Genomic DNA, 576,716 nt, shown 5'->3' with positions numbered 1-576,716 from the left:
GTAGATTTTGGCCTGTAGCTCAGCCGCCACCTAGGGAAACCTACCAAACCTGTGCATTTCTGAAAACTAGAGACCTAGGGGAATCCAAGATGGGGTGACTTCTGTGGCTCGGACCAGGTTCTGTTACCCAGAATCCATTGCAAACCTCAAAATTTGGCTAAAAAAACACATGTTCCTCACATTTCTGTGGCAGAAAGTTCTGGAATCTGAGAGGAGCCACGAATTTCCTTCCACCCAGCGTTCCCCCACGTCTCCCGATAAAAATGATACCTCACTTGTGTGGGTAGGCCTAGCGCCCGCGACAGGAAACACCCCAAAGCGCAACGTAGACACAGCCAAATTTTTGAAGGAAAACAGAGGTGTTTTTTGCAAAGTGCCTACGTGTAGATTTTGGCCTGTACCTCAGCCGCCACCTAGGGAAACCTACCAAACCTGTGCATTTCTGAAAACTAGAGACCTAGGGGAATCCAAGATGGGGTGACTTCTGTGGCTCGGACCAGGTTCTGTTACCCAGAATCCATTGCAAATCTCAAAATTTGGCTAAAAAAACACATGTTCCTCACATTTCTGTGGCAGAAAGTTCTGGAATCTGAGAGGAGCCACGAATTTCCTTCCACCCAGCGTTCCCCCGACGTCTCCCGATAAAAATGATACCTCACTTGTGTGGGTAGGCCTAGCGCCCGCGACAGGAAACGCCCCAAAGCGCAATGTAGACACAGCCACATTTTTGAAGGAAAACAGAGGTGTTTTTTGCAAAGTGCCTACCTGTAGAATTTGGCTTGTAGCTCAGCCGCCACCTAGGGAAACCTACCAAACCTGTGCATTTCTGAAAACTAGAGACCTAGGGGAATCCAAGATGGGGTGACTTGTGTGGCTCGGACCAGGTTCTGTTACCCAGAATCCTTTGCAAACCTCAAAATTTGGCAAAAAAAAAAAATTTCCTAATATTTCTGTGGCAGAAAGTTCTGGAATCTGAGAGGAGCCACAAATTTCCTTCCACCCAGCGTTCCCCCACGTCTCCCGATAAAAATGATACCTCACTTGTGTGGGTAGGCCTAGCGCCCGCGACAGGAAACACCCCAAAGCGCAACGTGGACACATCCAAATTTGTGAAGGAAAATAGAGGTGTTTTTTGCAAAGTGCCTACCTGTAGATTTTGGCTTGTAGCTCAGCCGCCACCTAGGAAAACCTACCAAACCTGTGCATTTCTGAAAACTAGAGACCTAGGGGAATCCAAGATGGGGTGACTTGTGTGGCTCGGACCAGGTTCTGTTACCCAGAATCCTTTGCAAACCTCAAAATGTGGCTAAAAAAACACATGTTCCTCACATTTCTGTGGCAGAAAGTTCAGGAATCTGAGAGGAGCCACGAATTTCCTTCCACCCAGCGTTCCCCCACGTCTCCCGATAAAAATGATACCTCACTTGTGTGGGTAGGCCTAGCGCCCGTGACAGGAAATGCCCCAAAGCGCAACGTGGACACAGCCAAATTTTTGAAGGAAAACAGAGGTGTTTTTTGCAAACTGCCTACCTGTAGATTTTGGCCTGTAGCTCAGCCGCCACCTAGGGAAACCTACCAAACCTGTCCATTTCTGAAAACTAGAGACCTAGGGGAATCCAAGATGGGGTGACTTGTGTGGCTCGGACCAGGTTCTGTTACCCAGAATCCTTTGCAAACCTCAAAATTTGGCTAAAAAAACACATGTTCCTAACATTTCTGTGGCAGAAAGTTCTGGAATCTGAGAGGAGCCACAAATTTCCTTCCACCCAGCGTTCCCCCACGTCTCCCGATAAAAATGATACCTCACTTGTGTGGGTAGGCCTAGCGCCCGCGACAGGAAACGCCCCAAAGCGCAACGTGGACACATCCAAATTTGTGAAGGAAAACAGAGGTGTTTTTTGCAAAGTGCCTACCTGTAGATTTTGGCTTGTAGCTCAGCCGCCACCTAGGGAAACCTACCAAACCTGTGCATTTCTGAAAACTAGAGACCTAGGGGAATCCAAGATGGGGTGACTTGTGTGGCTCGGACCAGGTTCTGTTACCCAGAATCCTTTGCAAACCTCAAAATTTGGTTAAAAAAAAAATGTTCCTAATATTTCTGTGGCAGAAAGTTCTGGAATCTGAGAGGAGCCACAAATTTCCTTCCACCCAGCGTTCCCCCACGTCTCCCGATAAAAATGATACCTCACTTGTGTGGGTAGGCCTAGCGCCCGCGACAGGAAACGCCCCAAAGCGCAACTTGGACACATCCAAATTTGTGAAGGAAAATAGAGGTGTTTTTTGCAAAGTGCCTACCTGTAGATTTTGGCTTGTAGCTCAGCCGCCACCTAGGAAAACCTACCAAACCTGTGCATTTCTGAAAACTAGAGACCTAGGGGAATCCAAGATGGGGTGACTTGTGTGGCTCGGACCAGGTTCTGTTACCCAGAATCCTTTGCAAACCTCAAAATGTGGCTAAAAAAACACATGTTCCTCACATTTCTGTGGCAGAAAGTTCTGGAATCTGAGAGGAGCCACGAATTTCCTTCCACCCAGCGTTCCCCCACGTCTCCCGATAAAAATGATACCTCACTTGTGTGGGTAGGCCTAGCGCCCGTGACAGGAAATGCCCCAAAGCGCAACGTGGACACAGCCAAATTTTTGAAGGAAAACAGAGGTGTTTTTTGCAAACTGCCTACCTGTAGATTTTGGCCTGTAGCTCAGCCGCCACCTAGGGAAACCTACCAAACCTGTGCATTTCTGAAAACTAGAGACCTAGGGGAATCCAAGATGGGGGGACTTGTGTGGCTCGGACCACGTTCTGTTACCCAGAATCCTTTGCAAACCTCAAAATTTGGCTAAAAAAACACATGTTCCTAACATTTCTGTGGCAGAAAGTTCTGGAATCTGAGAGGAGCCACAAATTTCCTTCCACCCAGCGTTCCCCCACGTCTCCCGATAAAAATGATACCTCACTTGTGTGGGTAGGCCTAGCGCCCGCGACAGGAAACGCCCCAAAGCGCAACGTGGACACATCCAAATTTGTGAAGGAAAACAGAGGTGTTTTTTGCAAAGTGCCTACCTGTAGATTTTGGCTTGTAGCTCAGCCGCCACCTAGGGAAACCTACCAAACCTGTGCATTTCTGAAAACTAGAGACCTAGGGGAATCCAAGATGGGGTGACTTGTGTGGCTCGGACCAGGTTCTGTTACCCAGAATCCTTTGCAAAACTCAAAATTTGGCTAAAAAAACACATGTTCCTCACATTTCTGTGGCAGAAAGTTCTGGAATCTGAGAGGAGCCACGAATTTCCTTCCACCCAGCGTTCCCCCACGTCTCCCGATAAAAATGATACCTCACTTGTGTGGGTAGGCCTAGCGCCCGCGACAGGAAACGCCCCAAAGCGCAACGTGGACACATCCAAATTTGTGAAGGAAAACAGAGGTGTTTTTTGCAAAGTGCCTACCTGTAGATTTTGGCTTGTAGCTCAGCCGCCACCTAGGAAAACCTACCAAACCTGTGCATTTCTGAAAACTAGAGACCTAGGGGAATCCAAGATGGGGTGACTTGTGTGGCTCGGACCAGGTTCTGTTACCCAGAATCCTTTGCAAACCTCAAAATTTGGTTAAAAAAAAAATGTTCCTAATATTTCTGTGGCAGAAAGTTCTGGAATCTGAGAGGAGCCACAAATTTCCTTCCACCCAGCGTTCCCCCACGTCTCCCGATAAAAATGATACCTCACTTGTGTGGGTAGGCCTAGCGCCCGCGACAGGAAACGCCCCAAAGCGCAACTTGGACACATCCAAATTTGTGAAGGAAAATAGAGGTGTTTTTTGCAAAGTGCCTACCTGTAGATTTTGGCTTGTAGCTCAGCCGCCACCTAGGAAAACCTACCAAACCTGTGCATTTCTGAAAACTAGAGACCTAGGGGAATCCAAGATGGGGTGACTTGTGTGGCTCGGACCAGGTTCTGTTACCCAGAATCCTTTGCAAACCTCAAAATGTGGCTAAAAAAACACATGTTCCTCACATTTCTGTGGCAGAAAGTTCTGGAATCTGAGAGGAGCCACGAATTTCCTTCCACCCAGCGTTCCCCCACGTCTCCCGATAAAAATGATACCTCACTTGTGTGGGTAGGCCTAGCGCCCGTGACAGGAAATGCCCCAAAGCGCAACGTGGACACAGCCAAATTTTTGAAGGAAAACAGAGGTGTTTTTTGCAAACTGCCTACCTGTAGATTTTGGCCTGTAGCTCAGCCGCCACCTAGGGAAACCTACCAAACCTGTGCATTTCTGAAAACTAGAGACCTAGGGGAATCCAAGATGGGGGGACTTGTGTGGCTCGGACCAGGTTCTGTTACCCAGAATCCTTTGCAAACCTCAAAATTTGGCTAAAAAAACACATGTTCCTAACATTTCTGTGGCAGAAAGTTCTGGAATCTGAGAGGAGCCACAAATTTCCTTCCACCCAGCGTTCCCCCACGTCTCCCGATAAAAATGATACCTCACTTGTGTGGGTAGGCCTAGCGCCCGCGACAGGAAACGCCCCAAAGCGCAACGTGGACACATCCAAATTTGTGAAGGAAAACAGAGGTGTTTTTTGCAAAGTGCCTACCTGTAGATTTTGGCTTGTAGCTCAGCCGCCACCTAGGGAAACCTACCAAACCTGTGCATTTCTGAAAACTAGAGACCTAGGGGAATCCAAGATGGGGTGACTTGTGTGGCTCGGACCAGGTTCTGTTACCTAGAATACTTTGCAAAACTCAAAATTTGGCTAAAAAAACACATGTTCCTCACATTTCTGTGGCAGAAAGTTCTGGAATCTGAGAGGAGCCACGAATTTCCTTCCACCCAGCGTTCCCCCACGTCTCCCGATAAAAATGATACCTCACTTGTGTGGGTAGGCCTAGCGCCCGCGACAGGAAACGCCCCAAAGCGCAACGTGGACACATCCAAATTTGTGAAGGAAAACAGAGGTGTTTTTTGCAAAGTGCCTACCTGTAGATTTTGGCTTGTAGCTCAGCCGCCACCTGGGGAAACCTACCAAACCTGTGCATTTCTGAAAACTAGAGACCTAGGGGAATCCAAGATGGGGTGACTTGTGTGGCTCGGACCAGGTTCTGTTACCCAGAATCCTTTGCAAAACTCAAAATTTGGCTAAAAAAACACATGTTCCTCACATTTCTGTGGCAGAAAGTTCTGGAATCTGAGAGGAGCCACGAATTTCCTTCCACCCAGCGTTCCCCCATGTCTCCCGATAAAAATGATACCTCACTTGTGTGGGTAGGCCTAGCGCCCGCGACAGGAAACGCCCCAAAGCGCAACGTAGACACAGTCAAATTTTTGAAGGAAAACAGAGGTGTTTTTTGCAAAGTGCCTACCTGTAGATTTTGGCCTGTAGCTCAGCCGCCACCTAGGGAAACCTACCAAACCTGTGCATTTCTGAAAACTAGAGACCTAGGGGAATCCAAGATGGGGTGACTTGTGTGGCTCGGACCAGGTTCTGTTACCCAGAATCCATTGCAAACCTCAAAATTTGGCTAAAAAAACACATGTTCCTCACATTTCTGTGGCAGAAAGTTCTGGAATGTGAGAGGAGGCACAAATTTCCTTCCACCCAGCGTTCCCCCACGTCTCCCGATAAAAATGATACCTCACTTGTGTGGGTAGGCCTAGCGCCCGCGACAGGAAACGCCCCAAAGCGCAACGTAGACACAGCCAAATTTTTGAAGGAAAACAGAGGTGTTTTTTGCAAAGTGCCTACCTGTAGATTTTGGCCTGTAGCTCAGCCGCCACCTAGGGAAACCCCACCAAACCTGTGCATTTCTGAAAACTAGAGACCTAGGGGAATCCAAGATGGGGTGACTTGTGTGGCTCGGACCAGGTTCTGTTACCCAGAATCCATTGCAAACCTCAAAATTTGGCTAAAAAAACACATGTTCCTCACATTTCTGTGGCAGAAAGTTCTGGAATGTGAGAGGAGCCACAAATTTCCTTCCACCCAGCGTTCCCCCACGTCTCCCGATAAAAATGATACCTCACTTGTGTGGGTAGGCCTAGCGCCCGCGACAGGAAACACCCCAAAGCGCAACGTGGACACATCCAAATTTTTGAAGGAAAACAGAGGTGTTTTTTGCAAAGTGCCTACCTGTAGATTTTGGCCTGTAGCTCAGCCGCCACCTAGGGAAACCTACCAAACCTGTGCATTTCTGAAAACTAGAGACCTAGGGGAATCCAAGATGGGGTGTCTTGTGTGGCTCGGACCAGGTTCTGTTACCCAGAATCCATTGCAAACCTCAAAATTTAGCTAAAAAAACACATGTTCCTCACATTTCTGTGGCAGAAAGTTCTGGAATCTGAGAGGAGCCACAAATTTCCTTCCACCCAGCGTTCCCCCACGTCTCCCGATAAAAATGATACCTCACTTGTGTGGGTAGGCCTAGCGCCCGTGACAGGAAATGCCCCAAAGCGCAACGTAGACACAGCCAAATTTTTGAAGGAAAACAGAGGTGTTTTTTGCAAAGTGCCTACCTGTAGATTTTGGCCTGTAGCTCAGCCGCCACCTAGGGAAACCTACCAAACCTGTGCATTTCTGAAAACTAGAGACCTCGGGGAATCCAAGATGGGGTGACTTGTGTGGCTCGGACCAGGTTCTGTTACCCAGAATCCATTGCAAACCTCAAAATTTGGCTAAAAAAACACATGTTCCTCACATTTCTGTGGCAGAAAGTTCTGGAATGTGAGAGGAGCCACAAATTTCCTTCCACCCAGCGTTCCCCCACGTCTCCCGATAAAAATGATACCTCACTTGTGTGGGTAGGCCTAGCGCCCGCGACAGGAAACGCCCCAAAGCGCAACGTAGACACAGCCAAATGTTTGAAGGAAAACAGAGGTGTTTTTTGCAAAGTGCCTACCTGTAGATTTTGGCCTGTAGCTCAGCCGCCACCTAGGGAAACCTACCAAACCTGTGCATTTCTGAAAACTAGAGACCTAGGGGAATCCAAGATGGGGTGACTTGTGTGGCTCGGACCAGGTTCTGTTACCCAGAATCCATTGCAAACCTCAAAATTTGGCTAAAAAAACACATGTTCCTCACATTTCTGTGGCAGAAAGTTCTGGAATGTGAGAGGAGCCACAAATTTCCTTCCACCCAGCGTTCCCCCACGTCTCCCGATAAAAATGATACCTCACTTGTGTGGGTAGGCCTAGCGCCCGCGACAGGAAACACCCCAAAGCGCAACGTGGACACATCCAAATTTTTGAAGGAAAACAGAGGTGTTTTTTGCAAAGTGCCTACCTGTAGATTTTGGCCTGTAGCTCAGCCGCCACCTAGGGAAACCTACCAAACCTGTGCATTTCTGAAAACTAGAGACCTAGGGGAATCCAAGATGGGGTGACTTGTGTGGCTCGGACCAGGTTCTGTTACCCAGAATCCATTGCAAACCTCAAAATTTGGCTAAAAAAACACATGTTCCTCACATTTCTGTGGCAGAAAGTTCTGGAATCTGAGAGGAGCCACAAATTTCCTTCCACCCAGCGTTCCCCCACGTCTCCCGATAAAAATGATACCTCACTTGTGTGGGTAGGCCTAGCGCCCGCGACAGGAAACGCCCCAAAGCGCAACGTAGACACAGCCAAATGTTTGAAGGAAAACAGAGATGTTTGTTGCAAAGTGCCTACCTGTAGATTTTGGCCTGTAGCTCAGCCGCCACCTAGGGAAACCTACCAAACCTGTGTATTTCTGAAAACTAGAGACCTAGGGGAATCCAAGATGGGGTGACTTGTGTGGCTCGGACCAGGTTCTGTTACCCAGAATCCTTTGCAAACCTCAAAATTTGGCTAAAAAAACACATGTTCCTCACATTTCTGTGGCAGAAAGTTCTGGAATCTGAGAGGAGCCACGAATTTCCTTCCACCAAGCGTTCCCCCACGTCTCCCGATAAAAATGATACCTCACTTGTGTGGGTAGGCCTAGCGCCCGCAACAGGAAACGCCCCAAAGCGCAACGTGGACACATCCAAATTTGTGAAGGAAAACAGAGGTGTTTTTTGCAAAGTGCCTACCTGTAGATTTTGGCTTGTAGCTCAGCCGCCACCTAGGGAAACCTACCAAACCTGTGCATTTCTGAAAACTAGAGACCTAGGGGAATCCAAGATGGGGTGACTTGTGTGGCTCGGACCAGGTTCTGTTACCCAGAATCCTTTGCAAAACTCAAAATTTGGCTAAAAAAACACATGTTCCTCACATTTCTGTGGCAGAAAGTTCTGGAATCTGAGAGGAGCCACGAATTTCCTTCCACCCAGCGTTCCCACACGTCTCCCGATAAAATTGATACCTCACTTGTGTGGGTAGGCCTAGCGCCCGCGACAGGAAACGCCCCAAAGCGCAACGTAGACACAGCCAAATTTTTGAAGGAAAACAGAGGTGTTTTTTGCAAAGTGCCTACCTGTAGATTTTGGCCTGTAGCTCAGCCGCCACCTAGGGAAACCTACCAAACCTGTGCATTTCTGAAAACTAGAGACCTAGGGGAATCCAAGATGGGGTGACTTGTGTGGCTCGGACCAGGTTCTGTTACCCAGAATCCATTCCAAACCTCAAAATTTGGCTAAAAAAACACATGTTCCTCACATTTCTGTGGCAGAAAGTTCTGGAATCTGAGAGGAGCCACGAATTTCCTTCCACCTAGCGTTCCCCCACGTCTCCCGATAAAAATGATTCCTCACTTGTGTGGGTAGGCCTAGTGCCCGCGACAGGAAACGCCCCAAAGCGCAACGTGGACACATCCAAATTTGTGAAGGAAAACAGAGGTGTTTTTTGCCAAGTGCCTACCTGTAGCTTTTGGCTTGTAGCTCAGCCGCCACCTAGGGAAACCTACCAAACCTGTGCATTTCTGAAAACTAGAGACCTAGGGGAATCTAAGATGGGGTGACTTGTGTGGCTCGGACCAGGTTCTGTTACCCAGAATCGTTTGCAAACCTCAAAATTTGGCTAAAAAAACACATGTTCCTCACATTTCTGTGGCAGAAAGTTCTGGAATCTGAGAGGAGCCACGAATTTCCTTCCACCAAGCGTTCCCCCACGTCTCCCGATAAAAATGATACCTCACTTGTGTGGGTAGGCCTAGCGCCCGCAACAGGAAACGCCCCAAAGCGCAACGTGGACACATCCAAATTTGTGAAGGAAAACAGAGGTGTTTTTTGCAAAGTGCCTACCTGTAGATTTTGGCTTGTAGCTCAGCCGCCACCTAGGAAAACCTACCAAACCTGTGCATTTCTGAAAACTAGAGACCTAGGGGAATCCAAGATGGGGTGACTTGTGTGGCTCGGACCAGGTTCTGTTACCCAGAATCCTTTGCAAAACTCAAAATTTGGCTAAAAAAACACATGTTCCTCACATTTCTGTGGCAGAAAGTTCTGGAATCTGAGAGGAGCCACGAATTTCCTTCCACCCAGCGTTCCCCCACGTCTCCCGATAAAATTGATACCTCACTTGTGTGGGTAGGCCTAGCGCCCGCGACAGGAAACGCCCCAAAGCCAACGTAGACACAGCCAAATTTTTGAAGGAAAACAGAGGTGTTTTTTGCAAAGTGCCTACCTGTAGATTTTGGCCTGTAGCTCAGCCGCCACCTAGGGAAACCTACCAAACCTGTGCATTTCTGAAAACTAGAGACCTAGGGGAATCCAAGATGGGGTGACTTGTGTGGCTCGGACCAGGTTCTGTTACCCAGAATCCATTCCAAACCTCAAAATTTGGCTAAAAAAACACATGTTCCTCACATTTCTGTGGCAGAAAGTTCTGGAATCTGAGAGGAGCCACAAATTTCCTTCCACCCAGTGTTCCCCCACGTCTCCCGATAAAAATGATACCTCACTTGTGTGGGTAGGCCTAGCGCCCGCGACAGGAAACGCACCAAAGCGCAACGTAGACACAGCCAAATTTTTGAAGGAAAACAGAGGTGTTTTTTGCAAAGTGCCTACCTGTAGATTTTGGCCTGTAGCTCAGCCCCCACCTAGGGAAACCTACCAAACCTGTGCATTTCTGAAAACTAGAGACCTAGGGGAATCCAAGATGGGGTGACTTGTGTGGCTCGGACCAGGTTCTGCTACCCAGAATCCATTGCAAACCTCAAAATTTGGCTAAAAAAACACATGTTCCTCACATTTCAGTGGCAGAAAGTTCTGGAATCTGAGAGGAGCCACAAATTTCCTTCCACCCAGCGTTCCCCCACGTCTCCCGATAAAAATGATACCTCACTTGTGTGGGTAGGCCTAGCGCCCGCGTCAGGAAACGCCCCAAAGCGCAACGTGGACACATCCAAATTTGTGAAGGAAAACAGAGGTGTGTTTTGCAAAGTGCCTACCTGTAGATTTTGGCTTGTAGCTCAGCCGCCACCTAGGGAAACCTACCAAACCTGTGCATTTCTAAAAACTAGAGACCTAGGGGAATCCAAGATGGGGTGACTTGTGTGGCTCGGACCAGGTTCTGTTACCCAGAATCCTTTGCATACTCAAAATTTGGCTAAAAAAACACATGTTCCTCACATTTCTGTGGCAGAAAGTTCTGGAATCTGAGAGGAGCCACGAATTTCCTTCCACCCAGCGTTCCCCTACGTCTCCCGATAAAAATGATACCTCACTTGTGTGGGTAGGCCTAGCGCCCGCGACAGGAAACGCCCCAAAGCGCAACGTAGACACAGCCAAATTTTTGAAGGAAAACAGAGGTGTTTTTTGCAAAGTGCCTACCTGTAGATTTTGGCATGTAGCTCAGCCGCCACCTAGGGAAACGTACCAAACCTGTGCATTTCTGAAAACTAGAGACCTAGGGGAATCCAAGATGGGGTGACTTGTGTGGCTCGGACCAGGTTCTGTTACCCAGAATCCTTTGCAAACCTCAAAATTTGGCTAAAAAAACACATTTTCCTCACATTTCTGTGGCAGAAAGTTCTGGAATCTGAGAGGAGCCACGAATTTCCTTCCACCCAGGGTTCCCCCACGTCTCCTGATAAAAATGATACCTCACTTGTGTGGGTAGGCCTAGCGCCCGTGACAGGAAATGCCCCAAAGCGCAACGTGGACACAGCCAAATTTTTGAAGGAAAACAGAGGTGTTTTTTGCAAAGTGCCTACCTGTAGATTTTGGCCTGTAGCTCAGCCGCCACCTAGGGAAACCTACCAAACCTGTGCATTTCTGAAAACTAGAGACCTAGGGGAATCCAAGATGGGGTGACTTGTGTGCTTCGGACCAGGTTCTGTTACCCAGAATCCTTTGCAAACCTCAAAATTTGGCTAAAAAAACACATGTTCCTCACATTTCTGTGGCAGAAAGTTCTGGAATCTGAGAGGAGCCACGAATTTCCTTCCACCCAGCGTTCCCCCACGTCTCCCGATAAAAATGATACCTCACTTGTGTGGGTAGGCCTAGCGCCCGCGACAGGAAACACCCCAAAGCGCAACGTAGACACAGCCAAATTTTTGAAGGAAAACAGAGGTGTTTTTTGCAAAGTGCCTACGTGTAGATTTTGGCCTGTAGCTCAGCCGCCACCTAGGGAAACCTACCAAACCTGTGCATTTCTGAAAACTAGAGACGTAGGGGAATCCAAGATGGGGTGACTTCTGTGGCTCGGACCAGGTTCTGTTACCCAGAATCCATTGCAAACCTCAAAATTTGGCTAAAAAAACACATGTTCCTCACATTTCTGTGGCAGAAAGTTCTGGAATCTGAGAGGAGCCACGAATTTCCTTCCACCCAGCGTTCCCCCACGTCTCCCGATAAAAATGATACCTCACTTGTGTGGGTAGGCCTAGCGCCCGCGACAGGAAACACCCCAAAGCGCAACGTAGACACAGCCAAATTTTTGAAGGAAAACAGAGGTGTTTTTTGCAAAGTGCCTACGTGTAGATTTTGGCCTGTAGCTCAGCCGCCACCTAGGGAAACCTACCAAACCTGTGCATTTCTGAACACTAGAGACCTAGGGGAATCCAAGATGGGGTGACTTCTGTGGCTCGGACCAGGTTCTGTTACCCAGAATCCATTGCAAATCTCAAAATTTGGCTAAAAAAACACATGTTCCTCACATTTCTGTGGCAGAAAGTTCTGGAATCTGAGAGGAGCCACAAATTTCCTTCCACCCAGCGTTCCCCCACATCTCCCGATAAAAATGATACCTCACTTGTGTCGGTAGGCCTAGCGCCCGCATCAGGAAACGCCCCAAAGCGCAACGTGGACACATCCAAATTTGTGAAGGAAAACAGAGGTGTGTTTTGCAAAGTGCCTATTTGTAGATTTTGGCTTGTAGCTCAGCCGCCACCTAGGGAAACCTACCAAACCTGTGCATTTCTGAAAACTAGAGACCTAGGGGAATCCAAGATGGGGTGACTAGTGTGGCTCGGATCAGGTTCTGTTACCCAGAATCCTTTGCAAACCTCAAAATTTGGCTAAAAAAACACATGTTCCTCACATTTCTGTGGCAGAAAGTTCTGGAATCTGAGAGGAGCCACGAATTTCCTTCCACCCAGCGTTCCCCCACGTCTCCCTATAAAAATGATACCTCACTTGTGTGGGTAGGCCTAGCGTCCGCGACAGGAAATGCCCCAAAGCGCAACGTAGACACAGCCAAATTTTTGAAGGAAAACAGAGGTGTTTTTTGCAAAGTGCCTACCTGTAGATTTTGGCTTGTAGCTCAGCCGCCACCTAGGGAAACCTACCAAACCTGTGCATTTCTGAAAACTAGAGACCTAGGGGAATCCAAGATGGGGTGACTTGTGTGACTCGGATCAGGTTCTGTTACCCAGAATCCTTTGCAAAACTCAAAATTTGGCTAAAAAAACACATGTTCCTCACATTTCTGTGGCAGAAAGTTCTGGAATCTGAGAGGAGCCACGAATTTCCTTCCACCTAGCGTTCCCCCACGTCTCCCGATAAAAATGATACCTCACTTGTGTGGGTAGGCCTAGCGCCCGCGACAGGAAACGCCCCAAAGCGCAACGTAGACACAGCCAAATTTTTGAAGGAAAACAGAGGTGTTTTTTACAAAGTGCCTACCTGTAGATTTTGGCCTGTAGCTCAGCCGCCACCTAGGGAAACCTACCAAACCTCTGCATTTCTGAAAACTAGAGACCTAGGGGAATCCAAGATGGGGTGACTTGTGTAGCTCGGACCAGGTTCTGTTACCCACAATCCATTGCAAACCTCAAAATTTGGCTAAAAAAACACATGTTCCTAACATTTCTGTGGCAGAAAGTTCTGGAATCTGAGAGGAGCCACAAATTTCCTTCCACCCAGCGTTCCCCCACGTCTCCCGATAAAAATGATACCTCACTTGTGTGGGTAGGCCTAGTGCCCGCGACAGGAAACGCCCCAAAGCGCAACGTGGACACATCCAAATTTGTGAAGGAAAACAGAGGTGTTTTTTGCAAAGTGCCTACCTGTAGATTTTGGCTTGTAGCTCAGCCGCCACCTAGGGAAACCTACCAAACCTGTGCATTTCTGAAAACTAGAGACCTAGGGGAATCCAAGATGGGGTGACTTGTGTGGCTCGGACCAGGTTCTGTTACCCAGAATCCTTTGCAAACCTCAAAATGTGGCTAAAAAAACACATGTTCCTCACATTTCTGTGGCAGAAAGTTCTGGAATCTGAGAGGAGCCACGAATTTCCTTCCACCCAGCGTTCCCCCACGTCTCCCGATAAAAATGATACCTCACTTGTGTGGGTAGGCCTAGCGCCCGTGACAGGAAATGCCCCAAAGCGCAACGTGGACACAGCCAAATTTGTGAAGGAAAACAGAGGTGTTTTTTGCAAACTGCCTACCTGTAGATTTTGGCCTGTAGCTCAGCCGCCACCTAGGGAAACCTACCAAACCTGTGCATTTCTGAAAACTAGAGACCTAGGGGAATCCAAGATGGGGTGACTTGTGTGGCTCGGACCAGGTTCTATTACCCAGAATCCTTTGCAAAACTCAAAATTTGGCTAAAAAAACACATGTTCCTCACATTTCTGTGGCAGAAAGTTCTGGAATCTGAGAGGAGCCACGAATTTCCTTCCACCCAGCGTTCCCCCACGTCTCCCGATAAAAATGATACCTCACTTGTGTGGGTAGGCCTAGCGCCCGCGACAGTAAACGCCCCAAAGCGCAACGTAGACACAGCCAAATTTTTGAAGGAAAACAGAGGTGTTTTTTGCAAAGTGCCTACCTGTAGATTTTGGCCTGTAGCTCAGCCGCCACCTAGGGAAACCTACCAAACCTGTGCATTTCTGAAAACTAGAGACCTAGGGGAATCCAAGATGGGGTGACTTGTGTGGCTCGGACCAGGTTCTGTGACCCAGAATCCATTCCAAACCTCAAAATTTGGCTAAAAAAACACATGTTCCTCACATTTCTGTGGCAGAAAGTTCTGGAATCTGAGAGGAGCCACAAATTTCCTTCCACCCAGCGTTCCCCCACGTCTCCCGATAAAAATGATACCTCACTTGTGTGGGTAGGCCTAGCGCCCGCGACAGGAAACGCACCAAAGCGCAACGTAGACACAGCCAAATTTTTGAAGGAAAACAGAGGTGTTTTTTGCAAAGTGCCTACCTGTAGATTTTGGCCTGTAGCTCAGCCCCCACCTAGGGAAACCTACCAAACCTGTGCATTTCTGAAAACTAGAGACCTAGGGGAATCCAAGATGGGGTGACTTGTGTGGCTCGGACCAGGTTCTGTTACCCAGAATCCATTGCAAACCTCAAAATTTGGCTAAAAAAACACATGTTCCTCACATTTCAGTGGCAGAAAGTTCTGGAATCTGAGAGGAGCCACAAATTTCCTTCCACCCAGCGTTCCCCCACGTCTCCCGATAAAAATGATACCTCACTTGTGTGGGTAGGCCTAGCGCCCGCGTCAGGAAACGCCCCAAAGCGCAACGTGGACACATCCAAATTTGTGAAGGAAAACAGAGGTGTGTTTTGCAAAGTGCCTACCTGTAGATTTTGGCTTGTAGCTCAGCCGCCACCTAGGGAAACCTACCAAACCTGTGCATTTCTGAAAACTAGAGACCTAGGGGAATCCAAGATGGGGTGACTTTTGTGGCTCTGATCAGGTTCTGTTACCCAGAATCCTTTGCATACTCAAAATTTGGCTAAAAAAACACATGTTCCTCACATTTCTGTGGCAGAAAGTTCTGGAATCTGAGAGGAGCCACGAATTTCCTTCCACCCAGCGTTCCCCTACGTCTCCCGATAAAAATGATACCTCACTTGTGTGGGTAGGCCTAGCGCCCGCGACAGGAAACGCCCCAAAGCGCAACGTAGACACAGCCAAATTTTTGAAGGAAAACAGAGGTGTTTTTTGCAAAGTGCCTACCTGTAGATTTTGGCATGTAGCTCAGCCGCCACCTAGGGAAACGTACCAAACCTGTGCATTTCTGAAAACTAGAGACCTAGGGGAATCCAAGATGGGGTGACTTGTGTGGCTCGGACCAGGTTCTGTTACCCAGAATCCTTTGCAAACCTCAAAATTTGGCTAAAAAAACACATTTTCCTCACATTTCTGTGGCAGAAAGTTCTGGAATCTGAGAGGAGCCACGAATTTCCTTCCACCCAGGGTTCCCCCACGTCTCCTGATAAAAATGATACCTCACTTGTGTGGGTAGGCCTAGCGCCCGTGACAGGAAATGCCCCAAAGCGCAACGTGGACACAGCCAAATTTTTGAAGGAAAACAGAGGTGTTTTTTGCAAAGTGCCTACCTGTAGATTTTGGCCTGTAGCTCAGCTGCCACCTAGGGAAACCTACCAAACCTGTGCATTTCTGAAAACTAGAGACCTAGGGGAATCCAAGATGGGGTGACTTGTGTGGCTCGGACCAGGTTCTGTTACCCAGAATCCTTTGCAAACCTCAAAATTTGGCTAAAAAAACACATGTTCCTCACATTTCTGTGGCAGAAAGTTCTGGAATCTGAGAGGAGCCACGAATTTCCTTCCACCCAGCGTTCCCCCACGTCTCCCGATAAAAATGATACCTCACTTGTGTGGGTAGGCCTAGCGCCCGCGACAGGAAACACCCCAAAGCGCAACGTAGACACAGCCAAATTTTTGAAGGAAAACAGAGGTGTTTTTTGCAAAGTGCCTACGTGTAGATTTTGGCCTGTAGCTCAGCCGCCACCTAGGGAAACCTACCAAACCTGTGCATTTCTGAAAACTAGAGACCTAGGGGAATCCAAGATGGGGTGACTTCTGTGGCTCGGACCAGGTTCTGTTACCCAGAATCCATTGCAAACCTCAAAATTTGGCTAAAAAAACACATGTTCCTCACATTTCTGTGGCAGAAAGTTCTGGAATCTGAGAGGAGCCACGAATTTCCTTCCACCCAGCGTTCCCCCACGTCTCCCGATAAAAATGATACCTCACTTGTGTGGGTAGGCCTAGCGCCCGCGACAGGAAACACCCCAAAGCGCAACGTAGACACAGCCAAATTTTTGAAGGAAAACAGAGGTGTTTTTTGCAAAGTGCCTACGTGTAGATTTTGGCCTGTACCTCAGCCGCCACCTAGGGAAACCTACCAAACCTGTGCATTTCTGAAAACTAGAGACCTAGGGGAATCCAAGATGGGGTGACTTCTGTGGCTCGGACCAGGTTCTGTTACCCAGAATCCATTGCAAATCTCAAAATTTGGCTAAAAAAACACATGTTCCTCACATTTCTGTGGCAGAAAGTTCTGGAATCTGAGAGGAGCCACGAATTTCCTTCCACCCAGCGTTCCCCCGACGTCTCCCGATAAAAATGATACCTCACTTGTGTGGGTAGGCCTAGCGCCCGCGACAGGAAACGCCCCAAAGCGCAATGTAGACACAGCCACATTTTTGAAGGAAAACAGAGGTGTTTTTTGCAAAGTGCCTACCTGTAGAATTTGGCTTGTAGCTCAGCCGCCACCTAGGGAAACCTACCAAACCTGTGCATTTCTGAAAACTAGAGACCTAGGGGAATCCAAGATGGGGTGACTTGTGTGGCTCGGACCAGGTTCTGTTACCCAGAATCCTTTGCAAACCTCAAAATTTGGCAAAAAAAAAAAATTTCCTAATATTTCTGTGGCAGAAAGTTCTGGAATCTGAGAGGAGCCACAAATTTCCTTCCACCCAGCGTTCCCCCACGTCTCCCGATAAAAATGATACCTCACTTGTGTGGGTAGGCCTAGCGCCCGCGACAGGAAACACCCCAAAGCGCAACGTGGACACATCCAAATTTGTGAAGGAAAATAGAGGTGTTTTTTGCAAAGTGCCTACCTGTAGATTTTGGCTTGTAGCTCAGCCGCCACCTAGGAAAACCTACCAAACCTGTGCATTTCTGAAAACTAGAGACCTAGGGGAATCCAAGATGGGGTGACTTGTGTGGCTCGGACCAGGTTCTGTTACCCAGAATCCTTTGCAAACCTCAAAATGTGGCTAAAAAAACACATGTTCCTCACATTTCTGTGGCAGAAAGTTCAGGAATCTGAGAGGAGCCACGAATTTCCTTCCACCCAGCGTTCCCCCACGTCTCCCGATAAAAATGATACCTCACTTGTGTGGGTAGGCCTAGCGCCCGTGACAGGAAATGCCCCAAAGCGCAACGTGGACACAGCCAAATTTTTGAAGGAAAACAGAGGTGTTTTTTGCAAACTGCCTACCTGTAGATTTTGGCCTGTAGCTCAGCCGCCACCTAGGGAAACCTACCAAACCTGTCCATTTCTGAAAACTAGAGACCTAGGGGAATCCAAGATGGGGTGACTTGTGTGGCTCGGACCAGGTTCTGTTACCCAGAATCCTTTGCAAACCTCAAAATTTGGCTAAAAAAACACATGTTCCTAACATTTCTGTGGCAGAAAGTTCTGGAATCTGAGAGGAGCCACAAATTTCCTTCCACCCAGCGTTCCCCCACGTCTCCCGATAAAAATGATACCTCACTTGTGTGGGTAGGCCTAGCGCCCGCGACAGGAAACGCCCCAAAGCGCAACGTGGACACATCCAAATTTGTGAAGGAAAACAGAGGTGTTTTTTGCAAAGTGCCTACCTGTAGATTTTGGCTTGTAGCTCAGCCGCCACCTAGGGAAACCTACCAAACCTGTGCATTTCTGAAAACTAGAGACCTAGGGGAATCCAAGATGGGGTGACTTGTGTGGCTCGGACCAGGTTCTGTTACCCAGAATCCTTTGCAAACCTCAAAATTTGGTTAAAAAAAAAATGTTCCTAATATTTCTGTGGCAGAAAGTTCTGGAATCTGAGAGGAGCCACAAATTTCCTTCCACCCAGCGTTCCCCCACGTCTCCCGATAAAAATGATACCTCACTTGTGTGGGTAGGCCTAGCGCCCGCGACAGGAAACGCCCCAAAGCGCAACTTGGACACATCCAAATTTGTGAAGGAAAATAGAGGTGTTTTTTGCAAAGTGCCTACCTGTAGATTTTGGCTTGTAGCTCAGCCGCCACCTAGGAAAACCTACCAAACCTGTGCATTTCTGAAAACTAGAGACCTAGGGGAATCCAAGATGGGGTGACTTGTGTGGCTCGGACCAGGTTCTGTTACCCAGAATCCTTTGCAAACCTCAAAATGTGGCTAAAAAAACACATGTTCCTCACATTTCTGTGGCAGAAAGTTCTGGAATCTGAGAGGAGCCACGAATTTCCTTCCACCCAGCGTTCCCCCACGTCTCCCGATAAAAATGATACCTCACTTGTGTGGGTAGGCCTAGCGCCCGTGACAGGAAATGCCCCAAAGCGCAACGTGGACACAGCCAAATTTTTGAAGGAAAACAGAGGTGTTTTTTGCAAACTGCCTACCTGTAGATTTTGGCCTGTAGCTCAGCCGCCACCTAGGGAAACCTACCAAACCTGTGCATTTCTGAAAACTAGAGACCTAGGGGAATCCAAGATGGGGGGACTTGTGTGGCTCGGACCACGTTCTGTTACCCAGAATCCTTTGCAAACCTCAAAATTTGGCTAAAAAAACACATGTTCCTAACATTTCTGTGGCAGAAAGTTCTGGAATCTGAGAGGAGCCACAAATTTCCTTCCACCCAGCGTTCCCCCACGTCTCCCGATAAAAATGATACCTCACTTGTGTGGGTAGGCCTAGCGCCCGCGACAGGAAACGCCCCAAAGCGCAACGTGGACACATCCAAATTTGTGAAGGAAAACAGAGGTGTTTTTTGCAAAGTGCCTACCTGTAGATTTTGGCTTGTAGCTCAGCCGCCACCTAGGGAAACCTACCAAACCTGTGCATTTCTGAAAACTAGAGACCTAGGGGAATCCAAGATGGGGTGACTTGTGTGGCTCGGACCAGGTTCTGTTACCCAGAATCCTTTGCAAAACTCAAAATTTGGCTAAAAAAACACATGTTCCTCACATTTCTGTGGCAGAAAGTTCTGGAATCTGAGAGGAGCCACGAATTTCCTTCCACCCAGCGTTCCCCCACGTCTCCCGATAAAAATGATACCTCACTTGTGTGGGTAGGCCTAGCGCCCGCGACAGGAAACGCCCCAAAGCGCAACGTGGACACATCCAAATTTGTGAAGGAAAACAGAGGTGTTTTTTGCAAAGTGCCTACCTGTAGATTTTGGCTTGTAGCTCAGCCGCCACCTAGGAAAACCTACCAAACCTGTGCATTTCTGAAAACTAGAGACCTAGGGGAATCCAAGATGGGGTGACTTGTGTGGCTCGGACCAGGTTCTGTTACCCAGAATCCTTTGCAAACCTCAAAATTTGGTTAAAAAAAAAATGTTCCTAATATTTCTGTGGCAGAAAGTTCTGGAATCTGAGAGGAGCCACAAATTTCCTTCCACCCAGCGTTCCCCCACGTCTCCCGATAAAAATGATACCTCACTTGTGTGGGTAGGCCTAGCGCCCGCGACAGGAAACGCCCCAAAGCGCAACTTGGACACATCCAAATTTGTGAAGGAAAATAGAGGTGTTTTTTGCAAAGTGCCTACCTGTAGATTTTGGCTTGTAGCTCAGCCGCCACCTAGGAAAACCTACCAAACCTGTGCATTTCTGAAAACTAGAGACCTAGGGGAATCCAAGATGGGGTGACTTGTGTGGCTCGGACCAGGTTCTGTTACCCAGAATCCTTTGCAAACCTCAAAATGTGGCTAAAAAAACACATGTTCCTCACATTTCTGTGGCAGAAAGTTCTGGAATCTGAGAGGAGCCACGAATTTCCTTCCACCCAGCGTTCCCCCACGTCTCCCGATAAAAATGATACCTCACTTGTGTGGGTAGGCCTAGCGCCCGTGACAGGAAATGCCCCAAAGCGCAACGTGGACACAGCCAAATTTTTGAAGGAAAACAGAGGTGTTTTTTGCAAACTGCCTACCTGTAGATTTTGGCCTGTAGCTCAGCCGCCACCTAGGGAAACCTACCAAACCTGTGCATTTCTGAAAACTAGAGACCTAGGGGAATCCAAGATGGGGGGACTTGTGTGGCTCGGACCAGGTTCTGTTACCCAGAATCCTTTGCAAACCTCAAAATTTGGCTAAAAAAACACATGTTCCTAACATTTCTGTGGCAGAAAGTTCTGGAATCTGAGAGGAGCCACAAATTTCCTTCCACCCAGCGTTCCCCCACGTCTCCCGATAAAAATGATACCTCACTTGTGTGGGTAGGCCTAGCGCCCGCGACAGGAAACGCCCCAAAGCGCAACGTGGACACATCCAAATTTGTGAAGGAAAACAGAGGTGTTTTTTGCAAAGTGCCTACCTGTAGATTTTGGCTTGTAGCTCAGCCGCCACCTAGGGAAACCTACCAAACCTGTGCATTTCTGAAAACTAGAGACCTAGGGGAATCCAAGATGGGGTGACTTGTGTGGCTCGGACCAGGTTCTGTTACCTAGAATACTTTGCAAAACTCAAAATTTGGCTAAAAAAACACATGTTCCTCACATTTCTGTGGCAGAAAGTTCTGGAATCTGAGAGGAGCCACGAATTTCCTTCCACCCAGCGTTCCCCCACGTCTCCCGATAAAAATGATACCTCACTTGTGTGGGTAGGCCTAGCGCCCGCGACAGGAAACGCCCCAAAGCGCAACGTGGACACATCCAAATTTGTGAAGGAAAACAGAGGTGTTTTTTGCAAAGTGCCTACCTGTAGATTTTGGCTTGTAGCTCAGCCGCCACCTGGGGAAACCTACCAAACCTGTGCATTTCTGAAAACTAGAGACCTAGGGGAATCCAAGATGGGGTGACTTGTGTGGCTCGGACCAGGTTCTGTTACCCAGAATCCTTTGCAAAACTCAAAATTTGGCTAAAAAAACACATGTTCCTCACATTTCTGTGGCAGAAAGTTCTGGAATCTGAGAGGAGCCACGAATTTCCTTCCACCCAGCGTTCCCCCATGTCTCCCGATAAAAATGATACCTCACTTGTGTGGGTAGGCCTAGCGCCCGCGACAGGAAACGCCCCAAAGCGCAACGTAGACACAGTCAAATTTTTGAAGGAAAACAGAGGTGTTTTTTGCAAAGTGCCTACCTGTAGATTTTGGCCTGTAGCTCAGCCGCCACCTAGGGAAACCTACCAAACCTGTGCATTTCTGAAAACTAGAGACCTAGGGGAATCCAAGATGGGGTGACTTGTGTGGCTCGGACCAGGTTCTGTTACCCAGAATCCATTGCAAACCTCAAAATTTGGCTAAAAAAACACATGTTCCTCACATTTCTGTGGCAGAAAGTTCTGGAATGTGAGAGGAGGCACAAATTTCCTTCCACCCAGCGTTCCCCCACGTCTCCCGATAAAAATGATACCTCACTTGTGTGGGTAGGCCTAGCGCCCGCGACAGGAAACGCCCCAAAGCGCAACGTAGACACAGCCAAATTTTTGAAGGAAAACAGAGGTGTTTTTTGCAAAGTGCCTACCTGTAGATTTTGGCCTGTAGCTCAGCCGCCACCTAGGGAAACCCCACCAAACCTGTGCATTTCTGAAAACTAGAGACCTAGGGGAATCCAAGATGGGGTGACTTGTGTGGCTCGGACCAGGTTCTGTTACCCAGAATCCATTGCAAACCTCAAAATTTGGCTAAAAAAACACATGTTCCTCACATTTCTGTGGCAGAAAGTTCTGGAATGTGAGAGGAGCCACAAATTTCCTTCCACCCAGCGTTCCCCCACGTCTCCCGATAAAAATGATACCTCACTTGTGTGGGTAGGCCTAGCGCCCGCGACAGGAAACACCCCAAAGCGCAACGTGGACACATCCAAATTTTTGAAGGAAAACAGAGGTGTTTTTTGCAAAGTGCCTACCTGTAGATTTTGGCCTGTAGCTCAGCCGCCACCTAGGGAAACCTACCAAACCTGTGCATTTCTGAAAACTAGAGACCTAGGGGAATCCAAGATGGGGTGTCTTGTGTGGCTCGGACCAGGTTCTGTTACCCAGAATCCATTGCAAACCTCAAAATTTAGCTAAAAAAACACATGTTCCTCACATTTCTGTGGCAGAAAGTTCTGGAATCTGAGAGGAGCCACAAATTTCCTTCCACCCAGCGTTCCCCCACGTCTCCCGATAAAAATGATACCTCACTTGTGTGGGTAGGCCTAGCGCCCGTGACAGGAAATGCCCCAAAGCGCAACGTAGACACAGCCAAATTTTTGAAGGAAAACAGAGGTGTTTTTTGCAAAGTGCCTACCTGTAGATTTTGGCCTGTAGCTCAGCCGCCACCTAGGGAAACCTACCAAACCTGTGCATTTCTGAAAACTAGAGACCTCGGGGAATCCAAGATGGGGTGACTTGTGTGGCTCGGACCAGGTTCTGTTACCCAGAATCCATTGCAAACCTCAAAATTTGGCTAAAAAAACACATGTTCCTCACATTTCTGTGGCAGAAAGTTCTGGAATGTGAGAGGAGCCACAAATTTCCTTCCACCCAGCGTTCCCCCACGTCTCCCGATAAAAATGATACCTCACTTGTGTGGGTAGGCCTAGCGCCCGCGACAGGAAACGCCCCAAAGCGCAACGTAGACACAGCCAAATGTTTGAAGGAAAACAGAGGTGTTTTTTGCAAAGTGCCTACCTGTAGATTTTGGCCTGTAGCTCAGCCGCCACCTAGGGAAACCTACCAAACCTGTGCATTTCTGAAAACTAGAGACCTAGGGGAATCCAAGATGGGGTGACTTGTGTGGCTCGGACCAGGTTCTGTTACCCAGAATCCATTGCAAACCTCAAAATTTGGCTAAAAAAACACATGTTCCTCACATTTCTGTGGCAGAAAGTTCTGGAATGTGAGAGGAGCCACAAATTTCCTTCCACCCAGCGTTCCCCCACGTCTCCCGATAAAAATGATACCTCACTTGTGTGGGTAGGCCTAGCGCCCGCGACAGGAAACACCCCAAAGCGCAACGTGGACACATCCAAATTTTTGAAGGAAAACAGAGGTGTTTTTTGCAAAGTGCCTACCTGTAGATTTTGGCCTGTAGCTCAGCCGCCACCTAGGGAAACCTACCAAACCTGTGCATTTCTGAAAACTAGAGACCTAGGGGAATCCAAGATGGGGTGACTTGTGTGGCTCGGACCAGGTTCTGTTACCCAGAATCCATTGCAAACCTCAAAATTTGGCTAAAAAAACACATGTTCCTCACATTTCTGTGGCAGAAAGTTCTGGAATCTGAGAGGAGCCACAAATTTCCTTCCACCCAGCGTTCCCCCACGTCTCCCGATAAAAATGATACCTCACTTGTGTGGGTAGGCCTAGCGCCCGCGACAGGAAACGCCCCAAAGCGCAACGTAGACACAGCCAAATGTTTGAAGGAAAACAGAGATGTTTGTTGCAAAGTGCCTACCTGTAGATTTTGGCCTGTAGCTCAGCCGCCACCTAGGGAAACCTACCAAACCTGTGTATTTCTGAAAACTAGAGACCTAGGGGAATCCAAGATGGGGTGACTTGTGTGGCTCGGACCAGGTTCTGTTACCCAGAATCCTTTGCAAACCTCAAATTCTGTCTAAAAAAATGCATTTTCCACACATTTCGGTGACAGAAAGTTCTGGAATCTGAGTGGAGCCACAAATTTCCTTCCACCCAGCGTTCCTCCACGTCTCCCGATAAAAATGATACCTCACTTGTGTGGGTAGGCCTAGCGCCCGCGACAGGAGACACCCCAAAACTCAACGTGGACACATCACATTTTTTCATTGAAAACAGTGCCTACCTGTAGATTTTGGCCTCTAGCTCAGCCGGCACCTAGGGAAACCTACCAAACCTATGCATTTTTGAAAACTAGAGACCTAGGGGAATCCAGGTAGGGGTGACTTGTGGGGCTCTGACCAGGTTCTGTTGCCCAGAATCCTTTGCAAACCTCAAATTCTGTCTAAAAAAACACATTTTCCACACATTTCGGTGACAGAAAGTTCTGGAATCTGAGTGGAGCCACAAATTTCCTTCCACCCAGCGTTCCCCCAAGTCTCCCGATAAAAATGATACCTCACTTGTGTGGGTGGGCCAGGTGCCTGCAACAGAATAAGGCCCAAAACTTGTAGAGATAGAGGGGATAGCACAGCAAGTTTATAAGGACATATTCTTTTATACTTCTTTAGACTGACTCTGCTTTGGGGACCCACATAAGTGAGGTGTCATTTTACTTGGGAGACTGAGGGGAACACTGGGGAGTAGGAATTTTGTGCTGGAGTGGTGATCCTACGAAGAAAAGTAAGGAAAATATGCTTTTTTAAGCACATTTTGAGGTTTACAGAGGAGTCTGGGTAAGAAAATGTTGGGGGATCCACGCAAGCCACACCTCCCTGGACTCCTTGGGGTGTCTAGTTTTAAAAAATGTCTGGGTTTGGTAGGTTTCCCTAGATGAAGGCCGCACACAGGACCAAAAACATAGGTGCCCTCTCCCCCCCAAACACAGGTAGTTTTGTAATATATCGTTTTGATGTGCCCACATACGTCCGTGATGTGCCAAACACTACAATTTTGAAAAGAAACACACTTAGGTTATGTGAAAAAGACCCCTCACCCACCAACCAAGTTGGTGGCATGCTTCATCATCGGGGTCCCACCTGAGGCATCTAGCGTGTCACAGGTGTGCTGCGACGCCTGATTACAGCGGAGCAGGTTTTGTCATTTTTACCACACATACTGGTTGGATTTGGCACGAGGGTGAGTGATGGTTCAGTGGATCAAATTTTACTAACAAGAGCTTTCACAAAAATGAAATGCACTGTTAGTAACTGAAAGGCAAAAAACTGAACCAATGACTCACAGCTCGTGAGCTGTAAAGCCGCGACAAGGCACCAACCGCTTTACAGTCCATTCACACAACTTTCATACATGACACACACAAGGCCATTCACACCGCCAGCCACGGGCACAGCACATTACAACACTCACATCGACAGACAGCGCCACTCAAGGGCCCATCACTTACATACGCCCACATGCCTGATATAACAATCACACCAGCTGATGGGAGTGTGTGGACTGGTGTTTGGCTGGCAGTGTGTTGCAGTAGCCAACAGCAAGTCAATATGTACACTCTCAGCCAAGCCCCACTCCACACACAATGGCATAATTTTTTTTTTTTCTAACTAAGTAGAAAGAATTACAAAACTACAAACACAAAAGCTCTAACTAAGAACATGACAGAAATGCTAACCATGAAACTAAACACATGAAAATACAAAACAGACATGAGTTTACACTCATGGTTGTTCCCAGAAATTCTTCTGGGTGTGGTAATTCTTAAAACAAGCACCGACACACAGCCCAGGCTTTGAAGGACAATCTGGGCAGTACATTCGAGTCTCCCTCCGGATACCTATTCGAAAACACACTCTACATTTCTTAGCTGGAAAGTCTTTTTTGGGTGTGGGAGGAATGTGCTCAGCAAAGTGCGATCTTTCAATCTAGCCACATCCTCCACCACTGCTTCTCTAGGAACTCTGGCCTGTTCCACCACAATAAGGCTCTCTATCACTGACTCCTGAAATTTCACAAATGTCATCTTTGACTCTGGAGACCTATCCCTAAACACAATAAAAGCATTGAAGGTTGCTAAGTGGAAGAGGTGAAGTGCTAACTTCTTATACCAAACGTAAGACTTACGAATAGCAGTATAAGGTTCCAACCTCTGGTCAACTCTATCTACACCTCCCATGTGCTTATTATAATCTAAAATGCACACAGGTTTGCGCACTTCAGCAACCTGGCCCCAAACAGTCACAGGGGAAGTACTCTCATCATGGATGGTACTTAGCATGTAGACATCCCTCTTGTCTGAAAATTTCAAAGCTAGCAGCTCCTCGTTCCGCAAGGCACAGCACTGTCCTCTCTCAAGTTTTTTACAGACAAGCTCCCTTGGATAGCCTTTCCGGTTAGAACGGATTGTGCCACAAGCAACTGTGTCCACTCTAAACAATTCCTTGAACAATTGCACACCAGTGTAGAAGTTATCTACATACAAATGGTGACCTTTATTGAACAGTCGTCTACCAAGATCCCACACAATTTTCTCAGTAACTCCAAAAGTGGGAGGACAACCAGGGGGGTCAATATTGGAATCCCTACCAGTGTACACACGGAAACTATACACATATCCTGTCCTACTTTCAGACAGCATATACAATTTAATTCCATATCGTGCCCTTTTGCTAGGAATGTACTGCCTAAAAACCAAACGACCCTTGAAGAGGACCAAAGACTCGTCCACACTTAACTCTTTGCCTGGAACATAGACCTCTGAAAACCGATCTACAAAATGATCAAGGACAGGCCTAATCTTAAAAAGACGGTCAGAATCTGGGTGATCTCGTGGCAAGGCTAATGCATTGTCAACAAAATGCAGCATCCTAAGAAGAAGCAAATACCGATTACGACTTATGGTCGCTGGAAATATAGCTGTTGCCATCAAGGGACTAGTAGACCAATAAGAAGCCAGTGACGGCTTCCTTATCAACCCCATCAAAAAAGTCAAACGCAAAAACTTTTTTAACTCCTCCAAATTTGTGGGAATCCACTGGGCAGCTCTAGAGTGTGGCCTAAGTCTAGCAGCGTTGTCCCTCAAATGCTGCTCTGCATACAAATTAGTCTGCTCAACAATCTCTTCCAAAAACATATCATCCATGAATAACTCAAAGAAATTGATAGGCATAAAGTTCTCTGTATTGGCGTTACACCCCGGGAGACCAGTAAAGGCAGGCAACTCTGGCTGCTACATGTTTGGGGCAACCCAGACATCAGGTCTTATAACGGGAAACCTTTCGGCCCCAGGTTGCTACACTATTGGCACATCAATGTCCTCCTCTAAAACAGGCCCTTCATCTGCACTGAGTGTGGCTTCATCATCAGAAGATTCCCCTCCAACAGAAACATCACTGCCAGAATCTCTGACTTCCTCCTCTGCCTCAGATCCAGAGTCCGTCTCATAGTCATGATCAGACTGTGACTCAAAAAGCATACCAACCACCTGCTGAGCGGTCATCCTGCGGCTAGCCATGATCTCTCCTGCTAAAATTAACTGGACAAATTCACCACCAACAACCAGCACTGTGTAAGACAAGTAACAAAGTGTAGCTTTGTTAGTAAGAGTTATAAACTCAAAAACTATACCGCTCACTTGCCTGAAAAAGCTTGATTCACCAGCAACTACACAGCAATCACCAATGATATCCCACTAAAAATAAAGAAAGAAAGGCAAATTAGAAATAAGACAAAACAAATATCATTGTGCACAAACCTAAGGACAATTTCACACACAATCCTGCATTTAGTACACCCCGTACAAACATGTCATTCATGCATGGCAACAATACTCCTTTGGAGTAAATTGTTTTTACTTACCTAAAACATGAAACTGTGCAAACTGCAGGTCAACCACCGCCAAAACCGCAAGGAGCCACAGCAAATAAAGCAAAAGCTTTGAACTAGAACAAAAAGGAGGAAAACATTTTTTATCACAAATGCAAAGACTTCTTCAGTTGACAAACACCCCACCATCAAACATTTAGAAATTGGTGCCTAAGTGGATTCTGCCATAGGGGCAGATGGGCCTACTAAAAAAATAGGCCTGTCTGCCCCAAGGAAGCCAGAAAATACCTTTAGTAGTGTGTCCCCATGGAGAGCGACCCTTGCCAAAGGGGACAGCCCTCAAACAAACAAAAACACACACAAAACACTATCCCTGGTGCCTAAGTGGCTTCTGCCCCCCTTGGGGGCAGGTGGGCCTAAGAAAATAGGCCCATCTGCCCCCAGGGGGTGTAGAAATGGCCAACAGGTCAATGCCCACCTTGGGGGGGGCGCCCCGTGACCAAGGGAACGCCCCCCCACAAAAATAAACAAATAAAAAAAAATCCCTGGCGTTCTAGTGGTTTCTGCCCCCCTTGGGGGCAGACCAGCCTAAAAATAATAGGCTGATCTGTCTCCAAGGGGTGCAGAAATGGCCTGGGTACATGTGCCCCCAAAGTGGGGGGCGACCCTTGCCCAAGGCCCCCCCCCCCCATCCACTAACACACACACACACTATCCCTGGTGTCTAAGTGGCTTCTGCCCCCCTTGGGGGCAGGTGGGCCTAACAAAATAGGCCCATCTGCCCCCAGGGGGTGTAGAAATGGCCAACAGGTCAATGCCCCCTTGGGGGGGCGCCCCGTGACCAAGGGGACGCCCCCCCACAAATTTTTTTTTTTTTTTAAAACCCTGGCGTTCTAGTGGTTTCTGCCCACCTTGGGGCAGACCAGCCAAAAAATAATAGGCTGGTCTGTCTCCAAGGGGTGCAGAAATGGCCTGGGTACATGTGCCCCCAAAGTGGGGGGCGACCCTTGCCCAAGGCCCCCCCCCATCCACTAACACACACACACACACACTATCCCTGGTGTCTAAGTGGCTTCTGCCCCCCTTGGGGGCAGGTGGGCCTAACAAAATAGGCCCATCTGCCCCCAGGGGGTGTAGAAATGGCCAACAGGTCAATGCCCCCCTTGGGGGGGGCGCCCCGTGACCAAGGGGACGCCCCCCCCCCAAAAAAAAACAATAACAAAAAAAACCTGCCGTTCTAGTGGTTTCTGCCCACCTTGGGGGCAGACCAGCCAAAAAATAATAGGCTGATCTGTCTCCAAGGGGTGCAGAAATGGCCTGGGTACATGTGCCCCCAAAGTGGGGGCGACCCTTACCCAAGGCCCCCCCCATCCACTAACACACACACACTATCCCTGGTGTCTAAGTGGCTTCTGCCCCCCTTGGGGGCAGGTGGGCCTACAAAAATAGGCCCATCTGCCCGCAGAGGGGGCAGAAATGGCCAACAGGTCAATGCCCCCCTTGGGGGGGCGCCCCGTGCCCAAGGGGACGCCCCCCCACAAAAATAAACACATTAAAAAAAATCCCTGGCGTTCTAGTGGTTTCTGCCCCCCTTGGGGCTGATCAGCCTAAAAATAATAGGCTGATCTGCCCTCAAGGGGGGCAGAAATGGCCCTAAAAGACATGCCCCCCAAAGGGGAGCGACCCTTGCCCAAGGGGGCGCCCCCCCATCCACTACACACACAATCCCTGGTGCCTAAGTGGCTTCTGCCCCCCTTGGGGGCAGATGGACCTAAAAAAAATAGGCCGATTTGCCCCCAAGGGGGGCAGAAAAGGCCAACAGTTCTCTGCCCCCTTGGGGGGGGCGCCCCTTGCCCAAGGGGGCACCCCCCCCCACATAAATACACATAAAAATAAAAAACCCTGGTGATCTAGGGCCAGATGTAGCAAAGGGTTTTTCCCATTCTGTGTCAATGGGAAAATGTGTTCGTACATATGGCCCCTAGTGTTTTCTGCCCCCCTTGGGGGCAGATCTGGCTAAAAAGTAGCCAATCTGCCCTCAAGGGGGGCAGAAATGGCCCTAAAAGACATGCCCCCCAAAGGGGAGCGACCCTTGCCCAAGAGGGCACCCCCCCATCCACTACACACACAATCCCTGGTGCCTAAGTGGCTTCTGCCCCCGTTGGGGGCAGATGGACCTAAAAAAAATAGGCCGATCTGCCCCCAAGGGGGGCAGAAAAGGCCAACAGTTCTCTGCCCCCTTGGGGGGGGCGCCCCTTGCCCAAGGGGGCACCCCCACACATAAATGCACATAAAAATATAAATCCCTGGTGATCTAGTGTTTTCTGCCCCCCTTGGGGGCAGATCTGGCTAAAAAGTAGCCAATCTGCCCCCAAGGGGGGCAGAAATGGTCGTAACTAATTGCCCCCCAAAGGGGAGCGACCCTTGCCCAAGGGGCCGCTCCCCGCCAACAAGAAACAGGAAAGTAAACAAAAAAAAAGAAATCCCTGGTGTCTAGTGGGCATTCCTGCTGCCCGATCGCAATGCGATCGGGCAGCAGGAATGCTCAAAGAGACACCGGGGGAAAGGAAAAGCCTTTCCTTTCCCCCGGTGCCTCTTTAGACCAAACCCCCCACCCACCGGGAAGAGGAACTCACCTCTTCACTCCACGCCGCACAGGAAGCAAATGGCTTCCTGTGCGGCGATATCCCCATAATGAAGTCAGCGCGCGATCGCGCGCTGACGTCATTATGGGGGGCTGGGGGGTCGGGGGTGGAAGGGGAAGGGCTTCCCCTTCCATCCCTGACTTTGGGGGGTGGGGGGGAAGCTCCCTCTGGGTTGTGTGCCGAGGACGTAGTGGTTATGTCCTCGGCACAGCAGCACTGTGCCGCAGGACGTAACCACTACGTCCGCGGCACAGAAGGGGTTAAAGAAACACATCTCAGCACCTCTGCAAAATGAAAAACTCGAAATACGAGCACGAACAGCAAACTGAAGATTTCTTTATGGATGCCCAGTTGAATTATAAGGTCTGCACAGGTCATTACCAATGTATTCAAGGTCTCATCTGTGACAGGCTATCTGTGTGTAGATACTGGGCTACGTTAGATAGCAGTACAACTCACTCAGCCTTCACATGTGTACATGTGTTCACATATGTCCATGTGCAACCAGCACAGAGCCTTTTACTCCAACTGTGCAGCAGCTAACCTTATTTTAAAGGATGGACACTGGTAGTTGTTAGAAATTGGGTCCCTAGTTGGCAGAGGTATGCACCCCGTCCAAGTAGCGACCACAACCCTAGTCAGGGTAACCCAGATACACACCCTAAAATAACCTGTGCTCACCCTCCAGTAGCGTGGCACAGAGCAGTCAGGCTTAACTCAAGAGGTAATGTGTAATGTAGCTGTGTAACACTTAATTACAGTAAACCAGTGAAAAACCTCACAAAAAGGACTCAACATCAATTTAGAAAAATAGAGACTATTGATCTGAGTACAACAAGACCAAAATGACAAACATCCAATATGTAGAAGTTGAGATATGATTTTTCAAAGATTAAATGTGAAAACAGTGCTTAAAAAAAGTCACTAGTGATTAAAAGGTTACTTGAGGTCGTAAGGGACTAATGCAAATCCAAAATTCAGGCTGACCGCAACTGGGGGTAGGCCAGCTGCAGAACCCACACAGGGTCTGCTGAAACAGTACCTTTGATGGAGCAAAGTATCAACGTCAAGGGCACAATGTGTCGGTTGTTGCAGAAATCAGGTGCAGAACCCACTTTGAGGCCCAGGATTGAAGGGGACACCTCAGGCAAAGACAGGACTCACAGATGGCAGAGTCCAGCTCACCAGGAGAGTTGCAGGCAGTCTTTGATGTCCCTAAGACTGTGGAGAACAGGGGGCAACCCAACAAGCCAAGAATCTTGGGTTCAAGGATATAGAGAACAGGTCCAGTCCTTCTCACTCTAGGCAAGAAGCAGCAGGCAGAAGGGCAACACAGTAAAGCAAAATGGCTATCCCTCCTACAGCACAACGCACAACAACCAGTAGGTCAACACAGCAACGAAGTTGCAGAGTGGCAGACACTCCTGGCAGCATAGCAGTCCTTCTTCATGGCAGTGGGGGTCATTCTGACCCTGGCGGCCGGTGACCGCCAGGGTCACCGACCACGGGAGCACCGCCAACAGGCTGGCGGTGCTCCCGAGGGCATTCTGACCGCGGCGGTTCAGCCGCGGCCAGAAAGGGTAAACCGGCGGTCTCCCGCCGGTTTACCACTGCCCTTGTGAATCCTCCATGGCGGATTCTGACACCCCCTACCGCCATCCTGTTCCTGGCGGGTCTCCCGCCAGGAACAGGATGGCGGTAGGGGGTGCCGCGGGGCCCCTGGGGGCCCCTGCAGTGCCCATGCCCATGGCATGGGCACTGCAGGGGCCCCCGTAAGAGGGCCCCGCAAAGTATTTCAGTGTCTGCTAAGCAGACACTGAAATACGCGACGGCAACCGTCGCACCCCTGCAACTACGCCGGCTCAATTCTGAGCCGGCGTCCTCGTTGCAGGGGCATTTCCTCTGGGCCGGCGGGCGCTCTTTTGGAGAGCGCCCGCCGGCCCAGAGGAAATGTCTGAATGGCCGCCGCGGTCTTTTGACCGCGGTGCGGTCATTCAGCGCGGTGCCTCCGCCGTCCGCCAAGGTCAAAATGACTCCCAGTGTGTCCTTGGTTCCAGTAGAGTTCTGATTTGGTGGGTTTTGGGGTCCAGTACCTGTAACCAAGTGGTAGAGACTTCAAAAAGGCCTTTGATGATCACAAGGTCCCTGTCCTTCCTACCCTGCCTCCAGGCATTCTACCCTGGGTTATGCAGCCCTTTGTGTGGGGAGAGGTACAGCCCTATTCAGGTGTAAGTGAGGCAGTGCTAACCTCTGCCCCCCATCAAGCCAGTTAATGGCCCATTAAGGCCCATTAAATCACACCTAAGCTCCCATTGTGTGCGACGTTCTAGAGTGAATTCACAAAGCCCAGCTCTCACCAACCCCAGATGTGTATTCAGAGACAGGCAGAGACAATGAGGCGGTCATTATGACATTGGCGGTAAATCCCGCTTACCGCAGCTGTGATGGCCGCCAACATCACTTCGTCAAATTATGACACACACACACCAGTCAGACAGAATACTGCCACATACACAAATCCGCCAGCCCAAAGGTCAGTGCTAAAGTGGCAGTACCAACACCCATACCGTTACTTACGCCAACAAAACAACGCCCACCACATTATGACCCACGAATCATCATGGCGGACATTCAATGGTGGTAAACCATTGGGGGTACACACTGGCTCACTCAGAATGGACACCCATATACTAAACCACACAACATTGGCCAATACCAAAAACACACACCTGACACACATACAAACACCACACCCACCCACCCACCCACAGCACTATAAAAAACACACACCCTTCACGAATACAAATCATTTCCAGCAGACTGACACCAAGACCACTGCGACAACTAGACACACACACCACATACACCCATACATCCCTCATGCACCCCACTTCACACACCCAACCACAGTACCCAACACCCACACATTTACACACACCACACAACACCCGTGTCCCCAGAAAGGCACCCCCATTTCACAAATGAGGAGTTGCAGGTCATGGTGGAGGAAATTGTCAGGGTAGAGCCACAGCTGTTTGGAGCACAGGTACAGCAAATATCCATTGCCTGAAAGATGGAGCTATGGGGGTGAATCGTGGACAGGACGCATGCCGTGGGACAGCATCCAAGAACAAGGGACGACATCAGGAAGAGGTGGAACGACCTACGGGGGAAGGTACATTCCGTAGCAGCAAGACACCAGCTTGCCATACAGAAGACTGGCAGTGGACTCCCACCTCCTCCCCCACACCTCACAGCATGGGAGGAGCAAGTCTTGGCATTACTGCATCCTGAGGGACTCACTGGAGTTGCCAGAGGGCTGGACACTGGTGAGTCAACATTTACTACTTATCAACCCCCATACCTGTATGCCATCTCACCCCCTCATCCTCACTCCCATCACTCCACTCAATCCCACACACTGCACCTACACATATGACTAACCCCAATGCCAAGCTCTGTATGCCATACCAATGCATGGGCAGTCCTCCCAGCCCTGCATGGACACCCATCACCAAAGCATGCACAGCATGGAGAACTAACAATCACACAATACATCACCATACACAAACAAAGGTGGCAGGACAACAGCATTGACAGAGGGGACGATAGGGATGTATAATATGTCACAGACATGAAGCATAATATATCACTTACATCCCCACAGGTGCTCCAGCCAATGTCAGTGGAGAGGAGGTGCCACGACAAACCAGTCTCCCAACAGAAGTTGCCCCCAGTGATGACAGTAACTCTGAGCTTCTGGATCTGGATGAACTACCTGGCCCATCTTTTACCACTGGTCAGTCGGTCACCCCAGCCCACTCACAGTCAACCACAGAGCCTCCCCATTACTGTTGAATACCACAGCACCCACCCAGGACACGTCAATCAGCAGTGCCCCCACCTGTACAGGGACCCCAGTCCACACCTCGCCCCCAAGACAATCAGGGACCTGGAGTCAGCAGCAGTGGGCACACCGTTCAGGGGAACAGGGACACTGGGAGGACCGCTGTGCACCAAGGGGAGGACAGGGGGAGGACAGGCCCAGGGAACTGACTCTCCAGGAGGGACTCACCAAGATCCTGGGGGCCTACCAACAACCCCAGGACCCGATGGGCCCGATCCTTAACAACATGCAGGAGAACAAGCGGCTGCAGGAGGAACACCATCAGGAGATCAGGGAGGACTTGCAGGCTCTCAACACCACCATGATCTCCATAGCAGGGGTGCTGGCAGACATGGCCAACATCATGAGGGAATCAACAGCACAGCGGGCCCCTACCACTAGCCAGTCAATTGACCAGCCCTCTACTTCCGCTGCAGCTAGTGGGCAGGAGGCCCCTCCACAGGACCCACAGGCCACCAGCACCCCTCCACCTGCAGAAGGTGAACCACCCCGCAAACGTTCCCTGCGACCCAGACAGAAGCCAGAGACACTTGCCAAGACCAAGACGACCACCAGGAAATGAGACTCTCCTGATTGTCCCCCTTGTGTCCCACCCTGTCACCTTGTCCACTTTGAACTGCCTTTGCTCCCCTTCCTATTGCCCCCTGGACACTGGACCTGTGCTGCAAACAGACTGGAACAATACCCTGGACTTTCTTCTACCATCATCCCATTCCATTTCACTTTTCAGTCAATTATTTGCACTACAATAAACACTCTTGAACACAACTTGAGTGACACCATATTATGTGTTGAAATGTGCATTTATGGGAACAGTCACATCTAGTGCAAATGATCTGAACACTATAATAGCATACAAATAATGACCTGTAGCTGTCAGCAGTAAATACACCAGGACACTGTTGTCATATCACCAACATCTGTAAAATGACAAGCCACAGGTGACAGAAAGTCGAGATGCAAAGGAAGTGAATGTCTTCATGCTACAGCCACACAGAAAAATCAATAGTCAGAGCAATGGTCAGTTCCACTGTCTCCCCTGTGTGTCATTGGAAGTAGTGACATATAACTGATGATCTGTTGTCCTCATCCTCATCCTCTGCCTCCTCATCCTCACTGTCCTCAGGGTCCACTGCTGCCACAGGGTCATCTCCAGTCCCCTCCTCCTGCAGAAAATGCACATGTCGTCTGAGGGCAGGTTGTGCAACATACAGCATGCTGCTACTATCTGGCAGACCTTCTCGGGTGAGTAGCAGAGGGATCCACCTGTCAGATGCAGGCATCTGAACCTGGCCTTCGGGAGGCCAAAGGTCCTTTCGATTATTCTCCTGGTTCGCCCATGTGCATCATTATAATGGTTCCCAGCCCCTGTCCTGGCCTTCCTCACAGGGGTCAGGAGCCACAATATGTTTGGGTAGCCAGAGTCACATGTAAGTATTGACAGACAAAATTGAGCCTCACACAATGCTATGGGGATAACACTTGAAGGCATACACTGACATACAGTGGATGGGGAGTCCCCCATTAGCCCCACCCTGTGCCTCTGTAGTTGGGTCATCACATTTGGGAAGCTGCTGTTCCTCAGACCGAAGGCATCATGCACCGACCCACGATACTTGGCAGTAACGTGGGAGATGTACTGGTCTGCCAGGCACACCATTTGCACATTGAGTGAGTGGAAACTCTTCTGATTCCTCAGCACCTGTTCATTCTGGCAGGGGGACAAACACAATATGTGTGCCATCAATCGCCCCAATAATATTGGGAATATGTCCCATTGCATAGAATGCCACTTTCACAGTGGCCACATCTTCCACCTGGGGGAAAGAAATGTAGCTGAACATGTGTTTCACCAAGGCAGACAATACCCTTGCCAGCACAATTGAGAACATTGGCTGTGACATTCCTGCTGCCAAGCCCACTGTCACTTGGAAAGCACCAGTTGCCAGCAAATGGAGAACTGATAGAACCTGCAAAAGAGGGGGGATCCCAGTGGGATGACGGATAGCTGATATCAGATCAGGATCCAATTGGGCACACAGCTCTGTGATTGTGGTCCTGTCCAGTCTATAGGTGAGTATTATGTGCCTGTCCTCCAGTGTAGCCAAGTCCACAAGGGGGCTGTAAACAGGGGTTTGTCTCCTCCTCCTATTCATCCGCAGTGGTAGGTATCTAAGGGACACAGGAGTGAGTAGCCTGTCATAATTTGAACAATGGAACCACCACCTCAGTGTGCATACAGCGTTAATGTGAGGGACAGTGGGAATGGCAATGTATGTGCAATTTTCATAAATGACGCCGTTATGGAAGATCTGTATGTAATCCACCACCATAAAATGGCGACCGCCTGTCCTGTATCTAGGGACAGGTGGAAGTAAGGTAACTCCACCAACGTTGGGCGTCATGGATGAAGGCTGTCTTCCACCGCCGTGCAATTCCTCATTGGCTAATATGGAGCTCTATGGATTACAGTGGCCAATGGGGATCAGCGTCGGTGGTGACGGTGTACACCGCCGCGGACGTGACCACCATTTTCTGTCTATACCTCACTTGATCCCTGACTTTCCACAGGACAACAACTACACTGCGTGTGCTGCTGTGACCTGTGTCTGCAACCTACCATGGCCCGTGTGACCAGGGAAAGGGCCCCTGACTTCACTTCGATGGAGTTGGAGCGCTTGGTGGATGGGGTCCGGCCCCAGTATGGACAGCTGTATGGTCCTCCAAATCAACAGATGAGTACACCTTCAGCACGATGCATGTGGGAGGGTTACATGGAGATGTGTGTGCAGGCATCGTGTTATATGTGGGGTGGTATGTCTGGTGGCAATGTACATGGTGTGCGCCAATGGATTTGGAAACGGAATTTGGGGGCCATATGTGTGACAAGCTGGATTGTATGTTAATGCTGTCCTCCTGCCTGTATTACCTCTGCAGGTCCGCACCCATCAAAAGAAGGGATTGTGGCGTCCCATCGCCAAGGACGTGTGGACCCTGGGGGTCTGCAGCAGGCGGAGAACCCACTGCAGGAAATGGTGGGAGGACCTGAGACGTTGGGCACGCAAGACCGCGGAGGCCCAGCTGGGGATGGCCTCCCAACGAGGAAGGGGTGCCCGTCGGAACCTGACCCCCCTGAAGGTCCGCATGCTGGTGGTGGCCTACCCAGAGCTGGATGGGTGCCTGAGGGCATCACAGCAGCCACAAGGGGGTGAGTACAGTGGGCTTTACTACAATCATTGGTAGGTGGCATGGGATTCGGGTGGTGGTTGCGAGTTTGTGGGTGCCCCTTAATGCCAGGACAGACATTGCAGCATGATCCAGCTCAAGGATAATGGATGCATGGCAAATGCAGGTAACATAGCTCGTTTGCATTCCATGTCAGTCAGGGCTTTCTGGGTCCCAGAAGGTGTGCAGTTGGCGGTGTTTGGCCCTCATCTTGCTGTGGCATCCAGCCAATTCAACGCCAGTGCAATGCATAGTGCTCAATCCTGAACCTGTTGGTGCTCCCTTTCTCTCCCTCCCCCCATTTCTCCTTCTGTCATCCTGTCCATGTGTGCATTAGCATCATCTGGCGGAGGAGCAGGGGCACCGGCGATAGAGGGAGCTGATCCCACAGGACCCAGGAGGCAGAGTCCACTGACACCGAGGGAACCAGTGCGATGGAGGATGAGGGGAGCACCACGGTGGAGACAGGAGGTGGCAGCACAGACTTAGACACCTCCTCTGATGGAAGCTCCCTGATGGTGGTGGACACATCTGTGCTCACCCCAGCTGCAGGTACAGCCGCCAACCCCGTACCAGCACCATCCTCCCAGTAGCCCCTCAGCGAGTTGACCGTGCCCGCTCACCCAAGAGGGTGGGTATTTCCTTCGTCCCAGGCACCTCAGGCGCTGCCCCAGTGAGACCCGCTGCCCTGAGTGAGGAGGCTATTGACCTCCTAAGATCCATCTCTGTAGGGCAGTCAGCCATTGTGAATGCCATCCAGGGGCTGGCATTCCAGATGCAGCAATGCAATGTATTCCTGGAGGGCATCCATAGTGGATTGGCGGCCCAACAGAGATCGATTCAGGCTCTGACCTCCTCTCTGATGGCAGCCATTGTCCCTGTTCCTACCGCCCCCCCCCCTCCAACTACCACTTCCCAGTCTCCTCAACCCCAACCCATCCCATGCACAGGTACAGATGAGCATTCACACAAGACATCACACAATGGTGCACAGTCAAACACAGGCACCACACTTCAGTCCACAAGCACTCACACAAACAACAGACAGTTGCACACACATCCACATCCACTGCCTCCACTGTCTCCCCCTCCTCCTCCTCCTCCACCTCCCTCACAGTCACGTCCACACTCACACCAGCATGCTCTGCTTCAACAGCCACCACCAGCATTACCACACCAAGCAGCACACACACCTCACTAGCAGACACCTCTACAACATCCATCCACGTGCCCCCTGTGTCCTCTCCTACTCTTTCTGTCCTCCCCTTCCTAAAGGACACAAACGCAGGCACTCAAACACCCAACAGCCATCCACCACACATCAGCACACTGCTCATGCACCTGCACCCAAGTCCAGCAGACGTACTCCTCCAACAACCACTCCCTCAACCTCTACTCCCACCCCCCCTCCCTCAGCCCACCCCACCGTCCCTAAAAAGCTTTTCCTTGCCCAACTTGACATCTTCCCTCCACCTACCCCCCGTCCTGCCCGTAAGAGCAGGGTCCCAATGACCCAGCCCAGAACCTCAGCCAAACAGTCCACGGGAGAAACCTCCTAGTCGTGGATGAAAGACAGTGAAGGATCTCACTCCACCAGCCAGGAAAGGGAAGGATCCCACTCCACCAGACAGGAAAGGGAAGGATCCCACTTCACCAGCCAGGAAAGTGAAGGATCCCACTCCACCAACCAGGAAAGGGAAGGATCCCGCTCCACCAGCCAGGAAAGGGAAGAATCCCACTCCACTAGCCAGGAAAGGAAAGGATCCCAATCCACCACCATTGTCAGAAAAGGTTCCCACTCAACCATCAATGTCAGAAAAGGTTCCCACTCAACCACCAATGTCAGAAGAGGTTCCCACTCAACCACCAATGTCAGAAAGGGTTCCCACTCAACCACCAATGACAGAGGAGGTTCCCACTCAACCACCATTGAAAGGCAAGAAGCCCTCACCTCCACCTGGAACACAGAAGCCCTCACCTCCAGCAGAGGCTGCCCAGGAGACACCTCCCCCAGCAGAGACAATGCAGCCCTCACCTCCAGCAGAGGGCATTTATGCCACCCTCCAGGGACTGTTGGACAAGGATCCCCCTCCAGAAGCAGTGGAAAGTTCCAGACCTCAAAGACTGTGACCTTGCACTCCCCAGCATTGTGAAATGGGCATGGAGCCCCCTCCTCGAGCGGTGGGAATGTTCCCCACCTCAGAGACTGTGACCTTGCACTCCCCAGCATTGGGAAATGGGCATGGAGCCCCCTCCAGATGCAGTGGGCAAGTTCCCCACCTCAGAGACTGTGACCTTGCACTCCCCAGCATTGAGAGATGAGCATGTAGCCCCCTCCAGAAGCAGTGGGCAAGTTCCCGACTTCAGCTGAGGTGTCCCCCACCCCCTTCCGCCTGAGGTGCCTGTCACCTTGCGAGATGTTGAACCCTGCACAGTGTTGTGTGGAGTTGGTCAGGATCAAGTTGGGGCTTGGTCTGTGCCCTGTGGCCATGTGGGCCTTATGTGCTTTGGACTGGGCATTGGCCCTTTCTGGACAGTTGTTCATGTATCTTTGTTCTAAAACTGGTTCATATGGTGGGTGTTGCCTTGCTATTACAATTTCAGTACTGCCGACATGTAGTCCTTGTATTACTATGCCGTGTGTCGTGTGCCATTGGTTTACGTCTGCAGCTGGTTGTGTGTATGGTGTGCATGGTGTCTGTATGGTGTGTTTGTGTGGATTGTGTGTGTCGTGCGTGTGTGTGTCATTCTCCTTTTCCTCCCTTCCTCCCTCCCTTGTGTGCTAGGTGGCTGTAGTCTCCGTCGTCCTCTTCGTCAGCGTTGGTGTTCCAGGTGGAGCAGGGTGTAGAAGAGCATCCGGAAGACTTGCAGTTCCAGTGCCATGGCAGCGTAGGTCTTCTCTGTGTCTCTAGTGGTGAGTCTTTGGTTTTCTGTGATGTGTTTCCGTCATTTTCAGAATTACAATTTTAAAATCTGACTACACCATAAGTTGTGATTTAAAAAAAATTCAGTCCAAAGACTCCAAACTCCAAATTTCTATCTTTTCTGCAATGTAAGTTACACTTCAAGGGTGCTTCAAGGAAACCTGAATGTTAACCTATGGGAGGGATAGGCCTTGCAGTAGTGAAAAATGAATTTAATTGTTTTTCAATACCAGGGTGTGTTAAACATAAAAAAGTACATGTCCAGCTTTTTAAATACACTATATGTAATAAAAGGAAGATTTGGTCCTAGCAAGTGGGTACACTTATCAGGTCAAAATGACAGTTTAAAACGGCACACACAGGCTCTGCAGTGGCAGGCCTGAGCATGATTGAAAGGCTACTGTAGTGGGTATCACACTCAGTGCTACACGCCCACTGGTAGCATTTAATATTCAGGCCCTGGGCACATACGGTGCACTTCACCAAGGACTTACAAGTAAACTAAATATGCCAGTTGTGGACACACCAATTCTACCATGTTTTAAGCAGAGTGCACATGCACTTTAGCACTGGTTAGCAATAGTAAAGTGCCCACAGTCCTAAAGTCAACAGAACCAAGGTTAGGAAATGAGGAGGAGGAAGACAAAAAGTGTGGGGATGACACTGCAGAAAGGGCCATTTCCAACAGTTGTTATCACTTGATACAATGTTAGCAAAAGTTTACTCAGTTAGTGGGATACACTCATAATAAAGAGCCCAAAACAAGATGCTCCAAAGCCTAGGGGTGGGGCTCAGTGAGTCTGAACACACTTATCACAATACCTACATCTACCCACATCAACTTCCCAGACAAAACAATCTCCAAAATAAAGAAGAGGCACCCTCTTCAGCCTCACTGATACACTCAATTTGGTATAGCATGTCACACAACCAATGCAATCTAAAGTTCACATCCTCTACCTTGTCTTCTCATCATCACTCACACCCAATGCAATTCACCCATACCCCTGGAATGGACTGACCACTTTTCCATCACTATCTCTATGCTCAGCATCCTTGCAACAAACCAAGGTTCACACAAAAGAGAAGACCAAACATTTAAATACTTCAAAACTCCTCTGTAGAAAACCTAAGTCCAACACCAACACCGTTCTAAATAACTTCAACACTTTATTGTAAAGCTAAGTGTACATTCATCTCCCAATTGCAAATGCAATCCAAACCATACAGCACTCTGCTACTCTAAAGACCTTGCTGACAATAAACGATCAACCTGCAGACAGGAAGGAAAATGGAACGAAAACAGAACTCAAGTGTACCTCTTGATACTGAAGTCCCTCCGTGCAACATGCAGACAGCTCATCACATCAGCTAAAGAAATGTATTATACCAATTCCATGAAAGAAGCCACCAACAGAAGCAGAATGTTATTCAAAACATCAAGAACTGCATCAACTCCTTTGTGGACCACTATCCTTCACACCACAGAAAACTGCAGTGCCAGTTTAGTGACAAAAACAGAAGATCTGACAGTAGATCAACACCAAGCATGCTTCATCCCTTACACCCACCCGTTCCAGTAGAATCCTGCAATGATCGGCCTTCAAAGACCTATCTCTTCCAGATCTCACTGACATACTCAACTCCCTCAATGCCACTTCTTATGATGATGTCTTATCGTCATCTTTCATTAAAGTTCTCTCTGGGATTGCTCTCTTACTCCTACTTACCATTGTCAATGCCCCTCTCACTCATGGCATCTCCAGAATCTCTCATGCAGGCCAGATAGTCCCACTACCAAAGACACCTACACTAGACCCTGATGACCTTGACAACTATCATCACTCACCTACCCTTTGTAGGAGGCTGGCCTGGCATGTAGTGGGTACCAAGGGGTACTTACACTCTGTGCCAGGTCCAGTTATCCCTTATTAGTGTAGAAGAGGTGTTTCTAGCAGCTAAGGCTGATAGAAGGTAGCTATAGCTGAGCAGCTTAGGCTGAACTAGGAGACATGCAAAGCTCCTACAATACCACTGGTGTCATATGCACATCATAAGAAAACACAATACACAGATATACTAAAAATAAAGGTACTTTATTTTTATGACAATATGCCAAAAGTATCTCAGTGAGTACCCTCAGTATGAGGATTGCAAATATACACAAGATATATGTACACAATACCAAAAATATGCAGTAATAGCAAAAGGAAGTAATGCAAGCAATGTACAGTCACAATAGATTGCAATGAGAGCACATAGGTATAGGGGCAACACAAACCATATACTCCAAAAGTGGAATGCGAACCACGAATGGACCCCAAACCTATGTGAGTGTTGTAATTTATCATAAGTAATGTTTTGTATAAAATGTACATTCTCTATTTTCCCCTTACTTTCATTGCGTACCCACCTGCCCATAGGGATCCAAGTGTAACATTCCATTCCTCCCCATTTTCCCCTTGTCTTCCCAGTTGGTTCCTACCAGCATTCTATAACTGTTCCTGTGACAGTTGACAGCTGCGAGGAGAAATGCTCGCTACCCATTGTGGCTGGAGGTTGTTGTTAATTCATCTTGCCAATAAATTATTTCTTAAAGAACATCATCGGAGTTAAGGAACATTCATAATACTGGCGATGAATTGCTGGTGGGGGACAGCAGTCTCAGCCTCCTCCCCTACAACTTATAGCCACCTGTGTCACAGACAGATGCTGGAAATAAACAACAGGAGATTGAGAATAATTCCCTGAGGTGGCAGAACTTTCAGTCTGGAAATAATTTGAGAAAGTACTGTCTGTTTCTACATTTAACCTGCCATGCTGCTAATGCAGGTTATTATTATAAAATATACTCTCAGCATAAACACATAACTGCAAGTTTATGTTTAACTTCAGAATTTCCTCTGTATTTTTTTCAAATTCAACCTGTCAGAGCAGCAATTAAGAAAAATGTATAGCCCTTTGCTGGCAACAACCAGGAAACCTTATTAACCTTGCACTATCTTCAGATCTGACAGGCTCAGCTGATAAATGTGTCTTTCAAGGCTGAAATAAACTATTGACACACACTGCATTTCTCAACCATTTTCAAGATTATAAACAGAATTCTATTCAGCTCAACTCTGGGAGCACAGACAAACAGAAACTACCGATTTGAATTGTTGCCTCTCAACATTTAATTAAAGGAGAAAGGCTCTTGTAAAACTTGTAAACCATCCAAGAATCTTTCCATCTGCATGCTGACAGGCACAGCTTTAAAATAGCCTGTCAATGTTATCACCAATTGCATTTCTAGAAAGAAATCCTTCTTTTACCTCACCTTCTGACTGGAATCCCTTCAGCAACTGAAGTCTTTTTCTTCTTAAGTCTGATTGGAGGGATGGGACAAGGAAAGCCGGCCCCTCCTGCAGGAAACTAGAGAGTGAAGACTAGAGCGCACACCTTAAGGAAACACTAACAAAATATAGCGCCATCTTTGATTTACTACTATCGAGAGCCAGCACATAATCTTCACGCTGATGGGCACAGCTGTTAAACCTTCCTGAGCAAATCTGATCCTCATGTAGATTCACTGGCAGACACAGTTTTTATTTGTTTTTTTTGCATATTTGCTCTATTGCGCAGTGAGGCTAATGACACAGCCTCAATATCTTATATCTGAGCTGGCTTGATATTCTGTGTCTAAACGCTGATTGGAAAAGCTCCTTCATTAGCATCTTCTACCAACTTTACAAGAAGCCTGTCACGCTGATAGGCACAGCTTATTTTAACAAGTTATAGTAGTTATTAATTGCATTTGTTTATGCATAAGTTTATTCTGTTTATTCCCTCCCATCTAAAAAGAGTATATGTCAGCTGAGGGCACAGATCAACAATTAACTCCTCCATTGTTATAGTAACATATTATAGATGATTTTATATGTCTTTCTAGTGCTGAGGTAAACAGTGAACTTTAAACATTTACGAATATATGCCAGTGATACCAATTCTTTTCTGTGAGTATATTGAGTATATTTTTATCTGTTTACTTTATACATGGCGGTGACAAATATGTCTCAACCCCCACCCTTTTTGGATGAAGCAGGAGAACCAACCATACCCTGGAAGGAATGGGAGAAAATATTCATCTCATATCTGATTGCAATAGGAGGAGAAAAATTCTCTCCCTTAAGGAAACAACACATTTAACTTCACAACTTAGGTATTCAAGGGAGAAATGTTTATGAGAATCTGCCAGATCCTGAAAGTGAGGATGAAGATGCAGATAGCGAAGCAGATGTTTACTATAAAACTTTCAACAAATTAGAGAAACATTTTGGTCAAAGAATAAACATTGTATTAGAAAGGCACAAGTTATTTTGTAGAATACAAGGAAAAACAGAGAAAATTTCTAGTTACATTGCTGTGTTAAGAGGTTTGGCTAGTGTGTGTGACTTTGGTCCATTGTGTGATTCCTTAATTAGAGACCAGCTAGTTCGTTGCACGAACAACCACAAGATTCAAGAAAAACTATTAGCAAGAAATCCAGACTTAAAAGAAGCAATAGAAATAGCTAAAAGTATAGAACACACAGAAGAGTGCATTAGAGAAATGAAACAAAACAACAATTCAGACACTATCCACTTAGTGAAAGATCACCCAGAAGTACAAGACACAGGAGAAAGGAAGAAAATTCCAGACTCTCTCAATAAAAAGACATTCGAAGAAGATAGAAAAGACAAATTAAAATGTTTTCGATGTGGAAATTTTAACCATTTAGACAACAATATCAATTGTCCTGCACGTTCTGTAGTCTGTAGGAAATGCAATAAGAGAGGGCATTATGCTAGACTATGTAAAAACCTAAAAGATGAAAGAAAAAGTGTACATGTTGTGGGACATGTGGGGGAATGTACTAACAAATATGTTTTCCAAGTGGTAAGTGAAGTATCTACTACTGGGAGTAGTTATCCCACTTGTGACGTTGTGTTGGATGGAGTATCGTTCAAAATGTATGCTGACTCATGCTCTCCCTACACGTTGATCGATTACAACAATTTTCAAGAATAATTTAAGGACAAAACGTATGTTATCTTACAACCTGATGTAGAACCTGGGGGGTACAACAAGGATCCCATCCTCGTCGCCAGTAAGGACCGTTCCACTGCAGGAAAGATCTATCTAACAAAAAAAGGATCTAATTTATTAGGTTGGGCTCACCAAAAAGCTTTAGGAATCAAACTTGATCCTAACAGCCAAGAACCTGTGTTATCAATTTTGGAAGGAAGAGAGAATTTAAGACGGTATGAGAAACTATGTGAAGAATTCTCTGAAGTATTTAATGATGATTTAGGCCATCTTAAAAATTTCCAACATAAAATCAAACTAAAAAACAACGCAGTACCAGTAATACATAAGGTAAGACCAATTCCCCATTTAATGCGTGACCCTTTACAAGAGGAATTGGATAAACTGGTCAAGCAGAAAATAATAGAACCTATAGAAAGTTCTTTATGGCTCGCTCCAATTGTAGTTACCCAAAAGTCTGGAGGGAGGGGTCTTCGTCTCTGTGTCGACTTAAGAGATCTCAATGCAAATATTTGGGTGGATAGATTTCCTCTGCCCAGAATAAATGAAATGATCAGCGTAATTGGAGAGGCAAACCATTTTAGCGTAATTGATCTCTCCTCAGAATACCACCAAATAGAATTACACGAAGATTCCAAATCCTTAACCTCATTTATAACTCCATTCGGAGCATACAGGTACTGCAGAATGCCATTCGGTCTTGCTTCAGCAGCTGCAGTGTTCCAGAGAGTCATGCAAAAAAAATTGGAGGGGATAAAGAATGTTTTATGCTTCCAAGATGACATACTTATATATGGTAATTCTACAACTAATCATGACAACTCATTAAGGGAAGTTCTGTCAGCACTCAAAAAAGCAGGTCTAACCATAAGAAAAGACAAATGCCAGTTGGGAGTCCAATCAGTTGATTACCTAGGACATACGATTTCCAAACATGGAATTAAACCTAAAATTGATTTAGTCAACGCTGTAAAAGATGCTCCTCCTCCAACAAATAAGGAGGAATTAAAATCCTTTTTAGGGTTTGTTGAATACATGACTAAATTCATCAAGAATTTTGCAGATATTGCTGCACCATTAAGAGCCCTCTTAAAAAAAGGTACTCATTTCAAATGGGACGGGGAATGCCATGAAGCCTTTGAGTCTATCAAAAAAGCCATTGTTAGTGCCCCTTCCTTGGGAAATTTTGACACCAGACGTAAAACCATCCTAACTACTGACGCCAGTGGGAAAGGAATTGGAGCATCCCTAACTCAAATGGTGGAAGGCGAGGAAAAAATCAGAGCGTTTGCTTCCAGAGCATTAAAAGATATGGAATGTAATTACTCCACAGTAGAGCGTGAAGCACTTGCATGTACTTGGGCTATTTCACACTTTAAATACTTCCTTTGGGGATTACCATTTACTGTACACACTGACCATAAGCCTCTGATTTATATATTTTCAACAAAGGGGAGGGAGACCACCACTCCTCGAATAGCTAAATGGCTCAGAGGTATGGAAGGTTCCAATTTCAAAATCGAATATGTTCCTGGTATAAAAAACTCTGTAGCGGATTGTCTATCCAGGCTACCATGTGTACAGGAGGAGGAAAATGCGAATAAATCTGAAGAGCCTGTATTAATGATTGATATCCCTAGTATTACGAGGGAGGAATGGAACACTTGCATGGAAAATGACCATACTCTATTAAATGTGAAGGTAAGGATAGTCCAAGGATGGCCCCCAAAGTCTAATGGCTTAGATCAGGATCTAAAACATTTTTGGGCTGTGAGACAAGAATTAAGTATTGTTGACGACAAAGTCATGAGAGGGGAAAGGATAGTACCACCGAAGGGCTTGTGGGATAGGATTACGGATTTGGCCCATGAAGGTCACTTAGGTAGAAGCTTAACCAAGGCTAAAGTCAGGGCCACGTACTGGTTCCCGAGCATGGACCGCATTGTGGAAAATAAAGTCAGGGATTGTTTGACTTGTGCCATGAGCGACAAAAGCAAGAATACCAGGTGCGCACCACTATCCCCCGTGAGTGTGCCATCCAAACCTTGGGATAAACTGGGTCTCGACATTATTGGTCCATTAAAACTTTCCAGGTGGGCTGGTAAATTTATGTTAGTACTGGTGGACTATCACTCTCATTGGATCACCATCAGAGTAGTTAGCAGCATCACAACCCAATCTCTAGTGAATTTCTTAACCGATACATTCATGACAGAAGGTGTGACTAGCACTATAGTAACAGACAACGGGGTCCAATTCACTTCTGAGGAAATGCGTGAGTTTTTACAAAGGTTGTCTATCATACATCACAAAACAGCACTGTATTGCCCTAGAGCAAACGGTTTGGTGGAACGCGTTAACCGTATGATCAAAGAGTGTATGCAAACCGCACACATATCAAGGAGTCCTCCTGATAAAGCACTTCAAAAAATGATTTGGTCCTATCACACAACCCCTAATTCAGTTACCAAGGTATCACCCTTCTTAGCGCTCAAAGGGAGGTTACCAGGCACCAAATTGACCCCCAACTGGCTGGGTGTAGGAGAGCCTAAATGGGTTCATAGAGATAAAATCAAGAATCAAGTCAAAACACATCAGGAAGGGTACAAGAAAAGATATGACCAAAAGCATGGTTCCAAGTTAGGAAGATGGTTAAACTACCAGACAATCGCCAAGGGTGTGAATCTAAATTCTCCAAACCTATAAAAATAACAGAGGTGAAGAAAAATGTAGTAACATTAGAGGATGGCAGAACGTGGAGCATGGATAGATTAACACCCCATTGTCCATCTCAGAAGCATTCAGGTATGGATGGAAAGCCAAAGGATGTATTGAAATATGATGGGAACAATCGCAGAGCTAGGGCTCGTGCAGTTCCTGTCTGGCACAAAGATTACATGCTCACTTCATTTCCCAACAGGATATTACTTTCAAACATTCTATGAAAGTCTTTTATGGGAAGGAGAAGTGTTGTAATTTATCATAAGTAATGTTTTGTATAAAATGTACATTCTCTATTTTCCCCTTACTTTCATTGTGTACCCACCTGCCCATAGGGAACCAAGTGTAACATTCCATTCCTCCCCATTTTCCCCTTGTCTTCCCAGTTGGTTCCTACCAGCATTCTATAACTGTTCCTGTGACAGTTGACAGCTGTGAGGAGAAATGCTCGCTACCGATTGTGGCTGGAGGTTGTTGTTAATTCATCTTGCCAATAAATTATTTCTTAAAGAACATCATCGGAGTTAAGGAACATTCATAATAGTGAGCTTGTAGAGGGTCGCTGGGACTGTAAGAAAACAGTGAGGGTTAGAAAAATAGCCCACCCCAAGACCCTGAAAAGTAGGTGTAAAGTGCACCTATGTTCCCCAGAGAGCACAGAAGTTGTGATAGGGGAATTCTGCTAGGAAGACTAACACCAGCAATGCAACAAAGGTGGATTTCTGGACGAGAGTACCTGTGGAACAAGGGGACCAAGTCCAAGAGTTGCGACAAAGTCGAGATTGGGCAGATGCCCAGGAAATGCCAGCTGAGGATGCAAAGAAGCTGCCACCAGATGGTAGAAGCTGTGGATTCTGCAAGAACGAAGAGGGCTAGAAACTTCCCCTTTGGAGGATGGATGTCCCACGTCGTGAAGAAGCTTGCAGAGGTGTTCCCACGCAGAAAGACTGCAAACAAGCCTTGCTAGCTGCAAGGGTCGCGGATAGGGTTTTTGGATGCTGCTGTGGCCCAGGAGGGACCAGGATGTCGCCAATTGCGTGAGGGGACAGAAGGGGCGTCCAGCAAGATAGAGAGCCCTCACAGAAGCAGGCAGCACCCGCAAAAGTGCCAAAACAGGCACTACAAAGAGGAGTGAACCGGAGCTCACCCGAAGTCACAAAAGGAGATCCCACGACGCCGGAGGACAACTCAGGAGGTTGTGCAATGCAGGTTAGAGTGTCGGGGACCCAGGCTTGGCTGCGCAAAAAGGAAATCCTGGAAGAGTGCATAGGAGCCGGAGGAGCTGCAAATCACGCGGTACCCAGCAATGCAGTCTAGCGTGGGGAGGCAAGGACTTACCTCCACCAAACTTGGACTGAAGAGTCACTGGACTGTGGGAGTCACTTAGACAGAGTTGCTGAGTTCCAGGGACCACGCTCATCGTGCTGAGAGGGGACCCAGAGGACCGGTGATGCAGTTCTTTTGGTGCCTGCGGTTGCAGGGGGAGGATTCCGTCGTCCCACGAGAGATTTCTTCAGAGCTTCTAGTGCAGAGAGGAGGCAGACTACCCCCACAGCATGCACCACCAGGAAAACAGTCGAGAAGGCGGCAGAATCAGCGATACAAGGTTGCAGTAGTCGTCTTTGCTACTTTGTTGCGGTTTTGCAGGCGTCCTGAGCAGTCAGCGGTCGATTCCTTGGCAGAAGGCGAAGAGAGAGATGCAGAGGAACTCTGATGAGCTCTTGCATTCGTTATCTAAAGAATTCCCCAAAGCAGAGATGCTAAATAGCCAGAAAAGTAGGTATGGCTACTTAGGAAGGAGGATAAGCTAGCAACACAGGTAAGAGCCTATCAGAAGGAGTCTCTGACGTCACCTGCTGGCACTGGCCACTCAGAGCAGTCCAGTGTGCCAGCAGCACCTCTGATTCCAAGATGGCAGAGGTCTGGAGCACACTGGAGGAGCTCTGGGCACCTCCCCTGAGAAGTGCAGGTCAGGGGAGAGGTCACTCCCCTTTCCTTTGTCCAGTTTCGCGCCAGAGCAGGGCTGGGGGATCCCTGAACCGGTGTAGACTGGCTTATGCAGAGATGGGCACCATCTGTGCCCATCAAAGCATTTCCAGAGGCTGGGGGAGGCTACTCCTCCCCAGCCCTGACACCTTTTTCCAAAGGGAGAGGGTTTAACACCCTCTCTCTGAGGAAGTCCTTTGTTCTGCCTTCCTGGGCCAAGCCTGGCTGGACCCCAGGAGGGCAGAAACCTGTCTGAGGGGTTGGCAGCAGCCGCAGCTGCAGTGAAACCCCGGGAAAGGCAGTTTGGCAGTACCCGGGTCTGTGCTAGAGACTCGGGGGATCATGGAATTGTGTCCCCGGGGTGACAATTCCATGATCTTAGACATGTTACATGGCCATGTTCGGAGTTACCATTGTGACGCTATACATAGGTAGTGACCTATGTATAGTGCACGCGTGTAATGGTGTCCCCGCACTCACAAAGTCCGGGGAATTTGCCCTGAACGATGTGGGGGCACCTTGGCTAGTGCCAGGGTGCCCACACACTAAGTAACTTAGCACCCAACCTTTACCAGGTAAAGGTTAGACATATAGGTGACTTATAAGTTACTTAAGTGCAGTGGTAAATGGCTGTGAAATAACGTGGACTTATTTCACTCAGGCTGCAGTGGCAGTCCTGTGTAAGAATTGTCAGAGCTCCCTATGGGTGGCAAAAGAAATGCTGCAGCCCATAGGGATCTCCTGGAACCCCAATACCCTGGGTACCTCAGTACCATATACTAGGGAATTATAAGGGTGTTCCAGTATGCGAATGTGAATTGGTGAAATTGGTCACTAGCCTGTTAGTGACAATTTGGAAAGCAAAGAGAGAGCATAACCACTGAGGTTCTGGTTAGCAGAGCCTCAGTGAGACAGTTAGTCATCACACAGGTAACACATACAGGGCACACTTATGAGCACTCTGGCCCTGGCTGGCAGGGTCCCAGTGACACATACAACTAAAACAACATATATACAGTGAAATATGGGGGTAACATGCCAGGCAAGATGGTACTTTCCTACACCCTTCGTCAGTGAGATCATTGAAAAGAAGTTTATGTTGAACTCTAAGATCACATCAATGCTAGCCATCTCCTGCGCAGCTTCCAATCTGACTTCGGATTGCACTGTAGCACAGAAACTGCTACCTTCCATAAGCTAGATGATGCTCTTTTGGGAACAAATGAAGATGAAAACTGCATCAAGATTCACCAACATGCCAATGATACACAGCTCTTATTGAAAGTTTCCTTTCCTTCAGACATCCAACCACTCAAACACTGTTTGCACTTCATTCAGAACTGATAGTCCAAGGCCTTGTCGAAGCTCAACCCAACCAAGAGAGAATTCCTGTTACTTGTCATGAACAACAAACAAGATACTGTCACATTGACATGGACCTTGACCCTTGAACAATAATTTTCAATGGATGCAAAACCGCTTGGTTCCATCCTGGACATCAAACTCACCCTCAAGGAACACACTGAAAAATAAACCAAAGACTGCTTGGTACTACCTCTCTCTTCTAAAGAAAGTCAAACCAACCTTTTCTTCCAGAAAGTGAATTCAGAACTGCTGTTCAAGCCCAAGCTCCTGGATGGTGGTTATGCCCTACTCCGTTGTCTACCAGACTTCACAATGACACCCAGCAGCATGTCTTATGCAGGGCCCAAACAAATATGATTACATCGCTCCATCCCATCGTAGTGGAACTCCATTGGCTCCCCCTCTAGGCCTGCACCATCTTCAAAACCAGTTGCATTATTTACAAAGCCAACACGACCAGCACCCCACTTATTTTGCAGACAAACTCATCATCTCTAGTGGTTCTTGGCTCACCACACTTGGGTCACCTACCGGACTGCAGACTAAAGTGTAAAAAATAGAAAACAAAACAGCATGCCTTTACCATCGATGCAACTAGGATCTAGAAGTACATCCCCACATCTATCAGGACCTCCTCAAAACTGCTGCATGTTAGGAAAGAGTTGAAGACTCACCTCTTTAAACAATAGTACATCACTATGCATATAGCATGCACATCGCAGCTTCAACTGGTATTACTCATTGATTTAATGGCCGTCTTTGAACATGTACTGCAGTCCACTGCCTTAAAGCTAGGTTTGTGCTATGGGAATAAGATACATACATACCTATTGGGTCTTGCCTATGCAGTGGAGAAGTTATTACAGAATGTGCATACATTTGCCATGTTGTCGAGCCTTGGCGTAACCTGGCATATTTAGTCTTGTTTCTGTGAGGCCGCCGGAAAGAATGCATTGGTGTATAAAAAGTTTCGACGTTTCTATATAGCACAAAGATGGCCCAAGAGCATAACACCACAAGATTATGTTACACAAGGTTAGGTTCATGTTTTTTTTAGACAATGGGAGATTGTGATTTGCCCTGAATCATAGGATGCTGAGTTATCACCTGTACTTAAACTTAGCTCCCAAGTTCCAGAGTTGGCAGATCTGTCCCATATGCCACATCTCTTGTAGCACTTCTTGCTTCTCTATGAGATGGCTAATGGACTTGTTCTGCTATCTTAGAGGTGTGATCACCAGGTCAATGATCTGACTACGACCAATGGGGGGGAGGGGGGAGGGAGGTTAATGTGTTAAGTGATTCTTAGAACTGCTATAATGACATATGTGTCTGGTAGAACCTGATGTTTTAAAGGTTCAATTGGAATGTGTGAGCCAGTTGTCCCAGGACCTTGAACTGAATAAGATAGCTGGAATGATTTCCAGTTCCCTTTCAAATGAATAAACTACTTCAAAAGAAGAATGCTTCTCTCCATGTGAAACAGTGTCACTTTATTACAGTAACCTCCCAAAAACCTCCCTTTTTATTTAACAAACATTTGCCTCCTGTAGTGGAGAAACGCCAAATGAAGACAGAAGGTGAGTCTTATCTTGGAATAAGACGAGGAATTTATTCTTCAAAAGAAAGGGACCCACGCTCGGAGCTGCGTCCACGTCCTGTAGCAACAGCCGACTAAACACTGAGTCGCCCGCACTTCAGAACACAGAGCAGCAACCAATGAACAAAGATTCCATATGAAGAGCGTGCATGGAACAAATACAGGTAACGTACATCCACAGTTAAAGCAATAACACACAGCATTTATAAATATGAACAATAGCATCAACAAGTAAAAGTACATACTACACCACGTTCCTCCTTTATAAAGGGGAAAAAAAAAAAAACTCTCAACTAAAACAAAGTCACGAAGCTTAGAAGGTAACTTAACCTGTCTCCAACTTCGAGTTATAACACATTTACAGTCAGATTCATTGATGTGTCTATTGCACCTGAGGTTTGAATCATTAGCATTAGACTGAAGATTTGAATTAAAATCTGATGACCTCAAAGAACCAGCCCCTTCAACGGAAGATACATTAAAATCAGTTCCAGCAAGCCAAGAACTTTGCAAATCCGTTGATAACATTGAATCATCACTATCCTTTGAACTATACATGTTTCTGAAAATATTGAGCTGCTCCATGCTAATCGGAATCACTCTACTTCTGCTTACCAACCCCACTCCTGGTACCAAATTGTAGTGGAGAAACGCCAAATGAAGACAGGAAGCGAGTCTTATGTTGGAATAAGACGAGGAACGTATTCTTCAAAAGAAAGGGACCCACGCTCGGAGCTGCGTCCACGTCCTGAAGCAATGGCCGACTGAATACTGAGTCGCCCGCGCTCCAGAACACAGAGCAGCAACCAATGAACAAAGATTCCATATGAAGAGCGTGCATGGAACAAATACATGTAACGTACATCCACAGTTAAAGCAATAACACACAGCATTTATAAATATGAACAATAGCATCAACAAGTAAAAGTACATACTACACCTCCATTGACCTACATCCACCCCTGAACCCTAACAGAACCTATATCCCCTTTTCGTCAACCCACCTCTTAATCCTAAAATCACCCTTACCTTCATTTATATCTGCCTATCCTTTAACCCTAAAATACCCTTACCTCCCATTACCTCTACCTAGTCATTAGCTATCAAATCTCCATTTACCTGCACCACCCCTGAACCCTTAAATCACGCCTTATCTCCCTTTACCTCCTCCCACCACTTAACCTCCAAAATACCCTTCCCTCCATTTACCTCCACCCACCCCTTAAAGCTAAAATCACCTTTCCCACATTACCTGTACTCATCCTGTAACCCTAAAAACACCCCTGCCCTCCTTTATCTCCAGCCACCGAGCAACCCTAAAAACACCTGTAGCCATCCTTAACCTTCCATGGGCAACACCCTCTGCTTCCCCTCCCCCTCAGCCTTAATTTGAGGTGGTTTACTGCTAATTGCTAAAATCAGAATTACTACAAGGCTTTAGCAAAGAATTTAGAAGCTGATGGTAAAAGACTAGGAATCAAGGGTGAGATGTACAAAAATGCAATTTTGCATTTCTTAAATAGCGACTATATAGAAATAACTATTTAAGAAATGCAAAACTCTATGTAGAGAGATACTAATTTCCTCATAGCAATTCCTACAAGGTAGGAATCACTATAAGGAAATCGATATTAAGAAATCCCATTGCATTCTAGTCAATGAGCCGGTTTTGCATTACCTAAATAGCTATTTCTTATTAAGAAACTGCTATTTAGGAAATGCAAAACCCAGGATGGCAAAGAGCAAAAGGCCTCCCCTTGGTGTACCCCTAAAATAGGGTTGCACCTGTAGAGCACACATATGCCTAAGGGGCTTCTTTTTAATTGCACCTGGTTACCACCGACTTTATGTCGGTGGTAATTGCATCTCCTAAATACCCAATCCACATTTAGGAAATGCTTTGTACATCGGAATAGGAATCGCAAATAAGGAATCCCTATTTGTGATTTCCTATTCTAGAAGGTAGAAATCGCAATTTGCGATTCCTTAAGGGCCTTTGTACATAAGAAAAGGCCGTTATGCATTTCTTAACAGCCCAAAATACTGATGCAGACCATTAAGAAATGCAAAAGGACTTTGTACATCTGGCCCAAAGTGTGGTAACAAAGTTATTGCCAAATTAATTTTACCTCTTTTCACCACCAGCATTTTGCTAACTATCTGTCAGCAGAGGGATGAGTAGTATACACTATTCTTGCTTAGAGAGTTCGCCACTCACTGCCGAATTATGTTGTGGCCTGCAGGTCTCAACAAGTTTGAATGCTGGCTAGGATAACTTAGCCTTTCATCCTTCTGAAGTCTACACAGTGAGTACTATCAACAGGGCCGAAGTAACACTTAAAAACCCACACAACCAGTTCACACTGTGTACTTTTCATAGAAATCCACTTACTTAAGTATAAGGGAAAGTGACAGAATTTATTCAGTTGTATTCCAGATTTTACAAAACGTTATTTTCCAGTTACTTGAGTTATGGACTTCTTGCAGGCATTAGCTGAAGGTCGCTTGCAATTGTTAATTACCACGTGTGTGATTACCTTTCTATTTCAAATGAGTTAGTTTCAAGAATACTGTTTGCTTAAACTCCTGATCCAAAAATTGAACAGGTCAAAACATCTTAGTGGAATGAGAATGATGAAACAATCTGACCTGACTCAGGGTGCACTGACCTAACTACCAAAGAATGCATTAGAGGGGTGTCTGACCCTAAACACGTCATTTGAAGCTACACCCTTGGCCATCCTACCTGAACCTGGTAGTTCTCCCTGGGCACTCATGGCTATGTACAACACAAGGACCTGGAGTCGCTGCCCAGGGTAAGTAATTTTGAATGTATTTCCATTGAATGCACCCTTCTTCATCTTTGCTACAAGAACTAGAAAGTAGAATGTTCAAATTGGTGCATGTAGGCAGGGTTGCATGTTTCTAGTCCTCGCCTTTTACAAACCATTTTATCAAGTGACGGATTGCCTCATGTACTAAGCCCGAGTTGCAACTTGCAAACAGAGGGGGGCTCAAAGGCAGATTACTGGAGCGAGCCAAGCAAAAGCTGAGCCATGCATCTGGCTTGGCTGTACAAGAGCTGAGCCATGAAAAGGTTTGACATGTTTATCGTGCACCAAACGTAATGTAAAAATAAAAATCTGATACGATTGCTTCAAAATTCAAAAACATCTATTTCTTTCACATGCAGAAGCATTTCACCATAGTATTTTAGACCATATCACTGCATAGAGAGACATTTATTAATAGTGGTCGTTTTTAGAAACATTCATGGCTCATCCCCCAACGACAATGATGTTAGACCTGGCATCTTTTGGTGCGGTTTCCCCTGACTTTTTGCTTTCTGTCCTTCTGTTTTGACTGTGTGCTGAACTTCGTTTTTGCTGGCTTTATGACTCTGTGCACTTTGCCACTGCTATCCAGTACTAAAGTGAATGTGCTCTATGTCTAAAACATGATAAAGGTGGCTTCTCCATGATTGCCATATTTGAATTACTAGTAAGCCCCTAGTAAAGTGCCCTGTGTGTAAACAGGGCCTGTAAGTTAAATGCTAATTTTAGGCCAACAGCACTGGTTGTACCACCCACTACCATACCCTTTCAGACATGCTTTTGGCCTGCCATTGCAGAGCCAGTGTGTGCAGTTCAAACTCTAATTTCGATCAACGCATCAATGACATTGCCCGATCAGGAAATGATGCATTGTTTGCTAGCGCAACGCACCCCTCCTCTGAATCAACGCATTATCACTGAGCATCGACGCAACAAAGGTACTGTCAGCAGCTCTGTATGACTCCTGTACCGGGCCCGCGCTCCATAGCGGTCGGATTGCACTTTTGGATTTGCCCCGGTCTAGCGCGACCAGATAGTTCCAATTGGAGCTATAGTCTTCTTAAGCTCTGCATTTTGATCGAACCTTTAAAAATTCATAACTTGACTCGTGTATGTGGGATTTTTGTTGTTTTGGTCTTGTATGACTCAGATAAATATTGGCAATCTTTCTAAACTGGTGTGGTGTTTTCACTGTGTTACATGTGAGTGTAAACAAATACTTTACATATTGCCTCTTTAGTTTAGCCTGACTCATCTGTGCCAAGCTATCAGAGGGTGAGCACAGGTAAACTTTTTGTGTGTATCTTACTTGCTCTGACTAGAATTGTGGTTCCTACTTGAACAGAGTGCAAACCTCTGCCAGCTAGCGACCCAATTTCTAACAAGTGCCATTAGTAAACTAAGAGACAAGTCAGTAGTCATGCAAACCCTAAACGTGGCATACATCCTTATTATAGATGAAGCAATATTTTAGTCCATTAAGCCAAACATACGATGTGCTTGTGCAGTGCACATTCTGAACTCAAGTATTGAAAAGTGTACTCTTATGTGATAATGCAGAAAAAGGAGGCACTGTGAAATAAAATAAATGCCAAGGATCAAACAATTTGGACAAGCAGGGAAGCTGGTATTGATTCCAGGTTATCTGGTTTCATGGTTTGAAATTCAGCCATTCAGCCACCAGATGTGTGTTGGGCATTGAACTGGGTTTAGCTCTCAGGGTTTGGGAAGGGGTGTGGTTCCAGGGACTGCTATGGTATACTGTTCTGTGTGGGGCCAGAAAATATGTTTGCTTTTAACCAATGTTTATTTTGTATATTAGCACCTCCTGAAAAATAAAGTTTTACAAAAACTATAACAAAACAAAACAAGACATGTGAAAGCTAAAAGGCTGGCAGCCAGCGCAATGTCTCTTGGTGTTACCTGTGCTTGCTATCCCTCAGTAGCACTGCTACTGTGTCTCTGCTTTTATCAGACGTAATAGTAGGGCAAAAGGAATTCAGCTGGGGTAAAGGTCCCTCATCCCCCTTTGGTAACACAAAATGTTCTAAGCCTAAGGGTACCATAGCCCAGATGTATGGGCTTTGTGGCGCAGGGCTGCACAGCAAGCCACCTTGCTGTGCTGCCATGCGTCACAGTGAAAGGGCTGCAATGCACCCTATTTATCCAATACAGCATATTCCTGTCCGTCCCTCCTGCACTGGTGCCCTTCTGGCTGCCTAGCTTCAACGCAGGCACCCTTGCACCATGGTGTAATGGTGCCTGCATTGAATGCAGGGTTGTTTTTGTGCAGAAAGGGGCATCTTCATGCACAAAACAATCCTGAGAAGCTTTTTCCTCTTTCTGTGTGTGCTGCATCACACATAGAAATAGGAAAAAGTGAGGAGAAATAAAGATACTTCTCCTTGTTACACCTCACCTGAGCAGGTGTAGGATTTTGCCACATTCCCAGGTTTGCCAGGTTTAGTAAATCTGGGAAATGCTTAAAAACCATAGGAGATGCTTGGGAACACCCACACAACTCCCATTCAACGCCTCCCAAGCGCACAGTAAAGCAATGCAGTGATTTGCGCTGCGTTGCATTACTCCATATTTTTGAAGCCATTCAAAGCCACGCAGAGTGGCTTTGTGTGGCTTAAAAAGTATGGCTTAGTGGTTTGCGCCACACAAGTACCATGTTGCACTGTGGAAGCATGGCGCAAACCCCTCATAAATATGCCCCCACATCTCTGCAAATAGATAAGCAGATACTCTTTGTATCCCTGACTCTCCAATGGTAGCGAGGGCCAGCGGACAAGCCTTACTCCAAGAGGTGGAGCTGAAATTCTAACTACACAATAAAATACATTTCCCCTTTCCTTACTTGTAGGAGCTGCTGTGCACTTCAAATGATTAGCAAGAAAGGACACTAGAAGGCTTTATTACTTCAGTCTCACGCTTTTTGTACGGATGCATTTAGTTCACCACAACAAACAGTGTTACACTCTGTACAGATCGCAATCAGCGATGTCCTTTCACAGTGCAGCTTTCTGTCCTTGGGTAACTCCAAGGCCTTGGACCAGACCTATCAGTGCATCTGAACTGATGGATGGTAACAGTGTGTCTAAGATACCAGGAGCCATCTGTCGCCTGTGGTAGATCCCTCTGCAGCATATGGCTGAGAAAGATAACTCACTGGGTCTCAGTGCTGGAGAGATTGTGTCTGAACCTCAACTCCAGACCAGCTGAGTCATTGAAAAGCAATGATAATGACTGGCAAGGGAAAGTGCGAAGGAGTGCCAAGATTATAGTACCTACATTCAGCCCTGGCCTCCAATCTGTGATGATGCTAACAGGGGTGAGTGATTCCAGCAGTCTTTCACAAGGTTAGGGTGTCAACGGGTGAAATGGAATGGCTTGACAACCTCGCAATTGGCATGCAAGGATGTTAAGTATGTTGTGTTGGGTACACAAAATGTTGGTAAGCAGGGATCACACCTCACGGTTGGTACTCAAGGATATCAAGAATACCGGGATTGATATGCAAGGATGTCAAGTATGTTGTGTCTGTTACGCAAGACAATAGAATGCAAGGTCGACAGCTCGCTTTTGAATGCAATGATGTCGCGATTGGTATGCAAGGATGGAAAGGATGTTGTAGTTGGTATGCTAAGATGTTGGTATGCAAGGATGACACCTAGCAGTTGGTCTGCAAGGATATCAAGGACATTGGAGTTGGTATGCAAGGATGTCAAACTCTTTATCTTTAAGAGCTATTCTCTTGGTACCAGCATGGACAACCAAGGGACTTGTACGCACACTGGGAACAAAGAGGCACCATAGAGTGGTATTTCACCCTACAATGAGGGAACTCTGGCACCATAAGCAGTAGTATAGTGATTCTAACAGATCAGAGGTTAGCTTTAGGGCCAAGGATGAAAGAAAGGAACCTTTAGTTCCTCTCAAGATCAGCAATGGATAACGCAGGCTACCGTATGTGGGGGCAGGGGAGTATTTAACCTCCTTCAAACCACGCTTCCAGTCACCACCTGCCCACAAACCCACGTGCTGCAGAATAGATGGAGTGGCCAGTACAGGCACACCAGTAGGGACATTGTCCTCCTTGCAGCTGGTGCTGCAGGACTTCAAGAGATATTGAGTTGAATAATGGGTACTGTCTCCAGAGGGTCCCTACGTGCCCAACACAAGAGACCCTAGTGACAAAATATAGCCCAATCAGCACTTTTTGCACCTTCATTACACTACAGTGAGGTGCAGCACCAAAGATCACTGGCTTGTGCACTAGGAAGCCACAGACCAGGCACCCCAAGTGAAGTCCATCAGGGAGCTGGGCTGCCCAAGCATCCAGCAAGCTTGATCCTGACATGCTTTCAGAACAGGTCTCCGGCTGAATGTGGATTGTGACCAGAAACCAACTGAGGATGAAACTCCAGGCAGGTCTTAGAGGTGCTGGTCCACGGAGAAGGGAAATTACGCTAATCCTGAGGCAACAAACTCCCCCATCCTGTTTGGATACACAACATATCCTTGAAGAATTTAGGCCTGTATTTATACTTTTTGACACTAAACTGCGCTAACGCAGTTTAGCGTCAAAAAATATTGCGCCGGCTAACGCCATTCTGAAGCGCCATGCGGGCGCCGTATTTATTGAATGGCGTTAGCCGGCGCAAGCAGACCGGCGCTGCCTGGTGTGCGTGGAAAAAAACCACGTACACCAGGCAGCGCCGGCGTTGGGAAAAATGGCGCTAGGGCGTCTTAAAAATGGTGCAAGTCAGGTTGACGCAAAAAATCGCCTCCACCCGATTTGCGCCATTTTTAACGACGCCCAGACGCCATTTACATGACTCCTGTCTTAGTAAAGACAGGAGTCATGCCCCCTTGCCCAATGGCCATGCCCAGGGGACTTATGTCCCCTGGGCATGGTCATTGGGCATTGAGGCATGTAGGGGGGCACAAATCAGGCCCCCCTATGCCAAAAAAAAATATAAAAAAATATATATATATACTTACCTGAACTTACCTGAATGTCCCTGGGGTGGGTCCCTCCATCCTTGGGAGTCCTCCTGGGGTGGGCAAGGGTGGCAGGGGGGGTCCCTGGGGGCATGGGAGGGCAGCTGTGGGCTCATTTTGAGCCCACAGGTCCCTTAACGCCTGCCCTGACCCAGGCGCTAAAATCCGGTGCAAATGCAGGGTTTTTTGCCCCGCCCACTCCCGGGCGTCATTTTTGCCCGGGAGTATAAATACGACGCATTTGCGTCGCAGTCATTTTTTTAGACGGGAACGCCTACCTTGCATCTCATTAACGCAAGGAAGGCGTTCACGCAAAAAAATGACGCTCTTTCCTCATACTTTGGCGCTAGACGCGTCTAACGCCAAAGTATAAATATGGCGTTAGTTTTGCGCCGAATTTGCGTCGAAAAAAACGACGCTAATTCGGCGCAAACGGAGTATAAATATGCCCCTTACTCTTCACACAAAGCCCAATCTGCAAGAATTGCACATGGTAGCACGCAACACCACCTACAAGAAAAGCATAGGACCTCAGTTATGGGGAGGCTGGACTGATTTTACTAAACCCTTTGGTAAATAACTCTCCAGGGCCACAGGTAAAATTGTCTGTGCCCCTCTGCTGTCAGTCAGTTGATGCCATCTGTCCCTCCCCCCTAGGTTTGGTAGGGGGCAATACCCACTCTCACCGAAGGATGGGTCAGCCTTGGATGCACCCCAGTCAAACAACGCATTGTGCCCTGCTGGGGAGCAGTTAGATATTATCTGGCGCACCTCTGTGGGGTGGGAGAGGAGAGGGGGATCGAAGATCTTGACATCATGAACCAGAAGAGTAAAAAGACAGGGCTTATCAAAAATAAAAATAAAAATAAAAACATTATTGTGGTTAGAGATCGCAAGTGGCAACCGAGAGCTCTACAACTATTGTTAGGGTAACAACCGCTGCGCAGTGGCACTCCTTCGTAGAGCTGTACTACGTTTAGGGCCTACTTACGAGTTAGCCGATCCAGAGACCGCCAAACTCACGGTGGCGCTCGGACCGCCGCAATCCTTGTGGTCCGACTGCCTGATTACGATCCTGGCGACCGCCTCCTCCGCCGGAATCAGGGATCCTGACTGGTTGGCGGCGGTTAAGGGCACGGTCAGCCACAGCGATGCCTAGATCGGCACTGCCATGCTGATCACAACTTTCCTTTCCACCAGCCTTTTCATGGTAGGATCCCTGCCGTGAAATGGCTGGGCAAAAGGCAGAGTTGGGGGCCACAGGGGGGTCCCTGCACTGCCCATGACCATGTTGTGGGCAGTGTAGGGCCCCCCTGTCAGCCCCCTTAGAATGCACACTGTCTGCTATGGCAGACAGTGCGCATTCCGAGGGTGCTGTGTGCGATGGCATTTTAGCCTAGGCTCCCTGAAGGAGCCAAACCCAATACCACTGCAGTGTTTCCATTGGGCTGACCGGGGCTGACCGGTGAGAACGTCGTAATATGATGATTCCGCCGGTCAGCCCGGTGGAAACATTATAATATGACAGTGGTGAGACTGCCAGCTTGATGGCCACTTCACCACCTCCATATTGGAGTTCGGGCAGTTCAACCACCGAACTCATAATCGGCTTCTTCCAACACATAGGCCACTGTAAGTGCAGAGCATGCGACCTAGCAAGACTGTTGTGTAGATCCAGGAACAGCTCCAGGTATAGGTACACACTCACCAAGGATAGAATGCAAGAGGGGTCTGCCCTATCTGAGCTTCAAAGGAAGTAGCGATGACCTTTCTAGGTGAGAGGCACAGGCCTATATGCTACTGTGTGTTCCAACCCTGATGAGACTTTCACCAGACCACGAAAGTGATGTTCACTTCACATTCAGGCATGAGCCTCCCCCTCATGTGTTGTGCCAGGTGCTCTATGGCCAGGTGTGCGAGGTAATGATGTACGTGCTCTTGAATGCATGTGCGAGCATCCATTAAGTGCGATTTTGCAGCATGCTGGTCCATGGACTTGGAGAAGAGTGATGGTCGCTAAGGGAGGAAAGAGTTTAGTTACAGAATTCTGATTGCACTTGTATATAGGGAGTTGCTAGGTGATAGCTAATGGCCAAATATGGGTCCTCGCTTACTTTGGGCGATTGAATCTAAGGCATTCAGGCCCATATTTAAGGGAAAATGATGGAGTGCGACATAGCGCTAAAATTGGCAGTGCCGCGCTCCCTCATTTTCACAACGCAGGGATGCTCCGTGTTTAAGTGAATACAGCGCACCCCTGTGTTGTCCCCTGCGCTGGCACTAAATTTAGCTGCCAGCGCCAACACAGGCAATGCATACTTGCACCATCGAGCAAGGATGTCTGAGTTGAGAGGTTTGATTGTTTATGTGCGGGAAGGTGTCCCTTCCTGCACATACACAATCACTAATGTTGCTTTGGCACTTCTGTGTGTGCTGCAGAATCTTCCTGTGAGTGAGAGTACCCAGGAAAATGAGATTCTTCCGAATGAAAGCCCCGCTGTACGGACGGCCACATTAAGGTGATATATGTGGGCTCTGTAGAGTCTGATGATGAAAGTGGTTGACAGCTTCATCAGAATCAGGTTGAAGGCATTGCCATGGACCCCGTCTTTCAGAAGCTCCTCTCAAACTTTCGTTGGGATGGTTTTGGAGCATTAGCACAGTAGGACGAACTGTCATCTCAATGCTGTAAAACCTTTTAGGAGATGTGGTGTTCAACACTTTGGGAGTGATTGTGTGCATCTCAAACTGGTCAGTATCTCAGAGTCCATGTATGTTTTCTTCAACAGAAGGGTGGTGTTTTATGATTACGTATGAGTGTGGGAGGTGAATGCAGCAGCCTTGATGGTGTAATGGCGGCAGTGCTTAATTTGTGCTTGCTGTTTCCGGTGCTGAGCACCGGCACTTATTTTTGAGGGCCGGCGCTTATTCTTCTGCCTCAAGCATTTGCTGCGAGCAAAAGACGCAAATGGGAAAGATGGAGGAAGAGAAAAACGAAAACGCGTTACAATGGGATAAAGCAGAAAGCTGCAAAAGTGAGCTGAAGAGGCAGGGAGTGGCGTTATATGGATTAAAGAGGCCCGAGATGGCTTTGGGATTCCGCTGCCTCAGTATTCCGTGTTCTTTCATTTAATTGCAGCGGACGCGTGTTTAAGAGGAGGGCTTTGAGCACCGGCACGTTTTTATTTACAGATTAAGCACTGAATGGCGGGGACGCTCTTATACGCTCCTTCCTCACTTCAGTACCTTTATAATCAACCCTCCGCTGAGGTTTGTTTTCAAAGAACCTCATGGCTCTTTTCCTTTCTTTACCTGGCAATAGATGACACATCTCTTTGTTTTCAGTCAGGTTTGTATTTATAATAACTGAGACTTCTCAAACTTCATTGTTAAAGTCTGGACTTGTAATGGAGAACCTCTTATGAGACCACTGCCAAGTCCACCTGCAAAGCCACTGAAAGAATTACCACTACCTGTGCTGCTTACCTTAGCTCCAAAGTAATTGATGCAGGTAACTCCTCTAAGAAGACGTTCTTTATTGTTAGCTCGGCCAATCAAAAAATAACAGCATCACAGGACCTATGCACTAATTTGGCCACCTCCTTTCATGATAAAATTACTTTAATCTATGAAAACGTCTGCAGAAAAGATAGTCTGTCTTTATTTTCGATATTAAAACTTACCCTAACTCTGGTTCTCCTCTTACACAATGTGCCTCTATCACCACAGAAGAAGTGCAGAAATTACTCTTGATCAATATCTCTCTTTTCTTTTCCAGCTAAGATCCTGGATAAACCCGTCAAATCCCAGGTATCAGGTGATGCTTCCCAATCTGGGTTCCCTACGTCACACAGTAGAGTCAAAGTCTTCCTGGTCTCAACTAACAATCCTTATATCTTCCAGGGCAGGAGTGCCAGTCTGATCCTGCTAGACTTATCCGTATCTTTCAACACCGTCTTCCACCGTATTCTTCTGAGCTGACTGATGGGCCTTGGTATCTGCCAAATATCTCTTGAATGGTCGACCTCTGTTCTGCCCAACAATCTCCCTAACCTCTTTCTTTTCTGATCCATTCTCTCTACCTTGAGGAGTGCATCAGGATCCTTTCTGAGTCACAATGTTTTTAATATCTATGTTTCAGACGTAATTAGCAGACCCAGTTTGCTCATTTGACCTCGAAATGTTTTTATCCTACGTAGATGACACCCACATTATTGTGTCAGTCTTCAAGAATGAACCCAACATTCAAGAAAAGTTCTGCAACTGCATGTCTGCAATTGGACGACCATCCATAGTCGTAAACTAAACGGCGAAAAAACAGATCCTCTTTTTTGGTAACAAATCCCAACACCTTCACTCTCTGCTAAGGATCTGTGGGACATATTTAGGAAGTGGAGCATCAGCTCTGATTCTCCACTTTTCTAGTGTCGCCCTGTGCCCCCTCAACGTCACCACGGTAGCGCTGTATTTACTATACAGTGCACCATAGCGCATGTTAGCACAATAGTGTCATAATTTCTGATGCTATTGCAGGGGCGGCGCCTCCATTAGGGTGGAGGAGCGTCGCTCCTGCCAGCAGCAGCAGCTGCAAATCCTTTACAAGAAAATGATAATAAACTGTGTTTATTACCGTTTTCTTGGAAAGGGGCGGGGCATTGGGGGTGACGAGCACTGAGGGGAATGCACAGAGCACTCCCCTTACTGCGCATGTATGTTTGGCCGGCCGTCTCGGGCCAGCCAAACACACATGCGCAGTAGGTTCTCTCCAGCCTGGCAACACAGTTGCCAGGCTGGAGAGAGCCTGCACAGGCTCCGAGTCTGCCTGAGAGCGCCCGGGCTGGGCACTCTCAGCCAATCCTAATGCTCCTTTGAGCAGCGTCAGGATTGGCCTCAGGGCAGGCTGGGAGCCTGTGTGGGCAGCCTGGGGCGATGGAATGGCGCGGCGGCAACAGAAAAAGGTAAGGTTTTTTTTTTTTTAATTAAATGCCCCCCGCGCACTGCACCCACCCTGCCCCTTCAGAGGGCAGCGAGCCGCAACTGTGCTATTGTGGCACTTTGCTGGATTAGCGCCATAAATTATGGTGCTAGTCCAGCAAAGCACAGCGAGGTCCATAGGTTATTATAGGAACGTCACTTTAATGCCTGCCCTAAGGGGTTAAAAATGACGGAAAAAATGGCACAGTGAAATCTTGCAAATTTCACTGCACTATTTTTTTGGACCTCCCTGCGTAGGAACGCCTTCTTACATACATTATCCCTGGTGCAGGTATATTATGGCTCAAGGGGCTATAAAGTGCTGCAAAGCATGCATTGCACCACTTTGTAAAGATGGCGCACGGTGGAGGCCTCCTTGGAGTAAAAAGAAAATTATGCTAGTGTGGCTCAAGGAGGCATAAGGGGCTTCTGGTTTGACAATAAACTCTCTTGCACCCTGATCTCCAAAGTTTGACCTGCTGCAATCTGTTAGGAGAATACTGCCTCTTACTCTCTATATCTTCTAGCCAAGCTGTATTCCAGGAGCGTATTATTTCCAGCCCTTACTATGGTAACTCATTGCCCCGTGGCCTACTCAATTTGCTTCTTAAGTACCTTTAAATTATTCGAAATAGCCAGCCAGACTTACACTTAAGGTTCCTCATCGCCCTTCCATTTCCAGCCACCTTGCAGACACTGTTCGGCTGCTCCCTTTCACACAATCCCAGTTCAAGGTGCTTTGTTCTATGTTTCGAGGCTTCCACAACATCGGTCCCAGATACCTGGACAATCTAGTCTGCCACTGTAAGCCTGCAAGAGTCTTGCAGTCTTCTCACATCTGATTGGCCAAGAGCCGCAGGGGTCAACAAGATCTTGTATGGGGAGCACTCCCAGGCTATAGGCAGTACTATAGGAAGAGTGCCTTGGCCCCCGGTACAAGCAAGGACAATGGCTCCTGCTGTTGGGGTAGTAAATACAGCAATTATAAGAGTTTAACGGACTGTTCAGGTCCCTGGACCCCGGTGCACTGTGCCTGCTGCACCAGTGGTAGCTACGCCGCTGGCTATGGAACAGTCTTCCGCTAGACAGCCACCTTTCCTCTTCCATCGGCCGCTACGGAAGAAAACTGAAAACTTGGCTGCTTACTCAGTAATCTCTTCTCTCTTCCAGCAGTCCAAATGGTTGGCAGTGAGGGCGAGCTTTATCAAACCTAAATTCACTCTCTCAAATCATGATCTTCAAAATCACTTTGTTAGGGTCGAGCCTGCGAGTGCATGTGCTAGGGCATGCGCCTCGCTTGCGAGACTCTGTTGTGTTCAGTAAAGGGCTTGGAGCCCGCCTGTTGCTCACCATTGGTTGGTTTGCCTGGCACTCTTCTTTATTGCCTCGTAATTCGTCAAGGCTCCTCTGGCATAATTTCCGTTCCTCAGTGTGGAGCAGGGACCAAGCACTAATTGATTTCAACTTAATTAGTGCCCGACTGCTGCTCCCGACTGATCGAGGTACTATTTTGTTGTAACTTCCAGTGCCACGCAAACAGAAGGTTTGTGACTGGCAAAAACGTGCCCAGCAGGACAAAGAAAATTGCAAAGCTTTGTTTTTTAAAGCTAACTTTATTTTATTTTGTTAGGTCGTCTTTTCTCAGGTTCCACTCGTTTTTTTTGTTTTTGCTCGTGGGCGCTGTTGTCAAAAGATGACTATTAACTTGTTCGAAATATATGCGAGATCAATTGCATTGCAAATGCATGTTTTATTTATTTTCGCTCCTCAGCCTTTCTCCATCTACTACTTCTCCGATTTTTCACACACCGCACACACATACCTGTAGCTTTTTTTGGGGGGGGGTAATCTGAAATCATACCGTTCTGTCATTCACTTTGGCAGATAATTTCATTAATCAAAGCTAATTCGTCTTTATAAATCTCTTTTATATTGTACATTTTGTAACGTCAGTTCAAGGTTTTTGGAAAGGGTTGGGGCAGGGACCTCTAGAGCTGAGCATGGGTACTGCACGTTTTTAAGTGTATTTGAACTCTCCAAGAATAGTCACAAGCTGTCTGGTGCCTTCCTTTTGGACAGTGGCAATCTTTGTCTGGAATGCTCACGTAATTCAATATTTATCGGTATTTAGGAGCATTGCTATGAAGTGAATTTACACTAAAGAACGCTTGGCCACATGGTGGAAACCTCTGGCTGCACATCTCAAACAAATGGATATTTACAGCCTCATTCCTAGTCTCAGGGTAAGTAAATTCCTTAATCCGGTGCACGCGTTTCGCACAAACTACACTCACACTGGGGTTTTTGTGCCCCCAGTTGCCACCGGGTAACACCTGGAGCAATTTGCTCAGCAAACCTTGCAGTAGGGTGATTTTGTGTCATGCCTTCATGTAACTTTTTTCCCCCAATAATGATGAGAGTTGGAATGTTCTCCTCATTCCTCCACGAATGCTTGTAGTTCACCTATTGGTCCTCTAAGTATGATACATTTCTGCTCCATCTGCTCTGGGTGTGGACCCTCTTGAGCATGTATTACCAATGCTTGTTTGACGTGCTCTAAATGGCTGTTATTGCTTTTCTCCACATTAAGCGTTCTAACACATTATAGGAGCAGTCACTCTACTGAAAACGCTCAAATCATAAAACATTGAAGTTATATTCAATATGTAAAGCCTGTACAAAGTTCTTCTCATGAATCAAAAGCCGTATAGGATGCCAGCAGGTTTCTAATCTAAATCAGTGGTTAATTTGTGCTTGTTGTTTCCGGTGCTGAGCACCGGCACTTATTTTTTAGGGCCGGCGCTTATTCTTCTGCCTCAAGCATTTGCTGCGAGCAAAAGACACATATGGGAAAGACGGAGGAAGAGAAAAACGAAAAAGCGTCACAAAGGGAGAAAGTAGAAAGCTGCAAGAGTGATCTGAAGGGGCAGGAAGTGGCTTTATAGTGATTGAGGAGGCCCGAGGTGGCTCGCACACTTAATTGTAGCAGATGGGTGCTAAAGAGGAGGTGCTCGCACACTTAATTGTAGCAGCTGAGTGCTTAAGAGGAGGGCTTTGGGCACCGGTACGTTTTTATTTACAAATTAAGGACTGATTCTAAAAGTCACACTGCCTGGGGCGTTCAACTCTATTGCTGCCACATCGCTCTGTCTTTATTGGTCATAATCTGGGTGACTACAATTGCGACCCTGTGGAGTTTTCCGCATGAATATGTATTTGCCGCGTAATCCATTGCTTTGGTTGAAGATTTTAACAACAACAAAATTTGCTTCTAGGTGAAATGGATCAAAAGTTGCTAAACACGCTACCACCCGTGTTGCTGCGCAGAGGCAGGTCACATTTCAGTTGTATTTAGGTGATAACTGATATTAGTAAAACCTTTCGCCGTATACTGTTTAGATGTGAAAAAATGATAAAATAGTGAATAGTGCTTCAAAATGTGTTCAATAGCGCCACATCATTTTCCTTTTTTCCTGCCGCCTAATTTGTTCGTCTCTTGCAGAAAGATTTGGTCGTTCCCTGCCGCATAGGTCTAGTGGCCTGGTCATGGGACTATCTCTATTAACCCCTATTTTGGTAATAAAAGGATGTCCGACTGAATCCTTGCCCTGACACATACATGCCATGCCAACTATCCCGATTCAAGCGGGAGTACCGATTTCAAGGCTAGTCTCCCGCCTCCCGAACCCTGCATGTAAAAATCAGATTCCTGGGTGGGCTTCAGGTGACACGGACTGGGATTGTGTGACTATTCACTGCCAGGAACAGGTAGTGCACAACGTTTTTGTAACGCTCTCTCTCGATGCTATGGCGCCATCTCGATGCTCCCGACAGACAAGAAAACCAAATATATCTGCATTTCTGATATCCGATCCTGCAGAAATATTACAAGTCCCATACACGACAACGGACCCAATTTCGGCTTCAGTAGAAGTCAATGGGAGAAAACGCATTCTCTCTATTATTTTTGTTCAATCTTCAATTTTTCTCTGCTAAAATGTTGGCACGGATGCTGACATTTCCTGTTCTTCGCCTCCTAGCCCCACTTCCTGTAAGAAGCGCACAGGAGGCCCCTGAGAACCACGGACTCTACGGGTTTATTTCTCTGATTGTATGTGCGTGTATCCGCTGGCATTTGGGGGGTGGGGTGGGGGGGGTGGCGTAACAAAGGTCCCCGCAGCCCCCACGTTGCACGGACAGCAGGCCCCTGACTGGGTACCCCCTCCGGGTACTTTGCAGGGGCCCCCTCAAGTTGTGCAACTGCGCCACTGGGGGGTCCAACAGAGGGTCCAGGTACTTTGCACGCCCACCCCCCGCCCTTCAAGGTTCAGACGGGCTCTCTGACACTGTGCACGGACGGAGAGCTCCTGTCTAGGTAGGGAGCGTGCCACTCTCCCCAAAGTTTAATTCCGCCACTGAACCGCGCCAATGCATAGCACCAACAGGTGCATGCACAACAAGGTGTCTTGATGCCACGGGAGGTGTGACTTGTGTTTCGTCAGCACTGCCCTTTCAGAGGTAGGTGTTGTCTGTGGGATTAGCTCCGTGGGGCGAGTGCTGGACCCGAGCGTTCCGCTAGTGAACAAAGACGCGCCTGGCGCGTTGGGCGGGGCTGGGCCGACACCTCCATCCATACGTCCCTGCGCCTATTCTTAGGCCTGAAAGGGAAAGCGGACCCAGAGGTGGCCTTCTGGGGCACGCTGACGACAGACAGGGACCGCGCCATGCCTGGCGGCTGCGTGCCAAGTGCGCGCACAACAATGGCCCTGTTGACTTTAGCGATTTACCTGTGAAACTGAGAAGGGCTTTAGGAGTCAGGAATGCAGTTCCACCTCAGGTGAGCTGCCTGCCTGTCAGTCTGCGCTGACGTAAGGCCGCTTCAGTAATGGTGCTCCTTGCTCTCCGCAGACCGCGCTGTTCTGTTTCATGTCGCCTGCACCAGACTCCATTGTGGGCAATCTGTTGTGTTTCAGGGACCACAGCCAGTTCCTCCTGGCTCCTGGGAAACCACACCACTTCACTACACCCCCACTTCTCTACACTCTGGCAGAGATACGTCTATGGGCAACATTCTGGATCCTACCAAGCCAGACGAAATATCCTAGTCCCAGGGACGTAGCTTCCATTGGTGCAGCAGGCGCAGTGGCACCGGGGCCTTTATCCTTGATAATCGCTTTATTTAACCACCCTAACAGCAGTCAAAGGGCCCCTTTACACGTTTACACCAGGGCCCGTGGCATCCTTGCTGAGCTACTTCCTAGTCCATGAGCCGCCAGTCCTAGAAAGGCCCCTTAGCTCATAAGAGTGGCGGGTGGCTGAGCACAAACCAAGGCCCATATTTATACTTTTTGATGCAAAACTGCGCTAACGCAGTTTTGCATCAAAAAAATTAGCGCCGGCTAACGCCATTCTGAAGCGCCATGCGTGCGCCGTATTTATTGAATGACGTTAGCCGGCGTTAGCCGCCGGCGCCGTCTGGTGTGCGTTAAAAAAAACAACGTACACCAGGCAGCGCCGGCGTAGGGGGATATGGGGCTTGGGCGTCAAGAAATGGGGCAAGTCAGGTTGAGGCAATTTTTTCGCCTCAACCCGATTTGCGCCATTTTTTTTCACTCCCAACCCCCATAGAAATGACTCCTGTCTTAGCAAAGACAGGAGTCATGCCCCCTTGCCCAATGGCCATGCCCAGGGGACATCTGTCCCCTGGGCATGGTCATTGGGCATAGTGGCATGTAGGGGGGCACAAATCAGGCCCCCCTATGCCACAATTTTTTTTAAAAAAAAACACTTACCTGAACTTACCTTAATGTCCCTGGGATGGGTCCCTCCAGCCTTGGGTGTCCTCCTGGGGTAGGCAAGGGTGACAGGGAGTGTCCCTGGGGGCATGGGAGGGCACCTCTGGGCTCCTTCAGAGCCCACAGGTCCCTTAACGCCTGCCTTTTGCAGGCGCTAAAAAACGGCGCAAAAGCAGCCGTACGTCATTTTTTTTGACCCGCCCACTCCCGGGCCTGAATTTTGCCCGGGAGAATAAATCCGACGCACATGCCTCGGAGTCGATTTTTTAGACGGGAACGCCTACCTTGCATATATTTAACACAAAGTAGGTGTCCACGCTAAAAAATGATGCTAACTCCATGGACTTTGGCGCTAGACGCGTCTAACGCCAAAGTATAAATATGGAGTTAGTTTTGCGTTGAAATTGCGTAAAAAAAAAACGACGCAATTCCGGCGCAAACGGAGTATAAATATGCCCCCAACAATCTACAGAAGGTGATGGGATGTGAGGCTCAGCTCAAAACAACCGGACAGTAGTTGAGACCAAGAGATTAACGTCTAGTCTAGCACATCTAAAATGTAGATATTTTCAAATGAAAATTCCTAAAATGCTAAATTAGTGCACAGCAGCAAAAATACACTTAGGGCCATATTTGCGTCACTCTTGCAGCACGCGGCATGGTATGAGAGAGTGGCAAACCTTAAGTGAGATTTATAAAGCCACGCAAGGCCATCTTGTGTGGCCATGTGTGGCTTCATAAATATCAAGTAATATAACAAAGTGCAAATCGCTGCGTGACATTACTCCGCAGCAGGCAGGCGTTTCCATGGGTGCTGCGTGGGTGTTTGTCTACTATGATCCCCAAATACCACTTTCTAGACTCTTCCCTCTTCTATCCCTCCATTATCCTATTCAATTCAATTAACAACAGATTTGCATGTCCACCCCTCCAATTAACCCACACTTCCGTATACTAATCCACCACTAATCCTTTTTGGGTTCCGAAGGCTGCTACTTGCCATAAATATGGGCCTGAGAGTGAAGGAAAAGACTAATCAGAACGAAGCAGTCTAGACTGAATCATGGTTGCAGAAACTGTTGAACTATTTAGTAAATAGTTGTACATTTTTAGGTCTGATGTTAGCCAAGAAATATTGTTTTCTACTAAAAATGCATATATTTATATATACTTACTTATAGACTCTTCTATTCAGCCCTTTTAATCCACTGGACTGTTATTTTGTCATTCATATTTTTTTTCAACCCAGTACAGCATTGGGCAGTGGGTCATTCCCACTTCAACCATTGTCTCACTTCATTGTGAGTGATGCCATTCTGCTCTTTCACAATTGGCACACAAAGTTGTTCCCTTCAGTTGCAGGGAATACTACAGCTGTGAGCGTTTTCTGAAACCAAAAAATAATATTGGCGAGGACAGGCAGCTCCCCTTGACAATAAAGTTTTCAAAAACCAAGAAAAAACTAAAACATGCATCGACAAACCCAAAAAGCTGGCAGCCAGCATCACATTTGGCAATGCTTATTTATAAAGCCTTTCTGAGAATGACAATAAGGCAAACTTGCGGATTAACCCACCTATGCAGTCCTTTTGCCTGGAAGTGGTGATCACTTCTGCAGCTGTGTGGAGTCTCAGTGCTGTGTTTGAGTGTTTTGAGATACCACCAGGTGAGTTAAATAATGCAGGTGAGCGGGCTGTTCTAGGACTATCCTCACTCCACACCCTGATAGACATTTTTTATCACAGTTATTGTAGCTGCAGGCAGAAGAAGGGATCCAGGCCACACAGAGGCTGCCTGGTGTGTCTAGAGGTTCCTTCCACTGCAACCAACAGTGATGATTTTGTTCAGAATTTTTGGATTTATTTTCAGATATTTTTCACCTATTAGAACTTCTTGTAGTTACACATTAATTTGAAAAAGTTCTGTCTGCAGAAACATTGCGGCATGAGCCTAGGGTCCTGTCATGTCATGTTATGTTATGTGTGTTTGTATAGCACATGAATAAACCTGGTGCAGAAGCAGGAGCTGTAGGGCCTGAGCTAAGGCCCGGACTAGGTGAAAAGACTGGTTTTCAATTTATTGCGTAATTCAAGAACTGAGGTGGCAGCTCCGACGTGCAGGACCAGATCTGATTCTGCATTTGCCGGGGATGTGAGTAGGAGTCAGGCCGAGGGGAGGTGTCTGGTAGGTTTGTGGAAGTTAATGCAAAGTTATGTAACGGTTTGCATGTGTGGGTGAGGAGTTTGAAGAGTGCTTGTTTGTGGATTTGGAGCCAGTGGAGCTCTTTAAGGTGCAGGGTGATGTGAGTGTGAGGTCTGAGGATCAGCCTGGTCACTGAGTTCTGTGTGATCTGTAGTCTTCTGGTCAGTTGAGCATTGATTCTAGAATACACTGCATAGTCCAACTTGGTGATAAGGGGTGGGCAACGGTCCTGCAAATGTTGGTGGGGAGCGTCTTAGGGGTGTGGAAGCAGGAGATGTCAGAGTACGGTGAGATGGATTTTTATTACTATTCTGAGGTTCTTTGCATGGGTTTCCCGAAGCAGTGTTGGTCTGAGTTTGGCAGACCCCCAGCTGGAGTCCCAAAGCGAGGTGTCTTTTCCAATGATTACTACTTCCATCTTGACTGTGTTGAGTTTGAGGAAGTTGCTTTTCACCCATCTGGGACTTTGGGAATGCAGGCAGAGAAATTTGTCTGGGTGTTTGGTGTCCTGTAGGAGAGCGAGCTGGGTTTCATCAGCATAGAATATGGTGTTGATGTGCAGATGATACTGGTGAATGGTCTCATGTAGGCGTTGAGCAGGGAGGTGTCGAGTGAGGGTCCTTGTGGAACTCAGCAGATAAGATTGACAAAGTCCAAGGTGAAGGGGGCCAGACTGACTGACTGGGTGTGGCCTGTCCAGAAGGAGTAAATCCTGCAAAGTGTTGGTCTTTGGGGAACAGCTTTGTACAGTCGTTTGATAATGATGAGGTGGAAGATGGCATCAAAGGTTGCAGAAAGGTCCAGTAGGATGATGGACAAAGTATCACCACTGTCCATGATCATCTGGATGTTGCCCCTGGCAGCGATGATGATGGTCTCTGTACTGTGGTTTGGCCTGAATCTGGGTTAAGTGGTACTGAGGAAGTGGTTCTCAGTCCTCATTTATGGTGCATTCATTATCATTCACTGTTACTTACCCCTAGATGGTGCATCCTATCCAGAAGCAATCGCTACTAGTGGTGTCCATACTTGTGAACTATGCAAACAATTTCTTCAAACCTCTACAAGTTTTGCAACGGTCCCAAATACTGAGAAGTCTTAATGTAGGTGTCCTGGAGAAAAAAATCACAATAACACCTGTGGGAGAGCATCCTTCGCACTGGATTCATTTCCAACCCATGTGTGCAGAGTAGCAGGTCTGTGGACAATAATCAGGTGAAGTCAGTGGTTGAAGTCCATTAAAAAAAAAAGTATGGGAACTGTGATGCTACATGCAAAGGGGTGGGGACAGTGAGCACAGGACAGGGTCAAAGGTGTGGCTAAAAAACAAAATATTCTGTTTTTTTGGCCTTTCACCGTTAGGAAGCTACAGATAAAATAGCATGCAGCTTAAATGAAAAAGAGATTAAAAAGTTGTTACTCACTGGGAAATGCACTATAGTATATTATGAAACCTTTCTTAGTTAATGCGCTGCAGAGGTCTGTGTATAACTGGAAGGCCAAAGAGTCTTGGTTGGTGCAGTGGAAGATAGTGATGTGTATTTTTAGTGCTACGAGGTCAGAGTCTGTGTGGATATGTAAGTCATTCTTTTAAACTTGCATTACACACAGTATAATATACACTGCTACAAAATGCACAAAAATGGTTAAGATAAAATGGTGCTTACAAAATATAGATTTTGGAAATACCCAGTCTGAAAGTTATGCAATTTTTCTGCCATAACTGTCCCTTCAACACCTGGTCAGGGGTAGTAAACTCTATGTATTTACAATTCCAATTAAAAGCATGCACTTCACAGTTCAGTTGTTAATTCTTTGCACTACCACCAGTCACGGCTCGCTGACCTCTAAAGGGGCGAGATGGCCGTCCAAACATACATGCGCACTGAGGGGAGTACTCTGTGCACTCCCCTGAAGTGCTCGTCACCCGTAATGCCCGGCCCCTTTTCAAGAAAACGATGATAAACACAGTTTATTATCGTTTTCTTGAAAAGGTTTTGCAGCTGCTGCTGCCGGTGTGGGTGGGGGGTTGACACTCCTCTGCCCTAATGGAGGAGCTGCAGCGGACTTCCACTCAAAATGAAATCTTTGTCACCACAAAACTTTGAGGGATTTGAATTAAAGCCAGTAACGCACTCAACCAAGCCTCCTTTACATTTTCTGATCACCCTATACATTTGCCGATTGACTCGTTGTGCGCATTTGCATTTCTTTCTGGGAAGCAGGTACCATGGCAGGAAGGCCTGTTTAGTTTCTGACCGGCTTCAGTTTCACAGCACAGGAGACTCACTGCATAACGCGTCAGCTGAGGCTTTTAAAATATAAGAATCAAACATCCCAGGGCAGTTGTTTTTGTACAAGAAGTAGGGGAACGGTTTTAGAAAAGTATGGGCATGTCGTGCCCCTCCGATCCCACCCATTTCAACCACAGGGTGAAGTTTTCAGAACTTCTGATTGTCTTTGACATTCAGATTTGTTTTTGCAGTATCCATAGTCACGGGGCCACCTTGTCTCTCGGGCCCAGTCCACTACTGACATACAACAGTTTCTCACTAGCACATGTCGGGTTGGCTTTACAGGACAGAGTCTGGCTACAAGTGTTTGTCAGGGTTTTCTAAAAATATAAGTCAACTGGGTCAGGAGTGGATCGATTCCCAAAGTATTTTGCACGCCCTGCTGACCTAAGAGAGAAAAAAATATATACTTTGCAAACGTAAATCTATTAGGGCGGGCAATATTTGTATGCTTGCAAAGTTTGGGAAAGGGGAAAATCTATTAAAGCAGTGGATTGTCAGAATTTTCAAATTCAGGACTATTTGCAGGTCAGTGGGTGTTTCTAGGGGTGCCTACCTGCTAACAAAGGTGAACGCCCACGAACACATGTACATTTGTCGGTATTTACACTCCACTTGTAGGGATCGTCCTCATCTAGAAAGTAATGCAAATTTGACCTCGCCTAAGGCAGACATCTGTGTCCATGAAGGACAATATGAAGGACCATCATCCATATTTAATAAAGGTACATAAGAAAGAGTTTCTCCAAGATGAAAAATATTTTTATGTACAATTTAAAAAAGAAACAATTTGTAAATGCATTTTTGAGTCAGGTTTATGCATGTTGAGTTTTCCACTTGGTGGAAACTGCAGCTGTAAAACTCCTGCATTGAGTGCTCCAGAAAATCGAATGTATATACAGACACCCTTGAGCATGCTGTGTATACCATAAAGGATGAAAATCTGTTTCAAGCACAGGAGTGACTCTAAAAGTAGGGTGACCGGATGTTCTGGATTTCCCCGGAGCGTCCCTGGTTTTAGAGGACTGTCCCGTTGTCCCGACGCTTCTCTTAATTTTAAAGAAAAGTCCCGGTTTTTGGGACAAAGTTCAGATAATGAAATAAATGTCCCTGTTTTTGGGACACAGGTCAGATCATGTAGGGAAGCATAAGTAAAGTATGAAATAATTAAAGTAATTTATCTGTTACTATCAGGCAACACAGTGCACTGTCTGCTCCCAGCAGAGATACGGAGTGGGGAGCATAGAGAGGTGGGTGGGAGGTCAAGCCATAGCTAATTTTATATATGGAGTCTTGTAAATGTGTGTGTGTGTGTATATATATATATATATATATATATATATATATATATATATACATACATATATACACACACACACACACACACACACATATGTATAGGCACACATTCACAAAGCTACGCAAAAAAACGGGACATGCTAGATATAAAAGTGAGAGTAAAATCTTTAGTCCTTCTTTTATGTCTGACCTCAAAATCTGGTCACCCTATCTAAAAGTGCATATTTCTGTCATACAAATCTTACCTTCTGTGAGCTAGGCTTGACTTAACACTGTGGGCTACAAACCCCACGAATGAGAAGGCCACAGTATACTGTATCCCACTCATCAAAATAGCCGCCCACCTCCCTTGAGCATCCCTCACAACGCTGGGGCAGAGCTGGAGTCCCTTCTTTATAAATAGCTCGGAAAGAAGGCTGCAAAGAATGCCCTTGGAAGCTGGACCCCCAGCACCTGTGTCTCACGTGTGATACCCCTGCGTGAATGCTAGGTAGGCAGTTTTCCGACCCGTCAACGCTTTCCCTTGCTGATAGGCCAAAGCCAGGGAGTAAACAAACACACAGTTGTCTTTTTCCATTCACCCCCATGGCATTGTTCCCTCCTCCGGAGCGTTAGGATGGCCGCCCCCGGCCCTGGCGTGGGAGCGTCGCCCTCGCGCCAAGGTGAAGCTCTCACACACCTCTCTCCAGCCGCCCTCCCTGCTCGCAGGCGTTTGCATACCTGGCGTTGGAGGCTTGCTGCAAATGTGCTGTAGACATGGAAAACATGAATATGGGAGGGCGAGGGAGGTAAATATTTATGCGTGGCCGACGTGACATCTGATTTCTGTTTGTTGGAGTTACCGTGCAGGGCTGCCTGCTATTTTTACCTCGTCTGGTCCGGCTCCAGGCCGTAACTGGACACCAGGCGGGTGTCTCGGCTTACTTACCTGGGCACCAATCAATCACGTTCAGAAATGAAATAAGACAAAGGCGGGCGAGAAATGAGGAGCCCGTCTCCGGCGGCGTGGAGGTGTCGATCTTGGTGGGAGACGATACTCTTATCACAGGTTACTCAAGCGTCGCCTTACCTGGCCGGCTCCTTTACAAGGCCCTTTCCACTCATTTCAGTCAGTAAATACACCCCCAACCACCCTCTCTCCCACACACATATCTTCAGACTGTGTATCTGTTTATTTGGCATGGAAAGAGGGGACATATAGGATCACTGGCCATAACGTATATATGTCACAGGGGTTGTAGGACACTATATCAAGGTTAATAAAATCGACCTGTAATTATGTTGCATCTAGTTCATTACCCACCACCACATCATCGAGTCATGTTATTATTTTACCACCACATTGTATCCCTAACACTATCAAATGTTGCAGTCGCCTATTATACTTACCTTGCTATGTACGGGTGAGGTGGATGTAGTGTCTGTGATATTATTGTCATGCGATATAATGTATGTGATACAGTGCGGGGACACCATCAAAGGACCCAGATTCCAAGTGCTATGATAACAGTGTGGTGGATACATGCGCCTCCCGCCACCACCATGTGTGCACCGTATTTAAAATACAGCGCACCACGGCGCACAATAGGGGGCAATATTATCATTTTTTTTAATGCTATTGATGTACTCTGCAGGAGTAGCAACAACATTTTGGCACTACTCCTGCAGAGTACATGAGGGCCATTGTATTAAATGGCATGCCCCCTTTTACTGCCTGCTCTGAGCAGGCGTTAAAAGTGCTGAAATAAATGACGCAAGGAAATCTGGTAGATTTCCTTGCACCATTTTTACGGCCCCACCTAACGGGGGAACGCCCCCTATGCAAACAATATGCCTGGCGCAGGCGTAATGTAGCACAATGGGTTACAAAGTGGTGCAATACAAGCATCGCGCCACTTTGTAAATATGGTGTTGCGTTTTTGGCCTTCTAACGCCGCATTAGCTTAAAAAAACACTAATGTGGTGTTCGAATGGTGCTAGGGGCTCTTAAATATGCCCCTATGTTTAATAATAACGCCCCCACTGGAATGGCTACTTTCTGACAGTGGCCCCCCCAAGCTTGCTTCAATATAGGACAGAGCTGAAGACTCACCTCTTTAAAGAACACTACTTCACGATGCAGTAACAGACCACTTCTGCTTCAGAACCAGCTACTCTACAGGTACTCCACGACCATATCTTTGCCGTAGAACCTTCACAGCACTCAGCCACCTTTTGGCTAGGTTTGTGCTGCACAAACGCCATGTACATATATCCATACACACAGCTTGCCATGCACGATGACAGCAAAAGCGTAACTTTACGTTTGCGCTGTGGACGTCACCGAAGGAGACCAGAGACACACAGCACTCTCCCGCATTGTGACCGCTGGGTCTAGTTCCTGGAGGATGAATACAGAATGTTCGAGACGTATTATGAGTTTAAAGGTCTGCCATGACTGGGATTCTTCAACATGCAACTGTTGATGTCTGCAAGGCAATGTATAAAGTCCACCAGAATACTTATATAGTGCTGTGAATAAATCTAATCTTTCCTTGATAGTAGGCAAGTGGGACGGTTCCTACAGACATCTAAAGGGGCGAAGGATGCAAGGGAGCGTGCACTACATTGATGCACTCAAGAACAGAAGTCATCCTTGCAATAGTTCCCATAATATTTGCCATTTATGTTCTCTTCATCTATTTATTTGTTTTTTTATTGCCTAAAAATGCCAATAAGGCACTTTGAGGGAGGTCAAATGTTGTAGAAAATCCGTAAAATATATAAAATACAATGCACATATTACGTCAATATTAGAGAAAATGCAATCATACATTTATGGAGAATGCCAGTGACTCCTCCTTTCGAACCTCCATGTCAACGAATTGCCTCTAATCCTGAGTTGGTCAAATTTGATTTTGGTTCCTCCTGAAGCAGGAAATGATGTCACATCTTGAAGACTTTTGAGAAGCTCCTTACAGAGTTTTGATTTGGGTACTTCTCACCAGTCTCTACACTTACAAATAGGTTCTTTAGAAAACGAGGAGCTGAACTTTGCAGTGACCTCCATGTAAGATATACTCCCCTACCGTAATGTAAACTTATTTCTCTGTTGTAATCTATTGGTGGCCTTTGGAAAATCGTTGAATGATATTAAATACAGAATAAACTGTGTATTTCGTTTCTATGTAGACTTTAAATTCAGTAGCAGAACTTTGAAATACAGATGTATGAGTTGTCCCTTATAAAGTTTCTTTGGGGTTCTGTAAGTCCTTCCTGAGCGACCATTGACATCTGATTTCACAAGGACTTGGGGCCAGATGTACAAACCGTTTTGCATGGCGCAAACTGCGATTTTCGCAGTTTGCGCCATGCAAAACGGGCATCGCGATGCACATTTCCATTTTGCGAGTCGGTACCGACTCGCAAAATGGGTATGCGACTCGCAAATAGGAAGGGGTGTTCCTTTCCTATTTGCGACTCGCACCGCGATGCAGAATTGCTTTGTGACCGCGAAAGCGGTCGCAAATCAATTTGCAGTTAGCACCCACGTGAAGTGGATGCTAACTCATTCGCAAAAGCCCTTTGTGAATGTTGCACAAAATGTTTTTTCAGAGCAGGCAGTGGTCCAATGGGCCACTGCCTACTCTGAAAAAACGAAACCAAATGGTTTCATTTTTTATTTCCTTTAAGGAAAACGGGCTGCAATACAAAAAAAAACAGCTTTATTGAAAAAGCAGTCACAGACATGGAGGTCTGCTGTCTCCAGCAGGCCACCATCCCTGTGAGTGCAGGGAATCTCAAGGGGGTCGCAAATTGCGACCCACCTCATTAATATTATTGAGGTGGGTCTTTGCGACCCCCTTGCGATTCGAAGAAGGTGTCTGAGACACCATTCTGCATACGATTTTGCGAATCGGAAATTGCGAGTCGCACCGACTCGCAATTTCCGATTCACAAAACCGTATCTCACTACATCTGGCCCTTGATTGTGAAATGTGCTCCCCAGCAGGTAGGTTTCTGGGAATGTCATAACTGCCTCATTATGTACAGAGAACCCTTTTCTTCCTCCCAAAGTACTACTGATGGGAAGCTTGGGTCTGCCATGAGTGCAAATAAGAGCAACATGACCTCTGCTATTATTGCGACTCTGATTTGTGGGGTAGTGTATAGTCTGACTGCAGGCTAACTTTCTTGACTGGTCACAAAATCAATGGAAGCCCTTATGTCAAAAAGACCCAAATATGGCCCACTCTCACCTGCAACTAAGAATGGACGGAAAAGAAAGTCTACGTGCTTGACAGCAATTGGATGGGGTGGCCATCCCTCGCTGATTCTGACTACCTCCAAAGTACCACTCATCTGGGTTCTGTTACATCCTGTTCATGTGGTAAATCATTTAACCAGACATTCAGAAACTCTGAAACACGTTCCTTTGCAGCACTATTATGGGCTAGATGTACGACCTTCTGTTTTGCAACTCACAATTTGCGATCCGTTTGGGAATAGCAAATTGCGAGTCGCAAAACAAAATGTACAACAGTGTTAAATGCACTGTTTGCGATTCCTAATGGGCCCGCAAATGACATACTTCATCTATATTCATGAGGTAGGTCGCAATTTGCGACCCCATTGCATTCACAGAGATGGTGGCCTGCTGGGGACAGCAGACAACCATGCCTGTGACTGCTTTTTAAATAAAGCAGTTTTTCTTTTGAAATGCAGCCCGTTTTCCTCAAAGTAAACCGGGATGCACTTCAAACAAAAAAATGAAAAGTTTTCTTTTCATTTTTTTTAGAGCAGGCAGTTGTCTGTGGGACCACTACCTGCTCTGAAAAAATATTTTCGCTTCCATTCACAAATGGGAAGGGATCCTTGGGGACCCCTTCACCTTTGTGAATGGGTTAGCACCAATTTGAAATTGGTGTTAACTGCAATTGTTTTGCCACCATATTCACGGTCACAAAAGCATCATACATTGCACTGCGACTCGCAATTAGGAAGGGACACCCTTATAACGCCCCTTCCTAATTGGGACTTGCAAACCCTTTTTGAGATTTGGTAAATAGATTACCAAATCTCAAAATTGGCTTTGTACATTGGGAAAGGCTTTTTTATTGTTGCAAGCCGCCTGATTCTGCGACAAGAAAAAAGCTTTGTACATCTGGCCCTATATTACTGTTATCCTCATTATGAAGCTGGCAGTCCATGGACCGCCAGACTCACAGTGGCAGGCGGACTGCCGTGGTAGTGGCGGTCCACCTGCCCTATTATGACTGTGGCGAAAACCGCAAGGCTTTCGCCACCAGACAGCCTGGCGGTGGCAGCGTTTCATATCCTACAGGGCAGCGCTGCAGGCAACGCTGCCCTGCGGATTATGAGTCCCATTCCGGCAGCCTTTTCCTGGCGGTTTACACTGCCAGGAAAGGCTGGCGGAATGGGTGACTCGGGGCCCCCTGGGGGCCCATGCACTTGGCATGGGCAGTGCAGGGGCCCCCATGCACAGCCCCATCGTGCATTTCACTGCCCGAATTGCAGGCGGTGAAATGCGCAATGGGTGCTGCTGCACCCGCCGCACTGCCACATTGGCGCCGACTCCATTTGGAGCCGGCGTCAATGTAAAGGCCCTGTTTCCCGCTGAGCCGGCGAGCGGAAACACTGTTTCTGCCCACCGGCCCAGCGGGAACATCATTATAGGGCCGACAGGGGCTTCGCCGAGCTGGCGGTCTTCCGTCGACCGTTAGCACAGTGTCATCATAATGAGGGCCTAAGTCCTCGACTGCCCTTATGGTTAGAGATCCCATTGAAAATGTGATTCTTGCTTTGTGTTTTACTTTGGCGCCCTTTGATGAATATACACAAAATAGAAAAGCTGGCTAAGGTTTGTCATGTCCAGTTTCATAAAGTTCCATTTGGTAAGGGGCACACAGGGGTTGTTGAGGAGTAGTTGTAAAAAAAAAAAAAAGAGCATTTTCCATTTCAACTTCCATAAGAAAATTTGCTGTCCACCACAGCAAAAACCGTTGGAGGAATTACGCCAAACTTGTCATGAAGATGCAACTTTGCTCAGCAGTTTGTCTTCACTTAGTTCTAAATCTGATCACCAGTGCTTGAGAAATTACAATAGGGTGAAGAGGGGCTTTGAAAGGTTAAGTTAGAGATATCTATACAGGGAAGGAAGATCTGGGGATCCATTTATTAAAAAAAGAGATGCCATTGGATGAGAGAGCGTTTTTCCCATCAGCCGTTGAGGATTTGTTAACCTGCAGCTGCAAATCTACATGCTGTGACTGGCTGGCCGATACAGGAAAAAAATCTGTTGTGGCTGGCATTACCCAGCCAGATGCCCTGAGCATTGTGTTGGGGAAAATAAAAATAGGACATAAGGTTGGGTGAGCTCCACATGCCCATAAAGCGGCCCCCAAATGCATTAATATTAATTTACAAAAACAAAATGTAATCACAGAATTTGCAGATGGATTCACACATCCTGAATTTTTTTTAAATATTTGATGCACCTCAGAAACACACGACCAACCAGCCATGTGCAGCGGGGGTTGACAACCATAAAAGGTTGAACACAGGGACTGGATGCTGGACAGTCCATAGGGCCAACCACTCTCCACACAGACAAAATCCATGTGCAACCAGGGTTTAGTTTTTCATGGAGGGGCTGTGGCTACAGAAGTTTGATGTAGTATTTCTTTACATAACTTTATTGCAGTTCTTAGCATCCAAAGTGACATTTTGAATGCAGTCACAAATGAACAGCAATTTTAAATACAAAATTCTAAGTTTACATCACATGGGTAATGACATATCCAATTTTTCATATCACTCCACAATGTCTAGTCCTCATATAACAGTCTGTTTACTAGTCTAGTGAGCTGGTCTCTGAAACTTCTCTCTTTTTGGTGAGATACAATGTTAAACTAGTTAAAACAAATTACAAATTGGTACTGGCAATTGTGCACATCTCCTCCCTCCCCTGCCCACACTGCGCCCCCTCTACCCAGCATCCTCATGAATCTGACAGTTCCTCATTTTTATGTATGCTACCGTCTTTCTGTTACTGGGTTAATCATTGCTCCATATCAGGATCGGGGTGTTCAGAAGCGGTCAGTAACTAGCCTCAGATGTCCACCATTGAGTGCTTTTTATCCTATTTGCATTCTTCATTTTTAGGTTGCAGCACAGCTGTTTGGTTTGCTAAAGACATCTTGGGGACTTTCAGAAAGTTGACCTAGGAATACAGTCTACTCGTTGATTACCTTTGGCTTTGTAACTCACACTTTCTGGCTTTCTATTTGCTGGCTTTATTTGCTTTAGGCTCTCCAGGTTCAGTTCGTCCCTCCCGTTGCCTAAACTGTGTTTACTGTATTCTTCCATGAACTTGCTTTCTGTTAACATGCCTTTAAATCTTGTTCTTATCTTGTCACATTTGCTGCACATTCAAAGGCAGAGGTCAAATGTCAGCCTCTTTCTTCCAGGGAGCTGGGTGTTTATTTCTCTTTCTCTGACTTCAAAGTGAGAGCATTTATATACAAATCCTGCGGAGTACCCATGAAAGATGAGAACGGATGTTCTTTTTTTCTAGCACAAAACAAAAAAAGTAGATGAACTGTGCTGATGTTTCAGAATATATCAGAATTAGTACAAACATTTTCTTTATAATTCTGAAGTGTGGTGGAAACACATATTTGAATACTATAAAAAAACATCATTATGTGTAGTGAAACCGTATTTCGGTGAAAATGTAATGGTCATTTCAATTGAAATGTGTTTCTGTAATGGCAGTGTGCTGCCACACCATGCATACTCCGCACTAGACCACTTCACTCAATGTAACCCAGTCAACTCCACCCCACTCCAATCTACCCCACTTCACCGCAATCTACTCCATTCCACTCAAATCTACCCCGCTCTGCTCCTATCTATCCCATTCTTCCCCACTCCACTCCAATCTGCCACACTCCAATATACCCCAATCCACCACACGCCAATGTACCTCAGTCCAACCCACTCCACTCAATATACCCAAATCCACTCCAATCTACCCTACTCCAATCTACTCCATTCCACTCCAGTCTACCCCACTCCAATTTGCCACACACAAGTCCAAACTCCACTGCAATCTATCCAACCCCTCTGCACTCTATTTTACCCCACTCCACTCCAATCTACCCCACTCCCCCAATCTATCCCACTCCAATCTACCACAATCTTGCACACTCCAATTTACAATTTACCCCAATCCAATCTACCCCACTCCACTCTACCTCACTCCACTCTACCACACTCCACTCCACTCTACCCAAATTTACCCCACTTCACTTCTCCCCAATCTGCCCTACTCCAATCTACTACACCTCATTCTATCCCAATCTACCCTACACCAATCTACCCCTCCCTAATCTGCCACACCCCACTCTAACCCTATCTACTCCACTCCAATCTACCCCACTTCAAACTACCCCACTCCTAAATCCCTCTTCAGTCTACCCCACTTCAGTCTATCCCACTCTATTCCAATTTACCCTACTCTAATCCACCCAATCTACCCCAATGTACCCCACCCTAATCTACCCCACTCGGCTCCAGTCTACCCTACTCTTCTCCGCTCTTCCACAATCGATCTTCCTCCACACCAATCTATCTAGATGCCCTCCCCCCACTCCACTCCAATCTCACTGCAATCTACCCACGGCAATCCATCCAATCTACTCCATTTTACTATACCCCAATCTACCCTACTCCAATCTACCCCTCGCCAATCTGCCCCACTCTACCCCACTTCACTCTAAGCACTCCACCCTACCCAAATTTACCCCACTTCACTTCACTTCAACCTACACTACTCCAATTTACAACACTCCTCTCAAATCTACCGCATTCCACTCAAATCTAACCCACTCCATCCCAATCCACCCCACTCTATCCCAATTTACCCTACTCCAATCTACCCCAAATCATTCCAATGTAACCTTCTTTTATCCACCCAATCTACCCCACTGTACCCCGCCCTAATCTACCCCTTTCCACTCCAGACTACCCCACTCTGCTCTTCCCTAATCTGTCTCCCTCCACTCCAATCTATCCAGCTCCCATCTGCCCCACTCCACTCCATCCCACTCCAGTCTACCCATGCCAATCCACCCAATCTACCCCATCCCACTATACTCCAATTACCCTACTCCAATCTACCCCTCACCAATCTGCCTCACTCTATTCTTCCCCACTCCACTCTATCACACAGCACTCTACCCAAATTTGCTCAACTTCACTTCACTCCAATCTACCCTACTCCAATTTACCACACTCCTCTCTTACCCCACTCCACACAAATCTAACCCACACCACCCCAATCCACCCCACTCAACACCCCACTCCATCCCAATCTACCCTACCTCGATCTACCACTCTTCAGTCTGCCCCATCCCAATACACCATTATCTATTCCACTCCAATCTACCCCACTCCAAACTATCCCACTCCAATACTCCCTCTTCAATCTACCCCACTTCAATCTACCACACTACATTCCAATTTACCCTACTCTAATCCACTCAATCTACCCAACTGTACCCCACCCCAATCTACCCCTTTCCTTCCAGTCTACCCCACTCTGCTCTTCCCTAATCTATGTGTCTCCAATCAACTGCAATCATTCCAGCTCCACTCAGCCCCATTCCACTCCAAACTACCCCACTCCACCTTATCCCAATCTACCACACTTCAGTCTACCCACTCCAATCCACCCAATCTACCCCACCCCACCCCACTGTATCCTAATTTACCCTACTCCAATCTACCCGCATCCAATCTGCCCCACCTGAATCTACTCCAATCTACTCCACTCCAAACTACCCCAATCCAATCATCCATCTTCAATCAACCCCCTCTATTCCAACTTTTCTTTACTCTAATCCAACCAATCTACCCCACTATCCCTGCCTTAATCTGCCCCACTCCACACCAGTATACCCCACTCCATTCTTCCCCAATCTATCGCCCTCCACTCCAATCTATCCAGCTCCACTCCGCCCCACTCCACTCCAATTTACCCCACTCTGCTCTAGCCCAATCTACCCCATTCCAGTCTACTCACTCCAATCCACCCAATCTACCCTACTCCACTTTACCCTTAATCTACCACACTCCATTTCACTCTACCTAATCAACCCCACTCCACTTCACTCTAATCTACCACATGCTACTCAATTCTACCCCACTCCAGTTCAGTCTAACCCCTCCACCTCAAACTACCCAAATCCAATTTACTCATCCAATCCACCCCACTCCTATCTACCCCACTCAAATCTACCCCAATCTACTCCACTCCAAACTATCCCACTCTTATCTATCTCACTCCAGTCTACCCCACCTCACTCCAATCTACCCCACCATAATCCACCCAATCTATACCACTCCAGTCTACCCCTCTCCACCCTAATCTACCCCACCCCAGCCTAATCTACCCTACTCTACTTCAATCTATCCCACTCCACTGCAGTCTTCCCCTCTCCACTTCAATCTACTCTGCTCCACTCCGGTCTTCCCCTCTCCATTCCCATCTACCTCAGTCCTCTCCAATCTACCCCACTCCAGTCAACCCCAATCAACTCCAATGTAACCCAATCCACTGCACTCCACTCTTCCCCAATCTACCCCACTCTGCTCCAACCTACCCCAATATGTCTCACTCCTCTCTACCCCGATCTACCCCATTCCAATCTACCCTACTCCGCCCCACTCAATATACCCCACACCACTTCAATCTACCCAACATCCCGAGTCAATCCTACTCCACTCTACCACACTCCACCGTATCCAAATCTAACCCACTCCACTTCACTCCAGTCTACCCTATAACCCACTCTACTTCAGTCTAACCCATTCCCACCCCAGTCCACCCCACTCCTACCCTACCCCACTCCACCTCACTCTACCCTACCCCAGACTAGCCCACCTCAATCTAGCCCACATCAGTCTACCCCACCCCAATCTATCCCGCTCCAGTCTACCTCACTGCAATCTACTCTGTTCCATTCTACCACACTTCACCCCCTCCACCCCACCTCACTGCAATCTACCCCACCCCACTTGACCCCATGTCACTCTACCCCACCCTACCCCACTCCAATCTGCCCCACTCCAATCTACCCCACGTGACTCCAGTCTACCCCACTCCACTCCAATCTACCCTATTCCAAACTACCCCACTCTAAGATACCACACTCCAATCATCCCTCTTCAATCTACACCACTCCATTCCAATCTATCCTACTCTAATCTGCCCAAGCTACCCACTCCACCCTAATCTACCCTACTACACTCCACTCTTCCCCAGTCTATCTCACTCCACTCCAATCTTGATTCCAGTCCACTCCACCCCACTCCACTCTACCCCAGTTTATCCCACTCCAGTCTACCCACTCCAAACCACTCAATCTACCCCTCCATTGTACCCCAATCTACCCCACTCCACTTCACTCCATACTACCACATGCCACTCAAATCTACCCCACTCCAGTCCAATGTAAACCACTTCACCCAAACCCACCCCACTCCAGTCTACCTTACCCCACTACACCCCAAACTACCAGTCTGCAATCTACACCATCAAATCCACCCTACTCCAATCTACCCCAATCTACTCCACTCCAGTCTACTTCTCTCCACTCCAATCTGCCATACCCTAACCAAATGTACCCCACTCCAGTCTATGCCACCCCATCCAAATCTTCCCCACACCACTCTATCCAGTTCCTCTCCAACCTACTCCAATCCAGCTCACTCCACTCCAGCCTTCTACAATCTAGCCCACTCCTATCTATCTCACTCCAGTCTACCCCACTCCACTCCAACCTACCTCACTCTAATTTACCCTACTCCACTCTAATCTACCCCACTCCAATCTACACTAAACCACTTTAATTTACCCCACTCCACCAGTCTACTCCAATTAAATCTACCCCACTGCAATCTATCATGCTAATCTACCCAACTTCTGCATCCCAATCTACCCCAATCCACCTACTCCATTCTAACCCACTCTACCCCAACTCCACTCTATGTCAATCTACCCCACTCCACTCTACCCTCAGGCTACCCTATTCCACTTTACCCCAGTCTACCCCACTCCAGTCTACCCCACTCCAAATTACCTGACCCCACTCCACGCCACTAACTTTTAGTCATGATGAACAGCAGCCACACTGGTTTACCCCACGGATAAAACACAATCACATAGGTGAGACCTACTGGCTTTGCTAGTGCTTGTTAGTATTAAGCCGTCGCTCTTGTCCCGTCTACATTCATCTCATGTCCAGCAGTCCACTGGGGATGCTGAATTTGCCTTCCATTGCATGGCAATGCATCTCTTGACCAAAGTGAGGGCCAAATCCAGAAACCTGTTCAGGTCCATGGAACAGCCGAGTAAGAAGGCTTCTGCCATACAGGTAACGTTTCCATTGAAGGCTGGATTCGATGTTTCGACTGTTTCGGCAAGAGGAACACAACTCCAACCTATGTGCAAAAAGATTTATCTCAAACATCTCACCTTGGGCACCATGTTGGCCGATCTTAGTCCAAGATTAAAGCATTTAGATGTTAAGTAGGTAGTGCAGAGGTAATTAAGCTGGGTGTATTGTAGCTGTGCTTTTCTGGATCCTCTCTGGGTGTACCCCAGCACTCCTGCCACTTCTTTGTAAGTTATTTTCCAATGTACAATGCCTATTTACTTTTAGACATGTCCATGACGTGTTTCGCAATATGTAATAATGATCTGTAGAACCAGGAGACCACCTCCATTGTGAACAAAAGATGCAGGATTTCAGATGAAGAAGTCTCCACCGCTGCTCTACCATAGGTGTCCTTCGCTATACTTTTTAGTTTAGTTAGTAGAATTGCGCTGGCAGTAATCCCAATTTCCTCCTCCATCTCATTCATTAAAAAGTGACCTTCCCAAAAACAATGTCCTATCGTTAATGTACGAATTCTTCTGATTATAGGCAATAATCCACAGATTCCTGGGTCCAGATTTGAATAATTCCGTGCAGGGGGTTAGGAGGTGTAAGTGGAGGTGTCCCTAGTTCTGAATGTACATCTCTGCCAGCATCTGATTACCACTCTCATCAATCTGGACATTTGTGCATATTGTTCTTTGCATCTCAATAGTAGTGGCTGGAGGTCCCTAACATACTTTGTACTAACTGTTGCAGCTATTTCAGTAATCTTAACAAGCCAGCAATCTGGATGAACATTGCAACTGGGAAGCAAGATAATACACTTCATAATCAGTGGTCCCAACTCGCCTTCCGTTATAGGAGCTTAGAGGATAGCTAAGTTAACTCATTGTCATCCCTCTACACATAAAACATCCCTTAGTACAACCTCTCACTCTTTAAACCATCTGGATCTTATGCAAATCAGCAAATTAATGAAATAATACAAAAGCTTGGACAGCATGGTTATCTTTGATATCACTATCTGACCCAATACGGAAATCTTTAGAATTTTCCCAAACTCAGTGCCACCTCTCAAGGAGCGCGGTACTGCTCCCAGATCACCATCCTTCAAGTCCACATCTTTATGGTATGCTATCACTCCGAAATATGGGAAGGTTAGGCTTCACTTTATGTTCCATTCTATGCATCGGATTCTATCATCATATTAGGATTGAATGGGAATGCGCTTGTCTTCCCTCAGTTAGTAGGGATACCTGAGAGGCTCCTAAATTCTTCCATTAGGGGCAAGGACCATCTAAAATCCTCCTGACCACTTCTAAAAATAAGCAGCATGTAATTTGGCTATAGGGAGATGGAATGTACACCGTCTCTCAATTGCATCCCCCAGTGGCGTAACGAAACTTGAGCGGGCCCCCTGCAAAGTACATAGGGGGGTGGCCCACGACCCAGTCAGGAGCTCTCATGTACTGTGCTGAAGGGCCCCCTGGAGCTCAGCCTCCCCCCCTGCACCTCGGGGGCTGTGGGAGTTATTGTTACGCCAGTGGTATCCCCCTCTCCCCAAGATCAGTCCTGACAATTACCGCAGTTATGCGAACACTACAGAAACATCGCTTGTTTTGCACTAATAAGTTGTTTTAAATCGCTGCACTTACTGCTAGAATTTGCCTGTTCGGATTGCGCTGCATTTTACTTCTGTTGGTTTGGTGGGGGAACCAAACCGGTAGCAAGGGGAGTAGTCTGTGAGAGCACCAAGCCCTTTAAATGGCAGCTGTAGCATAGACATGCAGTAGACATGTGCAGCAGGCGCACCGCTGGCACGCCAAAGGCTAGCCCGTCTGCATCTGTCCGTGGCTGGCCGGGGCTGAGAGCCAGATATTATACCCAAATCTTGCTTACAGTTCTAGTGAGCTGGGACGATTACTCTCATCAAACTATCAGCTGGCCCCTCAACAATATCTCTAATTTCCAACTTAGAGATAATGAACAACAACTGTTCGACCAATTAATTTTTGGATCCTATTATTCCTTACTCCAGAACGTCTACTGGGAGCTCTTCAGTCTATAACCAGTTTTACATGATCACACGGTCTATGGCAAAACACCAACTGGAGATCTTCCACTTGCTGGAGTATGAAAGACCAGTTATTTTGTTTAGAACTGAAACTTGGTTAACCGCTGAGTCTTCCCCTGAAATGCTTGCAGCTCTCCTGATGGGCTACTTTGTCCGTCAATCTAACCACCCTTCCAGCAGAACAGGTGGTGTAGCAGCTATCATCATGAAACATTGGAAGTTCTCCAATCTGGCACCATTTAATATGCAGTGATAGGCAGCCTTATAGCAAAACCTGATTCCCCAAACTCCTCTCTTGCGTGTGCCCTGGTTTATAGACCTCTGGATCATACGCTGCGCTTCTCACAGTCCATAGCGGAACACATTTCACATCTAGCGATTGACAGCGTTAATTCTAATACTTGGAGATTTCAACTACTGGGAAAATGAAGATACAGGTGGGCAATAGTCTGCGGATTTTAGAGAAATACTGAGCAATTTAAACTTTACGCAACACGTGTTTTCACCAACCCATATTAAGGGCCACATTCTGGATAAGGTGTGGGCTTCTAATTTCTAAATATCCAATATATCAATACTGCCCTGTGCTTGGTTAGACCATTTTCTTATTAAATTCTCCAATCCTACATGTGGTCCTCCCAAAACCACTTTCTGGCTTTTCTGGAAATTGTTCCCAAATTAATATTGAGGAGTTTTGCAGATCATTGACAACTTCATAACATAATTTCTAGTTTAGATAAACATGTGAAATGAATTGCAAAATGGCTGACAGAATCTAGCAATATGTTTGCTCAACTTTTCAAAACCAAACCACTGAGGCGGCATGACGCTTCAAAATGGTTTTTAGATTATCTGAAATCAGAAACATTTAAATTACGTGAAGCCGAACGACAAAGGCAGAATAACTACTTCCTTAGTGAAAAGAGGCCTATCTGTCACGACTCAAACATTATAAGAGACTCATTATTCTAGCTAAATCGGCCTACTTCTCAGACAAAATTATAAAATCCACCAACAAATCAAAGGACATTTTTGGAATTGTGGCCAAATTGTCTAACCCCGACGAAGTGACCACCACCATCACACCCAGCCTGAGCTTCTGTGAGGCCCTCATTTATTTTTTTATTGACAAGATCACGAATGTTAAAGCCAGTATTCCCTCTATCCCATTTTATCTGGCTGCAACTATGGAAGATTGCAATCCTATAATAACGTCAGAGCTGCCCGCTATTGCCAAGGCGCACCTCATGGACTTATTAATCAAAGTCAAATCGGGCTCTGCTAATGATTCTTGCCCACTGAAGGTGCTACAAACTGACTTCTCTCGTTTTCCTGATGCTGTTTTAGCTCTTCTCAATCAGTCCTTGAGCTGTGGCACGGTCCCCAGAGCTTTCAAAGAGGCTACTGTAGTTCCTCTGTTAAAGAAAGCCAGGGATAATCCTTCTATCCCCCCAATTTCCTCGATCTCCATCAAGCTGGTTTCCGGCCAGTCCATTCCACGGAAACGGTCATCCTCTCAGCTGTGGATGATTTACGCGAGGTAGCTGACAAAGAGACTACCTTGGCACTGGTACTTTTCGATCTCTCGGCGGCCTTTGGCTTGGTCGACCATGAGGTCTTGGTGGACTGTGTCAAGGCCGAGGACCTCCAGGGCATTCTCAGGAGTGAATTATTTCATTACTGAAGGATTGGCCGCAGTCTGTCAGACTCTCCTCCTTTCACTCTCCTAAGGTTTGGTAAAGTGGAGTTCCTCAGGGATCCTCCTTATCCCTCTATCTTTTCAATTCATACATATGTCCCTTGGTGCACACCTTGACTAAAATGCAGGTCAAAGTGTATAACTGTTCTGATGACATGCAGTTGATCTTCTCCACTGAAAACTCCTCAGAATCTAAAGTATCCTTTCAAAACACAATGTTATTTATTCATGATTGGATGAATAACAATCAACTTAAAATGAATTCCGATAAGCCTGAAATTGTTATCATTGGAAACCCAATCTGTGGAATGCTGCTTTCTGGCCTTTCACAATGGGATCTTCCCCCGAGCCCAAGGAATCAGTCAAGAGCCTCCGAATTGTGACTCACACAAAGTTGTCAATAAAACCCCTAGTAGGGGCTGTAGTTTCAGCTTGCTTTTTTCAAGTCCGTAAAATCAGAAAGATTGATAAACATCTCGCCTTCGAGGCTCTTATACAGGAGATTATAACATTGGTCATCCTTTGGTTAGACTATGCTAATTCCCTCTACTTGGGTCTTCCCAAGGGCCCGATTGGTAGACTTCAACTAGTACAACAACAGGGTGCCAGGCTCTTGTACCAACAAACTCGGAAGTGCCAAATTATACCCTTGCTGAGGAAATTGCATTGGCTGCCAATAGAACAATGTTTGATCTTTAAGACCTGCTGTATTGTTTTTAAATATTTATGGAGCCACAGTCCAGCTTTCATCACTCCTTGCATTCAAAACTACCCTCCCACTCGCAATTTAAGATCTTCCCATTTGAATTTCCTCTCTATTCCCCAATTCAATAAAAGGCACTTGGAGGCTGCAGATTTTTGGTACTCGCACCCGTATCTGCAATGTCCTTCCTCTTAACATGATGTGTGTCCCCTGCTTCTCCAAATTCAGGAAAGTCCTGAAAACCTGGCTTTCTAGACTAGCCTACGCAGAATCCAGCTCGGAGTGCACAATGCTGTAAAGTTTCTTTTGCTCAGGCGCCAAGAGACCTTTTGGTGTACATGCGCTATATAAATTTGGGTAACATAACACAAGATAACAAGTGGCGCTATTGGTAATGCAAAAAGCATAGGGAATAGAGGGCAACCCTGACTCATGCCATGGGATATATCATACGCAGTGGAAATCACTTTGCCAATCCTCACTCTTGCTGTTGGCTTTGTATACAATAGTTGTGTCCACTCTATCCAACCTTTACCCTTGTTCAAGTGTTTGAGAACAAATTGGATAAATCTCCACTCAGCGTGTTAAAAGCCTTTTCAAGGCTGATTGACAAAATCAGTGCCCCTGTCCTATACTCACTCGGAGTTTCTTTGAGAATCTCAAACAGCCACTTAATGTTCACTGAAGTGTTTTCTCTAGGAATGAATCCTGAAAGATAAGGATGGACCATTTCATTCATTAGTGGAAAACAATCTGTTGACCTTACACAATACCATGTGATATGAGTTAAGCAGCAATAAAGGCCTAGAATGACCTATCTAGCCGGTCTCTGTGTAGTTTTGGCAAGGATACAATTAAAGTGTCGTTCATTGTGGCTAGTGGTGTGCCAGTTTCTTTCGCAATGGTAATCAGTTTGTCTAGTTGTAGGGCAAGAATATCCAAGTATGTGAGATAAAACTCAGTGATCTATCCAGCCTTTCCAGCCCCTTCTCTAATGTGCTATGAACCCCAATTGTTCACCCAGTACAGTGTCCCTTTACCTCTGCCTTGAAGGCTTCCCATTTAATTAGCGTTGACAAAGCATAACCCTGATTATCTTTAAAATAATCACTTATTATTAACACGCCATCCTCCAGCAATCCTGTTTGCAACATCCAAATGGGAACTGGTGGCAGAGATGACCCCCACTGCATACATTTTATCAGTGGAATATGGTCAGATATAGTGGTTCCATGTATTCTCGGTGCATGACCAGCAGGGAGCTGTACCTGTTGTCAGAAACCTATCAAGCCGGACACAATTAGTTACCCTCTCCCCTCAATATCAGGGGCATATTTGTTTTAAATGACAGTTTTGATGAAAGTGCAGTGAAAAATTGCATCTGGTCTACTCTGGGGACACAAATACAAGCCAAAGTATTATCACTATTATGTTGCTTGCCAGTAACCAGCTCAAATCCTCCCTCCTTGTTCACTTCCGAGGAGGGGACCTCCGAACAAATTCATAATAGTGCCCCTCTAGCGCATCCTGTTGCATAGATTTGGTACCCTCATCTGCTCTGTCGTTTTACAACCTCCCTGGCAGTCATGTGAGCCACTTCTAGAAATACTGTATGCCTTCCCTGACAATGTAGGTATGCATGCACTCTGTAATGTTAAATGGTGGATCCCATTCCCTTAATGCTCCATTCTAATAGAGCATATTTGTTAGTAGGCGGCATCTTATACTGTCAAAGGTTCTGCTCTCACCCACTCCTCCACTGGGAAACAGAGCTGCAAATGGCTGCTGTGGGCAGCAGGTTGATGCACCCAGTTTGGGATCCAAATGTGTACACCCCTTTGATGGCAGAGAACAATATCTTCCCCTTTTTTTCTTTCCATAATACAGCTGTAAGATGTTTTAACTGCCTGTTCCCAGGACCAGTGGCAAACCGCCCCGCTCCATTTTTGTAATACATTGCATCTCGCTACTCTTCAACACTAGGTGAAAGCGTTTGAGGGTCATATGTAAGCCTGTTGTCTCATGTGAGCTGCCTCCCGCCTGGCCAACATTATTTAACATTCTTATTTTAACAAATCAGTGGCAGAAGGGTTCCACCATGTATGTGTAACATTTTAAATAAGAGTTTACCTCTGTTGTTTGCATGAAGGACACATCTCAAATCCACCCACCAGTACTCTTCTTCCAGGCATCTGAATCTATTACCATATGTGATGGTAGTAATGAAACTAATCATAGCAGCAGGTATCTGTCTCGCAGTGGTATTGTAAATTCTTTATCACTGTTTTAAAGTTATAGCATGCCAGCCACGTTTAGAACCAATGTCTTGGCCACCTTGGAATGGTAAAACAATGATACACTATGGACAATAACATTCCATAACGGTCTCTTGGTCTAGTAGAAGTGGCCAACTGGGAGACCCCGCATTGAAGGTGAAATGAAGGGCAAGGAAGTGACCCGGTAACACTTCCTCAAGTGCTGTAGTGGTTTCCTACCTCATGAAACTAAATATATGACATCTACTGATCTGGAGATAATTATCTGAGGGTCTTCCTGTTCTTGCACTGGATTATTTTTTGTTCAAGTGTCTTCTTCGGATGCCTCAGGTGTTGTATTATCCACATCCCAGATTTTGACCTGACACTGCTGCTAATGCTGCCACCCGGCCCTCAGTTGCTTGTGCTTTGATAAATTTCTTAGTGCAGTTTTAACTCTCTTCCCTCCCGACTTCCATTCTATATGTTTCTAGCCAGTTCCCTGCCTCTGCAGGTTCCATGAAGAAAACAGTTTTCCATATAACATGGATATCAGTCTTGCCAGGTAGAGCAGCACGTACTGGATTCCCTCTTTCCTGAGGGCTTTTTTTACATCCAGAAATTATGCCCTTTTTCATTATTCAGCGAGCCTATAATCCAGAATGCCCACTTCTGACTCCCCCACTACATAGTTGCCAGTCTGTCTAGCTTTCTGAAGAATTATATGGTGCTCCTTTTAATGGCAGTGTCAAGGGAGTCAGACAGTAAACAAAGATTTAGTGCTACCCAAGATGCTGTGGTCGATTAAATGGCGAGATTGTGCTTTCTAAAAAAACAAACAAGCTGAGGATTTAGAAAATGGCAACAGATGCAGTAATTTAAGAATCAGTGGGATTCCTGTAGGAGCTGAGGGTCTTAAATAGTTTGCTTTCTCAAAGTGACTATTGCCAAAATTGTTGGTACAATGTATGGCCCTGCTCCAACTGTGTGTATCCTTAGTGTTAGAAATGGGGTCTTTGGTTGACAGTCAGGTTACCCCTGTTCAAGCAAGGACCCTCACTCTAGTCAGGGTAAAAGAGAATCACCCTCAGCTAACCCCTGCTTACCCCCTTGGTAGCTTGGCAGAGCAGTAGGCTTAAACTCAGAGTGCTAGGTGTAAAGTATTTGTACCAACACACACAGTAACTTAATGAAAACACTACAAAATGACACAGCACCAGTTTAGAAAAATAGGAAATATTTATCTAAACAAAACAAGACCAAAACGAAAATAATCCAACATACACAAGTCAAGTTATGAATTTTTAAAGATTAACCTCAAAAATAGCGCTTAGAAACAAAATTGCTTCGATGAGATGTTAACACGGCGTCGTGACGGAGTCGTTCCCAACAACCCGACACCAGCGGCGCCGGACACGGAGTCGTGTAGACCCCCAAGTACAGTACCTTTGGTGAAGAGTGAAAACAAGCCGTTGCGCGATGTTGGGGATCGCGGCGTCTGTGCGAAACGTTGAATCCACGCACTTCGAGCGGCGTCGGTCACGACGTGGTGCAGCGACTTCTACGGAGTCGCGGACTTCAGCGGGGCTGCAGCGGCGTCGGGCCTGCGAAGAGCGTCGCGTTCCAGCGAGGGTCACGGCGTCGGGTGCAGGCGGCATTACCGGATTCAGCAGCGGCGTCGGTCCGGAGTCGTCCGAAGTCGGTTTCCTTGGATTTCCACCAGCTTTCCTTTCAAGGGCCCAGGGACTGGATAGGGCACCACTTGTCAGAGCAGGAGTCTCTCCAGAGACTCCAGGTGCTGGCAGAGAGAAGTCTTTGCTGTCCCTGAGACTTCAAACAACAGGAGGCAAGCTCTAAATCAACCCATTGGAGATTTCTTCACAAGATGGAAGGCACACAAAGTCCAGTCTTTGCCCTCTTAATCTGGCAGAAGCAGCACTGCAGGAAAGCTCCACAAAGCACAGTCACAGGCAGGGCAGCACTTCTTCCTCAGCTATCAGCTCTTCTCCAGGCAGAGGTTCCTCTTGGTCCAGAAGTGTTTCTCAAGTCTGTAGATTTGGGTGCCCTTCTTATACCCATTTTAGTCTTTGAAGTTACCTTTCTTCAAAGGGGACTCACACGTACTTGTGAAATCCTGCCTTGCCCGGGCAAGGCCTCAGACACACACCAGGGGGTTGGAGCCGACATTGTCAGAGGCAGGCACAGTCCTTTCAGATGAGAGTGACCACTCCACCCCTCCCTCCTAGCAGAGATGGCTAATCAGGAAATGCAGGTTACACCCAGCCCCCTTTGTGTCACTGTCTAGTGCGAGGTGAAAAACAACCCAACTGCCAAACTGACCCAGACAGGGAATCCACAAACAAAGCAGAGTCACAGAATGGTTTAAGCAAGAAAATGCTCACTTTCTAAAAGTGGCATTTTCAAACGCACAATCTCAAAATCAACTTTACTAAAAGATGTATTTTTAAATTGTGAGTTCAGGGACCCCAAACTTCACATGTCCATCTACTCTCTAGGGGAATCTACACTTTAATCATATTTAAAGGTAGCCCCCATATTATCCTATGAGAGAGACAGGCCTTGCAACAGTGAAAAACGAAGTTGGCAGTATTTCACTGTCAGGACATATAAACCACATTACTATATGTCCTACCTTATCCATACACTGCACCCTGCCCTTGGGGCTACCTAGGGCCTACCTTAGGGGTGCCTTACATGTAAGAAAAGGGAAGGTTTAGGTCTGGCAAGTGGGTACACTTGCCAAGTCGAATTTACAGTGTAAAAATACACACACAGACACTGCAGTGACTGGTCTGAGACATGATTACAGGGTTACTTGTGTGGGTGGCACAACCAGTGCTGCAGGCCCACTAGTAACATTTGATTTACAGGCCCTGGGCACCTCTAGTGCACTATACTAGGGACTTAACAGTAAAACAAATATGCCAATCATGGAGAACCAATTACATACACATTTTAAACAGGAGCACTTGCACTTTAGCACTGGTTAACAGCGCTAAAGTGCCCAGAGTAACAAAAACAGTAAGAACAGAGTCCAGCACACATCAACAACCTGGGGAACAGAGGCAAAAAGTTAAGGGAGACCACGCCAAGGATGAAAAGTCTAACACTTAGGCTTTCATCAAATGATTTTCTAGGCCAAGGGCCATCATATTTCTTTTTTGTTTATAGTTTAACAGTTTAATGAACATACTTTCAATAGCTACACAATGAAAGCAAAATGCTTGAGTCTTGCCATAGAATATTTTTCTCCAATTAACGCTAGATATGGTATGAGTCATCCATGTTCATTCAAGGTCACCTTCAGGGATAAGGCCAACATCTTAAACATTCTAGTTCAATTATGATAATTCATCCAACTTCATAAAGGAAAAGCAATGGACATTGGCAAAAATTGATGCATGAATATGTTTTGTGCAGTATTTGCCCTTTCTAACCATTTTTCATGTTTTCCTTTGTTTTGTGAATAGATATATAGTCCCTCATTATGACCCTGGCAGGCCAATGACCACCAGAGTTGGTGGCGGTGCTGATGACCCTAATCCACCAGGGCAGCCCTGCAAGCAGTGCTGCCCTGGGGATTACGACTCTCCTCTCCGCCAGCGGTAACCCCACCATGTAGAGGCTTGCGGAAACAGTGTGCAGTGTGCCCATGGGCATGGGCAGTGCAGGTGCCCCCCTGACCAGCCCGTCGCAAAGTTCACTGTCTGCTTTGCTGGTTCACCAAATGCACCACAGCATTGCCGCCGGCTCTATTATGGGAGGTGGCCGCACTAGCAGCAACCTACCCGTCGGGACTTCGGCAGACGGGCTTTTCCATCTGCCAAAGTCATAATGACCCCAATAATGTCTTTGTCATAGTGATATTGTTTTATTGTTTTATTATATTTTCCTCTCACAGGTCTCTTGTCTACAATAAAGATGTAGATGGATGTGCTCCACATCACTTGCAGCTGTTCTGTCATTAAGTGTACCCTGTTTTCCCAGAATCACCATTGTCTCCCCCATTCCGAGCCAGGGAAAGTGTGTCTGTTATGCATTCCGTGCTGTATCCTGCTTGTTCTATCTTTGTTAGTCTCTCTCTTTTCCTCCTTATCCTATTTATTATTTTGAGGAGCTTGGAGTCTTAGACATCAGTTCAAGAATTCCATCACTCCTCATATTTATTGCTTTTCGCCACTTACATTTTAATACTATGGGTAAAGTAATTTTCACTTTTTACCACACTTTTATTTTCATCCTCTGAACGGTTTCATTATACCCCTAATTTTTTTGTTTTTCTCATCTTTTTCTTTAACTTTCTACTGCTTGCATTACAGGATCTGTATACTGATTTGGCTTATATCATGGGACTTGGACCTATTTTGTTTTAATCTTTGTTCATAAGATTGTAACACTGTCAGCTGTTACTCATTATATATATTTATTTCCATATGAAAATCACGAATAGTCTTCACGCAATTTCTTGGATTGTTGAGGGATTACATAACCCTATAAAGAAACAGAGAGTTCTCACTTAAATGTCTAGGTTAAATGTCAAATTGCATTTCTGCAAGAAAACCATTTCACAGAAAAAGATGTCAATTCGCTGAAAAAAAGCTGAGTAGGTCGTGTCTTTTATTATCTGGCCATGAACAATAACAAGCATTTCCAATGCCAATAATTCCTATTTACGAATGAATCTGGCTTTTGTGTAATTGATGGGTCTAGGCACTCAGTAAGTCATAATGCATGCCCTCTGTCACTCATCGTTCCACTCTTGTATCCATTCGTCCACTGAGTCATTCCTGCTTTCACTCTCCAATGCAACCGCAACAATACACACACAAACTCAGTAACAAGATAATGCAAGATAAATTAAAAGAATGGAAAAACAAACATTCTACCATGTAAACACATAGGCCATGTGCTTGCAATAACGAAGCTAAACATAGCAGCAGGTATCTGTCTCACAGCGTTATTATAAATGGTTTGTCACTGTTTTATAGTTCTACAATGCCAGCCACCTTTAGAACCAATGTGTTGGTCATCTTGGAATGGTAAAACAATGATACACTAAAGACAATAACAGTACATAATGGTTTCCGGGTTTAGAGGAAGTGGCCACCTGGGTTTCGGTGTATTGCAGATTAAATGAGTGGCAAGAAAGTGACCCGGTAGCACTGCCTGGAGGGCTGTAGTGAATTCTCTTAAACACATTAAATTAGAAGAAGGAGAAGCAACTTAAATAAAAGGGGAACTATACAAAGGATAAATAAAAAAAAAACTCAAAGAACTAACCAATCAGGGCAAGACAGCCAGTGACTGATCTGGACTTAACCATTACCCGTGCAGTATGCTGTTGTGGGTTAAGAAAAGTGTAAATGATGACACTCGGGCAGAGCAGTGGCAGAACAGAATCAAATCAAATCATTAACATTTATAAAGCGCGCTACTCACCCGTGCGGGTCTCAAGGCGCTAGAACAGATCCAATGGCCCTCTATGTATCTACCTATATATATTTACAGATATAGATGCATGCATTATTTAATGATGTTTAATTAATGCAAGATCTTGGCAGATAGCTGGGAAGAAATTCTAGCATCAGTTATTAGAGTGCATATTTTCTATCCCTAAGATCTGTCAGAGGCGGTACCCAACACTAAACTGCTTCGCTATAAAGGTAATACATGACATTTCATGTAACACAATACCTATCTTTAGGCTTTAATACAGAGTAACAACAATTCAACATTAAATGCCTATAGAGTTGAATATATGCTTTTCACAATCAATATGTCATGCTTACTAACGTTATTGCAACTTTTCTTTTTAAACAATATCCTTATCATTGGCTTGTCACCATAACCAACCCTATAACTCATTTATTAGTTAACTAAAACCCTAACCTTTACATCTCAGGTCACCCTCAAAATCACAGAAAACAACGGGTAAAGTCCATTAAAGAAATTAAAATAAAATGAAGCCATAAACCTTGCAAAATCTAAATTAGATTTCTTATCATTCTAGCAGCCCGTCATAACTTCAACAATTTCTGGAAAGGACCCCACTTCAAAGGGCATATCAGAACATTCCACTCTGATGTGTTGTGCGAGCTCTGAGCAAACTCCTGCCTAAAGTGCCATGAAGCATGCACTGATCAAAAAACAAGGAAAATAAAGTTCCATAGTGCAACGGTTTCCCAAAAGGATCCCACATCAAAGGACATATCAAAACATTTCACACTGATAACTCCTGCATAAAATGCCAGAATGCATCCATCCATCAATAAAAATGCAAGTAATTAGCCATAGTGTAAATGTCAATTAAGAGAGTGGTGAGACCTATTCCACCCTAGCAGGCCACCATAACATCCAGTTGACCAAAGGGTGGCGGGAAGTGAAGCATGTACCACCCTAGCAACCCAGCATAACATCTATACCCACATTAGATAACAGAACAGTACCCACCTAGCTCTTAAGCCAAGCTCTAGGCAGACTCTTCAAGTAGAGTGCAAGTGTGTGCATCAATTTTATAAAAAAATAATAACCAACCAAGATCTACTGTGTTGCAGTAATTAGGATTTGGATGTGTGTGAAAAATTGGTGAAATTCTTCTGGAGAACAAACTATAAGCTGAAATGAATGGCTAGAAAAGACTCCTCTGAACCTCCCGGAATATGCTGGGGGTTGGGAGGAGCAGGGGCTCCTGGAATATGCTGGGGTGGGGAGGGCTATGGGCATCCTTTCTGGCATTAGAGTCAAATCCTGCTGGAGTGGCAAAGCCTCCCTGACAGGTCTGCTGGGTGGGTTTTTATCAAAACTATTTTTGTGTATCTACTGTGTGGTTGCTGAAGGACCTGCTTTGTCCTACCAGATTTCTGTCTCTGGGTTTTTACATTTACCACTGGGGAGCAGATTTGAAATGAAGTGAAACAGGATGCCAAAACAATTTGAGTGCATCCACTGTCTGGTTAGTAAAAAAACATCACTTTTTTCTACCAGACTTCTGCCTCTGTGTTTATTGGTGTTACTGTGACTGCTTCAAACTGGAGTTTGGTGGTAGAAGTGTGAGGACACTAGAATTTTCTTAGTACACTCCCCATACACAACTCAAGCCCTCAGAGCCAAAGTTTACTGTCGCCAAAGACTGTCATCATCTGTTAAATGCCTAAATGGGGTAGGGTTGGCCCCAGGAACATGCCCAGGCATCGCTCCCGTCCACAATCTCGCATTAGGCATAAATGTGGCACTTTCAAGCATTCACTTCAAAAACCTCCTGGACGTAGGAAGATCAGAGGAGGACTAAACCTGCTGCCTGTGACCTGAGACGGGCCCTGAAGGACTGGACCTGCTCTCTCTTGTTCCTAGACAAAGAAGTGGACTCCAAGGCTCATAAGGCTGAACTCCTGTTAAAGCTACAAAGACAAAGCATGTTGCAAAAGGCCTTTTTCCACAGCTACGCAGCTGAACAGTGACAACTGGACCTGGACCCGACTCTGCTGTTTGGCCTGACACCTTGTGAGTCCCTAAATGCCTCTCTTGAGGTACTTCTGTGGTACAATGGGACTTAAAGGACTAAAGTTACCAGACCCACACTCCATCACAGTCAGCATCAATAGTGATTTACTGCAAGTATTTACTAGAATTGGCACTTAATCCCTATTGACACTATCCTTAGTTAAAACTTTAAAAAATAATATCTCTGGTTCTCCTTATTGGACTTTTGTCCTTTTGGTGTCAATTTGTTTATTAAATTTAAATCCATGTCACTAATTCAGTTTGAGAGTTTTTTTTTTTGCTTATTGTTGTTTTGGTACTGCATAAATTCTGTACACACTGCCCTAAGTTAAGCCTGTCTGCTCTGTTCCATGGCTACAAGTGGGTTCAGCTCAGGTTAATTTAGTGACTTTGAAGGTTTACCCTGACAAGGAATGTGGTTATTCCTTGGGGTGGGTAGTCACCCACTCAAAATAATAATCCGATATGATAAAAAAGGATAATTGATAGAAAAGTACAGGTAAATGGTGGAGAGAGCGGTTTAAAAAATAGCGGTTAATCCAACTTCTTTTTAGAGTCTTTGGTCAGCAGGCTTCATTTATTGGTATGTTATATTGCTTCTTCACACCATATCATACAGAAGAGGCTAATAGGCCAGCCCACTTTGTCCATTGGGTTCCATCACTTGGACTACTGCCCAAAGCCTGTGCAAATTATTCACCTCCACTTAAAAATAGTAAATTTGTCTTCAGTAACAAAACTGGTGCAAATGGCTCTCTTTTTTGTTTACTTTAAATACCTGCTATTTATTTTGTCTGCACCTCAGGGGCCCAGTTATTTGGTGATTTATTTTCTGTCTTTTTTTAAAGGTGTTGTTATAAAGTTCCTAATAGACACTGTATCATTGTAGCTTTAGTGATTTGAGTGATTGGTTATATTGGGATTTATTCTTCTCTGATTCATAAATAATATTAAAATGCATGGTACATCTAAAAAAACAATTATTTAAAAAACATCACTAGTAAATAGGCCACATCAGTGAATGTTACTCAGATTTCAAATTGTTACTGCAAGCATATCGCCGCTACGTTTGTTATTTTTACTGTCATGGTATAAGTTTGCAATCAACAAAACTGAAAGCCATTGCATCATCATGCCAGGGCCACAACCTCTGGCTTTGTCAACACTTGTTTTAGTAATTAGTACTTATTGGTCAATTTTGTACTTTTTTCAACAGACTGTAAAGTCTATTTTCTTTTTTTTTGTAAAACTCCTTCGAAAAAACCTTGGAATGGTCCATATGGAAAGGATTTGTTGTCTTTGCGTATTGGAAAGAAAGAGAAAAATAAATATAAATATAAATAAGAATATCAAAATAAATGATTCCTATTTAACCAAATTAAAACATGATCCCCATAGACAGATACAAATATAATACAGAGGTTTAAAAAAAGCAAACATGATAATCAGACTGAGAGTGACTAGAAAATTTCAACCAGTGTCTGCTATGGGGTCCGCCAGGTTTAGCTTAAGATATGTCTTCCACCCTTTGATTCTCTATCACAGAAATGAGACGCATGCAAGTGTGGCTGGACCTGTGATCTGATGACAAACAACCTTGGAGAAAACGGTCCTGAAAAACCATAGGGGCAGATTAAAGAAAAGTGGCGCTGCACCCAGTGCACCCAGTGCAGTGCCACTTTTCTTGCGCCCCTTAGCACCCCTCTAATGCCACCATGTGTGCGCCATATTTAAAATACGGTGCACCATGGCGGTGGTTAGGGGACTAGCATCAGAATTTTTTACGCTAGTCCGACGCTTTGCAGGATTAGCATAAAAAATTCTGACGCTAATTCTGAAAAGCACCCAGAGGCCCATTGTAATCAATGGAAGCCTCCTTTTAACGCCTGCTCTGAGCAATCTCTTAGATTTCCATGTGCCATTTTTTTGGCCTCCCTAACGGGAACGCCCTTTTTCCATACAGTATGCCTGGCGCAGGCATAATGTAGTGCAAAGGGTTACAAAGTGGTGCAATGCACAAAGTGGTACAATGCATGCATTGCACCACTTTGTAAATATTGCGCAGCGCTTTTGGCCTTCTAACGCCACATTAGGGTAAAAAAATGATGCTAGGGGCTCTTAAATATGCCTCATAGTCTTAATTCAATATGAATGACATTTACCAGGATGGTAGGCTCTTTTCTCTATCGTCCTACTTTTTGGGCTTTCACAGAAACTAGAGCGCTCAACCAAGGATAATCTTGTCTAGCAGCAAGGCTTGAGAATCACCTACCAAAAGAAAAAACTCAGCCTGCATCTACGGATTTCATAAAAGGACTCACCTCTTCTGACTCTGCCCTTAAGAACTAATTCATCTCTCTCTTTTTCCTCTATATTTTACCTTTTTCTCTCCCCTATGTGAACTCTAACCCTCTCTGTTGTTATTTATAATATGCCTGACTGTCCGCGACAAAGTTTCTCGCAATATAAAAACTTTTCAGAAACACTGGGAAAGACCCCACAAACCTCCTTGTAAGGCATTTTTTAATATACGAACAGTTTTGACCAATGTGACTGTTCCATCATGCTTTACAATGCACCAGTCTCCAAACCTTCAGCGTAGGAAAAACTCTAGACACCTGGAGGTAAAGGCCGGTGCACATATATTGCACTCATTTCACAGGTATGACAGTGCAGTTTGGACTAAAGGTGCTGCTACTTTCACTCCTTGCTGCACTACACTTGGTGGACATCTTGCCAGGTCTCCATTAACTTGGCCTCCACCTGTCTTCTGCAGCCAGGAACAGTTATATATCCACTCACACGTTATTCATTGAAATAGCACTGGGTTCCTGGTTGTACTCTATAAAACTTACAGTCATTTACAAGCGCATGCCTTCAAAGGGTGTGGTGGCAACCTTCAACTTTATTTCAAGCAGTAAAAGTGTACAGCCGTTGCAAATTAAAAGGAAATACAGGAATTGGTGAATTTAGTGAAAGGGCAACATCTCTGTTGGGTAAAGCTTGGTTTCTGCTGGGGGCTCATTAAAATGTAATGGTCCATGTGTGGATTTCTTTAAAAAGCATGAACTGGACTGCCACTGGGAGTCTGGATTGTTGAGGAGTAACCTAAGCAACCTGTATTCCTCGGTAGGCACTTATCCCCCACCATCACATTATGCCACCAATGGATGACAAAAAGATGAGGCTACACCATGTTCTTAGGAGGACTACAAATAGCCGTAGTGCAGAAGTGAATAGAAGCCAAATGCCCACCTATTTCTACCACCAGCCCATTGTTGTGGCAGACTGTGGAGTCTAGGGCTTATTCCAAGGTACTTTCTAAGCACCAGAGCAAAGTGAGGAGCAGATGCCACATCTGTGGTCTGCTTTATTGAGGAGTTCCAAAAACTCATCATGCGGCTGGTCCTGGATGGCCACTTGCCCATTTTATTTTATGTATAGGACAAACTACTGAGCTAATTGTCTGTAGGCGCTAAACACAGGATCCATTATAGTTCTGTATACTTATTCACCAAGGTAAATAAAATATCCAGGTTGCCCCATGACCCATGTCAGGCAGAGAGCAAGACATTAGGAAACACGGCCAAGGACACTCGCATTATCGGAAAAAGTCTACCCAAGTGGCCTAAGTCCCTTTCACAGTCCAATGAAAATATATGCCTGGATTTTAAGTGATTTGTGAAGGAGAAGGCTCCTTAGTTTCCTAGTTGGGCCATAGCTTTAGACTAGCAGAGGAGATAGAAAGAGGTGGCAAGGAGCTCTCTGAGCAGTTGGAGGAAATATGAGTTAGGGGACAGCACAGTTTCACAGTTTAAGCCTGACTTTCTACCTCATCTACCAATTTGGGGATTCATATAGGACATAAAGCCTGTATCTGGTACTGGAGATGAAATCTGCATCAAGAAGCTGCTCACCCAAAGTCCCATTGAAGCATTGGTAAATACATCACTGTTTATATCAAACTAGAGCTTTAGTGCACAACTTATATTCATCTAAGCATTGCCATGTTATGCGATTTTCCCATGCTACAAACTAAGCAGTAGTAGGCCTGAATTTTGTATCTTATTTCATGCATAGTTTTTCCTTTTGGGTAAAATTCATGTTTATTTTTTGTTAAATATTTGCTTACATTTTAACAGAGATGTCGTTTTCTTGCACTTTGAAAGGGGTTTATGTATTAGAAAGGCAATATTGTACCAGATTCTATCAAGAACATAAAATAATATACCATAAAACAAAAATTAAAGTAATCAATACTTTCCTTTCTTATCCCATGCACAGCACTGTAGCCCTGGAAAGGCAAGGCCCAGGCCATGTAGGGCACTAAATAAATAAATCTATGAATAAATACCAGATCTAATAGTAAGGAGGTGCTGCATTAGCTGAGCATAAAGACCATGCAGTAGTGTAGTGTGACACTTGTTGTGAAAGGTTGGGTAAAGCTTCTCCATACCAAGTGTGGGGCGCTGCCCAACTTCACTGGTTTGTAGACGTGTGTATACATATTTGAAAGATTATTAGCACCCATGTGGCAACATTTAGAACATTATCACATGGAAAGAGGACATATTATGGCAGTCTTTTTAGAAGGTGTTTGGAATACCCCATCTTGCTGGAGAGCAGTGTGTTCACATGCAACACAGAATGGAAGGAGAGCATTTGTTTCTGTTGAATACTGAAATGTAGCTGTCATAGAGATGGCTGTGTGGAAATTTGCACACCTCATGTTGAAGTTAAATTGTACTCTGCGGATCCTCTGGAGATGCCCTGGGGTACCAGGATAGGAGATGGAAGTATAGATGTTATTGATAAGGTGTGGAAATACATGGTTTTGGGCTTGCACTAGGGAGTGGAATGCTATGCCCATTCCCTAATACCTAAGAGATAGTCCAACAATTTGGTTTGCAAGAGAGTACAGAGCATTGAGAAATTGATGGAGATATCACTCAGATAAAGATGATAAGACAAAACAGAGGAGAAGATAAAGCCTCAAAGGTAGGTAGCGTCGAAGGGATTCAGCATTGGGAGAGACCAAATGGTAGGGCAGGTGATAAAAATAAGAGGCACCAAGAGACTGGGTAAGTGGTAAGAGAAGCACCAATCATGTGCAGTGGGCACACTGGTTAAGCACTTGCTGCTCAAGAGTTTTAGAGAAAAAGGAAGGAGGTCTGGTGGGAGGTGGTTTTTGGTTATCAGTTGTGTTTCTTCTCAGCAAATCTGAAATATTGCAGGTAAATACCAAAGATGAAGGTGTAACTAAAGAACTTAGGAAGGCACAATGTTACAGAAGGAGATACAGCTATTGTTTTATCCTTCACAGGTGGTGGGGCACATAAAGAACATTCTGGAGTGCAGGTGATGGCATAAGGAGGAGACAAAAATGTATGGTGTAGGACAGTTTCAGGGGGTGAGGTTTTAGGAAGTAGGTGAGTTAGGTGTAAAATATTGATTTGCCCCCCCCGGGTTAGCATGGCGAGGGTCTCTTTGTATATATCCAGATTCTATATGGGCTATAGGACTATAGGACTTTCTCCATCTCTGTAGCTGTTTGTGTACTTTTATGTATTGAGCACCAGATTTATTAAGTCTCTGCAGAACAGCGCAATGGCTTCAATAATATGTACAAAGGCCGATTTGTGCGTGATTTAGTACAGAAATGTAACGCAACTTGACCCCCCCTTGCAAAGTACACAAAGGGGCGCCTCCTTCCTGGCCCTCCACCAACCACTTTTGCTGAAGGGGGCCCTGGAGCTCGGGGACCCCCTACACCGCTGGGGTGGGCTTATGTTACACCACTGCATGGTGTCAGGCTGCATGTACATGAGCTGAGTATTCTGCAAGAGACCTTGAATTAATTCGCCTTCTGAAGACAGTATTTGTATTGGGCGTGGGCAGTGGCGTGCTGCGGTGTGACGTGTGGAAGGTTACAGATCAGTCTGTGGTATGGAACTGGCTTGGTGGCCTCCCAAGGTTTATATTATATTTATGTTGATGTTACTCTTCCACCCACTGCAGGTTGTCCTCTTACCCAACAAAGGAATTCACTGGTACAGTGGTGGAGGGGTTTCTTTTGTGTTCAGAGCCTTGTTCTTTAGGGGGTTTATTTATCAATGTTCCTTTTATGTATCTTGAAACGTTTGCCTTCCATTTCAGCGCACACTTGTTGAAAGAAATATCCATACCTGTTCCTATGGATCAGTAAACAAGATCTGTTCTTGTTTTTTCCTTCTTCTCTTTGCCTAGAAATACAAAAAAAGTCCAACATGTTTTGTTCTGAAGCTCAGTCCTACTAGAGAGCTTTATCAAGGCTTTCTCTTAAGTATAACAAACAAAGGCAAAGCCAGTAGTTCTAGCCTCTTCCAACTATTGGCTTGTCCAATGCTTTTTTTGCCAGTGCTGCACAACACTGGCAAAGTTTTCTTGAAGAATGAAAAATAAAGGGCCAGATCTACAAGAAAGTGGCACGTCGGTCCTGATGCGCCACTTTTCTTGCAGCCCCCTGCCCCACCTAACGACACCATGGTTGCACCGTATTTACAATACGGCGCACCATGGCGCTCGTTTCCACAACAGCTTCATAATTTATGATGCTATTGTGGTGCTTTGCTGGATTAGCACCATAAATTATGATGCTAGTGCAGCAAAGCACTAGGGAGGCCCATAGGTTACTATGGACCCGTTACTTTAACTCCTGCCCCGAGGAGGCATTAAAAATGATGAAAAAATGTTGCAGTGAAACCTTATAGATTTCACTGAGTTATTTTTTAGGGCCTCCCTGCGTGGGAACGCCCCCCTTGCATCCATTATACCTGGCACACGTATAAAGTGGTGAAATGCATGCATTGTGCCACGTTGTAAATATGGCGCTGGGAAATGACCTCCTTCACACCACATTAGTGTAAAAACAATGATGCTAGTGTGGTGCAAAAAGGCACACAGGCCTAGTAAATCTGGCCCCAAGTGTGATGACCTGCATGCGCATGCATCATGACGCCATGAAGGAAGTATGCATGTGCATGAGTCATCCCCTATGCATGCACATGTGGAAGGAAGTGTCCAACATTTTTTTGTTGTTGTTTTTTTTACCACTCAAAGATGCCAAGAAAGCCAACCAACAGTACAAATGTTCATGCTCTAATCCCACTGTACACAAGGGTTCTTTCGACAACAGACAGCTACTAGGTCAGACTTAAAAAGGACAATATCCCATGCCCAAAGTGTTTTTACATGTAACATGTAAAAATATAGAACAGACACCTGTGACTTCCTATGCTGTACAGAAAGTGTATGCAGTGGTTCATCCAAAAATATAATACATGTTAACATAATTAATTGTCAATTGACAAATTTGATGTATAACGCATTGGGAAATGGTGGCTTAGTCTTCATATGTAGATTAATGAAAATCATATCAACTTGTATCGTTGAGGTTTTATTCCCGGTATTTAAAAATGGTGCATAAAGCACAATTTCTGACCTCGGCGGAAGCTCTAAAAACGTCATTGTGAAACATATTACACATTCATGAATGTAGAGGCTGCATTGTCGATAGATACCAAACAATCTTATAAAATGAAGCACACCTTGTATGTTCTCTGGTGATTGCTGCAAAACTGTATGTGTGGAAAAAGTCATTGAAAGAAGGACTTCAGTGCGCTGGACATTAGCCAAATAAGAGTATTTACCAAAATGGAAAGAGAAAGATGCAGGATTGTCAACAATCTATTTTGTCTGTGATGCTTTCTAAGATAATAAACCTAAAAATCTAATTCATGGAACAACATGGGCCGAGATTTACCAACACGTTTTGCAAGGTTTGTGTCACAAAAGTGACACAAACTATCGCAAAATGTGGTGGTGGGACTTACTTTCCAACACAAATTGTGATTTGCGCAGGAACATTATGTACCAATGTGATGTACCAATCTGAAATGAGAGACATATTGCTTTGAAAGGCAGTAGCCATCTTGGAATGGTAAAACAACGATAGGCTAGACAATACCATTCCCAGATGGGCACACAGTTTAGAAGCAGTGGCTGTGCGAGGTCTTGTAAACTGCAAGTAAAATGAGCAACAAACAAGTGGCCTGGTAACAATATTTGGTGTGCTGCTCACATTCTAAGAAAAAAATGAGCAAAATGAAAAAAAAGAGAAGAAAATAAATTAAAGCATTATGTCTACTCTCTCTCCCACCATAGTTGGAGAGGGTAAATGTTAATGTCTGATAGCGGGGACGATGTAGCCAGGTAGCAGACCCCATCCAATTCTTAGGGAGCCAAGGGTAATTTTTCTTGCCATAGAGGAATTGTGTATAGTTTCTGTGACCCTGATGCTTGTGAAACATTATGCCAGTGAGAAGACGTTCATAGATTTGTTTATGGCATATAAGGCCAGATGTATCATCATCCCGGTTTGTATTTCCTAAATAACGATTTTTAAGACATCGCTATTTGAGAAATGCAAAATGGGATGTATAAAAATTGTGATTCAGTAATAGCGATTTCTTAAAAGTCGCAATCGATATTACCGAATCGCAATTAGGGAATGGGACTCCATTCATCCCCATGGGCCTGTAGGCCCATAGGTGCGAATGGTTTTGCATTACCTAATTTGCGAATTCCTGTAGGAATGTGCAAATTAGGTAATGCAAACCCCAGGGTGCTGGGGGCCTAAGATCCCCTTTGATGCACCCCAAAAAAATATTTGTGGACATGTAAAGTGCACACATGCCCAGAGGGCATGTATGCGCTACATGTCATTTTTAAAAATGCATTTGTAATAAAAAAAATTAAATTGCACATGCTTACCACCAAACTTAAATTTGTGGTAATTGCATTTCCTGAATGCCAAATTTGCATTTAGGAAATGCATGATACATTTGAATAGGTAATCGCAAATAGTTATTGCCTATTTGCTATTACCTATTTAGGGAATCGCAAATTGCGATTCTCTAATCGGAGTCGCAATTTTAACCCCTTAGCTGCTGGGCCTTTCCCCCCCCCAGTGCTGAGCCCTTTTTTGGCTATTTGGGGTAGTTCGCGCTTAGGGCTTCATAACTTTTTGTCCACATAAGCTAACCACGCCAAATTTGCGTCCTTTTTTTCCAACATCCTAGGGATTCTAATGGTACCCAGAGTTGGTGGTTTCCCCTGGAGGAGACCAAGAAAATAGCCAAAATACAGTGAAAATTTTGTTTTTTCCAAAAAAATGGGAAAAAAGGGCTGCCGAAGAAGGCTTGTGGTTTTTTCCCTGAAAATGCCATCAACCAAGGGTTTCTGGTGCTGAAATCACTATCTTCCCACCTTTCAGGAACGGGCAGACTTGAATCAGAAAACCGAATTTTTCAACACAAATTTGGCATTTTACTGGGACATACCCCGTTTCTACTATATTTGGTGCTTTCAGCCTCCTTCCAGTTAGTGACAGGAATGGGTGTGAAACCAATGCTGGATCCCGGAATGCTAAACATTTCTGAAAACTAGACAAAATTCTGAATTCAGCAAGGGGTCATTTGTGTAGATCCTACAAGGTTTTCCTACAGAAAATAACAGCTGAAATAAAAAAATATTGAAATTGAGCTGAAAACAACAGCCATTTTTCTTTATGTTTTACTCTGTAACTTTTTCCTGCGATGTCAGATTTCTGAAAGCAATATACCGTTTTGTCTGCTGGACTCTTCTGGTTGCGGGGATATAAAGGGCTTGTAGGTTCATCAAGAACCCTAGGTACCCAGAGCCAATAAATAAGCTGCACCCTGCAGTTGGTTTTCATTCTATACTGGGTATACAGCAATTCATTTGCTGAAATATGAAGAGTGAAAAAGAGGTATCAAGAAAACCTTTGCATTTCCAAAATGGGATCAAGATAAGGTTTTGAGGAGCAGTGGTTATTTGCACATCGCTGAATTCCGAGGTGCCCATACTAGCATGTGAATTGCAGGGCATTTCTCAAATAGACGTCTTTTTTACACACTCTCTTATATTTGGAAGGAAAAAATGTAGAGAAAGATAAGGGGCAATAACACTTGTTTTGCTATTCTGTGTTCCCCCAAGTCTCCCGATAAAAATGATACCTCACTTGTGTGGGTAGGCCTAGTGCCCGCGACAGGAAATGCCCCAAAACACAACATGGACACATCCTATTTTTTTTATAGAAAACACAGCTGTTTTTTCCAAAGTGCCTACCTGTAGATTTTGGCCTCTAGCTCAGCCGGCACATAGGGAAACCTACCAAACCTGTGCATTTCTGAAAACTAGAGACCTAGGGGAATCCAAGGAGGGGTGACTTGCGGGGCTCGGACCACGTTCTGTTACCCAGAATCCTTTGCAAACCTCAAAAAGTGGCTAAAAAAACAAGTTTTCCTCACATTTCGGTGACAGAAAGTTCTGGAATCTGAGAGGAGCCACAAATTTCCTTCCACCCGGCGTTCCCCCAAGTCTCCCGATAAAAATGATACCTCACTTGTGTGGGTAGGCCTAGCGCCCGCGACAGGAAACGCCCCAAAGCGCAACGTGGACACATCAAAATTTTTGGAAGAAAACAGAGGTGTTTTTTGAGAAGTGCCTACCTGTAGATTTTGGCCTCTAGCTCAGCCGGCCCCTAGGGAAACCTACCAAACCTGTGCATTTCTGAAAACTAGAGACCTAGGGCAATCCAAGGAGGGGTGACTCGCGGGGCTCGGACCAGGTTCTGTTACCCAGAATCCTTTGCAAACCTCAAAAAGTGGCTAAAAAAACAAGTTTTCCTCAGATTTCGGTGACAGAAAGTTCTGGAATCTGAGAGGAGCCACAAATTTCCTTCCACCCGGCGTTCCCCCAAGTCTCCCGATAAAAATGATACCTCACTTGTGTGGGTAGGCCTAGCGCCCGCGACAGGAAACGCCCCAAAGCGCAACGTGGACACATCAAAATTTTTGGAAGAAAACAGAGGTGTTTTTTGAGAAGTGCCTACCTGTAGATTTTGGCCTCTAGCTCAGCCGGCACCTAGGGAAACCTACCAAACCTGTGCATTTCTGAAAACTAGAGACCTAGGGCAATCCAAGGAGGGGTGACTCGCGGGGCTCGGACCAGGTTCTGTTACCCAGAATCCTTTGCAAACCTCAAAAAGTGGCTAAAAAAACAAGTTTTCCTCAGATTTCGGTGACAGAAAGTTCTGGAATCTGAGAGGAGCCACAAATTTCCTTCCACCCGGCGTTCCCCCAAGTCTCCCGATAAAAATGATACCTCACTTGTGTGGGTAGGCCTAGCGCCCGCGACAGGAAACGCCCCAAAGCGCAACGTGGACACATCAAAATTTTTGGAAGAAAACAGAGGTGTTTTTTGAGAAGTGCCTACCTGTAGATTTTGGCCTCTAGCTCAGCCGGCACCTAGGGAAACCTACCAAACCTGTGCATTTCTGAAAACTAGAGACCTAGGGCAATCCAAGGAGGGGTGACTCGCGGGGCTCGGACCAGGTTCTGTTACCCAGAATCCTTTGCAAACCTCAAAAAGTGGCTAAAAAAACAAGTTTTCCTCAGATTTCGGTGACAGAAAGTTCTGGAATCTGAGAGGAGCCACAAATTTCCTTCCACCCGGCGTTCCCCCAAGTCTCCCGATAAAAATGATACCTCACTTGTGTGGGTAGGCCTAGCGCCCGCGACAGGAAACGCCCCAAAGCGCAACGTGGACACATCAAAATATTTGGAAGAAAACAGAGGTGTTTTTTGAGAAGTGCCTACCTGTAGATTTTGGCCTCTAGCTCAGCCGGCACCTAAGGAAACCTACCAAACCTGTGCATTTCTGAAAACTAGAGACCTAGGGGAATCCAAGGAGGGGTGACTTGCGGGGCTCGGACCAGGTTCTGTTACCCAGAATCCTTTGCAAACCTCAAAAAGTGGCCAAAAAAACAAGTTTTCCTCACATTTCGGTGACAGAAAGTTCTGGAATCTGAGAGGAGCCACAAATTTCCTTCCACCCGGCGTTCCCCTAAGTCTCCCGATAAAAATGATACCTCACTTGTGTGGGTAGGCCTAGCGCCCGCGACAGGAAATGCCCCAAAACAGAACTTGGACACATCACATTTTTTCATAGAAAACAGTGCCTACCTGTGGATTTTGGCCTCTAGCTCAGCCGGCACCTGGGGAAACCTAGCAAACCAGCACATTTTTGTAAACTAGAAACCCAGGGGAATCCAAGATGAGGTGACTTGTGGGGCTCGGACCAGGTTCTGTTACCCAGAATCCTTTGCAAACCTCAAAATGTGGCTAAAATACCACGTTTTCCACACATTTCGGTGACAGAAAGTTCTGGAATCTGAGGGGAGCCACAAATTTCCTTCCACCCAGCGTTCCCCCAAGTCTCCCGATAAATATGATACCTCACTTGTGTGGTTAGGCCTGGTGCCTGCGACAGGAATAGATCACACAACGGTCAATGTTGGTCCTTACGTGAGGCAGCTGTTGACCCTGGGGTGATCCATTCCTGACACAGGCACTAGGTGTAGGCACTCAAGTGGGGTAGTGTTTTTATCAGGACAGGTGAGGAGTCACTGGGTGGTAGGAATGTTGTGGATCCCAGCATATTCCTGTAGTTTGTGTGACAGAAATGCGAGAAAAATAGAGTTTTTTCTCAACATTTCAGCTTTGCAGGGTATTCTGGGTAAGAAAACTTTGGGGAATCCACACAAGTCACACCTCTGTGGACTCCCCCGAATGTCTAGTTTCCAGAAATGTTTGGGTTCAGTGTGTTTCTCTATATGGCCGCCGAATCCAGGACCAAAAACACAGGTGCCTGCCTTACAAAACCAGTTTGTTTTGCCATAGACAATTTTGATGTCTCCACAATATGATTTGGGTGGTGGAATTTGGGGCTGAACTAAATTGGTGAGCTCCCAAGAGAGCACTCTCTCTCTGCTTGCCGCCGCATTCACCTGCTCTCTGGGTTGGCCTAACCCACTATTACCCAGTTGCACGAACAGCTTGCGAAGGGACAGCAGGACTGTCCTCATCACCTCCCTCATAATGTACTGGAAGAGGAGTTTTCGAATGGGACTCCTCTGACTGAAAAATCACTCCCAGAGTCTGCGCCATTGTCCTATCCCTCTGATGCTGTCTCAGTATCTGATGTCTCAGTCTCTGATCCTATGTCAGAGCGGTCCTCTATAACCCGAGTGCAGGCAGCAGTCATCCATCAAGATGCCATCTCTGCTATTGGCTAAACTGTTGCTCTAAAACACTAGCCTACGTAGACAGTCACAAAATCGATGGTGTGTGTGAGATACGTGCAACAGTAGAGGCCACCTTACCTGCGCTTCTTCCCTCAATCAGCACGTACTTTCAAGACACTCAAAAAACACCTTGTCACATACCATTCGTCACAGTCTTTAGCACCTCCTGCGCCCAGTCCAACAATCATTATTGGTGCTCCCACTCCCTCCTCCTCGGATTCCCTCATTACCACCCAGCAAAAGTGCCCTTCATCTCTCCATAGACTTTACTAATGTACTCAGCTATTTACATAAAATACAGATGTGCTCTTTGCAGTAGGCATATAAACCTTCTGCGCTTCTTTATGGCACTAAAACTGCCACTAGACAAGTCGGACTCTTTTCCCCCCAGGGAAACCACACACATATTGACAAAAGTGATGTATATATGACAGCCAACCACCTGAAACTCAACTCAAGCAAAACCGAAATAATCCTCTTTGGCCCTCACCAAAAAAAACTGGGACCCCCCATGGTGGCCCACCACGCTAGGCCCTGCACCCACCCCCGCCAACTACGCACGCAACCTCAGCATCATCCTAGACTCCTCCCTCTCTATGACCCAACAAATCAACGCTCTTACCTCCTCATGCTTCAACAAACTCCGTATACTGAAAAACATTAAAATGGATCCCCACAGAGACCAGAAAAACTGTCACTCACGCACTCATCAGCAGCAGGCTTGATTACAGAAACGCCCTCTACGCCGGCACCACTCTAAAACTCAAGTGCAAACTACACGCATCCAGAACTCAGCAGCACGACTCATCCTCGACCTCCACCGACACGAACACATCTCTCCACACCTCAAATCCCTCCACTGGCTCCCCATTGACAAAAGGATCACCTTCAAGATCCTCATCCTCACACACAAATCACTCCACAACACAGGCCCTGCCTACCTCAACGAGAGTCACCTTCCACACCCCCACACGAAACGTCCGTTCAACTGACCTCTCTCTCGCCTCTGACCCCCGCATCAAACACACCACCACCGGGGGCAGATCCTTCTCCTACATTGCACCCAAAACATGGAACGCACTCACAACTCACATTCGCAAGACCCAAAACCTACTTCTTTTCAGGAAGGGCCTCAAAACCTGGCTTTTTGAACAGTGAACCTCCTAGCCCCTTTCCCTCCCCCCCGTCCCCCCCCCAGCGCCTTGAGACCCTCACAGGTGAGTAGCGCGCTTTATAAATCTCTTTGATACAGATCTACCTATATATATATATATATAAATATATATCTACATAGATATATCTATAGATATATCCATGTACCTAGATATATCTATCTACATAGATATATATATATAGATATATACATATATTTTTTTTTAGTTGTTGTATGGTTTCCTTGGGGGCCAAAATGGCCCCCAGGGAAACCCTACAACATCTAAAAAAAAAATTGCCCCCACAGGGGGTCACCCTGGCCACGGGCGACCCCCTGTCATTTCATTTTTTTTTTTTTTTGAAAAAAAAAAAAAATTCCCTGGGGGGGGGGGGGGGGCGCGATCGCGCACCCCCCCCCCTCCCCAGGAGGCACCTACCTTTTAATTTTTTTAGGAAAATTATGCCGGGGGGGGGGCGGCCCGTTTTCCGGGGGGGGGCTGCCCCCCAAAAGTGAAATCCCTGGTGTCTAGTGGGGTTTCCTGGCCCCCGATCGCAGCTGTGCTGCGATCGGGGGCCAGGAAACCGTTTCAGAAGGCCTCATAAGAAAGGGGAGACTCTCCCCTTTCTTACGAGGCCTTCTGAAACTGTTTCTGGCCCCCGATCGCAGCACAGCTGCGATCGGGGGCCAGAAACAGTTTCAGAAGGCCTCGTAAGAAAGGGGAGAGTCTCCCCTTTCTTACGAGGCCTTTTCAAAATGTTTCCTGACCCCCCCGATCGCAGCTGTGCTGCGATCGGGGGAGCCAGGAAACCTGAAAGTGTTTCCTGGCCCCCGATCGCAGCACAGCTGCGACCGGGGGCCAGGAAACACTTTCAGGAAGGCCTCGTAAGAAAGGGGAGAGTCTCCCCTTTCTTACGAGGCCTTCCCGAACGTGAAAAAGGCCGTTTTCCCCATGAAAGCAGGAAGCGGCCGCAAGGCTGCTTCCTGCTTTCATGGGGAAAACACCTTTGCAACGTCAGCGCGCCTCGCGGCGCGCTGACGTCACAAAGGGGCGGGTGGGGGGCAGGGGGAGACACGGTAGCTTCCGTGTCTCCCGGGGGGGGAAAAAAATAAAAAATAAATCCTCGGGTGCGACGCACCCGAGGATTTATTAATGCCCTTCCTGGTGTCGGCCACTGGTCGTGACCCGCACCAGGGAGGGTGTGTGGGCGTCGGCCAGTGGCCGACGCCCGCATTTAAGAGGTTAAGGAATCGCTATTTTTGCGATTCCTTAAAATTGCTCTGCAAATTCCTTTCATAAATCATGAAAGGCGATTTTGCATTCTCAAACTGTAGAATTTTGCGATTCACACCATTTGCGAATGCAAAATCCTTTGATACATCTGGCCCCTAGTCCCTACAGCAATGTTACATTCATGTTGGGTTGGGCCACAAGGATGCTCCATATATTTATTACTCAAAATTCACAAAAATGCCTCCTTTCAGAGATGTCCAAGTGAGTATCATTGTTGTAATTGTGACCTGTTGGATTCATGTACTCTCCAGGGCCCTGCAACGACTGTGAGGAAGTGTCAGCACATCACAGTCGTTTGTGCCCATGGTAGAACAGATCAATGTAAGTCGCATTTTTGCTGAGAGACCCTCCGGTCAAAGGCACTGCCATCAGGAATGTGCGTGTAAATCCAGCAAGAGCAAATACTAATTCCTTGGCAATATTTCTCAAGCAACTGTAGGTTGCTATTTTCATACACAGAGTAGATGCTCCTCTCAAGGACAGGAGCTTGACAGTGAGGTTCCTTTATAAATCTCCATTCCACAGCAATGATGTGTCCCACCAGAAGCTAGAGACAGAGGGCAGCTGTAAAGTAGAGGGAACCAGTACCAAGGAGACAGCCACTTATCTTTACTTGGTAATGATATATGGTGGCAAGCACAGCACTGTGCGGCTGTGGTGGTGGTGCACATGAAAAAGGTGTCACTGGAGAGCTAACACACACAGCAGGTGGCACGACAGTAGCAGGAGCAGCTCTTGGAAAGGGCCACTGCCTGGATCCAGAAGTGGACACCGATGGGCAGCCATCTTGCAGCATCCTTGCACTGGGAGGAAATGACCCACCTCACCAGAACATTTTACTTGACAGCTGTGGTGGTGATGACTAGCACCTGAGAGGGACTGCCCCAGCAGGGCTGCAGAGCAGTCTTCCTCTGGTGCACCCAGGTGTGGATCCAATCTCCGTGTTGTAGGGAATAAGGATATCTTGACCTTGAAATGGGAAACTGTAAATATAGCATATAAGCTTTCTGAGATATTGGAGGACAGTATTACCATTCGGTTGTAAGTCTAACTTGGCAGTTGAGATGGAAGGATTTGAGGGTAACATCTTAGGGTATCCCACCACTATCAAGTAAAGGCTCAGCTTGGTTTTCTGTGATGGGATGTCCCTAATGGAGCATTGAGCAAGACACAGAGAATTTGGCCATTTCGATTGGATTTTCAGAGGATGTCCTCGCTTTGTGTTTTTTAGTGTACCATTATTTCTCTCCACTCTGCTGCTGACTCAGAATGATAGGGGCAGTGGAAACACTGGTTATTCCCTCAAGCTTTGCACATCTTCTGCACTACAGATGAAAGTGCATTCCTTGGTCACTCAGTAAGTGAGCTGGGATGCCAAAGGGTTTAATGAAGTTTAAGCGGTTTGCGACTGTCATGGCATCTACTTGTGCGCAGGGATAAGCTTCCACCCAACCTGAAAACATGCCAACAATTACAAGCACATGAGAACATGAAACATACCTAGGCATCTGGGTAAGGTCCATCTGGAGATGGGGAAGGATGATCAGTGGAGGGGGGGGGGTTGTTAGCATTATGAGACTGCTGCCACAAAAAATACAATAAATTGGGGCCATAGAGGGAAATAAGGGTGCAATATCATAGGGTTGCAGCGGCATGAGATGCCACATGAGATGGGCAGTTCTGTGATCAGAGGCGGCTCCTCCATTAGGGCAGAGGAGTGTTACCCTCCACCACCAGCAGCGGCAGCTGCAAAACCTTTAGAAGAAAAGGATAATAAACCTTGTTTATTATCCTTTTCTTTTAAATGGTCGGGGCCACGGGGCTGGGGTTAAGAGCAGCGAGGGGGAGTGCTCAACACTCCCCCTCTCTGCGCATGTATGTTTGGCCAGCCGTCTCGGGCCAGCCAAACACACATGCGCAATAGGCTCTCTCAAGCCCAGCAACACAGTTACTGGGCTTGAGAGAACCTGCACAGGATTCAGGTCTGCCGCAGCATCATGATTGGCTGCAGGGCAGGCTGGGAGCCTGTGCCTGTAGCAGCGACGAGGGACAGTAGCGGTGCACGGCGTGCGGCAGACGAGGTAAGTGTTTTTCTTTTTCTTTTTTGTTACATTTTTATTTACAACTCCCCTCCCCCCCACGCACCCACCACCCCGCCCCTTCCCGGTATCGCAAGCCGCAACTGTCTGTGATACAAGTGTGCAAGGTTGGGAAGTAGAAATATTGATGCAAAAACACATCTTATGCTGTCTCTCAGCCCTCTCTCTTTTTCCCTTGAACACCTTTGCTTAATCCAGTACTGTTTCTCAACCTCAGAAGTGTATTCCTGCAACAGAAATGTGTTTACCACATGATAATCACGAGGGTCTCCCTCATCCCAGGTGAGCATCAAGGATGCTGGGATCAAAGTGGGATACCAGACAGGGATTTTATGAGAAGCAGGCAGTAACAATATGTTCATAGCTATAAAATCTGGCAGTTGAATGATGCTGCGTTTTGGTGGTGAGGAGAACAGCAATGGGTTCAGCTAAATGCACATACTTTCCTTCCCTACCTATTTTCTATAATGTTGGGATGCCTTCTCTAGCAATGTGAGTTAAAATTCCAAAATAGTCTCTAAATTTGTTTCATGGTGGTTAGAGTTTTTATCCTCAGAAGGACTGATTAGGAAGTGTTATTGTTTGTTTTATACATTTATAAAGCACTTGATTTCAGACAACTACTTCATAAAACAGTGGTGGTGGCAGGGTGGCATACTCACTTAAAGAGGTGTAACGAATGGAATTACACCAGATATGTAATGGGAGACATGGACAAACACAGCAAGGCTTTAAAAGCCCACGACCATGAAGCATCGAGACAGGAGCGACCAGATCTAACAATGTGGTTCTCCAGCACTGTACATTTAGTGAAACTGTCATAATTTGGTAATGTCTGTGGATTTCCAACAGAGCTGAGAGGAGACCTTTGTTAGAGATGTGAAAATTTGCAATATTTTTTTCTTTAACCAGTCGCAATCACTGTCAACAAATATGAAGTTTAAAAAACGGATAGCAGAGCAAACGTTTAGTAAGTAAGAATGTAGAAAACCCGTTTTCAGCATGTGACTCTTCTTGAAAACATATTTTACGAGAAAACTCTCTTGCATATACTTCTCTTGTTAGAAAAGGAGGGTAAATTTAGTAAAAGCAGCACCCATTGAAAATAAGGCAGAGGAAAGGCTTGCTAGCTTTGGTAAACTTTGATAAAGATTATGTACCTCGAGGGCTTAGAGAAAGAAGAAGAAAAGAGAATCAGGGTCAGGTGGTGAGATCAGGGTGCCAAATGGTATATAGTTGTTACCACAGCTGAAGATGGTTCTTGAGGAAACACCTAAGGTCCAAGAATCACCAATGCTCTAGCCCTTGACCATGATCCAATACATCTAGAACACCTTGAAGTTAGATGATGGTGTATTATTCATAAAGAATGGTGATATTATTTCCACAATGGAGGCTCAAGCCCCACCAAGGCAGGACGCGACCATCTCAGATGTATCCTCCTCAACACCCGCTCCATCCATAAGCAGGCAGTAGAGCTATGGAGTCTACTCGACTCAGCCTCCCCAGACCTTGCCTTCCTGACCGAGACCTGGATGAACCCCTCCTCAGTGACTGACATCGCCATAGCCATCCCGGATGGCTACAATTTCACCTGCAGGGACCACTCCAACAAACCAGGAGGAGGCATCGCCATCATCCACAAGAACAACCTCAGTATCATGACCAACACCAAAGACACCCTCAGCACCGCCGAACACCTGCACTTCCAAATCCACACTGACCCAAACACCACCCTCCGAGGGACCCTCGTCTACAACCCCCCCGGCCCACGACAGCAGTTCAGTGACTCCATTACCGACATCATCAGCACGCACGCTCTCGCATCCACTGACTACATACTCCTCGGGGACTTAAACTTCCACCTCGAGAACACCAACGACAACAACACCACCACCCTGCTCGACAACCTCTCCAACCTCGGCCTCAAACAGCTCGTCATGACACCAACCCACTCCACAGGACACACACTCGACCCGATTTTCTCCGCCAGCAATCACGTCTCTTTCAGCCACACGACCGAACTCCACTGCACAGACCACCGCTGCATCCACTTCTCCTTCAAGAAACCCACAACACACCACCACCCACAACTGATCCCCCACCGCAGTTGGAACAAGGTCACCGAAGACCAACTTATCGCGACCCTCTCTCAGAACTACCGTCACTGATGCAGCTGCCCACAACTTCAGGCAATGGGTCAACACCTGTGCCAATACTCTCGCCCCAATCAAGAATTCCTCCAACAGACGTACCGACAGAAAGGCCTTCTGGTTTACCGCCGACCTCCAAGAATCTAAGCAAAGCTGCCGAAGACTCAAAAGAAAGTGGCACCAAGAACAGACTCTGGACAACCTCACAGTCTTCAAAAACCCCATCCGCAGACACCACCAACTCATCCGAGCCGCCAAGAGAACCGCCTTCAAAGACCGAATCAACAACAACGCACACAGCCACAAGGAGCTCTTCAACGTCGTGAAGGAACTCTCCAATCTCAGCTCCAACACCAACGATATCCTGCCATCCCAAGACCTCTGCGACTCCCTAGCCTCCTACTTCGACCGCAAGATTGCAGACATCCGCGACAGCTTCAGCACCCAGACCCCCCCCGGCAACCACCAACACCACAGATTCACCTCTGACCAACCTCCTGCTCTCCTGGACCCCCGTCAACAACAACGACACCATCGAAATCATGAACACCATCCACTCTGGCTCTTCATCTGACCCCTGCCCTCACCACATCCTCAACAAAGCAAGCTCTGTCATCGCACCCCAACTACGGAAGATCATCAACCGCTCCTTCGAGCCTGCCACCTACCCGGAGAGGTGGGGAAACACCAAGATCAACGCCCTCCTCAAAAAACCCAAAGTGGACCCAAAAGACATCAAGAACTTCCAGCCTATCTCCCTGCTCGCCTTATCGGCAAAAGTCATTGAGAAGGCTGTCAACAGACAACTAGCCCGCTTCCTCGAGGAGAACCGCACCCTGGACCCTTTCCAATCCGGATTCCGCAGCAACCACAGCACTGAAACGACCCTCATCGCGGCCACCGATGACATCAGAACCATACTGGACAGCGGCGAAACCACAGCCCTCATCCTCCTGGACCTCTCGGCCGCGTTCAACACCATCTGCCACCACACCCTATGCTCACGCCTCAGCAATGCTGGAATCCACGACAGAGCCCTGGACTGGGTCACCTCCTTTCTCACTGGCAGAACCCAGAGAGTCCGCCTCCCACCATTCCGCTCGGAGGCCACCGAAATCATCTGCGGCATACCCCAGGGTTCGTCCCTCAGCCTGACCCTCTTCAACGTCTACATGGCCCGCTCACTAACATCGCCCGATCCCACAACCTCAAGATCATCTCATATGCCGACGACACCCAGCTGATCCTCTCCCTCACCAAGGACTCCACCAAGACCAACCTCCACAAGGAATGAAGACAATCACTGAATGGATGAAGAGCAGCTGCCTCAAATCCGACAAGACGGAAGTCCTCATCTTCGGCTCCACCCCCTCCGCATGTGATGACTCCTGCTGGCCTGCCACTCTCGGAACCGCTTCGACTCCCACCGACCATGCACGCAACCTAGGATTCATCTTGGACCCCTCACTATCCATGACCCAGCAAGTCAACGCCATCTCCTCCTCCTGCTTCAACACCCACTGCATGCTCTGAAAGATCTACAAATGGATACCCACAGAAACCCGAAGAATAGTCACCCAAGCACTCGTAAGTAGCAAACTGGACTACGGCAATGCCCTCTATGCAGGAACCATGGCCAAACTCCAGAAGAGGCTGCAACGCATCCAGAACACCTCCGCATGCCTCATCCTGGACATCCCCAGCCACTGCCACATCACAGACCACCTGAAAAACCTGCAATGGCTCCCAGTCAACAAGAGAATCACCTTCAAACTCCTCACCCACACTCACAAAGCACTGCACAACACCAGACCAGAATACCTCAACAGACAACTCTCCCTCTACACCCCGACCCCTCATCTCCGCTCCGCCAACCTCGCCCTCGCAACCATCCCACACATCCGCAGAACTACAACCGGCGGTAGATCATTCTCGCACCTCACTGCCAAAACGTGGAACACTCTTCCCACCCACCTGCACCAAACCAAAGACCTCCTTACCTTCAAGAAACTTCTCAAGACCTGGCTGTTCAAGCAGTAGCAGCACCTCCCCCCTGTCTACCCACCCCTTCCTCAGTGCCTTGAGACCCTCATGGGTGAGTAGTGCGCTTTACAAATTCCTGATTGATTGATTGAACAAAAGCTGCAAAGCAAGAGTTGGGGAGAATGGCACAGCAATCACTCAACTTTGTCTGTACCCAAGACAAGTTGACATCCACTAAAAAACACATACCTTTTTATAGGGATTGGGAGGGGCAACAAGAGGGGATTATAATGCTTATACTAAAAATATGATAAGACTATCAAACTAGGTAGATTAGAGGCATGTACATGAAGAAAGTGCCAGGAGGCATCGGAATAAGATGGACGTTTTGGACACCACTCTTCCCACACTACATAAACTACTCACTGAAGAAAAAGAATGATGACTGCCAATCCTTTTAGAAGGTTTCCTGTACAAAACACACATCTTGTGCTTGGTAATATTCTGTGCAATTCTGAATGCTTCAGAGCTGGAAGGTAGACCAATAGCTAGCTCTGGTTCTATGGACCATACCGTCTTAAGTCATTGTGTCTACTTTGCCCATAGTTAAAGTATGATGCTGGTGCTGAATTAGTGACCACTAAGCCCTGAAGCTCACTGGAGCCCATGGCCTATCCTTCCTTGTGTGGCCCTGTAAACCCTCATCATGATCCCACAAACATCAGGATAGAAGTCATAGTAGGCAAACACAATGAATCTATTTGGCCATTCAGTACACTAATTATTACTTCATGTTCAAGTCCTATGAAATATAAGTCTCTTTGTATACAGCTAATGTAGGGCCAGGGATGCGGATGGTCACTCAACCACCCAAGGCTTTGGCAAGAACACCCCAATCAGTCCAACAGCTTCCCTCCCCCTTTTCCTGCATAGACCTCCTTCTTCCATGACCAAACTTTTAATCCATCACTTGCCTGTAGAAGAGATAAGGCCTTGCCTTTATTCCTCAGATGAGTTCACCAGCTTTCCCTTTCTATTGTCTGTACAGACACCATCCTTTCAAGACCAATCATTTTGATTCCTCATTTGCCTTGGTAATAACACCTCAGGACAGTCTAGCAGCTTCCTGGAAGGTACTCTTCACATAAGGAAGACCTTCTTTTATTCCCGCCCTTTTTTATTGCATCCAGGAGTCTTATTGGCTCCTGGGTTAGTGGGATGGGCTGTACCTTTCTCCCTCATACTGTAGCCCAACCCCCTTTCATCTTAATGAAGAGGAAGGTTTTCTGTATGATGTTCACTGGGATGCTGGTATGATCCGGCCTCCTTGGCACCGCCTCTGTGATTCAGCTGGCAGAGGTAAGTGTTTGAACATCAGTGTGCCGGAGGCCAACTCCCTGACATGCCCTGCAACACCACCGCCCAAACATGGAAGTCAGCACTGATTTCCAATAGAGACCCCCCTTCTTGTAATAGCGGTGTGTGTGAGACAGATGAGTAATACTTTGCTGTTATGTCATCAATCAAAGGAGAGTGGCTGCAACCCGAGAAGCCAATGTGCCTTGAAAGGCCCTTTGCAGTGGAGTTAATAAGTGCATAAGTGGCTAGATCCCGTAGCCCCTCAGTGTGCCCATAAGTCAGGGAGGGATGAAATTCTTAGATATCCCATGGACCAGGAAGCAAAAACAAATCCCTGGTAGGCAAGAGCCTGAAACTCTTTACCCTCAACGTATACATTTCATATGGGATAGCTTGCATTCCTACAGTAATAATTAGAGAGTCTCCAAGCTCAGAATAGTGTGTGCCCGTCTGACCCCATACTTGCATCATTCCATGGAGTCTCTGACATGAAATGTGACCAAAGGGGCCTTACAGCAGTACGCAGGAATTACCAGGATTACCTCCTGTTATGTAGGACGATAAAGAGAAGACGTGTGGTAATGTACGTTGACCCAGCATTACAGCACAATGTTTCCTCCTTCCTCACAGGCATGAAGCGAGTTGTGTGGCCGTTGGAGCACATAGCATGGCGACTGTATTTACTAAGGACCACTGGGGACTTTCGCAGGCCGCGTACCCAAGGCAAAACTTAATTAAAATGTAAGTGTCAATTATTACAGAGAGTCTGACAATCCCAGTCACCTTAAATTAAGAAGAATTAGCAAAATACATTTTAAGCAGTTAGGGCCATATTTATGACCCGATTTGCATCGCTCTTGTGCAATGCAACATGGTGCAAGGGCGACGCAAACCTTTAGTCAGACGTTTGAAGCCACATAAATCCACTTTGCATGGCTCTGAGTGGTTTCAAAAATCTGAAGTAAGGCAACGCAGCACAATTGCTGCATTGCCTTGCTCTGCACTAGGGAGACATTTCATAGGCATTGTGTGGGTGTTCCCGCGCAACTCTCATGGATTTTGACGCATCCCCAGATTTACAAGAAGTTGAAAAATATCTCTATGTCTCCTCGTTTCCTAGGAAAAACCTCCCATGACTGTTTTTGTGCAGGAAGGAGTGCCTTCCTGCACAAAAAAAACCTGCATGCAATAGAGGCACCCTTGCACAATGGTGGAAGGGTGACTGCATTTGTGCTAGGCAGTCCATTGTGCGCCTGCGCAAGGGCAAATTCAGAAATGCGCCATATGCCATAGATATGGTGCATCACGGCCCATTCCCTGTTGAGCAGTGCAACGCAGAAAGGTTGCTTGCTTAGCTGCATTGTGTGACAAATCTGATTAATATGCCCCATAGTTCTTTACATCTTGCATAGACAGAGGTCAGTCCAGGTAGTCATCATCTTATAAAAGATCAATAAGGTTTTAGGTCAATTCACTGTGGGGTAAAATGACTCCTAACTTAAATTCCTGCTATAAATTCCCTTCCACAGGTTCTCACTGCCACCGATGATCGTACACTGGTGGAGTGAGCAGGTGACCATCTACGGTGTCCGCCATGCCTCACGCACAACACGTAGGCTCGTCCCTGGCTTGGCATAGCCCAGCATCCAGGTGTACGTATCTTACGCCTTCGTCGACCTGGCTCTCTACTCGCTTTAGTATGTATCGGGTATCCAGGTAGGGTTGGGGGGCTACAAAGCATCTTCTTCCTGGGACAGCAGGAACCCTTAAGCGCGGGCCCCTGGGAGGCTTTATTTATCAGGACTACTTTGTCCTGTGGTGAATTTACATTTTTTGGTGTCTGAAGTTTCAAATTAATACTGTGAAGAAAAAAACCTGAAATATAAAATTAATTTACAAAGAAAGATCGTCGAGGTCGATTGTTATTCCTGACTCCTACCAACTTACCCTGTGTGGTATTGAACTTTATCCTGGTTTATTATATTAATAGAATAAAAAATCTAGACTAATAATGTATATTTGTAAATGGCTGCATTGGAGCTGGTAGCCCTGTAAGATGAGAAAGGCACTGGTAGGAGTTAATAACGAAAAAACAGGGGGAAAAAGAGAGGGAATGAGAACAATAAATCCTGTCTGCACTTCACACAGCAGCAAGGCGATCCCAATCCAAGAGGGAGGGGAGGATTAATAAATCACTGTCTTTTCCAAATTAGCAAAATGGTCCAATCTGAAATCTGTTTCCCCGGCGAGAGCCCGGGGTCAGTACACGGGGTCAGGGCTGAACAGTCGCCGCCGGGGGTGGTGATTGCTGCACTGAAAACAAAGTATGGATCGGATTATTGGTGATCGGGTGAGTTCCAGCTGAGGACCGGCAGCTCCGCCCCCTTGGGCCCCGCGTCTCAGCCAGCCCTTGATTTACGATCCAAACCGGCTCTGAGTGATTGCATTTCCGGGCTGATTGCTGTTTGTTTACATCTTCTGTGTCCCAGCTGATGCTCGTTAACAAAATAAGTAACGTTGTCAGTTGGATAGTCAGAAATTAGCATTTTGCAGCAAAATGCTTTTTCCAAAACTTTTCATGCAAAAGTACATCGTGTTCAGTGCTGTTGGAAGGGCAGTTCAAGGACACACATCCTCTCCTCAGTGGACCTTAACCATACAGCAAGGTAAACAGCATGTGCTCCCCAGCCTGACATGTATAGAGATCCCTGCCTGTGAAGGAGACACTGCTGTAGATTCATCCTTATTCTGAGGTGGGGTCGTCTATCTGAACTGGTCATTTCGAAGTTGGATCACGTGTGACTTTTTAACCAATAACCAAGGGCCTGATTTGGAACTCAACGCACGGGTTACCCTGTCACAAAAGAGATGGATATCCTGTTCGCTGAGATCTAGATCCCCCATCATATTCTATGGGATTTAGATTTTGGCAGACAGGATATCTATCACTGTTGTGACAGAGTAACTCGTCCGGCAAGTTCTAAGTCAGGCCCTAAGAATCCTGTTAAAGACGGACAACATAACTCACTATCCAAGACCCACAGCCTCCCCACACATTTAAAGATTAGACTTCTGATATCATACTAATCTCGTCCACTCAGAACCATTCTTATCCCCGATTATAACCCCCAACCCTGACACTGAATAATGTATATACCAGTCCACAGCCTGAGAACTTAAACTACAAATGGATCAAAGAGGGGTATGTAAACTAGATAAGAAAGATTACACTGTCTGACCATGTCCTCAAAGTCAAATTAAACACTAGAACATTAAAATTCCATATCATCCAACACATCAGCAGCTCAATAAAGAGGAGTGGGAATGATTAAGCATCCTACATGCTTGCATCTGGCTTTGTTGGAACTTGTCACCACCACCGCCATTTATTCAATCTAAGAAAGGAGTCTCACGTGAGGATTCAATAACACTCCTATCATAAATTCGACATTTCATCTACGGTTCCTAGGCTTGCTTGATTGATTAAGTAACATCATTTCCAATAGCATAGGGATGATCTGTTTATTACGAAAAATTACATCAGAGGCAGTAGGCCTGACTTATTTATTGTGAAAAGCATATTGTGTTGCCAATTGACCTTTAATGATGGATTGTCATCATACTGTGGCAAAGCATTTAGAGAGATATTTTATTAAATGGAATCTCACAGATTTCTGCAGTAGGAAAGAGTTTGGTGCTGGTAACCTTTCTATCAAACCCTGGGGGTAGAAGATTTACATTGTTATTATTTGTTGGGGGTTGTATATTGTTTCCCAACTTTAATTTTGCCCGATGGCTATCTTGTGAGAAAACGTATGTTTATTAAAGTAGATCAGAGTTGATTTTGGGGACAGGCCTATAATAGAGGCTGTGGACCTGTTTGGTTCATTTGTAAAAGTTATGTCAGATACATAAGTCTGATCAGTTTAATATGAAAAGATACACAAAGGCAAAAGGACTGACTTTATTAGGAAAATAATATGTTAATGGCAATACTATCTACAGGCTGTCAACAGTTTTTTTTTTTGCATAGAATCTCACAGAATTACACTAATGGGATGGAAGGTCCCCAGCGTAGCTTCGTGAGTCCACTTCCCTGTCCTGAGTTACTCAACTGCATGTACCTACTGTATTTGTGGCTTTTAGTGCCTAGCACATGTGACAATCATGCATGCACATGGCGGCCTTGTATGTGTACAAGCACTGAAGACTGAAAATTGAGCTCTTTGTTCAAGAGGATGTAAGGCGCAACAAGGGCAGCACGATTTATTAAGAACCTGGGTCATTTGGTATTTTTAGAACAATGGTTCTTATCAAATAATATGTGTATACTCAATTTGAAATTGCATAATTGTATCAATAATGTACTGTAGGATGACTGAAAGGGAGCCACATGTTTAATTACGAAGACACCAACCCTTTAACAGTTCAAAAAGGATTATATTTATATGACAAAACATAAAAGCACCAAAACATTAGAGTGAGAAAAAGTGAGAAAACAACCTGGAACCCACAAAACATAATCTACAAATTGTGAGCATTCAGTATATTACAAAACTAGAGGCCAGATGTATGAAAATATTTTGCACTCGCAAACGGTAAAATCGGCCGTTTGCGAGTGCAAAATAGTGGTCTGCAATGCATGAAAGGCATTTGCAGACCACAACGTAGAAATCGCTAACATTTTGATTTCTAGCGTTGCGACCTGGATTTTGCGAATCGCAATTTGTGATTCGCAAAATCCATGTCGCAAGGCAATGCTGCAAAAAATCGCAAATTGCGATTTTTCGCAGAACGGCATTTTGCACATGCAAAATACCATGATCTGCAACCAGGTGGTAACCTGGTGCAAAATTTAAAAATGCAGTAAAACTGCATTTTTAAATTGAACATGTAAAGCACACATGCCCTTTTGGCATGTGTTTACCTTACATGTTGAAAAAAATGATTTTGGGGTGCAGGAGAGGGGGCCTTAGGCCCCCAGCACCCTGGCCTTTTGCATTTCCAAAATTGCGATTTCTGGTTCAGAAATCGCAATTTTTGAAATGCAAAAAATGGGGCCGGTATCGCAATTTGCGATTCGGTAATAGCATTTGCGATTTTTAAGAAATCGCTATTACCGATTCGCAAATGTGATACATGGCCCTTTGCGAGTCGGTAATAAAAATTTCTTAAAAATCGCTATTACCGAATCGCAATGGGCCGTGATGATACATCTGGCCCTAGGTTTCCAAAGTTTAGACAAGGTGTCCTAAATTAAACAAATGTCCATAACTATAACCCAATTAATTACAGAGGGTTACAACATTAGATTCACTTAAAAACAGTTGACGGTGTTTCAACCCACTAAGAAATGCAGGATCTCATCAGGACCAACAAATAATTAGGACACAAGAGGGTATTGACACTGCGTCTAGTTGCAAAACAATAGATTTGTGATTGTGAAGACCAAGATGCAGAAAATGAAACCAAACGGAATGTATGTGAGGAGGCGGCTTACCCTCGAATAATGTCTTCACAATACGTATCTAGTAAGGTTGGTTGGATCACCAATCACCCGATAAAGGGACCATCCAGTTGCGCTATTCAGAGTAGGCATCCAATATATAATGTTCTGGATATACGCGGCTAAGTATGCACCAAAATGAACCAGGATATATGAATAAGAGCAAGAAACATTCTAAATAGAGGATGAGCCTCGAAGTGGGCGAATGCGATAAGCACGGTACGGCTGTGTTAATTTTGGTGCATGCCTTTTACTCCAGGCTTCTCTAACGGGTATCCCCAGAGCTGCCGGTAGCTCTCCTGCTCTCTGCATTTAGCTCTCTTGTGTGCAGCTCAGCCTGCTAAATTAGGAGCTTTTACTTGGTGAATTAATATATGTATTCCAAAATTGAAAAGTCTGCATTTGTGACGAAAATGCATGTATTCTCCTAACTCATAACTTGACTTTTGGATTTAAAAAGTTACATTTCCAAAATATATTTCAAGTTGATATTTGAGCACTAAATCGTATGGCCTTGAGGCTGCTCTTTACTAGCAGCTATGGCTGCATATATATTTCTCACATTCTACATTGTTGAGTCTTTTTTATGTATCTGCTGGCAACCATGCATGATTCAATGAGGTGACTGCTGGTGGTAATCTTGCATATGGTGGTCACTAATGTAATCTAACCTGATCTGGTCATTATTACAGCTCTAATACTATTAGTAGCTCTGGATGGTTTTCATTGAACATAAGTAGCTCTTATTACAGAAAAGGTTGGAGACCCCTGTTTTACACAGACCTCTAACTCTCAGAGTAAAATATTTGCAAGTGGCATTGCCTTGAGTGGAAACCAGGTGAAGCTGTGCATCGTTAAGTCAGGGCTTCCCATACTGTTTTTCAATTTAGGGTTTTTTCAATGCCCACACAATGTTCAAAATACACCCGAGTATAGGTGTTGTCTGACATACATACTGTGTCCTAAATATCATTTGCAAAAATATTTTATAATCAGACCTAGGAATTGTAAATCTACACCCAATGGAGCATTTATTATTTTTTTAAACGTTGTTTAGGACACAAGATGTCAGATGATCTTACTAATAACAACATTTGAACATACAACCAAAAACACCCCTTTCCATTGAGTAACATTGAGTAACAAGCCGACAGAATACTATTGAAGATCTACTAAAGAGGGATGGAAGTGTTTCATTAGCAAATCTTAGTGTCTAGAAAGAGAAGAAAAATGTTTGAACAGTTTCTGCATTGTGTGTGCCTCAAAGAAGTAACTGATGAGCTGAGACAGTATCTGAATATTAAATGTAAGCACCGGCAAAACCAATTATTTTCTGCTGTAAAACGTGTTGGCTTTGCCAATGGCTTTTGCTATTTTAGATTTCTGCCAAAATGGCAGGTGCAACCACAAGATTTACCTTGGAACAACATTTTGCAAAATACTGCAAAATGCATGGAAAATGGCTGCTGAGGGTTGCTTGAACATATGCAGCAGGTATCTGCAAAGGGACTTTGCTTCATTTCAACAAATCCCATTCAAAGATATCTGCATGGACATGTACGCATCCACAGTGGCCATCTTTGAATGGGATTTGTTTAAATAAAACAAAATCAATTTGGAGATGCCCGCCATGAATATATGAGCATGCACCTGTGTGGGATTGACCTTGGACCATGGTTTGGTCAGAAAAGCATTTTATGATGACCACCCACCTATAGTGCTGCAGGAAACAACATTCTTAAAAAGGACTAGGCAGCAAAACGATATTGGGGGAAATGAGGGAAGAGGAGTATAGAGAAAACATCAAAGCAAGGTCTAACACCTTAAGTTGGAGAGTATATCATTCAATGAGAACACTGTGAGACTAAAATGCTATGAGGTAGGACAAGCACAAGAATATGGAGGAAAGCCATTGAATCAGGTGGTGAGCAGTACCAGAGAGAACAAAGCCATCCAATCATGAGCAAAAGGATGACCCAAAACCTGCTCTAAGTATTTGTAAGGTATTGATAACAATGAGTCTTGCCAATGAACAGCTAAAGCCGTCTGTAGCCATGACTTAAAAACACATTTTCATGAGAAATAAGGAATCATTGTTTTCTCTTTATTTGAATTACATTGACGTTGATTAGTTTTTTTCAAGTTCCATACCAATGCCCTTGAAACAAATGTTCCTCACCAGTGCATAGCTGCCAAGTTTTCCAGATCCATGCATCATCTGCTTCTCCAGTCCAGGTTTTTTCCTTTGAATTTTCGGGTAGTCCTTGTAGTCCTGGTTTATAAAGGAAGAAATAAAACTACAAGTCCCAGAATCCAAAGGAAAAACCTGGTCTGGAGCAGCACATCACCTGGAAAACCTGGCAGGGCTGCTAGTGAGTTTGAGCATTCATGCAATCTATTCTACATTTTCACCTCTCAGGTACCTTTAGCAACTGAAACGTGGCCAGCTCGCTTATGTGAAATGTCTCCCACTCTCACGCTTCACCTCTGCCGTCTTTATTTGCTAAGTTTCAAACCCTTTAATCTAGAAACAATTTTGTTTGTTGGAATTTGCACACTGCAGCAGGTGCTAGAGTGTGCGATGCATGTGACAAATCCATAATTATACGGAAAACACAGCAGCTGGAGAATCGCATCATTCCAGTGGCCCGATCATATCCCACTGAGCTCAGTGTCCATGCAAGACCTTCCATCAGGCCTCGTTTTAAATCCCTGGAAGATGGGCTCCATCCACTGCTGACAAGCAGAAGTCACGTCACCCACCACTGATATCAAATGTAGTAGCATCAAGCAAGTTTGTCACAAGTAGCAAAAGATTGTACTTTATAACAATCTTCATTGAAATTTCAGACCAGAGGCATGTTTATCCACGGTCCAAGACAATGCTTCCAAAAGTAAGGATTGACTCTTGGAAACTCACAGGGGAAATTCAGATGAATTTACAATTTTGCATGAACTAAGAAGGCTACTCATCTTCATCAACCTTCTGCAGGACGAAAGGTGTCATTTGAAAACTGATGTAAACTTCGAGAATTAACACAATATACGTGTGGGTTTTACGCCACACAAAAAGGAGCTTTTTTGAGAGAAGAAGATTAGGGAGGGAGAGACATGATGTACAGGTGTAGTGAATTTTACTCCTTTATGTTCACATGTATTTAGGAGCCTCTTATATAGTTGTGTATTAATTTACTTAAAATAGGGTTAATTTGTTTTCGTTGGGGGAGTGATAGTTTTGGAGGGTTAAAGGCTGTCCTATTCTTTTGATTTGTTTTGTTTTGTGTTCTTTCTGTCTCTATTTCGTGGTTGTTTTGAGTTTTTTCCTTTTCTTTTAAACGGAAAACAGTCCCAACAGTGATTTCGATGAAGAGTTTGTGATGTTCGCCTCTTTTATGAGTGGGAAATGAGAAAAAAGCCTGTGAAAGTAGTTTCTGTTTCATTCTCTGAAAGAGGGTTGGAGTGGCTTTGAGGGCATCGAGGTTGGCAGTGGGAAGGATCTTAAGGAGCTAATGAGGATGGGGTCCAACCCTCAGCAGGTTCACGTCCGTTGAGGTGATAGAAAGCTCGGACCATAGGTATGGGGCAACATCGGCAAGCAGTCCTCCAGGAGGCATCTCTGTCATGTAAAAGACCTTCCATTCCATCCTTCAGAAGGTAGCAGTGCAGGGGGTGTTGGAAGAAGTACATTTCTACCAAAAGACTGCATCTGCCAACCAAGAAGAGAGGCTTCAATCTTTCAACAGCCAGCTTAAACCCTGCCCTAAAGTAAGTTCTGGGTTACGGCTGCTGGATGGCTACAAATTGAGAGGTACAGCCTAGGCTTGTATGGTCTTACTATGTTTTTTTTACTCTGCAATGGTTGTTCCTCTTCACCTTTACAAAGTCTGTTGTGCACCGGAGAATCTTTTCGAAGCCCCATTAGGTAGCTCTAGATATTGCTATCCTGTGGAGAATCCTTTCAGTCAGGTGTAATTGAAACCACTTAGATTGGAAGGCTTGGGTAAGTGCAGGAATTTATCAGCTAAAACAAGTTTTGAAAGACTCAAATATGCAATCATTTAAATTTCTGAAGATCACCTTTAACCTATCATCTGAGAAACTAAGGACATTTCTGCCTGGAAGCATCTACTGTCTGCAACTTCTCATGACCAAAGGCTCCTTGTTACTGACCTTATATCCAACATGTATTAAAAATGTCAATGCCTCTTCTGTTTACTGGGAGCAACAAACCATCACCTGACAGGACTAGAAATGCAACATATAAGCTGAGAAGTGATGTGCATCTAGATATCAGCACGCAACTATATAGTAATTTGTTACATGACAAAATGAGGATCCTTGCCAATCTTTAATTAGATTGACGGCACAATACACACTGAAGAAGAAAAAAGACAGTAAATGCTGAAGAAACAATATGTGTGGAAAATCCTAAGGGTAAAGGATGGTGCTAATATTTCACAGTCTACGAAAGGTTCGCGTGTAATTTATAAAGACTTCCAGTTGTGCAATGTAGGATCACTTCTCCAAGAAGGATTCCTTTCCAAGAAGCATTCCTTGTCAGGGATCCCAGCTTGGCCACGATCCCTAAGCAGTAATCCTCCACTAACCACTAAAATGTGTTTTTGGAGGAAGTGCCCATCCGGCATTTCTGATTTCCTTGGGGGTAAATTTTACTTTTAACATTTTCCTTCCTTGGAAGGGGTCATGGGGACTTTCAGGGCCATGCTCTCCCAGACCAACCCCGCCCATCATTTTGTGTTTTGTTGTTTGCACCTGGGGAGCCCCCATTTCCATTAATGTTCCTCTCCAAAGCATTCCTGTTCAGCAATCGGAGCTGTACCTTCGATCCCTGAGCAGGAGGCCTTCACCAACAGGAGCCACCGCCCCTCCATCCCCCCCTCCCACCCCAAACCCCCACTCTGGCATCGGCCCAACCACCTTCTTTGGGTGTAATTTTTTTTCTACATTTTCTCTTTCCTGGGACCAAGGAAACCAGCAAAAAAATGTCTGTGCTGTGTTTCAGGCACACCAGGGAAGGTTACTCTTAGGAAGACCATATTTTAATTTGATATTTTCACTTCCCATGGAGGGCTGGAGGGTGATTTCCAAATCTCCCCAGTCGCCTTTCCAGGAGAGGAAAGATGGCAGCCACCATTTTGTTTTCTGTGTTTTGAGCCTATGGGCCTTGTGCTGCCCTCCATTCAGGTAAGGTCAAAAAAGGGGCACCATTGGAAAGAGGTAGTCTCACCTTTCTATTGGTGGCCCTTCTGAATGGATCCATCTTGAAGGATTGTGGTTGGGCCCATCTTACTCTTTTCAATAACAAGAAGCACCAAGCCACTCAAAGAAGCACTGGATTAGGGCCACTACGTGGCTACAAATGGAGAGGTGTAGCCTGGAGTGGCGGTGGTGGCAGTGGTGGTTGTATGTTACAACAAAGGCAGACACAAGCATGTAGGATGCATAACCATTCTGTCTCCTCGTTGAGGACATGCAAGCAAACAGTGCAATACAAACACACTTAGGTGGTCATTCTGACCCTGGCGGTCTTTGACCGCCAGGGCGGAGGACCGCGGGAGCACCGCCGACAGGCCGGCGGTGCTCCAATGGGGATTCCGACCGCGGCGGTAAAGCCGCGGTCGGACCGGCACCACTGGCGGGGTCCCGCCAGTGTACCGCGGCCCCATTGAATCCTCCGCGGCGGCGCAGCTTGCTGCACCGCCGCGGGGATTCCGACCCCCCCTACCGCCATCCAGATCCCGGCGGTCGGACCGCCGAGATCCGGATGGCGGTAGGGGGGGTCGCGGGGCCCCTGGGGGCCCCTGCAGTGCCCATGCCACTGGCATGGGCATTGCAGGGGCCCCCGTAAGAGGGCCCCTACATGTATTTCACTGTCTGCTGCGCAGACAGTGAAATACGCGACGGGTGCAACTGCACCCGTCGCACAGCTTCCACTCCGCCGGCTCGATTCCGAGCCGGCTTCATCGTGGAAGCCTCTTTCCCGCTGGGCTGGCTGGCGGTCTGAAGGCGACCGCCCGCCAGCCCAGCGGGAAAGTCAGAATTACCGCCGCGGTCTTTCGACCGCGGAACGGTAACCTGACGGCGGGACTTTGGCGGGCGGCCTCCGCCGCCCGCCAAGGTCAGAATGAGGGCCTTAATATCTGTAAAGCACACACACTTTCAATTACTTTATGTAAGTATCTTATGAGACAGTTTCTTATTCAAGTGAACTTTATTGGTATAAGATGCTCCCAGCATATCCAGCCACAGCTCTGCTGCTCCTACTGCTTTAACTTGCCCCTTTTCATATATCAACATTCTGCGCCTCAATTGTACATTCTCCATTTTGCTATATATCTCTACATAAGACTCTGATTATTGTTGATTCATGGAAATTTGATGCAAATTGCAAACCAGTGTATTTGCAAAAACACAAGCTGCTAAATTTGTGGGTAGATCGTTTGCAGCCAAATACAGTTTTCACTACCAAGAATAGGGAATCACGTATAATCTGTAAAATATGCTATCTATTGTGGTGAGGTTGTAGAGCAGCTTAAACGTGCCACTGGTTGGGACATCTCATTGACAATTAATACATGTTTGTTGGGCCTATTGCCCACTGATCCGAAATGGAAGCTGAGCAGACAATTTATTGTGCTGGGACTTACGGTGGCAAAACGACGCATAGCCATTCATTGGATGAGCAATAAAGCTCCAACCAGAGAGAAATGGAAAGGAGATTTGAGGGAATGAGCAAATGCAGAAGAGGAACATATGAGAAGGACAAGGAAAGATGATAAATTACGTGATGTGCTGCTTGCGTAGGGGGTAATGTTGGCGGACTTGATGTGCCCGATCTGAGCACGCAGCCTGAGGCTGGAAGACGGGAGGTCCTAGAAGGGGTAGGTGGGCTGGAGGAAGTAGACCAATCACGAAGTGCCCCAGTCTGATAATAACAGGGTTGTTTAGACATTAGCCTATTTTCTACATGGAAGCTTTTTGGGCAGGGTGGGAGGGGGAGTTGAGTGTTCCTTTCTTATTGTATGGTTTTAAAATGAATACTTGTGATAATTGATACAGAATATGCTACTATGTTGACTTGGAAATATCCTATATATGTATGCTGTTACGGAGAAATCTTTAATGAAGATATAGCCCCCAAAAATATGCTAGTATTGCATATAAAAAGCCTTGTTGCTAAGGATCTTCCTGCTACAAATCCTCTGCACCAGCCCCTATTTCAGGTTTGCATGTATATATGTATATGTATATGTATATGGTGATTCAATAGCGTAGAGCTAGCCAGACGGCAACCAAGACCTGTCAATAGCGCAGACCTAGCCAGATGGCAACAAAGACCTGTTCATGATCAAAGACCAGCACAAAGTCAACAAGTGATAGGCGAGGAAGTTGTTTTTTGGAACATTAGTGCAGTGAGATGTAGAGTTCTCTAAAGAGGTGGGTCTTCAAATGCCCCCTAAGTTGGAGCAGTGTTGGGATGGCCATGATGGTTACAGTAGTGTTTTTCTAGATCCTAAAAAGATGCATAAATGGAAAAAGCCTGCTGCCTTGATATTTCTTTTTTTATTTCCTAGTCTGCAGTCTGATGTTTTTCTGGCGGAATATGTGTCCAAGAGCCACCAGAGATGGTGAGCCAGCGGGGGTGCTAGTCATGATGGCTTTCTAAGCAATGATGCCGAAGTTTTTTCCTTTTTACTTATGCAGGTCACTTGCCTGTTTGTGAAGCTTTGCCTTCCGGAGTGCCTTGCTTTTCAGTTTACGTTTCTGCCTCTTTTCCAATTTTCTGATTTCATAGGTATTGTTTACCCCACTCTCACTTACACTACATTGCTTTCTCCTTTTCTGCTCACATCATAGACACACTTATCAGCAATCTCAATGCATCCAACTAGCACAAAGTATTTCACAAAAAAAGCCTTTAGGTAGGAAATACACATGGCCTCTCATTGGTTGATTGCTGCCCTGGCCTTAAGTAAAATAATGTAGAAGAGCTCTGAGACTGGTTCTAATATCACAACGTACGTGTGATGGCGAGGCTCATGGTGTGGGTCCTGGGGGGAGTTTTTAAAAGGGCAGGCAGGAGGCCTCCCCCTAGACCCTCCCTTCCCCTTTTAAAAACTCCCCCCACCCCTTCCCCCTCCTGTACAAAAACCAAGCCCAAGCAGCAACTCAGACAGTCCGTACCGGGAGGGCGGAGGGAACGGAAAGGAAGGCGAGGGAGTAGGACTAGAAGTAATGCAATTATCGCAAGAAAATGGATGCATTACCTCCTGTCCCTCCCTCGCCTTCCTTTCAAACCAATGAGACATAGCAAGAAACACACAGGAGACGGACACAGAGTTGCAAGAAGTTTATTATCCTGCACAAAGGCCACCAAAAACCCCACCCCTATTACCTCATAGAGTATAAGACTCGGTGACCCAATTGCGACTCCAAACTACCCAAGTCCGACAGCCTATAATGCCGAACAAACGTCGAAGGAGAAGCCCAAGTGGCGGCCCTGCAAATTTCCACCACTGAAGTCCCCTGAAGCTCCGCCACCGTAGCCGCCATACCCCTGGTAGACCGACCCTGAATCCCTGGAGGAGGAACCACCCCTTTCAAGGAATAAGCCAACAGAAGCAATGATCTCAAGGAAGTCGTGGAAGGCTTCTCCCCTTTACGGGCCGGACCGAAATTAACAAAAAGCGAATCACCCTTAAGGAAAAGAGCCACCACCCGTAGGTACTCCAACAAAGCCCTGCGTACATCCAACGAATGCAAACGGACCTCCTCCACTGAGGAGGGATTCGGACAAAATTTAGGAAGGATGACCTCCTGGCGAGCATGGAAAGAAGAATTGACTTTCGGGATAAAGGAAGGTACCGGAACCAGAACCACCCGATCTTGAAAAACTTTACAAAAAGGAAAAGAACAGGCCAAGGCCCCCAATTCCCCTAAACGGCAAGCCGAAGTAATGGCCACCAAAAAGAACGTCTTCAAGGAAAGATGGCGTAAATCACAGTCCCCCAGAGGTTCAAAAGGGGCATCCGTTAAAACATACCAAAGAAAGATCCCATGAAGGAAAATAACGTACAGGGCGAGGAAACAAATTAAGAAGCCCCTGAAAAAATCTAGGCATCAAACGTCCTTCATCCAGAAGATTACGCCACGGACCTCTAATGGCCTGAATAGCCGCCCACTGCACCCGCAAAGACGCCACCGACAACCCCAATTGTGCACCGTCCTGCAAGAACTGCATCACCTCAAAGATAGACGTGCAGGTAGAATCCAATTCATGTCTCAAGCACCAAGAAGAAAAAACCTTCCACTGCCTACCATAGGAAAGTAAAGTGGAACGCCGCCTGGAAGCCAGTAAAGTAGAACTCAAAGCCACGGGTACCCCTAGACCCGTCAAACCCCTTCGTTCAACTTCCAGGCCGTCAAGTGTAACCTCCTCAATGACCCCACCGGGAGGCAGGGAAACTCCAGGGGCGACGGACAAAGAGGAAGAGGCCACATCCGCCCGGCTGCCATCAGCCTCAGTAACGGGAACCAATTCGCCCGCGGCCAAAGCGGCGCAATCAGGATAACCCTGGCCCCCAGAAGCCGCACCCTCAACAGAAAAGACCTGAGTAGCTGAAACGGTGGGAACGCATACAAAAGGCCCCTCGGCCAAGGACACGACATCCCGTCCACCTCCCAGGCTTGGGGACACCGAAACCGGGAGCAGAAGCGGTCCAACTTCGCCTTTTCTGCGGACCCAAACACATCCAGCACTGGAAGACCCCAGAGCCGAACCAGATGCAGAAAAAGAGACTTCCGGAGGGGGAAAAGTTGAGAGGAAGGAATCACCCTGCTCAGCAGATCCGCCCGAACATTGACCACCCCCGAATGTAAGTAGCCCTGAGAGAAGGAACCCACTCCTGAGCCCACACAAAAATCCTCCTGGCCAGACTGAACAAAGCCCTCGACCTGGTCCCCCCCTGCCGGTTGACATAAGCCTTGGCCACTAAGTTGTCCGTCCGAACAAGAACCGCCACTCCCTTCAGGGACACCTGGAAATGGATCAGAGCCAACAAGACAGCCCTCAACTCGCGCCAATTCGACGACCGATTTGCCTCCAGCGGGGACCAGAACCCTTGAATCTGAGCCGACCCTATCCACGCACCCCATCCGGAGAGGCTGGCATCCGTAGTCACCACCACCGGGCTCAGAGGAGACAAAGAGACCCCTACCTGAAGATGATCTGCATCCAACCACCATCTCAACTCCCTGCTAATCAATCCGGACCCCGGAACCCTGGTCCTCAGAGAACCGGACCCTGGCGCCCACCTTCTCAAGAACCATGTCATCAAGCACAGCAGATGGAAACGTGCCCAAGGGACCAGAAATATCACAGATGCCAAATGACCCTGCAGACGCAACCATAGAAGAGCCCGTGGGGCAGTTTGTTACACCATCTTCCTCACCAAGGACTGGAGTACACCCAACCTCTTTTCTGACACTGTCACCAAGCCAAGAAGAGTCCGAAACCGAGCCCCTAGAAAAAACAGATCCTGGGACGGAACTAAATCTGACTTTTCCCAGTTGATTAAAAACCAGTGGTTTTGCAGGACCACCAGAACATGGGCCACCTGCCTCTGCAACAGGACCCGCGAGGGGGCATGAATCAAGATGTCGTCCAGATATGGATGAATAAACACCCCTTCTGAATGTGCTTTTTAGAAAAATAAAGAAAACTCCATCACAATATTTTCTGAAAATACGTAATTTGCCATTTTTTGCAGCACTGTTAATTGGAACAACAGAATATTATTTTGCACTGTATTACTCAAAGTTTTGAAAATCAAAAAACAAACGTTAAAAAAAAAAACTAGAACCATGATTTAAAGACTGAAATTAAAGGTAATTTAAAATCCAATCTAATATTCAAACTGGATTTTAAATTACTATTTTGGAAATTCCAGTTTTCCTGTCTAAAGCCTCTAGTAGCGTTTTCAGTTACCCACCAACTGTCACCTGGAAGCTTGCTGCCCACCCCCTGTAAGGAGGTATGAATGGCTCCTAGGAAAGGGAAACAAGAACCTTGTTTGGGAGAAGGTGTGACCTCCCCCTGATTGGAAGGCCTTCACAATGTGCTCACCAACTACACAACCTTCAAATGAGCTTCCCCTGTAATAGGCAGATGTAGCTCACACCTAGGTCTGCCCTTGCCATTGTCCAAGTATCCAAAGTGGCACCAATCCCAGTGAGGGGTTGGGGGGACCTATGTCAGAATTGGTGGGGAATTTCCATAGACCCACCTCAGGGGTGTGCCCAAAACTCTTCCCAAAGTCAGAAATGTTCTGCCATTTAGGATTTTGGCAGAACAGTGCCCAGTGGGATTGTTTAGGGACAATCCCCATGATGTGATGTCAAACCCCCACCCATAAGCTAGTGCGAGGGATAAAAGTGGCACTCATGGGTACCTTCTTCAGAACCCCTCTGTGTCTGTAACAGGACAAGGCCTACACCTGCTGTTGAACCTGTGGAGAGAAACCCCCAGGGCTGGAACTACTGCCCACTCCCACCCAGGACAGAAGAGTGGACTGCAAGGGCTAGTTGGCTAGCCTCTTGTTCACCTCCAGGAATACAAATGCTCAATGAAGCCCAAACCTTTGCTGAGACCAGCTAACCAGTTTAAACTGGATTTTATTGGACCCTGCTGGTGGCCTCTGGAAGTTTGAGTCCTAAACCCTAAGTGGTGTCCAAAAGGTCCCCGACCTTTGGCTGGTGTTAGAGTGTACTCTTTCTTCCTTTAAAATTGCAAGAGTGAACACTTGGAAACCTTTTTTTAAACTTTCTGCAAAAAGAAGCAGAGGCTACAATCAGACCACCACAGAGCCACACCATCAAATGTGGAACTGCCAGTTGGACTCAACTTGTTGGTTTGCCGTGCTGAAAGAATCCTGACTTCCCAAAAAGTTTCTAAGTCTCAACGTAGAGGACCTCACTGGTACAAATGCCAAGCAGCATCCCAATGATGACGACACCTTCCTGGGCCCGGACTTTTAACTGTGCCTGCTTGGAGTTTTCCCACCTTTGACCTCAATAGATTCAAACTTCCTGTCAGAGCCAAGCTGACCCATGCTCCATCATGGTTGTCTTTGAATTTTGACTTTGACCCAGTCTAGTGCAAGTAGATACTTGCATTCAGGCATTGTGCTTTTTGATGGTAGAAACATCTAAAACTTTATAAAATCATATCTCCGATTGCCAAAATCAGATATTTGTTGTTTTGTTTTCTATTTGTCCATTCAAATCTTCTCTATTTTTATAAATAGGAGTAGGATTTTTTGTGTGTTGTGTTATCTACTTTTTATCTGTTTTTGGGCTGATTAATACGTTACACATTTCTCCTAGGTTAGGCCTGCCAGCACTGTGCTAAAGCTACCCACTAGGTACTCTTACAAATAATGCCCAGATAATGTTGCAACTATGCCAAATTGAACCCAATTTCTTCTCCCTTTTCACAGGAGAGGGTTGCAAGATATTTTTGCCCTGTTGGCTGACAAGCAGGGAACCATAGAAAGTCAGGATATTTCCACAAATAGGCGACCCACAGCAATCCAGGGTGATGTTGCATGGATCCGTGCATGTCTTCTTACTCAGAATGCACTACAAAAAGTATAGATATAGGTGGAAAAATTCTAGATTCTAATTCACACCTATATGTGACAAGAAAATACAGGGAATCGCAAAGGTCTTACCATCCTGCATTTCCATTCTTCTCCTAATGAAAACGGTACCCCATGTGTGTGTGAGGCGGTTTATTGCCTGAGAAAAGAATGCTCTGAACCAGTGACCAGGTGAAAACCACATTGACACTACATTGCCTTCATATGATCACTGTTATCATCCATTCCTGACCAGTAGACACACCCGCCCGTTCAAATGGGTTGCCGTTTTTATGGTGAGAAGTGTGTGAATACTGGGTGGTAAACTTTATTGATCCCTACAGATTCTGAAACTTTCTGTCTCACAATTGAGGGGAAATCTGTGATTTTTGCCCAAGTTTGATGGTGGTGGTATCCATGCAATCCACACTAGGGGCGGATGGAGCTCATGGAGTTCAACTCTGCGGAATTCTGCAGAGTTAGCTAAAAACTCTGTGGAATTCTGCGGCGTTCCGCATGCTGCAGAGTACCGCCTGCCCTACTGGTACCCTGGCCCGATTGCCCCCGGTCTCAAAAGCTTACCGCTTCCAAAATCGGGCGCATTCAGGTCAGGGCCCCAGGCAGCGAAAGCCCACCAGTCTGGAGCCTGCTGCTCACCACACCTGCACACTTCCCTTCACCAACTGCCCTCTGCGCCTTCACAAACTTGCTACTTAAGGCCAAGAACACCCCTGTCTTGCAACAACCTTGCAATTGCTTCCTGTGCGCGTACACATAGCCTCAGACCGCCCTTTCTTTAGGGCCCAGCACTAGCAGCTGGCACTTACCCAGTCTCCATCTCTCCCTGGTGGCCTCAGCACCAGACCCCCTAATACCACTTCCTTTCTCAGGAACTCTGGGGAAACAGGTTCTTTTCCGTGGAGCTCTTATGGCAAGTTTCCTTTTTTCTGAGCACAGACCCCCATCTTCCCGCCTGTCACATATGCAATAATGTCGAGGCCCGGTGCCACCACCCCCATGCCAATAGACGACAGGCACGGGGGGCACTAGGCCTGGACATTATAGCATATGTGGCGGAGGCGGTCTGTGCTCAGATTTTTTTTTTAGCTTTTAGTCAGAGCTCCACGGAATAGAACCTGTCTCCCCAGACTCTCTGAGAAAGTTCATGGTGTCTGGAGATAACAGATTCTTATCCATGGAGCTCTGCCTGCAAGTTTCCTGTGTTCCATGCACACACCCCCTTCATATGCAAATAATGGCCAGGCCCAGTGCCCGTGTACACAGAAGAGAAAGCGAAACAAGTGTCTGAATGCTGCTGAGTCCAGGGTTCCCGTTGCTAGCGGCCTGGCTCTCTGCCTCCCTCTGACCCCTGCTTCCGGGCTGCTGAGAAGTGGGCAGTGAAAAGAGAGAGAGGCTGGAACTGGGACTGGTGCCACTGCAGCCCCCCCTCAGCAGCAGCTTGCAGCATTTCCACGGCAACTGGCAGAAAGCAAAGCCTCAGGTAGGGGTCGCCTTGCCTGTCGCAGGGCAAATGTCTTCATTTTGGGCAGAGTGTAAAGTGCAGCCCAGTTGCCTTGGGCCACTTGCTGGTGAACTCCGCTCCACTGCTGGAGCTAGCGGACTTTTTTGCCAAACTCCATGCTCCGGCGGAGCGTGGAGTGCGAAAAACTCAGTTAACTATGCCAGCGGAGTTAACTATGCCAGCGGAGCTCTCTGCCCACCCTTAATCCACACCACACTGGACTCCACCAAGTATCTAGTTTCAGAAATACCTTTGGTGGTTGGTAAGTATCCCTGGGTGCCGGCCACCTGAAGCCCACATACAACAGCTGCCCTGATCCCCAGAAAACCCCCAGAAAGACTGAAATTACAAAGAAAAATCATGCTGTCTCTGTGTTGCATTTTGGGGCCTTTCCTGTTGTGAGTGATAAGCCCACCCAAACAAGTGGGTTACCATTTTTGTCTGGAGAAATTTGGAAACACTCAGTAGTAGATATCTATTGAATTTATCTCCATTTTTGACTTCCAACTGTTAGTCAGTGTGCATGAAGAACATATTTTGCAAAGCTTAATTCCTAAACTCGGATTTTTAGCACATTTCAATAATGCATAGTTTTCCTTTATACCCATTTTTCAGTTATTACATTTTACATTATGCATTAATGCATTGTCAATACTCAATGAAGATTCATTATGAACTGCAGCTCCGTTGATGGGTATGGTATGTTTATGGACAACCAACATAATCTGGGGCATATTTATAATGCCTTAGCGCCACCTTGTGCCACATTAACGTCATTATTTTTTATGTTAATGTGGCCCAACAAGTCCAAAATATCTCTGCCATATTTACAGGGTGGCCCAATGCATGCATTGCGCCACTCTGTAACCCTTTGCGCTACATTATACCTGCGCCAGGCATAATGTATGCAAAGGGGGTGTTCCCCCGTTAGGGACGGCCGAAAAAATGGCACTAGGAAATCTATGAGAGTTCCTTGTGCCATTTTTTATGGCACTTTTAACGCCTGCTCAGAACAGGCGTTAAAAGGGGGCTTCCACTCTTTGGAATGGGCCCCTATGTACTCTGCAGGAGTAGCGCCAACAGTTTGGCGCTACTCCTGCAGAATACATCAAACGCTATTGCCCCCTACCCTGCACCATAGTACGCTGTATTTTAAATATGGTGCACACATGGTGGCGGTAGGGAGTTGCTACGGGGCGCAGGGAAAGTGGAGCTGCACTTGGTGCAGCGCCACTTTCCATAAATCTGCTCCTCTATGTGTTCCTGCAACCAGAAGAGTCTGACTGACGTTACTGTGTATTAGTTTTGTAGACAGGCCCTTGGGGCAAAACATTACTAATGAAAACACTGTCACTTGTTTCTTAGGGACAACCATGAATGATCTTCACAAATTACCTCTTGTTGAATTTAAAATTGTCTCTACTTTTCAGAAATGTTCAGCTTTCCTGGTTCATCCACACAAATTGCAAATAAGTTTAAACCACAAAAATAGGACATTATTATTACCAATTCGAAAATGTCCAAAACTGTTGTGAAATAAATAATTTTTAAAACACTGGCTGTTCCTGAAAGCTGGTAAGATAAAGATTTTTTAAAACAGAATCCTGTCATTGGTATCAGTTTTAGAAGAAACACACTGTCTTGCACAGCACTTTTTCCACAGTTTTAGGGAAACAAATGTTTGCTACATTTTGGCTATTATCACGGTTCCCTCCGTTAGATTCCACCAATCTTTGGTATCTTTAGAATCCCTAACGTGGAAAAGAAGGAATTACACTTTGTAGTCATCTGGCAAAACAAAGTTATGAAGCACTTCAGGAGGTAACAGTAGCCTTTCTCAAAGGTAGAATCTGAATAAAAAGCACCAGCAAACACACTTCTCCCTCTCTACAAGTATTCAGACTGCTGATTGGCTGAAGAAGAGATGCAGGGAAAGGGGTATTTAAGGCCAAAGAATTAGCACACAAGAACTTCTTAAACAGTTGGTGAGCTCAGAAAAGCCAAATACTGTAAAGATTCTGTCTATTCGTAAGTCCATGAAATATCAGTGATTGCTAAAACACTCAAACATCTATCTCTTAAAAGTCGAAGGCCCAGATTTAAGAGGGCATTTTTTAAGACGCTAATTTGGCCTAACGAGGCCCAATTCACTGCGCCATATTTACAAAGTGGTGCAATGCATGCATGAAGAATGCAAAAATGGTGCAGTGGAATCTAGGCGATTCCACTGCACCATTTTTAGCGGCTATTTCAAAGAGGCCATACCATTGATTTCAATGGGCCCCCAATGTACTCTGCAGGATCAAGGCCAACATTTTGGTGCTAATCCTGCGCCGTACATCAGTAGCATTAAAAATGTTGATGCTATTGCCCCTACCCTGCGCCATGGTATTCCGCATATTAAATACGGCGCACACATGGTGCCGGTAGGGGGGCGCTTAGGGGCAGTGGATGCGGCACCACTTTTCTTAAATTTGGGCCTAAGTCTTTCTTTTTTTTTTTAAAAACATCAGTCCTATTTGCTAAATTACTGCATTCTATAAAGTAGTCCACTGGTATTGCAGCTTGATACAGAACAGTAAAAGGCAGTACCTCTTCCTAACTCCATATAATTCCTTACACTCGGTTATGCATACTTTCTTTTTTAACATTTTTATTCACCTTTAAGCCAGCCTCAGATTTTGCAACTAAATATATTCAAAAGGGTTGCTTTATTGCGTGATTCACACATACTCTTTGTGTCTGCACTATTTAATATGTGCATTATCAATTTCTGCTCTTCTTAAAGACCTATGCTATGTTATGTTATGTTATGTCATGTTATGTTATGTTATGTTATGCTATGCTATGCTATGCTATGCTATGTTATGTCATGTCATGCCATTCCATGTTATGTTATGTTATGTCATGTCATGTCATGTCATGGTATGTTATGTTATGTTATGTTATGTTATGTTATGTTATGTTATGTTATGGCTTTCAACTCCACATCAGAGTCTCCTCCTTTCTTCTTGAATTCTTCAAGAAAATTAATGCTTGGCCTTTCAGTTAACAAACCTACTAAAGGCAGGCTAGGCATGCACACCTGCTGAGCACCAGAATACTTTTGCGTGTGATACTGCGCTCTACAAACACACATAACATAATATTAAAAAGCACAATCTCCTGCATCAGCCTCCTTTGTCATGACTCACACCTTTGCACTGCCATTAGTCTCATGGTTCTAGAATTCCTGCTGTCTAATAACAAATCATGGCTGCAGGAGCTTCCCGCACCTAAATGGTCCAGTGTAGAAATAATGGGACTAATTTATGGAAAGTGGCGCGGCACCTAGTGCAGCAACACTTTTCTTGCGCTCCTTAGCCCCCCCTAACATCACCATGTGTGAGCCATATTTAAAATACAGCGCACCATGGCGGTAGTCAGCGGTACTAGCATAATATTGTTTTACGCAAGTTTGGCGCTTTGCAGGATTAGCGTAATTCTTTTTTACTCTAATCCTGAAGAGCACCCGGAGGCCCATTGAAAACAATGGGAGCCTCCCTTTAACGTCTGTTCTTGGGAGGTGTTAAAAATGCCGATAAAAATAAGACAAATAAATCTTTTAGATCTCTTTGCCCCATTTTTTCAGCACCCCTAGCACCGGAATGCCCCCCTTGCATACATTATGCCTGGCACAAGCATTATGTGGTGCAAGGGGTTACAAAGTGGCGCAATGCAAGCATTACGGCACTTTGTAAATATGACACAGCATTTTTGGCCTTCCAACACCACATTAGCGTAAAATAAATTATGCTAATGTGGCGTTAGAATGGTGCTAAGCCCTCAAATCTGGGCCAATGTCTTTGGAGTCAAATCTAGCTTCCCACTGACCTTCATAGGCCCTTGCATTAACCCCCATACTAAGCTCAGAAATTTCACTTGATGTCCAGATAAGGTGAAGGGCCAGCATACCCTGCAATTATGGAGGTTTAATTCAAAACATCTTATACTTTATCACTACAGATGATCGGACAGAAGATGTTGGAGCGACCATCATTCTCAGCCTCAAATTCACCTACTCTGGCCCACTGGTCAACAAAAATGGCCTCAAAATACCTCTGTCACATGATGCAAAGTGACGTAACGGAGGGCTACAGCTGCTCGTACAAATAAGGCCTATTGTAAATACCCAACAAACCGCCACTGAAAGTGAGGCAGACACTTCACAGTGCAGAGACCACCTCCAGGAGAACAAAGTGCAGTAAATCCATTAGATCAGACAGTATCTGGGTCCAAATGTGATTTCATTCATACATTCAAGTAAAATGTGCAGTCTCATGTTATTTGTCAGAAAGGGTAGTACTCTCCTCACCCCACTGTAATTCATTGTTCCCTCAACACTCTTCTGCATTAGGTCAAGACAGAACTGAACCACAAGCTAGAGGCTGCTTGTGCAGCGGTTGTGTTGAAGCTTTGAGGGGGGCCTGGTTTGGGTTCCGCGGTGGAACTCTGGCAGGAGCTGGAGGAAGTTTGTGGAGTTCCAGGTAAGATGGACTCAGCTGCCCATGGGATCAAACCACCTGTTGTCTCTGCCTGTAATAAATACCTCAAACCGTGGGCTGTGTGTTGTGTTACAGTACTATAGGTATCATCTCCTATGGCATGATGCCCGACAAAGCAGCTATGTAAGTCAGGGGTGTGAAGTTTACAGGGGTTTGTAGGTGTTGGGTAGGAGTATTTGTGTCAAGTGCAAATGCTTCCTTAGAAGGTGATCTTTCAGACTGTTTCAAATGAGGAAAAGATATTGCTGGATTCTGAGGATGTTAGGCCCAGCTATCATCTTTTTGGAGACGAGAAGGAAGGAGGCACAGGAGCAGCCTGACCATTAATCTAATATGTGAAATGCCCAGTTGGCCAACTGCATAAAGCCCTCCGGGATGTGATTTATGGCTGTATCGCTGCAAATCATGACTAACATTTTCTCCTTCCCCTACCAAGGCAAGATCTCCTCAGCAAAGGAATGCTTCATTAGCATCATTGAGGATAAAAATATTTAAAGAAGTGAGTTTTGCATGACACCTGCTGTGCTGCACAACCTCCCGCCCACATTCACCTATGTAAACAAGTGGCTGGCTCACAGTAGCATGTGTGGAGGTGGATATCACATGTGTTTCCAATCTGGGCCTCAGCTGCATCCTGCCAAACAGCTGATGACATCCAAGTCCACCCCCGGAGGGAGACCCTCTCCTGTTAACTAGGCTGCCTGATTTGGATGCCAACCATTGATGACAGAGAGATGCCAAGAGAAGACAGGTGCCAAGGCAGCAAAATACCTGCAGTCACTGAAGTAGTGGAAGCTTTGATTCATGCAAGGTAACGCAGAGGGTTGTGAAGGTGTACCATGCAGATCACAAAGTGCATGTGATGTAAATAGGCCAGAGTGTTACTGATTTTGTCAGAGAGATCCTTTTGTTACTTGAAGTTTATAAGTTAAAATCCTAATACAGAACAGTAAGCTATTACTGTCATCAAAGAGCTGCATGCAAATTGCAAGGTATAGATTAGGGAGTTATGATTTTTCCCCAGTCTTTCATTTGCCTAATGTTGCAAATAGGGTTCATTTGGGTAGAAATAAATTCTTATTATTAAAGAGAAACCCCAACCATGGTGTTATATTTTAAATTCTGAGTCTGTGCTCTCCAGAACATGTACTCTTAAACTATACTGCCTAACAGTATGGATGACTTGTGACTCCTACACCTTGTAGTCCTCTGTCTTAACAGTTCCCATACACTGATTTGCACACATAACATTGATTGTCTCTGTGCTGTGACACACTGCCAGGACCGGATTGTCCGTAGCGGGCACCAGGCGTTTTCCCAGGAGGGTGGAAGGTTAGAGGGCGGTTGGGGCCGGTTTTGTGACTGGGGGCCAGCTTTGAAGAGGTGCTGCAAAATCATCCCCCACTAACAAAAGCAGCAGTGCTTTGCACTTGCAACCCCACCTCTGACGCAGGGACACGTCTGACAGAATTGCCAGGGCTGCTTTGGGTTCCATGCCCGGTCATGCACCCTACCCTACAGTGGTAAGAGTGATGCTATAAAACATATTAAATGCCTTTGAGAGAGAGTGGTTGTGGTGACTTCAGTGGCAGTGTTAAAGGGTGGTATTGAAGGAATCCGTGGCAGAAGTGGTCATTGGGTGGCATCAGCAAGCATTGTTGCACTGGGCGCCACCAGAACTAAAGTTGGCACTGCTTAATACCCTGAAATGTAGGGAGTGAGCCAGATCTCCACTAGGAAGGTTGGGGGTGAAGACTCACCCTTGAGCAAATTGTGAAAACAATGGGGCCAGATAGTGCATTTCAAGGCACAGTTTTCACATATATGTTCTAAAAAGTCATAAGCATTCCCCAGGCCTACACTTTGTCATGGAGGGAAGCATTATGACATGTTATACTCAGCATGAGAGTGCCAAAATGTTACGGTTAATGCTGCCCATGTACCATAAATTACTCTTATGTCTCTTATGTCAAAAATTACCTCTAGCATCTCACTGCAGCACTCACTGTCACTCATTCTCTTTCACACCCTCTAACTTTAACTCTCCCTCCATGCATACTTACTCATTCATTCTTACTCATCTACTCTCACTCACTCAGTCTGACTCACTCTGACTCACTCATACTAACTGATATCCATTCTCATTCACATACTCTACCTATCACTGTTTATCACTTTCACGTACTCAAATGCTTACACATACAAACACACACTCACACAAAAACACAGTCTCTTTCACAAAAACACACTCAAACCCACAAGCATGCAAACAACATACATTTAACAGCGTCTTTTTAGGTCTCACCCAGCAGACAATGCACACTGTCAGGTTGCGAAAGACCTATTGTGACCGGTACCATTGGTTGGCTTCATTTTCACTCGCAATATTTTGAATATTATGTGTTGCCTTCTGTGAGCTGCTTTCCTCATCTGTGTTTTATCCCTCCCTTGGAGCATACCCTATTTACTTGTATTCTTCCACTGCTTACTTTTCGTCAACTACGTTAGTTTTTTTAACTAAGCACTTCATGAGACTATGGGGGTCATTCCGACCCTGGCGGTCTTTGACCGCCAGGGCCGCGAATGACGGAAGCACCGGCAACAGGCTGGCGGTGCTTCCTAGCCCCTTCTGACCGCGGCGGTAAAGCCGCGGTCAGAAAACCGGGGCCGGCGGTTTCCCGCCGGTTTACCCCCGGCTGGGCGAATCCGCCAGGGCAGCGCTGCAAGCAGCGCTGCCTTGGGGATTCTGACCCCCTTCCCGCCAGCCTGTTTCTGGCGGTTTTCACCGCCAGGAAGAGGCTGGCGGGAACGGGTGTCCTGGGGCCCCTGGTGGCCCCTGCACTGCCCATGCCACTGGCATGGGCAGTGCAGGGGTCCTCTAACAGGGTCCTCTAACAGGGCCCAGGGCGGCTTTTCACTGTCTGCTTAGCAGACAGTGAAAAGCGCGACGGGTGCAACTGCACCTGTCGCACCGCCGCAACACCACCGGCTCCATTCGGAGCCCGCTCCTGTTTTGCGGCCCTCATTCCCGCTGGGCCGGCAGGCGCTAACTTGCTTAGCGCCCGCCGGCCCAGCGGGAATGTCAGAATGCGGGAAGCGCCGCCCGCCAGAGTTAGAACGAGGGCCTATGTGTTTTCCACCTGTGCTCACCACTCTCTGTGGTGCTCACCCTCGTGTGGTTCTCCCCAGCTTTGCTGTCTTGCTTGTGTGCTTCTGTCTTCAGTGCTGCTTCTCTCCTCCTGGAAAACATCGACAGATAACAAAGAACCATGAAACAACAAGCTACAAAATCAGTGTAAAGAAGAACAAAACTAATTGCTCCCCAAAACAGGTTAAGCTAAACCCACTCCAAATAAATGTATACAGGTAGAAGAAACATAAACATCAGCAACAAAAATCATAACCTAAAAGCAAATAATAACTAAGAATGAGAAATAAAAATGTGAACAAATAGAAACTAAGGCCCAATTCACGTGCTTCATTTTGTAATAAATAAGTAGTATTACAGTAGTACCACTTAATATAAAATGCGATTCACAATGGTAACTTACACCTGTCAGTAAGTTACACAGGTAAGTTTACTCTTACGCTTTTGAGTGGCTTTACTACTTTAAACTCTTTACTATTTACTGGAGCGGTTCACAAAGGTAACTTACACCTGTGGAAATATTTGTATGTTAAATATTAATTTACATTGATTGCATAAGTGTATTATTGATATACAGCAAGTAAAAGAAAGTGCAGACCAGTTGGAGATTGCTTGAATAACATGCTTGATCGTGTTTAACATTTATGATTGTTTTTAAGCATGAGTTGTTCAATTTTATAAAGAAAAACAAGGAACGCATTAAGTCACAAGTGGAATGCAGGACTGCTATTAAGGTGCTGCTGGAATCTTACAGTTTGTTATTTTGATTTAGAGTTTGATCTGAGGTACTCACTGGATAAGGGGCCTCAAAACCTTTGGTAAAACAGAGGAATAGCAACCCATTTCTAAGAACCCATTGGAAACAACCCCATTGGAAAAAATCCAAAAGAAAGAAAACACTCAAGAATAGCTAAATGTTACTTTACAGAAAAACATGGTTATTAAACTAACCAAATGGAGAATACTTGTTGAGGAATATAGTTATAAAATGAAAGGGGAATAAAGATAAGGATTAAAGATAGAGAGAGGAATGGAAGGGAAAGGTTTATGAGAAGCAATGAGATACTAAAGGAGGCGACCACAAAAACGTAAGATGCCAAGGAGCCTTAAGGAAGGGAAAATAAACATATTTTAGAAATGGATAAAAGAAATGGCTGTAGAGCAAAGAGGAGGAGGAAGGAGGAAGTAACAAGGGGTTAAACATCTGTAGAAAGAAGGGGTAACGTTTTAGAGGCAACCCTGAGGAACAGCAATTTAATGACCTCAAATGCCATGCAGTGACAGGGAGAGGGAAGAGAAGGGTGTGAAGCAGAAAATAATCCAAGCAAACCACTTAGTAAAATTAACAGAGAGAGCCTTTCTACAAGATGAATAGCATACACACCTAGCAAAACATTTACAAGGCAATCTTGAAAGAAGAATTCTATGAATTGCTTTCTACCAAATTGGAAATGTCATTCACCCTGAACATTTTGATTACACAGTTTAAGTGGAATATTTGTTAACATTAGGTATTGCATGACATTGTCTTTCTTTGAAATCACATACAACCCTAATAATTACCTTTAATTAAATGTTGTTACTTATTACTATTAAGTGGACTCACAGCTTGGTTCCATAGAGTGTGCCCAATGACAGACTTGTTCTTTGCAAACATTTGCTCGACTAATTGATGCACTAGCCTCTGTTCCAAAAAATAAGGTTGTAAGTTTGTACATCAGTGTTGCCATCCTGCATTTTAAATGCTCACGAACCTGTAAGTGGTGCCCAACAAAAACTGGGTATACATGCTGGGATTACGTATTTGAGCGATAATAATTGTACTTTATCCCCTGCTGGCGTAGAGGTTCTCTGGATTGGCGTAAATAGGCGTATAGTGGTACAAATTTTTATATCAGCGCATGTAATTAGTAAAGAAACCACGTCACTGCGGTATGATATATCAAGATTTCCAGATGACCCCATATCACCATCTTCGCCATATTCAAGCCTATTGTAATATGGAACGTTTGACCAAATATGGGTGCATATTCATACTTTTATAGTGCCGCATTTGTGCTGCTTTTTTACGCAAAAGCGGCGTAAACTTACAAAATACGATTGTATTTTATAAGCTTGCGCCGTTTTTGCATCTAAATGCGGCACTAAAAAAGTATAAATATGGGCCATGGTGTCCCTGAGTAAATAGTGTCTTGTGGTATCCCTGAAGACTTGGCTATAATCGTCCGTTTACCAGCTCATTTCACCAGATATAATCTGAGCTCTGAATCAAAGCCCACTCATCCCAAGCACATCTTAACAACAGGATGGTGACACCTACCAAACCTCAGGAGGCAAAACCTAACTTCTACCCTGTTTCATTCTGCTCCTCAACTTATTGCACCTCATGTCTCATTTGAAAGTCACCACATTGATGCTGGTAAGAAGGACCACTTTTACTCAAGGAACTTCTTTTATCCATCCACTTTCCTACCAGAACCTAAATCTTATTAAATTTTTTGGGAGGAAGCGCTGGGTTCTTGGACAGACATAATGAGCTATCAATACCAACTAACGTAGGTCACCACAGACTGCTATGTCCCAGGATATCATCGTTGAAGGATGTTCTAAAATCCACATCCCTTGAGCCCAGTTGTTGCATGAAGTAGAAGAAATGGTTGAAAAGACTGGTGCTCTCACATACCTGTTCAGGTACTTGCAGTGTCACAGGGGTGCTCTGTCTGCTTTGCATCAGCCATGAAGTAGTGGACCTCACCAGGTTGACTAGTCCTTGAAATAAAGAGAATCTGGACCATGACTGGAATCTGCCTTGTGCGTCCAGCAAGCCAATGACTACATCAACTGATGATGAGATCAGGAAGAAATGCAGTCCCTGGGCAGGAGGTACAGCGCACAACGAAGACCACTTTTTTAACCTATCACAAAACTGGTAGCTTTGGAAACATCTACCTTAGTGGGAAATCACAAATGCTTTTGGACCTTTTTGAAAGATGGTTTCAACCGTGCTTTCAGAGTTGGATAAGTCCATACCCTGATTTTGCACGTCGATTTCTCATGGACAGGATAGCCTCTTGGTTCATTTCTACTTGTGAACAACGTTCTAACAGATTGAGGTGCATCACTTACTTTGTCCTGGTAAAGACCCAAGCCACCTACAGACTAAGGGTCGAAATGTCGACATTTTCGAATAAATGCACTGTCATGTTATGATATAAAACTTAGGCGGAATTTAGCAATATTATTCTGCCTAGTAAGTAAGCAAATTATAGAGGCAGCCATCATATCCCAGGTGAATGTTGCTATTTGCATTCTTTGTTTATTTCTTCACCATTGTTACAAGCACTGCCCCTGCATAGAGCACCTTTGTTTTGGAGCACCATGATTACTTGTGATATATTCAATATTCGGTATGGATAATAACATGACCATTTTTCTATTGATCCTGTCAAACAACTTCAGTAGTGTCAAGGTCATTTATTGTAATACTTTCTTCATTTGAGAGAGCTTCAGGCTCTCACACTTTCAGTAAATATGTAATTTGCTACAGAGGATCGGCATTATTGTCAAAGTCTACAGTTTGAAAAGTGTAAGAGTTTTGCAATAGCCAACATAAAGTTCATTCAGCTCCCTGGTTGGCCTTTTCATGATTCATAAAATATGCAGGGTAACTTATATTTGTTGTTAATGTGGACCCTATCCCTCTGCCTTCAGTTCCTCCTCACTACAGATAATACAATGACGCAGGGTAGGTCAAATGTGAGTTTTTTCAATTATTTATTTTTTTTATGTTGGAAAGAATTTTACATTCAAACCCTTCCTCCTCACAATCCCTTAAATCATTGTTGTGTTCCAAGCCCTCTCCCCTAATTTCAGCATCACTTGCCCTAGGGTGATCCACTTGTAAATTTAAAAGCGGGTGAAACAGTGGGAAATGCCTTGTGCACAATGCTTAATTTGAGCCAGTAGTTGCTGGTACCAGCACTTATTTTTGAGGGCCAGCACTTATTTTTTTGCCTCAAGCATTTAATGTGAGCAAAAGACACATAGTGGAGAGACAGACAAAGAGAAAAAACGAAAAGGCCCCACAAAGGGAGAAAAGAGTGAGCTGAAGGGCCAGGGAGTGGTTGTAAATGGACTAAAGAGGGCTGAGATTGCTTCAGGATTACGCTGCCTCAGTATTTCGTGATGGCACATATAATTGCAGCAGCCGCGTGTTTCAGAGGAGAGCTTTGGGCCCCACCATGTTTTTATTTACAAATTAAGCACTGTTTGTGCATGTTTGTTAATCCTACAATAGATACACCTTTGTTGATGTTCTCCACATTTGGGCTGCCAATCACGTGCACCTTGAGAGTGGAACCTCAGGAGTGGTCTCTCCACGCTAATACCCTGGGAGTCCTTACAGCAGGACCTTGGAATGACACGTACGATGACATGTTTTTCCACTGGCATTTGTATTGTGCTTGTAACACTTCGCCCTACTTGTGAGTTTGCATTCCTGGGCTCTGAACATAGAGGTCATTTAGTGGGCACCAGGGGCAGGGTTGGGTTGGGGCCACAGTTGGGGCCCACATTCACAGATAGCAACCTTTCACAAAAAACGGTTTAGTTAGGAGCATAGACCTAATGTTGGTAAACATTTGCAGTACTAAAAGTATTTTAAACCTTATAGGGCCAGTAACTTTTGTTAAGAATGGAAACAAAATTATTCCACATTATTCTCTTGGGTGCTCTTGGAATATTTCTCATCCTAAGGTCCCCTGAGAGCCCTCTTCATCCTTAGGTCTTTTACACGCACCCCTGGCTTTTTAGATATGCACAGTACTTTTAGAATACCTAAGAGAGGCCCTCCAGTGATCAGAGGCTGGCGAGAGGCGCATTGTTATTTTTGTTTTACTTGCAGATAGCATCATGCATTAGTTCCAACAAATGGAATGATGCTAGTGTGTAAATGTAAAAATACATATACATAGAGTCACTTTCCTCTTTATATGCAGTCTTATATAGCATAAACTGGACACAGGAGTGTTGGAGAGCTTTACAAGAGCAGCAGATAACATTACAGAAGGTCAGATTAATTTATTTGGAAGCTCAGGTAATATGATGTGATTTGCCCAGGATAACAGGATGCTGAGCTGATGCTGGGACTTAAACCTGGTTTCCCAGTTTCAAAGTCTGCTGAGGCCACAACCTCTCCCTGTTGACTGCAGGAACGGATATGGGGCTGGCAAAGAAGAACAGCGGAGACTAATTTATCCCACCCTGTTCCAAGAAGGGGAGGGGACAAAAATCAACTGCGGAGTTCCCTCTCTGCCTCTCACCAACCCTCACCGCCCAACTCTCAGGTCCTCTCCCCTGTCCCAGTCCTCTGCAAAGCAAATGTTAACTGCTTCCCATTGGGAGCTCTGTCACGCCTGGGGAGCGTCGGAGGGGGCATGCTGTGACAGCCCGAGCAGACCATTGTCATTCTGCCTCTGACAAGTAGCTGGCTGCCCTGACTATTATAACCGCCTTTCACGTTGTGCACTTGGTGGCGCCCGAAAGGGCCAAAGCAGGTTGCCCTATTTAATAGACCAAAAACCAGCCCATTAACAGGCCTCAGGCACAGGCCCATCGGCCGATGCCCGATCGCCCACTTTGGCAGTCCGAGGCTGACCAGCAAGGCACTGCCTTTGCGACCCCTGGCCTCAGAGTTGGCAGAATCAGTGCCAGGAACTCATATGTAGCTCGTGCTTATGGTCTGTTGAAGCTCTACTTTCCTCGTCTTTTTGTAATTTATTTTATTACACTAATAGTAAATAGTGCTACATTATTCACTAGCAGTGTAATAAGAATGGAGTACAATGGACCGTCCCTGGCAGCCCAGGTGAGTTAAACTGCTTTTAAATGTATGTTGTGTGCGCGCTTGCGGGTGAGTGTGTGTTTACGTGAGTGACAGTGTGTGTATGCTTGAATGCGTGTGCATATGTAAGCGCGTGCGTGAGTGAAAGTAAAGGTTAAATGGCGTGCGACGTCACTTCCGCTACCCCTGCCATTTTGGTGAATTGAGGTTCATGGCTCTGAGGTCCAGAGGGGTGCTGACACCCAGAAGGTGCAGCAAAAGATGCAGGGGTGGTCCTGGTGCTTGTTGGCTAATCAAGGGGGTGCTCAGAGTAGGCCTTATAATCGCAGGCCGCACCCATTACCTCGCCAACTTAAACCTACAGAAAAGATTTCTCCAATACCAACTGGTTTGTTTTTATTTATTGCCATGGTCTTCGTTCAGCTTGAACTGTCAGTGTGTGTGCCTGGCTCGGGGATGTGCCAGGCATGGATCAGCCGTCGGGGAACTCCAGTTCCCTACCCCTTCGCATCAGAAATTCAGGGTAGTGGCAGTCAGGCTCAAAGGATTTTTAAGTGCAGATAACTGATTTCACACCACATTCCCTGCTGGAGCGCAGTCGCGCCATTTAACCTCTTTGACCTTCCAGGGCATTGAAAGAGGGAGGGGCAGCCGCTGGCGTCACCAGGGCCGAGCGTTCTCCTGGCGCGAGCTCTACAGATCGTGAAAACAAGCATGACGCAAGCGCAGATGTCAGCTTTGGGACTAGGGTTGGTAATTATGTTATATAAAAGATGCTTAAATATAGATTCGTTCTGGAGTCAAGTTACCGTTACCAAATGCAAAACACGTTTATGAGTGAGGCTTGCAAATATGAGGTTTGGGTCCACTTCCCAGAGCACAGCCAACTACTCCTCCTTTTGAACTTCAAGAAAATACATGAAACCATTCCAATTTTATTTAAATCTGGATGTATTGAGCAAGCAGATAGTAAAGCATAAGGCATCCCAACTAGGAACCAGTGAAGACCCTTTAAAGGCAGAAACTGGGTGCTAAACTTTGTAGAGTTTTGATGTGATCATATACATGTATATTCACTGGAAAAAAACAAAGGTGACGGGTTATAGTTTTGAAAAAGAGTTTTAAAAAAACATAGAAATTCACTTAAAAAAATAAAGGTTACAGGGACGTCCCAAAATGTCTGCCAGCACTACCTAGTTGAAGTGTTGGCAGCCAATCAGATATCAGCACAGGGACTGTTGGCTCTGCGGAGCCTCCGTGTGCCTAGATACCTATATTTCTTTTTCTTTTAATATCTCTTAAACTACTGAACAGATTTACATCAAATCACAAACAGCATGCATTCTGAACCAAAAGGTATCTTCCTGCCAAACTTGCTATAATTCCGTCCAGGGGCTTGGGCTGTAGTCATGTTCAAAATTCCTATGGGAAAATTCATTGGGAAAACTCATTTTTAGACTCCCTTTTTTTCTACCCCTCCTTGATGGATCAATCCGAAACACTCAAGACAGCAGCTGTACCGACTGTCATATTAGTTTTGAAAATTTTGTGGCGATTCGTCAAATGGCCCCAAAGTTATTGGCAAAACAAAAACCGCTTTTTCTACAGAAACTAGGTCCTAACTATAACTACCTACTGGTGTGCAACAGTAGGTAGATAGATAGATAATTGAAAAGCCACCATCTCAAAAACCCAGACGTTAACCAGTTAAAGATTATTATTCAACCTTAGTACAATTCTCTTAACTGCACGTCATTTTGTATGACATAACATATGACATTGTCAGTGACATCATAAATGTAATGATATCTTTGCTGAAGGAGTACAGTACTTTTGCGATGCTGACAACCTAACTTAAGCTTATCTAAAGCTGAAAGTTGTGATGTACTTTAAGAATCATAAGGACACATCTACCAGTTGTGCACAGTGCGTAACAGTAAGATGCTCAACGGCTGAGGACATCAGTAGATGCGCTTAGGGGGATATTTATAGTCCCCTAGCGCCACCTTGCGCCCTATTAACGTCATCATTTATGACGTTAATGTGGCCCAGCGAGGCCAAAATCTCTGCGCCATATTTACAGAGTGGCGCAATGCATGCATTGCACCACCCTCTAACCCTTTGCACTACATTATGCCTGCGCCAGGCATAATGTATGCGAAGGGGGCGTTGCCCCATTAGGGGAGCCGGAAAAATGGCGTAAGGAAACCTATGAGATTTCCTTGCGCCATTTTTTACAGCACTTTTGACGCCTGCTCAAAAGCAGGCATTGAAAAGGGGCTTCCATTCTTTAGAATGGAGCCCTATGTACTCTGCAGGAGTAGCGCCAATATTTTGGCGCTATTCCTTACAGAGTACATCAATAGTGTCATGTGAAATTATGCTATTGCCCCCTACCCTACGCCATGGTGCGCTGTACTTTAAACTCAAGTTAAATATTTCTTACATCATAGGGATGATAATAAGAATGAACGGGGTGAAGGTCCATGAGGGGAAGCAGCAGTGGCTTGGAGTTCAAGAGTCACTGTCGTGTTCACTTTTTCACTGGCTTACCGAAAATGATCAAAATGGGGATACAAAATTAGTAAAGAGATAGTGGGAGGGAGCTAGAGTGATAGTGTGCATGTGTCTGGGCACCTACCAACTTTAATGGTGTAAGACCATCTTCTTCTACATCAAGCATCTCTGGAGTGTGCCAACAACTCCACCTCTATTATAGATCCTCATTCAAAACGTGTACTATCTCTAAAATCAATGTAGAGCGAGCATGTAATTGAAGGAGAACATTTGTGTAAGCGTGGGCATAGGTGTCAACAAACCTTTTTCCAATAGATCTCTGGAAGTATTTCAGCACACACTATCCATATCATCGAGGTCAGCATTTAAATCAGGAGTTGTAGAATTATGTGAAAAAATTTAATCATATTGTGGGAAACTGTTACCTTGTTGCAGTACCCACAACTTTTTGCCTTGTTTCTGGATGCAACTTGGGCTGAAGTGCACTGGGATCCTGCTAACCAGGTTCCCAGTGCCAGTGTTCTTTCCCTAAAATTGCAAAGGTAATTGGAAACACCTTTAACTGCCACTATAAGTCTCTACTAAATAGTACGTAGGTACCCACAGCATGGGGTACTATGGTTAGGCCCCTGAGGGCAGCAGCACTGATTGTGCCACCCTCTATGGCCATGCATCCAGATGCACCCAGCACTGCCATAGCAGGCTGAGTGTCCTGGTGCAATCCTAAAATGCAAACTTGACATGACACACTGCATGTGTTCTCTGTATGCTATACACTGCATATCATATAGGTAAGTCACCCCTGTGACCTTGCCAAACCTGGGGCATGGAGGTAAAGAGAGCAGACATCTTAATACATGTGCTGAACACTGGTCAACACGAGTGTCCCAGCTACATGATGGCCAATCTGAACCCTGGGTTGTTGGTATTGAACAACTCAGAATGATAAATCCAAACTGGTACCAGTATTGGATTTATCCCTAAATGTACCCAGGGGTCACCTTAGAAGTGCCCTCTGCAAAAGCTAACTACCCTGGTATGGTTGCTGACTGGTTCTATCCAGCCTGCCACCTCCAGACAACTAATATACAAACCTTGAGGTAGAGCCCTGTCTCTCTGGTTTGTAAAACAATGCACTTCCTGGGTGGAGGAGCTAACACCCCCTCTCTCAGGAATGTGTACTGCCCTGGCGGTGAGCTTCAAAGGGCTTACTGCCCTTGAAACTTGACCCAAAGCCTGCTGCTAGCAGCAGATGGCCTCCCTCTTTGCCAACTCCCACTTTTGGTGGGAGCAAAAGCAGAAAACCACAAAAAGAATAAAAGGTGTGGCCCCACCTGGCATTCACCACCCCTAAGGTGTTGCCTGCAAAGTGGACACTCCATTTCATTTTCCTCCATCCTAGATGGAAGGAAAATAGCCAATCAGGTTCAGGGAAGTGACCTTTCCCACAGGAAGTGGTCACTGTAATGGGTGTAGCCACCCAAATGTAAGTGTCCCATTGGGCACTACCAGGTATCTCCTAATATGCCTACTAAATTCAGTATTTAGTGGGCATCCCTAGACCAAGAAATCCGATTTGAAGGACACAAGGAAGACCAGCACAAAGAAGAATCAAGGCACAAGAACTGTGGACCTGCTGCATCAAGAAAAGAACCCAAACCCTGCCTACTGCACCCAGGACCCGACAATCGCCGCTGCAGAGAAGCTGGACACAGGACTGACCTCAAGAAACCCAGAGGACCTCCAGGCTTCACCAATCACCCCAAAACTCCCTCCAGAGTGGAGGGACCACTCTGCAACAATCCAAGAACCAACAACCCAGTGAGGATCACTTCACTGACTGGCTGATATTCTCCGAACCGGAAGTCACAGCCAGACCCGACGACATACTGAGGACCAAGAGGACAAACACCACAAGTGTGCCAAGTTTGGTGGCACTGTGCCCTCCAGTGGCTGAATCATACTAATATCCTGGGTACTAGTATCCTGGTAATAGACTGGTTAGCTGACATCGAACAACAGGAAAACCAGCTCGCCCAAAGCTGAAAAAGGACCCGGGGGAAGCCCTAGTCAAGGGACTTTGGGAACACCCTGGACCTCCCGCCAGATTGTTCCTGTTGTCCTGTGAGCGACCTTCAACGAGACATACCTCCAGAGACCTACTTCCAGATCCAAAGGGCATCTTTGCACACATCCTCTGGCTCACCGTTTCGCTCTGCACCTGCCCCCCGTGCCCTGCAACAAAGAACTGGCTGTGCCCAAAGGGTCCCTCCCCACTTGCGACCTCGCCACTCCAAGGGGACCCCAAGGAACCTCCTTCAACTTGACCAAAGCAGACCTTTTCCAAGTGGTCGAGCTCAGTGGCCCTGTACCAACTCCAAGAGACTTTCCACCGCTGCTCCCGCCGGAACTAGGAGCCGCCCAAACTTCTCCCACTGGCACAGTGTGCCCGCCAATGACCTCGACCAACCTGCAAATGCAGAACTTGGTAAAGCAACTGTGTGGTTTTGTATGAATTTTTAAAGGTGTCTTCCTCTTGATTCCTGTGTTGCATAATCATGACCAGGACTGCATTTATCAAAAATTAAAAAATCCATATCTTCAAAAGTACTTAACCAATTTTGATAATCTTGGTCTTAAAATGTATAAAAAAATCTGAAGTACTTTTGTAAATTGATCTCGAGTTATTCCATTGAATGTGTGAGTTGCATGAGCGATACTGTGAGTACAACAAATGCTTTGTAATTCTCCAAGATTAGCCTAACTGCTCGACCAAGCTACCATAATAATTAGAGCATTAGGTGATCTAGTTTTTACCTCTGGAACCCAACGTGCTGTTGCCTGGACCCCCTGCACAGTGTGCCTAGTTTTGCACACTACATAGAAGGCCAGCCCTACACATCTATTCATACGTACTTCGATGTTATTGTTTGATATAGCTGCATATCACTGTGTGTACCGATATATTTCATAATCAATTATAACAATCGTTTGTATTGGATCTGAAGTGTCCTTTAGCCTTGACTATGCTTTCTAAGTTTCTGGACTCCCATAGGCCCAGAAGCTATTTTATTCAGAGTAGTATATTTGCACTTTTTGCAAGGCAAAACCTAATTTTCAATATTTGCAAGTGGAAGCAGGATTGGAGGAGAATGAGCTCTGTATTGTATTTATAAATGATATCTTTTTAAGAGCATCCTCTTCCTTCAGGAGAGAGAGGGTGCTGCCACTTGCTCATTAGATATGTTTTTGCTGAACGTAACAAGTTTCTGTCACATGATTAAGCTCCACAAACTTGTATTAAATAAAAACGCATATAAACTGTTCTAAATTTCATGGGTTTTAGCATTAGGCTCCAGCGGGCCCATTTCTAGCAAGAACTCTGGTCCGCTGAAGTGACAACTGTTTTTTATCTGTTGTGCTGTTGCTATTTTGCATTAAAAACGTTAGACTTAAGGCTTCCCGACTTACTGCATTTTATTTTTAACAATCCCAACAACAAGAAACCAGAAATCTACTCTTTAGTAAACTGCTCATTTGGATCTCAGTTTGTCACCTTTCTAACTGGCCTACTCTTAAAAATACAGGGCAGGTCCATCCAAAACTGGCCATTTGGCAATCTTAATTACGGTGGACCTGAAGGCTTATCACTACCCTCGCCCACATGTTCAAGCACCAGAGGAGGCAGACCGGTCACACCATGGTTCACAGAAAATACAGGACTCCATGCTTGCGGAGGTCCTGCTACTACCCCTCCATCTGGCTTCTTAGACACCACCTTGCTATAAAGTAGGGATCAGAACCACACCAGAATCACCACTGCAAATCTGATCCTGACACCCTGGGAATCACAACACAAATATAGAGCTACAGGACCTGCATTTCCACTTCCAGAGCACACTACTTTGGACAATGTATGTATTCATGTAGATGGTATTTCTACAATGCAAACCTACCAGAAAGGCAGCGGAGGGCTGTACATGGTCAAAGAAATGTATAAAGTCGATGAATAAGAGGAGAGGAAGCTGGTTTGTGGGCGAGTGATGCATTGTGACTTAGGCCCTCATTCTGACCTTGGCGGGCGGCGGAGGCCGCCCGCCAAAGTCCCGCCGTCAGATTACCGTTCCGCGGTCGAAAGACCGCGGCGGTAATTCTGACTTTCCCGCTGGGCTGGCGGGCGGTCGCCTTCAGACCGCCCGCCAGCCCAGCGGGAAAGAGGCTTCCACGATGAAGCCGGCTCGGAATCGAGCCGGCGGAGTGGAAGCTGTGCGACGGGTGCAGTTGCACCCGTCGCGTATTTCACTGTCTGCGCAGCAGACAGTGAAATACATGTAGGGGCCCTCTTACGGGGGCCCCTGCAATGCCCATGCCAGTGGCATGGGCACTGCAGGGGCCCCCAGGGGCCCCGCGACCCCCCCTACCGCCATCCGGATCCCGGCGGTCCGACCGCCGGGATCTGGATGGCGGTAGGGGGGGTCGGAATCCCCGCGGCGGTGCAGCAAGCTGCGCCGCCGTGGAGGATTCAATGGGGCGGCGGTACACTGGCGGGAGCCCGCCAGTGGTGCCGGTCCGACCGCGGCTTTACCGCCGCGGTCGGAATCCCCATTGGAGCACCGCCGGCCTGTCGGCGGTGCTCCCGCGGTCCTCCGCCCTGGCGGTCAAAGACCGCCAGGGTCAGAATGACCACCTTAGTGTTCTTTAAATAAGTGAGCCTAACTCTTTCCTAATTGGAAGCAGTGCTGGGGCAGCCCTGAGAGATACAGGATGTTGTTCCAGATCTTGAGTGTCTAGCTGGAAATTTCGTGCTGTCTTTGTTTTTTCTTTTTTACACTTCTTAGTTTGCAGTCTGATGGTGCCTTGGCTCCGAGTGTGCTGAAGTCCACCAGAGATGGTGAGCTTGTCTGTAAGATCATCTTTAAAAAAATATTTTAATAGAGAGGGGACTTGGCCTAATAGCCAAAGATGGCAGACCCGGACTGAAGGTGCTCTATACCGCTGAGACCATCCTTCAATAATCCTGCCCATCCTGCCTGCATATGGGACCCATCTGGTCTCAAGGTGCCAGTTGGAAGAACCTGTAACGGTTCTGAAGCTGGAAAGGAACTACAAGTAGTGCCCCTAAAGAGAAGAGCAGTGAGCGCTGAGGCCAGATGCAGTTCTGGTGCATCACCGTGGGTCTGAACCCGAGGATCGCAGCAACTAGGTCACCGCTGTGCCCCATAAAAGACATTGGCCCTCATTACAACCCTGGTGTTCGGTGATAAAGCGGCGGTAATACCGCCAACAGGCCGGCGGTAACAAAAATGGAATCATGACCACGACGGAAACTGCTCAGACAGACAGCCACTTTAACACACCGACCGCCAGGGCGGAACCAACAAGCACCACGGCGGTAACCGCCAATAGCCAGTCGGAAGACAATGTACCGCCCACACTCTTATGATCGGCCTATCCGCTACCTTTTCCAGGGCGGTACCAACAACATCAAAAGCCAGGCAGAAACAGATCTCAGAAGTCAAAACACTCACCTGTGGAGACTTAGGGAACAACCATGACGCCATGTAGCCTGAGCTGCATGTCTTCCCCATGCTCGTCTACCTTCTGCTTCATTATGAACACCAACGCCGGCGAAGACGACCACGGTGAGTACTTCCACCTAGCACACAAGGGAAGGGGGGAGGAAAAAGAGAGTGACACACACACACACGCAACATACACACCCCAACCCCCAACACCATACACACAACCAGATGCAGCAACATAACATATTTACCCCCTACCCCTCAGGAATAATGCAAGGACAAAATGATTTGAAGAAAGTGAGTGTAATACTATAAAATACTATAAATAAGTGCATCAAAATCCAAACGTATATACATATGTACAAATGTAGGGACAGTCCTCAATGTCCGTGGACCACAGGACCTCAACACATAGGCCAAGGCCCCATTTCACTCCTGCAACAACACGGAGAGAACACTGCAGGGGCATCATGTCGAAAATAGCCAGGCACCTCAGGGCGACAGGGAATGGGGGGGCACCTCAGCCGGAAGATGGTACAACACCACTGGTCCTGGAGGGGCCAACATGCCCTGTGCGCTGTCCTGGGAAGTACAAGGCCACAGTCTCCCAAGTGGGTGGTTTGCCCACTGCTTGGTACTGGGGAGTTGAAGGCCAGTCTCTCAAGTAGGTAGTTTGCCCACTGCTTGGTCCTCAGGAGTGCAAGGCCACAGTCTCTCAAGTGGGTGATTTGCCCACTGCCTGGTCCTGGGGAGTGCAAGGCCACAGTCTCTCAACTGGGTGGTTTGCCCACTGCTTGGTCCTCAGGAGTGCAAGGCCACAGTCTCTCAAGTGGGTGATTTGCCCACTGCCTGGTCCTGGGGAGTGCAAGGCCACAGTCTCTCAACTGGGTGGTTTGCCCACTGCTTGGTCCTCAGGAGTGCAAGGCCACAGTCTCTCAAGTGGGTGATTTGCCCACTGCCTGGTCCTGGGGAGTGCAAGGCCTCAGTCTCTCAAGTGGGTGGTTTGCCCACTGCTTGGTCCTCAGGAGTGCAAGGCCACAGTCTCTCAAGTGGGTGATTTGCCCCCTGTCTGGTCCTGGGGAGTGCAAGGCCACAGTCACTCTAGTGGATGGTTTGCCCACTGCTTGGTCCTCAGGAGTGCAAGGCCACAGTCTCTCAAGTGGGTGATTTGCCCCCTGTCTGGTCCTGGGGAGTGCAAGGCCACAGTCACTCTAGTGGATGGCTTCTCCACTGATTCTGGAGGGGGCATTGTGCCCAGTGTGCTTCATCCTGGGAAGGATGGGGTGAGTGGATGGCTTCTTCCATTGGTTCTGGAGGGGGCATTGTGCCCAGTGTACCTCATCCTGGGAAGGATGGGGTGAGTAGATGGGTTCTTCCACTGGTTCTGGAGGGGGCATTGTTCCCTGTGAAGCAGATCTTGGGGAGTGCAAGGTCACAGTCTCTCACCTGGGTGTCAGACCCACAGGATCTGCAGGAGCCAGGCCGCACAACAGCCCATGGATGCAGGACTACACACTGTCCACCGGCGGTACCGGCTGCTCAGTGGTGACAGTGGTGCTGTTCGTTGAGCTGGCAGTGGTGGAGGGAGGCTCTAGCCCTTCCCCTGCAGCCTCAGATGGCTGCCCACTGGGGCTGCTGCTCCTGGTAGCAGTGCTGCCAGTGGTGGGGGGAGGCTCCAGCCCATCCCCTGCAGCCTCGGATGGCTGCCACTGGGGATGCGGCTGTTGGCAGTGGTGCTTCTGGTTGAGCTTGCAGATGGTGAGGCAGGCTCCAGCCCTTCCCCTGCAGCTTTGGACAGCTGCCCACTGGGGCTGCTGCTGCTGGTGGCGGTGCTGACAGTGGTGGGGGGAGGCTCCAGCCCATCCCCTGCAGCCTTGAACGGCTGCCCACTGGGGCTGCTGCTTCTGGCAGTGGTGCTGCTGGTTGAGCTGGCAGTGGTGGGGGGGAGGCTCCAGCACATCCCCTGCAGCCTCGGACGGCTGCCCACTGGGGCTGCTGCTGGCAGTGGTGCTGCTGGTTGAGGTGACAGTGGTGGGGGAAGGCTCCAGCCCTTCCCCTGCAGCCTCGGACGGCTGCCCACTTGGACTGCTGCTGCTGGTGGCGGTGCTAGTGGTGGTGCTGTCAGTGGTGGGGGGAGGCTCCAGCCCTTCCCCTGCAGCCTCGGACGGCTGCCCACTGGGGCTGCTGCTGCTGGTGGCGGTGCGGGTGGCGGTGCTAGCAGTGGTGGGGGGAGGCTCCAGCGCTTCCCCTGCAGCCTCGGATGGCTGAACCACCAGGGTTGGTGGCGGGGGCTCCGAATGAGTCCCAGCACCAGGCCTCCTGTCCTTCTTCCTGCTGGTGCAGGCTCCTTGCACTTCCAGTCAGCAGCCGGGGATTGCTCCTTGCCCTTCATTGTAGCAGCTGGAGGTGCCTCCTTGCCCTTCCTTGAAGCAGCTGGGGTTGCCTCCTTGCCCTTCCTTGAAGCAGCTGGGGGTGCCTCCTTGCCCTTCCTTGAGGCAGCTGGGGGTGCCTCCTTGACCTTCCTTGAGGCAGCTGGTGGTGCCTCCTTGGCCTTCCTTGCAGCACCTGGTACAGGCACCCTTTCAGTGTGGCTGCCTTTCCCACCTGGAGTACGTGTCAACACTACTGTGGCCGTGGACTGGGTGAGGTGCTCGCCTGGGTTCTGACCACCCTGGCCTGACGTGAAGGACGGGGGGGTGGAGTGGTAGGGAAGAGGTCAACGGTGGAGAGGAAAAGCTTCTTAGGGACATTGGGGCAGGAAGAGGGTGAAGGTTTGGGAGTGGAGGCAGAGGAAGTGGTTGTAGGAGGTGTCTGTCTGCTATGTTTGGGTGCAGGTGCATGGGCTGGATGCTGGTGTGAGGTGGATGGCTGTTGGGTGTCTGAGTGCTTGCGTTTGTATACTTTGGGAGGAGAGGGCACAGACACAGTGGGAGAGGACACAGGGGACGTGTGCATGGATGTGGGGGTGGTGACTGCCAGTGAGGGGCATGTAGTGATAGGCGTGATGGTGATGGTGGTAGTGGATGAGGAAGTAGTGCATGCAGATGTGAGTGTAGACGCAACTGGGAGGGAGGTGGACGAGGAGGAGGAGGGGGACACAGTGGATGTAGTGGATGTTGGTATGTTGGCATCTGGATGGTGTTTGTGTGAGTGCCTGTGGGATGATGTGTGGTGCTTGTGTTTGCCTAAACCACTCCTGTGTGTTGTCTTGTGTGCATGCTGGTCTGCCTGTGTGCTTGGGATAGGCTGGGGTTGAGGGGAATGGGATTGGCTAGAGGAAGTTGGAGGGGGCAATGGCTGCCATTAGAGAGGATGCCAGAGCCTGGATTGATCTCTGTTGGGCCGCCATGCCAGTGTGAATGCCCTCCAGGAATGCATTTGTCTGTTGCATTTGGGCTGCCATCCCCTGTATGGCATTCACCATGGTTGACTGCCCAACAGAGATGGATCACAGGAGGTCAATAGCCTCCTCACTCAGGCCAGCAGGGCTAACTGGGGCAGGGCCTGAGGTGCCTGGGGTGAAGGAGATGCCCACCCTCCTGGGTCAGCGGGCACGGGAAACACGCTGAGGGGCTGCTGGGAGGGTGGTGCTGGTACGGGGGTGGCGGCTGTACCTGTAGTTGGGGTGGGCACAGAGCTGTCTGCCACCACCAGGGAGCTTCTATCGGAGGAGGTATCACTGTCCGAACTGTCCCCTCCAGTCTCCACCGTGGTTCTCCCCTCGCTCTCCGTCCCACTGGTGCCCTCACCGTCGGTGGATTCAGCCTCCTGGGTCCTGTGGGATGCAGCTCCCTCCGTCGCTGGTGCCTCTGCTCCTCCGCCAGATGATGCTAATGCACATAAGGACAGGGTGACAAAACAAAAAGGATACACTTGGTCAGTGGCGGCAACAACACCACCGTTGGCGTACATGACACACACACACAGGGAACAGTCCTATGCACTAGGCAATGCACTACCAGTCACAATGCTAGTCACCAGCCCATGGACATGGACACCTAATGCCGACTGCAGCATACCTAAGACCCACAGACCCCTGCCCAGTAGTGGATGCCTACTAGCTTGGTTGGAGGAAGTTTACATCAGACCCTGCCCAACATGGGACCTACCCTGCAATGTCCGGCCTGACCTAGGGGCACCCACAGGCCCACATCCCCCACCCGGATACCACCCCACCACGTGCAAGTAGTATATTGGGGCACTGTACTCACCCCCTTGTGGCTGCTGTGATGCCCCCAAGCGCCCATCCAGCTCCGGATAGGCCACTGCCAATATGCGGGCCATCATGGGGGTCAGGGTTCGAAGGGCACCCCTTCCTCGTTGGGAGGCCATCCCCAGTGTGGCCTCTGCTGTCTTCCGTGCCCAGCGCCGTAGACCCCCAGGGTACGCACTTCCTTGGCAATGGGACGCCATATACCCTTTTTCTGATGGATGCTGACCTGCAGAGAAATACACATAGGAAAAGGAATCAGTCAGACCGTTCTGCCTGTTACACTCATGGCCCATCATTTCCATTCACATCCCCTTACGCACAGACATGGCCAAGCATACATGCAGCACGCTGCCCAGGGCCCATCCCTCAACCCCCCTACACGAGGCCTTCACACACACCACTCCATGCATTCATGCCCCATGCATCGTGCTCAGAGTGTACTCACCTGTTGGTCTGGAGGCCCATACAGCATTCGGTACTGGGGTAGAACCCCATCCACCAGTCTCTCCAACTCCACTGAGGTGAAGGCAGGGGCCCTTTCCCCAGTCACGCGAGCAACGGTCGGTTCCAGACACAGGTCACAGCAGCACATGCAGTGTAGGTCCTCTCCTGTTGAAGGTCAGGTAGCAAGTGAGTGAACAGATAGAAAATGGCGGTCACGTACGCGGCGGTGCGTACCGTCACCACCGGTGTACATCACCATCGGTCACTGTAACCCACAGGGCCCAATGATAACCAATGAGGAGTTGCACTGCAGTTCTCGACCGCCTCCCGCAACGGCACACAACGTCATCGGAATTACCTCATTTCCACCTGTCCCTCCATACAGGACAGGCGGATGCCATTTCAAGGGGGGGGGAGGGCAGGCCATGGCACCCAACTGTGTCACAGTACACATAAGCACCATTTGGACCTAACCAACAATATACTGTTACAGTCACAACATGCAATAAAGTGTAGTGGTTGGAAATATGAGATACTGACCAGCTGCTCACCGTTTTGCCAGGTAGAGTGCATCAGCTGTGGATGGATAGGAGATGGAGGCATCCCCCGTGTACAGACCCCTGGTGGACTTGGCAACAATGGAGGACAGGCACATTATCCTCACCTATAGACTGGGCAGGGCCACTATCACAGAGCTGTGTGCCCAATTTGAGCCTGACCTGATATCTGCTAACCGTCACCCCGCCAGGATCCCCCCTCTTGTGCAAGTCCGATCTGTGCTCCATTTCCTGGCAACTGGCTCCTTCCAAATGACAGTGGGCTTGGCAGCAGGAATGTCTTAGCCAATGTTCTCAATAGTGCTGACCAGAGTGTTGTCTGCCCTGATTAAATACATGCGCAGCTACATCGTTTTCCCCCAGGTGGAGGATTTGGCCACAGTGAAAGCTGATTTCTATGCAATCGGACATATCCCCAACATTATTGGGGCAATTGATGGTACACATATTGCATTTGTCTGCCCCCTGGAGAAATGAACAGGTGTTCAGAAATCAAAAGAGCTCCATGAATGTGCAGATAGTGTGCCTGGCGGACCAGTACATCTCCCATGTCAATGCAAAGTATCCTGGGTCTGTGCATGATGCATTTATCCTGAGGAATAGCAGCATCCCATATGTGATGGCTCAGCTCCAGAGGCACCGGTGTGGCTAATAGGTGAGCCCTGGTTCCCACCCAGTGGATGTTGGTGTATGGGTATGGTGTGGGCCCTAAGGGTTTGTGTGTGTCTAACAGGTGTCCCTCGATATTTTCAGGTGACTCTGGTTACCCCAACCTCTCATGGCTACTGACCCTTGTGAGGAATCCCAGGACAAGGGAAGAGGAACGTTACAATGAGGCACATTGGCGAACAGGAATAATTATTGAGAGGACATTCGGCCTCCTGAAGGCTAGGTTTCGTTGCCTCCATCGCACAGGTGGTTCCCTGTGCTACTCACCCAAGAAGGTCTGCCAGATCATTGTGGCATGCTGTATGTTGCACAACATTGCCCTACGTCACCAGGTGTCTTTTCTGCAGGAGGATGATGCTGGAGATGGGCGTGTGGCAGTAGTGGACCCTGTGGACAGTGAAAATGAGGAGGCAGAGGATGAGGATGAGGACAACAGAAGTGCAATAATGTGTCAATACTTCCAATGACAGACAGGTAAGACGGTGCAACTTCACTTTTTAATTGACAGTTTTGTGTTTGACATTGTGACTGTTTTTCCCACTTCTATGGTCACTCACTGTACCCTTTGGCATCTCTATTTGCAGATATTTGTGCCCCACTATCGTTCCTGGTGTGTTGACTGCAGCCAACTACAGGTCATTCCTATGTATACATTACTGTACAGTTGAATTGCAGAGTTTAAACCTTGTTAAATGAATACATAGTTAAATCATATGACATACTCCATACTTGTATTTTTTCAAAATGTGTTTATTTAAGTGCTAATAAGTAGAGGGGGATGTGCAGTGGGCTGGGGTGATGGTGGAGGAAAGTCCAGGATAAAGTCCAGTCTATGTGTATCACAGGTGCATTGTCCGGAGGTGCATAGGAAGGGGAACAATGGCAGTTCAAGGTGGACAGGGTGACAGGGTGGGACACAAGGGTGACATTCAGGAGAGTCTTATTTTGTGGCAGGGTCTTGGCAATAGTCTCTGGCTTCTTCCTGGATCGCAGGGAACGTTTGCGGGGTGGTTCTTCTTCTGCAGGGGGAGGGGTGTTGGTGGCCTGTTGGTCCTGTAGCGGGGCCTCCTGTCCACTAGCAGCAGCAGAGGTGGAGGGCTGTTCATCAGTTTCTAGTGGTAGAGGCCCGGTGGTGTGCCACTGCCTCCCTCATAGTGTTGGCCATGTCTGCCAGAACCCCCTGCAATGGTGACCAGGGTGGTGTTGATGTCCTTCAGGTCCTCCCTGATCCCCAGGTACTGTCCTTCCTGCAGCCGCTGGTTCTCCTGCATCTAGTCCAGTATCTGGCCCATCGTCTCCTGATATGTGATGGCATGCAGGTAGGGGGGTGAAAGTAGGAAAGAGTTGACTTACCAGAATCCAGTCCTCCTCCTACTCCTGCCAGGCCCTCAGGATGCATGCTTGCCAAGGCTTTCTCCTCCCATGTTGTTAGTTGTGGGGAAGGAGGCGGGGGTCCACCCCAGTCCTCTGTACAGCTATTTGGCATCTTGTTGCCACGGAACGCACCTTCCCCCGTAGGTTGTTCCACTCCTTCCTGATGTCATCCCTTGTTCTGGGGTGCTGTCCACGATTCTCTCCCATAGCTCCATCTTCCTAGCAATGGATGTCTGCTGCACGTGTGATCCAAATAGCTGTGGCTCTACCCGGATGATTTCCTCCACCATGACCCTTAGCTCCTCCTCTGAGAACCTGGGGTGTTGTTGTGGTGCCATGGGTGTAGTGTGAGTGGTGTGGGTGAGGGTGTGTAGGGTGATGTGTTGGTGTTTGTGATATAATGTGCGTGGATGTTGTATAGGTGATGGTGGTGTGTGGCTGTGGTCTTGTCTGTGGTCTTGCTATCTCTCTTTTGGCACTTGTTTTTAGTTGTAAAGGGTTGTGGGTAATGTGGGTGTGTGTTTTATAGTGGTATGAGTGTGTGGGTGTGGTGTGTGAAAGGGTATCAGGTGTGTGTAGTTTGAATTGTCCAATGTGGTGTTTTGTATGTGTGTGTGTATTTTGAGCGCAGCGGTATGTACCGCCAATGGTTTACTGCCATTGAATGTCCGCCGTGGTGATTCGTGGGTCATAATGTTGTGGGTGTAGTTCTGTTGGCGGAACGGTGTGGGTTTGGATACCGCCAGTTTATCACAGACCTATGGCCTGGCGGACTTGTGTGTGTGGCTGCATAGTGATGCATTGCTATGTGTGTGTCATAATATGGGTAGCGGTAATCTGCCGCCGCGATATGTTGGCGGCAATCGACATGGCAGTAAGCAGTACTTACCGCCAATGTCATAATGAGGGTCATTGTCGGCTCCCCAGGGCAGGAAGTGGAGGACCTCCTGAGATCTGGGCTAGCTGATGGCTGTTGAGTGGGCAGTGGCATTGCTGCGGCTGGCTGCCAAAGAGGCCCTCAAGCTGGGCCAGCCTGCTCCTGCCAGAGGTTGTGAACACCTGGGCAGGGGCACCCAGAACTTCCTAAACTTGTGAGGTGACAGAGAGAGCTGCAATCCTGGGGCGATACCTTGAGTGTGGTGCCCCCCTGTTAGGGCTGCTGGGAAACCGTGGTGGTCCTTGGTACTGGTGGTCGGGTGCTGTCCTGCAGTATTTTATTGGTGCTGGTGGCTCACCTGGGGACAGGCATCAACCCTGAGTGCTGCAGACCCAAGCAGAGGAAGTTGGCGCAGCCTATATCCACTAGAGAGGGCTTGAGAGGAGGGGGCCGGGTCAGTGGTGACCACATGCCATGGACCCCTGGCATAAATGACACTCATGTTGTGAACGTTGGGCCCATGGGGCACCTAACACAGGAAGTAGAGCTGACCCACCTAGGCCCTGAGTGGCTACCCCCTGAGAGAGTCCGAGAGATGCCACTCGGAGAGACAAAACTATTGGTCGAGGGTCACCTGGAGGCTGAGGGCAGGACTGAAAATTGCTCACCAGAGCAGATATATTGTTCCTAAAGGGCCCTTGTGGATGTGATGGTCCCTGTGCATGAGAGGCGAGGGATGTGAGGGGGGACGCAACTAACATGGTTAAAGATAAAACACCAGCCCCCACCAGCCAGGGGAAGACTGATACCATTATTAGCCTCGCTGCAACCCGAGCCCACACTGGTGGCTCTCCAGCAACGGATTGCCAAGATAGCCCCATCACCCCGGCCACTATTCTGCAGGTGATTAAAGATTCTCATAAAGACTTAAATGAACAAATAGAAGAGGTGAGCACAGAGCTGTCCCTCCTCCAACAAGACCTGTGAAAACTCTCCATGCACATTTCAGAGGCTGAGCAGCTGATCACCTCCCTTGAGGATGAACTACACCCAGCACTCAAGGAACTCAAACACTTGTGGGTACTGATGGACACCCTGGAGGAAAGAGCTGAAGATGCAGAGGGCAGGTCTCCCTGCAATAATGTGTGGCTTGTGGATCTGCCGGAGAGCTCAGAAGGCCAGACACTGGAGGCCTTTCTCACCGGTTGGTTCAGTCCTGGATGGCGCCATTAGACCTGTCCTCCTGTTCAATTCTGGAGAGGCTGCACAGAGCATTGGCGCCCAGGGCCCTACCTGGGGCACCCACTGCACCTCCCCATCAACTGGGTACTGAAATGTGCTGATAGAGAAGCCATTTTATGGCATGCGAGGCAACAGGAGTGCTGCTATTCCAGGACTATACAGCTAAAGTACAAAAGCAATGTAAGTCATTCTTTGGAGTCCTACAAAAGCTCCGGGCTCTCAAGTTGTTCCTCTACTCTGCCCACCTGAAGATCTTATTGCAGGACAAGTCCTCCTTCACTGACACTCCTAAATTAGCCTGGGATTGGCTCACAGAAAAGAAAAAACTCAGACCCAAATCAAGTGAGCCAAAAGCGACTCAAGGAAAGGGGGAACTGGAGTGTGGTGCTTGCCTGAAAGCAAGAGCCCCAAAGAGACGTAATAGAAACTGTCCTGGCTCTGCGGTATGGGGGTGCTTAGAGACGAAGGGTTAGCATTAGCAGGCTCTGGAGGTGAGGCCAGAGGTTGCTTCAACTGAGAGATGGACTGTGAGTCTCTAGAGGTCTAAACAAGGTCCACTTAAGTGAACGGTATTGTTAAACACCGTTGGTAAGACATTGAGACAACTGAACGTACACAGAATGGAACTAATGTTAAGAAATATGGGGGAGCAGACAATGGAGCCAAACCCTCTCTTTTACATTCAATAACTATACGCCTAATTGCTGTTCGTCTCTTTCGGGGTGACTTTCTTTTTTTCTTTAATTTCCTTTCTGAGTTATGTTGAAGCTTAAGAGGGTGACAAATACTTCACGTTTGGAATTGTGGGCTGCAGGTGTTGGGCCCTGGGATGTTATTTGTTTAAACACAGTTAGGTACATGCAGGTACCCACCATGAATAGCAAACACATACCCCAGATCTTTAGGTTGGTAACATGGAACATTAAGGGGGTTATTCAAATTTTGGAGGAGGTGTTAATCCGTCCGAAAAGTGACGGTAAAGTGACGGATATACCACCAGCCATATTACGCGTTCCATAGGATATAATGGACTCGTAATACGGCTGGTGGTATATCCGTCACTTTACCGTCACTTTTGGGACGGATTAACACCTCCTCCAAAGTTGTAATAACCCCCTTATAGTCTAAATGATAGGGTTAAAAGAGGTGTTTTGAGCTGGGCTAAGGCCCTGCGGTTGTCGGTCCTCCTCCAAGAAACTCACCTCTTTAGCAGTAATTGCTCATTCCTGAGTCTATTTAGTTTCAACAGGGTTTACCTTTCGGGATTTTTATAGGAGATCCAGAGGGGTAGCAATCCTCCTGCATAAAACATTCCCACCGGTGGTAACTGACTCCCTGCAGGATCTCTTAGGGCACTTTGTACGAATCACAGGCACAATGGAGGGGAAGACTTGGTCGATCATCAATTTTTATAATCCACCAGCCTTAAAAGAACAAACATTAACTGACCTCAGCGAGGCTGTAGCTGGCGCACTATAGGGTTGCACAGTGATAGGAGGAGACACCAAAGACTGAGGTATTATAAGGAAGGGAGCCCCGCTGTGGGACTGGGTGGACTCACCAGGATTAAAAAAATTCAAGAGGTGCCTGCACCCGGAGGCTAAGGAATATAAACATTTCTTGTAGCCTCATGCCTCTTACTTGAGGCTAGACATATTAATTGTAACAGGGGACCTGCAGGTGGTGTTGGGAGCGCGTGTCCACCGACGGGTGATTTCCTACCATTCCCCTGTCAATTTGGAGCTGCAGGAGGGGTCAGGGAGGACGTGTCGTCACTGGACTCCACACCTGGGATGGCTCAGGGACATTGACGTTTGCAAACATATCAGAGGAGGTTTTAACAAATACTTGAATTAATACTACATCAGATGGGTCCTACGCTAACCTGTGGGAAGCTATGATGGTGGTGATTCTGGGACAGATATTGTACCTAGTGCGTAAGCTGCGAGAATGGGAGAGAGAACAACATTCTCTAGAGAAGAAGCTCCAGGATCTGGAGGGTGAGCACATCTCCTTTACAACGGTGGGGGGTCTACGGCAATTAGAGTTTGTTCGACTTGCCCTGAACCAAAAACTGACAGAGGCCATGCGAGCAGTGCTGAAGGCGACCCAATATTGTACATGTGAATTTGTGGATAAGTCCAGCAACCTAATTTATTGTCTAGCTACAAAACAGACTGAGTCTAAATTGGTGACTGGACTTAGGGTACATAGTGCAAATATGGAAATCCCAAAACTCCATTATACATGATCTACTGATCCCCAGACTGTCCACAGACAGTGAAATTGACCTTGACTTGCTGCTCACGGTGGATGAACTCCACTCCGCACTGCAGAGTACGCCCACAGAGCTACACTTTGGAGTTCTACAGGAAGTTTGCCTCGGCGGTGCTCTCACAGATGCTAGACATGTTTGTTGAGGCCCTTCAGTGGGAACATTCCTCCCCAGATTTATGTGGTGCCACAGTAGTAGTGATCCCCAAACCCAATAAATCTCCAATGGATTGTCCACCCTTTAGGCCGATGTCCCTAAATAACAGTGTGAGCAGGCTGGGGAAAGTGATTTGTTTCCTAATCAATAAAGACCAAAACGGTTTTATGGTGGGGCATGGAACAAGCCATAAAATTCGAAGGCTCCACAACATACTGGTAAGGATCCACAAACTATTCAAGCAAACATTAATAGCCCAACTGGACTTTCAGAAGGCCTTTGATTCAGTAGAATGATTCTTGCTCCATTTGGGCCTGGAGCGCATGAACTTTGGGGCCCATTTCCATAGCTTTTCAACTATTATACAGAGATCAGCTGCAAGTCTGGTGTGTGGCGCCTTTTGCACGGGCACGGGGTGCCCTGGGACCAGCGACCTTGAGGAGGGCGGAGAAGCATCCCCTGCCTGATGCAGTGCCTCCCTGCACAGTGCCGCCTTCCCTTTTGAGGTCCGCCAGGGCCATTGTACTGAGTGGGCGCTGCTACGAGGCAAAGGGTCCCATGCGCATGGGAGGAGTACGTGCCCGTGATGCCCCTGAAGTTGTCATTGACCACAATAAAGAATCAGCACCAAGAATTCTGGGCCCAGAGTCAGAGAAACCCTATAGGACCCTGAGACCGTGCACCAACCTGAGGACACCTGGATGGGTCCAATGAGTCCTGCTGGGCCTGGAAGGGAGGCGGCTGGCTACCTCGGTAGATGGGCAGAAATTCAAGCACACTATTTGGCGGCGTTAGAGGGCTGGCGGGGGGTGCCTGCTGTGAGGCACTAGAAACAGACCTAATCTCTGGAACCTCTCAGGTCTCCACGTTACATGGACTTGAGGCTGCACGTTTGAGTCTTGCTTCACCCGGAGGCTGTACATCAGATGATCTCCCACATAGATCCTCTAGGTGCTAGCATACTAACAAAAAAACAGCGCATGTGGGGAATGTGGCTCCCACCCCACACCAGCTGAACCTGGATCGTTGCGCCAGGTGTGTTTACTGAGGTTGCAAGAAGACATCGGGCCATAAGACTTTTTATATGGCTGGCTGGTCACGGAGTTGGGTGCTTCCCCCCAGCCCAACCCCTACATCAGTGTTCTGGGAGGTGAAGCTGAGCCCCTTGCTAAAGATCTACAAAGTCCTGCCTGGGGTTGCCCAGGGGTGGAGGGCACCCCTCTGTGGCCCTTAGGTAGACCGGGCCACCATGGTTAAGGAACAAGGCCCCAAGATGCAGCAAATAGATACGATTGTTAATTCTACCCAAGCACTGCCGCCGCCGGGTGGGGAGAACCCTGCTAGCAACCCCCCAAGGGTTTCAGAGTAGTGGGAATGCTGCCCTCTCCATGACTGATCTCATGGTGGTGACTCAGGGCTCCAAGACAGAGCAGTTCACAAAATTGAAGCAGTAGCCATGGACGTCAGTTTGCTCTGCACAGACCAACATAAAGTTTCAGAGGGTCTAGCTGAGACCGAACAAAATGTGGAGGCTGTTCAACAGGAGGTTTGCGACCTCTGCTCCATGGTAGCCAACCTCCAGAAATTAACAGCACGCATGAATGAGTGTGTTGAAGACGCCAAGGGTCGTTTTCAGAGGAATAATCTCCGCTTTGTTGATTTTCCCGAGAGGCTGGAAAGGCCCTATACCAAACTATTCCTGGAGGATTGGATAATTACGTTCCTCATGCCCAAGAAACTCGCGATCTGACCACTCCTCCTAGGCCGGGTGCCCCCCGCGGGCAAACATCACCTGCCTCTTTAATTTCCAGGAAGGGATACTATCCTGCAGTGGGTCACGGAGCAGGGTCCTCCAAAGTTTCAATATCCATTTTCTGATTACACCCAGCACATGTGGGACCAGAGAAGATCATTTTTGGTGGTCAAACAGCGGATGCGAGACATGAACCTGAAATACAGTTTACTCTTTCTGGCCAAGGTGGCATTGTGTGTTTTTTCTTCAGTTTAGCAGAAGGGAGTGACTGGCTAGACATGGTCTATAGTCGGTGGGACACAATCAGTCCCGCTTGGGCTGGTACTCTAAGACTACCTCGCACCAGTTGGCCCGTCCTGGACATTGGAAGAATAGAAGGAAGAGCCAGAATGCAACCATTCCTTGAGAAAAGTTAAGGTCTGTGCCCAGGGCACCTTGAGAGAATCCACAGAGTGGCTCGATGAGGAGGACTCCTTTCAGCAGGGGCACAGTGCTCCAGAGGCCTCAAGTGACAATACTGGTTTTGACTGGCCCCTCCCGCTGTCCTGGGTCCATATATGGAGCTTGTACGTCACCTGAGAGAGGGTGACTGTCTACAGACTATGGCGGCTAGCCAACGGCCTTGAACTGATGCCTCCTTGAGCAACTCCCGGGCGGGGAACCAGAGGGATCCCTTAGGATGAGGGCCTACAACATCATTGTTGGATTTGATGGGGAGAGAAGTAGGTTTCTCCTGCATGGGATTGTTCCATACAATACTGATTTTTTTCCCTATGTTTTCCTTTCAGGTCTGGGAGTCTCTATCTATGAGTTGGTAGATATGGAACGGGGGGCTTGAGAGAGGTTTGCCTCAAACCCTCTCCAGGGTCTTTCACTCTAGCATATCAGACAAGTTATAATATTGTCTGTGTTGAAGTAACCAACGTTTTTTGTTCCTTTTTACTGGGGTAATAGGGCGGTCTCCACAAGTCTAGTACAGACCTCGAGCTGGGTGGGTGTACTTGGCAGGAATGCCTAGTGGGTAGGGGGAGGTGGGTACCAGAGTTTGAGTTGACATAGGGTACAGTTTGAAATACGTTTCTGTTCGATGCATCTGTATATGTGGAAATAACTGGCATTTTCAAGATTCTTTAAGAGGGTGAAGTGGAGGGGGGGAATGGAGGGCGGACATGGGAATTGTGGAAATACTACTCCAAACAATGAATGGACCCTACAACTAAATGTGTGACATGGAATGTCCGTAGTATTGCCCAATTGGAGAAATGCAGATGTGTGCATGCCTATGTAAAACAATATAAGACCTCAATAGCCTATTTATAGGAGACACATATTTGGGAGACTGTATCCAGTTTCCTACACGAAGATGGAGGGGACAGATTTATGCCACCTCCTACTCAGGTTATGCCAGGGGAGTGTTCATTTGGGTGGATCAGGGTATCTTTCTTACACCGAGATCATGTAGTGGATCCAGAGGGTGGATATGTGATTTTATACGGCTTATTGGGAGGACACAAGGTATGTTGGATCAACGTGTATGCACCCAATATTGTCCTACGTTTTTTACGTCGGTAACTCAGGCAGCCACTCCCTTCCTCAATGCTGACATTATCCTAGCAGTAGACTGCAACTCTGTTCTGAATGGTGACTTGGACTTATCCCCCCCCTCACTACAAACTAAACCTCACATGACTGACAACCTGTGTGCTTTTATGAGGGAACTGAGACCTAGGGACATATGGATCCACAATCCAGACACCTTGCAATTTTCATGTTACACCCCAGCGGCAGGCCCTCATGGTCGCCTGGATTATTATCTTATCTCTGAGAGCCCATCTCCAGATGTGTTCAATGTGGTATATCTACTGCGGTTTCTCTCTGATCACCACCCATTGTTTCTTACTCTTGGGAGACATGCCAGAAGACCATCCATTCTGTAATGGCGAATGCGAGTGGAGGCCCTTTCAGATACTCCCTTCGAGCAGACGGTTAGACAATCATTGAGCCTTTATTTCCAAGAAAATTTGGGTACATCGGCTAACAGAGCCATAGACTGGGAGACAATGAAGTCAGTGATTCAGGGAGTTTGTCTTAAGACGACATATGGGGTTCACCAACATCTGCACACAGACATTCAAGTCCTCAAGAAAGAATTAGGGGCCATTGAAAAGGACCTTCCATCCAACCCGAATGATTAGAGGAGTGGAGTAGAACCCATATACCTTTATTGGACACCTGGTATTTATTAGAAAACCACCTGTATATAGACTTTCGCCAACGACTCCAAGCCAAAGGTGACAAAACTGGAGCCCTGTTGGCCAAGTTGGTCAGGCAGGAAGGCTCCCACAGTCCTATTCTGATTTTGACTAGCAATAGTGGTAATTATCTTTGCCTCTGCTACGCCCCCGCCTCAGATATGCACAAGAGATATCGAGGACTATGGGCCTCATTCCAACCCTGGCGGTCTATGACCGCCAGTGTGGAGGATGCCGGAAGCACCGCCAACAGGCTGGCGGTGCTTCATATGGCATTCTGACCGCGGCTGTAAAGCCGCGGTCTCCCAGCCGGGTCCGGCGGTTTCCCGCCGGATTTCCCCCGGCTGGGGGAATCCTCCATGGCGGCGCTGCTTGCAGCGCCGCCATGGGGATTCCGACCCCCTTCCCGCCAGCCTGTTTCTGGCGGTTTTCACTGCCAGAAACAGGATGGCGGGAACGGGTGTCGTGGGGCCCCTGGGGGCCCCTGCACTGCCCATGCCACTGGCATGGGCAGTGCAGGGGCCCCCTAACAGGGCCCCAGCAGGATTTTCACTGTCTGCTTTGCAGACAGTGAAAATCGCGACGGGTGCCACTGCGGAGCGAGCTTCCTTGTTGCAGGGTCTTTCCCGCTGGGCCGGCGGACGCCCATTTGGCGGTCACCCGCCGGCCCAGCGGGAAAGTCGGAATGACCCCCGCGGTCTCTTGACCGCGGAGCGGTCTTCCGACGGGGTTACAGCCCGCCAAAGTCGGAATGACAACCTATTTGTCCTGGGTGATACTTCCTACACTTACCCCTGACTCCCAATAGGAGCTGGATCAGCTGCTCCATCAAAATGTCAAAGGCCCTGGGGTGTGATGGCTTCCCTGCAGAGCTTTATGGCAGATATACAGACACAATAATGGATAAACTCTTGTAGGTCTATGGGGAATTGCTACAACAAGGACGGCTCCCTTCCACCATGCGGGAGTCCCTAAACTGAGTAAAAATCCCACCACACCACCGACGTATAGACCAAACTCCCTCGTAAACCTAAATGTGAAGCTGCTGAGCAGTGTACTAGTCACTCGTCTCCTTCTATACCTTTCATCGATGATACATCCCCACCTGTCCAGGTTTATTACCAAACGTAGCACTCTTCACAACATATGCCAATTTTCCCACGTTTACCACTCCACGCAGTTCATCCCAGAGGAACTGGCACTTGTGCTCCTAGATATAGCACATGCCTTTGATTCCCTAAATTCTTCCTACCTCTGGCAGGTTTTGAAGACGTTCTGCATTGGCTCTAAATATATTCAATGGGCCCAACTCTTATATACTGAACCGGTGCCCGAGTGAGAACCGTTAAAGAGGTGACTGCATTGTTTGACCTCGGCAGGACAACACACCACTCCTTTTCATGATGGAGCCCCTGGCAGAGAACCTACGACAGGCACTGCATCCTTGGGACATCCCAACTGGGGAGACCCCTCATTTGGTCTCCCTATTTGCCGACATTGCCCTAGTGTGTCTTTGTAGTCCAACTGAGTCGGTACCCCTTCTTATCTCCATGATGCAGGAATTTGAGAAGGTTTCTGGTCTGAGAGTTCACCCTTCCAAATCTAAATTGTATCCCTTGGGCTCACTGACGGGTCGGCCATGGGAGAGCCTACAGTCATTGATGACTCCCTGAGAGATTACTGATGTTTGGTACTTGGGAATATGACTGGCACCCACAGTGCAATCCTATCATGATTTAAATCTTGGGAGAGTGATACAAGACTTCCAGGCCTCTGTAAAGTTTTGGCTGGAGTTATCCTTGTCCCTCATGGGGAGAACTGCTGTGGCTAAAATTATATTGCTTCCTCATTGCCTTCATAAGCTCTAGAGCTCGTTCTTTATAATTGCCAAGGAGTACTTCAGGAAGATTAACAGTATCATCACAGATTTATTATGGGCAGATAGATGGAAGCACGTTAGTCTCTCTTTCCTGCAGGAGACATGGAGGACGGAAGGATCGGAGGTCCTGAACACAGTTATATTACAAGGCGGCACATCTTCAACACGCCATCTCATGGCACTCCCCTGAGGATTCCTGGGAGAAGGGCTTACTAAAAGGTTCACATGTGGAGGGAGAGCTACCGGTCCTCCTGATGCGCAGATCCAGTGGCCCCCAAGATACTCCGTATCTGACACGCCAAGTGGCAAGTATATGGGAGAGTGCTGTCAAGAGGGTCATTTGTTGGGGTCCCTTTGCCCCTGACAGACCCATCTGGTCCCTACAGCCCTTCCATAAGATAGCGGAATCCATGTCCATCCAACGATGGAAAGATGGGGGATGTACCACCTTAGGCGACCTCTACTCAGAGGGTTGATTTATTACCATGGTGGAAGCATTTGGTGCATTCCACCTAGGACCAGGACAATTCCTACAATACAGTAACATTTCTGTGATGGCAAGGGAGCTTTGGCCTACCTTCCTGTACGCCCCTCCCTGTTCAATCACGTTATCTACTCTCATGATAACGGCGGGGGGACGACGCCTTATTTCTCACATGTACTGAGCGCTAAGCGACGACCAAAAGGAAGTCCAACTACCAATCCAAGCATGATGGGAGGCGATAGTGCCAGAACCCGTATCCAAGCAGGACTCAAAGTGCATTTATACGGGGGTATTCTTAGTCCCCCATTTGATTCATATGAAACAAATATACCGGAAAGACAGCGGGTCTCCTAGTAAACTGAGGCAAGTCACCTATGTTCCCCACGTTGTCCTCTATCAAGGCACTGTATACAGACACCCAGAAAAAGAAATCCATCCTGAATGTGACCCTCCTACATACCTGGGAGTGTGGGTGTCCACTGAACACCATATATGTTGGGGCCCCCATATAGTGCACATTGAGGATAAGGTAAAGCATCATATAAAGAACTGGAGCGGGCTCCTTCTTAATCCCTGGGCCCTTATTGCCCTAGCTCCAATGATCGTACTTCCCCAACTAATCTACACCCTCCAAAACTACCCACTGGTGACACCACCCAAATGGTTCATCAAGCTTCAATCCGAGATCAATCGCTACTTCTAGGGTGACTCCCTCCCAAGAGTGACTCACAATAAGGGTATCCAAGCACCATTTAATGGGGTTTTGAGAGCAGTGGACATTAATTTCTCTTATTGGGGGGCCCAAATGCTCCTACTCAATGACTGGATATTTGGGAATAAGTGTGACCCTGCCATCTGACTGGAAGTGGAGGGATTCCGCGGCTAGGCGGCATGGTCCTGGCTCTATGGCACTGGTGCCCCACAGGGAACACCCCCGACCATGACAGTCCCAGTGGATGGAGTGGAAAGGGAAGGTCACCAGAAAACACCACTGTGGCAGGGAACATAGATCAAACAGATGATGCAATCACAAGGGTTTAAGAAGTGGGATAAGATCAGCATCTCCAAGCTAGAAGATGTCTGGGTGCAGGGTCTCATGGCATCGTTTGACCAACTGTGATCCCAGTTCTTCCTTTACCTATAACTGTGGCATTCTTTAGATCACATCCTGATGGAATCAACCCTTCTCCCTGAATGTAATCCACTGGAACGCAACCTCACAGTGGGAGAATTGGGTGGAAAAGATATATCCTGTCTGTACTAGACTTTGATTAATACACCCAGTTCCATGGGGATGCATGCTCGTCACCATTGTTGAAAAGTATGAACAGCTAATTGAAAGTGAAGAGTGTTTATTCGTCCTGTACCACACCAACCAACCAGAGCAGCTGCCCCACACATCTCCAATTGACTGCCAATGAATCCCCAACTCGGTCAGTTCTAAATTCCATACCTACATTCTAAATTCCCAACCAATAATAGAAGAAAAACCCACAACAGGATCCTTAAAGATAAATGGGCCTCAGACATCAGCAACCTAGATGACGAGGACTGGGTAGATGCCGAAAAGGAGACCAAACAACTAGTGATCCCTGCACCTGCACGCCTAAGGCTCATTAAATTTAGATATTTACACAGGGTCTACTACACACCATATAGACTTTGGACAATGGGTCAGATACAGAGGTCGGAATTCTCACGCTGCCGGGGGCCTCAAAGACAATTGGATACACACCATTTGGGAATGCCCACGTGTTTAGCAATACTAAGGAAGAATCCTTTCACTACTAGAAGAAGATATGGGTTTTCCCATCAGAAGAGACCCCAAAATTATTCTCCTAGGAGGTTTTCTGGGATCGGACGGCCTCAGGGGGCAGCAGATTCTGGTGGAGATTTGGTGCGTGCTTGCTAAGCGAGACATCGCCAAGCATTGGAGGACCAGGACATCCCCTTGATCTGAGAATAGTTAAGAGGGATGGATTACTCTGCAGTAGCTGAAGAAGCTGTATATAAATTGAGAGGCTGCCCACAAAAGCACACCAAAATATAGGGATCCTGGCTAGATCACTTACATGTCCTGTGAAAAACAAAAGGATTGGTGGAGCGGGATGTTGGAAAGCTGCTGCCCTAGTGAAGAAGAGGCGGTCGGGCTACTAGAGTGTGTGTGGGGATGATGCGGACGAACTGTTCACTATCAATGTAAAGCTGAGAATTCAGACTGTGTTGGTGTTAAGCACTGTACCAGTTGATTGGTTTTGTTGCTATAAGACAATAAAGAGAATTTTTAAAAAATCTGTTAGTGTACAACTTAAGCTTGAGGATTTCATCATGAACATGCTCCTAGAGACATGTTTTCAGCCCTTGTGCAGTAACGGACAGATTTACAAGGCCCTTGCGCCACACTAGCGTAATATTTTTTAACGCTAATGTGGCGTTAAGGAGGCCATTTCCCCTTGCCATATTTATAAAGGGGACCAATGCTTGCATTGCGCCACTTTTTAACTCCTTGCTCAACATTATGCCTTCGCCAGGCATAATGTACGCAAGGAGGACGTTCCCATGTCGGGAGGCCACAAAAAAGATTTCACTGTGACATTTTTTCTGTTATTTGTAATGCCTGCTCGGGGCAAACGTTAAAGTGACAGACCCATTTTAACCTATGGTCCTCCCTAGTGCTTTGCTGCCGTAGCGCCAAGATTTATGGTGCTAATCCAGCAAACCACCACAATAGCATCATAAATTATGACGCTATTGTGGAAACGACCGCCATGGTGCGCCGTATTGTAAATACGGCGCAGCCATGGTGTCATTAGTTGGGCCAGTGCCAGGGCAATGCACGAAAAGTGGTGCATCCGGACCGGTGCACCACTTTCTTGTAAATCTGGCCCAAAGTGTATTGCCTCATGCATGTTTTTCTGTCATGTAAAACAAAACCAATCTGGCTTCAGGTTGCAGTTCTGCAGAGAAATGGCAATTGTTTAAGTGGCCTAAGATGCACTCCATACGCTTGTCAGTGGGGAAACCTCTTGTTGTGCTGCTCAGCCTCTCAGCAGCCTTTGACACTCTTGACCAGACCACTAAGCCCTGCTCAACGTCCTCTCATCAGGAATGGACTCTATTTTTGTTCTTCTGAGAACTTATTCCCCCTCGTCCAGATGAGCTCCTCCAGGTACGAATCCATCCTGATAACCTGTGATGTTTCCTAAAGATCCATCTTGTTGTCTGTGATATTCAGTCTCCAGATAAGGTCCCTTGGGGTATATCAGCTCAACAACAACATCAAAACTCATCAGTACGCAGGCTGTCATGTCTTCGGCTATGTGCACTGCATAATTTCAAGCGTTGACGTTGAAGGCCCCCTCAGGCTGAGTCCTCTCAAAACAGAATGAGTGCTAATCACCAATGACAGCAAACCAAGAACCAGTGAAAGATTGTCTGTCTCATGAATCTTAAAGTCTTCACCCCTCAAATGACAGACAGGGCCCATCCATGCAATTCTTCGTTGAAGCCACCCTGAGCTTCAGCACAGAAACTGCAAAGAAGTCAGGCTTTAACTGTTACTTCTTTGCAAAGTAAAAGCTTTTCTTCTAGAATCAGATTTCAGAGATGTCATGGAAGAATAAGTTATATCACCTCTTGACTGAGCAAATGTTCAAGTTGTTGGCATGCCCGAGTACCACGCCATTCCTTGAAGGGCATGGTCCATGTTGCAGTCTGAAAGGTCACAGTACTGAAGAAGTTCAGTAGGATCATCCCCACCTTCAGAGAACTTCCTCTACCAATTGACATCATCTTCAATGTCTGCTGTGTCATCTTCAATCTGTCAAATCAAAAAACCCAGCTCACCTGACAAACAAGATCAAGAGATCTGGTGCACTACACAACATTCACAGCAGCAGCATCACCAAGCTTGAGACTGCTAGAAGATAAGACAGGATGACATGCCCTATCCTGAAGTTGAGCAAGGATCATTAACTCTTCACCTATACCAGTCTGACGAGTTTCCTCAATCTTTCACTATTGGAGAAAGCCCAAGACTTGTGTTTCGTAGGTTGTCCTGATGTAACTCTACAGGTAATATGGTGCCCGCTATACAGATCATTCTCCCACCTGCCACCTCCCACTCCCACTTTTGTCTCCGTTCTCAACGCCTCCCTTCTTTCTCTTTGCTACCCTACTCACTATCCCCTCCTTCCTTCCATACACCATCACTACATATTCTGTTGTATCCTGTTTTCTGGACACACACTATTGCACAGCGCTACAATGCTTTGTATCTTGCGTTTTATAAATACGTTTAAATACATATAAACCATTGCACTATAGGGGCATATTTACTTATTTACTAAACATTCACACAATGCAGGACAGCAAGCAAAGTTGCTGCGTTGCGTGAATGGGAGAGAGCTGATCAGGGGCAAGCAACAATGCATTGCCAGAGAGTGGGAGGATCAAGTAGGAATGCAGGAGAGGGTGGGAGGAGGCAAGGAACAACACAGGATGGCATGGGAGAGAGCAAGCAATGGAACAGAGTAGAGTTGGAAGGGGCATGCAGCAGCACAGAGATGTGGGTGAGAGGTAGCAAATAACAACACGGAGAGGGTTGTAGGGGGCCAGCAGCAACACTGAAAGGGTGGGAGGAGGCAAGCAACAGCACAGAGAATGGGAGGGTGAAAGGGAGTAAACAACAACACAGAGAGGGACGGGAAGGGTCAAACAATAACATGAGGAGGGATATGAAGATGGGAGTGGAGCAACAACGAAACATGGATGGGAAGGTGGGAGGTGCAAGCAACAACACAGAGTGGTTGGAGGAGGTAAGTAATAACAAGGAACAACACGTAAGGGTACTGTGGGTTGAAGCACACGAGGGAGCCTAAAAATGTGTGCACTCTTATGGAGTCATTCAACCAAGAAGAAAAAGTAGCTCCAAAAGTGTAAGCAGTGGAAGGTCACAAGTACTTGGGCCATGCCCCAGGAGAAGGGCAAACACAAAGAGGAAAGCAGGTTGGCAAACTCTGACCAAAGAGAAGCAAGGAAATCAGTGAAGTGACTATGCAGCCAACCTATGGTAAGCAATAGGTGGGCTCTAATCACACTGTAAGCTAACAAAATATCTTGTAAGCGACAGTGCATGCACTGTCTAACATGAGTTAAGACAAAAGCACATAGGAAGCAAGTCATAGGAATTGGGCGCTCACAGTGAGTCCATAAATCATATTGACAATCCAAATCTGTCACGGTGCTCCTGGCAAGAGGATCTTCCTTAATCCTCCAATGTTTCAAGGGAAACTAACAATGAACTAAAAGGTTGTCAGGGCACTCATGATCGTACAATTGAAGGTACGTAATTATTCAAATCTTCAGTGTGGAATAACACCATAGAGAGTTCATATGTTCTTTAATTATAGACATACAGAGTCCACCTTGATACAAGAAAATCGTCCTTAAATTTCGATAATATATACAGCAAACACAGCCAACGCGTGTTTCGTCTTATGAGAATGTATTCCCACAGACTTCATCAGGGCTGGAAAAAATATATGAGAAGAAAAACCATTGTTGTAAAACATATTTAGACGTTCAGAGCAGATCTTAAATAACTTCTCGTGATATTTGTGAGAAACAAACCATGCCATCTGTAAGTTAGAGTGCCAGATAATATAATAGAAAATGTTCTATTACTAACTCATGCCCATTTGCAAGTTATACCAAAATGTGGGATCATCGTTTTTATTTTCAATAGTGAGAAAGTAGGATTTGAAACACCAAGTAAAGTTTCCATGCGTAGAAAACTATCCAAACATAAGTGTGAAATTGTCCCACCTAAAAGAATAGAACAATCAACAGATAGGGAGAAATCGCCCCTAAGTCTAAGAGTCAACGAAACTCACCAAAAACCAAATACAATGTGAAAATAGGGAGATACCTCCCACTGTGCACCCCAATTAAGTGGAACAAACAGAGTACAAAAAAATTTATTTTTATAGCAAATTTAAAACCAAAACTGCATACCTTATAATCAAGTATGTATTATGTGAAATCTACTCATTTCCAAGCATTATCTAGTAGAATCTGTAGATATAACCATAAAATATATTCAGTAGTGGTCCAGGTGTATTTGCAAAGCCAGACAATGACACTATTTTAAAACTGACTAACATAGTCACAAAGTAAGTATAGCCCCCCAGGTGAGACTGACCTTCATTACGTGTATAAAGTCCTACATTAAGTCATCTCATACAGGAATTTGCTTGTATTACCTATCTGCGAGATTACGGGGAAAAAAGGTAATTAACTTAACTGAGTATACGTAAGCAATCTAACAAATGACCATAATGTCCTAATTTAATCTCCGTAAACATCAGCCCAACTGCAACACTCACCTATCAACAATATCGTCTAGGAATCAAAAGGAGAACTCCGTGGTGCGAATGTAACCACGGCATTCCCAGTATCTGAAAATCTCATCGTTCAAAGAACGTCCGGAGCGGATGCAGTTTAAACACGTCTTCCCGTCTGAAGTGCGGTAATAAAAGACGGACTACGCGTCAATTAACGGGCGCCATCTTGGAAGTCCCTTATAAAATATTCTCATGAAAAATCGAAACCGATCCAAAGCAGTATTGGAAAATATTACTATAAGCATCATCAAGTAAGTCCAATCATAAACCAAAGTGACAATGTTCAACTAGGTCCAAACCTAAGTATCAAAGCGAGTTACTGACCACCAGGAGCGAAGAGAAAGCATCTAGAATGCGTACATTCCCCTTAGACCAAATTGTATTAAATCTGCCAATAAGTCACAAAACCATAAGTAAATGCAAAGTCCACTATGTGTAAGAAAAAGTAGGAAATTAATAAGAGCTACTGAGTCAGTAAAAAATGTGAGTAATACATCCAGTAACAGATCAATATTCAAATTACATTCAAGATTTGTACATAATTAAGTTCAGTGAAAGTTTAATGGTTCGCCCAAATCCCAAAATAGCCAACACATTAATATACTTTAGTCAATAACATATATGGAAGGCAATTAGAATTGTACTATTGAATAGTGCTATGTCGTTGTGCATAGTAAGTTAATACAGGTTAAAGACAATTAATACAAACGGTCTAGTGTACATATGTCAGGACAAATAGATATTATATTACTCTCCCAAAAAGTATTCCATTTCGAAATTAGTGTTAAGTCCATCCTCTACCGCTCTGAGTTTAAGGATCCAGTAACATTCTCTTTTTCTGAGGGCTAACTCCCTGTTACCCCCTCTCGGATCTCTGATGATGTGATCAAAACCAAAAAATTCGAAACCACAGGTGTTATTTTGTTTAGGGCAGTGTAACATATGGTTTACTATGGGGTATCTATCATCTTCCTGTCTTAAGGCTCTGAAATGTTCGCTTGCCCTAATTCTGAGTGGTCTAATAGTGCTCCCTATGTAGTATAGGCCACATCTGCAAATAATCATATATATAACAAACTTGCTTTCGCATGTAATGTTCAAATTAATATTGTACTGTACACCCGACGAGCTCTTGAATGAGGAGATGCCCGACCTGGGCCAACTACACATTCCACAATGTCCACACTTAAAGAAACCTTTTCCTCGGTTAGTCAGCCAGTTATCCTGGTTAGGTTTACTGCGAAAATTTGGACATAGAAAGTTCTTAAGCGTTTTACCTCTTCTGTAGGTGAAAACCGGGGTATCTGGAATCACCTTTCCAAGCATAGGATCTGATGTCAAAATATGCCAATGTCTGTACATACATTTATGAAGCAAAGTGGCGGTTTTTGTGTAATTGACAATACAACGAATCATTGTGTCGCCAGGTCGGGATTTTTTAGACAATGTGTCTGACCTTTTAAGATGTAAAGCCCTAGTACGGGCTTTATCTATCACCCGAGTGGAATATCCCCGAGCTTTAAATCTCTTGCTCATGTCATCTATGCATACACCAAAATCTTCCTCAAGACTACAATTACGTCTTGCCCTCACCATCTCACCATCTCACCATATGGTATTGAATTGATTTGGTGAACCGGATGTGCACTCTTAGCATGTAAAATAGAGTTACAGGAGGTACTTTTTCTATATAATCGACTCTCTATTTTATTGTTGTAAATGAAAAGTTCTACGTCAAGGAAGGGAATGTTAGTAGTACTCTGTTCTGAAGTGAAATGGATATTGTACTCATTATTGTTAAGATAGTCAATAAAGTTGTTGAGTTCTTGTAAATCGCCTGTCCAGATCATCAAGCAGTCATCGATGTATCTACCCCAATAGAGTATATCAGCGATCCACTTGCTGCCATCCTTGCTCCATATCTTATTTTGTTCAAATAGTCCCATAAAGAGATTAGCATAAGCTGGTGAAAATTTGGATCCCATAGCTACGCCTTGTTTTTGTCGATACCAATCATTCTTAAACAGAAAGACATTGTTATGTAAAATCAAATCCACCATGTCAATTAACATTTGAGTATGTCCGTAAAGGCTTGCCGATCTTTTGTAAAGGAAGTGCCGTAATGCTTCCTTTCCTTGTTCGTGGTTTATGCTAGTGTACAGAGAGGTAACATCTAGTGTAACTAGGATCATCCCTGGTTCCCAAGCAATGTCCATTAATATGCTGAGAATGTGTTTGGTATCTTTAATGTGAGATGGTAAGTTACCCACCATAGGTTGTAAAAAGATGTCAACATACTCCGACAGTTTCTCAGTGGGACCACCAATGCCTGAAACAATAGGCCTACCAGGAGGGGAAGTAGGATTTTTGTGTATTTTAGGAAGTATATATATACATGGATTTCTCGGTCTGTGCACACGTAGATATATATATTCCTCCTCTTTTAGAAGTAAGCGATCCAAACAATCGTGTAAGAATCTATTGATTTTATTTGCAAGTACAGGGATGGGATCTGTCAAAATCTTTTCATAACAGGTAACATCTTCAAGTTGCCTATGTATCTCTTGATCATAGTCTGAAGTGTTCATAATCACAATGTTCCCCCCTTTATCTGCCTCTCTGATAGTAATCTCACTATTGGTACGTGCTTGGGTAAGGTTCTGATGCCAAACATGTTGTCGATTCTCATTTTTTAACTCTAATTTATTTAAATCTCGCCAGACAACCTTAAAAAAAGTATCTAAACAGTTATCTTTCATTAAGGTAGGTGTCCAAGATGATTTTCTCCTCAGGCCACTTTGTAGTGAGTCAGTTGGGATGTCAAGATCAGATAAGATACGAGTTACAGTGGTAGGATCCTGTTCACAGTCCGTGATTGACAGAAGAGTAGCCGTATTATGAATGTCCATAATGGACAGCTGTTGATCCTCGTTATGGCCGTCAACTAGGGTACTAATGTCCCTATTATCCAGGTGATTAGCAAAGTACTTTTTTAACTTCAAACGTCTAATAAATTTGAAAAAATCGATCTTAGTTTTCTGAAAGTCTCCAAAGTCTCCTGGACAGAATCCTAATCCCTTACTAAGAAGAGTAAAATCATGATTAGTGAGTTCCAAGCTGGAGAGATTAATGACATTGATAGAGTCACTATCAGAATTATCTATTTTCCCCTGTTCCATGATCTTGTTTTCATTCCTTTCCTTGTGTCTGTGTGTTCTTCCTCTGCCCCCCCGCCTGGTTTGTCTGGGTCTGCCCTGCGTCTAACATGAGTCCTAAAGATAGTATTTTAAAGAGTGCAAAACGTTTCTAATGTTTTTTACTCTTACCTGCCTAACATAATTTTTTGGTGCAAAACCCCCTTCTTCCATACCGCCAGCCCCACCCTGCTAACATCATTTTTTTTACGCTAGCCTACCCTTTGCACCGGCTTGCACCATGCCATAAATATGGTGCCTGGCTGGTGCTCAGAAATGGTGCAAGCTGGTGCTAAACCCTTTTGGTGCAAAACTGCGTTGGTGCAGTTTTTCACCAAAAAGTATAAATCAGGGCCTTGCTGTCTACCTTGACCCCAGTTTTCGCTTGTTATGAACTGGTGTAACCATTGCAAGTGTCACAGTTTTTGTCTCTTACAGAGAGGACAGCATGTAGTTGGGAGTGTCCTCTTCATAGTTAATCAGCTTGAGATGCAGACACTGTTAAATGGTGATGGTAACACTCTTCATATTGTTGCCTGTAACACAGTCAGAGCCTGATTTAGAGTTTGGCGGAGGGGTTACTCTGTCACATCGGTGATGGATATCCTGTCCGCCGAAATCTAAACGCTATAGGACATAATGGGATTTAGATTTTGGCGGACAAGATATTTGTCTCCTTTGTGACAGAGTAACCCCTCCGCCAATATGTGGATCAGGCCCATAGGACATAATAGGATTTAGATTTTGGTGGATGGCATATTCGTCACCGTTGTGAAAGAGTAACCCTTCTGCCAATATGTGAGTCAGGCCCATAGGACAAAATGGGATTTAGATTTTGGCGAGCAGGATATCCGTCACTGTTGTGATGGAGTAATCCCTCAGCTAATATCTAAATCAGGCCCTTAGTGTCAATATGCAAGTAGTAATGTCTGATTATCTGTGTTCTGTGTGCATGGGTGCATGTACATCCTTTTCCCTGAGTGGGTGTTTACTGTACGTTTGTCGGCCTGTGTGTACGGATCCTTCTATGTCTATTGATCTATATCATGGGTGCCTGTAATGTCTGATTATCTGTTCACATGAAGGCATTTATGTCCCTTATCCTAATTGGATTGGTTACTGGATGTTTGCTGGCCAGTGGGTATGGGTGCCTGTGTGTTTGTTGGCCTGTGTGCATGGATCTGTCTGTGTGTTGGTCTATATGCATGGGTGCTTGTAATGTGAAATTATCTGTGTGCATGAAGCCCTGATGTCCTTTATCCTGAGTACTGAGTACATTGGTTATTGTATGTTTGCTGAGCGTGCCCAAGTCTGTTGGACTATATACATGCCTCTAGGTCTGCATTTGCTTTAATGTATGTGCACGTGAGTGAGTGTATGTGCACTCTAAAAGCTGTGTGAATGCACCACACAAAAGGCAGATCTATACACTTTGTCAGCACTTCCTTGCTTTCCTGTTCAAAACCTGCACCAAATTATGGGGCATATTTATACTCTGTTTGCACCGAATTAATTTCGTAAACTTGGCCGTAAGGCAAGACATCCCACTTCCTCCTTTACCAATACCTTGTTTTTCATTTCTCTTGTTGACTAATACATTGGGCTGCTAAACAATACGATCCATCCAGGTTTTTTATTTTGTTTTTTAAGAGATAATTTACCTTTCCCTGATGGAAAGTTTAATTAGTCTTGCCGAGCTTCTCCCACCTTGAGAATTATTGTGGGTTGCTGCAGCCTAGCAGGGGCTGAGTAAGCCACTTGGTGAGCTCACTCTTGGCACGCAGGCTTGGCAGAGACCACCTCCCACTGAACATATTGAAATGATGAAAGCACATCCTGCTGGGGATGCTCTGTGGTGGATGTGGGACCCCCTCCATCAGCGGATCAGTAGGCAAGTTCATACTGGAGGGCTGTAAATAGCTCCTTAATCTCAGAAAACTATGAATTAAAATAAGCGGCACAAAAATATTAGACCTTGGCAACAATATTGGTAACGCAGATGTTTGGGTTTGCTACTCACAGACAAGACTTAATACACGAAAAACCTTGGCCCAAATTTATACTTTTTGGTGCAAAAGTGCAGTAATGCAGTTTTGCACCAAACAGTATAGCGCCGACAGTGCCATGCCTGAGCGCCAGCCGGGCGCCAAATTAATGGAATGGCGCAAGCCGACGCTCATCTTGGGCTAGCATCAACTAAAATGACCCTAGCCGGGTTGGGGTGGCGGTAGGGAAGGAGGAGGTTGTGCCCCAATAAATGACGCTTAGGAAAGACAGGAGTCATGACCCCTCCAATGGCCAGCACAGGGGACAATTGCACCTTGTGCCATGCACAGGGCCCCAAGTTAGGCCCCCGTTCGCACTTTTAAAAAAAAGAAAAATACTTACCCATACTTACTCTACTTACCTGGGATAGGGTCCCCCATCCTCTGGTGTCCCTCTGGTGTGAGTGGAGTGCTCCTGGGGCTTGGGGCGGGCACCTGTGGACCTATTCCATGGTGTCTGACCATGGAAATGGGTCCACAGGTCCCCTAACGCCTGGTCTGACCCAGGTGTTAAATAATGGGGCTAAGCATGCTTAGCCCCATTATTTAGCCCCTCCTCCCACCCATGCGTCATTTTTGCATGGGAGATAAATATGGGGCTAAGGGGATAGCACCATTTTTTGGATGGGAACGCCTACCTTGAATCTCATTGACGCAAGGTAGGTGCATGCACCCACAAAATGGTGCAAACTCCTTTATTTTGACGTTAGACATGTCTAAAGTCAAAATATAAATATGGAGTTGTTTGCGCTACATTTCCATAAAAAAAATGAGGCAAATGCGGCGCAAACAGAGGATAAATATGTGCCCTAGTTTGTCGAATGAGAGAAGAAGCATATGTTGCACAATGCTTCTCTCGCTCTCTCTTCTCCTCTGTTATACAAACACACATTTATGTTTTTATAACATTTCAGACTGCACCTACCCGAGTCTATAGTTTTAGCAGGCATAAGCCAGGGGCCAATGGTCTAGAAGGAATGGTAGACAATGCCCCCCTAACCACAGATATAGATGATCCCTGCCTCCTGATATTGCTGGACCTCTCAGTCGCCTTTGACGACATCAACCACCTTTCCCTCATCCATACCCTGAAGTGTTGGTGCGATTCACTGGAAACATCCTCTAATGGTTCATCTCCACCCTATCCAATGTAGAGCAGTCATTCACCTGGGCAACTCAAGTTCCCAGAAGTTCCCTAACATCTGTGAAGTCCCCCAAGGGTTGCAACATGTCCTACGTCATCTAAAACCTTTACACTGAGCCATCTGTACCTCTACTCACTGATAACAGCATCGAAATTCACCAATATGCCAACAAAACTCAACTGTACTTGAAAGGCCCCACTCTGGACATCAATTATTGCAGTCAGAACTGGATATCCAGCACCTACCTTAAACTCAAAACAGAAATCCTTCTATTCACCAGGAACAACAAGCAGCAAGTAGTCCAAACCAGGCCCAATAACATGGAGCAAGACAGATCTGAAGCCCAGTTTTCAACCAACACCAAATCACTTGGACTCAATCATCCTCAAACAAAACATTGCTAAGAAAACCAAGACGACTTGATGTCAGGTCCCTGCATGAAATAAAGTGAACTTGTTCCCCCAAGAACGGGACTTCAGAACTGCCATTCAAGCCCTTGTGTCCTCACATCTGGATGGTGGCATCACCTTACACCATAGCCATCAGATTGTACACTAAACTCCTTTAGGTGCATTGCACATACCACAGCATGCCTCATGAAGGGCCTGCAGAAATATATACATTTATTTCTCACCACCCTGAAAGAACTCCACTGACTCCCACTGCCAGCTTACACCAATTACACTGCATGACAAAATCAGTTACATCACCTAGAAAGTCATCATGAACAGCATCCCCACGTATCTGGCTAACAAGCTCACAACCACCAATGGTTCTCTTCACATCTGCAGCCAGGATGCCATCAAACTAAAGACAAACAAGTGAAAAGAGTGGAAAACAAGGCAGCCAGATTTCTCCATCTATGCACACAGGATCTGACACAACTTCCCCTCAGCCATCAGTAGCACCCCAAACCTGCTCTAATTTAAGAAAGAATTGGGGATGCACCACTTTAAAGAACAACACTGTTGTGCCTCTCGTGCTGCTCCTGCCTTTCCTGATTGCCTTGGGTGAGTGAAACATGCTGTCTTTTTGCAGTGCTATGGGCAGCAGCCTTCTGCCGGCACAGGTGGGCCAGTGGCTCCCTTCCCTTGCCTTGCACTTGGCCCACAGGTGCATGCCTTAGTGGGGATGTCCTGGGCCTTGGGGAGAGCAGTCAGTCCTCGTGGTGCCATCTCGATAGCCGGTCTTCTTCCCGGAGTTCCTCTGTGGGGATTCTGGAAGGTCATGTAACAACCCAAGCCAAGCTGGCCAACACCATTTTTACTACTATGTTATCCTAAACAGTTATGGAGGGTTTTTATGATTCTCTTTCCTTTCCCTGTTTGGAGCCTATTAAAGGGAGGGTTTTCAGACATTCATTGCAATGCTTCCAGTGCCCTTGTTGTGTTCTCTTGCTCCTGAATCCAGCCTTGCAGCTCCAGCCTTATCTACCTGGTCATCTTTTTCTCCAGTTTCCTGCTCCAGATTCCATTGTTTCCAATCCTTCAGTCTACTCTACCTTGCGCCTCGATACCAACTGGAAGCTCCACCATCTCCTGGACATCTTTTGCCTTATGGATTTTCCCTTCTTGGGGCTCCTTCTGGAGGGCACTTTCCTACTTGGCACTCACTTGTGTCAACGGCAAGGTGGCCACTGGAAGGAGTCACCCATACGTCTGACAGACTAAGGGGGTCATTCTGACCCCGGCCGGCGGCGGATGCCGCCGGCCTGGCTGGAACCGCCAGAATACCGCTGCGCGGTCAAAAGACCGCCGCAGGTATTCTGGGTTTCCCGCTGGGCTGGCAGGTGACCGCCAGAAGGCCGCCCGCCAGCCCAGCGGGAAACAGCCTTCCATGAGGATGCCGGCTCCGAATGGAGCCGGCGGAGTGGAAGGGATAACTGCACCCGTCGCGATTTTCAGTGTCTGCATGGCAGACACTGAAAATCTTTGTGGGGCCCTGTTACGGGGGCCCCACGACACCCCATACCACCATTCTGTTCCTGGCGGCCAAACCCGCCAGGAACAGGATGGCGGTATGGGGGTCGGAATCCCCATGGCGGCGCAGCAAGCTGCGCCGCCATGGAGGATTCCCCAGGGCAGCGGGAAACCGGCGGTACACCGCCGGTTTTCCGTTTCTGACCGCAGCTGTACCGCCGCGGTCAGAATGCCCATGGGAGCACCGCCAGCCTGTTGGCGGTCCTCCCGCGGTCGTTGGCCCTGGCGGATTTTACCGCCAGGGTCAGAATGACCCCCTAAGACTTGGACTACCAGATACTGAAACCACCTGAAAGCTCATCAGGCGTTAAAGTTGTAACAAGTACTTCACAGTACAGTAAAGGTCCGCTTCCTTTCTCTAAACTCAGCTATCCCTCCAATCACTCATTGACTGGATCTCTGCCTTTGAGCTTGTAAAGTTCTCTGATGCTTTCGGCTAGGTTTGTGCTATACAAATACCACATACATACGGTCAGATGATAAAATTTTACAAATTGTTTACAGGTGATAAATACAGCTTCCGAACACCTAATTACACAGATAACAACAGTGCTTCCGGTGAGGCCAGTCTTCCTGTTGGAAAGCTATGGTAATGTCAAGATGGCCCGATTCCAGCCTCAAGCATCCTGATGTTGAGAAATAGGCATGGAGGTCTGACAATCCTTGAAATTAAAAGCGGCTCGCCTAAAGACGACTTTATCCTAACCTTCAACATAACACAAGGGATCCAGACTTCGGGTTGGCACACAGCTTCAAGAATTCCATTGGGTTGGCTGAAGCTCATGAGGAAGTATTCTGTTCCACATCCTTCTCACCACATGTATTCATTTGTGTATCAAGAGTGGTCAAGATGGCTGCCAGCGCAGGCAGTGAACTGCCAGGAAAACAACATTCCTCATTCATGCTGTTAGGTCCCTGGAATCAACCCCGGTGTCTGAAGCATCCACCTTACTTTCCAAAACACAACACAGACGTCCCACAAAATTAGTGTTTGATAAGAACAGAGTTCTGGCATACTCACAGGGAGGAACCCTTCAAGGAAACATAGGTTACTACAAGGGACTTGCACCCCGCCATCCATGCAGGTGTAAATTCATTAATAGTCCATGCAGCCAACACGAGGCTATTAGGAAATGTGCCAGGTACCACTCTATGCCCTATAGTTTCTGGGCCTCCTAGAGACACATAGGGCCTGATTACAACTTTGGAGGAGGTGTTAATCCGTCCCAAAAGTGACGGTAAAGTGACGGATATACCACCAGCCGTATTACGAGTCCATTATATCCTATGGAACTCGTAATACGGCTGGTGGTATATCCGTCACTTTACCGTCACTTTTGGGACGGATTAACACCTCCTCCAAAGTTGTAATCAGGCCCATAATTTAGCAAGCATTTACAGTATTACAGAAAGTCTCAAACTAACATAAAACAACATTCCCATTATATGATTAGTGTTGGGACATTCTGGATTATGTATGTGATTTCCAACAATACATTACATAAGACTGTGTGAACACGATACAGACAAGAATTAAGTTTTCACATATGTTAGATTTTTTTGGGTGCCTATATTAAAAACCTATATTTCACAGGGAGCCATGAAATTTGGAAAATATTTCATGACTGCCTGTTAAATATGGATTTCATCATCAAAGACAGCGGCCAAATCTGCAGAGCTTTAACGCTGTCAGGGTTACTAGGATTATGCACCAGGGAGGGGCGAATTAGACAGCAAAATTATCTGAATTATGTGGCAAAATGCAAATGATGTAGTCAGAAATATTTGCATCCATTTGCGATAGAAAAAACATTTTTGGTAAAATCTGCAAATTTTGCAAATCATGAGGCAAATTGTGACAAATGCCATGGGAGATCCCAAAAGTGAATTTCCCTTTTTAACTCCAGTAGGATTATTTACTCCTCAACCTGAACGGAATTACACAAAACATTGAATCAAAGTAGAACATTATTTCTTAGCTTGGTTTGATGAAAATCCGTTCAGCAGTTTTCGAGAAATTACCATTTTAAAAATACCCCTGTCTGGTCATTCAGGAATTTCATTTTAGAGATAACAGGACTGTTAATTTGCAGAACTCCAAACAACAGGTTTTGCGCACCTAAAAAAAATCCAAACTTAAAATAAACCTTGAATCGGATTTAATGAAATAACTTTTTCTCCTCTTTTCCATTTCAGTTCCCTGAGCCCAAAACTGGGTCCATGCAGCCGAAGCACTTTGATTGGCCGGAACATCAGAGAAAAATATTGCGACCACCACTACAGGACGCAGGGAGTCAGTCCCCACATATAAAGAAAAAAATAAAAATAAAAGGCTCATAGGTGGACAGGGAGAATGTGCACACCCTGACCCACAGTCTCATGTGGAAGGGAGAGGTGATAAAGGAACGCCACATGAAAACAAACATTTAAATACATTTGGACATTTTCATGGGGTTATGAACAATGGGCCAGATATACAAGAAACTAGCGGTGCTGCGCCAAAATTAGCAGCGCCGTGCCAGTTTTGAAACGCAGGAATGTGCTGTATTTACAAGAATACGACGGACTCATGCATTTCTGCCGGCACTAAATTAAGCAGCTTGCGCCAACGCAGGCAGCCTTGCACCGCAATGCAAGGGTGTCTGCATTGAGGGATGTGATTGTTTATGTGCAGGAAGGTGTCTCTTCCTATACATAAACAATTATTCACAGCATTTTGCTTCTTCTATGTGTGCTACAGAATGCAGCATACACAGAAAAAGCAAGAAATGCGGAGGAATAAAAGTATTCCTCCTTGTTGTACCATGCTAACGCCACCCCTGGGGTGGCATTAGTTTTTGCCGCTGCCTCAGATTTACAAATTTACAATTTACAAATTCTTGTAATCTGAGGCAGCGTCAAAAGCAATGGGTGTTGCGGTGCAACGCTCACAGCAACACCCATTGCACGCCCCTCTGGAGCAGAAAACTGCATTGGAGGGGCCCATATTTACAAAGAGGCGTAAAGTCACAAAACGTGGCATTACACCTCCTTCTAAATATGGAGAAGTGGTTAGCGCCACGGGAGCATCGCAAAAAGTGATGCTTCGGTGGTGCTATGACCTTGTAAATCTGGCCCAATGGCTTGTTACGCAACCCCAAGCAAAGCCCACAAAAACAAGAAGTTCTGGCTGGATGCTGTGAACCCAGGGCAAGCTTCTGTCAGGAAGGCACCCATTCTCGCAAGGAATAGTGACACCCTGAACTCAGGCGATAATCCACCAATCTCCCAGAAGGACTTCCAGAGAGATGGTATGCTTTAAGCAACCTCCTAGAGTACCAGAAGAGGGAAAGAGGGGTTCATGTAGGAGTAAGTGAAGGCACAAGAGAGAACACTCCATGTCAGCAAGGACACATCTGAGAAAAATCCCTTTGCATGCTGGGAGTGGCTGGTGCTGGAATAGCCGATTTCAGTGTCGGGCGGAGGAGCCGAGTACTTTAGAGGAGATTTCACTAATGAGCCCCAAACACCAGGGGCTCAGGAGCACCTTTAGGACAGTAATACAAGAAGATCACCTGAGGATTAAGGAGAGAAGGATTTAAACTGAGGGGAGGAGGTTGGACAACAAGGAAAAGAAAAAACACAAACCAGGGAAGAAAGATACAAAACACATGAACAATCCAATACAGTGATGAACTAAGTGAGAGCCAGAGCCATAAAGCAAACACAAAGTTGCCAGGTGCCATCTTGCAGCCCTCATACATGAACTAGAGCGTACTGTGCTCGCACTACTGGCCCTGTCCCAGAAGTGTCTGTTCTTGACCCTGTTTGAGCCAGCCACCTGTCCTCCATAGTCTCCAATCCTCCCCTGTTTTCATGTGTTCCCAAGAACGAATCAAACAGTTTTGCACTTGTGTCTCTTTCTCTGTATGACCCTTGATGAAAGGCTAAGATTACTCTCCACGAGAGACTTGCCCAACAATCATGGCTAATTGGCCGTAATCCAGTAAGTCTCTGCTCACAATCCTTGGAAACCATCCCCATCGTGAGCCTTTAGAGTCCCAGACGATGTGGAAAGACTGAGCCAAGGGGACTGCTTTTGTGGGAGTTCTAACGATAACTTTCCCGACACTACTGGAGCTCGCATACGGATTTCAGCTACGCTCCCCTGCATAGCCTGCAAGAAGATGGTGGCTGTGTCCTGGCAGGATCCAATGCAGAGCAGCTGAATCAAAAGGCAGGGAGATTGGGGACATGTTCGACCCCACCGCATTCCCATTTCATGCAGAGCGCCTGAGGGGGCCAAGAAAGGAGCTTCGGTGGCCAACAGCAATCCACATACCTCTACCGGGATCTCCCCAGAAGATGAGGTCGATTAGACGGTAGGCTTGGTAACAGTACCCGCACGTGTGAAGTTATTTGCTGACACCCTGTGAATTGCGGGTACAGTTCGCTGACCTGGCAGCTCCACTCTACAGTGCCTAATTGTGGAGGTGCCTACCAGGGCGAAATACATGACTATAATATGGCACCCATAAAGGGAGACAGCAGATGATAATGGATTTGTCACAAGGGACTTGTTGCGATTTTGGGACTATTGCACTTCTGTTGCACTATCTCTCTATGATCTAAGGCTCCAAAATGGAGGCTGAACTTGCTAACTAGACCCAACAGGGAACCGGATCCGCAGTATGGAGTTGAGTGTCTGGACTGGATACTAGAAGGCCTTTGTGTCCTTGTGGGTGCATTGAGCTACCATAAGCTGCTTATTCTTTGGTAAAGTCACCGGGGTAAATGGGAACAAGATTAACGAAAAGGAAGAGAATCATAGGAAATAGCGCTCACAGTCAGTCACCAAATCAAACTTAATACATTTCTAAGTGCACGGTGCTCCTGGCAGGAGGATTTTCCTCCCTCCTCCAATGTTTCCACAGGAAACTAACAGCAACAAACAGATGTCAGGGCACTCATGAATAAAAGTTCAGTCCTCCATATGTATCAAGACTTAGTCGACCATCGAAGATAAATCGGACCAGAGTAGTAGGCAAAGGTTCAATTTAATCTTGAAATGCAAAATCCATTAGAGCAATAATAACAGTCCTTGGAAATCAATATCCATAATGCAACAACAGCCAACACGTGTTTCGTCCTATGAGATAAATACTCTCAAAGACTTCATCAGGGCTTTATTTGAAAAAGCGGAGTGCCGCGTTTCTATCCTCACGCGGCGCTCCTGAGTATATTGTCGCGAAGAACGGGGTAATTGGGCTTGAGGGAAAGTGGAGGTGGCCCCAGAGATCAAGGCCTCACAATAAGAGTGGCGAGGAGGCCATGAACCTTACCCGGCTAATACGTGGCCATTGAACAGTGAGTGCACTCTACTGGACCATCTTTATGCCTCCCAAAAAGTCCCAGACTAATAGAGTTTCCAAATACTTTGCTCCGGCGCATGACCAGCTCTCAGTGGTGGATGCTCCTTCAGCAGCCACGATGGCCCTGACCAATGACGATCTCCTCGCTTCGTACTTTTAAAACAGAACTGAGAGTAGAACTCAAAGCAGACATAACAGCCTCCTTGGATGCCTTCAAATCAAAAAATTCAAATCCCGACTGATTTCTCTCCAAACATATGTAGACTCGGTGGGCACAAGAATACTAGATCTCGAGAACTAACATAAGAAGCTGGAGCGTTGTCTAGACCCAGTGACAGTGACATCGGAATATTTAAAGTCACAACTACAATCAGCCCTCTTGAAATGTGAAGAACTGGAAAACAGGTCTAGAAGTTACAATATTCACATAATGGGCCTCGCGGAAGGCACAGAAGGCCCCAACTTGGAAGCCTTTGTTGTTGGTCTTTTTTGAGAAATACTGGGAGAACAAATGCAAGAAGTCAGAATAGAGTGAATACATTGAGTGGACCCTCCACACAGAGGAGAAGGCAAGAGACCCAGAGATATACTAGCAAAAATGCACGCCTTCAAGACCAATGAATCGATTCTACAAGCAGTTAGAACACTATACCAGATCTCCTTCCAGGGAGCGACATGTGCACTCTATCAAGATATAGCCCCCGCTACGCTGGAGCGCAGACTACAGTTCAAATCAGTGACTGTGACCCTTCATAGGGCCCAGATTAGATATACATGGACTTATCCAATTAGAATTGCCTTTGATCTCCACAACAAAACCCACCCCTGCTCAACGATAAAAGAAACGGCCACCATTCTGGAGACAACAGATCCTGAGGAATCCATAGGGAGCACCTCTCAGAAGCCTCAAGTCGACTGTAGAGAAGGCGCTTAGCAATTTCCCAGGAAAGATAGACTTGACAGGAACAAATTGAGACTCCTCTATCAATCTCGTGACTCCAGCTACCCAGATGGGAAACAGGACTTTGGGAGATGAGCTGAAGCCATCAAAATTAGCCCATCCCTTAACTGACACTGGGTTGAGAAGAGACATTCACCGTAACTGATTAATCGGGAATTATGTTGGAATCTGTCTCTGGCCCATCACCTTTGCCTGATAATATGAGAACCCGACCTGGACGCCTTATAAATTCTTAATCACCTGATATGGGGAGGTGGGTTAGGCGAGTGGGTGCCTGTTCCACGCACCATATAGTGACTTCTCACTGCACACCACATGTGAAACATTTATATATTGGTGGTTTTTGTTATATTATATTTTAAAATTGGATCGGTGGGAACTCTAAGGTGGAGGCTATCCATATCGGGGAGGCATATTACTCAATGTATGGGAAGCAAAAATGATAAAGAAGGCCGATATGTGATGGTCCAGGGGATTATACATGGCCGTCGATGCACCATAGCTACAGTATGTGCTCCTAATATGAATTAGGCTGAATTCCTCGGGTATGCCTCACAGAGCTGGGGGTTTTTGCAGAGGGGGATATTATCATAATGTGGTATTTCACCCTCACATGGGACCTCAATCTAGACTGTACCCATTTACACCAAACACAAGTGGGCACATTCTCCAAGGCTACAAAATCTCTATTAAGCCAATTGGGGTTAATTGACGCTTGGCGGACTATAAACCCCTCTGTACAGGAATACACTTTCATTCCCACCGAACATACTCTAGAATTACGCCAGGCTATCCGAAGCGCCACAACGCACCCCATTGCTATCTCAGACCATGCACCAGTAGAGGTAGTGTTTGATTGGCATACCACTAAGACAGGCCACCGTAGATGGCACTTTCCGGCAGTACTCACCCTTCCACCAGGACTGAAATATATAAAATTATAAAGGAATTCTTTATCCTCAACAAGCTACAAGGAACGCCCTATGCTACAAACTGGGATGCCTTTAAGACTGTCCTGAGGGGGAAATACTTAGCGCTATTATCCACACTTTCATTACACAAAAGAAACGTCTGAAAAAGCCCATAAAGCTACTTCCACTCTTCCGCTCCAACGACAGGTGACAGCCCGTAGGGGAAAGCTGAAGGCCATCTATGCCAACAGGGCTGAGTTCACACTCCTACGCCTTAAAAAGACAACTTACGAACATTGTTACAAAGTGGGATCCCACTTAGCATGCTAGCTACAAGCTAAACAAGAAAAAGCAATATCCCCCCAATACACGAACAAGAAGGTACCATTCACATCACCGAGTCAGGCAAAGCAGCTCAATTTGGAGACTTCTATAGACAAGTCTAGTCTGCTGACTCTACTGATGCAGAAAGTCAGAAAGAACACCTTGACAGGGTTTTACTCCCTCAGCTCTCTCCAGATATTGGAGAGACGCTTGATGAACCCATCACGAGGGAAGAGATTCTAACAGCTACTTCTACGCTTAAACCTAGAAAATTCCCCGTCCCAAAGGGCCTACTGCCATCTTTTATAAAACGTTTAGTTCTGGTTTGAGCCCAAACCTATTATCGCTGTTTCACCACATAGCGGATACACAAGCAGTCACTGATGTCCTCGTCACGGTCCTTCCCAAGCCAGGGAATGATCTTCATAAATGGTCCCCTTATCGACCGATTGCTTTATCAAACTTAGATGTTAAGCTTTACCCCAAGATATTAGCTACTAGGTTGGAGGACATTATGCCTAACTTGATCCACCCAGATCAGTAGGGCTTCATTAAGGACCGACAAACCATGACAATCTTCGCTGCACGATCCACCTCATAGAAAAAGTGATGAAGAAAAAGATCCCAACACTATTGCTACCGCTCGATGAGGAAAAGACCTTTCACAGGGTGAATTGGAAATTCCTGTTTCTTACACCTGTCCCCGCTCTAGAGTGTTAGTGAATGGGACGACATCGGAATACTTCGAGCTGATGAGGGGCACTAGACAGGGGTGCCCTTTGTCACCATTATAGTTTGCACTTAGTATAGAACCCCTAGCTGCCCAAATTAAGGTGTCTAAATCCATCTCTGGCCTTATGTTTGGACAGGAGGAGCACAAAATTTCCCTGTCTGCAGATGATGTTCTTATGACTATTACATCCCCTGACACTTCTTTGCCAGCCCTGCAGGAATGCCTCCGACATTTTCAATATAACAGTTCCCTCTAAACACATGGAAAAACTGGTGGCATCTCTCCCCTCTTCCCTTTCAGTTGGCACAGGAGATCACTTATCTTAGTGTGAAACTTACTGTCAAACTAACTGATCTTTACGCAGCCAACTACCCTCCCTTACTTCACCAACTTAAAATAGACTTTAAACAATGGGCCCTAACATACTTGTCTTGGCAGGGACGTATTAATGCAATAAAAATGATGATTCTCCCACGTACATTATACTTCTTGCAGGGCTTCCCTGTAGGACCACGTATGGACTTCTCCACATTTTGCGCTTCAATAACAAACTTTATTTGGCAGGGGCGTAAAGCACGCCTCTCCCGAAAGCTCCTGACTCTCCCTAGAGAATGCAGAGGTCAAGTTCTGCCAGATTTTCTTTCCTTCTACAGAGCAGCCCAACTGAGAGTCATCTCAGACTGGTCACTTAGAGAATCCGATAAACTATGGCTACACATAGACAAAACAGTAGTGAGCAGAACCATGTGGGATATCTTATGGAAACCCAAGAAAACTCGCCCTCCTAGCACACATATCTCTGCACCCCAACCACCACCAGGCTGATCGTCTGCGACAGAGTGACTAAATCCCATGCCCTAACTACATTTCACTCGCCATACACTCCTATACATGGCAATGCTAATTTTCCTCCGGGACTTCATCCCGGACCCTTTGATCACTGGGTGAGAGGGGATGTTTGACAATCTCAGACCTATATCATGGGGATGCCTTCTTGACAATTGAAAATTGCTGCAAAGGCTTCAAACTGCCACCTACTGAATTCTTCCGATATACACAATTGAAACACTGGGTCATGTGTCCCTTGATTCGCTTAGCAGGCACCAGGGACTTACTACCTATTGAACAATTTGTGTGACAGCCAGGCAAGACTTGAGGAACGATCTCTTTTTTACATTCCCTATTTATGACCACTGGGAGAGCCTACACCCCATCTCACATGCCTTTTGGGAACGCACCCTCTCCTTATCAATCACTGATAAAAAGTGGTAGATCCTTTGGCAAGATATTCCCAGGTATAACCATTCAATGGGACTTTGAGAGACCCATTACAAAGTCCTCTATGATTAGTACTTGTATCCGGGGGAGGAGTCAAGATGGCAGCCAATGCAGTCGCCTGAGTCGGAGCTCTTCAACGGCCCGGGGCTTTTATCCTGGTATTGCGTTGGCAGTGTGATATGACGTGCCGAGTTTGGTCTGGAGCCCCGGGGGTGGGGGTAGCGCCAGGGCTGGTGAGGAGAGGAAAGATGGTCACACCCGGTGCCGCAACACCTGTACAACGGTGAGGCCAGCTGCTGAAGCACTGGGCCTACCCCGCTGCACCCCAGGCCTGTGCGGTGCTTGGTCGCTTGTGAATGCAAGCGACACGGAGCAGCCGACGGTGCTACTCCCGCGCCCAATAAAAAAAAAGGGACACTGGGTGCTCTACGTGCACCGGGCAGCCAGGGGTGCCATTGAGACGGCACGCAGCCGCAATGAGGATGCGACCGCGATGCCAATGCAGCCACGTTACACGCGATCCCCACTAAATTGCCTGCAAGTGGTGAAAATAGAAATCAATGGGAGGCCACACCTTTTGACTACAACTCAGACCAGTGGAAGATATTTGGGTAACAAGGAGGAGCCCTGCCACGCAGTGGATTGACACCAGTGCCCCTTCTGTGCGGCATCGGGTGAGGAAGAGCACGTGTGGGAGTAGCGGTGAGGCCCGCTACGCTGACTAGGCAGGAGGGACACCATGACCAGGCATCTCCTTACAGGGCCTCTCCAAATGATAGTGAGGCAGGGAGAGAGCACCATGTCAGCGGTCTGCCTTCCCCATCTGCAAGAAGGAACTGCGTTAACCCTCCACCGGGACTACCTCTTAGTATAGGGAAGATTTCATACCACATCCTGTGCTCCAGCTCGCAGCAGAGACCACCATAATTAAAAAAGAGATTGGACAAGAATCTGGCGACGTGACACCCCCACGGCCTCCAGCAACCTTCTCTGTGCTCCTGATCGCCATCTGAGACAACGTAAGTGCTTCTCAATATGCTTGGCTGGGTGGTCGGCTGATATGTACCTGCGCACTGGGGTGCTCCCCAGGAGACGGGTGACCCCCCTCTCTGCCCGCCCTTGAGCTGCAATGATGAGTAAAACTAAGGGCACCAAGAGCACTGGGCTAGAACCAGATCAACTCCTTAAAGATGGTGGTGCGATGGAGACCCTCACTCAATTGGATACGACACTCAAATTGCACTCCACACAGTTTGACAAGGTCCTCCAGGCTATTCTGGACACAAAAACGTCACTGGAAGCTAGGATCTACGCAATAGCCGTGGAGGTTAATTTACTCCGAGTAGATCACCCCAATTTGGTTGAGCAGGTGGAAGGAGCAAAATCCTTGCTTGCCGCCCTTCGCCCTAAGGTTCAGGAACTTCAGGCACAGATGACGCAGGTGAAACTGGAGATGACTGCTCTCCATTAGCGGGCGGATGATGCGGAAGGGAGATCACGCCGTAATAACATCAGTCTGGTGGGATTTCCTGAACGAACAGAAGGCCCTAGTGTGGAGCTAATTGTGGACAATGGTTGATTGCCAACGTTCTGGATGAGAACCCCTCGAAATGTTTCTTGGTGGAACAAGCCCATAGAGTACCTGGTAGGTGGGTTTTGAAGGAGTTGCTTTACGTCCCTAGTCGCCCGGAAGCAACAATAGCTTCAGTGGAACACAGCAACAGTTTAGCCTCATTCTTCTTAAAGAAGATTGAGGAAATTTATAAGAACTTTCCAGGTAAATATGTGATAAGTTCTGTTCAGCCTGGTGAGGATAAGGAATATGAGCCTACTCTACAGAGCTTTCCCTCTATCTCTGTGGAAGGTACCTCCTTGCTTCTTAGTAAATTGAAATCTGGCTACCCCTTAGATCCCGCGCCTCCTCACATAATCAGGCAGGGAGGATCAGCCATAATATCAGTGATAACGGAACTGTTGAATAGCTCTTTACAAAGTGGTATTGTACCAGAATCATGGAAGCATGCAATAGTGAAACCCCTGCTAAAGATACCTAATCTAGATGGTGCCGAACTAAAGAATTACAGGCCAATCTCTCTTCTGCCTTTTCTGGCAAAATTAATTGACAAGCATGTTAACACACAGATATCGGGATTTTAGGAAGAACATAACATCTTGCACTTTACGCAAATGGGTTTTAGACCTGCCCACAGCACCGAATCAGCTATGTTAGCGGTCACGGAAGAACCAGAAAGCGGATGGATCTAGGACTGGTGACTGCTGTAATAATGTTGCACCTAAGTGCCGCTTTTGATACAGTCAATCATGGACTATTGATTCAAAGAATGGAAAATAGTGGTATTAAGGGCCAAGCGCTCAACTGGCTGAGTTCCTTTCTGCAAAATAGATCTTTTCAGGTTTTAGACCGTTCTTTTTTTTCAGATCAGTTTAAATTTAAATGTGGAGTACCACAGGGTTCATCTCTGAGTCCGACTCTTTTTAATATCTATATGGCTCCCTTGGCAGAAGTTGTGGAACCTTTTGGGGTATCTCTGGTATCTTACACGGACGATACGCAGTTAGTAGTTTCTTTTTCCTCTGGTGAGGATGCTGATAATGCATTGCTACCGGCCTGTTTGCAAGCTGTGTCCTCTTGGATGACAGAGAGTAGGCTTCAGCTTAATGAAGACAAGACTGAAATAATGCTTTTAGGAAGGCTATCTAACCCGGCGAAAAATATTTTGCCAGCAATACATCTAGATTATCTACCGCCACCCAAAGACCGTATTAAGGCATTAGGAGTCTGGGTAGATGCCAAACTAAAGTCAGACTATCAGGCCAGGAGACTTTCAGCTACCTGTTTTGGAATACTGAAGTTACTTCGCAAGGTAATTGGTTTGCTTCCTCCCCTGGCCAAAAGACGTAAAGTACAGGCCCTCATCTTATCTAGGCTGGACTATGGGAACAGTCTCCTATTGGGTTCTCCAGAGTATGTGGTTAATAAACTGCAAATAGTCCAGAATGCGGATGCTAGGTTACTGTTTAATATGCCTAGTTATACTTCGGCTAATAAAGCTCTGATTGCTTTGCATTGGCTTCCTTTGAGGAAAAGAATTAAGTTTAAGGCTCTGTGTATTCTGCATAGAGCGCTATATAAAGGGGTCCTCATTTACTAAAAGCATTAGTTTAATTCTATGAACCCACAAGAGTTTTAAGATCTTCTTCTAAAGCCTTGGTTGTGCTCCCCAAAATAAAAAGAGTATCTTGGGGAGGCAATTCTCTGAAGTATCAGGAAGCAAGACTTTGGAATTCATTGCCGCTTCATATCCATTTGATGAGACAGGAGACGGAATTTCGGAAGGCCATTAAAACATGGCTATTTTAATCGTAGGGTAGCTTTTTAATCCACGTTGATGCCACACTATCCCTCTAGCTTGGTTAAGTTACGAGTCCTCCGGGTAGTTATATAAAACACGCTAACATAACATAACATAGACCTCCGTGCCCGGGTGCTCCTCCACGACCAATAGTGGCCCGCCTCCTTAATTTTAGAGACCATGATCTGATTCTACAACTATCCTGCTCCAAAGGCCCATGGTGTCATGAAAATGCCAAGATTTCAGCTTATCCAGACATTACTTCTGAAGTGCAAAAACAGCGTAACTCTTTTGTTAAAGTAAAACAGCATCTGAGTGGTCTGAAGTACAAATATGCATTTTTATTTCCAGCAAAGTTGCGGGTGGTTGATGGAGAAGCAACGCAAGTGTTCACCTCACCAGAAGATGCATGGACTTGGTTACACGCCAAAGGTCTCATGCACGCCCCACAGGCACCTAGAGATGAAGACACCTAGCTGACCCCCCAAGCAAATGGGTGCAAACGTAACACCAGTAGAGCGAAACCACAATGCGCCCAGGTAGCTAAGGAACGAGAGGGAGCATGAAAGAAAGCCTCATAGTTATCTAACAACACCTTTGCACTGGCGGATAAACCATCCGTTGACTCTGACACAGACGCGGGAACTCTGTCACCATCCTGGAACTCGCCTGTGGAGGAGGGCCTGGCGCTGACCCCACATTTGGCGGCTGACCTTTGACACTTCTCAACACTTCATTCTCCTTCTGAGCAGGATGCTCTGATATTAATGGGAGATGACCGCGGAAGCCTAACTTTCTCCCGCCTGGATGGTGACCTCTCCGGGGTCCTGACGTCAACTTCTTTCGATCCATGGATCCATGGATCCATGGCGCAGACACTCATCTTATATAGACCTTTCATTGACGCACCCCCACCCCCGGATGACAAGGAGACGAAAGGCTTAAAGCCTTGGCCGAATGGACGTATGTATACTATAGTTTTTACAGTAATGTTTGAGTGTTTGAGGAATTTTGGCATGATACTTATTGTGGTTCAGGCCTGGGATCGGTGAGTTGTTCATCTTGTTTCTATTGTTTTTAGTGTGCCTGGTGAACAGAGTGCGGATTGGGTGAAGGGGTTGGGGGGAGGGAGGCGACCATGGGAATGTACACTGTGTTTTGATGCTACGGCTGCAGAATATGCTGTCTTAACTTGGAACACTCAAGGTATAGGTAATCTTGGTAAATGATACAGGATGGTGGATCCATTTGCCTGTCTTCAAGAGACACATTTAACACATGGGGAATTGCTTACGCTCAGTCGTGGCTGGAGGGTACTGAATACTCAGCATATACTAGAGGTACACTAATTTGGGTGGCAGCGTAGGTGCCCATTGTTAAAACCAGAGTGCATGTAGACCAAGATGGGACGTACGTACTTCTAGAGGGCCAACTGAATGGTCAACCCAATATGCCTGCATCGATATGTGGCCCTAACACTGCCCAAGGGGCTTTCCTCAGTGAGCTGACTTTGACCTTATTACACAATCCTGGGGCTCCAGGTCTTTGGGGGGGGGGAGACTTTAATTGCATACAGAATACCATGTTGGATCGCTCGCTCCCTCCTCTCCCGAACACTCCTGGCCTCCAAGCTACCAAACACTTTCAACAGTGGTCTCACTCCATGGGTCTACATGATGTTTGGCGGTTAAATCACAGAGGGACCAGGGACTACTCCTACTACACACCGGGGTACCAAATACACATGAGGCTTGACTATATTTTCTGTGACTCTGTCGGATCACACCCCACTTAAAGTTACTTTCCAATGGGGCAAATCTAAACCGCCTATCGCTCTATGGAATTTGCAGATGGAAGTGTTGCAGGACACGGCGTATAGAGCTACGATAGGCTCCTCCCTCTTCGAGTATTTTAAACAAAATACGGACTCTGTGGGCAACCTCCGACTGGAGTGGGATGCGATGAAGGTGTACTTGCGAGGCCATTGTATGGCCGCATCTTGGGGGGTGAAATTTGGGTGAAATCTGCTCTTATGCGTAGTATATCGAACCTTAAACTTGATATACGCAAGCTGGAAAAGGCGGCCATAGATGACCCCTCTGGCCCGCCCACTGCTGGCGACTCGGCACCATCTGCACCAAGAGGAACTGCGGCTTCTGGATAATGTGGACTATAAAGCTCACCTGACCCAACAACATAAGGATGGGGATAAGCCAGGATGCATACTGTCGTGGTTGCTGCGTTCGGAAACACCCAAGACGGTCGTAGGAGCAATTTGCACCAATAGGGGGGAGTTGGCGAACCCCCAAGAGGCAATCAATGGAACTTTTACACAGTATTATGAAACATTGTACTCGGCACCACCTGCCCTATCCGTTTCCCATCTTCGCTCATTTCTGCAGGCACTACCGCTGCCTACCCTGACTCAGCAGCAGAGGCAGGACTTAGAACAAACGTTGCAGCCAGACGAAATACGGTTAGCGATTCAACAGATAACTAGAGGGAAAACCCCCGGACTATTTGGGTTTCCAATTGAATTTTACACTACCTACGGGGACACACTTCCATCCCAGTTACTGGATATGCATGGGGTGTCTTAGTATATTTCCAGAAGTCCCTCCCACCTAAGGTGCAACCACGAAGATGCTACCTTTTTACATATGATATGGGAATGCCCAGTGTTGCACAGTGCATGGTCACATGTAGTGCAACACATGTCGGATATCATAGATGTGTGCCTCCCATTGGACGCACTCTTCTGTCTACTGGAGATAGCCAGAGATAGAGATAGAGAACCACACAGACTAAACACTATCTAAAATTTGCAGATCTTGCACTTGTATTATTTAAGCGACTTATTGCTGTATCTTGGAAACCACCCCAACCCCCTAGTGTTGGGAACTGGTTACACGTAGTGTCCCGCTGGGCTGCTACGGAGGCTACAGCATTGGTGCAGGACCAAAGAACGCTGTGTAGGGATGGGGCTACAACATTATGGGACACCTACATGTTGAAACTGACAGACAAACAGCACCCCAGGGGAGTGAGGACACCAGCCCAGTGGGTTCGTCCTAGACGGCGGCGTGATATGCTACTGTATAACCCACCATCATGTGATAGTACTCCGTACCATTTAAAGTCATGGCTTTCTCTACAACTTCTTCCCATGCCATCCGAGAGCCATCTGCTTCTCTAGTCCCCAGGGTCCTTGATGGGTATGAGAGAAAATGCACCCAATGCGCTCGCTGGACAGAGCCTTTGTACATTGCTCAAGGGTCATTGGTTTCCAGTTGCTTGCCCTTCGCCCCCCCTCCCAACTCCGGCGGTCCCCCTACGGGACTGAGGTCCCGGGTGGGTGGTTTGCCGTGGTTCTCTCTGTCCCTGAACCGCACATACCGGGCACGGTATATAGTTTGTACTTTCACCAAGTTTTCTTCCCTCCACCGTATTACCTGTGTGAGGGCCTTATGGCAAGTGGTGCCAGCCAACCACATTCTGAAGTGTGTTTGATATTATGGGATTATGACACATGCCCGAGATAAACTTCGCTGGATGATTATTGTATACATACTTGTGACTTTGATATGTAATTCTGATGCAAATGTATGAGGCAATGGCCCACAAATGTGATGTTGATTCACTAACTGAAATATGATATATTGTTTGACATATTATATCCCCTCTTTGATAAGAGATTGTGGTGCAGTGGGTGACACTGCCACCGGCCATTTACTCGACACTGTTGAAAATTAATAAAATTATATCTGAAAAAAGAAATTGGTTCTTGTATCCAGCCAAACTTAAGAAGATATTTCAGACCACCTCGGACCTATGTTGGTGAGGATGTGGCCTCCAGGGAGACTTCCATCACATATGGAGGGACTGTCCGACTATCAAAACATAATTGGACTGAAATATTGGCTGAAATAAAGGAGATACTTGGCTACCCTATATCCAACACTCCTGAATGCATTTTACTGGGTCTTTGAGACCCCTCCCTCCAACTACAAACTCAAAGAGACCGCTCCATTGTGTGGTTATGCTTGGGGGTGTCCAAAATGGCATTGGCTGCAATATGGAAAAAATGTGAGGCGCTGTCTCTCACGCAGTGGTATGCATGACTCTCGCATGCCTTAACCATGGAACGCATGTCAGACATCCTAACCAATGATACAGCAAATTGTGAATACATTTGGGGACCCCTAGTCCAATATCTATCCTGTGGTCTCCCTCTTTTCTAATGCCCCACACGAACTAGAGTATACATCCATTCCAGATTTGAATTACACCCTTCACTGGTCACATGTCACTGCCTCCCTGAACCCGCTCTGATGCGGGGACCATCTTCATCACCCACCAACCGTTTTTCTATAGGGATAAATTATTATATCATCACACACAATCTTTATGTTGTTCTTTAGTGTTCATGTTGTTTTCTCCTACCTCATTAGCTTGAAGAGGACCACAGTTGGAGAGTTAACGAATAATTGTTAAAACATAATTAGGTCTATATTTGAATCGTTCTCTTTCTTCTTTTCACACTTGCTCTATCCGCCTGAGGTCTTTCTCATTTTTGTTTCTCTTTACTTATTTCTGTTAGCAAGAGCTTGACTAAGCAATATTGTTTATGGTGATGTTTCCTTTTATGACTTCTATTGTATGCTTTGGCCTCGCTGATAAGGTTTTCACACTGAACCTGTAATGCTTTTGTGTGTTACAAAATTTCAATAAAATGAATTGACAAAAAAAAGATTACTCTCCACTCCTTTTCTTTGTTGGATTATTTGGATGTCTTGCATGAAAGACCTTAAGTAGTCTGGGGGCATGCAAAAAGGCTTTTGGGCCACATGACCTTTCTAACACAGCATTCTTCTCCCAGGACCCTGTCCAGGCTATAAGATATTGTAGGCTATTTTGGCATATTCTGAAGTCTGAAATTACCTCAACTTCATATTCTTGAGATGCATCTAGAAGAACCAGTGGTGGGGCCATGGATCATAGTGATGGATCAGCCTTCACTTGGAATATACATACAGCAGGATGAATTTTTCATCTATTTGGTAAGACCAAGCAAAAGCAGAGAATTCTACCTCCTGCCCTCAAAAAGGCCCACAAGGCAGTGTGAACACTTGGGATGGGATCCTGGGAAGGAGAGGTGCTCAGTAGAGAGACATATTTTATCCTGTTCTTTGTGTATCATGGGGAATAAATATTATGTATTTTGCCTTAGCCTTGGTCAAGTGTGTAATAGCCAATCTGTACATTTGATGAAGCTGTGTGAGTAATGCTGAAATAGAGTACCATAGTATTTGAAAGTGAGGAAGGCTACAACCATGGATGAAACACAAAAAAATAGAATAACCCACAGCTCAATGCAAGGAGCTGTCCTAGGCCAAATCATCTGAATGTTCTATAATGAAACATCACAGATACTGCCACAAATCCTTCTTGCTGTGCTGCCCTGCATCAAAAGAAAGGGACAGGAATGAGCTGTGTTTTCAAGATACAGCACATTCTTGTCCTCTCCCCCTGTGCTGATGCACACTAGGCTGCCATTCGTCAACGCAGGCACCCTTGCGCCATGGTGCAAGGATATCTGCGTTGCGAGGAAGATTGTATTTGTCCAGGAAGGGATACCTTCCTGCACAAAATCACAAGAGGTACTTCTCCTTGTTGCACCTCCCTTATGCCTCCCCTGGGGATGCGAAGAACCTTCACGCATTCCCAGGTTTACAAATCCTTGTAAACCTGGGAATGCATCAAAATCCATGGGTGTTGTGTGGGAAGACCCACCGCAAAACCCATGGAACTGCTCTTTGATGCAGAGGAAGGCAAAGCAGCTACTTGCTCTGCCTTGCCTTACTCTATACCTACAAGGCCATGTAAAGCCACACAAAGTGGCTTTACAAGGCCATGTAGATACGGGCCTGCAGTCTGCACCATTGGTGAGTCAAAAAAAGTGAAATATCCGTGGCGCAAGCCGCTTGTAAATATGGCTCTCTGTCTGACCACAAGTCTGTGGGTGGTAACTGGTGCATGTGTAATGTATTATTCTCAAAGGCTGTAGCAAGGTAATAACAAAATGTAGCTTTGAAATGGCATTGCCTGCCCATAATGATAATCTCTGGAAGCCCATGTGAACAAACTATCAGTGTCAAGAAATGTTGATAAAACTCTGGGTCTATTATTCTGAAATACCAAATTGTGCCTTATAATGTTCTGTCCTGGGACTTCTTGTAAACAGTCTTTTATCTTTAACTTGGTCTGTACCCTCAAATCTGTTAAAGAAATTTTTCTCCACTGTGGCCCACGGTTGTACCGCCAAAATAGTGGAGGGTAAACCTCCATCTCATACTTCTTCCACACCTGCTGAACAGGACAGGGCTCCCGCTTTCCTATACCTTTTATCTGGTTGATAGGAAATCTCATACAAAAATTTGGTGAAAAAGAGTACCCATCTAGCATGCCTAGCATTTCTGTACCTCACAGATTTCACAAACCCGGGTCCTTATGATCTGTCCATACAGTTACCATATGCTTACCCCCTTCCAGATAGTAGGACAGTTGACTAAATACTTCCTCAATAACCTTAACTCCCCATCACTGACAGTGACAGAAAGCATTCTTGTGAAGAATGCAGTAGAAGGCAACTCTTCTGTCACTGGATGTTTCTGAGACAGGATGGCTCGAATTGTGTAAGCTGAAGCATCACTCTCTTCTATAAATGGAAGTTGATTTTCAGGATGCTGGAATAAGGGGGGTTATTATAACAGTTCCTTCAATTGCTGAAATGCCTTTTCTTGTTCACACCCCCAATTGAAATTGACCCTTGCTTTTGTGAGGTGGACAATGGGTAATGCAATATTTGACAATGGACTATAAAAAGCCAAATAATTTTTTAATATCTTTTACATTCTTAGGTGCAGCCCAGTTCAAAACTGCTTTGATTTATAGGGAGGCATTTAAATGCCTTGGATGGACATAGGTAAGCCCAGAGTGTAGAGTCCTACACTGGCTCCCCGTCAACAAACACATCACCTTCAAACTCCTGACCCACGCATATACGACCCGCCACAACGTCTGTCCTGCCTACCTCAACCACTGCCTCTCCTTCTACACCCCCTCTATGCAACTCCGCTCAGCACAACTGGCCCTCACTACCATCCCCAGGATCCGGAAGAATACGGCTGTAGGACGATCCATCTCCTAACTCACCGCGCAGACCTGGAACACTCCACCTCAGGCAGTGCCCATCACTGGCTCCGTTCAGAACGGACCTCAAGACCTGGCTCTTCGACTGACCTGCGTCCCCTAGCTAGCGCTTTGAGACCCCATGGGTGATAAGCCACGCTTTATAAATGTTGATTGATTGATTGATAACTGACTTGAGATTTCTCTTAATCTCATGTCTCTAATTTTGAATAAAGCAATTGTTTTCTGAGTTGAGATCAAACTTCCTTGATGTGTCCTTATTTTTTTTACAGAGAATTAGAATCAACATTTCATCAAGACGAATCACTTAAGCTGTAATTTACCAAGTGTTGAAAATTTGTCTGGGGCACTGCAAAGACCAAAAACCATGACCAAACACTCAAAATACCGTAACCGGTGTTAACGGTGGTCCTTCTATGGGGAATCACTATACCAGAAACAAGATCAATAGGATAATTACACTCCCTATAAGGAAGCAGGAAATCAGCTTGCACTTGACTAAAGATGCTAGCAAAGTCTTGATACACCTTCGGAATAGCAGCCAATGATTGATCCTCTTAATACAAGGCCAGGTTTGCGCAGGTCTGCTGTTTCTGAAGACCTCCTCTCAGACAGCACTCTTCATGGCATTGTTTGGTGGAGAATGCAATGGCATGGTTCTTTCTATCAGTAGTGAGATTAATGAGTTACAGCCACGTACCCAACACAGTGAGAAAAGATGAAGCATCTGTCAAATCAAATGTAAAATATTCAATATGCTCTTAAAAAGTAGCCATTACAATTGATAAAGTAGCTTGTGAAATGTCCCCAGGGGTTAAGAGTTTCCTATCTAAAGGTTCTGAGCAGCTCTTGTTTTGTACAGGTGTTTCCGCTGTCTTCTGAAACTTATTCTCCACAAAGCAGCCCAATGCTCCACAGTCAACTAGAGCCAAAAGGAGAATGGAGTAGGTGTAACTTCAAATAACAAACAAGCATTTGCTCTTGAAGGTAAAAAAATATTTTGACACAGAAAGGCCAGTCCTGTGTTTGCGAGGGCAGGCCCAGTAATTTTCCTGGACTCGTGGCAACTTTTTTACATAATGCCCCTGTTTCCCACAATAGAGGCAAAGTCCTCCTTTACAACAGTGATCATGTTCTTTGGTTAAGGATTGTTTCAACTGTTTCATTCTGCATAGGTTCCTTTAATTTACCCTATCATAATGGGGAACTTATGTTTCTTTGAGAGGCAGTGGACAAATACACCCTCTTCTTTCATTCTTCTAATGTTGTTGCTGGTCTTCAATGTGAATCATTAGTTCAATTTATCTTTCAGTTCTTCCCACAAGCCACTGTAGGACACATCTGCTGCAGCTTTGTCGTTCCACTCAGTCTCTGCCTTAAATTGATAAAACATATTCCACCAAGAAATTATGATGTTCATAATGGCATTGGTGGTAAATACCGAATACCACCGCAGTAACGGCCAGCAACATACCGCTGCAGAGGCAACCATCCATCCACCAGATAATCACACACACACACACCAAACTGACAGAAAACAACCAGAAACCCAAATCTGCCAGTCCCAATGAACGTGATAAACTGTCGGAACTAGCACCCATACCGTTATGCCACCAAAACAATGCCCTCCCAATAATGACCCACGAACCACCACAGTGGACATTCAACAGCAGTAAACCATTGCCGTTGCACCCCGCTGTGAATGAAATGGCCGCCCAAAAACAAAACAAGACAACATTGGCCAGAACAAAGAAAAACGACACTTGACACAAATACACACACCCCATTACCCCCACAAACAGCACCATAAAACACCACCCCACATCACCCACAAACCTATGCAAACATGAGAAGACCGCTACACCCTGCACGCCAATCCCAGAGACATCTGCACACACACACCACAACTACCCATACATCCACCACACACCACACACCCCACCACATTACTCAACATCCTCTGCACAACACACACACAACACCTATGTCCCCACAAAGGCACTCCCGTTTCACTGATGAGGAGTTGCGGGTGATGGTGGAGGAAATAGTCAGGATAGAGCCACAGCTGTTTGGAGCACAGGTACAGCAGATCTCCATTGCCAGGAAGATGGAGCTATGGCGGAGGATCATGGACAGGGGGAACACTGTGGGACAACATCCAGACACAAGGGACGACATTCGGAAGAGGTGGAACGACCTTCGGGGGAAGGTGCGTTCCATTGCAGCAAGGCACCAGCTCACCATCAGGAGGACTGGCGGAAGACCCCCACCTTGTCCCCCACAGCTGACAGCATGGGAGGAGCAAGACTTGCAATACTGCATCCTGAGGGCCTCACTGGAGTAGCCGGAGGACTGGACACTGGTGAGTCACTGTTACCATCCAACCACCACCCCATGCCTGCATGCCATCTGACTCCCTCATCCTGACTCCCTTCAACCCACTCCATCCCACACAGTGCACCACCCCAATTACCACACCTAAATGTCTACCCCTGCATGCCATACCCACTGCAAGCACCTCCCTTCCAGCTCAGCATACACACCCACCAGCAATGCATGGATAGCGTGGAGAACTACCAATCCCACAATCCATCACCATACACTACCAAAGATGGGAGGACAACACCAATATCATCAGGAAAGGTAGAAATGCCCAATATGTGACAGACAGTTACCCTAACAAATCACTCACATCCCCACTGGTGCCCCAGCCAATGTCTGCGGCGAGGAGTTGCCACTAGGTGCCACTGCAAACCAGTACCCCACCAGAATATCCCTTCAGTGATGACAGCAACTCTGGAGGTCTTGATCTGGATGAACTCCCTGGCCCATCTGGGACCACTGATAAGTCGGCTACCACATCCCAAAGCCAGTCCACCACAGGGCCCCTCAGACACAAACACCACAGCAGGCAGCCAACGCCACCAAACCTCTGTCCCCGGACATGTCAATCAGTAGTGTGCCCACCTGTACAGGGACCAGAGTCAACACCACACAGGCAAGACGGTGAAGGTCCTGGTGTCAGTGGGCACACCATTCGGGGTACACAGGTACAGGGGCCCAGGGACAGTCGGAGAACAGCTGTGTGCCAGGGGGAGGACAGGCCCAGGGAACTGACTGCCCAGGAGGCACTCACAAATGTCCTCGGGCATACCAACAATCCCAGGACAGGATGGGTCAGGTGTTAAACATCATGCAGGATAAGCAGCGGCTGCAGGGGGAACACCACCAGGAGGTCATTCAACAATTGCAGTCCTTGAATACCACATGGCCTCCATTGCAGGGGTGCTGAGTGACATGGCGAACATCATGCGGGACAACACAGCACACCTGCGGGGCCCTACCACTAGCCAGTGTACTGTCCAGCCCTCCACATCTGCTGCAGTTAGTGGATAGGAGGCCCTGCAACAGGACTCACAGGCTACCAGCACCCCCTGCAGAAGGTGAATCACCCCGTGTAGGAGGCTGGCCTGGCTTATAGTGGGTACCTTGTGGTACTTACACCTTGTGCCAGGTCCAGTTATCCCTTATTAGTAGAATAGAGGTGTTTCTAGCTGCTTAGGCTGTTAGAGGTAGCTATGGCAAAGCAGCTTAGGCTGAACTAGGAGACATGCAAAGCTCCTACTATACCACTTATATCATATAGCACAATATCATAAGAAAACACAATACTCAGAGTTACTAAAAATAAAGGTACTTTATTTTAGTGACAATATGCCAAAAGTATCTCAGAGGATACCCTCACTTAGGAGGTAAGTAGTATACACAAATTATATGTACACAAACCCAAAACAGGTAAGTAATAGTAAGAAAAGTAGTGCAAACAATGTAGAAACACAATAGGATGCAATAGGTAGACATAGGTCTAGGGGCAACACAAAGCATATACTTCAAAAGTGAAATGCGAATCACGAATGGACCCCAGACCTATGGGAGATTGTAGAGGGTCGCTGGGACTGTGAGAATACAGTAAGAGTGTCCAAGATACCCCACCCTAAGACCCTGAAAAGTAGGAGTAAAGCTACCCTACTACCCCAGAAAGACAGTATAGTCGAGATAGGGTATTCTGCAAGAACCACAACTGCTACCAAAGCACTGAAGATGGGTTCCTGGACCTGAGGACCTGTAAAAGAAGGGGAACAAGTCCAAGAGTCACGCAAGTGTCCAAGGGGAGCAGGAGCCCACTAAACCCCAGATGAAGGCGCAAAAGGGATGCCTCTGGGTGGAAGAAGCCAAAGATTCTGCAACAACGGAAGGTGCCAGGAACTTTTCCTTTGGTCAGAAGATGTTACCCGGCGTGCTGGAGGATGCAGGAGTGTTTCCACGCAGAAATACTGCAAACAAGCCTTGCTAGCTGCAAGAGTTGCAGTTGAGGATTTTGGGTGCTGCTGGGGACCAGGAAGGACCAGGATGTCGCCCCTTGGAGGAGGAGACAGAGGAGGCGCTCAGCAACTCATAGAGCCCGGGCAGAAGCAGGCAGCACCCGTAGAAATACCAGAACAGGCACTTAGAAGACCTGAGGACAGCGGCCAACTCAGAGTCACAAAGGAGGGTCCCACAATGTCAGAGTCCAACTCAGCGAGTTGGGCAATGCAGGACGGAGTGCTGGGGACCCAGGCTAGGCTGTGCACAAAGGAAGTCTTGGAAAAGTGCACAGAAGCCAGAGGACTGGTGATGCAGAAGTTTGGTGCCTGGGTTGGCAGGGGGAAGATTCCGTCGACCCACAGGAGATTTCTTCTTGGCTTCCAGTGCAGGGTGAAGGCAGACAGCCCTCAGAGTATGCACCACCAGGAAACAGTTGAGAACGCCAGCAGGATGAGGCGCTCCAATGTTGCTGGTAGTCGTCTTGCTACTTTGTTGCGGTTTTGCAGGCGTCCTGGAGCAGTCATCGGTCGATCCTTGGCAGAAGTCAAAGAGGGAAGTGCAGAGGAACTCTGGTGAGCTCTTGCGTTCGTTATCTGAGGAACAGCCCAGAGGAGAGACCCTAAATAGCCCAAAAAGGAGGTTTGGCTACTGAGAAAGGAGGCCTGGCTACTAAGAGAAGTAAGCATGTTTCAGGAGGGGTCTCTGACGTCACCTGCTGGCACTGGCCACTCAGAGCTGTCCATCGTGCCCCAACACCTCTGAATCCAAGATGGCAGAGGTCTGGAACACACTGGAGGAGCTCTGGGCACCTCCCCTGGGAGGTGCTGGTCAGGGGAGTGGTCACTCCCTTTCCTTTGTCCAGTTTCATGCCAGAGCAGGGCTGGGGGATCCCTGAACTGGTGCAGACTGGCTTATGCAGAGATGGGCACCATCTGTGCCCATCAAAGCATTTCCAGAGCATGTGGGAGGCTACTCCTCCCCAGCCCTTCACACCTATTTCCAAAGGGAGAGGGTGTAACACCCTCTCTCAGAGGAAATCCTTTGTTCTGCCTTCCTGGGACCAGGCTGCCCAGGCCCCAGGGGGGCAGAAACCTGTCTGAGGGGTTGGCAGCAACAGAAGCTGCAGTGGAGACCCCGGAAAGGCGGTTTGGCAGTACCCGGGTTCTGTGCTAGGGACCCGGGGATGCATGGAATTGTCACCCCAATACCAGAATGGTATTGTGGTGACAATTCCATGATCCTAGACATGTTACATGGCCATGTTCGGAGTTACCATTGTGACGCTACATATAGGTATTGACCTATATGTAGTGCATGCGTGTAATGGTGTCCCCGCACTTAAAAAGTCCGGGGAATTTGCCCTGAACAATGTGTGGGCACCTTGGCTAGTGCCAGGGTGCCCACACAATAAGTAACTTGGCACCTAACCTTCACCAAGTGAGGGTTAGACATATAGGTGACTTATAAGTTACTTATGTGCAGTGAAAATGGCTGTGAAATAACGTGGACGTTATTTCACTCAGGCTGCAGTGGCAGTCCTGTGTAAGAATTGTCTGAGCTCCCTATGGGTGGCAAAATAAATGCTGCAGCCCATAGGGATCTCCTGGAACCCCAATACCCTGGGTAGCTAGGTACAATATACAAGGGAATTATAAGGGTGTTCCAGTGTGCCAATGAGAATTGGTCAAATTAGTCACTAGCCTGCAGTGACAATTTTAAAGCAGAGAGAGCATAAACACTGAGGTTCTTGTTAGCAGAGTCTCAGTGATACAGTTAGGCACCACACAGGGAACACATACAGGGCATACACTATGAGCACTGGGGTCCTGCCTGGCAGGATCCCAGTGACACATAGGCAAAAACAAACATACATACAGTGAAAATGGGGGTAACATGCCAGGCAAGATGGTACTTTCCTACACTACCCCCCCAAACGAAGGCCAATAAGGCTAACCTTGTCCAGATGAGTCTTCATTGTCTAAGTGGAAATATCTGGAGAGTCCATCTGCACTGGAGTGGGTACTCCCAGGTCTATGTTCCACTGTATAGTCCATTCCCTGTAGGGATATGGACGACCTCAACAATTTAGGGTTTTTACCTTTCATTTGTTTTAGCCAAAGTAGAGGTTTGTGGTCTGTCTGAACAATAAGGTGAGTACCAAACAGGTATGGTCTCAACTTTTTCAGTGCACAGATCACAGCAAAAGCCTCCCTCTCTATGGCAGACCAACGCTTTTCTCTAGGGGTCAACCTTCTGCGGATAAAAGCAACTGGTTGATCCTGGCCCTCAGTATTCAGTTGGGATAGCACTGCCCCAACCCCTAATTCAAATGCATCAGTTTGTACAATTAATTTCTTGGAGTAACAAGGGCTTTTTAGGACAGGTGCAGAGCACATGGCCTGTTTGAGCTCCTCAAAAGGTTTTTGACAGCTAGCTGTCCACAATACCTTCGTAGGCATCGTCTTGCTAGTGAGATCATTAAGAGGGGCTGCAATGGAGCCATAATTCTTTATGAATCTCCTATAGTACCCTGTGAGGCCTAAAAAGGCTCTCACCTGCGTTTGAGTTGTAGGGGAAGCCCAGTCCTTGATAGTCTGGATCTTCCCCTGTAGTGGTGCAATCTGTTCTCCACCTACCAGGTGGCCCAGATAAACCACTTTCCCTTGCCCTATCTGGCACTTTGAGGCCTTGATAGTGAGGCCTGCCTTTTGCAGGGCCTCCAAAACTTTACACAGGTGGACCAGGTGATCATCCCAGGTTGAGCTAAAGACAGCTATATCATCTAAATATGCACTGAAAGCTTCCAACCCTTGCAGGACTGTGTTCACCAACCTCTGAAAAGTGGCAGGTGCATTTTTCAAACCAAAGGGCATTACTGTGAATTGATAGTGCCCTCCAATGGTTGAAAATGCAGTCTTGGGTTTAGCATCTTCTGATAACCTAATCTGCCAATACCCTGCAGTTAGATCAAAAGTGCTTAGATACTTGGCAGAAGCCGGTGTATCTATGAGCTCATCTGCCCTGGGTATAGGGTGAGCATCTGTCTTTGTTATTTGATTGAGCCCTCTATAATCTACACAAAACCTCATCTCTCTCTTTCCATCTTTGGTGTGAGGTTTTGGTACAAGCACAGCTGGGCTAGCCCAGGGGCTTTCTGAAGGCTCAATCACCCCTAAGTACAACATTTTCTGTACCTCTTGTTTAAGGCAGTCCCTGACATGGTCAGGCTGCCTATAAATCTTACTTTTGACAGGCAGGCTGTCTCCAGTATCAATTGTATGTTTACACCAAGTAGTAGTACCTGGTATAAGTGAAAATATTTCAGAAATGTGACTTAGGAGATTGACACAGTTGTCTTTCTGTTCAGCAGTAAGACAATCTGCTAAGACTACTCCCTCCACTAAGCCATCAGCTTCAGTGGTGGAGAAGAGATCTGGGAGAGGGTCACTCTCTTCTTCCTGTCCCTCATCTGTTGCCATGAGCAGGGTGGGAGCAGCCCTGTCATAGTTGGGTTTTAGGCGGGCTCCTGGCAGTGCCCAGGTCTACCAAATAGGTAACCTCACCCTTCTTTTCAACAATTAGATGGGGTCCACTCCATTTGTCCTGGATTGCTCTTGGTGCCACAGGCTCCAATACCCACACCTTCTATCCTGGGTGGTACTGAGTCAGGACAGCCTTCTGGTCATGCCATTGCTTTTGCAGCTCCTGGCTGGCCTGTAGGTTTTTACTGGCCTTTTTCATATACTCAGCGATTCTTGATCTTAGGCCAAGTACAAAGTCCACTATGTCCTGTTTAGGAGCTTTTAAAGGTTGTTCCCAACCCTCCTTCACAAGAGCAAGAGGACTTCTCACAGGGTGCCCAAAGAGGAGTTCAAAGGGTCTGAAGCCCACTCCTTTTTGGGGTACCTCCCTGTAAGCAAAAAGGAGGCAAGGTAACAGGAAATCCCATCTCCTTCTGAGCTTTTCAGGGAGTCCCATTATCATACCTTTGAGAGTTTTATTAAACCTCTCAACCAGACCATTTGATTGTGGATGGTAAGGGGTGGTGAACTTGTAGGTTACACCACACTCCTTCCACATTGCTTTTAGGTATGCAGACATGAAGTTACTACCTCTGTCTGACACCACTTCATTAGGAAATCCCACCCTGGAAAAGATTCCCAGGAGGGCCTTTGCCACTGCAGGAGCTGTAGTGGTCCTTAAGGGGATGGCTTCAGGATACCTAGTGGCATGGTCCACTACCACAAGGATGAATCTATTGCCTGAAGCTGTTGGAGGGTCAAGGGGGCCAACTATGTCAACCCCTACCCTTTCAAAGGGCACCCCAACCACTGGAAGTGGAATTAAGGTGGCCTTTGGTGTGCCACCAGTCTTGCCACTGGCTTGGCAGGTCACACAAGAGTGATAAAACTCATTAGTGTCCTCTGACATATGAGGCCAGTGAAACAAGGGGACAAGTCTTTCCCAAGTTTTCATCTGGCCCAAATGCCCAGCCAAAAGGAATGTCATGTGCCAGGGTAAGAAGAAACTCTCTGTACTATACTGCAAGGGAATGACCAATCTCCTGGCAGCTCCAGGTTTAGGGTCCCTTGACTCTGTGTACAAGAGGTTATCTTCCTAATACACCCTATGGCTATCACTGACATCCCCATTCTGCTGTTTGACAGCTTGCTGTCTAAAACCCTCTAATGTGGGACAGGTTTACTGTGCCACACTCAGCTCTGCCCTGGCAAGCCCCCCTGCACCCAAAAGCTCAGCAGTGTCTGCTGCCAGCTCCTCTGGTGTAGGTTCTGCACAGGCAGAGGATTCCTCTTCCTCAAAAGGGGAATCATCTGTAGAGGGAGAGATAGTGGACAGGGATTTACCCTTTCTACCCCTAGTTTTTGGGAGCACTTGGCCATTGTTCCAGGATCCAAGTTTCCCTGTCCTTTTTGCTTTTTGGCCTGAGACATTATCAAAGCAAAAATATGCCCAGGAATGCCCAGCATTGCTGCATGAGCCTCCAACTCCACTTCTGCCCAAGCTGATGTCTCCAAATCATTGCCCAGTAAGCAATCTACAGGTAATTCAGTGGCTACCGCAACTTTATTTGGACCAGTAACCCCCCACCCCAGTTGAGATTCACAACAGTCATGGGGCTAAGAGTGTTGTTATGAGCATCAGTCACTTGGTACTGCTGACCAAGTAGGTGTTGATCAGGGTGGACCAGTTTTTCTATCACCATAGTTATACTAGCTCCTGTGTCCCTGTAGGCCTAAACGTCAACACCATTGATTAGGGGTAGTTGCTTGTACTTATCCATATTAAGGGGGCAACCAACCAAGGTGGCAAAGTCAATGCCACTATCAGAGACTAAAACAGCCTCTGTGGTCTCCCTAACAAGACCAACCCCAACTACATTACTAATAGTGAGCCCAGCTACACCCTTGGATGGGCTATTTGTAGTAGATTTCCAACCACCACTGCTATTACTAGGGACACTAGAGGTTGCAGTTGGGGTTGTGGTGGTGGGAGGTTTGGTGTTTTTCTTTGGACAAGTGGAACCACTTGCCAAATGGCCTTTTACTTTACATAAATAACACCAAGGCTTTTTCTGATGTTTTTAAGATGATTTGGGCCCACCACTCCCAGAGGATTTTTGTGGGTCTGATGAATACTTACCATATTTCTTCTTGCCATCCTTGTCACCCCCTGTATGAACTTTTCTGTTCACTCTTGTTCTAACCCATTTGTCTGCCTTCTTTCCCAATTCTTGGGGAGAGGTCAGATCTGAGTCTACCAAGTACTGGTGCAACAAATCAGGCACACAATTGTTAAGAAACAGGCTTTCATAGTCAGATATTTTACTGCCATGTAACCAACCCTCCAAGGCCTTCACTAAACAGTCAACAAGATCTGTCCAGTCTTGAGAGGACTCTTTTCTGGTGTCTCTGAACTTAATCCTGTATTGTTCAGTGGTTAAGCCAAATCCATCCAAGAGTGCATCCTTCAAAACTTTGTAATTATCGGCATCACTTTCTCTGACAGTAAGGAGCCTATCCCTACCCTTTCCAGTGAAAGATAGCCACAAGATAGCAGTCCACTGCCTTTGAGGGGCCAACTGTACCATACACGCACTCTCAAGTGCAGCTAACCACTTATTAATGTCATCCCCCTCCTTGGGACTGTTTGGATACAGAGGAAATGTGGGATTGGCAGGGAGAGACCTGTCCCTAACTGGCTGGATCCTAGTAGCCTGGCCTTTAGGAGTGAAAGATGCTCTACTAATGTGTGAACCTCTCCCACTACCAGTGTCGTTAGGAGGCCTGCTAGAGGGCAGGTCTTTGTAAGAACCCTCCCCAGCTTCTTCAGGGAACTCCTCTGAGTCTGACTGGGAAGCTTCCCCTCCTACCTCTTTCTCCTGAGATGGGCCAGACTGGTTCTGGTCATCCTCTAAGAGCAGGTTAAAGAGAAACTCTTTTGTTGGATTCTTACCAAGGCTTAAACCTCTTTCTAAGCAGAGACCCCTCAAACTTTTATAGTTTAAACTCTCATAAGTTGCCTGAACAACTTTGGGAGTGAGCTCTACTGAAGACATGATAGAAAAGGTTTAAGACAGAGAAAGAAAAAGTTTTAGAACTTTAGAAAGCACAGAGAGAAAAACTTTTTCAAACTTTTAGAAAACTTTTACAAGTTTTCAGAACTTTTCAGAAACTTAGTAGGAAGTTTTAGAGCAGAAAAGAAAACTGTTTTGGTTCAATGTACATATACTGAACTATTTGGTATAAGACTTTCTTATGAAAAGCACCAAATGACAAAGTGGTAAAGCAGTTACAAGTACTTATCCCACCGCTGCACCACCAATGTAGGAGGCTGGCCTGGCTTACAGTGGGTACCTTGTGGTACTTACACCTTGTGCCAGGTCCAGTTATCCCTTATTAGTAGAATAGAGGTGTTTCTAGCAGCTTAGACTGTTAGAGGTAGCTATGGCAAAGCCGCTTAGGCTGAACTAAGAGACATGCAAAGCTCCTACCATTCCACTTATATCATATAGCACAATATCATAAGAAAACACAATACTCAGTTACTAAAAATGAAGGTACTTTATTTTAGTGACAATATGCCAAAAGTATCTCAGAAGATACCCTCACTTAGGAGATAAGTAGTATACACAAATTATATGTACACATACCCAAAACAGGTAAGTAACAGTAAGAAAAGTAGTGCAAACAATGTAGAATCACAATAGGATGCAATAGGTAGATATAGGTCTAGGGGCAACACAAACCATATACTCCAAAAGTGGAATGCGAATCACAAATGGACCCCAGACCTATTGGAGGTTGTAGAGGGTCGTTGGGACTGTGAGAAAACAGTAAGAGTGTCCAAGATACCCCACCCTAAGACCCTGAAAAGTAGGAGTAAAGTTACCCTACTACCCCAGAAAGACAGTATAGTCGAGATAGGGGATTCTGCAAGAACCACAACTGCTACCAAAGCACTAAGACGGATTCCTGGACCTGAGGACCTGTAAAAGAAGGGGACCAAGTCCAAGAGTCAAGCAAGTGTCCGGGGGGGCAGGAGCCCACTAAACCCCGGATGAAGGTGCAAAAGGGCTGCCTCCAGGTGGAAGAAGCCAAAGATTCTGCAACAACGGAAGGTGCCAGGAACTTCTCCTATGGTCAGAGGATGTCCTCCGGTGCGCTGGAGGATGCAGGAGTGTTTCCACGCAGAAATACCGCAAACAAGCCTTGCTAGCTGCAAGAGTTACAGTTGAGGATTTTGGGTGCTGCTGGGGACCAGGAAGAACCAGTATGTCTCCCGTTGGAGGAGGAGACAGAGGGGGCGTTCAGCAACTTAGAGAGCCCCTGCAGAAGCAGGCAGCACCCACAGAAGTACCGGAACAGGGACTTAGAAGACCTGAGGACAGCGGCCAACTCAGAGTCACAAAGGAGGGTCCCACGACGTCGGAGTCCAACTCAGCGAGTTGGGCAATGCAGGACAGAGTGCTGGGGACCCAGGCTATGCTGTGCACAAAGGAAGGCAAGGACTTACCTCCACCAAATTTGGACAGAAGTGCCACTGGACTGTGTAGACACTTGGACCCAGCTCCTGTGTTCCAGGGACCACACTTGTCAGGATGAGAGGGGACCCAGAGGACCGGTGATGCAGAAGTTTGGTGCCTGCGTTGGCAGGGGGAAGATTCCGTCGACCCACTGGAGATTTCTTCTTGGCTTCAAGTGCAGGGTGAAGGCAGACAGCCCTCAGAGCATGCACCACAAGGAAACAGTCGGGAAAGCTGGCAGGATGAGGCGCTACAATGTTGCTGGTAGTCATCTTGCTACTTTGTTGCGACTTTGCGGGCGTCCTGGAACAGTCAGCGTTCGATCCTTTACAGAAGTCGAAGAGGGAAGTGCAGAGGAACTCTGGTGAGCTCTTGCATTCGTTATCTGAGGAATAGCCCAGAGGAGAGACACTAAATAGCCCAAAAAGGAGGTTTGGCTACAGAGAAAGGAGGCCTGGCTACTAAGAGAGGTAAGCACCTATCAGGAGGGGTCTCTGACGTCACCTGCTGGCACTGGCCACTCAGAGCTGTCCATTGTGCCCCAACACCTCTGAATCCAAGATGGCAGAGGTCTGGAACACACTGGAGGAGCTCTGGGCACCTCCCCTGGGAGGTGCTGGTCAGGGGAGTGGTCACTCCCCTTTCCTTTGTCCAGTTTCACGCCAGAGCAGGGCTGGGGGATCCCTGAACTGGTGTAGACTGGCTTATGCAGAGAGGGGCACCATCTGTGCCCATCAAAGCATTTCCAGAGGCTGGGGGAGGCTACTCCTCCCCAGCCCTTCACACCTATTTCCAAAGGGAGAGAGTGTAACACCCTCTCTCAGAGAAAATCCTTTGTTCTGCCTTCCTGGGACCAGGCTGCCCAGGCCCCAGGGGGGCAGAAACCTGTCTGAGGGGTTGGCAGCAGCTGCAGTGGAGACCCCGGAAAGGCATTTTGGCAGTACCTGGGTTCTGTGCTATAGACCCGGGGATGCATGGAATTGTCACCCCAATACCAGAATGGTATTGGGGTGACGATTCCATGATCCTAGACATGTTACATGGCTATGTTCGGAGTTACCGTTGTGACGCTACATATAGGTATTGACCTCTATGTAGTGCACGTGTGTAATGGTGTCCCCGCACTCACAAAGTCCGGGGAAATTGCCCTGAACAATGTGGGGGCACCTTGGCTAGTGCCAGGGTGCCTACACACTAAGGGCCTCATTCCAACCCTGGCAGTCATGGACCGCAAGGGCCGGGGACGGAGGAAGCACTGCAAACAGGCTGGCGGTGCTTCAGGGGCAATTCTGACCGCGGCGGTAAAGCCGCGGTCAGAAAAGGGAAACCGGTGGTTTCCCGACGGTTTTCTCCTGCCCCAGGGAATCCTCCAAGGCGGGGCTGCAAGCAGCGCCGCCATGGGGATTCCGACCCCCTTCCCGCCAGCCTGTTCCTGGCGGTTTACACTGCCAGGAAGAGGCTGGCAGGAACGGGTGTCGTGGGGCCCCTGGGGGCCCCTGCAGTGCCCATGCCACTGGCATGGGCACTGCAGGGGCCCCCTAACAGGGCCCCATTAAGATTTTCAGTGTCTGCAAAGCAGACACTGAAAATCGCGACGGGTGCCACTGCACCCGTCGCACGCCAGCAACTCCGCCGGCTCCATTCGGAGCCGGCTTCATCGTTGCTGGGGCTTTCCCGCTGGGCGGGCGGGCGGCTTTTTGAAAGTCAAAATGACCGCCGCGGTCATTTGACCGCGGTCTTTTGGTGCTCTCCGCCCGGCGGGCGGTGCCCGCCGCCCGCCGGGGTCGGAATGACCCCCTAAGTAACTTGGCACCTAACCTTCACCAAGTGAGGGTTAGGCATATAGGTGGCTTATAAATTACTTAAGTGCAGTGTAAAATGGCTGTGAAATAACGTGGACGTTATTTCACTCAGGCTGCAGTGGCAGTCCTGTGTAAGAATTGTCTGAGCTCCCTATGGGTGGCAAAATAAATGCTGCAGCCCATAGGGATCTCCTGGAACCCCAATACCCTGGGTACCTAGGTACCATATACAAGGGAATTATAAGGGTGTTCCAGTGTGCCAACGAGAGTTGGTAAAATGAGTCACTAGTCTGCACTGACAATTTTAAAGCAGCGAGAGCATGAACAATGAGGTTCTGGTTAGCAGAGCCTCAGTGATACAGTTAGGCACCACATAGGGAACACATACAGGGCATACATTATGAGCACTGGGTTCCTGCCTGGCAGGATCCCAGTGACACATAAGCAAAAACAAACATACATACAGTGAAAATGGGGGTAACATGCCAGGCAAGATGGTACTTTCCTACACCCCGCAAACGTTCTCTGCAACCCAGACAGATACAAGAGACAGTTGCCAGGACCAAGACCACCACAAGGAAATGACTCTCTCAAGAATGTCCTGCTTGTGTTCCACCTTATGATTCACCTTGTTCACTTTGGACTGCCATTGCTCCTCTTCCTATGGCCCATTGGACACTGGACCTGTGCTACAAACAGACAGGCCCACTACACTGGACTGTTCCCAACCATTACCCACCCACTCAATTGAACTTCCTATTGTTTCTGTAAAAGTCAAATAAACACCCTTGAACACAACTTGAGTAATAGTGCTTTATCAGACAGAAATGTGCATTGTATTGAACTGTATTGAACTACATTATCCTGTGCAAATGTCCTCTCATGTGTGAATCCCTCCAGCAAATGTGTCTCAGCAGTCTGTAGTCATATCAGTACACTGTTGTAACCACACCAACATCTGCAATAAGGGAAGGCATAGGTGACAGTCAATTGTGATGCAGACGTAGTGACTGGCACAACACAACAGCCACACAGCTCTTTACTAAAATGGATGAATAGATCAACAGTCTTACCTGAGTGTCATTGGAAGTACTGCTGAATGATATGTGTCCTGTTGTCCACATTCTCCTCCTCTTCCTCCTCACTGTCCTCTGTGTCCACTGCTGTCCCAGGTGCATTGTCACTCCCCTCCTTCTGCAGATAGGGCACTTGGTGTCTGAGCGCCACATTGTGCAGCATGCAGCAGACCACCACAATCTTGCAGACTTTCTCAGGGGTGTAGCATAGAGATCCACCTGTCAAATGGAGGCACCTGAACCTGGCTTTCAGGAGACCAAAAGTGCGTTCCACAATCCTCCTGGTGCGCCCATGGGCATCATTGTACCAATTTTCAGCCCCTGTTCTCAGATTCCTAACAGGGGTCAAGAGCCAGGACAGGTTTGGGTAGCCATAGTCACCTGGAAGAAGTGAGGGACACACATTAGCCATGGACAATGGCCTGGGGCATGTTTTCAGTAGTCATGTACTCACGTACATTGGGTGGGGACTCAAGCTCACATATGAGCCACACTCTGTGTCTCTGTAGTCGTGCCATCACCTGTGGGATGCTGCTATTCCTCAAGACCAAGGCATTTTGTGGTAGTGTGGTCGAGCAGTAGGCTTATCAGAGGGTAGTGTTAAGCATTTGTTATACACACACAGGCAATAAATGAGGAACATACACTCAAAGACTTATTCCAGACCAATAGGTTTTTGTATAGAAAAATATATTTTCTTAGTTTATTTTAAGAACCACAGGTTCAAGATTTACAAGTAATACTTCAAATGAAAGGTATTTCACTCAGATATTCTAGGAACTTTGAATAATCACAATAGCATGTACAGTTCCTGGGGGAGGTATGTATTTGTTAAGTTCACAGGTAAGTAAAACACTTACAGGGTTCAAAGTTGGGTCCAAAGTAGCCCACCGTTGGGGGTTCAAGGCAACCCCAAAGTTACCACACCAGCAGCTCAGGGCCGGTCAGGTGCAGTGGTCAAAGTAGTGCCCAAAACACATAGGCTTCAATGGAAACAGGGGTGCCCCGGTTCCAGTCTGCCAGCAGGTAAGTGCCCGCGTCCTCGGAGGGCAGACCAAGGGGGTTTTGTAGGGCACAGGGGGGACACAAGCAGGCACAGAAGTTACACCCTCAGCGGCACAGGGGCGGCCAGGTGCAGAGTGCAAACAGGCGTCGGGTTTCAGATAGGAATTAATGGGGAGACCCGGGGGTCTCTTCAACGATGCAGGCAGGCACAGGGGGGGCTCCTCGGGGTAGCCACCACCTGGGCTAGGCAGAGGGTCGCCTGGGGGTTGCTCCTGCACTGGAGTTTGGTTCCATCAGGTCCTGGGGTCTGCGGGTGCAGTGCTGGTTCCAGGCGTCGGGTTCCTTGTTACAGGCAGTCGCGGTCAGTGGGAGCCTCTGGATTTCCTCTCCAGGCGTTGCTGCGGGGCTCAGGGGGGTCAACTCTGGCTACTCACGGGCTCACAGTCGCCGGGGAGTCCTCCCTTTAGTGTTAGTTTTCCGCAGGTCGAGCCGGGGGCGTCGGGTGCAGAGTGGAAAGTCTTACGCTGTGTGGTCTTTAAATGTTGCTTCTTTGTTGCAGAAAGTTGCAATTTCTTGAACAGGGCCGCTGTTCTCAGGAGCTTCTTGGTCCTTTAGATGCAGGGTAGCCCGCTGAGGCTTCAGAGGTCGCTGGACCCTGTTGGATGCATCGCTGTTGCAGTTTTCTTCAAAGTAGGGAGACAGGACGGTGGGGCTGGGGCCCAATCAGTTGTCGTCTCCGTCTTCACTGCAGGGCTTCAGGTCAGCAGTCCTTCTTCTTCTTTAGGTTGCAGGACTCTATCTTCCTCGGTTCTGGGAGCCCCTAAATACTGAATTTAGGGGTGTGTTTAGGTCTGGGAGGGCAGTAGCCAATGGCTACTGGCCCTGAGGGTGGCTACACCCTTTTTGTGTCTCCTCCCTATGGGGAGGGGGGCACATCCCTAATCCTATTGGGGGAATCCTCCTTCTACAAGATGGAGGATTTCTAAAAGTAAGAGTCACCTCAGCTCAGGACACCTTAGGGGCTGTCCTGACTGGGGGATGACTCCTCCTTGTTTTCCTCATTATCTCCTCCAGCCTTGCCGCCAAAAGTGTGGGCAGTGGCCGGAGGGGCAGGCATCTCCACTAGCTGGGATGCCCTGTGGTGCTGTAACAAAGGGGGTGAGCCTTTGAGGCTCACCGCCAGGTGTTACAGTTCCCGCAGGTCGAGCCGGGGGCGTCGGGTGCAGAGTGGAAAGTCTTACGCTGTGTGGTCTTTAAATGTTGCTTCTTTGTTGAAGAAAGTTGCAATTTCTTGAACAGGGCCGGTGTTCTCGGGAGCTTCTTGGTCCTTTAGATGCAGGGTAGTCCTCTGAGGCTTCAGAGGTCGCTGGACCCTGTTGGATGCATCGCTGTTACAGTTTTCTTCAAAGTAGGGAGACAGGCCGGTGGGGCTGGGGCCAAATCAGTTGTCGTGTCCGTCTTCACTGCAGGGCTTCAGGTCAGCAGTCCTTCTTCTTCTTTAGGTTGCAGGAATCTATCTTCCTCAGTTCTGGGAGCCCCTAAATACTGAATGTAGGGGTGTGTTTAGGTCTGGGAGGGCAGTAGCCAATGGCTACTGGCCCTAAGGGTGGCTACACCCTCTTTGTGCCTCCTACCTGTGGGGAGGGGGGAACATCCCTAATCCTATTGGGGGAATCCCCCTTCTACAAGATGGAGGATTTCTAAAAGTAACCTTAGGGGCTGTCCTGACTGGGGGGTGACTCCTCCTTGTTTTCCTCATTATCTCCTCCAGCCTTGCCGCCAAAAGTGGGGGCAGTGGCCAGAGGGGCGGGCATCTCCACTAGCTGGGATGCCCTGTGGTGCTGTAACAAAGGGGGTGAGCCTTTGAGGCTCACCGCCAGGTGTTACAGATCCTGCAGGGGGAGGTGAGAAGCACCTCCACCCAGTACAGGCTTTGTTCCTGGCCACAGAGTGACAAAGGCACTCTCCCCATGTGGCCAGCAACATGTCTAGTCTGTGGCAGGCTGGCAGAAACTAGTCAGCCCACACTGGAAGTCGGGTATGTTTTCAGGGGGCATCTCTAAGATGCCCTCTGGGTGTATTTTACAATAAAGTGCACACTGGCATCAGTGACAGGGTTGTGCCAATTGTGGAAACAAAGGTACAGTTTAGGGAAAGAACAGTGGTGCTGGGGCCTGGTTAGCAGGGTCCCAGCACACTTTCAAATCATAACTTAGCATCAGCAAAGGCAAAAAGTCAGGGGGTAACCATACCAAGGAGGCATTTCCTTACAGTATGCATTTTTGGTATTGCTAGGTAGCTAGTATGCCATGTCAGACAGGGCTTAGTTGGTCCCAGTAGGTGTGCAGATGGTAGTGTGTAGGTTCCTTCCTGCTGTAGTACCTAAGCAATGGTTAGTCACTGTGGTCCATTCTGCGTACTGTAAGTCCCAGGGAGTGATTGTGATGTGTATGCCATCTGTGTTGTTGGTGCTGTGATTGTCCCTGTGCTCCCTTTCTTTCTCCCCCCACCCTCCTTTTGTCATCCTGTCCATGTGTGAATTAGCATCATCTGGCAAAGGAGCAGGGGCACCGGCAAGTGAGGGAGCTGCAGCCCACAGGACCCAGTAGGCAGAGTCCACAGACGCTGACTGGGACCAGTGGGACAGAGGGCGAGGGGACCAAAACGGGGTAGACTGGAGATGATACAACTGATTCTGCTTCCTCCTCCGATGGAAGCTCCCTGGTGGTGGTGGACCTCTCTGGGCCCAGACACACCTGCTTGCACTGCATCAACAGTCCCAGATCCTGCCACCTGTACAGCCTTGCCCACAGTCACCACAACAGCAAATCCGCAGACATGCACCCCATACACCACATGCGCAATCACCACCATCACCATCACCACCTCATGCAGCACACCCACCTCACTTGCAGACATCACTTCAACATACAGCCACACGTCCTGTTTGTCCTCCCCCACCCTGTCTGCCCCACCAAAGACACATAAACACTCCACTCTGATACCCAACAGCCATCCCCCTTACACAAGTACACTGTCCATACACCTGCACCCAAGTCCAGCACACCTACTCCTCCAACAACCACTCCCTCTACCTCCACTCCCATTCCTCCTCCCAAACCCCACCCCATTGGTCTTCAGAAGCTTTTGGGCCTTGGAGGTTGCCCTGTGGCCACTTGCGTACTTTGGACTGGGCAATGGCCCTGCCTGTATATATGTTCTTAATTACTTATTTAACTTATTGCTCGTTCTCCAACAAGATTACAGTGCTTGGACCAGAGGTATGTGTCCTAGCTTTCTTTGCTCCTGGGTTCTGTTGCTGTCGATTTACTGTGCAGTTAGTTCTGGGTGTGTGGTGTGTGTTTGTATGGTGTGTGTTGTGTGTGTGTGTGTCACTCTCCCCTCCCTCCCTTGTGTGCTAGGCGGCTGTACTCCCCATTGTCATCTTCATCGGTGTTGGTGCTCCTGGACTGCCATCGCGTGGTATAGCATCGAGAAGACTTCCAGTTCTGGTTCCATGTTGGCTGTGGACTCCTCTGTGTCCCTGGAGGTGTGTGTCTCCTCTTATATGTTTCCGCCCCAGAAATCCTGGCGGTCTGCTATGTCATAATATGGTGGGCGGATCCTTGTCTTCCACTAGCCTGCAGGTGGCTACCGCCGTGGTCAGCGGTCATAAAGCAGTGCTGGTTGGGGTGGTACATTGACTGTCTATGGGAGGGATCATCGCCATGGTCATAATTTGGCAGTCATTAGCGCCTGCCTGGCGACAGTACTACTGCCATCGCCGGCATGGTGGTCACCTGACCGCCAATGTCATAATGAGGGCCTATAGCTTTAGTTTCTTTCAACATTAGCAGATGAACATAGGCAAACGTTTATGTCTGTTTTCTAGAAAAAATACTGTAAAATTGTTGTAGGAAGTCGGGATAGTTTCTGAGTAATGGGCTACCTCCATTAATTAAAGGTATCGTCCAGGCTAATGTGTCTTGAGATCCTGAGACAAGTGGTAAAAGAGGAACAAAATATTTGTCTGATCCATTTGAAACAGATGAAGTCAATTTAAAATAGGTAGTTTGCACCGAGCAAGACAGGATTGCAGTTTTCGAGGATTCCTGTGAAAATGTCTCTGGTAATGTGAAAATAGGTATGCCTGTTGATGGAGGAGACTCATGCCTGGAATTTAAATCAACAGCTTTTTCTCCTGTCACCATGGTGGTATTTTAAACCATCCCAGTAGATTATATTGATACTAATACATTCATCTTGTTTAACAAAAAGATTTGTTTTTGGTGAGCCACCTTCAACTATCTCTGTAGCTTATTAATGTCATGTCCTATAGCCTGAAATAGATTAACATCTGAAACTATGCCAGCATGTAGGCCCAGAAACCTGTAAAAAATGCCATTCTCACGACGGACATCAAGGCTCTGTTCTCACGTGGTAATCCACCAATCTTCCTGGAATGACTTGCTTAGACATGGTATGATTTAAGCAACCAGCTGGATCAGTCCAAAACAGAGAAAGAGGGGTAAATGATTGAGTGAGAGAAAGAAGACACCACACCTGCAAAGATACATCATAGGAGAATACCTCAACAGGTTCAGAGTGGATGACATTGGAATGCACAATTTTAGTGTCAAAGCAGAAGGCTTGGGTACTTTAGAGGGGATGGCAATGATGAGCCCTGAAGGCACCAAGGAAACACCAAGAGGCCCAGAAGCACTCGGAGGTCAGTCAGGCAAGAAACAGCTGCAGCAATGAAACCAACTTCATCCAAGGATCATGGAGAGTAGGACACAAACTAAGGTAAGAAGACAACAAGGAACAGGTGAAACACAAATCAGGAGCAATATAACAAACAGAAATTTGCCAAGTACCACCTTGGAGTTTGCAGCCCTTTTATAGGAACATGAGGATAGTGTGCTTGCTCAACTGGCCCTGACCCTGAACAGTCTGCTCTTTATGTGACTCACTGGCCAAGTGCGGGTCCTCCACAGTCTCCAATCATCCCATTTTTTGTGTTTCTGAGATAGAATTGAAAAGTCATACACAACAGTCATACACATGAGTCTCTTTCCCTGTGTACACCTTGATGAAATCCTGACAGCTCCATGAGCAATGGACCACAAACCCATGGCAAATTTCATGGATCCATTTTGATCCATTTGCAGATGTGGATGGTCCAATATGACTGCACGACTGCTGATGGGTCACGAATCCCACGGACAGGATTTGTGAATTCTAAATACTTTTTTTCTTTTTTTAAATAGAGCCTGTGTGGAGGGGTGGGCAGAAAGGGTTTGGTGCCTAGAATGTGCTGGAGGCAAGGCCAGGCCATAGGCCAGGCCTTTGTGGCCAACCCCTTCAGTGCAGGGCCACTGACCATGTGCAGCAGGGGTAAGCTGCCTGCAGTAGGATGGGCCTAGGGCCTGACAGAAGGGCAGACCCTACAGCCAACCACTACTCACTGGCTTTGGCGACTGAGAGATGTTGGAACCAAGGTTTGGAATTTCATCTAGTTTAGCAGTTTTAGACTGTATTCCTCTATCCTGCATGTGGCCATCCTGCACATGCAATACAATTTCATCTTCTTCAGCTAGCACCCATCTAACATCAAAAGAGGCTGACCTCAATGTTCATGCTTTGAACCATGACTTTTATCACCAGAAGAGCTCCAACTCTCAATGCAGAGCCATGACTCTGCTCGGTCCAGGAAGAATGAGCAGCCTTCACCCAGCACTTTGAGCTTCATAGGGAAAAGATGCACATACTTCACTGGCAAATCTTTCAGTTTACTTTTCACTTATTCAAAAGTACTCTTTTTTCTTTTCCTGTCCCTTATTAGCAGACAGTGGGTGTTATTTCCCTGCATCTCTAAACCCTCACGGCCCTCCTGATATGGTGTGGAGAGATATGTGCGCCCCTCCCCACATTAAGCCACACCCTGGCCTTCTGCAAGGGCTTGGAAGACATCACCTATGTAAATGGTTCAGTCTGTAACTCTTTCCGTATTCTTTCGAAAAGTTGCATTCTTCCTTCTGCAACTCTGATACTGTCTTGCTTGTCCTTCAAAACGTATCTCATTTATAGCGTATTATTTACCTCCGCTGAGAAAGTTTACTGTCCAGATTTCTCTGGTTTACTGTAGTTTGTTCTATTTGAGTTACCTGTGAAGCACCCTATTACCCTCTGCGTGCAAGGACACAGCATTCACCTGTTAAATAAACACATATACTTGATAGCCCTAATGGCCGAAAAGGTAGAAGCTCCTCAGTGGCTTGGATTGGCTCCTTCTGCCCCTTCTGCAGTTCTCACTTTCCTTGGGCACCGGCCGGTGGTAGAATTTACCCATATCTGTACAGGCTGATCCATCTCTGGGCACCACTGTCAGCATGAGTGAATCTTCAGAGTAAAGATACTCTGAGAGATTAGCCGACTGATCTCCATCACAATGGATGCAAATAAGTACTTTGATGAGAGATCACAAATTCTAGATTGCTGCTGCACATGCAGTACCTATAATCAAATGGGCGCTGGAACACACTCACTATATATTTACTGTCAATGGTGCATCTACTGTGTCACAAGGTCACCAGTTCAATTTATTACTTAAATCTTCCCTGAGGGAAGTCACTTCCCCGCTCCTAGCTTCCACAAAGAGGTCATCGTTGATCCTTTTGCCAACTTTTGCAAAAGTTTTGGCCTCTAAGAAAGTGTCCGGAAGTGACTGAACATGGGTGAACCTTGTTGTTGTGTCTTTAAAAGCATTTAGCAGACTTGTTTACAGTTGTTTCTCAACAACTCCTCTTCTGCACCACCGCCTTCTCCAGATGTCGCCTTTTTCACAGCAGGTGAAGAAAAAAAAGCTGGGGTGGGTTCCCTCTTAACCTTTTTAGGTCACCGCAGATGTGACACTCAAACTGTTCAGAAGATTGCTGTTTTATCTGGCTGCAAACAAAAAGGGATGCCGTCAGATGCTTTAAAATGCTGAGAAAGACAGATGCTGTTTAAATCACACAAAGCCTGTGTTTTATATTAATGCAGCTGGGTAATGTGGACTATAAAGCTCACCTGACCCAACAACATAAGGATGGGGATAAGCCAGGATGCATACTGTCATGGTTGCTGCGCTCGGAAACACCCAAGACGGTCGTAGGAGCAATTCGCACCAATAGGGGGGAGTTGGTGAACCCCCAAAAGGCAATCAATGGAACTTTTACACAGTATTATGAAACATTGTACTCGGCACCACCTGCCCCATCCGTTTCCCATCTTCGCTCATTTCTGCAGGCACTACCGCTGCCTACCCTGACTCAGCAGCAGAGGCAGGACTTAGAACAACAGTTGCAGCTAGACAAAGTACGGTTAGCGATTCAACAGATAGCTAGAGGGAAAACCCCCAACTAGATGAGTTTCCAATTGAATTTTACACTGCCTACAGGGACACACTTGCACCCCGGTTACTGGATATGCATGGGGTGTCTTAGTATGCTTCCAGGAGCCCCCCTCCTGCCCAAGGTGCACCCACGGAGATGCTACCTTTTTACAAATGATATGGGACTGCCCAGTGTTGCACAGTGCATGGTCACATGTAGTGCAACACGTGTCGGATATCACAGATGTACGCCTACCATTGGACCCACTCTTCTGTCTACTGGGGATAGCAAAGAGAACCACATAGACTAAACACTATCTAAAATTCGCAAATCTTGCACTTGTATTATTTAAGCGACTTATTGCTATGTCTTGGTAAGCACCCCAACCCCCTAGTGTAAAGAACTGGGTACACGTAGTGTCCCGCTGGGCTGCGGCGGAGGCTACAGCATTGGAGCAGGACTGAAGGTCGCTGGGTAGGGATGCGGCTACGACATTATGGGACACCTACATGTTGAAACTGACAGGCAAAACAGCACCCCAGGGGAGTGAGGACACCAGCCCAGTGGGTTTGTCCTAGACGGCGGCGTGATATGCTACTGTACAGACCCTTTGTACATTGCTCGGGGGTCATTGGGTTCCGGTTGCTCTCCCTTCGCCCCCGCTCCCTACTCCAGTGGTCCCCCTATAGGACCGAGGTCCCTGGTGGGTGGTTTGTCATGGTTACCCTCTATCCCTAAACTGCACATCCGGGCACGGTATATAGTTTGTACTTTCACCAAGTTTTGTTCCCTCCCCGTATTACCTGTGTGAGGGCCTTATGGCAAGTGGTGCCAGCAAACCACATTCTGAAATGTGTTTGATATTATGGGATTATGACACATGTCCGAGATAAACTTCGCTGGATGGTTATTGTATACATACTTGTGACTTTGATATGTAATTCTGATGCAAATGTATGTGGCCATGTCCTACAAATATGATGTTGATTCACTAACTGAAATATGATATACTGCTTTTCGTATTAAATCCCCTCTTTGATAAGAGATTGTGGTGCAGTGGGTGACACTGCCACAGGCTATTTACTCGACACTGTTGAAAATGTATAAAATTATATCTGGAAACAAATTGGTACTTGTATCCAGCCAAACTTAAAAAGATATTTCAGACCACCTCGGACCTATGTTGGTGAGGATGTGGCCTCCAGGGAGACTTCCATCACATATGGTGGGACTGTCCGACTATCAAAACATAATTGGACTGAAATATTGGCTGAAATAAAGGAGATACTTGGCTACCCTATATCCAACACTCCCGAATGCATTTTACTGAGACCCTTCCCTCCAACTACAAACTCGAAGAGACCGCTCCATCGTGTGGTTATGCTTGAGGGTGGCCAAAATGGCATTGGCTGCGATGTGGAAAAAATGTGAGGCGCTGCCTCTCACGTAGTGGTATGCATGACTCTGGCATGCCTTAACCATGGAACGCATGTCAGACATCCTAACCAACGATAGAGCAAATTGTGAATACATTTGGGGACCCCTAGTCCAATATCTATCCCGAAGTCTCCCTCTTTTATCATGCCCCACAAGAACTAGAGCATACATCCATTCCAGATTTGAGTTATAACCTTCACTGGTCACATGTCACTGCCTCCCTGAACCCGCTTACACGCGGGGACCATCTTCATCACCCACCAACTGTTTTTCTATAGGGATAAATTATTATATCATCACACATAATCTTTATGTTTTTCTTTAGTGTTCATGTTGTTTTCTCCTACCTTATTAGCTTGAAGAGGACCACAGTTGGAGAGTTAACGAATAATTGTTAAAACATAATTAGGTCTATATTTGAATTGTCCTCTTTCTTCTTTTCACACTTGCTCTATCCGCCTGAGGTCTTTCTCTTTTTTGTTTCTCTTTTCTTATTTCTCTTAGCAAAAGCTTGACTGAGCAATATTGTTTATGGTGATGTTTCCTTTTATGACCTCCAATGTATGCTTTGGCCTCGCTGATAAGGTTTTCATACTGAACCTGTAATGCTTTTGTGTGTTAAAAAAAATTAAATAAAATAATTTGACAAAAAAAAGATTACTCTCCACTCCTTTTCTTTGTTTGGATTATGTGAATGTCTTGTTTGAAAGACCTTAAGTAGTCTTGGGGCATGCACAAAGGCGTTTGGGCCACATGACCTTTCTATTTCTAACACAGCAATTCTTCTCCCAGGACCCTGTCCAGGATATAAGATATTGTAGGCTATTTTGGCATATTCTGAAGTCTGAAATTGCCTCAACTTCATATTCTTGAGACCCATCTACAAGAACCAGTGGTGGGGCCATGGATCATAGTGGTGGATCAGCATTTACTTGGAATATACATGTAACAGGATGCATTTTCCATCTAATTGGTAAGACTAAGCAAAAGCAGAGACCCCTTCCATCCAGCCCTGAAAAAGGCCCACAAGCCAGTGTGAAAACTTGGGATGAGATCCTGGGAAGGAGAGGTGCACAGCTGAGAGCCATACTTTATCCTGTTCTTTGTGTAGGACGGTGAATACATATTACGTATTTTGCCTTAGCCTTGATCAAGTTTGAAATAGCTGATCTGTACATTTGATGAAGCTGTGTGAGTAATGCTGGAATGGAGTACTATAGTATTTGAAATTCAGGAAGGCTACAACCCTGGATGAAACACAAAAAAAAAATGGAATAACCCACAGCTCAATGCAAGGAATTGTTCTAGGCCAAATCATCTGAATGTTTTTTAATGAAACATCACAGATACTGCCACAAAGCCTTCTTGCTGCGCTGCCCTGCATCAAAAGAAAGTTGCAGGAATGAGCTGTGTCTTCAAGATACAGAAACATTCTTGTCCTCTCACCCTGTGTTGATGCACACTGGGCTGCCATTCGTCAATGCAGGCACCCTTGCGCCATGGTGCTAGGATGTCTGCATTGCGAGGAAGATTGTATTTGTCCAGGAAGGGACACATTCCTGCACAAAAACAATCACAAGAGCTATTTCTCCTTGTTGCGCCTCCCTTATGCCCCCCTTACGTAAAGCGGTTTTACATGGGTTGTAGATATGGGCCTGTGGTCTGCACCATTGGTGAGTCAAAAAAGTGAAGCACCGGTGGCGCAAGCCGCTTGTAAATATGGCCCTCTGTCTGACCACAAGTCTGTGGGTGGTAACTGGTGGATGTGTAATGTATTGGTCCAAAAGCCTGTAGCAAGGTATTAACAAAATGAAGCTTCGAACTGGCATTGCCTACCCATAATGATAATATCTGGAAGCCCATGTGAAAAACTATCAGTGTAAAGAAATGTTGGTAAAAACTCTGGGGCAGTGACTAACTTATTCAAAGGAGTGGACATGTTTCTGTAATGTCATAGTTGGAATGAAAAGTCTACTATTCTGAAATAACAAATTGTGCCTTATAATGTTCTGTTCTGGGACTTCTTGTAAACAGTCTTTTATCTTTAATTTGGTCTGTACCCTCAAATCTGTTAAAGAAATTCTTCTCCACTGTGGCCCTAAGGTTGTACCGCCAAGATAGTGGAGAGTAAACCTCCATCTCATTCTTCTTCCTCTCCTGCTGAACAGGATAGGGCTCCCGCTTTCCTATACCTTTTATCTGGTTGATAGGAAATCTCATACTAAAATCTGGTGAAAAAGAGTACTCATCTAGCATGCCTAGCATTGCTGTACCTCACAGATTTCACGAACCCGGGTCCTTATGATCTGTCCATACAGTTACCATATGCTTACCCCCTTCCAGATAGTAGCACAGTTGACTAAATGCTTCCTTAATAACCCTAACTCCCTATCACTGACAGTGACAGAAAGCATTCCTGTGAAGAATGCAATAGAATGCAATAGAATGCAACTCTTCTGTCACTGGATGTCTCTGAGACAGGATGGCTCGAATGGTGTAAGCTAAAGCATCACTCTCTTCTATAAATGGAAGTTGATTTTCAGGATGCTATAATAAGGGGGATTATTAAAACAGTTCCTTCAATTGCTGAAATGCCTTTTCTTGTTCACGTCCCCTATTGAAATTGACCCTTGCTTTTGTGAGGTGGACAATGGGTAATGCAATATTTGCCAATGTTTGAGAACGGACTATAAACATTTGCAAAGCCCAATAATGTTTTAATATCTTTTACATTCTTAGGTGCATTCCACTCCAAAACTGCTCTGACTTATAGAGAGTCATTTAAATGCCTCGGATTGACATAGGTAAGCCCAGAGTGTAGAGTCCTACACTGACTCCCCATCAACAAACACATCACCTTCAAACTCCCGACCCACGCATACAAGGCCCGCCACAATGTCAGACCTGCCTACCTCAACCACCGCCTCTCCTTCTACACCCCTTCTATGCAACCCCATTCAGCAAAACTGGCCCTCGATACCATTCTGGAAGAATACGCCTGTAGGACGATCCATCTCCTAACTCACCGCGCAGACCTGGAACACGTTGCCTCTCCATCTCAGGCAGTGCCCATCACGGGCTCAGTTCAGAAAGGACCTCAAAATCTGGCTCTTCAACTGACCTGCGTCCCCCAGCTAGCGCTTTGAGACCCCATGGGTGATAAGCTACGCTTTATAAATGTTGATTGATTGATTGATTGATAACTGACTTGAGATTTCTCTTATTCTCATTTCTCTAATTTTGAATAAAGCAATTGTTTTCTGAGTTGAGATCAAACTTCCTTAATGTGTCCTTAATTTTTTTCCAGAGAATTAGAATCAACATTTCATCAAGATGAATCACTAAAGATGTAATTTACCAAGTGCTGAAAATTTGGCTGGGGCAATGCATAGACCACAAAACATGACCAAACACTCAAAATGACCATAACTGGTGTTAACGGTGGTCCATCTATGGGGAATCACTATACCAGAAATAAGATCAATAGGATAATTACACTCCCTATAAGGAAGCAGGAAATCAGCTTGCACTTGACTAAAGATGATAGCAAAGTCTTGATACACCTTGGGAATAGCAGCCACTGATTGATCCTCTTAATACAAGGCCAGGTTTGCGCTAGTCTGCTGTTGCTGAAGACCTCCTCTCAGAAACCACTCTTCATGGCATTGTTTGGTGGAGAATGCAATGGTATGGTTCTTCCTATCAATAGTGAGATTAATGAGTTACAGTCACGTACCCAACACAGTGGGAAAAGGTGAAGCATCTATCAAATCAAATGTAAAATATTCAATATGCTCTTAAAAAGTAGCCATTACAATTGGTAAAGTAGCTTGGGAAATGTCCCCAGGGGTTAAGGGTTTCCCATCTATAGGTTCTGAGCTGCTCTTGTTTTGTACAGATGTTTCTGCTGTCTTCTGGAACTTATTCTCCACAAAACAGCCCAATGCTCCACAGTCAACCAGGGCCAAAAGAAGAATGGAGTAGGTGTAACTTCAACTAACAAACAAGAATTTGCTTTTGAAGGTAAAAAAATATTTTGACACAGAAAGGCCAGTCCCGTGTTTGCGAGGACAGGCCCAGTAATTTTCCTGGACTCGTGGCAGCTTTTTTACAGAATGCCCCTGTTTCCCACAATAGAGGCAAAGTCCTTCTTTACAACAGTGATCATGTTCTTTGGTTAAGGATTATTTCAAAAGTTTCATTCTGCATAGGTCCCTTTAATTTACCCTATCATAATGGGGAACTTCTGTTTCTTTGAGAGGCAGTGGACAAATCCACCCTCTTCTTTCATTCTTCTAATGTTGTTGCTGGTCTTCAATGTGAATCATCAGTTCAATTTATCTTTCAGTTCTTCCCACAAGCCATTGTAGGACGCATCTGCTGCAGCTTTGTCGTTCCACTCAGTCTCTGCCTTAAATTGATAAAATGTATTCCACCAAGAAATTATGGTGGTCATAATGACATTGGTGGTAAATACCGAATAACGCTGCAGTGACGGCCACCAACATACCGCTGCAGAGGCAAACATCCGTCCGCCAGATAATCACACACACACACCAAACTGACAGAAACAAGCCACAAACCCAAATCCGCCAGTCCCAACGAACGTGATAAACTGTCGGAACTAGCACCCATACCGTTATGCCACCAAAACAACGCCCTCCAAATAATGACCCACGAATTACCACAGTGGATATTCAACGGCAGTAAACCATTGCCATTGCACCCCGCTGCAGATGAAATGGCCACCCCAAAAACAAAACAAGACAACATTGACCAGAACAAAGAAAAACAACACTTGACACAAATACACACACCCCACACACCTACCAACAGCACCATAAAACACCACCCCACATCACCCACAAACCTTTGCAAACATGAGAAGACCGCTACACCCTGCCACGCCAAACCCAGAGACAACTGCACACACACACCACAACTACCCATATATCCACCACACACCAGACACCCCACCACATTACTCAACACCCTCTGCACAACACACATACCACACAACACCTATGTCCCCACAAAGGCACTCCCGTTTCACTGATGAGGAGTTGTGGGTGATAGTGGAGGAAACAGTCAGGATAGAGCCACAGCTATTTGGAGCACAGGTACAGCAGATCTCCATTGCCAGGAAGATGGAGCTATGGCGGAGGATCGTGGATAGGGTGAACACTGTGGAACAACATCCAGACACAAGGGATAACATTCGGAAGAGGTGGAACGACCTACGGGGTAAGGTGCGTTCCATTGCAGCAAGGCACCAGCTCACCATCAGGAGGACTGGCGAAGGACCCCCACCTCGTCCACCACAGCTGACAGCATGGTAGGAGCAAGACTTGCAATACTGCATCCTGAGGGCCTCACTGGAGTAGCCGGAGGACTGGACACTGGTGAGTCACTGTTACCAACCAACCACCACCCCATACCTGCATGCCATCTCACCCCCTCATCCTGACTCCCTTCACCCCACTCCATCCCACACAGTGCACCACCCCAATTACCACACCTAAATGTATCCCCTGCATGCCATACCCACTGCAAGCACCTCCCTTCCAGCTCAGCATGCACAACCACCAGCAATGCATGGATAGCGTGGAGAACTACAAAACCCACAATCCATCACCATACACTACCAAAGGTGGGAGGACAACACTAATATCACTGGGAAAGGTAGAAATGCGCAATATGTGACAGACAACTACCCTAAAAAAACATTCACATCCCCACTGGTGCCCCAGCCAATGTCAGCGGCGAGGAGGTTCCACGGCAAACCAGTCCCCCACCAGAAGATCCCCTCAGTGATGACAGCAGCTCTGGAGGTCTTGATCTGGATGAACTCCCTGGCCCATCTGGGACCACGGATAAGTCGGATACCACATCCCAAAGCCAGTCCACCACAGGGCCCCCTACCCTCAGACATAAACACCACAGCAGGCAGCCAACACCACCAAACCTCTGTCCCCAAGACATGTCAATCAGTAGTGTGCCCACCTGTACATGGGCCAGAGTCGACACCACACAGGCAAGACGATGAAGGTCCTGGTGTCAGTGGTAGTGGGCACACCATTCGGGGTACACAGGTACAGGGGCCAAGGGACAGTCGGAGGACAGCTGTGTGCCAGGGGGAGGACAGGCCCTGGGAACCCACTGCCCAGGAGGCACTCACAAATGTCCTCAGGGCATACCAACAATCCCAGGACAGGATGGGTCAGGTGCTCAACATCATGCAGGAGAACTAGCGGCTGCAGGGGGAACACCACCAGGAGGTCATGCAACAATTGAAGCCCTGGAATACTACCATGGCCTCCATTGCAGGGGTGCTGAGTGACATGGCGAACAACATGCGGGACAACACAGCACACCTGCGGGGCCCTACCACTAGCCAGTGTACTGTCCAGCCCTCAACATCTGCTGCAGCTAGTAGATAGGAGGCACTGCCACAGGACTCACAGGCTACCAGCACCCCTCCCCCTGCAGAAGGTGAATCACCCCGCAAACGTTCTCTGTGACCCAGACAGATACCAGAGACAGTTGCCAAGACCACCACAAGGAAATGACTCTCTCAAGAATGTCCTGCTTGTGTTCCACCTTGTGAGTCACCTTGTTCACTTTGGACTGTCATTGCTCCTCTTCCTATGGCCCGTTGGACACTGGACCTGTGTAACAAACAGACAGGCCCACTGCACTGGACTGTTCCCAACCAACACCCACCCCACTCAATTGCACTTCCTATTGTTTTTGTAAAAGTCAAATAAACACCCTTGAACACAACTTGAGTAATAGTGCTTTATCAGATAGAAATGTGCATTGTATTGAACTGTATTGAACTGCATTATCCTGTGCAAATGTCCTTTCTTGTGTGAATCCATCCAACAAATGTGTCCCAGCAGTCTATAGTCATATCAGTACACTGTTGTAACCACACCAACATCTGCAATAAGGGAAGGCATAGGTGACAGTCAGTTGTGTTACAGAGGTAGTGACTGGCACAACACAACAGCCTTTACTAAAATGGATGTATAGATCAACAGTCTTACCTGAGTGTCATTGGAAGTACTGCTGAATGATATGTGTCCTGTTGTCCACATTCTCCTCCTCTTCCTCCTCACTGTCCTCTGTGTCCACTGCTGTCCCAGGTGCATTGTCACCCCCCTCCTCCTGCAGATATGGCACATGGTGTCTGAGGGACAAATTGTGCAGCATGCAGCAGACCACCACAATCTTGCAGACTTTCTCAGGGGTGTAGCATAGAGATCCACCTGTCAAATGGAGGCACCTGAACCTGGCTTTCAGGAGACCAAAAGTGCGTTCCACAATCCTCCTGGTGCGCCCATTGGCATCATTGTACCGATTTTCAGCCCCTGTTCTCAGATTCCTAACAGGGGTCAAGAGCTAGGACAGGTTTGGGTAGCCGGAGTCACCTGGAAGAAGTGAGGGACACACATTAGCCATGGACAATGGCATGGGGCATGATTTCAGTAGTCATACACTGACATACATTGGGTGGGGATTCAAGCTCACCTATGAGCCACACTGTGTGTCTCTGTAGTCGTGCCATCACCTGTGGGATGCTGCTATTCCTCAAGACATAGGCATCATGCACAGATCCAGGATACTTGACAGTGACATGGGAGATGTACTGGTCAGCAAGGCACACCATCTGGGCATTGAGAGAGTGGAAACTCTTCCTATTCCTGTGCACCTGTTCATTTGCCCTGGGAGGGACTAAGGCAATAAGGGTCCCGTCAATGGTCCCAATCACGTGGTATGTGTCCCAATGTGTAGAAACCAGCCTTTACAGTGGGCAAGTCTTCACTCTGGGGGAATGAGATGTAGCTGCACATGTGTTTGAGCATGGCAGCCAAAACCCTTCCAAGCACAATCGAGAACATTGGCTGTGACATTCCTGCAGCCAAGCCTGCAGTCACCTGGAAATAACCAGTTGCCAGGAAATGGAGCAATGACAGTACATGCACAAGAGGGTGAATTACTGTGGTGCAACAGATAGCAGGTATCAGATCAGGCTCCAATTGTGCACACAGCTCTGTGATTGTGGCCCTGTCCAGACGATAGGTGAGTATGGTGTGCCGGTCCTCTAGTGTAGCCAAGTCCACAAGGGGTCTGTACACGGGTGCTTGCCTCCTCCTCCTATTCCTCCGCAGTGTTTGGTATCTAAGTAAGCCAAAAGTAAAATGGGTGTGACTACAGGACCTATGGACACACAACATCATAGTATACAGAGCATGTATATATGTAGGACACTAGAATTGTCTAGGTGTGTACAGTCGACACCAATCACGCACATATAAATTCCAAACGTAAGTAGTAGTAGTAGGAAATGGCAACCGCCTCTCCTGTATGGAGGGACAGGTGGAAGTGACCACACTCCGCCGGCGTTAGGCGTCATGGCGGACAGCTGTCTGCACCGCCGTGCTTTTACTAATTGGCTAACCTGGGGATCTATAGAGTACAGGTACTAATGATGATCAACACCAGCGGTGACGGTGTTCATCGCCGTGGACATGACCGCCATTTTCTTTCTACCACTTCACTTGATTACTGACTTTCCACTGGACGACATCTCCACTGCGTGTGCTGCTGTGACCTGTGTCTGGAACTAGCCATGGCCCGTGCTACAGGGGAAAGGGCCCCATCCTTCACATCAGAGGAGTTGGAGAGGCTTGTGAATGGGGTCCTACCCCTGTATAGGCAGTTGTATGGGACTCCAGACCAATAGGTGAGTACATCATGGGTACATTGCATGCAACATGGCTGCGTGTAGATGTATGTGTGTGCTAGCAGTGTGTCATTTGGGGGTATGGCTGCAGGCAATGTAAATGCAGAGGTACGAGTCCTGTGTGTGCTTGATTAAGGGCAAATGCAGTATGTGAGCCATTTTTTGACAGGCTGGATCGTCTGGTTCATGGTATCCCTCTGTCTGTGTTTTCTCTGCAGGTCAGCGCCCATCAGAAGAAGGGGCTGTGGCATGCCATCGCCAAGGATGTGCAGATCCTGGGGGTCCATAGCCAGCTGAGCACCCACTGCAGAAAACGGTGGGAGGACCTGAGATGCTGGGCCCGGAAGACTGCGGAGGCCCAGCTGGGGACAGCCTCCCTACGAGGGAGGGGTGCTTGTCGGAGCCTCACCCCCCTAATGGCCCTCATACTGGCGGTGGCCAACCCAGAGTTGGATGGGAACTTGAGGACAGCTCAGCAGCCACAAGGGGGTGAGTACAGTGTGTGTGCTAATCACTTTTTTCTTGCCTGCCATGGGATTTGGGTGCAAGGTTCTAGTCAGTGGATGCCCAAATATGCTGGTTTAGCTATTCCTGCATGGTCCTGCTTAGCTATGCAGGGTGGTATGTGTAGGAAGTTGGCTCTGTATATACTATTTCAAAGTAAGAAATAGTGTGCAAAGAGTCCAAGGGTTCCCCTTAGAGGTAAGATATTGGCAAAAAGAGATAATTCTAATGCTCTATTTTGTGGTAGTGTGGTCGAGCAGTAGGCTTATCAGAGGCTAGTGTTAAGTATTTGTTGTAAACACAAAGGCAATAAATGAGGAACACACACTCAAAGACTGATTCCAGACCAATAGGTTTTTGTATAGAAAAATATATTTTCTTAGTTTATTTTAAGAACCACAGGTTCAAGATTTACAAGTAATACTTCAAATGAAAGGTATTTCACTCAGATATTCTAAGAACTTTGAATAATCACAATAGCATGTACAGTTCCTAGGGGAGGTAAGTATTTATTAAGTACACAGGTAAGTAAAACACTTACAGGGTTCAAAGTTGGGTCCAAGGTAGCCCACCGTTGGGGGTTCAAGGCAACCCCAAAGTTACCACACCAGCAGCTCAGGGCCAGTCAGGTGCAGAGGTCAAAGTGGTGCCCAAAACACATACGCTTCAATTGAAATTGGCATGCCCCGGTTCCAGTCTGCCAGCAGGTAAGTGCCCCTGTCCTCGGAGGGCAGACCAGGGGGGTTTTGTAGGGCACCGGGGGGGGACACAAGCAGGCACAGAAGTTACACCCTCAACAGCACAGGGGCGGCCGGGTGCAGAGTGCAAACAGGCGTCGGGTTTCAGATAGGAATCAATGGGGAGACCCGGGGTCTCTTCAACGATGTAGGCAGGCACGGGGGTTTCTCGGGGTAGCCACCACCTGGGCTAGGCAGAGGGTCGCCTGGGGGTCACTCCTGCACTGGAGTTCGGTTCCTTCAGGTCCTGGGGTCTGCGGGTGCAGTGCTGGTTCCAGGCGTCGGGTTCCTTGTTACAGGCAGTCGCGGTCAGTGGGAGCCTCTGGATTTCCTCTGCAGGCGTTGCTGTGGGGGCTCAGGGGGTCAACTCTGGCTACTCACGGGCTCGCAGTCGCCGGGGAGTCCTTCCTGTAGTGTTAGTTTTCGGCAGGTCGAGCCGGGGGCGTTGAGTGCAGAGTGGAAAGTCTCACGCAGTGTGGTCTTTAAATGTTGCTTCTTTGTTGCAGAAAGTTGCAATTTCTTGAACAGGGCCGCTGTTCTCGGGAGCTTCTTGGTCCTTTAGATGCAGGGTAGTCCTCTGAGGCTTCAGAGGTCGCTGGACCCTGTTGGATGCATCGCTGTTGCAGTTTTCTTCAAAGTAGGGAGACAGGCCGGTGGGGCTGGGGCCAAATCAGTTGTCGTCTCCGTCTTCGCTGCAGGGCTTCAGGTCAGCAGTCCTTCTTCTTCTTTAGGTTGCAGGAATCTATCTTCCTTGGTTCTGGGAGCCCCTAAATACTGAATTTAGGGGTGTGTTTAGGTCTGGGAGGGCAGTAGCCAATGGCTACTGGCCCTGAGGGTGGCTACACCCTCTTTGTGCCTCCTCCCTGTGGGGAGGGGGGCACATCCCTAATCCTATTGGGGGAATCCTCCTTCTACAAGATGGAGGATTTCTAAAAGTAAGAGTCACCTCAGCTCAGGACACCTTAGGGGCTGTCCTGACTGGGGGGTGACTCCTCCTTGTTTTCCTCATTATCTCCTCCAGCCTTGCCGCCAAAAGTGTGGGCAGTGGCCGGAGGGGCGGGCATCTCCACTAACTGGAATGCCCTGTGGTGCTGTAACAAAGGGGGTGAGCCTTTGAGGCTCACCGCCAGGTGTTACAGTTCCTGCAGGGGGAGGTGAGAAGCACCTCCACCCAGTACAGGCTTTGTTCCTGGCGACAGAGTGACAAAGGCACTCTCCCCATGTGGCCAGCAACATCTCTGGTGTGTGGCAGGCTGGCAGAAACTAGTCAGCCCACACTGGAAGTCGGGTATGTTTTCAGGGGGCATCTCTAAGATGCCCTCTGGGTGTATTTTACAATAAAGTGCACACTGGCATCAGTGCCAGGGTTGTGCCAATTGTGGAGACAAAGGTACAGTTTAGGGAAAGAAAAGTGGTGCTGGGGCCTGGTTAGCAGGGTCCCAGCACACTTTCAAATCATAACTTAGCATCAGCAAAGGCAAAAAGTCAGGGGGTAACCATACCAAGGAGGCATTTCCTTACAGTATGCATTTTTGGTATTGCTAGGTAGCTAGTATGCCATGTCAGACAGGGCTTAGTTAGTCCCAGTAGGTGTGCAGATGGTAGTGTGTAGGTTCCTTCCTGCTGTAGTACCTAAGCAATGGTTTATCACTGTGGTCCATTCTGCGTACTGTAAGTCCCAGGGAGTGATTGTGATGTGTATGCCATCTGTGTTGTTGGTGCTGTGATTGACCCTGTGCTCCCTTTCTTTCTCCCCCCTCTCCTTTTGTCATCCTGTCCATGTGAGCATTAGCATCATCTTGCAAAGGAGCAGAGGCACCGCCGAGTGAGGGAGCTGCAGCCCACAGGACCCAGTAGGCAGAGTCCACAGACGCTGACTGGGACCAGTGGGACGGAGGGCGAAGGGAGCAAAACAGGGTAGACTGGAGCTGATACAATTATCTCTACTTCCTCCTCCGATTGAAGCTCCCTGGACCTCTCTGGGCCCACCCCAGCTACAAGATCTTCTGCCACCTCAGTACCAGCACCGTCCTCCCAGTAGCCCCGACCCAGGTGCCCGTGCCCGCTCAACCAGAAGCCCCAGGCACCTCAGGCCATGCCCCAGTCAGCCCTGCTGCCCTCAGTCAGGAGGCTATTGACCTCCTGAGATCCATCTTTGTAGGGCAGTCATCCATAGTGAATGCCATCCAGGGGCTGGCATCCCAGATGCAGCAATGCAATGCCTACCTGGAGGGCATTCACGGTGGCTCCTCTCTGATGGCAGCCAGTGTCCCTGTTTCTTCCGTTCCCCCTCCAACTACCTTTTCCCAGTCGCTGTCTCTCCCCCAACCCATCCCATGCACACATTTTGACAAGCATGCACGCAAAACAACAGATAGGACTCACACTGACAAACACAGGCAGCACACTTCAGTCCACAAGCACACACGCAGCTAATACACAGATGCACACAACAACAGCCACTGCCTCCACTGTCTCCCCATGCTCCTCCTCCCTCACAGTCACAACAGCACACACACCTGCTTGCACTGCATCAACAGTCCCAGATCCTGCCAGATCCTGCCACCTGTACAGCCTTGCCCACAGTCACCACAACAGCAGATCCGCAGACATGCACCCCATACACCACATGCGCAATCACCACCATCACCACCTCATGCAGCACACCCACCTCACTTGCAGACATCACTTCAACATACATCCACAAGTCCTGTTTGTCCTCCCCCACCCTATCTGCCCCACCAAAGACACATAAACACTCCACTCTGATACCCAACAGCCATCCCCCTTACACAAGTACACTGTCCATACACCTGCACCCAAGTCCAGCACACCTCCTCCTCCAACAACCACTCCCTCTACCTCCACTCCCATTCCTCCTCCCAAACCCCGCCCCATTGGTCTGAAGAAGCTCTTCCTTCCCTCCCTTGACCTCTTACCTTTCCCAACCCCGTCCTGTCCATAAGAGAAAAGTCCCACCTCCCCAGCCCAGTACCTCCAGCTCCAAGTCGACTCCTGTTCCTCCCCTAAGAGTACTCCTGCCACTAAGGTGCAAAAGAGTGGAATTCCGTCCCCCGTCCCAAGGCCACTCCTCTGCCCACAAAACAGAAGGGCAAGGACTCGCCCCCTCTCAAATCCAAGCCCAAGGACCCCTCTCCCAGAAAGAAACTCCCCCCACCCTAGGTGCCTGCCTACCATCTCGATGCTGCCCCTGCCCAGTGGAGTGCCAATGTTGTTAGGAGTCAAGTTGGACCTTGGAGGTTGCCCTGTGGCCACTTGCGTACTTTGGACTGGCCAATGGCCCTGCCATGTTCTTAATTACTTATTTAACTTATTGCTCGTTCTCCAACAAGATTACAGTGCTTGGACCAGAGGTATGTGTCCTAGCTTTCTTTGCTCCTGGGTTCTGTTGCTGTCGATTTACTGTGCAGTTAGTTCTGGGTGTGTGGTGTGTGTTTGTATGGTGTGTGTTGTGTGTGTGTCACTCTCCCCTTCCTCCCTTGTGTGCTAGGCGGCAGTACTCACCATTGTCATCTTCATCGGTGTTGGTGCTCCTGGGCTGCCATCGCGTGGTACAGCATCGAGAAGACTTCCAGTTCTGGTTCCATGGCGGCTGTGGACTCCTCTGTGTCCCTGGAGGTGTGTGTCTCCTCTTATATGTTTCCGCCCCAGAAATCCTGGCGGTCTGCTATGTCATAATATGGTGGGCGGATCCTTGTCTTCCACCAGCCTGCAGGTGGCTACCGCCGTGGTCAGCGGTCATTAAGCAGTGGTGGTTGGGGTGGTACATTGACTGTCTATGGAAGGGATCATCGCCATGGTCATAATTTGGCAATCATTAGCGCCTGCCTGGCGACAGTACTACTGCCATCGCCTGTATGGTGGTCACCTGACCGCCAATGTCATAATGAGGGCCTATATCTTGAGTTTCTTTCAACATTAGCAGATGAACATACGCAAATGTTTATGTCTGTTTGCTAGGAAAAAGACTGCAAAATTGTTGTAGGAAGTCGGGATAGTGTCTGAGTAATGGGCTACCTCGATTTATTAAAGGTATCGTCCAGGCTAATGTGTCTTGAGATCCTGAGACAAGTGGTAAAAGAGGAACAAAATATTTGTCTGATCCATTTGAAACAGATGAAGTCAAATTAAAATAGGTAGTTTGCACCGAGCAAGACAAGATTGCAGTTTTCGAGGATTCCTGTGAAAATGTCTCTGGTAATGTGAAAATAGGTATGCCTGTTGATGGAGGAGACCCATGCCTGAAATTTAAATCAACAGCTTTTTCTCCCGTCACCATGGTGTTATTCTAAACCATCCCAGTAGGTGGTATTGGTACTAATACATTCATCTTGTTTAACAAAAAGATTTGTTTTTGGTGAGCCACCTTCAACTATCCCTGTATCTTATTAATGTCATGTCCTGTAGCCTGAAATAGATTAACATCTGAAACTATGCCACCATGTAGGCCCAGAAAACTGTTAAAAAAATGTCATTCTCACGACGGACATCAAGGCTCTGTACTCACGTGGTAATCCACCAATCTTCCTGGAATGACTTGCTTAGACATGGTATGATTTAAGCAACCAGCTGGATCAGTCCAAAACAGAGAAAGAGGGGTAAATGAATGAGTGAGAGAAAGAAGACACCACACCTGCAAAGATACATCATAGGAGAATATCTCAACAGGTTCAGAGTGGATGACATTGGAATGCACAATTTTAGTGTCAAAGCAGAAGGCTTGGGTACTTTAGAGGGGATGGCAATGATGAGCCCTGAAGACACCAAGGAAACACCAAGAGGCCCAGAAGCACTCGGAGGTCAGTCAGGCAAGAAACAGCTGCAGCAATGAAACCAACTTCATCCAAGGATCATGGAGAGTAGGACACAAACTAAGGTAGGAAGACAACAAGGAACAGGTGAAACACAAATCAGGAGCAATATAACAAACAGAAATTTGCCAAGTACCACCTTGGAGTTTGCAGCCCTTTTATAGGAACATGAGGATAGTGTGCTTGCTCAACTGGCCCTGAACCTAAACTGTCTGTTCTTTATGTGACTCACTGGCCAAGTGCGGGTCCTCCACAGTCTCCAATCATCCCATTTTTTGTGTTTCTGAGATAGAATTGAAAAGTCATACACAACAGTCATACACATGAGTCTCTTTCCCTGTGTACACCTTGATGAAATCCTGACAGTTCCATGAGCAATGGACCACAAACCCATGGCAAATTTCATGGATCCATTTTGATCTATTTGCAGATGTGGATGGTCCAATATGACTGCACGACTGCTGATGGGTCACGAATCCCACGGACAGGATTTGTGAATTCTAAATACTTTTTTTCTTTTTTTAAATAGAGCCTGTGTGGAGGGGTGGGCAGAAAGGGTTTGGTGCCTAGAATGTGCTGGAGGCGAGGCCAGGCCATAGGCCAGGCCTTCGTGGCCAACCCCTTCAGTGCAGGGCCACTGACCATGTGCAGCAGGGGTAAGCTGCCTGCAGTAGGATGGGCCTAGGGCCTGACAGAAGGTCAGACCCTACAGCCAACCACTACTCACTGGCTTTGGCGACTGAGAGATGTTGGAACCAAGGTTTGGAATTTCATCTAGTTTAGCAGTTTTAGACTGTATTCCTCTATCCTGCATGTGGCCATCCTGCACATGCAATACAATTTCATCTTCTTCAGCTAGGACCCATCTAACATCAAAAGAGGCTGACCCCAATGTTCATGCTTTGAACCATGACTTTTATCACCAGAAGAGCTCCAACTCTCAATGCAGAGCCATGACTCTGCTCGGTCCAGGAAGAATGAGCAGCCTTCACCCAGCACTCTGAGCTTCATAGGGAAAAGATGCACATACTTCACTGGCAAGTCTTTCAGTTTACTTTTCACTTATTCAAAAGTACTCTTTTTTCTTTTCCTGTCCCTTATTAGCAGACAGTGGGTGTTATTTCCCTGCATCTCTAAACCCTCACAGCCCTCCTGATATGGTGTGGAGAGATATGTGCGCCCCTCCCCACATTAAGCCACACCCTGGCCTTCTGCAAGGGCTTGGAAGACATCACCTATGTAAATGGTTCAGTCTGTAACTCTTTCCATATTCTTTCGAAAAGTTATATTCTTCCTTCTGCAACTCTGATACTGTCTTGCTTGTCCTTTAAAACATATCTCATTTACAGCGTATTATTTACCTCTGCTGACAAACTTTACTGTCCAGCTTTTTCTGGTTTACTGCAGTATGTGCTATTTGAGTTACCTGTGAAGCACCCTATTACCCTCTGCGTGCAAGGACACAGCATTCACTTGTTAAATAAATACATATATTTGATAGCCCTAATGGCCGAAAAGGTAGAAGCTCCTCAGTGGCTGGGATTGGCTCCTTCTGCCCCTTCTGCAGTTCTCACTTTCCTTGGGCACCGGCCGGTGGTAGAATTTACCCATATCTGTACAGGCTGATCCATCTCTGGGCACCACTGTCAGCATGAGTGAATCTTCAGAGTAAAGATACTTTGAGTGATTAGCTGACTGATCTCCATCACAATGGATGCAAATAAGTACTTTGATGAGAGATCACAAATTCTAGATTGCTGCTGCACATGCAATACCTATGATCAAATGGGCGCTGGAACACACTCACTATATATTTACTATCAATGGTGCATCTACTGTGTCACAAGGTCACCAGTTCAATTTATTACTTGAATCTTCCCTGAGGGAAGTCACTTCCCCGCTCCTAGCTTCCACAAAGAGGTCATCGTTGATCCATTTGCCAACTTTTGCAAAAGTTTTGGCCTCTAAGCAAGTGTCCGGAAGTGACTGAACATGGGTGAACCTTGTTGTTGTGTCTTTGAAAGCATTTAGCAGACTTGTTTACAGTTGTTTCTCAACAACTCCTCTTCTGCACCACCGCCTTCTCCAGATGTCGCCTTTTGCACAGCAGGTGAAGAAGAAAAAGCTGGGGCGGGTTCCCTCTGAAACTTTTTAGGTCACCACAGATGTGACACTCAAACTGTTCAGAAGATTGCTGTTTTATCTGGCTGGAAACAAAAAGGGATGCCGTCAGATTCTTTAAAATACTGAGAAAGACAGATGCTGTTTAAATCACACAAAGCCTGTGTTTTATATTGCTGCAGCTGACCATTACTCCATGTGATGACACAGAATGGGAGCATTGCTTGCCATCATAACATTAGTTCTCTTGGATACTGGCTCTTTCATAAATCACCTCTTCTGGAATAATCCCTTTGTAGCAGAGAGTATGTGGGAATGTTGTTTTCTTTCAAAGGCAGCCAAGTTCCAGGTCTCAGTGTGTGGTGTTGCCTGTCAGTAAAACTGTAAACTTTGCATTTGTATAGTGCACTACTCACCCGTTAGGGTCTCAAGGAACTGTGGAACCCCTCCTTGCTTCTCCCTGTGAGGTGCCCACTCCTGGACAGCCCCAGGGTGAGGTTAGACATCCAAGCTCTGTGAGAGCCCTTTATTGAGATTAAGCAAGCTATTGACCAGAGTTACAGAGAGGGACCCATTAATTAGATTAAGCTCTGAGGTGGGAATTATCTGGTCCAAGGGAATTGAGCCCAGGATCTGCTGAGGTGGGAATTGAACCCTGTCCAGGACCAGATCTCTGCAGCAGGGTCTGCTGCTCTAACCATTGTGCCACACTTCTCCACAGTCTTTAATGTCACCTCATCTAGCACCCTTAAAGACATCCCATTCACAGCCCAATTGTTGACGCCAATATTCTCCTTCAACCACCAAGGTGCATGAATTTGTCATGGTTCTCAACTAAACACCTGAAATCCAAGAGAATTATTGCAGCCATAGAAAACAACAATTTCACTTCTAACAGTTAACTTTTAGTAAGGCTGGATGTAATTTGTTCTCACTGAATTATGTGAAATTCCATGAAGGTTTTGCAAAATTATGCCTTTGAAGTGAAATTTAAGTTGCCTGTGTTTCACATCACTTTTTAGCCCAGGGCGTACTTCACTTTAAAAAGTCCTGCGAGATACCTCCAGGAGAATGGCTTGAGTAGAAAATGTCTCTGGCGAGAAGTTTTCTACTCAAACCAGTACTCAGTGTTATTTTGTAAGATGCACGTTTCGATGCAAAAAATTATGCAAAATGCACTTGTTTTCAGAACTTTCGTGAATTTCTCATAACGCAAAATTTTGGAATTTCACGTTCGCCAGCATAGTTAAAATTTCTCCTGTATCTGATTTTCAGAAGAGTCCTAGATTTTGAACTACAAGTTTATATTCAAGCACCAGTGTGTCAATAATTTAGAAAGTGGGAATAAATGTGTATAATTCCTTGGTTACATTTTTAATAGTTAGGACCTATTGAGCAACATGAAGAAGGATAGTGTGAGGAAACAAATGTGAAAATGGAATGCTGGACTTAGGAAAGGATCGCTCTCATTAACTCATTATAGAACTTTGAAAATATGTTATAGAATAAATCACTAAGAACCCATACTTCTTCCCACACTTACATGAAACGTCTAGTTTCATATCTCCATTCACTCCTCAGTGCTCATTTACTTCTGCTAGCACTATGAGGGGCTTTGCCAGCAGAAGGTTGGTCTCACATTTCTCACGAATATAGAATTGTAGCACTCTTGTTCCTCAGTAGAAATCTATGGTGAACTTGCAGAGGAACAATGGAGAATCAACTAACAGACTGCTGCTTGTTTTGGAACTTCATTTCATTCAGCATGGCAGACCTTTTTTCCAGGGGTGTAGCTTAGTCGGTTAAATTTGGGGGTAGGGTGAATCTCAAATTTCCCAACTGAAAAGCAGTGGTCCGCAGGGTGAATGGGTGAGAACACCAAGGTTTGGAATGGACTGTTTGCACGAGGAGCAGGGTCAGTACTGATTTGCATTAGGTGGGCCTCAGGTTGATTTAGAGCGTGGCGGACAGGTATTTCATTGCAACAAACTCAAGATTCCCCAACTGATGTTGTGTAGGGTGGACCTTGAGTCTCACACTGATGTAGTACACTTTACTCTGACAGTGTTAAACTTCCTTTGACGGTCCAACAGAATAGGTGGCATCAGAAGTAAGCTATTCAATCACACAGTTCAATCGAGAAAAAAGAGCGTTTTTTCAATAGGAAATAGCACACCCAGATTCAAACAATAGTCACAAAATATTCCTGTACACATGCGTGCTCCTGGAAAAGGGAAATCCACCAAAGTCCCCAACGATCCCAATCCAAAGATTGACAATAATAATCTGAAATCCAAAGCACACGCTCAAAGTAATGCAAAGTCAATGCAATTTTCTTCAAATTCTTTAGTTCATTCTTGATTTTATTCTTGAGGAATTCTATTCTGATATTCCATGAATACAGCTCCAGCTCCAGCCAACACGTGTTTTGTCAAACGGAAATAATCCCTAAAACTTCATCAGGGCTGGAAATAACATAAGCATACTGCCACTGTAGTCAAATGAATATAAATAAAGATATGGAAATTCTACCTTCACCACTACAAATCAAAATTTGTGTTGAATCATGAAAACTTAGGGGGTCATTCCTACCCTGGTGGTCCGAGATCGCCAGGGTAGGGGACCGCGGATGCACCGCCAACAGGCTGGCGGTGCATCCAGGCCCATTCTGACCGTGGCGGTAAAGCCGTGGTCAGAAAATGGAAACCGGCGGTTTCCCGCCGGTTTTCCCCTGAGCTGCAGAATCCTCCATGGCGGCGCTGCAGGCAGCGCCGCCATGGGGATTCTGACCCCCTTCCCGCCAGCCTGGTTCTGGCGGTTTTGACCGCCAGAACCAGGCTGGCGGGAACAGGTGTCGTGGGGCCCCTGGGGGCCCCTGCAGTGCCCATGCCAAAGGCATGGGCACTGCAGGGGCCCCCGTAAGAGGGCCCCACTCAGAATTTCAGTGTCTGCCTAGCAGACACTGAAATTCGCGACGGGTGCTACTGCACCCGTCGCACCCCTTCCACTCCGCCGGCTCCATTCGGAGCCGGCTTCCTCGTGGAAGGGTGTTTCCCGCTGGGCTGGCGGGCGGCCTTTTGGCGGTCGCCCGCCAGCCCAGTGGGAAACCCAGAATGACCGCTGCGGTCTTTTGACCGCGGTACGGTCTTCTGGCGGTTCCCGCTTGGCTTGGCGGGCTAGTCTGTAAGTGGAAACCATATTACAGCACAAGTGTTCACAACATATTACCATCTGTGAATCAAACTGTCAGATAAAGTGTCTGAGAAGCCAGAAAATCCAACAAGAAATAAAAAATAAAAAACAAAGGATGTGAAAGAGAAGTCATAGAGAAGAAATATTATAAGGTCAAAAGGGAAGACCCGATTGTCTTGGTCCCATACAGGATAAGTGGAATGTATCTGATAGAAAATCTAAAAGCATGCAGGTGCAACCCATAGTGTAAACACCATAGGAAGTTACTTGCCAAATCACATATGTCTCCAAATTCTTAATATCCTTATTGGTAACAAGTATCAACCGTACTCCTTTTTAATCACTCCTAAATCAAAGCAACATATGAGAAAGGACACACACAACTACATCGGTATAATGGTGACAGAATCCAGACCACAATATTTAAGTAAAGAACTGAGTAGGGTTCTTACTAATTGTAACAATATGGCCCTTGATTTCGGACTTCGTTATGTAAAGACAACAAATAACATCTCCAGTCTGACTCCAATAATATCTATAATGAATTCATATTATAAAGGAACAAGAAAAAAACATTAGGCACGTATAGTATGATGCGTGTCCCTACAAACCTCTAAAGGTATTTACTATAATAAACGTGATATGCACTAGTAGGTGCATCACAAAATCGCTTACTGCCCTCGCAGTATCATTTCTGGTTATACTCCAACCATCTCTCTAAAGTTATACCTAAGAAATTGTAACCATCATAAGTACATACAAATACGAAAAAACGTAATATGTGGACACCATATATTGTCAACAAAGCCAGCCGCCAATTATTGAGTGGTCAACGTACATAGACACTGTATGGAGTGGTGCGAATCCCTACAAACCCCTATGGGGTATTTAACACATGATTTGTCACAAATTCTGGTTTGCAGTCGTGAAGGTAGAATTTCTGCATCTTCATTTATATTCATCTTACTACAATGGCACTAATCATTCACACACTCTAATTAGACTAGATGGTTGGATTGCTTTTTTTAAATTATTTTTTTACTGTATGTCACCTCCAGGTATATTCTGGCAGTGAGGGATAGTAAAAGAAAAATAGAAAAATTACTGCATTGTGGGAGAAGCATCCCATGGCGTGGGACGTCATTCATTTATTTTTATTTTTCAAAAATAAACTCCCACTTTGGGAGTTTGTTTTTGAAAAATAAAAAAATTTGCAAAAGTTTGATGACTAGCCATCATGTTTGACGGAGCCATATGTCAGACTTTTCTTACGTTTACAGGAACCATCACAACGGTGGTTCCCGCCAATGTATAGATATTGTCCTTGCAGCTTGCAGATATCTCTAAATTTGGCAGGTAGAGTAAAGGCAGGGTGGAAGACGTAAACATATTTGCCACCCTGCCTTTACTCAGTCTGCCAAACCCTAAATCAGGCCCTGTGTTTACAGTGGCACAGCAGGCGAAAAACTATGGGTTGAAATGATACCCCAAACGTCTGCCTGTGGTTGGTCTATCTGCAAGCATTTGTCCAGTCATCTCTTCAGTCGTGGCTCGCTTCGCTCATAAGGACGGGTGCGGCGCGGGGAGAGGTGTGGGAGGACGGTCTAAAAGGTAATAATTTTTTTTTTTTTTTAAATGAACACTTAACGTTTCGCCGCAGCGTCGCACCACGCCCCGCTCCGCTCCTCTTCCCTGCTGGCTGCAGGCAGGCACAGGCTCCCAGTCTGGCCTGCGGCCAATCCTGACGCTGCTCAAAGCAGCGTCAGGATTTTCTGGGAGCGTCCTGGCTCGGTGCTCCCAGGTAGCCTGGGAGCCTGTGCAGGCTCTCTCAAGCCCAGCAACTGTGTTGCAGGGCTGGAGAGAGCCTACTGTGCATGTGCGTTTGGCCGGCCCGAGACGGGGCTGTGCACTCCCCCTCACTGCTCCTCATCCCAGATGCCCCGCCCCTTTCACAACAAGGGGATAATAAACATGGTTTATTATCCCCTTGTTGTGAAAGTTTTGCAGCTTCTGCTGCTGGCGGGGTGGGGGGGTGGGAAGGGTGATGCTCCTCCACCCTAATGGAAGAGCCACCCCTGCATCTCTCGAGTGCTTGATTGCCATTAGTATGCCTGGAAACCTGAGCCTGGTGCAGCTTTCCATGCCTGCTACTGCCAATGTTTGCTAATTTTGAAAAGTAGTAATTTTGCATCCATTAGTAGGTTACTTATGGGTTCTATGGGTGTAGATTTACTACTTTTTTTGGTGAACAGTCACTACATATATACAAGTCCTGATCCACAAATAAACAAAATAAGACCTTTTAGTGCAATCTGGACGATGAGAAAAAGTGACCTCAACATAGCAGATCTGACTCAGGGTCCCCAGAGGCAACTACCAAGCCTACAATAGATTTATTAGGGGGTAGCACACCCCTAGCACCCCCACCCCTGAAGCTATGCCCCTCTTTCTTTTTTTTTTGCATGAATGAGTAAGATAATTGAGAATTTATTTAAAATGTGTCCTCGGTTTAGCTTTCTGGAGCCTTAACCATAATTTCAATTACAACATCAAACCCATCATCTTCTGTCAAGAATACAAAATATTTGCGCTTAAGTTATTTCTTAGAACTCTCTGGTGAATCTGCAGAAGATCACAGGCGTATCAACTGGCAGACTATTGCTGATGTTGGAAGTACTTGTTTCCCTCAGCGCGTCAGACCTATTTTTCATGTGGATGAGAATCATGTTGGGGCATTTCAAAAAACGTGCCTAAATGTTAGCTTTTGGAGCTCTAACCTTGATTTCCATAAATCATTCACAAGTGAAAACTGCTTTTTTCTCAAAGATGGTTCATCAAATCCCAGCAGAGGCTCAGAATGTCTTCACATGATGAAATCATGTTAGAAGTCCCCCCCCCCCCCGCCCTTAAATGATTATGGCCCCACAGATAACAGATTTTATTCATAATAAAAATCATTTATCACCCAGCAGAGGTTCAGAACTTTTTCACATGATGCAATTATGTTAGAAGTCCCCCCAAGCCCTAACATTATTATGGCACCAAAGATAACAAATTTTATTCATAATAAAAATAATTTATCACTGTTTATAGAGGTAATAATAGGGGTGTGGTCTCCAATAGCAATATTTATCCTAAGGGTCCTCAGGCTCCATCCAGGTCATTAATGACCTTGGCATGCCCTCTTCTACCTACCCTAAACTAGCAAGAGAGCAGCAAAGAGATATAAAATTAGGAGGAGAGGGATTGTTGTGGATCACACATGAAGGACAGACAGGCAAAGATTTAGGATCATATGCAATCTGTATTGTAATATTTGTTTCTTCAATATTATTTTTTTGTCGCTCTTACATTTTGTCATTACGTTTTCCTTATTTTATATTGTTTTGTTTTATGATGTGACAATAGTTTAAGCCGAAAAGGCCGGGTTAAAGTCAGGTTTTTTCAGCAGCGGATACTATTCTTTAAAAACAGTGGGGCGGGTTGCGGCTCGATGCTCAACAGACCCATGCTGCATGTCTCTCCTCCTCTGAGTCCCAGGTGATGAGCAGGAAGGTGGTTCACGACTTCCTGTAGTGCCAACAACCAATCCTGGAGGTGCTCTTATGGTGTGTGCAGCATGAGCGCAGCTCTACGACTGGTAGGATCAGGATAACCCACTGCTCATTTTGAGGCTGGGGGCCTGTGCCAGCAATACCCGGCTGCTTCACAGCCCTGGGATTGGTGGGTCTACAGTGTGAATGTGGGATAGGCTGGCTGTAGACAGTTGGCCTATCCGACATGCGCACTGGCAGCAGTCATCACACTGCTATCGCAGGCCCGCCCCCACCCTAACATACGCACTGTGACAGAGCAGGCCCACACTAAGGCATATGGAAGAATAAAATGGTAATCATTTCATTATTCTGTGTGTTTACTTGCGGTGCTCGCTGGAGGCGGGGCGACGCTCCTCTGCCCGCTAGGAGGAACCACCCCTGGTTCTTTTTTCCTGTTGAAAATGAGGCAGAGTTAGGTGCCCTGAGGAATTTAAATAACTTGTACAGATCATGAGCAGCGGTCTGTCACTGACACAACCCTAGAGATGAGATAAAGTTGTAGGTCTTGACAAAGTAAACAAGATCTCTTTTCAAGGAATGGAATATCCTGGTTTTCAGTTTTTGCTGCTTATTGCGCACAGATACAGTTGTAACAGATCCTGTTTCCCTCTCCATATTTTATTTGATAATGGAAAAGGCATAAATTGTATCTTATACTGAATGTCTCACCCAACGATATCAGTCATGCCAGGCTGCCCATTAGCATATTGACAGCATGGGCAGTAGAAAATGAAATACAATTTCCAGAATCAACGTAAATAGCTGTTGATGCAAAGATTTTCTACAGTTGCAGTGCTAATATTTTCAGATTGATGTATTTTTCTATTGTATAGGACCACTTTGGGCTCTCTATAAAACCCCTGCAGGCATCAAAGTGTTTATGTACATTTAGCATATGAACAAAAAGGCTGAAATATGCCACGCAGAACTTCACTAACCAAAAATATATATGCGTAAGTATTAATAAAATATCAAAAAATAAGTATGAAGGAATACAGGTGTAAATGTAAAAAACCGCCAATAGCTACCATAAAACCAGGAGTCCTCTATAAACCTTCTGCTTAAAATCGTAACTGGGCAAAGGGCGCCCGGCTCAAACGTCTGCCCAAGTAATCAGAAGGGTTTGAACAAACACACAGAAGATGCGTCCTGGATACTAGAATTCAAATGATCTCTCCATACAATCAGTTATGTAACATACCACCCCACCCTTATGCAAATTCCACAATTAATAATTCTCATCAAGGAAAGCAAAGTAATATATGTTTCCCTCTGTCATGGGCAATGCCAGACCAAAGCAAACAGACACTGGCAAACTTGCTTTTTTTCAACAGTCAACTTCTTAGTATGCAGAGCATTGTTCAGTGCTAGAGGCAGTGCTTAATTTGTGCTTGTTGTTTCCGGTGCCGAGCACCGGCACTTATTTTTGCGGGCCCGGGCTTATTCTTCTGCCTCATGCATTCGCTGCGAGCTCTTGTAGCAGAAGAGACATATCGGAAAGACAGAGGAAGAGAAAAGCGAAAAAAACGTCACAAAGTTAGAAAGCAGAAAGCTGCAAGAGTGAGCTGGAGGGGCAGGGTGTGTCTGTAAATAGATGAAAGAGGCCCGAGATGTCTTCAGGGTTACTCTGCCTCGGTATCCCGAGTTCGCACATTTAATTGCAGCAACCGCGTGTTTCAGAGGAGAGCTTTGAGCACCGGCACCTTTTTATTTGCAAAGCACTGGCTAGAGGAATGCAGGAGGAAAGTAGTCCCAGAATCCTGACTCTCTTTTCTCGCTGGACAAATACATTAGGGGCCGCATTTAAGAAAAGTGGAGCTGCATCCAATGCAGCGCCATTTTTCTTGCTGCCCCCCGCTTCCTTCTAATGCCACCATGTTTGCGGCGTATTTAAAATACGGCGCACCATGGCAGTAATTAGAACAATAGCATCCAAATTTTAGATGCTATTGTGGGGCTTTTCCACCCTTGCGTCGAAAATGTTGACGCTAGTGTAGCAAAGCGCAAGGAGGACCATATATATAAATGGGTGCGTTGTTTTAACGCCTGCTCTCAGCAAGCGTAAAAAATTACAGAAAAAATGGCAGAGTGAAATCTTTTAAATTTCACTGTGCCATTTTTTTGGGCCTCCTAATGGTGGAATGCCCCCCTTGCATACATTATGCCTGGCGCAGCCACAATGTGGCGCAAGGGGTTACAAAGTGGCACATTGCATGCATTGCGACATTTTGTAAATATATCGTGGGAAAAGGCCACCTTAGCATTGCCTTAGCATCCAAAAAATGACACTAAGGCGGCTCAAGGGGCTCTTAAATCTCCATCTATATCTCTCTGCTACCTAACATTAATAATTTAATACCAGTAAAGATGAAATGGACATCAATTGAATCTATTGGCTATGGTGATGTATGAAGTGTCATAGGGCATTCACTGCAGTTTCGTGATTTCGTTCACAAGTTCATTCTTTGTGAACTTTAAACCTTAATAACTTTTAGAAAAAGGCGAAAATGTCCACTGCGGGTAGGTTTGTGGGAGAAACATTCGCAAAAAATGTGCTGAGACTGGAAGAATTCTCTTCCAAAAATATTTTTGTAAGTAAATGTAGCTGTAAAACTTTATTCGGGGCGGAAACTTTCCCCTGAAGTGAAGTTGGGGAGCTCTACAAATATTGCAAACTGAAACTATGCAGAAAGCAAAGTTTGATTACTGTGTCCATATTCAAAGGCAAAGTTTGAAACTTCACCCACCCCTAGCCCTGGTAAATGGAGAGGACGTTCAAGTTAGTGGACGTCTCTGCAATTACTCTTCGCCTGTCGGACACAGGCTTTCCAAAAGATTGGATTAGAATTGACCCGCCCCTAAGCAATAATTACAAATGTGCTGAAAAATGTATGGTTTTGATGTTGGTCATTGTTTGCCCTAAATAAAAACCCTTTTCTTTTTTAATTGGGATCCAGCGCTATGTAGGCTACGTAAAGAATATGTATCACCTGCGGTGGCTCCTACGCAATGGCGGAGGAGCATCGCTACACCCCCCTCCCTCCACCAATTGCCCCCCGCCAGCAGCAGCAGCTGCAAAACTTTTACAAGAAAATGATTATTAACTGTGTTTTCTTGTAAAAAGGGTGGGGCCATGGGCTTGGCCGCAGGGCAAGCTGGGAGCCTGTACCTCCACTGACCAGGACGAAGGAGCGACGGCGCGGCAGCACGGCGGTGAGACAGGTACGTTTTTATTTTGTATTAATTTAATGTTTATTTTGCCCCAAAACACCCCTCCTCCCCCCACACACTGCCCCACTGCTTCACCGCACAGCGAGCCGCGACTGCATATGACTGGAGGTCTTTCATATGATCAAATGCATGTTCCCTTTTCTTATATAGGTTGGTGAAGTAAACCACTCCACTCTGGATCTAGGTTATCCCTCCGCCCCGCAGACCAAATAGAGTTCTATATTTTTCAACTTCTGCGGGAGTCATATGAAAATCTCCATTGGGCAATATTGTGCAGTTATTGCCCCAACTTGGCATTATTGCACTTTCATCTACAATAGAGTATAGTCACCCACCCTTTTGCTAGTATTAAACAGTGAGAGCGCCCAGAAGGGTAATTTACAATCTCTCACCTGATGAATCTCTTTCAGTTGACTGAGAGACAAAGGGAGTTAACAAAAATTAAAACAGTTAAACTTTTGTGAAGCCCATTTGGCCACACCATAAGGACCAAGAATCGGCGATTGAAGTTAAGTAATTTTATTTCCAGTCAATAACCAGTCCAATATATATGCATGTCATGAAAATATTGAAAAGATACAGAATTACAGCTGGCAAGCTAAAATATTGCAAGTGATTCAGCCTCAGTATGTTAAGATACACAGCAATAACTGACTGCATCACCTGCTTCCACTTGCCATTTCCAACAAGCGCTATAAAGCGCGATGGGACATACCACAGTGCGGGACATGCTAACCGAGACCAGAGGGACTACATATCCCAGACTGCTTTGTGGGCCCAGGAGGCAGCCATTTTCTGCATCACCTGCTCCATTTTGTCATTTCCAACAAGCACTATAAAGCGTGAGGGGGCATACCGCAGCGCCTCCTGGGGCCACAAAGCAGTCTGGGATATGTAGTCCTTCTGATAGGTTGTATATAAACACTCAGATCACAAATAGCAGCCCTAAAGTGTTGATAGGCGACCTTGTGCTTACAGTGGGGCGTCTAATGGAAGAGAGGGGGAGAACACCTAGGGAAGGAGCCGCCATCCCAGTTTTGATCAACACCCCCCCTCCGGCACCCTTTGCTCCTACTATGCCCCCTCATGCAAAACACCTTGGAGGCCACCCAGATTTATTTCATGGGGATACTATCTCTAGGACATCGGTCGGAGCCCGCAATACGGGTTTCTGAACACCTGCAGGTGTGCCAAATGAATCTCCTTCGATCTACCATCAGAGCAAAAGTTCCATCTTCATACTCCCTACACTAGGGGAGGGTTGTCATTCTAGTAGAACACACGTTGCCAAGACCACCACCTTCCCTCCTCGGAAAATTTTTATGACTAATTTCCCTAAACTTAAGTTCTCGGGGGAGGGAAGGGGAAGACTCCTTGATTAATAAAGTCACTCATTGGATCTGACCTAGTAGAGGATGTCTCTCAGTAATTAGAAAAGATATCCTTAGGGCCAGACGGTATAGGTCTCTGAGCTCACCGTCCGACTGTATTGAGCTTCTTTTAGAAAAAGGGCAGTTAGCTTATGATTTAGTGGCCCTAGACGAAAGAACCATTCCTCGCGATGGGTCTACTATACAGTTCAAACTCGATCCACCCATTCCTTTTTGTGTGCCATCCCCCCACGCTGCTCTAGACGATGATCCAAGATAGTTTGACCACGAGACATCAAGGCACAGGCCTCCTATGATAGCTGTGCAAGCTCCAACAACTGTCTCTGCACTATTAGTTACTCAGCGGACATGCCCGACCAGAGAGACAGGAAGGCCCCTACCGTACCACCTAATGTTGTTGCACCAGCCACCAAGGAAGCCTGTCGACTTTCTACAGGTTCCCTAGATTTCCAGGCTAATCTTCCCCCCTTGCTTAACTCCATGACTTCCTGTCAGAAAGCAAACACTGTTTCCTGGAATGTGGCAGTTATTAAATCAAAACTTCCGTTGCCTCACTGGAATACTTTTATCGACCAACATGACATGTATTTTCCAGGAAACCTGGCTCATCACACCTGCCTACAAACCTGGCTATGCAACCTACCGCATACCCGCTATTCCCAGTAAGGTGGGTCGTCTATTGGGGGCCTCCTAATATGGATGAAAATCGCACTACAGTGCGTAGTGAAATTGCTACCTACCGACAGCTCTGATATTCTTGGTATCAGTCTCAGGGGATCTGGGACCACTGTCACTGACATATACAACATCTACACTAGGGGGACAAGGGAGCCCAACCACTCTGCCACCTTGCAGTCTCTTGAGACCCAATTGGGTGAAAGACCCTCTAAACATGCCCTCATTATAGTGGAGGACTTCAATGCCACTTTTGAACCCCTTGGTCTGGATAATATGGGCTATTTTCTGGAAGAAGATAGCCTATGGCATATACCTAGGCTTGAGCTCCCCCCTATTAAGAAGTGGCACCAGGCTGCCCTGCAATTAAATGCCCTGACCCTTGTCCAAGGTCTGAGGGCAGTCAATGGAAGAACCAAATCCGACATGCATGCTGCCTACACGTTCATTGGCACACAGGGGAAGAGTCACATCGACTATATCCTGATGGACCTCAGACCCTGGCATTTGGTAGATGTCATGGTAGTCCGGACCCAAATGGACAGTGACCACAATCCACTCTGTCTTAGTTTAGAGTCCCTTTGGGTAGGGGCGCCTATCGTGACAACTACCGCCAAAGTAACCAAGGTGGTTCAGGCCGAGAACAGCAGGTGGTGTCTAAGATGGAGCAAGGTCATCCTGCAAGATGAAATTCTCTCTACCATCAATCAAGATCTGACACTCTGCCTAGCATTGATATCCACGATGGAAGAGGAAGAGGGAAACCGTTCCTCTCTACTAGATGTACACACTGGGTTCTTCAAAAGACTAGAACAGCTACTAACCATGCCAGCTGCCCACAATACTCGTAGAGCTTTACCCTGCGAGGGAGATAACTGGTTTAATCGAGACTGTCGGTTGGCCCAAACAAAACTTATTAGTGCAATCAAGCAAAAAGATGTTGTCCGAGTTAGGACTCTGCGGAACCTGTGTAAGCAGACGCAGAACAAGGCCAGGAAGGACTGGAAGGAGGAAAGATAGAGACTTATGAAGGTCACTTTTGAATGCAGGGACTCTAAATCCTTTTGGCTTATGGTAAGCAAAAGAAACCAAAGGGGAGTTCCCGCAATTGGCAATAACATCCAGCCCTCAGACTGGTTCCAACATTTCAATTCCCTCTATAATGTTGTAAGCCAATTAGCAACCACCTCTGCCCCTTTACTCCCAACCCAGCCGAACACCATCCATTGGGACAGTTTGTTTAACCTGGGAGACATCTGAGATGCAATAAATAACATAGTACGTTTGAAAGCTGCTGGCCCCGGTGGCAATCCCGGTGACCTTTTTCTCATAACATCGACAAAAGGGCTGAGTACATTCTCCTTTTATCCAGTGCAATTGCTAGGGGAGCCCCCATTCCCGAGTCATCGAGGGGTGCTGAGGTAATACCCATCTATAAGAAAGGCGATACAGTGCAAAAGGTATTCTGTCGTGCCCTACTATCAAAAATCGACGACTAGATCTCTGAGAATAACATCCTGCCACAATTCCAGGGTGGCTTTAGGTCCAAAACAAGCACCATAGACCAGGTGTTTTGGTTTCTGCTCCTGTATTGGAAGGTTGTAGTGATAGGGAAGGGGAGCCTCTACGTAGTCTTTATGGGCCAGATGTAGCAAAGTAAAATTTTGCGAGTTGCAAATTGCGAGTCATACCGACTCGCAATTTGCAACTCACAAAATTTTATGCAGAAAGGTGTCTCAGACACCTTCTGCGACTCGCTATGGGGTCGCAAAGACCCACCTCATGAATATTAATGAGGTGTGTCGCATTTTGCGACCCCATAGCGAGTCCATGCACTCACAGGGATGGTGGCCTGCTGGAGACAGCAGACCTCCATGTCTGTGACTGCTTTTTTAATAAAGCAGTTTTTTTTTTCTTTTTGCAGCCCGTTTTCCTTAAAGGAAAACGAGTTGCAAAAAGAAAAACTTCCGAAACCATTTGGTTTCGGTTTTTTCAGAGTAGGCAGTGGTCCTATGGGACCACTGCCTGCTCTGAAAAAACATTTTTTTCGGCATTCACAGAGGGGAAGGGGTCCCATGGGGACCCCTTCCCTTTTGTGAATGAGTTACCACCCACTTCAAGTGGGTGGTAACTGCGAGTTGGTTTGCAACAGCATTCGCGGTCACAAAGCAACTCAGCATGGCGATGCGGTCGCAAATAGGAAGGGAACACCCCTTCCTATTTGCAAGTCGCATCCCAAAATTGCGAGTCAGTACCGACTCGCAATTCGGGAATGTGCATCGCGTTAGGCTGTTTGCATGCTGCAAACTGCGTTTTTCGCAGTTTGCGACATGCAAACAGCTACCTACATCTGGCCCTATAGACCTTAAATCTGCCTTCGACCTGGTCCCCAGAGGTAAACTCTGGGAGGTCCTCAGTGAGATGGGAATGCCTCCAGGGCTCCTGACCACAATCATTCGATTACACGAGGACAATTTCACAAAGTACATTGGGGGAACCAGGGTGATCTCACCGATCCAATCAAGGTAGTCAGGGGTGTTCGGCAGGGTTCCATACTAGCTCCAACTCTTTTCTCCCTATATTTGAACCAGGTCGTTCAACACCTCACATTGCAGCCTTCTGATTCACCAGCCATATGCAACGAAAAGATCGCAACACTTCTGTTCGCAGATGATACCCTGATAGTATCCAAAACCCTGATGGGCCTCCAATCCTTGCTGAATCAATTTGACGATTTCTGCTCCAAGAGAGGCTTAGAAATAAACTCCTCCAAAACCAAGTTCCTGGTCATTAACCAACACAGATTATACAGGGAGAACCTTTCCCTAGGTGGGTCTAAATTAGAGCGAGCTAACACCTTTGAATATTTGGGGATCAAACTATCAGACTCAATGTCATGGAAAACCCATATTATTTCCATATCATTAACATTTAGCCAGCTGGTGGGCGTCCTTCTGAGGAAGCACCATGCATCCAAAGCACGACCAATAGCTGCTGCTCTCCAGATCTATAACATGAAGTCTGTCAGTGCAGAACTTTACGGGGCTGAACTCTGGTGCTTCGAGGATGTACAGGAGCTTGCCCGTATAGAAAACACACCTCCCTGCCCCCGAGTACCCTGTTCTTCCTTTGCATTTGGATCTGGCCCATAAACCATTAGGTGCCATAAATGGTCTTACACCGTTGCTGTTTTGGAGGAGAATCATGGCAACTCCCGAACTTTTCTCTTATGCCACCGCATTCAGGGAAGTTTGTTCTTTGGATACCTCCAATAAGATCCAGTGGATCACCTCAGTCAAGTCGTTATTGATTGCCATTACGACTAAAGAAAGAGTGAAGTCTTGTTACTGGGAGTGGGTAACTCAGTCTATATCTTGATCGTTCTCATTAGGGTGACTAACTAGCGAGTTTCTGGACTTTAAGCCTATCTGGTTGCTAGTACCTTACCTGGATAGCATTCTAGATCTGACTGACAGGAAGCTCTATATGCAATTCAGATTTGGTTCCCTCCCTCTTAAAACCTTTACTAATAGATGGCAGAATATGGCCCCTACCAATAAGTCATGTCCCAGCTGCAACCTGTTCCAGGAGTCAACCGCCCATGTCTTCTTCGTATGCCCATCTTACACCCCTTTATGTAGGAAATGGTTTGCTCCAACCTACAAACGGATGGGGACCCGAGATCATGCTGCAGCCATGAGGATTTTAAAACAGACTATAGTCTGCCCATTGCCATTGCAGTTGCAAAATTCCTCAGAGGAATGTGGCGCATCAGAAGGAAACTAGTCAAGATTGCCTAGCTCCAATGTTCCTGCAGTCCTACCTGCACTTTCCAGCCCCCATACTGTATTTTAGGACTGTTGTTTGGATTGGATTGCTCTCTGTGCATCGTTTTTATTTATTTTAAAGCAAATTTCTATTTTATGATTCTTAATTTATTATTTATTGTGGTGTTATGTGACATTTATAGAACTGGATGCCGAAACAAAGTTTTATATTTGGACTTCAATACAGAAACTGAGAATTAGCAGTAGATGTTCCATAAGGAAACTCCGATTCTCACTCCTAAACATATCTTCTAAAGTAATCTAATCAAGGTTCTAAATTAAAGTATGAGGATAGTTTGTTAGATGGGGGTCCCAAGGAATTTCGGAAATGAGAGAAAGTGTCAGCATAGTGAATACTTCAGTAGAAAACGTCCAAGAAAGGAATACGTGTTTAGCATAAAGGTTCACAAATGCAAGAATAAAAGAAGCAGAGAGGTCTGTACTCCTCAAAAGCTAAGGGAATCTGCCTTAACTTCTAACAGTGTGAAAATCAATTTAAACAAACAGAAACTTCACCCACAATCATATCTCCTCTAACACCACCAGGAACCTATTGTCTCCTTCTGTGGTGTGCATTTGCAACATCACCTGAATTTCTCATCCCACAGAAATTGGACAGTTACTGCAACCTTGAACATCCCTTGTTCTTGACATGCAATGTGTAGGCGACTTCAGCTGCTCATTAGGTCTTTATGTTTCTTGCCAAGATATCTCTTCTCAAGCTAACACAGACAACAATACTCCTTTTCTCTAGCTATTGAAATCATGAGAACACACCTGCAAAAGGAAGAACAAGGTAACCAAGCAAACATACATTTCAGAATTAAGGCCTTTAGTCAGGCTAACGTTAACTAAATATTAAGGGGCATATTTATACTCCGTTTGCGCCGGAATTGCGTTGTTTTTTTTTACGCAATTCCGACGCAAAACTAACTCCATATTTATACTTTGGCGTTAGACGCGTCTAGCGCCAAAGTCCATGGAGTTAGCATAATTTTTTAGCGTGGACACCTACTTTGCGTTAATTATATGCAAGGTAGGCGTTCCCGTCTAAAAAATTGACTCCGAGGCATGTGCGTCGGATTTATACTCCCGGGCAAAATTCACGCCCGGGAGTGGGCGGGTCAAAAAAAATGACGTACGGCCGCTTTTGCCCCGTTTTTTAGCGCCTGCAAAAGGCAGGCGTTAAGGGACCTGTGGGCTCTGAAGGAGCCCAGAGGTGCCCTCCCATGCCCCCAGGGACCCCCCCGTCACCCTTGCCCACCCCAGGAGGACACCCAAGGCTGGAGGGACCCATCCCAGGGACATTAAGGTAAGTTCAGGTAAGTTTTTTTTTTTAAAAAATGTGTGGCATAGGGGGGCCTGATTTGTGCCCCCCTACATGCCACTATGCCCAATGTCCATGCCCAGGGGACAGAAGTCCCCTGGAGATGACCATTGGGCAAGGGGGCATGACTCCTGGCTTTGCTAAGACAGGAGTCATTTCTATGGGGGTTGGGAGTGAAAATAAAATGGCGCAAATCGGGTTGAGGCGAAAAAATTGCCTCAACCTGACTTGCCCCATTTCTTGACGCCCAAGCCCCATATCCCCCTACGCCGGCGCTGCCTGGTGTACGTCGTTTTTTTTAACGCACACCAGACGGCGCCGGCGGCTAACGCCGGCTAACGTCATTCAATAAATACGGCGCCCGCATGGTGCTTCAGAATGGCGTTAGCCGGCGCTAATTTTTTTGACGCAAAACTGCGTTAGCGCAGTTTTGCGTCAAAAAGTATAAATATGGGCCTAAATGTGCATTTCAAATATACACATTAAACATGAACACATATAACTTTCAGAATAAATGCAAAACATGAATAAGAGAATGCATGTTACTTCTGCGAAGGCAACTTAAAGTGTAAATATAAAATGTGAATAATAAACACATGAAAGCAATTTAAATGAACATTAGTGCACGTGTTATAAAACTTTCAGTTTCTCAGTAGTTACATTTCAGTAATGTGTTTATATATTCATACATGTTAATATTATTAAGGCACACAGTAAATATAATGTTAAATCTAAATGTGAATTGCGCTATGACAACGAGTAAAGGATGGAGTCTGAATTGCCCTGCTCCAATAGTAAAGTTGAAGTTTTCAACTCAAGTGGCCTACCTTGCAACCATCACTATATATACTATAACTATGACTATGTATCTTGATTTATACTGGTTTTTGTTGTGCAGTGCTGTGGAACCATAGGTCGATGCCACCACTGTGTACAAATAGAGGCATTATTGGGCACTAACCACCTGGTTAATGCTGCCCATCCCTTAAGATAGTTTGCTTGTGGCTTTTTACTGAACATTCTGGATCCCTAGCTAGGCAGACAGTGGGACAGCTGGCTAGCCACACCTGTGCTCCATGACATGGCCATCAACATCTGGATGACTATGGTCAACCTAATGCCCCCTACATTGCTGCACCCTTCTAGAGACCACCACATTATGTACTGAAGTGCAAGTGGCCCTAGGAGGGTGGCACATGCCAATCATATGTCGGAAACACTACCGGAATATATCTGCAGTTGAATAGAAAATTCCTCAATTGCATATGTGAAGTCTGAGCACGTTTATTAAACAAACATATGGAAAGTGTTATATTACAAGAGAGAATCTAATGTTGACTCCCCTCACCCCAATATATTGAACTTTTATAGACTTTTACGTAGAAGCACCAATGGAACATACGTGGCAGACCCCGAAACAGATCATTGTCCGACGTTCTCATGAGAAAAGAGCCAATGACCTTCAGATAAGAAACTTGAAATGTAAACATCTAGATGCTGAGTTGGTTCCTTGTGAATCCTTGCCTAGAGCTGGCAAACATGAGTGAGGCTAAATATGTCAGAAGCAGCATGGCCAGAACGACAATTGGCACCATGGCAAACACAATGGTGTCAGCTATCACAGTAATATTAGGAATACATGTGAGCTGCCTCTTACTACAAGTGCAGCCAAAGTGCATCTGAACGAAAGAACTGAAAATTGAGAGATTTCAATAGGTGTTCAAATGGGCTACCTTTGGCCAACCTTAAATTTTCTGTCAGCCGTGACCTTAAACGGGATATGTGTCTTTGCGTCCCTCTGATGAGTTCATGCACCTGTTTCTCATGGCATCAGTGGAATGACATCAGCTGCCTTCTGCTTATCCCATCTTCTCAAAATATAAATTCACTTTTTGTAGAAATGGTTACTCAATGTGAGACTTTAAATATTGGATAGTACATTTTATTTCAATGTTTCATTCATTACAGTAATTATTGGTATAAAAAATATTATTTGACACTTCATAGACATCATGCCAGGAGATACATAAAGTTAATTCTGTGTAAATTAAAAGACTCATCAAAAAAATAATCCCATGTTCGATAAGTTAGTAAAAAAAATCATATATGGGCAGTAAGGAAAATGTGATCCTACGCGCTAAAGTCCTACGTCTGGGAGTCACAGGTCTCCTGATGTGATAAATTTGCACCTGAAATTATGGAACAATGCATAGCACTAACACTGGGAAACAAATTTACCAGGGGATTATAACGTGTCCCTTATGGAATGGGGAAAAACTTTGTAAATTTGGGTTGCCACATGAGTCTGTGCAGGAGACTCCTGAATTCCTGGCCATATTCCAAGGACAAATTCCTCCAGGTTTGCATGCAGTAACATCACATGCAAAATTTCACCATTTCTCAGAATTCCTCATTTTGCCCGTTGGGAATTATGGACCACTCAGATCAGGGACTAAATTAACAACCCTACAAAAATAATACAGTCACTCAATGTTATCTAAATATCATTAATATATATGCGTATCAGTAATAATACACTAGAATGTACCTGCTCAAGATCTTAGTACCACTATGTCTGTCAACATACGCACTGTGCACACATCTCCTTTACCGTAAATGGGAAACAGCCTTTACTATGATGTCTTTTCCACACAGTGCCTTCACAAAACAGCATTTACCACTGAGGTAAGTATTTGTGCCTTTACCACACATGGTGAGAATATTTATGGTAAGGCCACACTTCCCCTCCAGTATTAAAAAAAAAAGAAAAACAAAGAATTGCCAGCTCCTGCTGGCCCGCAGGATGGGCGCTGGCAGGGGAGACTGCAGGAGCCTCGGGGCTCTCCATGCACTGCTAATTATATCACATTACATCACTCATTAAATGTTCAATGACATCATTGATAACATCACTGCAACATCTGAAATGACATTATTGATGACAACACTGTCCATGGCAAAGGTGAAAGTTATAGTTAATTTAGTGCAGGAGTAAATAATCTATTTGCCCTTTAAAATTAAATATCCCTTCAGCATCTGCTGATTTTGTAGTTAACCGCTGTGCCCATTACCCATTACTGCTTACTGCCGGGATTCACATTTCAATAAATACTATTTAAAATAATTATCAATTGTTAATGTCAATGAGGGTGCTATTGGAAACCTCACAAGAATGCAACCTATGTCTGTGTTAGGGTGGTCCCTGGTATAGTACCCATTGGGCAGTCCCACGTTAGCAGGTTTGTAAATTGATTGCCGTCAAATTGGGTACTGTAGCAAGTGTTATTTACAGACCTTAGAAGTGTGGCATGACAAATTATATAAACACAAAAAATATTGTGATGGCTTCGGCCATTGCAGAAGAAGGGATCTCTTTGCCCCGTAACCTATGCAGCATTATAAACGTGGCCACAGGGGCATGAATGTACACCAGGAGGCGGTGCACAGGGGCAGATTTACTAAGGTTTTGCATCAGGCTTGTGTCACTTTTATGGCACAGCCCAATACAAACTAATTTTATTTACTCATGGCATTTTCCAGCACATATAGAAAGAGGAAAATGCCTTTAAGGATTGTTTTGTGCAAGAAGGTATCTCTTCCTGCACCAAATAACCCTGCCTATAATGCAGTCACCCTTGAACTACACCGCAAGGGTGCCTGCATTGGTGCTGGGCAGTCACAAGGGTACCAGTGCAGGGTGGGAGTTGAAGAGCGTCATACCTTAGTTCAGTGGTTCCCAACCTTTTGACTTCTGTGGACCCCCACTTTAACATTAATGGAACCCAGGGACCCCCACTGACTCATCATGGGAATCCAGGGACCCCCACCTGAGTCATTACTGGAAGCTGGGGACCTAATTTGTCAATATTTGTTCATATTTTTTAATTTTCTAGGCACTCGCAGACCCCCTAAGCAGGCTTTGCGGACCCCCAGCGGTCCCCGGACCACAGGTTGGGAACCACTGCCTTAGTAAATATGGTGCTTTTCAGCTCTCTCCCATTCACACAATGCAGCGCAGCAGCCTGTCTCGCTCCACTACGTTGTGTAAACTGTAAGTAAATACGCCACTTAGTGCATAGCCAGCACTCATTGTATTCTTTGGAAGGGGCATGGTGGGTGCCAGAGACTGAGAGGAATATTGTGTGAATTGAAGAACATGAGGGAGACCAGGGGCCTAATTTTGGGTGACAGTTTTCTCCATTTGGGCGATACATCCACCATCTCGAAAGACCTCTACCCACCAACTCTCTACATTGTCTCTGGCACCCTCCATGCCCTTTCCAAAGAATACCATGAGTGCTGGCCATGCACTAAGGGGCATATTTACTTGTTTAAAGCAGTGAGTTCAGGCTGTGGTGACGTGATGATGACGAGTGCTCAGAAGGGAGTGCGGGGTGGAATTACTGAAGAGAGCAATATGTGTCATCTTGACTGTCCAGAGAGTGCTTCTAGGCCCAGTGACCAATGATGAGTAGCTGTTTTATTTTGTATATATATATATTTTTATATACTTTCTGTCCCACCGCTTTTTAAATTTTTAAAAGCACAAACCGCTACCGGACTACAGCGGTAATGGCTATGGATTGAAACACTCCAGTGCTTAATTTGTGCTTGTTGTGCTGAGCACCGACACTTATTTTTGAGGGACGGAGCTTAGTCTTGTGCATCAAGTATTTACTGCGAGCAAAAGACACGTTTGGGAAAGACGGAGGAAGAGAAAAACGAAAAAGGTCACTATGAGAGAAAGCAGAAAGCTGCAGGTGTGAGCTGAATGGGCAGGGGGTGACTGTAAATGGATTAAAGAGACCCGAGATGGCTTCAGGATTACGCCACCGCAGTATTCCGTGTTCGCACATTTAATTGCAGCAGCCGCATGTTATAGAGGAGGGGTTTGGGCACCGGCACCTTTTTATTTACAAATTAAGCACTGAAACACTCTAGTTGCAGGTAGAAGCCCCTACAATATTCGCTGATGTCCATCAACAAGTTGCCGATCTAGTTCTCTAGCTCTTCAAGAACGTCATTCTTTGGTCTTAAAATTAAGCGTATGTGTTCACAACAACTGTGCGGGAGAGCGCAGTCCTCCTACCAATAGCCAGCACACCGAGTTGTTTGCAAAATGCTTGGGATGCCTGCCTAAAAATATCTCTTGTCATTGGTCAAGAGGGATCGGGGGAGGTGAAAGGTCAGAATGAGCTGTCAGGTATCCAGTGAGGTTGAAAGGGTGGGGATGAGTGACAAACCAATTAGAGAGACTCTGCCCCGCGCACTGCCGGTCTTCCCCTATCAACTTTTCTGTTTGCAACAGCAACACAAACCAAGACACAACGCCCCACACCTGCACATCAGCTGCATTTTTGAGAGCCCAAGAATGAAGAGTGGCAATGAGCTTGAATGTCGTGCTGGTAAAAATACAACAGTTGTAAAAGTACCCACCGTGGTGGAAGATTTGACAAACTTTAGGACATATTTATAATGCCCTAGTACCACCCTGCGCCACAATAACATCATTATTTTTTACGTTAATATGGCCCAACGAGGTCGAAATCCCGCGCCATATTTACAGAGTGGCGCAATGCATGCACTGCACCACTCTGTAACCCTTTGCGCTACATTATGCCTGCGCCAGGAATAATGTATGCAAAGGGGGCATTCCTCCGTTAGGGGAGCCAGAAAAATGGCGCAAGGAAATCTATGAGATTTCTTGCGCCATTTTTTAAGGCACTTTTATGCCTGCTCAAGAGCAGGCGTTAAAAGGGGGCTTCCATTCTTTAGAATGGGCCCCTATGTACTCTGCAGGAGTAGCGCCAATATATTGGCGCTACTCCTGCAGAGCACATCAATAGCGTCATGAGAAATTATGCTATTGCCCCCTACCCTGCGCCATGGTGCTCCGTATTTTAAATACAGCGCACACATGGTGGTGATACGGGGGGGCTAAGGGGCACAGAGAAAGTGGTGCTGCACTCAGTGCAGCGCCACTTTCCACAAATCTGCCTCTTTGTGTTTTACAGTGCTGCACAAAGCCTATACTAGCAGTAAATGTTTAGTAGGAAACACACTAGTACTATTCTCCAGAGGTTAGGTCCAGAGTGACATAACAGAGAAGCATTCACTACTGTCTCTCTGCAACTCAAAAATCAGATCACTAGGGAACCCATGGCTCAAAGGGAACTGGTACATCATTTGTAGACCTAAACATCTTCCCTGCATGCTCCATTTGGCTGCGGAATGTATAAATGGCGGCCATCTTTCTATAGGCCACGGCACCGCTGAAGGCATTTTATCAGCATCTTCAAAAAAAGCTAACCACCGGGGGATATGCCTAGGTTCACACTGTGTTGGGTGTTTGGACGTGTTGATTGTTGACATTAAGGGCCTGATTTAAGAAAAGTGGCGTTGCATCCAATGCGGCGCTGCTTTTCTTGCGCCCCTTAGCGCCCCACTAACGCCACCATGTGCGTGCTGTATTTATGATACAAGGTAGCTACGGAACTAGCGTCAACATTTTGGGCGCTAGTTTGGCGCTTTGCAGGATTAGCGTCAAAGATTTTGACGCTAATCCTGCAAAGCACATTGAGGCCCATTGAAAACAATGGTGTGCCTCCTTTTAAACCTGCTCTGTGCAGGCGTTAAAAATGGCACTAAAAATGGCGGAAAAAAATATTTTAGATTTCTTTCTGCCATTTTTTTTGCTCCCCCTAACAGTGAACACCCCCCCCTTACATACAGTATGCCTGGCGCAGGCATAATGTGGCGCAAAGTTTTACAAAGTGGTGCAATGCATGCATTGTGCCACTTTGTAAATATTGTGCGGGGAAAAGGCCACCTCAGCGTAAAAAAATGCCGCTAAAGTGGCGCTAATGTGGCGCAAGGGTCTCTTGAACCTGCCCCTAAATCCAATGCATGGTCTAGTGGGCCACATCTTTTGGCCGCGGGGCTTCATGTAGGAGTTGAACACCACTGATGCATGTCAGTGTCAACTTTCTCAGTGAAGATCTTGCTGTCACACTGCACGGTCATGTTCACTCTTCTTTCAGACCCTATCAGATCAGCAAAAGAAAACCTGCTGTAAATCACTACCAGAGGATCAAATATGAAATATTGACCCACAAAAATATCATGGCCAGAATATTGACCACAAAAAAACCTGAAGATAAGTATTTACAGGTGGGTGTAGAGTCACTATACCTAACTCCACATATGTGTACCTGGACGGTGTAAATGCCTGTAATGCACGTAAATTACTAAATCCACGATTACCAATATACACTTAGCTGCAAGTTATTTTAGTAGACAATATTCTACCTGCAATATTTATGTACCGAAAGATTTTTGTGCTCGACATTCTGACATACAAACATCCACTGAAACTGGGTATTGAGGTTTGAATACCACGTGTCTGTGAAGCAAATGTATTCCATGATCTCATATGCATTATGAGTGGAATTCCATTAAAAAAAATGTACAAAATCTTTGACTCTATCTGGCTAACTTAGGTTTTTTTAAGGTGAGAAAAACCAGTGGTTAGAAATAAAAATACTAAATTGTGGAATCTATCTACAGTTGTTATTTTAAAGTTTTTAATGAATGTATTTGATTGGTTATAATAATACACAAAATGGAAATTAAGTTAAATGTAGGTACCAACAACGACAAATAACATAAAATCGGGGGAGGGGTAAAAAGGTTGGGAAGGAGGAGCACGATTTCATCATAAACTATACAAAACTAATTATCAGTGCACAAAAATTCCCAAAATCCACCCTACAGTGCACAAAAGGGTTACATTCCATCATTACATTTATAGAACAGGTTTACCACAGATGCCAATCTAGAAATATCATGAAACTATAAAAAAATATTACTCTACGATATTTTCACGACCCAGTGTCCGATTTGCTCATGCATTGTCGGAGTTTAACACACTCCTGTTTTATTCCAGTGCTTAATTTGAAAATAAAGCCGTGCCGGCGCCCAAAGCCCTCCTCTGAAATACGCGGCTGCTGCGGACACTGAATACTGAGGCAGCTTAATCCTGAAGCCATCTCGAGGCTCTTTAATTCGTTTACAGCCACTTCCGGCCCCTTCAGCTCACTCTTGCATGTTTCTGCTTTCTCACTTTGTGACGCTTTTTCGTTTTTCTCTTCCTCCGTCTTTCTTTCGCTCGCAGTATCATTATTTCCCGTCTCTCAAACTCGGAATGCGGAGGTAAAGGTACCCAGCGAAAAATAACGCAGTAATGGGGTTTTCCCAAAGTTACATCGAAGGCCTGGAAATAGCATTTATTTTAAGTCCCTTCCTGCAATTGCCTCGAGCGGGGGAGTAACACAGGCCCTTGCAGCCTGTGCAGCGCAGAGGGTGGGGAGCCTTCAGCCCTGAGTGAAGCCTCATTCAGCCCAAATCCTATGAATACTTGTGAGGTACTGGATACTCAAGCCCCTTATCAGGAGCATCTTAATGTTTTTGGAGACCCTGGCCAAACTATTTTGGGGGCCCCTGTTGGACACAGCTTTGAATTTATGGTCCAGTTTCAGCTGTTTCATGCCCTCTTTGGACAGGTCACTGACAGTGCACAAGTACACTGTCCAAATTGTAAATGTGTTTGCATCCAATATTTGGGGAGAGTGACGTGTGTCTTCAATATTATAATGCAACAGCAGCTCAGTAAGGGTACCGAAGATAATCTCTGTGACACCCTCCCATTTCTCATATGTGAGGTCAGGTTTCATCTAATAGTAACTCTTCCATGGATGTTGCATGAAACATAAACACAATATTTCTCTGCAACTGTCTGTAACAGACTCTGACTCATCACTGACACTAAAAATAAATTGAAGCAAAACAATATTTTAAACAATCTATTTAAGAATTATTCAAAGTCATCAGGGCAAAACTCTGCAGTGCAGAACAGAGCTGGCTCTACCAGGGGCCCCGGAAAGGCTGGGGCCCTGGGCCAGGTCCCTCCTACTTTGCCCATGCCTCAAAATGTCTCAGCCCCTTATCACATTCTGCTAGGGTGACCAGGCGTCCCAGATTTGCCAGGACGGTCCTGGTCTTTCACCAGCTGTCTCGACAAAGTTCGGGAAATTTAGCGTATATCCCGGTTTTTAAAGCGGTTTGCCTGAGAACGGTGGGAGGTGATTTTTTTTTGTTCTCCATAACAGAGATGCTTAGCAGGTGTTATCAGAAAACAATTGAATTAAAAGGCCTTATGCTTTCTTTAAAAAGCGCATTTTAGTTATGCTCTTGGTACCTTTACAGTAATTCTGTGCCAATGAGCGCTGTCATTCTGCGCACTTGGTTGAAGTAAAATTGTAGTCCCTCTTCTATTTTTGTGAAAGGTCCTGGTTTTTGGCTTTAGAATTATGGTTACCCTATATTCTGCAGGATGACCCCCCATCATTTTGCATTCAACCACTGGCCTCAGCTTCACCTTTGCTTTAATTTCAGAACATTCACATCGCTCAACACAAAAAGAAAAACATATAACAAAAAATACAAGACAATGCCATGACACCAACATTGCATCTACACGCACATGCCCATCACACAACAGACACCCTTCCCTTGGGGGACAATAGCACTGCATAGTGTTAGGCCCCTACGTGACGCCAGACTGCCATGTAACCTCCACAGGTAGGGGCATCAAGGGGCCAAGCAGGCACCTCCGGGCAGAATCCTACCCTTATTCCAGCCCTTACTCATGCTTACCTCAAGTAACGTAGAGGTATTCTCAGTAGTGGTTATTTCAAGGAAGTAGTATCTAGCTAGTGGTACATGTAACAGATTCTCTGCATTCCTCAGTGTTCCTGCATACGAGTGAATAGATGCGCTCACCCCTTTCACTTACACAGATGCAACCTCATTGTTGCCCTGGCATGGAAGAGAACTAGGCCCATCCAGGTAGGCCAAGTGTTTGCTCACGGGAAAATGCATAGAAATGGCTACTCTGACAAACCCAGTGCTGATAATATGGAAATTGGCTATCCTTGGTAAAAAAAATGGCTACAAAATGCCTTTCTTGACTAATAAATTCATTATGCCCCTGGAGAGTGAACCATCTATGAAAAGCATGAGTTTGAGGAACAGAAAGGCCTGCCTAATGTGTAGCCTAAAAGGTTACAACTAATATCACTTCCATGTAACTCAGATGCTCTAAATTATAATGCCTTTTAAAAATGACCACAGGTTACCAGCTGAAGCCCCAAAACAGTGCAATAACACAATACAAAGGATTAAATCCATTAACTCAGTGGCACCAGCACACAGAGCAGCAGTAGTATTAAATTCCATTAACTGAGATGCACAAGAGCTCAGAGACACTGGGGGCCTATGAGCAGTAGTGTCCTGTAGTATCTAGTTTGATTATATTAACTAATTGAGATGCATCAGAGCCTAGCAGCACAAGTCTGTTGTTGGACCAAATCCATTAATCCAGTAAAAAGCTGCACCAGGGCCCAGGGTTCTAGAGGGCCTAGCAGCAGTAGTTTCTTGTTGGATTAAATCAATGAATTAAAATGCATCAGGGCCAGCAGCCCCTGATGGTCTGGCAGTAGTAGTGGGTGTCATTGGATTAAATCCATTAATTGAGATGTATCGGGCCCCAGCAGCAGACGTCTCTTGTTGGATTAAATTCATTAATTGGGTTGCATCAGGGCCCAGGGCCCATGAAGGTACAGCAGCTGTGGTCTGTTGCCAAATTAAATCCATTGAGATGCATGAGGGCCCACAGCTCCCAAGGGCCTGCCAGCGCTACTGTTGTTGGAATAAATCCATCAGCTGCGATGCATGAGGGCCCACAGCTCCCAAGGGCCTGCCAGCGCTACTGTTGTTGGAATAAATCCATCAGCTGCGATGCATGAGGGCCCACAGCTCCCAAGGGCCTGCCAGCGCTACTGTTGTTGGAATAAATCCATCAGCTGCGATGCATGAGGGCGCACAGCTCCCAATGGCCTGCCAGCGCTACTGTTGTTGGAATAAATCCATCAGCTGCGATGCATGAGGGCCCACAGCTCCCAAGGGCCTGCCAGCGCTACTGTTGTTGGAATAAATTCATCAGCTGCGATGCATGAGGGCGCACAGCTCCCAAGGGCCCGGCAGCACTACTGTTGTTGGAATAAATCCATCAGCTGCGATGCATGAGGACGCACAGCTCCCAAGGGCCCGGCAGCACTAGTCTGCTGTTGGACACTTCAAAGACAAACGAGATAGAGTTTCCAAAGACACCACTTCAACTCAGCCCAAAATGACCATGATCTTGGTTATGACCAACCTCCTACCAGCAGAATTTGCTTTTGCTTCACAATTATTTATTTTATCTTAATTAAATTAGTTTATTTCTCCCTTAACATCAGTAGATTTTTCTTTTTTGTTTAGTATTTGTAGCGTGACAGACCATCTACCGATTGTAAGGCTATTTTAATTTCCTTCTATTTCACTAGGGTGTCTTGAGTTCTTGAACATCAGCAGGTCATCTGACCACCCTCAAAGTGCGCCGAAGTCATGGAAAGTTAAAACATTGCCTGCTTGGTAATTGTTTAATTGCAATATTAAAATATGATATTCAGTTAATTAATCAACAGGTCTAGTTGACATTCCCAGAGATTCTATTAGTCTACATTTTTCTGTTAAAATGTGTTTTCTTTTCCACTAACTGTAAGGTTCACTACATTGGGGAACATTACTTTTGGTTACTTTTGTGTATTGACGTGCTATACACACGTTATAGGTAATGCAAATACTGGGCTCGTGTGTTTCCATGCATGTTGGCGTCTGTGGTTTGTGTTTTTGTTATGTTTGTGGTATGCTGATTGCTTAGTACTGCAAAGTTGGTTGAGAAGTTTAAATTACCCACCTGTAGGTTGGTGTAGGACTAGTATGTGCATTGACATTTGATTCCGTATGACGTGACATGATATAACCTAGTCAACATGGGAAAGAAGGTGTGGTACCCACCTGCGTGTTGTGTATATTTGTGCTGCTTGGACCTTGTCAAGTGTCACAGAAGGAATAGCAACCCATTGTGACAGATATGAGTCTAGTATGTGTATGTGTGTATGTGTGTGTGTGTATGTGTGTGTGTATGAAGGTGTCTGCGCATGTGCGTGTGTGTTGATGTACTAGGGGACAGCATCACCCTGTCGCTAGGGTTTGCAAGGGAGGGACCTGTCACATGCTAAGTTGTGGAAATGTGGTACCCTGTTGTGAGATGCTGCATGGGAAAATATCCTGTGGCGTGCTAGGATGGGACAAACTAGCATCCTGTATCAGAAGCTGCACTGTGGAGTACCCCGGGGGGCGATGTAAGAGAAGAGAAGCACCATATTGTGAGAGGTCACAAGGGCAAGTACCCCGCTGACTGGAAATGTAGGAGGGTGTAGTGCCTCGTGGTGTTGGACCCGACACCCGAGTGTGCTCTGAGACCAGTCGTCATCCTCTACAAATGGGAAGATCTGAAGTTATGTGGTTCAGGAAGCAGAATACGCTTTTGATATCCTGTGATGCGTTTTATTCAGTTTAGATGTAATGGGGTTGATCAGTGTTTCGTTTGAAAAGTAGTATTTATTGTTACTCTAGTGTGTTGCAGGTGAGTACTTCTTTATCTGCTGACATGGTCTGGGAGTCAATGGCTGTTTTGCTGGACTGCTCTGGAGTTTGTTGGATTGTGTCAATACTTGTTCAGTATGTGTTTACTCGTGTTCCGAAGACTTCACTGCTTGTTTTGGGGGGGTCTTCAGAGGGCATGGACCTGGGTGCCGATTACATGCATTCCTCAGCCCAGGGCTTGGTCATGTTGGTCTGACTAGCTAGTGCGATTGGGTGTTGAGCATGTTGGAGTTCTGGGCTGTTCTTTTCTCTGAGTGAGTGGTGGAGTGTGTTGTCCTTCTGTGGCTCTGTGTGTTGCTTGTGGTGGAGTGTGTTGTCCTTCTGTGGCTCTGTGTGTTGCTTGTGGTGGAGTGTGTTGTCCTTCTGTGGCTCTGTGTGTTGCTTGTGGAAGATTCAGAAAGTATGAGAGTTGAATTTGTTGTCTGTGTCACTTGCCAAAGATGTGGGGACCATTTATGTGAATGTTGGTGTGAGGACAAGTGTTGAGTTGGGAGTTTGGTCAAGGGAATTTAGAGTTAAGTTGGTGCAAGATTAAACTTTCTGTTTTTTTTAGTTTTGGGCCTTGAATGTGTAGACTTAGAAAAATATTTTAAGTAAGCCAGTGGGTTCCATGCCCTAGCTCTCGCATGACTTAGCTTCTGTGACTACACGTCCTGAGAGTATACATGTTTGGAGACGTCATTTTGAGTGTTAGACATGTGATGGTAGGCTTTTGTGTCCGAGGAAAGTGACAAGTACGGGTGTGAGTAATTTGCTATTAAATAATGATGCAAAATTTCAGTAAACTCACACAAATTGAATTGTGAAGCTGTCATTTTGTACTTAGGGCACGAGTTATAGTTATTTGAAATAACTATAACTGCTGAATTTCAGTGGTTTTGTGTGTGTACAATCTGAACCTAACTATAATGTTCCTGTAACCTTTGTTTTTTTTAGTGAATTTCTAATGTTTTTTCAAATACTATTCCCTAACTATAATGTTCCTGTAACCATTGTTTCTTTCAGTGAATTTCTACATTTTTACAATGATGTTTCCTAACTATACCGTCCCTATAACCTTTGTTTTTTTCAGTGAATTTCTAGGGTTCTGCTAACGTAAAGATAAATTTAATTACCATAAATTAAGACAGCCGTGCGCAGAGGGGGATGGTCGCAAGGCTGCAGCCAGGACCTCTGGCCAAGCCCTCTGCATGCAACCAACCCCACATTGTGAACGGCCTTTGGTCAGGTGCAGTGCTGGGTTAGCCACAGGGCCTGGACTGTGGTCAAGCCCTGTAGCTCACCCCTCCAAAGGCAGCCATCCCCACACCACACACGGCCGAAGAACCACCCAAAGGCTGCCAACCCCACACCGCACATGGCCTTTGGCTGTGTGCTGCAGGCAATAAGCCACAGGGCCTGGCCCTAGGGACGCCAGGGTCCTTTTTTTTTTTATTTATTTTTTTATAAAAGAGGAGAGGGCACACTGCATCCCTCCCCCAGCTTTATAAGGCTGTGGGGACGCCATACCCCATGGCACTAATTAAAATTAAGGGGAGGGGGCACCTACCCCCCTCTGTGGCCTGAATTCGACCCGGGGACCCAATTACCAGTGACACAGTACAGGGGGAGGGGGCATGTGGCTGTCCTCCCTGGGCTGTTTATTGGCCCCGGGCACCCCCCAGGGCCCGGCAACATATTTGAGGGGGAGGGGCATGCAGCCCTTCCCTGGCCCAAAGTCCCCACAGCCCAAGCCATCCGCATTGCTCCCGCCCGCACGAAGCATCTAAAATTGGTGCTCTATGTCGGCCGGAGCAATATTCAGAATTGTTTCTCTGCCCACATCACTGGGGGCAGAGAAACAGTTCTGAAGTCTGCTCCAAGCTGGCCAAAGCATTTTTAAAGCTCCTGCCAGCTGGGAGCGGACTTCGTGTTTGCTGTTGCTTGTCAGAGATTTGAAATTGCTCCTGCCAAGCAAGAGCAAACACAGGTTTTGCTGCCCACGCCAATGTGGGCAGGGAAACTGCTATGTCCTGGGGTGAACATCTTCGGACATAGCCTGAGCTGTTGTCTGTGGGATGGGAAAAGGGGTCTCCAGTGTCATTAATAGCTCAGGGAGGGTGCTGTGCTGCTCCCCTCTCCTTTTCATATTTGTCTGGACCCTAGGGGATGGGTTACCTGGAGCCAAATTCAGCCCTGGAAGGGGGGGTGCTATTCGGCCAGGGGATGGAGTCTCCAAGGGCTGAAATTGGCCCAGGGACTGGGCACCGTGCCACCCCTCCCCCTTCTGAAAAATGACCAGGCCCGGGGGATGGGGTCCTTGGGGCAAAAATATTTACATTCCCCCTGGGACCTGGCCCACCAGGAGGGCTTTAAAAAAAAAAAAAACACAGGAGACCTCACTTGTGTTTTTTTCCAATTTTCCCACGGATTTGCAGACCCACTGCAAATTCGCAGCAAAATAAAAAAAAAACATTTCACATTTCTTCCTGGTTGAAGTGGTGGCAGCCAATCACATCTCCCTTTGAGATCTTTCGGATCCGTGGAGCCTCTGCATCTCTAGATACACATAAATCTTTTTTCATTAATTATAGCATTAATACGTGTTTAGTGGGGTGACTAGAACTTTTGTTTATGGTGTCACTCACCTGTTGCACCATTAAAATCATGATCCTAGTGCCTGCTAGATAACTGCACCTCTGCCAGCTTGTTTAGCAGTAAACTATAGCAATAATCTGTGTTCAGAGGGGTTCTGGCACCCTGTGGCCCTGGTGCCATTGCACCTGCTGCACCATTCAAAACAAGATCCTAATGCCCTCAAGATAACTGCACTTGTGACTGTCTGTTAATAAGTCACTGAGCGAAAAACAATTTGAAATAAAACATCACCCAATTATACAAATGACTTTTCTTTAAAATTGAGTGAGCGGTAATTTAAGAAACAAACACACAAATAATTGTAATATTTACAACTGTTATTCATCAAAAATGTCATTATTAAGTAATGAAAAACACAACATAATGAACCCACCTGCTGTCTGCTTTTCATCTGCACCCATTACTCCATTGCAAGATGGCCAACATGTTCACACACATTTCAACGCAAATTGACATGTGTTTAGTTAATCTTTTCACGTACAAACACTAACAAATAACCAATCACCAAAAACCAGAAGGTGTACTTCAGCCACACTCCACACAATGGCAAAAGCAGAACAGAAAGCGGAACGCCGAACAGAAGAGCACGAAGTGACCTGGTAGCCAATAAAAGGAAAGTAAATGCAAGCGATGTTGGAGTGACATTTGAATGAACAAATGGGAAGTTCAAGTAAGTAAGGGGCGAAGTAGAGGGGGTTTTAAGTCCCTTTAAAGATTTTGTTTAGTAACATAAGGCCTCACAAGCACAGCGCAAGCGCTGTGCAGGCTATCCATAAAAAGTACTCTTTCTGGACCAAGATCTAGCTTTCTGTCACATTTGGTATAATTCTATTCAGTGGTTCAACTTGTAGTTGTGTCTAAAATCCCTAAGAGAAATTGCAAAAGGAAAACATGTTTTGGGACCCCTTTTTGTCTCGGCCCCTGCTTGATGAATCACCCCACAACCTTCCAGACAACAGCTGAAGTGACTGGCTAACTGGTTTTTGAATATCTGTCAAGGGGCACTAAAGTTATTAGCAAAACAAAAAATGCTTTTCCTATGGAAAATAGGTCTTAACTTTAACTAGCTGCTGGTGACCTCCAGTAGATAATATACATACATTATTTCCTATGGGGATCTATTTTAAGTCCCTATGTCCATTATTTTCTATGAGATTAGTGGTTGGACATGTATGGTGCTGTTACACTCATACATTTGTCTCCACCCCCCCGTTTCAGGAGGTGGATACATGTACGTCTACACTTTTGGGTAACTTTACAGACATAAATAGTGAATAGCCAACGTAGCAAAGTTACTCAGAAGCAAGGGTAAATGTGTAAGTGTCACTTTGTTACATGTGGAAGTTACCTTTGTGAATACCCCCATGTATGTTCATATATAGTTATATGTTTGCAGCACATTAAGGCTACTCTAAGGTCAGATGTGGCACTTTAGATGAACCAAATCCAAAATAAACCAAGCTGAAAAATCCTTGAGTTGGCCAAAGCAAGGGATATATGAGTTTGGGGGATGGTGTGGGTCCTGCTCATAAATGGGAATTGAGAGTGATAGCCCCATCTAAATATATGCAGAGATGAAGGAGAGAGTGAGGGAGGTGCAGACCTCCTTCCCTCTCTATTACTTCCAGTGATCAGCTCAAGGAACACGGAGCTTGAATTCTCTGAAATGGGAACTCAATTATCTATTTTCCCCAATACCAACTGTTCTTCTTTTGACAAAGGCATATGGGAGTTGTGCATAATGTTAGTAGATTCACTTAGAGCCAGCAGAAGGGAAATCACATACTCTTTGATGCAGACACAGCCCCTGATCTACTCTTAGGCCTTCAGTACTTTGCTTTTTTCTACAAAAGGTAACTGTAGATGCTATAGAAAACAGGTCTCTTTAGCCCATTTTGCTTTCTCTTCCTTCTGTCGGTAGGAGACTGACTCAATTTATGGTGTACACCTATGGTATGACAACCTATACTGAGTTCGGACAAACCTTAGTGACAGTGAACAGGTGTCCAGATAGCAGAAGCTCTCTAGGGGTAGCTGAAACGAGCAGCTGAATCGTATCCAGGTGGGATGTAAAGCACTTGCAATAGGACTGTAGTCAGACAATAGTCACAAGAAATAACCACACAAGTGTTGAAAACATAAAGGAAACTTTATTACAGCACTACTACTAAACTGACATTGATATATATCCCTTTGGAGATATTACATACACTATACACATAAAATTACCATCAGAAATAGCATAGAAATATAGGGAGCCCGAGGGGAGGGCCAAACCATATACTAAAAAAGTGGTATGTGAAAGTGGGTCTCCAGCCAAGGTAAGTGTGGTGGTTGGCTGAGGGCTGGGGGCAGTTAGGAACACCAGAGGTAACTATAGTAAGTGACCCCCAACAACCAAGAGTGAGCCAGTTACCCACCCAGTTGTCCCACAGACTAACACAGAGAGTAGTGGTTGGAGTTTGTGGAATTCAGGACCCTTCCCAGTGGAATCTGAAGAAACCAACAGGCAAGAAGATGTTTGGGGAGTCCACTTAACCCCATGATAATCAGAAGATGGGAGTACCTGCATTTGGAACCCGGATGCAGAGAGGAGAAGGGACTCTCTGAAGACTGTGGATGCCTCGGATTGTCCAGCTGCTGTCACAACCTGTGGACCAGACTGGTGGAACCTAGGGACTGATTCCAGATGGAGAGGACCTGCAAAGGAAGGGGACAGAGTCCAGCACCCACGGAGATGTCCAGGTGGTCCAGGTGGCAATGTCCACCCTCCTGAAGATAAAGTTCCTGCAAGTCAGTGGAGGAAGAAGTCCAGCTGCGGGGTCCAGGAGCTGCAAAAGATCCCAGGAGTTGCCTGTAAGCTGTCCCTTAACGGTCATGGCATTGCAGGAGGGTCAGTGACCAGCCAGGTCATCAACATGCACTGGCAAGTGCAAATAGGAGTCGCAGAAGAGTTTGCAAAGTTTTGGGGACCAGCAAGGTCCAGAAGACTCTACCCAGGAGGGGGAGTCAGAGCTGGTCACCAGCACACAGGAAGGTCAATTGCAGGAAGGTCAGGTCATGAGTGACTCACAGGCACCGAACACTGGGAGTCACAAGGAGGCCTTACCAGACCAACAAAACAGAAGACCAACATCACCGGAGTTATAGGACAGGAACTGATCTTCGGTTTACAGAGTGCTGGAGGCCAGGGATTCTTGGAGCCTGAAGATTTCCCAGAGGATGAGTCAAAAAGCCTTGGCAAATGCAACAGTTGCAGTGCAAAGGGGTGTCAGTCCAGTGACAGGTGCAAGAGCCTACAGTCTCCCAACTTGGATATAAGACAAGCAGGACCCAGAGGAGGACACAGACTCGCCTGTGTTGCAGGATCTTCGGATGCCCAGGGACAGCACACCCCACCAGCCAGTCGGCGTTGTCTTGAGGTTGTAAGGGAGTGGCTCCTTCACTCCAAGGTAGAGTCCTCGGTGCTTCCTGATGCAAACAGAGTCCTTATGACCCAGTAGGATGCACAGCCTTGGATGTTGCAGAATTCTTGCAGGATCCAGAGAAACAATGGTGCAGTGGGAGCCTTCCCACCAGCAGCAGACTTGTTCGTTTCCAGGTGAAGACCAGCAGCAGTTCCAGAGGTCAGGGGCAGAAGATGTCTTGCAGAGAGTTCCTTCTAGAGTCTTGCTTGATGAATCTGAGGACCCACCTGTGAGGAAGCCCTTAAATAACTCTAAAATGGGGTAGGTCTCTCTCTTCAGTGACCCACCTATCAAAGGGGGCGAGGGATGTCATCTACCTGGCCTAACCAGTCGGATGCTCCTGGGGCCTCTGCATATTTTATTTCCAAAACGGCAGAATCAACTGGCCACCTGTCAGATCTCTGCGCACCGCCCTAGGGGAGGAGCTGGACAGGCAGGTGGTCACTCCCCTGTCCTTTGTGTAGTTTTGCGCCAGATCAGGAACCGGGGGTTCCTGAACTGGTGCAAACCGGATTATGCAAGGAGTGCACCAAATGTACCCTTGAAAGCAGTCTGGTGGTGCTCAAAGACCACCCCAGCCCTTAGACACCTAAAGCACAGGAAGAGGTGGTCACACCTCTCCCTTGTGTGAAATCCTTTGTTCTGCTCCTCTGGCCAGAGCCTGACTCACCTGCAGGAGGGCAGAACAGTGTCTGGGGTCAGCAGCTGTGCGGACTGGCAGCTGCACCCCGGACTGCTGCACAAGCAGACCTGGGGGATTCCCTAGGGAACCCCAGAGTACATGGTATCATGCAACTAACAATGGAATCGGTGTAGTTGCATGATTCCAACATGTTTGATACCAAACATGCCTAGGTACGGAGAAGTCATTATGTAGTTGTTACACTCATGTTGACCAGTGTCCAGTACATACCTTAAGATGGCTTCCCCACACCTCCAAAGTCCAGGAATTGGCTCATGCAGGGCTACCCTCACACTTAGAGACATGCACACTGCCCTTGGGCTGAAGGGCCTGCCAGAGGGGTGACTTATAATGTCTTAGTGCAGTGATAAGGTTTGGCAGTGAAAGAGTGCTTGCACCCTTTCACGCAGGCTGCAATGACAGGCCTGCGGTCACAGCTGCAGCCCATGGGGGACCCCTGGTGTACCAATGCCCTGCCCGAGAATGAGAATTGTGGGTGTGAAATAAAACCAACGACTACATTTAGGGGAGGGAGCACAGTCACGGGGGAACTGGTTGGCAGGATCCCAATGAACTACAGCCCAAACACACAGGCATTATGCAAAAAGTGGGGGTAACTATGCCATGAAGATGGCACTACACGGCCCTTATGTCTTCTGAAACCACTAAGGACACTTATATAGCACACGTATACCCTAGCATGCCTTTGGGCATTGATGACCTATACAGCTACTGAGCAAGAGTCCCTTAAGCAGGTTTTTAGATGTGGTCAGAGTATTACAAATGTGTATTGTTTAGTAGACTGTTGACAACGGCTTGAAATGAGAAACAGTGTTTCCCTTTTGAGGACAGTCTGCACTTTGGGATTAAGAGGTAGTTAGCCGAAGCACTCTCCAAAGACCTGGAGGGTTATAGGGAGTAATTTTAGATATTAAGTCATCTGCAGCTAAGCCATGAAGACATTGCAGAGTGACGCCAGCAATTGAAAAATTGATCAGTGCCTTTACAGGGAGCCAGTGCAGTTATGGAGACTGCAGACCAGCCTGATGGCAGCATTTTGAACCATCTGAAGCTCGAGTAGTAGACCACTGTGCAAGCCGGCATAGAATGTTTTAGCATAAACAAGGCAGGAATTCATGGAGGCATCCACAGCAATGGCATTATGGTGGACAGAGAGCTATGGAAAATTTCCCTTTGGATGACTGTGTTCCACTGTTGTATGTCAAGATATCAACTAGATAAACATTGTGCTGCCTAAGTATGGCGGCCAAAATATTGAGGACCAAAATATTCCAAGAGCATGTAGGCAAGTTCAGGTGTACGTGATGCCACATATATGTACCTTGACTGTATATGTATCACGACCAAAATATCTACAGGGTAAGTACATGTAAGTATAGGTTTATTTAATTCCACAATAATACGTACCTTGATGATATATCTAACAGCACCAAAATATCAAGAACATGAGTGTATATCAGTTAGTTTTACTCAACTCCACATATGTAGCTTGAAGATATATGGGATAAAGTAGCCCCTGCCGTAAATGACAGGGATGTTGCAAGTCACTAAGGATTCCCATAACCCTGTAAAGGAAAGGATCCAATGGCTGAGTTCCTTACTAAGGTTATGGAACTACAAAGTGGCTTGCAATATCCTAATCATGTACAGCAGGGGATACTGTATCCCTTATAACACATGTCACACCATTGCCTTTCCCACAAACCTCTTAAATCCACAGTATACAGCTCATTAATGTAAAAGAGAGAGCATGTTTGCAAACATGAAAAATCAAAATAGAATCTCTGTTGCAAAATTAAATACATCAAAAAAAGTTGTGAAATATTTGTTTCAAGAAAAAATTACAATCTAGTTGTGTTTTTTTTTTTAAAGAAAAAGGTGCAGTAGCTGGGAATGTGTAGAAACATGCAGAAAGGTTCTAACTTTTCTATAATGACCTATGCAGTGCAAAAAATAAACATGTTGCTATAAATATCTCCTTTCTGGTTGTCTGTGTTCAGCTGCAAAAACAGCGCAGAAAGAAAGAAAAACTATGTTGCTCCAATTATGCTCCATGATCGACCTGCCGTTCCCCTCTGCTGTTGGCTCTGGCAGCAGGCATCTGATTTCAGAAATGAACTGTTCTAAGGTATTCCAATTGAGTTCTGATGGCTTTTCTTTTTAATCAGTGGCTGGATGTGTCACAAGTCATCGATTGTGAAAAAATGAGAGCCAAGTTTATATATATATTTATATCTCCAAAACCAACAATTGTCAGACAATTGATTTGTTGCACTCCAGGAGAGCTTTATTGCTTCAATCCAAAGAAGTATAAAAAGACACCACCAACGGGTTTCAACCTCTCGGTCTTGATCACAGTTTACAAAGAAAACCTTCCCATGAGTCTCTATTTAAAATACATTTTCCCACCAGCACCCAAGTGCATTCTGGGACACGTAGTCCCCTACAACCATCTAATAACAATCAAAGCATAATGAATCCCACTTAAGCTTATCTATTATGGTTAAACATTCAAACTGTGGTTAGATCATTAAATACGGAAATATATATATATATATATATATATATATATATATATATATATATATATATATATATATATATATTTACATATATATATATATATATATATATATATATTTACATATATATATATATATATATATATATATATATATATATATATATATATATATATATATATATATATATCATGAAACTATATATTTGTGGAGTTAATTAAATTAATTCTAAGCTTACCTAAATGCACTTGCCTTCTTGATAATTCGCTCTTCTATACTTCACACACCTTAATTTGGTAGCGCAGTATTCTAAAGTCAATATTAAGGTGGAATAGCTTGTCAAGGTACATATATGTGGAGCTAAGTAAAGTAAACCTATATTTACCTATATGCATTTACCTCCTCAATATTTTGGCTGCCATATTTTAGTAGCTCAGTATTCTGGAGTCAACATGAAGGTGAAATGCCTGTTCCACTTTGCTAGCAAGGACAGTCCTATTGATACAGAGGAAAAGCAACCCCTGGCTACAGTTAATTGCTGTCTATGAGAATGCTGCTGTCCATTACAGCTCTCATCAGCTGGACTGCTCTCCTCCTCCTGGGCTGGCTGGAGTTCCAGGAACTGTGATGATAAAAATGCTTCTTGGAGAAAGACCACAACTCCTCTCGTCCGATGATAAGGTGATTTCTTAGAAAGAGATGGCAAGTCATGGTATTCACAATGTCCCCCGGATACCAGAAGTCTGATAAGACAATGAATGGGCCTAAGAGAGTGCCAGCAAGAAATTTAATTTGTGTAGAAAAAGAGCAGCACCCTGTGTTACTGGGATAAGTCACAGAGTGCTGTTGAGGAATCACAGGATACAGAAGTTCATTAACAGAGGAACACAAGTGCAGTCGATTCTCTAAAGGCTCTGGGGCTGACAGGCTGTTGCCCGGAGAAGTCAGCGACCATAGGAACAAGTGCAGTGAGTGCCAGCACTTAACTTACAAAGTGGCCACACAGGTGGGTGGCACCGCTACAAGGTCGCGTGTGAGCTCAGCTAGGGAGGGCTATTTTAGTTCATATAATAGGCAGTGCTATATCAGGTTTTTTTATTTTTCTCAGCATCAATACACCAGCATCCTGATAAATAAATACAAATGTGCATAACAGCAGTGGTCCACAGTTTGGAGCCAGGCTGACATTCAAGTACAAGGCACAAGCTCTGGCTAGCCTCATCCATGCCTAGCTGCAGTTCCCACCACCTTCATTGTAGGGGTGGGTGAAATATTCCCTTATGCTGGCGGAATTGGTGGAATTTTGCTGACTCCGCGTTACGCTTTTTACTCGAGTTTTGGCAAAATTCCACCAATCGCTTCATGGTGGATTTTTTATCGCATGCACGCAGCTCCCATTTGGACTACCCTAGCATGATTTTCGGTGACTATGAGGACATCTGGTAAGGATGTGACTGTTCACAGTCGGAAGGCTGCAACTCGAGCAGAAAATCTACTCGAGCGGCAGCAAACTCAACTCAAGTAACTGCGCCCTCTGGTGCTCTGTGTTATGCCGTTTGCACTAATTTTTCAGTGCGACACAAGCTCTCTGGCATTAAATCACAGCGTGAGCAGCTCAATGTACCTATTTCAGCCAGTTGGTGGAACTCTGTAAAAATCTTGCAGAGTTTTTTTTTAGTCAAATTCCACGAGTTCCACCCATCCCAACTAGGGTGACCACCTGGCATTGAGGCAAATTCTGGACAGGACTGTAAAAAATTCAGGACTAAGGGTCAAAATTCAGGACAAAAATTCAGGACAAAGGGTCAAAATTCAGGACAAAAATTCAAGAACAAACATCAGTTTTACAGACACACGCAAGAGAGGCCATGCCTCACTATGTTGTCAGTGCACTCGGTGCTTTAAATGGAAAAATAGAAGTGCAGGTACTCTGTACCAGAGTACCTGCTTGTTTATGAGAAGTGCTGGTACTCTCCAGTTAAAAGTATCACGTTTTTCTTGAGATGTGCCGGTACTCTCCCTCTCAAAATAAAAAAGTGCCGGTACTCAGTACCGGAGAGTACCGGCCCATTTAAAGCACTGAGTGCACTTATTTACTCTTTTTTAACATAGCACTATTTATTCACTGTGGTCTTTTTGTGATTGACTCCTGGTATGCTACATTCAGGTGTCACATTACGTCCTTGTTCAGTAGTAAATTAATGTCCTTCAGTACTGCGGCAAGTCCATCACCCCTACCCAAATCTACCCGATCTTTCCTGAAGAGAAAGTAACAGCAACATTTTGATTATGTTTCTGAACATTTTAAAAGCCCTGGCAAACAGTTTGGGAAACATTAAGGTAATTAACCTTATGCTAGTTTAAACAAATTGAACACAAACATCTGGCTTTTCCCAACCGCCCATGGACTTTCAACCTTATTTTTTTTTAAAGAGGCAGGGCAGATCGTGTGGGCTACAGTCTCACACCTAATGACAGGATGTGATGTACCCAACACTTGTCTGTAGTCTCACTGCACTAGAGTGTATGTCTGGGACTCTACATTTATCTCAGAAATGGGAGCCCGGACTAACAATCAAAGATAATAAAAGAGGAGGATGAAATCGAGAGCAAATGTGAGATCCACGGCAAGTAATTCAAATGGTTGTTGCTAAAAACTGGATAAATAAAGAAGAGAAGAACAAGGTGGGACAATTCCTAAAATGAGACAAGATGGGTCCACCAAGACTATTCGAAGGTATTGGGTACATGGGGAGTTGTCTCTGCACACAGGAGCGAAACAGAAGGGGCACTGTCAAGTGGTTGAACAAGCAACATCCACCTTGGCAAACTCTTCTGGTGCAATGGTCCGCTGTTAGTGCTTTTGAAGGGTGAGCAGGGGCCAGACCCCTTGCAAGGTTGTGCAAGGCAATTGCCTGCTTTGTCCATGTCTTTATATGGTTTTGAAATTGAGCAAAAGCCAAAACTAGAGATCTGGGTTATCCCCAAGTGTCAAGTACACATAGAATCTTCAAAATATTTGGGATGTAAACAAAACAAAATTTAAAAATGTTACAATGTAATTAGTGTTTCTTTAACATATGACACTGTTTTTGCCTTTATATACAATTAGATCTCAGATTGAACTGGGAACCAGTTACCTTTTGATACCTAATGATTAATATCTACCATTCTTACACTGATTTCCAGGATGAAAATCTTGGTAGAGCGAACCGTCCCTCCAAGCCCAGTTTGCTTTTTGGTCTTCTCTTCTGCTTTCTGTAGAGGTCATGTGGCACTAGTGAAGATGGTGTGCTACCCCAACGATAGTATTATTTTGCAAACCTTCCCCTGCTCGTCCTTCATTCCTTCTTCAGACGGGCCACACATCTGATTTGGTCGCTGCGGCGCCATCAGGAGCTCTTTCAACTCTAAAGCTAATTGTGACTGCGGATGGGTTAGGTCTTCTGGACTTAGAATGCTATTATTCAGCTGCACAGGTCCAATGGGTGGCTCACTGGCTTTCTGCCCACCTCCCTGCATGAGATGGGGTTTACCAGTAAAGACTTTTAAGAAAGGCTTAATGCACTGCTCATTGTTTCCTACTGACCATTCTACGGATCACCATCCGGGGTTATCATGCATGGCTTTCTCTGGCCTTGCCAGAACCTGTAAACTCACTGACACGAAGAAACCCTATGCTCCTGCACTACCTTTGCTAAGCATTCCCACTCGCACAGGATGGCTGTGCTCAGAGCAACTCCATCAGTGGCATGTTGCAGGTGTCTTAAACCTGGGGACTTTGTTTCTGAACAGTGAGCTACTAAATTTCCAAACCCTTGTGGCAGACTACCATCTTCACCCCGGTCAACTCCTTACTTACAACCACCTTAAATAATCATTAAATGCCCCATTTCATGTCTGCCACCTAGCACTAACCCTACAAGAGGTGTGCCAGAAGCTCTGTACCATAGGAAATGGTGGCAAACTGATAGAATGGGTGTACAGACCTATCCTGCAACATGGAAACCACTCCAGGTCTTCTCATCATACTACCTTGGTGATTGATGTGGCCAAACCTCTGCAAGATATGGACTAAAATACTGGACTTTCCCCACAAAGTATCCCACAGCTGTCACTTTAAGTAAATTCATAGTGCTTCCTTGTGAATGCATTCTGCCCGTTGCTTGCCATTGGCCTTGTGGTTTGTAACTCACAATTTGTTGCTTTCAATTTGCTGGCTTTATTTGTTTTAGACTATGCAGCTTGAATTCGTCCCTTCCCTTGCCAAAACCTTATTTACAGTATCCTGCAGAGTACTCCCTTTCTGTAAACAGGCCTGTAAATCTTGTTCTTATCTTATCATATTTGCTGTGCATTCAAAGAACAAAGTCAAATGTCAGGCTCTGTCTTCGGTGGGAACTTAGTGTTTACTTTCCTTTCTCTGACTTCAAAATGATAGGATTTATGCGCCAATCTTGCTGGATACTGGGGTTAGGAAAGAGTTTTTTCTATCACATGACAACATTTAAATAAACTTCAGAATATATCAGAATTAGAAGTACAAATCAAGCACATTTTTGTTAATTCTGAACTGTGCTGGAAACAAATACCTTTATATGATTAAAACAAATCATTGCATTAGGTGATGCAATTTCCACACATCATCGTCTGTGCACAGTATAGTTTGATTTGAAAAACTGTATATCTGTGCAAATGTAATGGTCATTTCAATCAAAAATGTGTTGTCTGTAATGGCAGTGTGTTGGCATGCAATCCATATTGTACTCCACTCTGCTCTGCACCACTACACGCCACTGCACCCTACTCTGTATCACTCTACTTTACTCCACTCCATGCCACTGCACTCTTCTCCATTCGGAACCACTCCACATTATGGCACTGCACTCTATGCTACTTCACACTATGAATCTCTACTCTACACCACTCTACTCTATGCCACTGCACTTTACGCCTCTCTACACCACTGCGCTCTGCTCGTCTGCACGCCATACCACTCCAGTCTAGGCAACACCAATCTAATCTGCACAACTCCACTCTCTGCCACTCTGCAACACTGCACTGAACGCCACTGCACTCTAAGCTAATACAGTCTATGCTAATGCACTTTACTCTGTAACACTCAACTCTATGCCCCTGCACTCTACATCAATACACTGTACATCACTATAATTCTACTCTGCACTCTATGCCACGGCACTCTACACTACTTTACTCTATGCCATCACACTCTATGCCACTTTATGCAACTTCACTCTACCCTGTACCTCTCCACTCTAGGCCACCTCACTCTACTGTGAAATAATCTACTTTATGCCACTGCACTCTGTGCCACTGCATTCTATGCCACTGCACTCTACCCTGCACCTCTCTACTCTATGCCACTGCACTCTACTGTGAAACAATCTATTCTACGCCACTGTACACTATTCCACTCTGACCACCGCACTCTAGTTCAATGCACTCTACACCACTGCAAGCTGCCACCCACTCTGCAACACTGCACTGGCTGCCACTATACTCTACACCACTCTGCTTTGTACTACTGCACTCTGCACCAATATACTCTATTCCACTGCATTCTATTCCACTCTACTCTGCCCAATGCCACTCTATGCAACTGCACTCTACACCAGTGCACTCTAAACAACGGCACTGTATGCCACTGCCCTTTACTCTGCACCACTGTACTCTATGCCACTGTTCTCTGTACCACTTTACACCACTGCACTGACACTCTACTCTGCAACTCTGCACTCTACACCACTCTACAATACTCCACTCTGCACCAATCTAATCCACTGCACTCTATGCCACATGTGTCTACTCTGCACTTTATGACACTGCACCACTCTGCATTACTGCACTCTCTGCTACTCTATTGTATGCCACACTACACCACTGCACTCTATGTAACTCTACCCCATGCCACTCTATGCCACTGCACTCTGCGCCAATGCACTCTAAACAACTGCACTGTACGCCACTGCCCTGTACTCTGTACCACTGTACTCTACGCCACTGCTCTCTGTGCCACTCTACTCCACTCTACATCACTGCACTGACACTCTACTCTGCAGCGTTGCACTCTCCACCACTGTACTATACACCAATGTACGATGTACTACTGCATTCTATGTCACTGCACTCTATGCCACTCTACTCTGCATCACTCCACTCTACAGCACTTTGCTCTACTCTGCACCACTCTACACTACGCCACTGCACTCCCTGCAACGTGAGTCTACTCTGCAATCTATGCCACTGCACCACTCTACACCACTGCTCTCTCTGCTACTCCATTGTAGGCCACTCTACTCCACTGCACTCTATGCCACTCTACTCTGTCCCACGCCACTCCATGCCACTGCACTCTAAACCACTGCACTCTATGCTAACGCACTCTAAACAACTGCACTGTACCCCACTGCACTGTACTTTGCACCACTGGGCTCTACGCCACTGCTCCTATGCCACTCTACTCCACTCCACATAATTATGCCACTAACTTTAAGCCATGCTGAACAGTAGCTACTCTGGTGTATAACATGGCTAATGGCTAAAACACATTAGCAAAGCCAATAACTCTTTTGTAGATGAGACCTATTGGCTTTGCCATTGTTTGTTAGTACTATGAGGTACCGAGGTACCTGAAAAAACGGTGAAAAATACAATTACATCATAATAAAGGATGCTACAAAATGCGCAAATACATTTCGGTTAAATAAAAAAAAAGTGCTTCTCAAATACAGATTTGAATAATATACAGTTTATACCTAGTACTAAAAAATGTTATAACACGTTAAAACCACACACTCCACAGCTCACCTTGGAACACCATTACAATACCTCTCTAAAAGAAATATCTTTGCCACCAGAAAACTTTAAGTGACTCCTTTTAGTAAAGTCAATGCAGGTTTTCAAGCCCCTTTGTATTTGCAGATTTACCTGTTGGGCACATTTGCATGTCTTTAGGGAAGGAGAACCCCTTGCAAGAAGGTCTGATTGTTCTCTGTCTGCCCCTCCCTCAGAGCACAGGAGACTCCCAGCCTTTCAGCCCAGCAGGAGAAACTGATCTGCCGGTAATTTCGCCCTGCCTCCCTTGCCCTTTAGGTAAAAGGCTAAAATTACGGACAAATGCCGTCCGTTAAAGCTTTCATCACGGACAACGGACGGCAGGGCGAAATTAAGGACAGTCCGTGAAATTTACTGACGGGTGGTCACCCTAAGGTCCACTGCCCCCTATACTTTCAGGTAGTGGTGGCTTGTCATATGGTTCAGGCTTGGAAGGAGACTGGTACATATGTAGGAAGTATACACGTTACAAGGAAGGCAGCGTCACTGTGGATCAGCTACACCTTCTAGCTGGAGGTTGACCTTGGCAAGATGGCGGCCTTCCATGTTTGTATGAAAGACTTCCGGTCCGAGATGCCCATCTCGCACTTGCAGGTTAACTAGCAAAGCGCTCGCAATTAATTCCTCCAAGGCCCTCATTACAAGTGATCCGGTTAATTCCAGTCCGACCACAAAAACCTGTTGCACAGAGTTCAGAATTATACATTTTGCAGCAATTATCACATCCTCTGCCTTTTTCCACAGGTACATTTTGACAAGTCAAACGTTCTGAAACTTACTGGGCTAAAATGCCTGTTAAATTGTGAGACATGCAAAATTTGGTGCAAAAAGCACAAATTCCACATGTCATTCCCCGTTTTCAGTGGCGAAACGCAGAACCCATCCCCTTGCCATCTGGTCACCCCCCCTCCCTGCCGTCTCTGTCGACTCTGCTGTGAGTTGGTAACAGGTTGGTCTGTTCTCCCTCACTTTTCTCCTTTTTCTCCCTGTTGTGCCCCCTGTGTGTTGCGCGTTCAGCCCCTGCTGCCTTCCTGCCGTTTTTCTTCCTACTTTTTTTCCTGCCCGTCCTCCTTCCCACTGCGCACCTCCCACCCCAGGACCTACTTAATGGTGGTCGCAGCACAGCCACGCAGCAGGCACACCACCGGCACGCCAAAGGCAATCCCGTCTATGCCCGTCGGTGCCTGGACCGCACCCAGCGCAAGGAACCCCGGCTCTCTCACTATCCACTGATGCTCGGCTACTGAGCTCCAGGACATAGCCCCTAGGAACCAAGACAACTGCTGCAAGACCTCTCCCCAGACCATGGTTGGACCTTTTGCTTGCCTCCAATGCCACTTTGCCTGCAACACCAAGACCTCCACTGGCCCCAAACCGCCGCCCTCCAATCATGAGAAAGAACTCCAGAAAATGTACACGGCTAGAAAGACAATGGCGCATTAGCAGAAACCAAGAAGACCGCATCACCTTCAAAGGAGCACTAAATAAATGCCATCTCCTCCTCACAGAAGTTAAAAAGGTTGCCCTACTCAGCTGCATCAAGGAAAGTACCAACCATGCAAAGGAACTTTTCAAATTCGTCAAAGAGTTCTACTGCCCAGCATCCATCGAAAACACAATCAACCCTCCCAGGCCCTCTGTGACAATGCAAGCTGACTATTTCCATCTACAGCAACTTTCACTCCCAACCCACCAGCACTGACCGCCTTCTGACCCCATCAGGCGACGCCCCCATACACCTGATCACCAACTGGAAGCCTCTATCCATCCAGGAAACAGCAGCCCTCATGCGTTCAACCTACTCGGCTCACCCAACGACCCATGCTCGCACTACATGTTGACCTGGGCCAGAGGGAAATCAGCTCCCATCCTGAACACCTCCATGAGGACTGCCACTATCCTAGAAGCATGGAAGCAAGCAGAGGTCAAACCACTACTGAAGAAACCATCTGCTGACCCCAGCGAACTCAAAACTTACCCCCCTATATCACTGCTCCCCTTCCTAGCTAAGGTTCTGGAAAAAGACATCAAACAACAGCTCTCCAAACACCTGGAAGAACACAATCTACTGGACACTTCCCAAGGTGGCTTCCGCACCAACCACAGCACTGATACTGCCCTGATTACCGCAATGGATGACATCAGGTCCCTCCTCAACCACAGAGAGAAGGCAGCCCTGATCCTCCTCGACCTCTCTGCTGCGTTCTACACTGTCTCCCACTACACCCTCACCTCCAGACTCCACCACAATGGGATCCAAAGCAATGCCCTCAAATGGATCCACGGCTTTCTCACAGGACGCACCCAGAGAGTCCGCATCCCACCTTTCATTTTGGAACCCAAGAACATCATATGTGGTGTTCCCCAGGGGTCCTCACTCAGCCCCACCCTTTCTAACACCCACATGATGCAGTTGGCTGAGATTGTTTGTTCCCACAGACTCAACATCATCTCAGACGTCAACGACACTCAACTCATACTCTCCCTCTTCAAAGACCACACCACCTCTAAAAGGCCCAGCTCCTTTACCGCCTCCAAATGATCCAAAATGCAGCGGCGAGACTTGTCCTTGACCTTCCCAGGTGGACCTGCATCATTCCCCCACCTCAGAGGTCTCGACTGGCTGCCTGTGCACAAGAGCTGCAAATTCAAGGTTCTCACCATCACATACAAAGGTCTCCACAACATCAAACTCAATCTCATCAACCAAAGACTCTCCTTCCACCGGCCCACCAGAGAACTCCATTCCACCACCCTCGCCCAAGTCCCGAGGGTTCGCTGCAGTCGCTGCTGTGGACGCTCCTTCTACCTCGCCGCCAAGATGTGGAACAAACTCACCCTCCCTCCACCTGTGTACCACTCACACCCTCCTCAACTTCAGGAGGGAGCTCAAGACATGGCACTTCGATGAGAGGCTACCAGTTCGGAGCGACATCCCACAGCGCCTAGATACCCCCCCCCCAGCGGTGAGAAGCCACACTTTACAAACACCTAATGATTGATTGATTTCTCATGTGCTATCAGTCTCCATGACTTACTTTTTGTGGTTTGCACTGCTTCATTCAATGATTTCTTTTGATTATGCTTTTTGCACTTTGAGGTGCTTGTAACAATTACACCAACTGGATCATTTGAAGAACTGCTATTTAATTTGGATACCTATTTCTTGAGTAACCCTGCTCAGCCTTTCTTTCTTTGCAGGAGGTGGGCAGCGGGTCTTCTGTGGAAGGATGCCCTTACCATCCATCCATCCTCTGCCAGATTAAGGTAATGAGCCAATGGCATAACCTAAAATGATGCCCCCCGGGCAGAATGTGAAGAGGGGCCCCTAGTTGTCGCATATCAGTCAGTTGTTTATTGGCCTGGCATGGAATGGTGCCCCTCTGAAGTGCTTGGGGGCCCTTCCGCACTACACCCATTTAACAAGCAAAATACGTCCGCCCATTTCCGGTGTTAAAATGAGGGTCATTCTTCGCATTGATTCACCAATCTCAAGATGGTGGTGAAACACTGCTGTGATCACATGACCACATCAAACGTTGAAAAAATTGTAAGTGTTGTCACAAAGTATCTACTGTGGTTCACAGGCAGCTCTGGCTCCAAAGCCAAGGTCACGCATGCAGCATGGGGTCAGTCTGCAGCCCGGAAGTAGTTGCCCACAGAGGCCACTGAACAAGCTGCAATCCCTGTAGATACAGCAGTCTGAGAGCTCTAAGGCCCGTATTTATTCTTTTTTTGCACCGCATTTGTGCCATTTTTTGACGAACAAGTGGCGCAAACTTACGATATATAATTGTATTTTGTGAGTTTGTGCCGCTTTTGAATTAAAAAATGACGCAAATGTGGTGCTAACAAAATATAAATATAGGCCTAAGTTTCCTTGCACCTTTCTCTGCAGGGCTGTCTACAAGCGCTAAGAGCTGTTTCTTATGTGCTCTGCTCCATACAGGCATAGCCGATCCTGGCCATTTCTTTTTATAGATCATGGCTATCAGGTACATTAATCCAGCTGATGAAACTGAACCAAAGACTGCAGCCCCTATAATGGACTTAATTTTGCAATTTAAGCCCCCGGACTGGATATGCATTGTTCTGCCGAGGAGTGATCCAGCAGTCCTAGACACAGTCATTGCTGCCATGGTGAACTATCAGTGACCTCCTGGGGTGGTACATGCTGCCCCTGAGGAAGGGCGATAGTCATCTGTGCAGTGTGTGCAGTAGTTACTTGCCTCCTGCAATCTGTACATCAAACCTGCTTTCTGTGAGTAAACGCTCTCCAATAATTAAAAGCTACTGTCATGTAAAACCTTTGTATGTTTCAGAGCTCTTCTATGCGCTTGAGCCTCACTGGTGGCAGCTGTTCACGTTTCGCACAAAGATGGCTGACTTTGCCAATCAGCAACTTATATTAGAAAAGTCGCCTTCAGAAGGCGATGAACAACTCAGTTCATTTCAGAAGGCTATAACAGCCTCTCCCTGCTGTGTGCAGCTTGACGTGCATCTATGGGCAGATTTCTCCATCTTCGGTATCTGCTGTGCGGTCGCCCCTTTTCCAGCCCAAATTAGGCAGGAGCAGGACTTTTTTACAGGGGCATCCCTTACCTGTGAGATCTTCTTGCATTATTGTGAAGGAACACATCAGGCTTTAGACTGTATTGTAATGTATTATCAGTGCATTCATAGAGCACTTAGGCCCATATTTATATTTTTTTAGTCCCGCATTTATGTCATTTTTTACGCAAAAGCGGTGCAAACTTACAAAATACAGTAAATGCTGGGCTAAAAAAGTATAAATATGGGCCTTAGTACATTGACGAGGAGCTTGCTGTGTTCAGGGCGGGTTGCTGGTCAGGGCCTAGTGCAGGCTGAGTAGGCCGCACGCGGAGAAGCAATAAATGGGAGGTACACACTCTCTTTCTGATTGGGTGCGGGGACTGCCTCAGCGCAGCTGCGCATGTTTATTTATACTCATGGTCACGTGACTGCAGGCGAAAACAACCTGTTAATCTCCGGCAGGGGTGTAAACTCCAGCACCCCTTTAAGGCCTGCCACATTACATTCCTCTTTTATTATGGACAAAATAAACATGTTAACGGAATCACCTAGAAACTGCAAAGCACCGATTGACACTCAGTCACACAAACATTTCCCCGTAAGGGGATCTGTATCTGACAGACAAACATTTTGTTGGCAAAAGGATACTGCAGGTTGATCTCTCGTTCACAGCTGATGGCTACACCCCTTTTACCAGTCTATTACATAGTCCTGGAACTTTTAGGATGGCATCGGATTCTGCCAGAGGTTGTACCTCGGGACGCCTCGGTCAGATTCAGTGTGTTCAGAACTGTGTGTTTCAGTCTCCGCCTCCTTGTCTTGTAGTGTAGCCATTTTTATGCAGCCTTTGCGCATTTTGCTTAAAGCATTGGGCCTCCGTGCACTTTGCTCTAGATGCGTTTTATTCAGCCTCGTACTGTTATTTTTCAATAGCCAGTTTCACGGTCTTGTTTTATTTTCTTCTATCACACTGTTTAGCCTACTTCAGCACCGGAGTTCTCAAATAAAACATTCTTGCTCACTCTGTGCTTCAGTCAAGGATACAGTCTGGTACATTGCCGATAGACGTGGTAGGAGTTTAGTCTTTTGGGTTTGTAGACGATACACATTCGTACGTAGGGACGTTTGTTAGCACATCGGCATGTTAGTTATAAAAACACTTCCTAGTCCTAATATACGTGAGAGGGAGATTCCGACCAGGGAACCACAACTAGACGCTGACTGCCCTGTTGCAGATGCTGATCCAGATCACAGGCCTTTGCTCAGGTATGAGGGTTGATGTCCTCCCGGGAAATCTGAAAGGCAAGCTTAGAGCTTAACATGCTGTGCTCAAAATAGAACTTCGTACAGAGAACGTAACCTGTTAACACTATGATAGCGTTATTCCTGTTTCACTCTTCTCGTTACTATTTCAATCCTATTGTGTTGTATGGTTCTGGTTATTGAGGCTCACGCCTTGTTATCTAAAATGCAGTCGTTTTAATAAAACAATCTATAAAACTTAAAATGCCTTTGTCATTTGTATATGAGACCACACTTTGTATGAGAGAGCTGGTTGTGATCTGAACGACTGCGACTTCCCTGAGAAGTTCTATGATGTCATGCGCTCGGCTGCCCAATCATCCCTTCCCCTTGGGAGAGATGAGGCACTGCTAGTTAGCCGGAGCAAAACCGGATTGAGGGTGACAGGGATCCTTCTCCGTGGGTTAGACTTAGTCCCCCACACCTAGAACGACCCTGATGCCCAAAAATCCAGTAGTCTCATTTAGGATAATGAGAGCCAATGCGACATGGCGCCGCCAACGTTTGGTCTGGCTCTAATTTTCGGGTCCACCAGTCTCTCTCGGTCTCATATATTATAATGATCCCTCGGTTCCTTTAACGGAGACGTCCGTGGTACTGAGGACTTCCGCCACCGCGATATAGGTAAATCCTAGTTATAGCGGATGGTAGTTCAAGCTTGAACTCTGAAAGGAAAAGACCCCGTTTTTGGTGTGCCTTCTCTGAACCGTCGCTGTTTTTAAGATGGCGAATCCCCAGGTAATACAAATTGCTCTCAATATGAGGCAACCGCTCACAGCGCATTTACTTGCACATGGTCTTACGAACAAGGGGGTCCAGTCACATTTGTGGTGGCCGCCCATGCAGCCTATAGAACAGAACTTTTTTACTCCTGGGTCACATTTCCAGCAGCTGATGGGAATTCAAATACATTTCACACCTATACGATCACGAACGCGCCTGGACAATACAGGGCGTACGCATATTTAGAGATACCTCTATCTTATCAAGAACATAATAATTGGCTTGATGGCGCCCTACCCCATACAATATTACCAGTTAGGTTAGGTCCACTAAGTAATGATGGTCCGACCTGGCCTTTATTGGCCACATATACACCACATCCAGCGGTTGCTAACATGGCAGTGGCTGAAGTTCGTCGTTTATATACAGACTTACCGACTACGTATAGACGCTTAGTACAATTTGTGATGCAGACACTAATCACAAACCCAGTGCGTGCTGCTCCAGCTCAACAACATGCAGTCGCTCCAGGTATAAATCCGGCGACTGTATAATCTATCATGGGTAAAGTTCCAGCCAAACGGGAAGAGACTCCATTTTGGCTGGCGCAAAAAATTAATACGCTGGAGGCGGTATTTCCCCATACATGATAAACATAGGATAAACATAGGATATTAACAATGTGTTTACCGTTTGGAATGGTTCCGACAGTGGAACATTGTAATACATGGGGCACGGTGTTCGCCACGCTCTACACCACAGCACACGGTACACCAACATTGGCTAACTTACCAGAAGTGCTTAAACAAATTCAGGATGAATATGGGGCTGCCCCGGCCTTACATTTGGGAATGCAACTGATGGGCAATTTTGCCACGGTTTCCTCAATAATATTAAGTAATCTAAAAGGGGAGGCAATAGCACTAGCGGTGCGTATGCGTCTTTGTGACGTTCCGCAACTAGATCAGGAGCGGGAACTGCCTAAAATAATAGCGGAAACATATTCCAGTATTGGTCGAGATAGCCTAGGGGCTAGACCACAGAAACCACAGTTTCAGGGAAACATTAGTAAAGACAATACTAAACAGCAACCTGAGTGTAATAAAAAGCGCTGGGAGAAAAAACAACAGACACCTAAAAAAGAAAGGGGAGAATCTCCGCAACCGGAGACCCCGCAGACTAGGTATAATCTCAGAAATAGGGATAATTTGAAAACACCTGATAGATATCAATACACTGATACAAGCCAATCTTGTTCCTTTCAGGACTCATCGGAAAAGAGAAATGAGAGAGGTGGGCGGTCAGAGCGGAGAACAGAGTACGTGAAACCAAGACAGGAATCACAACGCTCTTCAGAGGTTTCTGTCAAGAAGGAAGAGAAACCGATACAACAAAATCAACAGTTTAAAAAGAAAAAAGTGGCGGCAGTCTCAGTTAGACATGCCACACAGGAAGAGAGTTCTCTTGAAGAACAAGACATAGGCTCTAGCACTGCTAGACAGCGCGGTAGAGGTCACAATAGTTCGCCGGAATCTTCCAGAGCATCTGGAGGTGAAAGCAACTGATGTCTTCATACAAGTCGAAACAGCAGATATGCGTGTCTCTGATCCCGATAGGGTATATACAGTGACTTTACAATTGGAAGGAGACATTGAACGCACTATAAACGCAATCTTTTGGGATCGTGTAGTCAAGATATATGACATTTTGCTGGCTGAACAAGATTGGCCGCCTGACTTTGTTCGCACCTGCCCAGTTGGGGAGGAGGTTATTAAACCTTCATTCTCACAACTTGTTCCAGGGGAACTCGCAGAGTCCTATAGCATCAAATGGGCTCTAGCACAAGCACCTGCCTTATATAGAAATCACGTGGGGTGGGATAGGGATTCTCCGTATCATGTAATTCCGATTAAAGGCGAACCTCAGCCACAACCACAATATCCCATAAAACATGAGGCAAGGGCATCGGTGAGAGAAATACTTACACAATTAGAGTACCAGGGAGTAATTGAACCCTGTGTCTCACCGATGAATAATCCCTTATTCCCTGTAGCTAAACTGGACCATTCTTTGAGAATAGTGTTGGACTACAGACATTTGAACGGACATACACGTACATATGCTATACAAAATTCACATAGCGCTGCACTAATGAATAACATTGTGCGAAAAAAGTACAAAACAACTTTGGACATCTCAAATGGTTTCTTCTGCCAGAATATAGCACCCGAAAGTAGGGATCTTACAAGCTTTAGTGCGTTAGGCTCTCAGAAAAAATTCTGTTGTTTGCCTCAGGGGTATAAGAATAGCCCAGGACTGTTTTCGGCTCGTGTGACTGAAATTTTGCACAAGTTGGACCCTGAAGCATTGTCATATGTCGATGATATATATCTCACAGATGACGAGTTGCTACAACATTTAAGATGGGTAGCCCGCATTGTTGTAGGTTTTGCCAAAATTGGCTACAAATTTAACTTCAAAAAGTCGAAAATTGCCTTCCTCAGCGTCATCTTCTTGGGATATGAGGTGTCGAACGAAGGTAAGAGCCTAGCGCCACAATTTTTAGAAAAATGTGCACAATTGCAACCTCCTAATACGATTAAGAAACTCCAATCATTGTTGGGATTTCTAAATTTTGGCAGAACTTACATTCCTGATTATGCTACACGCATAAAACCACTATACGGTTTAATTCATCAAGATTTTTCAAGCAGATTTTGGACGATCGAGCATACACATACTCTTCGAGACTTGCAAACTGATCTTCTAGCTGCAAAGCATTTACACACACAGGACAATAAGACACATATGGTCATCAGGGTAGTAGCTGGGGCCGTTGGGTTTACGTATGTCACCTTTAATGAAGGTGAGACAGTCCCGATAGGATACAAGTCTCACTTGTATTTGACTGCAGAACAACGATTTGCACCAACAGAGAAGATTCTCACTGCTGTACCGATGGCTGTTATTAAAGAACAACCTCTTGCCCAGGGTAAACGCATTATCGTCGTTTCCCCCATTCCAGCCCTAGAGGCTGTTACGAAAGCGAGTGTTCCTAACGCGAAAGCATTACACCTGCGATGGATACAGTGGGCTACGTCTTTAACAGCCACTGATGTAGATTACATTTTCGACCCAAAGCTACAGACACAGGAGTTCCTACAATATGAAATTGAATACCAAGTTCCCGCTGACACGTTGCCTATTGATCAATATCAAGTAGTCATGTACACAGATGGCTCTGCGCAACCAGCGGTGGGGACAAAACACCAATATTCTGCTGCATGTGCAGTAGTGAGCGGCCATATGGAGGGGGAGAAGTTCTGCCCCCAACATACTTATACACAAACATTGGGGGACTGTACGGCACAGTTGGCTGAGCTGAAAGCTCTGTTGCTGGCCCTGGAACATACGGATCCGGCACAGTTTACGCTGATTGTTTGTGATTCATATTATTGCGTCCAGTCTTTTAATGAATATCTGCATTACTGGCGGTTGAATGGGTTCAGAGATTCAAAGGGCAACACCATAAAGCACAGACTGCTGTGGGGGAAGGTAGCAGCCCTGAAGGAGACGCTGCCTAAAGTCCATGTTGTACATACTCTTGGACACCAGCACGTTGGAATACACGTTGCTGGGAATACTTTGGCTGATGAAGCCGCGAAATCGGCAGTGGCAGTTGCCACTGTGGCCGCAGTTACTCGTTCGAGTTCCAAACCAGACACAGAGATTCTGGCTGCCATAAAAGCTACGGTTGATGGCATGCCTTATCCTAAAGGATTTCCAACTAAATATCAATACTTAATGGGAAGTATGCTGAATGCTGAGGTTAAAATACCAGGCGTAGGCGTACGCGAGATCCCCGATAAAATTGTACGACCTCAATTGAATACTGCAGCGCATGAGGGGGCGGCATCTGCACATGCTTGCGTGGCTGCCACAATTTCACTATTACAGGCCCGTTACTGGTGGCCTGGTCTCTATAAGGAGACGAAGCAGTATGTCCTTTGTTGCGACATCTGTCAACAAATTAAAGTTTCAACGGCTAAGCGCCCGCCACAGATGCCCCTTTTAATATCGAATAGACCATTACAATGTGTGTACTTGGACCATTGTGGTCCGCTGACACCAGATAGTGCATACAAATATACTTTGGTGGTTGTAGATTCTTGCTCCAGATTTGTGTGGGTATGGCCACAGCGCTAGGTTGACGCTCGAACTGTTATTAAAGATTTGCGTATCTTTGTCGGTACATATGCAGTTGCGGCTTTCCATTCGGACCAGGGCCCTGCTTTTGCCTCAAGGGCATTCAGGGACGCCATGGCTTCATTGGGGGTCCAGCTCCAGTTCTCGTCTTCATTTCATCCCGAGGGAAATTCTGTCGTGGAGCGTTTAAATCGCGATTTAAAGCAATCCTTAACGGCCAGAGTCTTAGGTACGGGTCGTAAATAACTTGCTTAGAAGGTCCCTGGGGGGTCGTACTTCATATGAGTGCCTGTTCGGAACACGAATGTTTGTTTCGGATCTAGATGGTCCTGGTGTGGAGGCGGCGGAAACGCCTTTTGACATAAATGATCGTGTCACTGTTTTGCAGGAGTTACAACAGTTCCGTGAAGATAACTCTTCTACAAGTGCTGCCTCCACAGGAATTAAGGATGTGCCAGTAACGCCTACTGGTTGGATTCGCAGAGTTGGAGATCTTGTGCGTGAAAAGGTTGCAGTAAAAAAATAATTTGGCCCTTCCTATCGAGCACCAGTCCCTGTGCTGGGAATACACGGAACAAGAACTGTTATTTTACCACCGTTGCCAGGTGCCAAAGAAAATCGCTTTGTCTCCATCGACAATGTCAAGTTACAACATGTGGCCGATTCTGCACAGCAGACCAAGAGGAACGCCCAGTAGTTCCCGAATCCCTCTCACTACTGGGGAAGATGTTCCACTTCAAGTGATTTACACCAACGCTGTTGCCTCTCCGAGCTTGGGGAGGGTGGCAGATGATCTTGCGATGGTTCCACTGACGACAAATAATTTGGAAACATTTGATCGAGTCACTGTGACTGCTGATGTTGCGGGTGGTGTTATCTACAGTGTACCACCGCGAGAGACACCTACTACTCCATTGTTTACGGCGGCACCTTTTGCAAGAACTGCCTCCGGATGCTTTAACAACAACGACGATGGTCTATCGGACTCTTTGTCCTCTTCAACACCTGACTCACGTCCACGTAAGCTGATTTATTGGCTTAAAGATACGTATTTTGTTTTTCCTTGGAACTATCTGTGGCTTTTCATGACTATGATGGCTTTTTTCTGTGGATAGGGTTTGTAGTTACCTTTTTTCTGTTAATACATGGTCATTTTCTTCCTGAGAGATCAACGGTTGAACAGGTGGAGGAGGTGTTGAAGCCACATTTTTCATCGCATAAGGTTCGAAGAGACTTGTCCTTTGTGAACGTTTCTGCAGTGCCAATTCTGGATGGGATTGTGTGGGATAAAGTAATGTTTGATATATACGGTCCCACTGAGATAATTCAAATACCGTATGTTCTGAAGTTATCAATGAATGATATTGTGATACCAGGCATTGTATCTGATGATTGGGACATGAAGACAGTTGATTCCATGATGACCGAGTTACAATATTATACTGTCTATGAGAATGAAGATGTTTACCCGTTCAAAGATAATTATGGTGACATGTTTTGTTACAATTATTATGGGCACCACTTTATTCAAAAACCCAGTAGTCCAAAGACAATATTTGACTACACGCAATGGGAGCATTGCCCGACTCCCCCGCAAGGGAGTTCTAAAACATATTCTGATAAATTTGTGTATTTTTCTGGGCATCATCAAACGAATGCTAAGTCATATTATTTTAAATTAACTCTGTATACAGATAAGCAAATGTTGTTGACTAATACTAAATTCCTGTACTCAGATTCTTTTGTTTCCCGACTGTCGATTGAGGGCTATGAATATTGGTCAAAAAATGTTGATTTGAAAAGTGTTTGGGGAACAAAACATTGGCAGACACAGGGTAGAGAAACATTGTTTAGAGCATGTCTCATTCCTGTCCAAATGATTTTTTTAAATGACACTGTGCAACAGACTAGCTGTTTGGGCTTAGCGACAATTAGAGAATTGAATATGCCTGGCATACCTGTCCCTACCAAAATGAAGGATTGACAGAGATATATCAATGCCACTTTTGGTGAGCTTACAGAGTGGGTCCAGAACGGTACTTTTAACACTTCATTGTCACGTCCGGGCGGGTGGTTATTGTGGCCTATAGACACCAATGGGTGTCATAAACGTTTTGTCACCTCCTCGGAGGGTTTCAGGACAAGTAGGGCAGACCCTCGCTACATATCACCGGAACATGCTGAAATTATTGCTACATATAGCGTGGGAAAATTATGTCAACAATGGTTAAAATCATCCACGCTAGATGCAGTTAAAACACATCTCATGCTCCTGTCTAATCACACTGACTTGCAAGATTTTTTGTCAGGCCCGAAGACACCCCGTAGGAAAGTTTTTTATACGAAGTATACAATGAGATATGGAAACTTTCCCAACAGGAGGCTGTGGCCCGGTTAAGGCAAATAGATCAGGAAAATTTGAAACAGGCATTGGCTGTTGTACATAATGGAATACACACCCTGTCCGACCGTATATATACCATTGACAACATTGTTTCTTCTGCTATAGACATAATCCGATCAGACATGTCTTCATTATATCATGGACAAAGTCAAACGAGGTCCATTATGCAGTTGGGTTGGACACTTCAGACACTGAAGGTGGGTCGCGTTCCGTGGCAGCACATCAGAGCCAGGGAGATATTTTTTTCCTTTAATTTGACACGCCAACAACAACTGATGACGAAAAAGGAGGCGACTTATGTTATGTTAAACATTGAGAAATTGGAAAGATTGCCTTTTACAGTGGCAGAGATTCCCTCAGCTGAGTGGTTAATACACGGGGTTATTAATCTGCCTATTTCCACACTACAATTCACTTCTTGTTTAAAACATGTTCCAGTAGGCAGATAAGAAAAGTTGGGAGACAGTTATATACATGAGGTGTGGGAACTTCCCTTCTTGTACAGATGTCTTAATGGCATGAGAGAGGTTTTTCTTAGCAGTAGTGAATGCGAGACTTCTGTCAGCCATTCGATGGTTTGTAAGCAGCTGTCCTTGCATGGGGCATGTAATGCCTCGGTTGCAAATTTGGCTTGCTATCTGAAGGGAGTTCCGGTCCCCTTGATTAAACACACATTCCAGGTGCTTTCAAACGGCAGCTACGTCCTCCTCAATAGTGAAGACTGTGGTGGCATGCAGGCCAGAATAGTTTACGTGGTTTCGGTCACCAAGGTTCTTACTTGCTGCAGGAATGTGTTATTTCCCCCCACTAAATTAAGGGAGGTGGCAGATATCTGGCCTCACATTGCTACTTCCAAGGTGAATTTCGACAAGTTGAGTCGATTAAAGGCTCTATTGTTTCAAAAGCATGTGGCCCTTACATCTGCACGCGAGACCTACGCACTTCAGGTGGCAAGGTCATCAGCAGAAATACAGTCCCTGTTAAATACAAACTTTCTGAGACACTTTGGTAAACTCGTGGGACGTATATTTAATGCGTCCAGCACAGCTGGACTAGCAAATTTTTTCAAAGCCGTGGGTGTTGGTTTTGCTCACACCTTCTCTTCCATATTCGGTTTGATACCTTCGGCTATTCATTCTATTTTCGGAAGCATTTTTGGAGGATTTCCGATAACTTTGGCTTTATTGGCTGGCGTTCTGCTGTTGCTGTTGTTTTTCCGCAATGGCTGTCCCGCCGCGACAAGAGCAAATGTGGGCGCTCCCATCAGCGCAGCTGTGTCGTGAACGCATGATGCAGCACTTCGGAGCAACACTCCTGGAACATTTGGAGTGTGACTGGTCTCTGTCATTCAGGCCAGTTTTGGATTGTGTGCAGCCTGTGTTTCGGTGTCATTGGTGCTCGTTTGAACATGCACTAGACATCTGTCTTTCACAGCGGCGCCCCCCAGTGGTTGATGCTGATCTGTTAATGTTCCCGGTGAGGGCTCATTCCCAAACATGCGCACTGCGGCTGCGTTTGCTTCGAGAGGCTGATTACGAGATACCCTTCCTGGAGGAAGTTGATTAACTCGTTCGCAGGCCCTGCACAGGATGCCGCCTTGGATGCTTCTGAGGCTTTGGAACACACCTGCTCCTTGATAGTATTTGGCGTGGATTTTCCGGTCTTGTCATCTGCCGAAGTGGAGAATATCCTGCTTTCCGTGATTGCTGTTTGAATTGGATTTGTTCTAAATTGACACTGTTATATGAATTTGGCTCTTAAGTCACATGCTTATTTGTAAATTTAGGGTTTTTGTGATTTGGTATCCTCTGGACTTGTCGAAATACATGTTTTTGTAGAATTTTTTTATATAGGGCATTTTTTACGCTTCGATTAGAACCACTTTCTACCGACAAGGGGAGGGTGTAGTGTAGCCATTTTTATGTAGCCTTTGCGCGTTTTGCTTAAAGCATTAGGCCTTTGTGCACTTTGCCCTAGATGCATTTTATTCGTTTGCTTAAAGCATTGGGCCTCCGTGCACTTTGCTCTAGATGCGTTTTATTCAGCCTCGTACTGTTATTTTTCAATAGCCAGTTTCACGGTCTTGTTTTATTTTCTTCTATCACACTGTTTAGCCTACTTCAGCACCAGAGTTCTCAAATAATACATTCTTGCTCACTCTGTGCTTCAGTCAAGGATACAGTCTGTTACATTGCCGACAGACGTGGTAGGAGTTTAGTCTTTTGGGTTTGTAGACGATACACATTCTTATGTAGGGATGTTTGTTAGCACATCAACATGTTAGTTATAAAAACACTTCCTAGTCCTAATACACGTGAGAGGGAGATTCCGACCAGGGAACCACAACTAGACGCTGACTGCCCTGTTGCAGATGCTGATCCAGATCACAGGCCTTTGCTCAGGTATGAGGGTTGATGTCCTCCCGGGAAATCTGAAAGGCAAGCTTAGAGCTTAACATGCTGTGCTCAAAATAGAACTTCGTAGAGAGAACGTAACCTGTTAACACTATGATAGCATTATTCCTATGTTTCACTCTTCTCGTTACTATTTCAATCCTACTGTGTTGTATGGTTCTGGTTATTGCGGCTTACACCTTGTTATCTAAAATGCAGTTGTTTTATTAAAACAATCTATAAAACTTAAAATGCCTTTGTCATTTGTAGACCACACTTTGTATGAGAGAGCTGGTTGTGATCTGATCGACCACGACTTCCCTGAGAAGCTCTATGATGTCATGCGCTCGGCTGCCCAATCATCCCTTCCCCTTGGGAGAGATGAGGCACTGCTAGTTAGCCGGAGCAAAACCGGATTGAGGGTGACAGGGATCCTTCTCCGTGGGTTAGACTTAGTCCCCCACACCTAGAACGACCCTGATACCCAAAAATCCAGTAGTCTCATTTAGGATAATGAGAGCCAACGCGACAGTCTGTGGCAGATAGTCCTTCAGGGGCAGGCTCTGTCTGGGAAAAGTAAACTCTCAGGAGGGATGGGTGGTGGATCAGTCATATGTTGGTCATCCACTGACCCTTGCAGGTGTAGGTTTGGAGGCTCTGGTGTATCTCGGGCTTCCCTTGAACAGCTTGAAGTGTGTTACTGTCTCTCTGCCCTTGGAGATTTTCCACACCTTAATTCAAACAAGAGCCTGAATTTGCTTCCAGGGTGCCAGTCTTTGAGGAGCACCCGGTCTCTTATAGAGGGCTTTGGGGTTTTTGCTCATCTGCAGCGAAACCCCTGGTGGTTCTGGTCTTGGTGAGGTTGATTGTGGTTGGGCGGCACGAGGGCTTGTTCCCACGTGGAGTGGTGTGGGATGATATCTGTGACCTATTGACCAAAACAAAGGGTGTTTGGTGCCACTCCAGTGGTGGAGTGCAGAGTTGGTAGTCCTTTAGAAATGTGTAGATAGCACTCTCAACACACTGCTGCTTGGCTTGTGCAATGCGGATGGTCTTCCTGATGGTCCTCATGAAACGTTCGATCTTCCCATTGGCTTGAGTCCAACAGGGGGGTGATCCGGCGGTGCTTGGTTCCTCGAGATACCAGGTAGTGTGCCAGGTCCTGGCCGTTGAACGGTGGGCCATTGTCCCTGTGGAGTTCCCAGATGAGGCTGTGGGTAGACATGACTTTCTCCAGTTTAGGGATCGTTTCCTCTGTGAATGTGTTCTTCATGATCTCAACCTCTGGATAACGAGCATAGTCATCAATGACCACTGAGAGGTGCCTGCCATTGGGCAGGCCACCAAAATCTGCACTGGTGTGGAGCCAGAGGACATCAAGTGATTGTTCGGTGATGATGGGGGGAGGTGAGCCACCTCCTTCTGTGGTCTGGCAGAGATTGCTCTGTTGGACTGTCTCTTCCTCTTTCTCATCAAAGCTAGGAAACCACACCTTGCTCCTCAGTCTTATTTTGTTTTAACAACTCCTTGGTGTGATGTGTGTGCAAGGTCTATCATCCATTGGGTCAGAATGGCTGGCACCACAGGCTGGGGTCCTCTGAACAGACATCCACCTGTGGAGCGGGTGACCTCCTCTCTCACGTGGTAAGTGACCGGAATGTGCTCTGGACTTCTGCCGTCTTTTGGGGCAGGGTTGACATGACAGTGTCCCATCTTTCAAATCTTGTGGCTGGCATGACTTGCTGGAGACAGCCATCAGCTTTGGTGGCATCAATGATGTCCGCCACAGAGATGGGAAGAGGGCATGACTTTTCCACGATGATCCTCACATACTCCTTGGTATCCTCAGTTTCTTGTTTCTCTAGAGGGGTGGCGACCCAGGCGTGTCTGGAGAGGTAATCTGCTGGGGTGTGGGCTCTGGGCTGGTATTTCACAGAGAACTGATACTCCTGTAACTGGAGTATCCACTTTTCAATCCGTGGAAGAGGCTTGTATGCCGAATCTTTAAAAAGCAGTATTAGGGCTTTTTGGTGGGTACTGATGTCCTTATTGGGGGCAAAAAAGGCAAGTGTGGTGTTGGTGGTCAAAGCCTGTTTTGTGTCTTTGAAAGATCTTTCTTCTTTGGGACCCCACTGCCACTGGGTTGATGACTTTGTGATGTCACATAGTGGCCCTGTGAGCTGGGTCAGGTTCTGCATGAAACAGCCCCAGTATGTGACCATAACTAAGAAAATTCTCACTCCGATGACAGTGGAAGGTGCAGACGTGTTCTGGATGTCATGGACCTTGGCGGGGTCAAGGGTGATTCCCTTTACAGAGAAGCGGTATCCCAAAAAATATATTTCTTCTTTCAGTAATTCACACTGTTCCTTGTGCAGCATGAGGCCACATTTTTGCAGTCGATGGAACATTGCCCTCAATCTGTGTAAATTTTCTTTCAGGGAGGGGGAGTGAACCAGAATATCATTACTGACATTCAGGACGCCAGTGAGGTCTGCCAGAATTCCTCTAATAATGTCCTGAAACTCCTCCGCTGCACTGGAATTGCCGAAGTCGAGGCGTTTATATCCTCGCAAACTAAGATGAGTAGAGAAGGTGGTCACATGTTGGGATTCAGGTGCTCTGAAGATCTGGTGGTACCCTGATTGTAGATCCATTTTTGAGAACCACCGAGTGCCTGACAACTCCCCCACAATGCCATCCATAATAGGGTTTGTGTGGCGCTCTCTCCTTATTCGGGATCCTCATGTCGGCCCCACGTACTTAGCTCCCTGGGCTGTTTTGGCTTCTGGGCGACAATAAAGGGGCAACACCCTGGGCGTTGGCTCTTCCACGTTTTCTATGATGTTCGCTTCTTCCAACTTTAGCAGCTTGGCCTCCACTTTAGATGCCACAATGCAACTGGTTGCACTGACTGTTCAATGTGGAGGTGGACTAACCAGTCTTTGAGGCATCCACTGTCTTGGAAAAGTTGTTCAAACTCATCCAGGAGGGGGTTCAGGGCACTGATATGGACCCAATTGCATACTGGACCAGTTGCAGCCATTCTGCTGTGGGTGGCAGCTGAGCAACATTTTCACCCCCCCTTCTGTAATGTAGACTTTCATTTTGATGGCTTGTCATTGGTGGTTGATGATGGTGGTGAAAACACTTACCAGTGGGAGGCACAGGGAGGTGCTGTAGGTGCATATCCTGGTGGTTGTAGGGTGCAGTGAAGCCATCCCTTTGTGCAGCGGCAGGGGTAGGATTAGGCCTGGGTAAAGTACACGGAGTTCCGTTAGCGGACGGAGTTCTCCGTTGCGCCCATTTGCATTGTGTTGCATTACTCGTCAAACGCAATGGGAAGTACGTACTCGCATTCAAAATCATGCGCAAACAGCACCACGCAGTTCACATAGGCGTGGCAACCTTGTTTTTCACTCTGTTTATGGTGCTGGGCCTGTTTTTTTCATCCCACTTCAATCTTTACAATCCTCCCCCCTATTACTTAATCTACACCTATTTTTTATTTATTGTATTAGAGTGTCTTTTTGTGTCCCATTATTTTTACGTTTTTATTTTTTTTTCGTGTTTTTGGTGACTTTTTGTATTTTTGTTTATTTTTCCCTTATTTCTTACTTCCTTTCTTCTCCTCCTGTGTCTTTTCTTCTCTTCTTCACCCTACTCCACCCAGCACCATGGCAGAGCAGTGGCCACCTATCTTGTAGGTGGCAGCCAAGTTAAGATGTGCTGCCTCGGCCGATCTTTAGCAAGGAGGAGGTTTTTGTATGCAGCGCCACCTCCCCTCCATGCTGGCAGCAGGCTGCAGGCCTGGGAGTGGTTACCCCCTGCAGGCCTGGGAGCGGTTACCAGCTGCGTTGGATTAGGGTGTGCTGGTGTCTCTGGGCCACCGCCCAGATCCAGCGCACCACCCAGCAGCTGACGCGCCGCTGGGTGGATATAATCGACCATGAGCAGGACCTGCTAAGTGTCGCGATTCCGGGGCATGGTGAGTATTATATTTTTATTGTTTTTCTGTTCTACAATGCTGCCTTTTTTTCCGAATAGCACACGGCTTCCACTTAGAGGTAAGTTATTTTTAATTGTTAGGAATATTATTTATTATGTGATCCAGTTAGAGCTAGGTAGGTGCTTTGCACTTTATCATCGTACTTGTAGGCACTCTCTTAGGCTGATTATTTAAGAAATCATTGCAACGCAGACTCCTCTGTCCTCCTGCCCCCATAGTGAATTAGTGATATCAGTGAGTTAGCATTCTCTGTGACTTTATGTAGCTCGTAGCAGCAGCTGGGGAGTTGACGACCACAAACGCCGATGCTGATGGCTCTGCTCATCCCAGTGAGTCCTATTATTTAATATTATTATTATTTCCCTAACTTTTACCTCTCCCCACTTTTACATTACTTTTAAATTTGCCTTGTTTACTTTTTTTATACTGTCTCCCTTTTTTCCAACACCCCTATCCAAGTTTTGTTTAATTCCTGTTATCCTTGCATTATCTTTTCTTTCTGTCTTTCATTGACCGTTTTTTATTCCACCCCTTCATTGCTTTTCAATGAGTCGTCGTCACTCATAGAAGGTCATGCAGTGAGTTGGTGATGCTTTCACCACATCCGCCCCAGCAAGTGTGTGATTCATTTACGGTGTAAAATTAATTCAGACCTCAATAAATCACACAGTCCGGGGGAAGAGGATAAGGGGTTTATGAATGGAGGGGAACGGTGTGACAGAGACAAACACTACACAAAAGAAACCACAACAATATTTGTTAGGGCGCTGAGCAGCACACCATGAACAATTTCTTGTGGATGGAAACGAAGGGATAAGTATGACAGAGTTCAGTCAAATGCATTGCAAACAGTCCATCTGTCCCAGAGAGACCCCAGATAGTATATCCGAAGGGCCTGATTTAAGAAAAGTGACGCTGCACCCAGTGCAGCGCCACTTTTCTTGCGCTCCTTATTACCCCCCCCAATGCCACCATGTGTGCGCCGTCCCATGGCGGAAGTTAGGGGAACTAGCGTAGAAGTTTTTGATACTAGTTCGGAGCTTGGCAGGATTAGCATAAAAAATGTTGATGCTAATCCTGCATAGGACCCAGAGGCCCATTGTAAACAGTGGTGTGCCTCCTTTTAACGCCTGCTCTGAGCAGGCGTTAAAAATGCTGAAAAAAATGATGTAAAGAAATCTCCTAGATTCACCCTCCCCCCAATGAGGGAATGCCCACTTTGCATACATTATGCCTGGAGCAGGCATAATGTAGCTCAAAGGGTTACAAAGTAACTTTGTAAATTTGGCGTGGCGATTTTGGCCTCGTTAGGCCACATTAGCATTACAAAATTTACACTAATGTGGCGCAATGAGGTGCTAGGGGCTCTTAAATCTGCCCCTAAGGATTTTGCCTTCTAGCTTTGAAATATGGAAGATTGACATGAACCCACCCAGTTCTAAAAATTATGATTGTTAAAAGGAAAATGATACTGATATTGCCAGATTGGGAGATGCATCGTCATTCTTCTTGGAATGTCTGTCAATCTTGGCTGCCTGTCTGAGCCTGTCCGGTAGGTAAGCTGAAGTCTTGAACTTTCCCCAAGTTTTGTTCATGCAGGAGAGGATTAGGAGACCTGCATATTGAAAAAAAACAGTAGCTGTATTATAGAGTAAAGGAGAAGGACAAAAGGAAGCAAGGTATACTTCATGAGGAGTCAGGAGTATACCAAAAAGACTCTGAGGCAGAGCAAGAACATAAGAGGAGCTTCACGCTTGACCCAGCAATGCAGTAAACATACTCAGCAGCATTTCCAAATCAACGCATCTCTCTCCAGTTCACAAAGAAGGGTGAGTACAAGGCCATCATCCCTGGTTTTCTTTGAACTTTCTCCTTCTAACAGCTGAGGTAGTCCCGCTCTGAGTCTTTCCATCCTCCTTCTCCAGATTCTGAGTAACTCCGTCCCAGTCCCAAAACCAGCAAGGTATACCTGTGAAGTGCACTGCTGTTGAAGAACAAACACAGAAACAGAACTGGAGTACTTTGTGTAGATTTGTGTTTAGAAACTAAAGTGGCTGGTCTGTTCTGAGGAACCAGTGAAAAGGAGTAGACCCTGCAGGTAAATTTCACTAGGTTGGAAAGGCCAATCACTTTCAAGAAAAAATGATCACCAATCAGCCCCCAAACACTGCAAATCATCGGAAACAAGCTTAGAAATTTGTTGAACTCCCTCCCTCACTGTCAGCCACCACATACATCAGTCACAGTAACAAATTCACAATCACTCAATATATCACCACTCATTGGTGCAATAGTTACTTAGTAGTTACCTCTTATAATCCAAGCACGGTGTTGAACAAAATATCTCCTCTTTGATGGTATCAACACACTGGAATTTGGCATTGGCACTGACAGTCTTTTAATCAATGATCTTCTAGGGCAGCCCTGCTAGGTAATTAAAAAAAATAGGACAGACAATGGCAGGTGAGGGAGGCAGGCATCGTCTCCAATGTCCTGAAGGGTATGTGGGGGCTTCTTCACTGCACGTGAGTCCAACTCCAATCCAGGCTTATATGTGACTACAAAATTGAGGAGCAGCATAAATCCAACACAAGCACAATGTTCCACTAGCATTTCTTTTTCTTTTTGCAAAGAAAGAAAGAAAAAAGAAGCTCAACAAGAAATAATTAAAAAGTTCCATGATGGCACTGGCACACTCAGTCCGGGAAGTAGAGTTCATCCTCAAACTCTGATGGCTCTCCCAGAAGTTGGTCAAATGACATGCATGATTTTGACCAATCATCCTCTGTCTCCTCCTGTGATGTTTCGGGAACGGTGTAATCAGGTGGTATAAAATGCTAGTTCATTTTGATCATGGTCAGTCAGCCAGCTGAGCAGTGGCCATTGGCACATCTTCTCATCCCAATACACCAATGGGTTTTGATCTACATCCACCTTTTTTGGGGTCATCCAGATACTTCTAGAACATCCTCTGAATGGTCATTAGTGCTGCCACTTGCTCAACCGCTTTTTCCTTCACTTTTGTACTGGACTTAAGACCTGCCACTTCAAACCAAGCCATTGCAGAGGTTGGGTCTGATTCTTCTGTTGCTGTTGTCGCCGGTTTTCTTGTTGGTGGGGTTTGCGGATATGAGACAAGACTGCCCTCTCTGGAAGTTGAAGGTGGCACTCCAGAACTGCGGAGTGGGACTCTAAGTTCCAGCCGTTCTTCTTCCAGTTCCACTGCTTGCTCAACAATCCACCTCTTGCATTGTGAAACATCCCCTTCAGAAAAAGGAATTAAATTGGAAATAGTTTTTTTGTAGCGTGGATCAAGTAGGGTGACACAGATGTACTCTTTGGAGGAGATAATGTCATTTTGCAGTCTGGCATTACAAGTCAAGCAATAGCTTAGGCTCTCAATCAAGGCATGAGCTTCTGGGTTTTCATTTGCATTCTGAATGTGAACATTTCAGACACCTTCTTTAGCTGCTCCTGTAGCAGATACAATAACAGGATAGCTTGGCCCATTGTACTGTCCTCCCTGCTAACTTACAGCGTGAAAACCTCAAAAGGGAGCCACATCTGTATCAGGCATTTGACTAGGCCCCATTTATCCGCATTCATGATCATAGCTTTCCCAATTGCATCAACTCCTCTTTGAATGACAGCCATTGATCTGTATGTACTGCTCAAAAACAGATGTTGCAACATATAATAGGTTGAGTTCTAATATGTCGGCACCTCTTGTATCAGGGCTTTTATCTGATACTTTATTATCACGCTGAATAATCCTCAACTGTTTCTGGGCTTCAAAAGAATGGCTGAAATGAGTGCAGATGCGTCTGCAGGTGAACATTATTTTGCTGACTATGGGGGTCATTACAACCTCGGCGGTCTTTTTACAAGACCGCCGAGGGACCGCCGTGCGGAAGACCGCCAGTAGTGGCGGTTTGCCGCTCGACGTATTATGACTGTTGGCTGCTCTCCGTCCTTTTTCCGACGGAGAGCCGCCAACAGCCATACTGGCGGGCGGCGGGGAAGTGGAGGTTGTTCCACCTTCACCGCCACACCAACAGAACACCGCCCACCGAATCACGTCCTGTGATTCGGCGTAGCGATGTTCTGTTGGCGGTGTGGTGTCGGCGGAGCAGCCTCCATGGCTCCCATCCACTCCCGGAGGATCGACGGAACAGGTAAGTTGATTGTCCGTTAGGGGAGGGGGATGGGGGGGTGTTGTGTGTTGTGTGGGTGCATGGGGGTGTGCGTCTGTGTATGTAGAGGGGGTGTGTGAGTGCGTGTATGCTTGCGTGGGTGTTGCGTGTATTGGGAATGAGTGCGTGTATGTCTGTGGGTATGTCTGTGTGCGTGTATGTTTGAATGTGGGTGTGCGTGTCTGACTGTGTGTGTGGATGTAGGCATGTATGTCAGTGTGTGTGCATGTGTGTGTTGGTGGTGCCTGCGTGCGTGTCGGGTGTGTGTGAGTTCTGTGATGTTGGGGGTCGGGGTGGGGAGGGGGGCCCTGCCACCTTTGTGGGGTGGCAGGTGTGGTGGGGGGTGTAAGGGAGGGAGTCAGGGTGGGGTTGGGGGTGAGGGAGACCCCTATCAGTGCTAGGGAAGGAATTCCCTGGCACTGATAGTGCTTACCGCCATGGATTTCATGGCGGTTCCAACCGCTGGAAATCCACGGCGGTAAGCCGGGTCAAAATACCGCCGGCGGTATAGTGACGGCCGCCCTGGTGGGCGGAACAGAGAACCGGCAGATGACCATGGCGGTAGCCGCCATGGTCATAATACGCTGAGGAAAGACCGCCAGCCTGTTGGCGGTCTTACCGCCGCTTCTCCACCTTCCGCCAGGCTCATAATGACCCCCTATGTCTTCTTTTTTAAGAAAGTGTAGCACAACCATGGTGATGCAGTGCGCCAAACACAGGACCCTGAAATAGCCACAATCTGCCATGGCTTTGACTATGTGAGTGCCATTGTCAGTGGCAACAAATCCAATTTGAAGACCTCTGGGTCACAGCCATTCAGACACCTTGCTATTAAATTCCTCCAAGATGTTTGAAGCTGTGTGTGATTTCTCCATGGCGAACATGGCTACTGATGCATGCCTCCAAAAACTCTTTAAAATGTCTTCAGGGCCAAGACCTGTAGATAACTTTTGCTTTACCCAAACAAAAGAGATCCATTGTGCAGTGACGCACATATAATCAGTCACCTGACAACTGGTCCACATGTCTGTCGTCAAGTGGATAGTACGGACAACCCTTTGCTAAAACCTTGTCCAACCAAGTGCAGCACATCGTAATGCAGGCTGGAACAACAACTCTGTTGAAATAGGTTTGACTTGGAACCTTTCATTTCAGGCAGAGGGCTGCCGCAAACTCTAAGAATCCCACTCCTTCCACAAAAGAAAAAGGGAGGCGGTCCAGCGCTAACACTTTTGCCAGCTTCCCATTGTACAAACGTGCCATTGGGTGGTTGCGGTCATAGGGCCCCTCCTGCCTAAACATGCACGTAATTGTAGCCTGGATTTTCTTCTTTTGTGGGCCACTGATGCAGACGACTATTGAGATGTAGATGGTGGTAGACTCAATGCATGTCATGGTGCAGTCACTGTATGCCGTGGTGTCTCCATCTGACTCTGAGTCTTCCTGTGCTATTGTGAGGTCGCTGAGGTGGGTGATTCTGGTGCACTACTGGGGACAGGGCTGCTTTGTGTAAGGATGCCACCCTCTTCTTCCTCACCTTCCACCGTGATTTGACCAGTTGTAGCTGATATTTCCTGGCTCTCCTCACCTTCAAAACTGCAACCACGTTCAGACATTTTTTAAGGTGCTCCTCCCACTGGATTGCCTGATGTTTTTTCATATGGGTCCTCTGGCCTCCAGTACCATAATGTGAACCAGGCTTACCTCGATGAACACTCATGTGGCAAATGGAGCATATGGCAATGTTCTCCTACTGTTTGCTAATCGTAAAAAAGGCCCAAACTGGGGAGGAGTACTTTCTTATTAGGTCACTGCCATTGCCTGAAGAAGAACTGGAGGTAGGTGGGTGTGTCGATTGCCTCTCTGCACTGCATACGTTTACTGAGGTACTGGTTGGTGCAGGTCTCTGCTGGGGCCTTACAAATATGGGAGCTGGCGATGCTGCATGTCCCACATCCCTCGGAGCAGTTTAGATCGTAATGTAGGACTCCTCTGTGCCAGGTTTCACAATTACAGGCTCATTGTCATCATCCTCATCATCATCCGCTTCCATGATTTTAATGCTTTCTGTAACGTTTCTTCTCCCTTGCCTCTCCTGGCATCTCCTGGACTCTGCCGGTCTCCAGTCCATGTCTCTATCATCATCATCAGAAGTGGTGCTTGGAGAAGATGGTGGAGTAGTACCCTTCCTTTTTGTGGGAGTCATTGATTCTAAAAGAAGAGGTTCTTACTCAGCAGGAAGCTCAACCTCCTGTTGTGCACCAACTTTGGGAAAGTCTGGCTGCAGCGGCTGTCCACTTTGCTCTGTTTCCTGAAACAATTGGGTACTACTTTGAGAAAGGGACGAATCCAATTCAACATCACTGCTCGTCGGCGTCGTCATGATTGCAGTTGCTGTCTCACTGACAGACATGATCTTGGGCTTAGGTTGGGGTGGTGCTGTTGATGCAGGAGTGCTGCTCCCAGGTTCCTCCCTGGAGGACGGTGTGGCAGGCACACATCTCCCGAAAAAGGTTGCTGTTGGCATGCAACTGGCGGAAAGCTGCTTCTTCTTCTCACTGGCCACTTTCTTTGGAGCAACTTTCTTTGGGGCCATCTTAAGCTCTAGGTTGGCAATGGCACTAAGTTGCACAAGTGAAAGAGTTTGGTGGATTGAAGTAACTGTTAGGCCTTCTCTTTGGCAGTACTGCGGGTGATGTGGGGTCTTTTCTCTCGTGCACCTAAAAACAACCAAGCAAGAAAAACATGTAGTTGGTGAAACATGGCATTGTTGCAGGTTGAAATAGTACAGACAAATGCAATCTTAGTGTGGTTGTTTACTTATGTAGTAAATACCAATTTAATCAAACATTATAAAGGCAAACCACACCACCACATCATAAAAAATTACACTGCAAATCAGACAGCACAACAGGCAGACCTAGCTCTTTGCTTTATCTCCATCTGTTTTAAAGGAGACACCTGGGGTAGTCAGAGAGAGGTACATGGGTAAATGGAATAATCATATAAATAACCTATGGCACAAGATGGTCAAGGGGAAATGGAATAATCATTAACAAAATTAATTATGCTGTTGATTTGTCTGCAGTGCTCCACAGCCAGGGTGTCCTGGAGGAAATAGAATTACATCTAAAGAAACAGAATGCTGTAGTTCAGCTGTGCATCTTTGGTGGATGGATGGATGGAGGAATAGATGTATGTGGATGGATGGATTAAGGCCAAATGCAGAATTGAATAAAAATGAAAATAAAAAATGATTTAAAAAATAAAATATACAAATTTAAATAAAAATAAAAATAAAAGTAAAAAGTAAAAAAAGAAAAATGTATTTAAAAAATAAAAGACGAAAATTTACAAATTTAAATAAAAAAATTAAAAATTTAAATAAAAAATAAAATACAAAAATGAAATACAAAAATAAAATAGAAAATATTTTATTTTTTATAAAAATTAGAAAACAAAAAAAATTGATACTTAAAAAAACAATGATCAATAATTAACGATGTTTGTATGTAAGCCTATGTTAAAGAAATACTGCCTCCATGCACAAATGTCTGCCAGCCAGCCACATAGTCAAACAACAACAACCGCTAACAAGGAGGCATGAGGAACAAAGAATACATGCAAGCCTGTGGCAAAGGGAAAGAGGCTGGATGGACAAAATGGCTTCTATCCAGCCACATGGTCAAAGAACAAGGACGCATGGAAAACAAAGGACACATGCAAGTCAATGGAAAGGGACACTGGCTGCATGCACAAAATGGCTGCCAACCAGCCACATGGTCAGACAACAACAAGCAGCAACGTGGGAGATTCTGACAAACGTGGAGACGCTGACGCCGAGAGGAGGAGCCACGAACGCTCTGAGCTCCAAGCACCGCGCCAAGCCGTTTGCTGGCTGCATGGCTACAACTGCCCAGCTGATCCATTTCGGCTTTTCAGGTAGCGCAGTGCTGGGGCTGATTTTGTAGCCGGCTAATCTGCTGGCCAAGCCACCCATCCCCCTCCCCAAGAAGCAGCCCAGCAACTTGAGGGCTATCCCGAGGGGGGCCACGTTTTACCACATAAATTGTAGATTGCAGGTTGGTGGACTTCAGGACTTCGTGACACAGGACCAAAGGATCCCAGCATTGATACCACAGGTCCACAGGATCCTAGGACTACAGGCTGTCCCATGAGGTCTCCAGGCTGCTCCAGCCCTCTGGCTCTCCAGCACCACAGGCTCACAGCTACAGCCACAGGTACCAGCGCAGCAAGTGCAGCAAGCGAGTGTGAGTGCCACTACCAAGCCTAGCGAGCGCGACAGCCTTGGGCGGCTGTTGCTGAGTGTGCACCCCGGTACCCCGAAGAAGTGGCCCAGCCAGGTCTGGATGCGGCTTGCGGGGCAACCAGTGAGACCCGCTCGCTATTGGCCTCTAGCTCCCTTGTATTCCTGTAGCCTGAAGGCAGCAGTAGCCAGGGACCTTCAACTCGGGGGGGGACTCCAAGTTCCCGTCACATTTTCATACCTCACCCCACTGAGCAAGAGGAGTACCCACAGACATCGGAACCCACAGGGAGGGGGACCGAAGAAGAGTGTGGGGAGAGTATGAGGACCCACAGTACCCTCCTCCTAATGGCACATGACAGGGTACAAAATTTAATGGGGAGAGAGACGTTGGCCCGTAATAAACAGGGTGGGGCGTGCCAATGGGGGGGAAATGAAGCACGCTGCAAGGCCCCAACCCATGACACAGGTGGCACTTAAGGAGGCAACGGCCTCAAAGGAGTTTTCCCCAGGAGCAGTCACAAGGGAGAACCCAGAAGGTGAAGGGAGGATCTAAAGGTATCCCTGAGTACTTTACGCCTCTGGGGAAAATTACCAGTCAAAGGACACTCTCTGGAGAACCAGTCCTGAGATCATACCCTGGCTGGAGATCTTTCAGCGACAGTCCATTTACTTTGGGCAACTCCGGTGCAGACTTCCCCACAAGCAATGCAGCACAAAAGTCAATGACGGATTTTTCAGTACCAAGTAATCTTCCTCACTTGGCAATCCAACACAACAAAACTGAGCACCCTTTCCAGCCACAAAAGTGGGCAATCCCGCTATCCCCTACTATAGTGGTAAGGGAAAGAAGCATAGTCCCTGACGACTTCCCAACCAAAGGGCTTGGCACAGAAGAAAACCAAAAAGGTACCTGGGAAAATCTGGCTTTAAAATTATCAACCCCAAGGAAGAACCAACCCAACCACCTATCGGAGGCCTCTCTTACACAGGAGGATTTTGAGGAGGTCTTCAACAAAGATGAAGAGCTGCGCTCAGCGGAAGGGGCTGACCAACACACACCCATAAAAAGAAACATTAACCAGCCCACCACAAACATGCTGTATGCATCTGAAACGACACAAAATCATGGGCATATATCGCTTCAGACGTCCTTCTCCTGACAGGATGGTACGCTTTAAACAAAACTCTCACAGCCAAAACAAACGCCACTCTTTTCAATACAGATAAACTGGACATTCAAATTCAAATCTCGCAAAGCTTGGCAACCACTTCCATGGCTATTGACAATAAATTGGACAGATTAAATTTGCTAATCAAAAAAGCCCAAGCGCATGTGGGGGCCGACGAGGAGCCAACTACCCAGGCCCATCATTGCCACTACAGCCCAATCTTAGATAAGCTACAAGAATTGCCATCAATCATGTCAACTATAGTAGTAAACTTTTTTTTTTAAAGCCGAACAGTGGAGGAGTGGCAGGCTACGTCCACAGGCACAACAACAAACAGTCCACTAAAGGAAGTGCCAAACGTTGCAACACAGGCAGAAGTAAGCCTAGAATGGACGTTTGGAGTAATAGTAGAAAGCCCAAAAAAGTGCACAATCTAGAAGAAGAACCTTTTCTTCCCGTTCCGTCCAGGAAAAACAAGAAACGTCTAAGGAAAATGCACAACAAATCATTTACGGGTCAGGAAAACAAGGCCCATCCTTTATACAGAAACTGGAGCAACAACCCATTGAGAGGGAATTCAAAAAAAGAATCAAGTAGCAAAGTGGAATTGATAAAATGCATACCATCCACTCAATTGACAGACACCAAAGTTGAGCCACTGAGGTCAGAGAGAGGTAACAATCCTCAAGGGCAGGAGAAAGAGGAAGGAACTGTCTCAGAAGGAAGTATGAACCAGGCGGTCCTTGTTAATACAGCTGCAACTGGCAGGCCCAAAGAACCACAACCAAACTTCCCCAGGTCAAATGCCCTCCCGCAGTTGGCACCTCCTGGAACAATCATCCAGATCTCAACTTCCGGGTCATGCGACGATCCAGAGGGAAACCAGGATCTGCAACCAACACCCCATATTAACTAGTGTGATGGAGCCCCACAAGAACTGTGTCCAACTCGATAGATACGCAACCTCCACCCAGGCCACCCGTCTTGGGGTCGCTCTTGAGGAAACAAGGGAACAATGGAATGATCACTCCGCCATGGCATTCTCATCCTGGGTGCCAAGACCACCGGGGTCCATAACAAAGACAGCTGCCCGCCCGATCAGTGCAAATCCCACATATCAAGCACCCACCGTGGTAGAGCAAAGGATAACTACAGATGCCAAAATCACATCAGCTCTGCACTTCACAAAGGGCCACACAACAGCACCCTATCATCTGCCACACTCGAAGGATAGGGGCACTCATACCCTAATTTTTCATCCAGCATATACATTTCAGGGGCCCTGGGACATCCTAAATAGAGGCAACCCCATGAGAATCTGCAAAGCTATCCCAGGGCTGGAACAATTAAACAGTAAAGTTCTCAAGTACATAGCCTTTCTAGCACCAAGTAAGGGTGATTCAACCGAGTGCACTGAAGTCTGTTTTAGCAGAGTGGAAAATTGCAGCTGCTATTATCAAAGTCAGATGTATTCGAACTCTGGGGTACAGAGCTTAAAGAAGTAAACAAAACAAATTATCCGACATTCCTCATCCCTCAAGGAGCCATGGGAAAATGCGAAGGAAAATGGACAGCAAACCTGCTGTCAATCATAGATCAGTCCTACAGCACGCCAAGGGGGCATTCTCCACCTTCATCACTGGGCCAAGAGAATTCATAATCTCCATTGCACAGGAATAAACAGTAACAAGACCTTGCCAGGAAGTGACCTGCAAAAAGAGGAAACCAGTTGTAACAAATTCTCCCCTCGATCCTGACGCACCCCTGTACCCCAAGGTTGGAGCTGGATTCCAGCAATGCCAAAAAATCTCAAACTCTAGAATGCTGCCCAATTGTCCTCTGGGCAATAAAAAATTAACATCTTGAAACATAGCGGGGCTATCAAAATCGCTCATGACTCAAACCTGGAATCCTTTTTGAGAGATTTCGATATCATCTGTCTACAAGAACCAAAAAGTGTAAAGGGCACCCCAAGGGAGGTCTAGCCACCTATATAGCCACAAGTAAATCTTTAAAGGCAAGGAGCATTGACCAGCTCCCAGCCCACATGCTAGCCGTCCTCATTGAAAACTGGCTATTGGAATGGGCATTAACATCGGTCATAATATTAAACATTTATATCAATCCCAATGCGACTCACAAACAGCACCTATTAGATACCATGGAAAATGGATTGCTATCTCTAAAAGCCTCAAACGGGAACGCCTCCTGACTCATTGCAGGTGACTTCAACCTAAACATGGCCAACCATGGGAAAAGAAGCACCAGCGGAGGTGCATTACATGAGTGCCTGGGCATTCCGCAGCAAGTATCAATGCTCAGGGACATGGATAAATATGATCATCCTCTGGTGAGAGCCTTAGAGGCATTTGGACTGAGGGCCCTGAACGGTCAATTCCCCACAGACTGCCCAATGAACACAGCACACAAATCAAAGAAATCGGCAAGCACCTTAGATTACACATTCGCATCTATGGTATTCTTCAAGTTAATTCATGTCTTTAACATGGGAGTTAGATGCAAAAGTGACCATCATCCGCAAGTTACGGATATCACAAACAACAACCATTATATGTCACAGGTACATAATATAGGGTCACAGGATCCAGGAAGCCATCTATACCGTATAAGATGGTCAAACTTGTGTACGGGAAAATATAAGGCATGGAAAACAAGCTTATTACCCAATCTAGGGGCCCAGGTGGACACAATCATCAAATGGGAAGCAACCTTAACATCTAGCTAGCTCCCATACAATGGCACAGGGTTGGTCCTCCACAAAACAAAAATCAGTGGTTCACACAATCCGTAATGCAACAAAGGCAACAGCTCAACAAAGCAGCAAAACCCCTAAAGAAACAACACATAGACACCAGCCAACTTGGTGCCTTGGTGCCTTCCATGAACTAAGAAAGATTTACAAGAAGGCAGTCTGGGAAGCAAAGCAAGCACACCGAGACCTGGAATTTGAGGCATGCAAACAAAAGAACAGCCGCCCCCTGTTGTCCATTGTCAATCAACTGGAGCCTGGGGCTGAAAGGACCCTAAGCAACATCGTGCCAGGGGTGAAGTGGATCGAGTATATCTCCAAACAATACGGCTGTCAGGAAGCAGCAGAATGCAATTCTAGCTTAAACTGTGAGCCGAATCCCCTATCCTTTGAAATACAAAAGATCTAAGGACACCTTATACACTGCAGAACTAACGGGCCCCCTTAGCAATATGTTCAATGTCTGCGTCACAGAAAATAAAATCCCTGATTCCTGGAAAAGGCAATTCTCCATCCAATCTACAAAAAAGGTCCCTATGGGAACCCAGACAGCTATCGTTTGATCGCTCTGCTCGACACTGATACAAAAATATTTGCAGACTGCCTGTTAGCGGAATTGAAAGACTAGGCGACCAAACTGAATCTAATTCCACTGAACCAAACAGGCTTCTGTCCCTCATCGAGCACCTCTGACAACCTGATAGCACTAGCAATGCTGGCGGAAAAATATACAAAAAGAAAATGGCCTTGTACACTTGCTTTGTGGACCTATCTAAAGCTTTCGACTATGTGGAATGGCAGAGACTATGGGAGAAGTTAGTAGATTTCAATATTCCACCAAACCTGCTAAGAGGGATACAGCTTTTATATTCTGACAACTGGGCTAGGGTAAACGTTGGCAGCAATGGAAGAGTGTCTGCTAAACTCCTGATAGAAAGAGCCGTTAAGCAAGGCTGCGTACTAGCCCCGATGTTATTCAATTTATATCTAGCAGATCTGTACACACATTTGAAGTCTTCCAGTTCCCATTCCCCCAAGTTGGGCTACAAACTCCTAACAGCACTATTATACACAGATTAAATTGTCCTATTGAATCTTTCAGGCACGGGGCTCCACAAATTGATAACTACCCTAGATCAGTATTGTAAGACCAACATGCTACTGTTGAACCTGCAGAAAACCAAAGTAGTCATCTTCAGCAAGCGTGTAATTAAGAAAAAGGAGTGGCTCTGTGGAAACCAGCTGGTGGGGGTGTGGTTGTAGGAGAGGTGATCTCACCGCTTGCATCTAAACACCTTGAAAGCCAGAGTGGCATCGCAACTCGCAGCTCTTCAAAATCTATCTACGAATCTGCAAAGTCCAACCTGGAGCCCGCTCCTCACGGTGATCAAGGCAAAGTTCCTGCCCTCCCTGGTTTATGGTCTGGAAATTTATTCTGGGAAATGTAATGATTTCTTGAATATTGCCCAGAGTAAAGTTTTTCGCTTTCTTTTCCGTCTGCCATACAGTTCTTCACTGGCACAAGTCAGATTCGAATTCAGGCTACAAGACCAAGCCTTGGTACAGAAAAGAGCTATCCTCAAATATGCCCCTCTACTAAGACAGCTGCCCCCAAACACACTAAAAGCACTTATCTGGGAGGAAACAGGCCTGATCACGCCGGATGACTCAAATGCATGGTCTGACAAAATTGTCTTGGCAATCAAGCAACTACAGGCAGAAGAGCTGTGGCAAAAGACCTTACCGCATAAATCATATAAGCAATTAATAAACAAGCAAATCAAGCAGCTATCGTGGAGCAAGGACAAAAACAAGTTCAGGCTACAATCCCATTCATGGATGACTATTAACACGTACAAGGAGCCAGCAGCATAGCCATACCTGGGAGAAATACTAAATAAATCTCTCATAACTAAGATGCTGCATGCCAGGTGTGGTCTATTCCCCTCACTGGATGCAGTTCCAAAATGGCTCAAACCCTCACACAATGGGAAATGCAGGCTACGTGTATACCTTCAGGAAGACTACTTACATCATCTGTGCATATGCCCTGCACTGTTACCCTAGTGGAAACTGTACCGCAAAAACATGTTTATCTCCAGTGCCATAAGATTGTGCCGACAGGCTATCCTATTTTGTCTCAAAAGGCTGACACCAGAGCACATGGCATGCATGGCAAAATTCATATTAAAAGCGGAACACCTTTTAAAGCATGCGCTAATAACTGTGAAAGCTGATGGGGCTATTCAGCTCATGACTAAGCAACTTTGTTAGTGCTACTTTCATGCTAAGCCTAGAAGCAGAACTTTAAGGACTGCATGGACAGATCATGTTATTACCCCAGTGATGAAACACACAACCTTATTTAAGTGGGTTTCCAATAACTTATCTTGGTATCAGTGCTTTAACTCTATGTGAATTAGAAACCGCAGGAGGTCGTTTTTGGCTCTTCTATTTTAATTGATAACGCTTTTATGTACATTGCTGACTGCAATGATTTTTATTAATTATGCAATAAAGCTATATTTATTTATTTCTTTCAAGCAGCAAGGAAGCATGGCAAACAAAGGGCACATGCAAGCCTATGACAATGGACACTGGCTGGAAGGACAAAGTGGCTGCCAGCCAGCCACAAGGTCAAACAACAACAAGGAGCAAGGAGGCATGGCAAACAAAGAGCACATGCAAGCCTGTGGCAAGGGACCCTGGGTGGATGGACAAAATGGCTGCCAGCCAGCCACATGGTCAAACAACAACTACAAGGACCAAGGAGAACAAAGAAGAACACATGCAAGCCTATGGCAAAGGGACACTGGCTAGATGGACGAAATGGTTGCCAGCCCAATGGTCAAACAACAACTGTGAACAAGGAGGTGTAATGAACAAAGAACACATGCAAGCCTATGGAAAGGGACACTGGCTGGATGGACACAATGGCCTCCAGCCACATGGCCAAACAACTGTGAAAAAGGAGGCATGGAGAACAAAGAACACATGCAAACCTATGGACAGACAATGACCCCTTACCACACTGCATGGAGAACAAAAAGAAATGGTGGATGATGACAAACACACACTGGCCATAAGGAGGCATGGTGGTGGTAACACTGAAGAAAAGTGGCCAACGTTAATTGATCAATGCAAAACATTTGACAATTAACTGAGCTATAAACATTTCACTACAACACACATCTTCCTATACCATCAAATATTACCCCACAACATATACACTTTTTGCAACAAAAATTATGAAATTCAATCACCAACATTTTTAATTAATCCAATGCCATCCCTGCCCTAAATAAAGTTTTAAAAACATATGCCACTGAAATATGTATTTCATACACTGAATACTACTAGTGCTGGCTCCTACTACCTAGACGACCCTTTGAAAATCTAGGCCACATACTAAAATTATATTGCAAATGTTACAAACATGTAGAAAAGGTACTGAGCTGTGCAACAATTTTCCTTGACAAAATGTGAAAAATCAATAAAATACAAAATAAATAATAACTAGGCCTATATTAAAACTCAGGGCCACCCCCCACTAAACAAATTTACAAATCTAATTGAAGTACAAAGAAATACAGGTGCATGCCCAAGCAAACAAACAGCACCCTTATACAATAGTTTTTTAACTTACTTGTGTGATTCAGCGAAAACAAAGTCCTTAAATCCAAGGGTATATACAGGAGACAAAGAGTGATCCTTGCACCTCGAAATCCAAGTGTAAAGTGACCAAGAGATGGAGGAAGCACTGGGAGGAGCCTGCTGGGCAAGAACAGGAAGTTGGAGCCTCTGACACATGTCCTCCCTGTAGGAAAAAAAAGACTTTTCAATCTGAAAAACAAACTGCAGGGTCCATGGGAGAAGGAAATCTAGTCACAAATCTCTTTTTGACTAGATGTACTGGCATTTGGAGTAGAAAATCTACTCCATGTAGCAGGAAGGGCCCCAATTCAGCAAACTCAGGTGGCGGAGGTGAGGTCTATGCCCAGGCCTAGGTAGGATGTTGATTGAGGGCCCCTGTGTCGATAAGCGCCACTAATGGTTGTCCGTCGACATTGACTTGGCACCGGGGGGGTCACAGTGGATGTGAACTGGGCTTGGCTTCTCTATGTGAATAACGTGGGCTGTAGCTTCTGGCTCGTCATCATCCATGTTGTTGTTGTTGTCCGCCAGTACTGACTCTGGGCCTGATTTAGTACTTGGCGGATGGGTTACTCCGTCCGCCTGATTTAGAACTTGGCCGACAGGTTACTCCGTCACAATGGTGATGGATTTCCTGTCCGCCGAAATCTAAATCCCATTATATGCAATGGGATTTAGATTTCGGCTGGCGGGATATCCGTTACCGTTGTGATGGAGTAACCTGTCTGCCAAGTTCTAAATCAGACCCTCTGATTCTACCCGGTTGGCTGCTTTCTTCTTGGGCCCTTTTGTAATTGGAGTTGATCAATAAACTTTGACATAATGGTTCTTTTTGCGACACGCTGAGCACTTTTGTCCTTTCATTGGGCCATCTCCCACATGCAGAGTGGGGCATCCACACCACCGGCATGGCCTAGCTGCTTGTGGCGTCTTGGGGCAGTCTTTCTTGCTTTGAGGTGAAGAAGAGGTACCCACTTGACTGACAACTTCAGTCTTGATGGCTCGCTGGAGCATAGCTTCCATGTGGGCAGCTTTCGACAGCTCCTTCAACCTGTCCATGGTGAGAATAACATCCAATGTCATGGGAGCACCTGCAAGATGTGTTCGCCTAGTTTTGCTGATGCACAGCCCCAGATTAATTGAGCGTGAATTTCATCCTGCTCATCATGGAGGGTGCACGTGGTCGTTAACTCACAGAGCTTGGCATAAAACTTGTCCACTGCCTCTTCTTACATCTGCTGTGCTTGTATGAGCAGGAACGGCTGGTAATCAGGATTGGCTAGAGTTGCAAAATGAGTGGGGAGGGCTGTCTTGAGTGTGGCGAAGGTGTGTGGAGGGCCGGCTTTGCTCACCTTTTTGGATATTTTGTGAATAGTGACGCCACCAAGATGAAGGAGCATGGGTCGCCACCTCTCCGCCTCAAGTCCGACTGCTGCGAAATATGTTTTGAGACAGTCCACCCACCATTGCCCACTTGGCGGCCTAGGAGGATGGTGCTCCAGAGACAATGAACGATTCAATGGTGGGTTTGGATGCCATGTGTGCAGGTGTTTGATGCTCATAGCAGTGCTGTTGTGGTCAAGAGATGGACAGAGATAGCTGGGGAGTGGTGGTGGTTCCTTATCAGCTTCCTGCCACCTTCCTTAGCTGCACCTGTTGGTGTCGGATAAGTTGGGGGATCCTGTGGTGCCCTCTGCTGCTCCCTTGCACTGGAGATGTGTGCAAGGCGCTGATAAGTTTAACGGGCGTGGGTGGAGCCATGTCCACTTTTGATGCTGGAGGGGCCTTTGCTTTGTTCACCCCCCTTCAGGTAGAGGCAGTTGGCTGACTGATGGCCTTAAAGTTACTTTCTAGGCTCGGTGAGGTAGTGATGTGAGCCTGGGCCACTACGTAGGTCCTAAAAAAGTCCAAACATTGTGCTCACAGAGCACGTCAGCCAAACCGGGTATGAGGCAGTGTGGGTGGCGGGTCACCATCTGTGCAACTTACTAGGATCAGGTGTGGCCCTTGGGTGCAGTAGTGCTAGAGAGTTGAAAGCTGTCTCTCACCGTCCAGGATGCCAGCAAAGGGGCAAGGCAGATGTGGCTGAGTGCTGTGCGGAGGGTCCCATCCTTGTCACCTGTTCTTGTGTTCTAAGTCCGGTTGCTGGCCGGGGCCCGGTGCAGGCTGAGTATGCCGCATGTGGCGCAGCAATAAATGGAAGGCGCACATTCAGTTTCTGATATGGTGCAGGGACTGTCTCTGCACAGCCCTGCCCATTTATTTATGCCCACGATCACATGACCGTGAGGGAAACCAAACTGTTGCTCTCCGGCTGGGGTGTGAACTCCAACACCCTTTCACGGCCGCCATATTACAGGTCTGAAGTACTTTCTGCTGGGCAGCATGTTGCTCAGGGGTAGTAATTCAGTGGTTGTTGGTTACTGGGATTAGACGTGTGCTCTCAAGTAAAACACTTCATGCGTTTCTCCCAGTTGTGTTGTTGTAGATTAAATTATTAGGAGTTAGCTGTGTTCATTAGCAAAGGGTATGTGGCTTCATGCAGATGGTAGGTGGGATTAATAGATGAGCCTGAGTACATTAGATACTGTTATGTTGCTTGGACTTGTTTATATTTGTGTGTGTTGATGCACTGCTCTCTACCTTAGGTGTCCTCCGAGCACAGTATGGACACCAGCGCAGGGTGGACAATGAGAAATGGATAAACTCTACAGATGTCAGAGGAACATTTCCATGTATGTTCTAATTGAACAGGTACTCTGGCATCCATTTCCCATGCTTTTGAGTACTTTCTCTGGTCGTCTGGTCTCTATACTAGTACCCTTTTCTCTGGTCCTGAGTGTTATTTCCGCCTGTCCCATCTTGTCTTGACTGAGCCATGTGTCTCATGTAACCTGCTTCCCCCTCTGCCCCCTCCATCTGGCTTTCCTTACTCCAGCCCGGGTTGGTTCTTGTTCTTGAGTGGTCCTGTGCCTGCCATGCTGTCTGCTCTGTCTCCTAGTTCCATTTTGTCACCTAAATGTGGTCCGCAAGAGGATCACATCCCTCTGTAACTCTAATAGAACCAACACATTTACACACTAACATAGAATAACCACACGGAATGTAGGAATCAAGTATGTGGGTGTAGTGGCATCAACTGTGCTCTCCTTGAGTTTGACCGGTATCCTTGTAATAACTGTTCTCAAATCAACCATATCTTTATTTTTCTCATATCAATTATTATCTTAGTTCTCAGTACCTCTGTTGGACACATGAAGAATCTCTCTGATCTTCACGCTATTTTGCATGTGTATCAGCTTTTTAAGTGGATAGGTACTGTCAGGTACTGACAGATACTGACTGCCTGCACTTCTGTATTTTGAAAGGGAGAATACCCACACTTCTTAGTAGAAGTGCAATACTTTTACTTGCAGGGTACCAGTACTTCTCAGAAACAGACAGATACTCAAGGATAGGGTATCTGCACTTCAGTTTTTCCATTGTAGGTGCTGATCTAAATCCATATTCACGATACTGTATTCATATCTCATTGGCCCATCTTTATGGCCTTTAGACCTATTCGTACATAAGTTACGCTCAGTGGCAATGAAACTGTCTGGGAGTAGAGGTTGGTTGGCTAAATAGCAATATTGTGAAAAGGCAAGCCTGAGGGGGTCATTCCGAGACTTGGAATAGGGCCGGCGGTGTTCTATCGGCACTAGCGGTCAGGTGGCGGGATGAGTCAGAATGACCATCTGAATGTTGTCTTCATACCTCCAGGACCACTGCCTGGTCCAGCAGTGAAATGCAGGTTCATTTGGTGCCCCTGAAAAGATGCAGAGCAGGAAAACCTTTTTACACTTGCCCTTTTAAGGGTAGACCAAACATCTGTTAAAAAACCAAGGGGCAGATTTAAGAGCCCCTAGCGCCTCCTTGCACCACGCTAGTGTCATTTTTTTATGCTTATGTGGCCCAACGAGGCCAAATTCACCACACCTCATTTACAAAGACCACGGTGTAACCCTTTGTGCTACATTATGCCTGTGCCAGGCATAATGTATGCAAAGGGGGTGTTCCCCAATTAGGGGGCCGAAAATGTGGCGCAAAGAAATCTAAGAGAATTCTTTATGTCATTTTTTTCTGCACTTTTAACGCCTGCTCAGAGCATGCATTAAAAGGAGGCACACCATTGTTTATAACGGGGGTTCAATGGGCTTTGCAGGATTAGCGTCAAAATGTTTGATGCTAATACTGCAAAGCTCAGAACTAGCATTATAAATTTTGACGCTAGTTCCCTAACCACCGCCATGGTGCGCCATATCTTAGATACAGCGCGCACATTGTGGTGTTAGGGGGGCACTAAGGGGTGCAAGAAAAATGCACTGGGTGCAGCGCCACTTTTCTTAAACCAGGCCCCAAATGTCTATAAAATAATACGTTCAATACTTTTACTTAAATTAGTTTAGTATTTCTGTAATATGACCTAGGGCCTGATTTAGAGTTTGGCAAACTGGTAACTCCGTAAAAACGTGACAGATATCCGGTCCGCCGTATTACAAGTGCATTATACCCAATGGAACATGTAAGACGGCGGACGGGATATCCGTCACGTTTGTGATACAGTAGCCCATCTGCCAAACTCTAAATCAGGCCCTTAGTCTGATATCTCTTTTTTGTGCGTCAATTTTTAGGTACCCACATTTTAATACCTCTTCTAATGACTTGCATCCTAAGAGAAGTAGGGAAGTGTCCAAAGTTTCAAATGTGTATGCCATGCACATCAGACCTGACACAGAAAGGTCTTTTGCATCGTAAACCCTGAGATTCACAAAATCACTGGTTTTGTGACAGCAAAAAGGCTTTCAGCAATGTACAAATTCCTTTTTCCAAGCTAGTGGCGTCTGACGTGTAAAAGGTCTTTTGCAACCCTTTCTGAATTGCAAATAGGAGGGGTCTTGAAAAGGGCGCAAGGATAGTGCCAATCAATGGTTTGTGATCAGAATTGCGGTAGCCAATCACTGATCAGATAACATCTGCTGTGTTGCCGTAACATGCGAAGGGAAAGCTGTCCCCGTTGGCGCCTTTCCCCTTAGGAATTATTTTCTCCAGCCTCGGAGGAAACAGGCAGTGGACCGAAGACTGCCGTATAGGTCCTCCCAAAATCTTACCCACTGAGTAACATTTTTTTTTAAAAAAACAGCATCTCCCTATTTAATGGACATGGGTTGTTTTTTAAAATACTTCCTGCTTGGGAACGGAAATGCAGGGTAAGAAACGTGCTGTCCCTTGCAGGTATCCATCACTGCATTCAGTCAATTTCAAGGGGGGCTGGGGATCACAAATTGGGACCCACCAACTTAATATTAAGTTGTTTTTTTTTGCGACCCCTCTGAAATGGAGGGTTCTATTAATACATAGGTTGCATTACAAATTTCACAGCAGTTCGCAAAGCAACCAGGGTGCAACAGTGTACAAATTGCACACCCTGGGGTGTGAATGGGTGTTCATACATCGGACTGATAATGTAATATGCCACTGACAACGACTCTGCCCTCCAATCTCGTTAGATTGAAGAAATTTAATTTCTAGCAAACAAGCACTGTTTTTGAAGTGCCTTAAATACACACAAACGTGGTGACAAGTGATACAGGAAAAACTATTTATTAGGGCTTTGTTTATGAGATTATTGTTGTTCTGTTGCTAGAATTACTTCTATTATTATGAATATTATTACTATCACTAATATTGCGATATCACTATTGTTGCTGTAATTACCACCATGCGTATCATTCATATTTCTTAGCACTTCGAGACAACCCTGCCGTTGACCCGAGTATGACCCCCTGAGCCTGCTCGCCCACTGTCGCGAAGGAGTTAACACGGGTCCCTGACCGCCGTGGCGCGATGCTGAGGCTGGGCTCTGATTGCACTGCGCGCGCGCTCTCCTTTCAGCACACCTAAGACGTCTCTTCAGAGGGATGCTATGAGCGGAATGTCTGCTTCGCACAATGCGCGGATTATTGAAAGGTCGCCGCCCCGTGTCCTGGTTCCTCTCTGCGCTGGAGCTCAGGGTTCCGGTAGCCAAGTGTCTGGGCTGCTCTCTCTGAAGGCAGACGCTGGAATGCCAACCTCTCCGAGCATCCCTCAGGTGCGCGGCCCAAGGCCTTGGAGCCAGGAAGGCGGCCCCTTCTCAAGCACCTGCGCCAGGTCCGACGCCGCATTCCCCAGCGCGACAAGAATGGCACCTCGGGGGTGTTGCATCACCCCTGGGAACAATACCTGAAACCTACTTCCTCTGGCGGCACAGCAGACGTTAGCTCACCTGCCCGAGGTGCAGCAGGCACCTGTGGGTTTCCGCCTCTGCGAATGCGCTGGATTCTTGTCATTCGAGGCGGGGGCATCAGTCTGGCACTGGAAGAGGTATTCATTCCTAGTCCATGGTGCTACTTCCAACCACTCTGATTTGATCAGTCTGGCTGTTGGTGGTTTTAAAGTCAGTATACCTTTAGCTTTCTGTTCGATTGGGCACCCGGGTGTCTCTGTTTTCGGTCACAGTTTACTGAGATGGCGGAGCCTCGAGTTTTCAAAACGTCAATAGAGACCTATCACTCGGGCCAGACAGTGCCACTTCCGGAGATGGCATCAAGGAGCATGTGAGGTCATTTCCTCTGTCTCTAACTCTAGTGAGATATTCAGCCACGGGATGACGGGTATAAAAACACACAAATATAGCAAGTTTTATACACTACATACAGCGAGTACCACGGAGGTATGTTCATTGTTTCATGTTCCTGTCACCCCACCCCTTGGTTCTGGTGACATTTCAAACCTCCCGGCCTCTGGCGTGATCTTCTCTTGTTTTTTCGTTTCTTTTGAACTCCTGAGAGCGCGCTGCCAGCATCCTGTTCCATGGACAAATTGAAAATAAAGACAAACCAAGCCCAGGTGCTGGCGTGTGCCAGGTACATTGTCGCTCGGGCCTACAGGAGCATTTCGATGCATTTTGTGAGGCGAGGTACTCGTTTGCGCCCCTCCCCCGCCTTTTTAGGCAGTTCGGTGGGTTCATGAGTGATGCCCCGCAGTAGGGGGCATGAAACTTGTATGGCACGCGCCCAGCTTGTGGGCGAATGTGGCCGCCACGCAACTTCGTGAAAGTTTGTTTTAAACTGCGCCAGTTTAACAATCTGCAAAACTGATGGACTTTAAAAAACACATTTGAGCTAAAAGGGGACCTTGCGCTGCAGGAGCTTTCATAGGACCCCACAAGCCTGGGAGCAGCAGTCACTGACCTTATCACTAAACAGAAATACTCATATGTGGTGACTGGAAAAATTATGACCCACTGTGCGCCCGGCCTGACGATCTCGGACCACCTCCTCACTTATCCGAGGAAGTTAAAATCCTTGGAAGTAGCATGGACTCCAAGTTAACAATGAATGCCCAAGTGGACAAATTAGCAGGAACAATCTTCATCACCTTGAAGACTTTACGACGCATCTTCCCCCACCTCGGATTTCCACACAAGGTGCAGGCTACTATCTCGCTTGTTCTATCCAAACTGGATTATGCCAATGGCCTCTACTATGGATCATCTCTATCTAATATGAAAAAAATACAACGTATTCAGAACTCTGCTGCCAGGCTACTATTACATGTAAAGCCACAAGCCCACATCTCACCTGCCTTGAGAGCACTACACTGGTTACCCCTTGGCAGAAGATGCACCTTCAAGCTGCTTTGTATCACCCACAAAGCTATATATGGAATAGGACCGCTTTTTATCAGAAACAAAATAACAAAATACATTCAACAAAGAAACCTCCGCTCAAGATTGGCACCCCGCCTTAGAACACCACCATACATGAAAAAGACTACAGGTGGTACATCCTTCTCCTTTCAAGCAGCCAAACTATGGAATTCATCACCCTCACATACAAAATCCAGAGATAACTATCTTGTCTTCAGAAGACTACTCAAGGGTTGGCTCTTTCCTTCATAACCACCATATTCAAACAGCTATGGACTGCAAATGCCTGTGTGGATAAATATTTTTAATCTGATTATGTGTATATCCTAGATATGTACTGTATAGTTCTTTATGAAATATGTATCGCTACTATGTCATAACAATTAATCACACAAATACTCTTTAAACCTGTTTAACTAATGAATATTTACTCATGGTTTAAATATATATATATGTATATATATAAATGTGTGTATTCATGTGTGTAAGTGTGTGTATATATATATGTGTGTATGTTATTCTATGCTTAACATGTTCATAGGTCATTGCATAGCTCCTAGATAAGTTGTTATATTAGATACTTATGAATCCCTGCTCTCATTTAATATCACACTCATCAAATGTTTTATTATCATAAGCATTTGGCTATTCAAAATTGAGTAAAGATAAATAAATGTTAGAAGAGTACACTTATTAATTAACTTCAAATATTACAAACCTTGAAAGTCTGTGTTTATACTACTTTTCTTCTCATATTATACCCATTATTATATTCCTTCAACATATATTCCCTTACTTTGTATTTACATATCTATTCATTTATTACTCTAATTCTACTGTACTAGAGATAAATTAAATAAAAATAAAATACAATCTATAAATAAAATTCAAATTATAAATAAGTAAATTAAATATATATTAACAATAATAATGAATAAATAAATTAAATAAAAGTATTGATCAAAAAAAAAATATATATATATATACACATATATATATAATTATAAATAAAAAATATGATATTTTTACTCTCTTGTAAGCTTTAGTTTGTCTACCCATCACCATATGTCATGTCTCTATCAATCTATCCTCTATCCCTACTCTAACTCATCCCAAACCCATTCTACTACTTTCATCTCCTAAATAACCCTGCCTAAGCTCTTCCCTTCTGTTCCACATGTAACTCACCCAAACATCAATTTACTACCATGATCTCCCAAACAGCCCTACTAAATTCTCCCTCATTTATCTCACCGTTGACTCATCTAAAACCACTCCTGCTACTATGATCTCCCTAACCTTTTCCACAGACTCTTCCCTCCTCCATCCCACCTTTACTCATCCCAAGCCTCATCCTATTACCATAAACTCCCAATGAACACGTCTGGATTCTTCCCTCCTCTACCCTTCCATTACTCCAGTCAATCCAACTAACAAACTCACATACCCGCAGCTCAAATTAACCCTTAATAAAACTGTACTCATATTTCCCTATACTAATCCACCACTAATTCCTTTTGGGTTCCGGAGTAGCGTGCTACTCACCGAAAAGCGCTTCGATGCCTCGTCAGGGGTAGTAAGCGCTATACAAATACTACTACAATACAATACAATTTATTGGTAGGACAGACGGACAGTGCGCTGAATCCAAGGATGGGGCTTCTGGGTGCAGTGAAAGGAAAAGATGTAACTCACATGGTGCCACTGTGGTGCCCGGCTGCCACTTGGGTAACAGAGGAAACACAAATCCCTGCAGCCTAATGTCCTGTGCAAGTGAGACATCCAGCCTCAGGGATAGAGGTCAGGAGAGGTAAAAACTATGAACCTGAATTACGTTTGATGGATGTATATCCCATCCACCTTGTTACAAGTGCCATAGGATATAATGCCCTTGGTATGTATGGAGCTCGAGGAGAGACATTAATGTGAATACATTGATTCTAAATCCAGTAATTCAACATAACAGTGAGTTAACCACACTTGCAATGTCCTAAGGATTTCCAGGCTGCTGAGGCTGGGCTCTCCCATGGCCTGTTAGACTCGCACTGAAGAGCAGAGAACAGAGGTTCAGGATGGCAGAGGAGGGAAGGCACGGAGCATGGGGGTGGGGTTTCTTTTTAAATATGGGACAGGGAGGAGATGCCATGTTATGTACGACACCCCCGCCCCCCATTACTCCTCTGCCCCTGTGTATCAGTTGAAAGCAGGGTAGCTGATTTTTGGGGAGGTGGGGGCTCAATAAAGTTATAGACGGGTAAAAACTAAATTACAGGGATGTTTTTCACCTTGGGGTTCTGAGTGACATCAAAGATGACTCGCTCTTCACACTCGTCGCTCAGAACCCCTTGGTGAAAAACCCATGAAATTCAGTTACCTATGTAATATTCTGTATGTAATAAGGACGATTGGATATCCATCATGATCGTGACAGAGTAACCCATCCACTAAATTAGCAATTTGCCTACTTCATGAAAATTTGGAAAACATAGTTTTCATAAAGCACAAAATTTCTCTAAGAATGTCGACCACGCAGGCATATGTAAAACTTCGACCAACCGCTAGTCCAAAGGCTCAGTCGACAGTGGTGACAGTCAGGTTTTAGTCAGATTCAAACAGCAGGGGTGATCTTTACTTCAAGCCACCACTATTGTGAGTAGCAGCATTAATATAGAACCGCGAGGCGGCCTTTTTGTGGTATTGAAAGATCTGACACGTGAAACCTAGCACTGTTGGCCCCGGCTGCTCAGGATATATCTTAGGTTCTATGTTAGACCTTAATCATATGAAGAGGAGATGTGGAAAGCTGAGACTAACCACACCACACTTGCATAACATTTAATAGATCAGTCTCTATATGGGTCATGGTTCATTAGTGGCCTTAATGCAGACATTTTGCACTGGTGCAAAAAAAGGAGCAACGCAAACAGTTGCAGCTCGTGCTAATTAAAAGGGACGGGTGGCGTGCGGGGGGCTGGGGGAAGAAGAATTAAATTGAATAAAAAATTATTTTTAAAAACCACTTACGTCCGCTCCCGCGCTGCTCCTCTGCCTACTCCCATCTCGCTGCAGGCAGGCACAGACTCCCAGCCTGCCCTGCGCCAATCCTGACGCTGCTGAGCCACGTCAGGATTGTCTGGGAGCACCCAGCCAGGGCCCTCCCAGGCAGACTTCGAACCTGTGCCTAGAAGGCCGGTCAAACACAAATGCACTCTTAGGAGGAATGCACTCCCCCTCTTTGTTCGTCATCCCTGTGGCCCGCCACTTTTCCCAAATAATGATCATAAACACAGTTTATGATTGTTTTTTGGGAAAAGGTTTGCAGCTGCTGGTGGGGGGGCGACGCTCCTCCGTCCTTATGGAGGAGCCGCCCCTGAACGCAAACCCATTTTTCACTATTTTCCTGTTTGTGTAACACGGAATGGAACAAGCACGTATGGACCCAGTCCGTTTGGGAAATCAACTAGAGGAACTATCGCTGAACATTTATAAGAACCTGGTTTGCTTAGAAATCATTTATACGAGTCATATAAATATATACAAATATACTTTTATTTTTTTTAAAGAAATTTTAATCCAGAAATAAACGTTTTTTCAAAAAGTGGGAAAGCAGATTTTGTACTCTTTGATGCTATTTGATTAAATAAATGGATCAATTTGATTTTGCCTGTGAGTCCCATCTTTTATATTTAAAAAGTGGTATACATATAGGCCCAGATTTTAGAGGGCCTCTCACCACTTTAGCGCTGCCTTAGCATCATTTTTTTGGCACTAACGCAGCGCTAAGCTAGCCTTTTCCCTGCGCCATATTTACCAAGTGGCACAATGCATGCATTGGGCCACTTTATAAACCTTTGCGCTACATTATGCCTGCGCCAGGCATAATGTATGCAAAGGGGGCGTTCCTCCATTAGAGGGGCCGAAAATATGGCGCAAAGAAATCTAAGAGATTTCTTTGCGTCACCTTTTCCAGCATTTTTAACGCATGCTCAGAGCAGTCGTTAACAGAGGGCTCACCATTGTTTACGATGGGCCCCTATGTACTGTTCAGGGTTAGCGCCAACATTTTGGTTCTAAAACTGAACAGTACATCAGTAGCGTCAAAACTTTTGACGTTATTGCCCCCTACCTTGGATATGGCGCATACATGGTGGCGGTAAGAGAGTGCTGGGGGCGCAAGGAAAGTGACGCTGCATTGGGTGCTTTGCCACTTTCCTTAAATCTGCCCCTCATTCTCTTCACTCCCTATTGTGCAAAGAGAAAGTGTGATATGCGCTTGTGCCAGGATTGCCCTGTTGTAGGGTGACCAGACATCCCGGATTTCCCCAGGCAGTCCCGGTTTTCAGAGAACTGTCCCGGTGTCCCGACGCTTCTCTTCATTTTAAACAAATGTCCCGGTTTTTGGGACAAAGATCAGATCTTTAAATAAATGTCCTGGTTTTTGGGACAAAGGTCAGATCACCCAGGGAAGCATAAGTTAAAAACGTCTAGAAAGTATGAAATAATTAAAGTAATTTATCTGTTACTGTCAGCTAGCACAGTCCCCTGTCTGCTCTCAGCAGACAGAGGGAGTGGGGAGCAGAGAGAGGTGGTTGGGGGTGCAGGATGGGAGGTCAAGCCATAGCTAATTTTTTATATGTAGTCTTGTAAATGTGTGTGTGTGTGTACTTTTGTGTGTGTATGTGAGTGTGTGTGTGTGTGTGTGTATATATATATATATATATATATATATATATATATATATATATATATATATATATATATAACACACACCTGTAGAGGCACAAATTTACAAAGCTACGCAAAACAAACGGGACAGGCCAGATATAAAAGTGAGAGTAAAGTCTTTAGTCCTTCTTTTATGTCTGACCTGTCCCGGTTTTTGCTCCTCAAGATCTGGTTACCTACCCTGGTGCAATGTTGCTGCATTCTCCATACACAAGAAGCAACATTGTGCCAGTTAACTGGCCCTGTACTGATGCCATACGTGCATCATTTCTGAAATGCACATCCTTGTGTTCAGACGGAATTTGTAGCTGTGTAGTCTTGTAAAATCTGACAACTTTGGTTAACTACCAGTAATCAAAATGTATCTAGCTTTGCATAACTTCAGTAGCGTACTACAATCCGCACACACCCCAGTGACGGTGGAAGTTTACATGGACCTTCGCTGTGGCTTGGTACGCACAAGAGCCCCACAGCTTCCCCTCCCTAGCATAAACTGACTAGCTTAGGCGTTGAACCACTTCCTCAGCTTCCGGTGGTCCCCGATGGCCCAGCTTCCGGTGTTGCCTGTAACCAGGCACTGCATCCCTGGGATGCTACCGTCTTAAGCTGAATGGACTGCCAGGACTCAAACATTCCTTGCTGTCCAGAGACGTTTTACGTCATGGGCATAATGGCGCTGGCCCAGGACCCCCGCCTTTCAGGGGGCCGCCTGATAGAGCCAGCTCTGTTCTGCTCACTCTTGTCCTTATTACCTTGAATAATTCTTAAGTAGATTGTTTTAAATACTGTTTTGCCTTAATTTATTTTTAATGTGGGTGGTGTCAGAGTCTATTAGGTTAAAGCATGACCTCACATTTGAAAAATGGTAGGTGGTCACAGAAATTATTTACAGTAATATAAGTGATCTGCTTCTGTATTATAATATTGAAGACACACGTCACCATCCCTGACATTTGATGCAAGCATATATAATTTGGACGAGCGTACCTGTGCACTGTCAGTGACCTGTTAAACAATGGTACGAAAGAGTTGATATTGGAACATAAATTCAAATCTGTTTCCAACAGGGGACCCCAAATTACATGTGGCCAAGAGCCCCCCCCAAAATCATTAAGATGCACCTGTCCCTGTCCCATTCCAGTCACAGGCTCCTTCACTGTGTGGCTGGTTTGACCATTTGTGCCAGGGTTGAGTGTGGTTTCCAGTCGAGCACAGATTCCGGTCCATGCAGGCTGGGGCAGACTTCTCTTCCTCTTCCTCTGCCATGTTCTATTTCTGTCTCTACCCCTATATCCGCCTTTTTATTTTGGCATTGCCACAGGCTGCACGTTGAGTGCATCACAATGTTTCCCCTCGCTGACAGCTGTCTGTGGTACCCTGAAATTACCGACTGCCTCGCTGTAAGTGGATGCAGTTGGTGGCATAAGGTGGTACTGAAGGGCTGAGGCACGGCCACACCAGGGCTTGAATCAACTGTCACACAAGTCTGCTCCTGACTAGGATCAATACTCCCCCTGGGGCATCAAATAGGACACATGGTACTCACTGGAGGCATATGTATGCACAGGTTACATTAGTTCTGTTGATTCAGAATGCTACTGCAGCACAATCAATGCACATGATGGCGTGCACCACCCTTCAATGACGTCATGGGAGCACCCACCCAGGACTCTTGGCATGCACAGTGGAGCAACGCATCAAGTAACCTGGGAAGAACATACTTTCACCTCTTTCTCTGCGGGCTGGTGCTTGCTGGAAAAGTTAGCGTCACCTCTCCTCTTCATGCTTGAAGAAGATGGTCCTGGATCTGATGAGAAGAGTGTCACTCATATGTGTAAGTGTTTGACGACACCATCAAACATCATTCAGGATATGTAATATGCAGTGGTGGCTGGTACCCTAAACATTTGGTGGGCAACAAACCAAATATTTGGGGTACCAGCAGCATATGAAACCACAAAAGGCTGAATAAAAATAAAAATAAAAATGCACTTACCTATGCTGACTCGCCTCCTCTGGTCCTTGTGAGTCCCTCGGCGCTCTGAGTGCAGCAATGGAATTCTCCACACCAATCCAGACACTGTTCTCGTGCTGCTGATAATGTTCAGCAGTATGAGAGCAGTGCCAGGATTGGCTGGAGCAGGCTGCCTCGACGCCCCTGGAGGCAATGGAGGCCTGGCCTGCGCTCCACCTAGCTGTCTTAGACAGTTGAGTGGAGAGGTTTACACTGCGCATGTCAGGCCGGCCATCGCAAGACAGCCTGCCAAAATGACCTGGACAGTGTAAACTGGTGCAGTTTAGCACCACTCCGCTGCTGCCAGTCAGTAGCAGTGGTCCCGCCCCAAACACGGGTCTGCTGGGTAAAGGGGATAATAAAATGGTAATAAATGTATTTTATTACCATTTTATTTTTAACCTTAGCGGAGGCGCTGGCAGCGGGGGGGTGGGAGGGGTGACGCTCCTTTGCCCTAATAGAGGGGGCGCCGCTGGTAATATGTGCCAGGGAAGGGCATGTAGATTCCCCTCTTTCAGCTCAGTCATATGAAGGAATACGCCCTCCTCCACCCTTCATGTGGTGATGTTTGACTGGGTGATCTTGCATATGGGCAGCCTTCACCAAGCGTGCCCCTATAGGAGATTCTCAAATCAGGTGCATTTGTTAGCATGTGTTCATACCGAATGGGCACATGACTTGTTTTGGATATACAAAGTTTCATGGCCTCAAGGTTTGGAACTGCAAAATAAAAAATCCACTACTGTGGGGAGATATGATGAAGTGCATAGCTATTCGTAGTTTAGAAATACATAGGATGACTCAAGGCAACAGAAGGACTGATGCCATCCACCTTTTGCACCTGTGTAGGCCCTCACAATTCATTCATTCATACATACCTGTCTACTAACCCACATGGGGGGTGGCCCTCTTTTCACTTGTATTCATCCACCTGGCAGACAAAATGCTTCCTTGGAGTTCAATAGGGTCACCCCTTTTTTAAGCCTATCACCGTGCAAAAAAGTGTTCAATATCCCTGCTCCTTAAGGGGATCACCCTCATAAATGCCTGATTCAGCTGCATTTTCAGATCTGGTGGTAGCCATGCCCTTATGATTTTACTAAAATTATATATGTAATATACATACCAGGGCTATCAGCCAGCCTACTTCATCTACTGGTGTGTTATTACGTAATCTACATTTCATTCCACCACCACAGCATAGGAGAATAGGCCAGCCCACTTCACCCATTGGCTAATTTCACTGTGGCTAATGACATTACAAGGAACACATCCATGCACAACGTAGTTCTTTGAGTGCCCATGACTACTAAGGCAGTGTGTGTTTATTTACACCTAAACATATTTTGCTTTTAGCCAATGCTGTTTTCAGCTTCATGAGAGCACTGAAGCTTCTTCCTCAAAACATTTTTGCAAAAATTATGGCAAAGACCACATTGGCAACTGCAAAGGGCAGGTAGCCAACACCAGGCCTATTGGTTTTGCCAATGATTGTTGAATCAAGCAGTTGACAGGAGTGTTCGTGGCGCTAATGTTTGTTGAGTCAAGAGGTTGACAGGTGTGTTTATGGCCCCACTGCTTATTGAAATAAGAGGTTGACATTAGTTCATGGCTGCAAGGTGGATGGAGGGGGAAAACTCAATCACATCTGCGCATCACCCCAAAATGGCCGGCACATCTGTCCATTCCTTCTCCCCCCCAGCCATATCCATAAACATCATGCCCCATACCCAGCACCATTCCTGCTCCGCCACCTCCTGCACTGGTCTGGCTGCAAGCCGCCACGTCATTATCTCAAACAGGATGTCCCATCAAGGGACATCCTGCAAACAGGAAATGACATTGGGGACTGCTGGGCATGCGCAATTAATGAAAATGTGTGTTCTCCATTCTAGTTCACCCATGTAAACCTTTGCTGCCACGCTGGCTGGTGCGATATCGCATGGTTTAGGGAGTTAAAGGGCTGTGTAGATTAAAATATATTGATGGAGCTGAGCTCCTGGGTGTGTCTTTGTGCTGTTTGTAGAGAGCCACCCGGACTCTCCTTTAAGTTGTAACCGGTTCTGCGTGTCCTGACACAACGCGGAACAGAGGTTACGTAATAAAGCTGGGGCTGCGCTTACGCAGTTCCCCATGACACCACATCCATGTAAGCACGTGTATTATTTCACTCAGCAGTATTGGGTGTGACGCCGAGACATTACAATGCAGACGAGGGGGATTCCGGTACTCCCGCCTCGCGGATTGGCTGCCCCTAATATTACAAACGAAACAGAAACCCACCGGCACAGCGCCCGCCCGCTGCGTGAAGAAACAAAGGAACAGCGCATGGCCATGATGGCGCTCGGCCGTGTATAGAGGATGTGCGGCCAGGACGGCGCTCAGCCGTGTATAGAGGAGGCGTGCCCTGCTGAAAGAAGGTGTGCCCCGCCTCCCTCTCCGGTGAGTGCCCCAGGCTGTGTCCCGGGCAATATAACCCTTGCTGCGGCCCGCGCGCAAGGAAAACAGTGAAAACAGCCTCACCTCCGCCGGCGCTGGGATAATCCCAGCGTTTTCCCCTGAGAGGCCCTGAAGCACCACGCGGGGCTGTGCGCCTGTAAATAAACACAAGTGCATGCCCCAGAAGTCGGCAACGCGACGCTCTGGCTGCATTCCCCAGGGAGGGAAACTCAGCACAGGAGCCAGAGGGGCAGGAGCCCCGAGTAATAAACGAGGAAGGGCAGAAGGCCCTAAAAGACCCTGGAAAGGGGTGAGAAAAAAAAAGTAGAAGAGGAGAAAAAAAAGGCACAGCAAAGATTGTAAAGACTGCATAAAAAAGAAAAAAAAAGGACACAGTGAAAAGAAAAGAAGGGAGGATTTTCTTTTTCTCTTTCTCTCCTCATTTCTTCTTCTCTTCTCTTGATAATATGGACTACAACTAAGAGTGGCCCTGGAAGAAAAGAAAGGGGGCGAATTGCATTGAAACAAAAAAAAAAAAAAAGTAGACACCACGAGCTTTGAAGAGAAATTATAAGAAAAGCACCTGCAACATAGTAACAAAACGCCCACAGACCGTGAGACATCATGAGCGCCCCACTGCAAGAAAACCCCCAGCTGCCTGTGCAAGCGGGCGCCAGTGCTCACTCCTCAGTCACTGCGCTGCCCCCATTCAGTCAACTGATTGACCCGGCCACAGCTTCACCAAGATGGCGCCTATGGCTAAACCGATTAGAAAACTACTTCTGTGCCACAAGAGAGACAGATGGGGCCGTGCGCAGATCTCTCATGCTGCTCGTGGGGGGCGATGAACTGCAAGAACTGTTTGACGCACTCCCAAACACAGGTGATAGGTCGGATTTCAATGCAGCGGTGGAAGCCCTGAACAAGCATTTTGATCCACAGCTGAACTCAGACTTTGAACGCTTCGAACTCCGGCAGTCTCAGCAGACGGACGTTGAGTCGATGGACATGTTCTATGCGCGACTAAGGAAGCTAGCAAGCTGGTGTGTAGCCCTAAATCAACAAGAGGAGATCAGAGCACAGATTATTCAAGGGTGCTGATCGAACGCACTACGGAAGCTTATTCTACGACAGCAAGGCATGCCCCTCGATGACATTTTGGTTTTGGCACGTTCACACGAACTATCAGCGGTGCGGGCGGATGCCATGGCAGCAGTAAGAGGACAATCACTGGCCGCTGCATCAACCCCACGTCCAGTCCAGGTGAAGGAAGAGCAGGTAGACACCATCCAGACGCGTCAACCGCCGGGACGAAGAGCGAATTTGGTCAAACAGGGCACGTGCACCTGCAGGAGCTTTGGGTATGACCACAAACCACCAATGGTGTGCCCGGCAAAAGGGAAAACGTGTGGTAAGTGTGGAAAAGACAATCATTTTGCGAAGGTGTGCAGGTCAGAAAGAGGCTGGCAAGGAAGTCAGAAAGGAAGGGACACCAAGGACAGAAGCGTAACCAAAGAGACTGATGAATCTGGTGAAACCACGGGTCAAGGCACTCCAGTTTTCGAGGAAGATGAGGATGAAGACATCTTTGTGATCTCGTTTACTGGTGGGAGACAGCAGAAGAAGCTACCACCACCGATGAGCAACGTTCAGATTAATGGCAAGTCGGTGACGGTGCTCATAGATACAGGAGCGTCGGTGAATGTGATGGATGTGACTCTATTCAAGCAGTTGACTCCAACGCCATCACTTGTCCCGACCACCAATAAAATATACAACTATGGGGGCCGTGAGCCGCTTCCTCTAAAAGGCACAGTGGAAGTGGCAGTGTCCAGTGGGCAGGTGTCAACACAGGCAAGGTTCTATTTGGTGACTGGAGACTGAGGCACTCTGTTGGGGTGCCACACAGCGGAAGAGCTGGAACTAGTGTTTTTCGCGCGACAAGTATATGACTCCCACGCTGAACACCTGGTTAATGATTTTCCGAAGCTCTTTGAAGGATTTGGGAGACTTAAAGGTAAAAGTGTCAAGCTACACATAGATCACAGTGTGATGTCCATTGCCCTCCGACGCGTTCCATTCCATTTGCGACCAGCTGTGGAGAAGGAGCTACAGCTCCTTGAAGACCTAGGGGTGATTGAGAAGGTGGAAGGGCCTACACCGTGGGTGTCGCCGTTGGTGATAGCACCAAAGCCCAAGCAGCAGGGCGCTATCCGTCTCTGTATCGAAATGCGCCTTCCCAATAAGGCCATTAAAAGACAGAGGCATATAACGCCTACGCTGGATGACATCATAGCGGATCTGAATGGAGCACAGTGGTTCTCGAAATTGGACCTCAATGCTGGGTATCATCAGCTGGAGCTGGAGCCCGACAGTAGAAACCTCACCACATTTTCAACGCACGTAGGGCTTCGGCGATACAAGAGACTGAGTTTTGTGGTGTCCTCGGCTGCCGAAGTGTTTCAAAACACGATTAGGGAGACGCTGTTAGGACTACAAGGGGTGATCAATCTGAGTGATGACATCCTCATTTACTCCAAAACCAGAGAAGAACATCATCAACATCTCAGGGCGACACTGCAGAGGTTGTCGGAAGCAGGATTAACACTCCACAAGAAGAAATGCGCGTTCTATCAGACGTCGGTGGATTTGTTTGGATATGTCTTTTCAAAAGATGGTCTACAGGTGGACCCTTGTGAAGCTGATGCCATTCGTCAAGCACCGATTCCGAAAAACCCTACAGAAGTGAGCAGCTTCCTGGGCATGGCCACCTATTGTGGGAGATTCATTCCACAGCTTGCAACCATGGCGGAACCTCTCCGACAACTTACCAAGGTTGGGCATCGCTGGGAGTGGAGCCCAATGGCAGACAGGGCATTTACTGACATTAAGACATCGCTGCTAGATAAGTCAACAATGGCTTATTTTAACCCTCACAGACGTACGGAGGTGGTGGTGGATGCAAGTCCAGTAGGTCTTGGCGCTGTTCTTCTTCAGGAGCAGAACCCGCTGGAGTGGGTTCTGGTAGCGTATGCCAGCAGGGCATTGTCTTCGGTTGAAACACGATATGCCCAGATAGAACGAGAAACTTTAGCAATTCGGTGGGCGTGTAAGCATTTTCACCTGAATCTGTATGGCCAAGAATTCAAGGTGGTGACTGATCACAAGCCTCTAGTTGCACTATTTGCAGGGTGCCCTCGCCTGGCACCCCCGCGAATAGAGCGGTGGACTGTTCTGCTGCAACCTTATCGTTTTACCGTCGTGTACCGACCAGGAGTGAACAACCCAGCGGATTATTTATCTCGCCACCCGTCCCCAACCACGACTGATGACTCTCAAGAGAAAGACGAAGAGAGCACTGAGGTGTTTGTTAACATGGTGGTGCAATCGGCATGTCCCAATGCTCTGGCTGTAAGAGACATTATTGACGCCACCAAAGTGGACCCAGTGTTAAACCAGGTCAAAGAGGCATTGGGTTACCGGAACTGGAAGCTTTTCCTGGAAAAGACTAAAGTGGCCAATCACGAGTGCAAATTGGCGATGCAAGGGATGTGGAGGGTGCGAGATGAGTTGTCCACGGATAGTCAGGGGCTGGTTCTTCAAGGAAGGAGGATTGTGCTGCCTCAGAGCTTGTGGGCCAGAGTAGTGGAGCTAGCACATCAAGGCCACCAAGGCACTGCGAAGACGAAGGCCAGATTGCGGGCCAAGGTGTGGTTCCCTGGTATGGACCATCAGGTGGACGAACTGGTGGGGAGATGCCACTCATGCATCATCACATCAGGGGAACCACCCTGCTGTCCAATAGTCACTGAACCGGCTAGCACGAAGCCATGGACAAAAGTTAGTATGGATTTTGGGAGCTTCCCGGATGGGTGGCTGACCGTCGTCCTCATTGACTCTTGCACAAAGTTCCCTGTCGTTGCTGTTTTGTCGTCCACGTCTTTCGAGAATGTGCGGCCAGTGCTTCAAAAGGTGTTTGCTATGTTTGGGCTTCCTGACGAGGTCAGAACAGACAATGGCCCGCCGTTTAATGGTCAGGATTTTCGGTCTTACCTAGAAGGATTAGCCATACACCACCGCATGGTCATGCCTTACTGGCCACAGGCTAATGGGGACGTCGAGAGGTTTATCCGAACTTTAAACCGAGCCCTCAGAATCGGCGTTGAACAATGAGTGGACAGTGAGCAATGTCTACAACAATTTTTGGGTGCTTATCGCCAGACACCTCACAGTACGACAGGGTGTGCCCCGGCTGCCCTGATGTTTAAAGTTCCGCCTCGGGATTGCATCCTGTCTGGGCCTCAGTGGACATCACCTGAGCTGAATGTCGACGTCACTCAGCAGCGCAGAGAACGCACTAATCGGAAAGCCACTGAACGACGGCGAGGTCGATACCGGGGTTTTCAGAAAGGAGATATGGTGGTAGTGAAGAACCGCCGGCCAGGCGGAAAGTTCCAAACTCCATTTGAGCCTGAACCATGAAAGGTTATCAGTGTGCGGGGTCCAATGATAACAGCCGCACGAGGCAGGCAGAAGGTAACCCGAAACGTATCACACTTCCGGAGAGCAGGGGTGTCCGTCACGTCTGAGGAAGAAGGAGAGATCGATGACTCAATTGTTGTTCCCCCAGAGGAGGAAGTACAGACTGAGGGGACTCAGGCATCGGTGTCCAGTGCCCTACACCCTCCGGGTGAAAACGCCCGCCAGGGAGAATTACTTCCTAGAGGTGGATGTTATCATCTACGCCCAAACCCAGTGCCGAGCAGCCAGCTCAGAGACTTTGTCTGTACCATGGGTCTCTAAGAAGCAACGTTGTACCATCGCTGCCTGCTCATCAGAGGATGATCCTTTTTGTTCTGTTGTTAGTACATTTTGTTGGTTTTCTGGTATATCTTTTTTCCCCTCTTCTGTGTGAAGTAAAACATGGAAGGGATGTAGAGAGCCACCCGGACACTCCTTTACGTTGTAACCGGTTCTGCGTGTCCTGACACAACGGCGAACTGAGGTTACGTAATAAAGCTGGTCCCCATGACACCACATCCGTGTATGCACTCGTATTATTTCACTCAGCAGTATTGGGTGTGACGCCGAGACATTACACTGTTGTCGGTACCTTGCTCAACGAGACGCGATACACACCCCAATGTCAAAAAATCTACATCCAGTGGAAACCACCTGTAACTGGTCAGCTGTGGCGCTTTAAATGAAGCGGGAAACTTGCAACCCTAGCAAGGCCAGGGATAGGAGGTCTAACCTGCAATAAGGATATTTTTAGAGGCCTTTATACAAGCGCCCTTCTCCAGCACAAGTTGTTCTATAGCCTTGTCCTTTTTCAAAGCAACTGGAAGGTGGAAGGCACTGCAGTGCGGCATGCGGCGCTTTGAAAAATACCGAATACAATATAGCAGATCACTGTTGTGTTATAGGGTATGCTTTAACGTGGAAGGTAAAAACTCTTGCTTGGAATGTTCCAAGATCACACCACGGTTAAGGGACACCTGGTTTGAATTCTGCACATGTATTTATGAACTCAAAGGATTCTGGGAGATGTAGTTCCCAGTTCACCTACAGGGAACCGGTTGAACAACCCTTCTAAAATGCAGTGATATGAAAAGGGAAATCTGGAGTGGAATGGGGACTACAATGGCTTGGATCTAGGCGGTTAACTTGTTGTGAAACTTTGCTTGGCCAGCTGTGAAACTCTGGACGGATCCCGTTTTGCTGCCCCCAGTGAGCGACGGTTCAAGCTTGACCCCCCCCCCCCCCAGGGCTGCATGTCCATCAGGGCGGGGGGAGCTGGCTGAACTTAAGTCACTGTGGCTGGCATGGTCAAGGCGGCATCGGGAGACAAAAATGCAATTAATTCTCTGCCGCAGGGCCCAGGTAAGAACAGTGCCTGGCTGCTGGTGCCCCTACCGAGTTGGCAGCGCAGACTGAGGCCCATATTTATACTTTTTGACGCTAAACTGCGCTAACGCAGTTTAGCGTCAAAAAGTTTTGCGCCGTCTAACGCCATTCTGAAGCGCCATGCGGGCGCCGTATTTATGGAATGGCGTTAGACGGCGCAATCAGACCGGCGCTGCCTGGTTTGCGTGGGAAGAAACCACGTAGACCAGACAGCGCCGGCGTAGGGGGAAAATGGCGCATGGGCGTCTTAAAATGGGGCAAGTCAGGTTACGTCGAAAAAATCGTCTTAACCCGACTTGCGCCATTTTTTAACGACGCCCATCCCCCATCAACATGACTCCTATCATTGGAAAGATAGGAGTCATGCCCCCTTGCCCAATGGCCATGCCCAGGGGACTTCTGTCCCCTGGGCATGGTCATTGGGCATAGTGGCATGTAGGGGGGCACAAATAAGGCCCCCCTATGCCACCAAAATAAAATATAAAAAATAAAAAATAAAACTTACCTGAACTTACCTGAATGTCCCTGGGGTGGGTCCCTCCATCCTTGGGGGTCCTCCTGGGGTGGGCAAGGGTGGCAGGGGGGGTCCCTGGGGGCATGGGAGGGCACCTGTGGGCTCATTTTGAGCCCACAGGCCCCTTAACGCCTGCCCTGAGCAGGCGTTAAAAAGTGGCGCAAATGCGCCGTTTTTAGCCACGCCAACTCCCGGGCGTCTCTTTTGCCCGGGAGTATAAATACCACGTAAAGGCCTGGGAGTCATTTTTTAGACGGGAACGCCTCCCTTGCATATCATTAACGCAAGGAAGGGGTTCACGCTAAAAAATGACGCACATTCCGGGAACTTTGGCGCTATTCGCCTCTAACGCTATAGTATAAATATGGCGTTAGTTGGCGTTAGTTTTGCGTCGAAATTGCGTCAAAAAAAACGACGCAATTTCGGCACAAACGGAGTATAAATATGGCCCTGAATGCGACGTTCAGAAATGACAGAAATACCAGCTCAGGGGGCGGGAGCAGCGCTGCTATTTCTGCACCATGAGGTGTGCTGGGGCTGTGCGCCTCGAAGCCCCCCCCGGTGCTGCAGGCCGGGTCTGAGGGGGCTCATGTTAGGCTCTGAAGGGGCCATGTCAGGTGCTGACCTGCCAGACGGGTTGGCACCTGGGGGCATAACCATCCTCGTAAAACTGTTCTGTTTAATGTTTTGGATATTTCGTCGTAATACCATATTTCAACTTTTGTATTTGCAGTAGGAGAGGGAATGTGGTGTATGGCCAGAACTGCAACTTTGGAGCTGGGGAACCAGGTTCGAGTCTTGGCATCCGCTCAACATCCTGTTATTCTGGGCAAATCATTTAATCCCCCTGTGCCTACCAAAAATGAATGTGTCCTTGTGTAATGCAACAGGTGCTCATGTAAAGAGGTCCAATACACTCACATCGAGTTTGCATTATATAAAACTACGAAAAAATGCTACATATAGCATTGACAGCCCCAAGGAGCAGCTGCTGGTGCAGTGAGCTGTGCGTTTGCTGATGAGAGTAGTGATCTGCAGGTTATAAATTCAAAACCTGTCAGCTTCCTGGGTAGGTAATGAGGGTGCAGAACGCACATTGGGCAAACAAGCATTTGCAATGCAATGGGTCTCACGTTTGCTCGAGTAAAGCTATTAGCGTTGTAAACTACTAACCGGACTATTCTTGCCACATAAACTGAAAATGAAAAGTAAAATAGTTTCACATAACTAACTGGACTTTTCTTGCCACATAAACTGAAAATGAGAAGTAAAAGAGTTTCACATAATCTAGCTGATGATCACCATGAGCACAAAGCAGACATACAAAAGGAATCAGAAGTTCGCTTGCAGTGAAACGTATCTGCAAAAGTGCAATTAGCCATGCAACTGGCAAAAGTGCAATTATTCATGTAACAGGCTTGATGTCATGCAAAGCCTCGACTACTGCTCAGCGAGATTGCGCTGCCTACGAAATAAAGAGAAAAAGTAGTCCAGAAACTTTACCGAAAACATGGAGCCTCGTATGTTTTCAGTAGTTGGCAGGTGTGCTCGAGGAGGGCTAAACACTGGAAAACACTTGACATATGCATGCCTTTCACTAATTAAATCAAGCGAATTTAAAAAGGAAGCCCACGAACCAAATAAACTGATGGGCGTGACATGGGCATGGTTAAAAGCTCACAGAGAGATTACACCAGGGACAGAGCACTTTGCGCTCGACCCTAAAAAGGGTTTGAGCCAGCACTCCCCCCTTCTCCCATGGACCAGCCCTGCACCTGCCGGCTCTTAGCCTGGAGGGGCAACGCTCCTTCGTCACTGCGAACGTTTTAGCCCATTTAGATTCCCCAAACCAACAACCCACATCCTGGTTTTTTATCCCAGGCCGCTGTAGCTTCCAGGACACACACTGTTCCTCAGCTGATGTGTGCAGGGCAGCGCCGGAGGCGGGACCTTTATCACAGCCTCATTTTTGCAATTCATTTTTTTGAACAAATTTTATTGGGTTTTATAATTTTACAAACAGCTTCAAGCAAGGATCATGCCGTCTGGCCATCAGGCAGTCAGGCAGTGCAATTGCAGTAAAACACTGACATACAGGATATCAGTGTAAAGCTGGAAGATGTCATATTGTTCATAGATGGCAACTGAAGAGGAATCCTCGCCCCCCCCACATCCGCCCAGACACTCACCCTTACAGCAAAACAACCAATGAAAAATAGAACAACTTAGTGGCCTCTTGCCCAACCCCCCCACCCCATGCCTAGTACCAACCAAGCTCCTGTTATTCCGATATCCATATCACAAGGGAGAGAGTGTCCAGAGTAAAGTCTTGTATTTATGAGAGATGCTGGTTAGGGCCCCCCTCCCCCTGAACCATCTGGTCACATATCAGTGGTCTTCTCTTGTTGTAAATTGCCTATTTATGGGGTAGACTGATCATCATCTGATGTGTGGGAGACCTGTTGGTCTAGAGCAGTCACTAATGTCTCCCAGGCCCTGGCTCCATCTAGGGAGCCCTGTCCCTCTCCTGGCTGCCTGTAGTTTGACCACACTCTCATAGCTCAGACATTTCAGCAACTCCCGTCTCCATCATACAGGTCTCGGGCCTCAGTTGTCCTTCCATCTTCCAGTGATTTCCTATTTGGCTACAATAAATGCTAGGTCCTGGAATTGGCTTGTGATTTTCGTTTTGGCAGTATGGGGGAACCAACTAAGCAGGCAGTGCCCATTGGTACACAGAACCTCTCGCTTGATAACTGCGATCAGCACCCTCGCGATGCGCTCCCAGTACTAGATGCAGGGACTCACAGCTCCAAAACATGTGAAGGAACTCAGCTTTTGCCACACCGCAGCGCGGGCACTTGGCATCTTCTATTTCAAAATAACGCCTAATATTTCCGGGAGTGAGATAGGCCCTGTGCAGTATATAAAAACTGATGAGTTTGAATCGGGCATTTCTAGATACCCTGGGCACGCACTGCAAGATGTGTTCCCAGTTGTCATCCAACATGGGATTTAAGAGTCACCAAGGGCATCATCAAGTCTCCCGGCAACCACCTATGCAAACAGATAACTGCCTTGAACATTCCAGATGAGGTGGTCAGCTAATTTTTGCAATTCATGCAGAGGTTTAAGTGCATTAAAAGTATGGGAACTATGTTAAAGTAATCCATGAAAAATGGATTATTTTATGTTATCAAAAATTAAATCACTGCTGATATCTGTGTCTATAACCAGTCACAGACCTGCATTCTGGCTGGTGCACTGAGGAATACGATGTGTTATTTATAGTGCTACGAAGTCCCACCCTACAACTGAAAGCACTGTGAATATGCAATTTGCCTTTTAATAACTGTATTACATACAGTAATGCTGCACAGTGTACAAATACATTTATGCACAGATTCACTAACACAATGCACTGGATTTGTGACACACAACTCAGTGAATAGTGTTGCAGGATTTACTTTCCAATGCAAATCATAATTTGTGTTGGAAAGTTGTCTAAAGTAACACAAAGTAGCACTATGCCCTACTTTGCATCAATGGGGCATACTATGGATGGAACATGGTTATTTCTATGCAATCACCCACGGGTTTTGTCACAAGTCTCTATCTACAAACAGTGGCGGGCAGGGCTGTGTGCTAAAAAGGTATGCCTCCTCAAAACAGGCTTAATTGTGAAGCAACCGAAAAAGCTGCCACATTTTTCAAACTTTTCCTGTGTACTGCACTGTACAGTACACACACAAAGTGGGAAAATTATTATATCAAGGCATAGTTTTCGAACTGTAAGGGCCCCCATTTAGTACAAAACCCATGCTGGACTTCACACAATTGTGCTATGGTGCAATGGTGTGAGCACGGCACAAGGTGGCCTAAAGTGCACGAGTGCAGGGAGAGAGGAATACAGTGCCATATTTTAATACCTATGGCACTATTCTATTCTATCTTTCACACAATACAGCGGTGATGCATGAAGTTAGTTAATCTGTCCTTCAGTGTCTAACATAAAACAATTGTGTGTCAAAAGTAAATATTTTTAGTAATACACAATCAGACTCCACATAATGCATAGGTTTTCTTTGGAAAGGCGCAGCCCAGAACTAAGCTGAAAGACGTTTGCATTACTCTAAGAAATAAGATATCTTTGTCACCGTGAAGCCTCAAATGACTGCATATATTGGCTCCCAGGTAGCCCATAGATTTGCTGATTAACCAGTTGCACTCTTTCGCAGGCACCTTGTCAAGAAGGCTTGCTTCTTGTTAGTCTGCCTCTCCCTTGGTTTCAGAAAACAGGAGGACCTTTCCACTCCCCTTTCAGCGAGTGGCACCTGAAGGTTGGCATTATCTATTCTGGAATAGTTGTTTTCTAATAAAAAAATAGAGGAACTGTTATTATAAAATTAAAAAAAGATTGGAAACATCGTTCCCAAAATATCCTGCCCACTTCAAAACTGAGGCTATCCAAAGCCATTTACAAGTGGAGGGGGCTCTGCTTGTTTTTTAAAGTTTCTGATACCTCATGGTCCCACGCTGTATTTAGAGATCCCCAGTGCTTAATTTGTGCTTGTTGTTTCCGGTGCTGAGCACCAGCACTTATTTCTGAGGGCTGGGGCTTATCCTTCTGCCTCAAGCATTTGCTGCGAGCAAAAGACACATATGGGAAAGACGGAGGAAGGGAAACACGAAAAAGCGTCACAATGGGAGAAAGTAGAAAGCTACAAGAGTGAGCTGAAGGGGCAGGGAGTGGCTGTAAATGGATTGAAGAGGCCCGAGATGGCTTCAGGATTACGCCGTCTCAGTACTCTGTGTTAGCACATTGAATTGCAGCAGCCCCGTGTTCAAGAGGAGAGCTTTAGGCACCAGCACCATTTTATTTACAAATAAAGCACTGGGGATGCCCTCCTGCCTGGATTTCTCTGCTGTTAGGGCACCCCTCCAAACACTACAGGCTTCCTGAGCTGGCACTATTTTTAAAGCACACAAACAGCAAACTTCTTTGTGTTGAGAAAATAAACTCTCAACTTCCTGTGTGGGGACCATTCTACTTATTCACCATCTGATCTACCTTGACTCAGGCAGGAAAAATGAGTAATGGTCGCCTGCCATCAAAAGAACGAGACAACCATCATTGTGACTTGGCAGCCCCTTGGCAGATGGGCTGTCAGGTCGGAGGGTTACATCAGCAGAGGCTCCATCAGTGTGAACATGACTCTCCGCCAACTGTAAATAGATTGGGGGAACAGCAATTTTGGTGGAACAGGAGCACCGGTGGTTACTCTCCTTCTGTCAAACTCGAAAGGAAGCTCTCAGTTTACCTCTGTCTTAGCCCCTGCCTCCTTCAACCTGCCAGCTTGCAGAATAGAGTGCTAAGGGAAACATCACAAATGCTCTGATAAATAGCGAAACATCCTTTAGAGAGTAGGATAGGCGTAAGATAGTTTAGCTTGTCTGGCTGAGGTGAGGGGAAGAGAAACAGGGCTGCAAAGTCCTTCACCTTTGTACGTAAATTATATACAGTTTTGCATTTAGCAAAACACAAACTTGTATGTGCACACACATACACCTGCCCTTAAAGACAACACAAATTGTCTCACTGCTATTAAGAACATGTTTTCAAATTCTGTTTCTCAGATCTCCAACTCCAGGGCTCGATTCCAGGCAGTCACCAATCTACCCTGTGTCAAAATGACTAATCCCCCTTCCAAGCTGTATGTGACAATCTGATCACGGGTTCAAGGCCATTCATGATTTCATTGCTCACGTCAGGTTTCAGCCTCGTGCAGCATACTAACACGCATTCACCCTTTTTGTCACTCCTAAAGCAGCTGCCCTATTGATTAATGAAAATATGAAGGTTTACTTCTTGTTAACCTCCCTAAAGTTGTCTACCCAAATGATGTATGTCCAGTCATGACTCTAAAATTGTTGCACCTGCCTTTACCTGCCTCCTTAACAGTTGTGTTCATCAGTTACCGCCCCCAGTGGAAGGAAGAAAGGGGCTTTCAAACAGCTTTCAGAGAAGTCAAACTTGGGTGGAAGCTTAACATAGGCTCATCTTTCTTTGGCCAGCCGCCACTAAAAGACAAGACGCTCTAACTCACTGGCCTTCTAGACATCTTGAAGATCACCAGTTATCACATGTTAGCCACACAGGTTTATGACCTAGTTCAGGCACGGAGACTGCCCATGTGGCAACACTGCATGACGTCACATAATGTTACAGTGATGACATCTGCACTTGCCTCATCCCACTGCTGCAGATGTGTCACCTTGTTACCTCTGAATGAGTATCTCAAAGAAAGGCATTCCTTTAATTCTGCTCCACACCACAGCTTGTGATGTTATTGTTACCATAATTTCTAGATTGAAGTGTGCAGTGCTTGGTACTCTGGCCTTTCTGCTACAGCTCAAGCTTCAAGGTGTTCAGACTATGTCAGCAGGACTTGACACAAAGCTCCATCTCTTTTGTTGCTTCTTCTATTTGGAATGCAGTCTGTCTGGCCTGTACCAGTTACACAACCATTCTATGCTTAAGAAGGCTCTCAAAATTTATGTATTTTATTGATTATATGCAAAGTGTTTCTGATGTTGTTAGTCAGTTCAGCACCAAATTACTTCAAAACATTCATTGTACTTTTTAAGTAACAACTCAGTTCACATCCTGCATATACAGGTTTTTAACTTATTTAGGTGGTGCCCTCTGGCTCTAAACGCGGGGCTGGTGGCAATCTTAGAAGAAAACAAGCAGAAATTAAGGGCTCTGTCTCTTGTCCTTTGGAGATGGAGCATTGTTACCTGGGGGCGTCTTGTGTCTGACCTATGGGGAGACTCCAAGATAGCTCAGCTGGATGAAGCCTAAACACAAAGGCCCATATTTATGTCCATATCAAAAAATGACGCAAATGCAGCGCTAAAAAAGTATAAATATGGGCCAAAATGTTTACCAGAGTCATACCGCTTCCGCCTAAACCAAACACCTCTGTGATCAGTTTCTCAGAGTTCACTGTAAAAAAAAAATGTAGAATTTTCTTTAACGTTTGGATTGTGTGTTTTTTCCTCCAGAAATGCATCTATGCAGGGGAACCTCAATGTGAAATGCCATTTTACTATTTTATTTTCATTTAGGATAGCAGACATTGCAGGCAGAGCAATTAACTGAGTATCACTCACTTATTCAATCGCAGGAGGAATGAAAGGTACATTAGAGATCCAACCTCTCACTTGCCAATCACACATCCCAAAATCAGGTGCTGCGTTTAATCTACTGAGCTCAATATTCTGAGACCCGCACATGTGCACAGCCTCAAATGTGCATGTGTTGCAATGTCCCGATGAGCAAACTGAAAATCCACCTTTGGTCAACCGTTAGGCAGCAGCGCCTTTCCGAAGATGGAATTAAAAATATTTCATGATCTCATTCACAGAAGGAATTTTTAAAGCATAGCCAAAAATGGTCATTGTCTGTAGAAGCCGCTTTTTAGATATGAAATCACTCATTTACCTTTTAAAAGATCTCTGTTAGTAGCCTATTCAACATTGTCAAATCCACTAAAACATGTTTGTTGTAATCATATCAGAGTTGACTAATATGTTTAAAATGCACAATTTATTGCTATTTTCGTGTATTGGCACTAAGACTAGCTCCGACCTACTGTTAGAAGAATTAGCATCTATTAGTTGACCTGGTAAACCCTGCCCCCGAAAGAGCGGATGTAGTTGCAACCCTGATTGAGTACCATTACATACAGTAACAGTAATACCCCTTATTTACAGCATTTAGGAATTTCAGAAACGTGGTCTGAAGCATTATAACAAGAGAAGGTGCTACTGCAAGCAGGATCATCTTTAACATCCACTCTGCACAGAATACCATGGGGTGTTCAGTCCAGTTGAGAACAGATCAGGATGTAATGGGATCAGGATTACATCAGGATGTAGTGGGGAATGGACAGAATATGTAAATGGGGGACAATTAATTTGCTGGTGTAAAGTTCTGGTGTAATCTTTTTTTGCAATGCCTTTTAACACAAGCTTAGATTCTAATAGTCCAGTTTAACATTATCAACAAATTAAATGAAACTGCATTTTGTTATTTTTTTGATCAAGTGCTAAAGGTGGTGTTAGAAATGGGGTCTTTGGTTGGCAGTCAGGTTACCCCCTGTCCAAGCAAGGACCCTCACTCTAGTCAGGGTAAAGGAGAATCACCCTTAGCTAACCCACGCTCACCCCCTTGGTAGCTTGGCAGGAGCAGGCAGGCTTAACTTCAGAGTCTAGGTGTAAATAATTTGTACCAACACACACAGTAACTCAGTGAAAACACTGCAAAATGACACAACACAGGTTTAGAAAAATAGGTAATATTTATCTAAAAAAAAAAAAACAAGACCAAAACGACAAAAAGCCAACATACACAAGTCAAGTTATGAATTAAAAAGCAAAAAGAGTCTTAAATCCTTTAGAAAACAGGGCTAACACTGTTAGCGTGCAAAAGTAGCTGGGTAATGTCAAAATAACACCGCACAGGCGAGTGTGGTCTGAAAAGGCCAGCGATGCGTCAATTTCTCACTCGCAAGCGAGACCGTGCGTGGTTCCTCCTCCGGTCGGGTCAGCGTGTGTCCTTTTTCCTCTCCGCAGGAGAGCGATGCGTCGATCCGGACAGGCACCTCGGGTCTGGGCAGACTTTGCATTGTTTTTCCGCGCCCAGCGATGTTGCATTGAAAATCCCGTCGCACAGTATCCCAAAACCGCGCTGCATGGGGTTGCGACGTTATCAGCCTCCGTTAGCGGGTTTTGCCCGTCGTTTCTCCAGCCGCGTGTGTCGATCTTCCAGCCGCGATGCAGATGGAGCTTTGATTTCAGCCGCGAAGCCGGCGGCGCGTCGTTTCTCAGGCGCGTCTCAGAAGGTGCGGCGAAAATTTCCCTGCACAGCGGTCTGTGCGTGGATTTTCAGTCTTTGCCAGCTTCACCTTTCAAGGGCCCAGGAACTGGATAGGGCACCACTTGGCAGGGCAGGAGTCTCAGCAGAGAGTCCAGGTGCTGGAAGGGGAAGTCTTTGATGGCCCTGAGACTTCAACAACAGGAGGCAAGCTCAGGTCAAGCCCTTGGAGATTTCTTCACAATCAGGAATGCACAACAAAGTCCAGTCTTTGTCCCCTTTCACAGGCAGTAGCAGCAACTGCAGGATAGCTCCACAAAGCACAGTCACAGGCAGGGCAGCACTTCTCCTCAGCTCTTCAGCTCTTCTCCAGGCAGAGGTTCCTCTTGGTTCCAGAAGTGATCTAAATTTCAGGGGTTTGGGTGCTCTTCTTATACCCATTTCTGCCTTTGAAGTAGGCCTACTTCAAAGTTAAGTCTCTCTTGTTTGTGAGATCCTGCCTTGCCCTGGCCAGGCCCCAGACACACACCAAGGGGTTGGAGACTGCATTGTATGAGGGCAGGCACAGCCCTTTCAGGTGTGAGTGACCACTCCTCCCCTCCCTCCTAGCACAGATGGCTCATCAGGATATGCAGGCTACACCCCAGCTCACTTTGTGTCACTGTCTAGAGAGAGGTGCAAACAGCCCAACTGGCAAACTAACCCAGACAGGGAATCCACAAACAGGCAGAGTCACGGAATGGTTTCAGCAAGAAAATGCCTACTTCTAAAAGTGGCATTTTCAAACACACAATCTCAAAACCAACTTTACTAAAAGATGTATTTTTAAATTGTGAGTTCAGAGCCCCTAAACTCCACATGTCCATCTGCTCCCGAAGGGAATCTACACTTTAATCAAATTTAAAGGCAGTCCCGATGTTAACGTAGGAGAGAGATAGGCCTTGCAACAGTGAAAAACGAATTTGGCAGTATTTCACTGTAAGGACATATAAAGCACATTAGTATATGTCCTACCTTAACATACACTGCACCCTGCCCTTGGGGCTACCTAGGGCCTACCTTAGGGGTGTCTTACATATGAGAAAAGGGAAGGTTTAGGCCTGGCAAGTGGATACACTTGCCAAGTCAATTTGGCAGTTTAAAACTGCGCACACAGACACTGCAGTGGCAGGTCTGAGACATGATTACAGGGCTACTCATGTGGGTAGCACAACCAGTGGTGCAGACCCACTAGTAGCATTTGATTTACAGGCCCTGGGCATCTCTAGTGCACTTTACTAGGGACTTACCAGTAATTCAAATATACCAATCACGGAGAGCCAATTACACATACATTTTACATAGGGGCACTTGCACTTTAGCACTGGATAGCAGTGGTAAAGGGCCCAGAGTAACAAAAACAGCAAAAACAGAGTAAACAACACATCAACAACCTGGGAAACAGAGGCAAAAAGTTAGGGGAGACCACGCCAAGCATGCCAAGTCTAACAGGTGGGATTTGAACCGAACTGAGTTTTAGGGCTTCACAAGGTTGGCAACTTGTCCTCAAGCCCACACCTTTTCCTGTGTCCCAGGTTTCCAGACTTGCCAACCGTTTCACTATGAGCACAATTATGAAATGGTAGCTTTTTAGGTAAAAGCACTAAGCATGCTGGGGTTTGATTTTTCTGCTTTTCTGTTACAACTTTATAACTCAATAGACACATTTAAGGAGAGACTGAAATTATCCCCCTGGCTTCTGTTGCTAGGGATAAGACCGCTGGCCCCAGACTATGTGAATTTGCTGCCATTCTTTACAAACAAGCACTAGGAAATCCAATAGGTCAGAACTTTTGCCTAGCTGCAATACATCATGTTATTGTTAGATGTCCTTCTACAGTCAGAAGCAACAGCTTGAAGCCTTTATCAAATGTGCACCCCTTCAAGACTTTATGAGATGTCCTTGTCGAGTGAGATGCAACCACTGAACAATCCTATCACAAAGCTGCAGCCCCCCAAGTCTTCACCAGATGTCCCTGAGGTCCAATCCAACATCTTGTAATCCTCCCAAAGCCCCAGTACCTCAAGTACTTAGAAGATGTACCACTTGAGTCAAATGCAGCTGCTTCACATGTCCTTCACAAAGCAGAGCGGGTGTGGCCTCAACATAAAAATCTACATATTCCCTTCTGCCACGCTAATGAATTGTGCTTGTTTTCTACAGGAACAATAAATATGCCAAAGCTGGTTTATGATGATGAGTCAATATTGTGCCTTGCACCTTACCCTTTCCAAACTGTTTTTGCCTGGCAATATACGTGTGTCCCTAAATTGCAGTTGCTTATAATAAACAGGGCCTATAATCGATCTGTGTTGATCCATTGCCCTATGCTCTCTGTTTTGATCGGAAGAAGCAGTATCTCAATGTCAGCTGAGCAAACCACTAAAGAAATTTGACAAAAGGTCCCTTCATTCATATATAAGTATGTGTGTACATTATGATTTTTTTTTAGGTGGGCTAGACATTCACAAACCTGCAGTACCTCAAAATGTTACCAAATGCTCCTCGCGAGTCAGATGCAAACGCCTGAAAAGTCTTTCACAAAGCGGCAGTACTTTAAGTGGTTACTAGACGCGCCACTCAAGTCACATCCAGCTGCTGGAAGGCTTCACCAGGCTGCAGTGTCTCCAGTCATTACTAAAGGTCCCACCCTAGTCAGATGCAAGTGGTTCAAATGGCCCTCATAAAGCAGAGTGGGTGTGGCTTCGGCATACAGCTGTGCATATACACATTTGCCACTTTAATGATTTGTGCTTGTTTTCCATAGGATAAACAAATATGTCAAATTGGTTTATGATAATGAGTCAATATTGCAGATTTCATTAAAATCCTTGATTTTAAGCAAAGTGATGGCACTTCCCTATAAATCAATACCAACATCCATTGGTAAATACAAGTGTCTTCAAGTATCTTAACATTGAGGGACTTCTTTTAAGACCCATATATTGAAGTGTGCTAGCGAAATGCATTCCCTCAAACTGAAGGTATCCGGTGATTTAAGTAAACTACCTTATTGACTTATCCTGTGCGCCACGATGGGAGGGAGCATAACCTGAGTGATAATCGAGTAGTCCAATGGATAAAGACGGTGAACGACAAACCCCTTATATGTATATAACATCATTATTATAGTTATTATTATTTTGGAAAACATTAGGCATGCAATGTTCAATAAATGTCTTGATTACTGTGGAACACTAGTGATAACATTTTATACACATGCATACTAGCAGTCACTGGTAAATTAAAGAGCCTTCAAACGTATTCTTAGCAAACTGTTTTTTGAGTGGCAGTATACATGTGAGCCATTTTTTACAGTTCCTTATATTGAATTCCATTGTCCTTTGTTGTATGCTGCAGCTGATGTAGGCTGACATATTGACTTTCTATGATGTGGTGTGGTTCGAGGGAGCATATTCTGAGTGACATTTGAGAAGCCCTATGGATGAAGAGGGTTAACTAGAAGCCCTCAATGTGCACTTATTTTTATTATGATTGTTTTGGAGAAAATTAAGCTGGCAAAAACAGCTAAAGCTGTCTTTAGAGCAGACCGAAAAACAACATTCAGCATCATGCAATGAACTTAGTAGGGCTTAACACCCGTTATAACCCACTGTTGCTATTGTTCTGCTCTTGGTATTCCATGATGAAGTGGAGGATGACATTGTTTCATACTTTGGATTCAAGGGAGAGTTTTGGAAAAGAAATGGAAATCACAAGCTGATGGTTTTCAAAACTGGAATAAAGGTTTGAAGAATGTGCAGTTTATTAGCTGCTCTTTGGAAACGGATTTATTCATTCTGACTTGACTTTGTTTTTTAGATAATTAGTGCGATATTTACTAACATTTGACACAACACGATGCAGCAAGACAGCTTGCTGCACTGTGTCAAATAGAGAGAGCAGGAATGCACCATATTTACTAAGATATGGCGCATTCCTTCTCGCTCTCTGCGCTGGCGCAATGAGTGTAGTCTAGCGCCAGTGCAAGCACCCCTGCGCCATGGTGCCAGCGTTACAGCCAGGATCATTTTTGTGCAAGATGAGACACCCTCCTGCACACAATCCTCACAGGCATTTTCCTCTTTCTATGTGTGCTGCACAATGTAGAGCACATAGAGCAAATAACGAGGAGAAATAAACATATTTCTCCTTGTTGTGTCTATGTTGGGATGGTGTAGCTTTTAACGCATTCCCAGGTGTACTACCCTTAGTAAATCTGGAAATGTGCTAAAATCCATGGGTAGATGTGTGGGCACACTTCACCCATGGAACACCTTCCCAACACAGAATAGCTCAAAGAAGCAATTTGCACTGCCTTGCGTTACTCTGGGTTTATTATGCCACACAGAGCCACACAAGGTGGTTTTGCGTGGCTTGGTAAATATCTCTTAAGCCCTTGCGTTGCCTTGTCTCATCTTGACCATCAGAGTTAGCAATGCTGATAGTACCTTTGGGGAACAGAGGGCCAGATGTAGCAAAGGGTTTTACCCATTCTGTGTCTATGGGAAAATGTGTTCGTACATATGGCCCAGAGTTACTGGAAGATTACTCAGTGCCCCACAGAAATGAGAAATTGCTGGGGAAGCATGTAATTCCAAGTCCAATTCCTCTGGTGATTCCTCACTTTCTTCTGGGTAAAACACAACAGATCCACAGCGTTCCTGCAGATCTAAGAATTATGATGGGGCCAGTAACTGTGGTTAGCCCCATCGGAAATAAGAAGAACCTCATAGTTGAGGTGTTAGTCTCCGGAGTGCTATTGTATCTCAGTAATTACTGTTAGGCAAAAAAAACAGGACTGGATGGAGGTGTACACGATGGCAGTGGACCATGTCGTCAATCAAAGATAGTCAGGGATGGCTGCTGCTAACCATGACACGCCATGCCTACCACTGGTCTCAGGGGTATGAGGGTAGAAGCAAGACAAGTAAGAGGACTTACAAAAAACTGTACTTGCTCTCTGTAGTTTTTACTACTTACCTATCATCTAGCAGTGGTTCCCAACCTGTAGTCTGGTGTACCACGGGCATCCGCAAAGCCTCTTCAGGGGGTCCGCAACTGCTTGGAAGATTAAATAATATGAACAGATTAATAAAGTGTATATAAAGAACTGGCTAAATCTACAATTGAACATTTTAAAACTTACTGTAAATGTCAAGGAATTTTACATTGGAGGCTAAAAATTAAATTTGTAATCTCTGATTGATTCGTGGGAGCAGTGCAGGTGCACCAAGCAGAATACAGTATGGACGATGTGTGGTTTCAAGTGAAATTAGAAAAGCTCTAACCTTCCTATTAAAGTTACAATTGTTATTTTTTTTACTTATATTTGTTTGCAAATGAAATAAAATGTGTTATCATTTGTGTATGTGTTTGATGAATGTTTATTTCTGTATGTTATGTTTATTGGTGTGCAGTTCAAATCATCAACAATGTTCAGTTCGGGTCCCCAGCTTCTAGTAGTGACTCAGCGGGGGGCATCCAGATTCCAAAAATGATTCAGTGGGTGACCCATGGTTCCAGTAATGATAACCTGTGGAGCCACAGAAGTCAAAAGGTTGAGAACCACTGATCTAGGGCCTTCACAGTAAATAGCATAGGGGCTGTTAATGGTCAAGGAGGTGACAAGTGGTCCTTCCTGTGATGTCATTGGTCATCAAAGGCTGCACAGTGTGATATTCCCTAACCATATCATTTTGGTGAATCCATGTTCATTGTCCAGGTAACAACTGTGAACAGACCAACCCCCACTGATTGTGACACATCTTGAAACACATTTCATAGGATCCGGTCACCTTGGGGTGGGGTGCTACACAATGTACCATTGTTTCTAGTAGCAGGGGAATAATGTGTACTGATGTCTGCCTCTGTTAATGCATCAGTGTGTGGTGTGGCTATAGCAGTGATTAATTACAATGGAATGGAACAGGCTTGTCACACTACCTTTGTAGAGTGAGTATTACCTGCCAGAGATAATATGGCAGACTGCAAAGGCAATACAATCAGTTCAGATTAAACAGGTGGTGGCTCCTGCAAGGGTCAGCCTGACTATTATCACAATCCGGCTTATTTTAAATGGGCTAGGCAACATAAAAGGCTTGAGGGTGGGTGTGAGAAATTAGGTCATTGGTTAAGGTGGGTGTTAACCCTTCTCAAGCAACAACTACCGTCCCTGTCAGGATGAAATAGAAAAGTCACACATTTAACCTTTGCTTAAACCTCAGGTAGCTTGACACAAAAACAGTCATGCTTAACTTAGAGGCAATGTGTAACGTATTTATGCAGCAGTCACATAGTAACAAAGTGAAAAGACCACCAAATAAAATCCCACACCAATATAAAAAATAGAGTACATTAAAAACAATTATAGTATACCAGAACAATAAAAATCCAATCAGTAGAACTGGAGTTACACAATTTTTAAAGGAAAAGTAGCGCCAACGTGCCAAAAGCTCCACATGGGATTATCTGGACTGGTACAAAGTCACAAGTTCAAGGCAACCACGATGGAGCGTGGGCTGGGTACCTGACTGAGTTTGGCCTGCTGGTCAATATACCAAGTTGTAATTGGACATGTATGCGAGGGCCTGCGTTGCACTGCGTCCAGTAGCGTCTGTTCCAATGGGGTCACCAATCAGGAGCTATGAGGTGCTGTGTCAAGTTATATTGGGCTGTGTCGGTTGCAATGAGGCCACCCATCCGGAGCTGCGAGGCTCTGTGATGCAAGGTCCTGCGTCAAGATGCATTGGCTTCAATGAGAATGCTGAACAGGAGCTGCAAGGTGCTCTGATGCGATGTCCTGCATTGCACTGCGTCGGGCCTGATGAGGCTGCCGATAATGAGCTGCAAGGTGCTGTGATGGGAGGTCTTGTGTCATGGTGCAATGGTTCTGAGGGAATCCACAATTGGGCTAGGAGGAGTACACATTGATGCCAGACAAGGGTCCAGGACCTGGCGGCACCCCTTGGGGATCAGGACTTACTCCAGCGGAGGCTAGCAGCAGGGCGCAGGCAAGTCCAGTTGAGTCTGGGTAGCTGGGCAGGTGCAGGGCAGATCTCTGGAGCTTGTCAAGTCAGCTAGCCCTTGGAGTCACTCTGGTGGGTCAGGTGTCAAGAAGCAGGTCCAGACTTCCTTCCTCAGGCAGCATGGCAGCAGCGCAGTCCTCCTTCTTCTGAGTCTAGCAGGTCCAGACCTCCTTCCTCAGGCAGCATGGCAGCAGCGCAGTCCTCCTTCTTCTGAGTCTAGCAGGTCCAGACCTCCTTCCTCAGGCAGCATGGCAGCAGCGCAGTCCTCCTTCTTCTGAGTCTAGCAGGTCCAGACCTCCTTCCTCAGGCAGCATGGCAGCAGCGCAGTCTTCCTTCTTCTGAGTCTAGCAGGTCCAGACTTCCTTCCTCAGGCAGCATGGCAGCAGCGCAGTCCTCCTTCTTCTGAGTCTAGCAGGTCCAGACCTCCTTCCTCAGGCAGCATGGCAGCAGCGCAGTCCTCCTTCTTCTGAGTCTAGCAGGTCCAGACCTCCTTCCTCAGGCAGCATGGCAGCAGCGCAGTCCTCCTTCTTCTGAGTCTTGTACAGGTCCAGACCTCCTTCCTCAGGCAGCATGGCAGCAGCGCAGTCCTCCTTCTTCTGAGTCTAGCAGGTCCAGACCTCCTTCCTCAGGCAGCATGGCAGCAGCGCAGTCCTCCTTCTTCTGAGTCTAGCAGGTCCAGACCTCCTTCCTCAGGCAGCATGGCAGCAGCGCAGTCCTCCTTCTTCTGAGTCCAGCAGGTCCAGACCTCCTTCCTCAGGCAGCATGGCAGCAGCGCAGTCCTCCTTCTTCTGAGTCCAGCAGGTCCAGACTTCCTTCCTCAGGCAGCATGGCAGCAGCGCAGTCCTCCTTCTTCTGAGTCCAGCAGGTCCAGACTTCCTTCCTCAGGCAGCATGACAGCAGCGCAGTCCTCCTTCTTCTGAGTCCAGCAGGTCCAGACTTCCTTCCTCAGGCAGCATGGCAGCAGCGCAGTCCTCCTTCTTCTGAGTCTAGCAGGTCCAGACCTCCTTCCTCAGGCAGCATGGCAGCAGCGCAGTCCTCCTTCTTCTGAGTCTAGCAGGTCCAGACCTCCTTCCTCAGGCAGCATGGCAGCAGCGCAGTCCTCCTTCTTCTGAGTCTAGCAGGTCCAGACTTCCTTCCTCAGGCAGCATGGCAGCAGCGCAGTCCTCCTTCTTCTGAGTCTAGCAGCTGCAGACCTCCTTCCTCAGGCAGCATGGCAGCAGCGCAGTCCTCCTTCTTCTGAGTCTAGCAGGTCCAGACCTCCTTCCTCAGGCAGCATGGCAGCAGCGCAGTCCTCCTTCTTCTGAGTCTAGCAGGTCCAGACCTCCTTCCTCAGGCAGCATGGCAGCAGCGCAATCCTCCTTCTTCTGAGTCTAGCAGGTCCAGACCTCCTTCCTCAGGCAGCATGGCAGCAGCGCAGTCCTCCTTCTTCTGAGTCTAGCAGGTCCAGACCTCCTTCCTCAGGCAGCATGGCAGCAGCGCAGTCCTCCTTCTTCTGAGTCTAGCAGGTCCAGACTTCCTTCCTCAGGCAGCATGGCAGCAGCGCAGTCCTCCTTCTTCTGAGTCTTGTACAGGTCCAGAAGTGATCTGGAGTGTTGGTCTGAGGGTCCAATATTTATACCTGGTGACAGGTTTGAACAAGGAGACTCTTCTAGACTTTCCCCCCCCACATCTGGTTTTCAAATTTTCCTCCATCCCTGCTCTGGCTCAGAGAGGTCTGGCGTGCCAACACACTTGTGTGAAGTCTTTTGTGAGTGTGCTGAGGCAGCCCCCTTGAAGTGCAAGTGTGCTTGGTGACAACTCCGCTTCCCATCAGGTCAAGGTGGTCCATCCTGCCAACCACTAGACTCCTTTGTATGCTGACTGGGAGGAATACAAAAAGGCCAGCTGCCAACTACACCTAGTCATGTGACCCAGGACACAGGTTGCATGCACCAAATGCTTAGGACAAGAAAAATGTGAACTTTCTAAAAGTGTAATTTTCAGAATTGTAACTTAAAGTTCCATTTTACTATTAAAGGGGGGTGTAAATTACAATTCATTTGAGATCAAAGTTGTCATTCCTACCTGGTCCCAATGAAAAGTTATCCCTTATTAAATGTAATAAAGTTTCCCAATGTTTTCCTATGGGAGAAATAGGCTTTGAGGTAGTGAAAAACAAATGTATGAGTTTTTAACTACCAGAACATGTAAAACGTAACAGTATGTTCCCAACTGTTTAAGCACACTGCACCCTGCATATTGTTTACTGTTTAGGGCCTACCCAAGGGGTGTGATGTATATATTAAAAAGGAAGGTTTATTTTGCCAGATTATAATGGCAGTTTAAAACTGCACACAGGCTTCCATGGTTGGCTTGAGACATGTTTTAAAGGGCTACTTCACCGGGTGGCCCAACAATTACTGCAGGAACACTAGTGGCATTTAATTTACAGGCCCTAGGTACATGTAGTAACACTTTACTAGAGACTTACTAGTAAATCAAATACGTCAATTAGATGTAAACCAATTTTATCTTGTTTCACTCTCTTGGTGCCTTGGACGAGCTGGTTTCGCCCTCATCAAATGCTGCCGGGACGCACTGGAAGACAGTTGCTTCCAGCGCGTCCATCGGAGAGGACAAAGAAAAGGTGAGTCCTTCTCCTTGTTGGGGTTGAGGAGGAAGGGGGGCTATTTGGGGGAGAAAGCAGAAACGCGGGAAAGGTAAGAGTTTTTCCTTTCCCCCTGTGTCTGTTTTCAGTGGATTGGGGAGCGACCCCTTAGGCAAGGGTCGCTCCCCTGCGGGCAATAATATATCTGTGTTTTGACCCACAGGGGGGTCAAAACCCACTAGACCCCAGGGAGCTCTTTATATTTTATATTTTAGGGCAGCGATCCCTTGGTGAAGGGTCGCTGCCCTGGGGCATGATTTTTTGTATGATTCGCCCCCCGCTGGGGCTAGATCGGCCATGTTTTTGGCTGATCAGGCCTCTTGGGGGGGGTCGAAACCCACTAGGCCCCAGGGATTATTGTGTTTGTCTGTGTGTTTTTTGGGGGGCATCCCTTGGGCAAGGGTTGCCTCCCCCCCAAGAGGGGTATAATGCTAATGGCCATTTCTGCCCCCCAGAGGCCATTAAGACGCCAGGGATTATTATTTTTTTTTATGTGTTGGGGGGCACCCCTTTTGGCAACGGTCGCCCCCCCAAAGGGAGCACAGAACTATTGGCCATTTCTGTCCCCCTATCGGCCTATTTATTTTTACGCCCATCTGCCCTCAAGGGGGCAGAATCTACTTAGGCACCAGGGATCTTGTGAGTGTGTGTGTTTTGTGTGGGGGGAGGCGGCCCCTTTGGCAAGGGTCGACCACCAAATTGGGCATATTACTGCTGGCCATTTCTGTCCCCCTTGGAGGCAGATCGGCCTATTTTTTTGGCCCATCTGGCCCAAGAGGTGCAGAACCCATCAATACGCCAGGGATTTTTTTCTCCTTTGTTTTTTTGTGTGTTTGGGGGGGCACCCCCTTTGGCAAGGGTTGCCCCCAAAAGGGGGCACAGAACTCTTGGCCATTTCTGCCCCCGTGTGAGCAAATCGACTTATTTTCTTTAGACCCATTTGCCCCAAAGGGGTGCAGAATCCGCTTAGGCACCAGGGATCTTTTGTGTGTGTGTGAGTTTTGTGGCGGGAGGGGGAGCAGCCCCTTTGGCAAGGGTCGCCCCAGAGGGGGCACATTACTGATGGCCATTTCTGCCCCCCTTGGGGGCAGATCGGCCTATTGTTTTTAGGCCCATTTGCAGAAGCCACCAGGACGGCAGGATTTTTTTTTTTTTTTTGCCGTTGTTTTTTTGTGTTGGTGGCACAGAACTGTTACCCATTTATATCCCCCATTGGGGGCAGATCGGCCTATTTATTGTAGGACCATATGCCCCCAAGGGGGGCAGAATCCACATAGGCACCAGGGAAAATTTCTATATGCTTGGTGGCGGGGTTTTTGTCAACTGGCGAAGTATTTGCATTTGTGATTATAACAGTTTATTTCTCCTTTTTGTTCTAGTTCAAAGCTTTTGCTTCCTTTGCTGTGGCTCCTTGCGGGTTTGGCAGTGGTTGACCTGCGGTTTGCATGGTTGGATGTTTTAGGTAAGTAAAAACAATTTATTCCAAAGTAGTATTGTTGCCATGCATGAATGACATGATTGTAGGTGATGTACTAAATGCAGGATTGTGTGTGAAATTGTCCTTAGATTTGTGCACAATGATATTTGTGTTGTCTTATGGCTAATTTGCTTTTCTTTATTCTTTTTAGTGGGATATCATTGGTGATTGCTGTGTCTGTGCAGAGTAGTTGCTGGTGAGTCTAGCTTTTTTAAGCAAGTAAATGGTATAGTTTTTGAATACATAACTCTTTGTGATAAAGCTACACTTTGTTTATTACTTATTTTAGACAGTGCAGGTTGTTGTTGGTTCAGTTGTCAAGTTTCACTCCTTAGAAGGGATCATGGCTAGCCGTAGAGTGACCGCTCAGCAGGTTGTTGGCATGCTTCTTGAGTCGTCTACTGACCATGATCATGAGACTGACTCTGCCTCAGAGGCAGAGGAGGAAGTGAGAGATTCTGGCAGTGAGTTTTCTGTCCGAGAGGAATCTTCTGATGAGGAGGCCACTCTGAGTGCAGATGAAGGGCCTGTTTTAGAGGAGGACACTGATGTGCCAATGGTGCAGCAGCCTGGGGCTGAAAGGTTTCCTATTGGAAGACCTGGCACCTGGGTTGCCCCAAACATGGAGCAGTCACAGTTGACTGCCTTTACTGTCCTCCCAGGGTGTAGAGTAAATACAGAAAACTGTTTGCCTGTCAATTTCTTTGAGTTGTTTATTGACAATGTATTTTTGGAAGAGATTGTTGAGCAGACTAATTTGTATGCAGAGCAGTATTTGAGGGACAACAGTGCTAGACTTAGGCCTCAGTCTAGAGCTACCCAGTGCATTCCCACAAATCTGGAAGAGATGAAAAAGGTCTTGGGCTTGACTTTTTTGATGGGGTTGAAAAGGAAGCAGTCACTGGCTTCTTATTGGTCTACTAGTCCCTTGTTGGCAACGGCTATATTTCCTGCAACCATGACTCGTAATCGAGATTTGCTTCTTCTTCGGATGCTGCATTTTGTTGACAATGCATTAGCCTTGCCATGAGATCACCCTGATTGTGACCGTCTTTTTTTAGATTAGGCCTGTCCTTGATCATTTTGTAGATCGGTTTTCAGAGGTGTATGTTCCAGGCCAATAAATAAGTGTGGACGAGTCTTTGGTCCTGTTCAAGGGGCGTTTGGTTTTTAAGCAGTACATTCCTAGCAAGAGGGCATGGTATGGAATTAAAATATATATGCTGTCTGAAAGTAGTACAGGATAAGTTTATAATTTCTGGGTCTATACTGGTAGGGATTCCAGTATTGTCCCCCCTGGTTATCCGCACACTTTTGAAGTTAGTGAGAAAATTGTGTGGGAACTTGATAGACGACTGTTTAACAAAGGTCACCATTTGTACGTAGATAACTTCTACACTGGAATGCAGTTGTTCAAGGAATTGTTGAGAGTGGACACTGTTGCTTGTGGCACAATCCGTTCTAACTGGAAAGGCTATCCAAGGGAGCTTGTCTTTAAAAAACTTGAGAGGGGACAGTGCAGTGCCTTGTGTAGTAATGAGCTGCTAGCGCTGAAAGTTTCTGATAGGAGGGATGTGTACATGCTAACTACCATCCATGATGATCGTGCTTCCCCTATGTGCAAATCTGCGTGCATTTTGGACTACAATAAGCACATGGGTGGTGTTAGAGTAGATCAGAGGTTGGAACCTTACACTGCTCTTCGTAAGTCTTACGTGTGGTATAAAAAGTTGCCCATCCATTTGGCAACTTTTAATGCTTTTATTGTGTTCAAGGATTGTTCCCCCTAGTCAAGGATGACATTTGTTAAATTTCAGGCGTCAGTGATAGAGAGCCTTATTGTGGTGGAACAGGCAAGAGTTACTAGAGTAGCAGTGGTGGAGGATGTGGCTAGATGGAAAGATTGCCACCTTCCTGATCACATTCCTCCCACTTCCAAAAAAGACTTGCACACTAAGAAATGTAGAGTCTGTGCCCAGAAGAGGTCTCTGGAGGTCTGCAAAGACTGTCCTTCAAAGCCTGGTCTGTGTGTGGCTGGGTGTTTCAGGAGTTACCACACCCAGAAGAATTACTGGGAACTACCGTGAGCGTAAAACTGCCTGTTTTATGTTTTCATATGTTCAGTTTCACGGTTGGCATTTCTGTCATGCATTTAGTTAGAGCTTTTGTGTTTGTAGTTTTGTACTTATTTCTAATTAGTTAGTGGTTTCTCTTTTGTTAAAAAAAAAGTGATGGCGGTGTGCATGAAGTGGCGTTTGGCTGGCGGTGTGCGTGGAGTGGTGCTTGACTGGCGGTGTGCTTGGAGTGGCGCTTGACTGGCGGTGTGCGTGGAGTGGCACTTGGCTGGCGGTGTGCGTGGAGTGGCACTTGGCTGGCGGTGTGCGTGGAGTGGCGCTCGGCTGGCGGTGTGCGTGGAGCTTGGCTGGCGGTGCAAATAGTGACTTGCTGTTGGCCCCTGCAGCACACTCCCAGCAAAACGCGAGTCCACACACTCCCAACAACTAGTGTGATTGCTGTATCAGGCATGTGGGCGTATGAAAGTTATGGGCCCTTGAATGGCGCTGTCTGTTGATGCGAGTGCTGTAATGTGCTGGGTCCGCAGCTGGCGACGTGAATGGTCTTGTGCATGTCATGTATGAAAGGTGTGCGAATGGACTGTAAAGCGGTTGGTGCCTTGACGCGGCTTTACAGCTCCAGAGCTGTGATTCATTGGTTCAGTTTTTTGGCCTTTCAGTTATTAACAGTGCATTTCATTTTTGTGAAATCTCTTGTTAATAAGATTTGATGTACTGAACCATCACCCACCCTCGTACCAAATCCAGCCAGTATGTGTGGTAAAAATGACAAAACCTGCTCTGCTGATCTATTACAAAACAACCTCTTTTTCTGGGAGGGGCACCTGTGTTTTTGGTCCTGCGTGCGGCCTTCATCTAGGGAAAAATACCAAACCCAGACATTTTTTTAAATTAGACACCCGGAGGAGTCCAGGGAGGTGTGGCTTGGGGGGATCCCCCAGCATTTTCTTACCCAGACTCCTCTGCAAACCTCCAAATTTGCTTAAAAAGCATATTTTCTTCACTTTTCTTCGTAGGATCAATGCGCCAGCACAAATTTCATACCACCCAGTGTTCCCCTCCATCTCCCAAGTAAAATTATACCTCACTTTGTAGTGTGGTTGGTTTTATGTATCCTTTGCGCGTTCGCTTCAGGCTTTAGGCCTTTGTGCATTTTGCCCTGGATGTATTTTATTCATTTGCTGACAGCTTAGAGCCTCTGTGCACTTTGCCCTAAATGCTTTTTATTAGGCTTCGTACTGTTATTTTTCAAATAGCCAGTTCTACGGTTTTGTTTTTTATTCATATCACACTGTTTTGCCTACTTCAGCACTGGAGTTCTCCATAACACATTAACTCTGTGCTTCAGTCAAGGATACAGTCTGGTACATTGCCGATAGACGTGGTAGGAGTTTAGACTTGGCATTCCTGCGTAGGGACATTTTGTGATCACACTGACATGTTAGTTATAAAATCACTTCCTTGTCCCAATACACACAAGAGGGAGATTCCGACCAGGGAACCACAACTAGACGCTGACTGCCTCGTTGCAGATGCTGAACCGAGATCACAGGCCTTTGCTCAGGTATGAGGGCTGATGTCTCCCCAGTGATACAGACAGGCAAGCCAGAAGCTTAACATGCTGTGCTCGAAATAGAACAACCAGAGGGAGAGTAGAAACTATTAAACACGATGATTGCTTTGTTCTTATTTTTTACTCTCCTGGTAACTATTTCAATCCTACTGTGTTGTATGGTTCTGGTTATTGCGGCTCATGCCTTATTATCCAAAATACAGTTGTTTTATTAAATCATTATATAAAACTTATACTGTCTTTGTCATTTGTATATGAGATCATATTGTAAATGAGAGAATTGGTTTGGATCTGAGTGACCACGACTTCCCTGAGAAGTTCCAAAGATGTCATGCGCTCGGCTGCCCAATCATTTCTTCCCCGTGGGAGAAATGAGGCACTGCTAGTTAGCCGGAGCAAAAACCGGATTTAGGGTGACAGAGTTCCTTACAAGTGGGTCAGACTCAGTCCCCCACACCGTTATCGATCCTGCTGCCTAGAAATCCAGTAGTCTCATTTAGGATAATGAGAGCCCACGCGACAACTTGTGTGGGTCCCCAAAGCCTAAAACTTTATAAAAGAAAAAATTGTGCTTATCAACTCGCTGTGCTATCCCCTCAATCTCTAAATGTTTTTGGCCTTTTCCTGTTGCATGCACCTAGGCCACCCACACAAGTGAGGTATCATTTTTATCGGCAGACCGAGGGGAACATTGGGTGGTAGGAAATATGTACAGGCACAGTGTTCCTACAAAGAAAAGTGTGGAAAATATGATTGTTTTAGCTATATTTGACGTTTGCAGAGAAGTCTGGGTAAGAAAATGTTGGAGGATCCCGGCAAGCCACACCTCCCTGGACTCCACAGGGTGTCTAGTTTTTAAAAATGTCTGGGTTTGGTAGGTTTCCCTAGATGACTGCCGCACTGTGGACCAAAAACGCAGGTGCCTCCCCCTGCAAAAACAGGTAGTTTTGTAAAAGATCATTTTGAGGTGTCCACGTTGTGTTTTGGGGCATTTCCTGTCACAGGCACTAGGCCTACCCACACAAGTTAGGTACCATTGTTATCGGGAGACTTGGGGGAATGCTAGGTAGAAAGAAGTTTGTGGCTCCCCTCAGATTCCAGAACTTTCCATCACAAAATGTGAGGAAAAAGTGTTTTTTTGGCCAAATTTTGAGGTTTGCATAGGATTCTGGGTAATAGAACCTGGTGAGAGCCCCACAAGTCACCCCATCCTTGATTCCCCTAGGTGTCTAGTTTTAAAAAATGCACAGGTTTGGTAGGTTTCCCTAGGTGCCGGCTGAGCTAGAGGCCAAAATCCACAGCTAGGCTCTTTGTAAAAAAGACAGGTTTGTTTTCTTTGAGAAAATGTGATGTGTCCATGTTGTGTTTTGGGGCATTTCCTGTCGCAGGCACTAGGCCTACCCACACAAGTGAGGTACCAGTTTTATCAGGAGACTTGGAGGAATGCTGGGTGGAAGAAAATTTGTGGCTCCTCTTAGATTCCAGAACTTTCCATCAACAAAATGTGAGGAAAAAGTGTTTTTTTGTTGCCAAATTTTGAGGTTTGCAAAGGATTCTGGGTAATAGAACCCAGTGAGAGCCCCACAAGTCAACCCATTTTGGATTCCCCTAAGTGTATAGTTTTTCAAAAATGCACAGGTTTGGTAGGTTTCCCTAGGTGCCGGCTGAGCTAGAGGCCAAAATCCACAGCTAGGCACTTTCCAAAAAATGTTGCGTTTCCTGTCGCGGGCATTAGGCCTACCCATGCAAGTTACATACCATTTGTATCTGGAGACTTGGGGGAATACAGAATAGCAGAACAAGTGTTATTGCCCCTTGTCTTTCTCTACATTTTCCCTTCCAAATGTAAGACAATGTGTAAAAAAGACGTCTATTTGAGAAATTCCCTGTAATTCACATGCTAGTATGGGCACCCCGGAATTCAGAGATGGACACATAACCACTGCTTCTCAATACCTTCTCTTGTGTCCATTTTGGAAATACAAAGGTTTCCTTGCTACCTATTTTTGACTCGTTATATTTTACCAAATTAATTGCTGTATACCCAGTATACACTGAAAACACATTGCAAGGTGCAGCTCATTTATTGACTCTGGGTACCTACAGTTCTTGATGAACCTGCAAGCCCTATATATCCCCGCCACAAGAAGAGTCCAGCAGATGTAACGGTATATTGCTTTTGAACATTTGACATCACAAGAAAAAGTTACAGAGTAAAACGTAAAGAAAAATGGCTTTTTTTCAGCTCTATTTCAATATTTGTTTATTTCAGCTGTTATTTTCTGTAGGAAAACCTTGAAGGATCTACACAAATCACCCCTTGCTGAATTCAGAATTTTTTCTATGTTTTAGAAATGTTTAGCTGACCGGGATCCAGCATTGGTTTCACACCCGTTTCTGTCACTTACTGGAAGGCGGCTAAAAGCACAACAAATAGTAAAAATGGGGTGTGTCCCAGTAAAATGACAACTTTGTGTTAAAAACGTGGTTTTCTAATTCAGGTCTAGCTGTTCCTGAAAGCTGGGAAGAGGGTGATTTTAGCACCACAAACGCTTTGTTGATGCCATTTTCAGGGGAGAAACCACATGCCTTCTTCTGCAGCCCTTTTTTCCCATTTGTTTTAAAAAACTACATTTTCGCTGTATTTTGCCCAATTCCTCCAGGGGAAACCACAAACTCTGGGTATTTGTAGAATCCGTAGGATGTTGGAAAAAAGGATGCCAATTTGGCGTGGGTAGCTTATGTGGACAGAAAGATATGGGGCCTAAGCACAAACTGCCCCAAATAACCAAAAAAAAGCTTGGCAGCAAAGGGGTTAAAGGAGACAGCATAAGTACTTAGGGCTGGTTAACAGGACTACAATGTACTAAAGCCAACAAACACAAATTCAGCAAAACAGGAGGGGTGAAGGTAAAAAGTTTGGGGGTGACCATGCAGATAGAGCCAGCTCCAACAGTGAGTCACCGGCTGCTTTAGATACACATAACTGTAGGTGTTTACATGCCTCCTTTGTAGCATCTCTGAAGGTAAATGTGGGTGTTAGACCTGACAGCCTTAGGATGGTCACCCCTAACTTTTTGCGTGCCTCCCTCTACTTTTTAGATACTGTTTTTGCTGGTTTTAAGACTCTGCACACTTTACCACTGCTAACCAGTGCTAAAGTGCATATGCTCTCTCCCTTTAAACATGGTAACATTGGATCTTACCCAATTGGACTATTTAATGTACTTATAAGTCCCTAGTAGAGTGCACTATATGTGCCCAGGGCCTGTAGATTAAATGCTACTAGTGGGCCTGCAGTACTGATTGTGCCACCCACTTAAGTAGCCCGTTAACCTTGTCTCAGGCCAGGCATTGCAAGGCCTGTTGTGCAGTTTCACTGCCAAGGCGACTTGGCATTTATAAGTACTTGCCAAGCCTTAAACTCCCCTTTTACTACATATAAGACACCCCTAAAGTATGCCCTAGGTAACCCATAGGGCAGGGTGCTGTGTAGGCAAAATGCAGGACATGTACCTCTGTAGTTTACATTTCCTGGTAGTGTAAAACTCCTAAATTCGTTTTTATATACATATGACCACAGCACACTGCGCATGTAGAGTTAGTGAAGTACAAAAGTAGAATTAGGTGATACACATATGATAATGAGTAGTATAGTCCTCTTCTTAGTGTCCAGAGAGATGGTTAATTGGATCAAGAGTTGTGTACCAATATGTACAGCCAAATAAGCACAGCCAACACGTGTTTCGTCACGCAGTGACTTTTTCAAGGCTGTAAAGAATATAACATACACACAAATTAGCTTCATATTGGAAAGAAGGAACAGCATATTAAGAGCCAAAGTTTAGATATGTGAGAAATACAGACATGACAGTGCGAGTAGCAAGGTATTGGAAGAAAGAAGGGTACAATGCTGGGTGACCAAAACCTAAGTTAAGCATATAGAAAAAACCTGAGTGCGCAAGCGAGTGGAGTGGTAGGTGACATACAACAAAAGACACAACATACTTAAAAAAGGACCCCTGACCATCAAGTTGATTCCAGAAAGTGTAGTGTAGTAAAAGTAAGTCCAAGAAGTGAGAACAGAGCCAAAAAGAAACAAGTGTACGTCTGTGGTACATGAGAGTACAGCAGCCAGGTGGAAGCTGGACATTTTTTCTAAAAACACCTACTGATACTTTCACTGAGAAACCAAGAGTCAACCAGATGAGACAAAGTAAATTCTCGGGCTGAAGGGATGTAAGGAAAGAGAGCCCAAACAAAAAGAAAGGGGGGATAAAGTAAGTAACCATTATTGAAAAGAGTATATAAAGAGCAAAAAACGGGGGGGTGGCATAAAAGTACCTGTGAGTGAATCCTAATAAACAGTAGAGCAGGTACAGGCTTCTGGTGTCCCGTGAAGCGAGTGTCAAATACAACGAGAGTAGCGAAACCTTATGTTAGCGAAGAATCCAGGTGAACCATGGTAAGTTCTGTAGAGAATACAAGTCAAAAAAAGGGTGGAGTATCAGGCTACGAGATAAGGGTAAAGGCAAGTCGGTGAGAGTCATTGAGAGAGGGAAGGTGTGTAAATCAACTGTGAAGGGACACACTAGTTAGGCAGGGGCTGTTGAGTACTAAGTAGAAATTAGTTCTCCAAGTCTAAAGGGTGAGGGCAAGCCCTTCGTGAAGAAAACCAGAATTAATAAAGTACCAGGAATAGTCTAAGTAAATAGCGTTGGTATAAAGTATCGAGTAACTAAACTAGAAGGCAGCCTGTCAAGAGCCGAGTAACGGCCTGATTTTATGTCCAAAGACTGAATTGTTAATTTAAATTAGTGCAGTGCATAATCCAGTAAGTAAAAAAAGCTCCGAGCAGTCAACGCACTCGGATTCAATGTTACATGGTGGCCAAAGGAAGTTCCCTTCACCACTGAGGGTAAACGTGACAAAACTCGAAGTGGAAGATAGAAACGGAAAGGTCTATGCCTACGCGAGCCTGTGCCGCACTTACCAATATGTAGAGTAGCGGCGTGTGTGTCCCTTTAGTCAAGTCATGTGGGCGCTCAATGTACGAGCCGAATAAGTAGCAGCCAAAGAAGTAAAATAAAAAATGGACTCAGTCAGTGAATCCTTCTGTGCCTCACAATCCACGTCTGGCTGGGTTTAGTTGACAGCTCCCTTGTGCATTCACTCAGACACACCCCAAACACAGGATACTCAGCCTCACTTGCATACATCTGCATTTTGAGTGGGTCTTCCTGGGCTGGGAAGGTGGAGGGCCTGACACTTGCATATCAAAGGACAGTAGCCTGCCCTCACACAAGGACTGCCACACCCCCTACTGGGACCCTGGCAGACAGGATTGAACTGAAAGGAGACCTTGTGCACTTTTAAGTCACTCTTTGAAGTCTCCCCCACTTCAAAGGCACATTTGGGTACTTAAACAGGGCCTCTGCCCCTACCAACTCAGACACTTCCTGGAGAAGAAACTTGAGCCAGAACCTGCATCCTGCAAAGAAGAACAGCCTGGCTGCCCAAAGGACTCACCTGTCTGCTTTCTGTGAAGGACTGATGCCTTGTTGTTGCCCTGCTGCCTTGCTGCTCTCTGGCTGTGGTGAAGAAGTGCTCTCCAAGGGCTTGGATAGAGCTTGCCTCCTGTTCCCTGAAGACTCAGGACCAAAAAGACTTAGGGCCTCATTATGACCCTGGCGGGCGGCGGAGGCCGCCCGCCAGGATCCCGCCCTCCAAATTACCGCGCCGCAGTCAAAAGACCGCGGCGGGTATTACGAGTTTTCCCCTGGGCTGGCGGGCGGTTCCAGTTAAACCGCCCGCCAGCCCAGGGGAAAACGACCTTCCCACGAGGATGCCGGCTCGTAATCGAGCCGGCGGAGTGGGAAGGTGCGACGGGTGCTACTGCACCCGTTGCGTATTTCACTGTCTGCAAGGCAGACAGTGAAATACATTTTGGGGCCCTCTTACGGGGGCCCCTGCCGTGCCCATGCCATTGGCATGGGCACGGCAGGGGCCCCCAGGGGCCCCGCGACCCCCCCTACCGCCATCCTGTTCATGGCGGCTTTCCCGCCATGAACTGGATGGCGGTAGGGGGGGTCAGAATCCTCATGGCTGCGGAGCGCGCTCCGCAGCCATGGAGGATTCCAATGAGCAGCGGAAAGTCAGCGGGAGACCGCTGACTTTCCGCTTCTGACCGCGGCTGAACCGCCGCGGTCAGAATGCTCATTGGAGCACCGCCAGCCTGTCGGCGGTGCTCCCGTGGTCGGTGGCCCTGGCGGCCACCGGCCGCCAGGGTCAGAATGACCCTCATTATCTCTAAAAGAATGACTCCTTGTGCAGTGAAATTCGCCGCGCAGCCTGCCAGAAACGACGCATAGCCTGCACCGCATTGAAAAATTCACGCACGCCGAACCGGAACGACGCTGCCCGACTTTGCATCGAGAAGATCGACGCAGCACAAGCGTTGCGACTGGAAATTCGATGCACGGCCCAAGAACGACGCACAGCCGAACCAGAATGACACAGCCCGACTTCCAGAAAGGAATCGATGCAGCACCTGCCGTGCAGTAGAAAATTTGACGGAACGCCACTGAATGGACGCAGCTCCTGTGACTTTGTCCTGCCAGTGCAGGAAATCCACGCATCATTCCCAGGGCGTCCGAAAACCCCGCAACCCGATGAGGATCCACGACCGAGCGGCGGAAATCGACGCACAGCCGTCCCTGCGTGAAAACTAAACGACGCATCGCTGTGTGCGGCCCGAGAAATCGACGCACACCCCTTTGTTTCCACGCATCTCCTCCTCTGTGGTTCTTTGTGGAGATTTTGCACGCGAACCAGGTGCTTTGTGCTTGAAAGTTACTTTGTTTGCTTTTAAAAGATTTAAGACACTTTAAAATCACTTTTACAGTGATATCTCAACATATACTTTTTGCATATTAATCGTTTTGACCTGCATCTTATCAGATAAATATTATATATTTTTCTAAACACTGTGTGGTGTATTTTTGTGGTGCTATATGGTGTTATTGTATGATCTATTGCACAAATACTTTACACATTGCCTTCTAAGTTAAGCCTGACTGTTCAGTGCCAAGCTACCAGAGGGTGGGCACAGGATAATTTGGATTGTGTGTGACTTACCCTGACTAGAGTGAGGGTCCTTGCTTGGACAGGGGGTAACCTGACTGCCAACCAAAGATCCCATTTCTAACAGTGGGTCTAAAGCTGCTTTGCTCAGGACATTGTTTGAATTGCTGCTCATCCCTCACAGGCACCAGATAAACAAGCGCTGAGCCCTCACAGGCACCTATGATCAGCTAATGCTCACAGTGTGGAGGGCTACAAATTTGGCACCCTGCAGGGCAGGCCAAGGCTTCTGAGTCCATCCCTGGATCCAGCAACCACGCTTAGCTCCAGTTCAAACATGGAACTCTGTACAGTGATTTATCTATCTATCTATCTATCTATCTATCTATCTATCTATCTATCTATCTATCTATCTAGGTAAATGAGCATCTCACTTTACAGGAACTTCAGAGAGCCTCTATATCATATCACCATGAGGCTTCCACCTTGCGGTACCCATGGCTGGGTCAAAGGTGAAATCCAGGCAGAATGTGTTAGTGAGGCAATAATACAACATGCCATGCAGAATCTGCACCCATAGGAGATCCAAGGCAGCTATCTCTATGCATTGCCTGGAAAACCATACGAACAGCGGTAAGTCCACTAAATGAACTAAAAAACTGAACAGCACCACCACATATTTTGGCACACATCAGCCAGAAGAAAATCAACAACAGCTGAATAACAGGCAGAGAACATTCTAGGCACCACTGCTAATTAAAATGAACCTGAAGCAGAAGCAAAACTTGATGCAATGCCAAAGCATTATAAGGAAACCTTAAATGTCCAATAAGACACTATCTATAATCAATGATCATGATGCCAGCGACGAGCAAACAAGAGCACCAGAAAAGTCCTGAACCAGGAAACCTGAATTCTGCAGTATGATGACACACTGTGGATGCCACTGTAGAGGGGTGACTACTGATATATAAGCATGAAAGGGACAGGGTTCAGTGGTCGTCTGCTGACGCCAAACTGCATCCAGGTACAGAAGTACACACAGACACAAACATGCGACCAACATATGGAGGCTACTAATGGCAGAAATATTCCACAGTCCAGAGTGCATTAAATATGTCTACAAAAAAGGATTACACAGGAATCAGGGGGTCCATTTCAGGAACACTCAACTCTAACACCAGGGAGACACTTTAAGGGGTACGAAAACACCAGATGCAAAAACAGGATAGAGGGCTTAGAAAGATCCATAAGAGTGACAACAAACTGAAAGCAGGTTGGGAGAAGGAGAAACCTAGTTCAGACCTTTATCCTAAGATTGTAATTCTAGAACCCTGAGTTAGAGTTTGATGGATGCAGGACATTCTCCAAAAAGCAGAGTGGAGGGTTCTCCTTGCCGCCGTGGAGTAATCGGGTCTGAAACGCTCACCTTGCGATGCAAATGTTTGTCGATTGTTTTATGGATGAGGTATTTTCAAGCACAGAAATTCGAGAGTGGGCACTGGCTGCTGGAGGCGGTGAGCCACTGGATTTTACCCTATTAAGAAAGTGTATATTCTTAAAAGTAATCGACTTGTTTTTCACAGCGGTTTTTTAAGTCTTTTTCCTAATTATTGTGTCCCTGTAACCTTTTTTCCAGTGAATTTCTGTGGTTTTTTAGTGGTAGTGGCATTTGTAACTATAACTTTCATGTAACATTTTTTTGGTGAATTTGTACGATTTAAATCATATTCCCTAACTCTATTTTATGTCTGTAACATTTGTTTTTTTAAACTTAATTTATTTGCTTTCTTTAAAAAAAAAGATATAATAAAACACACCGAAATATAACATTAGTGTAACCTTAAATGATGTGATGGGAGTGTATGAGTGGATGTGAGAGTGGTTGTGTGGGTCTGTGAGTGGTTCTCGGGTCTGTGAGTGGATGTATCAATGAATGTATGGGTGTGTGAGTGACTGTGGGTGTGTAAGTGGGTGTGGGAGTGTGTGGGTGTGTGAGTGGTTTTGTGTGGGTGTGTGAGTGGCTGTATAGGTCTGTGAGTGGTTGTGAGTGGCTGTGTGGGTCGGTGAATGGTTGTGGGAGTTGCTGTATGGGTCAGTGATTGGGTGTGTGAGTGGCAGTGTGGGCTTGTGAGTGGGTGTGTGAGTGACTGGGTCTGTGAACGGGTGTGTGAGTTGTTATGTGGGTGTGTGAGTGGCTGTATGGTTCTGTGAATGGGTGTGTGGGTGGGTGTGTGGGTGGGTGTGTGGGTGGCTGCATGGGTCTGTGAGTGGGTGTGTAAGTGAGTGGCTGTTTTGGTCTGTGCCCTGGTTTGTGTGTGTCTCTATGGGTCTGTGAGTGGGTCTGTGAGTGGCTTTGTGGGTTTGTGAGTGTGTGAGTGGGTGTGTAAGTGACTGTGTGATTTCCTTTGTGGATCTTTAAGTGGATCTGTGAATGGTTATGTGGGTGTGTGAGTGGCTATATAGGTCTGTGTGTGAGTCGCTGTATGGGTCAGGGAGTGGATGTGCGAGTGACTGGGTGTGTGGGTGGGTGTGTGAGTGAGTGAGCGTGTGGGTGTGTGAGTGGATGTGTGAATGATTATGTGGGTGTGTGTGACTATGTGGGTGTGTGAGTGTGTTGATGGCTATATGCGTCTGTGAATGGGTGTGATAGTGGTTAAGTGGGTCTGTAAGTAGGTGTGCGAGTGGCTGATAGGGTCTGTGAGTGGCTATGTGGGTCAGTGAGTGGCTGTGCGGGTCTTTGAGTGGGTGTTTGAGTGGCTGTATGGGTGTGTGAATGGGTCTGTGAGTGGCTGTGTGGGTTGTTGAATGGGTGTGTTAGTCGTTGTATGGTACAGCCTGGCACAAATCTACAGGGTAGCCTGGCGCTAATCCAATACAGCCTGGTGTAAGTCCATGGTGCAGCCTAGTGCAAACCCATTAAGCAGTCTAGTGCAAACCCACAGGACAGCCTGCTACAAGGCCACTGGACAGCCTGCTGCAAATCCTCTGGACACCCTGGTGCAAACTGAGAAGCCTAGAGCCACCCACTGGGCAGGCTGGTGCTGCAGACCCATGGTACAGCCTGGTGCAAACCCACAGGGCAGCCAGGCGCAAACCCATGGGACAGCGTGGCGCAAGTTCACAGGGCAGCTTGGTGCAAACCCAAAAGACGGACAGATGCAAACCCACTGGTGCTAGATTCAGTTGCATACACATGCATCTTTGGTCATATAAAGACCTGATGTGGAATACTATTTTTTTGTTAACGCCAGTTATGAATTGAATTGTTTTTTTACAGTTGCTTCAAGAAACCTTTTGTGCTGTCTAACGGCAGTGGCGGTTCCTGCATTAGGGCGTTGGGGCATCGCCCCCCCCCATATTTTGGCCCCACTGGCCCACTTATTACATGTCAGTAATAAATATAATATTAAACATACAACTTTAATTGTGCCCGTGGCAGTGTCAGCCTCAGTCTTCAGCTGTGGGCGGTTTCTGTTTGCAGCTGCATTTCTGAAGGGGGTGGGGCTAACACTAGTGAGCAACAGTCCTACAGGGAGCACAGTAGCGGAGTACATCTAGTCTAAGGCCACAAAGTGCGCATGTCGGGTCGGACGGCAACCTTTCTCTGGCCGACCCGACATGCGCACTAAGGCATCTCTCCACCTGCAAATTAGGACACAAGGAATTGATCAAAGCCACAATCCCTGGTCCTCTAATGAGCGGTAGGTTTTCCTTCTCAAGCCAATCCTGGTGCCACTATCTGTATGGGAGCAGTGTCCGTATTGGCTGAGAGCACGTGTTGCTAGGCCTCTGTTACAATGTGCGAAGCACTGCGGGGGGAGGGAGGCTTTGGCCAAGCATGACCCAATCACTGTAATGGCTTATTGTGAAGCCATGCAGAGATTGGCCATCTCTGCAGCTGCTTAGTCTACGTGTCTCTCCCCCCTCTTCGTGCGCCACACGTTGCATGTTTGCTTGCATATGGGCACAGGGGAAAGACGGAGAGCACATGTGGCCAGGGTCGCGTCGCATTTGCTGAGTGACTCCGACACGAGTGGAGTGGTGAACACATCGGCTGCTTAATAGAAGAAAAACCACGGCACATCACAGGTTCAAAATGGTATCTTTTAATCCTCCGTGATAAGTCTGATAGACTTTCAACCAAATATGTCCTCAGCAAGTAGAAGGCTGAGAGAGATGTCGTCAAACCAAGACATTTCTTGTGTTCCCATACATCAACAGCCTACACGTGTTTCGTCAATAATGACTTTCTCAAGGCTCTAGTATGTAGAATAATTAACTTATAGATTGAGGTTATGTGAATTGAACGTTGGTCGCTATGCTTATTTATTGTGCACTGACAGAGCTCCAACTGGCTCTAAGAATACGATCAAATGTTGGTCGAGAAAATTACAAGGAACCATGGGCCAGATGTAGCAAGGCATTAGCGCCTCGCAAACGGCGAAAAACGCCGTTTGCGAGGCGCTAATGCCTGTGCGCGATGCAGAAACACATTTTGCGAGTCGGAACCGACTCGCAAAATGTGTTTCCGACTTGCAAATAGGAAGGGGTGTTCCCTTCCTTTTTGCAACTCGCACCGCGATGTAAGTTGATTTGTGACCGCAAAAGCGGTCGCAAATCAACTCGCAGTTACCATCCACTTGAAGTGGATGGTAACTCATTCGCAAACGGGAAGGGGTCCCCATGGGACCCCTTCCCCTTTGTGAATGATCACAAAAATAATTTTTCAGAGCAGGCAGTGGTCCAATGGACCACTACCTGCCCTGAAAAATACCGAAACAAAAGGTTTCGGTTTATTTTTCAAAGTGCAGCTCGTTTTCCTTTAAGGAAAACGGGTTGCACTTTGAAAAAAAAAACCTGCTTTATTGAAAAGCAGTCGCAAACATGGAGGTCTGCTGACGACAGCAGGCCTCCATGTTTGCGAGTGCCCATAGTCGGTATGGGGCCGCAATTTGCGACCCACCTCATTAATATTAATGAGGTGGGTCATTGCGACCCCATACCGACTCGCAGAAGGTGTCTGAGACACCTTTCTGCATGTGGTTTTGCGAGTTGCAATTTGCGAGTCTCTATGACTCGCAAATTGCAACTCGCAAAACCATACTTACCTACATCTGGCCCCATGATACGTCCCCGGGTTTGGCGATACACTTATCCTACCGATGCAGCGTCATACTGTTGTGACTACAGCCACCTGAGAAGCAAAAATAGGTGACAATGTGTGTACAACAATGTTACCAATGGACACTGGACCTGGGGAAAGGAAGTAGGCATGTTTTGTATGTACTTGTACTGGCTGGAAGGAAGCTGTCAGCTCTATGCCTCTCCTCGGAGTCAGACTGAGCTCTGCAGCCTTTTTGTGCTCCATGCAGAAACTAAATGTATCACAGAGGCCAGAAAGGACTTTTATTGTAACCATTAACTTAGCAATATCCTTCCTGTCTGAAGAGCAACGATGTAAGATGAGGAAAAAGTGTTGCTTGAGCACTGGGCCGTCAGCTGCATAAAACAGTCAGATTCCAAATTCTGTAAAATGTGTGCACCTCTAGCACAGCAGCCGTGCGGGTGCTTCATGTGGAGGTCTCTCCGGGAGTGCTGGTTTGTGATGCAATGCAGAGGGTGTGTTCATCTGCATGGACATCACCTTCGTGTGTTTGTACAAGACAGCGCCAACATGTGCCTTATGGTAACTTAGGAGCGCACTGAGGCGGTGCTCACTGATATAAAGAGGGTAACCCTTACACTTTGTGGAATGGTACAGTTAGGATGAAAACGAAGGTTTGCTGGATGCAGATTGTCAATGTCTCTGAGGGGCAGACACGGGGTACCAGAGACCTGGGCACTTTGGCTAATAAACATGTTTCTTTACTGACTTCCACTTTGATATGTCATTTTATAACTGAGGTACAAATATCCACAGGTCGTGGGACCATTGATCCGGCAGACAGGTTTAGTGACATGTAGTAAATGAACTGCAGATTATACATTTAGGCAGGGCCCTCTTAGGCATTCATGCTTCCAAGGTCGGCAAGTGGAGGACTCTTAAACCAGGTAACAGTAATGCATTATATTTACAGCACTTAGAACCGGCAGAACTAAGGTGTAAGACGTTATTTGAAGCCATTTATTAATGTTTGAAACAAGCCTCTGAAGCCAATAAACTTGCAGACTTCCAGAGCTGGAGTCTACATGTGCCTAGAACCCCGAAAGAGAAGCAGCACCCAGACACGAGCACCTCTGATGCCCTCACACTCACATATCCAAGACCACTGCTCGCTTGTCTTTCTACTAATCAAAATAGGGGTAGGTCTGAAATGTTGTGGGAAGTTTTAAAATATCAAGTTTGGTAATTTCTGTAAGTGCAAAATCAACCAATAGCTGCCCATCCCTGAGAGCGTAGCGCTACTTCTAGAGGTACGAGCCAGGTAAGGTTGGCACTGGGCTGTGCCATTCACACACCGAGGGCACGGGGTGCCCTCCGAGACAGGGTGCTGCTTCTGATGAGCACCCAAAGCTGAGGGTGTAAGTGTAGCCTACAGGTCTGAACTGAGAGGGTGCCAACTCACCTTTCATCCTCTTGTATAGTTAAGGGTGATGGGTTAATTCGATATGTTAGGCTCCTGCATCAAATCCATATGATCATCTCTCTGAAGTGCCTACATGCACTGAAGTTCTGCAGTGTGCGCTATGAAGAACGGTATCCATTTATTATAAACACTGTCACTGGGAGTTGTACCAGGATGAAGATGAAACAACACCTCTGAGGACAACAAACCTACTGGCTATAAAAGTTTGCAATGTTTTATGGAGGTGCTTAAAGTGGGGAAGAAGTGTGTCTCACACCGTTCCATGAAACCGTGCTGCTGAACCACCAGCCAAAGCATTTAACCTGATGAAATCATGGCTGCAAATCCTTAACTTTAACATAGGACCACGCCAACAAGTTTTAAACAAGCATTTGCAATGCAACGGGTTTCGCGTTTGCTCATGTTAGAGCTGATAGCGTTGTAAACTCCTAACCCGACTTTTCACCTATCGGCAAAAGTGTATTTATGTACGTAACCCGAAAAAGTGCAATTAACTGTGTAAAGCGCTCAACTTCTGCCAAGCGAAATCGCGCTAGTAAAATAGAAAAAAAGTAGTCCACGAGCCGACAGAAAACAGCAAGCCTCGCATGTTTTCTGTACTTGGTCGATGCGCTCAAGGAGGGCTAGCCACCGGAAAAGGCATGACGTGTGCATGCCTTCGACTAATGAAAGCAAGCAGATTTTAATAAGCAAGCCCACGAACCAATGAAAAACACTGACGTGATATCGACAGGGCTCCAAGCCCTTTTCTAATAACTAAAGCGTCTCGTTGCGATACGCATGCGCGAACGCATGCAACGCAGGCTCGGCCCTAAAAAAGGACTTTAAACACTAGGCTCATTTTCATGGAACGATCTAAGAGCTTCCTGAAGCCATTAGATGGCAAAGTAAAAAAGTGGTATTATTAACAACACACCAGGGCTACATGAGATGGAAGGCGAAGTGGTATAGTTTTATTGTTAACGTGACTAGGATGTGTCTGAGTACAATTAGATAGGGGTGCTTCCTATTTCAATATTCTGTCCTGATGATGAAACCCCTGAATTAATTTCTTTGATTGGAGTCGAAACATCGACATTGCATTAGAAATTGTGGATTGACTTTGAAAAATTCAGCAGGCTCACAGTACCTATGGTTATAGGTGCTTATTTGACACCTGATACTTTTAACCAGAGTTTGGTTTTAGTTTTCATGTAAATAGCACTGCAACACTTATCCTAACACATAATTCACTCACACTGCGCCGTAATACAGAGATCTTCAATTACTTTACTTTAAATTGTTGAAGTTAAGTGTCCAATAAATGTGATATATTACTCACAAACCTCATCGGTACAGAAAATTCTTTAGTGTACAACCACTGTCGTGGAGGTTAATTCATATCCTTCCCCCAGAGGGACCAAAACGTGTTTTTATATATTGTTAAATCCCTCTACTGTCGATAAATTACAGCAGGTAAAACCCTGCCAAAATGTAAAGGGGAAAATCATTATTTACCATACCATGCAGGTTTTGGTGCATTACACACCAAAATCCACGTTATTCGCCACAAACTCATAATAAGTGCCATTTTTGGCAGCCAATAAATAACGTACCCTCATGGTATTGTTATTTATCAGATGAGATAAATGGGGGCGTGTCCAAGATGGTGATCAAGTCAGATGTCTGAAGTAGAGCTCGACCCCGCCTGCCACTATCCTGATAAAAATCCTACCCATCCTGCATTATAATACCGAATAAACCTGTCGACAATTAGTAGCAAGAGACTGCAACACTACCAAGGCTCGACAACGAGCAATCAATACAGTGAAAAAGAGGGAATCTGCGGAGTCGACCTGACAGCGGCCTACTTTTCCTGCCGGCAACTCGCGAGGGGAGACCTGCTGCTTGGAGGAAGCGGAGACTCATGACCGTACGTGCATTGGAGCTTACCTTCTGCCTCTGACCTGGGACATGCGGTGAGTGGGTCTCCGGATCGAGTCTCCTGCTCTGATCCCTGATTCTGCCGGGATCCGGCCCCGGAGCTCGCGGACAGCCTTGAGACGGTACCACAGGCCCATAAGATTTTAAAGACCCACAGCGGCGCAAGCTTTAGGCACCCACCACCTTCTCCCGGCTCTATCGGTGTCTGCTGCACACAGCAGGATACATCCTTCGTGACCGGAACGAGGTGTAGAGGAGAGACTGATGCAATGGCCCCTCTCCCCCTGCACACTTACATGATGATGGCAGCCTGCTTGGTTTTTGGGCTACCATCGACACTGGACTATTGCAGGGGATACATTGAGAAGGCAACCTGTCATAATGGAATCAATTATTACTAACTTCTGATGCAGGCCGATTTATATGCGCACTGAGTTCCCCTTGCCTGCAGACCAGTAGGCCTCCACACCATGAATGAACCATCCAGCACAACATTCGATTGAGGTCTGCACGTTGTTGGACTCCTTCAGTCCTTGATCCAGGACGTTACCAACCCAGTGGCTAATTAACACAGCACTGCGGGCAAAGGGAGAGACATTGACACTGCACTGCGCATTAACTTCGATCATGCACCCCTCTACACCTTCTTGTGGTGCACTTCTTTAACAACCAATGTAGCACTGATTTTGCCCTGGGCATCACTGCTGTGACTTGGAATGGTTCTACAGTATATAACACTGCGTTGCCCATTGCCATCCCTTGAGTGCCCACTCAATCATTCACACAATGCATCTCCCTGGCGGCCTACACTTTGTTGCTTGTCGTTTCAGACATTGATGCCATCATTCGGAAGTATCCCCCGGAGGTGAGTGCATAGAGCAGACGGAGGGGGCCTTGCTTGTTACAAGTGCAGTTACCTCATAGCGAATACAAGCAGAGCACACCTGCTCACATCCCCACTGTTTTCATACCACTATACTCCTGTAGTCTGCAACGATCTTTGGACCCTCGACTGCCCTACTGATTTACCTAGGCGGGGACCCAACTAGCCACCTACTAGACACACTAGTGGTTCCTGACAAGTCCCGCTGCCATTGTGAAACCAAAATCCACAAAGACGGCAATAACAGACATGACCGCCTCTTTGTCGTCCCCCACCCCCTCCTGCAGGGAGGGCGCAACCAGGGACCTGCAGCAACTAGAAACAACCCTCAAAGCGCACTCCACGCAATTTGAAAAGATACTGCAGGCTATATTTGAGACTAAGACCTTGTGGAATCCAGAATTTACACCATCTCCTTCTAAGTCAATCTATTGCGTATTGACAATAGCAAACTAGTGGATCCTAGAGATGATACGAAATCGTCACTGACCTCCCTTTGACCTATAGTACAGGAACTACCTGCCCAGATGAAATTGCTTGGTGTTGAGATGGCCTCTTTACACTGCCGTGCAGAAGACACAAAAGGAAGATCCTGGCGTAACAACATTTGTTTACTTGGATTTCCTGAGAAAGCTGAAGGCCCTAAGATAGAACTCTTCATGGAGAGCTGGTTGATCGAGACACTGCTACCTGGGAAGGTCCCTAAATATTTCTCCATAGAGAGGGCACATAGGATACGGGGCAGGCAACCACCACCTGGGGCTCCACCGAGGCGATCATTGCCAGACTGCTCAGTTTCTGAGATCGTGACCTGGTGCTTCAAAATTTCCTTTCACACAGCCCTATGAAATACGAGAATGCTCTGATCAGGGCATATCCAGACTTCCCGGCAGAAGTACAGCAACTCTGCAACTCCTACTACAATGTGAAACAGAAACTACAGGAACTTCCTGTTCCCGGCAAAGTTGAGAGTTATGTCAGGCGAGACAATGCATGTGTCCTCCTCGTCCTCCTTGTAAACTGACCTGACTTCATGCCAAGGGATTGGCACTACGGATGACTGAAGAAGCACCAACAGAGGATTGGCTGATTCCTCGCAAGAACTGACGCAAACGCAGGCCTGTTGGAAAAAAACGATGTACATGTGATCAAGCAGCTGATGAACAGGCTAGGGCGGTGCAGGAGGCATCACAGCTCAGCATCAACTCTTTTGCTCCCCTTTTGAATGACCACCTATCAGACTCAAATTCGGAGGTGGGAGAATCCGACCTCTCAGCAATGGCGTCCCCCCGTGGGCCCACAGTGACTTCAAGATTGGCTGATGACCTGTGACAATGATGAACCTTTGCCACCCTGTTGGGCAAAAACGGTCGGCACACAAGGTACAATTGCCACAGATAAAGTAAATTAGTCTCTCCTTTATTCTTTGGATGGTATGACACTTGCAACAGGCCAGAGACATGAATTTACTGGTTCTCTACTCTCCATGCCCCCCAGGACTTTCAAAGTGAACTTGTATTACTGTTTGTTATGGCTTATATTTTGTTGTTCTATTATTGGGGAATTATGGCCAGGGACGGGTTTGTCAACTGACCGGGATTGTATGTTTTTTTCTTTTTCATTTTAAGAGTTATTCTTCTGTTTATGAACTGCTGCTGCACACACTCTTACATGTTAGGCACGCACACACATTAAAGATTTCTCCTGGCCATGTCCACCATCAAGCTATGGGACCACACACCTCACCTCTCTAAGGTCACCTTAGTTTATGACTGATACATTAGATAACAGGATACCAAAATATAATATTATCAGATGGAATGTCCGTGGTATAGCTACACCTGTTAAATGCCATCGGGTACATGCATACCTCAAGTGTCAACGTGCACATTGCTATAAAACAAGAATCACATCTCACAGAGGCAGATGGGTCAGGTTTACGGCACCACTTCTTCAGCATATGCCTGGGGGGTACTTATATGGATCGCTCCAGAGGTACCCTATATAGTAATTAGACACATTACTGATCTGTGGGGTCGCTATGTAATCGTGGAAGGTCAATTAGATGGTTCCCCGTTTACACTGGTGGGCTTTTATTCCGTGAACTCTAACCAGTCTACTTTCTTTGGTACCCTCTCCCTAGAACTATTCACTGATCCTCACACACCCGGCCTTTGGGGGGGAAGACTTCAACTACATGGTGGACACAGATATGAACCGTTCAATATTCCCGATACACTCTTCTACCTGTATCAAGACATCATAATATCTCAAAGCGTGGTTGGAGCACCAACACCTTCATGACATATGGCGCACGAAACGTCCAACTGAACAGGAGTTCTCATTTTACTCACCAGTCCATAACTTACACACAGTTAGACTTAATACTTGACAGGGGGGACACTGGTCACATTCACCACCCAGACAAATTTATCTAGTCCACACCTTGTCAGACCTCTGCCCCCTACAGGTGGAGTTGCAGTGAGGTAGACCCATTCCGAATGTTCCCACGTGGTGGCTACATCCTGAAGCTTTACATGATCCCCATTCAAAGCAGGCTTTTCACAATGTATAATTCATTATTTTGCACACAATAAGGGCTCTACCACTCCAGAGTGACAGAATGGGACACCTACAAAGTGGTTATAAGAGGGCAGTGTATGTCCGCCACGTGGGGTGTCCATCATACTCTCACCATGGAATTGGTGTCTCTAGAACACACCTTACGTGCACTGGAAGAGGAGGCGGTCGGCAGCTCGGAGGGTGCCGTGCATCTTCAGGGCAAGCATAAGCAATACAGGAAAGAGGAGGCATGCCTCAACTGTCATGATTATAGATAGTGAACATCTATGCTACATGCAGAAGGCGACAGGGCGGGTAGGCTACTACCCTGGTTAGTTAAAGCGGACTATCAACATACATTAAAACGGACCATAAAAAGCAGAGACGGCAGAGTGCTCAACACACAGATGGAAATCAATGCTGAATTCCATGACTATTATTGTGCACTCTATGCAGCGGAACCAGCCCCTGCACTTGACGGTCTACCCGAGTTCCTGTGAAGCTTGCCACTCACCCACCTCACCCCCCTCCAACAGGCTGAATTAGATGCCCCAATACAATGGGAAGAAATCAAGCTAGCGTTGTCGCAAATCACCAGGAATAAAGCTCCTGGCTCTGATGGCTTGCCTGTTGAATACCATGCAGCATTATGGACAACATTGTCCCAATACTTTTTGGAGGTGTTCCAGGAGGCTTACTCAGCCACTCGATTACCAGCCTTGATGCGGGAACCAATAATAGTGGTATTACACCAGCAGGGTCGCGATCCACTAGACGTACGATCATAATGCCCTCGGTCCTTATTAAAACTCGACTGTAAAATACTGAGAAAGATCCTCACCAATAGATTTCTTCCCCTCATTACCACCCTCATACACTCAGACCAGTCAGGGTTTATACCTGGATGGAACACATTCCTGAATATCAAGCGTCTACTACGCTTGATTCAAGACACACCCACAGAGGCAGAGTGGCAGTGTCCCTCGATTTAGAAAAAGCCTTCAACACCTTGGGCTGGAACTACTTAATAAGAATGCTGGAGCACATGGGCTTTGGCCCTGGATTCTTAGGCTTGACCTTACATGTCAACCCTTCAGCTCGAGTTAAAACAGGACAACTGACCTCTGACATTTTCCCTATCCAACGAGGCACTGGCCAGGGGAACCCATTGTCACCTCTTTTATTCGCTATTGCTATAGAACCCCTGTCCTCTCACCTACGCCTTCAAGTGAAGGATTGGGAGATCCGTTAACTGACAACCCATCCGGTAGTATCAGTGTACGCTGACAATGCATCGGCGTTCCTGCAAGAGGCAGAGTCGTCCCCACTGGAATTGATTGACATTACTGGACAACTTTGGTCTGCTGTCCAACCTCCGGATCAACTGGTGTAAATCCTGTTTGTTCCCACTTGCGCACACACCTGAACATAACAGAGAGGCGGCGCCAAGATTCTGACTCCAGTGGTGCCATGACACATTCAAATACCTCGGTACACATATTTACCACACTGAGAATGCCCTTGAGGAAGGTATCTTGGGCCACGTGGTTCGATCTACATACAGCTCTCTTCCTTTTTGGTGCTCACTGCCTCTGTAGCCACTGGGCCATACCGCAATAACCAAAGTGTTAATCCTGCTGAGGTTACTGTACCTCTGCTGCACTCTCTGTGGTGCCCCCTTGGTCCCTCGTTCGAGACCTTAAAGGGTTATTATTGGAACAGGCATGGAGGACGGCTAGACACACAGTGGCTTTATCGACCATAAAGCGCCCATTAACAGAGTGAGAGTTAGAAGTACCACATTTCGAGCTATACCACACAGCAGCTCAACCCCAAAGGCCAATGTGCTGGCTTTTCCAGTCCGCTAGCCTGGAACAAGCGGCAGCCCTGAATGTGGTGGGCGACTCCAATATACTTTCCTGGCTGGAGGACGTGAGACCCTCCTCCTATGCGAGCCAATCCTGATGCGAACAGCTCAACAATGTTATTTATGATACATACATAGAAAGGGCCTACCCACCCCATATTCCCCTCTCTTACCAACTGAATAAATACCGTGCATTCTCCTTCTGATGCTGCAACATGACTTTACACCTGGCGTGTGGCGGGATTTATCGAAGTGGGGAGTTTCTTATGAGATGGCTCATTATTATCTTTTCAAGACATTAGGTGTGAACACAATGTTGGGCCAGGACAGTTCCTCTCTTATTAGGCCATTAAATGACACTTATAGGTAACCTGGGGAGCAGGGGAGACTGAGCATGCAGTAATTCCCACTTTACACACACTCCTTACATGTGGGAACGCACGTAATGCTGTGTCCATGTTTTACTTCTCCTTACTGGCTACACCACTAGATGCACTAGACCAAGTGACATCTAGGTGGGACAATGTGTTAACTCCACCCACTACGGTTAAAACCTGGAAGCTGGCATTCCGTCAAGTTAAAGAGGTGTCCCGCAATCCTCATTTTAGATACACGCGATGTAACTTTCATACACCATGCATATCTGTCCCCATACCGCATTGGCTGCATATTTCCAGATGCACACACTGAGAGCCCCCCGAAGCAGGCTACCCGATGCCAGATTTTACCACATGGTGTGGGTGTGCCCCCCTTTACAAAGGACCTGGGGTGAGGTTAAAGCACTCTCATCTGAGAGAATCTTGTTTGCTGGAAATCAGACCCAAGGCCAAGGGCTCCAAACATTTTATATAGGTTTGTTGACCTTGCATTTGTCATCGCTATGACATGAAAGGCCACATTGGCACCAAACACAAAACACTTGTTGCAAGCCCATCTGTTTTGGGCCCGGGCCGAGGATAATACACTCCAAGCATTGAGAATCATGGGCCTGCTGAAAACTGGGATGGGACACTGGGACACATATATTCTCAATTTGGAGCCAAGGATGATAATTATCCACTCTGAATAGGGAGATTCAGCTCCCTTTTTCAGTTGGTCATGTGGACGACAAGACGATATCCCTGTCGAATTGAGACCCCGCCAAATCACATTGAGGACTGTCGCAGTGCTCTGCACCATGGTATATGTGGATTGGTCCCTAAGAATACTATGGTTCGTGACCAACACGAAGTGGCTCCTGTTCAGCTCAACAGCTGTTTGACCCTCCTCATGGATAAGATCCCCTTCAAATATCCATCCGGGCTCCTCGCGCTATTTTCTTTTTCCCTTATCAATGTTTTACGTGAGTTGACACATACACAGGGCTTAACTGTGACTATTATTACACGTACCCAAAATTTGATTGTTTGGCACCCTTTACTATCCACTGTAACCCAAAACTATTTAAGTGTAGACATATTGTTTGATGTTATTCTACGTGATTATTTTGTTGTATCATTGGCTAACCTTTAATAAAAAGAAATGGAAAAAAGGTGAGACAGATAGTACCTAAACTTGTAACCAGGCCCATAGAGTATCTCAGCAATCATTCTCAGAAAATCAGGTTAGTGTACATGTGAGAGACACTCAGGCCGTCATTGTGACATTGCCGGTAAATCCCGCTTACCGCCGCGGTGACGGCCGCCAACATACCGCTGCGGTGGCGAATATCCGTTCACCATATTATAACACACACACACAAAACGGACAGAATACTGCCACAAACACAAATCCGCCAGCCCAAAGGTCAGTGCTAAAGTGGCGGTACGAACACCCATACTGTTACGCCAACAAAACAACGCCTAGCACATTAGGACCCACAAATCACCAAGGACGGACATTCAATGGTGGTAAACCATTGGCGGTACACACCGGCGCGCTCAGAATGGCCACCCTAATACAAAACAAAACAATATTGGCCAAAACTAAACACACACCTGACACTCATACACACACACCCACCCATAGCACTATAAAACACCCACCCACATCACACACCACCCCTTACGAATACCAAGAAGTACCACAGAACTAACACGAAGACCACTGAGACAACTACACACACACACCACAAGCACCCATCCATCCATCACGCACCCTACATACAACACCCCACCGCATCACTTAGCACCCTCTGCACAACACACACCACACAACACCCATGTCCCCACAAAAGCACCCCCGTTTCACAGATGAGGAGTTGCAGGTCATGGTTGATAAAATATTCAGGGTAGAGCCACTGCTGTTTGGAGAACAGGTACAGCAAATATCCATTGCCAGGAAGATGGATCTATGGCGCAGAATCGTGGACAGGGTGAACGCCGTGGGACAGCATCCAAGAACAAGGGACGACATCAGGGAGAGGTAGAATGACCTACGGCGGAGGATACGTTCTGTGGCATCAAGGCACCAGCTCGCCATCCAGAGGACTGGCGGTGGAACCCTCCCACAGCTTACAGCATGGGAGGAGCAGGTCTTGGCAATACTGCATCCTGAGGGACTCACTGGAGTAGCCAACGTACTGGACACCTGTGAGTCAATACTTACTACTTATTACCCCCCATACCTGCATGCCATCTCACCCCCTCACCCTCACTCCCATCACTCCACTCCATCCCACACACTGCACCTACACATCTGACTAACCCCAATGCCAAGCCCTGCATGCCATACCAATGCATGGACAGCCCTCCCAGCCCTGTATGGACCCCCATCACCAAAGCATGCACTGCATAGAGAACTAACAAGCACACAATCCATCACCATACACAAACAAAGGTGGCAGGGCAACAGCAACAATAGAGGGGAAGCAAGGGATGTAAATATGTCACAGACATGAAGTATAATACATTACTTACATCCCCACAGGTGCCCCAGACAATCTCAGTGGCAAGAAGGTGCCAGGACTAACCAGTCCCCCAACAGAAGACACCCCCAGTGATGACTAACTCTGGACTTCAGGATCTGGATGAACTACCTGGCCCATCAGGGACCACTGGTCAGTCGGCCACCGGCGCCCACTCACAGTCCACCACAGAGCCTCCCCCATCAGTATCCAACACCACAGCACCCACCCAATGTCCCCACACCGCCTATGGACCCCCTCCCCCAAACAAAGAGTCAAAGAGAATTGATAAACAGGTGAAACCGATGTTCTCCTTGGCTAGCCTCGCCCCTTGATCAGTCAAGCCAGCTGCTTTCTGGGTATTTTGGGACGTGGTCACCAAGATCTTGCCAGCAGTTCCAGAGGAAATTACAAGCCAACCTGGCACAAACCATTTAGGTTTCCCAGGACACTACTAAATAGGTTATAGGACCAGGACTGGACACTAATGATTGCTTAGGTAGAGCATTCTGAACTAGCCTGGTTCTCTGGTGCCATGCATAGATCAGATCCACTGGCTTCTCTAGACATTTTCAGATGTCACCCATGGATATGCCTTTCAACAGGTCCTGCCTATTTGGTGGCAAGACTGATGCTGCACCAGAATACTTAAAAGAAATCAGATATATAAGGTAAAATTCTAACAAGGGGATTACTTATGAGATTCAACATGAAGTTACTAGTTGGTAAAAGGAATTAATACAAAAGCAGGCATGTATCATTAATTGAATAAAATCATAACGAAAAAAGGAAAACAGAGAGAAACAGGCAAACACAAGGAAATACGAACAAATCATGTACGTTGTTTTCATTCAAAATAATCAAAGTTGTACTGTACAATAAAATAGGTAAAACACGGCATACATTAATCTTGTAGCTTAAATCAAAAATCCTATCCAAAATTCATAGATTAATGCATGTAAAGTCCACTCTCTTGACCACTGGAAACAGTGTTTAATACATATCCTTCAATCCCGGGATCCAGTCAGTAACAAATGAGAAGTTGGAACAGCTTAGACGTTTCGTCTCCTAAATTGTGAATACGGGAGACCATCCTCAGGACCATGAAAATTAATATGGCTTAACTGTGACCCAGAACAACGCAAGACTGATGGAACAATTACAACAGAAAAGAAACAATTATTGATAAAGGAACGCCTGTCTGATTTTTAGGTGCCCGTTGTAGGAAAGTACCATCTTGCCTGGCATGTTACCCCCATATTTCACTGTATATGTTGTTTTAGTGTATGTGTCACTGGGACCCTGCCAGCCAGGGCCCCAGTGCTCATAAGTGTGCCCTGTATGTGTTCCCTGTGTGATGACTAACTGTCTCACTGAGGCTCTGCTAACCAGAACCTCAGTGGTTATGCTCTCTCTGCTTTCCAAATTGTCACTAACAGGCTAGTGACCAATTTCACCAATTCACATTGGCATACTGGAACACCCTTATAATTCCCTAGTATTTGGTACTGAGGTACCCAGGGTATTGGGGTTCCAGGAGATCCCTATGGGCTGCAGCATTTCTTTTGCAACCCATAGTGAGCTCTGACAATTCTTATACAGGCCTGCCACTGCAGCCTGAGTGAAATAACGTCCACGTTATTTCACAGCCATTTACCACTGCACTTAAGTAACTTATAAGTCACCTATATGTCTAACCTTCACCTGGTGAAGGTTGGGTGCTAAGTTACTTAGTGTGTGGGCACCCTGGCACTAGCCAAGGTGCCCCCACATTGTTCAGGGCAAATTCCCCGGACTTTGTGAGTGCAGGGACACCATTACACGTGTGCACTATACATAGGTCACTACCTATGTATAGCGTCACAATGGTAACTCCGAACATGGCCATGTAACATGTCTAAGATCATGGAATTGTCACCCCAGACAATTCCATGATCCCCTGAGTCTCTAGCACAGACCAGGGTACTGCCAAACTACCTTTCCCGGGGTTTCACTGCAGCTGCTGCTGCTGCCAACCCCTCAGACAGGTTTCTGCCCTCCTGGGGTCCAGACAGGCTTGGCCCAGGAAGGCAGAACAAAGGACTTCCTCAGAGAGAGGGTGTTACGCCCTCTCCCTTTGGAAAAAGGTGTCAGGACTGGGGAGCAGTAGCCTCCCCAAGCCTCTGAAAATGCTTTGATGGGCACAGATGTTGCCCATCTCTGCATAAGCCAGTCTACACCGGTTCAGGGATCCCCCAGCCCTGCTCTGGTGCGAAACTGGACAAAGGAAAGGGGAGTGACCACTCCCCTGACCTGCACCTCCCAGGGGAGGTGCCCAGAGCTCCTCCAGTGTGCTCCAGATCTCTGCCATCTTGGAAACAGAGGTGCTGCTGGCACACTGGACTGCTCTGAGTGGCCAGTGCCAGCAGGTGACGTCAGAGACTCCTTCTGATAGGCTCTTACCTGTGTTGCTAGCCTATCGTCCTTCCTAGGTAGCCAAACCTCCTTTTCTGGCTATTTAGGGTCTCTGCTTTGGGGAATTCTTTAGATAACGAATGCAAGAGCTCATCAGAGTTCCTCTGCATCTCTCTCTTCACCTTCTGCCAAAGGATCGACCGCTGACTGCTCAGGACGCCTGCAAAACCGCAACAAAGTAGCAAAGACGACTACTGCAACCTTGTATCGCTGATCCTGCTGCCTTCTCGACTGTTTTCCTGGTGGTGCATGCTCTGGGGGTAGCCTGCCTCCTTCTTGCACCAGGAGCTCTGAAGAAATCTCCCGTGGGTCGACGGAATCTTCCCCCTGCAACCGCAGGCAACAAAAGACTGCATCACCGGTCCTCTGGGTCCCCTCTCAGCACGATGAGCGTGGTCCCTGGAACTCAGCAACTCTGTCCAAGTGACTTCCACAGTCCAGTGACTCTTCAGTCCAAGTTTGGTGGAGGTAAGTCCTTGCCTCCCCACGCTAGACTGCATTGCTGGGTACCGCGTGATTTGCAGCTGCTCCGGCTCCTGTGCACTCTTCCAGGATTTCCTTCGTGCACAGCCAAGCCTGGGTCCCCGACACTCTAACCTGCTGTGCACAACCTCCTGAGTTGTCCTCCGGCGTGGTGGGACTCCCTTTTGTGTCTTCGGATGAGCTCCAGTTCACTCCTCTTCTAAGTGCCTGTTCTGGTACTTCTGCGGGTGCTGCCTGCTTCTGTGAGGGCTCCCTGACTTGCTGGGCGCCCCCTCTGTCTCCTCATCCAAGTTGCGACATCCTGGTCCCTCCTGGGCCACAGCAGCATCCAAAAACCCTAACCGCGACCCTTGCAGCTAGCAAGGCTTGTTTGCGGTCTCTCTGCGTGGGAACACCTCTGCAAGCTTCTTCACGACGTGGGACATCCATCCTCCAAAGGGGAAGTTCCTAGTCCTCTTCGTTCCTGCAGAATCCACAGCTTCTACCATCCGGTGGCAGCTTCTTTGCACCCTCAGCTGGCATTTCCTGGGCATCTGCCCACTCTCGACTTTGTCGCGACTCTTGGACTTGGTCCCCTTGTTCCACAGGTACTCTCGTCCGGAAATCCACTTTGGTTGCATTGCTGGTGTTGGTCTTCCTTGCAGAATTCCCCTATCACGACTTCTGTGCTCTCTGGGGAATATAGGTGCACTTTACACCTACTTTTCAGGGTCTTGGGGTGGGCTATTTTTCTAGCCCTCACTGTTTTCTTACAGTCCCAGCGACCCTCTACAAGCTCACATAGGTTTGGGGCCCATTCGTGGTTCATTTGTGGTTCGCATTCCACTTTTGGAGTATATGGTTTGTGTTGCCCCTATACCTATGTGCTCCTATTGCAATCTACTGTAACTTTACATTTTTTGCATTACTTCCTTTTGCTATTACTGCATATTTTTGGTATTGTGTACATATATCTTGTGTATATTTGGCATCCTCATACTGAAGGTACTCACTGAGATACTTTTGGCATATTGACATATCTTATGATATTGTGCATATGACAGCAGTGGTATAGTAGGAGCTTTGCATATCTCCTAGTTCAGCCTAAGCTGCTCTGCTATAGCTACCTTCTATCAGCGTAAGCTGCTAGAAACACCTCTTCTACACTAATAAGGGATAACTGGACCTGGTACAGAGTGTAAGTACCCCTTGGTACCCACTACAAGCCAGGCCAGCCTCCTACATTGGTTGTGCAGCTGTGGGATAAGTACTTGCAACTACTTACCACTTTGTCATTGTGTACTTTTCATAAGAGAATAATATACAAAACAAGTTCAGTGTATGTACACCTAACCAAAACGTTTTGCTTTTCTTCTCTTACACTATCTGTTAAGCGCTGAAAAGTACTCTTAAACTTTCAAAACGTTTCTAAAAAGTTGAAAAAGTTTTTTTTCTGTTTCCTTAAAAAGTCCTGAAACTTTTTCTTTCTTTTATCTGTCCCTAAACCTTTTTCTATCATGTCTGATGTAGGAACTTCTCTTGATCTGGTCAGCTCAGCTTATGACCACCTTAACTGGAAGGGTTTAAGGAGTCTCTGCATTGATAGAGGTTTAGGAGTGGGAAAGAATCCCTCTAGAGAATTGTTATCTAACATGCTTATTGAGAATGATAAGGCCTTAGCTGGCACATCCATTGAGAAGTTAGGAGATAGTTCACACTCTGACTCAGGGGAGCCCCCAGTCAAAGTGTTAGAAGGTGACCTTCCCAACCTGCCCCTTAGCAGACCACCTAGCATAGCTGGTACTAATGTGAGCTCACATCACAGTAGGGATGACTTTATTCCTGCAGGCCAGGTTGTTAGGGTGCCAACTGTTAGGGGCAGATCTCCCTCTGAGCATTCTCATCAATCTTCTGTGTCAAAGCATGCCCAACCCACCCACCCTGATGACAGATTGTTAGAAAGGGACCCCAATAGATTGAAAGTGGAAGAGTCCAGACTGAAGCTTAAACAGCAACAGCTGGCTCTAGACAGGGAATCTTTAGTCTTAGAAAAAGAAAGACAGACGTTGGGGTTAGGACCCCATGGTGGCAGCAGCAGTATTCCAGATAGTAATCCTGTGAAAGAGCATGATTCTAGGAATCTGCATAAGATAGTTCCCCCTTACAAGGAGGGGGATGACATTAACAAGTGGTTTGCTGCACTTGAGAGGGCCTGTGTTGTACAGGGGGTCCCTCAAAGGCAGTGGGCTGCTATCCTATGGCTATCTTTCAGTGGAAAGGGTAGAGATAGGCTCCTTACTGTGAAGGAAAGTGATGCCAATAATTTTACAGTTTTGAAGAATGCACTCTTGGATGGATTTGGCTTAACCACTGAACAATACAGGATTAAGTTCAGAGAAACCAGAAAAGAGTCCTCACAAGACTGGGTAGACTTTGTTGACTATTCAGTGAAGGCCTTGGAGGGGTGGTTACATGGCAGTAAAGTTTCTGACTATGAAAGCCTATACAATCTAATCTTGAGAGAGCATATTCTGAATAACTGTGTGTCTGATTTGTTACACCAATATCTAGTGGACTCAGATCGGACCTCTCCCCAAGAATTGGCAAAGAAGGCAGACAAATGGGTCAGAACAAGAGTGAACAGAAAAGTTCATACAGGGGGTGTTGGACCTGGCTTTTTGACAGGGTCATCCCCAAACTTTTTGCCTCCTTCCTCCTATTTTTTCTGACCTGTTGTTGTTGGCTTTTGACCTCTGGGCACTTTACCACTGCTAACCAGTGCTAAAGTGCATATGCTCTCTGTGTAAATGGTACTATTGATTGGTTTATCCATGATTGGCTATTTAATTTACTTATAAGTCCCTAGTAGAGTGCACTATATGTGCCTAGGGCCTGTAGATTAAATGCTGCTAGTGGGCCTGCAGCACTGGTTGTGCCACCCACTTCAGTAGCCCCTTAACCCTGTCTCAGGCCTGCCATTGCACGGCCTGTGTGTGCAGTTTCACTGCCACTTCGACTTGGCATTTAAAAGTACTTGCCAAGCCTAGAACTCCCCTTTTTCTACATATAAGTCATCCCTAATGTGTGCCCTAGGTAACCCCTAGAGCAGGGTGCTGTGTAGGTAAAAGACAGGACATGTACCTGTGTAGTTATATGTCCTGGTAGTGTAAAACTCCTAAATTCGTTTTTACACTACTGTGAGGCCTGCTCCCTCATAGGCTAACATTGGGGCTGCCCTCATACACTGTTGAAGTGGCAGCTGCTGATCTGAAAGGAGCAGGAAGGTCATATTTAGTATGGCCAGAATGGTAATATAAAGTCGTGCTGACTGGTGAAGTCGGATTTAATATTACTATTCTAGAAATGCCACTTTTAGAAAGTGAGCATTTCTTTGCACTAAAATCTTGTTGTGCCCTTCAATCCACGTCTGGCTAGGTTTAGTTGACAGCTCCTTGTGCATTCACTCAGACACACTCCAAACACAGGGTACTCAGCCTCACTTGCATACATCTGCATTTTGAATGGGTCTTCCTGGGCTGGGAGGGTGGAGAGCCTGCCCTCACACAAAGGACTGCCACACCCCCTACTGGGACTCTGGCAGACAGGATTGAACTGAAAGGGGGCTTGGTGCATTTCTTAGACAATCTTTGAAGTCACCCCCACTTCAAAGGCACAACTTAGTATAAAACAGGGCCTCTGCCCTACCTCATCAGACATTTGCTGGAGAAGAAACCTGAACCAGAAACTACATCCTGCCAAGAAGAACTGCCTGGCTGCTCAAAGGACTCACTTGTCTGCTTTTCTACAAAGGACTGCTGCCTTGCTGTTGGCCTGCTGCCTTGCTGAACTCTTGTCTGGCTGTGAAAGTGCTCTCCAAGGGCTTGGATAGAGCTTGCCTCCTGTTCCCTGAAGTCTCAGGACCAAAAAGACTTCTCTTTTTCACTTGGACGCTCCGTGCGCCGAAATTTTCGACGCACAGCTTGTTCTGCGGCAAGAAAAACGCCGCACACCGACGCTGATCGACGCAACGCCTTCGGGACGACCAAAACTTTGACGCACAGCCTCGCAAGGACAACGCCGCCCGACTTCCAAGGAGAAATCGACGCGACGCTTGCCGTGAGATCGAAACTTTGACGCACGGCCTCGCAAGGACAATGCCGCCCGACTTCCAAGGAGAAATCGACGCAACGCCTGCCGTGAAATCGAAACTTTGATGCACGGCCCCGCAAGAACAATGCCGCCCGACTTCCAAGGAGAAATCGACGCGACGCCTGCCGTGAGATCGAAACTTCGACGCACAGCCCCGCAGAACGACGCGCAGCCGGAAAACAAGCAGGAAAATCCACGCACAGACCCGGGACATCTGGTAATCCCCGCGATCCACAGAAAGAGACTGTCCGCGCGCCGGAAAACGACGCACGACTTCCCGCGTGAAAAATAACGACGCAAGTCCGTGTGTGCTGGGGAGAAATCGACGCACACACCCTTTTTCCACGCAGCTCTTCTTCTGTGGCCCTCTGAGGAGATTTTCCGCTCCAAACCAGGGGCCAGATGTAGGAAGGAAGCAATTTGCGAGTTGCAAATTGCGAGTCCTTCCGACTCGCAATTTGCAACTCGCAAATTGCTATGCAGTACGGTGTCTCAGACACCGACTGCAACTCGCTATGGGGTCGCAATGACCCACCTCATGAATATTCATGAGGTGGGTCGCAAATTGCGGCCCCATAGCGAGTATAGGCACTCGCTAACATGGAGGCCTGCTGTAGTCAGGAGGCCTCCATGTTAGCGACCTGCTTTTCAATAAAGCAGTTTTTTTTTTTTTTAAATGTAGCCCGTTTTCCCTAAGGGAAAACGAGCTGCATTTCAAAAAATCCGAAACCTTTTGTTTCGGTTTTTTCAGGGCAGGGAGTGGTCCCTTGGACCACTCCCTGCCCTGAAAAAATATTTTGGGGTCCATTCACAAAGGGGAAGGGGTCCCATGGGGACCCCTTCCCGTTTGCGAATGGGTTACCATCCACTTCAAGTGGATGGTAACTGCGACTCCATTTGCGACCGCATAAGCGGTCACAAATGGAATTGCATACCATTGCGAATCGCAAATAGGAAGGGAACACCCCTTCCTTTTTGCGATTCGGAAATGCATTTTGCGAGTCGGTAACGACTCGCAAAATGCATTTCTGCATAGGAAACACACATTTGCGAATTGCAAACGGCAAATTTTGCCGTTTGCGACTCGCAAAGTGCTTCCTACATCTGGCCCCAGGTACTTTGTGCTGAAAGAGACTTTGTTTGCTTTTTAAAGACTTAAGACATTCTTATATCACTTTATAGTGATATCTTTACAAATTCATATTGCAACTTTGATCGTTTTGACCTGAAAATACCCAGATAAATATTATATATTTTTCTAAACACTGTGTGGTGTATTTTTGTGCTGTTATATTATGGTGTTGTATAATTTATTGCACAAATGCTTTACACATTGCCTTCTAAGTTAAGCCTGACTGCTCGTGCCAAGCTACCAGAGGGTGGGCACAGGCTGATTTTGGATTGTGTGTGACTTACCCTGACTAGAGTGAGGGTTCTTGCTTGGACAGAGGGCAACCTGACTGCCAACCAAAAACCCCATTTCTAACAGGGGGTGACAAGGATGGCAAGAAGAAGGATGGTAAGTCTTCAGACAAGGATGGGGACAAATCTAAAAATGAGTCTTCATCAGGCCCACAAAAACACTCTGGTGGGGGTGGTGGGTCCAAATCCTCTTCTAATCAAGTAAAGAAACCATGGTGCTATTTATGTATAGTAAAAGGCCATTGGACAACTGATGCCAGTTGTCCAAAGAAAAGCACCAAGCCTCCCACTACCACAACCCCTACTGCTACACCTAGTGCCCCTAGTAATAGCAGTGGTGGTGGGAGCAAACCTACTAATAGCCAATCCAAGGGAGCAGCTGGGCTCACTTTTGGTAATTTAGTTGGGGTTGGTCTTGTTAGGGAGACCACAGAGGCTGTGCTAGTCTCTGAAGGTGCCATTGATTTGGCCACCTTAGTTGCTTGTCCCCTTAATATGGATAAGTACAAGCAACTTCCCCTAATAAATGGTGTTGAGGTTCAGGCCTACAGGGACACAGGTGCCAGTGTTACCATGGTAATAGAGAAACTGGTACACCCTGAACAACACCTACTTGGTCACCAGTACCAAGTGACAGACGCTCATAACAACACTCTTAGCCACCCCATGGCTGTTGTGAATCTAAACTGGGGGGGTTACTGGTCCAAAGAAAGTTGTGGTTGCCTCAGATTTACCTGTAGACTGTCTACTAGGGAATGATTTAGAGACATCAGCTTGGGCAGAAGTGGAGTTGGAGGCTCATGCAGCAATGCCGGGCATTCCTGGGCATATTTTTGCTTTGACAAGGGCTCAGGCCAAAAAGCAAAAAGGACAGGGTGACTTGGATCCTGGAACAATGGACCAAGTGCTCCCTAAAGCTAGGGTAAGTAAGGGTAAATCCCTACCCACTATCCCTCCCTCTACAGATGATTCAACTTCTGAGGAAGAAGAATTTCCCCCCTGTGCAGAACCTTCACCAGAGGAGCTGGAAGAAGACACTGCTGAGCTTTTGGGTGGAGGGGGGCCTGCCAGGGAGGAGCTGAGTGTGGCACAGCAAACCTGTCCCCCATTAGAGGGTCTAAGACAGCAAGCTGTCAAACAGCAAAATGGGGATGTCAGTGACTCACATAGAGTTTACTTGGAGGATAACCTCTTGTATACAGAGGCAAGGGACCCAAAACCTGGAGCAGCCAGGAGATTGGTCATTCACAGAGTTCCTCCTAACTCTGGCACACGACATTCCCTTGGCTGGACATTTAGGGCAAATTAAAACATGGGAAAGGCTTGTCCCCCTGTTTCATTGGCCGAGGATGTCAGAGGACACAAAAGACTTTTGTAAGTCCTGTGTGACCTGCCAAGCCAGTAGCAAGACTGGTGGCACTCCAAAGGCTCCCCTTATTCCACTGCCTGTGGTTGGGGTTCCCTCTGAAAGGGTAGGGGGTTGACATAGTTGGCCCCCTTGACCCTCCTACTGCTTCAGGCAATAGGTTTATCTTGGTGGTAGTGGACCATGCCACAAGATATCCTGAAGCAATTCCTCTAAGGACCACTACAGCACCTGCAGTGGCAAAAGCCCTCATGGGAATCTTTTCCAGGGTGGGTTTCCCAAAAGAGGTGGTATCAGACAGGGGTAGCAACTTTATGTCTGCATACTTGAAGGCCATGTGGAAGGAATGTGGTGTAACATACAAATTCACCACACCTTATCATCCACAAAAAAATGGACTGGTAGAGAGGTTTAATAAAACTCTCAAAGGAATGATAATGGGACTCCCTGAAAAACTCAGGAGGAGATGGGATGTCCTGTTACCTTGCCTCTTTTTTGCTTACAGGGAGGTACCCCAGAAAGGAGTGGGCTTCAGCCCCTTTGAACTCCTATTTGGACACCCTGTAAGAGGTCCTCTAACACTTGTAAAGGAGGGTTGGGAACAACCTTTAAAAGCTCCTAAGCAAGACATAGTGGACTATGTACTCGGTCTCAGATCCAGAATGGCTGAGTACATGAAAAAGGTCAGTAAAAACCTTCAGGCCAGCCAAGAGCTCCAAAATCAATGGCATGACCAGAAGGCTGTTCTGATTCAGTACCAACCAGGACAGAAGGTGTGGGTTTTGGAGCCTGTGGCCCCAAGAGCACTCCAAGACAAATGAAGTGGACCCCACATCATTGTTGAAAAGAAGGGAGAAGTCACCTACTTGGTTGACTTAGGCACTGCCAGGAGTCCCCTTAGGGTGCTCCATGTCAATCGCCTAAAGCCCTACTATGACAGGGCTGATCTCACCCTGCTCATGGCAACAGATGAAGGACAGGAAGAAGAGAGTGACCCTCTCCCTGATCTCTTCTCTTCCACAGAACAAGATGCTCTAGTGGAAGGTGTAGTTTTGGCAGACTGTCTTACTGCTGAGCAGAAAGACCACTGCATAAATCTCCTGGGTCAGTTTTCTGAACTCTTTTCTACTGTGCCAGGCACCACTTCTTGGTGTGAGCACACTATAGATATTGGAGACAGCATGCCTGTCAAAAGTAAAATCTATAGGCAGCCTGACCATGTCAGGTACTGCATAAAACAAGAGGTTCAGAAAATGCTTGAACTGGGAGTGGTTGAACATTCTGAAAGCCCATGGGCCTCTCCTGTGGTGCTTGTACCAAAACCTCACTCAAAAGATGGGAAAAAAGAAATGAGGTTTTGTGTAGATTACAGAGGTCTCAACCAGGTTATAAAAACTGATGCTCACCCTATACCCAGGGCAGATGAGCTAATAAATACACTGGCATCTGCCAAGTATCTAAGCACCTTTGATTTGACTGCAGGGTATTGGCAGATCAAGTTATCAGAGGATGCTAAAGCAAAAACTGCATTTTCGACTATTGGAGGGCACTACCAATTCACAGTAATGCCCTTTGGTTTGAAAAATGCACCTGCACTTTTCAGAGGTTGGTGAATACAGTCCTGCAAGGGTTGGAGGCTTTCAGTGCAGCATATCTAGATGATATAGCTGTCTTTAGCTCCACCTGGGATGATCACCTGGTCCACCTGTGGAAAGTTTTGGAGGCCCTGCAGAAGGCAGGCCTCACTATCAAGGCTTCAAAGTGCCAGATAGGGCAGGGGAAAGTGGTTTATCTGGGACACCTGGTAGGTGGAGAACAGATTACACCATTTCAGGGGAAAATCCAAACTATCATAGATTGGGTTCCCCCTACAACTCAGACCCAGGTGAGAGCCTTCTTAGGCCTCACTGGGTATTACAGGAGGTTCATTAAGAACTATGGCTCCATTGCAGCCCCACTGAATGACCTCACCTCCAAGAAAATGCCTAAAAAGGTATTGTGGACAGCTAGCTGTCAGAAAGCTTTTGAGGAGCTGAAACAGGCCATGTGCACTGCACCTGTCCTAAAAAGCCCATGTTACTCCAAAAAATTCATTGTTCAAACTGATGCATCTGAATTAGGGGTAGGGCCAGTCTTATCACAACTCAATTCTGAGGGCCAGGATCAACCTGTTGCTTTTATCAGCAGGAGGTTGACCCCTAGAGAAAAGCGTTGGTCTGCCATAGAGAGGGAGGCCTTTGCTGTGGTCTGGGCACTGAAGAAGTTAAGGCCATACCTGTTTGGCACTCACTTCATTGTTCAGACAGACCACAAACCTCTACTTTGGCTAAAACAAATGAAAGGTGAAAAACCTAAATTGTTGAGGTGGCCCATATCTCTACAGGGAATAGACTATACAGTGGAACACAGACCTGGGAGTACCCACTCCAATGCAGATGGACTCTCTAGATATTTCCAGTTAGACAATGAAGACTCATCAGGTCATGGCTAGTCTTATTGTCCTTTGTTTGGGGGGGGGGGGGGTTTGTGTAGGAAAGTACCATCTTGCCTGGCATGTTACCCCCATATTTCACTGTATATATGTTGTTTTAGTGTATGTGTCACTGGGACCCTGCCAGCCAGGGCCCCAGTGCTCATAAGTGTGCCCTGTATGTGTTCCCTGTGTGATGACTAACTGTCTCACTGAGGCTCTGCTAACCAGAACCTCAGTGGTTATGCTCTCTCTGCTTTCCAAATTGTCACTAACAGGCTAGTGACAAATTTCACCAATTCACATTGGCATACTGGAACACCCTTATAATTCCCTAGTATATGGTACTGAGGTACCCAGGGTATTGGGGTTCCAGGAGATCCCTATGGGCTGCAGCATTTCTTTTGCCACCCATAGGGAGCTCTGACAGTTCTTACACAGGCCTGCCACTTTGTGAGTGCGGGGACACCATTACACGCGTGCACTATACATAGGTCACTTCCTATGTATAGCGTCACAATGGTAACTCCGAACATGGCCATGTAACATGTCTAAGATCATGGAATTGGCACCCCAATGCCATTCTGGCATTGGGGAGACATTTCCATGATCCCCCGAGTATCTAGCACAGACCCGGGTACTGCCAAACTACCTTTACCGGGGTTTCACTGCAGCTGCTGCCAACCCCTCAGACAGGTTTCTGCCCTCCTGGGGTCCAGCCAGGCTTGGCCCAGGAAGGCAGAACAAAGGGCTTCCTCAGAGAGAGGGTGTTACACCCTCTCCCTTTGGAAAAAGGTGTCAGGGCTGGGGAGGAGTAGCCTCCCCCAGCCTCTGGAAATGCTTTGATGGGCACAGATGGTGCCCATCTCTGCATAAGCCAGTCTACACCGGTTCAGGGATCCCCCAGCCCTGCTCTGGCGCGAAACTGGACAAAGGAAAGGGGAGTGACCACTCCCCTGACCTGCACCTCCCAGGGGAGGTGCCCAGAGCTCCTCCAGTGTGCTCCAGACCTCTGCCATCTTGGAAACAGAGGTGCTGCTGGCACACTGGACTGCTCTGAGTGGCCAGTACCAGCAGGTGAGGTCAGAGACTCCTTCTGATAGGCTCTTACCTGTGTTGCTAGCCTATCCTCCTTCCTAGGTAGCCAAACCTCCTTTTCTGGCTATTTAGGGTCTCTGTTTTGGGGAATTCTTTAGATAACGAATGCAAGAGCTCATCAGAGTTCCTCTGCATCTCTCTCTTCACCTTCTGCCAAAGGATCGACCGCTGACTGCTCAGGACGCCTGCAAAACTGCAACAAAGTAGCAAAGATGACTACTGCAACCTTGTATCGCTGATCCTGCCGCCTTCTCGACTGTTTTCCTGGTGGTGCATGCTCTGGGGGTAGCCTGCCTCCTTCTTGCACCAGGAGCTCTGAAGAAATCTCCCGTGGGTCGACGGAATCTTCCCCCTGCAACCGCAGGCAACAAAAGACTGCATCACCGGTCCTCTGGGTCCCCTCTCAGCACGACGAGCGTGGTCCCTGGAACTCAGCAACTCTGTCCAAGTGACTCCCACAGTCCAGTGACTCTTCAGTCCAAGTTTGGTGGAGGTAAGTCCTTGCCTCCCCATGCTAGACTGCATTGCTGGGTACTGCATGATTTGCAGCTGCTCCGGCTCCTGTGCACTCTTCCAGGATTTCCTTTGTGCACAGCCAAGCCTGGGTCCCCGACACTCTAACCTGCAGTGCACAACCTCCTGAGTTGTCCTCCGGCGTCGTGGGACTCCCTTTTGTGTCTTCGGGTGAGCTCCGGTTCACTCCTCTTCTAAGTGCCTGTTCCGGTACTTCTGCGGGTGCTGCCTGCTTCTGTTAGGGCTCCCTGACTTGCTGGGCGCCCCCTCTGTCTCCTCATCCAAGTGGCGACATCCTGGTCCCTCCTGGGCCACAGCAGCATCCAAAAACCCTAACCACGGCTGTTGGACTTTTGCTTATGCAGGGTCATCCCCAGTCTTTTTGCCTCCTGCCTCCTATTTTTTTCTGACCTGTTGCTGTTGGCTTTTCAACTCTGAGCACTTTATCACTGCTAACCAGTGCTAAAGTGCCTATGCTCTCCGTGTAAAATGTGTACGTAATTGGTTCTCCATGATTGGCATATTTGTTTTACTGTTAAGTCCCTAGTAAAGTGCACTAGAGGTGCCCAGGGCCTGTAAATCAAATGTTACTAGTGGGCCTGCAGCACTGGTTGTGCCACCCACACAAGTAACCCTGTAATCATGTCTCAGACCTGCCACTGCAGTGTCTGTAAGTGTATTTTTACACTGTAAATTCGACTTGGCAAGTGTACCCACTTGCCAGGCCTAAACCTACCCTTTTCTTACATGTAAGGCACCCCTAAGGTAGGCCCTAGGTAGCCCCAAGGGCAGGGTGCAGTGTATGGATAAGGTGGGACATATAGTAATGTGGTTTATATGTCCTGACAGTGAAATACTGCCAATTTCGTTTTTCACTGTTGCAAGGCCTGTCTCTCTCATAGGATAACATGGGGGCTACCTTTAAATATGATTAAAGTGTAGATTCCCCTGGAGAGTAGATGGACATGTAGAGTTTGGGGTCCCTGAACTCACAATTTAAAAATACATCTTTTAGTAAAGTTGATTTTAAGATTGTGCGTTTGAAAATGCCACTTTTAGAAAGTGAGCATTTTCTTGCTTAAACCATTCTGTGACTCTGCCTTGTTTGTGGATTCCCTGTCTGGGTCAGTTTGACAATTGGGTTGTTTTTCACCTCGCACTAGACAGTGACACAAAGGGGGCTGGGGTGTAACCTGCATTTCCTGATTAGCCATCTCTGCTAGGAGGGAGGGGTGGAGTGGTCACTCTCATCTGAAAGAACTGTGCCTGCCTCTGACAATGCCGGCTCCAACCCCCTGCTATGTGTCTGATGCCTTGCCTGGGCAAGGCAGGATTTCACAAGTAGGTGTGAGTCCCCTTTGAAGAAAGGTGACTTCAAAGACTAAAATGGGTATAAGAAGGGCACCCAAATCTACAGACTTTAGAAACACTTCTGGAACCAAGAGGAACCTCTGCCTGGAGAAGAGCTGATAGCTGAGGAAGAAGTGCTGCCCTGCCTGTGACTGTGCTTTGTGGAGCTTTCCTGCAGTGCTGCTTCTGCCAGAGTAAGAGGGCAAAGACTGGACTTTGTGTGCCTTCCATCTTGTGAAGAAATCTCCAAGGGCTTGAGTTAGAGCTTGCCTCCTGTTGTTTGAAGTCTCAGGGACAGCAAAGACTTCTCTCTGCCAGCACCTGGAGTCTCTGGAGAGACTAATGCTCTGACAAGTGGTGCCCTATCAAGTCCCTGGGCCCTTGAAAGGAAAGCTGGTGGAAATCCAAGGAAATCGACTTTGGACGACTCCGGACCGATGCCACTGCTGAATCCGGTAACGCCGCCTGCACCTGACGCCGTGACCTTCGCTGGAACGCGACGCTCTTCGCAGGCCCGACGCTGCTGCAGCCCCGCTGAAGTCTGCGACTCCGTGGAAGTCGCCGCACAACGTCGTGACCGACGCCGCTCGAAGTGCACGGATTCAACATTTCACACAGACGCCGCGATCCCCGACTTCGCGCATCAGCTTGTTTTCACTCTTCACCAAAGGTACTGTACTTGGGGGTCTACACGACTCCGTGTCTGGCGCCGCTGGTGTCGGCTTGTTGGAAACGACTCCGTCACGACGCCATGTTAACATCTCATCGAAGCATTTTTGTTTCTAAGCGCTATTTTTGAGTTTAATCTTTAAAAATTCCTAACTTGACTTGTGTATGTCGTATTTTTGTCGTTTTGGTCTTGTTTTGTTTAGATAACTATTTCCTATTTTTCTAAACTGGTGTTGTGTCATTTTGTAGTGTTTTCATTAATTTACTGTGTGTGTTGGTACAAATACTTTACACCTAGCACTCTGAGGTTAAGCCTACTGCTCTGCTAAGCTACCAAGGGGGTAAGCAGGGTTTAGCTGAGGGTGATTCTCTTTTACCCTGACTAGAGTGAGGGTCCTTGCTTGAACAGGGGGTAACCTGACTGTTAACCAAAGACCCCATTTCTAACAACAGCCCTTGCAGCTAGCAAGGCTTGTTTGCGGTCTTTCTGCATGGGAACACCTCTGCAAGCTTCTTCACGACGTGGGACATCCATCCTCCAAAGGGGAAGTTCCTAGTCCTCTTCGTTCTTGCAGAATCCACAGCTTCTACCATCCGGTGGCAGCTTCTTTGCACCCTCAGCTGGCATTTCCTGGGCATCTGCCCACTCTCGACTTTGTCGCGACTCTTGGACTTGGTCCCTTTGTTCCACAGGTACTCTCGTCCGGAAATCCACTTTGGTTGCATTGCTGGTGTTGGTCTTCCTTGCAGAATTCCCCTATCACGACTTCTGTGCTCTCTGGGGAATATAGGTGCACTTTACACCTACTTTTCAGGGTCTTGGGGTGGGCTATTCTTCTAACCCTCACTGTTTTCTTACAGTCCCAGCGACCCTCTACAAGCTCACCTAGGTTTGGGGTCCATTCGTGGTTCGCATTCCACTTTTGGAGTATATAGTTTGTGTTGCCCCTATACCTATGTGCTCCTATTGCAATCTACTGTAACTTTACATTGCTTGCATTACTTCCTTTTGCTATTACTGCATATTTTTGGTATTGTGTACATATATCTTGTGTATATTTGGCATCCTCATACTGAGGGTACTCACTGAGATACTTTTGGCATATTGTCATAAAAGTAAAGGGCCATATTTATACTTTTCGACGCACAACTGCGCCAACGCAGTTGTGCGTCAAAAAATCTAACGCCGGCTAACGCCATTCTGAAGCGCCATGCGGGCGCCGTATTTATTCAATGACGTTAGCCGGCGTTAGCCGGCGGAGCTGCCTGTGTGCGTAAAAAAAAATGACGTACACCAGGCAGCGCCGGCGTAGGGGAATATGGAGCTTGGGCGTCAAAAAATGGGGCAAGTCAGGCTGAGGCAAAATTTTCGCCTCAACCCGATTTGCGCCATTTTGTTTTACTCCCAACTCCCATTAAAATGACTCCTGTCTTAGCAAAGACAGGAGTCATGCCCCCTTGCCCAATGGCCATGCCCAGGGGACTCCTGTCCCCTGGGCATGGTCATTGAGCATAGTGGCATGTAGGGGGCACAAATCAGGCCCCCCTATGCCACAAGTTTCCCTGGGATGGGTCCCACCATCCTTGGGCGTCCTCCTGGGGTGGGCAAGGGTGACAAACTCCATGAACTTTGGCACTAGACGCGTCTAACGCCAGAGTATAAATATGGAGTTCGTTTTGCGTCGAATTTGCGTCAAAAAAACGACGCAGTTCCGGCGCAAACAGAGTATAAATATGCCCCAAAGTACCTTTATTTTTAGTATATCTGTGTATTGTGTTTTCTTATGATATTGTGCATATGACACCAGTGGTATAGTAGGAGCTTTGCATGTCTCCTAGTTCAGCCTAAGCTGCTCTGCTATAGCTACCTTCTATCAGCCTAAGCTGCTAGAAACACCTCTTCTACACTAATAAGGGATAACTGGACCTGGTACAGAGTGTAAGTACCCCTTGGTACCCACTACAAGCCAGGCCAGCCTCCTACACCCGTCTATTTAAGTGAGAAGCACATGCGCTACACTGCAAGGAAAACTGTGAATTGTACAAACTGTGTTGGCCAGTGAGGAAGCATGAAAGCTAACAAGCAATTGACGGGGAAATAAAACCTTTCACTGTCAAAGGATAGCTATATTGAACATGTACTCACATTTAGCTGCTGTATGTCACCATAAGCCCACAGTTTATAATAGGCTAAAGATATAAACAAATTGAAGAAAAATATTTAAAAAATCAAAAATGTCTAAGATATATCGAAACAGCTTACAATGACCAACTTACAAAAGTGAGTAAATCAACAAAGGACTTATTACATGTAAGGCCACGTTGGCGCTTAATAAAGCTTTATAGCCCACCGTAGCGGTCCATACCCACCATTAAAGGCCCGATCCTGCATCAAAGGCCAAAGGCGAGAGGCTTTAACAAGGGAGCAGGACTTTAATGGCCTGTATACCCCAGCTACAAAGGGCTATAAGGCCATAAGAACATTCTGCAACTAGAGGGCAGAATGTTCTAAAACATAAAGAAAGGCCTCACGGAGCCCGGGGGGATAAAAATCCCCTCGGGCTCCGTGAGGCCTTTGTTCACCCCTGTTGCTGTGTGAAAAACATTGGAATGTTGGAGCACCAGGCTTTGGCTGGCCATTAGAAGCCTGGAGCTCTCCATTGTCTTCAGTGGAGCTCCCAACCTTCCTGTGCTCTTAAAACAAACAAGTAAAAGAGACTGAAGGAATTAAAAAATAACCAGTCATTAAAACAACCTTTAATGACTAAATAAAATAAATAATGGGTGACCCTTATGAAGAAAGTGGCTGAATATTGAGTCTTACCTCTGCCAAACAATCAGGCGTGGGTTCTCAGCAGTCAATACACGAACCAGCAAACTGTTAAAGAGCGATAGCATCAGAGGGGTTATTGGGTTGCCCATTCTTTTTATGTTGATCAAAGAAATCAGAGCCAAAGCACGCTCCCTCAGCCGCTCCACATCTGCAAGGCAGCATGACCAACTGTTTCACCCAATTCTAGGTGTCGCCAGGGGTTTTGCATGCAGGCAACACCAAGGCCCACTGCTCCAGCAACAGCCGCCCCAGTACTTTCACCCCGAAAGCTTGAGGATCAGATGCAGTTTGGGCCACCAGGGATAGAAACCCTCCCAGTGCTCTGTCCCTCCAGCAGCAGCCTCCCTGTCCAGGGGTGGCAGGCCATAACATTCAAAAGGTGAGTCCTGCAGATAGTTCAATGGGTTCCACCATTCTGTTCCTTTCCGAACCGCCTGTACTTCCACTCACATCAGAGCGGCTTTCAGAGGAGCACATGTCCATTTTGCTGGAGGCAGTATAGGTTTTTTTGGCAAAAGCAGCCTTAGAGAGTTCCACCCTTGCAAATAGGAACTGTAAATTACTTTGGCTATTTCCGACTGCTGAGATAGAGCAGAGGCTTTTGTTCTATTTTAGATCTCTGACCTCTCAATATCTACCTGACTCTCCCATGTCAAGGGGAGCATTTAGCAGTTTTCACTGCTCCATACTGCCATGGTTTTCTTCACAGAGAAAACTGACCTCTAATTCCACCCATCTAAATCAGGTGGGCAGATTTACTGGCCTGCCTCCAATGTCCCTTACTCCTCAGGGCCGTTGGAGGAGTTTAATCACTGCAGAGACGGAATAGCTGTGATTAAACCTTTGGTCTGCCCAAACCTATACTGGGTGAGCAGAAAAACATCTTGGTGGTATAGGCACTCTTTTGGCATTCCACAGATTTGATGCTTGTACATCCCTCTCCACCTGCGGTGTGGGTACCATTGGTGCAGCAGGTGCAGTGACACCGAGGCCTGTGCTGCCCATTGAACCCTGTAAATTACTTTATTTTACTATCCTAACAGCAGTCAAAGGGGCAATTTTCCTTGCTTGCCCAGGGGTCCACGGAAACCATCCTTTGCTACTACTGTGTGCCAGGATACTGTGGTTCTCGATCTTGATTTGTAGATGTCCATTTAGAAGCGCTTGTGTTCCTGAAGCATGTGGTGTAATGCCATTGTCGGCCATTTTGTGGGTATCGCAGTTGATGTCTCCATGGGGCCTTGGATCTTGCTAGGTTTTACCAACCAGTGCATGTGTGGCTTGTGTGTGTGCATGGGGATGCAGGTGTCAGTGTTTGGCGTACTTGTGCCTGTCCGTCAGTGATGAACTAAGTGCGAACTTTTGTATGTCTCTTTGGTGTCATTCTGGGCTAATTATTAGGAATCTTAAGTTTTCAACCTTTTGTCACAAATTGTGGTGTTAGCTGAGTTATCCTTTGATCAGACAAAAGGCTGTGGTTGACAAATTCAATATCCATACTTTACAACTGACTTGTGGGATTAGTTGTTTTCATCAGTTATCCCACACTATACTCATGCCCTTCTGAGTCAGGTCGGTGTACCTCAGTTTATGATGTTCAGCACAGTGCTCAGGGTCCTTTACCTCACAGAACGATTGTTCCAAAGGACTCTCGGTGGGCCTCCAGAGAGATGTGTCTCAATAGAGGGCGCATTGTGGGTGGAAAGTTGTACGACAGCACCTGAAAAGAAGACACATCCACAGGCTGTTCTTATACTTGAATTTTTCCTCCACAAACCTAAACAGGTCTTTGAGGAAATACAGCTATCTCCCAACTTCTAAAAGCATGGTGGGTCTGGGGCAATGTCAGTCACATCAGATTCTCCTTGCATATGACTAACTTCTCGTCCAAACTTCTCACCATCCCATTGCCAAATCTGCTAGTTGCACTAAGGATCATGCAACACGTCTTGACACCTTTGGGAGGATGGGTATAATTCCTCGAAAGCGAAAACAGATAAACACAGCACAGACCAGGAAACTCCCATAATGACTAAAGTGGCACAAAACCAAGTCCCTAATAAGAAATGCTTGAATGCAGATGTTGTTAGATATCAATTCCCTGTGGCCCTTTATATTGTGGAAACAGTAATCCCGGCTGCGGACACTGGAAGCGAGGCGCGGCCTGTTCTTGGCTTCCACAGCTAGGTTAAGGAATTAGAACCGGACACCCAGCCAGAGAAACTACAGACAACAAAATGATGAGACCCCCAGCTGGGCAAGTACAGGGAAGGGGGAAAGTGTAACTGGTCTTGGAACACATTCCTCCTGTCTCCAGACACAAATATCTGCTCAACTGGGAAAGACTTGAGATGGGCGTGGACCCATCTTATGGCAAACAACCCATACATACATGATCCCTGTCTTCTGCTGCCAAAACACACTCCTTTCATGGAATTTTCCACTCGGGGAAGGGGTGGGTTTGTTCATCCACCTGTTTCTGGGATAAACACTGGGCCTCCTTTGATGAGGCAACTTTCCAGAGGAACAGTAGCAAAAGGTTAGAACAAGGCTTGGCCTTGGCCAACCGCAAGCCTGTTAAAGCAGCTTCTTGTTAAATCTGTCTCTTTTTGTCATGGTGGAAACTGATCTGTGGCCTCAGGAGGTGGCATTTACTGGCAGCGGAATCTGATCCTGACCTCAGCGGGGCAGTTTATAGGATACATTAACGCTTTCAGTGCTGGCACGCGCCCACGCGGCTCGCCTCTTCACTCCACATGGCGTGTAGGAATCTTTGTAGAACTTGATGACTTTTATTTGTGGTTTTTTAATAAATTCTGTGTACACTTTGGAGGCACCTCGACCTTACCCTGGTTGACCTGTCATCAGACACCTTTTAGGCGAAGACAGCTTTGAGGAGTCAAGCTGACCACCACGCACACAGGCGAACCACACTTTCTGTCACTGTTGGAGAAAACACAATGGGAACAGGACAGAATCACTTTAGATTTTGCCCCAAGGAATGCTGTCTGGTACTTGTTGTGACCACATGGATTTCCTTTGGGGAAGCGGGTACTCACAGCCCCATTTCCCAGGAGGAGCTTTGCTAAGAGGTGGGGAAATGTTATTACACTTTTTGCAACACGCCTTTCCTTCTCAGAATGGGGATACTTATGAAGCAACGCTGTCCTTTGTGGTATTTGCTTAGTACAAACCTAGCCCAACATACATTCACACGTACGTTTGCGGTTGAATGCCCTGCAAATATCAAGTGGGTGCAATTAGAATTAATGTAGAACTTGGGGGTGTAGTACAATCAAAATAGCACAGCGTGGGAAAACTATGGCAACATGAAAAAAAATTCTGCTAGGAGTAAAAGTTAAGGGCATATTTACAAGACCCTAGCACCTTCCTGCATCACATTAGCGTCATTTTTTTACTTTAATGTGGCATTAGGAAGGCTTTTTTGACACGCTGTATTTACAAAGTGGTGCAATGCGAGCATTGCACTTTGCTCTCTCTTGCACCACATTATGCCTGCGCCGGGTATAATGTATGCAAGAGGGATGTCCCGGCGCTAGTAGGCCCTTAAAAATGGAGCAGTGAAAGCTATAAGATTTCACTGCAACATTTTTGGCGTCATTTTTAACACCTACTCAAAGCAGGCACTAAAATGACGCACCCATTTTAATCAATGGGCCTCCTTGCACTTTGCTGCACTAGCGTCAAACTTTTTGACACTAGTGTAGCAAAGTGCCACAATAGTGTACAAAAGTTTGATGCTATTGGCCTAACGTCCGCCATGGTGCACCGTATTGTAAATACAGCACACCCATGGTGTTGTTGGGTGGGGCAGGGGCGGCGCAGGGAAACTGGTGCATCAGCACTCATGCACCAGTTTCTTGTAAGTAGGTCTTCTGCCGAGGAATTTTGGTGGTCAAACTGGCTGGGAGTGAGATCTGCAACATCAAAATAGTCGCCCAAAAATGATTTTCGGGCTCCCAGTCAACTTTTTGGATCGCATTTTTTTGTCAATGATTTTTCACAGTGCCAAGAGATTGAGTTCAGGGTTCTATGGCCAGGATCAACAAAATCACAGATGAACTGATCGAGCCAGAGGCTGGGTAAAAAAAGGAGAAACTGCTCAAGTCGACTTCGCTGTGGTCAGACATGCTGAATGTCAACTGGTGATAGAATTATTCTCCTCAGCTTAAGTTACTTTATAAAATAAACTAATGTCGTATAATAAACATTCAAGCTGCCCTGTAGGAACACAAGAGTAATCATATAGTTGCTTTCAAAAATAAAGAAAAATAAACTTTTACAATTATTGGTCAATTTTCTAATGGCTGAAATTTGGCTCCTCGATGCGCATAAACCCACATGGTCTATAATGAACTAGTCAACTGCTTTGTAGACAGAATTACCCAAAAATACATTACACTATACAAGTTAATTGCTCAGCTTTCATTAATGATACTGGTCCTGAGAAAGCCTTCATCTATTCTTTGAATCAGTTTCACAATTTATCACATGACACCATTCATCAGTTCATCAAGAACTGTAGATCGAGTTCTCTTCTCGACTCAATTTCTATAAAAATCTTGCACACAAAGATTATGTCCCTGAAATAAGAAAAGTTTTCCTTCACATTCTTACTCTTTGCTTGAGTTCTGGTATGATTCCAAGTGAACTCACACAGGACAAAGTCGAACCCCCTTCTAAAAAAGTCCACCCTAGACCATGAAATTATGTCCAATCACCCTTTTTCCATCTAAAGGAAAAATTCTTGAAACCTCGGTGGCTAAGCAGCTATCAAACGTCCTTGATGACCATCATGTTCTTGATGAGGCACAACTGGGATTTCGCTCTAACAGAAGTACCGAACCCGCTCTGGTGTTGTTCTTGGATGATCTCTGCATGGGTGCTGACTGCAACAATACACACCCCCTGGACTTCTCGGCAGTGTTTGACACCACTGACCATAACATTCTGATGTATAGACCTGCCAGCTGCTGTATTAGGGCAACTGCAAAGTCATGGGAGACTACTTATGGGGAATTGGCATAGGCCAGCTCCGCAACTCTTTTTGCTGCACTGCCGTACTCCAATGTGAAAGGGCAGGAATGCACTGTATTTATATATTATTGTGCATTGCTGTCTTTTCCCCTTCGCTGACGTCATTTTGGTTGCCTAGTGCCAATGCAGGCACCCTCGCACAAAAACAATCCAGAGAATGCAGCAGATGTGGAAAGAGGAAAAATTAGGAAAAATTAAAAATATTTCTCCTTGTTATGCTTCTCCTGGTGAGGCGTAAGGTTTTCGAGCTTCCTCAGGTTTACATGATCAAGTAAATCTGGGGCAGCAATAAAATCCATGGGTGTTGCGTTGGGAAAACTTACCGCAACACCTATGGAACTCCTCCCTGGCGCAGAGTGAGGCAACACAGCAACATGTGCTGATTTGGCTTACTCCATACCTAAGAGGCCATTGAAAGCCACACAAAGTGCTAGCCTCATGGATATGGTTGAGAGGTTTGTGCTGCCGGAGCTTCACAAAAAGTGAGGCCTCATGCATAAGCCCCATGGTTTTCATCTTTCTTGAGAAACAGATCCCACGGAGTCATGCTAGACAATGAGGGGCATATTTGTGAGAAAAACACGCAGGGCAGCGCAGCAAGTCACTTGCGTGACAGGGAAAAGGCAGGATTACACCATATTTAAGTCAATATAACGCATTCCTGCCTTTTCCCCCTGCGCTGGCATCTTCTTGGCTGCTTAGCGCCAATGAAGGCTCCCTTGCACCATGGTGCATGCAGGATTTTTTTTTGTGCAGGAAGGAAGCCCTGAGCCATATTCCTCTATGTGCGCTGCAGAATGCAGGACACATAGAAAGAGGAAGTAACGTGGAGAAATAAAGCTATTTCTCCTCGTTGCCCCTCCCCTGGGAAGGTGCAGCTTTTTGGCACATTCCCAGGTTTACCAGTTCTGGTAAATCTGGGAAAGCATCAAAATCCATAGAGTTGTGTGCGAACACCCACGCAACACCCATGGAACACCTTTCCAGTGCAGAGTAAGGTAACAAAGCGATTTGCGCCACGCTGCTTTATGCCAAATTTATGAAGCCACTCAGGGCCACGCAAAAAGACCTTGCATGGCTTCATAAATCGTATTTAGGGTATGCTTCGTGCATGTACCATGTTGCGTGGTGCAAACACAACGCAAACCCGCTCATAGATATGCACCTGAATGTTAAGTCTCCTTCATTCACTATAAGTACCAGAGTACGTCAGGGAATTGCCCTCTTCCCTCGCTTGTTGAAAAGTTTGTTTTTTCCCCTTGTTCACTTTTTGGATGCAAATGCGGAATATATTCAACTAATACTTTGCCTTAAGGGGGACCAATGCTAATCATGATACTCTAAAAGATTGTCTTTTGTAATGCGAATAGCTTTACGTGAGAACAATCAGCTGAAAATTAATTTAGAAAATATTGAGGTATTAGTGCAGGGGCAGAAGGGCGTTGCCCCCCTGGCTGAGCCAGCAGATGAAAAATAAAATTACATCTTGCTATTGTTTTATTTTTCATCATCATTTTTCATCTTCTGGCTCAGTCAGCAGGTGCGGGGGGTGCCACGGGGAGGTGGGAGGAGCAGAGTACACTAAGTGCGCATGTGTGTTTGCCCGACTGCCTGAGGCCGGCCAAACACACATGCGCACTTAGGTCTCTCCAACCCAGCTGCATACACAACCAGGCTGGAGAAACAGCACAGAGCCCAGGCTTGTGTCTGCACTGCAGTGACTGCCATTCAGAGCAATCCTGATGCTGCTTACATGCTATGTTTAGAATGTAAGCAGCACCAGGATTGCTGGAGAGGCAGTGCAGGTGTTCCAGTGATTGTTGGCCACATTGCAATAGCAAAGATGGTGGTTCTCTCCAAATTCCTATATCTTTTCCTTAACATCCCCCTCCCACTAACCACTCAATTTTCCAAGTGCCTGAAGTCCAATTTAGTCACCCTGTTGTGGGTGTGTTAATCTTGGCATCCTTGGTGTAGTCTCCACTGTCTTTTTTGCCTCTGCTTCCCAGGTTGTTGCTGTGTGCTGGACTTTGTTTTTGCTGGTTTTGTTACTCTGAGCACTTTGCCACTGCTGACCAGTTGTCAAGTACAAGTGCCCCCTGTGTAAATTGCATGTGTGATTGGCATTTCCATGATTGGCATATCTGATTTACTAGTGAGTCCCTAGTAAAGTGCACTTGAGGTGCCCAGGGCCTGTAAATCAAATGCTAGTAGTGGGTCTGCAGCACTGATTGTGCTACTCATGTGGGTAGTATGACTCAGACCTGCCACTGCAGTGTTTGTGTGTGCACTGTTAAACTGCCTATTCAACCTGCCAAGTGTACCCACTTGCCAGGCCCAAACCCTCCCTTTGTGTACATGTAAGGCAGCCCTAGGGTAGGCCTTAGGTAGCCCCATGGGCAGGGTGCAGTGTATGTTAAAGGTGGGACATGTACTGATGTCTTTTACATGTCCTAACAGTGAAATGCTGCCAAATTTGGTTTTCATTGTTGCAAGGCCTGTCTCTCTCATAGGTTAACAAGGGGGCTACCTTTAAATACATTTTCAGTACCGTTTCAATTTGGGAGCAGACAGAGATTTGGAGTTTGGTGTCTATAAACAATTTAAAAATACAACTTTTGGTAAAGTTGGTTTTTGAATTGTCAGTTGGAAAATGCCACTTTAAGAAAATGGGCATTTTCTTGCTTAAACCATTCTGTGACTCTGCCTGCTTGTGTATTCTCTGTCTGGTTCAGACTGACAGTTGGGCTGTTTTAGTATCCCCTCGAGACATAATAAGATTGACTTATGAGCACAGGTTTTGATTCTTCTCACTGGCGGGATCTTGGACGGGTCATTGAATGGAATGTCTCCCAGCACATTTATCAGGCTCTCATCATTGTTCTTCTACTGTTGCTCACTTCCAGATTTAAGTGAGAGAAGCATTTTGTGCACACCACTGAATGTTTTATGCAAGCGTCTACTCATCCATCCTTTCATAGACGCATGGCCTCTTTCCCTTAGGGACACCCGATAATAAGTACCTCCCTTCGGTAGACTTATCGCAAGGACTCGGGGCACCCACGGATTAAGCCAGGATGTGACAGGGCTTGAAGGTGAAGGATCTCCCAGACCCATGTGCTGTTCCCACCTACACTACATAAAAGCACAAGGGCACCTCAGCCCTGCACTTGTTTCAGAAAAGTTTCAATCCACAAGGCGTACCCACTGGCCTGCCTACTGCCACACTTGGGAGTGCCCATTGCCATGCCTCCTAACTGTCGCATGCAGAGGACCACCAAGACCACGCGCCCCTTCATCTTCAGACAGGAAGCAGTCACCAGGGCGTCAGTGAGATGTTGTCACTCTACATCTCACTGAAGCTGTAGCAGGCCAGAAGACGAAGACATAGGTTTATGACAAGCAACAGATCAAGGTCTTTGAAAGGTGAGTCCAGTACACCTCAGACTCTATCTTCCACTCATCTGCAAGGCGCGATGTAAGACTGGTTCGCTTGCCAGGGGCTGTCATCACGATTATCTGCCCCTGGACTCTGGTGCCGAGTGCTCAAGACATAAGTAGGCATTCCAATATACTGCACATTTGTGCACTGTTCTGTTCATGTTTTTGCAGGTCTAGCACTGAATGGATATATATGGCTTCTGTTTACATTGATCAGTGGTCCTAATTATAACACAGATCGAATGCATAGCTGAATTGAGCTACGGGCTGGGACAGAAAAGGTTTAAGAAGACACTCTCCTAATTGAGAAATAGTGGTTTAAGCCTTCAGTTCACTTTAGTTGTAAGCAGTGCTTAATTTGTGCTTGTTGTTTCCGGGGCTGAGCGCCGGCACTTATGTTTGAGGGCCGGGGCTTATTCTTCGGCCTCAAGCATTTACTGCGAGCGACAGACACATATGGGAAAGACAGAGGAAGAGAAAAACGAAAAAGCGTCACAAAGGGAGAAAGTAGAAAGCTGCGAGAGTGAGCTGTAGGGGCAGGGAGTGGCTGTAAATGGATTTAAGGGGCCCGAGATGGCTTCAGGATTACGCTACCTCAGTATTCCGTGCTCGCACATTTAATTGCATCAGATGCGTGTTTAAGAGGTGGGCTTTGGGCACCGGCACCTTTTTATTTACAAATTAAGCACTGGTTGTAAGGGACTAAGGGACAGATGTACGAAAGGATTTTACCCATTCTGTGTCTATGGGAAAAAGCTTTCGTACATATGGCCCTAAGTGGCCGGTATCTGGTGTCCCAAACTTCTTTCATTATACGTATATTTTTCATGGTCAGACTTTAAAAAAGTCCAGGGTGAGAGAAAAGATCCTCTTTCATCCAGTGCCTGCAGGGGCCGTGACATGGGCCGCCATTCCCTCCCTGCGATCACTCCCTGGGGGCTGCAGTCACCGGACCCTGGGAGCGTCGCTTTGAAGCTGACGTGAGAAAGCGTCATCTCTGTAACCCCTGGTCACCCCGGCAAGGGAAGGGAGGGGTCACTGCAGGAGAAATCCTCACTTACTCAAACGAAGTCACCAGAATACAGGGAGTGCAGAATTATTAGGCAAATGAGTATTTTGACCACATCATCCTCTTTATGCATGTTGTCTTACTCCAAGCTGTATAGGCTCGAAAGCCTACTACCAATTAAGCATATTAGGTGATGTGCATCTCTGTAATGAGAAGGGGTGTGGTCTAATGACATCAACACCCTATATCAGGTGTGCATAATTATTAGGCAACTTAACAAAAAACAAATATATACCCATTTCAATTATTTATTATTACCAGTGAAACCAATATAACATCTCAACATTCACAAATATACATTTCTGACATTCAAAAACAAAACAAAAACAAATCAGTGACCAATATAGCCACCTTTCTTTGCAAGGACACTCAAAAGCCTGCCATCCATGGATTCTGTCAGTGTTTTGATCTGTTCACCATCAACATTGCGTGCAGCAGCAACCACAGCCTCCCAGACACTGTTCAGAGAGGTGTACTGTTTTCCCTCCTTGTAAATCTCACATTTGATGATGGACCACAGGTTCTCAATGGGGTTCAGATCAGGTGAACAAGGAGGCCATGTCATTAGATTTCCTTCTTTTATACCCTTTCTTGACAGCCACGCTGTGGAGTGCTTGGACGCGTGTGATGGAGCATTGTCCTGCATGAAAATCATGTTTTTCTTGAAGGATGCAGACTTCTTCCTGTACCACTGCTTGAAGAAGGTGTCTTCCAGGAACTGGCAGTAGGACTGGGAGTTGAGCTTGACTCCATCCTCAACCCGAAAAGGCCCCACAAGCTCATCTTTGATGATACCAGCCCAAACCAGTACTCCACCTCCACCTTGCTGGCGTCTGAGTCGGACTGGAGCTCTCTGCCCTTTACCAATACAGCCACGGGCCCATCCATCTGGCCCATCAAGACTCACTCTCATTTCATCAGTCCATAAAACCTTAGAAAAATCAGTCTTGAGATATTTCTTGGCCCAGTCTTGACGTTTCAGCTTGTGTGTCTTGTTCAGTGGTGGTCGTCTTTCAGCCTTTCTTACCTTGGCCATGTCTCTGAGTATTGCACACCTTGTGCTTTTGGGCACTCCAGTGATGTTGCAGCTCTGAAATATGGCCAAACTGGTGGCAAGTGGCATTGTGGCAGCTGCACGCTTGACTTTTCTCAGTTCATGGGCAGTTATTTTGCGCCTTGGTTTTTCCACACGCTTCTTGCAACCCTGTTGACTATTTTGAATGAAACGCTTGATTGTTCGATGATCACGCTTCAGAAGCTTTGCAATTTTAAGAGTGCTGCATCCCTCTGCAAGATATCTCACTATTTTTGACTTTTCTGAGCCTGTCAAGTCCTTCTTTTGACCCATTTTGCCAAAGGAAAGGAAGTTGCCTAATAATTATGCACACCTGATATAGGGTGTTGATGTCATTAGACCACACCCCTTCTCATTACAGAGATGCACATCACCTAATATGCTTAATTGGTAGTAGGCTTTCGAGCCTATACAGCTTGGAGTAAGACAACATGCATAAAGAGGATGATGTGGTCAAAATACTCATTTGCCTAATAATTCTGCACTCCCTGTACTTTGCGTCCAGTGGTTTCATTTTGATCAGATGAGATAGTTCATTTACAATTATTTTTTCTTGTTCGATTTGATCTAAGTTCCCCAGACTCAAACATAACCACAAAAACCACAATACGTGGGTGACGTACTTAATACGATAATAATAACACTTCTGGAGTGCATCCTGCCTGGTTTTAGTGCCTGTAAGCACTGTAAATAATAGATGTTGCTTTTATCCAACTCGTGGTACTGCAAAGCACAGCAGATGTCAGCAGCGAGCCTTTACCACACTCTGAACTTAGGAGAGCAGCCCAGTTGTATGTAATCCAACCCCACTCCACAGCACCAATGCAGCCCAAACTGCTAGGCTGTGCCCTCTCTCCACGGAAGAAAAGGGAGTGTGAAAAAAGTGTAGGGAGGGGCTCGGGCTTCACATCTGCATTGCCTTTCAGTGCACAGATGCATCCATTCCTAGCACAGATTTTGCATTCATGTCCTCATTTCTATCGACCATTTTAAGGAAATGCCTCTATTTGCACGTTCACCCACATAATATTGGACTGATGCTGCTGATGTTTCGACTCTGAGAGTGCACTAAGGCCTGCCAACCAGACCTCAGTGCCAGTGTTCCATATCAGGACCAGAGGCAAAGATTATGCTTCTCAATTTTTACTGTAAATCACAGTAGCCAATGACAAATAGTTTACATAGAAAGTATACTTCCATCAGAACTTTTCACTTAGTCATAGGTCCATCCACCAATCAGCATGGACCTATTCATCACCCATAACCATCTTTGTGCTTCTTTCTTTGATGCTCAGCAGTCAACATAAGTGTCTCTTATTTTGGTTCCATAGTTATTATTTACAATCCTATTTGGATTTTTTCTCATGTGGAATGGTTACGGTTTGATATTACGTACAATGCCTGTGTATCAAGATTGGAGCCCACAGATACTTGTGTTCTCATTATTCTGATTAAGTGTTGTATTTGATTGATGTGTGAGATTTGTTAATTACATTATTTTGCTGAAGTTTGACAAAATAACCATAGTCAAGTGCTCGGGTTACACACTTGATGCTGTGACCACCTGTATTGTCTTATTTTGTGGAGAGTGATCTGGGTGATGGCCTTTGGATAGTGGACTGGAGTCCTCTTTCTATCCCCACTGCAGTAGGATAGACATCTATTGAAAGACTGGGGCTATGTCGCTCCTTGTGATAGGTAAAATACCAGTGACACAGACTGAGCTAGTTGGAAGCGTTGCTCTGAGCATTTAGGACGACCTATCTGCAATACAAGCTGGCGTTAAAATAATTTATATGACATGCTGCCTAGAAGTGAAGGTTTGCTCCCTTCACACTTCAACTTACTTCTGGATTGAAATCCTCCAGCCTTCATTTGGAGTGACTGTCCCCTTTTATCCCTTTGAGACTGAACATTTAGTACTGACCTTGAGACCCTCGCAGGTGGGTAGTGCGCTTTATAAATTCCTGATTGATTGATTGACCTCAATCAGTATGCGTCAGCATTATCAGAATCCTGTGGATCGTCTTTTGGAAGAAGGGTTCATAGAAGCCCTGCACAACTCAGTCCAAAAGTCAATAAACAGAGCACAGGTGAATGCTCACATGGCAGCTGAACAGCTACTTACAATGCCACCGGGGTGAAGGGGTACTTGTTCCTTCATTTCAACCTATTCTATCCTCAGATGAAAAGGCCAAAGCAGCATTGTCTAAGTGGCCTCATCCTGAAGTCTTAGAAAACTTATCTAAGGCCTATAAATCAGATCAAAGATATAACCCTCCAACATCTCCACAGGCCTCGCCGGGGCCTAGGTCTCCTTTGGGACTGAGAACACCAATGATGACTCGGGTAATCCTAATGAGCCGGACTCCTGCCATGAACAACTTTCTGGTGATAAATACAAAAGGGGAATTCACAACAAACACTCAGTTGGCATGCCTAAGGGGCAGACAATGATGCTGAATTTTGACCCGGATGACATTGTCCACCTCTGTTCACCTAATGGGCTACCAACACCAGAGGTGGCCATGTACATTCAGACCAGACTAGGAAGGGCTTTGGAAAAGAGATGCTTAATTGCCTTCAATCAGAATGTCATTGGCCTGTGCTTCAGGGCAAGGTGGCTGATGATGAACCTAACATGGTTACATCCCATAAATAAGTTTTCTAAACAACCTAAGAAATGTATTGCTAATTCTGGCAGGCTTGCCAGAACAAATTGTTGGATTTGGGCCTTTCAAACGAAATTTGAAACCAGCTTATCAAGCTAAAGACTCAAGTTTGCCAATAGATCCAGATCCATTGTTTGGATGGGTCCAACATGCTATTTGCAAATTGGGCAACTTCAGTTGTGCAATCTCTGTGGAAAAGCGTTGATCTATTTTGATGCACATCAACCTAAAGCTAGCCAACTTAGCCTCTCCTAAGGTGGGTCCCATAGGTAAAGGTTTGCTTTTTGATGACCCATTTGTTAATGATCTTGGCAGGTTTGTCACAACCTTTAAAGTCCTTGACAAAGTGCAAATATCAGTCAAGAAACTTTTCCACCATGGCCTTTTTGGGAGGACAGGACATTATAGGGGATGCCCCTCAGACCGAGTCTTCTTGTAACGTCTCCAGAAGGGGATTCTCCTCTCACAGGTGAGGAGGCTGGTATGGTGGTTCAAGGGGAAGAACCTTTTTACCTTTAATAAAGGGAATTACAGAGCGGTGCTTTGAATCACATCAGGAGCAGAATTTACAGGTGAGCTTCTGTTGTTCTGTGGAGCAAAGTGAGACATTTTCTGCACAATTGGTTATTGATAAAGCAAGATGCTTGGGTTCTCCGGACAGTTCAGGGCATCAACCCTAATTTCTATGGCAACTCAGGTCAATGGTCAGTTGCCAGACAACTGTGTTTTTTCCAACACCAACAAGAGCAGACTTTTATAGACTCAGAAGTACAGGAGTTTTTGTCCAAGGTGAAAATTTCCGTCTGTTGAGAGATCTACTTCAGGAACTAGACTGGATGGTCAAACTAGATCTCAAGGACGCTTAGCTAACCATTTCCACCACACATGCATTTTCTGCAGTTACAATGGGTATCACAATGGCACGAGTTCACCATTCTCCTGTTTGGTGTGTGGTGTTTCGCTAAGCTAATGAGAGTAGTGGTTGATCCAGTCAGATCCACTGGTGTCCGATCGACAGTCTATCTGGACGACTTGATAAACATGGCACAAGATCAGACAAGAGTGAGGTTGCATTTGGCCTGGGCAGTTCATTTGCCCCCAGAGTTAGGATTTGTGATCAACGTCAAGAAATCAGTAGTTTTCCCGACTCAGTGTATAGAGCTCCTGTGTTTCCAAGTTTAGTCAGTGAAGGCTTAGTTGCAACCAATGCAGAAAATAAAGAACTTCAAGAGAGGACTTAGGTTAGCCTTAAAGAAACAGACAGTCTCCTTGAGGTTACTGGCCAGAATTGAGGGCCTGTTGGCAATGTTCACATAGGCAATATTTGTGGGGTCCTTAACAATGCAGAGGCCTGCAACATTTGAAGGTACAACATCTTCACAGTGGTCTGTCGTATGCAGATTAAATACGGATTCCAGCAGAAGCCATGCCCGAGCTATCAGGCTGCCTGGAATCGCCGGGTCATATTTGGTGCCAGCTGGAGAACATTATTGAATCAGATGCTAGCATGTGGAATTGGGGGGGGGGAGTTGGTCGGAGACAGAAGTGACATATCATATACATTTTATAGCACTCCTAGCAGGTTCATTTGCTATCAAGACATTATCGCCCCAGAAGGCATTTTTGTCTCCAACAACAAACTTTGGTGACAGCAGAATACATTCCAGGGTCAACAGAATGTCATAGCAGATTGGATTCCAGGCAATTGAGAGGTAGTCTGTTTTTAGGGTCGATCCTGTGTTGCATGCACTCGTGCATGCGTATTGCAGCGAGACGCTTTAGTTATTAGAAAAGGGCTCGGAGCCCTGTCAACTTCACGTCAGTGTGTTTGATTGGTTTGTGGGCTTGCCTAATAAAATCTGCTTGCTTTCATTAGTGGAAGGCATGCACAGGTCATGCCTTTTCCCGGTGGTTAGCCCTCCTCGAGCGCAGCAACCAAGTACAGAAAACATGCGAGGCTCGCTGTTTTCTGTCAGATCGCGGACTACTTTTTCTCTATTTTCCTAGTGCGATTTTGCTTGCCAGAAGTCGAGCGCTTACACATTTCACTTTTTTACGAACATAAAAGCACTTTTGCCAATAGATAAAAAGTCGGGTTAGGAGTTTACAACGCAATCAGCTCTAACATGAGCAAACGCGAGACACGTTGCATTGCAAATGCTTGTTTTAATTAGTGTTGGGGCCTGTGTGTGATAGACCTGTTTGCTTCCAGGTTGAAAAGACAGCTGAGATTATATTCAGTGGTGAAAGCAACAGATGCATTTCTTTGGAATTGGAACGGGAATCTACTTTATGCATTTCCACCTATTGTCATGCTTCAGAGAGTCATAGCTCAAGTGATGGGGGAGAAAGCAGACCTGATTCTGGTGATTGTGATTTGGAGGGCATAATTCTGGCTCCCAGTTATTCTGGAGATGTCTTGCAACCTTCATATGAAGCTCCCTATCTTCCCAAAACTTCTGAGTGGCCCAGTGTGACTGTCACACTCATTGATTCTGTTTGGGCAGCTCATCCTCATGGCTTGGAGGGTTTCAGGGGACAAATGGCAGGAATTTCGCAGAAAGATGGGTTTTAAATCCAAAAGGCTTGTTGGATGTATTACTCTTCTTCCTGGTGATATCCATTGCCATGCAATTGATATCCTTCTACCTGGAAAAGAGATGGGTATGCTGGTGAAACAAAGGGCATGTGGATCCCTTAAGGGTGGAAATGCACCTAGTAGTGACATTTTTGTCAGAGCTGGCAGCGGACAGGCTGGCGTAGAGGTCAGTAAATTACTCTAGATCTTCTGTATCAGCTGGACATAATCAAGTGGAAATTAAGCCCGTGGGTGGACATACTCTAGTGGTGTGATTCTTAACCTTTGGTCCGTGGACCAATGGGATTCTGCAACACCTACGCAGGGGTCCACAAGTGTTTAAAAATAATATTAGCACATTAAGGATGTATAAATACCACAAAAAGCAACATTAAACATTTTAAAATGCTTTGTGTGAAGGAATTTCAGACTGGAAGCTAAAACTTAAGTTGGTATCCATAAACTGATTTGCAGGAGCAGTGAAAGTACAGCAAAAGGGCCCCAGTAGGGACAATTGGTGGCCCTCGTTAAAGCACTGGTAAATGCAGACAAAAAAAGAGCATGCAGAGAGCACAAAAAAAGACAAAATTTTATGCTTGAGTCCAGCATGTCATTTCGTCTTTTAGAAATAAAACTAAATTTTGAAATGCTCTAACTTTCCAATTAAAATTTTGCATACATTTTTATTTGTGAATTGCATTGAAATTGAAAGCAAATTCTTTGTGTTCTAGTATGGAGTACATTATGATGGAGGCAGATCGGTCTTCGGTGTGAACGTTTATACCATTATATTATAGGCCTATTGTGGGTGTTGCTTCTGTTGTTGGGGGTCAGCTTTGAACAACCAAAATCTGAGCATCTGTCCATACACAGATACACAAAATGTTCTAGGTATTGTGCCAAAAAGTTTCAATTCTATTAAGGACACAGAGCCAAGAATGATCCCACCCTTGTGGTACTTTTGTAGACATAACTCAAACATGACAATCGTTTGCACTGTTTTTGTTCTTTGCCTTTCTCTTTTCATATGCTGCAATAGCACAGAAACATCAGTTTTGTCTGAATTTTCTGTTTCAGGGAAAAAACAAAACCAGGAGTGATGACGAGCATGTGAATGAGGAATTTCCTGAAAGGATGACTTGCTAATGGATGTGGCTGAATCTCGATGGTTTGGTTGTACAGTGACAGTGTGGTACACATTGTAAAACAAGACACTTGTTTGGTTTTGAATAACAGTTATTTTAGTCAGCGATATGATCTACACAGTTGGGGTTTTATGTTCTATTGTCATAAGTGAGACAGCAAGATGGTGTCTCTCACATTTGATGAGCTAGGTCCATGGTGAATGGTGGAACTATGAATTAGTGGGAAGTTATGAAGGGAAATTTACGTGTTTATACTGTTTTTCACTGGTTTCTGTGATTTTTAGTGAAGATTTAAGAAGAAGAATTCTCGTCTCCATGTCCTTAATAGAACTGAAAATTCAAGACGTGATATTATGTAATTAAGTGATAGGACTACCATAGTAATACAGTGCTTCAAAAGAACAAAAACTGCAGACTTGAACATTACATACATTTATCATTAACGTCCTATTTAATTATTTGAAGTTTTATAAAGAACATGTTAGACCAAGGGAAGGATGGCAGAGGACTATAGAAGACAGCATCAGTAAATAAGGGTACAGGGACAGAAGATGTAGACAAACCTATAAATCAGATATGGAGTAACTATAATCAGCATGTATTACTCTTCTTTAAAATACTCATCCACTGTACTAGTGGCATGCTTCGGTACTGGATCTCATTCTGGTACAAAGAAACCAGAATGGACTTCGGAGGAGGTGATAAGTCCTCTGGATTTTCCCCGGCACTAAGAACTCAGTCAATGTGCCAACTTGCATCAGAAGAAACAGTCATTCCTCAATCCACTGAGCCCTATTTGAGCCGGATGTGTTTCAGGTGATGGTCAAGCCCATGAGACGGGGATAATTAGTGGAATCCCAAAACCTCCTTTCATTCAGGAACAACACACTCAAAAACACTAGAACACGAAGTATATATTAAATTATTATTAAATTATATAATATATAATTAAATTATATATTACATTTAAAAAACTAGTCTAGTGCATTCAATGTGATTGTAACCTCAAAAAGGTCAAATAAATGTCAGCAGCAACATTTTCGAAAAGTGTTACGAAGAGGAACTACTCTTACATGACTGCTGTTATACATGTACAGCAATTCTACTCTCATTCTGCTACTTCTAAGCGCTAATTTAATTGTAACAGTTAAAAATGAAATCTTTTTCACATTTCAGAGATGGTACACACCCACATACCTGTTTAAACAATAGAGTTCTATGTTCAATCAAAATGCAAGGTCCGATTACAAATGTGTTCTCATTCCACTGGCCCAGCTGCATGTCAGCGAGCAAGGCTAAGTGGCTCACATCCAGGTAGCCTTCAACTTGGAACGAAGATATGATTCTGTGTTTCCTGTCACAATGTTGCCTGGCATGAAGATTCCCTTCAACCCTTCCCTCTCTGTGCTTGATTTCCATAACATGATGTCTTTGGTACAATAGGATTGGGGTGCAGGCCGGTGCTTATCCTCCAGTACTAATGCCCACTGGTATGTTAGTAACCAACAATTTGTTCAAAAGGAGGTCAATCAACATGTTGCTATCATCGGAGTTATCCAAGCTATCAACTATCTACACATTTAGTCCAGATCTACAGATTAACTGTAGTTTAAGCTTTTCCATACAAAGGTCTTTATTAGTTATTTTCATACTAGATATGAAACATCTCATTTTCCAAAACTGCCTTATTTAGTAATCCAACAGCTATAGCCACCGTGCGTTTTGAGAAAATTCCTGTGCCAAGGCGGTAAATAACATAATAAAAATATACCTCATATATATAAAATTGAAGAAGGATGTACATAAGGTAAATAGCTATTAAACACTGCCATTATTTTTATTCATTAGTCTCTATTGTGGTTCAAAATGCTGTTATAGATGATTAATGTCTCAGTTATTTTGTACTTATTCAAAGAAGGAGGGACTGGGAGATTTGTGGTCCAGTGTACGGTCTCCCAATACTAGTAGTCATATAAAGGTACACTGTTCCAAAAGGGGGAAGTAATAGGAGGAATTCAAGGGGACCTAATCCTACAGGAGCAAGAACCCTCATGCATCCCAGTGGATGACTAGCTTCATCATCGGGAAAGCTCCTCGACAGGCCGACGCTGCAACGCCTGTCGGGCTCCCCGAAAGGGGGGCTCTTGACCGTGTTGCTCTTAAGTTGACTGGTGGAATCAAGTCAAATAGATGAGATACCTTATTCTAGGTACCTGAGCAATATGGAGAGAAGGGAAAAATAAAATTGTGTTATCCATCTGAAACACACATCAATTTAATCAGTATCAATTAGATGGAGACCAAGATTAAAACCAAGGTGAGAGTAAAAATTGAGTGATTATGCTCACTAACTCTCAACACTACAAGCACGAGAGGACTGAACCTATTAGGGTGCCTTTTATCGTGGGTCTACATGTTTCGCGTCTAGTGGCCCAGCCGGATCCATTGACGCTTCATCAGGACCATAACAAAAGAAAACAACTTCTCCAAAACATAAATTAGTACCCAAGTGCGGGAATTGAAAAAACACAGAGCTGTCACTTACTTTAAGTACAACTGGCTATGTCAAAAAAAGGAGGTCGCCCTAAAAAAGAAGAAAAAATATACATAGAGATAGTACCAAAAATAAACTGATCAATGTGCACTTGTGAAAATCAGTGATTGGTGCCAAATCATATATTAAAACAATAAATTGAGCTTACCATCCCCAGATTCAAGAGTGAGCTCCTTGAGAATCACATGTCAGGAACTGGAACTGACGCTGTATATATATGATAGTCATGAAGATTTTAAGTCATGAAACAATTAATCATGGGAATACCATTAAGACATCATTGAACAGCCGGTAATTGCTTGCTTAACTGATTGAAATCAATAGATCCATTCATGAAAGTCAAGAGTGCATAAAGAAGCATAGTCCTGCAATGCACAGTATATCTGCTCTTAAGTAAAATAAATGTGTCATTAAACATTAATATAGAGGTTGGATCCCAAAGACCACTTGTATGTGTTAGAATTACTTAGAGACATGTGACTAATATCAAATGGAATCAACCTCAACGTATGTAGAAGGAGGAAACCCGGGAGGCATATCATAATTGTCAAAAAAGTAAAAGCCATTCTTTTAGAACCATGGGCCTAAGCCCGTATTACTGTATGGATCTATGTTTGGAATTCACCGTTATTGCCCGTCAACCTACCGACACAATATATTGAAGAGCCGGGGTCGGCATGATTAGAAATCGACTTCCAGGTCTTCGCCACGCTTGTTACCTCCTCGACAAACGCCCGCCGGTTATTATACGGGACGCTGTCAGGAGGGTAGGTTAAATGCCCTTGGACGCACTGACAAAATTGTAAGTCTTTCGATGCCATTCTTCTTTTTTAATTTCTGCTGATGGTCGATTTCTACACATGCCAACCCCGGCTCTTCAATATATTGTGTTGCTAGGTTTACGGGCAATAACGGTGAATTCCAAACATAGATCCATACAGTAATACGGGCTTAGGCCCATGGTTCTAAAAGAATGGCTTTTACTTTTTTGACAATTATGATATGCCTCCCGGGTTTCCTCCTTCTACATATGTTGAGGTTGATTCCATTTGATATTAGAACATTGGAATGCTGGGGGCTCCATTGAAAACAATTGAGTGCTGCGGGCTTTTACTGGCCGGTAAAAGCCCGCAGCGCCAACATTCCAATGTTCGCTTTGTTCACAGCAACAGCTGTGAACAAAGCCTCACGGAGCCCGAGGGGATTTTAATCCCCTCGGGCTCCGTGAATTTTTTTTTTTTAATAGAACATTCTGCCCTGAGTGGCAGAATGTTCTAATAGCCTTAGAACCCGCCGTAGCGGGCTCTACCGGCTATTAAAGTCCCTCTCCCTTGTTAAATGCCCTCGCCTTCGGTTCGGCCATTTAACGCGGGGAGCGGGCCTTTAATAGCCGGTAGAGCCCGCTACGGCGGGTTCTAAGGCTATATTAGTCACATGCCTCTAAGTAATTCTAACACATACAAGTGGTCTTTGGGATCCAACCTCTATATTAATATTTAATGACACATTTATTTTACTTAAGAGCAGATATACTGTGCATTGCAGGACTATGCTTGTTTATGCACTCTTGACTTTCATGAATGGATCTATTGATTTCTATCAGTTAAGCAAGCAATTACCGGCTGTTCAATGATGTCTTAATGGTATTCCCATGATTAATTGTTTCATGACATAAAATCTTCATGACTATCATATATATACAGCGTCAGTTCCAGTTCCTGACATGCTCACTCTTGAATCTGGGGATGGTAAGATCAATTTATTGTTTTAATATGTGATTTGGCACCAATCACTGATTTTCACAAGTGCACATTGATCAGTTAATTTTTGGCACTACCTCTATGTGTATTTTTTCTTCTTTTTTAGGGCGACCTCCTTTTTTTGACATAGCCAGTTGTACTTAAAGTAAGTGCCAGCTCTGTGGTTTTTCAATTCCCGCACTTGGGTACTTTCTAATTTATGTTTTGGAGAAGTTGTTTTCTTTTGTTATGGTCCTGATGAAGCATCAATGGATCCGGCTGGGCCACTAGACGCGAAACATGTAGACCCACGATAAGAGGCACCCTAATAGGTTCAGTCCTCTCGTGCTTGTAGTGTTGAGAGTTAGTGAGCATAATCACTCAATTTTTACTCTCACCTTGGTTTTAATCTTGGTCTCCATCTAATTGATACTGATTAACTTGATGCGTGTTTCAGATGGATAACACAATTTTATTTTTCCCTTCTCTCCATATTGCTCAGGTACCTAGAATAAGGTATCTCATCTATTTGACTTGATTCCACCAGTCAACTTAAGAGCAACACGGTCAAGAGCCCCCTTTCGGGGAGCCCTACAGGCGTTGCAGCGCCGGCCTGTCGAGGACCTTTCCCTATTATGAAGCTAGTCATCCACTGGGATGCATGAGGGTTGTTGCTTCAGTAATTTTTGTATGCTGTCGATTTAAAACAAAAAATATTCAATATCTAAACATAATTCATTAAAATAATCATGTTCTAATTGTACAGGCATCAAAGTCAAGTGTACATCTATCTAAAATAACTTTTTGTTTTAGCCATTTTTTTTATTTGGATGGTAGTCCCACCAGCAACCCCTTGCTGATCTTTCCGTTCTTAAAATAACGTGAAGTTTGCCCCAAATATGAAATCTAAAAGTTATTGGTCAGAAGAATTCTTAATATTATCAATATGACATTATCCCTTAATATGTCTCTAAATACAAATGAGAGTAGATCCTCCCTAGTGGGGTTAGTCATTCATTTGGAAACTCAGCAACAAGCAAGCTGCAAGGCGCATGTCCTCAAGAAGGGCAGTCAATGAAAAGGCGAGGCGCCATTTTTAGTGGAGTTTTTTGCTGTTTAAAAAGCCTGCCAGACATCAAAAACACACAGTACTACTTGGATGGACATTAAGGTTGTCTCTCATACGGAATAGAACAGAGGACAGACTCTTCTTTAAAAAAAGAAGAACAGACTGTGTTTTGCGTACTTTCAGAGAAAACAACTACATCTCACATTTTTTTAATGAGAAGAACCTGCATTCCAACCTAATGGCAGATGAGAAAGAAAAGTGATTAGTAGTATTAACAAGGTAATCTTTATCTTGTATGCTGTGTTCAGAATGATTGAAACAATATATGTATAACTTACTACAAGATCACTTCAAAATTTGGTTTCTTATAATGCCTATTATTCTTCTCTCCTAGGAGGAAGAGGAGGCTTGAACCCTGGTCACCAGGTTGGTAATCTTAGTTCTGATGGTACAGAGCCATTAGATCTCCAGCGAGATGATGTTGTTCAAACATTTTTTGTTTGTTTTTTTTTAAATTTATTTTATTGATTTTATATATTCGAAACACATTACATGTAGTGCAATTAACGTCCACAGGATTCCTCTTAACTACTTCACAGCAAACAACTAATAACCCCAAACCTCACACATCCAACACGTCTCGGAACACTCTTTATCCTTCAGTATCTTTATATGCTGCAATAGCTGTATTCCTCAGCGCCCACTCAGTAGCCGCAAAGGGATCGCGCGTATGATTGGCGTGGGTCCTCTTGCTGCTGGACCTGTAGTGCCCGTCGCCTTTTATGGGCTCTCTGTTGGTCCTGCAAATATGAATGCTACCGGAGATTAGGTGTTGGCCCTATGTATTATAATTGTGCATATGCCTGTGGATTGGTATACTGCCAGTGTACCTGTGGGGGAGTGCGCAAGCCTGATCAATGCTGATATGCTGCGCGTTTAGTGGTGCTCATGTGATGGGTGCACTAAGGGATGTAGGCTGTTTTTTCAGGCCTTTCCTTCCTCGGTTCATGGGGGTTTATCGTCATTTTTTGCCTCGAGTTTGGCTACCAGTGTTTCCCAAGCAGTACACCCTGTGTGCTGTTGTCCCTCCCGCGCCAGCTTCTTTAATACCTGGTATTCCGTACGGGCCCAGCGCAGTGTTAGGGTGCTCCATGATTTTCGGACGGGTGCTATGGGTGCCTTCCAGTGCATGGCTATTAATCTTTTGTACATTAAGCAGGCTAGGTCTGCAAATTTATGCAAGTGTCTTTGTTTTTTAGATCTTGACCTAAGCCCCAGCAAGCAGGATTTGGGTTCTGCCGTCAGTGCCAGCCCCGTTAGTTCAGAGATCTCCTGTACCACCTCCATCCAAGCTTTTTGTATGTTAGGGCACTCCCAGACCATGTGATAGAAGTGTGCTAGCGGCGCTTTACATCTAGGGCAAACCCGGGTCAGAGTCTGGGAACATGCGCTTTATCCTAGCAGGTGACAAGTATGTTTGATGCGTGTAGTTAAACTGGGTGTACCTGAATCTGGGATTCCTTGATACTCCACGGGCATGTCGGCTAGTGCGATCGGGACAGGGAGAACGGCGTTCCATCTCTCCCTAGCTTTCTCCGCATGCGGCTCGGGGGGTTTGTTTAGGATTTTGTATAGATTTGATATTACTTTTGATTGGGCATCATATTGTAATATATGGTGAATTACAGGGGAAGATTCTGGTTCAGTGGTGCCTGTCTCCCATGCTTCTTTAATTGCGTGGCCTATGGCGTGATATGTCAGGAATTGACCAGGATTTATGTCGGATAGGGCCTGTAAGGCCTTGAATGACATTAGCTTCCCGTCCTCAAAGCAATCACCCACTGTCTGTATCCCTGCTTTCGTCCACATCGCCAATACCTGATTGCGCGCCCCAGTCCAGCCCGGTAGGTGCTCCAGCGGTATGTATGGGGTGTAGGGGAGCTTAAATCTCCCGCCCTGCACATATTTGACCCAGCAGGCATGCGCCACTGCCAACAGCGGGACAGCGATGTCTGCCTTAGAGTGCCTAGATGACAGCCACATTAACAGGGGGGTTCCTTTTAACCAGATCCTCAGCTGCTTGGCTTCCGCCAGGGCCGGTCTGTGGATCCAATTGTGAACCCACTGTAACTGTGCAGCTGCATAATAGTATTCAAAGTTAGGAGCCCCCAGACCGCCCATGTCTACCGGTCTCTGAAGCATGGCCAGTGCCACCCGAGCTCTGCCCCCACCCCAGATGAGGTGCAGGAGCGCTGTGTTCAAGTTGCCGAAGAAGCTTTTGGGAAGAATGATCAGCAAAGCCGCAAAGTAGTATAACAGCCTGGGCAGAATCAGCATGTTCGCGATTGCCACTTTCCCCGGTGGAGAGAGCGACAGCTTATTCCAGAACTGCAGCGATCCTTTTATAGCGGCCAACGCTCTGCCCAGGTTCCCATCTCTGAGATCCTCTGTGTTGTGGTATATGTTTATTCCGAGGTACTTAAACGTTTCAAAGCACCATTTCAGGCGCCCCAACGTAAGGGCCCCTTGTCTTTCAAGTGGCCGCTTTACAAGCGGGAACGCACATGACTTTTCCCAATTCACCACCAAACCCGACAGGGCACCAAATTCAGCAAAAAGGGATATTACTGATGGGACAAGCACATGGCCTTTCCGGATATATATTAATGCATCATCTGCATAAAGTGAGATTGTGTGATGGGCCCCTCCCCTGACTATACCCCAGCTTTGTTCCATGGAGCGCACTCTTGCCGCTAATGGCTCCATTGCTATTGCAAACAATAGCGGGGATAGCGGGCATCCCTGTCTCGTGCCCCTAGAGATCGAGAAGCTGTCGGAGATCATCCCCCCGTCTTCACCCTGGCTTGTGGGCCAGAGTACAATGTCTGGACCCAGCGTATATAGTTGGGTCCTAACCCTAATCGGTTCATTGTAGAGAACAGATAGTCCCACTCTAGCGTATCGAACGCCTTTTCAATATCCAGCGAGAGTACCATTTCTTAGTGCGCGTCTGGGGGGGTGTCTCCCATTATACACAGTAATCTGCGAATATTTAAGAAGGTGTTGCGCCTAGGTATAAAGCCGTTTTGATCATCATGTATTAGGGTGTGCATAACAGGGGCTAGTCTGTTTGCCAGAATTTTGCCCAGTATTTTGCAATCTAAGTTTAGAAGTGACAGTGGTCTATAGGATTTAACATCTGTGGGATCGCGGCCCTGTTTGGGGAGCACCACTATCATTGCTTCTCTCTGTGATATGGGTAGGCATTCGTTAGCCCACGCTTCCTCGAACACCTTCAGGAGATGAGGTCCTAGGCAGGCCAAGTATGCAGTGTAGTACTCTACTGAAAGGCCATCTGATCCAGGCACTTTATTCCTGGGCATCTGTGCTAGGGCTAATTCTATTTCCCTCATTGACAGGGGGGCTTCTATTGTTTCCCTATCGGTCTGTGCGAGCTGTGGTAGGTGGGATTCGGCGAGAAACGACTTGAGTTGCGTGGGTGTGCATGGGGTGCGTTTGGTGTATAAATTTGAGTAATAATCTCTGAACGTTCCGTTTATCTCCGCCTGTGTGGTGACCATGCCTTGTACGTCAGTTCGGATGGCCCCAATTGGGGACTGCTGTCTATCCTCGCGCAACAACCACGCCAGCATTCTACTCGATCTGTCTCCTTCTGTCTGCAGGCGCAATAAATGGTAGTTATATTCATGGCAGCGGAGTCTGCTGTCCGCGTCATTGTATTTTGCGCGCCTTTCTTTCAAGACTGCGTAGGGGATTTCTCCACGCGCTACCGCAGTCTCCACCGCCCTGAGCTCTTTTTCTAATTTGCCAATTTCCGCCTGCAAAGTGCGTCTTACTCCCCACGTGGAGGATATGCATAAACCCCGAATCACTACCTTGTGTGCATCCCATTCAATAGCTCGCGTCATTGCTATCATGGCATTTGCCTCCCAATACTGACTTAGTGTGGATTTCAGTGTATCTGCAAATGCTTGGTCTCTCAAGGCTTCCACCTGCAAGCGCCAAGTTGGAACCGCCTGTCGCGTCCTGCCCCAAGTCAATGTTACTCTCAGTGGTGCATGATCGGACAGAGTTTTCGCTAAGTATTCTGACTCGCCGAGCAGTGCTCCCATATCCTGGGTGCCCCATATTATGTCTATTCTGGTGCGAGTTTTGTGTGGGGCTGAGTAGAATGAGTATTCCCTCTGATGCGGATGCCCAAGGCGCCATAAATCGAATAGTCTCATGGCTCCTGCCCATTCCTGCAGTGGGCCTGGGGTTTTCCCACTTGCCCCCGATCCCGTTTGAGTATGTGATCTATCTTGCGATGCAATTGGGGTGCTATTAAAGTCTCCGCCCCAGAGGGCCGGAGCCATAGGGTTTGTCAATAGTGTAGGTGTGAGAGAGCCCAGAAATCCTGCGATCCCAGTATTTGGAGCGTATACTCCGACTACAGCCAGCTGTCTGCCATCCAGACGGCCTTCCACTATAACGTATCTTCCTCCTTGGTCTATCTTGTGAGCTGACAGGAAAAATGGGCCCCCAGCTGCGATCCAGATCAGCACCCCCCTCGCGAAGGTCGAGTATGTAGTGCCTATAATCTGACCACCCCATCTCTCACGCAACTCCCTTAGGTCCGCCTCTACTATGTGTGTTTCTTGCAGGATGGCAATGTGCGCTCCCATACGTCTGAGGCGCGCATGCACTCTGGCCCGTTTGTTCGGTGTACCCAGTCCCCTCACATTCCATGTCACTATGGTAAACTGATCTACATTATTCCTCCCGCGTGTCGCCATTAGAGTTTTTGGGGTGTTCTTCTGTGCTTGGGACCCGGTCCCTGATTTTGGCCCGCTTGGTTATTGCCCCTTTGGCATAGCTATTTGTTAGATAGGGCATGTGCAGTAATTTCCACTGTGCTTTGAGTGATTCCGGCGTGTGTGAATTTTCTAATCTACTAACCCCAACCCCCCTAAATGGATCCCCAACCCCCCTAACTGCTAGTGCGCAACTACTAAATCTATAAAAGTGCAAACAAACCCGTATCCGGTTGGATTTCAATGATGGAGTGATCATGTCTACCAGATGCGGCTCTTTTACAGGGCTCACATCTTTCTGCAGATTGAGTCTGCCAATGCTGTTTGGGCGCCCCCCAGTGTTATGTGCGCTGCAAGCCCCACCCCCGCCCCCCCACATGTCTCCCCCATGTCGCCCAGCCATGATTAATTGAACATTTGCACCAAGGATACCCTCTGCTGATGGTGTATTCGCCTAAACCCCTGTCTCCGCCTCAGGGTCCCCTGTATCTCCATTTAACTGCTAATATTAGTGAGATCGGTCCATGGGAGCGGGAGAGTTCGGCTAAAGTTCATCCGCAGCTCTGGGGGTAATCTTCGGCCCTCCTAGCTCGCCTGTTATTGTGGATACGGAGCTGGCCGTGTCCGATTCCGTGTCCATCTCGGGTATCTTCCTAACCAGCGCGAAATTGCTCTGCATGAGTAAGGGAGTCTCTTTCAGTACTCTTGCTCTTTCTTCTGCTACTTGTTGGATGTTAGGTTGACCTCTTGCGCGCCTCTAGGTCCGCTTTCTCGAGGTAGATGTTTGCCAATCCACCTCCCCTTCCGCGTCTACACATGGGCGGGCAAGGCCCTTGGCATGCAGCCAGGTCCAAGCGTCCTCAGGTGTGGTGAAAATATGCGTGCGGTCCTCCGATATCACCCATAGTTTCGCTGGGAATAGCAAGGCGTACTTTATATTGTGTTCCCGCAGTCGTGCTTTAATTTTGACAAATGAGTTCCGTTGGTTCTGCACCTCCTGCGTGAAGTCAGGGTAGGCATTAATAGTCGAATCCTCGTATTTGTAAGGGCCTTTGTTGCGGAACTGTTGTAATATTGCGTCTCGATCCCTGTAATTAAAAAATCTGGCAATTAATGGCCTAGGTGATTGGCCTGGGGCTGGGGGTCTGCCCGGAATCCTATACGCCCGTTCTACAGAGAAAAACTTGGTAGGGGTTCCATTCAACACCTCTTTAATGAGCCATTGTTCCAGAGCAATTTCCGCGTCCGGTTGTCGCATGGTTTCCGGGAACCCTAGAAAACGCACGTTGTTGCGACGCACTCTACCCTCCATCTCCTCCGATCTCCTCCAGAGCACTTTCAATTCTGCGTCCATGCGCTGAATTTGCTTTCGGTTCTCTTGAGCCATGGGGGTTAAATCGGACAGCCCTTCCTCAGTGGTTTTCACTCTGTCCACTAGATTGCGATGGCCCACTCGTAGGAGATTCAGGTCTTGTGAGACTGCATCTATCCTATTTTCCAATGAGGACTTAGTGTCCATGATCGCCTGTAAGACTTTCTCAAGGACTGAAGGGACAGATTTGTCTGCTGGTCATTGGGTGTTGTTCCGAGAGTACTTCGGTCCAAGTTCCTGGATGACTTAGCCCTGCCAGCCATTGCAACTGAGTAGGGGTAGGCTAGTGGAATATTATTGTGTGGGGGGGATTGGGGGGGGGGAGCAGCAAGAAACGGGATGTAGGGCCGGGCGAACCTCCAAGGACAAAGCAAATGTTTGGCTTCTGGACGAGTTCCGGGTACCCCTATGTAGACACTAGGACAGTCTAAGAGACCCCTGTACACACTTTGTAGCGTTATATCTTATGGGCCCAGGTAGGTGTCCTCTGTCCTTGGCGATGTCCCTCCTCCGGGATAAGTCAGCCCTGTAGGGGGTTGGCAGTTGTGCCTTTGCTATGGTCAACAGTCCCAGGATAACCCCTTGTTTCAGGCGGCTTCCAGCGCCTTTTTGAGGTCGCGCTACGGCAGCCGAAAGAGCATGAAGAAGGAGGGGGGGAAATAACAGTGGCTCCCCCCCACTTAAGCTATGTTTAGCCCAATAGCTCTCCCCCTCATCTCCTTAACACAGCGTGGTAGTCTGAGCCCCTTGCCTGGGCTCCCCCTCTGGACGAACTCCTCAGCGTGGGTAAACCACCCACAGGCAGCCCTGTCTGGCTACTGGCACATGTGTTGCTCCTTTTTCCACTGTTCGTAACGTCCGCACTCCTCAGGCCCCGGCTGGGCCCCCGAGATCCTGTTGTGCCGGCGCCTCAAATTTACAACGGGAGCGCCGAGCGCTGCTCCCAGGTCTCCGTGACCGCTGCTCTGCGGGCGGAAGCCCTCGCCCCCGGCCTCCAACGTGCTGAGGAGATCAGATAAAGGGGCTAAACAATAAGTATGGAGGCGCGCCTCCAAGTTTCGGCTCGTCCGGAGCAGCCGGCACGACACCGCCTCTTCTCTGCCTCGCAGCTCCGGCCGGGCGCCGTACTCCGCCCCGCGGCCTCACTGCACACGTTCGGGCGCTGGCTCCGCAATCTTCATGCGGCCAGCTCGATGCCCCAGCAGAACGCCTCGGAGATCCCGGAGCGGGGGGCGCCCTACAGGATTTTATCAGGCGGGCCCTGGACGGAGCGCTCGCTCAGACGTCCATCCCGGCCGCCATTTTGGCTCCTCCCCCATGATGTTGTTCAAACATAGAGTTCAACACCTTATCTTATATCATTGACTAGATGTTGCATTAAGGCTATTTTAATTGGTTATTATTAGATTGAACATTTATGACTAATAGGATTCATTGTTTGAGCCTCGGTTAAAAATTATTTTAAAAGGTCGTTGAGTAGTCCAATATACTGTCAGTAGAAAGTCTGTTAATCTGAAAGTAAAACTTGTAATAGCTAGGTCGATATACTCTTAAAAAAAACCTTAGAGAAAGTTAGATGGTTTGATGGCCAATCAATTGGACTTAGCCACTCAATGATTTTAGAGCAAGTGGCTCTTCAGGCAGGTGAACTCTCCCGGCTGTTGGAAGGTGTCTCATTTTGACAGGTGAAACTTAAGGGGCGTGTCCGCCTCACAGCTGAGAACCTTGGTGGTCTCCGCCCCGGCACCTGCTCATGTCTTACTTGGCCTGCATAGCCTGCTGAAATGGAACGGTGACAAAGTTAAGAAGTGATGAGCGCAGATGTCCAATACTTCATGTACATTAATATATTTTTTATTGAAAAACAGTCAACATGACAAAAACGTGCATTGTCAAGTATTTAACTCTATTTAGACCTATAGATTTGATATTTACGACTTTCCCTTTTAACAAAGGCTGTTTAAAGGGCAAAAGTGGTAGCCAACATCACACTTGGATAAAAGTTTCAAACCAAACTCTCAATGCAGGTCATCTTAATTTGAAATAAGCCACCTGGGCATGACCAGGTCACTGCAGCCCTTCCGGATCAGAATTCAACTCCTGGGGAAATGCCTGAGAGGCAGAATGGGCTGTTAAACCTGGTTTGTCTTTGATAAAAGAATATGCTTCATAAGACTTAGGGCCTGATTTCAGCAGGTGGCTTACTCTGTCACAGCGGTGACTGATATCCCAGCCGAAGAAATATAAATCCCATTATTTCCTATGGGATTTATATTTAGACGGACAGTATATCCATCACCGTTGTGACAGAGTAACCCATCTGCGAAATCAAATCAGGCCTTTAGTACTTAACCCTCTTAAAATTTCACCTATGTATGTTAGTCTACACCACTTGACGTCACATGCCTGGAGTAATTTCAAAATGTCAGCCTACATTCACTTATGATAACTAAATTAGATATGAGTGAACAAACAATGGTGGTTGATGGGTGACCCATCCAAAGCTACTTTACGAACATATAATGATGGACTACTAAAAGTGGTCACTGATGGAATTACGTTGTATTATGACCCTTTGTGTCTCAAAGTATTTTTTCTGTTGTCCATTATATAACGTCCGTTTAAAATACGATATAACATAAAGAGATTATAAGAGTTAGATGCAAATATATTTTTTTTTAAAAGGTTTAACAAAGCACAAAATTTACTGTCGGCAAATTGTTGCTTTAAGAGTCCCAGATATTACTTCAGCCTGAGTCAGGGCTACTGCAAATATGTGGCAGGGCAGGAAAAAATAACGCAGCAGGGTTGACAAAATTACGCGGCAAGAAAAGCCAAACCATGCAGCATGCATCTAAAACAGGGCAGTATTATTTCAGTATTTATATTACTATTTGGGCAAGGTTGCACCTTTTTGGTACCGGTTGGACCACGGAATGCAGGAATCAGCGTCTGAAGGATGATCCCATGAGCTTTGCAGATGGGCTGCCTTTATGTGGAATTGCATGTGGCACTTTGGGTTTAGTGACTTCATCCGTTTGAGCTAGAAAATGTGTTTTTTGTAAAATTGGCAAATTCTGCAGCAGATGCTGGAGTGTGTGGCAGCCTTTGTTCCATTCTTAATCCGTCTATTGAATCAGACAGACCATGTAAGATCGCATATGTCACCCCAATTCTGAAGAAAGTCAATTTTACACCGACTTCCCTGTTACCTGCCCCTATACAAATGCTGGAGATGCATATGAATAGTTTACTACAGCCTCCTTAGAGGAACACAAGCTTCTGGATCTATCGCAGTTTGGCTTTAGCGCCCTCTATAGCACGGAATCAATCCTTTTGTCCGGTTCTGAGCATATCAAGCTTTCATCCGATAGGGGAGAGACTCCAACTCGTATTCTATTAGTACTGTCTGCTGCCTTGGACACCATCTCTCACAGTATCCTCATACAGCATCTTCGGAAGATGCTCAGTGGCTCTGCACTAGCCTGGGTTACTGATTATTCGGCTAATTGCACTCGGCCGGTCTCTCCTTCCCCATTTGCATCTGAGCCCTGCGCACTGGGTTGTAATTCACCTCCGGCATCTTCTGAGAGTCCCACTCTTTTTAACATCTCCATGGCCCCTCTTCCGGCGCTCATCCATAGTTTCAGCTTGGAAGTGATGTCATAAGAAGACAATACCCAATTAATTGTATCTTTGTCGGGTGACTCTGCCTTCAGTCAAGATCATCTTGGATATTACCCTCTTGTTGCTGCGAGGATGAATGAAAACCACCTAAAAACTAAAACTCGATACGGATAAAATGGAATTGTATTGTTGGAAAACAACAGCCATCTCTGGAATGACACCTTGTGGCCACAGGAATTTGGTTCGCCTCACTGTCCTGCCGAAGTTGTCTGAAACTTAGGGGTTAAATTTGATAGGAAACTCTCATTCAAACATTAGATTGTGTCAGTTTCATCTACCTTCTTGGGCCTTCTCAAAGTCCTGTGCAAGCTATCAGGCTTTCTCCCTCTTAAATCCAGAAAGACAGTGATCCATGCCTTAATCACCTCTCGGCTGGATTAAGCGAAGGCCTTGTATGTAGGTCTCACCTAATAACTCATAAGAAAACTTCAACAGGTGCTAAATGCTGTTGCCAGGCTCTTCCTCACCTCCCTAGACAGAGTTCAGTGTCCTCTGCATTGAATGAGCTTCGATGGCTTCCCATTCATGTGAGGATCCAATTTAAAACTCTAATTGAAATACACAAGGCCATTCTTAATTTTGGTCCTCTTAGTCTACAAAAGTTGTCTAAAGCCTGCGTCCCATCAGGATCTCTTAGATCTTCTTATGCTCCTTGATCATTCCCCCTAGATATTGCGACTTGCAGGTGGCTCTGCTATGTTGCGGGAGCCAAACTCTGGGATACGCTCCCTATCCAATAGAGCTGGGTTCTCAGAGGACCTTAAGACCTGGCTGTTTTGAAGAAGCTAATTTTCTGAATCACCTCTTATCTCAGCCTTTCTCTATTATCAGCACCTTCAAGCTCCATCTCGGGCATAAGGCACGCTCTATAAATCATGTTTTAACTTCAATTGCCTGATACATCCCACGGCGGTGTTGGTGGGCACAAGATGGAGCCAGGACAAAGAGACCTGCCTCGCCTCAAGAGTTCACCCTGCCCTTGCTTCCAAATCCTGTCTCTCCTCCTCAACTAATTATTCCTCAAAACGAGGGGCAAAGTTAGAAATATAGCCACAGACATGGTGAGCTCTCTTTCCTTTTTTGGGCTTACATGTTGCTTTATTATGTGGGCTGCCTGCGTGTGATTGGTTGAGGATACAGTGACCTTCAGCTGATGATGGATGTGTCATTCCTGAGAGCTGACTTCTTCGCCCCAACGAAGTAGCAGGTGCTGCATGTGCTCGAAGGCCTGTTGTACTATGTGATTTTAATATAATGTTGAACAAAAACTGCATTGATTGGAAGTTCATAATTCCATTGAAAAATAACTCATACAATTATTTTCCTTCTAAAAATTAAAAATATTTTCTCTTTGTTTACCCTTTTTTCCCCCACATGTTGTTCCTCGTCCTCCTTAGATTTATGAGAACAGAATTTATGCAGTACCAGTGATTGCCCATAGGTGGTGCTGCACTTTCTCCAAGGCTTGGTTGGAGTAGATTTGAGCCAGTTTTGTCAGTAGTCTAATTTTTGTGACAAGCAATACTCTTTTGTGGGTGTCTTTTATTATGTGCATGCGCCTCCTTAAAACCAATCATATTTCCTGAACTCCAACTTCTTAGTAGTAAATACTTACGTCCCTCCTACATTTATTCCACAAACATATACCTCCATGCACTCGTTCCATAAGAGCTCGGACAGGCGGAGAGGGGGTCCCTGGCTGGATGTTTGTGAGTACGGGAAGTGCTACTGGACAGAAGTGGGGGAGCCAACACATTCACAGGGAGAGCTGAGCCAAGGATGCATCTTGACTCTAGGAGCCCAGGCACCATGTAAATTGTACAACACACATTGTGTAAAAATATGCTAAAGTCTCTTCAAAATTAAAAAAAAAAGTGTACATGTTTAACACGTCACATCAGTGGTATTTCTTAACAGTTATTTTTAAACATGAATTTTAAAATATGTCTGGCCCCACTCTGCCCTGTCACCAATGCCATTAGGGAGCTAGGAGGCAAGTCAGTTGTCGGGTATACCCTAAGTGTGGCCTAGATTCTTATTATAGATGAAGCAACATTTTAGCCTATTAAACAAACACGAGAGGTTTTATTTACTTTTTTTTTTTTTTTTACAGTGCACTCTCTGAACTCGTATATTTGAATGTGCTCTCATATGTGATGATGAAGAACGAAGCTGGCTTATTGAAATGAAATATTTGCCTAGGACCACACAATTTGCGAGCAGAGCAGCCAGGACTGATCACAGTTTTTCTTGTTTCACATTGTGCAGCTCAGCCACTAGAGGAGTATATTTTTTTCTGACTTCCATCTTACATCAAAGATTAATGAGGCCCTCAATATTTATTAATCAAGTCAATAGTAGTCACTTTGTCGATTCTTTAAGAACAGAGGGCTGTTTTTTCCCTGCTGGGGAGGAACCTGACCCACAGATGACACATAGACGTCCGCAGGAAGCATATTAACTCCCTGAGCTATCTTACCATGGTCCTGCTGGAACAGCCCTGTCCTTCAGGCCGCCCCCACCACTCTGGGTGTAATTTAAGGAGGGCCCCTACCTCTAGAAGCGGAGGTTGTTCCTGTTTTCATGACCACGAGGTATGGCTGTTCCAGTGCTTAATTTGTAAATAAAAAGGTGCAGGTGCTCAAAGCTCTCCTCTTAAACACATGGCTGCTTCAAATAAAAGTGCAAGCACATAATACTGAGGCAGCGTAATCCTAAAGCCATCTGGGGCCTCTTTAATGCATTTACACCCACTCCCTGCCCTTCAGCTCACTCTTGCAGCTTCCTGCTTTTCCCCTTTCTGACGCTTTTTCGTTTTTCTCTTCCTCCATCTTTCCCATATGTGTCTTTTGCTCGCAGTAAATGCTTGAGGCAGAAAACTAAGCGCCGGCCCTCAGAAATAAGTACCGATGCTCAACACCGGAAACAACAAGCACAAATTAAGCACTGTGCTGTTCTTTTCTGAACATCATCCTCTGATGTCTTCAGGCCATGACTGTACCGGCCTAGAGCCTGGACGGCTCCCCGCCCTGCCTGTGATTCCCCCCGCCCACCGGCTCCCGGGACAGGCTCGCTTTATAGACTCGTCAAACACCGAACACAGGAGGCGGCGGATTAACCGAGGCCTTTGATGTGCTCTGCTCGGGGCCTTGAACTTCGATGGACTGAGCGCGCTCCCCGAACTCCCACCAAAGATCCCATAAAATCTGAGTGTTTTTAAATGTTTCTGTCTTGATGTCCCAGCAGCATTTACAATGCTCCCACTATGTTTATAAGCATACACACGAAGGTACGACACCCTGTCTATGTATCTCAGTGGGTTAATGTGCCCGCTGCAGAGCGTGCAGTGAAACCCTGCTTGCAGGTTTGGACGCTATACATAACTACTAACCTCTTCATAGCGCTTCATACAGAAGCTCTGCTGTTTATAAGCGCTGTAAACTACAGATTTTACTAGAAGTACCGCATCTGTTGTATATATTCAAACACCTACTAGCAAGAGTTAATATCGCCCTCTCTGCAGAAGCAAATTGCTAACTTTTAATTAGAGGCTATTTTCGGTGAGATCCCAAGCCCTCCAGACGAAGTTGTGTAATTATGTTCGGGAACGTGATATGAGGGCTCTCAGGCCACCCCGCTGTCAATGTCTCGCTGGCTTCAGAGAGGACAGAACCTTCTGTATATATTAATTGGGGACAGAAACCAGCATGATACTGAAAACCAAAACCGCCTCGTGGATCGGTTATCGTTAAGTCGCGATGTCAGGGAACAGTCCGTTGTCGCCCCGTTCTTTATAGATTGTCTAATACTGCTCTTTAAAAATTATAATACCTAATAATGGGACGGATGCTCAAAAATTGTATTAAAAATTACAAATTAAAAATAATTTGTAGGTTTACTCGTACATTTGCTGGTTTTTGAAACCCACAAAGGATTCCAGGAGTTCTCCTGACAAATCTATGTGAATTCGTACTTCCTGCAAGCAAATCTATAAGCAGTGCAGTGCCGGCGTTAGGGCGGCGAGACCGGTGCAGTCGCACCCGGCGCTGACTGGGGGGCGGCCTTGGGTTTAAAAGCGTCTGAAGTTTCATGTGCGTCCAGCAGTTTTCAGGCAGCAATCCAGGTGTCAGGATAACTCTGGTGATTAATGATCCTACTGGTGAGAGATCGGAATGTTGTCTGGCGGCAGTTTGGGCTTATCCTGAAGTAGCGCAGAGGGTTCATGTGCCTGCCGCAAAGAACGTGCCGGCGCTACAGCCGGCCATGGAAAAGTGTAAAACTGCGCGTGCAAAAATACCTCGCATGACTGCAATCGAAGCATTTTTACAAATATTGTGACTTGACTCACATACGTACCAATTGTGGAGGTGTTTCTTGCTCATTTCCACTGCGTAGATGGGATTTACTCCTGCTTTCGACAGAAGTACATCTGTAGCCATTTCCAAAAGGAGAATGGACTCAGAAAAAAAACCTGTGAAAACCACAAACAAGAGCGCAGGAGGCCTTTCTAGGCCTGTGATACACAAAGAACACCTCATGGAAGATTTATTCACGCAAAAATATACTTGCGAGGAGAGGTTTTCGAAAGCGTAACCTCATCATTTTTGAATGATAAAAGACGCTGTACACGATTTTTGCGCGCTAACTGAATTTACACATCCAAAGACCTCGGCCACCTACATGAACGTTATTTGCTGAGGATAACACAGTGGGCCCCGCCCGATTCACGAAGACATTTTCACATGTATATTCAACTTAAGTGGATTGATTTGGGAGTGTGAATTCACGCTTAGCATTTACAAAATATGAACGTGCCCTTCTACATTAGAGGGGAGTAGATTTGCTTCACGGATGGCAAGTGAATGTTCCCCATTGGGGAGCCTGAACGCCCACAAACATGTTCATTTCCACCTGCGAAACTGCTAGAGAGAGAGGGTCCAATTTAGAGTTTGGATGACGGATTACTCCTTCACAAGTGTGGCGGATATCCGGTCCGCCGTATTACGATTCTCATCAAATATAATGGGATCGTAATAAGGCTGATGGGATATCTGCAGTGCTTAATTTGAGCTTCCGGTGCAGGGCACTGGCCCTTATTTTTGAGGACCGGCACCTATTTTTCTGCCTCAAGCAATTACTGTGAGCCAAAGACACATGGGAAAGACGAGGAAGAGAGAAACGAAAAAGTGTCACACAGGGATAAAGCAGAAAGCTGCAAGAGTGTGCTGAAGGGGCAGGGAGTGGCTGAAAGTGGATTAAAGAGGCCCAAGATGGCTTTAGGATTTCGCTGCCTCAGTATTCTGTCCTTGCATATTTAATTGCAGCAGCTGCAAGTTTCTGCTGCAAGTTTCGGAGGAGAGTTTTGGGCACCTGGGTTACAAATTAACTACTGCATATCTGTCACGTTTGTGATGGAGCATTCCCCTCCGTCAAACTATAAATCAGGCCCATGCTCCGCTAAGTGGAGAACTAACCTGTGTCCAGAGATGAAATTGGCACAGAACACCCCTAAATTTTGGGGGAATATTGTGAAAGGGTTACTCGATGGTGAATAATATAAGAAGTTAACACAAGCATTTGCACTTGGTCAGAGATTTTGGCATGAGCAAACAAGGGCATATAAATTTGTGCGAACATGGAATTCACAGTAGAATTTCAGGGCTAATCCGAAAGGGGCTGTGACAAGCAAAGCTTCCCAGAAATATTCCTGAAGAATCTGTAACTGTTGGAACTTCCCTGGAATACTCCTGATGAAATAGTGATGGCCGCAGGTTCCCAGAACTACTCCTCAGGGGACAGTGAAAGTTGCATCATACCAGCAGAGCTAGTGAAGAACCCCTGAAAGCTGTTGCTTCCCAATAATAGTCCCAAAGAAACTGTTACAGACAGAGCTTCCCAGTCGTACTCCTGAACATTGAGTGGCAGAACCAACAGCCCTAAAGTACTCCTGAAGCAAAAGTGACTGCCACAGCTTTTGAGGAGTATGGCTGAAGAAATAGTGAGAGCTACTGAGTCCCTGGAGTACTCCTCACGAAACAATGGAACCTGCAGCCTTTCCTGGAATACTCCTCAATAAACAATCACAACCACAACTTACCAAGAGAACATTTGAAGAAGGCGTGACTGCCACAGTTTCCCATGAGTACTCCTAAAGAAATAGTTACAGTCAAAATGACCCATGACTAATTTGTATTTGCAAGATTTTTAAAGCACATGGCTACCAATAATAAAGCGCATGGCTACCAATAAAGGTTTCCAAGCGCTGGAACCCACTAGAATCTCACCAGAATCCCAAGGAAAGGGAGCTACTGTAGAAGAAGAGGTGGAAACGGCCATGTTTTCAGTGCTTCATGAAAGGCTGCAAGTGATTTTCAGATTCTCAAAGAATGTGGTAAAGTATTCCACAACTTTGGTCCCAGAAATGCAAATGCCTGCCCACCCCTTGATGAGTTCTCTTGATTCTGGGGACCTTAACTAGGTCCTGGAAACTGAAGTGAAATGAGGGGCTGGGAGTATACCAGGAAACTAAGGGTCTCAGGTACATGGGTCCAGGCTTGAAAAAGCACTTATGCATAAAGCAAAGAGCTTTGAATTAACCCATCGTTCAACAGGCAGCCAGTTAAGAGTCTGAAACAAAGTGGCTGAGGAAGTAAATCTGGGTGGATGAAGAAGAAGACGTGCTGCTACATTCAGTACGGTCTGAAGCCGTTTTAGTAAAATTTTGCAACACAAGATATAGGGCATTGCAGCAGTCCAGACTGGAAATTACCAGAGCCTGGACTACCCTCTTTGAGCAGAGGCTGGGAGGTACATTAGGATTTTCTTTAACAACTTGAGGATGCCAAAACAGGTGCCAGCAACTTTATTAATTTGATGGTCCATGTTAAATTTTTCGTCAATCTGAAGCCCTAGTTTTTAACCACCTGAACGGGTGTGGTGCCAAGACCTCAGGCAGCGCTGCCCAGGATATTGGACCACAGATGAGGCCCACAGAGGTGGGGTTGGTTGCCCACCGGCAGAATCTCCATCTTGTCTCCATTTAATTTTAATGAGTTCACATTCATTCAAGATGCTACTTGGGCAAGACAGATGTTAAGAGGTTCTACCCAGATGTTATCCTGAGATGGCAAGGATACAACAATTTGGATGCTATATGCATAAGAAAACAAAGTGAGCCCATGAGATTCCACAATCTCAGCTGATGGAGTCACATAAAGATTGAAAAGAAGAGGGCTTAGGGAGGAACCCTGCAGCACCCCAAAGAATAAGTGCTGTGGTTTGGACCTTTGTTGTTGTGAATGGATCTGAAAGATGCGTCCGATAAGATTGAGCTCAGCCAAGACAGTGCTGTACCCTGTGCCCCTGCTTTACTCAGTCTGGACAACAAGATAGAATGGTCCACAGTGTCGAATGCAGCACCGACTCAGTGCTATGATCTGACCTAAAGCCTGATTGCGAAGGGTGTAGGAGACCATTTGATTCACCATAGGAGGTAAGTTGCAGATTAACACGTTTCTCCAGCACCTTAGCCAGTGTGGGCAGGAGAGATACTGTCCTGTAGTTTGACCAGATAAGAGGGTCCAAGTTAGGTTATTTTAACAAAGAGGTAACCCAAGTCCGTTTCCATGCTGAAGGATCAATGACTCTTTCAAGGAAGAATTAAGTAGCAGCATAAATTCTTCCAAAACCAGTAACTCAAGCTTGTCCATTATTGATCGAGGACAGGGATCAAGGGGGGAGCCTGATCTAGTCGCAGCTAGGAAGGAACCAAATGTAGTCAAATCTAAAGCATAGAAGGAGTCCAAGGTACAAGTAGTAACTGTAAGATCCCTACCTGGACTGACCACACTTGAACCAGTAAAAGAGTAATGGAACAACTTTCTTTAGAAAGAATTCAGAAATTTCATTGCATTGAACTTGAGTGAGGGGCTGGTGGGGGCAGTGATGGCCTGGTAGGAGAGATTCTTAACAACCCTAAAAAGAGTTCTAGGGCAGTTTTGGCCGCCATAATTTTATCTGAATAAAAATTAGTTTTACACTAGGCTGCATGCTGTCTAATAATTTTTTTAAGCCAGTTGGTATCTGACTTTGTCCTCACAGCTATAGGTTTTCCACCATCCTCTTTCCAACTGTTTGGAATTTTTTAAAGCTGGAGATGAGAATTATTATACCATGGGGCAGGGTGATGAAGACAATGGAATTTGTTACTGGCATGAGGCGCGAGCATGTCAAGTGAAGATCTGAGCCAAGTGTCCATAGTCTGGGTATCTGCTTCTACAGAGTTGCTGAATGTTGGGCGGGAGGCTTCTAATGGAGAATTCAAGGCTGGAATGTCGAACTTATACCAGCGTCTTCGGAGTTCAGACCTGGGGTTTCTCTTTTGCTGGGTCCTGGTTGGACATGAGTGGAAAATGGGACCTCAAAATGATCCGCTCATGTTAGAGGGATCATGGGATCATTGGTCAGTCAGCAAACTTCTGAGGTTGGTAAATATAGGATCCAACATATGCCCAGCCATATGAGTAGGATAATTCGTAATTAAATAGACATAAAAAATTGCAAGGTCATGTTTAAACGATGAGACCACGTTGCAGTCAGCTTTATCAAAGTGAATATTCACGTCACCCAATATAGGAAAATTTGAGCATTTAAGAATGTGCGGTGCCAAGACCTCAGACATTTTAGGATTCCAGGTACCTGCGCTGCCTGGTCGGCAGCACGTTAGAGCAGCGGCCATAGTAAAATTCATAGTGAGGGACAATGAAAACTGAAAGGCTTCACAATCCGGGATTGTTGACTTGTCTATTTTACACATGAAACCTTCTTTAAGAATAATGGCAAGACCTTCTCCATATTTACCTTGCAAGCTAATCTCAAATTACTAGCCGAAGGGGGAAGAGCAGAATTCATCTCTGGCCCAGAGGCTTCATTGAGCCAGGTTTCTGTTAAGAGAACCGCCTCAGGGTCATGATCCCTAGGAAAGTTGAGTAAATCCCATTGATGTTGAACAAGTGAGGGACAATTTAGGCAAAAAAATTAAATTCACTGTGAATCTGATCAGAGTCCAACTCATGGGCTTTAAATTGGTTTACCGAGGAGGGGATACATTGTGGATACAAGGAGGTGGTCGCAAACTTACAGTGAGGGCACTTTCTGGTGGCTGCTTTCTTAATCCTTAAGAAAGAGTGACAGTTGTATTGCTTCCTGTAGTACTCCTGAAGAACCAGTGACTGCCACAACTTCAAAGGTGTGCATCCGAAGAAACACTGAAAGCTGCAACTTCCTAGGAGTGCTCCTGAAGAAACAGAGGCAGCTTTCCAGGAGTTCCCATGAAGAAACAGTGGCAGGCACAGCTTCCCAGGAGTACCGCTGAAGAAACAGTGAGAGCTGCATCTTCCAATGAGTACTCCTGAAGAAACAGTAACCGCCTCAGCTTCCCAGGAGTATTCTTCAAGTAACAGTGACAGCTGCAGGGTTTCCTGTAGTACTCCTCAAGAAACAGTAACAGCCTTAACTTCCCAGGAGAACTTCTGAAGAAACAGTGAAAGCTTCAGCTTCCCAAGAGCACTCCCGAAGAAACAGTGAAAGTCACAGCTTTCCCCGACTACTCCTGAAAAAATAGAGACTGTCATCTTATTCCAAGAAACAATGAAAGCTACAGCGTTTCTGTAGTACTCCTTAAGAACCAGTGACAGCTGCAACTTCTAAGGCAGTGGTTCCCAACCTTTTGACTTCTGTGGACCCCCATTTTATCAATAATGGAGCCCGGGGACCCCCACTGACTCATTATTGGAAACCGGGGACCCCCACGGAGTCATTACTGATAGTTGGAACCTAATATTATTAAATTTTCTAAGCAGTCACGGACCCCCTGAGGAGGCTTCGCGGACCCCCGGGGTCCCCGGCCCACAGGTTGGGAACCATTGTTCTAAGGTGTAAGGAGTACACCTGTAGAAACAGTTACAGCCACAGCTTCCTAGGAGTGCTCCTGAAGAAATAATGAAAGCTGCACCTTCCCAGGAGTACCCCTGAAGGAACAGTGACAGTACAACTTCCCAGTCACAGCTTCCCAGAAGTACTCGTAAAAACAATGACAGCCATAGCGTCCCAGAGTACTTCAGAAGAAACACTGGAAGCCTCAGCTTCCAAGAAGCATTTGTCAAGAAACAGTGAAAGCTGCAGCATCTCAGCAGTACTCTAAACAAGCATTTACAATGCAACGGGTCTCGTGTTTGCTCACGTTAGAGCTGATAGCGTTGTAAACTCCTAATCCGACTTTTCACCTATCGCCAAAAGTGCATTTATGTACGTAACCCGAAAAAGTGCAATTAACTATGTAAAGCGCTCGACTTCTGCCAAGCGAAATCGCGCTAGTAAATTAGAGAAAAAGTAGTCCACGAGCCGGACAGAAAACAGCGAGCCTCGCATGTTTTCTGTACTTGGTCGATGCGCTCAAGGAGGGCTAGCCACCGGAAAAGGCATCAGGTATGCATGCCTTCGACTAATTAAAGCAAGCAGACTTTATTAGGCAAGCCCACGAACCAATCAAAAACACTGAGGTGACGTCGACAGGGCTCTGAGCCCTTTTCTAAACACTAAAGTGTCTCGCTGCGATACGCGTGCGCGAGCGCATGCAACGCAGGGACGACCCTAAAAAGGTTACAGACACGGCTTCTCAGGAATACTCCTGAGGAAACATTGAGAGCTGCAGCTCAAACATACTCCAAAAGAAACAGTAACAGCTGCAGCATTCCTGGAGTGCCCTTCACAAAGCATGAACGCTCAGCTTACCAGGAGTACTGCTGAAGAAACAGCAACAACCACACGTTCCAATGAGTGCACCTTTTGGAATTCCAACAAAATCAGAAATTACATCTATCTTAAGAGCTATCTGACAGGAATAAATGAATGCCATTTTTGAGAACCAAGCCAGATAGACAGTTCACGTTTTGAAGCTGTAAAGTGTCCGTAGAAACAAGTGTGCACAGTCCCCGGAAGAGTCTGGAGCCTTCAGAAATTGACCTATTATACGCTAGTCCATGGACCATCAAGAGAAATGTCTGCCTCAGACTATTGCAGTTCACAGAGCTGTGCTAAGAAGATCTATTCATTCAACACCCGAGTATCCATCTCAGTAGTCTCCAGCCTTTTCTGTAATAGGAGCTACTTATGTTTAATAAAATTCACCCGCGCTACTAATATTATCAGAGCTGTAATAGTGACCACATCAGACACAACTACATTAGTGACCAGCCTATGAAAGACCATCAGCAGTGATCACAGCAGTACAGAAGGCATGCTGTCAGCAGTAATGTAAAACATGTTTTGTTCATGTGGAATGCCTCTACCTGGGTAACACGTAACAGCTATTGCTACAATTCCCCAGGCACCAACCAAATAATATGAGTAATACGTATCCGCAGTGTCTATGGTTTATCACTCAAATATCCGTTTTAAATATATTTTGGAAATTTACCAATTTTTTTTCAAACATCAGCTTATGAGTTCTGAAAATACACAGATTTTCTTCTCAAATACAAACTTTCCAATTTTGTTATGCGTGTACTAATTTAAACATGCAAAACCTATAATTCAGTAGGCTGGGTTTCAGACACGAGAACTTCTTACAGGGAGCTGGAGAGCTACCAGTAGGTAAAAAGCTACTCATTGGAGAAACCAGAAATGTATTCAAACATCACAAATATATTCAACCAAGCCCATTCCATTAGTTATTTGCCTTCCATTCAATCATTCCCCAAGAATCAATCCATCTCGCTCTCCATCTATCCACTCACTTATCCATTATCTCCATATACACTAGGTCCATCCATTGATTCTCCCAGTGTAAGCACAACTGTAGTGATCCCTGAGGCCTATGGGTGGACTATCTACATGTGTACATCTGTGAGTGACTACTTCAAATAAATACAAAGGGGTGAGGGCTTTCTCCCTTGAGGAAGAACAGTACTGCTACCAAGATGGCACAGTTAGTTTAGTGCTCACAGCTGACACCGTTTGTGACAGGCAGGTGGTGAGTTCAAGGGATGGGAAAGCAGATACAGATGTTCATCCTTGCGAGATCAGTAAGCTGAGTATCACCCATAAAGGTAAAATCAATGGCCAGACGCAGACCTGATTTCTCAAAAGCTAGGAAGCGTTCCAGAGCCGATCACACCCCTGGAACAAATGTATGGGTTCTTAAAGGGTATCTTCCAGAGATGATATATAAAGTCCCAGGGAAGGGGCTGGTGTTACCAGTTTAGCCTATACCTTAAGCAACAGACACACACACGTCTTTAAGGGGTAGTAAGTACTCTATATGGTTTATCATATGTTACTCCTCACCTCTGGGAGTCACAAAGGAAGTGGAAGTCCTAAAATTAAACAAGACTCTGGGAAAATGGTTTACTTTTTTAGGTCTGTCCTGACAGTTCAGCTGTTGATAGACCTTATATGATCAACAGAGGAAGAGCTTTAAGAAGCATTGAGAAGAGAGGAAGAGCCTTGGCTCCACCCATATGTTGATCTTTCTCCCCTCAGGATTTTATTAGGCAGAAGAGGGCTTCAGCTTAGAGAGAGTGTTTGTATTGCAAAGATTACGCTCAATTCAAGAGGTCTGTGTTAACTATGGTGTCAAGTCAATGATCCGGTAGGCCTGATTGGTTCTTTGGGAACGGGAAAAGTCAACGGCCTTAATGGGTGGAATGCATTTCAGTGTGTTAAAGTCTGTAGGCAAGAATACTCCAACGTGGATTTCCTTATATTCCCATAGTAGGCAAGGATGTTGGTTACTCAGGTGACAAAGCGTGCTAGTTTGGACGTTCAGTGGTTTTAGGCGTGGCCTGACAGTGCTGCTGTCTGTGAGGGCTTGTGCATTCACCAGATAAAGGGCTGTGCGGAGAAGTACCAGGACAGGGGCCATGGCTGCCCCCACACATTGATCTCCTTTACTAGAAGCATTTCATTAAAAAATAGTTGTCATTCTGCCTAAAAAGTAGTTGCATTGCTCATAGCTGTAAGGAATATTGTTAATGCAGAAACGCAGATCCCAGATCAGATGGCAGGGCGCCTTTCCAGGTAGCAGCTACGCTTTACAAATTTTAAAATAATATTAATACTTCTACTAATACTATTAATAATAATAATTTATTAGGAAACGGATTTGCATGTTTTAACCTAGTTACCAATAGGTAGGGGATTCACAAAGTGAACCCTTTGACAAGTGTTTTAGGAATGAGTTCTATATTGAACTCTCTCAAAAAGCACATGAAATAGCTCTACAGTGTGAACTCTCTGACAAAAACAGTCAGAAGGGGTTGTGCATTGTGAACTCCTTGCCAAACACCATAGGAAGGGCCTTTACATTGTGAAGTTTCTGACAAATGAAATAGCCAGGCATTTTACATTGTGAACTCCACAACACACCAAAGGAAGAGGCTTTACAACCTGAACGAGTTGACAAAAACATTCAGAACAGGTTTTACACTGTTAACTTTCTGATTGAGAGAACAGGAAGGGGTTTTGAGCCCTGCCACAGAAAATGTCTGGTGCCTCCAAGAGAGTTAATGTTTATTCCAATGTATACTTTGGGTCTCCCTAATTTGCTCTCCAGGCAAAGATAACAGGATCATGTGTATGTTCAAAATAAAGCCAGCAGGCTCCTTCTATAGATTATTAAATGAAGTGGCAAAGGCAGAAGGCCTCTCATTTCACATAGTGAATGACTTTAAGAACAGAAGACTGTAGACAATGTTTTTTGGTTGTATCAGATTTTCCAATCGGACCATTTAGAACCATTGCTGATTTTTACAAGTAGGGCCTGCTAGTGTGAAAATTGTTACATGGTACCTCAAAGATAACGAGAACAGACTACATTTACAAGGTTGGCTGTCCCATTATATTTGTTTAAGGTACATGGTTTGCACTCAGGTTATTCTGCAAGGCACCTATAACAGCATGGTAGATATTTGTCATTTTGATTATAATATTTAGTTGAAGGTGATGCATTAATGTACTTTCCATTTTCAAACAAAAATGACTGGCTGTACATTGATTTGTTGAGTGTTATTGTTATGCATTGTTGTGTTCTGAGTTTCTAGCCCAGAGCACCTCCCTGAGTCAGCTTTGGATGGCATTGCCTAGTTACTATTAGAAACATGTGTTAAAAGGGACTCCTGGTCCGCGGCACCAAGACACGAGAGGTGAGTAACTTCCGACTGCCCTTGGGCCTCCTGAACTGGATTTTTTAATTACAATAGGATGATTGTGATCATTCTGCCCAATATAATATCAAGGGGTTTTACATTGTGAATGCCATGACAAACACCATATGAAGGGCCTTTTAAATTTTTAGATGTTTGACAAATACAATAGGGTTGTGTTTTACATTGTAATCTCTCTGAAAAATGCAATGGAAGGGGGTTTAGTACAGATGTCCCTTTTAGTTGTGGCCCGGTGTCTTATTAGTATGACTTAAGGCCTGATTTGATCTGGGAGGAGGGAATACTCTGTCACAAACATGACGGATTTCACGTCCCTTATATTACAGTCTCTATAGGATATCACAGGAGTGTTATATGGCGGGCGGAATATCCGTCACGTTTGTGACGGACGATTCCCCTCCACCCAGATCTCAATCAGGCCCTTAATATATATACAAATGGATACTTTGGGTCTATATAAAATGATTGATGGGCCTCTCTTGACAAACATCGCATGGTCATGTTTGTATATGTTAAAGTTAATAGCTTAACTATATGAATTTTTAAATGTGGTGATAAAGGCAGTGGGCTTCTCGTTTTATATTGTGAATTACTTGACAATGCCTGTGCACCTTACACTTTTGAGTGTGAAAATCCTAATGTTTTAAAATAGGATCATTGCAGGTTTTTACAGTTAGTGCCATTGCACAAATTATCACATGATAAATCACAGATAATGGGAGGAGATTATATTTACATAATTAGTGGATACCTTAGATTGCTCTTTAGGGTACATAATTTTCTCCCTGTTTAATCTGCAGGGCCTTTATATGAAGGGTTCCGATTTGTAATTCCACAGGAAGTTGTATAAATATTTGTGATTGGGAATATCATATTTAGTTGTGGGTGCATTAAAGAACTTTCCTGTTTTGAAGAAAAATCAGGGATTGGACGTTGATTTTTTTGAGTGTTAATGGTATGCCTTGTTCTGTTCTGTTCTAGCAAACCGCATCTCTCCAAGTAGGTTCTGAAAGTATAGGCCTACCTACCTATAATGACAGGTGTTAAAAATGGCCCTCGGTCCCCAGTTTGTGAGTTTGAGGTATGAAGGGTCCAGGACGCAAGAGCTGAAGTACCCCCATGGACAGGGGCATGGCTTGGTCCATAAGGTTGGGGGGGTGAGGTTGATATTTCCCAACAATCACGCTGGTTAAAGTACATTATATGAGAAGCCGGCAGGAGGTGGGGCTAAGGGGCAGTCGGAAGGGAGAGGAGTACAGATTGTAAGAGGTACTTAAAATTCAATATATTTTTTTTAATAATCATTCTTTAAGACCTTTAAAACAGAGACGAAAGTGCATGTTTATTTAAAAATCCCAAGTGAAATCCAACAAACACCTCACCATACCTTATTTAAAGCACCTATCCCAACTATTTAGTATAGAATATATTTATTAGAGGGGAGTGTAACTCTCCAACAGCCCCCCTGAAGCTAGGCCCCTGGCCATGGACACACCTTGAGATAGTAACATCTGACTGATCTAGCCCCCTCACTTGGATTTGACAAATACAATAGGAAGATGTTTTACGTTGTGAACTCTTTGACAAATACAATAGGAAGATGTTTTACGTTGTGAACTCTTTGACAAATACAATAGGACGAGGTATTACATTATGAACTCTTTGACAAATACAATAGGAAGGGCTTTTGTATATTGCAAACACCTTTCCAAACACTATAGAAAAGGGTTTTTACATTTTGAACCACTGATAAACGCAATAGGTGAATTCTCAAAAGTAATAGCAGAGGTTTACATTATAAATTGCAGCAGGAAGGGTTTCCATTGTGAACACGATGACAAACACCCTTGGAAGGAGCTAACACTTTACACTCCCTGCCGAATGGTGTCATAAGGGGTTTAGTACTCAGGCCCCATTTTAGGTCTGGCCACTGTAAAATCTTGGTGACACAGAGACATACTATGGGCCTGATTTATATTCTGTTAAATATGATGAGAGCGGCAGTAGACTTTTCCTTTTACGTTGCGAATGGCTTGATAGCGCCCATATGCCTAACACTGCTGTATATGATATGAACATGTGTTGCAATAGACCCATATCAAGGCACTGCTGGCTTTTGGCTTATAGTCTGTTGGAGAGCTCACTGTCACTTGGTACCACACATATGACTAGAGTTAAGTAGATGTATCAGATCAGTTACCTCCAATGATATTTCTTTGGGTTACATAATATGCACCCTTTAGGAAGGGCTTGAATCAGCAATCTCAATTAAAAGCTTCTAAATATTGTAATCGTGTACATTTCATTAGAGAACTTTTTCTTTTTAAAGAAGCTTTCATTACAGAACTTTTCCTTTTTCAAGAAGCTTTGGCAGGACACTGAGTTATTGGCCCTCATTATGACAGTGGCGGTAAAAACCGCCTACCGCTGCTGCAGCTACCAGCCATCAGCCATATTATGACCGTAGCCGAAATTCCACCATTCTTCTGGCAGAATTCCGACTGTGGTCATGGCGGCGGATGGCACCAGTAGACCGCCGCAGACCGTATCATGACACATGATACGGCCTGGCAGTGTCCTACTGGCGGATGCTGCTGCTGGCAGCAGCACCCCATGCCGTCTCCTGCCGGAGGATCCCCTAAAATCAGGTAAGTTGGGTGCTCCGAGAGGGGTGGGGGGTGTTTTGTGTGTGTGTGTGTATGTTTGTGTGTGCGTGAATGTGGGTGTGCATTGCGTGTGGTATGTGTGTGCATGTGTGGGTTTGTCAGTGCGTGTACTGTGTGTTGTATGTATGTGTGTTTGGATGTGTGTGTGAATGGATGAATGCATGCATGGGTATGAGTGTGTGTGATGGTGCGTGAAGGTGCGTGTATGTTGGGTGTAGGTCTGGAGGGGCTGTTGGGGGGGGAACTCTGTTGAGGGGGGCAGGGAAGACCCCTATTAGTGACAGGGAAGGAATTCCCTGTCACTGACAGTGCCTACCGCCATGGTTTTCGTGACGGTAAGCATGCCACGAAAACCATGGCAGTAGGCGGGGTCATAATCCCGCGGGCAGGCTTGTGACGGCCGCCTGGCTGGAGACTGAAGTCTCCAGCCCGGCAGCTGTTACTGCGGTGGCGGACGGAGTGGTTGATTGGCGGTTTGGCTCATATTGTGGGGAAAAGTACCGCCAGCCTATTGGCAGTACTTTTCACCATAATACCACCATCCGCCAGGGTCGTAATGAGGGCCATTGTTATTTCTGTGATAATGAGTTTTGATTGTCAATCACACATCACCTCTCTGAGTTGGCCTTGGACTGCTTTGCTTTATTACCCTGAGATATAAGTGCTAACCAGGTCCCCGGTTTGAGGGAGCAATGCTTCAGGACACCAAAGGGGAAGGACTCCCCCCATTGACACAACTTACTGAGTAACCACTGCCTTGAGACATCCTAAATACAACTGAAAGGGGTTTTGCATTGTATTTTTGATATATAGAATTAGAATGGATTTTACGTCACTAACTCCTTGTCAAACACCAGACAGGAGAGTTTTACATTGTGAACTCTGTGACAAATACAACAGATGGATTTTACAGTTCAAACTCTATAGAAAACACCACAGGAAGTGGTTCTACATTGTGATCTCTGGCAAATACCATACAAAGTGGGTTTAACATTACTTCGCTGATGAATGCAATGGGACAGGGGATAATGTATATGTCCCTTTTCTTGGTCTGATAGAGGAAGGAGGGATATTGAAGGTTCATGTTAATACTTTGAGTCTTCCTAAAGTGTTTGATGGATCTCTGTAGGCAAAGATCACATGTTTATGTTTATTTACATTCATGTTAAATCCAATAGGCTTGCTTTCATTATTATTAAGCATGGTGACGAAGGCGGATGCCCTCGCATTTTACATTTTGAATGACTTGATAAAGTGTGCATACTTAAAATTTTTGATTGTAAAAAGCTTCATATTGGCCCATATAAAAGCATTTCCGACTTTCAGGATTAAAACCCACTGATGCACAAACTGCCTGATATTTATTTAAGGAACATGACTTGCACCATGGTCAGTCTGTGAGGTGCCTAACAGAGGGGTTAGAATTTGTAATTCCACCACAAATCTTACAAATATTTCATATATAGTGTTTAGCTGTGTGTGCATTGAAGTACCTTTCCTTTTTAAACCAAACAAAATTGGTTGTGTTTTATTTGTATTTGTTGCTCATCACTGGGTTTCTAGCTCACAACACCTCTCTGAGTCAACCTTGGACTCCCTCTGCCTCAGGCCCCCAGGGTCAGGTTTCACACTGTGAACCCATTGAAATATTCCCTAAGAAGGGACGAAGATTGTGAACTCTCTAACATTTGTAACAGGAAACTTTTCATTGGGGATGTTGTGGTAACTACATTAGGAAAAACTTCCCGCTGCGAGCTCTGTGACAAACACTATATGGAGGGGCTCCACATTTTAAACACTATCAGACATTTTGAGACGGGTGTCTAGTTCAGGTGGCAGAGAGATATTGGTTTAATTGTGTTCATTTGTAATTTTATGTTTAGTATTTAGTTGTGTGTGAATTAGTAACTCTTGATGCTGATTTATTAAGAATTATTGTGCACTTTTTCTGTTTATTTAACCCATTTAGTTGCTTTAACTCATTGTTTTGACTTTACTTTTTAAACTACATTGTACATATACAATTTCTGATACAAGAAAGTGGTAGTAACTCTGACTTTCACATTAAAGTTCAGGAATAACATACTCCTGTTTAATGACCAAAATCCTTTTGAAGTTGAATACAGATAAAGTGGAGGTGTTGGGGGTTATGGTTCATCTTTAGATCCGAGCCTCCAATCAGTAGTCACCGTCGCTTGGCTGATCCCCCAGCCCATGCTACTGGGACCAAGCTGGTGCTTCTATCAGCTCTGATATTGCTTTCTATACACAAGTCAGCAAGATTGTTGGTTACTCTCTGTTGAAGAGCTTAAGGAAAATGTTTCCTTGACTCCTAGTAGATGGGAGAGGGCTGGTGATCCAGGCAGCTGTCGCATCCTGTTTGGATTATAAGAACCCAATCTTGCACTGTTTACCTAATTATTGCATCTGTTATCTTCAGATTGTGCAAAATGGTGGTGCCACATCTGTTTCTTATACCTCAGCAGATGCTGAATCCCAGTTCTACTTCCTCCATAGGTTGCCGGTGAATAAGTGAACACTGGTTAAGGCGTTGTGCATGTTGACCTGGGCACTTGGCGGCACTGGTCCAGAGCATCTCAGCTCTCTGCTTCAGTCCTTCACATACTAAGTTCCTCTTCCAGTACACTTGCATCCATGTTCTATTGCAGCAGAGCAGGCAGATGCTCTTCTTTGGTTCTCACTCCTGCTCTCAGTAAAACAGCAGTAAAAGACTGTGTAAGTGAGCGCAGGTTGAATGATGCGCCTGGTAGCTTCAGCACATTAAAGGCCGTCTTATTGGCATTGTTAATGATCCCATCATCTGCTGATGGGAGGCTTCTAAGGAGGCATGATGGGGCAAAGGGTAAAACCTGCAATGTTGTGGTGGTGGCCAAACAAGACTGCAAGAAAGGCAAAGGTCGACTGAGTGCATCATGCCTATGTGACATTGGCCGCCCCTGGTATTCTGATGACGGCACATCCATGATGTGAGTCAAGGCCAAAATGGCATAGGGCTCCGAAGATCAAAAAGGGAGCAGTGATCGACATCTGCCAGTCGTTCTATGACCTAATACCGGGTTCTGCAAAGTCGGTCCTGGAGAGCCGGATCCATGCCATGTTTTTAGCATATACGCATTTAGAAAAATGTAGATTTCTGAAACATCTTTTTTCTAAATGTGGATATGCTAAAAACCTGGCATGGACCCGGCTCTCCAGGACCGACTTTGAGGAATCCTGACCTAGTAGAAACAGTGTGTGATCGCAGGGCTCAGACAATGAACAGACCCAACAGTCTGTCTGATGGCTTCCTTGCCCAGTTAACAGTGCTGTCTGTTATTGCCCTTCTCCCTGCACATACACGAATGCCCGGTTGTTAGTGGGCACGGCAGCAAATCTGCCATCACTGCACCTATAAAGGGTCATCATTTAGGGGACCTAGATACGATCATCATTTCTTGGCTTCTGCTTAGATTATCCTACACTCTTCTCTGTCTTTCCACAATAAATTAAGATGTTTTGTACCTTGGATTAAGTGTACGTCAGCAATAAAATGACCTGCCCAGCTCACTGAAGGCAACCCATATTTGCACAAAGTCACCCGATAGCTCTGTATATCCAGTGTACCAGCCTGGCCGGACTCTTCAGTCCGGGTGCACAACTCCAACCAAGTCAAAGACCAACCAACTGGAACCATGACATTCTGAAGACCACACTGACACACCTTGCTTCAGTATGTATCACTGGCCATAACTCTACCCCTTCCTACAGGAATATGTTCTGTATGACCACCACGTGCCGCATGTTTCACTCTTTCACAAAAGTGAAGTGAATCCAGTTGGCACCATCCCATTCTCAACAGGTTACATACACACCTCACTCGCAATATGTGTCTCGCTCCCACCCAGAGCGTCACTCCTCCTTGTAACGGCAGATTCTGCACGACTGCCAGCACAGACATGCATGACACAACACGTAGCAGGGTTCACAACCCCCACTAAGACAAAATCTAAACAGCCGGCATCACTCAACCCTCAACCTTGCACATTTACACTGCACCACTCTATGTACCTTTCTCTCTCAGACGTCTAACCTTCCTTGGAATAGGATGTTCTACAAAACCACCAGCATAGACATGTGCAACACCAGAGGGAGCATCGTACACAACCTCCACCAAGACAAAGCCTAGGTCTATGTCACTATTAACACAGCTTGAATACACCTTGCTGATCTATGTGTCTTTTCCTCCCAAGACCCTACCCTTCCATGGGACTATGGGCCACATGCACTAAGCTTTTTGCACGTCGCAAACAGCGAATTTACCTGTTTGCAAAGTGCAAAAAGCACATAGCGATGCACAAACCCCGTTTTGCGATTCGCCCTGGTTACCAAATCGCTAAACAGGTTTGCGACTCGCAATTAGGACGGGGTGTCCCCTTCCTAATTGCGACTCGCAGTGCAATGTAGGATTGTTTTGTTTTGCTAACCCATTCACAACAGGGAAGGGGGACCCCTTCCCCGTTGTGAATGTCACTGCAAACTTTTTTTCAGAGCAGGCAGTGGTCCGCACTGCCTGCTCTGTAAAAATGAAATGAAAACGTTTCATTTTTTGTTTTTGTAATGCATCTCGTTTTCCTTTAAGGAAAACGGGCTGCATTACATTAAAAAAAACTGCTTTATTGAGAAGCAGTCACAGACATGGTGGTCTGCTGTCTCCAGCAGGCCACCATCCCTGTGAGGGCCGCCATTCCCAAGGGGGTCACAAAGTGTGACCTACCTCATGAATATTCATGAGGTGGGCATTTAGCGACCCCCCTGCGAATCGCAAATGGTGTCAAGGACACCATCCGACATTCGCATTTGCAAGTCGCAAATCTGAACCTACGTACATGTGGCCCTATATGTTGTACTCGACCAAAAGAGGTAGCATGCTGGACAACTTCCACCACGACAAACATGAACCATTTGGCAACATACCACTCTCAAGACAACAACTACGCAACTTGCCCCCTACTATTCTCTCTATCCCAAAACACTACACTCTCCTTTCCTTGGTGGTCCTGTGTGTGGAGACCACCAGCGTAGGTGCGGGGTGAAACGAAGGGCGGCGTACCCCCTGAAGTTCACGCTCACCTACAAGCCAACATTTTAAACCAGGAAAGTAGGAGATGTTTGGGGGGAAATTAGAGGACTCTGTTTTCCCCACGGATCTGTATTGAAACAGAGGCAACTTCAGGAGGGAGACAGCCAAACTAAAGCCATTTTTGGCTTCAAAATCTGGAGTCTCGCGCCAGAATCGGGTCTGTTGGCAGGTATGTGCTCACTCCCCAGCTCACGCCACTGTCCTTGACTGATCCTCGAAACTCTGAGACTGATTCAGCTCAGAATTAGCACAGCTAGCCAGCCTTCTAAGAATACAAGCTCCGAGAAGCCCCACCTGGCCAAAGCGGCGCTTTACCCTTATTTGGAGCTGTTTCATTTGGACAGAATAGTTCAGCAGGTGCTACAAAACATAACGAGTCTGCTCTGCTTTCCATTTCACGAAATATGAGATAGCATTTTTTTAAATATTATCTTGCTACAGAAATAACATGAGAAGTAAACAATGTTACAATCGTTGATCAAGAAATGGAGGGTGGGAACCAGAAAATTCGGAGAGGAGCTTTGCTTGAAACCCAGCCTTGCTAGCACCAGGTCAGATCGTGCCTGAGATCAGCCATTAATTAGGATTGATGTAGCTGCACATGCCAGCTCACGTGACCAGCCTCCCCGCCCCCCCCCCCCCCCCCACGAAAAGAAACCGCTTCATCCTTCAACCATGCAACATTAGCCTTCCAAAAACACAAAATACAGGCTCTGCAGAGAACCAAGCAATAAATAAAGATACAGAAACTTCAGAATAATAATGCTACATTAAAAAATGTTGCTTTGGAACAGACTTTTTTTTTTAAATATATTTTCTTTTTGTACCCTAATAAAGTAGTTTTATGGGATCTTACAGGGAAAAAATCTTGCTCGTTTCAGGCGGCTTTTCTTGCACAAGCAAACAGGGCCAGAGCCGGGAACCAACATAAAATAGCTTATCCACAACGATCACGAAACAAAGAAAACGCATCTTATGATTAGTTGCGTTCCGTGAGACGAGTTAAATCTGAGTGAGAAAAATGTAATCAAAAAGAGGAAAAAGGCTTCTGTCCTAAGTAAGGCTCGCGTCCTAAATTTCAACAGGATGGCAACTCCAGACATCTACTCCACGCCCCCCTCTTCAGGGTACACTCCCTAACTCACTAAAATATACAGATACGCTCTCTCTACTGAAAAGGCACCCAAGACCTTGCTAGCTTCCGTCCCACCGTATACACAAGTGTATATTCAGGAAAACTGCAGTACTTCATCCAGTCTCCTCCAAGGATGAGTCAAGATTCAGGCCTGCTTGAGCTACAAGTCCTCCTGGGCAGAAATCCAGGAAAACCTCCTTGTTCCTGGGTATTCATCCGCTGGCAGCCCTTTGATCCGTGAATGGAACTATTGGGATACCACGAAGTGGCTGGGGTCGTCTGCCTGAGAGGTCCCCTCTATTCCAGCTCTGGGCCAAGTAAAGGCTCCTCAGGGAGACTGTGGAGGACCAGAGACTTATCACCCAGACACAACAGATCACTGTCCAACCCAGTCCTGCCTTCAGTAAAAGGACGGTCTTTAGTATCACAGAAAAGCGAAATACGCACAATTAGATGGGGGAACAGCTGCAGGTTATAGAGTTTCACCTACGAGCTCTTGGTCAAGTATCACATGCTTTATGGACCCCTCTCCAACAATTGGGTGGCAAACTATCGTTAATTCCCCGAGTTATGGACCTGGCTAAAAATTAGGCCCGGGTGCGAGTTCCCTAGCCAATCATCACAATCTGTAGGTCAGTTCAAAAAATTGTTGAGCCTAAGAGTTAACTCTGGCAAAAGATCAACTTAAAAAAAAGCAGAATTATCTTTGTAGGTTCAAGACACAAGCTTGAGTTGAGGTTATATTTTACTTGCTCAAAGGAGCTACGGCTGCTCAAAGGAGATACGGCTGCTCAAAGGAGATACGGTTGTTGCTGGATGGAGCTTTCCTCAGGATTGCATTATCAGCTTCTTCTTCAGCATCCCTGGACCGCAGGCAGTGGCCTCGCTCTTCACTCGGGTCATCTAGGTCACCAGCATAGGCAGCCTACATGGCGAGTGTCTGATTTCGCTAGTTGAGGTGTATGGGAAGTGGAACAGGTCTTCGTATTCATCGGGAATTGCTCTTGGACTGCAGGCAGTGGATTCATCCCTCACTCAGGCCACGGTGGTGATTAGCGCAGGATGGTTGATCATTCACTCTTCATCTCTGGAGTTCCAGGCCATGGAGCAGGTCTTCTGCTTTGGTGGTGATGATAACAGTTTATACCACATCATCTAGCAGCACCCCATTTCTCTAGTTTTAGTTTATTCATACAGTTCTCCAAAAGAACCACGTTCTGGGAGACTGGATGACCCTCATGACTCAGGTCACCACTGATTTCATTCCTGATCGGCTTCTTCTTGGTGCTTCACATGCCGGATCATGGCTGGGCCTATGCTGCTGGACAGTCTCTCCTCCTGCTTGGCCAGGTACTCTCTTTCTGTCTCTGAGAAGGCAGTCAGGCTTCTAACCACTAGGCAGAGCTTTTAAAGCAATCTTCTTTCGCAAACTGCACAGATTTCAGGTGACCAGCCTTGTTCTCACAGCAGCCCTTCGAGTCCTCTGCCGATCACTCCATTTTTTTGTCAAGAAGAGCATGGAGCTGGAACAGAGTGGAGTGGTTTGGATCCCCCTTTTATACTTTTTTTTCAAACAAGTGATGATCCACAGCCTAAGGCATTGGAGACGATTTGAGGAGGTTCCCTTTCAAATGTAATTTTTTGGGTGTATTTCAGGCATCATCTCAGAGCAAGGTGAAGGCCACCAGAATAGATAGTGATGATGCTAGCTCCAAGCAGGAGTATCCAAAACATGGGCCCAATGAAGTGTGAAGACTGCACCTAGCTGTCAGCAGCCTTTCTGAACTATAACTCTTTAGTCATGTTCCCAGGTACATGGTTCAAGAAGTAATTACAGGGTTTAGCTTCAGCTATCATTTCCAGTAGGTTGCATTCTGTAACAAGGCTGAATGTGGTCTGTTTGTTCTTAGATTTATACATATTAAGGTATTTCTTAGCGTTTGTGTGTCTGGGGGTGGAGATAGCTCTGTGGAGTCAACGATCTGTGGCAGTGTTTTGAATTTTTGTGTTTTGACTCCAGTTCTCCTCAACTTTGCAATCAAGAAATATGATAAAGAAGGTGTCTGGATAGAGGAGGTCCATAATATTAGCAAATGTGCATTGCAGCATGCTTCACTGAGAAGAAGGAGATCAATAGGAAATTGTTCAGCGATGTTGGATATTTCCAGTCTGTGTTTTACTGCTGATCTGCAGTTGAGTACTAGACTATGCAGGGCACATTTGACACTTTTCAAGAACTGTCTGTGGTCCAAGAAGGATCCACCTAAGGTTACTGTGCTCAGCTTTTCCTAGAGAGTGGCCTTTCAATGACGCTCTGTATTTGTTCACAGTAGGAAGGGACATGCAGGAAGCAGGTCCTGCAAGAGGGTAGGTTGTGTCACTGATATTCAACCGAGTTTAAGCAGGCACGGGGAGTGGAGACCATAATCTTTGAGGAGGGAGTGAATATCCTCTTTGGAGAAGGATGAGGGTGATATGTTGGGATTCAGGGAGTGGTTTTCAAGTCAAAGGTGTAGCTATTGAGTATACAGGCACCACGTGTTCCAAGGACCTCAGAGTTGATGGAATAACGATGAGCAATTTTTCAAATTAAGTCATCAATTTCATTAGTTTTTGATCTTGCTAGATATGAGTTCGAGAGATCGGAGATCAAGTGAATCATTAAATAACTCAGATGTCATCTCTGACTGCTCAGAATTGGTGAGACGGTTACATATTACTATTTGAAGGCCTGGGTGAGGTAATGACTGAGTATGTGCCGGTAGAAACAGCAGGACCATCATTTTTGCAGTCTGTTCTCTCCTCAGGTTTATTCCAGTTGAGAATTACAGTGTAACTGCTTGACCTGACTTGGTGGGGAAAAGGAGGGTACATTTGAGTTATGGCAGATGGAAGGAGGTCAGATGGAAGGAGGTCAGATGGGAGAAGATCAGATGGAAGGAGGTCAGATGGGAGGAGATCAGATGGAAGGAGGTCAGATGGAAGGAGGTCAGTGGGTCATGAAGGGGTAAGGTAGCCATGTGATGGAGAGTTGGACAGGATGGACCCTGGAGAAAGTGCAGTTACTAATGAAGTAACTTGAGAAGGGAGTGGTTAGAAAAAGCGATGGGAGGAAACGTGTTGGGATGCAGTAGAGAGAACAATAGCTCGAATGGTCGATTAGAAGAGAAAAGGGAGCAAGAGTTGGACTTGTGGGGTCATTATGAGGGTAAGGTTAGGGTTGGTAGAGGGGCAAGAGAAGATAGGTGGTCAATCATGTGTATTTCCTGGGGGGGAGAATCAGGCGATCAGTAGGATCAGTGGGAAACTGTAAGACAATTAGTGGAAGTGAGGACGAGGTGAGTGGGGCAGACAGGGTGGGAGCGGAGATGACAGTATTGACAGGAGTTGTTTGAATATCAGATTGTGCAGGTGGGGTGGGACTCGACAGCTGATTTCTGGAAGAAATCAAGAAGAGGTGCTCCCTGGATTTCATAGGCCTACGGGGTGCAGAGAAGGAGCGAAAAACCAGCAACTTACCCGAATGAAAAAGAGTTGAGAAAAGAAAGTAAAAAGAGATAGATTGTCAACAGGCTGAATGTATTTCAGCTAATACTGGAGGACACCATAAATACCCCTGTTTTAAGTATGAAGTCTAGGTCTGACCATATTAAGCAAACAACCCTCAGAAGGACCTTATTGTCACTTTCAATGAAATATTTATTCATGAAATGCCTACCCACCCCTCCTGCCAGATAGCAAGTAGACCTAACAATGTGATGCTCTCCGAGGTACTCAGAACTCAAGGCAGCTAGAACACAAGTGGAAATAATCATGTGCGCAATCAGACAGACTGGCTTTCAAGAAGAAATTTACAGATTACAGACCAGCCCTTGTGCAGGCCACAGAAAAGCACCTATGCCTCTCTACATTGGTAAGACAAACCTCCTCTAGACAGCTCTTTTCCAATCTTAAATCTACCCCAAGCCCTAACTTTTTGTCTGGTTCGATCCTTGTCTCGTAGAAGTTTCACAATGCCCTGGAAAGTTATTTCTGCCCCAAGGTGCATGAATTTATGAGATCATTAAATCTGCTCATAATCCCGGAGATATCAATCTCTGTCCAGCCACTAGAGTTTTGGCTGGCTGCTGATGAAGATCTATTGAGATGAAGAGGTAGCATCTTCAGTTATGAGACCAACATCCCCTACAAGCCTCAGAAGCTTATTCTCAGCCTTGTTCGTGGCCAACAGCATCACATAAGTGATGGGCCGCTCTTTAATGTCACACATTGTTCCTCAATTGTGGAAGACAGGAGCTGTCAGGAGACAAATATAGATAAAGATATTGCTCCTCGTCTCCTGTCCTCCACGGATGAGGAACAATGTGTGACGTGAAAGAGCGGTCCTTACATTTTGTGATGCTGTTGGCTACAAACGAGGCTCACAATCGTAATTGTGAAGAAAAAACCCTAAACCAAGGGGATGTCGACACTTTGTGGCCTATTGCTTTGCTTCCGGCCAGGGGCAAAGTTCAAGGAATTCTGGTGGCAAAAGAGAGGAGTGAATGTCTGGAAAACTACAAACTTCCTCCACACTTGTCAGTTGGGCTTTCCTTGCGCCCGAGACTGAAAGCGGATTAGTAACTTTTCTGGATGTCATAAGGGCTTCACTAGATGATGGAGATAGGGCCAGAATGGACTTTTGGAAATTTCTGGCAATCTTCATATGGTGATCACACCTTTTTGGACAGAAGACTGGCCCACACAGGCACTGCACATCCCCCAGGGCAGCTAGCTCCTCTTTATCACCGATTCTGTTCAATGTATATGTGTGTGCTCTCTCAAACCCAAAAACATTCTTTGTGGCTGTGCTTTGCCTTGCACCAACAACACCCATATGCTCATGCGTCTCCAGGGACAATGCCCTGTGGCTGACCAGTAGGGGAGCTCCTTCACCACCGGTTGCAAAGGTCAAGCGAATGGGTGCCATTTTGGACTAGGACCACTCCCTAAATGCAAGTCAAGCTCATGTTTGTATTTTTGACTTTTGAGAAAAATTTGCAGTTTCTGTCCAAAAATAGTCTTGATACAGTAGTTGTCTTTTGCACAAGTTGTCACTCAACTTAAAGAGCCTTTGTTTGGACATCGACAACCATGCACTGGAGATACTAAATGGCACATAATTTTGTACTGGGCCTAAGGAAACTTGATGATATGTCTGAGCTCGGGTTAGCTGCTAAACAGAGAATACATTTTAAATATCTATGTCTCGTCTATAAATGCTTTTATGCCAAAGAGGCCACTGAGTTGGCCACTCGCTGTCCAGTTCAGCATTATGTACCACCCCAGTCACTACTCTCACAGAACCAACTTCTTGTCCCGTGTAGCAGGATGGTGCAGTATGGGGAAGCTCACTCAAATATCTTGACACTAAGTTTTCAAACATAACACCTCTGGAACTATAACAGATCCGGCATGATATAGCTTCCACAAAACTGCTTATGGCTGTCTTAGTTTCTTAGGTTTGGTTGGTTTGCACAGCACTTGTAAGAACGTTTGATTTTTCCAGTATGTCTTTAGCACCATGAAGCCATTGGGTAGATTATGGTTAATAAACTACATAAGATCGCTCCCGGCTCCACCCTCAGTGTATGTGGCAAACCTTGAGCCTGTAACTTCATGCAGAGTCTGGACCACATGCAGCACTGGATAAGGGAAAGGATAAATAGAAATCCAACACGTTGGAGGTGGCACAAACACCCAGCACTGTTGGGCAATGCGCAAATATAATGGAAAAGAGGATGAATTTAGTCATGCTACTTGACTCAGAGATATCTGTCGCCTCCTGGTGCAAAAGTGATCCTGAAAGGAAGCCGTTAACTTATCATGTGACGGTAGCTTCTTCCACTATAGCAATCAAACCACGGCGCATGACTAGCCATCTACTTGAGCCTCTCTGGATGAGGGCCCTGCAACATTCCGCCCACCCCTACATTTCGGCCATCTCAATGTGGGCTCTTCTTTAGATATCCGGACTATGAACTAGTCTGCCAGATCCAAGTAGAAGTACTATTCAAAATTACAAAGCGGGTGCAAGATTAGCAAAAATGGTTGAGTAGCAGTAGAGACAGGAGTTGAAGCAGTGGTACAATGAGGGTGAAACAGGGCTTCTACATGCACTGGGAGGACAGTAATGAGGGACATATTAGGGAAATGTTCTGGGGTGATTTGTATAACTCTGTGGTAAGATTTTTCTGATCTATAATTGGATCTTGAGGTCTAGTGTGATGATTAATCATTTTGCCTTTAGGAATGACCGATGTGGGCAATGTTAACTTACATTCTATCAAGGAAATAAAAGACTCCAGACAAATTGTTGAGTTGAATTTAAAACCAAGATTTCTGGCAGAGAGGCTGATGGTATCAGATTGAGGAGATAAGTGGATGGGGGTGATCAGGGTAAGCGAGTTAAAATGTGGGACAGGGATAGCTCTGCATTAGAAAAACTACAGTGCCTGGCTAACTAACTGCCTTGCTACAGTTACAGTGGGATCCTGTGAGCTGACACATACATTGACCCATCCAAGAACCGAATATCAGAAAGGACTTGTGTAAACCTCCCATGCTTTGACAGTGCCCATATGGTCATTATCGCAATGAGTGAGACACATACCGACCAGCAACTTGGAACAATTGTATCTAAAGAGGATGTATAATGGAACAAAGCATGCATATATCACCCATGCCTTTACAACGCAGTCTCAACAACGACCACGTCTTTACCACGCATGCCTTTACCAGGCCTGCCTTTACAACGAACTTGGTTGTAAATTCTCTCCCGCCCCCTTACAGCTGGTACCATACTCCACCCAGCCCAAGCTCTTAAAACCGCCCCTTCCAACCTCTGCCCTAAACCCCACCTATCCTGAGCCCTAAAGGTAACCCTGCCCCTGTCCTAAAAACTACCCGACCCCCTGCCCTGAACCCTAAAACCTACCCCTCCCTGTCCTAAAAACTACACGACCCCCGCCCTGAACCCTAAAACTGATCCCATCCTGTCCTAAAAATTCCTGCCCTGAACCCTAAAACCTACCCATCCTTTACTAAAAGCTACCCCAGCCCCCTGCCCCACCCTGTTCCCTAAAACCTACCCCACACTGTCCTAAAAACTATCACACTCCCTGTCCTGAACCCTAAAACCTACCCTGCCCTGTCCTAAAAATTACCCCACCCTCCTGCCCTTACCCTAAAACCTACCCCGCCCTGTCCTAAAACCTACCCAATCCTGTCCTAAAAACTACTGACCTTCGCCGCGCCCTGAACCCTAACACTTACATCGGGCTGTCCTAAAAACTAACCCACCCTGCCCTAAAAGCTACCCTGACCCCTCCACCCCTGCCCAGAACCCTAAAAACCTACCTCACCATGTCCTAAAAACAACCCCAACCCTGCCCTGAACCCTAAAACCTACCCCAAACTCTCCTAAAAACTACCACGCCCCCAGCCCTGAACCCTAAAACCTACCCTGCCCTGTAAATTACCCCACCCTCCCGCCTTTACCCTAAAACCTACCCCACCCTGTCCTAAAACCCACCCCATCCTGTCCTAAAAACTACTGACCTACGCCCCACCCTGAACCCTAAACCCTACCTCGGCCTGTCCTAAAAACTAACCCACCCTGTCCTAAAAGCTACCCTGACCCCTCCACCCCTGCCCAGAACCCTAAAAACCTTCCCCACCATGTCCTAGAAACTACCCCAACCCTGCCCTGAACCCTAAAACCTACCCTAAACTGTCCTAAAAACTACCACGCCCCCAGCCCTGAACCCTAAAACCTACCCCGCAATGTCCTAAAAAATATCCCTACTCCCGTCCTAAACCCTAAAACCTACCACGCAATGTCCTAAAAACTACAGTGCCCCCCCACCCTGTACCCTAAAACCTATGAACTGTCCTGAAACTACTCTGACCTCCCCCATGCTGAATGTGTTAAAACCTACCCGCCCTGTCCTAAAAACTAACCACCCCCCTGCCCTCAATCCTAAAACTTACCCCACCCTGTCCTAAAACCTACCTTCCCTGTCCTAAAAGTTACCCGACCCCCCACCTCCCCTGAACGCTAAAAGCTACCCCTCCCCTGAAAACTAGCTCACCTATCCTAAAAACTACAGCACCCCCCAACCCCTGCTCTAAAACCTACCCCACCCTGTCCAAAAAACTATCCTGACACCCTGCCCCGAGCTGAACCCTAAAACCGACCCTGTCCTAAAAACTACCCCACCCTATCTTAAAAACTACCCTGATCCCCCCATCCTCACCCTAAACCCTAAAACCTACCCTGCTCCGCTCTAAGAACAACCCCAAACCCTCCCCTAAGCCCTAAAACCTACCTTACCCTGTCCTAAAAACTACTCCACTCAGCCCTCCAGACCCTGGTTCCTGTTGCAGAAGAAAAGAGGTTGGGCTTGCTTGAGGGGGTCCAGAACTTGTTGGGCAAAGGGCCATCTGCAGGGCTCCTGTGGCAGAGGAAGGGAAAGAGGCCTATTCCATCTTGTTTCTGGTTCAGAAAGTGTCAGAGGCGTTTCGCCCTGTCCTGGATCTCAATTGGGACAATTCTGGGATCAAGGCTGTTTATATCCAAATGTTTCCTGTTCAAGCGATTATTCTGCTGATATGTCCAGGAGGTTTATTTGGTGCCTACCTGCACGTCCCTGTCATAGTTTGCACTCAAAAATGTCTGTGGTTTGTGATAGGAGGCAAGCATTTCCAGCTTTGTGTTCTTCCCTTTGGGCTCAAGTCCTCACCCTCGGTGTTTACGAAGGTTCTGGCACCACTGATGGCTATTCTTCATGCAGATGGTGGATTTGTGCATCCTGATTTGGACGATCTGTTGATTCAGGCTGCGAGTCTTAATCGGGGGTTCATGCAACAAAAGTATTGCAGGTCCTTCAAGAGCACGGATTTTTTGATAAACTGGGTAAATTCAGCTTTGGATCCATCCCAGGACATGGTGTTCATTGGGGCACATTGTCTGACTCTGAGGGGGTTGGTGATATTGTCAGAGAGAAGGTTGGTCAGCCTGCAAGATCAGGTTCGGTCTTCATTGACTCAGGCTGCTCCCCGGGCTTTGGAGTGGTTGCGGGTGCAAGGCCACTTGGTGTCCGCTGTGTTCCTGGTCCCTTGGGCCAGATTTCACCTGCAAAGTCTAGTCAACTGGATTCTCTCCCGTTGGTCTCCAGGGACTCTCAGTCTTCAGGGACGTATCCCTATGGCAGCTCCTATCCGCAGTGAACTGTTGTGGTAGCTGGAGCAGGAGAATCTGGTCAGGGGGATCCCCCAGTCTCCTCTGGCTCCAGTGATTGTTAAAACGGATGACAGTCTCTCCGGGTGGGGGCTTGACTGGGGTCAGAGCAGGTTCAAGGGTTTTGGTCTCTTCAGGAGTCTTGGAGGTCCTCGAATTGGAGGGAGTTGAAAACTGTTCTGTCTCTACATGCCCTGTACATGCGGGGGGTGGACAATGTTCGGGCAGATCTGTTGATCTATGGGTGTTCAGGTGGGGTCTTCCAGTGATAGAACTACTTTCTTCCCCAGGGAATGCAAAAGTGGCAAGGTTTTGTTCCCGGAGTCGATGTCCTCTGGCTTGGGCGCTGGACGGGTTAACTTGTCTTTGGCCTCGGGGTCTGCTATATGCATTCTTGTCCTTTCAGTTAATTAGGGTTTTTCTGGTGACAGTGCAGAGAGAGAGGGTGCATGTGATTTTGGTGGCTCCATGTTGGCCTCAAGCAAATTGGTTCCCTCTTCTGCAGTTGTTGGGGAGTGGGCCGGAGTGGGTTTTTCTGATGCTACAGTCTCCACTTGTCTTTCCGATCCTTTCCCAGGTGTCATTCAGGAAATTGCATTTGACGGCATGGAGGTTGAACGGAGGGGCTTAACTGATCTAGGGGTTCCTGAGCAGCTGGCGGTGACTTTGCAGGCTTCACCAAGGTAGTCCACTCTGCATTCTTCATCCAGATATTGTACGGTTTTTTCTTCTTGGTATTTCGAGAAACAGGTGGATCCTACAGTGGCCAATCTGTTTCTAATTGTGTAGTTTTTACAGTATGGTGCTAGCTTGGGTTTGTCGGTTGCCACTTTGAGGGTTCAACGGGCGGTGATTCAGGCGTTTTGTGGTCCTTGGCAGAATCTGAAGGATGATGGGGTGCTGATGCCCAGTTTTTTTCAGGGTCTGTTGATCTTGTTTCCTAAGTCGGTTCATTCTTTCTCTAGTTGGAACCTTCAACATTTAAGACTTGCTTTTTGGTCCCCATTACGTCTACCAGGCGCTTGGGGAAAATGTGCACTTTGTCCTGTAAGTTTCCTTTCTGTAAGGTTTTTCAGGATATGACTGTCCTTGTTCCAGTTCCTTCCTTCATCCCTAATGTCAATTCAGCTTTTCATGTGAGCTAGCAAGTGATCCTGCCTGATTTTGGTCCGGAGCTGTCCTCCTATGAGGAGTGCAGAATGCACTGTTTAGACATGTGATGGTCTTTGCTGTGGTACCTGGATGTTGTGAACTTGTTCAGTAAAGGGAGCACTTTATTTGTGAATTTTGGTCCTGCTAGAAAGGGGGAGAAACACTCTACTGCTACCTTGGGTAGGTGGATCAGGTCTCTGCTCTTGTTTGGCGTATGAGTTGAAGGGTGTGGTACCTCCTCCGGGTGGTCAGGGTCGGTCTACACACAGTATGGCAGTAACGGTGGTTGAATTGCAGGGGGCTTCAGTGGTGGAAATTTGTCGGGCAGCGATTTGGCCCACTCTCTCCATGTCTGTTTGCCACTATTGGATTGCTGAGCTGGAATGTTTGGATAATGTATTCGGGTCACATGGTTTTGTCCTCTAGGAGGGAACAGAGGTGTTTCTCTTTATTTTCTGGACGCTTTATTAAAGATGGGGTGTTTGCAACTCAGTTGTCAGTTTCTGTTTTACTTGCTATGTCTCATAGGTTAAGAAGGAAGGCGAGGGAGGGACGGGAGGTAATGCATCCATTACTTATCAATGATGTCATTACTCCTAGTCCTACTCCCCCCCTCCTGGTACGGAACAACGGAGTGTCTCGTTGGATGTTTACATACAAGGCGGGGAGGGGGTGGAGCCTCATTTTGTTTAGGAAGGGAGGGGTCTAGTGGAGGCAAGGGAGAAGGTCTAAGAGTAATGCAATTATCGGTAAGTAATGGACGCATTACAATACTAATATCAAAATCCAAAAAATATTTGTTTTCTTTTGGACAGTGTTTAGCCACGAATTGGATGGAACAAGAATTAGTTGGGACTTAACAAATGAAAATGTCCCCTTTGGATCATTTCTAACAGAATGTATTTAAGCATGCAGCCACAATGTAGCAGAAGGAGCTTCAGCAATCCTAAAATAAAACATTGACGAAGAACAGAGCCACTTATGTCTCCGCTAGACATGCAGGACATGTACTTAGCAAAATGTTATTAAACTGACTTGTTGTTGCTCTTGCAAAGACATTGTTTATGAACAAACCCGTTTCTGCTGATTACTCTGCACACTTTGCCAGGGAGAGGCCTAACCCTTAACCCAGAAAACTGCTGATAACTCGAGCTCCCAGGAGCATGCCCTCTTCTCGGAAAAACAGCAAACTGAAACACTTGCCTCTCAGCTGGATAAATCTTAGCTTTTTTATTGGACATCAAATTTACTATATATGCAAAATGCAAGGCCTGCAAGCATGGGCCTTCATGGGGCACCTGCCAGTTTTGGATTTTTACCCAATAGCGCTTTGCATGCTGGGATATTTCAGTCTGATACTTTCAAAGTTAAAGTGAAATTACAAGAGTGAAATATGCTGTGAACGTGCTGCATTGGTTGAAGGTATCACACATGACGTGGGGGCATCTGGTCGCCACGCCTGTGGCTCCAAGGTGCTCCACAGTTTGGGACCCATCACTCCCAAAGGCCAGGCACCACAGTCCTGCAGGTTGAAGGGCCTGTCTGAGAAGGATGCAGGTGGCCGGGAGTGGGACAGTTTTTGAAGATAATCCAGGCCTTTTTTTCCAAAAGGTCCTATGGACACTCTTACTGTTTAGAACTAAAGCTTGTAATATGTGCAGTGTATTTTCTGGTTCAACTAGCTGCCAAAATGCAGGGCCAGGGCTTGTGATCTACATATGAAGAGGGGCAGGGCCGCAAACATTGTGTCTCTATTGGTCAGTGGCCCACACGCAGCTAGCAGACTGCACTCGTTCGTGGAGTGCCTGGAGTCAGTGCGCGCAATGCAAACATAATATTCAATTGTTCTTTACCAGAGACTTGCAAGAAAACTGCATGAGGTGTTGGAGATGTCCCAGCGATTGGTAATGAGGAAGAGGGAACGAGCGATCAGCCCGCCGCACTTTGGTCAATGAGGTCTATGGTGAACCACAGCAGGAAACATAGCAGAGACAAGAAGCCTGCTTTGGGCCTACATATGGAAAGAAGAAGCATAATTAAATTTATAGTGTTTGTCAGCCTCAGCTTACCTATGCTTCTTTAATTCTTCTAAACAGCAACCTGCGCCGTGCGATTGATTCCTGAATGTGTTGGGCCAGTCAAAGCCAAAGCATCAGGTGCAGGTGAGAATGTAGGATGCTACAGAGTGGCACTGCACTAGACCATAGACCAAGGAAAGGACAGACCAGTGCTGATGCCCATCAGTACTTGTGATGTAGCTCGAAGGCTTGCCACCTCCTGACGGTCACATGGACCTGCCCATACAATAGAAGAGGAAACCACTGGCAAATAACCCCCTTCACCTCTCGCTCATGTCTCCAAGTCAGGCATAATGCTTTACCTTAGTGACTCACTAGCCCTTAAAATAGGAGACTACTGGAGATCTATCAAGGTCAAAGGGTACGAGTGTGAGGGTACAGGCGGCTATCTTTATATCCATGTCACTTAAATTTTCATCCGCTGCCTCCTTTACACCACTTTGTGGCAGAAGCAGAGGTTTCCCTTTGCACTTTGGAAGGGTGTCAAGCTGCGAAGCATTCCAGAATCTCACCAACATATAACAGGCTAATCCCCTGCATACCACGCCCACTCTAAATGACATCAAACGATGAGGACAGCACCCTTTGCCATTGTCTCTTTTTCAGTGGTTTAGCCTAATCATATTACTTTGTTCCACCCAGTCCAACTTGTCGTCTGTGTTAACTTTCACAGTGGCCCATCCCACAAAAGCCTGGCTTTAAGTACTGTGTGGAGAAAGGGATTTAAATCTCCATGTGTGACGGTCAACAGGCCGGTATGTGTTGCATTGGATCCAGTTGCTATTGCCAGTTTGACTAACTGGTTAATGTCCCCTCTGTCAATCGTTTAAGATGCTGCAGGTTTCTCTTGTGATGTCACCAGGGTTATTGGTTTCACTTCCTACCATTCTATGATTTTGGTCAAATGATGTTACTCCTGTTTCTTCTTGTTCTCCTGTTGGAGTCCCATTCATCTGAACACTCGCTGTTCCTGGTCTGTGCATCCTCTGCTTGTCTTTCGCCCGCTCCTGTTATTAGAACTGTTGCTCGGCTCTGTCTCCTCCATTCCTTGGACGTTCCACAACCATCTTTTTACTTTAGTTCCGGCTCTTTGCTTGCTCAGCTCTCTTCTGGCTTGAGTTAGGCTTCCTGTTATTTTCCATCTTCTTAAGCCAGCCTCTTCAAAGTATTTATTAAAATTCAATTCTGCAGTTCTGTTTTGTGTTGAGTTCACAGGGTTTCTTCCTGTTAACATTCTGTTCCCTCCATTTCCTCTCCATGGTACATGAAATCTTCCATTGCGGTGCCTGTTCTCCGGCGTCCTCAGGCGTCTCTGAGGAATCCAATTCTCTTCAGCGAAGAGAAGATGTCAAGGTGAAAAATCACTTCAGTATAAATGGTTTGCAGACTGCAGTGCTTTGGCCACCAGTCCTTTTCAGAAGGAAGGAAGTAAACATGAATTCTAATGTCTCATCACAGGAAGTTCTATCAATGCACAGGAAGTCCTGGTTAAAAAAAAAAAGAAAAGTCACATGTTCCTCAGAAGCCATGCTGGAGGTTTATGAACGTGAACATCTCCCTACAGCATCAAAAAATATCCAACTGACACAGGTATAGGGAAACAGTGACAATGGAGAGGGATTTAGAGGAAAAAGCAACCTGTTTACCATTCCATGTGGCCTCAATGGGACTATTTTTTAGGAGTTTTATCTGATCATGTCAGGGGCAAGTGAATCTGAGGGCTCTGCAGAAGAGCTCTCCCCCAGGCAGACCAACCTGCCCTAACGTCATCACGTAGAATCATTGTGGCCTCATGTCAATCAGCCGGAGAACAGACTCAGGAGTGGAAAACAACCAAATTAGAGCCATATGTTCACTCCCAACTTCACAGGTTAGCTTCTCTCAGAGACCACAGAAAAATTTGAAAAAGGCTCCATGAAGTAGGAAGGGTGGTGGAAGTAGGGACTGTTTAGGTCGAGAGTGCAAATGCTTTGACCTGTTGTGAACATTGTGGGCTTTTAATCACGCCCACCTCACACCAATCACTTTCACTTGTTTGTGGGCTTACATTTCAAAAATCCTTTGATGTCATTGGTAATTGCTTTACCTTTGTCTTGCCTTGGGGCAGCCTTGCAGACTGCCCCTGTTACATGGATAATTGCATGATTGCCGATATACTTCAGTATGGGTGAACTATTTTTTTCTTTTGTCTCTCCCCTTTGTGATCCATGGCTCCATGGCAGCCATGGTCCTCACAGCGCCAGCAGCACAAACAGCGCAAACTTCATCAGCAGTATTGGAGTGCTGGTCATATTGTTCACACTGTTACCTAATCAGTCATTTATTTTGATTTGCCCCTTCACACACCACAGCTTTCCCAAAAACACTTATAATTGATAAATGCTTTATGTAAAAAACACAGAAATCCACAATGCGGCTCTCCCGGCACAGCAGGAGAGCCAATACTACAATATTCACAGCACTCTGGAAAACTCAACCCATAATGCTTTGCAAGCCTTCTTTTTCAAAACATTTTTGCCCATAACTCGGCCTGTGGTGGTCCTAGGACAATGGAACCGCCACCACAATGTTCAGCATGACACACTCTTTCTGTTTGGGTCATCTCAGCGTCCCCACACTAGGTTAATGGGGATCCTAAAATAATTACCCCTCCCACCATGTAGTCTCTTTTTAAGCTTTCTTATGGTTGGAAACTTTTGTTTTACAGCCTGAAGTAGTTTGTGTTCTCAGAGTCTTAGTATTGCAGTAGGCCTGAAAATGTATAAGGGGCTAAATATATGATTTTTCTACATTACTTTGTGCCATCCTATTTTTGTGTGGTTTTGTGCTCTACGGGCTAATTATATGGTTACATGACCATGTGTCTTATAAATTATATTTTTATTGTGGAGTTCTCTAGGGCCTGTTCTGAGCACACAGTCACCATACTATAATATTTGCTGCACTCGGTCAATCAAGGCGCTGGTGGAATATGGGACCACCTTCAAACCGTTCACCACAACCTGCTCTTTCTGTCTAGATCATCTTTGGGTCCCCACACTAGGTTAGTGGGGACCCCAAAATAATAAACCCTCCCACCATTCAATATCTTTTCAATCTCTTTCATGGCTGGAACTTTTGTTGTATAGCTGAGAGTAGTTTGTGTTTTAAGGGTCTTGTTTGTAATATCATTGCAGTAGGCCTGCTAGCCCTGAAAATGTGTAATGCACTATGCTGTCTAGGGGCTAAGGGCCATATTTATACTTTTCGACGCACAACTGAGCCAACGCAATTGTGCGTCAAAAAATCTAACGCCGGCTAACGCCATTCTGAAGCGCCATGCGGGTGCCGTATTTATTCAATGACGTTAGCCGGCGTTAGCCAGCGGAGCTGCCTGGTGTGCGTCAAAAAAAATGACGTACACCAGGCAGCGCCGGCGTAGGGGAATATGGAGCTTGGGCGCCAAAAAATGGGGCAAGTCAGGCTGAGGCAAAATTTTCGCCTCAAACCGATTTGCGCCATTTTTTTTTACTCCCAACCCCCATTAGCAAAGACAGGAGTCATGCCCCCTTGCCCAATGGCCATGCCCAGGGGACTTCTGTCCCCTGGGCATGGTCATTGGGCATAGTGGCATGTAGGGGGGCACAAATCAGGCCCCCCTATGCCACAACAAAAAAAAAAAATTACTTACCTGAACTTACCTTATGTTCCCTGGGATGGGTCCCTCCATCCTTAGGCGTCCTCCTGGGGTGGGCAAGGGTGACAGGGGGGTCCCTGGGGGCATGGGAGGGCACCTCTGGGCTCCTTCCGAGCCCACAGGTCCCTTAACGCCTGCCCTGACCAGGCGCTAAAAAACGACGCAAAAGCGGCTGGATGTCATTTTTTTTGACCCGCCCACTCCCGGGCGTCATTTTTGCCCGGAAGTGTAAATATGGCGCACATGCCTCTGAGTCACTTTTTTAGACGGGAACGCCTACCTTGCATATCATTAACGCAAAGAAGGTGTCCACGCTAAAAAATGACGCAAACTCCATGGACTTTGCCGCCAGACGCGTCTAACGCCAGAGTATAAATATGGAGTTCGTTTTGCGTCGAATTTGCGTAAAAAAAACGACGCAAATCCGGCGCAAACGGAGTATAAATATGGCCCTAAATGTCTGGTTACACTGCAATACTTTGAGTCATTTTGTTGTCCTACTATAGAGTAACATGACCGTGTTTCTTACAAATGCTTTTTCATTGTGGTGTCCTCTGGAGGCTGTTCTGAGCATTACAGTATAATACCAAACATTTATTTCTGATAAAGTTTTTTAATGGGTTTATATGATAATGTATATATTTTACGAATCTTTCCTTATTCCAATTATTACCATGATTCAGGCCAACTTTACATCCTTCTTACACTATGACTGTTTGAACACTCTTGATATGTTTGGGTGACCCTTCTAGTTTATTTCTCTCGTTACTCCTCCATGGCTGTCTTGTTTTGGAAATTGTGTTAGCCAGTGAGAAACTCTGATGGTGGGGTGGTGAAAGTGGTGTTCTATTGGAATTAGCATGGCACATTTAAATTAGGATGCTAAATGGCAAAATGTTCATTTTGGGCTGCAGATAGAGGAAGAAGGTAAATGGAAGTGCTTTAGTTATTTGGAGGGCCACTGGAATTATGTGGCTGGAAAAGACCAAATTATGAGGCAGGGTTGACCACTTTATGTAGCAAGAAAAGTCCACTTATGAATTTACAACGCCAATAGCTCTAACTCGAGTAAATGCGAGACCCATTGCATTATAAATGCTTGTTTTTTAAAAAAAAATTAAGAGATTTACCCTTTAACCTACTTCTTACACTGATGCCTAGTCTTGCACGAAATAATAAACAAAATATTTTGTATGCGCCTGGATAATATCAGAATGCTTTTAATAAACTGTATACAGTATCTCTGCCATATTTGTATTTTATGATATCTGTTCGCATCTAATCGCTGCAGCTGCCAAATGCTATAATCTAAGTTTTTGTCGCTAGACTCAGATAAATCACTTAAACTTTTATGAGCTGAACAAGGGAAAAAGAAAGTTCATTAAAATGTAACCACGAAGCTGCGCTGCTCTGGGGGCGGTGAGCCAATCAGATATCTTCGCTGACTCAGCAGTCCAAACTTTCTCTCCAGTGCACACAGGGCTTTTGCACAGGCACACAGCAACACAGGAGTGTGTCCCACAACAACTGCTTACGCGTTAAAGCATCACGTTTTAAATGCCCACCTCTCTGCCCTGCAATAATACTCCGAGTGCTAATCCACTCACATTTGATACCTGCTCTTGACTCAACTAATGCGAGACTAAAGTTAGACTAGTGGAATCTCTAATCACATGCTTTCAAACACACATCTCTGCTCGTCAGACAACAGCACCATCAGCTCTTCCAAAATAAAATACATAATAACTAAATAGTACCCTCGTGAACATTTACCCTTTCAGTATTATCTGTGTCCTGGAGCTGCTTGGGACAAGTGGAATTGGGCTGCAGCTCGACTGTGCCCTTTCCTTTAGAACGGGTGCGCATTGAGACCGTGTGCTTCATTTGGATATTTTGAGTGTTTTTGCTGTGAGTGTGTGGATGTTATGTGTGCACTCGCCCAGTGAAGCCAGGTACCGCACAGCATCTGTGATGTCATCACGGAATCTTTCGCTTGGAGCTCTGTAAGTCATGCGTGAGGCAGGCGGGCAGAGGTTTTTGGATTGAGCTGATGTCTGGATGGAGTTGAACACTTATGTCTCCTGGAGAACCTTTATTTAAAGTGGTTCCAGGGTACGGTTTCCTTTTTCAACAACTACTCCGGGCCTCTCCCATGTTAGATCATCGGAGGGGGTCTCAAGATCCAGGGTTCTGACCGGAAATCGGTTCAACCCCTTTCTTACATTAACATGGAGGAGTGAGGTGAGAGGTGTACCTTGTGATCAAATGATCCCAGGTGAACCAGCAGGATCTCTCTTTAATAAGGCTTGCCTGAAGATGTCCTCACCATGCTGGACTGAATGAATGGGAAGTGTATGTGAGATGAAATGTTTGTTGCTCTATAATCCTTAGTGATAAAGTTTCTGATATGACCTTTGAGGAATACTGAAAGGTATTTTCTATATCTGCTGTAGCAGGAAGTGAGACTACACTTACATGGAGAAGTGCAGACAAGTAATTCAATCTTAGTGTCAACCACAGACTTTGCAATGAGCAACAGTTTCTAAGTCTGCAATGGACGTTTCCATTTCCAGAAAGAAATGGTGCCTCCCATGCCTTGGAGCAAAGAGATGCATAGGAAGATATCACGCTGGTTTGAAACTGATGCCTTGGAATCATGAAGGCCATGAATTATTATTGAGTGAAATGGGACAGAAGGGGCTTATGTAAAATTGATGTTTTTAATGTTTAGGTGATCATTCTGCGAGTAAACTTCTACCTGTGTATCAAAGTGCTACTTGATTGGCCTTTCCTTAATTACACATGAGCATCTCATGGTTCCTCTGAGACCTCTCCCTTTCATTTTGATTTTTAAGATTCAAATTAATTACCTCTTCTTGTTTATCAGATCTGTCTCGTATGGGTGAAAACAAAAATTGCATGAGAAGGGCCTATCTCTACAACTTCCATGAGAAAAAATCCAAAAGGCTTACAACTATGTACAGGCAAGAGCTGATTTATTTAGGATGATGCTGAATAGTGGCTAGACTGGCAAACACTGAATGATTAATTAGCCGGACATTGCATACCATGCAACAAATGTTTCTTTAATGTTTGGGTGAGCAATCATTTAGGATACATTCAACGAGTTGTCCCGGAGTGTTACTGAATTGACCTTTACTTGATGGCACTTGTAGGAATGATCTTGCCTCACTCTGGGACATTGTGTATCCTCTTTACCTCAACTTTCAAATACTGCCCTATCTTCTCATTCAACAGGCCTTCTATTCTGCAAGGAACCCCAATGATGCACCTGCTCTGTAGTTCAGCCCTTTCCCCAAGATGGACAATGGCAGAATGCACTTGCATCTCCCCTAAATAACACTGTAGCCTGCGTTACTAGTTTGGAGCACTCTGCGGGCTGCCAAATATTATTTGTATTGTGCTGGCCTAAGTGGTACCTTCCTTACATGGCATATGAGTGCACACAGGAGTGGCTGAATGCCGAATCTGTGTATCTCTTTCTCCAGTGATTCCTAATTAGCCATATCTATTCATTAACTAATACCCTAAACTCTTTCACCCAATTGTGAGATCCATTGTGCTGTAATCTTTTTGCACTATCAACAGAACTTACCCATGGTGCAGCTGGTGTGTGCTAAGTAATGCTAAACCATTACAGAAGGAAAATTAAAAAAATGAAAAGGTTGCTGTAGGAACTCTATCTTATCTATGGGGTCACCCTAGATTTGTTTGCCTTTTGTTGGAAACTATAATTTTGCTGGCTTCACCATTCTGTGTTCCTTGTCCCTGCTAACAATAGTGAAGTTAAACATGGTCTAACTGGCATACTACTAATTGGTATATTTAACTTAGAATAGCGCATGGTACAAAATGTGCCTAGGGCCCTAAGTTAAATTCCACTAGAGGGCGGCATCACTGTAGTGGTAGTGCAAACGTTGTTTCAGGCCTAACCATGCAGCCTGAATGTAACAGTGCAAAACATGCACTGCAACCTGTCAAAAGAACCCCTTTTGAGAGCTAAAAACCTTAGTTTTAAATATTAATAACTCACTCTTACGTAGGCCATGTAGCCCTAAAAGCAAGCAGCATTGTAGCAAAAGTAGGACATGTAGAAATATAATGTTAACAAGTCCTTACAGTGACTAGCCTCCAAGAGTTATGTTCACTGCAGGAAGGCTGGCTGGCCCATAGAGAAACTCTTGGAAGCCATGTTAGAAACTAGTACTGTATCTTGGAAAAGGGAGCTGCTACAAAAATAACTAAACTGCTATTTTAATAGTTACTAAAGATCCAATTCAATGGTGAAGCCGGATTTTGAATAAATATTAGGAAACAATACCTTTTAGTAGGTTACCTTTTCCCTACCTGAAGCTCCTGGAGGCTATTTCACATTAATTCTGAATTTTCTCCCACTCTTTACATGACATTAATAAGGTGTGAATGAGGTGTGAAATGTGTCCCTGGAGTTACACAATAGGTCACCATAATTGACAGGTCAACCTGTGTGGGCAAAGGGATAACATTTTTGCGCTCACCAGAAGAATGGGGGCTGTGGGTATCCTTTTTGACCCTACCGTGTCAAACTATGCTTGGCAGGTCTTTTGAATTCCCGTATAATATTTGAGGGAACACTTAAAAGGGGCAGTAACAAGATGCCAAGACAATTCTTGTCGATCCACTGATGGGATTTCTGAATAACTCTGCTTTTGTCCTATCAGACCTCTGTCTGTGTGTTTATATAAAACCCTGCGGCACATTTGAAAGTGTAGAGAACAGGATGCAAAGTCAATTCTTGTTGAACCCCCATCTAATGTAGTCCTACCAGACTTCTGACTCTGGGTTTATTGTAGCTACCTCGAATTGGATTTTAGTGTTAGATGTGAGTGGGCACTAGGATTAGCATAGTACTCCCCACACACACCCTCAGCCTTCAGAGCCCAAGATTAGTGTGTCTGAAGACTTTTGAAAATGCCCAACATGAGTAGGATTGCCCCAGGAACAGTTACACAATGGGTTGGAAATTTCCAAGCATCATTCTTCCCACTAGCTAGTGCCAGGCTTCGATGTGTTATCTCCAGGCAACTAGAGCAGAACACTTTTCTCCACCTTAGCAAAAACATAAGAAGACTGGACCTACTGCTGTGACTTGAGAGGAGCCTTGAAGGAATTACCTAATCCCTCTTCTACCCAGCACAAAGACGTGGGCTCCAAGGGTCATAACGCTGACCTCCTGTTCAAGCTACAGGGATACAACAAGTTACAAGAGGCCATTTCCTGGAAGTACCCAGCCGGCAACTGAAAGTGCACCGGACCCTGATCACACCCTGTGAGTCTTTAAGGTCCTCCTCTAAGGTCTTCGGGGCTTTAGAAGTGTACCCCCTTGGTAGATTGGGAATTAAACAACTGAGGGCCTGATTTAGAGTTTGGCTAATGGGGTTACTCTGTCACAAACATGACGGATATCATGTCCACCGTATTACGATCCCATTATATTGTATGGGAATCGTAATATGGCAGATGGGATACCCATCACATTTGTGACAGAGTAACCCATCCACTGAACTCTAAATCAGGCCCTAAATCAGGAGGTAAAATCTTTGACCAGCAGAAACCTGATTGGTGTATCTGACCCACACTTCATTACAGTCAGCCTCATGATGCCTACATCCCCGTCTACAGCGACCAGTGACTATCCTTGCCGCTTTTTGGTGCTTTTTCTGCTTTAAACTTTACAAATTCATATCTCTGGTTCCCTGTGTTAAATTTTTATTATTTTCAACAATGTGTACCATAAATCATGCTCCTACCAAATTTTGCTCTTTGTAGACAGCTTTTTTTTTTTACACAATATTGGCTAAGGCATACAATGAGCAAGGCAGATGGACATAGGTTTTTGACCCATCTCATAACTTTTTTTCCACTGCACAGAACTTTGTGAGATTTTTCATTCTGGACATTAGGTGACTATGCTAAGTCATCCCTGAATTTGGTGCGGATTTTCTGGTAGAGGCCAAGGTTATAGGCAAACCAAAAAGTGCCTTTGCAATGTAAAGTGTGGTTGAACCACAACTACACAGTGGCAATCGTAGCTGGATTTTAAGGATATAAATATTATATTAAACTCCCATATGCTTACCTGTGATTTAAGGTGTTCTGCAAAGTAATAAATATAAAAAAATGTTAAACATCCCTTACCTGCTCCAGCCACCTTAATAGCAAACAGGTCTTTCTTGCAGTCAATATGGTTAGCTCAACACCAGTGGGGCATTGCATGTGCCGTGGCACTCACACAAGCGGAGTGTGTGATCCTCATAAAAAATGCTGTGAAGTGTCAAGCCTGTATATTGCCAACGGGCAAGGGATATGGTGCTTGCCTCTGCCATGACTCGAGGGTGAGGGAATGGCAAAAACTAAAAAAGCAGATAGCTTAGAAAATAAAAAAAATTAAAAAATTAAAAAAATCACAGGAGCAGGGAACCAGGAAAGACAATGAAACAATTTTTTAAAAAAAGGGTTACATTGAAAAGGGATGGATTTGGAAAGAGACAGACAGAAACAGGCTGGAGACAGGAGTGCTGCATCCTAATTAAAATTGCTGCTTCCGCTTGTTGGCTTGTCATGCCTTTTTTTGTATGTGACATGATAGGAACTAAGTTCACACAACTAGTTGTAATTTCATGTAATTTGGGGGGAATTCTGCAAAATTCCTGAAAAAAATAGCCTAATTACACAAATTCTTAATGAATGGGGTTAGGTAACGTATGTCATCATTACGTCTAAAGCAAATTATCTTTTAGACTATAAACGCAAGTTGTGTTTCATCTACAGTAGGTGTTCGTACTCATTGCATGTTTAGTGGTTAATTGCATATTGGTTGTGCGGCCCCGAGAGAAACTCACCGGGTTGGTAGTTGTGAAGTTTTATACACCCGGGGCCAGATTATCAAAAAAGTGGTTTGCGATTTCCTAATAGCGAATCCTTGTGATTCGCTATCAGCAAATCGCAAACTGGGATGTACAACAGTGTGTTTAACACTGTTTGTGATTCTCAAATGGGTGCCCAGAAACCTGCCTCATTAATATTCATGAGGCGGGTTGCAGTTTAGCACGTTAATTTTTTTTTAAGCACAGGAGTTTAAGGGCCTGATTTATAGTTTTGTGGAGGGTTGACTCCGTTGCAAACGTGACAGATATCCCATCTGCCTTTTTACAAGTTCCATGCATTATAATGGTATTGTAATATGATGGACCAGATATCTGCCATGCATGTGATGTAGTAACCCCTTCGCCAAACTCCAAAGGAGGCCCTGAGTGGTTTGCCCAGGATCACAGGATGTTGAGCTGATGCTGAGACTCAAACCTGGTTCCCAAGATCCAAATTCAGAAGCTCTTGCTGCAACGCCACGTCCTGGGTAGAGCGAGGGTGGCAGGCAGAAGCCACATGAAAGCTCGGCTCGTTATGGGCTTGAGGTTCCAACACAAGCTTGAGCTGAGCCAGGCTTCAGGTTCGATCCCGGGCTCCAGCTTTCAGTGGCTTGCACCCACCTCTGGTGCAGAGCAGGCAGGAGCAGAAATCTGGCAACCAGATTAATGACGTGGTCTAATCTTAAATTTGGTCAAGCTGCAAATATTCACAAGTGGATAAACCTGTCCCACATGTTATCAATTTAATTATTAATGGTTACGTTATTATTTTTAAAGTGCACAGCAAGTTCTCAGAAGGGTGTCCTGGCGCTAAAATAAAAGAGTCTCAAGAAAGCCACGGCTTCAGGCAGAGCCTCGGCGACTAAAGTGTGTTGTCATAACAAACAAACTTCTAAAAAAGAAGCATAATGCACAGCCTGCCTACCCTTAGATTTATGTTAAAAATTGGATATTGTGACCTGGGCCCCACCAATATTTTTGTGAATGTGGCTCCCATGATTGGAGTCCGTTTCAGATAAAATCAGAAAAAAAAGTCACATTATGGCAGGTTGGGCTTGGCTGTGCAGCGTTGCTGACTCTGCTTAACTCTCAGGGCCTTTGGCAACCGACCTGCCATGTGCTAAATAATGCTCTAATTTGTTAAAAGTAATAGGGCACAAACAGTAAAAAAGAATAGGCCTTATTCACAAAAATGCATTAAAAAGTTGGAAATATTCTTCTACATTTGGAGTACATTTCCAGGAGCACTCCTGGATCCCACACAAGCCGCAGATATTAAAGTACACTCCAATAATTCCCAATTACAGAAATGCAACCGATGTACATTACCACATGTAGATAGATCTATGACCAAAAATACATTTCAATTTAACTTTTGGCTCTCTCCACCGAAAATAAATTTGTTCCTATGCAAATGCCTCTCTTCTTTTATCCTGAAGAATCTGGGGGATGAACAGGAGTGTTCCTTCCCAATTCACACCTTGAAAATTAATTTACTCATTTAATTGAAAGGAATTAGCTTTCATCTGTTGTCCAGTGTCTATAAATTAGTAGGAAATACCCCCAAAATAATACATTTCTGGACGTTCACTAACTTTAGCAGATTCAATCTCATGGGAATTCCCAAACCCGCTGCCCGACATCTAGACGCGTTCCACCACAGTGGGGACGAGCAAATCAAATTTTCCAAGGAATTACGCCAGCATTCCTGAATTTTGGGCTGGGCGGATTTACGACTCTCCCGAGTGGTCCAGTTTGCAAATAACCAAACGGCCATGACTTTGTTGTGTGAGTATTCACACACTGCTTGTAACTAGTTCCTGATCCAGGACAACTTTGCACATTTGTTGCTGTTAATGGCACGTGCCGTGTTGAAAATGTGAAAACTAAGAAAGTGTGCAAAATGGGCGTTTGTGTCAACAGTTCTGAATTTGGAATTTCACCTTTTGGCATTCAGGCGATAACACACAATATAAAATATTGTGAATAGTGAACTTACAGGCCCGTAGTGCCTCCTTGCGCCACACTAGCGTAATTTTTTTACCATTTTTTTACGCTTATGTGGCATTAAGAAGACCGTTTCCCCGCGGCAAGGATAAAACCCTTTGCGCCACATTATGCCTGCGCCGGGGATAAAGTATGCAAAGGGGGCGTTCCCACGCAGGGAGGCCTGAAAAAAATGGTGCAGTGAAATTTACAATTCACTGTACCTTTTTTTCCGTAATTTTTAAGGCTTACCCAAGGCAGGCGTTAAAATGACGCACCCATGGTAACCTATGGTCCTACCTGTGCTTTGCTGCACTAGCGTCAACATTTTTTACGCTAGTGCAGCACAGCGACACAATAGTGTAAAAAAATGTTGACACTATTTTCTTAACGTCTGCCATGGTGCGCCATATTATAAATACGGGTCAACCATGGTGAAGTTAGGTGGCAGTGGGGGAGACACAAGAAAAGTGGTGCAACGGGACCGATGCTTTTTTGTAAATATGCCCCTTTGTTGTTCAAAAAAGAAAAAGTGGCACCAGAACAATCAATCAATCAGGGAATTTGTAAATCGCACTACTCACCCATGAGGGTCTCAAGGCGCTGGGGGTGGGCAAGGGGGGCTGCTACAATCAATCAGGGACTTTGTAACATACACAGCAAAGGAGAGGGCCACAGGAAATGCAGCTTTGTAACCCTGGGCTCTTGATGCAAGGGTGACCCTTGGCGCAGGAAAGTCTTGATGGTGTGTACATACATCGACTGCATCTGGGTCAATGAAGTCATTATAGAAACTTTACATCTATACATCAAGAAAGAACATAAATCCTAGGCCAGGGAGGCTTCATTGCGCTGAACACAATGCAAGAACACGTAATAGCATCACAAAATGCAGCCACTGTTGCCACAAATAAAACCAAGATCATTGCAGTGGGTAACGTTTAGGGTGCAGTCAGCTGAAAGACACAAATATAGGCCCTTATTCCAAATTAGGTGGAATAGGTGAGGTGCTTACCACATGTGGTAAATACCATTACGCCAGAGTGAGGTATTTACCCAGTGTGGAAAATACCTCTTATTTCGACTTTTAACTTGGAAATGAGTTATAGCATGCAGAACTGGCATATAACACACCAAATTCTGCAAGCTGTGCCTTGTTTATAGGACTCTCAGCTTGACAATTTTCGGTAGGTTTGACCTGCAGGCATTTATCCAGGGAAAACTGCGAGGGTGTGATAATTACCACACAACTCCTAATTTTGATCCCTGTGAAAACGTGTGCTATCTTCCAAATCCATGGCCCTGATTCCATGTGCAGGGAGGATCAAAATGTAGTCCTGCACTTGTAATCAGGATCAGAGATTTGAAAGATACAGGGCCAGATTTAGAGTTTGTCAGAGAGGGAACTCCGTCTCAATGGCGATGGGAATTCTGTCCACCAAACCCTCAGTCCTCCCACCTCATTTACAGACAGGCAGAGCTTATGTTTTCCATCAACGAAGCCCATGTTGGCCCCATTGATGGAATACTTCCTCCGACAGCTCAACAGAGTAGAGGCCATTGGAGGAAGGACATTCCACCACTCAACCTATTTAGCATGGACCGGGAAATGTACTTTTTCCTGCCCGTCACCACCAGGAAAAACCCTGTTGGTGGGGAACTTGAAAGAGTGAAGACCCAACATTCGCAGGTGAGCCTGCAAATTCAAGATGCAAATACTTTGCAGATAATGACTGCAATGATTCACAAAGAAGTGTACCAGTATATCTTGGAAAGTCCCTTTACACAGGAACTAATAGGAACTGGAAGCAATGCGATGATGGTCTGAGACATTGACTGATGCTGCCCATCACATACTGCCCAATCTTCAGAATACTGGGGCCTCCAGCTCTACACACTCAACACCAACGAGGGGCAATAGTAAAGAAACAGACCCCTGCCCACCCCACTTCTTTCAGTCTCCAGAATCACATGGACATGAGAAATACAAAGAAGTGATGGATGGAATGCTTGAAATAATGTCAGATATGTGTAATTACACTGAGCCCCACTCCAGTAGATTGTTCAGGTGATCACACGGCTGGTACAGACAGGGACCAATCATATGGAAATCTGTCTTGGTCCTACCTCAGAAGGGACATTCCATTTATTGCATGCCCCCTCTGAGTGGCAACAAAAACAATACACGCGTGTTATGAACCGTTTGGCCTCACCAGTGAGATGCACCTTGAGCTACAACACACATCGGACTAGTGTGTGCCTTTCCACCTATTGCTTTTTGCTGTGTCAGACACAAGGGCCTGGCAACACCAACTGCCCAAGTGTCAACATCAAACTGGGAAGAATTACCGTTCCTCCAGATGGATCCAGCTACAAAAGGCATATTCCATGAGTGTCGATTCACCAAAATGCCAGAGGTAGGGGAAGAGATATCAGTCAAATGTTCATTCAGTGATGACATCACAGGAAGTGACATCACATGACCTTTTGACCCCGACAATGTGTTACATAATAATCTAAGGTAGTGATACCTCAGGAACTAAAAAAAAAAAAAAGCAACACTGAATAAATAACACAACGGGATTCTAAAGCAGTTAAAATGTATTCAAAATGTACATTAATGGAGGTAGCGCCATGGCATGCTGTGAGTGCAGCCATCATATGCCAGGAGTGCTGCCCCCATAACTTTTCTTCTCCCCTCCCCTGGAGGCAGAGGACTAGAAAGACACGTGCAACATTTCAACAGCAGCTGAGCAAGTCAAACTAATTCTGCTGCTGATGGCACACATATGGCGAAATAGGGCTTTTGTAATAAGCCAACAGGAAAGCAACAATTGAATTCTTTGGAGTGTGCATTGTACACACTTCAGAATGTTATCTGTTTGTTATCCATTTGCAGTCTGAAGCTTGAACATTAGAATTAAAACTCCCACTTCTGGTCCAGCAACACAATGTAAACAGGGCTCATTGTGTCCTGTTTTTCTTCTATTTCTGTCACTGCTCTTGTGATCTATGAGGGCAGAGGTCGCACAGGCAGTGCCAGGGGTCCAAGGAGAAAGCTAGAGGTCCCAGCTGCGACCCCTGACGACCCCTAAATGACTTCCATTCATAGTCCTGCTGCTGCGGGTACTTATATGTATATTTATAAAGCGCGGCAAATCACCTGAGGGCATCTGGGCACTAGAAGCGGGAGCACAGCACCCAGGAGTGACAGGAGCCAGAGTGTCAGGATCTGAGCTAAGATTTAAGAGTTTTCTGAATCTGATCCCAGTGTCCTCTTTAAGTAACAACAGAGACATTGAGTGCCAGAGGGAAGCCGTGGCCACAGTGACGCTCTGCCACCGTGCGGGTCAGCTGGCACTTTAAGAAAGAAGAGGCTAGTGGCTAGCAAGGTGTGGGGTGGACAGGATGAGTGAAATCTGGAAGAAGGAGGAGGAGAGAAGGTAGAGGTATGCAATCTTATTCACTAGGTGCAAAGCGTTGAACTTTACACATCTGCAGCATGGATGCAGTGGAACGAGGCAAGAGCAGTGGAGATAGGAACATCTGCAGCATGGATGCAGTGGAGATAGGATCATCTGCTGCATGGATGCAGTGGAAGGAGGCAAGACCAGTGGAGATAGGATCATCTGCTGCATGGATGCAGTGGAAGGAGGCAACAGCACTGGAGACAGGATCATCCGCTGCATGGATGCAGTGGAAGGAGGCAAGAGCAGTGGAGATAGGATCATCTTCAGCATGGATGCAGTGGAAAGAGGTGAGAGCTGAGAAGAGTGGATGATCTGCAGCATGGATGCAGTGGAAAGCGGCAAGAGCAGAGGAGAGAGGATCATCTGCAGCATGGATGCAGTGGAAGGAGGCAACAGCACTGGAGACAGGATCATCTGCAGCATGGATGCAGTAGAAAGCGGCAAGAGCAGTGGAGATAGGATCATCTTCAGCATGGATGCAGTGGAAAGAGGCAAGAGCAGAGGAGAGAGGATCATCTGCAGCACGGATGCAGTGGAAAGAGGCAGAACAGTGGAGATGGGATCATGATGTGTTAGCTGCAGAAGTAATCCGGCAGCTGCATTCTGTAAGGTTGCATTCTCTGTGTTGCTCTGACGGGTATGCCTAGATAGACTGCACTGCAATAGTCAGTCCTTGAGTAGATGAAAACATTCACTATTATGACTATGTGTGGGGAAAGTAATTGAATGAAGGCTTTTTCTAAGGACATGAAGCTGGCAGAAGCAAGAGCTGATCAGCATTTTGATCTGGGCAGTCAGAGTCAACTCTGCATCTAGTTTGACCGCAATATTTTACTCGTGTTGATAGGGATGGGTGATTCACTCATCTTTTAGGACCGGAAGACCCTTAAAGTGCCCTCCTTTTCAACAGACAAGATCACAATTTTTGTATCAAAAAGTGAGAGAAACAAGATTCTCTGCCTGAAGTGCAGTCTGAACACCTACGAGACATGTAGCTGACTTCTGCAGATGTTACTTCCTCAAGCTCCTGTCAGACCTACAAAACCCAAGAACTCTTTCTGGGGAAGTCCATACTCCTGTGAAGCCCTCAAAGCAACTGCCCCGCTCATCCAAGAGGGAATAGAACTGCCCCCTTTGCTTACCTCGTTCTCAGAATTCCAAAGGACATGACCACTGATGCGGAGAGAAGGAGCATTGAAAACAATGACAAACACTCATCCCTGGCATCGCTTGCTCACCGCGGGGTAACGTAAAGTAATGGGGCCCCTGATCAGAATGTGATGAGGGGCCCCAGAATCTGCCATATCTCACAAATATTCATTAGTCTTGAGCTGAATGCCCCCCTCCCTTGAAGGGCTTGGAAGGCATCAGAGGGTACTGCAAGGGCCTGCATTGCCTCCCCGCTTGCTCACTCCCATACCAAAGGCATGCTCCCAGCATCTAGCCTTCTTCCTCTCATGCACCTGTACCCAGTCAGAAGTGCCAAGACCCTTCAATCACAAACAGGTCTAGAAAATCTTGAGTAATGGAATATGTGCTGTGAAACACAGAGAAGCGATCTAAGGGATATAGGCTGGTGGTGTAATTCAACAAGCATTGGCAAAACCAGTTGATATGGTGTTAGCTGCCAAACATTTGGCTTTGTCAATGCTTGTTGTTATCTGTGATAGCTTTTGCTAAACCTTATTGTTGGGAAAGTTGCTGGGCCTGTATAAATCTAAAAAAATGTTTAAAAGCAAAATATTTTTGTCTCAAAAGGGTAATATTGCCACTATAATCCACGGCACTGAAGGGGACTACTTTGTGTGTGGATGTGCTTCTTGTGAAAGGACAGATTACTGTCACTTACAGCGAAGTTAGCCAATGGCGGAAGTAAGCAGACCCCATGCTGTATGCTGAAGTGGGAGGAAGAAAAATGTGGATGACACAACAGCAGAAATCGCAATATTCAATCAATCAGGGAATTTGTAAAGCGCACTACTCACCTGTGGGGGTCTCTAGGTGCTGAGGGTGGGGGGGGGGGGGGGGGGGTGGCTGCTACTGCTCGAACAGCCAAATCTTGAGAAGTCTCCTGAAGGTAAGGTGGTCCTTGGTCTGACGCAGGTGGGTGGGAAGAGTGTTCCACACCTTGGGGGCGAGGGGCGAGAATGATCTGCCGCCGGTGGTTGTTCTGCAGATATGTGGGACGGTGGTGAGGGCAAGGTCGGTGGAGCGAAGCTGTCAGGTCAGGGTGTAGAAGAAGAGCCGTCTGTTGAGGTATTCTGGTCCGGTGTTGTGCAGTGCCTTGTGAGCATGGGTGAGGAGTTTGAAGGTGATTCTCTTGTTGACGGGGAGCCACTGCAGGTCTCTCAGGTGGGCTGTGATGTGGCAGTGGCGGGGATGTCCAGGATAAGGCGTGCGGAGGCGTTCTGGATGTGTTGCAGCCTTTTCTGGAGTTTGGCCGTGGTCCCTGCGTAGAGGGCATTGCCGTAGTCCAGGTTGCTGCTTACGAGGGCTTGGGTGACTGTTCTGGTTTCAGTGGGGATCCATTTGTAGATCTTTCAAAGCATGCGGAGTGTGTTGAAGCAGGAGGAGGAGATGGCGTTGATTTGCTGGGTCATAAGTAGTGAGGAGTCCAGGATGAATCCCAGATTGCGTGCGTGGTCGGTGGGTGCTGGCGCGGTTCCCAGTGTGGCAGGCCACCAGGAGTCATCACCTGCAGAGGGAGAGGAGCCGAAGATGAGGACTTCAGTTTTGTCGGAATTCAGTTTAAGGCAGCTGTTCTTCATCCATTCGGCAATGGCCTTCATTCCTTCGTGGAAGTTGGTCTTGGTGGTGTCCTTGGTGAGGGAGAGGGTGTCATTGGCGTATGAGATGATGTTGAGGTTGTGAGATCGGGAGATGTTAGCGAACGGAGCCATGTAGATGTTGAAGAGGGTTGGGCTGAGGGATGAACCCTGGGGTACGCTGCAGATGATTTTGGTGGCTTCAGAGCGGAATGGAGGGAGGCGGACTCTCTGAGTTCTGCCAGTGAGAAAGGCAAGAGAACAGCTTTCTGAAATCCCCTATAAGTAAGCATAGTATATATATAGCTTTAGTAAAATCATAAGGTATTGGCTAATGCCAAACCTTAAAATCACAGCAGTGATGTTGTCCCAGATCACCTCAAACACCCCAAACATCACAGTCACTCAACTATTTGTCGGGACTGTAAAGCTTGTGTCAAGCCGTATGCACAATAGAGCCCTCCGCATGAAGTAATAGATTTCCAAAGTGAGAAGGTGCCTGAGGTACAGCTAGTCTTTCAGGAAGGATAGGGCCAGATCGAGTGTGAGATCCTACAAAAGAGCCTTGGTGCTTCACAGGAAAAGGATTAGATTCAGGATGTTTACTTTCAGAGTTGCAAAGTGCAACAGTTGGGACTTGCTTCTAGGGTTTTATTCCTTCCTGTGATGTGACGATCGCCTTTTAAATAACTGGGTAAACCAAGGCTTAGTGGGTGAGCCAAGCTAGCTGGAAATAGATTGTTGCTTAGAGGCGGAGTCAGTGGAGCTCTTTTATAGCATGGGCTCTATGATCTGACCTCAAAGCGCTTTTGACTTGTCAGGTTGCTGCATACTGAACGACTTTTAGGAAGGAAGATTTATTTTGGAGATCCAACTATTGTTGCATTAGAGCAGCAAGGCCTGAAAAACTGCTCTTACAGCCGAGAACAGGGTGAAGGGCATTGCATTTCTTAGCAGCTAGAAAGAGGTGGTGTTAGGAAGTTTGGAGATGTGAAGAGCCCTAGAGATATTTTGGCCAATGGTCAGTCCTTGGGATTAGCAGAGGTGATGAGAGGTTAGGATGTCAAGAACGGCATGGCTTAAAAGCCATTTCTGATCTGGCTGGGGTCCTTCAGGAGTCCTTCCTGGGAGTATAGGAAGTAGAATTCAACTCATTTCTTAAGATATTTATCTCTAGAGGAAATGCCTGGGCTCCCATCGCCACTGACATCTACACCGGTCAATGGGAATATCAACAAATGCAAACAACTCTAGGCTCATCTCGGCCCGGCAGTGTTTACTGGACTGTTCATTTTTAAAGCTGTGCTGAGACTAGTTTGCTTTTGGTTTGTCCTGGTCTATTATGGCACAGGCAAGATGAAAACAATGGAATGGCATTCTAGCCACAGGACCTACTAGCCACAAAATTAATTGGACCATTTCCAGCATTACTTTTTGTTTTTCTCTCTATAACGAAATAGTTCAAACAAATGTATGAGGGATGGAGTGGTCCATCCGTGGCACTGATCCATGGATTCCAGAAGAAGAGATGTATGGGGACGTACATACCAAGTCACCACCTATGGTCCAAGAATCTATCTGATGGGGTTGGCCACTGGGAGGGTTGGAGCTGGCCCTAAGTCCTGGCAACATACCAGGGAAAAGCTGAAACCAAAGTGGGGTCTGACAAGGAGAAAGGGAGATGGTGTGTGTTCTTAACTTTTACCTTTTGTCTGAATTATCAATACTGGTCCGATTTAAACAAAATGTAAAGTTAGCAGAGCATGAGAAGTTGATAATTTAAATGATTAACTAATTTGTGTAATTTTTTTATGAAACTTTATTTTTAAGAAAAAAAGAGTGAAAGCATGGACCTGTGCGACAGCAAGGAATGTTTCAATTGCCACTTTGGGCTGTGAACGCACTACTTGGCAGCCACTTTCCCTCTACTCTTGCAGCAACTTGCAGTTCATCGGCAGGACTACTACCATCTTGGATTGAAGGTGCATCGCTGCCATATGTTTTGCTGCTGTTAGTCACCTCTCTTTAGACTTTGACACTATATTCCGCAACCCTCTTTACTGTATAGACGGAGGGAACTTGGAATCCATGAGACTGCACAGAAAATAATGTCATTTCACACAATGGCGGCTCAGATACTCTCCCAGCCCTTGGTCTTCTCCTTGTCTTGCTGATGCAGGTGTCCCTCAAGGCTCTATCTTCGCATCACTTTTCTTCAGCACCTGCCTGAGTCTTCCCCCTGACATCATTAAAGCTATTACACTCTTCTCCTACTGCTATGTTGACTGTACCCAGATCATCCTTAATCTAGAAAAAAATGTGGACCTACGCTTCTGTGCCCTAGGCTCCTCCTTCCTAGCTTTAGACTAATGGATGCCCCATGGCGACCTAAACTATCCAAGAACTGAGAATCTCTCCTAAGGATATTTCTCCATGTCCATCTCCATCAGCCATTAACCCCTGAAATGAGGGCTGCCCTAGAAACCTCCAGCACAGTGATGAAAGTTGGGGTCATTTTGGACAACAACCTCTGCATCCTTCCTTACAGAACTTCTGTCTTCACCATGAGGACCGTACATCACTTCTTCCTGTTCTCCGGGTACCCCCATGCTGTACACGCCACTGCTGCCTTAGTTCTCGTTCGCCTAGATCGTGCCAATGGACTGTACCTGCGTTCCACCATTTTTCTTCTATGCAAAAGGCAGTGTATTCAAAATGCTGTCACCAGGCATCTCCTACACCTCCAAAGCTGCAATCTCATTACCTTACCCTTCAAGCTCTTTAGTGGTTCCCATTGGCCAGATGTATCGTGCTCCAAGCTATCTGTGGTGCTGGGCCGATGTTGCTCAGCAACAGCTTTGCGTCTACCAATTGAGATTAGTCCTCAAAACAAGATGAGTTTCACTCGTGGCCATCCAAAAGTTCAGAAGAACTCACATTGTTGGGAACTCCTTCAAGGTAGAGTCAGGCTAGCTCTGGACTTCTCAGAATCCTTCCAAACCACTTGTAGTTCCAAAGAGTTCCAAAGACCTGGGCCTTTCCAGAAGACCAACTGATGACCTCACACAACAAGCTCCACGTGTTATTCACCGCCACAGTACCCTAAATCTGTGAACATGCACTTTACCGATATGTGTTATGTTTTCTGTAATGAGTGGTCATCTTGTCTAATGAGAATAGAGTCTCTGTATGAAACTACACCTTGCGTTGCTGTCAGTGCTTGAAATGGAAAATTAAAGTGCAGGTACTATGTGCCAGAGTACCTGCGTGTTTCTCAGAAGTGCCGGTACTCTCCAATTAAAAGTATTACGTTTTTCTTGAGATGTGCAGGTACTCTCCCTCTCAAAATAAATAAGTGTCGGTACTCAGTACCGGACAGTACTGGCAGTGCTTAATTTGTAAATTAAGAGGTGCCGGTGCTCAAAGCCCTTCTCTTAAACACGAGGCTGCTGTAATTAAATCTGCCAGCACTGAATACTGAGGCAGCGTAAACATGAGGCCATCTCGGGCCTCTTAAATCCATTTACGGCCACCCCTGCCCCTTCAGCTCATCCTGCAACTTTCTACTTTCTCCCTTTATGACGCTTTTTAGTTTTTCCTTCTTCCCTCTTTCACATATGTGTCTTTTGCTCGCAGCAAATGTTGGAGGCAGAAGAATAAGCCCCGGCCCTCAAAAATAAGTGGCAGTGCTCAGCACCGGAAACAACAAGCACAAATTAAGCACTGGCCCATTTAAAGCACTGGCTGCTGTAAATAATACATAGATTATGAATGTATTAGCTTAACTGGGGCAAGCCTTGGCACAATGTCCTTATTTGAGGACCCAAAGGGTGATTATAAATGCTTTGGCATTTGTTTACACAATGCTAGTGTGAAGCACTGACAGAAAACACACAACAAATATACACATTGTGACTCTTTTGGGATGATGCAATCCGTGCTGAATAGTTTTCCAAAAATCACAATGCCAGTCACAATGGAAATAAGGGGGGAGTAGGCAGCTGAGACCAACTCCTCCCAATACAAGTCCCCCAACCAACACAAGCATAATGACAACCAGTGGAACAGCCTGCAGGCAGAGAGCAGCAGGCCACCCTTGCTCCCAGTGGCCTGGTGACCCCCTGCTCCAGCAGCTCTTGTGGGCCCTGTACACTGGGCCCAGTGGGCTGCAGAACTGGGACACTCTGGTTAGTTCGTTGTTCATGGGTCTCTTCTGTCTGTAGACAGTACTCCCACAAATCACACTGTTAGACATTACCACAACAGTATGCCGTTTGCCAAAGGCTGCTACAAACACTGAGGAGAAGCGAATGGAATAGGAGAAAAAGACAGGGACAAATAAAAAATGTGAGATTGAAGGATAAAGAAAAAATAAGGATGAAAGAAGAAAGATAGTTATAAAGAGGAAAGTAAGAATTCAGTGGTAAAGAAACGATGGAAAGAAAATATGAAAGGAAAGAAGGACAAAAAGTTGAAAGGTAGGAAGGGAGAGTGAAAGCAAGGGAGGATGGATGGATGTATGGAAAGATAAAGGGCTAGATGGACGGGTGTATGGGTTGATGAAATAAGGGTGGAGGGAAGACTCCCATAGAGGGTTGGGTCTGCATAGCTCATGTGCTCTGTGTGATTAGAGGCATGGTAAGTGGGGCATGGGGTAAGAGTGGCATGGGGTAAGTGGGGGATGGGGTAAGTGGGGCATGGGGTAAGTGGGGGATGGGGCAAGTGGGGCATGGGACAAGTGGGGCATGGGGTAAGTGGGGGATGGGGCAAGTGGGGCATGAGGTAAGTGGGGGATGGGGTAAGTGGGGCATGGAGTAAGTGGGGGATGGGGCAAGTGGGGCATGGGGCAAGTGGGGCATGGGGTAAGTGAGGGATGGGGCAAGTGGGGCATGAGGTAAGTGGGGGATGGGGTAAGTGGGGCATGGGGTAAGTGGGGGATGGGGCAAGTGGGGCATGAGGTAAGTGGGGGATGGGGTAAGTGGGGCATGGAGTAAGTGGGGGATGGGGCAAGTGGGGCATGGGGCAAGTGGGGCATGGGGTAAGTGAGGGATGGGGCAAGTGGGGCATGAGGTAAGTGGGGGATGGGGTAAGTGGGGCATGGGGTAAGTGGGGGATGGGGCAAGTGGGGCATGAGGTAAGTGGGGGACGGGGTAAGTGGGGGACGGGGTAAGTGGGGGGTGGGGTAAGTGGGGGATAGGGTAAGTGGGGGATGTTTTAATTTTCTGTCTCACTGTTTGCTTGCTGCAGTTACAGAACTATAACGCCAGAAAAGGCAAAGGGTTCATGATAAAGGCCTTAAACGTACAATTTCTACCACAGTTCACAAACACAACACACATAAGCATTTGCAAATGCATGCCCTTGAGGGTCGGGAGAATGGTAAAAATGGCTTTGGTTGGGTGACAGGAGGCCAGACAACGAGCCACGAGCCATGCAGAAGGCCCGTTCTCTCCCCACCAATAACACCCAGATTAGAGGACAAAAAATATCAAAGGCCAAAATATCAAAAGGTAAGTGCCTAGAGACAAAGTAATGATTTATTAGTCCTAACTCCTCATCTGCGTACCTTGCAGCAGGGCCGGCCTTAGTGCTGGTGGCGCCCTGTGCGACAAACCTTTTTTTGGCCCTCCCCACACCCCATGACCACCTCCTCAGATCCCTCACTACCACCTGGCAAATGTGCCCCTTATCTCTCCATAGCCCCCCTTTCACATACATTCATTTGTCTTTACAGCGCATGTAAAGGCTGGCTTTAGTAATCCATTGAGCTTTCTACACAAAATATCATTCTGTTCTTTGCAGCAGGCGTATTTACCCTCTCCGAAACCTGATGGCGGGTCAAAGCTGCCGCTAGACAAACCCCCAATCTCTCTCTCTAGGAAGAACATTCATAACGAGGTATCTTGACTTTTGTAATTGCTTCCTGAAGGCTGGACTCACAAGAAACGTTTCAGCAGGTGTTTTAAAATTGCCAGTTTCGTAAATTATTGCTACTGCCTTGAAGATATACATATCGCCAAGGTACGTATATGTGGAGTTAGCCATTGAAAACCTATACTTACCTTTCAGTATTTTGGATTCTATATTTTGCCCTTGGTATTTGTATACCTCAATATTCTAGCTTGGACATTCAGAGGGCACACCCTGGCAGACAATGACAGCAGTTCAGAACTGTCATGAAAAGTACAGCCATAGATTCTGGTAGAATGGAACAACCGCATTGATACTAAAACTGAGTGCCAGGACACTGGCTCAACACCAGAACTACACTTCCATTATAACCAAGGGGATCTTGGTGGCACGCTAATGGCTGAGGATGGAGGACAACAGTTTTATTTACCAGTTCATTACATATTATGCCCCCGACTGCTGGGATTAGAGGCTTTCAGAGGAGCCATCACCCAAGGCTCTAGCAACTAGGACTGGACACATCATTGTGTAAATCTGGCATTCCTGCAGTAGGCTGCAGGGCAGGTGGCTGCTTTGAGAGCAGAGTGGGCTGCCAAGACCCAAACTATGTCCCCAAAGCCCCATTCTAGTAAGTGCTTCCTGCAGAGTGGGGCTGGTTTGAATAATTTACCAGGGCTGATCCTGGTTGCTAATCCTACTCTACTAATATATCCAGAAACATAGTTCCTTCTGTAGACCGCTCTGATGCCAGAAGCAGGAAGGAACCAAGGGAAGGGTGTTCTGTTGCACATGAACCGGTGGTAGGTGTTACCAGAGTTAAAATCATCTTATTGTGTTCTGCAAGATTTCAAAGTAATTTTTTTTTTTTTTTCATATGATGTATGTTTTTCCCATGAGCTTCCTGTGACCTCATCAGGTCAAGTAGTATGCGATATCACTTCCCCTGCACATGTGACGTAGTTGAAACGACGCCAGCACTGAACATCCTTGTTTGGAGCCGTCTCCAAACAAGGATGGTTCGCGATGCACTCTGTCTTTACCGCTCATTCTCACTTCCATCGTCTTCCCAGTGCACGCAGACGTGGCTACAAATTACTCCATCTTTTACATACCTCACTATATAAAACATTATAAATGTCTTAGTTTTGCACGCTCTGCTATTTGGGTTGCAATGTCCCTCAAAGTCTGCCGTTTTTTGGTCCAACAATATTTCTTGCGCATGTGGTGGTGTAGAGTTGAATGCAAAACCTATCAAAGGCTTCACTCAGACAAGGTGGACTCCTCATTATCACATTAAAGAAAATATATTCACATACTGATGGAAGTGTGAGAGGGTTTATCAACAAAAGAACAATTGGTAGTCTGTAAATCACAGAGTCAATCCCATCAACCGTGTTGGAGTGATCTTGATAAGCAAAGGAAAGGCACAATGTTACTGAGCATCCTTGGTATTCAGCAGCCCTGTGGTGGGGGCCCTTAAGAAAAACTATGGGTCCCCTGCAATTATTTTATTATTATTTTTTTACAAGTCAAGCACTGCCTGCTGCTGCATCCACTTCTGAGACTGCATGTAGTCTGCCTTCCTGCCCTGCGGTGGAAGAGATGGAACTCAAGCCGGTGGCACCTACAGAGCTGCGTTTTGGACTGAAATGGGAGTATTCCGTGTTGTCCATGATCATGTTGGACTGGGCTGGCTTCATGGGAACGGTGGCCCTGCAGCCTTTCTCTAGAAACTCTTGTTCAATTATGGTAAGGCTCGGTCATGAGGGGTCAGTTTCGTACTTGTGATTGAGACTGTGATAATTGTTAGTGTCCAAATATTTCCATATATGTATTTTCCACAAGGGGGGCGTGGCCTGGGACCGATGGAGCTGCACACGTAGTGCAGCGCTCTCGGACCACAATCCCGGCCCAAAGCTTAAATCCTGCCGTAATAACGACCGGAGGTCTTAAAAATTGAAGAGAAGTGATCGGAGAATATACAGCACGAGTAGAGACCGCGGCGACCCACTTTGGGGCAGAGTTTACCTGGAAAACGCCCCGACAAATTTGCTGCTGCCACGATCCAAAATGGCGGCGCGACAGAGCAGTCAACCCGTTGCAATCGCGGCCCTCGGCTGAGAGGATACGAAGGTCCCGTGGAGGTGAGGACCCCCCCCCACCATCCATTGAGGGGCGCAAGGGGCTCAGACACCTTCGCCACCAATGGCGAGAGCAACTACGAAGTGGAACATCAGTGAATTCGGAGGGAGTGGAGAGGAGCGGATGAGGAGCGAAGTCCAGGGAACTTCGAGTAAGAGAGAGACGGCTCCTATGAGTCGGATTACCAGCTGCCGCAAGGCCAGGGAGAACGCGGAGGCCGCCTCCCGAGATCGGAACTAATACTGGCACATTGAGAGGAATCGGAGACCGCGGTCTCATGCTGGAAGGGGAGTTCGGGAACACCGGCACAGAACTTCCCCCTGTTATCAGAACAGTACGCAAATGCCGACATCCAAAGCCCGGCCAGAGGTGAGATTGTAACATTGTCTTTCGGCATTCACAAGCTGCCCTTGCCGATGACCAATGCGTACATAATTATGAGAGAACTCGCTCATGGTCAAACAGCTCAAAACGGTGAACTTCTAACAGTACTCTTCATGTGAGAGCACCGGGATTGAGACAGGCGACATACAGTCTGGACGATGCTGGCAAACAATACCACCTTCCACTAATACGAACGGCCTTTGCCAACCTGAGACCTATTACAATGGTAAAACCCAAAAAACACGACAAATCACCAGCGGGGGACACCTCGCCCACTGAGAATCCACCCCCAACGCCCGCCAGAGAATCACAAGCGGGGCACAAACAACAAGAAACTACTCTGGACACTGTGCTGCTGGCCATTAAAGAATCCAGCGAAGCGCTTGAGCGTAAAATCGATAACCTCACCGCAGACCTTTCCCTTTTACGAGACGACCACCGTAAATTAAAGGAAACGGTGGGTTTGCACGAGACTACGCTGACAGGGGTATTAGCAGCACACAAAGGCTCATCCTCAGAAATTAAAGATCTGGCCACCCGGCTGAAAACATTGGAGGCAAGGGCGGACGATGCCGAAAACTGAGCCCGACGGAACAACATTAGACTAGTGGGGGTTCCGGAGGGGGCGGAGACCACCGCAGCTAATACAGAAACATTCCTGGAACAGTGGCTTAGAGACACGATGGCATCAGAAGGCTTTTCACCATTTTTTGCAGTGGAACGAGCCCACAGGATCCCCGGCGGGCCGCCTCCACCGGGAGTCAGGCCACAGCCAATAATCGCTAGATTACTCCACCACAAAGATAGATACTACGTACTGTCACAATCCCGCCAGCAAGGAGAAAGTCAATTGGATGGCCAAAAGGTCATGATATTCCCAGACTTTACGAGAGAGACACAGGCACAAAGGGCATCCTACATCGCAGTAAAACGTACCATGCCTGAGCATGGTATAAAATATGCCATGCTCTTTCCGGCAAAACTCCGAGTGGAATACGATAACAGGACCCATTTGTTTCTCACACCTCAGCTGGCGATGGAATGGCTCAAATCGCTGAACATCCACTGCAGATCAACCCGCGACCGAACATTTCGAAACCCCGGGAAGAAACGTAGTAGATCCCGGAAGAAGACTACAGAAGCGGCTCCATTCAATAGTCAGTCACAACAGGAGATGCGTGATGCGGTGGAAACAGCAGCAGCGTTGAGCGGGGGAGACTTCCATACACGCCGGATCCCGGAAGCTACATCGGATGTTGATTCAAACTGCGAACACTCCTCAATATCCTCCCAGGACACTCTCATCAGCTTGCCATTGATCACCCCAAGAACGGCGGACGAGATTATTTGACCTCGTTGAAAGAACAAGTTGGCAAGTGAGCTGACGATTGTGGGGGAACCTCACTCTGTTTGGGGACATTGCTGGGTCCCAACCGTGAATATAGAGCGATATGACCCTGGATGTCATTTCTTAACCGGCACATTACACATGATCGGGCCTGGGGAAGGGTCCGGGGCGCTGCCTCTTGGTATCTGGCACGCCTTCTTCCAATAGGTTGATAATTAAGATTACACTAGTTGTAATGGTTTGGACGGGGAGAGTTGTAGGTACCGGTCCTGGGGAGAGGGAGTTATAAAGGGGGTTTAATCTTGTTTGTGTTGTTTTCAGGGTATATCAGGCACATCTATCTTGCAGCCCAAATGGTTCACACCTTAGATTACGAAACTCAATAGGTTTGTCCAGTGGTAGTAATAGAGTGGCGTCAGTAGGCCGCCTCTACATCCCTACTTAAATTATGACCACAGAATACAAGATAATCACATGGAATGTCATGAGCCTAAATAACATGTCCAAGAGGTACAAGGTTCACAGTTATCTTAAACGAAGGGGAGTGCACATAGCTATCTTACAAGAAACTCACTTGTTGGAACAGGAGATCAAGGCCTTGAAAAAGCGCTGGAGGGGACAAATATTCGCCACTACCCACTCAGCGTTTGCGAGGGGAGGGTTGATATGGATCAGACCAGGCATTCCATTACAGGTTCTCCATACCTTGATCGACACTGAGGGGAGATATGTAGTGATTTCTGGTAGATTGGACGGGAGAGAGGTAACTCTTGCGGGACTATATGCCCCAAATCACGAACAGGGAAGATTCCTAGACAGACTATCACTGGTCATGAGCACACTTCTCACCAGCACCACATTAATAGGAGGAGACTTTAATTGTGTAATGGATACCGCAATGGATAGATCGCACCCACCATTGTCACAATCCGCAACCTATAAAACAGCACTGCACTTCCAGCAGTGGCAAAAACACTGGCAACTAACGGATTGTTGGCGCAAACTTAATCCCCCCAATAGAGAATACTCTTTCTACTCAGCAGTCCACCACCTGCATGTACGTCTGGACACCTTTCTGGCGTCTCCGGAGATGCAATCTGTGGTGGCAAAGGCCGAGTATCTTGGCCGCACCATCTCAGATCATAATCCCTTATTGATTTCTTTGGCTTGGTGCGGCGAGAGACCTTTGATTCCCACTTGGCGTCTGAGAGCAGAGTCACTTGAAGACGAGGCTTTTAGGGCTCAACTGAGTACGCAGATCACGGACTTCTTTGGGAACAATGCTGGAACTGCTTCGTCCAGATCTATCGAATGGGAATCCTTTAAAACAGTGATCAGGGGATATTGTATTAGCACAACTGTGGGAGTACGGAAGGTGTTAGAGACAGAACTAGGCGATCTCGAGAACTCCCTTAGGGATCTCGAACGTAAGCACCCGACACAACCCGACCTTTCAACACAACTAGAAGAGACAAGGGCTAGAATAACAGAAACTAACACTAGATTGTCTCGTTTCGATTACAAGCAATTCTTGCAGAAGCAACAAGCAGAGGGTGACAGAGCAGGTGCCCTACTGGCCTGGTTGGCCAAACCACTCCAACATCAAACCATAGTGGTGGAGTTGGAGACCACCCCGGGTATTAAAGTATATGGGCAGAAGGAGATCAATGCCACCTTTCTTAAATATTACTCAGAGCTATATGCCCCTCCCACTGAAGTACTCAGCGACGCTCAATTACAAGATCTGGGAAGCCTCAACCCTCCCGGCACTGAGAGGGGAAGACAGAATAGCCCTGGCGACTCCCAAATCGCTTACAGAAATAAAGACTGCAATCCAGAGTATGGCAAGGGGCAAGGTACCAGGAGCAGAGGGTCTCCCCTTGGAGTTCTACCTTACGTATCAGGATTCATTAGCCCCCCAGCTCAGCATACTATATGCAGAGGCATGGAATAACAACAGCTTGCCTCCCTCCACTACAGAAGCCATAATGATTCCTCTTCTGAAACTCACCAAATCCCCCACAGTAGTTCGATCATACCGCCCACTATCAATGTTGAACTTAGATTATAAAATACTAAGCAGGGTACTAGCTAACAGACTTTTACCGTACATGTCCTCCTTAATCCATCAGGACCAATCGGGATTCATTTCACAGCGAAGCACTGCCCAAAATATCCATCAATTGATTTCACTCCTTCATGCCCTGCCCTCTGATGCAACTAGAGCAGTAATCATCTCGATAGATGTCAAGAAGGCTTTTGATAGCCTACGATGGGACTACCTAGAATGAGTCATGCTGCAGCTAGGACTAGGGGAAGGGTTTGTCAAATGGACGAGGCTTCTCTATACAAACCCCACAGCGAGAGTGCGCACTGGCCGTACAATATCCCCTTCCTTTGCCATAGGTAGGGGCACAAGACAGGGCTGCCCGCTATCACCTTTGCTTTTTGCGTTGGCAGTTGAGCCTCTCGCCCAGTCAGCTAGGTCCCAGAGGTTCTAGGAAGGCATTACAATCAATGCCTGGACACATCATATTGCTCTATATGCGGATGACATGTTACTCTTTCTCCGGAACGTAGAGGCCGACCTACCAGGAGCAATGACAATGTTAGACAACTTTGGGGCTGCATCTGGGCTCCGGATAAACTGGGGGAAATCGTCCAATTTTCCAGCTACTAGGGGTATCGAAGAACCAATGGACAATCGGGACCTCCCGTGGTCCCCGTCCACATTCAAATACCTAGGGGTTAATATCTATCACTCCGCTGAGGATCTACTAGAAGGGAACATACAGAGCACGATTAGGAGTATCAAAAACAGCATGGTATTCTGGCAGACACTTCCACTAGCGGTCACTGGGAGAGTTGCACTGATTAAGATGATAGTATTACCTAGAGTGTTATATTACTTCGCAACCATCCCACTCATAATACCGAGGGTGGTATTTAAATCAATCTCATCCTTGATTACGGGATTTATATGGGGAACCAACAGACAAAAGATAGCATTGCGCACCCTCCAGAGAACAACAGCAGAGGGTGGTTTGGCTGTTCCCGACTTTGAACTATACTATTGAGCGAGCCAACTCCAATGGCTGGCGCGATTCATCAGAGCACCCCCAGTGGGGGAAGCACTGAGAGCCCCTCGCCACTGCTCCCGAGATAGAATTCTGGGCATTCTACTAAATACCAAGAAACAGAATAAACCGCTTCCGGTAGAATGGGAGGCATCACGTCACTGCTGGGAACAATACCTAAAACTAACACACGCCGTACTCACCAGAGGCCCCCCTGATCTGTGTGGGAGCTGTTGCAGGAAATCATGTGATAGGGGGTATCATCCGATTCATGGCATTTCAGATCGACACCATAGGAGCTCTATATAATAATGGGAAACTGTGCTCCTATGCGGAACTGCAGGAAAGGTTCCAGCTACCGCCAGGGCTGTTCCTAACCTTTAACGCAATTGCCAGAACTCTTCGTAGACAATGGGGCACAGGGCTGGAAGAACCCCCCATACATACTACCTGTGACCAAATATGCACTATAGGAGACCAAGGGAGGTTGATATCAGGGATATATACATCTCTACTAACCAGCACGTCTTCCCTTAAATAAACTTAGGACCAAATGGCAGGGGGAGCTGGATGTTACAATAGACGACGCACAGTGGACCAGAATAATCTCACATATATATACAGTTTCCAGAAACGCCAGGTTTAAATTAATAAACATATATGTCTTTCACAGGGCTTACCTAACCCCCTATATGATATCAAAGATTTATGGTGTAGAAAATGCCAGTTGCCCTCGATGTGCAGAACTAGCAGCAGAGTTGCTGCACATGCTCTGGAGTTGCCCACTAATGGGGAATACTGGACGGGGATATTTGAGGCACTCTCCACCTGCACGGGCAGAACATTACCCCGATCAGCCATGGTGGCGGTTTTGGGAGATTTCCCTCGCCCTAGCAAGCATAAAATTACAAACCGATTCATAGACCTGGCCCTGATACTAGCAAGGAGAGAAATAACCTCACACTGGAAAGACCCGAAGGGCCCACAGATAAATCGTTGGAGAAATGCATTAATTAAGTGGGTGGAAATTGAAGGGACAGTACTACTAAGAGAGGCACTCAGGGGCCTAGGAACTAGAGACAATGCTCAGCATTGGAACACGATACTGGACAATTTTAGAACACCCGACACTTCTAACTCTGATGCAGAGGCTAATATATCAGAACCAGACCATGGGGGTCATTCTTACTTTGGCGGGCGGCGGAGGCCGCCCGCCAAAGTAACCCCGTCAGAACACCGCACCGGGGCCGAAAGACCGCTGCGGTGATTCTGAGATTTGCCCTGGGCTGGCGGGCGGCCGCCAAAAGGCTGCCCGCCAGCCCAGGGCAAATCAACCTTCCCACGAGGACGCCGGCTCAGAATTGAGCCGGCGTAGTGGGAAGGTGCGACTGGTGCAGTGGCACCCGTCGCGTATTTCAGTGTCTGCATAGCAGACACTGAAATACTTTGCGGGGCCCTCTTACGGGGGCCCCTGCAGTGCCCATGCCATTGGCATGGGCACTGCAGGGGCCCCCAGGGGCCCCGCGGCACCCCCTACCGCCATCCTGTTCATGGCGGGTTTCCCGCCATGAACAGGATGGCGGTAGGGGGTGTCTGAATCCCCATGGCGGCGGAGCGCGCTCCGCCGCCATGGAGGATTCAGAAGGGCAGCGGTACCGCCGCGGTCAGAATGCCCTTCGGAGCACCGCCAGCCTGTCGGCGGTGCTCCCGTGGCCGGTGACCCTGGCGGTCACCGGCCGCCAGGGTCAGAATCAGGCCCCATGTATAGCTGACTAAGATATTCCTGTTGAAGATTGTACAAGAGACCAAATATGTAATTCATTTGTGAACCGAACAAACACCTTTATATAATTGATGGAATGTGCAAAAGGGAAGAGGGAAGGGGAGGGGGGGTCACAAAAAGATGGGAAGTTATTTGGTTCTGTATGCGTTTTCATGCAATTATAAAGCAATAAAAGAGATCTTAAATGCTTCACAAATGCGGAGCTGGGCACAAGCTCTCATTTACATTCATCTCAATCTCACAACTCAAGTGCAAATAATGCACACACCCGGGGTGGGGGTTGTCCTTTTGATTTTCACCAGGTCAAACATGGCCTACATCAGGCGGGCAAAGAGTGCACTTGTGCAGTTTTCTAACTTCAAAACAGGGGCTTACATGAGCTATAAGTTTATTAACCCCATTGAGTCATGCACGAATTACAATGAGTTGCAAACCGCACATTAGTTGGATAGAGAACCCTGTGCAGTTGGTACCTACAAAGAGAGACGTTCGCGTCAGGGACTCACGGTTATTTGGAGGGAAGACAAGGTGAAGATACAAAAATGTCATTGATTAACAAGGTTCGTTTGATTTTGTATATTCGTGTAGTTTTTAAATCACATTCTTGCGTTATGCCTGCTTGAGCAAGCAACTGCAGTGCATGCCATACAGGAACAGGCCTTACAATGCATGAAAAAATATATATGTTAAAATGCTGAAGAGAATTGGAACTACCCCACAAATGTAACAACATTCGATCTGCTTAGCAGGGATTTCGAAAGCAATAATGGTTCTCAGGTGAAGGCTTGCACCGGTGTCTGCACGTTGGCTACAAAGCCCCCCTGGCGACTCTGGGCAGTGGTATCAAGAGGAGGTGCCAGTCGGCAGCTAATGGTCCTATATATAGCTTTTGGATGAGGGCACAGCACGTTCTCTGGCAATCAATCTCCTGGCATGCTACGATTCTTGCAAAACCTTCCCCAGTCTTCCAAGGTGCGCGGTGTTCCAACTCTTCATCCATAACCTTTCTGCAGAAGCATCCTCTCCGTGATCCCTTAAGGAAGCATGCTCTCCATGATCCCTGAAGGAAGCATGCTCTCCATGATCCTCTCCGTGATTCATGTAGGAAGCATGCTCTCCCATGATCCCTGAAGGAAGCATGCGCTCCATGATCCTCTCCATGATCCATGAAGGAAGCATGCTCTATCATGAGCCCTGAAGAAAGCATGCTCTCCATCATCCCTGAAGGAAGCATGCTCTCCGTGATCCCTGAAGGAAGCATGCTTTCTATGATCCTCTCCATGATCCCTGAAGGAAGCGTGCTCTCCAATGATCCCTGAAGGATTCATCCTCTCCCATGATCCCTGAAGGAAGCATGCTCTCCCATGACCCCAGAAGGAAGCATGCTCTCTGTGATCCCTGATGGATGCATGATCTCTCATGATCCCTGAAGGAAGCATGCTCTCCATGATCCCTGAAGGAAGCATGCTTTCCATGATCCTCTCCATGATCCCTGAAGGAAGCGTGCTCTCCAATGATCCCTGAAGGAAGCATGCTCCCCAAGATCCCTGAAGGAAGCATGCGTTCCCATGACCCCTGAGGGAACCATGCTCGCTCTCCATCATCCCCGAAGGATGCATCCTCTCCCATGATCCCTGAAGAAAGCATGCTCTCCCATGACCCCAGAAGGAAGCATGCTCTCCCATGATCCATGAAGGAAGCATGCTGTCCATGATCCCTGAAGGAATCATGCGCTCCCATGACCCTTGAAGGAAGCATGCTCGCTCTCCATGATCCCTGAAGGAAGCATGCTCTCCCATGATCCTTGGAGGAAGCATGCTCTCCGTGATCCATGATGGAAGCATGCTCTCCCATGAATTCCTGAAGGAAGCATGCTCTCCATTATCCCTGAAGGAAGCATGCTTTCCATGATCCTCTTCATGATCCCTGAAGGAAGCGTGCTCTCCCATGATCCCTGAAGGAAGCATGTTCTCCATGATCCCTAAAGGTAGCATGCTCTCCATGATTCCTGAAGGAAGCATGCTCTCTGTGATCCCTGAAGGAAGCATGCTCTCCATGATCCCTGAAGGAAGCATGCTTTCCATGATCCTCTCCATGACAATAAAGGAAGCATGCTCTCCCATGATCCCTGAATTAAGCATGCTCTACATGATCCCTGAAGGAAGTATGCTCTCCATGATCCCTGAATGAAGCATGCTCTCCATGATCCATGAAGGAAACATTCTCTCCATGATCTCCATGATCCCTGAAGGAAGCATGATCTCCATGATCCCTGAAGGAAGCATGCCCTCCATGATCTCCATGATCCCTGAAGGAAGCATGCCCGACATGAGGCCTGAAGGAAGCATGCTCTCCATGATCTGCATGATCCCCGAAGGAAGCATGCCTCCATGGTCCTTGAAGTAAGCATGCTCTCCATGAGCTCCATGATACCCGAAGGAAGCATGCCTCCATGATCCCAGAAGAAAGCATGCGCTCCCATCACCCCTGAAGGAAGCATGCGCTCCCATGACCCCTGAAAGAAGCATGCTCACCCATGACCCCAGAAAAAAGCATGCGCTCCCATGACCCCTGAAAGAAGCATACTCTCCCATGACCCCAGAAGGAAGCGTGCTCTCCCATGATCCCTGAAGGACGCATGCTCTCCCATGATCCCTGAAGGAAGCATGCTCTCCCATGATCCCTGAAGGAAGCATGCTCTCCCATGATCCCTGAAGGAAGCATGCTCTCCGTGATCCCTGAAGGAAGCATGGGCTCCCATGATCCCTGAAGGAAGCATGCTTGCTCTCCATGATCCCTGAAGGAAGCATGCTCTCCCATGACCCCAGAAGGAAGCATGCTCTTAATGATCCCTGAAGGAAGCATGCTCTCCAGGAGCTCCATGATCCCCGAAGGAAGCATGCGCTCCCATGACCCCTGAAGGAAGCATGCTCGCTCTCCATGATCCCTGGAAGAAGCATGCTCTCCCATGACCCCAGAAGGAAGCGTGCTCTCCCATGATCCCTGAAGAAAGCATGCTCTCCCATGATCCCTGAAGGAAGCATGCTCTCCGTGATCCCTGAAGGAAGCATGCGCTCCCATGAACCCTGAAGGAAGCATGCTCGCTCTCCATGATCCCTGGAGGAAGCATGCTCTCCCATGATCCCTGAAGGAAGCATGCTCTCCCATGATCCCTGAAGGGAGCATGCTCTCCCATGATCCCTGAAGGAAGCATGCTTCCTCTCCATGATCCCTGAAGGAAGCATGCTTCCTCTCCATGATCCCTGAAGGAAGCATGCTCTCCCATGGCCCCAGAAGGAAGCATGCTCTCCATGACCCCTGAAGGAAGCATGCGCTCCCATGACCCCTGAAGAAAGCATGCTCTCCCATGATCCCTGAAGGAAGCATCTGCTCCTATGATCCCTGAAGGAAGCATGCTCTCCCATGATCCCTGAAGGAAGCATGCTCTCCCATGACCCCAGAAGGAAGCATGCTCTACCATTATCCCTGAAGGAACCATGCGCTCCATGATCCCTGAAGGAAGCATGCTCTCCATGATCCCTGAAGGAAGCTTGCTCTCCCATGATCCCTGAAGGAAGCATGCTCTCCGTGATCCCTGATGGAAGCATGCACTCCCATGATCCCTGAAGGAAGCATGCTCGCTCTCCATGATCCCTGAAGGAAGCATGCTCTCCCATGACCACAAAAGGAAGCATGCCCTCCCATGACCCCAGAAGGAAGCATCCTCTCCCATGATCCCTGAAGGAAGCATGCTTTCCATGATCCTCTCCAAGATCCCTGAAGGAAGTGTGCTCTCCCATGATCACTGATTGAAGCATGCACTCCCATGACCCAGAAGGAAGCATGCTCTCCCATGATCCCTGAAGTAAGCATGCTCTCAATGATCCCTAAAGGAAGCATGCTCTCCCAGGACCCCTGAAGGAAGCATGCTCGCTCTCCATGATCCCTGAAGGAAGCATGCTCTCCCATGACCCCAGAAGGAAGCATGCTCTCCATGATCCCTGAAGGAAGCATGCTCTCCCATGATCCCTGAAGGAAGCATGTTCTCCCATGATCCCTGAAGGAAGCATGCTCTTCCATGATACCTGAAGGAAGCATGCTTTCTATGATCTTCTCCATGATCCCTGAAGGAAGCGTGCTCTCCAATGATCCCTGAAGGAAGCATGCTCTCCCATGACCCCAGAAGGAAGCATGCTCTCCATGATCCATGAAGGAAGCATGCTCTCCCATGATCCTGAAGGAAGCATGCTCTCCCATGATCCCGGAAGGAAGCATGCTCTCCCATGATCCCGGATAGAAGCATGCTCTCCATGATCCCTGAAGGAAGCATGCGTTCCATGATCCTCTCCATGATCGCTCAGGGAAGCGGGCTCTCCCATCATCCCTGAATGAAGCATGCTCTCCCATGACCCCTGAAGGAAGCTTGCTCTCCCATGATCCCTGAAGGAAGGAAGCTCTCCGTGATCCCTGATGGAAGCATGCTCTCCCATGTTTCCTGAAGGAAGCATGCTGTCCATGATCCCTGAAGGAAGGATGCTTTCCATGATCCTCTCCATGATCCCTGAAAGAAGCGTGCTCTCCCATGATCCATGAAGGAAGCATGCTCGCTCTCCATGATCCCTGAAGGAAGCATGCTCTCCCATGACCCCAGAAGGAAGCATGCTCTCCATGATCCCTGAAGGAAGCATGCTCTCCCATGATCCCTGAAGGAAGCATGTTCTCCCATGATCCCTGAAGGAAGCATGCCCTTCCATGATACCTGAAGGAAGCATGCTTTCTATGATCTTCTCCATGATCCCTGAAGGAAGCGTGCTCTCCAATGATCCCTGAAGGAAGCATGCTCTCCCATGACCCCAGAAGGAAGCATGCTCTCCATGATCCATGAAGGAAGCATGCTCTCCCATGATCCTGAAGGAAGCATGCTCTCCCATGATCCCGGAAGGAAGCATGCTCTCCCATGATCCCGGATAGAAGCATGCTCTCCATGATCCCTGAAGGAAGCATGCGTTCCATGATCCTCTCCATGATCCCTCAGGGAAGCGGGCTCTCCCATGATCCCTGAATGAAGCATGCTCTCCCATGACCCCTGAAGGAAGCTTGCTCTCCCATGATCCCTGAAGGAAGGAAGCTTTCCGTGATCCCTGATGGAAGCATGCTCTCCCATGTTTCCTGAAGGAAGCATGCTGTCCATGATCCCTGAAGGAAGGATGCTTTCCATGATCCTCTCCATGATCCCTGAAAGAAGCGTGCTCTCCCATGATCCATGAAGGAAGCATGCTCTCCATGATCCCTGAAGGTAGCATGCTCTCCGTGATCCCTGAAGAAAGCATCCTCTCCGTGATCCCTCAAGGAAGCATGCTCTCCATGATCCCTGAAGGAAGCATGCTCTCCGTGATCCCTGAAGGAAGCATGCTCTCCATGATCCCTGAAGGAAGCATGCTTTCCATAATCCTCTCCATGATCCGTGAAGGAAGCATGCTCTCCCATGATCCCTGAAGGAAGCATGCTCTCCCATGACCCCTGGAGGAAGCATGCTCTCCCATGACCCCTGGAGGAAGCATGCTCTCCCATGACCCCTGGAGGTAGCATGCCCTCTCTCCATGATCCCTGAAGGAAGCATGCTGTCCATGATCCCTGAAGGAAGCATGCTCTCCATGAGCTCCATGATCCCTGAAGGAAACATGCTCTCCATGATCCCTAAAGGAAGCATGAGCTCCCATGACCCCTGAAAGAAGCATGCTCTCCCATGACCCCAGAAGGAAGCATGCTCTCCATGATCCCTGAAGGAAGCATGCTCTCCCATGATCCCTGAAGGAAGCATGTTCTCCATTGATCCCTGAAGGAAGCATTCTCTTCCAAGATCCCTGTAGGAAGCATGCTTTCCATGATCTTCTCCATGATCCCTGAAGGAAGCATGCTCTCCCAGGCCCCAGAAGGAAGCATGCTCTCCATGATCCCTGAAGGAAGCATGCTCTCCCATGATCCCTGAAGGAAGCATGTTCTCCCATGATCCTTGAAGGAAGCATGCTTCCCATGATCATCTCCATGATCCCTGAAGGAAGCGTGCTCTCCAATGATCCCTGAAGGAAGCATGCTCTCCCATGACCCCAGAAGGAAGCATGCTCTCCATGATCCCTGAAGGAAGCATGTTCTCCCATGATCCTTGAAGGAAGCATGCTTTCCATGATCTTCTCCATGATCCCTGATTGAAGCATGCTCTCCCATGACCCAGAAGGAAGCATGCTCTCTCATGATCCCTGAAGGAAGCATGCTCTCCATGATCCCTAAAGGAAGCATGCTCTCCCAGGACCCCTGAAGGAAGCATGCTCGCTCTCCATGATCCCTGAAGGAAGCATGCTCTCCCATGACCCGAGAAGGAAGCATGCTCTCCATGATCCCTGAAGAAAGCATGCTCTCCCATGATCCCTGAAGGAAGCATGCTCTCCCATGATCCCTGATAGAAGCATGCTCTCCCATGATCCCTGAAGGAAGCATGCTCTCCCGTGATCCCTGAAGGCAGCATGCTCTCCATGATCCCTGATAGAAGCATGCTCTCCCATGATCCCTGAAGGAAGCATGCTCTCCATGATCCCTGAAGGAAGCATGCGTTCCATGATCCTCTCCATGATCCCTCAGGGAAGCGTGCTCTCCAATGATCCCTGAATGAAGCATGCTCTCCCATGACCCCTGAAGGAAGCTTCCTCTCCCATGATCCCTGAAGGAAGGAAGCTCTCCGTGATCCCTGATGGAAGCATGCTCTCCCATGTTTCCTGAAGGAAGCATGCTGTCCATGATCCCTGAAGGAAGGATGCTTTCCTTGATCCTCTCCATGATCCCTGAAAAAAGCGTGCTCTCCCATGATCCCTGAAGGAAGCATGCTCTCCATGATCCCTGAAGGTAGCATGCTCACCGTGATCCCTGAAGGTAGCATGCTCTCTGTGATCCCTGAAGGAAGCATGCTCTCCGTGATCCCTGAAAAAAGCATGCTCTCCGTGATCCCCGAAGGAAGCATGCTTTCCATGATCCCTGAAAAAAGCATGCTCTCCGTGATCCCTGAAGGAAGCATGCTTTCCATGATCCTCTCCGTGATCCCTCAAGGAAGCATGCTCTCCATGATCCCTGAAGAAAGCATGCTCTCTCTGATCCCTGATGGCTGAAGCATGCTCTCCCATGACCCCAGAAGGAAGCATGCTCTCCATGATCCCTGAAGGAAGCATGCTCTCCCATGATCCCTGAAGGAAGCATGTTCTCCCATGATCCCTGAAGGAAGCATGCTCTTCCATGATACCTGAAGGAAGCATGCTTTCTATGATCTTCTCCATGATCCCTGATGGAAGCATGCTCTCCAATGATCCCTGAAGGAAGCCTGCTCTCCAATGATCCATGAAGGAAGCATGCTCTCCCATGATCCCTGAAGGAAGCATGCTCTCCAATGATCCCTGATAAAAGCATGCTCTCCCGTGATCCCTGAAGGAAGCATGCTCTCCCTTGATCCCTGAAGGAAGCATGCTCTCCATGATCCCTGATAGAAGCATGCTCTCCCATGAACCCTGAAGGAAGCATGCTCTCCATGATCCCTGAAGGAAGCATGCGTTCCATGATCCTCTCCATGATCCCTCAGGGAAGCGTGCTCTCCCATGATCCCAGAAGGAAGCATGCTCTCCATGATCCCTGAAGGAAGCATGTTCTCCCATGATCCTTGAAGGAAGCATGCTTTCCATGATCTTCTCCATGATCCCTGATTGAAGCATGCTCTCCCATGACCCAGAAGGAAGCATGCTCTCTCATGATCCCTGAAGGAAGCATGCTCTCCATGATCCCTAAAGGAAGCATGCTCTCCCAGGACCCCTGAAGGAAGCATGCTCGCTCTCCATGATCCCTGAAGGAAGCATGCTCTCCCATGACCCCAGAAGGAAGCATGCTCTCCATGATCCCTGAAGGAAGCATGCTCTCCCATGATCCCTGAAGGAAGCATGTTCTCCCATGATCCCTGAAGGAAGCATGCTCTTCCATGATACCTGAAGGAAGCATGCTTTCTATGATCTTCTCCATGATCCCTGATGGAAGCATGCTCTCCAATGATCCCTGAAGGAAGCATGCTCTCCCATGACCCCAGAAGGAAGCATGCTCTCCATGATCCATGAAGGAAGCATGCTCTCCCATGATCCCTGAAGGAAGCATGCTCTCCCATGATCCCTGATAGAAGCATGCTCTCCCATGATCCCTGAAGGAAGCATGCTCTCCCTTGATCCCTGAAGGCAGCATGCTCTCCATGATCCCTGATAGAAGCATGCTCTCCCATGATCCCTGAAGGAAGCATGCTCTCCATGATCCCTGAAGGAAGCATGCGTTCCATGATCCTCTCCATGATCCCTCAGGGAAGCATGCTCCCCCATGATCCCTGAAGGAAGCATGCTCTCCCTTGATCCCTGAAGGCAGCATGCTCTCCATGATCCCTGATAGAAGCATGCTGTCCCATGATCCCTGAAGGAAGCATGCTCTCCATGATCCCTGAAGGAAGCATGCGTTCCATGATCCTCTCCATGATCCCTCAGGGAAGCGTGCTCTCCAATGATCCCTGAATGAAGCATGCTCTCCCATGACCCCTGAAGGAAGCTTGCTCTCCCATGATCCCTGATGGAAGCATGCTCTCCCATGTTTCCTGAAGGAAGCATGCTGTCCATGATCCCTGAAGGAAGGATGCTTTCCTTGATCCTCTCCATGATCCCTGAAAGAAGCGTGCTCTCCCATGATCCCTGAAGGAAGCATGCTCTCCCATGATCCCTGAAGGTAGCATGCTCACCGTGATCCCTGAAGGTAGCATGCTCTCTGTGATCCCTGAAGGAAGCATGCTCTCCGGGATCCCTGAAAAAAGCATGCTCTCCGTGATCCCTGAAGGAAGCATGCTTTCCATGATCCCTGAAAAAAGCATGCTCGCCGTGATCCCTGAAGGAAGCATGCTTTCCATGATCCTCTCCGTGATCCCTCAAGGAAGCATGCTCTCCATGATCCCTGAAGAAAGTATGCTCTCTGTGATCCCTGAAGGCTGAAGGAAGCATGCTCTCCATGATCCCTGAAGGAAGCATGTTCTCCCATGATACCTAAAGGAAGCATGCTCTCCCAGGACCCCTGAAGGAAGCATGCTCTCCCTCCATGATCCCTGAAGGAAGCATGCTCTCCCATGACCCCAGAAGGAAGCATGCTCTCCATGATCCCTGAAGGAAGCATGCTTTCCATGATCTTCTCCATGATCCCTGATTGAAGCATGCTCTCCCATGACCCAGAAGGAAGCATGCTCTCTCATGATCCCTGAAGGAAGCATGCTCTCCATGATCCCCAAAGGAAGCATGCTCTCCCAGGACCCCTGAAGGAAGCATTCTTGCTCTCCATGATCCCTGAAGGAAGCATGCTCTCCCATGACCCCAGAAGGAAGCATGCTCTCCATGATCCCTGAAGGAAGCATGCTCTCCCATGATCCCTGAAGGAAGCATGTTCTCCCATGATCCATGAAGGAAGCATGCTCTTCCATGATACCTGAAGGAAGCATGCTTTCTATGATCTTCTCCATGATCCCTGATGGAAGCATGCCCTCCTATGATCCCTGAAGGAAGCATGCTCTCCCATGACCCAAGAAGGAAGCATGCTCTCCATGATCCATGAAGGAAGCATGCTCTCCCATGATCCCTGAAGGAAGCATGCTCTCCCATGATCCCTGATAGAAGCATGCTCTCCCATGATCCCTGAAGGAAGCATGCTCTCCCTTGATCCCTGAAGGAAGCATGCTCTCCATGATCCCTGATAAAAGCATGCTCTCCCATGAACCCTGAAGGAAGCATGCTCTCCATGATCCCTGAAGGAAGCATGAGTTCCATGATCCTCTCCATGATCCCTCAGGGAAGCGTGCTCTCCCATGATCCCTGAATGATGCATGCTCTCCCATGACCCCTGAAGGAAGCTTGCTCTCCCATGATCCCTGAAGTACGGAAGCTCTCCGTGATCCCTGATGGAAGCATGCTCTCCCATGTTTCCTGAAGGAAGCATGCTGTCCATGATCCCTGAAGGAAGGATGCTTTCCTTGATCCTCTCCATGATCCCTGAAAGAAGCGTGCTCTCCCATGATCCTTGAAGGAAGCATGCTCTCCATGATCCCTGAAGGTAGCATGCTCACCGTGATCCCTGAAGGAAGCATGCTCTCTGTGATCCCTGAAGGAAGCATGCTCTCCATGATCCCTGAAAAAAGCATGCTCTCCATGATCCCTGAAGGAAGCATGCTTTCCATGATCCTCTCCGTGATCCCTCAAGGAAGCATGCTCTCCATGATCCATGAAGGAAGCATGCTCTCCCATGATCCCTGAAGGAAGCATGCTCTCCCATGATCCCTGATAGAAGCATGCTCTCCCATGATCCCTGAAGGAAGCATGCTCTCCCGTCATCCCTGAAGGCAGCATGCTCTCCATGATCCCTGATAGAAGCATGCTCTCCCATGATCCCTGAAGGAAGCATGCTCTCCATGATCCCTGAAGGAAGCATGCGTTCCATGATCCTCTCCATGATCCCTCAGGGAAGCGTGCTCTCCAATGATCCCTGAATGAAGCATGCTCTCCCATGACCCCTGAAGGAAGCTTTCTCTCCCATGATCCCTGAAGGAAGGAAGCTCTCCGTGATCCCTGATGGAAGCATGCTCTCCCATGTTTCCTGAAGGAAGCATGCTGTCCATGATCCCTGAAGGAAGGATGCTTTCCTTGATCCTCTCCATGATCTCTGAAAAAAGCGTGCTCTCCCATGATCCCTGAAGGAAGCATGCTCTCCATGATCCCTGAAGGTAGCATGCTCACCGTGATCCCTGAAGGTAGCATGCTCTCCCATGATCCCTGAAGGAAGCATGCTCTCCATGATCCCTGAAGAAAGCATGCTCTCCATGATCCCTGAAGGAAGCATGCTCTCCCATGATCCCTGAAGGAAGCATGTTCTCCCATGATCCCTGAAGGAAGCATGCTCTTCCATGATACCTGAAGGAAGCATGCTTTCTATGATCTTCTCCATGATCCCTGATGGAAGCATGCTCTCCAATGATCCCTGAAGGAAGCCTGTTCTCCATGATCCATGAAGGAAGCATGCTCTCCCATGATCCCTGAAGGAAGCATGCTCTCCAATGATCCCTGATAAAAGCATGCTCTCCCATGATCCCTGAAGGAAGCATGCTCTCCCTTGATCCCTGAAGGAAGCATGCTCTCCATGATCCCTGATAGAAGCATGCTCTCCCATGAACCCTGAAGGAAGCATGCTCTCCATGATCCCTGAAGGAAGCATGCGTTCCATGATCCTCTCCATGATCCCTCAGGGAAGCGTGCTCTCCCATGATCCCAGATGGAAGCATGCTCTCCATGATCCCTGAAGGAAGCATGTTCTCCCATGATCCTTGAAGGAAGCATGCTTTCCATGATCTTCTCCATGATCCCTGATTGAAGCATGCTCTCCCATGACCCAGAAGGAAGCATGCTCTCTCATGATCCCTGAAGGAAGCATGCTCTCCATGATCCCTAAAGGAAGCATGCTCTCCCAGGACCCCTGAAGGAAGCATGCTCGCTCTCCATGATCCCTGAAGGAAGCATGCTCTCCCATGACCCCAGAAGGAAGCATGCTCTCCATGATCCCTGAAGGAAGCATGCTCTCCCATGATCCCTGAAGGAAGCATGTTCTCCCATGATCCCTGAAGGAAGCATGCTCTTCCATGATACCTGAAGGAAGCATGCTTTCTATGATCTTCTCCATGATCCCTGATGGAAGCATGCTCTAAAATGATCCCTGAAGGAAGCATGCTCTCCCATGACCCCAGAAGGAAGCATGCTCTCCATGATCCATGAAGGAAGCATGCTCTCCCATGATCCCTGAAGGAAGCATGCTCTCCCATGATCCCTGATAGAAGCATGCTCTCCCATGATCCCTGAAGGAAGCATGCTCTCCCTTGATCCCTGAAGGCAGCATGCTCTCCATGATCCCTGATAGAAGCATGCTCTCCCATGATCCCTGAAGGAAGCATGCTCTCCATGATCCCTGAAGGAAGCATGCGTTCCATGATCCTCTCCATGATCCCTCAGGGAAGCATGCTCTCCCATGATCCCTGAAGGAAGCATGCTCTCCCTTGATCCCTGAAGGCAGCATGCTCTCCATGATCCGTGATAGAAGCATGCTCTCCCATGATCCCCGAAGGAAGCATGCTCTCCATGATCCCTGAAGGAAGCATGCGTTCCATGATCCTCTCCATGATCCCTCAGGGAAGCGTGCTCTCCAATGATCCCTGAATGAAGCATGCTCTCCCATGACCCCTGAAGGAAGCTTGCTCTCCCATGATCCCTGATGGAAGCATGCTCTCCCATGTTTCCTGAAGGAAGCATGCTGTCCATGATCCCTGAAGGAAGGATGCTTTCCTTGATCCTCTCCATGATCCCTGAAAGAAGCGTGCTCTCCCATGATCCCTGAAGGAAGCATGCTCTCCCATGATCCCTGAAGGTAGCATGCTCACCGTGATCCCTGAAGGTAGCATGCTCTCTGTGATCCCTGAAGGAAGCATGCTCTCCGTGATCCCTGAAAAAAGCATGCTCTCCGTGATCCCTGAAGGAAGCATGCTTTCCATGATCCCTGAAAAAAGCATGCTCGCCGTGATCCCTGAAGGAAGCATGCTTTCCATGATCCTCTCCGTGATCCCTCAAGGAAGCATGCTCTCCATGATCCCTGAAGAAAGTATGCTCTCTGTGATCCCTGAAGGCTGAAGGAAGCATGCTCTCCATGATCCCTGAAGGAAGCATGTTCTCCCATGATACCTAAAGGAAGCATGCTCTCCCAGGACCCCTGAAGGAAGCATGCTCGCTCTCCATGATCCCTGAAGGAAGCATGCTCTCCCATGACCCCAGAAGGAAGCATGCTCTCCATCATCCCTGAAGGAAGCATGCTTTCCATGATCTTCTCCATGATCCCTGATTGAAGCATGCTCTCCCATGACCCAGAAGGAAGCATGCTCTCTCATGATCCCTGAAGGAAGCATGCTCTCCATGATCCCCAAAGGAAGGATGCTCTCCCAGGACCCCTGAAGGAAGCATTCTTGCTCTCCATGATCCCTAAAGGAAGCATGCTCTCCCATGACCCAGAAGGAAGCATGGTCTCCATGATCCCTGAAGGAAGCATGCTCTCCCATGATCCCTGAAGGAAGCATGTTCTCCCATGATCCCTGAAGGAAGCATGCTCTTCCATGATACCTGAAGGAAGCATGCTTTCTATGATCTTCTCCATGATCCCTGATGGAAGAATGCCCTCCTATGATCCCTGAAGGAAGCATGCTCTCCCATGACCCAAGAAGGAAGCATGCTCTCCATGATCCATGAAGGAAGCATGCTCTCCCATGATCCCTGAAGGAAGCATGCTCTCCCATGATCCCTGAAGGAAGCATGCTCTCCCTTGATCCCTGAAGGAAGCATGCTGTCCATGATCCCTGATAAAAGCATGCTCTCCCATGAACCCTGAAGGAAGCATGCTCTCCATGATCCCTGAAGGAAGCATGCGTTCCATGATCCTCTCCATGATCCCTCAGGGAAGCGTGCTCTCCCATGATCCCTGAATGATGCATGCTCTCCCATGACCGCTGAAGGAAGCTTGCTCTCCCATGATCCCTGAAGTACGGAAGCTCTCCGTGATCCCTGATGGAAGCATGCTCTCCCATGTTTCCTGAAGGAAGCATGCTGTCCATGATCCCTGAAGGAAGGATGCTTTCCTTGATCCTCTCCATGATCCCTGAAATAAGCGTGCTCTCCCATGATCCTTGAAGGAAGCATGCTCTCCATGATCCCTGAAGGTAGCATGCTCACCGTGATCCCTGAAGGAAGCATGCTCTCTGTGATCCCTGAAGGAAGCATGCTCTCCATGATCCCTGAAAAAAGCATGCTCTCCATGATCCCTGAAGGAAGCATGCTTTCCATGATCCTCTCCGTGATCCCTCAAGGAAGCATGCTCTCCATGATCCCTGAAGAAAGCATGCTCTCTGTGATCCCTGAAGGCTGAAGGAAGCATGCTCTCCATGATCCCTGAAGGAAGCATGCTTTCCATGATCCTCTCCATGATCCGTGAAGGAAGCATGCTCTCCCATGATCCCTGAAGAAAGCATGCTCTCCCATGACCTCTGGAGGAAGCATGCTCTCCCATGACCCCTGAAGGAAGCATGCTCTCCATGATCTCCATGATCCCTGAAGGAAGCATGCTCTCCATGATCCCTAAAGGAAGCATGCGCTCCCATGACCCCTGAAAGAAGCATGCTCTCCCATGATCAATGAAGGAAGCATGCTCTCCGTGATCCCTGATGGATGCACGCTCTCTCATGATCCCTGAAGGAAGCATGCTCTCGATGATCCCTGAAGGAAGCATGCTCTTCCATGCTTTCCATGATCTTCTCCATGATCCCTGAAGGAAGCATGCTTTCCAAGATCTTCTCCATGATCCCTGAAGGAAGCATGCTCTCCCATGACCCCAGAAGAAAGCATGCTCTCCATGATCCCTGAAGGAAGCATGCTCTCCCATGATCCCTGAAGGAAGCATGTTCTCCCATGATCCCTGAAGGAAGCATGTTCTCCCATGATCCTTGAAGGAAGCATGCTTTCCATGATCTTCTCCATGATCCCTGAAGGAAGAGTGCTCTCCATGATCCCTGAAGGAAGCATGCTCTCCCATGACCCCAGAAAAAAGCATGCTCTCCATGATCCCTGAAGGAAGCATGCGCTCCCATGATCCCTGAAGGAAGCATGTTCTTCCATGATCCCTGAAGGAAGCATGCTCTTCCATGATACCTGAAGGAAGCATGCTCTCCCATGATCCCTGAAGGAAGCATGCTCTCCCTTGATCCCTGAAGGAAGCATGCTCTCCATGATCCCTGAAGGAAGCATGCTCTCCCCTGATCCCTGAAGGAAGCATGCTCTCCCCTGATCCCTGAAGGAAGCATGCTCTCCCATGATCCCTGAAGGAAGCATGCTCTCCAATGATCCCTGAAGGAAGCATGCTCTCCCATGACCCCAGAAGGAAGCATGCTCTCCATGATCCATGAAGGAAGCATGCTCTCCTATGATCCCTGAAGGAAGCATGCTCTCCCATGATCCCTGAAGGAAGCATGCTCTCCCATGATCCCTGAAGGAAGCATGCTCTCCCTTGATCCCTGAAGGAAGCATGCTCTCCATGATCCCTGATAGAAGCATGCTCTCCCATGAACCCTGAAGGAAGCATGCTCTCCCATGATCCCGGAAGGAAGCATGCTCTCCATGATCCCTGAAGGAAGCATGCGCTCCCATGACCCCTGAAGGAAGCATGCTCGCTCTCCATGACCCCTGAAGGAAGCATGCTCGCTCTCCATGATCCCCGAAGGAAGCATGCTCTCCCATGACTTCAGAAGGAAGCATGCTCTCCATGATCCCTGAAGGAAGCATGCTCTCCCCTTATCCTTGAAGGAAGCATGCTCTCCCCTGATCCCAGAAGGAAGCATACTCTCCATGATCCCTGAAAGAAGCGTGCTCTTCCATGACCTCAGAAGGAAGCATGCTCTCCATGATCCCTGAAGGAAGCATGCTCTCCATGATCCCTGAAGGAAGCATGCTCTCCCCTGATCCCTGAAGGAAGCATGCTCTCCCCTGATCCCTGAAGGAAGCATGCTCTCCCATGATCCCTGAAGGAAGCATGCTCTCCATGATCCCTGAAGGAAGCATGCTCTCCATGATCCCTGAAGGAAGCATGCTCTTCCATGATCCCTGAAGGAAGCATGCTTTCCATGATCTTCTCCATGATCCCTGAAGGAAGCATGCTTTCCATGATCTTCTCCATGATCCCTGAAGGAAGCATGCTCTCCCATAACCCCAGAAGGAAGCATGCTCTCCATGACCCCAGAAGGAAGCATGCTCTCCATGATCCATGAAGGAAGCATGCTCTCCTATGATCCCTGAAGGAAGCATGCTCTCCCATGATCCCTGAAGGAAGCATGCTCTCCCATGATCCCTGAAGGAAGCATGCTCTCCCTTGATCCCTGAAGGAAGCATGCTCTCCATGATCCCTGATAGAAGCATGCTCTCCCATGAACCCTGAAGGAAGCATGCTCTCCCATGATCCCGGAAGGAAGCATGCTCTCCATGATCCCTGAAGGAAGCATGCGCTCCCATGACCCCTGAAGGAAGCATGCTCGCTCTCCATGACCCCTGAAGGAAGCATGCTCGCTCTCCATGATCCCCGAAGGAAGCATGCTCTCCCATGACTTCAGAAGGAAGCATGCTCTCCATGATCCCTGAAGGAAGCATGCTCTCCCCTTATCCTTGAAGGAAGCATGCTCTCCCCTGATCCCAGAAGGAAGCATACTCTCCATGATCCCTGAAAGAAGCGTGCTCTTCCATGACCTCAGAAGGAAGCATGCTCTCCATGATCCCTGAAGGAAGCATGCTCTCCATGATCCCTGAAGGAAGCATGCTCTCCCCTGATCCCTGAAGGAAGCATGCTCTCCCCTGATCCCTGAAGGAAGCATGCTCTCCCATGATCCCTGAAGGAAGCATGCTCTCCATGATCCCTGAAGGAAGCATGCTCTCCATGATCCCTGAAGGAAGCATGCTCTTCCATGATCCCTGAAGGAAGCATGCTTTCCATGATCTTCTCCATGATCCCTGAAGGAAGCATGCTTTCCATGATCTTCTCCATGATCCCTGAAGGAAGCATGCTCTCCCATAACCCCAGAAGGAAGCATGCTCTCCATGATCCCTGAAGGAAGCATGCTCTCCCATGATCCCTGAAGGAAGCATGTTCTCCCATGATCCCTGAAGGAAGCATGTTCTCCCATGATCCTTGAAGGAAGCATGCTTTCCATGATCTTCTCCATGATCCCTGAAGGAAGAGTGCTCTCCATGATCCCTGAAGGAAGCATGCTCTCCCATGACCCCAGAAGGAATCATGCTCTCCATGATCCCTGAAGGAAGCATGCGCTCCCATGATCCCTGAAGGAAGCATGTTCTCCCATGATCCATGAAGGAAGCATGTTCTCCCATGATCCCTGAAGGAAGCATGCTCTTCCATGATACCTGAAGGAAGCATGCTTTCTATGATCTTCTCCATGATCCCTGATGGAAGCATGCTCTCCAATGATCCCTGAGGGAAGCATGCTCTCCCATGACCCCAGAAGGAAGCATGCTCTCCATGATCCATGAAGGAAGCATGCTCTCCCATGATCCCTGAAGGAAGCATGCTCTCCCATGATCCCTGAAGGAAGCATGCTCTCCCTTGATCCCTGAAGGCAGCATGCTCTCCATGATCCCTGAAGGAAGCATGCTCTCCATGATCCCTGATAGAAGCATGCTCTCCCATGAACCCTGAAGGAAGCATGCTCTCCCATGATCCCTGAAGGAAGCATGCTCTCCCGTGATCCCTGAAGGAAGCATGCTCTCCCCTTATCCCTGAAGGAAGCATGCTCTCCCCTGATCCCAGAAGGAAGCATGCTCTCCCCTGATCCCAGAAGGAAGCATGCTCTCCATGATCCCTGAAAGAAGCGTGCTCTTCCATGACCTCAGAAGGAAGCATGCTCTCCATGATCCCTGAAGGAAGCATGCTCTCCCTGATCCCTGAAGGAAGCATGCTCTCCCCTGATCCCTGAAGGAAGCATGCTCTCCCCTGATCCCTGAAGGAAGCATGCTCTCCCATGATCCCTGAAGGAAGCATGCTCTCCATGATCCCTGAAGGAAGCATGCTCTCCATGATCCCTGAAGGAAGCATGCGCTCCCATGACCCCTGAAGGAAGCATGCTCGCTCTCCATGAGGTCTGAAGGAAGCATGCTCTCCCATGACCCCAGAAGGAAGCGTGCTCTCCATGATCCCTGAAGGAAGCATCCTCTCCCATGATCCCTGAAGGAAGCATTCTCTCCCATGACCCCTGAAGGAAGCATGCTCTCCCATGACCCCAGAAGGAAGCATGCTCTCCCATGATCCCTGAAGGAAGCATGCTCTCCGATGATCCCTGAAGGAAGCATGCTCTCCATGGTCCCTGAAGGAAGCATGCGCTCCCGTGACCCCTGAAGGAAGCATGCTCGCACTCCATGATCCCTGATGGAAGCATGCTCTCCCATGACCTCAGAAGGAAACATGCTCTACATGATCCCTGAAGGAAGCATGCTTTCCATGATCCTCTCTATAATCCCTGAAGGAAACGTGCTCTCCTATGATCCCTGAAGGAAGCATGCTCTCCCATGACCCCAGAAGGAAGCATGCTCTCCATGATCCCTGAAGGAAGCATGCGCTCCCATGAACCCTGAAGGAAGCATGCTCGCTCTCCAAGATCCCTGAAGGAAGGATCCTCTCCCATGATCCCTGAAGGAAGCATGCTCTCCCATGACCCCAGAAGGAAGCATGCTCTCCCATGATCTATGAAGGAAGCATGCTCTCCAAGATCCCTGAAGGAAACATACGCTCCAATGACCCCTGAAGGAAGCATGCTCGCTCACCATGATCCCTGAAGGAAGCATGCTCTCCCATGACCCCAGAAGGAAGCATGTTCTCTATGATCCCTGAAGGAAGCGTGCTCTCCCATGATCCCTGAAGGAAGCATGCTCTCCCATGATCCCTGAAGGAAGCATGCTCTCCCATGATCCCTGAAGGAAGCATGCTCTCCCATGATCCCTGAAGGAAGCATGTTCTCCATGATCACTGAAGGTAGCATGCTCACTCTCCATGATCCCTGAAGGAAGCATGCTCTCCCATGATCCCTGAAGGAAGCATATTCTCCGTGATCCCTGAAGGAAGCATGTTCTCTGTGATCCCTTAAGGAAGCATGCTATCCATGATCCCTTAAGGAAGCATGCTCTCCATGATCCCTGAATGTAGCATGCTCGGTCTCCATGATCCCTGAATGTAGCATGCTTGCTCTCCATGATCCCTGAAGGTAGCATGCTTGCTCTCCATTATCCATGAAGGAAGCATGCTCTCCATGATCCTTGAATGAAGCATGCTCTCCCATGATCCCTGAAGGAAGAATGCTCTCCCAGGATCCCTGAAGGAAGCATGCTCTCCCAGGATCCTTGAAGGAAGCATGCACCCTCAGTACCTTCATTCACTCCACTGGGTGACATACTGCTGCAGGTGGTGCTGGCCCCATCATGTACTACAAAGTGTAGGATGACTACTACACCCGGTGTACCACGAGTTGGGACCAACAGGGACATCTTAAGGATTTCTGGGGCCCTGGTCCAAACGAATTTGGGGCCCCTGTTCGCAACAGCTTTGATTTTATTATCCATTTTCTGCTTTCATGCCCTCTTTGGCCAGGTCACTGAGTGTAAAACTGGCACACTTGTCCAATTTGTTAATGTGTTTACATCTAATATTCAGGGATAGTGACCTGTGCTAACTCAGCAGCACGTCACTAACATTACTGCAAATAATCTCTGGGACACACTCCCATTTCTTATTTGCGAGGTCCTGTTTTGATCTAACAGAAGCTTCTTTTTATGGATGTTGCATGAAACATAAATACATGTTCCTGCAAAATGTCAGTAATATGTTCTCATATATCACCCACTTTAAAAATATACATATATATATATATATATATATATATATATATATATATATATATATATATATATATATATATATATATATATATATATATGAAAAAAAAGGAAAGCAATATTTATAACAATGTGTTTAAGGGGGGCGTGGTCTGGCCACGATCCAGGATGGCTGCCTATGAGCCGTGCTCCGCGAGGCGACGGGCTGCGGGACAAGGGTGGCGGTGCCGGGGGCGCACCGGAGCCCCCCCGGGCAACGTTGGAGCACATGCGAAAGGTCGGAGGCGATGGGGGGCCGACGCCCGGTGAGAAGGTGAAGTGCTCCCCCCTTACGCACCATGGGGAGAGCGGAGCACGGACCTGAGGCCTGCAGTAGGAACACAAGCCGTGGCCTCGAGTGACGGACAGGCCCGCGACGGAGAGACGCACCTCCCGGAGTCCTGCGATAAGAGGCGCGCCTCCCCCTGCCCTTGCTGCCGCGACCACCACCGGAGGAGGCGTCGAGCGGCCAACACCTCGCCCGCCTGCCCCCGCGAGCGGTGACCGCTTTCCCCTGGGCTTGGGGGGAGCGGAGGATGGGGCACAGATCCGTGACCCGGAACAGAGGCTAGGCCCGGCGCTGGAGACGCGCCTCCTTTCTCCTTGGATCCCAAGGGCGGCGGGTGTTGCTGGGCTCCCCCGCCGGCCACAGCAGCATTTCCCCCCCCAACCTAGCCTTGCACCTATGGCCTCATGGTGCACTGCGCCATAGCGGAGACCTGCAAGGGGGGGGGGGACGAAACGAAACAAAATAAAACAAACCGCAAAACAAAGCAAAAGGAAAACAAAACGAAGCAAGAAGCAACCGGGCAACAAGGAAATAAAACAACAACAAAAAAAGACAAAGAGACAGAAATAGACAACGGGGGCACTCATAGTCACCCAGAAGGAAGAAAAGCGCAACAACAATTGAACAAAAAGGAAGGAGGGAAGGAAGGAAAAAAGAAAGAGAAAAAACCAACGAACATTGAAATAAAGGGGGGGGAGCAACAAGGGGCAAGAGGAGGGGGGAAACCATTCATGGTAATAACGACAAGAGACCACACAAATACAGCACAGCAAAGGAAAGGGGGGACAGACAGTGAGAGAGGAGAACAGGGGGGAAGGAGGAAGCGCTTCCAAGCAACCAGGAGGCCCACCATAAGAGACGCACCTCATCCTCACTCCTACTCCTTCTCCTTCTCCGCGACCTCCCAAATCAACGCAAGGTGTGGAGGACGGCAAGAAGCCTCACCTTCACACGACTTTCTCCCCCCCCGAAACGACGAGGCATTGTCTACATTCGAGCCCGTGCCCAGACTTCTACTCTGTCCAAACAACCGGATGTCTGCTCCCAGAGGTCACTCGGGGGGACCAGCTATTGCTCACGCAAACCCACTGTTCAACTAGGGCTCCCTCTCTCCTCTCTCCCCAATCCCCCCCTCCTGTCATTTTCTACACTCTCAGCTCATGCTAAGACCAGGACAAGTACCCTCCGGACACAATCAGCACGTGGAAATCTGCAATGCCCAGAGGCAAGAAGACGGGCAAAGCATCGGGTAAACCAGCCCGTCAAATACTTTTCTCCGAAGCCCTGCGCCAACAGAAACACTCCCCCGTAGTAGACCCCCTAACTCCCCTGCATACCAACATGACAGAAGATACGCAAGTGCGTCAATGGATCGAATACTGCAGGAGATATCGGCGGTGGGCCGCAAATTGGAAGGTATGGACAATGCCATGGTGGCGCTAACGGCAGAGACAAGATCTATGTGCCTAGAAATAGCAGGCTTCCAGTCGCAAATCTCCGGGCTGGACCAACGAGTGACGACAGTGGAAGCCCAAGCTGCCTCCTGGACCAACAGAGACCAGGCATTCCTGCACCTTCGCAAAAGGCTAACCGATCTAGAGGACAGAAGCCGCAGAAACAACATTAGCCTTCTCGGGATTCCAGAAGGGACGGAGGACGCGGACATCCCCTCCTACCCACGAGACATGTTCCCCAAATTAACCGATACAACATTTGACCCACCTCTGGAATTCGAACGGGCGCACAGACTCGGTCCCAAGAGACAGGATGGAAAAGGCCGCCCTCGCCCAATCATAGCCTGCATGCTGCGCCAATGACAGGCTCGCCAACTGCTACAGACAGCCCGAACACAAGGCCCACTCCGTTGGGTACCCTAGAAATACAGCTCTCCGCTGACTTCTCCAGAGAGACTGCAGAACGTAGGAGAGCTTTCCTCTCCCTTCGCCCCCGCCTTCGTCACCTAAACGTGAAATTCAGCCTATTCGAACCAGCCAGGATGTGGATCACCAAGAACGGGGAGTCACTGACCTTTTATGACCCAGAGGACCTGAGAATGTTCCTCGAGGGGTTGCACGACACGTCACAAACCATGGAAACAACGGCACAGTCCTCCCCCCCCTCCCAGGACGCACAGGGCCAAGCCCTGGGAGCTGGCCAGCCAGAGACTGTACTAGACCCTGACAGAAGAACAGCTACGGATTCCCAAAACCAGGGGGAGAGACCTGGAGAGACTAACAAAAAACTATGACAACAGGGGTCAAGTACTACAGGCGGTGGCGATGTATAAACAGCTGAGCGACAGAGATAAATCCCGATCCCCTTTGAAACCCACAGTGCCCTCCACCTGAGGCCAGACGGGCACAACGCCCCCCCCTACGGGTCTCCGCTGTCATGAACCATGGGCTATCGTAGAAGCGCCACAGAAGCCCCACAGCGGAGAAGGCCAGATGGAGAGATGAGTATCGGTTTTCTGTGCATCTCTAAGACACTATAACGCCGAGTGCCAGTGCCTTTAATAGACCTCTTGATTGTTTTGAATTTATTTTTTGACTGTTCTTGATTCCTTCTTATCGCCCTTGCTTATTCCCATCTGCCCCTGGGAGCCCCTCCCTGCCCTCCCCTCACGCGGAAACCCAGAAACTTCTTTCCTCCCCTGTCCTGCCCCCCCCGCTCTCTCTTGGAAACGATAACCCTACCTCACCTCATCTACCCTCTCTGGAGTACCGGTCTTGTGAATCTCCTAGGACATGCGGGACTCATTTTATCATCTTATCAGCATAATACTCCCATCTATTGCCAGTTTATCCCGATTAGGGTTGGGGCGCCATCTATGAGGGGGGGCTCAAGACTCAAGACCCTGGTTCCCAAGTGAGTGCCATGGAGGTCCACTGTGGGTGATGGGGAGGGAGTAGAGCGGATCACGGACATACCTACCTAGCGCAAAGGAACATCCCACTCCCAGATCTGGGTTGCCATAAGAGTAGTGTGCGCCCTCTACCCAGCCCCCCCTTCCTTCCTCCCCCCCCTTCTTGGGCCACCTGCCTTCAGCGGGCACGACCCAGATCCGAGCGTGGACGGGGATCCCTGCGCAGGGGGGGCCTGGGCACCTCGCATGCGCCGCCTCTCTCGGCGAGGGCCCGCTGGCCAAGCATCGATGCTCATTTGGCCTAGGTTTTAGACCCGCCGGTTAAAGTTCATGGATATCGGGACCCCAGTCCTGATCTCTTTCTTTATCTTCTTAGACTCCCATTAGTTCTCCCTTTTCCACGGATACGCCTCTTCTTCTCTTTCTCTTCCTACTATCCTACACGCCTGCTGCCTTCTCCCCCCTCCTTTCTTCCTCTATCCTCTCTCTCCATCTAAAGACCCCTACCCCTGTCCCCACTTACCTTCATCCCCCCGACCCCTACCTGTATTCTGCTACCCTACCCCACGTGCTCATACCCCCGGGTGGGCCGACAAAAGAAAGAAGGATGCCCAACGCGAATAAGGCACCAGCAGTACCCCTACGGATAGTTTCATGGAATGTAAACGGCCTCACCTACTACATTAAACAGAAAAAAGTCTTATCCTATCTTAATTCCAAACAGGCTGACATTGCCCTATTGCAAGAGACACACCTAGACAGACTCGAATCAGATAAACTACAGCGGACTGGGCTGGTACCACCCTGTTTAGTTGTAATCCACCTCTATCCAACACGGAGAGCACCCCAAGAAAATGTGGGGTGGCGATCTTACTGCGCAAAACCCTCCCTTTCACGATCATCAAATCATGGACCGACCCTGAAGGCCGCTATGTATTCGTCAAACTAAAGATTGGAGACTCTACACTATGTGTGGGCTCCAAATACGCACCAACGGGTCCCGAACGCCTCTTCTTTCTACAGTTCAACAGACTCCTGACCGAGATAGGGGAATCTCGCTATGTAATAGGAGGTGACTGGAACATAACTAGAGACGCAGTACTGGACAGAACGGGATCCCTGGACACATGTAACAATGCAGACAGGGCCCTACAGACTGATATACTTTCAGACAATGGCCTAGTAGACCACTGGAGGCTGACTCACCCGGCTGAGAGAGAATTTACTTTTCTCTCACCGGTACACGGTACCCAATCCCGGCTTGACTCCTTTCTTCTCTCTCACAATCTAGTAGCCCATACTGTTGACGATAGCATACTGGAGGGAGGCCTCTGGGACCATGCTCCCATTCTTGTAGCCATCCAGTTGGGTCTAATATCCCCGGGCCGCAAACCCTGGAGACTACCAATCCACCGCTACTTATCCCCCCAGGGAAAGCTACAACTGCAGGACCATGCAACCACTTTCGCCCAGGATAACCTGGGCACTGTAAATTCAAGTTGAATCATGTGGACCGCAGCCAAGGCCTCGATACGAGGCCAGCTCATGCGAGATGCCGCATTGGCGAATAAAGATAGGAAAGAGCAAAAGGCGGCACTGGAACTCGACATCCGTCGACTCACCAGGCAATATACGGCGCATCCCTCCCTTCCAGGACGCCGAAAACTAGAGCGCGCCCAAATGGCTCTTAACGAACTATATACCACCCAGGCTGAATATGCACTGCAGAGGCTACAAGGGAGACACTACGAACAAGGCGAGAAGGGTGGACGGCTGCTGGCAGCCCAACTTAGCAAAAGAACAGCCGCTTTGGCTATCCCAGCTATCCGATCCTCCTCTGGGGAAATACTGACACACCCGCAGGCTATCACAAATGAATTTGCACTGTTTTATAGACGCCTCTATACACCGGAAACAACAGCTAGTCTGTCACAGACTGCCACCTTCTTAGAAGGCCTTGCTCTCCCCTCGCTATCAGGGGAGGGACGCAGTCTCCTGGAAGGGGAAATAAGAAGGCAGGAATTAGATAGAGTCATCTCCGACCTCCCCTATCACAAATTTCCTGTGGAGGACGGATACCTGGCGGAATTCTACAAGTGGGTAGGGAAAGAGGCGATCGATATCCTGCATGAGGCCCTGAATGAAGCCTGTGAAACACAGACACTGGGGGCCATATCCAATAACGCCACGATAACCATTATACCAAAACCCGGGAGAGACTCTCTACTATGTGGCAGCTATCGACCTATCTCTCTCCTAAACGGAGACATCAACATTTTAGCAAGCGTTTTGGCAAACAGACTGCACAAAGTAATACCGTCCTTAATCCATCACACACAGGTGGGATTTGTACCAGGCCGCACCCCTAGGAACCACCTGCGCACCCTATGTCATACCCTATGGACCGCAAGGGACTCGCCGGAGACGGCGTTAGCCCTGTTTCTAGACGCTGAAAAGGCGTTTGACCGCATAGAATGGCCTTACCTGTTTGCGGCTATGGAGAGATTCGGCCTGGGAGACAAATTTATCTCTATGGTACGGCTGCTTTATGACCAGCCTGCGGCCAGAGTCAACTGTGGAGGCTTCCTCTCGGACCCTTTTCCTATTTATAGAGGTACACAACAGGGTTGTCCCCTTTCCCCCCTTCTGTTCCTGCTAGCGATGGAGCCCTTGGCCGTAGCTATCCGAACCTCCTCCCTCATATCCGGCCTACCGTTAACTGGAGGTATCTCCAAAATCTATCTGTATGCCGATGACGTCCTACTAACCCTCACGGACCTAGAACGATCCATACCAGCCTTGCTGGAGGTCATCGAGAAATTCGCAACCCTCTCTGGTTATCGCATTAACTGGGATAAGAGTGAGGCACTTCCCCTTTCGCGAGTAACCTCAAAGGCAGCACTTCTAGGTTATCTATTCCGCTGGACACCGAAACGCCTTAAATATTTTGGAGTACTAGTCAGTCCAGGCTTGGCACACATGGTGGCGGACAATATCGAACCTCTCATTGCGCGGATGAAACTTGACTTTGCAAAATAGACCCAATTGGGCCTTTCAATGTGGGGGCGAGTGCAGGCGGTCAGGATGGTCACAGCACCCCGCTTCACCTACATCCTGGGACTCCTCCCCCTACAGGTACCCCACTCCACATCATGAGGCATAGACACGCTCATTAGATCATTCGTGTGGGGCCCAATGCGACCGTGACTATCACCTGCCAAGCTCCTAGCCCGCCGTTCACACGGGGCATGGGGCTCCCATCATTGGAGCATTACTCTTTAGCTTTGCAACTGTCCCAACTATCCCAAACATTGTCAAAAGCTCCAGACCAGCCTCTGTGGACCGCAGTGGAAAGACAGCTGTTGTTAGCGAATGAGGGCCTCGGGGGACCTTACCGTGACGATCTTCCATCCGTCACCTCGGTGAATCCTATTCTGAAAGTGTCCAGGGCAGCCTGGCGAAGGGCCCACAGACTACTTGGGGTTCATCCCCTCATTCACCCCTATGGTGCAACAGCGGTCTCTGGCTAGGCGGTGAGGTACTCAACTGGCTACAATGGAGGAGGGCCGGAATCCTTACCCTCTCGCAGGTCCTAGAAAACGACGTGCTCAAACCCTTTCCCAGGCTGCGGGAAGAGTTCGGTCTCCAGCCAAGCCAGGAATGGAGATATCTACAACTTAAACACTGTACCTCCCAGGGAGGGGACGCTGTCCGACAGGGGTCCCAGTCTTCCCCCATAGTGGCTTATTTGCAACAGTGGGGGCAACATAAGGGAGTAATGGCAGGCCTCTATGACCTAATCACCCGAAAACTCTACTCCCAGCCCCTGGCGGATAGGCTACGTTTGCAATGACAAACCCGATTGCAGGTAGTCCTAGACCCAGACGACCGGGAAGACGTTCTGGAAGCCCTGGACAGAGGTACTAGGGAGGCACGCTTAAAGTTCTGTCTCTTTAAGGTCTTACATGACTGGCACTGGTCTCCAGCAAAACTACACGGGACAGGGCTCCTCCCGCATGCGAAGTGCTGGCAATGCCCAGAGACGTCCTGCGATATAAAACATATTCTGACCGACTGTCCTGCAGTTCAACCACCATGGGACGTTGTGAGCTCCACTCTAGCCGAATCTATGCTGCTCCCGTCGCCACTCCCCCCCTCCCTCATACTCTTGCACGATACGACCTCCCTATCGGACCTCTCTAGACCATACAAAAGATTGCTGCATACTGCAAAAATATGCATACTCCGCCACTGGCGGTCAGAGGCCCCACCAGCCCCGGAAGAATGGATCGTAGCCATGACCCGCCCGGCCACGCATGAGAGAATCATCTATAACCTACAAGACCGAGCCCAAGTATTTACACAGGTGTGGGCCCCCTTCCTCACAGGGGGAAGATAGCAAACCACCCGGAAACAAACAAACAAACAACAAACAATAATACAACATCACCCCCCTCTCTCCACCATCTCCCTCCCCTCTCCCCCTATCTCCCTCCTATTCCCCTCTCCCCCCTCTGTCTTTTACTCTCTCTCTTTCTCTTCTTTACTACTCTTATCCCTCTCCTTTTCTTTTCTTCCCTACTCTGACTCCTTCTTTTTTCTTTCCTCATTACTAACCTCGCTAGAGGCTACATATTGATCCTTCCCAGCATCTTCAGGTGACCTTTTACGTAGGTCCCTCAACATGTGCCATGAGTAGAATACATGGCACCAGCCTAAACTAGCCAAGCGGCGACAGGAGACCCACGCCCTATTACTTACACCGCGCGGCCACCCTGATAATCCATAACCCTAGAGCATACAAATACATAAGTGTTATGACCCCCCAAGGTTAAGATGTTGGGGTTGAGCGCAGTGCAACACCAGCGCTCTCTGACATGTTCCCATTCCAGTTATCGGCACAGCGATAAACTTACCTTGTGCCCCTGGGAAACCAGGTGCTTTCGCCCTCAAGCCCCTGCTGCACGACTAGCTCGCCCATTTGCCTCCCTTCCTTACCCTTTTTTGTCCACATCCTGAGTGGCCATCAACATGATACCTTGTTTGCCCGCTTATTTGTTTACTCTCTATTTCTCACCCCTATCTATATTTCTTTTAATCCCCTTTTCCCACTGCACGTCCGATTTGAACAGTATATCATGTTCTCGTAGCACAAATGTCATCATCCTATTATTTCGTCCCTTTTCTTCTTACTCTTTGATATAAAATTGTTTATAAATGCCGGGACCTTAATCCCATTTGGTTTTGTAGTGTACTGCAGTGTTTATAATACAATAAAAAATTATATATAAAAAAAAAAAAAACAATGGCCCTCATTACAACATCGGCGGTATAAGCCGCTTACCGCCGTGCAGAAGACCGCCAATACACCGCTGCGGCTGCGGAATTCCGCCACAGCTATTATGACCCACATCTCGGAATTCGCCGAAATTCAGACACCCACACAACTCCGCCACACCAAAGGTCAGTGATAAACTGGCGATAACAAAACCTCCACCGTCACGTCAACAGAAACACGCCCATGCTATTACGACACACGAATCCACGCGGCGGTCTTTCAACCGCGGTATTCCATTGGCGGTACACACCGCCGCGCTCAAAATACACACACATCTCCAAAACAACGCCACATTGGACAATTCAAAATACACACACCTGATACACATACAAACAACACTCCCACACACCCAACACAATATAAAACACACACCCACATCACCCACAAACCCCTACGACCAAAAAATAGAGACAAAGGCGACAGAGAGAGCACAGCAATAGACAACCCCACCACACAGAGGCACAAAAAACCATCACCCACACAACATCCATGCCCAAAACACCTCACACCACTACACATCACCACACTCATCACCACATACACCACCCCACACATCACCTACACCACCCCATGGCACGCCAAAGACACCCCAGGTTTTCCGAGGAGGAGCTCAGGGTTATGGTGGGGGAAATCGTACGGGTAGAGCCACAGCTATTTGGATCACAGGTGCAGCACACCTCTATAGCTAGGAAGATGGAGCTATGGCGAAGAATCGTCGACAGGGTCAATGCAGTGGGACAGCACCCAAGAAATTGGGAGGACATCAGGAAGAGGTGGAACGACCTACGGGGGAAGGTGCGTTCAGTGGTCTCCAGGCACAGCATCGCGATTTAGCGGACTGGCGGCGGGCCCCCACCTCCTCCCCCACAACTAACAACATGGGAGGAGCAGGTCTTGACCATTATGCATCCTGAGGGCCTCGGAGGAGTAGGTGGAGGAATGGACACTGGTAAGTCTAATCTTAACTATCATATCCCCCACCCTACCTGCATGCTATCACACACCCCCACCCTCACCCCCTCACCTATCACTCCAACTCCTCAGTAATGTACTAATAACACAAAACACACATCCCAACACCAAGCCCTGCATGACACAACAAAGCATGGACACCCATCACTAAAGCACATACCCATAACAACCCCTAACCATCATCACACAAGCCCCCACACAGGAAAGCTAGCACTGGGGTACACGCTCACCCACCCATTGCACACTATGACACACACACATGCAATAATCATGCTTTTATACCCCAGCAGGACCACTACCTAACGTCAGCAGACAGGAGGGTCCAGACATCTCTACCCCACCCACAGAAGAGGCCCACAGTGATGACAGCAGCTCTGGCCAACTGGATCAAGATGACCAGCCCGGACCATTGTGGGCCTCGGGACAATCGGTTCCCCTCGCACAGGCACAGCCCAACACTGACCTTCCACCCTCTGGTAACACCAGCACAGCACCCACCCAGCAGGCCCATACCTCCGTTCCCAGGACACGTCAATCAGCTGTGTGTCCACCACTACAGGGAACCCAGGATAACCCACCACCCCAACAACAACAGGGACCTGGGGGCAGTGGCAGTGGGCACACAGTCCAGGGGACGGAGGCACAGGAACACAGGGGAACTGGGAGGGCTGCTGTGCGACAGGGGGCGGACAGGCCAAGGGAACCCACTCTCCACGAGGCCCTCTCCTCCATCATGGGAGCATACCACCACTCCCAGGAAACAATGGCGACGGTCCTGGCCAAGTTTCAGGAGACCCAGCGCATGCAGGACGAACTGTATTTGGGGTTCAGGGAGGAGCTCAGTACCATCAGCTCCGCCCTGGGCACCATAGTAGGGGTGCTGAAGGATATACAGAAGACCATGAGGGACCCCGTGGCACTCCAAGGGGCCCCTGACACTAGCCTGCACGATGAACTGCCCACCACCTCCGCCGGTGCTAGTGGACAGGACGCCCTGCCACAGGACCACCACACCAGCACCCCACCCCCTGCAGACGGAGAACCACCCTGCAAGTGGTCCCTGAGATCCAGGAACAAGACAGAGCAAGATGGCAAGACCCGCGCCAGGAAATGAGACCACCCTGATTGTCATCCCACTGTCCCACTTTGTCACCCTGTCCAGATTTGAACTGTTCCAGCTCCACTTCCTATGCCCATATGGGCAGTGCACCTGTGAGACTAATAGACTGGACTCTGCCATGGACATTCCTCCACCATCACCCCTCACCATTTTAACACCCCCTCCAATAATTAGCACTTCAATAAACACCCTTGAACTACAAAACAATCTGGAGTCAGTCAGTGATTTATCTAATGTGTATTATCTATGACAATGACAAAATCTGTTAGAAAATGTAATGTCAACATATCTATGTCACACATCACAAGCCCATGAAGGATGCAAGCAGATGACACACGTTGGTAACCACACCTGTGAAACCGTAATGGAAATGTACTACTCAGTTAGCATATACTGCTTCATATTGACAGACAGGATAGAGGTAGAAGTGTGAAAGTAAATGTAATAGTAAAACATTTGTTCTCACCTGTGTGTCACTGGAAATATTGCTGTATGACAGAGTCCCTGTTATCAATGTCTTCTTCCTCTGCTTCCTCCTCATCACTGTCCACAGGCTCCACAGCTGCCACAACACCGTCATCTGGACCATCCTCCTGCAGAAAAGGCACCTGGCGTCGCAAAGCAAGATTGTGAAGCATAGAACAGGCGATGATGATCTGGCACACCTTCCTTGGTGAGTAGAATAGGGAACCACCTGTCATATGGAGGCACCTGAACCTGGCCTTCAGGAGGCCGAAGGTCCTTTCTATCACCCTCCTAGTCCGCCCATGGGCCTCATTGTAGCATTCCTCTGCCCTGGTCCTGGGATTCCTCACTGGGGTCAGTAGCCATGACAGGTTGGGGTAACCAGAGTCCCCTAATAGCCACACACGGTGCCTCTGGAGTTGACCCATCACATACGGGATGCTGCTATTCCGCAGGATGTAGGCGTCATGCACTGAGCCAGGGAACATAGCATTTACCTGGGAGATGTACTGGTCTGCCAAACAGACCATCTCTACATTCATGGAATGATAACTCTTCCGGTTCCTGTACACCTGTTCACTCCTGTGGGGGGGACCAGAGCTACATGGGTCCCATCAATGGCACCTATGATGTTAGGGATATGTCCCAGGGCATAGAAGTCACCTTTAACTGTAGCCAAATCCTCTACCTGAGGGAAAACGATGTAGCTCCTCAAGTGTTTCAGCAGGGCAGACAACACTCTGGACAACACGTTGGAAAACATAGGCTGGGACATCCCTGATGCCATGGCCACAGTTGTTTGAAATGACCCACTTGCAAGGAAATGGAGTACTGACAGCATCTGCACTTGAGGGGGGATTCCTGTGGGATGGCGGATTGGTGATATCAGATCTGGCTCCAACTGGGCACACAGTTCCTGGATTGTGGCACGGTCAAACCTGTAGGTGATGATTAAATGTCGCTCCTCCATTGTCAACAGGTCCACCAGCAGTCAGTACACCGGAGTATTCCGCCATCTCCTCACATGTCCCAGCTGACGGTGCCTAGGAAGGACAACAGCGACCACAGAGTCAAGCAACTCAGAGGTATGTACCCACAGCTACACAGTACACGAAACATAATCCAAAAAGTTGTCTGTAAGTGTGTTGAGTCCAGGCCTAGGTATGTGTGACGCAGTTGTAAATGAAGCCATGTGGGCCCCTGAAATGGCGGCTGCCTGACCTCTAAACTGGGACAATTGGATGTGAGGTAACTGCGCTGGCGTTGTACACCGTCGCGGTAGGCGGTCGAAGACCGCAGCGCAATGCTGCATTGGTTAACATTGGACCCTCTGGGTCCCAGGAGCCAATGACGAAGTGCGCCGGCGGTGATGATACGCACCGCCGCGGACGTGACCGCCATTTTCTATCTGTTCAATCACTCGATACCTGATCTTCGACAGGAGAGGACCTACACTGCAAGTGCTGCTGTGACCTCGGTCTGGAAGAGACAATGGCACGTGAGTCTGGGAAAAGGGCCCCTGCCTTCACTGCACAGGAGTTGGAGAAGCTCGTGGACGGGGTCCTCCCCCAGTACACGCTACTCTACGGTCCTCCAGACCAACAGGTGAGTACATAGGGTGCAAGTTGTATGGCCTATGCCTGGGTGGAGAGGGCTGGATGTAAGTAGGAAGGGGGCAGAGTTATGCGAGCATGAAGGAGTGTGAATGCATGCGCCACATGGCAAGGGCAGGGATGAGGGCCACTCACTTCGACGGTGCAGTTGCTAATGACTTCTCTTCTTCCCCTGTACATGTCATGTAGGTCAGCGCCCATCAGAAGAAGGATATTTGGCGTGCCATCGCCAAGGACGTCCGGACCCTGGGGGTCCACCAGAGACTTAGCACCCACTGCCGTAAAAGATGGGAGGACATTCGCCGCTGGAGCAAGAAGACGGCGGAGGCTCAGCTGGGGATGGCCTCCCAACGTGGGAGGGGTGCCCGTCGCACCATGAACCCCCCTGATGTTCCGAATCCTGGCGGTGGCCTACCCTGACTTGGATGGGCGCTTGAGGGCATCACAACAGCCACAAGGGGGTGAGTACACTCTCATTCTGCTGACTGCGCGCAGTGGAGGGGTCTGGGTGGGGGGAGGAGGGCTGTGGGTTTCCCTAGGCCAGGGCAAGTTCCGTAGGCTAGGCCCCTCCGTAATGCAGGCCATGTGCCACTCCACCCTACCTCTGTAGAATGCCAAGTACAGGTATACATGCCCCTGTGTCATCTATGTGGACAGATGACACTCATAGCCATGTAAGCCATATCCCAGGAACTGCATCTGTAGAGGCCAAGAGCACGGCGTAGTGCAGGGGGCTGCTGTGTCTGTATTGTCCGCCAATGGTAGCGGTAAGCCATGCACTCAACCTGTCTTTCTTCTGTTTCCCCACCCCTTTTTGTGCTCTCCCTGTTCTTTTGTGCATCAGCATCATCAGGCGGAGGGACAGTGGCACCGGAGCACGAGGGAGCTGCATTCCACATGGCCATGGAGGGCCACACCACAGACTCCGAATACACCAGTGGGACGGAGGGCGAGGGGAGCTTCACGTCGGTCACCGGAACAGCAACCAGCGACACGGACTCGTCCTCCGATGGGAGCTCCCTTGTGGTGGCGGCACCATCTGTGCCCCCCACTTCTACAAGTACGGCCGCCACACCCCACTACCAGCACCGCCCTCCCAGCAGCCCCTCAGCCTTCGCTCCGTGCCCGCTCACCCAGGAGGGTGGGCATCACCTTCGCCCCAGGCACTTCAGCCCCTGCCCCTGTCATCCCTGCTGCCCTCAGTGAGGAGGCCATTGACCTCCTCAGGTCACTCACTGTTGGGCAGTCTACCATTGTGAATGCCATCCAGGGTGTAGAAAGGGAGTTGCAACACAGTAATGCATTCCTGGAGGGCATTCTGGTCAGGCTGCCCTTCATTGAACCCTGCAATCTCTGGCCTCAGCACTGATGGCAGCCATTGTCCCTGTGTCTAGCCTCCCCCCTCCAACATCCTCCACCCAGACCCAATCCCCTGTACCCCAGCCTATCCCAAGCACACCATCAGACCAGCCTGCACACAGCTCAACACACAAGGGCAGCTCAGGCAAACATAGGCACCACACATCCCACAGGCACTCACACAAGCATCACCCACATACAGACACAGCAACATCCACTGCCTCCACTGTGTCCCCCTCCTCGTCGTCTCCCTCCTCCCTCCCAGTGTCGTCTACACTCTCACCTGCATGCACTACATCTACAGCCACTAGGACTCGCACCACAACACCCAGCACCACACCCCGCTCACCTGCACTCACCACCCCCACTACCATTTACACGTCCCCTGTGTCCTCTCCCAGTGTGTCTGTGACGCCCCCTCCCAAAGTACACAAATGCGGGCACCCACACACCCAACATCCATCTAACTCACGACAGCCTCCAGAACATGCACCTGAACCCAAATCATCTAAAGTTACACCTCCTACAACCACCTCCTCTTCCTCCACTCCCAGACCCCCTCCAGCTACCCATCCCAGTGTTCGTCAGAAACTTTTCCTGAGCAACGTTGACCTCTTTCCCACCACCCCCCCCCACCTCCAATTCATAGGTCCCGTACTAGCACCTCAGCCAAAAAAAGTCCAGTTCCAGTGGTGCGTGTTAGAGGTATGTGGAGTGCACCGGGCACCAGGGCAGCCAGTGTGACACGGAGCCAAAGCACTGCCAGTCCACCCCCTGTAAAGCACCAGAAGTTGGACAGTGGCCGACGGGAGAGGGTGAAAACTCCTGCCGGCAAAGCCACTCACAAGGGTCCCGGGGGGAGTGCCGAGTCAGCTGTGACTCCTCACAAGGTGGTGAAGGAGCAGAAGAAGTCTCCAAAGTCTGGGAAGAGCATCCTCCCCGCTGGCCAGGACGCCACCGCCAGCACAATCGTCACTGGTCAGGAGACCACCGCCAGAGTCAGTGCCCAGGAGGGCAGCACAATCGTCACTGGTCCGGAGACCACCGCCGGAGTCAGTGCCCAGGAGGGCAGCACAATCGTCACTGGTCAGGAGACCACCGCCGGAGTCAGTGCCCAGGAGGGCAGCACTATTGTCACTGGTCAGGAGACCACCGCCGGAGTCAGTGCCCAGGAGGGCAGCACTATTGTCACTGGTCAGGAGACCACCGCCGGAGTCAGTGCCCAGGAGGGCAGCACAATCGTCACTGGTCCCGAGACCACTGCCGGAGTCAGTGCCCAGGAGGGCAGCACAATCGTCACTGGTCCGGAGACCACCGCCGGAGCCAGTGCCCAGGAGGGCAGCACAATCGTCACTGGTCAGGAGACCACCGCCGGAGTCAGTGCCCAGGTGAGCAGCACAATCGTCACTGGTCAGGAGACCACCGCCGGAGTCAGTGCCCAGGAGGGCAGCACTATTGTCACTGGTCAGGAGACCACCGCCGGAGTCAGTGCCCAGGAGGGCAGCACAATCGTCACTGGTCAGGAGACCACCGCCGGAGTCAGTGCCCAGGAGGGCAGCACAATCGTCACTGGTCAGGAGACCACCGCCAGAGTCAGTGCCCAGGAGGGCAGCACTATCGTCACTGGTCAGGAGACCACCGCCAGAGTCACTGGTCAGGAGACCACCGCCGGAGTCACTGGTCAGGAGGGCAGCACTATCGTCACTGATCAGGAGACCACCGCCAGAGTCAGTGCCCAGGAGGGCCCCGGCAGCCACAGCCCCACTGGGCAATGAGGGACCGCCATGGCACACACCGCAGCACAGGTCAGAGACAGCAAAGTCAAGCACTGCTGAACAGGTCAGAGACAGCAAAGTCAAGCACCGCTGAACAGGGAAAAGACCGCCATGGCAAGCACTGCTGAACAGGGCAAAGACCGCCATGGCAAGCACCGCTGAACAGGTCAGAGACAGCAAAGGCAAGCACCGCTGAACAGGGCAAAGACCGCCATGGCAAGCACCGCTGAACAGGGCAAAGACCGCCATGGCAAGCACCGCTGAACAGGTCAGAGACAGCAAAGGCAAGCACCGCTGAACAGGTCAGAGACAGCAAAGGCAAGCACCGCTGAACAGGTCAGAGACAGCAAAGGCAAGCACCGCTGAACAGGGCAAAGACCGCCATGGCAAGCACCGCTGAACAGGGCAAAGACCGCCATGGCAAGCACCGCTGAACAGGTCAGAGACCGCCATGGCAAGCACCGCTGAACAGGTCAGAGACCGCCATGGCAAGCACCGCTGAACAGGGCAAAGACCGCCATGGCAAGCACCGCTGAACAGGTCAGAGACAGCAAAGGCAAGCACCGCTGAACAGGGCAAAGACTGCCATGGCAAGCACCGCTGAACAGGTCAGAGACAGCAAAGGCAAGCACCGCTGAACAGGGCAAGCACCGCCAACTCAAGCACCGCTAGCCCATGAGCGGCAGGGGCAGTGACGCAACAGGGACCGTCACGGGGTGAGTGATGCACTCTGGGCACCAGTCCCCCTCCAGAACCAGTGGAGACATGCATCGACTTGAGAGACTGCGGCTTTGCACTCCCCAGGATGGTACAGTGGGCAAACCACCCACTGTAGAGACTTGAGAGACTGTGTCTTTGCACTCCCCAGGATGGTACAGTGGGCAAACCACCCACTGTAGAGACTTGAGAGACTGTGGCTTTGCACTCCCCAGGATACATCAATGGGCATGGAGCCCCGTTGTGGATCTGGCGTGGTGCACTCATCCGGCTGAGGTGCCCCCCTTCCCTTCCCCCTGAGGTGCCTGTTGCATTTCTATCTGATGCCCCTGCAGTGTTCTCTTCGTTTGTGGACAGGTATCTAGTGTGGGCCTCGCCCATGCATTGTGGGCCCAGTGGTCCACGGGCATTGAAATGTGCATACCTGCACTACCAATCGTGATGTATATATTTGGAATGTGTATATATTTCTGTATATATGAGCTTACTGTATTTGGCTATATTACAACGGTTCAAGAAATTTGGTTTTGTCTTTGCATTCTTCCGGGGGGGTTGGGGGTTGTTCCTGTGATGTTTGGAAATGCATTGGTGTGTGTTGTAGTGTACGAGGGTCGGATTGAGGGTTGGGGTGTTGCGTGTGTGTGTCCGTGACTTTTGCCTCCCCCCTCCCCTATGTCGTAGGTGCAGTACTCACCGTTGTCTTCGGTGCCGCTGTTGCTGATGTTCGTAGAAGAGCAGGTAGACAAGCGCAGGGAGTATTTGGAGTTCGGGCTCCATGGTGGCCTCCTTCCTCGTGGAGTGTGTTCAGGTGAGCGTTTTCCCATTGCAAAAGCTGTTTCCGCCATGTTTTTATCCACTGTGAATCCGCCCCGGAAAAGGTGGCGGATTGGTGTGTTGTAATACTGTGGGCGGTACTTTGTCTTCCGCCTGTCTGTTGGCGGTGACCGCCGCGCTGCTTGTCTGTACCGCCGTGGTGGTCAGAGTGTTAAAGTGGCTGTCTATGTTGTCGGTTTCCGCCACGGTCATAATTCCCTTTTTTTTTTCGCCGCCCTGTTTGCGGTATTACCGCCGCTTTAACACCGTCCGCCAGGGTTGTAATGACCCCCAATGTGTTTAAGAATTGTTCAAGATCACCAGGGCAAGACTCTCTGCAGGACAGACCTGGCCCTACCACGGGTCCCCTGAAAGGCTGGGGCCCTAGGCCAGAGCCCCCTTTGCCCATGACTTAAAACGTCTGTGGGGTTCAGCCTTCAGGTCTCTTCTCAAAGCATCCATTCTGTTGACGCCAACTTTCTATCAGGCTCTAGTGCCACCAATACAATTAGTGGCCTCTTAAAGAGTTTCTGGGGAAGATTTACTATTGTTGTGGAATCCTTGCAACCTGGTCACTTCGCCAAGCGTCACCATGATGGGGATAGTTTGTCAGGCTTTGGAATGCTGCAATTTTCACTGCGTTCCGGGCTTTTTCCCCCTTTCTGGGCATACAAGTCCTTTGGCAGACCTGACTATTGGACCTTTCCACCACCAGGACCTAGGGGTCCCCCGACGAGCGGCCAGCACTTGTATCAGGGCCACTGGATGTCGAAGTCATTCCTCTATTGGTCTGTCCTTCAAGTCATCATGCAATTAATGTCTGAAAAGTATTACAAAGTAAGAGAATCTTTTTAGAATAAAACTTCATATTCACCGAACGTGTTTCGGAACTTCTTCAAGGCAAGAGTTGCCGCATTAATGGTTGGTGGCCAATGCAAGCCTTTGCAATGGACTGCAAGTACATTAATCACTTTGTTAACTTATCGTTCCTCCGCTGTCATCACCTTCTTCAGATGTGTTTCCATGACCCCAAGAAATGGTACCCCATCCTAACAGTGCTTGTGTGCTGTTCCCTCAAGTTTCATTCAATCGGTGCTGTTCAACTCACCTCCCGTTGACTACCTTGTGTCTCTGGTTAAACGAGAACAGCTTCTATGCCCCCAACCTGGCTGTGCCATATTTGTTTGTCCACACAACGTTTTTATCTCATGTATATTCTTCTGCATTCCAACAATCCCCTCTGTATTCATTTGATGACATCTAACACGGCCAGCAAAAAGTTGTTTTCTCACAAATTAATGAAGATGAACTCAGGGTGTGGTAGTTTACCCTCTAATTCTACAAATCTTGGAAACAACTGAACCCACCTCCTGCAGCCATGTCCTGGCCTTTGAATGTCTTCCTCATATGGTAAGCTAAGCTGGCTTCTATGTTCGCCTTCAAGGAATGCCAATGGGATGACAACAGATTCCATTTGTGTTCGAACCCATTTTATGGGGCACTAAATAATGAAAGAAAGACTAAGGTATTGACTAACATTCCAAACCACTTCATTTCCTCTCCTGTAAGCTAAACCCTGCTTACCTCCATCTGCTGTGGTACAAAATATATCAGCTGCCCACGCCTATCCTATGAGACTCCGTCACAGTCCCACTCCAGTCCCATTCCTGAGTGATAGTGTATGCTCTTGGATGCTTCAATGAGACATATCCTGAGTCCCTCCAGTGCTTGCATCCCCATTCACTCCCTGTGGTCTTACTTGCATTAGACCTAACCATTTTCTTTAGCTCACACAATTGCATCCATTTCTGTTGCCTTCACCTGGAACTGGGAAGCTCCCAAACCAGAAACTTCCTACTCCAGTATTTCTTAACCTGTGGTCCAGGGGGTCTGCAAAACCATCTCAGGGTGTACAGGAGTGCTTAGAAAATTAAATAGTAAACAAATGTTTATTTAGACCACAAGTCTTTAAACAACATACAACCCCACTTTCAGGCAACTTCCACATAAATACAATAACATTCCCCAATATAACATATAAAATGAGCATTAAAATGTTTACAATCCTCCTCATATACCCCACATGGTAAGAATCACTAATCAGACGCGCCTAAAAATCTTTTTACAGCAATCAAAAATCTGCCAACGGCACATACAACATCCAAGAATCGCATATCCGTCAAGAATGACACTGCTTGTGCATGATGTCTAATGCCATATTTCATTTAAAAAATTGCCGTAAATATGTTCTCCTTAAATGAAGGACAGTCCAAAAATCCATTAAAATATGCAAAATATTGCATTTAGTTACCAGGCCACAGGTGCAATTGCCTGCAGGGTCCATTAAAGCCAATTTTATATCAGATGAGCAATATCCGGGGGTTAATTCCCACTCTTGCCTTTAATATTTCATATCTTATCCTTCGATTTGGAAAGAGGTCCAAATAAGGGAAACAATCTTCCTTTCCCCATGAATTTAGCATACCCTGGACGGAATATTTGCCCTCTAAATATTTTCGATAATATTCTCTACATAATTCCTTGCTGCATATTTTAATTTCCTTCTTAGAAACTTCCAGATCAAAATTCTCAAAATTAAATAATATTAACAGATTAAGAAAGTGTAAATAAATAAAGAGGCAAAATGGGAAATTTTAAAACGCTCTCTGCATATGAAGGAATTTGAAATTGGAGGTGCAAATGCTCCCACAATGCATCACACAGAATATAGGCCCCCATTGCAATCCTGGCGGTAAATGCCACCTACCGCCGTGCTGATGGCCGCCAACATACGTGCCCGCGGCGGTATTCCACCATGGGTATCATGACCCACACTGAGAAATCCGCCACTATACAGACACCCACACAAGTCCTCCACACCAAAGGTCAGTGATAAACTGGTGATATCCAAACCCACACCGTTACGCCAACAGGAATACGGCCACAGTATCACGACCCACGAATAACTGCGGCAGTCTTTCAACCACGGTAAACCATTGGCGGTACACACCGCCCGCTCAAAATACACACACCTTTACAAAACACCACCACATTGGACAATTCAACCTACACACACCTGACACGCAAACACACAACCCACACCAATATAAAACACACACCCACATTACCCACAACCCCTCACACGAAAAACATTTTTTGCTAACTGAGAGAGACACA

This window comes from Pleurodeles waltl, chromosome 3_2 (assembly GCF_031143425.1).
Source record: "Pleurodeles waltl isolate 20211129_DDA chromosome 3_2, aPleWal1.hap1.20221129, whole genome shotgun sequence".
In the NCBI taxonomy this organism is placed as follows: domain Eukaryota; kingdom Metazoa; phylum Chordata; class Amphibia; order Caudata; family Salamandridae; genus Pleurodeles; species Pleurodeles waltl.
Note: the sequence above shows the minus strand (reverse complement) of the source record.